General features: G+C 46.2%; 20 protein-coding genes, 3 long non-coding RNA genes and 2 other non-coding genes across 47 annotated transcripts; 11 read left to right on the top strand and 14 right to left on the bottom strand.

Annotated features, from left to right (window-relative positions):
* Nucleotides 1-9,406: 9,406 nt before the first annotated feature.
* Nucleotides 9,407-160,965, bottom strand: LOC135397497 (uncharacterized). The gene is made up of 7 exons (XM_064629100.1): nucleotides 160,814-160,965; nucleotides 156,536-158,451; nucleotides 118,851-119,071; nucleotides 118,621-118,659; nucleotides 72,078-72,159; nucleotides 70,347-70,585; nucleotides 9,407-9,527 (listed from the first exon to the last, which is right to left on the bottom strand). The coding sequence occupies exons 3-7, from the start codon at nucleotides 118,883-118,885 to the stop codon at nucleotides 9,407-9,409; spliced, it is 516 nt and encodes a 171-aa protein (XP_064485170.1). The 5' UTR covers nucleotides 118,886-119,071; nucleotides 156,536-158,451; nucleotides 160,814-160,965.
* On the top strand, nucleotides 46,914-58,277 carry LOC135399091 (uncharacterized). Its single transcript, XM_064630782.1, has 4 exons — nucleotides 46,914-47,087; nucleotides 53,659-53,931; nucleotides 54,688-55,082; nucleotides 56,172-58,277. The coding sequence occupies exons 1-4, from the start codon at nucleotides 46,992-46,994 to the stop codon at nucleotides 56,854-56,856; spliced, it is 1,449 nt and encodes a 482-aa protein (XP_064486852.1). The 5' UTR covers nucleotides 46,914-46,991; the 3' UTR covers nucleotides 56,857-58,277.
* Nucleotides 62,994-63,064, bottom strand: Trnas-gga (transfer RNA serine (anticodon GGA)). The gene has a single exon. It is a non-coding gene; the product is annotated as a tRNA-Ser (tRNA).
* On the bottom strand, nucleotides 101,042-102,254 carry LOC135397640 (uncharacterized). Its single transcript, XR_010423684.1, has 3 exons — nucleotides 102,179-102,254; nucleotides 101,631-101,812; nucleotides 101,042-101,418 (listed from the first exon to the last, which is right to left on the bottom strand). It is a non-coding gene; the product is annotated as an uncharacterized LOC135397640 (long non-coding RNA).
* Nucleotides 148,116-150,469, bottom strand: LOC135399094 (DNA-binding protein inhibitor ID-2-like). Its single transcript, XM_064630787.1, has 2 exons — nucleotides 149,897-150,469; nucleotides 148,116-149,081 (listed from the first exon to the last, which is right to left on the bottom strand). The coding sequence occupies exons 1-2, from the start codon at nucleotides 150,230-150,232 to the stop codon at nucleotides 148,995-148,997; spliced, it is 423 nt and encodes a 140-aa protein (XP_064486857.1). The 5' UTR covers nucleotides 150,233-150,469; the 3' UTR covers nucleotides 148,116-148,994.
* A 22,930-nt stretch (nucleotides 160,966-183,895) lies between the features above and the next one.
* On the bottom strand, nucleotides 183,896-280,269 carry LOC135399095 (uncharacterized). Of its 2 annotated transcripts, none has more exons than XR_010424188.1 (4): nucleotides 280,077-280,269; nucleotides 279,426-279,483; nucleotides 228,295-228,372; nucleotides 183,896-183,919 (listed from the first exon to the last, which is right to left on the bottom strand). It is a non-coding gene; the product is annotated as an uncharacterized LOC135399095 (long non-coding RNA). The 2 variants fall into 2 exon arrangements; XR_010424189.1 differs by having other exon boundaries at nucleotides 183,907-183,919; nucleotides 228,319-228,372.
* On the top strand, nucleotides 224,554-233,377 carry LOC135399092 (serine/arginine repetitive matrix protein 2-like). Of its 9 annotated transcripts, none has more exons than XR_010424185.1 (14): nucleotides 224,554-224,752; nucleotides 225,841-225,915; nucleotides 226,361-226,393; nucleotides 226,810-226,827; nucleotides 226,920-226,943; nucleotides 227,002-227,025; nucleotides 227,390-227,413; nucleotides 229,089-229,112; nucleotides 230,203-230,326; nucleotides 230,390-230,497; nucleotides 231,410-231,445; nucleotides 231,589-231,630; nucleotides 232,175-232,222; nucleotides 233,118-233,160. XR_010424185.1 is itself a non-coding variant. In XM_064630784.1 (14 exons), the coding sequence occupies exons 1-14, from the start codon at nucleotides 224,703-224,705 to the stop codon at nucleotides 233,173-233,175; spliced, it is 687 nt and encodes a 228-aa protein (XP_064486854.1). In that variant the 5' UTR covers nucleotides 224,557-224,702; the 3' UTR covers nucleotides 233,176-233,377. The 9 variants fall into 9 exon arrangements, 4 of the variants coding, with proteins under 4 accessions (XP_064486856.1, XP_064486854.1, XP_064486853.1 ...); XR_010424184.1 differs by having other exon boundaries at nucleotides 229,086-229,112; XR_010424183.1 differs by having other exon boundaries at nucleotides 224,555-224,752; nucleotides 230,191-230,326.
* Nucleotides 280,270-281,043: 774 nt separating the features above from the next.
* Nucleotides 281,044-281,281, top strand: LOC135399096 (uncharacterized). Its single transcript, XR_010424190.1, has 2 exons — nucleotides 281,044-281,075; nucleotides 281,191-281,281. It is a non-coding gene; the product is annotated as an uncharacterized LOC135399096 (long non-coding RNA).
* A 2,222-nt stretch (nucleotides 281,282-283,503) lies between these two features.
* LOC135397638 (uncharacterized) lies at nucleotides 283,504-285,092 on the top strand. Of its 2 annotated transcripts, none has more exons than XM_064629251.1 (2): nucleotides 283,504-283,987; nucleotides 284,052-285,092. In XM_064629251.1, exons 1-2 carry the CDS (start codon nucleotides 283,667-283,669, stop codon nucleotides 284,961-284,963), a joined length of 1,233 nt encoding a protein of 410 aa, XP_064485321.1. In that variant the 5' UTR covers nucleotides 283,504-283,666; the 3' UTR covers nucleotides 284,964-285,092. The 2 variants fall into 2 exon arrangements, with proteins under 2 accessions (XP_064485321.1, XP_064485320.1); XM_064629250.1 differs by having other exon boundaries at nucleotides 283,505-283,987; nucleotides 284,049-285,092.
* A 621-nt stretch (nucleotides 285,093-285,713) lies between these two features.
* On the bottom strand, nucleotides 285,714-289,998 carry LOC135397637 (neprilysin-1-like). Its single transcript, XM_064629249.1, has 3 exons — nucleotides 288,020-289,998; nucleotides 287,134-287,572; nucleotides 285,714-286,153 (listed from the first exon to the last, which is right to left on the bottom strand). The coding sequence occupies exons 1-3, from the start codon at nucleotides 289,687-289,689 to the stop codon at nucleotides 285,794-285,796; spliced, it is 2,469 nt and encodes an 822-aa protein (XP_064485319.1). The 5' UTR covers nucleotides 289,690-289,998; the 3' UTR covers nucleotides 285,714-285,793.
* Nucleotides 289,999-294,618: 4,620 nt separating this feature from the next.
* Nucleotides 294,619-306,449, bottom strand: LOC135399090 (microtubule-associated protein RP/EB family member 1-like). The gene is made up of 8 exons (XM_064630781.1): nucleotides 306,320-306,449; nucleotides 303,988-304,140; nucleotides 303,846-303,884; nucleotides 303,638-303,744; nucleotides 302,791-303,001; nucleotides 302,596-302,714; nucleotides 300,842-301,000; nucleotides 294,619-296,339 (listed from the first exon to the last, which is right to left on the bottom strand). Exons 2-8 carry the CDS (start codon nucleotides 304,124-304,126, stop codon nucleotides 296,265-296,267), a joined length of 849 nt encoding a protein of 282 aa, XP_064486851.1. The 5' UTR covers nucleotides 304,127-304,140; nucleotides 306,320-306,449; the 3' UTR covers nucleotides 294,619-296,264.
* A 162-nt stretch (nucleotides 306,450-306,611) lies between these two features.
* Nucleotides 306,612-309,062, top strand: LOC135399087 (tRNA wybutosine-synthesizing protein 4-like). Its single transcript, XM_064630777.1, has one exon. The coding sequence runs from the start codon at nucleotides 306,681-306,683 to the stop codon at nucleotides 308,646-308,648; it is 1,968 nt and encodes a 655-aa protein (XP_064486847.1). The 5' UTR covers nucleotides 306,612-306,680; the 3' UTR covers nucleotides 308,649-309,062.
* Nucleotides 307,703-310,197, bottom strand: LOC135399088 (uncharacterized protein C8orf76 homolog). Of its 2 annotated transcripts, none has more exons than XM_064630778.1 (8): nucleotides 309,925-310,197; nucleotides 309,613-309,849; nucleotides 309,447-309,549; nucleotides 309,226-309,391; nucleotides 309,073-309,145; nucleotides 308,936-308,995; nucleotides 308,809-308,874; nucleotides 307,703-308,752 (listed from the first exon to the last, which is right to left on the bottom strand). In XM_064630778.1, exons 1-8 carry the CDS (start codon nucleotides 310,141-310,143, stop codon nucleotides 308,663-308,665), a joined length of 1,014 nt encoding a protein of 337 aa, XP_064486848.1. In that variant the 5' UTR covers nucleotides 310,144-310,197; the 3' UTR covers nucleotides 307,703-308,662. The 2 variants fall into 2 exon arrangements, with proteins under 2 accessions (XP_064486848.1, XP_064486849.1); XM_064630779.1 differs by having other exon boundaries at nucleotides 309,465-309,549; nucleotides 309,925-310,192.
* Nucleotides 310,162-311,737, top strand: LOC135399089 (replication termination factor 2-like). Its single transcript, XM_064630780.1, has 8 exons — nucleotides 310,162-310,332; nucleotides 310,452-310,546; nucleotides 310,610-310,694; nucleotides 310,754-310,890; nucleotides 310,979-311,054; nucleotides 311,119-311,232; nucleotides 311,352-311,448; nucleotides 311,516-311,737. The coding sequence occupies exons 1-8, from the start codon at nucleotides 310,264-310,266 to the stop codon at nucleotides 311,719-311,721; spliced, it is 879 nt and encodes a 292-aa protein (XP_064486850.1). The 5' UTR covers nucleotides 310,162-310,263; the 3' UTR covers nucleotides 311,722-311,737.
* Nucleotides 311,738-314,107: 2,370 nt separating this feature from the next.
* On the bottom strand, nucleotides 314,108-335,634 carry LOC135399082 (mucin-2-like). Of its 2 annotated transcripts, XM_064630771.1 has the most exons (10): nucleotides 335,532-335,634; nucleotides 332,566-332,694; nucleotides 331,189-331,352; nucleotides 329,162-330,731; nucleotides 327,625-328,755; nucleotides 325,215-325,621; nucleotides 323,149-324,049; nucleotides 321,704-322,000; nucleotides 318,405-318,536; nucleotides 314,108-316,638 (listed from the first exon to the last, which is right to left on the bottom strand). In XM_064630771.1, exons 1-10 carry the CDS (start codon nucleotides 335,554-335,556, stop codon nucleotides 316,577-316,579), a joined length of 4,818 nt encoding a protein of 1,605 aa, XP_064486841.1. In that variant the 5' UTR covers nucleotides 335,557-335,634; the 3' UTR covers nucleotides 314,108-316,576. The 2 variants fall into 2 exon arrangements, with proteins under 2 accessions (XP_064486841.1, XP_064486842.1); XM_064630772.1 differs by lacking the exon at nucleotides 318,405-318,536.
* A 595-nt stretch (nucleotides 335,635-336,229) lies between these two features.
* LOC135399083 (transcription initiation factor TFIID subunit 2-like) lies at nucleotides 336,230-354,816 on the bottom strand. 2 transcript variants are annotated; one of them, XM_064630773.1, is made up of 32 exons: nucleotides 354,652-354,816; nucleotides 354,450-354,504; nucleotides 354,316-354,387; nucleotides 354,120-354,211; nucleotides 353,914-354,032; nucleotides 353,755-353,852; nucleotides 353,627-353,670; nucleotides 353,348-353,542; nucleotides 352,230-352,332; nucleotides 350,873-350,991; nucleotides 350,698-350,811; nucleotides 350,493-350,592; nucleotides 348,205-348,405; nucleotides 348,029-348,121; nucleotides 347,845-347,906; nucleotides 347,595-347,712; nucleotides 347,366-347,475; nucleotides 347,214-347,279; nucleotides 346,664-346,796; nucleotides 346,458-346,577; nucleotides 345,256-345,396; nucleotides 345,071-345,181; nucleotides 344,901-344,986; nucleotides 344,705-344,821; nucleotides 344,392-344,531; nucleotides 344,198-344,267; nucleotides 344,031-344,135; nucleotides 339,898-339,997; nucleotides 339,712-339,795; nucleotides 337,937-338,173; nucleotides 337,666-337,840; nucleotides 336,230-336,768 (listed from the first exon to the last, which is right to left on the bottom strand). In XM_064630773.1, the coding sequence occupies exons 1-32, from the start codon at nucleotides 354,729-354,731 to the stop codon at nucleotides 336,440-336,442; spliced, it is 3,789 nt and encodes a 1,262-aa protein (XP_064486843.1). In that variant the 5' UTR covers nucleotides 354,732-354,816; the 3' UTR covers nucleotides 336,230-336,439. The 2 variants fall into 2 exon arrangements, with proteins under 2 accessions (XP_064486843.1, XP_064486844.1); XM_064630774.1 differs by having other exon boundaries at nucleotides 337,937-338,161.
* Nucleotides 354,817-354,985: 169 nt separating this feature from the next.
* LOC135399084 (ribonucleases P/MRP protein subunit POP1-like) lies at nucleotides 354,986-361,361 on the top strand. The gene is made up of 10 exons (XM_064630775.1): nucleotides 354,986-355,413; nucleotides 355,482-355,572; nucleotides 355,635-355,816; nucleotides 355,885-356,115; nucleotides 356,454-356,541; nucleotides 356,594-357,232; nucleotides 358,620-358,778; nucleotides 358,859-358,936; nucleotides 359,472-359,691; nucleotides 360,601-361,361. Exons 1-10 carry the CDS (start codon nucleotides 355,294-355,296, stop codon nucleotides 361,298-361,300), a joined length of 2,508 nt encoding a protein of 835 aa, XP_064486845.1. The 5' UTR covers nucleotides 354,986-355,293; the 3' UTR covers nucleotides 361,301-361,361.
* LOC135399085 (acyl-protein thioesterase 1-like) lies at nucleotides 361,339-364,818 on the bottom strand. Its single transcript, XM_064630776.1, has 8 exons — nucleotides 364,723-364,818; nucleotides 364,545-364,653; nucleotides 363,849-363,880; nucleotides 363,708-363,773; nucleotides 363,530-363,648; nucleotides 363,242-363,417; nucleotides 362,518-362,682; nucleotides 361,339-361,547 (listed from the first exon to the last, which is right to left on the bottom strand). Exons 2-8 carry the CDS (start codon nucleotides 364,635-364,637, stop codon nucleotides 361,497-361,499), a joined length of 702 nt encoding a protein of 233 aa, XP_064486846.1. The 5' UTR covers nucleotides 364,638-364,653; nucleotides 364,723-364,818; the 3' UTR covers nucleotides 361,339-361,496.
* An 8,103-nt stretch (nucleotides 364,819-372,921) lies between these two features.
* On the bottom strand, nucleotides 372,922-431,607 carry LOC135399081 (uncharacterized). Its single transcript, XM_064630770.1, has 10 exons — nucleotides 431,227-431,607; nucleotides 383,104-383,146; nucleotides 381,922-382,142; nucleotides 381,134-381,249; nucleotides 377,621-377,730; nucleotides 377,447-377,525; nucleotides 375,998-376,151; nucleotides 375,525-375,651; nucleotides 375,252-375,397; nucleotides 372,922-375,007 (listed from the first exon to the last, which is right to left on the bottom strand). Exons 1-10 carry the CDS (start codon nucleotides 431,299-431,301, stop codon nucleotides 374,720-374,722), a joined length of 1,359 nt encoding a protein of 452 aa, XP_064486840.1. The 5' UTR covers nucleotides 431,302-431,607; the 3' UTR covers nucleotides 372,922-374,719.
* Nucleotides 387,452-387,524, top strand: Trnar-acg (transfer RNA arginine (anticodon ACG)). Its single transcript has one exon. It is a non-coding gene; the product is annotated as a tRNA-Arg (tRNA).
* Nucleotides 431,608-462,992: 31,385 nt separating the features above from the next.
* On the top strand, nucleotides 462,993-497,259 carry LOC135399080 (carbohydrate sulfotransferase 3-like). 8 transcript variants are annotated; one of them, XM_064630763.1, is made up of 3 exons: nucleotides 462,993-463,226; nucleotides 492,424-492,605; nucleotides 495,616-497,259. In XM_064630763.1, exons 2-3 carry the CDS (start codon nucleotides 492,452-492,454, stop codon nucleotides 496,905-496,907), a joined length of 1,446 nt encoding a protein of 481 aa, XP_064486833.1. In that variant the 5' UTR covers nucleotides 462,993-463,226; nucleotides 492,424-492,451; the 3' UTR covers nucleotides 496,908-497,259. The 8 variants fall into 8 exon arrangements, with proteins under 8 accessions (XP_064486833.1, XP_064486834.1, XP_064486838.1 ...); XM_064630764.1 differs by lacking the exon at nucleotides 462,993-463,226 and adding an exon at nucleotides 467,550-467,638; XM_064630768.1 differs by lacking the exon at nucleotides 462,993-463,226 and adding an exon at nucleotides 469,160-469,174.
* Nucleotides 497,260-500,047: 2,788 nt separating this feature from the next.
* Nucleotides 500,048-518,638, bottom strand: LOC135399079 (uncharacterized). Its single transcript, XM_064630761.1, has 6 exons — nucleotides 518,319-518,638; nucleotides 507,398-507,536; nucleotides 507,141-507,283; nucleotides 503,746-503,863; nucleotides 501,642-501,767; nucleotides 500,048-500,907 (listed from the first exon to the last, which is right to left on the bottom strand). Exons 1-6 carry the CDS (start codon nucleotides 518,353-518,355, stop codon nucleotides 500,652-500,654), a joined length of 819 nt encoding a protein of 272 aa, XP_064486831.1. The 5' UTR covers nucleotides 518,356-518,638; the 3' UTR covers nucleotides 500,048-500,651.
* A 1,795-nt stretch (nucleotides 518,639-520,433) lies between these two features.
* On the top strand, nucleotides 520,434-521,444 carry LOC135399078 (pre-rRNA-processing protein TSR2 homolog). Its single transcript, XM_064630760.1, has 5 exons — nucleotides 520,434-520,522; nucleotides 520,714-520,804; nucleotides 520,864-520,955; nucleotides 521,012-521,164; nucleotides 521,258-521,444. The coding sequence occupies exons 1-5, from the start codon at nucleotides 520,457-520,459 to the stop codon at nucleotides 521,387-521,389; spliced, it is 534 nt and encodes a 177-aa protein (XP_064486830.1). The 5' UTR covers nucleotides 520,434-520,456; the 3' UTR covers nucleotides 521,390-521,444.
* A 754-nt stretch (nucleotides 521,445-522,198) lies between these two features.
* LOC135399077 (potential E3 ubiquitin-protein ligase ariadne-2-like) lies at nucleotides 522,199-530,839 on the bottom strand. Of its 2 annotated transcripts, none has more exons than XM_064630758.1 (14): nucleotides 530,570-530,839; nucleotides 530,047-530,256; nucleotides 529,815-529,958; nucleotides 528,738-528,894; nucleotides 528,556-528,677; nucleotides 528,366-528,475; nucleotides 527,754-527,871; nucleotides 527,638-527,688; nucleotides 527,276-527,321; nucleotides 524,562-524,689; nucleotides 524,344-524,487; nucleotides 524,067-524,135; nucleotides 523,715-523,798; nucleotides 522,199-523,603 (listed from the first exon to the last, which is right to left on the bottom strand). In XM_064630758.1, the coding sequence occupies exons 2-14, from the start codon at nucleotides 530,254-530,256 to the stop codon at nucleotides 523,532-523,534; spliced, it is 1,455 nt and encodes a 484-aa protein (XP_064486828.1). In that variant the 5' UTR covers nucleotides 530,570-530,839; the 3' UTR covers nucleotides 522,199-523,531. The 2 variants fall into 2 exon arrangements, with proteins under 2 accessions (XP_064486828.1, XP_064486829.1); XM_064630759.1 differs by having other exon boundaries at nucleotides 528,738-528,888.
* An 87-nt stretch (nucleotides 530,840-530,926) lies between these two features.
* On the top strand, nucleotides 530,927-537,203 carry LOC135399075 (uncharacterized). Of its 2 annotated transcripts, XM_064630757.1 has the most exons (5): nucleotides 530,927-531,237; nucleotides 531,355-531,502; nucleotides 532,012-532,298; nucleotides 532,988-533,307; nucleotides 537,169-537,203. In XM_064630757.1, exons 1-4 carry the CDS (start codon nucleotides 531,223-531,225, stop codon nucleotides 533,264-533,266), a joined length of 729 nt encoding a protein of 242 aa, XP_064486827.1. In that variant the 5' UTR covers nucleotides 530,927-531,222; the 3' UTR covers nucleotides 533,267-533,307; nucleotides 537,169-537,203. The 2 variants fall into 2 exon arrangements, with proteins under 2 accessions (XP_064486827.1, XP_064486826.1); XM_064630756.1 differs by lacking the exon at nucleotides 537,169-537,203 and having other exon boundaries at nucleotides 532,988-537,161.
* Nucleotides 537,204-545,807: the final 8,604 nt, after the last annotated feature.

Here is a 545,807-nt window from a genome sequence, read left to right as displayed (position 1 = left end):
CCTCTGCTTCGGCAGCACGTAGTGCAAGGTCTTTGCGTCTGTGCTATTCTGCCTCAGCTTCGGCGGCACGCGACGCGGGGTCAACACGACCCGACAGCGTTTACATGAGCGAGTTCAACCCGACAACCAACTCCACCTGCTTTTGTCGAGTTTATGTAAACGCCGCTATTGCCCACGTCGTCGTCGTCGTCGTCACTAATACTGTTTTCGTTTTCCTTCTGCGGACGACGCCGACACCGCGATGTCGGGAAACGAACAGCTATCTCCGTAAAATAACAATTATAATATACAGGACAGCAGTCATCATGAACGACACTAGACCGCTGCACCGTACGGGGCCAGAGGTAGACTATCCCGGACAAGTTGTGTCGGCAGAACCATCGAAGAAGCCACAACCCTCACCGAAGAAAGTGGCGGCAGTCTGGGAATAATTTTTGGCGTGAAGAAGTTTCACCAGTACCTGTGGGTCACAAAATTTGTTCTGTATGAATACCATAAACCACTGACCGCAATTTTTGGTACAAAACTGGGAGTTCCGGTGACTGCAGCTATAATAGAATGCAGCCTTGGGCTTTAATAACTCCTTGGTCATTCCTTCGAAGCCCACGGCTCTGTTCGGAAACGCCGACGGACTGTCTCGTCTTTCAACTGGTCCTGACCTAGAGTTCGACGTCTAGACCTGGACCATGGTCTACGTCTAGGACCCTTTTCGTTGGAGGTATCCACTCGTCCACTGTCTCCGCCGTGCTTTCTGTCGTCATAGACAAGGTTCCTGTGAAAGCTTCAGAAATCGCCAAAGCCACTGTTTCTGATCGGGAATTCTTTCAAAAGTATATCGCCACATCGTGGAAGGATGGCCGAATTCTGAACGTGACCCCGAACTGCAAGCGTATTTCACGCAGAAGACAGAGCTAACGACAGCGCTAACGACAGAGAATGGTTACGTCGTACGGGGAATGCGTGTCGTCGTACACTGTGCAACATCGCAAAACTGTCCTGGACCTGCTTCATGATGGCCACATTGGCCAAACAAAAATGAAAATGTTGGCAAGATCCTACGTATGATGGCCTGGAATGGACAAGGACATAGATCAAATGTGTGTCATGCGAAGCACGATCCGCTCCTTGGCACCGGCAGCCTCCAGTTCTCCTTCACCAGTGGGAGGTCCCAAGAGAACCCTGATACCGTTGCACGTAGACTTCGCTGAGGTCACCAGGAAAAACTATACCTAGTTGATGCACACAGTAAAAGACCCGAAGTGCGCATCATGACTTCCACCAATTCTATACCACGACTGTCGAAGGTTTCGATGACATGTTCGCTGCTCACTGTCTTCCAGTCCAACTCGTTACGGACAATGGTCCTCATTTCACCAGCACGGTATTCAAGGACCTTTTGGATCAACTTGGGCTCAGACATATTTTGACGCCGCCACACCACCCCAAGTTCAACGGACAGGCTAGGAATTTTGTTCGCACCCTGAAGACTTTCCTTTTGCCGCCGGAAAGAAGAGGGCAACTCGGGAACGGATTCTCGCCGCTTCTTACTGAAGTACAGAGTCACGCTTTCTGTACGAAGGAGTCGAACGGCAGCGGGGTCACGCTTTCTGAAGCGGAGTTTCATCTGACGATGAAACTACGATGATATTTACTGCTTTATTTTGTGATGATGAATGTGGGGTTCATCTGGCGATGAAACTCCACATTCATCATCACAAAATAAAGTAGTAAATGTTCGAGAGGATAGAGAGGTAGCAAGCGAGCTGGTGGTATAGATCCATAACTTAAAAACCCGAGACTAGGGGACAAAAAGAAAAAAAAAACGACAACACAGACAATGTCTCAAACACAGCTTGTCTGTGTTGTCGTTTTTTTTGTTTTTTTTTTGTTTTTGTCCCCTAGTCTCGGGTTTTCAAGTTATGGATAGTAAATATTCCTTCATTTCTCCTACATAAGCGGTCGCTTAAGTGTCATGGAATATACGGATGTACATTTGTGGAACACCATCTCCATATTTTTCTTCATATATCCAATCCAATCCCTGTATATACCAGAGACACACTTCAAAAGAAACGATACCACAAGCTGTGCTATACGACTTGTCGGCTCATTTGACGAAACTGGTGCCGCATTTATGATTTCCCAGATGGCGCGGCGGTCACCTCATATCAGGAGAGAGCATCGCTGCTGCCGCCGAATGGGATAGTCTCTCCCCACTTTCGTGTTTTTGATATGCAATCCCCCGTGGCGACCTCCTCCCTCCCAATCTTTGGGCATCTGGCCAGCGGCTGAATAATTAAGTCGCTATAAAGCTTTCCTCCCCACCATCATTGATAACAACTGTCGTTTTATACAAATACACACGCGTCTTTGAAGACCGTATGGGATGAGCGGATTCTGTCAATTTAATGTAGTATCTTTTTCTTATTTAGTATTAGCGCCGCGAAGCGACTCTGGCTATGAGTGGTGCACAGATGGAGATGGGCGAAGGAGTGAGAGATAGCAGGTGTTAATGTGTACGTCGTGGGCCGCCTTCAGTGTGAACTGTGGCGAACTTTTTCCGGAACGTGTGTGGTGTGAGAAAATCTAAGGAAAAACCTCGTGAGTTCTTCGCACGTTTCAGTGTATAATCTTGGAGTCACCACCAACAAGAAGATGGTGTGTCGACTCCGGCCACACCGATAGCATTATCCATCACACTGGTGCTTTAGAAACACACACGCACACACAGAAGACGTAAATTGGGAAGTAATTTCAGCTTCTAGACCCGTTTGAAGTGCGGTTATTCCCTATTGTTCCTTGACCCTGAAATTTATACTGCCACGTAAGCGTTGGGGAATATTCTGCTGCTCAGCCACAAGCAGACCACAGAAGCAGACGACAGGACCGATGGTGTCGTCTGCTACATGCGCGGTACGCTATTCCTGCACCGTGCGACAACGCAACACGATCGGGGGTGGAACTTATCTCCTGTGAGCGTTATTTGCTGTTACTTCGCACTAAATCTTTCCTGGGGGTATCCCCAATATGATGTACCTCAAAAGTACCCCACTGGCACTTGCTCAAGAAACTACAAACGATGCCATTGCCATCTCCATAAGCGGGATTCCGTGAGCCGTAAAAGGCAGCTTTGATTACGTAGCAACAAGACCTTTCCAGTACCCCTTCTTCGTGCTACATCCAATTAAACCCCCAATCTTCCCCTCCATGCCCTTTCCTTATACCCTCCTGCGTTTGTCCTGCAACTTCTGCTGGTACAGTCTTCGTTTAGGAGTTCATTAACGCAAGACTAGGATCCGGGCCCAGGAGACTACGACCACTGGCCGTAATTGGAGCATGGACGCGGACAATGCTGCTGCAGGAGGCTTGCATCAGGTAATGATCACTCAGAAGAAATGAGTCTGACGGTGATGCTCGCTGTCGGGGGGGGGGGGGGGGGAGGGATTCTCAGGAGAACTGCACCGCAAGCGATACTGCCCCGACGACCTTTTTCTCGGCCGCGGATTCCGAAAACGAAGATGTATTGTCATCAAGCAGACGAGCTAACAACTACCAAAAACGAAGAGAGAGTGGAAGGCCCGGCCACAGGGGCCGGCTTCCTGTAGCATCTCAGACAGACTCGAACAACATTCTGATTTCTGAATGCCAACTCTCGCCCAGCGACAAAGGCTGCAACGCGTATTGTCAAAGCGGGAGAGCTATACGAAGATAGGCCCTTTAACTGTATTAGCATCGGAGCGGAAGACCAGCCACACAGACGGCCCTGGCCGGCCCTTTAAGGCTGTCGTATTGTTACCCTTTAAAACCCCTGTCAGACGGGCGCACTTATACGGCCTTAACGGTTACGGCCGTAAGTACATACTGTCACTGTCTTCTTGCCAGGCGATCGGCAATACGGCCTTTGCGACAAAACTGAGATAGAAGGGCGACGGCGTTCCCGCAAGACAGTTTACGGCTTTCCATCGAAACTGCCCAAGCCTCGTCACCAAGTGCCATCAGGATTTCGTACATTTGGAATAAGATGTTTTTTACGCGACGTAATGTTCTGTCATCTTTTTTTTTTTGTGTGTGTGTGTGTGTGCGTGTGTTTTTTTCTGGTGTATTTTTGCACTTTGCTTCAGTTTTTATCTCGTCCGTTCAGGTGTTCAGTTCGTGGTGACACACTCGAACCACTGCAAGCGGCATCGCACCGTGTCGTCTGCATCAAAAAGTCGGCCGCCACTCAAAAAAATATCCGAAGCCCTTCGAAGCAAATGTAGTTTGCTGTTGTATTTTAAAAATTTCAAAAAATACCAACCAAACGTTGTTTTCGTATACTCTCAGTGAGAAAAAAACGTGACTTCACTACATTACATTCAACGTTCGCAGATGTGTTTATCGACGTGGACATCGTCGGCAAAATGCCTTCACGGATGCCGTCTGGCAGATTCCAAGAGCTTAAGGCCGTATGTAACTTACGGCCATTTCTTAATGCCGTAACCTTAAAGGTCGTATACGTGCCCGTCTGACAGAGGTATGTGTGTATTGTCATCAAGCAAGATAACTACCTATGGAGGTAGCCTCTTTTACACAAACTCTATCTTACATACCAGATAATAACGCTCCAAAGGGATTTTTGTACAGAGGTGGTGTATTGTCATCAAGCAGGAGAGCTACCTATGGAGGTACATTGCCAACTGTAGGATGGGACAAGCGAAAGCTAGGTAATAAAGGCTAGGTAGGAGAGGAGGTTTTAGGAAAAATCTTCCCGGAAACAACACCGCAAGCGATGCTGCCCCGACGACCGTTTTACGGGCCGCGCATTCCAAGACACGGCCCACCCGGGGGCGGACCGCGCTATCAAGCGGTCCCTCTCCGGTATATGAGTGACCGGCTCAAGGAGGTGTGTATTGTCATCAAGCAGGAGAGCTACCTATGGAGGTAGTCCCCTTTGGACAGACACTAACTTTACGTTACAGTCCTACAAGCTGGATAACAACACTTCTCTAGGAGAGTTTGCTTTTCGTACTGACCATACCAAGCGAAACAATCCAAAGACGGGAGAGCCGCTGCAGAGTGCAGTACGGTCCTAGCGAGCTGGCTAGAACATGATTTGCCACTCACCCTGAACGTGGCGGAAAAGACGTACTGCTGTAGGTGAGAGAGTGTATTGGCATCAAATGGAAGGCCGGCCGCTGCCGGCCGACGTACTACTGATGATAATAAAAGAAAGAATACTGCTCAGACTCCACACAAAGACTCTAACATGTGCACAAATGACGTAACCGCTTTTTCGTCGTTCAGTTTTGCCGGTGTGCAGAATAAATCGCTCAGTAAGTCAGTATCAGGAGTACACTGAGCGCCTTCTTTTTCAGTGACACGCACTTTCGATCAGGAGCCTGAGCGCAGAAAAAAAAATAATTATATATATATATATATATAACACTTGCTCGCTTCCTAGAGAAATATTGTACGTCCTCCAGTATTCAACAGAAGAAAATATTACGTAGGCAAATAGGGAAAATGTTTTCGCGTTGCTAGGAATTATTGCCACGAGAAATGAGTTGCAGGAACCTGAATTCGCGAAAGAGATTTGGAATTCAGAGGCCTACCTTGGAAGTGCTAATCACTTGGGGAGCTGTCATACGGGTTAGGCAGAAAAAGAGCCGGCTTGCTATTACAAAAAAGACGAAGAAGAAGAAGGCCATACGGCTTGGATATACTATAGCTCACTGCAATGTATATCGCAAGGCCACTATCGCAGGTACATCGCAAGGCGCCACTGCAAGACGGGGTAGAGTATCGCTCCCGGCGATGAAACTCCCCACCCACTCTCCTAAAATAAAGTTGTTGTTGTTGTTGCTGCAATGCAGGAACCAGAGTTGTACGTAACTCGTTACCTAGTGAGGAGCTTCTATCTCTTGCAACGAAGTAACGACTTTGTTACTTTGCAAATATATATATACATACAGTATATAATTAGTGATGGATTCCGTTACAAAGTGGTAACTCAACACTCTCCCCACACAAGTATTAACCCCCGATACATGTAGGATGGAATTTCTGTCTGTGTGAAGGCAGTCTGCCTGTATAGTTGTCCTACTTGATGACAACACACACAGTTCCGGCGGCACAGGGCGTCAGGGTTGCTAGAGGAGTCCAGCTCGTGCGACTCATGTTCTTGACATCGAGATACGGCTAAGTTAGCCTCCGAAGCGACTCTTCTTCTGTGCCGGACTGTTCGCGTGCTTATGGCAGGTACGCAACAGCACTGTCCCTCGCAGTTTTACTGTATATGTTTGCTAGGTTTAGTATAGGCGTCAACATCCCTACGTCCATAGGCAAATTACCTACTTGATGACAATATATGCCTTTCGTTCGAAAGTCGCCTGAACATCGAGGTGGTCATCGAAGACAAACGAGACTTGGGACTCCGCGAAGCAGAAGACACACACCAGGAATTTAGAGCCGTCGCGAGGCGAGCTTGCGCCCGGGGCAGGGCAAGTCTGAAGCGCCTCCCCACCCCCCCCTCGTCATTGCCGTCAGAAGCCTTGTAAACAAAGAAAAGAAAACGCCCATTTACACTGCCAAGTCCATAAATTCAAATTCTCTCCATTCCTACTTCATACTGTCCAACCAACCTTCCAGTGCATGCCGTCCGGTGCCCTCTCTGGCGATGGCGCCAGGGGCGGCTGCCCCTCTCGCGCCCCCGTCGCTATACGGCTCTGCAAGGAACAGTTCATTTTTGCGAGGTGCACGAGCTTAGATCTAATCGACGAGCACTCTTTCAAGCTGTCACAAAACTTCCTTGCGGATTGAACACTCCGGGGAAACTATAATGGAGACTGTCGTGGAAACGTGCTGTTGCTGTGGTGGCATGTAGCGCTGCATGCAGGACCCAGTATCTAGCGGTCTGCTGTCCACATTCACCATTCTGTTGGCAGAAATTCCGGGCTTGGAAATGGAGGAACTGTCGTAGCTATGTATCGCAACAAACCTGAAAAACCTCGAGGGAAGAAGCAGCATGATTCCGTTTTGAAACCTCAAAAGCCCTCGTCCTCAAAATACTCTGTTCCATATAAAGAAAGGCGTCATAAAAAGCCGTGGATCAACGTCCATACTACGTTTGTCGAAGAATGATCGTCATGCAAAAGTGATTGTTTGTTTCTTTTTTTCTTTCTAAACCCATTAAATTATATAGCAGATGCATAAACTACACCAGAGTTCCCACCGAACAACACGCTCGCCGACACGTCCTCTCCATTCATCTCAACTTCCGTTCTGTCCGAGCACAATCATCATTGCCATCACCAACAAGAACCCTATTCTTCCGAAACATCTCCTGTCATTCATGACGTCACGCTCGCCTCTTTTGTGCTGCGCTCCGTGTCCACCTCCGGCGAAATCGCACGATACGCGGACTTCATAAAGGCCACGTGACCTGCTCGCGGCCACGTGACTCGGCGCGTGCCTTTTTTTCCCATTCCCACGGGAGTTAGCGAGGGCTCCCTCCCGTGGGAAAACGGCACGCGCTAACCAAGCAACACGATCTTATATATCCTCCCCCTATATCCACATCCATATCCCTTCATTTTCTCCTAAATAAGGCCATATGTCCCCCCAACGGTAGCGTCCGCTTTTAAAAGCCTCGAAAAATGGTCTGCTGCTGCTGCGGCGTTGAAGGCCGTTAGTATAACGAAGGAAGATAAGCGGCCGAGATAAATGAGATGTTGGAGAAAGATATACCTTGTGAGTATGTTGGGGCTCAGTTTCGTCGTTAAAAGGGAGCATATTGGCGAACGGCTGCGTGGTAATCTTACGCCGTACACGTAGAAAGTCCGAGCGCACGAATGCGGCCTAAAACGGCACTGTTGTTCGTACAAGGTCGGGCTTAATACCAGATATGAATGCGCTTCAATGAATATCCGTGTCAAAGTGTATGTTGATAAGAGAATGAATGTTATAGTCTATCATAAAAATATGTTGTACGTTATATCGCATTATCCCTATTCTAATGTTTGTCGTTGCGTCTTCGACGCCTTGCACCTGCTGCCACTTGAAATGTGATGTGATACACAGTCACCTAGCATGGGAAACATCGCATTGCATGGGTGCATGCGGAGTGCACACTCGCTATTTCATTGCGTACGCAATCGCTTTGCGTAATAAACACTATTTATGCTATGGATGCAATCTCAATATAGAAGTACACTCTTTTTATTGTTACTTTTTTTTTTGTCCCATGTCGCGTTGTCAACAGAAAGTTCTAGTGTATCTTACGCTATCGCCTTTGCGTGCGTACGGGATAGCGTGGTGGTTCTGCGCAGTGCGCGAAGTAGTCTGTAATAACAAAAGACGTTGAGCTAGAGGGTCCCCATCCTTCGTCCTTGTCTTTTGTGCGCGTTCCATGATATCGTCAGTGCGCGAAGCTCCCTTCATGTTTTGTGCGTGCGCAAAACCACCAACGCTATCCCTTGCGTACGCAACGGCGATACCGTACGATGCACTAAAACTCTCTAATATCACAGTACACTTGCCAGTACCGCAACCGCGAACCTTGCGTTAATTCTCAAAGCAAATACAACGTTGTACGAGCAATAAAGAGATACACTACAAAAGTCGAGAGAAAAGGTAGTGTAGAGACGACCGAAATACACCACCGAGGATCAGCTGCCAACATGTCCTCTTATTACTGATCCCAAGGTTGTGGGTTCGAATGCAGGTGATGGTACCAGCAACTTGGTACAAGTTAGTTGGAGACGCCGCCCTCCGCGAGCAACGTTAAACACGGGAAGCTTTGTGATGAGATTTCACAGCACCTTAAGCACATACGAGCATAATTAATCAGTTAATACATCGACCAGCCATTGTGGCTCATGATCATGATTATATTGCGGCATGAAACCCAACATTATCCGAGACAACGTGAGAGCTAGAGTCACAGAGCCTCTGTGACTCTAGCTAGGGCTAGGACATGGGCTAGGGCTAGGACTGGGCTAGGACTACATTCGGAGGCGGAGGTATACCTCTGTGACAGAGGTATACCTCCGCCTCCGAATGTAGTCCCGCATATTGAGATGTGAGAGTGGAGCGTACAACAAGATGGCGAAGGTACGTCAGGTAGACGGGGGTAAGCCGATTCACACGTTCTTCTGGCGCGGAATATTTTAATCCAGCTAATGTTCTCAAAGAACGTCATCGTCTCCGAAGAACGTTTTCGCAACATGATCAGTGCACAGAAAAAGGCCTGAAGCATGCGAGCGAACTATGTTGTGACTCGGAGGTGTCATGCACCCAACTGAGCATATCAAAGGCGTCCTTAGATTTGTGTGAGTTCACTTGTCCCGATGCATAGGTATCAAGTATTGAAGTCAACAAGGGAACAATCGACAATCAGCGGCAGTGTATGCTTACTCACGCCGACATCTTACTTGCCTCTTGACTTTTTTTTTTTTTTCCTTTGCGGGCCTTTCTTCCCTTGAACTTGTTCTTCGTTCGCCTTCCTTGTTGTCGAGCGGTCTATTGAAACCATAGCTGCGTCTACAGGTCTGCACGCAACAAGAAGATCAATTAGAAAAGGTTTGACTGCATTGTCCTCTAATAACAGCAGCCCTCGTGATGAGGGCTACAATCCCCATTTTTTTCTTTCTTTCAATCAATCAATCAATCAATCAATCAACAGCTGTGGGTCTACGCATTTCATCGAACGTCGTCCCAGCCAAAACTGGCATTTCATGCTCAATGCACAGTTCCGGACCTCTTCTACGCAGGTCTTTCAAAGAACGAACTTTTCCAGTTTTCCAGCTCAAGTTCATGAGGTGTATCTTGCTTTTCGTAATTATAACTAGGGTTCTGCGTCTTCGGTTTTTATTTTTGGGCGGATTCGGCGTATACTTTTCGGTCTTTATTGATTTTCACGAAATCGGCGTTTTTCGGCGTTTCCGTGGCGTGTACATGGTTTATCCGACAGGTATCGGCGAATAGAAATCAGAGTGCAATTTCCGCGCGACGCTCATTCAACGTGGCGTTAACGTTGGTGTTCATGAAGAAAAATAATAGGGAGAGATTGAATACGCAACATGGCGTTGCTCGCTGCGGTGGCGTTTTACGGCTAACGAAAAAGTAAACGAATATTTTGCACATACGAAACCATATCGAGGGGGAAACATGCACTTGCATCCGTATACTCTATAGTTATCACCTAGCAATATACGGTTGGGTGAAGCAGTATAGAAAATCTACCTAAAATGCAGTGAGATAGATGCTGATTCTCACGTACAGCCCATACGAGGAACCTATTTTTATTTATTTTTGTGCAGGCAGGAGGAACAGGCAAAATATTATTATCGAGGCTGAGCACGGCAGCACTGCATTCAAAGCTAACCTAAAGCTATATTTAATTTATTTATTTAATTCAGTTCGACGAAACGGCGTTCGATGAAGTGGGCGAACGTCAACAACTGTCACTCAATAAGCCTCATCGCATGAAAGCACCCTGCACACAACCCCCCCCCCCCCCCCCCCCCACACACACACACCCTGCACATGAAACCCTGTGAGACTTTTCTTTCTTTTCACGAGCGCACATGTAGTCTCCTTTCCCTGCATACACCTGTGCATCGCTGGGAAGCCTGCCACAACATTGTCAGGCTTCTCCGAGGGTTTGCCTCGTAGGATAGCAGCTTGTGTGCAGCTTTCGAAGTAAATGTCCTCTTTCTCTTTTTAGATGATTCTACTTTTCATCGGGTGGTATGAGCCCTGTTTGCAGAGCGTGATCCCCCTTTTTAAAGCCCACCTTTTAAAGGCTTCGAATAGATCTCTCCTCTCCTAAACATATAAAGGGGGTTTTGTGATGGATTACGAGTTGAAATGTTGCGTGACCTCATGTAAGTTTACCGCTGTCGTCAGTTTGAAATTATTTCTTTATAATTACAAACCTCACGTAAACATACATGAAGCTTAAACATGCTGTAACGTTCCCGAAACACGAGGAAACTTATTTTGAACCGAGAATAGGAAATAGTGTGGCTGCAGTTTTAGCTTAATGTTATTTTTACTCTGCTGCAAAGTACGGTTGTTGTTAATTGTTGATAAATAGCTGTTAAATTGATTATATGTCCCTAAAAATGATAACGCTGATAAACATGTAACGCTAGCCGTGATGTTCAACTCTGACTTAGCATTGGGCTCTCTTAGTTTTTACGAAAGGCTTGATGCAAATGACTGATTTAGTATGTCGCGAACAAGTGTATATGGGCGATCGAAAACCCGGGCAAATCAATTAATAATAATAACTTGCTGTTAACATTACTAACGTGAAAAATGAGTTGCATTCACTTTACACCACCAATCGTCATCAACCGCCATTTTGTGTCATGCCACCTTTGTAGTCTTTTTCATTTGTGGCAGAAAAGAAAAGGGAAAGAGAAAACTCAATTGATTCAATCAGAAAATTACGTTACATTAGGCGGTAACTGCTCCCCATAAGAGCGGGTAGTATAGATGCCATGGTGTGCAGGGTATGTTCACAAATATCGTTCCTTTTAGAGGTGGAAGCACGGCAGTGACACTTAGGTTGCTGCGGCAACGCAAATTTCCTGGTTGTCGCAGAGACGGAAATGAAGTCCAAAGAAAGGCGGAGACCGATGAATCGTCGCCATAGCAACGCCGGGCACCGAGGAGGAGCCTAACGCGCAGGGAGAGGCCGGCCTTCTGACTGTCTCTTCACGCAGGAAGATAATATGGCTGACTTCCCCAAGAATGCGTTCATCGCATTCTACAAAACCTGGCCGGCTTGCAAAATGCTTCCAGTGTGAAGGTCTGTAAATACTGCATTTGAAAGGTGATCGGTCGGGTCGAAAGCGAAGCGGTCGATACCATTGACAATCTAAGTATTGCGACACTTTCGGTCTTTACGGGCGCTCGACAATTTCAACGTCCATAGTATTGGGGTGTGTGCATGGCCCCTAGTACACTGAACCAGTGAGAAGCATAGAGGACCATGATGCTCTATAATAAGCGCTTTTCTTGCTGATAGCTATCAAATAGTTTTACTGGCCATAGTGTGAGGTATATTATAGTAACTGGCCTGCTGCTTACTACATTACTATGAAGGACCATCATGTTCTATAATAAGCACTTCTCTTGCTACTGGCTATCAAATAGTTCTACTGGCTACAAGGTAAGGTGAGGTGTAGTAGGAACAGGCCTGCTGCTTATTACTTTGTTGTTTGAGGAAATTTGATTGATTGATTGATTGAAAGAAAGAAAAAAAAAAGGGGGATTGTAGCCCTCATCACGAGGGCCGGCTACCCCAGATCACCTAAGGAAAGGAATTCCAGACACCTCCACCATCACCCACTGGAGATGTCGCGAAGCGGCGACGAACGCCACAGACAGGTCATAGCCCATCTAACAGCTTGGTGTCCCTTAAAAACTGTGTAACGGCTCGCAAAGCTGGCAGTTGAGTGCTCATTGGCCATGGGCCCAGCACCTTCTGCACTCCGAAGGGTCGATTGTCAACCCGGCCTAACGCGGCTACAAGTCTGTCACGACACTCAGAGTATCTTGGGCACGTAACTATAATATGTTCGACGTCTTCGATTGAGCCACAGACTGGACAGTTAGGAGAGTCCGCCTTCCCAAGCCTGTACAGGAGTCTTGCACTGTATGGTACATTGAGCCGGAGCCTGTGAAACAATGACGTAATCTGCCGTGGCATGGATGTTGGGAGGACCAGAGCTAGTTCGGGGTCAACCCGGTGCAGAAGGGAAGATCCAGCCTCGCCACAAAACCATTGATCTTTTGACAGCTTATGGCTCAGAGACTTTAAGGCACTCTTGGCGTCCACCTTCGTGAAGTAAACACTGCGGAATGTACTATTTCCATGTGCTTTCCCGGCGTTGTGATCGGCCGCATCATGTCCGGTGATCCCACAGTGGCCAGGTATCCACCGGAAAATCACGTCATGGCCAGCGATCACTGCTTTTTGGTGCGCTGCTAGTATGTCATTCAGTACAGGAGCTGTGAGGTGGTGTGTACCCGGTGTCATAAGGGTCTGTAAAGCGGCTTTAGAATCACAGAAAATCACCCATTTTCCCTGGGAAGGCGCGCACGAGATATGCTCTATGGCTAGAAGAAGAGCGTATAGCTCTGCTGCTGTCGACGAAGTACGATGCGATAGTCGAGCACTGCGCGCAGTATTCGACGCTGGTACAACGAAGGCACAGGCGGATCCTGTAGATATTGTGGAGCCATCCGTATATACCGCCGTGCGATCATCCAGACGTTGGATCAATTCTAAGCTCAGCTGTCGCTGCATGCAAGGGGGTGAGGACTTCTTCGACGAAAGGCCTGGAACTTCTGCATTGACTCTGAGAGGCACAACACTCCACCATGGCAAAGGCGATGCTGGAATGCGTTTATATGATGGTGAGATGCCTCGGTATGGCAGAATGGCCTGGTGAAAAGTGGAATTATCTCTCTTATTAATTGCTTCAACAAGGTGGTGCCGACGATGACGCGTTGACAGTCGGATGAAGTGACGAAGTGATTCCTGAACTCTTAGAGCTGGGACCGGAGGTTCTTTCGCTTCTGCAACTGTGAGCTGGTTAGAAGCTGACCAATGAACCCCCAAGCACACTTTTAGGCTCCTTGCAACCACACTCTCGAGGATAGATTCTGAGGTGGGACACAGACCTTGTAGAAGTGGCGGGGAGTACGCCAACATCTGACGAATTAGTGAATGATGTAGACCGAGCATAGCCGTCGGAGACGCTCCCCATCGACTGCCTGCGATGTAGCGCATGACATTAACGACGGATGTAGCTTTCTCCTTTATGCGCTGAACTTCGGCTGACCAGGACAGAGCTCTGTCCACGATGACCCCAAGGAACCTGTGATGTGTTACTCTTCGGAGTTGTTGACCATTGACTTGAAGCTGAAAGTTCGGTAAACGTTTCCTCGTGAACGGCATCACTACTGTTTTCTCTAACGACACATCCATGCCCCGTTGAGACAAGAAGATGGTAACTTTGTCTAGTGCCTCCTGAAGACGTGTACGAAGCGCTGGCCACTGTTTCCCGGACGACCACAGACATAAGTCATCGGCATACATACTCAGACGTACACCTCGTGGTAACAGGGACGGGAGTGTCGCCAGTAGGGCATTAAAAAGCATGGGACTGAGTACTGCTCCCTGCGGCACTCCTGCGGTCACTGAGTGTTTCTGTGTATCCCCGGTGCTGGTACGCATGAACACCGCCCGGCCACTTAAATAGTTAGCAATCCACCTCAGCGCTCGCCCCCTTATGCCTAGGGAGTAGAGGCCATGCAGAACATGAGGGTGACTTGCAGTGTCATACGCCCTTTTGATGTCAAGGAACACAGCTGCAGTCAATCGTCCACCCAATCGCTCCTGTTCAACTGTTGATACTAGGTCCAGTACGCAATCCATTGTACACCTTCCTCTTCGGAACCCCGCCATCTCTTTCGGCAGACGATTGCGAGATTCCAAATACCACTCAATCCGAGATAAGATAATACGTTCCATAATCTTGCACAAGCAACTTGTCAAGCTTATTGGGCGAAACGAGTCTATTTGATTTGGCGCTTTCCCCGGCTTCAGAATAGGTATTGCTCGCGATACCTTCCAGCCCTCAGGGATAGTTCCCTTTTGCCATTGGTCATTCATCAACCGAAGCAATACATTCCGAGCCACAGAGGAAATTTATTAGACGACTCATACAATAGAGCCTATTACTTTACTACACCTACTGTACTTTCTGCTACCTACTTTACTACTACAGACTACTACTAGTGCTACTTTAAAGAACAACTACTGGCCACGAACTTTCTGGCTACTGCAAACGCCTCTGTCAGCAGCCTAATTTTCACCTCCTTCGTTGCCAGACTGCCAAAAATCCTCACCACCGTCACGGAGTCTCTCCCTGTTCACCCTTCCACGTAAGCTCCGTCACCTCCATTAACACTCTTCACCCCACCCGCCTCCACCCAAACCAAACGACAGCCTTGTTGTCCATCTGTCCCCGGCGCTTAATCCAAACACAACCTGCTGCTTTTCTCTAAATCCGTCTGTCACGCATGTCCGTTTGCTCTCTCTCTCCCTCTCTCTCTCCCATTCCCTTTGCACATACAAAAAGCACACATATCTTCACATGTGGCGTAACATTTGGCTTGATAACCTCATCATCCTGCCAGGATTGACCCAAGGGATGATGCCCTCCACCCGCTCGACATATCGCAGTCGGGAGAGTTACCGGCCGCTTTTAAAACGAGATAAATAAACGGGGGGGAAAAAAGTTCCGCAGCTATTATGTAGAAAGGGGAGATGAAAATTTGGGGGACAGTGACAAAACAGTGCCGAACCGCTGGGGACTCGTGTAATATGCAACGGGCCAGATGTAAAGCTCGGCTTATATGCGCGCAAAGAGGATGTCCATCTGCCGACTAGAAGAGCCCTGTTTGCTAGCAAAGCACACATCATTCGGATATTGGTTAGAAAGGCCCTTATGAAGATGGATGGAGGGGTACCAAGAGCTATTTCGTTCAAGCAACGTGTGTGTAGAGAAAGAGAGCGAGGAGGTACGTGTAACGCGAAGAAATTGGAATGTTGGTTGTGTCGAACATATACGTAACACTCGGATACATTAAGTCGAGCAATTTCATGCCACTCTATGTTGACAAATGAAGAGGAGAAGAAGGGCGGACAAAGCAAAGTAGTGTGTTAAGTTGCGTCCATGGACTCGTGTGTGGCGATATGTTTTCTCAAATGAAAGATGCACCGGTATAACGGTTGAACGGCAGTGACATCTACACGGTCTAATTTGCGGAGCATCTTCATATTTTCCTCATTTCACCATCCGTTCTCAGAGACACCTTTAAAAATTCGTACACATAAGAAAACGGCACAAGTGGATTATCACTAAAGTCTGGATAAATATCAATTAAAAACACTCGAAGTATGCCTGCAACTATGCGCTAAATGTATTCTATATAGGCCATATAAATACCTTGTGTTTATTCAATTTTTTTTTCTTGCCTGACATGAAATAACCGGATCTAATGCATGTCTGAGTGAATTTCAACTTTTTATGATAGATCATACAGGTGGGTAGAACAACTTTCACATTAGCACGATGAGAGTGACAAAACCAAACACCTGCTAGCTATGCTTCTCCCATTTTCGTGCTTGGTTCTTAATCACGTCTTGCTTTTCAGCACACTTATTAACGAACTGTTTAAAACAATGTAGGAAGGGAGTTGCCTCAGGACAGAAGCCGCCGATATTTCGAACAGAGACTGTTCTTCTTCTGGGCCCAGAAGAACAATCTCTGTTCGAAATATCGGCGGCTTCTGTCCTGGGGCAACTCCCTTCCTATATCTCTACCGGTTCGCTGGATTTCTACCCATCTATGTTTAAAACAATGGCTCGGTGTAGGGTAAAGCTATGTCACATGTCACTTAAAATCGCCTTGTATAGTTAGAAAATTATTCAGCATCGCATGACGCGCAAGTTAGTGGTAAGCTACTGGGTGAACCAATCGTCGAATAGGGCGGGCAACCTTTCACGAAACAAATGAAAATTAGGAAACGACTGCGTTAGCTACGGTGGTGCTTTCACACCTGATCATCTGAAACTGTGGCAAAGTATACATTATTAGTCTATCTTCACAAGAAATGTATATCATAACACGCCAACCACGCGTTTACATGCGCCACGATTCTAGTTAGCGCCAAACCAAAGTAAAAAAAAAAAAAAACTTTTTGTTTATCGTCCAGGAAACGATACCGAAAGGGAAGAAAACATACAGTCACGAGCATGCACGCGGAGACGTCCAAACAATGTAACATTTTTAACAACCACAAAAGAGTATCTCAGCTGCTCCCGCACTTCGCCATCTGAAAATTCGGCATACTATGCACAGTTCATGCATTTCAATGTGAAATATAGCATGACGTGCAAAACATGCATTTACATGCACTATCGAACCCTTCTACGTAAAAACAACGCAGAGACGGGACACGAAGAAGAAACAAGTGCACACACAGAGCGCTGACTAGCAACTGTGTGTGCACATGTTTCTTCTTCGTGTCTCGTCTCTGCGCTGTTTTTACGTAGTGATGTACCAACTTGCGAAAATCTCTGCCTTAACTCGAACCCTTCTAATCATTCTCCAACTAACGGCAAAAATTTTTTTTTCATGATTCAAATACGAAACCATATCGAGGGGGAAACATGCACTTGCATCCGTATACTCTATAGTTATCACCTAGCAATACGGTTGGGTGAAGCAGTATAGAAAATCTACCTAAAATGCAGTGAGACGGATGCTGATGCTCACGTACAGCGCATGTGAGAAACATATTTTTATTTATTTTTGTGCAGGCAGGAGGAGCAGGAAAAAGATTATTATCGAGGTTGAGCACGGCAGCACTGCATCCAAAACATTCGCAGGGCCATCGGTAGGATTTGAATTTTCCATGGTTCTAAGAAAAACGCTTTGGATATGTCTTCAACGCCTCCACGGCGAACAGACCAAATGTTTCTGAATTCTGCGAAACACAACAGATGTAGCGCTATACGAAAACAAAGACGGCGCAATCTAATCAGCCGAATGGTGAGCATCGAGCAATGACATGGGTGACGACAAGCGACCGAGGTGCCTCCTGCCAATCGTCCGGTTGTCGCCGAACGGCACGAATCCGCCAGGGCTTAATCAGGTTATGGGACAGGGGGAAATACGCGAAGCTCGGCTCGGCGGCCGTCTGTGCTTCCAATCTGTCCGTCCTCTGGAGACAGCCCATCTGCCCAGTTTCGATCAGCGCGATGGCCACACTACCCATATGGCACATCTTTTCTCCTACAAGACCAGGTATATACACGCGCCATCCCGCTGTGTTGAGATGTCTTTTGATCCACACGTGAGAGTTGTGAGATGGCACCACAAGAATGTCTTCGTATTTTCGTTATAACTATACCGATTACCATCGACGAGGAGCAGGGTACTTAATCGCATTACGCTTTCGATTTAACTTATTTTTTTTCTTGTGTGTTAGCGCCGCGAAGCAACTGCGGCTATCAGCGGCGTACAAATGTGGACAGACGGAAAGGGGACAGCAGGAAGGAGTTGGGGAGCTAGTATGCGTCCTGGGCCGACTTCAGGGCGAACTGTGCCGACATTCGTCTGGAAAGTCTTCGGAAAACCCAGGGAAAAACCTCAGGCAGCACAGCCGGTGGTAGGTTTCGAACCCACCACCTCCCAGTCTTCAGCACGACCTTGGCTACCAGTGCTGCCGCTGGTCTTTCGATTTAACGAGTCGTTAGCCTAACGAAACGAGCGATTTTAGCGACAATACGTTGGGGGCACAATCGCTGCCCCTGAATAAACGGCAAACCAAATTAATTGCAAAGTCGTGCGCCTAATTTTGACACGTTAGTCGGGACTCGTAAACAAATGACAGTACTGTATTGTACTGGAAAATAGAAAAGCGTACAAATGTAAGTTATAGCCTCCATACCACATTTATAGCTACGTGCTGCACGCTCACGAAAGGTGATTAAGCGTAGAATGACGTATGCGAATCTGGAGATAAACTGACTGCCAGAAGACTGGCAAAATGTCATTCAGGGAAAGGAGTACTCAAGAGTCAAAATACGATACCGCCCCCGATAGCTTGAGGAACAGATAACAGGGCATCCAGTGTTCCTTGACCATCCCTATCACCTTCACCATCAGTGCGATACTCATTTTCATCATATAGCTAATGTGTTTGCTGATACATTTCGTTCACTACTCTTGACTTGAAGGACTCATTATATGCTCGTTTACAAGCAGGCATTTGGTCGATGGTGAGCACCCACCTATAACAATACACACTCAACGCTTTACGGTTCTAACCACACGAAGGGAAATTAACGATAGTGTATACAGGCTTAGCTAATGTCCCTGCTTTTCGTCAGTGCAAAAGTCATTGCATGTATAGATCTTCATTCCGCTATTCCTTCATTTTGTATTAATATGTTTCCATTTCTATGCAAAGTCAGTGAGAGGCAACCCTCTTCCTCCTCCTCTATGTAAGATTTTCATATTTAAAGTACAACGCAGCAACATATTCACCAACGATTTCCTCTCAAATCTACACATTTTCTCCTTGTGGAAATATAAGCTCCTGGCGCGTTGACGCACGTGTGCCGCAAACAACATTGAGGTGAAATTCGTTTCGGAAACTTTGGTATCTGCGTGCGTGAACTTCCATATCCTGCTGCTCTTCCTCCTCTTATACTTTATCAGTTGTAACTATACCCTTCGTCCTATTAATTTTATCTTTACAAAACTGAATATCTGGTAGCGTCCAGTTCTTCACTGCTCAACCTGTACTCTACTTCTTCGTTCAATGCTATTTTCATTCCATTTTCATTCCTCCTGTCTCCGTCCACAAACCTTTTCTTCCGCACACTGAACCAAACCCCACCAGCAGCACGTACTACCACCGTCACTCACTCACCACACCTGCACCTCTCCCCCTCCCCACCCCCATTTCCCCCAAACTCTTCACGTGATTCTTTCTTTATTATTATTTTTTTCTGATTCCAGCCCCAACACTTCGCACGTTGGACCCTTTATTAAAATTCATGGCTGTTGAACTTTTACAAGCGACGCGTCCAGTCACTTCAGGCAACTGTCGCAGATGTCGCAGATGTTTGATTAGAGCCCTAACATTTATTACATTTGCCGCTTTTGTCGATGTCCAACGAGTTACCCGCGCCCCATGGTTTTCGATGCGCGTGGTTGCCAATCAACTAAAAAGGGAGGCGGACAAGATGCGCAGCAGAGCAACCCCCAATATCTGCTCCGCTGTTCGCAACACCAGGAGTATTTTCCGAAAGTGGCCTTTTGTCACTGACTGGGTGTCCCGTTATAAAACAAGGCAGGACAAAGAAAATGCGGTAGAATATTTATGGGGTTCGAACACATGTAAGCGCATGCCTTGCACGCATCACTTGGGTCGAGTACCCGTAGCAGATCAGGTATGTTGCAAGCGCTTGGTTTATTGGTTTCTGTACCGAAGAGAGGTCATGGGCTGAATTGAAGGACGAAGCGCTCTGTGAGATTCGTAGCCTCGTATATGTTAACATACACGCAGGGTCTGACTTTTTCGGGTTAAATGACTTTTTCGGGGGACGAATCGAGTGCTATTTTGAAATCTCAAATTCTGGGTGAAATCGAGTGCTTTTGATATAACCGGGTACTATCGCGTTACTTTTTTTCTTTCTGTCGAGAGAACGGCCGATAATTAGAGGTGCATATAGTGGTCAAACATGCGTACTCGGCGATTTACAATCACAAAACACCACATGATGTAACATTAAATGTGCCTCGCAAGGTTTATTGTTGCACACAGAAAATATTTTCATCAACGTGTGCACGGATTGCTACTAAATCGCGTATACGTGATACATGATACAACGTAATATGTGATTGGAATTCGGGGAGAAATCGGGTTTGACCCGTATTGGTTCGAAACCGATTCTGGAGGAAACAATTGGGCGGAATCGTGTTTAACCCGAAAAAGTCGTACCCTATATAATATGTATACAGTGAACCCTCGTTATTACGACCACGGTCGTTCCCGAAAATTTTGGTCATAATGCGGAATTGTCACATTAACGGGGGGATTTGCAGAGGTTTCACTGCATTGTTCCCCAGGAGTATGGTCGTAAAGCGCGTATGTCAGATTATCGGGGGTCATATTAACGAGGGTTCCCTGTATATGTCTTCTTGATATACGCGCTCACACGCATTACTTTCAACATTGCATTTAGCAGAGTTCAATCGCATATGCTACGGGCGTAGGTGGTCTCCTGTTATTGGAGTTGCACTGCTGCGTACCTTTCTGGAACGTACCTGTTTCTCTTTTCCTCTCCTTATTTTCAAGTCCCTTTATTCACAGACATCAACCTTTTTATCCTAAGATTGCTCGTGACGCCCTCCATTAGCATTCTGAACGATATCACGAAAGTAACGGAAAATAATTTTCGAAAATGCTAACGCTTCCAAATAGCACTCACCATGAACACAATAGTACACAGCCTACGAGAAATAGTACACAATAGCCTACAAGAAAATAATAGCATGAAGGGAAGTGTCTCAGGAGGAGAGGCGCCGATATTTCGAAGAGAGGCTGTTCTTCTTCTTGTGGGCTGTTGACCCACAACTCGCACGAACCTTTAACACGTCATACCTAACCCTTTAAATACAATGCCAATGATGAAGACGGTGCCCAGAAGAAGAACAGTCTCTGTTCGAAATATCAGCGGCTCTCGTCCTGAGGCAATTCCTTTCATACTTCCTTACCTATTCGTTGGATTTCTACCCGTTTAAGAAAATAACAGGTTTTGGTAAACGGGCTTCACGACGCTGCCGCGTTTAGAGGAACACCTCCGGTGAATGGCAATGTCTGTAGCGCAGAATATGAACGCGTATACGTTGAACTATATAAATGATTATTATGTTCCAAATTTTGCCTATTATATTCCACAGAAAAAGATAAATAAATATGCAGAAGTAAGCTCCGCGAACATCAATACCGGCTACTCCATAGCACTTATGAAACATCGCTTGCTGGCTATCTTATCCAACTTCTGAATGCGTTTTGATGTCGCTACATTAATGGCGCTGGCGCAGATCATAATCGCTTGAAGTTTAGTGGCAGCCGAAGAGGGACCTTGTTCTATCTCCAACTGCATCCGCGTTATTATATATATTTGGGATCTGGGGGCGAACGCCATTGAAAGACGATCGCGTGAACCGAATCCTTGTCCGATGACACAGCTGTATCATTGACGAACATAAACTTTTATGCCATGCATCGTCATTCACCCTCATTTCCTAAACGACGTTTCCGCAGCGGGCTTTTAGCTCGATTAAGAGAAGGAAGACCGCTTTAATATCGGAATGGATAGAGTGTCGGCTCAGAGGGCTTTGGGTTGTACTGGGTTTCTTCGAGATAAAAGGAACCAGTATGCAATTGGAGTGATTGGGCGCGTGCTCTATTGTTAGTATTGTAATAAGTACTTCCAGAGGAAAACTAGGGCGTTGACTGAGACTACAAATGAACTATGCGCGAAAGACAACGTTTGCACAAGCATCCAGATTAGGAAAGGACCAATAATGACTCACTGACCAGAAACACTTCCAAAGTACGCTGCGTTATCTATTTCCGCACATCTTTGAAAATGGTACTCTGGGTGTACACTAACAATTTATGGGGATTTAATGGATTCAACATAGAGTGCGTTCTCTCCCAATCAATTCATTTTTTTCATCACCTCCTGTCCGCAACCCGTAGTACCTAATACTGATATATTGTGTCTGCAAAGCCCTCTAATATCCTCTTCCCAATCTAAACAGAATGAAAGCTCTATATATACCTAATACCGTGCCTTGAATGGAGGAAGATTCTATATGGCCCACCGCTGTATTCGTGCTGGGGAATCGAGGATGCTTTTCTCTCCGATGCACAGACATAGGGATGACGAAGAGGAGAAAAGGAACTAGAGAGGAGGAAAGCGCGACGCAATTTGAGTCTCCTTTCAAAAGTGCCACGAGGGAGAGGAGGGTTTCTTCGCTGGGGCTTTCAATCGATTGGAGTTTCCAAGGGGGAAAAAAAGGAGAGAGAAAGGGTGGTAAGGTTTGAGGGAGGAGTAAAATTGTCTCCGGGCACGTCCGTACTCGAGGGTGTGCTTTCAGAAAGTGGTGAGAAGGGGGGAGAAGGGGGAGAGAGAGAGAGAGAGGGCGGAGGGAGAGAGAAATGCGTCTCCGGTCACGTACGTGTCGTTAGGCTGATTGGACGCTCCAGCTGAGAATTTGAGTTAGTCGTGGGCAACAATAACAACGAAGATGAAAAAGATATGAAGAGGAAACAAAGTACGAACGATCAGATTAACGTCGTTACGGGAATTCGGGAAAAGGGTGTCGTGTCTTTAGATTCCATAGAGTTGCAGGGCAGTTTTTGCATGCCCAGAGAGGACCCAATGCCGCCAGGCATTGGGTCCTCTCTACTATTTAGAGGGTTAGGTATGACGTGTTAAAGGTTCGTGCGAGTTGTGGGTCAACAGCCTACAAGAAGAAGAACAGCCTCTCTTCGAAATATCGGCGCCTGTCGTCCTGAGGCACTTCCCTTCATACTATTATTTTCTTGTAGGCTATTGTGTACTATTTCTCGTAGGCTGTGTACTATTGTTTTCATGGTGAGTGCTATTTGGAAGCGTTAGGATTTTCGAAAATTATTTTCTGTTGCTTTCGTGATATCGTGCGCCACCAGGACTAGAGGAACATATGAGTCCCGGTCTCCACCTCCAGGAGTCTCCTCAACACACTCATGTACAAAAGTAGATAGGTCCGCAAGAAAGCGAAAGGAAAAAATGCTGCATATTTGCGGTAGCTTACATAAGACCATCATCGGACAAACACAGACTAGAGAACACGTGGTGTCACGTGACCCTGTGGAGCCACGGACGGACATACAGTGTGGTCGTATAAAACTTTCGCTTTAAGATATTTCAGGATGGTCGGGAGCTCTTTGCCGTTTCCAAAGAAGACTTTCAAGCCCGTTTCGGACACTGGGAACAGCGCTGGGCTAAGTATGTGGTTGTCGAAGGAGACTGTATCCCCATTGTAGTTAAGTTTAAAATTTGTAAATATTGCTTGCTTGCACGCACATACATACATACGTAAGTACACACACACACACACACACACAATTTCAAACTCTCGTGAAATACCATCGATATGAAGCACACATCAAGTTGAAGCCATGGTCACAGACAAGGCGCAGTGGCCAAGACACGGCCAATGTCACGGTCAAACCAAGTACATATTACATTATTACGATCTCAGTTGTCTCGCGACGTAAACCCCCAATTATTATCATCACATTATTACATACACGCAACACACGCGCACACATTTTCACACAACACACGATTCGTGTTCTTTTGTTGTTTTGTCTCAGCACGAGTATAAGATACACTCCGCAAACCCCTACCATTATAACCGCAAGAATAATCAATATTGAGTAGAAGAAATTACAGAAGACTAGTGCACAAAGCTCGCGTCGAAATTACATTAGAAACTCGCCCTGCCCGACGTATTTCTAAACCCAGCTCGTATGAGAGATTACATTCGAAGTGAGCAACGCACAGGCGGCTCGTCACCAATCCTTTTCCTGAATACTCCAACACGTCTGTCTGCCAGGATTTATGCAAATATGCGCGAGGTAGCTTTTCTATAATGCACTTAGTATGGAAAGATGCTCGTCTGAGTGCCCTTCAAACTCAATCATTCTCATACCCAGTAATGGATGAGGTAGGAGATTGTATTAGAAGGATTAAGTGGATTACTCATACATTTCCGTCTGCATGCGTAATGCATTACTTCAAAGCCACAACGAGTTGTACTAAACTTTCGTATGTGCAGACGGCGACAGACAGAGGTTGAGAGCAGGTTATCTTACTAAAGCCTTCGTGCCTTCTAATAAAACCCTCGGATATAGCTTCGGGCTAGGAGAATGTGGAATCCAAACTGCGGAATAGCAGTGTGCTTATTTGCTTTCGGAGATACCGGCAAAATCGCCGTTGTCGTAAACACCATGTCTTGGAAAGATGCTCATAGCGCTGAATATTAATTAATTAATTATATATTTAAACTATTACTTACATAATTAATAAATAATAAATTACCGTATTTTCCGGTGTATAACGCGCGCGTTATACAGTAAAAAAAGTGTTCTGAAGAGGTCCTGCGCGTTATCTAACGGTGCGTGTTATACACGGAAATATTTTCCTGCAGAGTTCCTTTTCAGATCCGTGACGTACAAATTCTAGCCTCTTCCAGTGTGTGCAGTGGCTTTCTCCCATATCTTTTAGGGTCAGTTGAGAAAACCGTCGAAAGGGCACTGAACTTCATAAAAGGTTAATGATGCTGCTTAAGGATGCTGTTCAGCATTCAATTATCTTGAATTCATTTGAGAAGAATGGCGTGATTGAGAAATGACGGACGCGAAACGGAAAGCAGAGAGGAGACTGAAGTATACTATGACAGCGACGCTGTTGCATCGGAGTTTAACTGACTTGACTAAATGTGTTTCAAATATAGCACATGCATATATGATACACCGCTTTGGTTTATTGTGTATACTGGTGGCAGTACAGAAGCTTGTAGCACCATTGCGGTGCGCGTTATACATCGAACATTTCTCAAATTCGGCCCGTTTTTAGGGGTGAGCGCTATACACGAGTGCGTGTTATACACCAGAAAATACGGTAATTGAATAATAAATAAAATAAATTATTAAATAATAATAAATAATTACACTCAACAGCGGAGCTGGACTCATACTGTGACTTTTATGTCCTTGTGCGCGGCGATGCATGCGTTGCCATGGCGACAAGAACCAATGCCAAAGATGCAATATCGCTCGTACATACGAGCTCATCCCACCATCTCATCATTTGCTATACCTCATGCTAACCAGTGTCCCCAGTGTTTGTGACGTGAGCCACAAACTATGTGTGTAACAGGGAAGGGTAACGGTAATGGTAACGGAAACAGAAACGCACGGTCCCCCATTACCGAAAGCAGAAACGGAAACGAAAATTATCGTCCGCTATTGAATGACGGGGAAGACAGCTATTCCTGTTGTGCGATGACATTTAAGTGACTTTTCATTTTATCTTTGTACGTTAATGACTCCACTCCCTGCAATGCTCTAAATACTATACTACACGAGAGCGTGGAAACAAAACGCAACATTGGATCTCCAGGGTGCATCCCTCGCTTACCTACTCGTCCCAATCCTCGTAACTCCGTGATATCAACACATGAGACTTACATAACATAGACTCCACGCGCTCTACTCCACCATAGCACGAGGATGAAAGCCTACGATTTTTATTTATTTATTTACTTTTTTTTATTTCACCGTGCCTATGGCAGTATTGTTTACAAGTTACAACTGAGAGCGTCCGCCTATGAATGCGACACTGGATGAAGGTCACGCCCATCTTGAGTTGCTGGACTCAGAGTGACCGAAGGCAGAAGACTGACTGAAGAGACTTTTATTGAGAAGAGACTGACTGTTCCTACACTTTTTTTTAATTAAAAGAATCTTGTAAGATGTACGCATCTCAACGATGTAAATTTACTTGTGTAGCGTGTACGCGTGACACCGAAGCAGCACTTGGGAAAAACAGGGTGCTGACAGAGCCGGACGGGCTCTCATCCCGCAGCTCTGTAACAGCCGTTTCATTCCGGAGACAGTAACGGAAACGAAATTGAAAGGCTGGTATCAGAAACGGATAACGGAAACAAAAATATAGCAGTAACGAAAATGGAAACGGTAACTAAAATACGTCCGTTATCCTTCCCTGGGTGTAATCCTTCACGTATTTGTTGTTTTATTAGTAAAATGTTTTTTTTTTCTTCTTTTTCACGTTTCATGGTAGCACCGCGATACAACTGTGGTTATGAATTGTGGGCAGACGGATAGTTGAAAGGGGGGTCAGCAGGAAGGAGAAAGAGAACGCGACGCTAGTGTGAGTCCTGAACACAATTAATTTGGAAGGAAACTCTGCCAACAACCCGTCCGTAAAATCCAGGAAATTTGTTATTTTCAGTTTAGTCTACTCCATTGGCTTCACGTGATGTGCGCCTGGGATTGAAGGCGACTGATTTTTAGAGTAAAAATCGAAGTACGCTTGAACATGAAAATGTATTATTTTCGAATATCATCCAACATTACGCATATTACGAAGGCTGCCATAACGCGACCATGAGGACTGAGAGCAGGTCGACAAGCCGCGCAAGCACGTATTACGGGTGAATTGCTAGGTCACCGTTGCTCACAACATCTATAAGTGTCGCTCACGGAGATTCTCGAGGCCGCATGTGCAGGCGAAGACGTCGAAGAGGCGAAGTCGGTGATTACCCAGATTGTTCAGGAAAGTTCCCGGGGCGATCACGGCCGGTGCAAGGTTTATCAAAGGTCAAATCTTTGATCGCCGTGTGAAGGTCAGGCAGTGTATACCGCTCCAACAGTCAAAGCGTGAAGACGTCGTATAATAGAGACCAGATATAAAATGGCCAGTTTGCCGCTATTGCTCGTTTAGGATTTTTTAAAAATTCTGTGTTACCGCCGCGAAGCAACTGCGGCTATGAGCGTCGTACAGATGTACAGCAGGAAGGAGTGGGGGGTTAGTATGCGTCCTGGGCCGACTTCAGGGGGAACTGCGCCGACATTTGTCTGGAAAGTCTTCGGAACACCCAGGGAAAACCTCAGACAGCACAGACGGTGGTAGGACTCGAACCCACCACCTCCCAGTCTTCAGCACGGCCTTGGCTACCACCAACGAGAGGAACGCCCTAACCCGCTCGGTCATGTCGCTGATCGTTTAAGATATAAAACAACATATTCTAACAGGTACAAAATGTGGAAAGAACGTTAGCATATAAAGTGAGCTGCTACGGGTCAACTCGGCACATCAATCTAAATAACCTCTGTGATTGGCCTAGATGGGCGCAAGGCGCCTCCGAGTCACAAAGTAGTACGCCGGCATGCTTCGAACTGTTGCTTATGTACACTGATCATGTTGCGAAAGCGCTCCTCGGTGAAGAATACGTAGAGCAGATAAACACACTTTTGAAGCAAGATATTCACATTAATAAAACATGTGAATCGGCCTCCACGTCTGCATGCGTCCGCCATCTTCTCATGTGCCCTACTCTCAATGTGCGTACTACATCCTACGCTCGCGGAGTTATACCTCTGTGACTGTAGCTCTTAGAGTTACACTTTCAGGGCGGTTAAAATCACCTGGCCGGATGACGTCGCTGTCTTTGATGTCGTTAACTAACTGTTCATTCTGCCTCTGTAGTTTTACGACACAAAGCATTTATCCTAAGGGAGCTACAAGCAACTATTTCACCCAGTCTGGTTAAATCCCACACAACCGTATACTCCAAAACACCATCCCTCAACCCGGCCTGCCCGTTTCGCCACCCCTTTCTTATCACCAGCTTCCTTATCTGGAAGCCCTATCTAGTCGGGGTCCTTCATTAGAGGCGGCTTAGCCATTTCATTAAAACCGCACCAACACCCACCGCCACCATGCACGCAGGCTTTAATCTCTTGCCGGTCGGTGTAATCTCCAGAAAGCGAACAGTAGGGGGCGGTGGTTCGACCCCAAACGAGAAATACGTATTATATATGGAGAGAGCAGAGGGGGATACAATGGGGTCTACGTGAGCACAGAGTCACTTCATAATCCACATAGCTAGCTCCCCAGAAAAACCCCCCTTATGAGGGGCCACAACACGTGCACTGCTTTTGAAGTGCTCCGTTGAGTCGGAAAACATAACAGGGATAAGAATTCATCATTTCTCTGTATGGAGGCCGGGTTCTCGTTCGCAATATGCTGACTGAGGGATGACGCCGAAATAAATCATGTAAAAATCCAGTTTACTTTTCAAAAGTAAACTTTGTCAATATCGACTTTGGCAAAACCCACTCGCAGAGATACACTTCGCGAAATCCAACTGTTCAAAATAACTCTTTCAAAATAAATCCTCTGATTGGTGGACGGCTGAAGCTCCCTGCGTCCGGCCGCCTCGGAAAATAGTACGGTTGTCGTACTTGGTGGGGTGCCGTGTGCGCATTCGCCTGAGAACGAGACTACATTGCTGTACCGGATGTGGTCGCTCATCCATTGCTTTCCATCAGAAGTTACCGGAAGTACGTGTTCGGGTTTAGCCTCGTTCACAGCTAAATCAGGCTCAAGGGCGCGTGTACCGTGAGTGCTTGTTATTTCTTCGTATTCATACGCGCGTCGTCTTCTGAACTGGATATTTCAATTTTTGCCAGCTCTTATTAGAAGATACGTTATTAATAACGATCGAAATATTCATAAATCATAAAAAACGTTCGAATTGTGCGTTGCATTGAAAACGACGTAGTGTCGCCCTTAAATTAACATATGGTACATTCCCTACCTGGGCCTAACTATGATTTTTTGGCAGTGTTCATTTTGAGGGCCTGGATCTTTCAGCGATTTTTTCGGGAAGTGGATTTTCACCGGTGTACTTTTAAGAGTGGATTTTTTAGTGTTTTATTTTTAAGGACTTATTTCGACGTACACCCGTCACAGACGGATAGCCATTGTGACTCGTCATACATTCTCGCGGCGAGCCGATCCTGCCACTACCCTCCCCCCCCCCCCCCTCTTCATGAGAAAGGTATATCAAGCTCCGTATACGATACAGTAAGGCATGTACCAAAGTAATTTGAAGGGGGAGGCTTCCCATTTACTCTTTCTGTGCACGCAAACTATACAAGTATACAAAACGGAATTTGAAACGATATATGATGTGCGATTACGCCATGCAGTTTCCCGCTTACTTCATTGCGGACTTGCCTGGATCGGCACGTGGTAGTAAATAAATAGATCGAACCACGCTACGTAACACTTTGAGAAAGCGTCAAACACAATATTTCATTTTGACCTCCAACATTCTCGCTTCCTCTCTTACAGATTTCCAACGCTTCGTCAAACTCTTATTCGGTGCCTAAAGTCAATACAAACCAACTTGGTGCTCATTTTCCGTAAGCCCTCTTCAAAGCCGGCGGCCTCACCCATCCGACCTTCATCACTCTATGAAACGCCGTACAAAATCTCTATTCCCTCACGAGGCGCCGCAAGCGAGCAAACACGAAGTCCGAATCAGAAACCGACATCGTATAATCGGATTCGTCGCGACAGGAAAAGCGCATTTCGACTGACGCACCGTTATAGTATTCGGAAATCTTCCGTGACGGACGACCGCCCCAGTGCGTCCTACAACCCAACCCTCGTGACACGTGACCACCGCACGCGACCACTGTCCCCGAGTCCTGGGAACCAGACTGTCGGGGCCCTCACAGACCAGTTGTGGGTCGGTGGCCGTGTTTGCACGGGGACACTAATCACGAAGAAGTGTTTATTCGATCTGCAGGTGCAGCTTTCTTATGATGGCGAACCCCACGCGCTTCATTGTGATGATGACGAATGAAGGGTGACGCTCAATTTTTCTCACGCCACAGCTCATCTGCTTAGTAGCTGGTAGATCAAAGTGACGCTGGGGCGAAAGCAGCAGCAACAACAACAACAACAAATAAATCGTGACTCTCTCCCTGAGCTTTATACGCATTTCTTACTGACCTCATTTGATACTGACTTCCTAGGACGATTTTAAGTTTTTAACTGCTTGCATTGTAATGTCGGTCTTGTGATGTGAACCTTGTTAGGTTCCAACCCCAAGAAGTCCTACCAACCGAAGAAGAGACGAAATGCACTTCGTGTACTGACTAAGTTCATGCAGTAACACGAGTAACAATATGAATTTTTAGTGGACCGAAAATGCTCTACGAAAACTATACGATAAAGGAAGTTGCCAAATTAAAGATAAGCAACGTGATGTCAGCCTTGTAGTGGATGAGGCAATGAAACGTATACCACTCAAAGCCCAGTTGCATACTTCAATTGCATGATGGCAGCTGAAGAAAAGGCCTTTCTTGAACATCTTTCCATCTACTAAGACTTGCCAATAAATAATCGTAATCAGGCAAAAAACTAAAAATAAATTTCGTTAAATTTCTTCTCGGGATCACCCAATAACAAAGCCAGAGGAACGATTAGAGACTTGGAAGATAATTAGGGGCATCAAAAAAGCAGGAATTAGATCTTAAACAGCTGAGCCCATTATACAGCTCAAACTGAAAGAAAGAAAGGTCATGACTCGATCATAACACAAGACACGCGCGTGCGTCTTCGTGAACAAAGTAAAGAACTATATACTATAGGCAGTTCAACCGCTACAGCGCTGTATACGACACAAGTCGTGCTGCAGTCGTGACTCAGCCCACATACGTGAGGCCAACAACGGCAAGCCGGTTTTTCGTCACCACCACCACCACGACACAAGTCACGCAAAAAAAAAAAAAAAAACAAAGAAAAAGAAAGGAGAAAGAGACAAGAAGGGTTACAACACGTTGTTATGGTGTTACTTACAAGCAAAGTGTAACTTGAGAAGTAACTTGTGTACTTAGATAATTATGTTAAATAAAATATTCTGATCTCACAACACGTTTTAGTAAGATTCGGAAGCAACATTTACAGCTTCCTTGTATAAACGCACGCATACACTGGTTTCCCACATACGGTATCCGAAATAACATTCCTGGGTGGTCCTGTTTTGAAAGGAAACAGGAATCGGCCCCCGGGGAGAAAGTTTCCTTTATTAGGTGGCCAGTTTAGATTTACACACTGACACAGGGCAGTATCACTCGTTGACACTTCGCAGTTCTTGGTGGCTCGACCCACACCCTCGGGGTAAACAGTATACGTATTTTACTGCTGGTTTCTGGATGTCACAACGAATGTTGGTTGGTTGAGTGATGCTCGTGGTGACGAGCCACGATATGTACATCGGTCTGTGTGGTTTAACGCACTTAGGTGCAATATAATTGAACATAAAAATACAGGGTGGTGCTCTAAAAGGTCAGTCACATCTTCATGCATGACATGACACCGTTTTGACGCGATACCTCGCTGACACACAGACTTCCGCTGCCTCAGAGAAACCTACGAGAAAAAAAAAGTAGTTACCAAGCACGGTTTAACAAAATAAATATGACAATGAAAAAATGGCTAGGAAGCAAGCGAGCTGGTGAAGATGATGCATGATGTAAAACCCCGAGACTAGGGAACACGAAGGGACAGACACAAATACGAAGTCTTCGACTTCAAGACTTCGTGTTTGTGTCTGGCCCTTCGTGTTCCCTATAGTCTCGGGGTTTTACACCATGCAAAATAAATATGACCACGCAAACTTTCGTCTGCGTGTATCGGTAGAGCGCATACGAAATGCACGAAGACGAAAGTTTCCGTAGTCATATCTATTTTGTTACGCAGTGCATGGCAACCTTGATTTTTTCGTACGTTTCTCTGACACAAATGATTTACTGGGTGATGTAGCGGAAGCCTGTTTGTCAAGTAGATATAGCATCTATAGTGCATATAGCAGATATAGCATATATAGTGAATATGTGACTGACCTTTTAGAGCACCCACCCTGTACATGAGCGTGTGTTGGCCACAGAATAGTCCTGCTTTCTCTCATTCTCAATTATGTTCTTATTATATTAAAATACCACTCTATTGCTTTGGACGAACAGTTGCAAGGACATGCAGAAAGCTGAAATTAACTGGAGCTTGACAATAATTAGAATGTGTGGGACTGCTTAGTTCGTTTGTTTTTGAGCCGCTATATAATATCTATACCAAGGAGGTGCAGCTCCTATTCTGTTATCAATATATACACGCTGTGGCTTACGCACTGCCGGAGGCTCCAGGGTCGTATAGAAATTCCGAAACTTTACGTAGGCACATATACGGTCACCTGACACAAGAACTGAAAATTTAATAAGTTATACTCGTTCTTCTTGCTTATCATTGAACATAATTTCACTGAATAGACGCAAAACGTATAAGTACATTCTCCGCCAGTCTACGTCAATGTGAAAAGTAGATCACGACGCCCAGTTATTGTTGCAATGAAAAGAGTTGCTCGAGAATGCTTTTTTTACAGTTAGTGTAAAATGTACTTTCCATACACGTCGTACTCCATTTGAGCGTCAGTTTTGGCTGTGTAGTTATGCATGATGGTTCAGAACACATATAACTACTTGTCCAGACAGGACAGGATGTCTCTATGAGGGGCGAAGCAATGTTTTTAATGCGTTATTGTTTCAAATGGCAATTTTCTAGCTGCTTTTTTCATGCACTACGACAGACAAAGAAAATTCCTTCCCATGGTAATACCCATGTACCTGTATACCATTCCCTGCGCACTTGAAACACACGACCAGAGTTTGCCGTCAGCTGAAGTACACCCCATGCAAAGCATACCGGCCCTGCAATCTTCTCACACGCGGGCGCGAGACAGCGCACCTTTGTCAGCTCTTGCAGCATCCCAAAAAGAAGATTAACTGTGCACCTGCCAGTTCTTCGCCTCGTCTTTTTTCATCTGCTTGTCATAATTCTTTTACACTCTCTTTGGGTTCCTGTACCTACAGCGTATTGCGTAACAATGTAGACTGCAACGCCACCTGCATAAGATGCCGATATTGCTGCCGAGTGCTATGGAGTAATTTTTCTTGTTCTGTTTAATGTTGGGCACCTGGCCGCCACGGAAAAGCAGAGAGGAGAGGAGAGATTATCACGTTCGCGGGGCTTATATGTGCAGGATTTCGTCCCGCGTAATTATCAACCCATTTGATAGACAATGATAGATGCGGTGTGTGCTCGGTCACTCCCCTAACATTTGAAAAAATTGTGTTCGGCAGAAAGATCGGCATCTTGGCAGGTGTGACGAGAGAGGAGTGAAGAGGGTTCTTGCGCGCGCGTGCGGTAATGAAGGTAGAAGACTCTATAAAGTCGGAGAAATTGACGTGGGGCTTTCACTTTCACAGACGAGCACCTCACACTCGAATGCCGAAATGTATCAGGAACGAGATATAAGAAAACAACGTTCTAACGATGTTTGACGCTGCAGACGACAATTTGCGCCTCTGGAAACAAGTAAAAACAACGGCTTTCGTTTTTTTTCTCTCTCTCTCTTTTGTTCGTCTACTATTGTTTTTACTTTTTGTTACCTGGCAAAAAAACATCGTTACGTTGACGTGGCAAATTTCGGAGTTCAATTCAGGAAATTCAATTTCTCGCGACTCAAAAATTTGTCAAAATGCTCATAAGTCATGACGAAAGTTCGCTAAAGATTACCGCACAGTTGACCCCTATTTTCAGAAGGTAGATTTCTTTAGTTCAAACGACTTTGTGACACGTTATGTGAAGCACTCTGTGTATACGTCACGTAATGTTATGAATGGCGGTGAATCTGAAAACGAATGTTTGCAGTGCATAGACATAGCAGGGTTTGCAAGATAAAAAACACATAAATTGATATACGTAATGAAATTCAACATTCATTTTAGAGTGATCCGAAAAATGTGCCCGCATTCACATAATTCGACAATTATGCATATTTCTGCTCAACCAGTAAACAATAATTCGCATATTTTGACAGTATTAACTTAAGCCCAGTGCAAGAACTACCTCCGTCGTTCGGTTTCCATGAATTCTTCAGCGAGCGGAACGCCAGCCATTAAAATCTCGCGGTCGTATACACACATACATGGAAGACGGGAAGTGACGTTCGGGAAATGAAGCACGGCACAAAAACAGGGTGGTCACCATAGCAACAGCATCGATTGGCCAAGATGACTTCTGATCTTCCCGGCTTGCGTAGCGAGAAATCTGTATTCATTGCAGTCGAGGATGACTCTGAGGGAAAGAGGGGAAAAAGGGATAGTATCCCCAGGATGAAGGAAGCGAAGTGAAGGGAAACAAGATAGTGGAATGCGGGAGAAGTATGACGGAAAGACTGAAGGAAGAAGGGGAAAAGGAAAGATCGGACGGGATGCCCGTTTAGGGAGCTGTACATGTGGGGGGGGGGGGTATGCGGGAAGCAAAGGAAAAGAAACAGAAATGTTGGGTATCCTAAAGCGCGTCGACACAGCATAGACGATGGCGATCGAAGATCGATGGTTCATTGACTCCTCCTCTAGTGATGGTGTTCTTGTTGCCTTTTCTTCGTGCGGCCGAGTTCACGTTGGGGTTCTTTTGCTATATGCTATGCGTCGACGTCAGCGCAAAAGTCGATAGGGAGTCGAACAGTCAGTCGTACGGGAAAGTGGTGCGTGCTTTGTGGTGGTCCTCCGGTGGAAGGGCATTAAAGAAGCAAGAAGCGTCTGGAAACCTTGTTTCATTCATAAATCAGTCCATCAGGAGCGACCACTCGTAACAGTGTCGCTGTGCGGTTGTATGCGCAACCAAATTTACAAGAACACCCGCGTAAACAGCCATCGGCCCGGCGCTATCTCCTCGCGTGACGTCAGCAGAGCCGCGTGGGGAGCAGCAGCGACGGAGTGACGTCGTCTTCCCTCGCTCGCGTCCTCACACACTCTCTGAACGAGTGGAGGAATTCCAGAGGGTGTGTGGATCGGACCCTTCACTCTCGCGCGCGTTACGGGTTAGCTGCGCTCGTCGTTCCTACACAAGGGCTCAAGTTATTTGTTACACAACACGCCGCAGTCAAGAGCGACAAATCATGAAGGGCGTTTCACTGCTCCCTTGAAGGGGCATTAAAGTGTAGAAATTTCTCCTCGCTAAACAAAAGATGCCGTTCCTATGACACGAACACAGAAGGAACGAGATTCATACCTCGCGTCGTGCGTGATTTATGATCGAAAGATGCCTCAGTGTACGCTTTCCCTCTTCCTGTCCTTCTCAAGAAGACCGGCAGGGCGGAGCTGATTCTCATTGGTCTCCTCAAACTATTTGTCCAATCATAGCGGGAGGTCGTTTGGGGATACCAATCGGAGGCCGCTCCGCATTGCCGCACTTCTTGAGTACGACAGGAAGAGGGAAAGCGTAAATTACGTTTTCTTCTATCGATCATAAATCACGAACAACGCAACGGATAAATCCTGTTATTCCTACAATTCAATTTCTTTTATGCTAATAGTAAGTTCTAATAAATCGATATAGTCTAGTATATCGCACGCTGTCACCTTTACGTAGGTAAGCGACAGCATGGTGGTTCTGCGCAATGCGCAGAGCTCTGTTTAAGCATTGCGCGTGCGAAGAACCACCAACGCTATCCCTTTCGTACGCAAAGGCTATAGCGTACGCTATACTAGAACTTACTATTAGCGTAAAAGGAACGGGATTTACTATTGTCAAGGTAACGGCATCTTGCCGGTTAAGAAGAATCCATCTCTCACGCAGAGCTTTGTAGATTCATGATGACGTTGATGTCACCACGGTGTCTTGTGATGTCACCAAAGGTTGCATGAAAGCCTACATGTGCGATGAAACAGCAATGCGAACATTATGGGGGGTGGGGGTGTAAAGGTTAAACCTGTAACTACGAAAACATTTTTATTTTCGCCTCCATCGTCGCCAGACTGAACGACCAGTTGAATAACTCTTTGTGCTCGCGCGCGACAGCTGCTCTTCTTGGAACTCCGCCACTCGTGACCCATTTGGTCAGCTCGCTTTTGTGGCCCTATAGAGGCAATCCCTTGAGCCGAAAGCACTGTGGACACTACGACATGTCCAAGATGGCGGACGGGATTAACAGATTTAGTCCAAGTGGGGGCGGAGGATTTCACGTGTACAACCTAGTTAATGTAACCAATTAGACAGTTGGTTTCACTTTCTTTTGAATGCTTTGATTGGCGCTACCATGTTGGTGGGCAGCGGCCAATTGTGGTCTTTATAAGCGGACACCCGCTAATTTGCGACAGCTCGAGCGGGGACTTTCACCACTGGAAGGTCTGGGACCTTGTCGCCTCATGTCCCCCGAGTTCTCAACCAGTAAGCCTTTGCCTTGATATGTATATGCCTTGTATATATTTGTATTAAATATTGTTGCTGTTGAGTTATCCATCTCGTCGGACGTCTCCTGCAAGCGGCTACCGTACTCGCAACACATCACCGAACCCCTCTACGGAAAGGAGAAACTTTACTGGCGCAGCACGACAGGATGTGTCCATCTACGGAGAGCTGAAGCATCTCGACGGACGAGTGAATACCTCCAGGAGAACAGCAAGAATCAAGGTACGCATCGAAGTCAAGCAAGGCAGCAAAAGCAGCGGACTGTCCAGGAAACTGAGCGGACAAGTCCAGGTCATCAACGGAGAGCCACAACTAGTCAACGAGGACCGGATGTGCAGTGTGTGAACGTGACCGCGTCAGGGGAGCCAGCACAGCTTCGACGACGGCGACGAAAGTGAGAAACAACGGACACTGAAGTGTCGGCACAGGGTGAAAGAAAACGTCATCCACGGAAGAGCTTCGAAACAATTTCACGAGGTAGGTGAGAATTGGTTGCTCTTGAGGTTCACGAGTAGATAGCTACCGCGTAGGGTTTAGTTATTGTGTATCTCAGAGTTCCGGTGTGGCAGGACGATCTTTCTAGTGTCCGATAGTGTCAGTGGGTTCACATGATACCGACTGGTTTGGTCGAGCGAACAGAGCCGAGCGGAAAAACTAGGGTGTCGAACAATAGTTAATGCTTACTCGCTTGAGGGCGAAGCAAAAGAAGGCAAAATTCGACACAGAAATGGCAGACGAAAACAGGAGTAACACTGCTTCTGGCGCAGGCGCTACCGAAACCGTTAGCGTCGAAATCTTGCGGCTCCAGATCGAACTGGAAAAAGAACGATCACGGAGAATAGAACTTGAGCGATTTCGAGATGACCGCTCGCCATACAGTGAAGCGTCGACTACACGAACGCGCGAAGAAAATCTGGCCTACTTTTCAAAAAGGCTTAAGAGCGTTTTGCTTCCGCTACCAGCCGACCGCGAAGTGCCCATGTGGTTTGAGGGAGTAGAAGGTGTTTTCAAATCCTACAAAGTACCCGAGGAGGTTCAAAGTCACCTCATATTACCGCTTATCGCAAGCAGGGTAGGTCACTTGTACTCAAAGCTAACCACCGACGAGCTAGACGACTACCAAACGGTAAAGGAGGCCGTGCTAGCAGCACTCCGTTTGTCCCCGGGCGAATATAGGAAGCGCTTTTCAGAAGCAGTCAAAGGGAGGGACGAAACATGGTCGAACTACTGGGCCAGGCTACGCAGTTATATCGCCGCATACGCTAAAGCACGCGAGGTCAAAAGTTACGACGACTTGATAACGTTGATCATCGCTGACAGGTTCGTAGACTCGCTGACAGAGGAGGCTCGACAATTTGTAACGCTCCAGATCACCGAAGTCAAACCCTCCGAAAGCGACATTGTAAAAGCAGTGGAGAAATTCGAGGATGCTAAGGGCAGGGGAAGCGCAGTTCTAGGCCACAGAGACAAGGGAGCTTCCGACCGCCGTAAAGATAGCCACAAAGACAGAGGGAAAGATGATAAGAACTCCCAACAAAAAGGGAACGGGAAAGACCGTCAAGAGACAAAGAACGGGTTTTCCTGCTACGTATGTGGAGGGAAACATTTTGCAAGAAATTGTCCCAAAAAGAGGTCACCAGACGGTGACCACACAGCTCCTAAAGCAGCAGACAACAAGGATTCTGCACAAAGACGCGTGAACCGTGTTGTGATAGCTAGGGACGACGAAGTCCAAAATGCATCTGATGACGCACAGGTAGAGAATACTACGTTGGTGGCGCGCGTCAGCCCAGCGGCTACGGGAGATAAAGAGCAGCTGACTCTCCCCATTCGCGAGGTTCAATTGCAATGTGGGACACAAAAATTTCGCGCACTGATAGACAGTGGGGCGGACGTGACCGTTGTTCGCGCGGATCTTTTTCCCGAGCGCAGAGGTGATGCAATAAGCCCGCTGTGGCTCGAATCCGCCTTCGGACACAAGGTAGCCGCGGAATTGGGCGTACTACCCATCAGGCTGATAGGCACAAGCAGCGACCAGGTAGAAGTTAACAAAGTCGTCCCAGTAGAGTGCGCTTTTACCGAAAAGCTAGCCGGAGATGTAGATTGCCTCCTATCACTAGAAGCGTGGGATGCCATTCGGAGTGTCGAGGAACCGGACGCGCTAAACGCAGCGGCTACCATGGAAGCGGAATACACAGACGAGCTAGACGCGGGTTTAGCGGGGTTATTTCTGCAGGAGGACGCGGACTGTGGCGGTGCCCAACACATCGCGGTGGTGAACGCGGTAAAAAGCACGGCGGGAGGGACCGACGCTGAGGCCGGCGAGAGAAGCGTATTCAGATCAGCCCAGCGTGAGGACACGAGCCTCGTGGACGCGTGGGAACAGGGTAAAGCAGGCGCTCACGGTATGCTCATTGACGACGGTATCCTTTATCACAGGGATACAGTAGCGGGGCAAAAAGTAAAACAGCTCGTTTTACCCGATGGTAAACGGCGACAAGTCCTCCAGCTCGCACACGATACGCCGTGGGGAGGCCATCTTGGAATGCGAAAAACGCTAAATCGCATTAAGGCAACTTTCTATTGGCCGGGGATTGAAAAGGACGTTCGAGAGCACTGTGCAACATGCCACGGATGTCAGGTTAACGCGGACAGGAATGCAAAAGACAGGGTACCTATCGCGCCACTCACCCGACCAGACTACCCATTTCAAGCAGTGAACGTTGATGTGGTAGGCCCGTTCGAGATCGCGTCGGCACGCGGGCACAAATACGCACTTTGTGTCACCGACCTTCATACTCGTTGGCCCGAAGTGATTTGCCTTACGTCCCCGACCGCAAAGAAAACGTGTGACGCGCTGCTCGAAATCTTCTCGCGGACGGGTATCCCGGAAACTATCTGTTGCGATCAGGGCAGCAACTTCACGTCGCACTTAACCCAGGAGTTCCTCAGAAGAATCGGGTGTTCCCCACGCTTCTCGACGGCAGAACACCACGAAAGTAACGGGGCGGTCGAGCGGTGGAACCGTGTGTTCCGCCGCATGCTATTTCACGTGGTACGGGACGACCCCAGAAACTGGGATAGGTACATCCCTTTTCTCTTATGGGCGTACAGAGAAGTCCCGCACGACACCACGGGTGTGTCACCGTTTCAACTTCTCTACGGTAGACAACCAACAGGCCCGCTAGCAATTCTAAAGAATACCTGGGAAGGGCAGGTAGGACCCCCAGTTCAGCTCCGAGAGGCGCCCACCAAATATCTCGAACATTTGAGAGAAATGTTCAAGGCGGCGGCAGAAACTGCAGGGCTAGTTACCGAAAAGCGGCAAGCGCGGTACGTGGAGCAGCACAATCGCAAAACAAAGCAAAAACAATTCCAACCTGGCGACCAGGTTATTGTTTTCGATACCAGCCGATCAGCAAAGCATCAGGCAAAGTGGAAGGGCCCCTACCAAGTAATAGGGAAACGACGACAGCACTCGTATGATGTACTAACGGACGACGGAAAAACGCGCACGATTCATGCCAACAATTTAAGGGCCTACAAGGCCAGGGTGAATCATGTAGGAGTCATTTTCCAAGGAGAGGAGGAATTTGGGGATGTGGAACCCGCGCCGACAAAAAGGGACAAAGGGCAGTCTGTCTTGCCAGCCGAGGCAACTTCGCATTTGGGGGAAAGTGAAGCCAATCAGGTCAGGCGACTATTTCAGTCATTCGCGACAGTGTTCGTGGACGTCCCCAAAGTTGCAGATGTAGGTGCGCATGTTATAAAGTTGCGTGAGGGGCACGTCCCGAAACGGTCCCATCCTTACCGCACACCTCAATTGCTTCGGAAAGAAGTAGAACAGCAAGTCAATGAATTGCTCGAACAAGGGCTGGTGTATCCTATCGTCACTGAGTACTCCCACCCCGTCGTCTGTGTTACTAAGAAAGACGGTGGAGTCCGTCTCTGCGTGGACTATAGGGCGCTTAACGCTGACACAATAGATGACGCGTACCCAATGGAACTTCAACAGGAGCTAGTTTTTCGCGTAGGAAGGGCGCGGTTCATCACCTTGCTAGATCTACGCCGGGGTTACTGGCAAATTCCCCTTGAGGTAAACAGCCAAGAAAAGACCGCGTTTGTTACGCATTTCGGTCAATTTGCGTGGCGGGTGATGCCGTTTGGCCTCAAAAACGCAGCAGCGACGTTCCAGCGGACTGTAAACGCCATCCTTGCGAAGCACCAGGAGCATGCCTGTGCTTACCTTGATGACATAGCCGTGTACTCGGAAACATGGGAGGGTCACCTGCACCATTTGGAGGCGGTACTAACCACGTTAAAAGCCACGAAGTTAACGGCGAATTTATCTAAGTGTCAGATAGCGCGAAATTCTATCCGCTATCTAGGGCACATTGTGGGATCAGGAAGTCACGCACCCGATCCAGAAAAGATCAAAACCATATCTGAGCTGAAGCGTCCAACTTCAAAAAAGGAGCTCAGGAGCGTACTTGGGTTGTGCGGCTATTACCGCGACTATGTTAAGGATTATGCAAAGATAGCGACCCCTCTAACGCGGCTGACCGGGAAAAGGGTCCCGAACAAGATCCCGTGGGATAACGAAGCCGAAGCCTCCTTTCAGGCCCTCAAATCGAGTTTAAAAGACGCAGTAGCACTGACAACACCTGACCCCGAAAAACCGTATTGGGTATTTACGGACGCGTCAGCGTTGGCGGCTGGAGCATGCCTAGCCCAAAAGGACCGCAATGGCAAAGAAGTGCCCATATCGTTCGCAAGCCACCGATTTTCGGACACGCAGGCTCGGTGGGCGGCGATTGAACGAGAGGCGTTCGCGGTCATCTGGGCGCTCAAGAAATTCGATCATTGGGTGTTCGGGGCACAAGTAACTGTGGTGTCCGACCACAATCCTCTTTCATACCTGACCTGTACGACACCCCAGGGTTCGAAGCTCGCGCGCTGGGCTCTTGCACTCCAGCGTTATAATGTGAACATTGTTCACCGCAAGGGAAGCGCGCACGGGAATGCGGACGCTTTATCGCGGTTGCGGTTTGAGTAGGAATTAGGCTAGAGCAGGTGCGTTGCAATGTATGTGTGAACCTCGAGAGTCACTCGCTCTCACCACTTTGTTCTAAGGAACTTTTGTGTTTTTCCGCCATAATTTTAGTGTCTGTTCAATGTACTGACATAATGCGTTTCAACAGCAACACGTACCATTTTCAGAGCTTGTCGTTGCAAGCACTGTCACGTTGTATTGCATGTTCAGTAGTGTCACACGAACCGTTGGTGTGATGAATTTGTACACGGGTGATTATTTCTATGCTAGTGTGTTTAACCCGTCTGTAGTTTATTCCTTGTGGTTCAACTGTACCCCACAACGAATCTAAGGAGGGAGGTGTAAAGGTTAAACCTGTAACTACGAAAACATTTTTATTTTCGCCTCCATCGTCGCCAGACTGAACGACCAGTTGAATAACTCTTTGTGCTCGCGCGCGACAGCTGCTCTTCTTGGAACTCCGCCACTCGTGACCCATTTGGTCAGCTCGCTTTTGTGGCCCTATAGAGGCAATCCCTTGAGCCGAAAGCACTGTGGACACTACGACATGTCCAAGATGGCGGACGGGATTAACAGATTTAGTCCAAGTGGGGGCGGAGGATTTCACGTGTACAACCTAGTTAATGTAACCAATTAGACAGTTGGTTTCACTTTCTTTTGAATGCTTTGATTGGCGCTACCATGTTGGTGGGCAGCGGCCAATTGTGGTCTTTATAAGCGGACACCCGCTAATTTGCGACAGCTCGAGCGGGGACTTTCACCACTGGAAGGTCTGGGACCTTGTCGCCTCATGTCCCCCGAGTTCTCAACCAGTAAGCCTTTGCCTTGATATGTATATGCCTTGTATATATTTGTATTAAATATTGTTGCTGTTGAGTTATCCATCTCGTCGGACGTCTCCTGCAAGCGGCTACCGTACTCGCAACACATCACCGAACCCCTCTACGGAAAGGAGAAACTTTACTGGGGGTGGGGGGAGAGAGAGGCTCGAAATAATGCGACGTTGCAGGCAGCAGCTAGTGATGACTTGCAATGCGTAAAGTACTACGTGCGTTCTCGTGAGGGGAAAGTCTGCAAACTGATAAAGCGCTACCAAACGCATGGTAATCTTAATGCCGGCATTCTGCAACACCTGTTTTCCGAGTTAGCGCCGCGAAGCAACTGTGGCTATGGTCGGCGTGCGGACGTGGACAGATGGAGAGAGGACGTACAGCAGGAAGGAGTGGGGAACACGGGGCCGGGTTAGTCGAACTAACTATTGTGCCCAAATGCTAAGTTTCACTTTATCTTGCTTACTTAATGAACTTCCTGGTCGCCATATGGACCCCGATGTCACGAGAATTGGTATATTCAGAACGTTCATCTTTTCAGAAGTCTCCCCGAGACGACTTAATTATCTAATACCTGTACTTTCAATTAATACCTGTAATACCCTTCTAATACCTGTACTGCCAAGTGACTGTGATATTCGGTGTTGTACTTCTACCATGAACCTCCATGCAATGTATTTGCATGCAACTTTATTTGTATTCTTAAGAGAGGAATTTGTATTGTATTTTTTGTATTTTTGTACGTTTTTTGTACGAGTCTGGGCCTTGTCAAGCGCACTTCTGTTGCTTTCTGCCCAGTCCCTCCAGTATCATGCTTTGGTGCAAAAATAAACTGAACCAATTACGCGTCCTGGGCCGACTTCAAGGGGAACTGTGCCGATATTCGTCTGGAAAGTCTTCGGAAAACCCAGAGAAAACCTCAGACAGCGCAGTCGGTGCTGGGATTAGTATACCCGTGTCACCTTCCAGCCGGCGTGGAAAGCGATCATGCTAACCACTACGCCACGAGAGCCGACAACATATGTTCTAACGAACGTGATTACAATAGAGAACACGTTTCGGAAACACGGCAACTCCCGGGCGCAGACCTTACCGCAGTTCTTAGTGGCGGAGACAAAAGCTCCGCCGCACAACAAGAGTGCCAAGACGGGGTACCCGTCTTCGCCCGTCTCTGACCGCACGCTCCAACCAAATTCGCATCCTGTACAAGTGACACAGCGTCCATCACATACCCCACACCTCTCATCCAACCTACCACTCCCCAAACAGCCCTCCGTTTATTGCATTACGGCACACACATTCCACCGGCCCAAATATCGGAGGAGACAGCTTCCAAGGGACACGCCTCCCTATAGGAAAAGCTAGAGGAGAAAAAAAATTTAATTTCTTCCCGTCTTAGTCACCGTCTCCCCACCACGCATCCCGAAATTCTCAGGGAAGTAATTTCACCGGGAATACGTTTACTGGAATGTTTGCTCCCGGACTCTTCCCCAACTGATTGCACGGGGGTTCTTCCGCCGGATTATCTTTCTTCTTCATTGCTGGTACGCTGCATATATTTGCCCCCAGAGGGAGTAAATGTCACGACTGGCAGGTGGCTCGGCTTCGCTCGCCCAGGGGACATGTGACGTGAAAACTCGAGTCTCAACCCCGCGATCTCCGGAGGCGGTTTGGATTGTCTCCGACAGAATTACTCATCCTTGATTGAGCCGCAGGTGGCTGGTCATAAAAGTTGTTCGTTTATGTGGGATGCAATGCCCTTGAGTGCTGTGTGCAATTCTTTTTTGTCGGGATTGGATTGGATTGGATTGGATGCATGTCGTATATGCGAGCTAGTTTATAGTTGATTGCGATTCGGATTCGACAGTAAAGCGATATATCAAGATGGGTGTCAGGTGATACCGTTGCACGGAGTGCCTGTACTCCGCGCTGGCGATTTGTCTTGCACGACTTTACTGTCATGAGTAACGCGCGGATTTTCATGCAAATGCATGTTTGTTTGTTTTTCTAGATGTGGTTTCGTATTTGGGCAATGGAAGAACACTTTTGGTCTTGGTGTAGGACCGATCAGAAGGGGTCTATGGTGCATATAAATGCATGTTTTGCACGTTGTGGCATATTTCGCATGAACAGTGCATATTTTGCCGTATTTTCAGGTGCGAGACCTTACGTCTTTTTTCATTGATCGTTTTGTTGGTTTCGGGACGGCGTTGGTCAGACGCGAAAATTCTGGTCAGAATCGAATATTTTCCATGTTTCGGCGGGGTGAGGCGCGGTTTTCAGTACGTACCTGGGCTGCTCCATCCTCCATTGCGTGCATGGCCGATGGGCAGTATACTTCACCTTCGTCACGTACCCGTTACGAAAGATGGGCGGCGTTCGCATCTTAATCGGCATGATGCAGAGCCGAACGCAAAGATATGACGAAACAAGCCTGAGCATGGGAAACACGAAAAACACGAACATATATATGCGTGCATGTTTGTATTTTTCATGTTGTCCATGCTCACGCTTGTTTCGTAATGGGTTTCGTCTACCAGCTAGCCTGCGTTTACGCAATTTTATCAATCACGAACGCAAAGCCTTCAGCTCCATGATTTATATCTGTGGAGCAAGTCTTTGTCGTGTGCTGCAGAACGAGGGTGGCTTTATTTTACGTTGTTATCCCTTATAAAATATACTCACTTTATTTAAATAGGCATTTGAACAATTAAAAATACTGCATATACTATATATAGAGCATTTTACTGCAAATTTCGAACATTTTCAGTGCATAGTTGCATGCACATTTCGGGAGTTTTTATTGCATATTTATGTGCGCTCTAGTTATGAGACTGGCAGGCGTTCGTTTATTAATTAGATTATTAGTCTATTCGTCTATTAATCAGTCTGTAATTACTTTATAAAACTTTGTCGCTCGTTCATCCTCCTAACATCATACTGTAACGAAACAGTAAAAATATTGAAATGTGCTTGAACAAAACCTATCACCTACTTTTCTAGGTGCAAAATTATCTTCTATTCAGAATATTTTATTAGCATAATTATCTAATTACACAAGTAAGTTGCCAAATTACACTTTGCTTGTCACTAACACTATAACAACGTAGATGTAACTGTCGTTACAAGTATGTCCAATGTCTAATGACCATAGTAACTACAACGAAACTAATGACTTTCTGAGTCACTATCACCCTCTTCTCTGAATGGGACTTTGTTCTGTTTTTCTTCGTGATTTTTCAGTCCACAAAAAAAAAAAAAAAGAAAAACGCGAATTCAAGTCTTCAGTATCGCTGCTTCTGCTACCGATCGGTGTAGCACGCCAGTAGCTTTAGTACGCTGCAGTCAATACTTTCCACAGAATAGGAGTAACACGCAAATGCTCAATTAACACAGCTTTACTCAGTACGCAACGCCAACGTTATAGCATTTTAGCAGAAAGACGGAGGAAGGGATCAGGCATTTAGTTGCTTTGGTTTCAAAATGAATGTTCAGGATTAAATAATGCGAAAGAACGGCCCACAGAAGCTCGATCGGACTCTTGAAGTAGACCCGATTTTTGGCCCCTGCCAGCAGTCAAAACGACTTTGATGGCCGATTTCGGCACGGACTGGAGTTTTGGTGGCCAGAGTGGTCCTTTCCAGTGCTCTACCTGGGACACCACCAGCGGAGTGTATACGGTATCCTAGGGTGCTATCGCAGGTGGTTTTCTTCAACACGTCTTTTTTTCTTTTTCGCCTGTACGTTCAACGTGAGTGGGAGATCATATTCTAGTTGCCTTGCTAGGACTGTACTAGCCCCCGTAGATACTTTTCCTGAGTTTGGACTGTTCGCATGGCCTGGTGGGTACGCACAGCAGTCCCCCTTGGAGTGGAGTACGTTGTTGACCCCCCTTGTTTCTACATTGCTCATTCACCCTTCCTGTATTTACTTTGAGCACACATCACTGGACTGTGAAGTGCTCGGTGTCCGTCTTACTTCAGCTTCCGTTACTCTCTTACTATCATGAGTGTCTGCTGCCCTGGCGGCTTTCTCTCCGCTGGCCCAGTGGATGTGCCGTGGAAGAGGTTTCTGGGGACGTTTTCGCGGCCGGTGATTTCAATGCCCACCATCTCCAGTGGGGTCACAAGACTGACGCGCTTGTGGCTAATAGCCATTCTCCATTGGGGCAGAAGAAGGAGAGGAACAGAAGAGTATTCACACGTAATGTGAAACACTTTTGACGAAGAAGAAAACGAAGAAGACAGACTTCCACCCGACATATGCTTGACCGCACCTCAGTAGTCCTGGCCAATCTCCCTAGCGGATAAGCGCCATCCCGCTTGAGGAGCAACAACAACAACAACAATATGCTTGACCGTTCAGTGCGCGTGCTCCTGGCGAACGCTATATCTGTGTTTAGTGGTGGTAGATGAAGAAGAAGATCTCTGAATCTGCACGAAGCTGTTCCTTAGTGGATAACGGCCATTTCCCCGAGGATGAAGAAGAAGAAGAAGAAGCTGTTCCTGCTGCTCTGTTCCTGCTTGAGTGACAGCCTGCCCAGCCCTCGCGACAAATGCCCGAAAGTGCTGCAGTCAGTCAAACCCCGTCCAACGTCGGAGAGTCGGTGGCGCATGAACAGGACGCTTCCAAGAAGGAGCACGTCAGCCAGGTAACGATCAACTGTTCCTACTTCGCAGTTCACGGGTGCGGTGTGAGGTCCGCTCAGATTTCTACGAAGTCGTTTCGTTTATTCAGTGACCATTACAAGACATCAGGGGGGCTGTACTTTTGAAACGATCCCGCAGCGGTCGGATATATCCCACCAGGGGCCCCATCTTCAACTTGTCGTTATCCCATAATACGTGTTAAATGCATCTCCTCGGCCCGCTATTCGCCACGAGCTCTTGCTCGAGTCTACCACAGCAGCTTTGGAGCTCGCGAACTTCAAATATAATGATAACGATCCTATGTGAAACGCCCGATCTTCAACTTGTCGTTATCCCATAAAGGCCAACCTCCATGGAGCGAATTTGTTGCAACGAAGTTCGCGCGGCGGACTGTCACGCGAGCTCCGCCGCCAGTTGTTCGCCGGCACCAGTTCCATGCGACGAAAAACCTGCGGACGGCGTCGGAAAGTCATGCTCTGATGTCACTGTTGCCAGAGTACAAGGCGAAAGCTTAGTGGAATCAGTTGCTCGAAAAAATGCACTTCATCTAACAAATTTTGCAACTAAATTCAACAACTGTCTAAAAAAGTGTGTTCAGTAATGTACCGAAAGGCATATTCAATACTGCGAAAAGAAAACATGTTTCTTGGCAGAGAATGCCTGGCAGTCTAGCGGTACAGTAGGTGAGCAGACGACAGCACTCCATAGCAAGAAGCGGCTATGGGGCACGATCTTTAAAAGGGGCCGTAAACAGGCCGCCAAACATTTCACAAATAATGGTGCCCCATGAAAGAATGCAGGTCATCATACTCGTGGGCCGAGCTCCGAACATTACGTTTCAAATTACCAGCCAATAAACAGGCTTCATTATCAGCTGTCTTCATTATCAGTCTCAGGGTTCGTTATGAAGATCAATTATCACCAGCTCGCCTGCTTTCCTGCTGCTCTCCGAACCCCTAAAACAGTTGGGGGTAGCCATGCAGTATTCACCGTCCTGGATAAAACCTCGCTGCACTATGTCAATGGCTTTTGAAAAGACAAGGAAGTGTTGTTAAGTTTCGACCTCGTTCTCGTCACAGATTTGGCGCCTACACATCATAAACGTTGGTCAGGCGCGTCTCTCTCAGTTACAGCCCCAACACCTGCATAGAAAATGTTACAGGCTATAGTTAGGAATAACATAAGTTATTAAACGAATCGCCAATCCCAAGTGCGTCAAGTCTCACCTGCAAATCTCACTTTGCACCTCAAACAAGCGCCGAATGTTGTGTTGTCTTGCACAATTATGACGTCGGGAACAAGAGTGACGTCACGGAGAAACCGAAACCGGGTATGGGTTAACCGTAGGCTTTAATTCATTCTGTGTGGAGTGTGGAGCACAATCGAATGGAGTCGCAATCCGAATACCCTCCAGAGGTCCGGACAGTCGCTTTAAAGGGACGCGACCCAAGGTCCTGTTGTTCTTTCAATGGGAGGCAGCGAACAAGTGCCCGTTAGTGGAACCCAGCCCTCTCCTTCTGATTTCTTTCGGTTTCAGTATGTCTACTAATGTCATGATGACATTTCTTTGGTAGAGCTCTGTTCGAACGCTTTGCATCTTGCTCCCTGTGGGTGCACAATGCTCGGATTCATTTCAATGGCAGCGGTTCTTATTTCCTGAATAAAATACTGTCATTGGTCGAATATCACGTTTTATGGCAAAAAATGCCGGAGAGAAAACAATAAAATATGTGGACGTGTGTGAAAAGCGAGTTAAAAGTAACTTGGAACTTAACTGACGTTACTTTGGCAAAGTTACATAAAAAAGGAACGAGTTCCTCTGAAAGTTACCGCGGCTCAAAAGTAGCGAGTTAAGTTACAAGTTACCAAAAAAAGGAACTTAGTTACAGTAACGAGTTACCACGAACTCTGCTTAATCGTAATTGGTGAGGGAAACGCACATCAAAATAACGTCGAGTTAGAGCGCAGGGCGGAGCTAAAAAGCGAAAGAGCGCAGTGGACATTTCATCCGTATGCAAGCACCTCTTGGTTTTGAGCGCTAGTAATTCCAAGGAGCTTTCGCTGCATAAGTTGCAATAATATAACGCAGAGAAATATGCGCCTTGTATACTTGTTTACAGCCCCTTTAAATATAACGATAACGATCGCTGTGTGAAAGATTAGGGCCCGGACCTCTACAGGCACTAACGTCAGATTTGCAGGGGCGGGAGTAGCGAATGTTTGCACCTTGTGGGTGCTGTTCACGAGTGAACAGGCAGGCCAGTTCTGCTCCCAGTATGTTGGCATGCACGATGGCATAGGGTAAGGTGGGACAAGATGAGACACGGGGCAAGTTGAGACCTTTTTGGTCGACGCCGCCTGTCTCACAGACGCGTTGTTCCACGCGCTTGAAACTTTACTCGTAGGTGGCTCTGCATGTCCGCCTAATTGCAGGTGAGAATTGTCCGGATTGGTGTTTGCGTTGAAGAAGAAAAAAAAAATCTGTTACTTCTGCCTGGAATGTAAAGACCCGCAAAAAAAGGCCCGATTTTCTGTAGTCCTTTTTCTTGTCAGCTGTGCAGCAGCGTATCGCAGGTTTGTTCTGTCAATGTAATTCCACATCCCATTTCTTTATTCATTCATCTAGATATGTACAGTATATGAGTACTCTTGGTTATCCGGTGTGTAGCTGAAAAATCAATGCATACGATGATAAGCACGGGGCAAGACGCGACGACTTAATGTAATATAAATGTAATGCACTTTAATGTAATTTAGAAATTGATAAGTAAGTTACTTTGGGAAAGTGCGAAGGGGGATAGAGAGCATGGAAAAAAGGTTACACTGGTGCACGACAAACTTCGCATAGATGATAAGCTGTATGTATGGGACGAGGTGTCAAATCAGCGAATAACAGGAAGAGGGATATTGGCAAATACTCAAAGCTAGCGGTCAAAGTCGCACCAACTCCGGTTACTCTCGCTAAACGCGAGAAGCATTGTTAACAAATTAGATAAGCTTGAAGCACTTTTGTTGTTACACGACCCACATATTTGTGTTATCACAGAAACATGGTTGAATGTAAATATTAGCGACGATGAGATTGTCCCGCCAGGTTATCATTTGTACAGACGTGATAGGGGTTCACGTGGTGGTGGAGTAGCGGTTATTACAAAAAGTACAGTTGATGTTATTGTTATGGAGCAGATCAGTGACCATGAAAGTTTGTTACTGAAAGTGTCTATATGGGGTAGGATATTTTTCGTTTGTGCGGTTTATCGACCACCAGATGCGGATGATACATTCCTCTGTAAACTTTATGATTACTTGCTAAAACTACGTGATAAAAATGTCATTGTAACAGGAGACTTTAATTTACCCTCTGTTAACTGGAATAACTGCACTTACGGTAAAGCATCAGCTGTTGATATGATCTTGGATATAATGTTTTCGATGAATTTATCTCAGTTGGTAAGAGAACCCACACGAGGTAATTCAATTTTGGATCTTCTCTTTGTCAGTGAAGGATTTGTTCAGGGTACAGTTAAGGTGGAAGAGGGTATTTCAGATCATGACTTAATAAATTACAACTGTACATTTCACGAAGAGCATTCTTTGAGTGCTTCTGATGTTCCCACGACGAAGGATTTTAGTAAAGCAGATGATATTGGGATAATTAACTACCTTGAATTTAACCTTGACACTCTTTCAACTGACATTGAGACCCTGTGGAGACAGTTTCGTGTCACTGTCGGGTATTGTATTGACAATTTTGTTCCCATAAGAAGAGTCCCAAAGCGCAGAGTAAACCCTTGGATTAGCCGTGAAATTATTCACATGAAACGTAAAATTAAGCGGCTACGTAAAAAATTTAGAACTTACTTGCCAGAATATATATCCTTAAAACGTTCCTTGGTGACGAAAGTTAAACAAGCTAGAACAAGCTTTTTTAAGCATAGGGTTGAAGGATTTATTAAGAACGATCCGCAGAGATTTTGGCGCTATCTGAAACAGCCACAAAAAGAGGTGACAAAAATAAGTGTAGATGATGTACCTATAACTGAAGCGGGTTTAATTGCTGACGAATTTAACAACTATTTTCAAAGTGTTTACTTGGAACGGGATTACTACCAATTACGGAATCATCTTGCTAATTCTGGTTGTGACCTTTTTCTAAGTAGAGAGGGTGTCCTTGAGATGCTCCTCAATGTGAACCCCAAAAAATCAACAGGGCCTGATGGGGTCCCAAATGTATTCCTGAGGCGCTACGCGGAACAGATATCTGGTTTTTTAACACACATTTTTAACTTGTCGTTATCTACAGGTGTTTTACCTGGTGATTGGCTTAAGGCACGTGTAGTCCCTATTCATAAAAAAGGTGATCAGTTACTTGTCAGCAATTACCGGCCGGTGTCAATTACTAGTACTTGTTGCAAATTACTTGAACACGTTGTTGTTGTCTACATACAGAAGTTCTTAAGTGACCACAATGTTTTGTCCAAATATCAGCATGGCTTTAGAAAAAATATGTCAACTGTCACTCAGCTTGTGGATGTTGTACATGAATTTTCCAGTGTATTAGACAAATGTGGTCAATTAGATGTGTTGTTCTTGGATTTTTGCAAAGCCTTCGACAAAGTCCCACATGGAAAGTTGTTATATCGTTTGGAAAGTTTAGGGCTCCCTGCATTTGTTGTGAGATGGATCCAAGCATACCTCAATGACAGGCAACAGTTTGTAGAAATTAGTAATCGTCCTTCAGGCATGTGTGCTGTTAGTTCCGGTGTCCCTCAGGGAAGCGTATTGGGACCGTTATTGTTCTTAATTTATATCAATGATATTGTTACTGTGATTCCAGAAGGTGTTTCAATAAGGCTATTTGCAGATGATTGTGTGATCTTTAAGGAGGTCACGAGCCATGCTGATCATTTATTATTACAGAATACTATGGTAGCAGTTTTAGAATGGTGTAGACAATGGGGAATGAAGATTAATTTGGATAAGACAGTATTGATGCGACTTACAAGAAAAAAGTTACCGAGTGTGTTCCCATATTTTCTTGGGAGTCAAGAAATATCCCTAGTACAGAAGTATAAATACTTGGGGGTGACAATCAATAGTAGACTAACGTGGTCTGATCACATTTCTGACATCTGTGCATTAGCCCTGAAGAAATTAGGATTTATACAAAGGAAACTTAAATATGCACCGGCACAAACAAAGTTACTCGCGTATAACACATTTGTTAGATCAAAACTTGAATATGCAGCAGTAGTTTGGGACCCGTATCAGAAAAGGGATATTACACTACTGGAGAGGGTACAGAGAAGAGCCATAAGATTCATTTTTGGGAAATACAGAAGAACTGACTCACCTAGTAAGTTGATGCAGGTAAACAACATTCAGACACTTGAACTGCGCCGAAAAATTAGTCGGATATTATTTCTTCGTAAGGGTCTGATGGGAAATGTCGCATTAAATTTACCAAATTCTCTGAAACCTACGTTGTTGAGAAGAACACGACACAGTCAGCGGGAACAAATGCTAGCACCAATTTTTGCAAGAACTAATGCATTTAAATATAGTTTCTTTCCTCGAACAATAGAAGATTGGAATTCATTGCCCGGAAGTGTTTTCGAGTCAGGTAATTTTATAAGTAACGTGGAGCAATTTTATTTTTGTTCTCAATAGAATGCCTTGTGGTGTTGATTTAATAGATATAGTGTATGATCGTGTTTTGATGGGTCAATTTACTGAGATCTGTTTTGTTGTCCATTGTTGAATATGTGTCAAACATGTATGCCACTCCTGTTTGGGCCACATATTGGCTTACAGTATTAATAAATAAAAATAAATAAGTCAGCTATTAGGTGGCCTTATGCTTGTTCCTCAGGGATCTTTTTTTTTTTTGCATATTGCCTGGGATTTTCCAGCAAATTTCCCTGTGTCCTAGGATACTTCCAGCAAAGCAGAAGCGCACTCAAAAGAGAGTTGTTCGAAAGTTGTTCCAGTCCTTAGCTGTCTTAGGGACGAAGAAGTTAGCATAATAATTTGTACGGCTAAATGGAACGAATAGTTTCTCAGAGTGGGTCTAGGTAATTGGATACGTGATGAGGAGGTGAAAACGGAGAATATCTAGGAAGAGTGTTATGATAGTAACATTTATGAAGTAAAGAAACACGAGCGATGATACGGTGAGCAGAAAGAAGCGGCAGATCAGAAGCCCGCTCTTTGAGGAGAGTTACGCAATAGAAAGACGGGAATAGTCAGAGATGACGACGCGGGCCGCTCGATTTTGTAGCGCCTCTATTGCACGGCATCGTGTTGAGAAGCCCACTGACAAATGAGTCACGGTGCAGCTCTCTTAAGACCAAGTTGACGAAGGTGTCGCGCCAATAGCAGTCTTAAGAAGTTCAGGGTAGTTCAGGAGTTGGAGTCAAAACCAGAGTGTAGCAGCATTCGAGCCTGCTCCATAGAATTACATCTGTAAGTATAGCATATCAGCAAATATAGGGGAAAAAAATAGTGGTTAGTTGCGTATTGCACGGCACCGTACGCTGCAAAGCCCACTGAATTGAACTGCTTGCCGTCCAGGGTGGATCCGTGGTTCCTGAAGACAGCGTCCACATCACGCCGCCCCGCCACGTCCCTCTTTATTACACGTGGTGTGTGTGCTGCTCCTGCTTCGCCCTTTTCATCGTTCCCGTGAGTTTCACAGGCCTGGCCATCGTCAATAGAGGGAAAAACTTCAGCACCCTTCCACCAGGCGTCGGGGACGGCGACATCCCTGAAGGCGAGGAGGAATGCACTGATTACGGTGCTGTGGACGCTCTATACATGGGCAGAACCATTCAGCACAAAGGCACAGTAGGTGACGGTTTTTTACAAAAGGGTCCGACGATCACGTGACACTTCATGACCTCTATATGACCTCAGCAGGCTATAAGCATCCCATGTAAATGGACCAGTCGTCTTCATGCACATCGATCCCTAAATTACGGCGGCATTGTGTTCCTCGCTGATCATTGAGGCAGGAAAATACGCAAAGTTTCCGCGCGACTTACTGGCGTAGTGTTTATGCAATTTTCATGAAATACACATGCAAGAGTAGACTCCTGATGTTGAGAGTATGACAGTATAGTCCCCTGAAAATATGCGATGTCCTCTGATACGTCCTTCGAACGTAGAGGTCATCATTATTTTGCCCCTGGAGCTTTCTCAGTTGCAGCGACCACGCGAATTTACGAAACTGAATTATTTAATATCTAATCCTTCTTCTCCTCAAACTCTTCAAATGGACCCTTCAAACATTACGGTACATGTTTCATGCAGGCATTTCTGGGGGCGACCGTCCTTCTGAAAGAGTTTGACACACTCAAAGATGTAGTCAATTCTTTTGCCTTGACGGCACATTGGGCAACGCAGCTCCTATACCTATATCCAGCATGTAGGCAGGCTATATTCAGCACCTTGTAGCTGCAGGTATTGGCTCGCGATTCAGAACCTCGCATGGAAGGTCGTGTCTCTATCATGTCCGGTCACTGTCATCGTAGACGATATGATATTGTCTTGTCGAGAGTCACCCAACAATGTAAAACAATAGCGCTCAATAACTTCCAACAGGTCTTCTGCGTATACAACGCCGAGACTTACAGGGCCAAACCCCCAGGCGTCCATTACGTGCCGATGATGATTCCCGGCGCCTATTGCGACCACTTGCTCTATTATTCCGCGACGTTCGATGGGAACTCGGGAGAATTGAAGAGCCGCTTCCTGGAGACTGATTTCCACTGCGGGGGCTACGAGTCCCTGATCAAGGTCAAGGAACGCTTCATCAATCTTAAAACTCATCTCGTCGTGGGAGGTGCGCAGTCTCGGTTTGAAAACCTCACTCTGGCTGCGTTGCCCTTGTTCGCTAAGAGCGTCCAACGCTGGCTGGACCGCTACCATCTAGACGGTGTTTTCATTGACTGGGGGTTCCCGGACGCCGGCGCAGATACCACCCGACTCTTCAAAAGGCTAGTGATCTACTCTTCAGGTAAAGTCACGCTGTAACGCCGACTGACACGTTCTTGCTATTCCGAAACGATCCTCGCCAGCGCCACCCTGCGGTACCCGAGGAAAGGCATGGTGAATGGCTCCTGCAGTAAAAGGGCTTCGGGAGAGCTTCGAGACAGTCTCTCGATGAGCAGTTCGGGTGATGGGTCGGGCTGAGTCGAGGATCGTTTATGAATACGGCCGGTAGTGTTGAGACCAAAGCCTCAGTTCATCCACCACTTGAGCTGTGGTTTGTGCTCTAAACGGAGCACGTAAAATTTCATTTGACATGTACACGAACTGCTGCTTGCCGACGTGTGAAACCGTTTTCGGATATGTAGACATTGTATGAGGCTGCATGGTGCCATAGGGACTAGGAAGTAACTATACGGCAATGTTCCTTTCATTCGTCGCTCGCTTCACGGAACTGGCGGACGTGGACGGTAAAGAAAAATCCATTCTGTGTAATCCTGGTCGCGCCATGTAATACCTCGTGTTAGAGCCATGAGAATTATTTCGGACATCGTAGCTGAGAAGTGTTGTCAGAAAACAGCAACCCGAAATGCTAACAGTTTAAGATTGCGCAGTGGTACTCAGCGACGCGTCCACGGGCAAAAACGCAGTGTTGCATACCTTGTTGCTATATCTAGATTTTGGGAACAATATCAAGTCATGACGACAATGATACACATGCCCATTCAGGCACTACAAGACTTTCCTTACGTGCTCGGGCAACATTTGGAGAAGCTCATATTCTACATAACGAGAAAAGCCTGACGTTGGGTGACGACAAAACGAATGATACACACAGCTCACTGTCGCTTACCTTTCGTCAACCAAGCTCAGGTTTAACATATGATGGACTTATCCATCAGCTTGCCTGCGTTTGTCATTTACCCTTAACCTTCTACTATATATACGTACAGTACTACCAAACAATCACGCTACAGCCGCTTTGCCTTCAAGCGCACGAAGGCAGTGCTAACAGGAGAAAGACTGTATATAGCGTGACCGTACGTCACACTCCGACGCTTTCGCATAACGTTCACGCACTACCTGTTCCATCGCAGGCTCCGCGTCATATTGGGCACAGAAAAGCAGATTGGAGTCATTCTTCCCGAAGAGGATCAGTACCTAAATGAGTACAACGTTACAGAACTCGTGCCCATCGTCGACTGGATGTTTGCCACGACGCACGAGTATTTTCCCCGGCCAGGCTACAACCGGACGTCGTGCCCGAGCCCTCTGCGGGGCAACACCGGCACCATTGAAGGCAGAATGCAGCACTATTTCGGCCTTCTCGGAAACTACCTCAGCGAGAAGAACTTCTGCTTCTCAATATCGTTTCGCGCAGTGTTGAACGTTCTCGACCCGCCCAACCAGCGCGACCCGCAGAGTTTCATCGAGCGCAACGAGACGGTGGAAAACATGCCCGTGCCTTACACGACCACTTGCACGTACGAGCCAACGTCGAAGAAGAACACCATCGCCATGTGCGCCTACACATTTCCCGACAGTACCACATATCTGGGGTTCGAAACTGTGTGGTCTATTGAGGAGAAGATGAAGAGCATCATTGGTATGTTGGCGGGGCAGATGAACATCAGGGAGGAAGACGGCTCGTATTGCGTCGCGGTGTGGAGGATCGACATGGACGATATCACGGGGACCTGTAAGGGACTCAAGTATCCGTTGCTGGACATGGTTGTAAACACCTTGCCCAAGGCGAAGAGACAATATCTCTACGTGTTTTAGCTGTACGCAAGAAACAGTTGCACCGCTCCGTTAGACTAGTGACTACCTGCGGCGTCACATACGAAAAGAATGGTTACTAAAACTGACAGATAATTCCTAAGCATACCCAGTTCTTTTCTGTGTGTTGTCTGTCTCCTTGTAGCAGCGCCACCGCATATCCAGTGCAAATTTTCTGTCTGTTGTCTGTCTCCGTGTCTCGGGCACCGTCCTTTTCTAGTCGTGCACCAGCTTGTCGACGCCCTGCTACTCTTTTCAATCAAATTCTGTGCTTTTTATTTCGCGATATGTGTTACGAGCGGAGGAGGGATGGACTTAACGGGACTATCAGAATTATCTCATGAAGTTAAGAGCGCTGATGTTACTGTTCGTCCCTCTTTTCATAAAGTGAACTTGCGGTTTGTGGCTAGCAACATAGCACGACGTCCTGGGCTTCAGGCTATAACCATGTATAGGGGGCGTGAAATGTTCGGGGGCGGAGACTGGAGGAGTAGAAGAAAGGATGTAGCTTGACGCCATGAGCCGTGGTGCTGACTAGCTGACGATCGACGTGTTCCAGGGTGGGCTGCTACGGCACCTTCGGATCAAGTCCCACTCACTTGCCGCCTGCAAGAACTTTCGATCTTACATTCTCCCGCAAGCCGGAAGGTCACGTGGTTTTCATTATGCCGAGAGGAAGGACTGTCCCATCTGGACCGACTATGGGTGCCCCTGTAATTCGCGCACGTGCACCGCGGGCTGTAATTTCGCTGCGACCAACTGTCCCCGACCGTAATACCGCCGCATCTGATGTCATCTTCGCTGTCTCCCATAAAAAGGATCCCCCACCGAAAAGCCACGTGGGTGAGTTCAGCCAGGCGAGCCCTAATGATCCGGAGGGAGTCCTTGTAATCCCCTACGCTCCGCGGAGTCTTCCTACTTCCCCCCCTCACGCTGCTCAGCTCTTGATTGGGAGAGGCGTTTCCACCCCGATGTGTAGTATATTCGCGCTTGAACGAGGTTGGAGCACGCGGGCATTGGAATTTCGGCAGCCGTGCCTGGATTTGGAAAGTGTCGGATGTCTAATGGTTGACTAATGATGGGCTTGGAACTCGATGCTTTCGGATTGTACGATGCCCCCTGTGCTCGAAAGCGCTCGGAAACCTCTGATCCGGTGCAAACATTGTGAGGTTGTAACGTCGCTGACTACAGAAAAGGGTTGACAGAGGGACAAATTTTGGATTAGACTTAGTTCGAACATGCCACGAGAGAGATGCTTGCAGGAAAAACAAATGTTGCCATCAGACATCACTACGTCGGAGATGTTCCAGAGCTTTTTCGATCAGATGTTTAACACGTGGAATGGTCGGTGCCCCTGTCTACCTCGTACATCTGCTACATATAAGAAAATTGATGCATATGGGATATAAACTACTTTCAATACATTTTAACATTTTTATTTTTATGCAGGTATATATTTATGCAGGTTTACGTACAAATTACTCATTTTCTCGGGTTGCAGTCACCTCTGGAACTGTGATATGTGTTTCATATGTGTTGTGTGTATGCTAACTGGGCATTGTTTTCTTGTTACTTATTTCTTACTCAGCTAGTTTGAAATGTTAACTTTGGCATTGTTTCTTATTGTGCTAGTTCGAGGTGTAAACTTTGGGGATGGGAACTTGTCAAGCTGTCCTACAGTTTTTTTTTTTTCATCTCCACATCCTAAGGATGAAATAAGATTGAATTGAATTGAATTGAATTGAATTGTATAAATTGCCCAGCACATCGAATCCACCGAAAGCAAAAGGATCCGCCCGACTATACCAGAACTCTGGCAATATTATACATGCATGCATGCAGTTTCATACATGAATTACATGTAATTCACACCAGACGGTCTGCTGCGCAGCGCCATACAGTGCATGGCAAGGTTATATCTGTGACGTCCGAAAGTGGTCCCCATAAGATCATTTGTTGCCAGAATACCATCCCCGAATCATATTCCGACCACTCCGCGTGGTAGTAAGTGTCTTATGCACTAGTTGAGCAAAGCCTGGCACGGCACTTGGTAAAACAAACAGAAGTACGCTATAGACGCAATATGAGCTCCGTTTGTGAAAACGCACTTGGTAGGCAACTTTTTCTGACTCCCTTCCGCTCGTGGAGGATCCTAACGGGATCCAGTTGATCCTCCATGTGTTTACAACGCCCATACGAGATGATGTACAAGTGAATTGGCCGTGAAAGACGTGACACCAACGGGTTGGAAGCTGTGAATCTGGAATGTCATACCATATCAATCATCAACATGTCCATGAACATTCACTGTGGTGGGAACCGGCAGGCTGAAATCACATCTGCTCAGATTGATACGCACACTGGGGGGAAGGAAGCATCACTGGATATGTGATCAACCGAGCTTCCTCCAATGAAACGCTTCCCCTCCGTTTACCCGTAATAAAGCAACTTGAAGGGTACACCCTATTCACAAAGGTAGAACAGGTATACGGTATGCGCCACTGGAGCACATGAACCACTAAACATGCTGCGCGAAGTACCCCAGGGTGTACAACAGTTTGTATTTTTTTTATTCATTTATTTATGCGCCTTTGATTACACATTCATTATTGATTAAACTCGATCGTCTTTGAACACAGGGGGAATGGTATATGGATTCTTTACGTTAAGGGTCCCATTTTTCAACAATGAATCACTATTAATTTTTTCACCTGCTTCCTTCCACTTCTGCTTTTTTTTTTCGTTTTTTTCTTTTCTGTTTTTTCTTTTCTTTTTGGAACATTCGTATATATATTATACCTTACCCCCACCCCCTTTTTTTTTCTCTCTTACCAACGTCTCTTTGTACACAAACACCTCGAATGTCGAAGAAACATTCATTGAAAACAGCTGCCGACAAATTATCAATGAAGTTTAACTGCTGTTTCCGTCGGCGTCCGAGAGATGGAGCCACGGGACTACTCGAATCGCTCTCGCCTCAGATTGCCCCGGAAGCAACTTGGCTCGAACAAAACTGGATTAACCACGTTACGATTTATCGTGGTATGCAGCCAAAGTGGTTCTGCTGCTGATCGCATTGCTAAAAAGCGAAACTTTTTGGTTTCGGACGAAACCAAGAATGGTTTCGGACGGGATTCTTGGGGTGCGATAACAAACTAGAGAGAAAACGATATCAGCGATTCGCACAGGAATGCTGTATCCGCTTGGAAACCACCACGACCACTTATGCTAGAAATATGCACTTATGCTTATGCTTATAAATCGTCAAGTTGGCACTCAACTGGGTGCTACAAGGTTTCGAGGATATGTTGGAAACAGAACAATGCCTTATATAAAAACGGCATGATCAGGTAAGTTTTAATGCAATTCGTGCGGTGCCGCACGGACAGTTTTAATGACATTTGCCTTAATGCCATTTTCTGCTTAATGGATTCGCCACAACTCAGTTTTTTGTTTCTACCTCCCATCGTTTGCGTAGAGTTGTTGCGTTGTTTGCATAACCACTATGTACTGTACAACATAGGGTCGTTCCTTCCATTTTAGACTATACAAGTATCTTTTCACGAAAGCGTTAGAACTGCGCTCAACGACGCGAAAGGCAGACGTAATTGTTTAGTGAGATGGAAACCTGTGTTTCAAGCACGTGGCTACATCTGTTACGATACTACTAATTAATAAGAGAAAGGGAAGAGAAGCGAAGAATATCCGGCACGTCGTCCCAAAGGGGCACACCAGGGGTGCCCATACACTCCCTCCATAGCATAGCATATTAAAACAGGTCCACACGAAAATCAAAATTTACTTTCAAAATCATTTGTATCAATATGCATCAATATGTAAACTACATTTCTTTCTCTTAAAATTTTATCGCATGGATATATTTACGCCAGTATGTGGGTTTTAACTACCCCACACTCTCTCTCACATCGTCTTTCCAATAATCATCTCCGACACACTCGCCATAGTTTTGGCGCTCTATGGCCTTTGTTGCCTTTGTGCCATTAAACACATAATCAATCAATCAATCAATCAATATGTGGGTTGCATCCTTTTCGTGTAGCCTCGTAAATAACGGCATTCGATCTCCGAATAACAGTTCGTGACGTGGGGTATCGGTATCAGTGTCTAACAAGCTTTCGCTTACACATCTCCCTATCACAATATGTATTGTGAAAAGCTGGGACGATATTCTAACACCTTGGCCCCCTCTCACTCAACACCACCAGGCGAGAAATATGCACCGTAGAATGACAGGCAGCCTTACGTGGCCAACCGCGGCACGTCATGCATTCGAATTGCAAATGAAAGGAGCAAGTGGCATGAATTTTTCGCACCGTCGCAAAAGCGTGTAGTCAACCGCACTCCAAGTGTGCAACAAATGGTAAACTTTGTGGCGGCAGTAAATAATCTACACTATAGGCCCTACCACGTAAGCTCACAACAACGGAACCAACGAACGCCCATGCCGTCCATGTGTCGCAAGTTGCTTCCATAGCCCGCAACAGTTTAGGAGTGCTTCGCGCAGTGTCGCGTCAACACAATTTGCATATACGTGAACTCATAACTCGTGCATTCGCCATAACTTGCACATAAATTCAAAACATTCGATGCCCAGTTATCGCTCTGTTTGTGCTACCTACAAGCTAGCATATATAAAAGAGGGACAAATCTATATATAAACTTGGCATAGAAAGCAAATTATTTCGTATTTTATTTTGCTTGTTACGCTATTTCGTAGAGTCATAAACAGTCTCAAGAGGGAAAAATAGGAAATTAAAGCGAGAGAAATAAAACAGCATGAGGATATGGTTCCAGATAAGAAAAGCTTATGACGAAGCTAAGTGCACGCAAATGCTTCGTGCACACATTGATTGATGAGAACACTTCAATTTCAACACACCGGAAACGAAACGGGGTTGTTATTACTATTTTTATTATTATAATAATAATATTAATGAACGTATTTGTCCTTGTTGTATTTTGTAATATCAATTGCTGTCAACCTGTGGCGCAGGGCCCGGCGATCCAGGGAACAGAAATGTATCACATATATAACAGACTGCATAATTGCCTGTACTATGAAGTACAATACGACTATTTATAAGAGTTTTTAAATTAAGTTTTAGTTTGTAGTTGCTGTCAGGAAGGCTGTTCTTGGCTTCGTCATGTCACACTTTCCTTATCTGTAACCACACGTTTATGCTATTTTGTTTCTCTTGTTTTTCTTTTTAGTATTATCATTTCCACTTCTGGAGAATTATAGGAGTTCGAGGAAAAAGTGAAGACGACTTCACTTAACACTTTTGCACACATTTACACATTTTGTAGAAGGAAATGTTTTGAAATAGGTGTTGATGCTGATGCGAACTGCTAGATATCATGGGCGTTCCCAGGATTTTTTCCAAGGGGGGGGGGGCAAGAGTGCAAACCCCCACCCCCAACCACATCATCTTCTGGAGGCGGGCGTTGCGCACTGTGTGCGTGTTCAGAGGTTCCTATCATGACATCTGTGAATAATCATTACGACCTATGACTAAAGAGCGCACTATTTTCACAAGCGACCTTAGAGTTCCAGAGGGGGGGGGCACGGCCCCCCTTGCCCCCCTCTCGGTACGCCCATGCTACATATATCTACCCACCGCTGCGTTCAATACCATCAATAGTGATGCAGCGTAACGAGAGTGCAAATAGTTTGCGCGATATGCATGCAGACAGGATATGCAGATATAGTTCCCGGGCTACGACAATTCCACCGACTCCTTCTGAAATAACGGTGCCAAATGCGCAGTTTCCGTTATTTGTTTATCCAATGCTCCCTATCGCCGACGACAGCTGTTCCGTAGATTTCTAATTGCGCTTCATATACACGTCCGTCAGGAAATGAGTTGGATGCGGCGGACATCCCTTCAGACCTGAGACGCCCTCGGAGCCAACTAACATCCTGCGCAGATTGGAATCCGCTCAAACTAGGCTCAATAAAGGAGAGGCGTCACTCGGGAAGCTTTTATGATTAAGAGGCGGGAAATGTAGTTGTATAGACAACGAGATTTGGTCGAGGCAGACCACACTTAGGGACGACACAAACATGTAAGCCTCATACGCCCGGAATCATCGAAATGCAACAACTCAGGGAAAAGAGGCGCTGACGCCAGGAATCGAACCTGGGTCTTCTCATTTCCGGTCAGATATGCTACCACTACACCACACCAGCACGCCGTTTCCCATGAGCCATTGAGTGCCGCAAGTAGGGGGGGACGGACAACCAACCACGCTATTCCATTCTCTCTTACATCTTTCTCACTCACTCTCTCATTCATTCATACACGGCCAAGGCGAACTGTAAAAAGTAAAGTAAAAACTGTAAAACTGTAAAAAGGAAAAACTGTAGTTGTATAGATCACGTCGAAGAGGGACAACGTATATTGCGTGGTGCCAAAGACAAGACGAGACAGTTTTCTGGGACATCGAAGCGGACAATACCATATATGACGTATATAGTACACAAAACATTGGACCGTATAGCGGTGTTGCATGGTAATCTTGCACGGGCATGAACTATATCTTAATAATTCCATAATCATTTTTCACTTGTGCATAATCATTCGTTATGCTGTCATCGTGTCAACGTTAAAGGGGGCACTAGCAAGGGCGCAAGGCGGCGCGCTCTCATTGGACTCAGCAAACGATTTGTCCAGTCCTCGCGGGGGACTCTCTGAGGAGACCTGTCCGAGGTATCTCCGCTTTCTCACGCTTCATGAAGAGGAGATGATGAGAGAAACCGTGTATCCACACGAGCGACATTCCCCAGAAAACTTGAACGGAAGATGCGACGAATGTCATAGCTTTCTGCTGTCACGTGAGCGCGAGCGCTTAACGTCGTCAACGTCGTTAACGACACAGTCACACGATATTCCGTAGCAGACGACAGGAAAAGACGCAGACGGTGTCATCTGCTAAGTGTCGTCTGCTAAGTGCGCAGCACGCCACCGCCGGTATGCCGGCACCGTGTGAATGCTCAACAAAACACGGGGAGGAACTTCGCCTCCGCGTGAACAGTTTTTTTTTTTTTTTGATATACTATAGCAGTGGGACTGATTTCCGCCATCTTTAGTCAGGCTAAAAAAAAACTTACATGACCTAACCCTACACCTTTCGCAAGATCACACATCCGAAGCCGTCAGGCTTAGCGTGGCTGTGTTTCGCCTGCTGTAGAGGTGCTTCAGATGGTGTTATTGAAATGCATATAAAAAGGTTCTAAACCAAACAATTTTATAATTCTTATATCTGTAGACTCGGTATATGGCCTTCTCTCACTTCGACGCATTATTTCACTTTTAAACACACTCACCAATTTTTAAAAGCCATCAGTCCCACTGCTATAATACAGCCGTCCGTGCTATTAACATTTCAGTAGTGATACAAGTGAGCAGAAGTTAGCGGGTTCACACTGATGAACACAATCGCTATACTTGTAGCTCAAATCCAATCCAATCTCCAGTCCCAAATCCAACAAAGGCTAGCCGGTGGACAAGATCCATGAAGAGCAAGCCTGAGCTTGGACGGCACGCACAACACACAGGACGTTTTTTTTTTATTATTATTATTATTTCTAGGACACGAACGAAAATAAAGAAGCAGGAGCCTCCGCAGTGTTAACTCCTATGCTTTGACTTTCTTGTTTTCGGTACTCGTACTTGATCAGAGTTTCTGTCACATTTTTTTCGTTCTTCCATTGATTGATTGATTAATAATTGGGGGTTTACGTCGCGAGACAACTGAGTCTATCGATTGAAGAAGAAGAAAAATTCAGGTATTAGTCCCAAAACAATCGGGACTGGTTACTCCAGGACGCGTTGATTAGGGTTCACTATGTATGAAACAAATGAAGGAAAAGGAGGGTGGGAGAGAGAGCAGGGCACATAGGCCCACACGCGAGCAAACAAGAAAAAACAAAATCAGAGTCCACACGAGGAAACACAAATCCATACGAGGACACATTCCTGCTCGAAGTCCTAATTATTTGTGACCAACCATGGTTCACACTAGTGCGTTCTGCTGCGTGCGGATGCGTGCGGGCGCTAGTTACCATGGCAACAGGTACGTGCGCGACCTCCCGCAGCAGAACGCAAGGAGTCCGCCCGAGCTCAACTTTTTTCGACGCACGCAGCAGCCCGCAAGCGGAGAACGAATCGCGAGGCCGCCTTCCGAGCGCGCGCATTAGGTGTCTCTCTGCGAGACTCTCTTCAGCATGGCGGCCACCGGAGTGGAAGGCGTTGAAAATCCCGCTCGGCGCTCATTGGCTTACGGTTTGGTGACGCACGTATTCGGACGCAGGTATGTGAACAGCGGAACGGATTGCTTACAACGCACGCATACGCACGCAGGCGTCCGCACGCAGCAGAACGCACTAGTGTGAACCATGCTTAATGCATAATCTCCGCTTTGTTTTCACGAATCGGTTCAGATGTGCTGGCTCAAAGCTGAGGACGAAAGGTATTCCATAGTTTTTCGATCTCATTCCGCCAAAAATAATGGTACCGTGATGTTACACGTGAGGTATGTCTGCGCAGTGTGGCGTCATGTTGCACATGCCGGCGGTTTGGACCGCGGATAAGTTGAACCACCCGGGGTTCCTCTGACGTGCGCCGGAAATCACCGACACACGGTGCTGGAAGCAATGTTTACCTCTCCCCCATTGCTACCATTCTCCGGTCGGGATCGAACCCGCGATCTTGAGCTCAGCAGGCCAGCACGTTACCGACTGAGCTACCGACTGATGCTGTCTTGCATTCTGACAGTTCTGACAGTTTACTGATTCCACGGGCCCATGTTTCATCTTTCAGGTTTCATTGAAACGGTCCATAACGTCGTATGGCGCAACGCTGAAATAGCGCTAAACGAGACGAAAAAAAAAAAAAAAAGAGAAGAAAGAAAGAGGAGGGCTCCCACAAAGTTGGCCATCCTGATGACCTTGTGCTGAAGGGAAGTGTCACTTGGGTGAGGAGCCGCGATGAGTGAAAGCCACAACTGTCGCCCATGATAGACGAGTGCATTTCTGAAACACGAAAATACACAGTAACACAGACATGGGTGAACTGTGCCAACAGTGCTGTAAGCGAAATTACCTTGCCAAGTTAAACAACGGAAGTGCAGCCGCTGCAAAAGTGACATGACTCTTGCAACTGCTGATGCGTCTGCCTATCCTATACAATTGATACGTCATGGTGCCAGCCACTTTTGAATACAAAGGAACATGCCTGACGTTTTTCTCCACGCCGCCTGAAGTCTCTTGGCTATACTGGCCTGGGGGCAGGGTACATTTTCTAGCGTGCATCAATGGTCACTTCTGTACTTTGTATACAGGCTTCGGACTATATGGCATCCTTAACTGGACTGACCTATCAGGTGGCACTGTTTGTTTTTGTCATACCTTTTGAACATCTTAGGTAGCATTTGCCTTGCTTTTTCCGCTGGAGTTTCTGCTTTTTTGTTTATTTTGTGTGTGTGTCCCTTTAGCTACTTGCAGTGGAGCATCACGACTTTACTTTATTTTTCTTTATCATATCATATCATATCCTACTTTACTTTTTCCTATCGATCGGTCTAATGTTCTTTAGAACGGGGGGGGGGGGATATGTTTATTAAAGATAAAGGAAAGGGGGAAAGGTCAGACAGGCCAAGGTCGACTTGCTATTCCCAAAAGAGAAAAAAGAAGGGTCTCTAGAACGGCTATAATAGGCAAATAAGGCAATGTGGAGCGCAGAGCTAGTCGAGGCCAAATATAATAGGTCTCGCTAATATACCACTAATAGCCTTCCTAATCAACACTTATAAAGTCTGCCCTCTAACAACGTGTAATTTCTTTCACTCCGCCCCCCCCCCCCCCCCACCTTCCCCACGAACTTCCCACCTTGTATCTATCCGCACCAAGACCCAAAATAATGATACAACCTTTCATGTCACGACAGCACGATCTCAACGGCCATTAACGGCACCATATTTTATTCGCGCATCATCATATCATGCTATACGCAGGAACACGTGCATTCTCGCTGCTTCCCAGCGTTGCCAGCCTCATGACAGGCCCACGTCAAAATTGTATTTAAGCTCCCCTCTCCAGTCACGCGTTAAAGCACGGCCAGCTCCGGTGCAATTAGGTTTGCGTTTTATAGTCGTCTGCTAGGATATGTACTTCGAAGCAGACGACGGCATCTATGAAGGTATAGACGGCAACAGAGGATCCAATGCGAATTCGTAATCTGATGAAGTTGATGAGTTCGCGAGGAAAATCGTGAGTATATCCGCCTCTCAAGCGGGACGGGGGCTAGCGAACGTTCCCCAGCCGTCTTGCTTTTCAACGTTGCTGTTTTAGTTTCGCTCTGCCAGGGGGCGCTGCAGCGAATAGGAACCTGTGTCGTGCACGTGTTCGGTTGTTAGAAATTAATGTACGAGGTGTCAAGCACGCTTCGAAGGTACATAGACGTGGAGAAACGCAAACGGCGAAGTTGACCCCTCTTTGTATTTTGGGTGTCTGAGTGCTGTGCTGTGAAAGTGGAAAGTTTCCAACGTGTGTAAGTTCGTATTTTGTGCATCCTGTCCACTTCGTACGTCGTCTGTGTCTGTGTCAGAGTCATATCCTCTGCAACTAACATACACTTGATAGCTTGCGTTTTTCTACTGAACGTTTACTTTTCAACATCACACACTCACAGAAACTCATTCCCTGCGAAAACTCCACGGTGCAGTCGCGGAAGACGACAGGTGACACGGGCAAACCAGATGTTCATCATCATTATAGTTTCATCAGCGTCATCAAGACCATCCACGAGTTATGTCCCTCCCTCGACGCGAGCACGGGCGTTGCATAGCGCAACGCTCGCTGCAACACTTCCATCTTGGCAGCCGGTAGCTAATGGACATTATACAGCGCTGCTGACGTTTTGGGTGTCACCGCGTACAGGCATTATTTATAGGTAGAGTGGCTGGAGGCAGATGAATGTGGGGAGATAGGCATCCGGATTTCTCGCAGCAGAACAAAGGACGGATGGCATTTATTTGCCGGGGCGTTGTCGTCATTGTCGTCGCACTGCAGCGCATCGCCAACAGAAGATGCCACGTTTATATGCATGCACGCGCACGCGGGTATACGCCCCGTCGAGGTATATACAGGCGGACAGCCGGATATATGGCACGGGGCTCGAACAGGCTCGACAGGGTAAGGGTTGCAGGTTTGGTACGGGTAGGGTTGTCATGATAGCGTTGGTATAGTGGTGGTGGTGGTAAAAAGGCTCCCCGTTGTCGACCTCACAGAGGTGGGCAACGTCACGACTGACGCCCTTGGGAATGTGCGTCGTGGGCCGACTTCTAAGGGAACTGTGCCGACGTTACGTCTGAAAGCGTCTGAGGAAAACTTAGGAAAAACCACAGACAGCACAGCCGGCACCGGGATTCGAACCCGGGTACCTTCCAGTCTCGACGTGACATGGCCAGCAGGCTTAACTATGGTGAACTATACGCTAACCAATGAGCCACGCGAGCTGGTCGTGATTTGAGGCCTCCACGGCCCCTGGCCCGCGCCCGACCTGGGCCGGGCTTGCAATTAACTGTGTGCTCCGGGCCGGGCGGGCCCGAGCCGACAACCATGTTTTTGAGAGTGAGGCTCGGCCGGATCACGCAGCTAATTCCACACAATGGAGGACGTTTAGTTCATATCATCACGTGCTAAAATCATTCCTGTGACATTCTCGAATACACTTCACACTGCGCCTGACTCCCCACGTATTTCACAATCACGCTCGGAAAGCTAGGTGAGAGGGGTTGGGACAAGGATTTTGTCGACAGCATCCTCTACGTCCGCAAACTTGATAGTGTAACGGATAACGCGTTGCCCTCGTGCGTTTTGGATTTAATTTGGTCTCGTCTCGTCTTCTGTTTTTATAAATTTACTTACAAATTTATTTGGTAAGCGCTAGAAACGCGTGGCTAGAAATACTAGGCCAGGCTGTACTCGTTGAGTCACGGGGCAGAGCCCGGCTTTATCCGCTAAGTCACCGGGCTGGGCCGGGCTCGGAAAAGTCGGCCCGTGCAGGGCTCTAGTCGTGATAGCGTTCAGAAATACTCCATAACTCCTTCTTCGGCGAATAGAAATGCTATGATCTTGCAGTAAAAATAAGTTTTACGAAAGGGATATCAGTACTGGAAGAAGAAAAAAAAAAGGGGGGGGGGAGAAATAAAGAAATGTTGAAGTGGTTAGCAACTACCGATATCTTTAGCAACCAACAACAACAACAGCAACTTTATCTGAATGGTGATTAGTTTCACCGCCAGGGGGCGATACTCTATCCCATTGCTGGCGGTAATGTGGTGAAATGGAATAATGGGTCATTTCACAGTGAGGACCCAAGTTCTATACGGTGTCCGTCAGAAGCGATTTGAGGGCAGAGCGTTGCTGGGCTGGATTTGGTCATGAACCAAGCAATTTTGACATACTGAGAAGGCGAGAGTCCAGCCCTTAGCAACGAAAAGGAGATCCTGGCAAAACGTGACAGTATAGAGAGACGGCTGGGAACATATAGCGTCGACAGGGAAAAGGGTGATATAGAGTGTGAGGTAGTCCAAGTGGACTGGAGCGGGGTGAATTGACGTTGGTATTGAGCGGTCTGTCTACTGGTAACCAGTGGCCTTTGACGTCACATTCTGCGAATGACCACACACGTCTTAGACAGTCCAGTGATTTTACGACCATTGACAATCTGGAATGTGGGCGAGCCAGGGGGCTTAATCGCTTCATCGTCGTTACGGTCGTTACAAGCTAACGAGTGGCGGGAAATTCAAAAAGGCGGGCGGGAAATTTAAAAAGGTGGGCACGTGCCAAAACACGTGCACGTAGCTCTTCGCGCGATACGTGAAGGCCGTGGTACACGTCACGCGCAATGTGTCACGTGCCCACCTTTTTGAATTTCCCGCCACTCGTTAGCTTGCAACGACCGTAACGACGATGAAGCGATTAAGCCCCCAGGTTCGAATAAGTGTGCCTGCGTTTTCCCCGAGTTTTCTTTGAGTCAAACGTCAGCGAATTTCGCCCTTACGGTACGACGCTTGTAAATCACTTTATTCCAGCGCAAACCGAATGTCTTCCCGGTTCACCTGGCAAACGGAGGCGACATGACAGGAGGGGAGTTGTAACAGGTATGCATCCAACGGACTCCCGCGGCGTCCGGTGCGATATTGAGGGCACCGGATACCGCACCGATACGGCCGATTGACGGCATTTATCTTCAGGGCGTGTCGTCCGGCGCGCGCCGGTTGATCGGCTGCCCTAATGACGACGACGACGAACGGGCCGTGGGAAGCGAGAACTGAGCGCCATTGTTTTTACAAACGACGCTTTAGTGCGGTGACAATGCGGTGGCAACACCTGCCAGCCGTTGCGCAAGAGGCATACCGATATGTGTGTACGTAACACGCAGACGCGCGGACAGAAAGGTACATACCGCGCCGGCGGATCGAGTTGTACCTCGGCGCCAGTTTTCCGGTCCACGGGACACGTACGGAGCTCAGGTTGCTTGCGTGCGTATGCGCAGTGCCATACTGGGACGGCGAATTCTCGACGGGGTGTCATGTGTGACACAGGTGGTGGAAGTGTGGTAATGCTCGCTGCTTTTTGCTCGATGATCCAGCGGTGGTTGGTATCATGTTTTGGTGATGTGCCATCGTGCGCAGTGGTTTCTCTCTAGAACAATAAGGGCAGTGAACAAAGCGTTAAAACGTTAGCAAGCTGGTTCACCACCACCACCTCAATCTCAAGGAAATGTTACCATCATAGGGGCGGGTTTTGTCCGATAAAAGGTACGTGTTGTCCGGTGGAAGCGTCGAACGACGTCAAGAACTAAGCCTTACATGGAAAGGGGCTGAGGAAGGTTTGATTGCAAACATGCGGTTTGTAAAAAAGAAAAAAAACAAACAACGTAGGAAATGGAATATCTGCCATGAATGGATGGTGGTGGCCGTGAAAGGTCTCGCCGTTGTCGGCCTCACAGAGGTGGGCAACGTCACGAATAACGCCCTGGGGGAATGTGCGTCCTAGGCCGACTTCGATGGGAACTGTGCCGACATATGTCTGAAAGCGTCTGAGAAAAATCCAGGAAAAACGCCAGACAGCAGAGCCGGTACCGGGATTCGAACCCGGGTACCTCCCAGTCTCGACGTGACGTGGCCAGCACGCTAACCGCTGAGGAGCTGGATCATTTTCCGATACGCGGCATCCCGAGCAGTGGAATGTCGAATCATATGACGAAGATCATGCGGAATGTCGAAGTAATCATGACGACTGCGGATTGGCACGCCGTGTGGCAAAGTAGCAAGAGAATACACGCAGAAAGAGCGATAGTGCCTCTCAGGCTACTGCTTGTGTAACCTACAATAATTCATTCAAACATTAGGTGGCACAATGTTGCTATGATCCAAAAGGTGGCGTTGTTAGAACTACCGCTGCAGAGTCAAGCTTCGTCCGAAATAAAGCAAAGAGAAGAAGAAAAAACAAAGAAAAAGGCATAACCATGTCGGTCTATAGTGAGCACTATGCACTATGAACCAATCACGAGCGTGACTTCACGACGATCAAGTGAAGTTTTTCAACACTGTTGGCCAGGAGAGTCAAGGTTTTCTTGAGCTGTCGACTTCCACAATCATGATTACTCAAGGTTGTACATATGTCTATATTCTCTCATCGCGTGAAACTCCATGGGTTAAAAAAGAATGGTCCGCTCAACAGCGCCATGCAGAACGAGCGGCGTTACCCGAGTCGAGATATGGGAGCATATTTACGTCGACTATGCACAGAACGAGCGAAAAAGCTGAATGAAGACGAGTAGTAGCAGCTTCCTGTTCCCACGCGACGCCATCCAACGACAGGAAGGATGGCATCGACGATGACCACGGACGAGGATGGCACGGTCCGCTGATTGCGCTTCGCTCAATGGAAAAACATTGGAATGACGTCCTCCCACGCGTACATGGAAGCCACAAGGACATCACTGCACGCGATCCTCTCTATGTACTCGAAACATGAATGGAAGACGCATCCGTGGAATGTTCCGTCCAGGGCGCTTCTCACGGGACGACTCCAGTACACAAATTATATTTCACAGGCACAATTGAATGTGCTCGATGATTTTTTAAATTTTATTTTAAACGGATTCTGGCGTGAGTTTATGAAGGCATACCTTTCCATTTGTTTTTTCCTTTGCGAGCTGCAGGAGCCCAGTGCTAGTGGAGCAAGCACATAACGGCATGCAGGCATTGGACCTGAAGAGAACGAAAATAGTTTTGTCACATCCTACTAACTGTGCATTTGAAGCAATGGTGACAATGATGATGATAGGAACAGGGAAAAGATGAGGCCGTAAAAATGTTTTCACAGTTCATGTCTGCGAAAGCCTACAAGTTAGGTTCAGTACAGAAGGTGCGCTGTTGCATAGTTATGCGCACAATGACATTGTTGGAAATCACCTGAATTAGTAATGTGAGCATCGTTCTTCCTAAAAACCTGTCAGAGTTACTCTGACATGACTACGACTGGCAGCAATGGCTTCTGCAAAGCAAATTAAATTGCGATAACTATTCAATGAACCTCAGAAACAATTCCATTCGACGCCTCGCTGCTTCTGAGAAAAGTCTGACACGATGAACTCCCCCAAAAGAAACATCTGCTCGAAAACCAGTCACGCATCCACAGCAACAGGCACCCGACATGCACACATCATCATCACCATAATAATCCAATAGAGAGGCAGTACAACCTTCAGCATCCAAAATGACCCCCCTACTTTATTCGAGCACCGAATCAGCGATGTTCCACCCCCGACCACCTGTCTTCTGAGTCAGCTTCCGAAATTCGCTGCAACCTGTGCTCTGCAACCCTCCATATGCCCTCCTTACCACTGTACCGCGCCAGGAAACCAGACAACCAGATCCCACACCCCATACGTATAGTTCAAATTACTCCTGGGCCATCGCTTCCAGATGGCCTTCTTGCTTACTGGCTCGCTCGAAGCTCTGCTGAGTCGAAACATTTTAATCGCATCCCCCCCCCCCCCTCATCACTCCCCTACAGGTGCAAGACGCGTTCGGTCACAGAACGATTCTTCTCAAGGCAGAAGAACAAGAAGGCCCAGATGGACATTCGAAGCCACCTGTGAACGGCCATGGTAACAAACCGTGATTCCTATTCTCGTACCATACTGAAGACTTCTGGAATGGCTCAGCCATTTCCTTTGGCGCTTCCAAGCAGAACTGGACGCCCCCGCAACGCTCAGCTCGTGCCTCTTTCTTTGCAAAGGAGAGAAAACATTGTTTGTTTCTTTCATAATTAGCGGATACCGGAAGAGACGACACCTTGGTCCCGTGGCTCCGAAGGTGTGACCGTGAGGGGGCGCTTCCTCTTTCTGGCCGGTCGTCTGCTTTAATTCAATCCCGCTGGACCGTCCAGTGAAGATACGGCCGAGAAAGTTTTTGCACCTGCCGGCTGGCGTCGCCTTTCGTCATGCTACGAATGAATATGACGGTATGCATAGCGTGGTCAATGTCGTTAGCGTGTGTATGTGTGTTCTCGGTGCGGTCACGTGGAAGGTCATGGTTGTGGTGGTGGTCAGAGTAGCGGAACAAGGTTTCTGTTCTCGAAAGGCCTCAAGGACAAATGTTCGTTACAATGCCATGATGCTTAGACAATCATCACGATAGAAAGCGGCGCTATCTCTAGTGCAAACAGCGTCATCTGTGTCCCTGTCTCTGGCCCTGCAGGAAGAGTTCCGAAACAGGAGATGAGAAACGGCAACAGACGAAGTGAGGAAGACGAGGATGCCCACAGTGTCTGAATACTTCTTGCAAAGACTAGCCTCAAACATCAGATATTCGAATCCTGGTTGATGGGCATGCCGGACTGTCGTCTCTGTACTTAGACGCATACCACTATGGTATAATGGACAAGCGCTGAAAGTGCTGTGAGAAATAAGATGAATCACATCTTTGCTTTGCGCTCCAGATTTCTTGTCTATATAGTTCGCCGATCATTTCTATGCATCACGTGATTCAATCATGATCCGTCCATCAGAGGCAATTTTAACAGTATAATCAACCTGACGCACGGTTGCAGTCATGGTCTAGCACACGAACGCCGCTAAATGTTGAGTCTGCTTCCGCGAAACCCTTGCATCCAGTGCAACAACATTCGTTTCTGTAAATCATGATCCTTCCACATTATCCCCTCTGACTTCTCGTGTCAAGGATTAGGACGCGTCAGAGAAGTTTCATTCTCACGGACGACAGCCTTCCACTGAAAGAACCAGATTATGTTCTCGCGACTCCCAGAACACCTGCGCGCAACCGATCGCCTTTTTTTCAGCTCATTAGCCAAAGAGTACACACAAGCACGGCCAATGGTCTTCCGCGCGTCGCCGCTCTCAGGCGTTGCTCAATGAAAAATGCCGTCGTCTGCTGCATTCGCGTGGGCGGAGACAACCAAATACCTCTCCATCTGGGAAAAAGAGAGGGAGGAAAAAAAGGTTATGTGCGATGCCGTACTCCGTGTTTCCGCTTGGCTGAACACACCTGTCGCGTACACACCTGTGGCCCTCGCGCGCGTCGCGCATCGATGTGCACACAAACCACATGCCCAGTTCACGTTCAAAGGCGTCAAGACGCGATAGTGGCGGAACGGTCAATCGGGATAATACGACGCATCCGCAGGGAAAGGCTTTTCATGAGAAGGGTTAGTTGCCGGGCATGCTGAGGTTGCATTCTTGCACGCAATGGGTTTTTTTTTTCCTTGTTGCGCGAGTCTGGAGATAATCCTCGGTTGCACGAAACCCAGTTGGGATTAAAGGGTATTAAGAACGTGAGAGTATGAACTTGCTCGATGTCACGCAACTCATTCAGTTTAAATTTCTTTTCCTGCATGCTTGCACGCAATAGAGCTACTTCTCTTGGTCACTGCTTTCCACGCGAATTTCTGTGCGTGGCCTTCAGTAGCACTACACCTATCATCACTTTCGTTCAACATGTGCTGTTCACAGTGCTGGACAAAAGTCTACGGAACACGCTCTGGCGCATTCCTTCCTCAGAGTGACACCCTAGCTGCGAATGGTGCCGTAATGACTTGCAAACATGTGACTGGGTCACCTATAGGCACGTGGCTATGTAAGTCCATGTGGTTCCATTTGCTGCTAGCGTGGCACTCTGAGGAAGGAATGCGCCGGAGCGTGTTCCGTAAACTTTTGTCCAGCACTGCACAAGCTAGACTATCTGTGGACTGTTTCCTTTGCACTAGCGGCTACTGCACTGTCGTCGATGTACCGCTCCTCATGACACTCTCATACGGTCCCTGGCTGCTCTGGGACATGTGGTGTTATCTTTGGAGACTTACTCGACGCTTTTCGACACTCTTCACAGTGGTGTGTGACTAAGTATTCCACTTCCCGAAAAGCGTCATAGCTTTCTCCTGTCACTTGACCACGAGCACTCAACGTCGTGCATTCATGTACACTGCTAACCGTGGCGAATATCCTGCTACACAGCCACAAGATATTCCGTACCAGACGACAGGAAAACACGCTGACGGTGTCGTCTGCTAAGTGTCGTCTGCTAAATGCGCAGTGCGCCACTCCCGATATTCCGCACCGTGTGAATGTCCAACATAACACGGGACGGAACTTCGACTCTGCAAGCAGTGTTTTCGCTTTGTCTTCCACTAGAATACTTATTCCGTGAGGATGTCGCTCGTGTGAATACACGGTTCCTGACAGGCACGGAACTTATGGATAGTCTCTGAATTAGTGATGAGCCTTTAAGTGTCACGGCGTAGACGGATCCGCATCTGTGGAACGACCACCTCCATATAATTTTCTCCATATCCATCCATCTTAGTGACGAACCACTGGTTTTCTTCTTTGTCTTCTTTTTTTCTCTACTTTTCTTCTTGTTTTCAATGAAAATGAAGTCGACATTGCGTTCGACCGTCCTTTTCAGAAAAATTTCCTTCAAGTACACAACATATTCCCCCGTTCATAGAAAGAACGGCTTGGCCTTCGTAGTTATTAAACAGACAAAAGAAGAAGATACAGTGCTTATAGCGAGGTAAAAATGAACATAATTTTGGCGTTAGGCTTTTCGTTGCTGGTGGCATTTTGTGACCTAATTATTTCGTGGGGAAAAATAATCCAGTTGTCTTCTAGACAACCATCGGAACATGATGATGTTGATGTTGGCGAAAAAAAAATAATAGGGAGAGATTGAATTCGTCACACCATAAATTCGGCTACACACAAAAACAGACCCCCTCCCCCAATAAAAAAAACAAAAACCCGACGCTTTCGCGATAAATATCGGCCAAAGGCACATACCATTTGATCATCTTGGTTTGAATTGGATTTCGAAAAAATAGGGATCAAAAAACGTGTTCCGCTGAAAGATTATCTTTATTAGCCATGTGAATACCGAGGCGACAAGTGCGAGTAGCTGAAAAAATGCCAGAAATGATAGCATAGAATGTTCTTGGAGATGACATTCCTTGAGATCGAGGGAAGACAACGACGAACAAGAAGGAACAAGACAAGCTTCTTGTTCGTCGTTGTCTTCCCCCAATCTCCAGGAACGTCATCTCCAGATTATCACCAGCTCGCTTGCATCCTACTTTTATGTTCCACAGAATGTACCTGCCTTGCCACACCCGTATAGAGCCTGCATTAACCAAGGTGCTGTCCGCCTTCAAGCCACATACCGCATCAAACCAAAATTCTCTCTTCGGAATCCGAATAACTGATGTACACCCTTCATCATACGCACCGGTCACCCTTGCACAACATTTTTTTTCTCCCGTAGCCAAGCAGCCGGACCCCCCGAAAGAGCACCACATCACGATGCTGTGACTGGGACACAATACCTGACTGCACCCTCCATTGTGTCCATCTCATCATAATTGCATCATCCCCTGCTTTCTTCTACTAAGACACCTCAACCGGAACCGTCTTTTCTTCCACCTCAACCTGACATCCCATTCAGATGGGTAATAACCCGAAGGTAGCGAAGGGAAGTCTAAAATCGGAGCCGATCTGGTTACAGCACCGGAGTTACAATGGACGACGTTGCGGCGCCGAAGCGTCGGGAGATGCCAAGAATGGCAGACACCTGGCGGTTTCATCTTACGACGGTTAAAGTGTACCCCCGTACTGCGGCTCATTCATAGTTGCATGTCTCCGAACTTTTCCCAACCTCCAAAAGGGTGCCAGGTAGTATTTTATGTTTCGCTTTTGGATTTCATTTTTTTTTTTTTTTCGGTAGTTGGCATAGTTCGTGTCAGTATCCATGTTCGGCGGAGCGAAATATAATATCATTGAGATACCTGATTGTCCAATTGTTTTTTTTTTTTTTGATTCGGTGTTAGCGCCGCGAAGCAACTGTGGCTATGAGCGGCGTACAGATGTGGAGAGATGGAGAGAGGACAGCAGGAAGGAGTGGAGGACAGGGGGGTTAGTATGCGTTCTGGGCTGACTTGACGGGGAACTGCCGATATTCGTCTGAAAAGTCTTCGGAAAACCCAGGGAAAACCTCAGACAGCACAGCTGGTGGTAGGATTCGAACCCACCACCTCACAACCCTCAGCACAATTGGAAATGCAGTAAACGTTCTTTATAACGAAGTCAATAGGACCAGGCACGAATTCGATATAAGCGGCAATTCCACAAAAGCGGAGATGAAACAAAACACAGTGACAGTGTAGACCCACAAGTGCGCGCAGAAACTCAGCGAGAGCCTTTGGTATTCAAGCAAGCAAACAGACCTTGGTGGTGGTCACCTTGGCAACCTTTTATATGAAAAAAGAGAGAGAAAGAACAAAAATGGATGTAAGCTGGGTTTGCCGCACGAGCTCTCACCGGCTCACCCTTCGCACTAGAGGGAGTCGGCTAGCACGACATTTCGAATAATCGTATTCGAAACGTAAGCATTTCGGTCGGGACAGCGTGAAACTTCGAATAAACCGACAATTTGATTTCGTTACAACGTGGGTGTGCTGTACTACAAGGAAGAACAGCCAGCAAAGCGTAAACGTCAGGTGGGCCGAAGTCGCCATTTTCCCATGTATTTCTTCTCATTCGGCACGTCGAATGCCGACGGCAGCCCCTATGCTACCCCGCTGATGCCAGCATAAAAAATACCGCACACAAATCTGGGTCGAAGCAGAACTTGTCTGCATGCATTGTGCTTCGAAGTCGACACATGGCGGATTGTAGTGTGCAACGAATCCAATCCAAGTTCAATCTGAACCGCAGCCACAGTTGCCAGAACGGCCAGAACGTTTCACGGTCGGTTTAAACCGTGAATAAACTAGTATTTAAACGTTCTACAGGAACAGTAAAAGGTACGCCACACCAATCATGGTTTTATTCACTCATTTTGGAAACTTTTATTTGTTATACACGATGGAAAATTTCGCCGGGCAACCCTGAGACACAATAAGGCCGTTTCCGTCATTTGGTTTCCGTCATTTTCCGTCACGGTGGTTCGTGATAAGCTTGGCACCAACGTGATCCGTGTCGCTCGCTAGGTGGCGTGCAGCGCACGAAACGACTATGATGGCGATAATCTTTCGCAATGCACTCACTTTTGCAGAAGGACAAAGGAAGCAGAGCAGAAGGAAACTCGGCATGGTGACCTTAATTGTGCAACGCGTCCCATCGTATAGTTCTACGGACGACATGCAAAGGAGACACAAGGAAAGCTGCACGTTATTATTTCTATTATATTTATTTTTTTAAATGAAGAACGCTTAGGCGTTGTGAACTGAGAATAAAACCTGACAATCCCAGTTCTGCGTAGCAGGTTTTCAGCTGCGCTGAACGTGTCACGTGGCTTATGCGCCTCCGTTTCTACGTGTCACGTTTTAGGATACTCCAGCAGCACAGTGTACTGACAGCGCGGGTGCACACAACAGGGGCGAACACGTTGATCAAGGTGCAGACCTCTGCGCAATGAAACACTGCTCTGATACGACACCTGCTAACTGCCCCCATGTACTTGAGCTTTCAGTACACTGGGCTGCTTGTGTATGCCTCAGGCCAGAAGTACAGTGCTAAGTTCGCCACTCCAAAAACAAAGACAATCATAAGTCGGTTTCGATACTACGAATTGTTTGCAAAGAGAGAGAGAGAGAGAGAGAAGAAAAACGAAGAAAACGTTGACTCGAAACTCCATCGATCTTCCCAGAGCACGCACACGATGGTAGCAACCTGATTCAGCAGGCTTCAGTTTCAGTACCAGCGCACCTGCAAACAAACTTCTTCCAAGTCAACCTTGACCTTCGCTGATCTCTCGGCCGCGCTGCTAGACTGCATAATTCGATGGTGGTGAGAATGCAAAATTTTCCACACAGCCATATTTAGGCATTGTACTCAACGCGCACACCTGTACGTACCTCAAGGAGCGAACAGATGGTTATGGGCCCAAGATGGCATCGCTACAAGACGCTACCCTTTTTCTCTCTCAGTCTTATAATGGCAAAGCGTACAAGCCGCATCTGGCTTTTGAACCATTACGACATTCATTTCTTGCCATCACATGGATCCACCCACGCCAAGAGAGAAAAGAATCCACTTGAGACGACGTGCTTCTGGGGCCACCAGAGTTGGCACACGACAGCGCCATCCGGAAAACGCACACTCAATTAAAACATCCGTCCACCCACGCCCCGGGCATAATCGTGCGCAGGCTGTGAGCCAACTGGTATGCTATGATCGAGACGAAAAAAAAAAAAAAAAGTGTAGTCCTAAGACATTTAAGCGAAACAGATTTCAAGAAGCGTGCTCCACGCGTCCACAAAACATCGCTGTGACTTCCTTGCTTGCCCATGAGCGTAAATGCTCGCGTGCAGCTGAATTCCCGTTACACCCACGGGGAATGCGGCGCACCCATGGGCTTGCCCCAGCCGGGGTCTTGCCCCTGAATGGGCGACCAGCCTATGAGGGGCCAGGGGTCGGGGCAGGGGTCACCGGATGCGACCTTCGAGGAGCTTGCACTCGTATAGTATTTGTATGACGGAAATCGGTCGCCGCGTGTATGCTGCTCCCGACGTCAAGGTATAAGTTATGGCTGCGAAATGTTATGGTCGGTTAACATAGAGTGCGTGGTTTATCAGTGTGTCTTCATATTCCCCGAAGAACGCTGAATCTAAAAGGGCGGACCTCGATATATCCGGTTGCGCGAAATCCCCGCTCTCGAAATTCCCGTTCTCGAAACAAGGAAAATCAAGGAAAATGCTAGATTATTCATCATCATTATCCATTCATCTAAGTTGTTGTTCGTAAGATGATATGCCGTGTTTAAAGATACGACTGCACTGTTTAACCACCTTCAAATTCACGTGTTTTCGATCTCAGTCCAAGACGCGTTAGTGAACGAAAGCCACATTTTAGCAGCCGCTATGGGCTTAGCAGGGCGGACACGACGGAGCAGCATCTTGGTTAGTTTAGATTAGATCCAAGTTCGGTGTTTGTGTTTGTATTTGTATCTCCAGATTTAGTTTGTCGTTGGCAGTTTCCCGCGCGCGGCTTTGCGTTTTATAGTCAGATAACATTTATTTACAGTAGTTTATTTTGCAACGGAGATTTCGATCACTTTATTTCGAGCTACATCCGAATCTAAATTGGGAGCGCGTCTAGACAACAACGATGAGTGACTCGCTGACAGAGATCAGACGGGACAGAACTCAAAGCTAAGCTGCCTGCACGGTTACGTCTTGTAGTACGCTGGTCACCATTGGATGGAATCCAGCGAACCGGTGGAGATGTAGGAAGGGAGTTGCCTCAGGACAAAAGCCGCCGATATTTCAAACAGAGGCTGTTCTTCAACACACCATTGGTGTGTTGAATACCTTTGGTTGCATAGCTTTATTGTCAAACTTTTTAATTACCATTATGCCCTTCTCTTTTCGTGATATATACAGTGTAATCAAAACATACCTGGCGCTTGTGTCACAATCACGTGGTCACTGTTAACATGTCACAAACTTGCCGTGTGACAACAACAAAACGTGGTTCACGATAACTGCGGTTTATGGTCGGGGAACGGCGTTTTAGACTGCCCGTGTTACAAGCGTATTAAAAGTGACGAAAAAACTGTGTTTAGTACGACGAGGAGAGACGACGAAAACGACACAAGCACTGGACTGATAAAGCAAGATAACTGAGCGCTAAACTGACAAACTGATAATTCAGTGGCAGCCGTATAACCAGGAACATGATTCTACACGAACAGCGCCAGCACGAACAGCAGCCGCATTTTTTGATGCATGAGAGTTTCTTTCAATTGGGGGGGGGGGGGGGCGCCTTTGGAGTACCTGTTCTCCACGGTTCACGAAAAGTGATGTCTGTATCAGAACATGACGCGCACAGTATCAGTTATTAGGACGCGTCTTTTGCACAGAAGACAGAAAATGTGAGAAGCGTTGAGGGACAACGTCTCGTCGAGGCTACGGGCGTTTCGACCAAGCTGAACTTTGCCGTTCCGCTGGCTTCTTTTCTGCGCCAAAGAAAGTCTACGCGATGACTCTCTACTTTCGTCGCAATATTATTCAGATACAAAAATATAGGCCCATCATCATCATCGTCACCAGAATAGGACCACAACAGAAGACTTTGTCATGTGCTCTGTTCTTTGCTACTTTGAACTGATTAACTGATGAACTGATTAACTACTCTGATTAACAACGCAGAGTGGGCCAGTTGGTATGACATCTTAGACTACGGAGCTACGGCAGACAAGGACAACAGGAAAAGGACACCACACCGCTGACACTGTCTCTGCCGAGGGATACGTTCTATCCCTAGAGAGACGATCTGCAACACCCTAGCATAACTCATCAAAACACACCCAACATCCGTCAACCGAAGTTATCATTGAAAGGTGCGGTAGGGCGACATTGAACAAGCAACCTGTGGTTCGGAACGCCGAGCAGGATTTCTCTCACTCAAGGCAAGCAGAGGAGCACTGACGTATAACGGAGCCCCACTAAGCATCCAGGAAGAGATCGTGGTGTAAATTTTCGGAAGAAAATTTCCATCGCAACTGAGCATGACGCCCTGGTGAAAGCCACATGGCTTTCGATAAATGTCCCGGAGCTGGTGAAGCGGAAAGTATTCTTTTCTGATTATGTCCGACCACTATGGCTGCCTGTTCCAGAATACCGAGGAGGCAGATTCGCGTAGAAAAAACATCCACGGAGAAATAAGCTGCGTGCAGCAAAAACATCCGCTGGGAAGCAGGATCCAACGAGAACAAAGGTATACAGATGTGGCAAAAACATCCATTGGGAAAGGTTCTTTCTCAGCAGATCTAGACTCGCTTTGGGTCTTGGACTGAAGTCCTTCCAGCACTAAGACGACTGTGTCGAAGTATTAGAATAAAGAAAACCAGGCTCAAAGACCGAAAAACCGCAATGCACTGCTCCCCTACCTTAGTTTAATAATTTATTCTCACTCAGCAGGACGTCACCGGCACATCAATATACACCGCGCAATACACTGGCTGCATTACACCGTCATGCCACGAGAAGCGACACCACCAAGACCTATAGCTCCCTAAAACAGCGTCTCCCGCAACCTGACAGGTCAACAGTCAACAAGATACACAATGTAGGAGCGCGCCAAACCGCCCACAACCCAACCACCGCAACCTAATCCACTTCTCCCGCGCGTCCACTTCCGAAAACCGCACATCTTTCCCACACCCGCCCAGCTACCCACCCAACCGAGTGCCACCGAGAAAGCCGCAAATATTTACGCAATACGTCCCGGTCCTCTTTCCCCTCACAGAAAGCGCCGCATAACACGAGTGGAACCTCTGGAGTTTGTCGCCTCCGTCAACAACCGAGTCACCCAGCAGGCGCCGACCTGGGTTTCAAGAAGAAGTAAGCGTACACCAGCGACCGGCGAGCTTTCTCAGAAGAGAGGGACCCCGTGGACGGCTGTATACTGGCAGCGGCCGCTGTGGCCACATGCTCTACGTCACGGCACAGAGGGAAACGGGGACACCATGCGCTCGCCTGGAAGAATCCTGCACTGTGTCAGTCATACTGTATTCATGCGTATGCTATCTATAAAATGATTAAGTGGGAACACGACAGAAGTTTGCGCGCCTGCCTTCTTAGAAGGAGGAGAAGCAGTGCATGTCTTGCGAGATGTAGCGGTATGTTGAGGGTGTCCTGGAACATTGCAAATGGAACGTCTGTTTCTGCATGCAGACGGCGGAACAGAAGAGGTTTGTGTTCACGCACCGCCATGTGGTAGCACGTGTGCTCGAAGTTGGGAAGAGGTAATTAAATGAACATAAAAGAAATACGGGGTGGGCGAACGAGTTGATGTACAAGTGCCATTGGCAGCATATGTATCCGAGATTAGAATGGCTGAGTGGGCCTGTCGGTACACAGCTGTACAAATAGCTACAAATAGCTTGACAAATAAAAATCTTGTTGTAGTGGAGCGGCCATTTTCTCATGTCTTGTCCATTGTCCTTATAGCTCCAGTTTCTTCATATATATCCCTGAACTTGGAAACGAAACACAGAACAAACAGCACAAGACAGTTCTTTTGAGTCGTGCCTTGTCCTGTTTGCTCTGCCGTGCTGTACATTTGTACTTTCCCAAAGTTCAGGGACATGTTGCTACCGTTAATACTATACGAACGGGACAGGAGAAAAAAAAAATAAATGAAAATAATAAGGCGAATATGGAGAGAGTATAGCTTCAGGTCAAAATCGCAACGTCGGCGAATCTTGGCTTGAGCCACGATTTGTAGACACGCCTCAGTAATGCTAAACCATGGAGTGAATGAATGCCACGGAAAATGACTCTGCACCTGCAGCATATTCTGTCAGCTTCGGTTCACCTTCCAAGGATGCCAGAATATACGTCATAGAGAAATCTTGGACGATTGCCCAACTGCGTTTCTGTGCGACGGTGGTACGCCGCTATGAAATTATCTTCTGGTGTGTTTTTGGAGCTAACATACTCGTTGTTCACGTGTATTTTTCTTCATCCCATTTTCTTTCCTGTTGTACTGGAGTAATGGTACCTGCCCCCCCCCCCCCCCCTAAGTCGCGGTTGGCCAATAACGCAAGATGTTGAAGGCTGCATGTACATGCTGCAGAGTACATATATTTCAAGCTGAAGTCCGTGAAACTTGCGTCAAAGTTCTGTTTTCTGTATCCTGGTGCTGATAATGAAGGATCAGTGAGCTAGGCCCTATGGACGCTCTGCAGGCATGGCAGCTCACATAGATTCGCAGCTTCACGTATGGCGTGCAACGGATCTTTTCAATTGAGCTGTATATCTTCAGTCAACCAGAAAGAAAAAAACATAGTATTTTTTTTAAATCCGGGGTAGCGCCGCGAAGCGACTGTGGCTATGAGCTGCCTACACACGTTGACAGATACAGAGAGTACAGCAGGATGGAGTGGGGGACAGGAGCTTAGTATGCGTCCTGGGCCGACTTTAGGGGGAGCTGTGCCCAGCATTCTTCTGGAATGTCTGCCGGAAAACCCAGGGAAAAACCTCAGACAGCACAGCCGGTGCCGGGATTCGAACCCGCGAGCTAGACACGAGTGCGCGACCCCATAGGCTCTGACGTACGCCCCCTCTGATACACCCTCTCGCCTCTTCCACCACCTCCTATACACCACACACACGCACATATGAAACACAGCAAACAAACGTAAGACAACATATCCCCAGACATATAATTCACAACAAATCGCTGTCGTACAACACGGAGCGTAAATTATGGTACACCGAGAGGAAACTGGGTCGTGCCCAGCGCCAGCGACGGCATCGTCCGTACACGTGCCGTATACCCTCGGAAACAATGCTCCATTGAAATCCGTCGAGCGAGGCGACCCGTCGCCTTCCTATATACGGGACCGGCCGCAGAGTATACGCCTCCAGTCTCGGTGTCTGTCACCTCGCCCAAAATTGCGTCGTTGTGAACCAAACTCATCCGATGTTGTCACAATGGTGGCACATCCTGTGCGAAGGAATTCTGCATGAGAGACCTTCCATTGAACGCCGGAAAACAACGAGCCTCTCTTGGCTACATGCACACGCTCAGCAGAGAGTTGTTTGCTCGCTGGTGGTATACGCGTTGTCCGGCAAAAAATATATGCGGGAGTCAGTGTCATTCATGGTTGATGGAAGCTGGTGTACAGGTCATGGACATTTAGCAGATAGTCCTGGCTTTAAGCAACGATCGTGCGCGAAGTTGCCGCCGATTGAATCAATTAAATCAATCCGCTGAATCGATGAGAAGATGATAAATGACTGAAAACATATCACATGATGACTGTACACGGTGAGAAAAAAAAAAGGGGGAAGTAATTTTAATTCAATTGCCTATTGGCGACTAGATGCAACTGCGCAAGTTTACAGGGGCATGTCCAATGCTGTGTCGTCCGTCCTTTCTTTCTGTGTTCCTTTAGTGCTGTGTCGCCTGTACTTCTTTTTTTTGTGTGTGTGTGTGTGTGTTCCCGTCGCACTAGGGTTTTAGCTTTTTTATCTTTTTATGGACCACATGTAGTGCTAGGGAGTAAATTTCGGGGTCAGGGGGACAAAGAATGGGTAATTCAGAAGCTGATATTGCTCCGTAATTTACCTTTTTTTTTTAGAGAGAGAGAGAGAGGGAGAGGAGCCACAGTAACATCTGTTTTCACTCCAAGATAGAGATGACCTGTTGTGTCGTTTAATAAGAACTTCTCATATGGTGAGAAGTGTCAGAGATATCCATCAGAAGAGGTGAGAACTCGAAGAAACGAACTGAATTATTCTGTGCGCTGTGTATGCGAGATAAAAAAACAACCGTTTTAGATCCTCGCCCGTACAAGGCCGATATATAGATGTGTCATTCCATCCATGCATGTCGGCGCTAATAAGCTGCCGTGCGAACATTGCACAAGAGATGTCAACGGTGCGTTTCTGTGAATCGATCGAAACGGGTGTCGACAAGCGAGGCAACGTTATCATCCTAGACGGCAAAATAATCACGAGCTCCGAAAAAAAAAAAGAGGGGGGGGGGGGGAGAACGCAGGAAAAGAAATGCTTGTGTATCACACGGTTCTCATTTGACACTTCCTAACGGCAACCCTGATAAAAGATAACAACGTTGAACTTTCTGTTTATTAGCGTACAGACTTTCATGGACTGCATTTCGTCAGATCATCAGGTTCATTATCACCTGATGAAGTACAGTCCATCACTGCATGAAAGCTTGTATACGCCGACAAACAGAACTTTCAGTGTTATCTTTTTTTATCGCATGTGTTGACCTTACTTGACTGAAGGTTGGCATATTCCCCGATTGATAAGAAGCTGCTACAAAGGCAGCGACATGTGTGGACTACGAAGAACGTTGTGGAAGCCAAACGGAATGAAAGTGATGAATACTCACAGTATCCTTGGGACTCAACTAAAATTCTGCGTATCGGCAAACGGTTCCACACAGCTGGCAGCAAGAGGACGAGAACAGCGTTGCAAAGATGGATCTATTCAGTATGGGTATGGCGAGGCTTGCTAAACATCGGCGGTAACGCTGAAAGAACTGGACAGATGGCTTCGATAAACTGGCGAGAGCCTATCCAGGCCAAGAAAATTTTCTCAGAATATGTCTGGCAATATAACAAAAGAAGGCTGGCACCTCTAGCTGTGTGAGAGTCATGTTGCTTCAGCTCTTGATGCCCCTGTAATACCTCATGGATGGTGTATACCTGCGTACACATGTAAGTTCACTTCTTGGTTATAACTAGGGCTTCTGGTTTTCGGTGCTTATTTTTTTAGAGAAACGGTGAAAAAAAAACAAAAAAACGGTGGTTATTCCGCTCACCACGAAGAGGTGGCTTTCGATGGAAATATTTTAAACATCAAGACACTCGGTGAAAATCGGCTTGAAACGACACTGGCGCTAGCTCTACGTACAGTAACAAAACACTTTATTTTCAGATTTTACAAGAGTTATAACGGCTACCGCCTGAATTTATTGTAATAGATGGCCAGGTGCATGTTAAGAGACTCAGCAGACATCGCACACCGCTGTTTTCGCTGCAAAAATGTTACGTGTGAGAACGCGCGTTCTGCATTAGCACTTGATACCGGAAGTGCATGCACAGTCACCAAAAGATAATTCAGCCAGCTCGTCCTGGAGTTGTGGTAGGTCTCTGGATGACACGACACACTTAAAAGCGTGAAGAATGTGCTCAGCGCTACCGCCTACTTCGGACTTGTTGGTGGGATCAATAACCCTGACTTTGTACCAGAAAGTCTCATCTGAAATGTCCATAGTGAGAGGCAGGTTCCTTTCCCTTGTAGAGACCCACTTTGTGCGCACAGTCTCGTAAAATCTGAGTGCTGTAACGCACTGCCTCCGATGGAACTCAGTCATCGTCTCTAGAAGGGTTGTTATTCTTGTTCCAAACGAACACGGTGTTGCTTCACACCACGTGTGCAGTTTCGCTTCCAATCGCAGTCCAAGCACGTCGAAAACATCAATTACTATTGTACGCTCTGACTCGATCAGTTTCATGATTTCAACAAGGATGCTTGAGGTTTCTGACAGAAAGGTCAACTTAGCATACAGTACTGCAGAGTCTCCCAACATCAGGTTCCGCATTTTCTCCGCTTTCTTGCCTTTGAGGGAAGTGTATAGAGTTCATCGTTTTTTTCTTTATTCACATCACACCACATCACATCACATCAGTTGCGAGTGATTCCCTTCTTTGGTGCAAAACCGAGCAGCCTGAGAAGGTCACTTAGGGTGGCTATCGGTGCAAAATCCGTTTCCAGCGAACATGAGAAAATATTACCGGCGTACGTTTATCGGTGCTTTTCGGTAACTACCGAAAACCCTATTTAAACTTACTCACTCCACAATGTAACTGCCACATCCCCAGTTTTTCCTTTATCGCATCACCATCACCAATGTGACTGCCGTTATTTCCACTGAAAGATGAACTGTTCACTAATACGTAACTATAGGCCACGATGCTGAACAGCGTTCGTTATCGTTACCTTTAAAGTGGGCACGCTCCAATATTCACGCGACGACGCGAAAACCGTTTTGGTAGGCTCGGAGAAACGTTGTGGTTGGCCTTCGCGAGGCAGCTCGCGACCAATCACGAGGAAGTCACGCGTTCATCACGGGTTACGAAATAACGAAAAGTTCAGTATCGAGACACTGGTCTGTGACGCGAATTCAGAAGGGAGATGTTTCCATCTTGCTACTTTGTGTATTTCTTCTCGGTGTGCCTTTGACTATGTAGGATTTACCAGTCACCACAGTCCCTTATCCCTTATCAGATTATCTAAGTTTCTCCTCAAAGAAGTCTCAATTATCACAGGAGGATTGATTGATTGGTTGAAAAACAAAAGAAAAATACGGAGAATCACAGGAGGATATGATTCTCACAAGCAAAGATAACTATAGTATCGTTTTTCACGTAGCACATGCATAATACGCTATGTAAGTAGATAAGCTATCTGCGCAGCTCCCCAGTTCCCTCTCTCCCCTACTGCCCGTGGGGGCCACCTCATTGGTCCTTCTCCCAAATAAGGGGTTAGGAGCACGTGGTTTCTCCTACGAAGCCAGCCGGAGCACCATGAGGGTTTATGAGCATACCGCCTTATATTGCTGCCCTGTGAGTTTAACACACACTTCGTGACGTAGTTTCTCTCTCTCAAATTTTACCCTCTCTCCTGAGCAGAGACGAACTGTGGTAGCGGTAGCGTATACGGAACGCTTGCATATTGTCACACACTGCGAGACCTAAAAGGTATATTCCACCATTTCTGCGGGCATGCCACGCATCAAACTTGGGAGATTTGTTTAATAGAGTGAGAAAAAAAAAAACGGAAACCAGATTTCGTAATGATGCTTCGGTTACCCTCAAAACGAAACGAATAATTGAAGCTGAAAAAAATAATAAAAGTAAAAAAAAAAAAAACCCAAGCCACAGCCGTGCAAGTTATCCAGGAGCTTCGGTACAATACTTCGGTGGTTAATTGCCTTCGCCAGACCATTTGTCATTCCTTTCACAAACAATGACAGATGAGGTCAACATGAGAAGAACCGGGTTTCGAAGCGGCTACGTCGGGGCAATGTCCTGCTGGACCATGCATTCAAACACGCCGTGGCAATTATTCGCATTTAAGACACCCGATATCATCGCCGAAACCGAGCAGCCATCGGGGCTTTTCGCACCACCTGCCGTGTACCCCTCAATTTTATCCTTTAGAGGAGTCGAAATTCATGGCTCGTTTTGACGCCGAAAATTGCTGATATCTTAGCCTGCCCTTAAGTGTCGATTGCATAAATCAAAGCGTAGAAGTGGCACGTTTGTGGGTGTATCTTTCGAAAATTGTAGGTGGGGGGAGGGGTACATGACCGAAAGTTTGTTCGTCCCGCAGCCAGTAACGCGGTCGGTTATATGTCCGGAAATGCTCACAGCAATGTTATACACCAGACTGGAGAAAATGTATCGCGCTGTTCGCAAATGTGATGTTCAGAATCAACGGCACAAACGTCATAGACACTCTTTTCTCTTTGATCACTTTTGATGACTAACGGATTTGATAACCTGAGTGCTAGGTGTTTGTCAAAAAGGCTTGCATGTCGATATGAGCAACAGCTTTTGCATCTTCTATAAGGCATCCCGACGTTGAAGCGAAATGCTCTGCGTCAAGGAGTTGGAAACTGAAATTTATTTCATGCTAACAAGTACATATACACACAGAACAAGCTCAACAATACAAGACAAAGTAAGAGTTCTATGGCACGTGATCAATAGCGCGAACTAGTGAAGACCCCGTAACACAAAACATGTACATACATACTATATGCTCAATTGAAATCTACAGAGGTGCTCAACTTTGCAATTAACAGAGTGTCACGTCTGAATTCTGCAGGTAATGAATTCCAGAGTTTGGAACAACGTGTAATTCCACAAGTAATCAACGTGCACGGTGTACCATACATAATGTTTGCGGTCGATATGAAATATATAGTCACTAAATGTAACGCTCCCGTTCATTCTGTTCTGTTACGCTGCTGAAATACAGACTTCTTAAAAGGCACATTAGTTGTAAAGATCGAGTTGATCAGTAGGACACAACGTTCACGAACGAGATCGGGAAAGGGCAGATGATATTCAGTCGATCAAACGGTTAAGCAGAATGCGCACCCGATTGTCAGAGGAGGTTATGAGTCGCATACACCTTTTCTGTAACCCACATACATTTCTCCAGTCTGTCGTAATATTGCTGTGAGCATTTCCGGACATATATCCGATTCGGCGGTTAGTTAACAGCACCTGCATCTCGTGGTTCAAATTGGCATTTGAGGTACGTGGTACAGGTATTACCTCGGTCGGTAACACAAGTGAGATCGAACCAGCACCCAGACCCAACACACACCTACAACTCCCCCCCCCCCCTCCCCTAAAAAATGAAAGGAAAAATACGTGCCGAAAACGCTAAAAAAGCCCCGAGAGCCGGTAAATAAGCACGGAATTCTCCAACACCCTTCTGGGACGAAATGGTGCTTAAATCCCTGCTCCGCCCGCTTATTCTGCGCAATGAAAATGTTTAGGGAGAGTCACACGCACCACTCCTAGCGGACATACGGAGTTTTAGTTTATCTCTTCAGTTCAGTCAGTGGTTCAGTCAAATTTCATTGTCTCGTTCAGTTTCCGTCCCTATGTTCAGACGAAGACGAACGCGACAAGACCTTACCTCCGATACGTCAAGATGGTCTGGGCATTTATCCCCTGTGAAGGCCGATTTCAACTAAACATTTTCCTCGCAGCAAAACAGCTTGGTAATGCACAGCTGCGCAGTCATTTTGCGGTCACATTTGCTGATAAACAGAAGCAAAGAAAAAAAAAGCAACTGAGAAGCAGAGCAGAAAATACAGAGGTGACGAGGAACAAACTATACTCGCAAAGGGTGCAAAAAGGAGTAAGTTGAAGAGTAGTTAGTGTCATATGTAGCACTTACTCTCTTTTTATTCCCCTGACCCTGAAATTTGCTCTCCATCGCTTAGTGTCTAACATTCGCAAATGGTCCCCTGAATTTAGCACCGTACAGAAATGTGTGCTCTGCGGGAATTTGATTATAGTTAAGCAATCATCTGCTTAATGATAAAAAAAAAACAAAACAAAAAATAGTAGTTCCTCGATGACAAATTGTGAACTATGCCTGTCACGAGATTCTATAGCTTGACGTGTCAATTTAATCCCAAGTATTTTCACTCATGACATAGATCACGTACGTATAGAACTGTGAAAATAAGGCGTGAAATGGAGTCCAGACTCTGTGACATTCATTTAGTCCCTTCCAGGACCAATGGATGTGACAATGCATGTGCATCTAGTACCCGAACGGGACCAAACTTACCCCTTTTTTACCCCAGAAAATACACGAACGTACACAACGAAGCTCAATTGCGGTCTCTCTCTCTCTCTCCGTCGCTTTCCGCGACACTATACACATCTCTTCACCGTATGCGGCTGAATGTTGCATTTACCCCAGTTTTTAGGCAGCGCCTTAGCCGTGCGCCATCGGACCTTTGTGCATCATGCAATGTGCGCGCTGACCTGCACCACCTACTGCCCTGACTACCAGCGGGAGCGCGAGATCTTGCAGCACGGAATGCATGCAATCGACCACCGCCCCTTTACAACAGACAAGGTGCTGGACCCATGGACCAGTAGCGTTCATATGCACCAAGGTCTCCGTCACCTTTGGGATTTCCTGTCATCAACAGGCCTCTCCACCCTGTTTTGACCACCTGAATCCCCATCTCCATCATCATCTCTCACTATCTACAAATGGCACTGGGGCAGCGCCCGGCCTGCTGGTCGGCATCAGCCCCATCTCATCATCGTCTCTTTATGTGTGTGTGTGTGTGTGTGTGTGTGTGTGTGTATGTGTGCGGTTGCGAGACCTCTTTCAATATTTTTGACTCTGACAACAGAAACACGCGTGGCAGAGGAAAAAAAAATGTCAACGGAACAATATACGGCCGCGGCCGCGGTAAGAAACCTAAGCGAGGCCACGTAATAAAGCAATCATAAAAAAGGCATCCGAATGACAAAGAATCATTGTATTCGTCCTTGTATTGTGTCCTGGAACAAAAAGGGACGCGTCGTCGTCTGACGTTACGTCTGACTATTCACCTGTACACTCGATTCAGCTGCTAGAGACCCAAGCCAAGTCGTTTCGTTTGCCAAATTGCTCCCTCTTGAAAGGCCTGAGGTCATGCCTGCATATGCGCATTAGGCTGGACTTGGGCACCACGCACACAGCCTCAATGAAGGCTCGCATTCAATTAAGCGGCGCTCCTGCCTATTCTTAACTGCTCGTCAAGGAAATGAGTTAATTGTTATGGTTGGGAGGCAGCAGGAATGGTGTTCTCGGCATGTAATGCGCATTAAATCGGTAAGATGTTTTTTCCCGCTGGATCAGGCCGCCACAATAGAGATACAAAGCGGATAGGGTGTGCATTAGGGTTGGGTACCTGCAATTATTATTCAGCCACTAATAATTAAGAGAGTGCATTAGCAACGCGAGACCGTCAAATGATTCATAACGACCTCCGGTTTCTGAGATTCGGGCTGTAAGAAAGAATGGCGGTGCATTTCCTTGTTGGCGTTGCGCCACGTCTCCGGTGCACTGCCATATATTTTATTGCAAGTATATGACTAAAAGCTATGACCGAACAAACGGTGCACAATAGCGGTTGTTGTTCGCGTGCAACCGTTACGGCAGAGACCGCGCCGCCGGTGGATCGTTTGGTTACGCCCGTACTGATACTAAGGTTGCTGGTTCGAACATGACGTCGTCTGGACGCGGCGCGTTACAAGGCTACACCCTACACCTACGCCACACGTTATATAGATAAGCTGTTATAACGGCCTCAGCATATCCGGAGAGCGTGAGCTTCTCAATATTCAGGCCCGAAGCCTCCGTGTCTGTTTGGGAGTTCCCAGAACGACAGAGACCTATTCTGTCCTGGCAGAGGCACGCGAAACTCCAGCAGGCGTCCTACGAGACGTGGAAACTCTCCGGATATATGCACGGTACCTCACACAGCATCCTTACCATCATCTTCGGCTCATTGATATTGACTGTCCGGACTCCAGCATTGGTATTGCTGTTGACCGCCTGAGAGTGCACCTCCCCACCACGCCATCAGTGCTTTCCTATGCCCCGCCGATGTGGACTCTTCGCAGGCCTCCTGTATGTGATCACATTCCTGGTCTTCTGAAGAAAAACGCTGTACCTCCCGTTGTTGCTCACCAACTTACACTGGAGCACCTTAACTTAGCGTACTCGCAACGACTCCCTGTGTACACTGACGGATCAGTGTCTCAAGACGGATCTACTGCAGCCTTTTATATGCCAAATGAAAACCTTGAAGTGGCGCACAAGCTCCCCTACGAAACGTCATCTACAGAGTCCGAGCTCTTCGCCATACTGACAGCGTTGAACCACATAGCGGTATCACCGCCTGGCGCTTGGGTTGTGTTCACGGACAGTAAGGTGGCGCTAGAAGTTCTAGCAAATTATTGTTCCAGAACAATCGGCGGCCTAGATACCATGATAGTCGCAATATACAACCGACTTCTATCCTTTGGTCATAGCCTGTGTTTCCAATGGGTACCCAGTCACACCGGCCTGCACGGAAACACCCGCGCAGACGCCTTAGCACGTCGGGCACATGGGGACGGCACCTCCAGTAACTGTCTCCTACCACTTTCAGCCTCATCGTGTCGGTTACAGACACAGCGACTCCGTTATAACGGCACTCGGCAGTTTCAAGAGGACGCTGTCCGACTGAACGACCATCTCCGGTCCTGTCGATGGATTTCGTTGCCACACACCACTGCTCGCGTCAAGAAGCGTCCATTCTACACCGACTACGCCTTAATGTCGCCAGGACACCTCTACTCCTCTGTAAAATGGGTCTTCTCCAGTCGCCCAAATGCCCCACTTGCGCTCTTGAAGCTGATGTGCCACACCTTCTCCTCGACTGTCACAGATTCGACACCTCTCGAGCCACGCTGAGACGACGCCTACTCGAGCTGCGGTGCACGGACTTTTCTCTGGCCACTCTGCTCGGCCCAGTACAAGATCACACACAGCAGTCTGTGACCAAAGCAGTGCTGACTTTCTTGAGAGACTCAGGTCTGATGAACAGCCTGTGAACTCAGTCGTGAAATCTCATTCTTCTTCTGTGCCCCACTCTCACCTTCAACGCATTAACCTCATGCTTTCTTTTTAAAGTCATCTTCTGTGATTCATCTCATCATTCCTTCACCGTTTGTTAGTCATCTTTTTTGTCATCTTTGTCTTTAATCTACCTCATCCTTCTTTCATCATCTGGTAGTTTTTCGTTTTTTCCTACTTCTTTTTCTTTTTCTTTATTTCTTATTTCGTAATTTTCTTTATTTATTTATTTATTTATTTCTTTTTCTTACTTTTTTTCCTTTTCTTTATTTCTTTTTTCTTAATTTTCTTTCTTTATTTATTTCTTTTTCTTACTTCTTTATTTCTTATTTCTTTATTTTCTTTATTTATTTCTTATTCCTTCTTATTTCTTTCTTTCTTTCTTTCTTTCTTTGATTATTCTCTTTTCTTTTTATTTATTTATTATTATTTCTTATTTCTGGAATAGCAAGCCGACGTATCGTTTGGCTGACCTTTCCCCGTTTTTTTTTCCCTTTTTGTCTAATAAACATATCCCCCCCCCCCCCCTGTTATAACGCATGATGGAACTGCAAAATCATACCTGATTTATTATTTAGGATACCTTTAGAAACTTACATGGGATTCATTTTCCGAGCTTTCTTTTTCTTTTTTTTTTTTACAAAAATAAAAATAAATAAAATCCTCGATTCTGCAAACCTTCAATGACGCTGATGAACACGCCTCGGTGAAAAAAAAAAGAATTGAGATGGAGACATAGAAACAGACCAACAAAATATTGCATACATTAAAACACACACACACGGCACAAACAGTACAGAGTCAATGCTATTTCGTTGTACTAAGTTGTGCTGGCCGCTGCGTATTATATTTCAAGCTGAAAAAAGTTGATTCCGCATCTTTCTTAAGAAAAGGAATAGAGTGAGTCAGAGAGAGTATGAGAAAAGAGAAACACGGAGATGTAAATTCCCGAAGTGATTTGGACCTTATACGGGATGACCAAAATCAAGTTTTCTCGATCTTCACCGCCAACACTCCCCATTTCCATAAGCACGTTCTTTTATTCAGGCTTCGCTGCCCCCATCATGTGTGAAGACATCACCTTTTCTCACCTCATCAAGGCGCGCTTCACCAAAACGTAACGCGTAACAAAGCCATATTCCTCAAGTACCGCGTTTCGCATCCTTCGACCTGCACACTCATAACTCAGCATGTTCCGTTCCCTTTTTATCATTTTAATCAGCCTGCGTTCCGGGCGATAGCGCCAACCACACCCGCTATAAAAGGCGCTCAGGAAAACCTCTTTACAACTTGCCAAAGAAGGCAAAATCAATGCACCGGGCACACTCTCGTGTGAGCCTGAATATGTCCTAATGAAAAACCGTAACAGATTACGTCTCAAGGCCAAACCTTTTGAAGAAAAAAACTTTCTCGGCATTTTACGGGACATCTTAAAAGGGGGAGAATGTAGTATATGCACCCGTTGCCGTAAAATTCCGCTATCAAAGCGGAGAAACCCTTTCACGTGTCGGTGTGGTTTTATAACGAGCGACAGGAAGGGGTCGAAAGCCACGTCGGGGGTCTCTAACCTTTGACACTGAACGTATCGGCGGATATCGGAAGGGGAACCTTCAAAAAGAATGTCTCCGTTGCCTTCTGGGCCCGTTCCACAACGGGGTTCACCGAGTCGCAAGAAAGGGAGCTTCGCTTCTTTTTTCTTCTTTTTCAATCAATTTGGTTCCGCTTTTTTTTTTTTTATTCGGGTCATATGCGACGGGACGGAAGGGTTAAAGAGGAGAAGGGTGAGTTAATGTTACAAATGGCTGCGTAATATGAAGAAGCAAAAGTAAAAATAAAAGAACAATAAACAGCAGCTGTGCAAAGCTGCCTGGTTGTGGAAAAATGATTAATCGTAACTGCATAGTAACCCTGCAACCTGTTGCTGTTTCTCGGTTGGCAGTAGGGTCACAGTTTCGCTCAAGAACGCAGATATCTAAGAAATCTACGGGCGAAAGAAAGGATACAGCGAAAGGCAGAGCGAGAGGAGTGGAGGAAAGACATGGACTTTCCCTTGCCTTCGGTGGGCCCTGCCATTTTGGCTGCCGGCCTGTACCTTACTACAGGTCTTCACCTGCCGATCCATCCATCGATTCAACAATGTTATTTTTTCTTACTATTATTCAGTATTAGCGCCGCGAAGCAACTGTGGCTATGACCGGCATAGAGACGTGGACTGATGGAGAGAGAGAGAGAGGACAGCAAAGATGTGGGAGACAAGGGGGTTGGTATGCGTCCTGTGCCGACATTCGTCTGGAAAACCTGCAGGAAAACCTAGGGAAAACCTCAGACAGCACAGCCGGCGGCAGGATTCGAACCCACGGCTTAGCGTCTTCAGAACGACCTTGGCTACCACCAGCCATGCTGCTGGTAGATAATGAAATGATAATGAAGTAAGGTGATGAAATGTGCTAAGTGAGAGCAAGGTAATGACAATGAAATAACGATAATGATAATGAAATAAGATAAATAATGAAATAGTGAAATATATGACAGTTGGTCCTATCGTCTTTCCATTTGTAGCTGCGTGCTGAAAATGTGATGTCCATGTGGCAATAGAATTAAGTAGGAATTGAAAGCGCTCATTCCAGGCTTGCAAACGTCATCACTCTATAGTTTCACATCATATCGTGCAGAACCTACGTAGTACTCTGCGACGTACTGTAGCATTCGCTCGGCGGACGTTGGCCATTTTCTGATTGCTGGTTCTCAAGACGGTTTCTGCGACCAGTCATTTTACCCCGCTGACAACGCCGGCCGACTTTCAATTGCCACTCCTCTTCGCGCTCTTTTCCCTCTACGAGCGTTCAAGTTTCAGCAATCTGGATTATGCGTGCTCTCGTGCAAACTGCGTTTTCCACATGCCTCTTCCTCTCCGGATTGGACTGGACTGGATTGGATTGGATTGAGAAGAAAATACGGTAAAATGGGGATAGTGGTTCCACGAATTCGCAGTCGGCTATATTACACTCCTGTTCCTTCCAGTACACCAGTCTCTCCAGCACTTTCCTGTCAGTGTACACATGACATTTCGCCGTCTCCGACAAAAATCACCAGCAACAAGGGGGAAAAAACAGACAAACAAAGAAACGTGGTAGCAAACTTCACGACCAAGAAAATTAGTTGCAGGTCCCGGACTCAACACTCAAGCCAGCCTCACAAAGTCTACAAGTTCGATGTGAAGCTCCGTGACCGTTGCGGTCTTCCAGGACCCGGAAAGTAGGCACTTCCCCGGAGCGCACCGTGACCGATCCAGCCCACCACCGGCAGAAGCCGTCGTGACCCGGTCTCCTCCCAGTGGGCAGGATGGCATACACAACTTGAACCGTGGCCGGGCATCAAGCGAGTCCCCGCCTCCATACCTGCACTGCCTCGACCTGGCTTTCGAAGGGAACCTTGCTGGGCGCGCGCGTTGTCTTCGCTTTCTGGCCGTGATGGATGACGTAGCCCTCTGTGCCGTTCGCGGTGCTCGTTAAGTGAAATCGGTACAGAAGCTATGATTGCTGCGCGGTCAAGCGTTCAGGGGCTGGAAGACAACAAAGTTCGAGGACCACGGGGTGTATCGTTTACGAATGCTGTTTCGCAAGATGATGGACAACGCGATTTTTTTTATTGTGATATCCTGCTTTTGAGGTTCCAGGTATCTTCTTCTTTTTTCAGGTTTACATATTGGGGCACTTAACAGGATAGCGGCAATTCAGAGGGCCGTCGGTATGTGCACTCAGTTGCGGGAGTACTCGCATGGAATCGCCTCTCCAGCAGGCTGCTCGCCACCTAGCGGACCCCAACAGAAGCACTCAATGAATGATAGTAACAGCAGACGACAGATATATTTCGCGCTGACCCGAAACTGCCGCAACTTCCCTTTATGTGCGATGGAGTGTCCCGGCTTACAGAACTCAAACAGCAACAGAACTGCTCAATTTCGCGGTGCAAAACTACTGCGGAGAAGAATATTCAATGTCGGCAAGAGGAAGAGGAAAAAGATACTATCAAAGGAGCGGCGTGAACGAAAACAACGAAGACAGCAGGAAACCACGCGCGAGTTATGTTATTTGGACAATTTTTGAAGCGTGTCTCGTGGAAGAAGGCATGAAGCAGGGCGATTTGTTAATCGGCAATCATTCTTTTCTGCACCATCTTGAGGACGACGCGAGCGCCTCTATAGGTAGTTGGAGAGGCGTAGGAAATGACATGATCTGTGCATAGTTTTGAAGTGAAAAGGGAGACAGTATTCTTCTACATTATCTTAGCTATACCTTCCCCTCTTATTGGCTCCACCTCCACCCCTGTAAGCTGCTCTTTCGCAGCAATATGTAAAAGTTTTTGTAATATATATATAACGACACGATCACATTGTCAATTGACACCTCTTCTTCTTCTTTGCCTTATTTCCATATGATCAAGTAACAACAGTCTCAACAGCATAGAATACCGGAACGAGTGCTGCAAAGATGCGCCAAAGGAAGTTCCTCACGGTTCAGTACCTCGCACAGATTCTGCGCAAACGGACCATGGATGGGATACACTGTACCTGTGCGGGTGCCTCCTAACTCTACCTGCAGCAAGGTGTGACATCGAAGTGTCGTTAAGAAGATTGCAGTATACATCGCAAGGGTGTTTTTGGATACCAATCGCTAACAGCAACTATATAGTTTCACTCAACATAACAGCTAATAAAAACAGCACGTACACGATGATGAATGAGGGCATGAGGTGTTTCGGCACTTGAGTTCCCGATTACATGCTGGATACTAGCACATCAGCAGTTCAGCTCGGGCCTCATTACGTCATAGTGCGAAAATTGTGAACGTATTTTACATAATGATGTGGTGACGACCACTTTCCCGTGTCGCCCCACAACGCAGGTATATCCCCGACGTTATAGCTATGGACATTACGTACTGAACTTTTTTGCAACGACAGCAAAAGAAGATTTCCTCTTCGATGCTGTCACCTCATGTTCATTGATATAGCGCACAAAACAGTATACGTAGTTCTAATAATAATAATAATTGGGTGTTTACGTCGCGAGACAACTGAGATCATGAGCGACGCCACAGCGGTCGGTCTGTGGATTGCTTTTGCCCACCTGAGGGTTCTTTAACGTGCGATGAAAGCTCATCACACGGCACCCCGTATTTAACGTCCCTCGCGGAAGACGGCGTGTCTAAGCAACTTGTACCCTGCCACCAAGTTGCTGGCGTCCTCGGCCGGGTTCGAACCCGCGATCTCGGGATCAGAAGGCGAACACGCTACCGACTGAGCCACCGAGGCCAGTATACGTAGTTCATTGGCGGGGATGGTACAGTCACTTTACGACGGATTCTTCAGTCAATAACCCGCGTTCAACCTAATGCAGCACGAAATGTAGGCCCCGAGACACAACACAAACTTTCGTACTGCACAAAACCACTATAGTTATGAAATATACTGCGAATACACCTACATTCTTAAAACAAAACTTCACGCAAAACAGCACTCTCCTAGCCAACTATCGTCCCGTCTGACATATCGTTCCCTCCCCTGATTTGTTGAAAAGGGGAGGTGTATACTCCTTTTTGTGATACTTATGCAGTTACGTTAATTGTAAAAAAAAAAAGGCGTATACTCCGCGCTTTCCACAAATCAAGAGTAATAAATGTATTATCCTGTGCAATGGCTGGCCTTCAGCGTTTGCGGTGAAGTTCTGTTGTTTTGTTTTTAATTCCGTGTCAGCGCCGCGAAGCAGCTGTGGCTCTGAGCGGCGTACAGATGTGGACAGGTGGAGAGAGCACAGCAGGGAGGAGTGGGGGACAGCGGGGGTTAGTATCCATCCTGGGCCGATCCTCAAGGGGAACTGTGTCGACATTCGTCTGGTAAGTCTTCGGAAAACCGAGGGAAAACCTCAGACAGCGCAGCCGGTGATAGAGTTCGAACCCATCACCTCCCAGTGAGTACTTATGCAAGAACTATACTACTTGACAACGGGCTTATGCCTTATCATTTTTCGACACTCACAACACTCGCGTGCATACCTCAAAGTCCTTACAGACGAAAGTGAAATTTTGATGCAGACCACGATTCACCACCCTATCATCCTCCGGAATCTAGAATTATGCGAAACAAAAAAAAAAAAAAAGAAAAACATTGTCACGAAGTCGCAGTCTTGTTACTGCACGGATGGAACAGTGGTGCTCCGTCAGGTGAAAACATCTGTAATCATCTCTTTCGGTAGCACCGACGGCAACAAGGACAAAAGAAGGAAACCTGTGTTTCCATAGCAGACGGCGACGACGTCGTCGTTCCGCTTGCCTGGTCCTCTTGACGGAGTATATAGCATTGTCCTTGTGTAATACGGTTCCTTTCTCTTCTCGGTAATAGTAGTGCTTTCTGCATGTGTGCTCTCTGTTCCATTCAAACGTCCTGTCCATTCAGTGGATCCTTTGCCGTGCAATCGTTTCCTGTCGAGGGACACTATATACGCGTTGTTTTCATTTCCTGCTCGACAGGGTTGCCAGCTGAGGATGACCCAACTATAAATGTCGCAGACACGAGTGCCCATCACTCTTAGAAATGGATCTTCTATCGTGTCTTCTACAGACACCAAAAAAAAAAACGGTAATTTTGGGGTTTCTACGTAGAGACCACGCGAAAGCGCGGGGAATGACGTCGCATCACGTGGTTACCCTCGTAGAAGCCACAAAAGTGGCGTCTGTTTTATGCTTCACAGTTTCCTCCTTTCCCGGTCGTTTCCCCCTCTCCGCGTGCTACTGCTTCCCCTCTCCCCCGTCGCAGGCTTGGCAGGCAGGCTTGCAGTCAACAGAATTTGTTTCAAAGGGGATTGAAGACTTTATTTCGGCAAAGTTGTGAAATTGTGACAGTGATACAGTGAATACTGACTAAACTTGCAAACTATGCACAATACCCTGTTCACAGAGAAATAACTCAGAGAAAATAAAAATGAATAAGAACCACACACACTCAAAATATCACAGATTGCACAAAACGGCGCGGCTCGACACCGCTCTTCGAAACTATTTGCAAGCTTGAAACTCGCTACGTAACAAGTTTCGCTGGGTTGCAGACCTGTTTGTTGCTCAGGACATATGATCACCATATTTCAGCGGCTCTACATCTCTTTGTGGGGGCTGTTGATATGGCAGTTGTCACCCGTTGTGCAGCGTTTCCTGCATGCTTCCCATCCTGGCCTCGAATCGGAATTCTGCTTCAAGGCGTAACTGTGACAAAGTAAACGACGACAAAGAAGCATTACAATGTGGATAGGAACAACATTAAGTGTAATAAAAGTCACTATCGACAACAGTGAAAGGGTACGAACTATAGCTTATACTAAAACGATGATAGGTGAGGCAGCGAGGAGAGAAAAATGGTACATTGGTACCACAGCAGTACCAAGTATGTAGGAGGAGAGATCAAAGAGATATCTTACTGAATGCGGTCATGGTCGACAGGTGAGTGTTAGCATTGGAAGCATGTTCCGGGTAACACTTGTGCCGTGTACCGGCTAATATCTGTCAGTCTTCGGTATGAATCGCACGCACATTTCCTCCAGGCGGCACGTTGAACACCAGTGAATTCTTCGTTGGTGACGTCCATACCCACTGCGGCCAGCTGAGACAGAGAATGGTTACTCAAACTACGGTTGAAACGAGCCCCCGAAAGACAAAAACATCCTGCGCCATATACAAACGTTAGCGCTCGTGAAGTCCACGTTTAGAGGCAATTCTAACAGAGCTACAAACCGGATACAGCTGATAACACATTAACGTCTCTCGAATACCTTCACTATACTCAACTTCTCAAGCATCACCACATAATTTTCGTTGACGTTCTCTCACAACCGCCATGATACTTCCATTCGCACCTGCACCTTCCAAATGATCGTTAGAAGCGTGGGGAAGTAACAGGTAGCCGCTACAATAGTGGTGCTGCTAGCACAGTTACCGCAATAAAATTTATTAAACGGAGGTGTCTTACCTGTAAAAGAATTCCAGAATCAGCAAAGCGAGGAAACGCTGGCGGCAAGGCATTGAAGAAGAGATGTGAGCAGTGCCGCGCCACCAGCATGTCTGGCCCCGTCGCATAGTTCACGTGACTCCTCGACGCCGGTCAGGTGATCACTCCGAGCGCATAGAAACCACGGCAAAAATTTAGACAACACGAAATAGACTTCACGGCGTCCGATTCCTGGACACGTGATAAACGTGTCGTCTACACGCCGTACGCGCCAAAAAAAGCAAGAAAAGTTTTTATGGTATTTTCTTTTCTCCGGGGTCACGTGGGCATCTGTCGTCTAAAACTTCGGCCTTGAGCGTGAATCTAGAAGACACGGCAGCTCTTGACGCAACGATAGAAGGCCTATTTCTAAGAGTGCAGAACTGTTCACTGAACGAGAACAACAATAATTAAATTTCGATGACGATGTCTCGGGATGCATCCTCCCATATAGGCTATACCTGACCCTGACGGCCTAACCAAGTGCATGTGAGCAGTGACATGATTTGATGAGTTAGCATGACACGCGCACACGAAGGTGGTGGTTATGGTGAAAGGAATCGCTGTTGTCGGCCTCACGGAGTGGGCAACGTCACGACTGACACCTTGGGGAATGTGCGTCCTGGGCCGACTTCTAAGGGAACTGTGGCCGACATATGTCCGAAACCGTCTGAAGAAAACCAAGGAAAAACCTCAGCCGGCAGCGGGATTCGAACCCGGGTACCTCCCAGTCTCGACGTGACATGGCTCTCAAAACAGCCTCTAAGCAGCTCTCCAGTCGAAAAACTACTGAAATGTCGTCGGCACAGCCGCATACAAACGAAGGACAAGTGTTCTGCAAGCTAAGGGAAACAGAAGGCGACGAAGGCACGACACAAACACGCAATTGCGAAAAGCGCAGTGGAGCGAGGATACCCCTGTCTAACACCCCACGAGATGTCAAATCGGTTCGATGACGACGAAATTACGGCTCCTTGCACCCCTATACAACACCTCGATGCTGCGCACCCAAGCTTCAGCAAAACCGTAAACCCTAAGCATTGCAAACAGGTACTCGTGCCGCACACGATCGAAGGCCTTCGAATGGTCGAAAGACGCTATGACAGCAGGAGTACGTCCCAAATTGGCTCAATATATCGTGTCACGCTCGGCTCGTGTCACTTTGTGGTCACATGGCAACAAGGTGATGGGGCGATGTGGTCCGTGTCCTTCTTACGCAACGGATACGTATACCTGTATAGCAGAACGGCTACACCCGTCTGCATTGACATGAAAGGTTCCCGGCCCACAGGAGAGGCAAAAATTAAAGGATTTGGTCATAGAGCTCTCAAGAACTCTCCATTGTATTGTCATCTAATAGGAGGATGCACATGTATTAGTCATCAGTGGGAGTATCCACACATGTATTGGCATCGGAACGGAAGACCACACTATGTATTGTCATCAAGCAGGGGAGGTTTTAAAGCTAGTGTAGTGTAAAAACTTGAGAAGCTTGACTCCCGACCTTTCAGCTTCTTCAAGGTCTCGTATTTGGTTACTGGCACTGCAAAGAGCAGCAAGTGAAGGTAATGAAAGCCCTCTGCGCATTTTTAAACCATAGCGGTATCGTCAACCGCTATTAAAGGGGCACTACAATGCAAAAACAAGTTCACTTCAATTCACGTTCCACGCTCTGTTAATTTCGTACTTGTTATCATAATTCAAAACTCTGATTCCGTTACGAAGCTAGAATCAAAAATATACGGGACTCTTTCTTGCTTCGGCGCTAAGCAGTGAACGTCTTTTCAACTCGTGCATCGGTGTTTTTAGTCAACACTCTTAAAAATAAACTTCACCGCACAGCACGCTCGTAGCCAACCATGATCTTGAATGATATCGTTATCTTCCCTGATTTGTTGAAAACGGGAGGCGTACGCCTTTTCTGTGACACTTATGCTGTTCATAATTGTCATAAAAAAGGCGTATACCTCCTGTTTTCAACAAATCAGGGAAGATAACGATATCATTCGAGATCGAGATCGAGGTTAGGACCGTGCTATGCGGTGAAGTTCATTTTTAAGAGTGAATGCTGCGCGTGCACGCGCGTGCCACGCCATGGAGCAGTCCCGGCGAAAAACATAGTGCGGCGTTGCGAAGTCGACTGGCGTCGCTGTCCGAAGGACGTGAAAATAAATGTTGTCAGTGGAACATCTGCGAGAACTGCTGTAGGCTACAATTCAGTGAGTCGGTATTGAAAAATGGAGCCGTGCGCATCATATCGCGCATGTAAGGAACACTATGATCGGACCCGTTCCAAATCCCCACGGCCACGACAGCACTCCGCAGACCCAAATAATGACTGCTCACGGATGATACGAGGGTGGTTCCATAGGTTTCCGGCCCGAGGTAGAAAATGCGCGCGAATTTGAAAATGCGATTAAGGACGCGTGGTGCTATCTGTTGGAGGGCCGGAGCACCACCCTCAACCCTCTCCATGCTTTTGTCGGTTGGAGAGCGGAATTTCAAACAGCCAGGGTGCACTCTTCAGTTAAAATGGAAAAAATCGAGTACCGCGCTGTGACAAAATTCTTGACGAAACAGGGACTTTCGCCTAAAGAAATTAAAGCGCGACTGGAGAACGTGTACAGGGAAGCCGCTCCGTCATACACAACGGTAAAAGACTGGGCTAAGCAGTTTCGACTGGGGCGAGAGTCCATTGATGATGATCCACGCGATGGTCGTCCAGTGGAAGTGGTGACAAGAAAATTTGTCTCTTGTCGAGGAGGAAGTGCTGAGCGACAGGCGTCTGAAGGTGAAGGAAATATCAGAAAAGCTGGGGCTTTCCAAAACAACCGTTTTTCGCATCATCGGCGAGGGCCTTCACATGAAAAAGGTCAGTGCGAGATGGGTGCCACGACTTCTCCCGTCAGTTCGAAAGCAACAGCGCTTCGTCTGTGCCAAAGAGTTTTTGGAGCTCTGGAGAACGAAGAAGGAATATTGAAGTCAGTTGTCACAGGGGATGAGACTATGGTGCTCTAGTATGATCTCCTTTCGAAAACGGAGTCGATGGAATGGCGCAAACCAGGAGAAGCACCCCCAAGAAAAGCCAAGGTCACACAATCCACAAAGAAGATGATGGCAACATTTTTTTTTTTTTTTATTGTCACGGGATCCTCCTCATCGACTTCAAAGAGAGGAACACCACATTGAATGCGACTTATTATGCTTCACTCCTGCACCGACTGCGAGACGCCATCAAGGAAAAGAGGCGCGGCAGGTTGAGTGGAGGTGTCCGGTTGCTCCAGGACAATGCCTCTGTCCACGCGGCTTCTGTTGCCAAGGCTGCACTGAAGGAGTGCGGCTTCGAAGAAATCCACCACCCACCCTACAGTCCAGACTTGGCACCGAGTGACTACTTCCTGTTCTCAAACTTGAAGAGGGATCTCAGAGGACGGAGATTTCAAAACGATAGTGAGGTGTAAGAAGCAGTTCTCCAGCATTTTGCGGACAAAACTTCGGACTATTTTTTCAAGGGTATAAGAATGCTGGTTGAATGGTGTCAAAACTGCACCGAAGTTAAAGGTGACTATGTCGAAACGTGATACACTTGTTTCGTCTCTATGACTATTAAAAGTTGGTCGGGCCGGAAACTTATGGAACCACTTTCGTATGTGCACGCAGCCCGGCTCTCACTGCCTGGAAAACAGCCATGCTCTCAAGATCTGGACCACCGAGGGCCAGCCGGCACCGGCGATTCCAAATTTGGAAGTTGATTTCCGAGATCAGCAACGCTAAGTGCTTCCGCTCTGCGCGTACTCCAGGTACTTTACGATGATCCAATCAACTGCTGGGAGCCTAAATATTTGCGCCACCCTACTCCACAGTAAAAGTGGAAGATGGCATCGCAAAAAACAATGTTCTGCAGTCTCAGATATGCCAGAGTGACAAGACAGACAACCGTCCGTGCGACATATCTGAAAACGGTGCGAACGTTCACGCAGTCGTTCTATATATCGTTCTAAGAAAAGATCTTACCGGAACAGCACCGCAAGCGATACTGCCCCGACGACCGTTTTATGGCCGCGCATTTAAAGACACGGCCCACCTGGGGGCGGACGGCGTTATCAGAAGGCCCCTCTCCGGTATATGAGGGACCGGCTCCCATTTGCCCCCCTCCATCGCTTACGCGGATTTGAAGCGAGACCAGAGCATATATCGTTCTTGCATTGTTGACTCTATGAGATGAGCCACAGATGATTGTGTACTCATCTTCCTAAACGTTCCCTAACCATTTAGCCCGCTTGTTATCCATATCTTGCCTATTTCTATCCTTGAGTCAACAACTGAGACAAGTTCTAAAACAACGTTCTTCGTTATAGTTCGTTATCGTGTGTATTGCCATCAAGCAGGCGAACTACCTATGGAGGTAGTCCCCTTTGCACTGACACTAACTGCACGTTACAATCCCACAAGCTAGATAACATCACTCTCTAGGAGAATTTGCTTTTCGTACTACCCATAAAATGCGAACAATCCAAACACGGGAGAGTCGCTACGGAGGACAGTACAGTACAGTCCTAGCAAGATGGCTAGAACATGACTCGCCACTCACCCTGAACGTGACCGAAAAGTCGAGTAGACGTCAGCCAGTGGCGAGAGCACTCCAGAAGACCGTACATGCAGTACTTCCTCACGGGCGATGTGCCTACGAAGAGCTGCCCTGACAGCCCGAAATATAGCTGCGTCTCCGAAGTCTAGGCCACCGAAAGCCTGCCGGCAACGTCGGATCCAAATTTGAAAGTTTATCTCCGTAATTAACAAAGCTAATTGTTTCCGCTAAGTGCGCGGAACCGGCAACGGTTCTAGGAACCGCACGGTGACCCCGAAGATAGTCGAGAGCTCAAATACTTGCGTTAACCTGTGCCACAACAAAAGAGGAACGTGGCAACGCCTAAAACAGTGCTCGGCCGTTTCACACATCCCGCAAGACGGGCAAACCCTAGAACGAGATATATAAAAGAGGCGCAATCGCTCGCGAAGAGGAAGAACATCGTGGGCTAGCTTCCACTAAGACTGGCGCGGCGGGCATCTAGCCAGCCCGCAGTGATTTGACGCCAAGACAGCTTCGTCGGCACCGAAAGGACTGGGGGACCGGACTGCAACTCCCTGATGGCTGTATAAAAATCGCTGACAGTCCATAACTGGATGTCAGCGTCAGGAAGCTGAAGTCGTAAACGTCTTACAACATCAACACAGGCACTGTATTGATGAGGCAGGACTTCGGACCTAGGCCGAAACATAGGGCTCTCAACGAATCACCTGGTGGCACACCCTAGAGAGTACTGCACTAATGCGCACGCTGGGTGTTCGGGAGTGTGCAATGTCTCGAAATAAACGCGCGACTGAAGTGCAAGGCACTTGTCGAGCACGCGGGACCTCGCGCCCCACTCCACTGAACCGCCCCAGAGAAAACGGAACGCGTGTCTGGCAGTACGAATTAGTGGTGGCGACGTGGCAACGACTCCTATAGGAACCACAAGCTACTGTAGTATCAGGCCACTAGCAGGTGAGCGCAAAAAGTGATGGGCAAATCAACGAACTTAAGCTGCCGCAGGACAGCTCTGCAACGATTAAACACATTAGGCCAATTTACACTAGATATGCCAGTGCAATCAAAAGTCACACCAAGAATGTTAACGTCTGGCCTCACTGGAACACGGAAAGGAGCCCGCAGGAAGGCTGGAGGTTCAAAAACAGTGCTGCACTTTTTGATCTATTCAGTCTTGCCCCTGAAACAGCTCCGTAATCTTCAAACGCCTTCAAAACAGGTAGGGAACACTCGCGAGAAAGGATCACAGAGATGTCGTCCGCGAACGCAAAAACAGGTGAAGGGAATCCATTGGGCAGTACCAATGTGACAGAAAGCGAGCGCAGTCTCTCGAGTAGAGGGTTGATGACAATGGCGAACAAGGCGGGAGACAGAGGACATCCTTCACGGACCCCACAAGTTACATCAAAGGGGGACGACAGGCCACCAGCGAAAGAGACAACGCTTCTACCGCCCCTATACAACGTTTCCATATACCTGACCCAAGCAATGGCGAACCCGCATGCCCTCGATATGCGTGTCGCACACGATCAAATGCCTTGTTATCGTTCATTATCGTGAGAGAGAGTGTATCGGCATCAATTGGAAGGCGGGCCGTTATTTTTTTTCTGAAAATGTTTTATTCACAGTGATTACTTAAGTGTCACACATGAAAATCAATCGCCGACTATATACACGAGGGTGGCATGCCTATGCCTTGAAAACGACCTTTCCCCTTGTATTCCTTTCCCTTTCACGGTGCACGTTTGCAAGCACTGAAGCTATGCGATTCTTGAAAGTTCAAGAAGAGATCTTCCCGAAACAGCACCGCAAGCGGTGCTGCCCCGACGACCTTGTATCGCCAACTGTAGGATGGGACAAGCGTTAGCTTGCCCACGTCACGCTTCAAAAATAAAGCGCCACCTGTGGCAAACCCATGACCTTGTAACGCCAACTGTAGGATGGGACAAGCGTTAGCTTGCAAACATCACGCTTCAAAAATAGCCCACAAAACCTTGTATCGCCAACTGTAGGCACGCAAGGGCTGTACCTCCAAATAATTTTCAGTTATCGTCTATCCACGCTTTCGCTCACTCCTAATAATGGTACGACAACCTGATGCCGCAATATTCTAGACCTTTAGTTTCGACGGTGCGCGCGGTAGCATCGGACATTTTCCGTCTGCATTCCTCAGCTATCAGACAAACGTCGGCAGAGTTTTACACGAAACCATTCCATGAAGACGCGTGAATGCCCCATAGTTCAAGATACGAGGGGTGTTCAAGTCAAACCGGGACTTTTAATTTTTCGCAAAAGTAAAATGAACTTACAGGCGAGAAATTAGTTTTATTTTTCAACGTAATCTCCAGCCGCACTAATGGACTTGTCCCAGCTTTTCACGAGGGCTTGAATGCCAGCAGCGTAGAAATCCTTACCGGCGCGTAGCAGTCATGATCGGACCGCATTCTTGACCTCGTCGTCGCAGCTGAAGTGGCGGCCCCCAAGGAACGCCTTCAGTGGCCCGAAGAGATGGAAATCGCTGGGGGCGAGGTCTGGACTGTAAGGGGGATGTGGCAGCAACTCCCAGCCAAGTTCCTGTAAGGTGCGTGTCGTGCGATACGCGGTATGCGGGCGTGCATTGTCCTGTATGAGGAGGACTCCTTTGGTGATGAGGCCCGGCCGCTTTTGCTTCAACGCCTTATACACATCCCTGAGAACCTGGTAGTAATATGCACTATTGATGGTGGTACCACTGGGAAGAAAATCAACACGAATAACGCCAGCCTTGTCCCAGAAAACCGTGGCCATGACCTTACCCGCAGACGGGGTGCTTCGGAACTTCTTGGGAGCCTGCGAGCCCGGATGCTTCCACTTTTTTGATGCGCGTTTAGACTCAGGAGTAAAATGGTGCACCCATGTTTCATCATATCTGAACGGAAATCAGAAGACCCAGGTTCGATTCCTGGCGTCAGCGCCTCTTTTCCATGAGTTGTTGCATTCGGAGCACCCACGTTTCATCGCACGTGATGATCCGATCAAGGAACGGCTGTCCTTCAGTGTCGAAACGGTACCTTAGCTCTTGGAAGATTTCCAGTCTTCTCTGCCGGTCAAACACGGAGAGCTGCCTCGGGACCCAACGGGCACTAACTTTCCGAAACTGGAGGTGTTCATGAATGATAGTGTTCAACGTTCCCACAGAAAGGTCTTTCGTCTTTCGAGCCAGTTCGAGACATGTTATCCGTCGGTCCTTGAGGATCGGGCGCTCCACAAGTTGGATGTTCTCAGGAACTCTGACACTGGGCTCTGAGCCGCCCCGACCGGGATCGTCCTGCACTGATGTACGGCCGTCTCTGAACCGTTTGAACCACTCAAACGCTTCGCCGCGGCTAAGTGTATCGTGGCCATACTGATCCTGAAGTCTTCTGTGAATTTCAGATGACTTTACGCCTTCATTCACGAGAAACTTCATGACAATTCGCTGTTCGATGTGCGCGCTCACCTCGTTGTCGGCAATCTTGTCCAGCACGTGTCTTCTGTTTTGCACAAACTTTGGACCACCACGTGGTGAACGCGGAGGCCTGTCGCGTGTGAAAATGACGAAAAAGAAGTAGCGCGAGCCATTTGTACACTCAGGAGACAGAAAGTCCCGGTCTGACTTGAACACCCCTCGTATACACCGCCTCACCGCCACAGAAAACACCTCGGTACCGATGAAACGGAAACGAATAGACGTCACTTGTCCTTCGCTAACTTCCAGAGGCTGTGCTCCAGATGAACAGATGGCACGCGTATGGCTGTTGTCCTCATGTTTGTGTCACAGAGTATATCCTCATGTTTTCCTTTGCACTCACGCACACATGATGAACAAAAGAAGTAGGCAAATTCACTCATGATGGTCATTATGAACATCATTCACCAAGACATAATGGAGACGAATGATGTGATATTGACGGGCTAAGATACCATATGATATTGAATTTGAAGCGGAATGATGTGCTTTGAAATTGCAGTTGATGATGGGTAATGAAGCTGGTGGGCTATGAAGTTGATGGGTTGTAGCGCTGAATGAGCGAGGAATGAGTATACAGAGAAGTGTCGCCCTATGGACCAAGAAGAGCTGTTCACCGTTGAGACGGCTGTCCTCCCTGTATTCGGGGGGAGGGCTGGTGAGGGATGGTGGAGGGGGAGGGCAGTGACGATCACGGCTCCGTCATTCGTTCTCCAATGGCTGAAGGAAGTACTTAAAATCAATCTAGTACTCTGGAAAGAACTACTCTGCCAAGCACGAACATGACGCACCTACTCTGGAACGCCTTCAGTTTTTTTTTTATAGATATAATTCAGTGCTAGCGCCGCGAAGCAACTGTGGCTATGAGCGGCATTCAGAAGTGGAGAGATGGAGAGAGGACAGCAGGAAGGAGTGGGGGACAGGGGGTAAGTACGCGTCCTGGGCCTGACTTCAAGGGGGAACTGTGCCGACATTCGCCAGGAAAGTCTGCCGGAAAACCCAGGGAAAACCCCAGACACGCCTTCAGTTGTTGTGAAATTATGATACGAGCGTCGAAGTGGCACGTTATGGCAGAAAACCAGTTCGAAATATCGGCAGATAAAGAAGGAACAAAAAAAAAAAAAGAAGCAAAAGAGAGAGAGAGAGAGAGAAAGGAGGAAAGAAAAGAAGGAAAAAAAAAAGAAGAAGCAAAAGAGAAATGAGGAACCAAAACAAGCAATCGAAGAAACAAGCAAGAAATGAATGTTGAACAACTGAATGAACAGCGCAATGTCCCCATGTCTCTCGAATGCGTTATCTGCCAACGGCGTGTAACACCCCCCCCCCCTTCCACAAAACGAGGTCTATATCACAACAAACAATACTCGTACACGACGTAATTCTTAGGAGTCGTTTCCATTACAGACACGGGCTCAGGAGAATGAACCAAAGGCTTATGCGAACGTACTTCCAAAGGATCCACCAATATGGATTTTATTCAGGAAACAACTTCCTCAATCATCAATGTGATCCCTCCAAAAGTGTGAGAACTGTTTAGACAGTCTATTTAACGCCAAGATAAAAATATAAAAAACACACACATGTTCGATCACGAGATAAAACGGTAAAGCCTTTCCCAGTTACGAGAGGTGGAGTAGCCGGCCTTCCGTTTTAATGTATCTTTATTTCATTTTTTTTTTACCAAATTAAACCAAGGAAGTAAAAGAAAACGACCTTCACGACCAACTTGCACTACAAATGTTCTTTCTCACAACAAGAACGATTATGACAGTTACTCAATTATTTGTCGAGTCACGCGAGTCAGAAACAGAAAAAAGAAAGAAAAGAAGACACAAGAACAAGGATGATAGATTATGATAAATATTGCTGTGCCTCAGCAGTAACAAAACCGGTTAGATGTAGATTCCGAAAGCAAATTATAGAATGTGATACTCTGCCCAATCAATCCGTCTATTTTTTGCTGCAGTCTCGTCGCTGCGCAATCTATGTTTTACTTGACTGATTCGCTGATGTAATCTAAAATAATAACTTTCTATGGTGTTTCTCACCGCGGGCGGGCGCAGGGCATATTTCGGGGCGTTGAGAAGATGTTGCAGAGTCAATAAACGGGGATCGCTAGTCCACTTTTGTAGAAACACTGCTTTTATTGATGAGGTGCATAGCCCTACTCTTTTTCCCCCTTTTTCTACCCGTAGCTCGATTAATCGGAGCTTTATTAATTCGATCAATTAATTCTATTCCTTCAAGGAATGAAGTTTTTCGTTTTATCCTGTACAACAGTGTACTTTGACACATTCAATATCCTGAGCAGAATACAGTAATTAAGTGAGGGACACTTTGAATGACAGTGACGATTTCAATTTCATCAATTCGTACAATAACTGTATCAATTATGCAATGATGTATCTACGTAGTAAATATCCAGTAAATAAAAGTGTGGGTGGTTTACGCCAATAGGTATCCCTGTAGGTATATTGCTAGTGTGCTGTGTCCCGCTTCTTTACGTATATCTATGCGTATCTTATTCGTGAGTTACTTAGGTTATATTGGAATATATTGCGTCCCCTGCGGCTGTATACCTGATTCTCTGCACAAACAATGTGCTGCACAAGTGAGTTGTGAGTTATATTTACGAATCTTCTTCAATGCGTACTTGAATACAACTCTATACGGCAAAAAAAAAAAAAAAAAATCCGTCCTTATTTCACCCGTTATCCAACCCGAACACTTTCTGTAATGCATGTTCGCATTTCCATATTTCTCTACAGCAGGGTTGCGGCCTTGCCACTCCGGAGTTGGAATGATTCCGGAATGATTCCAGATTTACCACAGCTCGGAATGGAATTGGAATGGAATGACGGAAACTATCTAGGAATGGAATGGGAATGGAAGTAGGCAGTTCTTACTTTCGCAGGAATGGAATTGGAATGGAATGGAATGAAATTGAAATGGAATTGGAATGGAATGGTCTGGGCGCCCTGGTGGCTGCTGGGCTAGCCAGTACGGTTACCGGTCCCTTTTCATTTATTGATGGAATTAACGGAATGGAATGGGGTTGCCAAGCCCATTCCAGGAGTGGGAATTGGCCATATCTTTTCATTACGAGGAATTGAAAGGAATGGAAGTATCACAAATCTCCCTTTCTAGGAATGGAATTGGAATGAAATTGGTGGCCCCGTTCGGCAACCCTGCTCTACAGAAACTGTTTCGCGGTCCAGTAGCGGGTGAAATTAGGCTTCAAGGTTTAGCCCTATACGACTGAATCGAAGTACCAGTTTAAGAACAAGTAACTCACGAAAAAGCCAATGAGTGCCAGAGCCACAGGGGTTGAACCTGCGGGACCCTCCTGATTACCGGTCAGGGGTGCTACCCCCCTGGCACTCATCGGCTTTTTCGTGAATTACTTGTTGACTTTTACGCTTATAGGCCCTTGCGTGCTCAATAAGTTGTGTTTGCCTATCTACCATTTAGAAGACTCAAAGACAACATGCATTCGCATAGCTACATTTCCCTGGAACGTTCCAAGCTTTAGTTGTAGATGAATAAAAATAAAACAACAATATCTATCTATTTATATTTCTCTAGAGCTTGAAGGCAAAACCTGCTTCAATTGAAATTCGCAGTTTAAAGGAAATATTAAAAATTTTCTACTTAATACTGCGCAGACAGAGTAATGGTAACTTCATTCACTTTAAGGAACACTTACCAATACGTGATCGACACGCCTTGTCAATAAAATAAATATATCGTAAAAAGGAAATATCTTGTAAAACAGATACATTCAAATACTCCAAAAGCAATCTCAACTTCGAACGACTTACCTCAAACAATGTGCCATTCAGGGTCATAACTTTTTGTAAAGAAACTAGATTCTTACTTCACCGCTAAACACGGAAACCCAGATGCCCTTGAGGTGGCACGTACCCTAATAGTCTTCGAGCAGTGCCTATGTTACACTGTGACGTACATTATGTATTAGTTCGTGTAAGGTTTGTGAGTGTTGTTGTACTCAGATTAATTGACTATGATACGTGAATGTTATTCCCGCTCCTGCAAAGGCTCCAAGAGGAGCCAGCAGTATTTGTTAAATAATTAAATAAATAAATAAATTTACGTCCCACCATCTCCATATTTTTCTTCTCTAATTCTAATCTAATCTATGTGAACCAAAGGGTGATACCAAACGGTAGGAGCATCTTATTTATTTACACGTGGTAAACAATACTTTCGTGCACGAGACTGCACTTCTTCAGGTACGAAAGTATTGTACGTGTGTAAATAAATAAGTTGCTCCTACCGTTTAATATCAATCTTTGATTTACTCACCACCGGCAACTTGACATCGGCTATTTCTTCTGCCTTCTAATCTATGTGCAAAGAAGAGGTGTAATGCACCTGCGTGCTTGTAAGATGCGCTACGCAAGAACGTTGACGGAAATCGTTCCGCCGAAAAGTAAACAGCGTATAACCGCGGAATCAGCACTGAGCGGCAACCACCAGCTTGATGCGCAGACTCGCATATTTCCGGGGCGGGTTTGTTTTAACCCGTGCCAACCGTATTCTGCCACATGGGCATCAACCGCCCGCCGGAACACCTGCAGGGCGACTGTCGTCTTACTTTCGGCGTCGCTTCGGCACTCAAGATTTGCATATGCACGTCGAGTATACACAGACGTGCGAGTGAATCTACGTGAGGTCCCTACACGCCCACGAAGGAAGTTCCACCATAAAAGGATATCGACGACGAAAGGCGATGCCACGTAGTACTTCTATAAAACAAACTTTTAGAGGAGCTGGTTATGGAGGCGTCGACTGGTATTGAGATTAGAGTTGCATTCGACGGTAAGTCGCACGTATATGTCGAATGTAAAATTTCATCGTCGTAGTTTTTGAAATCAGCAAGAAAATCTAACATCCGGTTTCGGTTTCACTGATGATGTCAGCACGCGCCGCCGCTCTTCGGCGGACGTCACAAGGTTGTTGGGACAGCTTTTTTTTAAATTCCGTGTTAGCACCGCGACGCAACTGTGGCTATGGTCTAACTACAAGCGTGGACAGATGGAGAGAGGACAGCAGGTGTTAGTAGGCGTCCTGGGCCGACTTCAGGGGGAACTGTGCCGACATTCGTCTGGAAAGTCTTCGGAAAACCCAGGGAAAATCTCAGACAGCAGAGCCCGTCCCAAGATTCGAACCCATGTCCCCTCCCTGTCTCGGCGTGGAAAGCGCTCATCCTAACCACTATGCCACGGGAGCTGGTGTGTTGCGACCGAGATAAAGGCGATTGAAGAATGTTTTGCCATATGAGAAACCGTTCAACACGTTGCGAGTCGACGGCTTGATTGGTTGGCAGAACAGGAACCGGAAGGGCATTAACAGTAACGTCACCAGCGGCATGGCGTAGTGGGTAAAATCATCTATTCGTTGGTGGCTTCAAGGTCGTGCTGAGGAGAGGAAGGTGGTGGGTTCGAATCCTACCACCTGCTATGTTGTCTGAGGTTTTCTCTGGGTTTTCCCGTAGACTTTTGAGACGGATGTCGGCGTGGTTCCTCCTGAAGTCGGCCCAGGACGTATTGTAACCCCCTGTCCCCGACTCCCTCCTGCTGTCCCCTCTCTATTTGTCCACGTCTGTGCGCCACTTAAAGCCACAGTTGCTTCGCAGCGCTAACACGGTGTCAAGAAAACAGAAATTAACAGTGACGTCAGGGTAGCGGAACGCCGGCCAAGCGCCGGCTAACGAATTTGATTACAAATAATTGGCTTCGAATTTAATCGATTTTTATCGCTTTTTCCACGGTGACCGTGAGCATCATAAGAAAGTATGTGCCAGCTGGTATGGTTTGAGATGAAAGATGGTTTGTGAGGGGGGAAAAGAGTGTTTATCGGTTTATCTAAGAGGTGAAATCTGAATCGAAGACGAACGAAGTGATAAAGAAACATATATCAAGAGATCTTGCAGTCAAGTAAGGTTCTTGAAAAACAGCATTATCTGATTTACTCTACGCATAGTTCCAGTAACATCTACCCCACCGTCAGGCCTCGCATGGGTTCGAAACTAGTCAGCCGTATTCCATTCTGTTCTGAAATCTTATGAAATTCGTTATGAAACTTAAAATCGAAACCCTCTTTCTTACCTTAAGCAAAGGAGTGTCCCCTGGGCGTAATTTTAAAAGGGGTTGTGAAAGCGAAAGGTGCATGTATATCGAAAGGAATGACGAGGATTGACAAGGACTGTCTGAATGTCTCTCGAATGCGTTATCTGCCAACGGCGTGTAACACCCCCGCTCCCCTCTCTACCCCCCCCCCCCCCAAAAAAAAAGAAAACGAGGCCTATATCACCACAAACAATATTCGAACACGACGTAATTCTTAGGAGTCGCTTCCATTACAGCCACGGGCTCAGCGGCAGTAGTTATGGATACGAGCCGACTTCAGCCGGGTGGACAGCCACTCGAAGCCGCAGAGTTTTTAGGTTAGAAATCGTCTGCAACGATTTCCTGAAGCAGACGACGCGGTCACTCCACATGTCCATCTTCTACCACCTAGTTTTACTACGACGAACTTTACGATGAGTCGAAGCGTAGTAAATCCAGCGAGATTCCGGTGAATGTAAATGAGTGCTGATAAAACGAATTCACGACTAAACGTTCATCTTGCTTTATTCGAGTTAGAGCGCGAGATGCCACAGAAGACAGGCCCATGACGTTCCTCGCAAGTATTCCGATCACACATTCCCAGGCGGAACTTTCTAACCTCACCTAACCTAACCTAACCTTCCCAACCAGTGTACGCCCTCACGCTCACGCAGCACCACAAACACAGTACTAATATGTTTTTCACACTCAAAACAACCGTATACCTGTATGTACGTGACAGGCATCTTTAAAGCGCACATAATACTCGCTTATAACTAGTCATGCATAAGGACGCATATAGATGCATGCGTGATTACATCGCCTCCCCTCCAATTAGACATGTTTGTCTCGCTTTCACTTGGCGGGCAAGTGCACAAATTAGTTCCTGCTTCACGAACGCCTAATACGGGTAGCGAAGCCTAACGCTCTTTTGCCAAACAGACAGATCCGGCAAGCCGTATTGACAGTTTGACACTCTGAAGTTGAAAGCGGTAACTGTATAATCAAGTATATACCACGAGCAAACGTGCTAGGTTATAGTCGCTCGTGTTGTTGTGTGAGATTTGCTATCTTTCAGAACAACAACTCGTATAGTGGCTCAGTGATTACGAGACAATAAGGCTTAATTGCTATCCTGTGCAGATCTACTACATGGTGCTACTACACACTGCTAATATCATGAGAAGGGCGAGATTTAACAGCGACATGCCTGCACACCTCAAGCTGGACCGATGTTTGAGTGCCCGGACTTTAACGGATATTACTAATGACTAATAGAATAGGCGTGGGAACATGATCAAGTCCCACAGCTCCACCATTGTATCTCTGAGGATTTCATTGTTCCCATCTTACGTATACCATTGTATTCCTCTGTCTTTGTTTTGTGTAACCCCCCTCCCCCCTCGTCTGTAAGGTTATTACGTTGAAGGTATCACACACACACACACACACAAAGAAAATTTAAGGTATAAATACTGAACTGGGCTTAAATACTTACACAGTGGAGAGAAGGAGCAATCTAAATGCTACTTTCTGAAAACTGTCATACACTGCCATTATACAACAGCAAACATACTTAAAATGATGATAAGCATAAGATTTGCGAGTACACATTCGAAACTATGCGTCTCCTATAATCACTTACACGCCACTGCATGACATCGTGTTTATGCCAGAAAAAAAAATATCCTTGTAATTCTATGAACTCATTACGTGCACCAAGACCAGGATAGGTCGAGCGTGGCCCACCACCTGCTGCTAGATGCCTAATTCAACTACAAAACTCTTGTCCGCGTACAGTTCAGAAAGCATTCCGTCATGACCACCTTACACAAAACAATCTGTTCGGACTCGCACACGCGGAACTTGGCCCAGATGCTACACTGCGATTAAGAAACAATGGACGATGCGGTAGCGGACGGGAAAAAAATTATTACACGGTCACGTGTTGCACGTCAACAGCGTCTGCGTGCACAAATAATTACGTGGTGGAGGAAATGTGGGGTTGTTTCGTGTACTCTTCGAATGGTGTGCCTACACAATTGTGCCCTTTAAGAACTGCCCCTAAGCGAGTGATTTGTAAGATGATTCCATTTCCGCAGCAGCAGGATGCAGGTGCACATCTTTTCTAGCCTTCTCGTGACTATCAGGCAGCGCGTACGGAGGATATTTAAATTAAAAGACAGCCCCGAAAGTAAATGGTGAGAAAGAAGGATACCTGTATTTTTGCCATTTGTTGGGATCCCGTTGTGGTATCCTGGAACAACAAAACATGAACTCGTTTCAATGGCAGTAAAATCATAACCGAAACAAAGTTATGTCCATTGCTTAATGTATTAGGCAACAACCAAATGGAGCAGAATGCCACCTGCCGCCAGCAGGTTCACACATGTGCACGTTCATACATGTGCAAATTCTAATGGAAGATAAAGCGAAAACACTGCTCACGAAGCCGAAGTTCTGTCCCGTGTTATGTTGAGCATTCGCGCGGCGCAGGAATATCGGGAGTGACGTACTGCGCGCTTAGCAGACGACACTTGGCAGACGACACCCTGAGCATCTTTTCCTGTCGTCTGCTACGGAGTATCTTGTGGCTGTGCCGCACGGTATTCCACATGGTTAGTAGTGTACGCGAAGTCAAGTCTTCCGGCTTTTTACTCTCTCCCATCCTAAAGGAAAAAATAAAAATTGAATTGAATTGAATTGAAGACACGACGTTCAGCGCTCACGATCACGTGGCAGCAGAAAGCTATGACGTTTTTCGCATCTCCCGCTGCAGCATTTTGGGGAGTGTCACTCGTTTGAATACACGTTTACACTATACGGTACACAGAGAGACAGGTTTAATGACTATCTTGTGTCAATCATTTTTTTAGTTTATCATTAAAGAGTCATCAACAGCAGAAGTGTTAGGCATGATATTCCCATGACCACGTCCACGTGCACATATCGTACACACAGTTTCTTCCGCCCGTCTTGCACGAGCAGGAAGTAAGTTGGGACGGGAGATATCCTTTGAGCGGAATAAAGTCCAAACTTCCTCTGATTACACTTGCACGCTGCAGGATGTTTTTCATTACGTGCATGCTTCACTTTAGGCACAGAGGTTCTTTTTCTTTTTCCTGTTTGATACGCAAGTGAATCTCAAACCGGACAGCACATAAAGGCCTCTCGTTTGTGGACAACTGGGGACATCGGTGTCTTCGTCAAGTCAAGAAAAACAACGCTATGCATGCACGAGGGATGTATGTCGGATCATGTATGGTCTTTGCCTCATCACGTCCAGTTTTATACCTGTGCAGCACGGGCGTGGATTGTTCTGCTCTTCGTTAGCCCTAAGGTAACCTAGCTATCTTAAACCCGAAATAACCCCTCACCTTCAGGCCGATGGCCAAGAATGGTGATGGTGGTCGTTCCGGTCCCCCCGGAACGCACGACGCGGTTCCCCGAGGCCGTAGTCGCTCCCCGGTACGGAGAAACCGGTCGAACTCCGCCCCTTGCGAACGGACACTTCTGTCGCTTCAACAGCCTTCTCTGGCCGAGGACCGAACGTCAGGCACAGAAGTGTATGACGTAAGTCAGACCAGTGATCCAATGAATTGTGATGAATCACTGGACCAAGATATGGGGGACCCTTTCACGCTGGTGACTTACAAGAAGAATAGGCCTCAAGGCATCCCTGTATTGTTCAAGCCAGTTGACCCTGGAAAGTCGTTTTGGAAAGTCAATCCCAACGTGGTAGCGAAGACTATTCGCTCTGCGGCCCAGGAATCAATTCTCCGTCATCGGGTCAACGCTGATGGCTCCATGTGCATCTTCGTCCAGACGGAAGGGGCAGTGTCTAATCTGATGACCATTAGTGAAGTGGCTGGGGTGGCAGTTACTGTCACCATCCCCTCCTCATACGTTAATAACATGGGGAAAATCTATGACGTCCCACTGGAGTATACCGACGAGGAACTCACCTCGTATTTGGGAGAGGATGGCGTCATAGCCGCTCGGCGTCAAGTGCGGCATGTCTCTCATGAAGATGGGTCGGACCAGTACATTCCCCTTCGCCGTCTGTCACTGTCTCCATCCCCGGTCTCAAGAACAACAAAAAGAACTATCCTGATTTTATTCTTAGGCAACTTACCCTTGACTTCGTCGAGGCTCAATACCGCAACAGTACCGCTGTATACACGGATGGATCGTCGACCAGGGACACTTCATCTTCAGCCTTTGCCATTCCATCACAGTCTGTTACACGTGGGTGTCGTCTATCTCACCATACCTCATCGACATCCGCTGAACTTTATGCTATCTTGTTATTTTTGACATATGCGGAAGACTGTGAACCCCAGCACTGGGTAATTTACACAGACTCCAAAGCAGCTCTCCTGTGCATTAAAAACATGGGCATCCGCGGTTCCCTTGCCTCAGTGGTGATAGACATCCTGTGCGCCCTGAAGTCCCTACAAGATCGCTCCCACTACGTTGCCTTTCAATGGGTTCCAGGGCATTGCGGAATAACTGGGCACCACGAGGCCGACGCTGCCGCTGCACACCAACAACGACCTTCTATGCCCATTATACTCTCGAGAGGAGACAGAAGATCCCTCCTCAGGCATTTGTCCGATTCCTGGTCTACCCTACAGTGGCAACACGACATTCCAACTATGTCCTCTTTGGGGAATGTAGACCCAACGCTGTCATACCGACTGCCTGCAAAGCTTCCTCGTCCTCTGAAGTCACTCATCCACAGGCTACGTCTGAACGTGGCCTTCACTCCGTCCTATCGATACCAGCTAGGCTGTGAGGCTAGCCCTATGTGCAACGAGTGTGGCGTACTTGCCAACGTTGAGCACATACTCCTCCGCTGCCGGACCTATGTCAACGAGAGGCGTACACTGCAGTCGCAGCTTGCCACCCTTGGCTGCCGCCCCTTCAACTTGTCGACCATCCTCGGCCCTTGGGACACCGCGGCCGACTCCAGGGCGGCCTTACGTCACGTGGTTGACTTCTTTGAGGCGGCAGGCCTAAAGGACTCACTATGACCCCAGCAGCGCCCTCGGACACTCCCACCACCACGATCACGTCCAGCATCGTCATCGCCACTTCGATCATTCCCGTCATCTCTCATCGTCATCTGTCACCACTCATATTAGACCCCTAGCTATGGGGTAGCGTTCCACTCCTAGAGTGGAAAACCTCCCCACTTCATCACCATAATATATATGTTGTTGTTGTTATACTCGCAATCTCTACAAGTGCAGGTAACTATTTGAGAAACTCGAGGTTTCTCTGGAGCCTTCGTGGCGAAGGCTCATTTTATGACGGAGCGTTACTATCATGTAAATACAAATGTAATAGTAATAAGAAAGAAAACAGATACGCGAAACATGCAAGGGCAACCTGAAATTCTACGAACGTGTGGCGAATGTGTCATCAAGAAGGGGAACTACCTGTCGAGGAACTCCAGCCAATGTTTCAGTAAACTCTATTTGCGATATACACCGGCGATTTACAAACGGCTCACACTCAATTACTTGTTCTCAACGGACGAAACAGTGTCGCCCCAAGGATCAGTATAGGGCTCTGCATGGCCACAACATCGATTACCCACATGCCTGAAGGAGGACTCGCATGTGGCCATCCGTTGAACACAGAGGAGCTAGATCTCGGAGAAAGAGTCCGTCGGAAGTTGCCGACAAAAAGTCCACCGGACACAGGATGCAGGGTGACCTTCGCTGTGGGTTTACCAAAAAGCATTGGCCGCACGGCAATCGCAGATGACATGGTCGTTCGACTCAGAGTGGGCACGGTGCATTGAGTATAACGATACCCCAACGGCCCAATCTATCCGCGTGTGGGAAGAATTTTCCAGGTGAATTTCCACAGTATATCTCTGAGTTCCCCGGAAAGCCACGATAGGACGAAACAGCCCAGCTGAATTTGCACACAAGCAGTACGGTACGGGCAAGTACGGTGGTAGGGTTCAGTCCTGCGAGCTACAATGACGGCAAGCTGGAGCGGCGGAGGTGCCACTCCATGGTCGACGGCCTGTGCTCAACCACATACCTGTTGGAAGAACCGAACCAACGCAGCTTGGAACCTCCCAGGTGCGTCCTCTTGGAGCATCTCAGTCTCGAGGTGGCGGCGAAGAGGACATAGCCAATATCGCAGCGGTGTCTTTGCAGGGACATGATATTCCGATGATGAGATGCGCATTGCCGAACATAAAGCTTCACGCCGTCAGGCAACGGAAACATCAGAGTCCGCTTGCGCGAGTGTCCAAGTGGTTCCTGAGTACACCCTCAGTAGCTTCTGCAGTGCTTCGGGTACGCGGCACAGCCCTCGACGCTGCTCGTGCGTAAAGCACTGGCAAAGCTACTGAGGGCACCACGAAGCAATTTCCTCAACGTTCGTGCAAGTGGGTCCAGGTACTGCCCCCCCCCCCTTTTTTTTTTTCGTGGCAGCATTAGAAACAGTTATTTTGGAGGTGCGCTAGTTTTTTACCTCCAAAAGGAACGAGAAGAGCTACGTGTACGGCCGGCGGCAACAGAACGTGGACGAGAAACCATAGGTGGGCCAGGAAGACCTACACCACGCGACGTATAGGATTCGCTGAGTTGACAGTACCCAGATGCGAAAAAGTGGAGCCACTCTAATCGATATGCACGTCCAGAATGCAATGTGTATTGTCATCAAGTAGGAGAACTAGGTATCTATGGAGGCTGTCCCCGTATTACACCGATGGAAACTCCCCGGACAACGCTGCAGTTAGGTTGTGCTTTTTTTTTTTTTAATTGAAGACTGGAGGATGAGACAACGCTCAATGCTCTGTTACATCACGTTTCAAAAACATCAGTGCTCTCACCCTAAAAGGGAAAGCAGGCTCACTGTGTTGTCCCCCTCCCCGTCGAACATTGAAACGCAGATTTGTGGAGTAACACAAAAGAGAAAATCTATTTACATGCTCTACGCTCAATGAATTATGCAACGCTATGCAACATTCTTACAATGTACAGCACTACAACCGACAGCGTTACTTCTGAAGGCTGGGGGATGGGACCTACAACGTCACAAACAGAATCAAGCGCATGCATTTTCATCAAGCAGGATATATATATGGAGGTAGACCCTTTTAAATCGAAAGAAACTCTAATTTAAAGCTTGTGTGTATCCTCACTTGTGTGTCAGTCCTCTGCACCGGCGAACATTATTAAGCGGATTTAAAGGGAGAGCGTTACTGTCGGTAAGTAGGCGAGATACCTACGAAAGAGTGCAAACAAAGCATGTAAATATACACTTTTCGATGTATATTTCACTTTGATATACATATACACATATAAAATTTCACTTTTCAATGGATATCTCGCCATCTTGACGACAGCACACACTTTGATTTCACAACACACTCTGTGTAAGGTGAACTACCTCGATTCACTTGACGACAATATTGTCGTCAAGCAGGAGAACTACCCATGGATGATATAGTCCCCTTTACACCGAGTGTGTGTTGTGAAATCAAAGTGTATACTGTTTATTTAATCCGTGTTAGCGCCGCGAAGCAACTGTGGCCATGAGCAGCGTAGAGATGTCGACAGGGAGAGAGGACAGCAGGAACAAGTAGGGGACAAGGGGGTTAGTATGTGTCCTGGGCCGACTTCAGGAGGAACTGGGCCGACATCCGTCTGGAAGGGCTTCGGAAAACCCAGCGAAAACCACCACAGACGGCGCGGCGGTGGTAGGATTCGAACCCACCACCTCCCAGTCTTCTGCACGATCTTGTCTATACCACCAACGCCCATGCCGCTGGTAAAAACCTGTGTGTTGTCATCAAGTAGGCGAAATACCTATAGAAAAGATTGTTATCAAGTAGAAGAATTCAGCTCTATCTTACACACCAGATCACAACGACCGCAAGGGGAGACTGCGAAACCAAAATGATGTTTGAGAGAGAGAAAAAAAAACACAGTGGATTGTAAAGCTGAAACCACTGGGAACACATCTTCTCAGTGCACATGCATGCATATCAAGGCTGAACAGCAACTCTGCCGGCGTATTTTCCAACTCTTCCTTTGCCTTTTTGGTTACTTCACCTCTGCTATAATGGCTTCACATAGTTTCAACAACAACATTGGGATGTTTCATCGCCATAACATATAGCTTCCTCGTCCGTCTGACATTGCAGCTTTCCGCTTCCAGTTGTTGTTGCAAGATCGTCGCAAGATAACTATCGTCAAGTGCGGTGGGCGGAAGACATAACGGATATGAGAACTATCTTCCTTCCTCAAAACTGCGTAAGAAATTGCCTTATGAGCCCTGACGGCCAAGTCAAAGGCTGGAGCCGTCTTTGGGCTCTTTAAAGGGGTTGCGACAGGTCATCCTTAGATAAACGTTAAAAAAAAAGAACAGAAAAAAAAAAAGTTATTTGCACCGATGTGAACCTGCATTGAATGACTCACAGGGAAGAGGTAACAGAAGGTGAGAGAATGGGCACCGCGAATACCGAAACGCATGCGGCTCTGGCATCACAACCCTCGCCGCTGCCTGTGAGGCAGCGCCACGACCTACTACTATAGTCAGTGAAAACTTAAGTGCTACAATTGGAACCGCCCACTCATCCGTGGAAGTCTCCTGCGATTGGCTACCAGCCTTTGCACGACGCTGCCGCTTCGCGATGTAGTGCTGGCTCTCTCGCCCCCCCCCCCCCAAGTCCCCACTTGGCCGCGCCGCACTACATTAGCACGCGCGGAGGGATTATTGTGTGTGTGGGGGGGGGGGGGGAGGGGGGTCAAGTGTATGACTTATGTTGTCACTGACTATAAATTACAACGACTACGTCATAGGCACCCATTCCCAGCGCCTCATTTGGAAGCGAGCGCTGGCGCTGCACATCGACCCTATTGTTGCTTCCTCAATTTCTTTCTGCAATACTTTGTACTTCAGCTTTCATTAGTATTTTTGACGGGAGATGCTTCTTACTACAGTTGACTATCATCATCATTCTACGCGTTTCCATAGGAGCTGTTGCTGTCGTCTGCTACGGTAGTGATACGTTCGCTCCTGCGCTTTCAAAATTCAAATTTCCATTGTCCAATCACGATGTAGATCTCGCTACCGATCAGTAGCGCCCCTAGCGGATCGTGTGGATCATCTCCTCATAGGGGTTGCCTATTATGACATGGTCGTTATAATCTAGTAGGTAGTGGGGCAGCGCTCGAGAAGTCACGTGCCTACGGCTGCCAATGGGAATGGCTCTGAGCACTGTGACGTCTGCGCATTACTCGGGAGTGTGGTCGATGGCTTGTATCTGGCTAAGTACGACACGTAGAACAATCATTCTTTTTTCCTTAGTATTCCTGCGTGCAGTACAATGCGTCCATGATGTAATTGAGCCACATCTATGAAAGTGTCCCAACAAATTTAACCATTTGGCCTGCCGTCCTCGCGCTGATCGGATCATGAGGAGACAAGAGATATACGTCCTCTGCAGCGGATGATTTCCTTCGACGTAGTCGAACCTAACGATGGACAAAGCTAGCGGCTTAAAGAGGCCTAGCTTAGAAGTAGCAGTCATCTCCGTCAGAACGTTACTATGAACAGCTTTACGTCTGCCAACTCCAAGAAAAGGTTGACAAAATCAAAAACCAAGTGGTAGACAAACAAGCAAGAAAAAAAAAGGGGGGGGGGAAAGATGATAGACAGGAGGTGCATGGGTCCCGGAAGAAAAACGAAATACCGTCAGGAAAATAGGTTCATTGACAGGCGGGATAGTTTACGATTTGAGTACGTGGAGCGGCTGCGGAACAGCTTAATTTGTGTCCGGGAGCAAGAATTGTGTTTAACGCAGCATCATGAGGGTGAAAGTAGAACACCTCAAACTCTATCGGAGATGCTGTCGTCGTAACGAAAGTTTTAAATAAATCCGAAAACCACGTAATCTCGAAATAATCTGTCTGCGTGGTCAACGCGATATCATGTTGCTGTGTTGAGCCTGTGCTATGTCGTAGCCTGATACGTGAAATGCTGGGTGGTATTCAAACGTAACAAAACGGCTAGTCGAGAACAAACGAAGGAAGCTCACTCCTTCTGATTCAGTTACAGAGGACTTCTATGCGAGCTCCCTCATTTCCGCAAACACGTTTATGCGTCCCACAACGTACGGCTGCTTTTATTACGATACAACGCAAACATAAAAACAATTAACGCACCGTCGTATCGACTTTTCCGCTGTTCTCCTACTTACCGCAACTTCCCGTGCACCAGCTGGAAACTCGCCAGCCAATCCCCCTTTTGCGACGCATCTGCCCTTTAACCGCCTCCGCTATCTAACGCTAACAACGCCTTTAACATTCAAAGACAGAAGGAGAGCGCCATCCTGAGAATCACAGGTGGCTCTAACCACGTGCCGGCCGCCGCTTGCGTAGACCACCTGGACCTCAGAAACCCTTATAACAGCCAAAGAGTGGGTCAAGACGACGTTTATCACATGACCACTGCGCGGGGCATCTTGTGCTCGAGTTTGCAAAAAAAAAAAAAAAAAAGAAAAAAAAAAAAAAGAGGCACCACCGGTTGGAACCCGCAGCTGATCGCAAAAAAGAACAGCTGAAAAAGTTCACTGGAGAACGAATGTGGGCCTGAAAAGGCAGATGCGTATTTATTCCAGAGAACTCGCGGTGATGTTAATCATAATCTCTCGCGCAGAAAAAAAACACAAAAAACACGTGTGTGTATAAGTGTAAGAGGGTCACATGTCGCAAGTGAGGAAGCAGATGAGCGTATCGCAGCTGGATCCGTGCAGACAGGGAGGAAGTATGTGACATATAGCATATTTCAATAAGGATGTGACGGTGTTTCCTGTAGACTGTAAGACCCTTATTATTCGCGAGTTCCTACTTTTAGCGAATTTGCCGAATTGCGAAATTGGCGTATATTAAAAGGAGTCCAGAAACCCATCCCAAACATTTTCTGTTTCTGGCGCATTATGAAAGGATGTGACCGTACTTGACGACTAACACACAAAAATTTCTCCGTGTGCAATATTTTTCTTAGAAAAAACAAAAAACGCAACCATATACACCGACGCGCGCGTTCTCGCTCAGCTCGCTCGGCGGCGTGAAACGAGGAGGAGAAGGAAAAACGTCACCTGTGATGTCATTGCGGTCACAAGAATGACCGTGCTCCAATCGGGAACGGCGCCCTCCACCTTTTCATTTTTTCGTTTCTCTCCCAGTTCTTCCCGTGTAGCAGACGACCTTTCTCTAAACCGATCAGCGGGCTGTACCATGATGACGTCAAAGGGACCCCTGCCGCTAGTTGCGGGTATTGCCACCGGTCGTGATATTTTAAATCGAATTCTGCGATATTTGTGCATCTATCGAATGAATAGCTTCCAATGGTGGGCAGGTTTAACGGCTGTCTTTCAAAAACGGGTTGTGGCTGAAGTGCTCTCTGCGTTCCTTTAACGGCATCCGAAAATTCCGAGCAACATTACTGTACACGTATCGGAACTGTAAGAAAGGGGAAGCTCCACTGTTGCACTGTATTACATGAACTCTCACCTGCATTTTTACGACATTGCGCTGCTGGTACAGCGCATGATGATTTTTTTTGGGAAGTCAGCACCCGAATAGCAAAATATACTGGCTCAATATTGGCTATGTGTCGGCAATACTGGTCCAATATTGGGCCGGTATTGCCAATGTTCAGCCGATATTGGGCCAAGACGTTGTGCTGCTTGGGTGTAGAACACAGCGACGAGACCGAAAGACAAGACAACGAGAGGTCACGACTTCTGCGTGTTCCTAAGTCCGTGAACCAAAACCCTGCTCCACATAAGGCACTTTTGACGATAACGTCTTTCATGATTACTCAACAAATTTAAAGGGCGCGGACTAAGGACAATTCAGCGGATTCGAAAATAGATTTTAAAATATAAGATGTAAGAGGAAGATACAATTAAGACCTGATGCTCCTCTGCGTCCATCTACGCTCAGTTATATTTCTTGACTGTTTCTGTTGTATGCCTCTCTCTCTTTCTTCTTCTTTTTTTTTCTTTTTGCCTGCGAGATGCAACTCACGGAAGAACCTATTAGAAGCTCACGTAGAAGCCTGACCAATGAAACTTTAATCAAATGCCACTGTCAAAACGTTAGAAGGCATTGTGTAGTTTCCCTTTCTTTTATTAATAACGCGTCCTGGAGTAGCCAGTCCCGGGTGGCTCGAGACTACCATCTCCATTTTTTTCTTTTAAAATCAATCAATCAGCCTGACCAATGAAACTTTAATCAAATGCCACTGTCTAAACGTTAGAAGGCATTGTTTGCGACAGACATATTTCTGTGATAACCCAGCGGTAGCAGCGAGGGAAAAGACCACGCTACACAACACCGTCACTGGGACAACTTATCAGACTCGATCGAGATAAAATTTCAGCAAGCTGTCGTCATATATCTTCCTTCAAGCAAAGCAAACATCTCATCATGTCACGTGATCACATTTTTCGCATTAGACTATATATCGTAAAAAGGGCTTAGTCCACACAACCCTGAATCCTCCAAAAGCAGTTATTCCAGCGTATAGCGAAACCCAATACCGGGACACCATTGCGGTGAATCACGGGGCTACAGCAGGCCTAAATCGGGAACCCAATCCCCAGTAGGCTTTTTTTTTCCTCGGAGCATCCACTGAATACAACTCTGTGTTCTTCTCGAGCCTGCCAGAATACGATTGATGTCTGTAGAAACAACAACACAACCACCGTGCCACGAGGGTGGCGCTAGTCTTCAGTATGCAAACAGCAATATAGCTTGAGGAACGGCTGTCTGGGCACAGGAGAAGGGTTTCTGGCAAAGGACAGAAATAGGTTTAACCGGCGGTCTCGCGAAGATACAACTGCCTCTATTGTGCTTTGCTAAACATTTCCGGGTTTTTTCTCAAAACTTTGCCGTTATGGATGTCATTGAAGTGTTTGGTTATGTTCCGGTGAAGTTTACCGAATGGTCAAGACGGCACAGATGTCTTCCATGATAACTCATAGTGCGTATGCAGAGAGACAAACTCGAGGCAAACGTAGATATCGTGTTGTCACATACGCTTACGAAACCGCAATCACCGAAGATCCCGTCAACTGGGTTTAGAGTTGCACATGGCGATATCGGTGTTCTTACTGGCGTGCAGGAACCATGTCAGTTACGTGAAAAGCTTAGAACGATGACAACGACATGACTCAGTGCATGTCATATAGCCGTACTTTTTAGCCTCTGTAATGCCGCTCAAATTTCTGGTTAGCTTGTATCCGATCGAGACTCAATGACAAAGTGTACTCTGCCCAAAGCCCTACACTAGCAGATTGTAGAAAAAAAGAAGAAACTGATTGATTGACTGATCAATCAATCAATCAGTTTCCTTTTTTTTTCTTTTTTTGTGCCGCAAATGAACCAAATATAGGAAAGAAAAACAAGGGTGAAGTGTCGGAGACATAAGGACATTCTCGCCTCATGCTACGCCAGTCTGCATCATCCCGTTGCGTTTGATTAGAACCCCCCATTCGGGACATGAATACATACAGAGCATCGTGCCGTCTGACCACACCTCTCCTCCGCACAAAACGGCACAAAAACGCAGATGCTCCAAATAATTCGTTAGCGGCAGATGATGTCTCCCCGTGTAACGAACTTTCCTGCAGCCGGCATCGAGTAGCCATCTGCAATACCGAAACCATCTTGCACCCCACTCGAATGCAGACGACAAACTCGCGCGCACGGGAACGCCGCCACGCGGCGATCGACGGAACTACCTTCTGGCCGATTCCATCTGTCACTAAATTGGTTAACCAATGCGATTTCACGCACTGGCGAGTGTCGAATACACGACTGCACGTACAATGCAACCCAACAACAGCGTGCCCACCTTTTTTGGGGAATCGGGAAGGTGGGGGGAGGGTCTTTTGTTGTGTTACGTAGGGCTTGTGTCAGTAGGTTCTCGTATTACAGCGATATTGAGGCCTGGCTCTTAAATCTTCTCGACTCGACGATGAACAGTTGGGGTGGGGTGCTTAGCTAATAGCGGCGCTGAACAAACATCGGCGGAAAAGCAGACGACACGTAAAAAAAAAACGTTCGTCTGCGATGTTTAGGACTGTGGGAACTTCTGAGATTGCCGCATAATGTCACATGACTGCGGATGTGAGAGATATTTAAAGGGAGGAAGGTGCAAAAGAAGAAGACGCAACCATGTTTGCTCTGGCCATTCGTGACGGGAGCCTTCTGTGGAGTTTTTGTGGTATCCGCCAGGTGGCGTAACAGATGATGCTGGTGTTTTCACTCTCTGGTGATCGTGCACTGGGATGTAATTGTGCGCTATGCAGCTGGCATTAGATTAGCGACCTGTTCTGTGCCAAAGAGACGTTAACTATATAGGGTAAACCTCTCGGTCAATATTACAACAGCGCATATTTTATCAATTAGCCTACTGAACATCCACAGTAAGTAGATGTCCACAGATTTATCCAACCCACCTCCCCTACGCCCCCAAATATTTCGCAACACCCTCTAATTTCCTTGCCTGTGCACCCCCTTGCTATTGCAGCTTTAGACGCATGTCGGTAATGATACGTTAAGCAGTTATGACGTAATTGTAATAATGCCCCCCCCCCCCCCCCCCAGCACGCTTCCTCGGTAGTCTGGAGAGACCACTGTAGATGTCCATGAGACATTTCTGTTTGGCAACAGCATGCTTCAGTCGTGACGTGACCCGACGCCAGCGGGAGTTGTACTTTCCGAAACGCGTATGTGGCCTTCGTGAATAATTTACTCTAAAGAGCTTCCTAATGCTTTATTTAAGAGCTTGCCACTTCAGCCTTCACATGCCACTTCACTGAAGTCATTGCAGAGAAACACTCGCAGTCACGTTAAGCCTGAGGGCGTTCGATCAGTTCCAATGCCCGTTTCGTTTAGAAAGGAGGCTATGCAAGATCAGTATATAGTGTAATGCGACGACATCCGTTTTCCGGTTCTCTACACAGCCCACTACTGAAGCACCTTATCCGGCTTTGCAGGCAATTGCCGGCTTCGACATCTGCATTTTCTTGTCGTTTTCAAACAATCAACTTCCTAACGCGAAGACCATCAGAAGGAAACGGAAGGCTTAATCACCACTAACACGACCACTAGATTCGCACCCACTGAGCAGTGACAACAAATGATGGATGACTAAACTTCCGCATTAAACGCGCAGACGACACTGCAGAAAGTCACTTCCTCCCCCTCAAACCAACGCCAACAACGTCACCTTTACCACATCCGAAGAGGAAAACCACATCCCTTCGTGACACACTAACTTATTCCGTTTAGTGTGACGCACACAGCGTCTTATAAAACGGGGACCTATAAACGAGAACTACCCCCCGGCATGAATATAGCTAAGGAAAAAGCAAGCAACATTGTGCTCCGTCCGGAAACCACGTGAGGAATGTATCCGGTGGCAGCCATTGCGTAAAAAAAGAGACCCGGATTATCCGCCGATTAATCCGCACATTACACCCCGATTAGGATGAGAGGAAGTCTTCTCCGACGATTGGGAGGGCGTGGAGCCTCAGCTCTCCTCGAATCAACTCAGGAAGCCGGCTGAAAAGACGGCGGACAAGACAGAATAGGAAACGGGAAGTCGTCGATAACCGTATTCGAGAGGGGGCGCTGTTGTCTCCGATTGTGACGTAATATCCGTTGTCCAGCTATTCACTGGCGCATGGGTGCTGAAGACAAATCGTCGCGGGAGTACGCGCTGCCGGACGGTGTGTTGCATTCATTCCGGTATTTGACGAGACAGTGTAACTAAAAATAGGAGCTTAACTGAGGCATACCTTTTTTTTATTATTATTCCGTGGTAACGCCACGAAGCAACACATGAGGCTATGAGAGCCGTAGGGACGTGGACGGCAGGAAGCAGTCGGGGACAGGGGGAGGGGTTAGTATGCGTCCTGGGCCGACTTCAAAGGGAACTGTGCCGACATTCGTCTACAACGTTTGCCGGAAAACCCAGGGAAAACCTCAGATAGCACAGTCGGTGGTAGGATTCGAACCCACTACATCCCAGTCTTCAGCACGATCTTGGCTACCACCTACGGAACTTTTTTTTTTCAGCTCAGCTGAACTTTTATTTTGACGTGACGTTCAAGACATTCCCATGTCCTCTCTCCATCTCTCCACATCTGTACGCCGCTCATAGCCACACTTGCTTCGCAACGCTAACACGGGATTTTTATTTTTTTAAAAATAGGGCGGTAAGTTACAGAAAGTGTATCGACGATTAGGATAAGGGGTATCTGACGAAAAGCCAGTAAATGACAGCGGCCGGAATCGGACCCACAGCGCTGTGATTCTTCTCGACTGCCACCGTTTCAAAGCCTTCCGCGACACGCTCAAGACTCGCCTGACCGGCCTTGAATACTCAAACATCTATCTTGCAGCGCCACTTCTTCATCATGTTGCACCACACGCAGCGGTGGTATAACCGCAGCTCTTCTCAACTACCCGTGCGGGATATCGGCCTCCTCAGCAGCCTGTGGCACCGTGGGTGGGACGGCAGAAGACCCCCGACCTCTGACCCCACTTCGCAGACTCCGACTACACCAGGAACTTGACTACCCACTAAGAAATTATTTGCCAACCAAGAATAGCAAGCCGTCCTTTCTGGCTGACGTTTCCTGCCAAAATAAATAGATCCCACTCTCTCACTCTCTCTCTCTGATTGCCGGTCAGGTGGTAGCCCACCCTTGTAGCTTTCTTAGTTGTGTTTGCTTGTTTAAGTAGAACCTTTTCGAACCTTCAGGCGCGAAAGGCTAATTAGCGTAGTATCTAACGCTGCGCCATCTAAGGCACATGCTCGACCAACGCCACCTAGATACACTAGGGTTCCATAATCCCTCCTCTCACTCTATCGCCATGTGGACATGCAAAGTCAGGGCGTCGTTTGCTTCAGCCAATCATCGCAGACGATTTCATATACATGCTTTCTGTGGCCACCAGAGGGCTGCTAGCGGCTCCCACAGTCGCCATTGGCGGGTACCTGAAGTCACGGCGTTTAAGCGACCATGTTTTCTTCATATAGGTGACGTTGGAAGTGCTTTGCGCACGAGCAGCTTTGAGGCCCGAAGCACTGTACCGAAGCTACTGAAGACACCACCGAGGAATTTCCTCGACGTTCGTGCAAGCAGTCCCTGTAGCAGTCAATTTCCATGTTACTATTTCGGACCACGAATCAAGAATGCGGTATACACACGCGAGAGAACAATGCAACAACGTTTAGCGTGGAAGCATCCTGATCAGCACAGACATCTGTATGGCATATAAATAAGGGGCACGATCAGGGTGGTCAGGGTCAATAATGACCGTATGCTGTTTCAACGCAGCGGCCTTGGTCCTGTCGCCGTACTGGAGGAGTCGACGTGCCTCCACACCAAGATTACTTTCTGATGAGACGGATATACGATGGCATAAACCGTGTATTCACATTCCCCCAGAAGCGGAAGATGCGAAAAGCGTCATAGCGTTCTGCTGTCACGTGAGCGCGAGCGCCCAACGTCGTGTCTTCAAGTACACTGCTAACCGTTGGGAATATCCTGCTACACAGCCACAAGATATTCCGTAGCAGACGACAGGAAAATACGGTGACTGTGTCGTCTGCTAAATGCGCAGTTCGCCAGTCCCGATATTCCGCACCGTGTGAATGCTCAACATATAACACGGGTCGGAACTTCGGCTCTGTGAGCAGTGTTTTCGCTTTTTCTTCTACTAGAATATTCCGTGAGGATGTCGCTCGTGTGAATATACGGATACAGGCAGGCCAACTAGTGGACGATATCTACACCAAGAAAGGCTCAGGTATATGGACGGAACGGGCGAAAACCTGGGTATTTAATAGATTTATATCCGAGAAACGTCATCATGACGTTGGTGGACAGACTGAAACCGAAACAAATCGGAAGGGGAGGGCTGGGTTCCGCGAATGGGCACTTGTTCGCTACCTCCTGTTGAAAGAAAAGTAGGACCGAAGGTCGCATCCCTTTCATGGACCGTCGTCATCCCCTCAAGACCTTTCGGGCGCGACCTTGTGCTCCTAGCTTTGAGCGTAGTTCAAATCTACCAAATTGGTGGCGCTATCGAACACTATGACGTCATTTGTTTACAAACAGGGAGAGGTCTATTGAACTGGAGTAACCGGCTCTCTCCACGAGTACTACATTATTTTTTGAATATTTTTGCTGGTTTGAGGTTTCGTGTCGTGTCGTTTTTCTGCTATGCGCATAGCTTAGGTTTTCTATGGGTTCCCGTTCCTGGCGAACGTTCTCGGTCGGCGAAAAGGTTGTTCCCACAGGTAGCATAACATGTGGCCCCTTAAATGTTTCCAACTAAGCGAGTGAATATGAATTTTAAATATGTTCTGAAATAGGAATTACATATATCAATGAGTCTTAGGAAAACAGATGTTGCTCGTAGCATTGATCCCGCTGGCACCATGAAGTAATAGCGACAGACAGCTCACTATGGTCGTGGACACCGATCGGCGAACTGAAGATACCGTGTCAAAACTATAACGAACGTTACCCTGGATCGTCACATTAGAGAGTTTTGGTACATCGTACGCTGTCGCCTTTGCGTACGGAAGGGATAGCGTTGGTGGTTCTGCGCACGCCCATAACAGAAAGAGAGCCTCACGCAGTGCGCAGAACCACCTACGCTATCCCTTAGGTACACAACAGCGATAGCGTACGATATACTACAACACTCTATTGTAACGCGTATCCGATAACGTTTAATAAACTATTTCTATAGACACAACAGTTTCTTCTGGACCATCCTTTGTTTCGTGACTTCGAACGCACAGTTTTCCACACACCCACTTTCGCACAGTTTCAATCCAGTATAGCTGTATTTGCGACGCTGAAAAAGCGCAATGAGTTTCGTCATGTCTTATTAGCACGTGTTAGCGCGTATATCAAGCCAGCTCAGCGAACAGCTAGTATACGCTTTATCTTCAAAAACAGGGAAGCTCCGCTGGCCCCGATACCAGCTCGTTCCCAGATAGAGCGACAATCTACGCACAGACGCGATGAATTCTGCAGGGCCATCAGCGGAGGAGAAATCTGTTTCCAGATGTAGACGGCCATCTGCGAAATATGCCTGGTCTTGACACGATAGCCGATAACCCTGCCTAAACAAAACCAAAGCATCTGGTGGGCTGACAGTTGACACAGCCCCGACACTTCTCTTTCTCAAGGGTATGTGCCACACATTCCACGACACTATGACTTTTTATCGTAACTGTGGGACGTGAACAACAACACGGCCTGTTGTGCAAGGGGACAGTTCCTGGTTCACGCGTACCATACTTTTCGCAGGTTTCGAAATCTGAATATTTACAACAAAAAGTATATTCCAATAACGTGGAGATTTTAAGATAGCGTATACCCAAGTGTTTTCGGGGCCCTAAATAAATAAGCGGTGGTCACCGTGTAAGTCCAGATCCCATATTGTGTGCTGCGCAATGCGGAGCGACGGCGCCTTACCTCTTTGTTGATGCCCCAAAAGCGCATGCGTACGCTATTCAAATGACATTCGTTTCAAGAGTTGCATATACAAGGCCCGCATATCCTTGTCTGAACAAAACAGAGCCTCAAACAACGCGTCCTGGAGTAGGAGTAGTAGTAGTAGTAGTAGTAGTACTAATTAACTGATAAAAAAAAAAAAAGAAGGGGGAAGGACTTGGAGCAGGAGCAGGGTGGCTGCCCTAAGGGTGCCTGCAGCTCCATCTCATTTAGGTGATTTTGAGGTTTATGATATGTGCGCTTCTAGTATAGCGAGTCCCGAGTGGCTTGGGACTAACATCTCCATGATTTTCCTTTACCAATCAATCAGCCAATCAATCAATCAATCAATCAACAAATTTTTTGTGAAAGAAGAAAAGTTATAAATTCACGTGTTGTTGTTAAGTTCGATGCTTCCTTCGCCACTGGGATATAATTACTCTCATCGTTCACCGTATATTGTATGATGATGATGATGATGATGATGATGATGATGATGATAGGAGAAAAAATTGAGATGTGAGCCCGCTCACTGCGGGACAAGCTACTCCAGGTCTAGTAAAGAAAAAAGAGAAAAACAGCGTCGAAAAAGACGAGAACTCTGCTATGCTCTTAACGAAGGTGATGAATGAGCGCTGTGCACCCTGACGATGAATCGCAGGCCATTCGCCCAGCACTTTCACGACGTCAAAGGGTCGACTATGAAGACGGTCCAGGGATCTCTCAAGTTGCAAACGTGCAGTTCGAAACCACGCGCATTCGAGAAGAATATGTTTCGAATCTTCACGCACACCACACGTTGAACACAACGACGAAGGTTGGGCGCGCATATCTTGAACAGAAATGCAATGGCCAATGGGACATTGAGTCGGAGTCTGTGAAGCAAAGCTTCGAGCGTTAGTGCCTATTAGTAACCTATTTCATTTTATTAGACAATAATCGGCCACTCTGGCACTCCGGAAGTGGCACCTCGGGCACTTTCTTTCTTAGCCCAAATTCTCCAAACTCCATCTCTAAACCGAGTTCATACACAGTGACCACCACACGAAAAAAAATTATTTTTCTCTCTCTCCATTTACTGTTCACCTGAGACCTTTCTTGTATATATATATATTTGTGCAACTTGTATATACGTTTCGCATCTGCAGAAATGAGTCTACTATACATGAAAGCTTGTGAATATTAAAGAAGGCTTCACTGTTGAATTTCCTGCATAGGCAATAATATTAAAGAACAACTTAGCTGCGGACGTAGCGCCTGCTACCTTGCACACGCTTGGTGGAGTAAATCAGGAGAACAGAATACTATTCCCATCACTAAAAGCGCTAAGGCAACAAAGAAGATGACACACATGAATGCAGTACCAAAAGGCCCAGTTCGACATTTCATGAATATTCTTCGTTGAGAGGGTTCGACGCATTCAAAGGATGCTATGGGTTCCCTTATGCCAGCTGGCCCATCTGATACTCTGTGGACGTGGTTCATCTATTTCATTCCCACCTCATGTAATATCAAAATATGTAATGGGGTAGGGTACCACAACTCCAGCGCTCACACACCTCATACCATCATCAAGTTTCCCTTGTTCTTGATCCTGAAGACAAAGTACTATAGAGTGTGCAGAAGAGAGAGAGAGATACATGATGACGATGATATGGAGTGTGCAGGAATAATGTATTGTGGTGTACGATGCTCGAAGTGCTTTCAAGTTGTAGTCAGTATCTTTCATGTATGAACCGCGCTGCTGTACCTTTGCTGGCACTGCGGTCAAAAGCTGATCAATACTGAAATAAGTATTGTCCCGGTCATATTTTTCACTAGTGACTGTGCACGTGTTAAACATGCTCGCTCACACATTAAGTTCAGAATTAGGACACGCGAGTACATACTTCGTCTACATAATTTACTCGTGATATCCTCATACAGCAATAAAAGAAGGAGGAGAAGAATATAACATTCGTTACATAGGAGCAGGTGGTCAGTTGCAGAACTTCAGGCCAGTATCAATCAAACAATCGGTGCGATAACCGCTTGTAGAAGAACACTGCAGCCGTTACAACTCCCAGCATGCCAGAGACCTTCTGCCACTACTTCCACCACCTCTGTGTCTATCGGATGCAGATGCAGGGTGACATACGGGAGATACGTTGGCGAACAATCACCCGCCCAGCAGCACCCCTTTGCCAGCTGGATCGGACCCTAAAGAGCACATGGTCCGCGCCCCGTACGCACGCATGCGCACAACAATGGCCCCCGCTCGGACCCTGCTTCTGTGTGAAGCATCGGGAAGCCACGTGGTCCAATTATGCAGCTGCGGCCGATTCCATGTTCGTATAGGGCGTCGATATTGACTGTGTATAGTCGATGGAGAGATTGCGAGTGCCGGTGTGCGGTAACAATCATGGGCAGAACATCGCTGTGTTTCGAGGTGTGGGATGGAGGATAAACATGCATATTATATATTATCCGTACGGTCTTTCGTGTTCAGTGCGCACTGCCATTTGATGTTGATTTACAAAGATATACATATTGGTGCCCCTTAAGTCGGTAAAAATACATCCTACATACTAGAGCCAACGAACGTACAACGAATTGATAGGAACGGAGCCCATCGACAAACCGCGCAACGTCGACTTCTTTTTTTTTATTCATGCTTGTTACGCTACATCGCCTTGCGTCATACAGTAGGGGGGGGGGGGGTACAAAACGAAGAATGAACATGTACATAACATTACAACAATCACTGCACTACACAATCATGGGAGCAATCATTGTCTATAATATGCTATAAATAGGTACAGGAGGGAAGGTATATCACACGCGTCAAAGCTAGAAAATCTAACCAACATCGATAAATTTCACTGCGGTACAGTTTCCATGAACCCAATCAGTACTCATTACATTATTGAAAGTAAAATCTGTTTCTTGTATGAGTATGAAGGAGGAGAGAGGTTTAGTCCATGAACTTTACATGAAATTAGTCCATGAAATAGTCCACAATGAATAGTCCATGAAATTACATAAAATTGTGTAATTTCTCAGCATCCTAGACATGGAGACCTCATTTTTGAGACTTTAGCGAAGTGCTGTAAATTGACCCGGAGTAGTCAGTCCAGGGATTTTCCTAGCATCCCCAAGATCCCCTAATGCCCCCAAGAATCTTGCAAGAATGCCCCAACATACCTGTAGGAAAGGCCAAAAAGCAAGAAAAGCGGCAGAAATCGGCGTTCCATCCCCCTTACGGAACTCCACCCCCGAAAAGAAAATCCCGACAAAATCCCTCAGCCAGTCCAACTTAAGTGACGCCTACATCTCATTTGTTTCTTCAATCATCATCATCATCATCATCAGAGCAGAGCCTATGGATATCAATCATTGCGTGGACGTAAGACTTCTTGGCTTCCATGCCTCCACCATTGTAGCATTGCACCCAGCGCGTCACAGTAAACCACTACAGACTGCTGAAATGAAAGTGCAGAAGGCACACGAAACATCCTACCATATACTGTGAGCACCCGCGTCTAACGCTCTGCTCAAATTTCACGTTCGTCCTCGCCTTCAATAAGCCTCCTTTCCCCACCAAAAATGCCCCCATCATTACCAGCTATAAACACAATATCCCACAAGAGAACGCCTCCGCCCACCGGTAGATGTCGTTCGCCACCCGTCCTCCTACAAAAGCGAAGACGCACTTCGGAACCACCCGAAACGGCGCGCACAACATCTTACTACCGCAACCAAATAAATGCGGAAGACGTAAACAAGATTCGCCCATCTGCCGCAGAGGAGTGCCGTCAATGAAAGTCGAATCCCTTTCACGCAATAGACTTTCGCCACTCTTGGTCCAAGAACGCATTCCAGCCTGGCAACCACCGCCACCCCGAGTTTTTTTTTCCCACCCTGGCTCCATGCATTCACCTGGAAGGAGTGGTCTGCTCACACGGGGGCAAAACGATGGTTCTTTTCTTCCCTTTCTGGCGCGGAATGGGGTCAGCAGGCCCATGTTGTGGGCCCTTGCAGATGGGACACGGGCAAACAGTGACGTCAGAAGATGGACAGGGAGCCACAGAACAGTGATGGAAAGCGATGAGGTGTCAAACAAAACGAAAGTGTTTCCTGTACATAGGCATGTAAATGTTGTCATTCTGGTGAAAGCGAAACGAATTGCGACCAAAATGGACGTGCTTAGTAGAGCGAGGAGAAGGTCTGGGTGACCACCTGTCTTTCTCAATGACGATTATGCGCCAATGCATCAATGTTCAATGATCCGTGGAGTGGACGCTTGCCTTTGTACGATATTCATGCGACCTGCTTTCATTCAGGGCGATGAGACTCCGAGAACGACGGGCGGAAATAAAAACAAAATATATGCGCAAGTAATTTACCTAAAAGCTGCCGAATTTTGCGGGACACGAAAACAGCATCGATCGGTGGATGAACGCCGATGAGAAAGGCGAAAAAAAAAAAAACGCTACGAAGGTGTTGCTACGACGCATGCGCAGAGAAGGTCACTGACGCAATTCAGTCTACATGGCAAGGACCGTGCAAAGACATAGAAGATCAGTGGCCCCCCTGTCGCATGTGGACGGCATCCAAGTTGATCTTCGTGTTTTCCATTTCATTTCATTTCTACAAGGCATTCAACATGTGCATTGTAGCAGCATCAACCAACACTGTGTCACCGCCATCACATATTTGTCGTTGCTCTTGATGCCAAGAAAATCTCTCCTCGATATCTATGGTATTTCAATTCCTGTCTTCCTCAATGTGGTAGTCTTATTAGTATTTTCCAGTTCCTCATCGATTCTTCCCTCTTGTGCCGGAGCTCCATTTCCCGGAGAAAGGAAATAAATAAATAAATAAATAAATAAATGCATACGCACATACATACATTTTGTACGTATTTATTTTGCACACATTCGTAAAGGGGGCTTAGGCAAAAAGTCCAGTGGACAGGTTGATTAGTTTTTTTTTTAAAGAGCAAAATATGGACGGTGAAGGTTTTGATGTGTGGCACCTAGCCTTTATTTCTTCTTCCTTTTGGCTTTAGTTTATGCGTTCTACAGCAGGCAACCTGATAAATCTGTGAAGTATGAATATCAGATATCAAGGGGATACGCACTTTATAGCATCCTGGACAATTGCACAAAGGCTGTCGTGTGGAAGGTATATCTACACGCAGTGATGACCTTTCGCATATCATACCGGTGGTTGGTGGGGGTGATGGGGAAAGGGTTCGCCGTCGTCGGCCTCACATACCGATGACCGACTCCTTATTCAACGTCACTATGCATTTATGTGGTGATTTCCGCAGAAACTGGATGTGTTACGTCACACATAATATTATTCTCACGGAAGAGTGAGCTTTATTTTATATAGTATTGTAAACCAATGTCACCCGATTGGATTCAATGCACCAAATATAAACGTCGTTGCTTATTTCTGCTAATTTAAGAGGGAGAGAGAGAGAGAGATCAAAAGTACCTGGTTCTCGAAGAGGTGTCTGACGTCACCCCGCGCACGCTCAATGTTGCCATGCGGGAGCAGGATCGCACGCATCTTTTCGCCATATTCCGTAACTTTTGCGTAACTTCGAGAAATAATAATTTGCAAAGACACGATGTCACACATGTAGGTTTCAATTGTATAATTCCAGGTAGGGTTTGAAGGGCAGAAGATTTTGACCGGAGTTGCCCTGTTCCTTCTCTCTCTATCTCTCTTTCCTTCGTTTGTTCTTTTAATACTACAAGTATAAAGCTTCATTGCCCAGCTGATAGTACCCTACAAGTACACTGGAAAGAAGGAAGGTGACATACTAAGCTTCTGTGATATTACCAAGCAAGGAGAGAGAGAGAAATACATGATGACGATGATATGATGAATCCCGTTCAGGAATACGAAAAATTAAACTTTTTTGTTGTCAGTACCACACTAGCGCGCAATACTTCGTGGTCGCTGGTTCCTTGTTAGTGGCTCAGGGCGCTTAAGGTGCAGAACTAGCGAATACAATCGATAAGACGTCAGCGTTTTCATTAAATTGGGTTTACAACAAACAAACCACAACGGGGCGGATCGACATGTACAAACAAATAAACACCAAAATATTTCCCCTCAAACTTACAAATCGCAAATACCGCCTCCACATTATGCTATACTTCCCACCACTCAATCATCGTATAATTTGTCACTCCAACCATCATCACGACAACCACATACATCACTCTTACTTCCGTATCACATCTATCTATATCCGTTTACAAATTTACACGCTTCCTTTAAACGATGACCCACAACATTTCCAACCCCCCCCCCCCACCCCAATCTCCGGACACACACACACAATCCATATCTCCACAACAAACACCCAGAGAATATCCCAAGAGGCAGACCGGAAGCGCACGTGCACACCTTGGGCCAAACCCTGGGTGGACCAGGTGGGGTACGACGCGCCCAAGACCGTTGAATGAAATAAACCCTCCCGGACGGGAGATTGTGTTCGCACGTGAGACACACACGGGCCCGATACTATTCTTGCGGTCAACCGTTTTGCGAGGCCGCTGGCCGGCGACGATGATGGCGACGGTCCATCTGCTGGATAGAAGACCTCTATTGTGAAGAAGAGACCCCGTCAGCCGCCCAGCCTTCTTCTGGGTCACGTTTTGCGAAACGAACGACTGTCAACTTGGGTGGGGAATGCATGGGGCCAGCTGGTTGGGTTGACGATTCGACAAGGTTTCGGATAGAAGTCCGGAAGCGAAAGGACGGGTTCTTAAGCAGTTAGCATCTTTTGTGGGAAAACGTTTTCCTGGTATCAGACCGATAGAAAGTTTGGATGGGTGACTCAAGCAGCGCGACCTCTAACTCACTGGTGGTCAAATGTTGCCGGTCAAGACTACTTTTTATTTTTATTTTTATTTTTCGTTGTTGTTGTTGTATGTAGTGGAATGTGTTTTGATCTATACTTAGGATCTTGTGTTTTAGAGTTCAACCCGGTAAAACTCGTTTTTATCCCCAATTCGCGTCATCGTCACTTCGAATAAAAAATATAAAAAAGAAACGAAAGCGAACGTCACGCCCCAAAACGGTACTCGAGAAAGCTGAGAACGTCTCCGACGAGTGTTTTCGGAACATGATCAGTGTACATACAACAATTTGAAGCATCCGTGAGCACTACTTTGCGACTCGATGGCGTCATGAGCCCGCCTAATCAAGTCACAGACGTCTGCAGATTTGTGGGCGGAGTCGACATGTAGGAGTCGACTTGTCCCGAAGGACGACGTCGACGACGATGGTGATGATGATGACGATGATGAAAACGATCGATGATGGAGTTCAATAAGCGCCTTCTGCTGGCAAAAGCCCATTCCCCGGTGTGGACATAGCTATAGGTTTCCACGTCTAACAAGCAAGCCGCTTGCGTTTCATTTTCCGGATATCAAAAGATGAAAAAGATAACGATAGCACCCGCTTCTCGTACTTCAGTGCTGACGACTGCACTCGACACGCCGGAGAAGGAGCTCCAGAGATTGGCAGTATGAATTCATGCCCAAAATTATGGCTGTTTTGAAAACGTCTAATCTGAGCACATTCTCAAATTTTATCTGAGCCTCAATGAGCCACGGTCGCAATATACCCCGAGCCATCCTCACCGATTGGTGAGGTATTCATTACCTGCAGCTGTGATGAGCCCGCTACGTCCCGTTGCAATCTCAAATGTATGCCTAAATTGCACGCAAGAATGTTCCGTTATGAAATGTCCCATTGAAGGTGCGTGGAGTCTAGACTTCCGTCGCGGCGAACACGAGCGAATAAACTGCAACACGAAAGAAAAAAAGGGGGAGGGTGCCTAATTGCGTCACAAATAGACACGCAAATAAAAAGTAAAACGGAAGTATCGTCTGCAGCGTAGTAAACTTTTGATGGAGTAATTTGGGCCCCGACGAATAGCCCCCCCACGTGTACCACACCACCAGCTGCACCACAACTGGCAACATTGACGCCTTCCCTAGTGGTGGCAAACAGAGATAGGAAACCATCCGGAGCATTAGAAGAATTTCGTCGACGTAAATTTATTAGAATTGGTATTATTTTTTAGGCATGTCCGCATTCGAATGTTGGACCCTCGTTACAAAGAGGCCCGCCAGGGGTGCCACTACAATCCATCCATCCATCCATCGGTTTGATTGACAACTGAAGTTCGGCCAAATACGTACAAAACGTTAAAACACCAAAAACCCGCAACAACAAACCTATCAATACCAAAACACATCCTAAAACAAGAAGTTCTAAGAAGCAAACGTCGCACGCTGAAACCCTCTACCGTAACATAAATCAGCATTACCAAAAGCCAGTGATGGCCCGTAGTTAACTACATGTAGTTAAACTACTAGTTAAACTACCTAATTGTAGTTAAAAAGTAGTTATCAACTAATTGCAGAAATGTAGTGTGCAACTACTAGTTAAACTACTATTTCGAGTAGTTAATTACAGTAGTTAGGTTACTGCAGGCGCCAACTACTTCCGATTTTGCTGCAAGCTTTATGGCACGATTGTGCTTCCGACTTTTACCTTGATTGATGATTGATTACCTTGATACCTTGATTGTTTGATGAGAACGGAGGTGCAGAGCAATTGTGCCGTGCATGTGTACTAAATCTTCCTTTTATCACTGCTTGTGGTCCATATTTAGGTGTCCAAGAACACTATAGAATGGGATTGGTGTCGATGGACAACGTTAAGTAGTTAGATATGTAGTTCAAATACATTGCAGTAGTTAAAGCAGTAGTTTTAACTACCTCCCCAGAAAAGTAGTTGAACTGCTAGTTAAACTACTCCATCACGAAGTAGTTAGTAGTTATAGTTAAACTACTGTAGAAGTAGTTAGTGGCCATCACTGCCAAAAGCATGTGCTGGAGCTTTTCCCGAGCTCGAAAGGCCTGCGCGATCACTGACCAAGACGGAATTCAAAGTGCTTACAACCTGAGTTCGTTACGGTCGCAAGAGCAGGAGAACCGATTTCTAGCTTACCAAACGAGACATACAGCATTTCTAGCTTATCGTAAGGTGCGGCAATGCGGTTCCCACTATAGACAAGCCTTACGTGTGACATCACGGCAATGCGGTTCCCGACGCACAACTCTGCTTCCGTTTATCACTAGTTTCTTGTTAAGAAAGAGGAGATAAAAAAAAAGCGCCCTACGTTGGACCCTGCAACCTTTTCGTATGCAACCGGTTTCCCATCGTTATCACCTCTCATGGCAAGTCAATGAGAACTGCTGCTTCCCTTACAACCCTGTCCCCGAAGAATGCTATAAAACTCGCTTCGACAGAACTGATAAGAATTAAACGAAACGCACACTCTTGGGAATGTTGGGAATCTTGTTGAAAATAAAATAAGAAACACATAACCTCTGAACCAGATAAAGGCCATCTTTAAGATTTACACCGCCATAGCCGCGATAAACAAGCGGCCGATAAGTTCATATCCTGCAGCATAGCAGGAACTTTCGCTTTAATGAATGACACCCGTACGACATCCACTCTCAGGTTATGTGAGAGATAAACCCACAGTTTTCTTTTTTCTTCTCTTTTTTTTAAGAAAAAGAAAACACGTTCGTCAACGCGACGTGCATACCGAAACATCCAACTGGCTTTTCCGGAATCAGCTCAAAGCAACTTGACGTGTTGCAAAGAGGAGTGCACAGATGGCGCTAGTTACCGCGTAAACACGTATGGTACAAATTTCGCAATTCATTTGCACATACGTAACAAGTGTTCATTTATTTATTTCTTCTTTCCTTTGCATTTTATTTTACTTTTGTAATCACACACATTCATCATCTCAAAATAAAGTTGTTGCGCCAGATTATTCAGCACAAAAATAATTTTTCTACTTGTCGTCTTAACATCGGGTGTTTCACAAAGGTCCTCCTGCTGAACAGGTGGAGCTATTAAAGAAGTTTCTTTTTCGTAACGATCCTTTAGGCATCGAACAAGAACTGAGCAGTGCGTGACTCATTTGCATACGCTCATTAATTAAATAAAAACTCAAATTTTTAGTTTTTACTTTGGACGCCGTCGGTTCCCGGTTTCACGTATCGGGACCTTCAGCTAAAAATACTACAGGGAAAAGAAAAGAAAAAAAACGCGACGACACGGTTTCAGTTTACATATTTCTTGCGCGGAGCAGTGTACCAATGCGCTCTTTGGTTCAGCTATCCGGCTGTCAGTTCCGTGTTCATCCGCCTGGTTCACCCACCGGAGTGACGGAAGATAAGGAACAGCCGCGAGAAACGCTTTGTTTTGTTACATCGTGAGCTACCTGTAACGTTCACCGCAATGTATTCCACAGATATAACTTCAGCATGCTCGTCGATATATATATCTAATCCTGTCATATTCACAGTTCTGCACGAGCTGGCAACTTCTCATCAACTGCATGCGATGACTTTTAGTTTGCATGCATGTTTTCGCGAACAGTAATGCCCTTAGGGGTACAAGGCTACTGGCAGGTACGACCCGAGAACGGATTATGTTGGTACATGTAAAAACAGAAGAGAAAGCGCATAGGACGATGCATGCATTGCTTCACCATACTGTGGTGAGTTCACCTTCACAACCACGATAGGACATGTGACCAAACCATTCACGGACAAGCGTTTTCTCTTTCTCTCTCTCTCTCTATCTCCTCGGGCGTGGCTGCGAAAGAAAGGCTGAAGACTATATAACGCAAGAGCCATACAACTCTTCAACGACCATATCAATATGCGTATTTATCTTCCTTCTTCGAAGATAAGAATAGTGGGTTTTAGTGCAGCGTACGCTATCGCCTTTGCGTACGTAAGGGATAGCGTTGGGCGTTCTGCGCACGCGCAAAACATAAAGAGAGCTTCGCGCATTGCGCAGAACCACCACGCTATCCCTTACGTACGCAGAGGCGATAGCGTACGACGCACTAAACCTCTCTATGACACCCGTGAAATGCGTGCGCAAGCAAGCCGTCGTCGCGCTTATGCGCTTCGACTTCTGCTACTGATTCCCCGCACACCGCACGAAAAATCGTTTCTCGACCAACCATAGAGATGGCGCTACCTTCCAGGCTCCAAGGAGGAAGACCTCGAGGGAAAAAAAGAGACGGGAGTCAGCGACATAAAAAAGCGACAGGGCAAAAAGAAGATAAATAAGCTCCAGGAATAAAAAGAAGGGGGAGAGAGTTACTCAAGCCGGTCGTTACTCGTGAGCACTTTATTTACGCTAAGGAAATGTCTCCGAGGAGTCACCCATGTTTGAACAGCTGCTGGAAGGCTGACGCAACAAGCCCCAACCGTAAACACACAGAAAGAGAACCAGCAAAAGCTAATGTCGCAGCAGCTCACTCACTGCCCCAAAGGCTGGAATTTCCCCGTTTTGGAACGTCAGAAGGAAAGTAATATCTGCATGAGAGACTTCCTCGGCGACCGCTTACGTCGCCGACATGCGTCAGATTAATTCTGCAGCCTCGTGGTACGTGTTCGGCGTTTCAAGCAGACGACAAGTGACTAGCAGACGACAGAGGAAAACGCGTGCAAGATTAGCGGCCTTTTCTGATACTCAATCTTAAGTCTTTTAGAATTGGAGAAATCTTACGAAGGCATACTGTTACGGAGGCCAAGAAAATGAGCTGCTAGAACTGTATCAGGACCTCTACACATCCCCAACATTCCTTCTGGAAAACATAGTAACAGCACGCAACCTAGTTGACGTACTTATTCATATGACTGTTACCGTTCTTGCTATGAAGAGTCAGTACCACATCATATTATAAAAGGCCCCACAGATCCGCTTCTGTCCCTGGAGCATGTAAACATAAACCATTCCAGCTCCTGATACTACGCAATGGTACTGCGCGATCAGCACAGGCAAGGTGCACGACAAGTAAGGACGCATTACAGTCTGCAAGATTGCCTCGTAAGAGCATTCTCAAGCACACACACACTTATGCTGTGGGCCATTATTTAGCGTCAGGATCGGGCAGACAATGCTATCAGCTATGGCTGGACCTGTGCCATATCTGCCGCCTCGACGCTCAGAGAAGTCGTATTATCAGAGGGCACCATGCATTGAGTACTGCAGGAATGGAAGAAACTGCTGCCACACAGAAGTTTAGAAATTGAACATCAATATTTTATTTTGTGTTCTTTTTCTCTTCTCGGTTGAAAATTATATCACATAATCATAGAACTATACATTCAGCCATTAAGTATCTCTGTACAAATAATAGTTACAGGGCCCTACTGCCAGGGAGGGCATTATGCATAAAAAAGTAAGTAGTTTACCAGACATAGTATACAAAAAAGGGGGCAAGGCTCAAGTCATTTTGTGACAAAGTCATAGTTGTTTGTAATATGGATTCATTAAACATCATCACAGACGAAATCAAGTCATGGAATTTTTTCTTGGACCCACCCCACCCAAGTAATGTGACAGGAACCTGGTAAACATGAAGGTGAAGCGTGGATAAAAAAAAAAAAAAAAAAACAGAAAGACATAGAACTGCCCTGCTATTTTGCGTACAATGTATGTGATCTCATCTAGACTAGCGTTGAAATGCAGGCGTTCCGTAATGGGAGCTTGTCGCGTGATTAAAAAAAAAAGGAGTGTTTGTACTTGTACAACTTTACATAAATAAAGAGATCCCTCTATTCAAGGATCCTACACGACGTCGTCGGGGTCACTCGAACCCTCGACTCACAAGATTGCACGTAGACGTTGACCCACTATCGATGACAAAACTTGGAAGGGGGCAAGCCTTGGGATGCGGCAAGCTCGAGCACAGGGAGATGTCTTAATACTGTCCTTCGTGCTCAGCCACGATCACCCTATATACTCTGGGAGCAGAAGCAGCAGATGTTACGCAGGCTTCACTTTCGTAGGGCGAACGACTAGCCAGTTGGCAAGAGTTCGTGGCATTCTTGCGCGCACCGTACGCCACAGAGGGAGGCAAATAAACGGTGAAATGTCCCTTGTGCTTCACAAAGTCTCTAGCACGACACGGGCCGTGAGGGCTGCTGCACAACAGCGGCGATCAGGTCCGTTAAGTGGCTTGGAATCTTGTCCACGCCGTTCATCTGAGGAAGAACAAGAAGAAAGCACCGTGAGCAACCGGATCTTTCTCGCAAGGCATCAACGGAACAATCTCTGCACAGTCGTCAAGGGAACGCGCACGCACAAATACACGGCCATCTAACAGTGCTGACCCAAATAGTGTCGGCAGTACCACGAAACCTGTTTCAAGAGGAAGTCAAGTACCTTTTCCTTGGCCTGACGGCAGCAGCGATCGGCCTTCGCGGGCAACAAAGGTAGTCAACGCGAAAAGGAAGACAACGCGGGCTTTTACGCAATCATCCTACTACAAGAACGCTGGTGGCCACTTCTAAAAAAGGCCCTCGAAAACAGGTGCATCGACAATTTCGACAGCCCTCTCAAAGCACACCTTAGATGGCACCGACGTAGGTAGGGCAGCGAGCGGGGACGGAGGACATGCTACGTTTGGAAGGACGGCAACAGCTGTTTTGTTTCTGCAGCTTACGGAAAACTTTGTACTGCATTAATTTCCAAGCTGCGTGCACTGGAAGTTGCACTACTGGCAACATTGCTACTACCGCGTGGAACTGGAAGCGTTGCACGCTTACAGAATTGAAAAACAGGGGGTATGCGTCACCAGCTGCACGACTAAGCCTGCATGCCATCACGACTTCCTATCCTTATCGCTGAACATCCGAACTCAGCAAGTATGACTATGAGCAATAACCGGCGGAAACGTACAACGCGATATCTTCGGCTGATTGGGACACATGCTGGCTACAGTAGGGGCAGTCTTCACGCTCTAACGACGCAGTACGCGAAAAAAAGCAGGATGAAATGCATGTGTAAGGATACATACCTCTAAAACACCACAGGTGTTGGCGACTGTGTTGGAAGACGGGGACAGAACTCCGAGCGGCTGCCGGACTGGACTCGTACCGTTGGACGGACGAGACGCTGGGTGCGCTTCGAGGGCCAGTTGCAAGTCGAGGATGTAATCGATGACATTCTGAATAATCTCCAGCTTGGATAACCTCTTGTTGCGGGGCATGTTGGGCACAAGTTCCTTGAGCTTGGCCAGAAGCGACTGCATCTCTTCCTGGTTGAGATCGCGGTCCTTGCGGGGTCGCGACACTCGACCGTCGGAGACCTTAGCCATACACCGGCTCAGTGGCACCTGCTGATCGGCCTTCATGTTTGTAATCCGAAAGGAAGCGAGAGGAGTAATCCAAAAGCGAGGTAACAGCAGCTCACAAGTGAGTGTGTGGCAACGTTCGACCGCTCGGTTCCTTTTATACGGCGCTCGGCAGCGTTCGCCAATGAGGCTTCGGGGGGAGGACCCCGCGGGTTGGACCAGCCAATGGGGGATCGTGAGAGTGCTGCAACCAGCAGTAGGGGGCAGCAGTGGTGCCGCAGCTGTCGCAGAGAGAGGCGGCAAAAGGTTTCCCATGCAAGAGCAGCAGCTGTGGAATGGTTATTCTGTTGAGAGTGAGGCTTTTTCTCCCCCTCCACCCTGCACCTGTCTGCCTGTACGGCCGGCTGATGTGACCTCGACCGAAGGCAGTTCGCACGGCACGTTTTCTCCTTCCCCTTTAGCGTTTTCATGGCGCAACTCTTTTTGGTGGCTCCCCTCCTCGTGCTTCAGGTGTCCAGCGGCACGCTGGACGGACGGTGACGTGTTGTAGCCAGGTGTTAATCGTCTTCTGTTCCTCGATTACGGAGCCTGCTGGGAGACGTCGTGCCTCTGGCAGGAATTTGTAGTAAGAGTGCCAAATGTGGCCTTTAAATCCAAAGCGTGTTTATCGTGCTTACTTTCCTCGACGGGTGAACGGATATGAAAAAAGAAACCTGTGGAGATGACAGTTCCACTAATGTGCACACCGCGCTAATTCACAGCCTTTCAAGGTGACTGCCCAGTGCTAGGGATTGAAAGGAAGAAGGGGGGTTGAGAGGCTAACGAGTAGTAGTTGGGTAGGCGAGCGGTCTGCCTGCCTGCCTAGGCTGGCGGCATGTTGCTCGGGGGAGAGGGAAAAGTGAGGGGAAGGGGAATAAGAATTTCGAATGCATAAAAAATACGATGCCCTACGAGTGGTATCTCATTCACAGTAACCGATGGCCCCCTCACAAATCACACACAAAAAAAGAAAACAAAACGTTTCGGAAACTTTTTTTTTTTTTTTGTCACTCTGACGTTTCAAGTGACATCTCTCTCTCTCTCCTGCTTGCGTATGTACCGTATTTTCCAGTATACTGTATAACGCGTTGCAGTGCAACTCCCATCATCCACCGGTGCACGTTACACAAAAGTTTTCGTGGTAGAGCCTCTACTAGGATGCCGTGCCATCTCTAGTTTCGCTCCTTGGTCTAGACGCCTAAATTGTCCGTTGATAACTGCCATGTCCGGAAAAAATTTGGCAAAGAATAACCGACAGCACTGGCATTTTCAGTACACTGAGCCGTTCCAGACAAACACATTAAGTCCTTACAAGCACGCGTATACCGCCTATTATAACCGACACATCACGTAGGCTTTCACTTTACCTCAACTACGCAATGTCACCAATATTGCGGACTCTGCCCAAAGCTGTACTCTCGTAATATCTAGCAGCGCCTCTCGTCACGCCAGTGTCACCTCCTATATAAAAAGGGCGGCGGACCTCACACGTTCCAGGTCCCTGCAGTGGCCGGCGACACTAAATTATATACAGTTGGACCCCTTTCAGTGCACGTGCGCACACTTTAAAGTCTATTCCGGCGTCAGGCCGGTGCTGTTACCGGTTCAAAAACCCGTCGTGACGTTAATCAGGCGCCAGTTAAAAGGAGCCGAGTCACTGAACCGGAGACCCGCTTCGACATCGAAGGTCTCACGTGACCCTTTCTTTCGGCATGCCGCGCGGTGCCAAATTGATATTCAATGTAAGTTTCTCACGCGCTGCATGGGCGCCGCTGTCCAGACGTGGAGGAACCCACGTCACGTGACTTCTCACGATTCGTCCACTAACGAGCTAATATGCGGAGGGAAAAAAAAAGAGTTGACGCCGCACCGCTGATATCCGCGAGATATTGCTAATGTAATGACTTATTGCTAATGTCGAGTGCAGCACGGAAAATATGGCTCCATGACTGCAGTGTTTTTTTGCAAGGTCTTTTGATACAGTTGGAAACACATTCCACGTGGTATTTCTACTCTAAAAAAAAATAAAGGAGGAGGAGGAGGAGGAAATTGGGAGGCAACTACAGCTTCTTGTCTTCTAGATTGCAACCAGTCCCCCATTTTAGTTTTCTGACCATGAAATTTACTCCCAAGCCAGACCTAAACTTCGCATACACTTCCGTGCATTCACCCCTCCTGAGTGGATGTGACAATGCAGTTACTCCCCAAGGGAATAAGACTACTCCCTTTTCTCGGAGTGTGTGGTGGACATAGTGTGTCACGGTGGCATGAAATGCTTACCTTTTCCCTTTGCGCATTACGCTTGGTCCGTTCTGAACCCGGGCACATGAATACCTGAAGTGATGTTAGTGTGGCAGTATGTAAATGTAACACAAAAATTGTAGCGAAAACGTAGACAGGGACATAAAGCTACGCCCACCTGGAAAATGTTACATAAAACCTATATATGCATCTGCCAATCGTTGGAATATCATGTCGTTATCGGATCGTTTTTTTTTTTTTTTTGCTTTCTATCAGCTCATTGATTAGTTTCATAACTTATGGTGCCTTGGAGATGTTAGCCGAGTCCCGCTGGCTTGCCACTCCGCCTAACCTATTGCACCCAACTGAGCAATCACACTTCCGCCACTTTAACAGTGAATTTCGTCGAGGTTATCCGCACATGTCCCAACATGCTGAGAAGGAAGTATAGACCGCTTTGTCTATATTCACTACAGCTGAGGTCGAACAGGAGGAACAATACGAGGCACCATCTGGCATTCCCAGAGGTTGACTCTCTCAAACTTCTTGGAACGACTGGGTGTCTTTGTCTTGGCCCTTGGAGGGTGCAAGGGCTGCCACTCATCCGGCCATGGATCTCGCAGCTGCCGGTCACTTCGATAATCCCTTCCAGAGATGACAGACATGCCACGTGTGTGTGAACCAGCTTGCTTGTTTTGCTAACCAATCATTGCCAGCTAAACTTCCTTTCAAACAAGGAGAGTTTTCTGTTATCTTTGCGCGGTTTTCCCTCTTCTCTGCGCAGGACTGCGCTAGGATAATGCGAATTGTCATAAACGGCGTCACAAAGCGAATTCTACAGGTTTGCACATAGCCACATACAACGATATGTACACTTTTGTACGTGCTTTAGGGACTTTTCCGGGCTTTGAGCTCGGACATATTTTCACTGGACCGCATGGTTGTGCAGTTCCGTTATGCTATATATATGCTATGCTGTTGTGGTAATGTACTAATGGTACTAATTGGTAATGGTGGTAATGTAGCAAAGTAGCAGGTGTTGATTCATGCTCATACAATATTCAGCCGAAAAGAACAAGGACTGACTTTTTTATTTCGTTTTGGCGCCGCGAAGCAACTGTGGCTATGAACGGCGAACATATATGGACAGATGGGGAGAGGACAGCAGGAAGGAGGCGGGGACAGGAGGGTTAGTATACGTCCTGGGCCGGCTTCAGGGGGAACCGTGCCGACATTGGTCTGGAAAGTCTTCGGAAAACCCAGGGAAAACCTCAGAACGCACAGTCGGTGGTAGGACTCGAACCCACCACCTCTCAGTCTTCAGCACGACCTTGGCTATCACTAACGAGCGGCACGCATGAACCCGACGATGCTACACAATGCTAGCAAACGTTTCAGCTAAATACTGTTAAGGTACGTGTCAATACATTGGCAAAATGGTACGTCATCTACAGCGCTCCGTGTCGCATGTTGTGCTGTATGTATTTGTTTCTCCATTCTGTTAGACCACACAAATGATCTTGTTTAGCCCGAATTTAAGGTGACAACAAATTAGAATATAATAAGAAACTTCATAAAGGGAGGAAGCTCTGGTGGAGTGGACAATTTTTGCGACTCATTAGCGGAGTCGAGGTTCATGTCAATATTTATAGCGGAATACAGATAACGGGATACGCCTAAACACATCCCCCTTTACCGACGAGTGAATTTACATCGAAAACACGCCGGCAGTCCACTATTTTACGCCTATTATGATTCATGATTCCTGCACGCTGGCTTCTTCAGTCCCTCCTAGCCTGACTCATCCACCTGCATCACTTAGACCGCGGTTGCCACATTGACTCCCCTGGACGCAAGCAGCATTCGCCGGTGGCTTCTTCACCCTTGTGCAAGTAGCCCCTGCCCTCAGTCTCAGAAAGCGATTACATCTTGGCTATTAACATCGATAATTACCCCTGAAGCTGCCCGTCTCCCAGTAGACGGGACACGCGGTAGCAACGCGTGCAAAACGCGGATCCGACACCTGCCGCCGATGCAGGTACGACTTCGATGGGGCTAATGAGTTACATTTCCAGCCGAGTCACGGCGATTGAGCATAGGGAGCGCGCGTGACCGATGCCACCGTGAGCTTTTATGCGTGACGGCCCGACCTCAAAACAACCAAGGAGAACAAAAAGGGGTGACGTCACGCTATACAATGAACGTCAACAAGAGGAGGATCGGTGTCGTCGACCCGGGATGGGCAGCTCACTTGGCGAAAAGATAATACACGAGCAAGCTATGTTGCAAACACCGACATGCAATCGGTTCCTTACGGAAAAGCTTATGATTGTAGCAAAAGCAAATAAATGAAAATGGTATAATTTATTTTGTTTGGCTCCGACGTTATTGTGCACACATACTGACTTCACTTCACATATCTGACTTCACATCTGACTAGAAAGTACAATAAGAGAAGTACATGATATATAGAAGCATTTACCGGAGAACACCCTCTGAATCCTCGACGTATGCGTTGTATACCTGTTGCAACTTCTACGTTGCGTGTAGTTTCTTCGCGTATTTTTAATCGTCATCAGTTTTCTTATGCATGTGTCTTGGTATGCTGAAGTTCCTGCCATGCTATATGCGTCTATGCAGACGGAAACGCAAAACAAATCATTTGGACATGCGCACTGCAACTTAGTTATCAAGTACAGCTTCGTAGAAAAGCTGAATATTCCAGCGTATCCTTCAATATTAAAGAGAGGTAAAAGCGCTAAAAATACGCAGAACAAGGACACGAAGGAGCACGTTCGCACTAACCGATTCCTGTATTCGCCCCATCAATTTATGATCACCCATAATGATTGTGGAATAATTTACCAGGTGTCATTAATTAACCTGTTATCAGTATTAATGAACCAGTAACCAGAACTTATTGACCAGTGTGTATGCCTTTTCTGTTGCCACTAACCAAACTGAATAGATATTCAGACGCTTGTACTATTATTACCTTTGTAACTCCCCACCCTATGTAACGCCCCACCCAGGGCCCTTTAGGGTTACAATTCATGAAATGAAATGAAATGAAATGAAGCGACACACACACACCAACCGCGCTTGGGGTGTGTGTCGGTGTCGCTTCTTCATGTTCTTGTCGTGCGTATTTTTAGCGCTTTTGCCCATTTTTAGTATGTCTGACCAACAGGCCCAACGAGATACATTATGTATCCTTCAAGTTAGTTGCCATCCGGCTCTAAAGCAACGAATGTGAACAAAAAGAGCACACAAGAGCACACCTAACAGAATTCCTGCGTCGAACTCCGAATGCAGTTCAGAGCAAGTTGAATAAAGCAGTCTAGCAACTAGTGCGCTGCGACTAGGTATTTGTTGCTGCCTAATGCCTTCCCGTCTTTCTTTTTTGCAGGGGTGATAGCGGTCATGCACGATTCGTGAAATACCCTAGTAAAATGGACGATGGAAGTGCATGCAGTGCCGCTATGCTATGAATGACTTGCTTTGTTTCCAGAACAGGATGATGCCTGAGACGGAAGACACACGTCTTTTGTGCTCTCAGCATTGGTGTAGCACAATAATGATTAGGGAGGTCGTAGACAGATAAATCCAGCTTACACCATCCGAAAGGCACGACGTCGTGGTATACAGAAATACTATGCACAAAAGTAATTACGTACTCCGTTTGTACATTGAATTTCAAACTGCTGTAATGGTGCATAATTTTTTTATATTTTTTCATTGGCTGGTCACGATTAAAGTGGAAGCGAATTGTACCCGAAGATGGCAAGTCAGAACGAGGCAACAAAACAGTTGAGCTGCTGAAGGGGTACAGAACTGGAATTATGTTTCTATGAAGTACGATGCAGCGAACAATACCTCGTGAAAAGCAAAGAAGAGAAGAAAGTGCCTCAGTATTCAACAAAAAGATATACAATAATGACGCCATTCCATGTTGTGCATTATACCAATCTTAGTATACTCCCTTGGAAGTATAGTATAATCTTACAATCGAATCCTTTCGAAACTACCCTCAGCAAACAATCGCGGCCGCAAATTCCCGAGATAAATTCCTCCTCAACTCACCCACATCATATGCCTCGGATTGCCCACCACTGCTTTACACGCTACCAATAAACATAAACGGACAAAGTACTGAACGTTTACAAATACTGTGCACCCATACATTACTACTTTCCGTGCTCGAAGGCACGTGACCAGCATGACGCGATCCCTGATTTGTCATTTGTCGTCTACTTGTCTTTACAAGTGCAAGGAGCCGTGGGAAAGTTCAACAGAAACCGAGAAGGCAGCGATAACCGCTCCGCGTTATCATCAGCCTCCGTCTGATAAAGAACGGCCAGAAGATGATGATGAGCTTAAGTCCGCTTTCAAACCCCTTGAGGGATGAGAAGGGGGCGAGGAGCATGATTTCGAATGTTGCTAGACTGCGCACTTTGTGATAGAAACCAGGCAGCAAATCCGAAGTTAAACCGCCCAGCCAAATTTGTTTTCTCCGTCTTTCTTGACCAAAGCGGTGTCGGTTACACGTTGTCAACGCCGTGATATTCCAAGCTGCGTGAAAGTTTATGATACGATCCAGCGTTGTTTGCATCTTGCAAGTGTCAGTATGAGATTTCATCTGGCTTTCACTTCTAGTTAGAGATATACAAGAAGACCTTGGAGCTGAATACGTGCGCTGGTAATGCTGCGTTGCAGATTAGGAGAAATATGGCTCCAGAAATACACGACTTTTTGCGACATCATACTGGAGGTGATATCTTGCAGGGGAGGGGGGGGTGCAAAAAGTAGTACTGCTACGTTTGGCTTCAGCAAAGTTTCCCCGTATGTGCTCGCCACCCTCCCACAATTTAAATTTGATTCAAAGGGAGTCCCGTTCGAAAATAAGAACTGCACTGCAGCGATCTGCAAAAGCATCCAAGAAAATCCGGGGATCCGTTGAAACAAATGGTGGAATATGTCGAAGACAAATTGGATTGGATTGGATTGGAGTTAAAAATATTAGGATTTATTGCGCCACACCTGGTGGAGTTCTCTACTCATTCCGCTTGCACCATTCAAGGGCTGCCAATGGTACAGACCTTGAAAAGCTAGTGGAGGTTAATGGTGATGTGCTGACAGCATAACGGATGAACAAGTGAAAAAATGATACACTATATAAAGGCAGCATCCAGAAAGTTTCTACTGCAGCCGTGACTGATACATCAGGTGACGAAGACTGTATGATATCCGTGTCGAAGATCGTAGAAAATGAAGATAGCTACCCACATCATCCAAAGATCCAGCTACGCAGCGTGATACTTATACCCCCGGCGCCAATGATGACCTTACTCCAGTGAGAATCACTTTCGCACAACACCTTGAAAGGATCGAATACCAACTTTAAGACTAATCTTCCGCATTCACATTACACGTCCACCCCCTCTATTATCTCATTTATTCCTTCCACACAAAAAACCCCGTCACCAATGCAGCAGACTGGCGCCGAGTTTCTCGGCAACGGTAACACTACCACCCCGTAGGTTTGTCCCAAACCCAAACAAATGAGAGAACAGAGTTTTTTTTTTTCTTCTTCTTCTTCTTGCTATCATTTTTCTCGGGTCTCCACAACAAAGAAGATGCCGCACCAAATAGCTCGTACGGGCGCGAAACAGTCTTTTATTGGCAGTGGCGCCAGTCTGATTCCCCCACTTCAAAGGAAAGCAGCAACCTGTTGAGGAGGCATGCGCGGCATGCATTCCGCCATTGAACTCGTGGCGCCAGAGCGGCGGTTGTCGTGGAAACGAAGACGCCGTCCCTGTCAATCAGGTGGGGGTGGGGGTCGCGCATGTTTAGCCGTGCTTTCGGTCACGCCTTTGCCGACAAACTGTTGTGCACAGTTCCGCGCGTGCGGACAATGGGGTTTTGTGCGTCCCTCACACGCAGATGTGCGCCGAGTGATGGGAAAGGTGAGAAATTGAGTCGTCGGGTCTTATTTGTCCCTGTGGTTGGTATGATGGGAAGGGGGAGGAGGAGGAAAAAAAAAGATATCAAGCACAGAAGATAGGGGTGCAAGCAGACGCGTTTGTGGCAACCGATGGCGTTATACCCCTGTCACACGGCAAATTGAATGTCATTCCCAGCGAATGACATTCACACTGAATGACATTCGTTTCGTGTCACACGGTGAAACCAAATGGCAATTCGCCCCTTTTCCCTCTCACACCGACTGTGTATCCTCGCAGTAGAGAGGTACGCAAAAACAACAACGTAATAATAAACCGTTTGAAGAAAGACGGGTGAAAAGTTGTACTCATATATTTTATCACGAATTTGCTAACTTTTGACACGAAGGAAGGAAGGCTAAATACTGTTCTTCGGAGAACTACCCTCGTTCCAAGTCTCCACGTTGCCAAGTGTGGTGCAGACAGGCTTCTTAGTTATCTTTGCTTGTGATGCTTAGCCAATTAAGTGTCTTTGAAAAAGCAACGATTTTGTGAAATAATCTCATGTTTCGCTAGTTTCGAGCAAAAGGAATAAAAATATAACTAATCAATGTACCGGTATAATGGTTAATATGTTCGGCCGTGGTGTCTTAATTATCGACACTAACATCATTTGCGAATGACATTCTGTTTCTTCGTGTAGCTCGATGTAAGACAAACGAATGACATTCGGTGCAACTGTCATTCCCTGGGAATGCCATTCGGTTTGCCGTGTGACAGGGGTATTAGTTGACGTATATAGGTGACGATGCCGTGGTGCTTTAGGCGACACTATTCGGAACGAACAAACAAAAAGTGTGGTAGAACAAGTCGTCTGGACAACTGCAACGACTATCTGCCCAAGATTAAGTGAACAGGGGACCACATCTTGATATAAGATATATGAACAATATCGCTGATTCATACAGCCTTGCCACATAATCTGTAGCAGTTACTCCAACGACAATGCTCATGCTGATAATACTATGGCACCCCTCAAAGCATTTGCAGCAAATTCCATGAGCACTGGTTCTCTGTCTGGTTCCTTCAGTAGAAACTCAGATAGCTTTTGCACTAAAAGTACTTCTAAACTTTTTGGACGCTGTAGGACTTGGGTCCTCACTCTGAGCTGACGCATTATTCCCCTTCACCACATTACTGCCAGCACTGGGTTAGACTATCGTGGCGATGAAGCTCCCCAAGCATCATCATTAAAATAAAGTTGTACACAAGTAGGCAAACGAGCCCATACACAACACACAGATTTTTTTTTTTTCCTTTTTGCTCTAAGTAGGTGTACTGGGGTAGCCAGTCCGATTTAGTCGTGACTCACCTCCCAATTTTTATCATTTTTTTTCTATCCATCACCATCACAACACATAGAGCCCTCCTACAGAACCAAAAATCATTTTCTTTTCTCCTTCTTTTTCTTTTTTTGAATAGCATTTCGACCTCCGTCTGGCTGACCTTTACTTTCTTTTTTCTTAATAAACGTATCCCCCTCCCGTGAATTGCTCGTTGAAAATAAAGTTGTTGTTGTTGTTACGTCACGTTATCGTTTACGTGATGTGCTGTGCGGACAAGGGAATTGAAACTGAGTCATATCCTCAAAAAGGTTAACAAACACGGAAAGTTACAAAGTCCCTCCTTTAGCCCAAATGGCGTATGTAATACCAGATAAACTACAACGATAAGTCTGGAAGACGGGCAAGATAAATGGAGTTCACAGTTGAATAAAGGGAGCACACGAAAGAAAAATACCGCACGAAAATATACACCACTCACGATGTTTTCTTTTCTTCTTTCTTTGTGTGCTCTTTTTATTCCACCTTGGACTACTTACACGAGCCTCTTTAAGAAATAATTCCTCTTGTTGCAAAATTTGTAGTTTCGATTCCTAACTACATACTACAAAGCATGAAACGCTGTCAACCTCAAATATTTAAATACACACCGCTTTACGGCTTTCGCAGCTTGGGAAATTAGTGCACCCAGAACCCACAAGAGAGAGATATTTAGTGCACTATACGCTATCGCCTTTGCGTGCGTATGGGATAGCGTTGTTGGTTCTGCGCACGCGCAAAACATAAAGAGAGCTTCGCGCAGTGCGCAGAGCCACCACGCTATACCTTACGTACGCTTTCGCCTTTGCGTACGTAGGGGATAGCGTAGTTGTTCTGCGCAGTGCGCGAAGCTCTCTTTATGTTTTGCGCGTGCGTATAACCACCAACGCTATTCCTTACGTACGCAAAGGCGATAGCGTAACGATGCACGAAAGCTCGCTATTAACGCGCCGGTACGTTCAATGGTAGCGGACGTTAAAAAACCAACGAGAACGGTTACGGTGTCCAGCAAAGAAACTCTCGGCGTCAACACGTACCTTAAAAGCATGACTTGACGTTAGGCCACCTCAACACGCTCTCCGCGACCCTGTTGGTGTATAAAGAAGAAAAAAAAGCCCGGTGACCCACCGCGACGACGTCCATAAAAGTTGTCGTTTTATGAGCCAGTTAACGCCGCATGCTTTTTCTGCCCATGCTCGCATTCAGGTGTTGGGTTATCAGTACATCCTGTGTCGACATTCTCTCTGAAAAAAAAAAAAAGAGAGAGAGAGAGAGAGAGAGAGAGAAAAAAAACATAACAATTGACGGCCTCCTAGCAATTGCTGGCTTCTTTTTCTCTGTCGCGATAGGTTATCGTCGCTTTTGTCTGAAGGAATAGCCTCACAATAGGACTCGTTTGTGCTGCATTCTGAGTTGGATTACACTTCGGCTTGTGACTTTATAGCCGCCTTTCTGGGGCGAGAGTCTTGCTAACCCACTGGAAGACGGTTTAACGTTCCGGGGCCATTAATCCTAGCGAATTTCGCCAAGTGCAAAATTCGTGAGTTTTGTGGGCGCACGAAACTTTCGAGCAAGAGTTGACACTTCGAAAACCTTGCTGCAATAGCGTACTTTATCTTTATAATTAGCTGTACAGGCTACTGCTAACGGGAGGGAGAGGGGAGGGGATATACAGGAAAGGGCTGTGCAGGGCGGTTGGTCACGCATTTGCCATGCAGCTTTTATCAAATGCGGGGCATGCAATCTCGGGCTTATCACGAAGTAAGTCAATCAGGTCACGAATTTTGAGCATTCATCTCCGGGGATATGTGCTCTGTGCCGGACTCCTGAAAAATCAGGGGCCGCGAAATGAAAGAAAAAAAGAAAAAGAAAACATAACTGCCGTTTGCTGTAGTCTGCCATCTGCTGCCACAAGGTGCAAGGCTGTGTGCAACCACTAACTCGTCTGCCTCAATGTAGCAAGTTTGAACTGCAGCCGGTTAGCGATGTGTGGCGCGGAATTGTGCAGAACTGCGAAAACGTTTAGTCATTAAGCTCTTATGCATGCACAGTTGTTGTGTCTAAGAGATGATTTCAAACATACAGAGTGCATTCGAATGCACTCACGCGGTTTCAAAGGGATACACTAAGAGTAATCGTACTAGAAGCTTCTTTCAGAGCAAGTTAGCGATGTACACCGGAACTGTTTACGTCGCTTCTTCCACTTTCTCTATGTTGAATAAAGTGCTCTTTTGCTGGTTTTGAGTCGTCGTTATCGGTTCTTGTCCCGTGTCCGTCCTGACTAGTTCCCCCCTTCGTTGCTGCTCAGACTCAGGGAGATGTTTCCGTTCATAGAAAGTAAGTACAGTGCATGTGTTTTCTCCTGGTGGCCATCATCGGTTCAGCTCCCTCTCCCACTGGTCTCTATTTCCTCCTCTTTCTTTTACTCATTATTATTATTATTATTTTCGTCTGGTATAACTAATATAGTGCAGGGGTTCTGGTGTATCGAGCCTGACCCTGTCGCGACCTGCATCTCCATTTCTTTCTAGTTCTCATCATCACCTTCACCATCATCATCATCATCACTACAGTAGTGTCCAACAAAAGGTGTCCAACAGTCAGCGGCCTTGAACGGTCTGTGAAAGGCCCATCTGGCGGAACACCGCTGACCAGTGTCATGAATGAAAGCCCGATTCTCCCACCGCCACGTCCTCCTCGAAATAGCTGGACCATGGCTTCCTTCCTCGCTGCGCGTATATAGCGAGCATTTTTCTCTCAATGACGCAATTAAATAGTGACTGAAAACAATGCCTTTCCCACGGCACGACTCCTCACAGTCGTGCAGGGTTAACTCGCTGCCCCGTACGAAAAAGTCGGATTCAAATTAAAGCGACGGAGTAAAGTGTCGGCAAGTGGAATTTTCTCCGGCGGAATTACTACACCTGCCCGTGCTCGCTGGCGCAGTCCTGTGCGAAACCTTGTGCACTGACAAATTATTAAGGGGTCTTTCCGTCGGAGAACTATACGGCTACCTGCATGTGCACCTGCTCGGGTTCCGTAGATGTCGTGGGAAACAGTGCTATGTGACAGAGAAAATATTCCGGTGAGAAAGTTGTCCACTCAGGAAAGGACCTTCATTGTTCAGTCTTTTGTTCTGTCTCTCCTTTTTATTCTAGCTTTGCCCGACACTCCGGACTTGTTCGTTGAAGTGGCACCTATAGAACGACCTTCATTTTGTTGTTGTTGATTATCTTCGTATATTCCACGTCAGATGTTGAAACATATAAAACAAGAACACTGAACCAAACGAAACAATGAAAAAAAAAGAAAGAGTAGGAATCAATTGCTTCCTACATGATGATATAGAAGCTGAATTGGATTACGATCTAAAAGAAACGAAACTTAGTGGAGATCTACGGTTGCGGTTTGCAATTTTCTTGTGCAAAACGAGGAGAGTAATTTTAGATTTTTTTTTTTTTTTTGCGGGGGGACTGAATGCATTAACACAATCATTAGTCCCTCTTGGCACTAAGTGCACGGAAATTTATGCAATCTTTTAGAACCATTTGCAGTGCTGGGGATGCAATTTCAGAGTCCCGGGCCTAAAACGGGGTGTCTGGAAGCTGCGACTTTGCACCCCAATCAACGTAGTTCTGCTGCGTGTTCTCTGCAGGTTCAGACAGAATGTGACTGCATCTCGCCCAAACCCGCCGAATTATTATGATAAACCGCGCGGTATTTCATAGCATCGCCAACCATGCACCGACCTCTCGCCCAAAGAATGTCTCACTCGTCCCTCACGATATCCTCCACTCTTTTTTTTTTTTTTGCGTTATTTCTATGCCTGGTTATCACAAAAATTCTTCCCCCTCCTTTCCTTGCCTAAAAAAAGGAAGTGTCGCAAGGAACCGGCTCTTCAGAACCTGCTCAAACACATCCGTCCACTCCTCGGCATCTTTTTCGTAACGGCTCAATCCATATACATACGCTCCACACAACCGAACATTTAGTTCTCTGACTCTATACACAAATAAAACAAAACAAGACGCCTCGTGGACGCATTCCTTACGCGAGCGCTGCTCCGCCTGTCCACGCGAACGCGGTTGACGCTCGCAGGCAAGTATGCGTAGTTGGGAATTCCGTTAGCGGCGTCGCGTCGTGGTCTTTAGACGCCGTGGACCAATGGCAGAGCGTGGGAACGTCGTCGGCTGCGATAAGTCGACCGTCAGAAGAACGCCGACGGGCGCAGGTGCGCGCGCTATCCATCCGCGATTGCGGCACCTTTCTCGATAATAAATGAGACCGCAACTTATCAACTTTTCCTAGTGACGGCCACAAGTAGGCGGCGTGTTGACAATGTGAAATACGAGAGCAACGCAAGATGCGGACTACATCTTCCTGCATGGAGGTCCAACTTTGCAAATCAGTACAATCAATCAATCACTCATCTCCAAATAAAGATGTTGTTTGTTGTCAATCAATCAACCAAACCCCGCCTGCTATGACATGCACGGTGTTGTATACACACGACGACAACGGCTCCGCGAATCCGCGAATTCTAGGCAGTGATTCGAGATTCGGATCTGAGATCCGAATGAGATCCGAATCCACTGAGATCCGAATCCCAGTGTCCGAAACCGCGAATCGAATCTTTCGGTTCCACCAACCACGCTTGTTTGTACCTTTTTAAAATTGGCGCCTCCGGAGTCCATCGAAAGCCTGATTGGCCGGCGGGTGTTTTCTTGTTTGTTTGATTACGCCGGCCGTGAAGTCGGCCCAGGACGCGCTGTCCCCCCCGAGCAACATGTCGCCACCCCGGCAGACAGAGCGCTCGGTAATAGAGGAGCAGGCATCCGCAGAATGCGTTGCTCTGGACTGAAAGAGTTCAGGCAGGAACTCTTACATTACATGTTTAAAAGTAACATGGTTTTGCTTTTAAAATTTCTTAGTTTTGTAGAAAGACTTCAGGCTCGAGAGTGCATGTATTTCCTGTAGTCGATGAACAACGTGTTAAATGAATTACATTTGAAAAGTATATGGGTATGCTTTCTCCTGAAAGTGAACTATTCTTTAATTTGTTTTTCATTAAGCAAAGATATCAAATCATCGTCTGCTTCGAAACACGTTTCAGCAGAAGCGTTTCTTTCCCTTTTCTTCTTTTTTTTTTTTCCTGGCTTTTAAAACCCATCTTTATTTCTTCTTTTTTAAAGAAAGGATTCGAAGCATTCGAGATTCGTAAAGTTCGTGAATTCGTAGAACCTTCCTTAGATTCGGATTCGGATTCGACAGACATTCGTCTGAAAAGTCTTCGGAAAACCCAGGGAAAACCTCAGAGAGCCGGTGGCAGGATTCGCACCCACCGCCTCCCAGTCTTCAACACCGCTTTGGACCTTGGACAGGAGTACCACGAATGAGGAACGGGTGCTCTTATATCGACTCGGCCCTGCCGCTGGAGCACGAGGGAGGTTATGTCGTTCCCTCGTGTAGCTTAGGCAGATCACTGAGCATCACAGCAAAGGAGCCGAGACGTATATGTACGAGTAACGAGGTTCGCATCTTGACACTCATTGCCTGAACATCACGTGGATCCCCCGCCTGTTTTCACGGTACACGTACTTCTCCCGATGGGCGCCGCCTAATCCAACATCGCGCACCTGTTACGCCCTCAGATTGGATAAGGTGCTTCACCCCGAGCCACACAATGCACAATCCAAACAGGCGCGCATCCCACTATACACGCGGCCATCCTCTCGTCGCCCATCTTCAACCCACAGAGTCCGAGAAAGAGCGGTCAGTGTATTGATCAGCCCCCACTGAAACAAAAGGTTGCCAACCCGATTAGTACGCCTACAGCTAAATCTGGCTACATATGCCTACCGCCGGGCGGGTCACGCTGCGCATATATACCTGCACTGTCACGTCAAAAGGTTGAGAAGCCCCCGCGCATCGCGCGGCGTGGGATTGACGGACACGTAAAGGGGGGGCCTCGTGGGCTTGGGACTTGGAGTGTGCGCGGGACAATGTGTAGCTGTATACGCATACCCCAGGTCTGTCCACCCTAAAGCCCACGTCCACGCCTCTAAGTGTTGGGCGTAGCGTTCTTAATTGACGGGGTCAGTTGCGTGTGGTAGGGGCTAGTATGAGTTCCAGGAACACATAATCGACGGTCGTGACAAGCGTGATTTGTAAGGGCAAGTGGGAATTATTAGGCGTTACGATGAATATAGTTCGCTAAACAGAGCAGAGCAAATGACGTACTTGACCGCATAATCTGTACAGGGCAAGTGAACATGGAGTTTGTAATGCGCTGCTTGATGGTCTACAAGAATCAAAGAGGAAGTCTTCTGTGCGCAAGCAACAGAAAATAACCCGAAATGATAATTTTTTTAATTAACTAATGGGGTGGTAGAGGGAGAGGAGGAAGAGACTAACAAATAAAGGATAGGTTGGAACGGTACCTATACGGTTCTGTTGGGGACACATTCCCCAGTGCATTAGTCGTGACGTTGCCCACCTCTGTGAGGCCGACAACGGCGACCCCTTTGACCGCCATCACAACCTTGGGGACACTACATCTAATAATTATTGAATGAATTAGTTTCTGGAGTACTTTTTATTCCCGTATACCGGGCCCCAGTGGGTCATAACCGAAGATATGAAAACAACCATGTAGATATGACATAAAAGTATATGCTTGAGCAACATATAATGGAGTAAAGAAAAGTTACTGAATGTACTAAAAAATTACAGGACTAACGGTTAAGTACATAATTCCTCCCGCTGTAAAAACAGTGCTGGTATTGTGTATATGTAGCAGACGCCGAAGCGTTTGTTGATATATATGGAGTGCTAAAAAATAGCGTCAGCAATTTTCCCTGATTCCCGATTTGTTTCAATTATTCAAAAAATTCAATATTCACAAATTTAAAAAAAAATCAAAAATTAACTTCCCGCTCGTTCCTATTGTATGTCCATAGCCTATTCCGCCATTTCCTTTAGCTCTCGGTGATTCGTTGAGGGGCTTTGAGTGCATCCGTATTAGTTTTCTTGTTTTTTTACGTTCACAATTCATCGACAAAGAACTGGACTAACTGACAATTTTGACACAAACTTTTAGCGCATAAAACGTGCTCTAACATATAGCTCCTTGTATTTATTTCGCCTTCATTACAAACCTAAACCACTGTTTCACGACTACCTGCAAAGCAGTGGTCAAGAAGCACAGTCCACAATTCAATGATTAATTGATTCGAAGTGTACGCGACAGAAATTAGTATAAGGGCGACCACACACAAGAGCAGGGCGGAATCAATCTTTGTTGACACGGATGTCGCAATCGAGGAAACACGACATCGTCCGGGCACTCAATCAAGCAGCTGCATGCGGTGGAAAAAACAACACCGCGAAGGATTGGGTTCCCACGACTCAAGTACGGAAAAAACGCAATTAGCAGCGCCACTGTCTTCAACGCGGTAAGGAATGTGCGGTAAGAACGGGTCACCGTCGACGAGCGATAAGACGGGCAGGTGCGACGGCGAAAGAACAGGTGCTTCTGTTGCGTGGGAACGTGAGAAAAAGGAGCGATATGTACATTTACGATGTCCTTCTTTATCTGTGGGAACTTTAGGATACACAGCCGGGCGTTTCGTCGAGCACTGACTTTTTGGGTGGGTAAAAACACGAAGGACACGATGGAGGACACTACACTGTCTACACGGCACTCTCAGAACGATCGGTGTTTCAATCATTCTGGAAAAATGACGTATGCCTGGTTAGTTACAGGCAAACGATGTTCATTTTTTTTCTTCTTTCAATCATCATCATCATCATCAACGATGTTCAGACATACTTGGTGCTGATAACGAACAGCAACAACAATTAAATTATGAATGATGATGTTATGCGGTGTGGCCCTGCTTAGGCCTGCTTGATTTTATGAGTTAGCTTGACACGCACGTGAATGTAGTAGGGCGTAACACGATAACAGTTCCGAAAGCATGATAAGCCAATCGCCCTGTTTCTTTGAAACGGGTGACATCACATTGCGAAGCTTGGATTTGGTAACTTAATTCTTTTATCGTATCGTTTTCGTAGAATTCTTCTGATGCACTAAAAGTCTAAAACTCTCTACTATCTGGTCCCCCATACGTCATCTTCTTCACGATTTATTTGTTGCTGTTCCCGACATCTTGTATTGTTGACTCTATGAGACATCTTGAACACGAAATAGACCTCGTATTGTCAATTGTAGGATGGGACAAGCGTAAGCTTGCCCACATCACGCTTCAAAGGTAAAGCGCCACCTGTGGCACGCAAGGGCTTATGGGAACTTACAGCGCCTTAAAGCATTACGAGACGGCCAAAGACGGAGGTAGAGGAAGAACAACAACATTCTCGGTGCGCGCTAGCGGCACCGTCAGCCGGGGTAAACCATAACCGAAGCAGACGACGGCAGCAGTGTCCCTCAAAGTTCCCATGCTGCTTTGCGCCGCGCGCCACCAAGCGCGCGGCGCAAAGCATCTTTTTAAGGATCTTTTTAAGATCGTCTATTCGCCACGAGGGTTTTGGGTGTAACAAAGGGTATATAAAGAAACATGCATTGAAACGATGACAATGATATATCATTGTTATCGTTATATATATATATATATATCATTGTTGTTATCATTATCATATATATCATCATTATCATATCATATCATTATCGAATATGTAAACCTTCGCAAACACATGCCAGCGTGATGTAATCCGCAGCATCCCTGACGGGAAATCAGGAGGTGCAAGGTTCGAGTCTAGGCGCCGGCACGCACTGGCTTTTTCTTTAATTCCGTGTTAGCGCCGCGAGGCAACTGTGGCTATGAGCGGCGTATAGATGTGGACAAATGGAGAGAGGACAGCAGGAAGGTGTAGGAGACAGTGTGGTTAGTATGCGTCCTGGGCCGACTTCAGGGGGAACTGTGCTGGCATTCGTCTGGAAAGCCTGCTGGAGGCACGTCCTTGGCTATCACAAACGAAAAGATGCTTACAGTCGGCCATATGTGGTGGGCTTTTTCCTGAGTTACTTGAATTTCAATCAATCAATCAATCAACCAAAATATTTTATTTTATTTAATATAATGAACGCACAAAGTCAAGTGTGGGACTGCGAATTTCATTGTGGCTTGCGCGTTGGAGGCTAATGCTTTCGTGTGACACAAATGCCTCTGTATTTTAGCTTTACTATACTGCAGCACCTACCGCGCGCCCTGGGAAAATTATCTATCTATCTTCTTCCTCAGCAAACAGGTTCCAGAAGGCTACACGACCACTACTATACCAACTGCACAGATCGGATCCATAAGTCCCGATTTCTCTCGAACAGACCTTCGCGCAGTTCAGAGAAAAACTCGTTCAAAATTCCCAGCGCTCAAACGAAGCCACGTGGTCGGATCGTGTCCCCCCGAGAAAGCCGGAAAAGCTCACCGGTCCGAGCTGCACAAACAGCCGCGGCGCCCAGGGCACTCCAATGGACGTATGTCGGGCGCACGCCGGAAGTGCAGAAGTGACCAACCGCCAATTTTCTCGGAACGGTGCTACAACGATAGTGCTTACTTTGGAGAACGGAAAAACACATAGCGTGGAGTCGAAATAAAGTGATCGAAATCCCCGTTGCAAAATATACGGTAAATAAGTGTTATCTCACTTCTCGCGCAGGAAACTGCCAACGGCGAACTTAGACTAACCTGGACAAGCAAATGCAAACACCGAACTTGGACTAACACTAACCTAGTAACCAACATGCTGCTCCGTCGTGTCCGACCTGCTACACCTAACGGCTGCTAAAATATGGCTTTCGTTCGTTAAAACAACTTGGACAGACCAAAAACCCGTGATTTTGAGTGGTTAAATAGTGATGTCGTGTTTTTAAACACGGCATATCACCTTACGAAGCCATCGAGCATTCTCCTTGATTTTCCTTGTTTCGAGAACGTGGATTTCGAGAGCAGGGATTTCGGAACCGGGAATATCGACGTCCCCCCCCCCCCTTCCCCATCCGCTATCGCGTTAATGATCGTGCAAAGCTGCAGTCCTGTCACACGTTGTCAAATGTTACATCGATTTCCCTTTGCATCATTCGAGCGCGAAGCTATTTGATGCCTATTTTGCTATTACGCTACTTTATGGATGGTTAGCATAGCTCCGACTTTTTGTCCTTTATTTATCTTTATTTATATATTTTATAGATATTTATATATATTATGTTATTTATTTACTATATATATACTTTATATATATATTATTATTTATATATCTTTATTTCCTAGTTTTCTGAAGGAAGTTGTATATGTCTGTATGAGTGTAATTTTATGTTGTATAAGATTATTTTCATTTGCGGCACTACTATATGGCCCTGGTGGCTGCCACGGAGAAAACAGTATTGTTATTATTACATACATACTTATGCGTCAACTAGAATCCATCGGCTCCACGCTCTTCAATATATATATAGGATTCTTGGGCCTTGGCGCAATCCCGCATATCAGCGCTGGCTTTTCTATAGAACTCACAGGACTATACTGGATGACCTCTGAGCCTTTACGCTTGCTGCATCCGTATGCGTGTATGCCAACTCATCAAATCACATCAACATACCTGCAATGAGGTAGGGTCCAGAAACCTAAGCCCATGCCATATCATTATTCGTTAGCTTATTATTCTTGTTGTTGTTGTTGTACACCATTGTGTTCCAGCACAATTTTGGTATAGAGCGCGTTTATTCTTCGTGGTTGCACTCAAACTGCTGGAGAACTTTTTAGAAATTGCCTATTGGCGTTGTTTTACAGGCACACACAAAAAAAAAAAAAATCACCAAAGCGCATTTCAAACGTGTGTTTGTATTGTGCAGCACGAGTTACGGTATAAAGTCATGTAATGCAATAACGTGGTTGGTTGATACGGTAATAGCTCTCCTCGACTGCTGATTGAAACAACCCATTCCGAAATAACTTCGCTTCGATATACAGAATGCGTAATAACGCATGTCGCGGAAGCCCGGAATGCTCGTTATAACTGCTACTGCTGTACCGCTATCTATAAAAAAAAAGAATAAAGTTGCGTTGGTTATGTAGCTCTCTCAGTTAACTCGTACTATCGCGTCGTTATCTTATTATTGTTATTGCCATTCGTCTTTTAGCCCATTTCTTTTATTGTAGCCATTACCGCAGTCCGTTTGCCGTGTGTCATCATCACTTTTCCTTTATTCATTTATTGTTGTTGTTGTTGTCGTGTACACACGCAATGTCACCCTTGAGGTCGAGGTCCGGATGTCCTGACACCCTCTCACAATTTCTGTCCTGCACAGATGATTCAATTCTTCATAAGCTGTGATCTCAGGCAATGCAAGTAGCATGCAGTCCAAGGCCGGACCACCCTTGCTCTCAGAACAATTCTGGATTCTCCCCAACGCATGTTACAAAATTACTACAGACCAAAAAATACAAGCCAGAGAACGTGAAAGATGTTGGACTTGAACATGTTCAGACCATGCACCAGTCGGTCGACAAAGAAGACATTTCGAATGACACTATGTTCGCAACCCATGTTCTCATTCGTCCGACCAGCCACCACACACTTCTTCTAATTTGTGTCCAAGGTCGTACTGTAGCCTTGAACGATACACTTTGAAGTCCTCATCCCACCATCCCACACAATCCAGTTCCGCTGTCCCAATCTCAGAGATTCCACTTATCTGCGCAATCAGCCGTTCGGTTCCATGCTCCCCACCCACCCCACCCCGTATCCAGTACCCTAAACTTAACCGCAAACAGTCCAATCCATGTCTCGCGCCGCCTCTAGACACTTGACCATCTGCACAGAGAAGGGCCTATACACCATATCCTAGAAAAGCGAAGCTGCACTGCCGCGACGCCGCAAGTGCCATAAACAGATCCCCGTCTGTCACACATCGGCTTAAAGAAAGACACACTGTCGTATCGCTCCATTTCCACAAACAACACGCGGTCCTGCCGTAGAGCAATACTCCGCACTAATTATCAAAGCCGCGCGTCTGTTCCGCTGCGGAGAACCCACTCATGCCCTGCCCTGCCCTCCTTATGGTCCAGACTCGTTGAAAACTGCGGCTAATTTGCTAAAACGGCTTCGAGAATAACATCTGCCTGTTTGGTGTCCTCTCTGTGTGCCCGTGGGAACTGCGTGGGGCGGAAGACATGTGCTCACCATGCCCGCTGCTTGCTTGTGCACCGAGAGCGCCAGATTCGCACGTCTTGTGTATGGATGTGGATACGCAGAAAACCGGTGCTAATGTGAGAAAGAAAGAGAGAGAGAGAAAAAAAACAGACTACTGAAAGGCAGCTGATGCTACTGTTGGTATTTCCTTCTATGCCCAGCACGTGTTGCTGCACGTCGTATATTTTCGCCGAAAGAGTTGCAAGTTCCCCTTTCTTCGGAAGATCCTGCGGAACCGCCGTCAAAAGAGATGCTGTCTTACGGGCGCCGTATGTGTACTGCACGTGTTTTTTTTATGTCCCGTCTTCGGTGATAGCTTCGGTTGCTCCCCCCCTACAGCGTTGGTTGTCGACGCCATCACTGGCTCTGTATTGTCTTGTACGTGTACAGGGCGTAATGACGTTTCGTTTCGCTTACCAATTTTGGAATTTTGGATTGCATCCCCTGTCGCACTAATACATAAAAACACAATAGAGTATACATACATCATTTGGAGAGTCAGCATACATAGAGTCTGGCAACATGCTGCTCGTGTCGCAGAGTAGCGCACTGCGGATAATTTCGACCACATCAGGTTACTAACGTGCGCCAGCCAGAAATCTCCGAATCAGTGTGCTGGAAGCAAGCAATAGGCATCGTTTGCATCGAATTGCAATTTCTTTGCAACGGATCAAAAGCGTACAATAAAAACGGCAAACGCAGGAAAATAGCATGCACACACTTCGCAATTTCATTCCTGGCACTGATGTTCCTTATCTACTTATGTCATGAATTCGTAAAAAAAAAAAAAAGGTGCATCCCCTTATGGCGAGTTCCACTGAGAGAGCAAATTTTGCCGCGGAGGCCGTACGGTTTTGCGTCCCCAATGAATTGCCATCTGTCTTTCCGCGGGAGCAAAGCTCGACTCGCACAGTGCACAGCGTTGCTGCAAGTTGAGTCTCTTTTCTGGGACTGGATTGACGGGGGTATCCCGAAATGCCGCAGTTAAGAATCTACCGTTTAAAATCCCATACGTTCAAAATCCTAAACGGCGCTGTAGCGTATAGCGTTGCGCGCGTGCCCAGCTGTGGGAAGCCCCCCAACCTCCTGGTGAACTGTCAAAAGCAACCCAACCCAACCTAACCTAACCAAATTCTGACAATTTCTGCTGCGATGTGATGTGACCGCCATGCTAAGCCTAACGGTCGCCAAAAAAAAAAAAAACACAAAAAAAAACGGCTTTTATTCTCGACAATGACTTCTACCGACGTCTGCAGAATCGCGCAATACTGCGAGGTTTGTCTGTAATATGTATTATTCAACCCTAACATTGCGCCATTCTTCATATTAAAGCTCTAATTTAGAAATCTGGGATTTTTAACGGTGGGATATCGAGGCATCCCCGGATTGACCACGTACAGAGCGACATATAGGCACGCGAGGATTCCTCGGAGCCGCGAACTCCTACGAACAGTAGCGCTCGTCCGTTAATGCAGCGCCAATTCTGACGCTACCGAAAACAAAAATCCGAAAGAAACTCTCCAACGTTACCGCCCTCACTTATCGCGCGCCCATACCTATTCTTTCGCGTTTTCACTCGTGTCGTCCCTTGAGAACCCACGTAAATTTGTGCATCGAAAAGTTTTACCTCTCGGAGGAAATGGTTTGCCTCTTCTCCCCCAACGGAACACTCCACGCCTGAACCGTCAATGAAACAACCTTGATTGGCCAATGACCGACAATGAAACAACCTTTGCAAGAGCTTTGACGTCTATCCCAAGCAGAACAACGCGTACTGACCCAACATTGGCTGGATATCGCCAGTACTGGACTAATGTTGGACCAGTATTACCAATATCTACTTTTTAATATTCCGTACTAGAGCTGCGGAGCAACGAACTGTAGGGATTCCCTTCCCTCGTCATCCTCTCATATGAACCGCTTTGGAATGGGGTAGGGTCCTGCACCCAACGCAGGGAAACATCCGACATCATCATCATCCATTCATCTATGTTGTTGTTGTTGCGGAGCAACTGCACTTGGCTATGAGCACTTTAAGCAGCATACAGATGTGGACAGATGGAAAGAGGACAGCAGGAAGAAGTGGGGGAGATGGGAGGGTTAGTGTGTGTCCTGGGCCGACTTCAGGGAAACTGTGCGACATTCGTCGTGGAAAGTCTGCCGAAAAACTCAGAGAAAACCTCAGACAGCACAGGCGGTGGCAAGATTCGAGCCCACCAACCCCCATGCAGTACTCAGCACGCGACCTTGCTGGCTATCAATAACCAGCCGATATTGGCCCAAGGTGTTGCTCTACTTGGAAGGAAGCATATTCCTGAGTTTGGGGTGAGGACAAATTCAGGAAAAGGCTGCCTACGTCAAGTTCACACCTTACAAGTTTGTAGTACCTTCTATAGTCAACAGAAACCTTGACCCAGCTCTGACAATTTTGAATTCGTCGTTAGGATGAGGTGAAGAGACAATGCGCCGAAGACGCTAATAAAGTCATCCAGCTCCAACTTTAATAAATAAACAGATATTTCCTGTAAGGTAACATTTCCTCGAGTCGCAAAACACAACACGAAGAACACAGGATATAGGACTACTAACTATCAATGAAAATTACAATCAAAATTAATTTCCGCAAGGTTCCCAGCTGACGCAATTTCTCCATCCTAACCAAGGAAATAGTAAACTGGGAAGCATCGTCTAGTCTCCTATAAATCTTACCTAACTCCTATTAATCCCCTGCCCCTGAAGTTCCCCCACCAAGCAGATTATAGCCAATAGTCCCTAAACCTCCCATGAACTTCTGTGCGTTTAGTCGAGAAACGGACTAACAGTTAATGGCAATGCAACTAGACCCCCAAGCTGAGTAAAATTGTTCTTTTGTCTCAGAGTGTAGCCACATGATATACATCGCTATTGAGCAGATTTTTCATCCCGGAGGCAGAACGTGTTTGCCCTTATGGCGGTATACACACACACACACCAGAGGGCGGGCACCCTTGACAAGAAGTGGCACCAGATGCGTCCGTTCCCCTTTGGGTTGAAGCCCTATTTAAGCATGCGCGAACACCTGTGCAGCTGTCCATCGCGTATTACGCAAAGTGGGGCCATGACCAGATGTCCAATTTGCTATTGTTTCCCTAGCCACACCATATTGGCCTCCTCGATCTAACGAGTACACGCTCCAGCTGTTCTGCGCCGAGCCTGACTTCATGCATGTCCCAAGAGCGTTTGCCACGAATGAATGGGAGTTCAATGTCATTCTCTCTGCGTAAACCGTCGTGGCGACTCATCTACTCATTACGGAGTAATCATGGAGTTTTCTGGAACGGTGGAGACAACGAGAAAAGAAAACAGAAAGCTGGATAAGATGAAGCATGGAAGGCAGAGGAATTTCTGGTACAGGTCCCAAGATCCGATCTGCCGTGACAATGAACACACGGCACGCAATATAATCTTAAGAATGCACATTATTTGCACATGTACACAGGGCACCGATATTTCATTCGTTCTATTTTGACGCCATATCCTTTTTATACGCGCTCCCCTATGAACTTTTTCTCTTTCTACTGAACGCGAATTAAGATAGTGTAATCTCAAATTTTTCTAACCTCCCCCCCCCCCCCATCCAGTCAAAATTACTGACAAAGTGTAAAAGTTCAAGATGAGAAAGTCGTCCGCAGAAAATGAGAAGAAAAAAAAAAGCACCTGAACAACCGGTGAAAAAAAAAGAAAGAAAAGAAACAAAAACGTAATAACTTTGCCCGAGCTTCGTTACAGCTTCTCGAGGATTATGACACCCTCTGTGGTGAGAACGGGCGATACTTTTAAAAACACTCTAGCTTGAGAACAGCGTCAAAATGGCGGGGGACACGGCTGATCCTAATCATGACGGATCGGTCAGACGTGATTAAACGCTGTCACGCATCCCGGAGGTGCGATGATTCGCTATAACGTTCCGTTCGACCGAATGCTGCATCTACTTGCCTTTCATTTTTTGCCTGCCGTTTAAAACTCCCTAAAATTTCACACGTTTACAGAGGTACATACACATAATGTAGTCGCTGTATTGTGCAACCCACTACAACACAAGGTCCCGCAAAAAGCACCCTGGGTCAAAATCCCGTTGTGCAATGAACAGATAAGAGCAGATGTTTAAAGAGATTCTATGGCCCTAAAAAAAAGAAAGAAAAACGTGCGAGTATTCATATTCAAAGTGTCTCGTATGTGCCTTAGCGCCGCGGTGCATGTGGGGTAATATGGTTAGGCAAGAAGTCACGTGACGCGGTTTCGTGTGTATGGCTCGCATCTTGATATGGGGGTGCCACGTGTTATGGAAGGATGATTTCCCACGTCACTGCCCTTCTTTTTTCTTATTTTTTTCTTCTTACCAGCAGCACAAGCATATGTTGCGCAGTGTGTCAAGGCGACACAAAGTTTTGAGAAAACGAAATGGGATGGGAAATATTGTCAACAAATATAGACCCCTACTTCTTCCCTTCTTTTCTTTTCTTTTGTTTCTGAGGCACTTTTGAATGTATCATGTCATAAAACAAACTACTTGTGTGTTTTTCGCAAGCAGGATGAGCTACTCTGAAGGTAAGCTAGCGGAGCTGTGGAACATAAGAGTCAGACCAGACGTCCGTGCACATGCCTATTGAAACCCAGTAACCAGAGCACCCTGATGCAAAGAGCCACATGTATACCGAACACGTGCACTCGCGTGCGGTGTTGGTTATATTTAGGGGACATATATACGGGTTACGTTTCTGAATATGGCAGGCGACGCTTCCTCCATCTGGCGAGAACGTGAAACGGCAGGACGCAGCCTGGCGTAACTTCCAAGCAGAATGGATGAAACTCCAGCAGCATTGTCTCGTGTCTCATACCATGAAATAATATAGCGGTGCCTTCTACTCAGATCTTGCTCGGAGGGAGATGGCTATCATTCCTCGTGAGTTACCTTCGTTGTGCCAGAGTCATTCGGGTTCGCAAGGTCGCCATACGGTAGCCGAATACCGTAACATAACGCAAACGCAGGGGCGTGGGAAGTCCCTCACGGCAGGAGGGGGCGGGGGGGGGGAGCCCTAACCTAACCTAACCCAACCCTACCCAACCTAGCCCCGAGGAGCCATTGATGTGCTTATTAGAAACGACTCGTCCGGATGACTCGTCGATAACTTTGGAGGGCGTAACGCATACGGAAAGGCTACCTCGCGTTCTAGATTACCTTGAGGCGAAAAGGATATTGTCGTTTGAGCAGCACAAACTGAAATATTGGTTTATTGTTTCATTAAGTGCGATAGGAAAAATACAAGTAAGCGAGCGGTGGCGTGTTCCTATATATCTTCGATTTCTGTTATCGTCGGAAGCGCAATGCTGTCAATGGGTGTCATTGATTGTTGCACTAAAAAGGCTCTGTCGAGCGTTCTATCCCAAGCAGCACAATGTACTGAAAGTCGAGTGCAATAGGGGTGGACGGGTAGGTGGAAGACCTTGAACGAACTGGTGAAACTAAAGAACATTGATAAGACACATACCGTCCACCCCTATTGCACTCGACTTTCGGTACATTGTGCTGCTTGGGATGGCCATGGCTCCAGCAAAGACAGCAGATATGCTACACGTGTCATCAAACACACCAGCGAACTGCTCCTCGCCGATTGGTAAGAGTTTCCCTTTCTATCATCGAATATTTCCCTACGTTGATAAAAAACAAGTCGACGTCCTTTGCTGGAGCGAAATCTGCGTCTTCTTGTATCGTCTACAAGCAAGGCTACTAAATGGCGTGTCGTTTCTCATTGCGCAGCTGGTCCGCAGATACAGTATCACATAGCGTAATCGGGTGGAGAGCACCTATTCGGGTGAATTTCGTCTTCCAATTTCTCCTTTTTTTTTTTTTTTAGCTGACTTATCAACTTATCGTCTTCTACTTTTTAAATGGGTGTTCGTTTTCACTCTGAGCAGTAATAGAGCTGAAAGCGAGTCTGTCTTGGACGACACGTACAGGTGAAAAATGGGGTGACGGGACCATCAGAGCAAAAGTTCAGGGGGGGGGGGGGCAGTGCTCTCGGATCAAAAACTCGGGGGGGGGGCGCCCCCCTCTGCCCCCACCTTCCGACGCCCCTACGCGCGCGCAAACATGCGGGGCGGTAAAAAAAAAGGGTGCCAACAGATCCAATGTACGCGCGAACACGGAGGATTTTATACGGTTCGCATTTCCAAGCAGAGTGCGACAGAATAACAGGAAACAGCCCCGACATATTTTGAATGACGCCTCGAATTCAGGAAGTGCTACTAGCCAGGATGTGCACACACACAGCGACACACTGAGTGGTTACACACAAGTTGCTCTTTGACTCAGAAATGTCGAAGAAAGACGCAAACCACATACATGACCTTCGTTCTCGGGATTTCATCCTTGGCCACAATTTTCTTTCATCCCGACAGATAACATTTTTTCTTTCTTTCAGGTTCCCGTCCCTCTCCGAATACATACATCACACAAAACGTGCAACATATGTATATACATGTCAGCAGACGGGCACTTCCGCGTCCCCTATATACCCACTGAACCACATTTTCACTTCCTCGAACTCGAATATATTTACGCAAATGACCTTCGAAGGTCTTTACAACGCTCGACTTTTCGTGCGGACGTTCACAAAAATAATAATAATGTACCGAAGGTTGTCTGTACTTGTGCGCTGAGCATCTATACATAACCACATCGGCATCATCAATAAAGCAGAGAGAGAGAGAGAGAGAGAGCTGGAGGTCCTTCAAACCTCTCCCTTCTCCTCCTCCTGGAAGAAACATTAGAGACACGAACCACGGGAACAAAACAAAAAATATAAAAAAATCCCGTCGCAGTACACTACGTCTCACCACTCGCACGAAAGTGCAACTTCATTTCCGCAAAAATCGTGAGAAATTTTCTTCCTATATACGAGACGACGATACAGAAACTATCACTTCCGTTTTCCGCAATGCAACCTCGACCTTCGTCTCTTCCTCCAAGACACCCAAAGCCCCGGAAGTATATCTCTGTCGACCAAAATCTCAAACACTCCAGTCATATACGCACTAAAATCACCCTCTCCCCCCGACAGATATTCACGCAAAGGAAAAAGGTTTATAAGCGCAGTCACCTTCAGCGGTCGAATTCAACTCACTTATACAAAACTGCAGGGTATAGTCACACTGAGGTTGAATGCGGATCTGTAGCAAACCTGCCACTGAAGCATTGGATCTATACCTTTGTTACGCGCCGCCCCGCACAATGTTACATATAAAGATCACGATCAAGGTCGAACCTTAAAAAAAATCAAATCGCCCTACATATAGCATCTTTTCCTCATTCTCATCCCAGCAACCTTGTCCTTCCCGAACACTTCCGAACTTCCGTTTCCGCCACGAAAAACGTTTCTCACACTTCCTCGTTTTGTACTGTACCACGTAACTTCCCCGTGAAAATCACGTAACCTTGTAGTAACGAAGAGAGAGAGAGAGAGAGAGAGGATCATGTCAAAGGCGTTCACCTCAGTTTAAAGATGTGTTCGAAAACGAACCAAGGTTGTGACCTTGTGCTCACCGCGATACGCGAAAATAACGTCACGATATCGTCACTTCCGGGTACGTTTTCGTCGGTGAGCCGCCGAAGGCAGGTGCCTCTTCGTGTTGGGTAACACGATTGGGGAAGGTTCGATGATGACACAAACCACCTTTAAAAAAAACAAAAAAAACTTGTCGTTATAGTTACAACGCCCAGGTAACACGGGGTTAGGGAACGACAATGGCTATGAAGTGTGCAGGTGAACCACCCGATGCATAAGTGGTGTATACATATAAATACGCGGAGGGAACCGCGCTTTTTAGGAAGCAGTGTGGGAAAGATTGCGAAACTGCGAGGTTCCGGGAGATTTTTCTTTCTTCCGTGGAGAGGACGGGGAAGAAGACATTGTGGCGGTGCTTTTCATTCATGTTGTCGGAGGGGTTTTTCGGGGAATATTCACTTTTTTTTACGTCGTTGGAATGTATTCGTACATATAGCAAGAACCGCGAGGTTCTCGGTTTCTGTTGCTATCCCTTTTCGATTATAGAATTGAGCGAGAGAGAGAGAGAGAGAAAAGAAGTTCTGGATATTGTTGAGCAAGTTCAGAAAGTTTCTTTTCACGGTCACGGTACTTTTGCTTGGATCTGGAACTTTTTTACGTTTTATTTTCTTCTTTTTTTTATCGGAATCTTATGCGGCGGTGGGAAAGCTGGCCTCGACACGGCAGTTCAACGCACACAAAAGTGCGGAAGGGAGGATCAGTCAAAAATGACGTGTGGGTTACATCAGAGCATGCGGAAGTTATACCTACACACGTCTATCACGGTTCGCGGCCTGACGCATGCTGCCCACTTTGACAACATTCCTTGTTTTGTGGTTCGTTTATTAAGCGTAACTAACAGAATGAGCATTGTCTTTTCCTTATGTTGATGCTGGGATCTTTTATGTTCGAGTCTTGGATTCATTCGAATACATTCTGCGTGTGTGACATTGTCATCCGCCAGACCAGCCATTGATGCCGCCAACAGCGGAGGCGGATGTGACGTTAAGAGTCAGAATTCGTCTACTATACTGCGATTCACCGTTCTGCGAATTCGAGAACCCGCAAATGATTGCAGCTCACCTGGAACCTGCAGACCTAAATATTTAGACAAAAAGTGCAAGACGCTTTCCAGAAAATCGGTTTTGAGAAAGACTGAGACCGTTTTGCGCTTTATTTCCAAGCTTTCCCATTTATTACGCAGGGGCGTTCAATCACAACTCGCAGACGACGGTGGTTCATCTCCATGGCCACGACCGCTGAAAGCACGTTTATGATTGGCTACGGCCGTTGAAAACAAGATCCTGACTGGCTGATTCTTAATTGTTACGTCACGTCCACGAGCGCGCAGGCTTTCTGTATCTTGGTGGTGTTTGTAAAGTGCACTGACCATTACGCGACACTGGCACGTTTGTAGAGTACAACGCTCTCTTCTTCATTCGAATGATTTCAGGAGACACGATTGATAATGAGATCACTATTTCTTCTACTTCATCACCATCAATAGAGGACGCCATGAGGAAGGGTCCCTTGCCAGTTCCGTGGACCTACGGTACGGCATGGTATCTTTATATACACGAAACATATCACAAACGTCGACACACTGTATGCAAGTGAACGTCCTGCGCGCACACCTGTGCTCACAAAGCAGGCTGTACGTGTGTCCAGTACTGGCAAACGTAGTATATCTGTCTTTCCCAGATATTTATGAGGGTACAATGGTAGGTTCCTTGAGACCGCGTCCAGTCTGGCACATTCTAATCAGTCCATTAGTGCAAAGCTAAGACGCGAGGGTCCGGCGTAGTCTTGAGCAAACACGGCTCTTGGTGCCTCCATTTAGATTTCTGCTATCTTTCCGCACACAAATGTCCGGCCACTAAATTGATCACGCGAGCCTCTTTAGGAGAAAAATGTCTCCCAGATATTACTCTAGTGGCGCCTTACTGTCCGTAGTATACAAAGCTCTGAAGTCTTAAGAATGCTGTTTCTGTAGCGGATAGCATTCCTCTACAGATGTAGCGTGCTTAAGGATTAGGAGGCGATTCGGATTGATTGATTAGGAGGTTAAGTGTGATTCGGATCTTAATCGCGCGGTGATGTACATGTGGCGTGTTCAAACACAGACCGATACTTTTTTCGTTGCTGCTTTGCAGAATTATTGACGTTTGTTACATACCATAGATTACGCATATAGAAAGAAATGAAAATATGCGTATATCTGAAAAACTGCAGCTTCTGCTCCTTTGGGCACTGTGCCATATGCGTTAAAACGTGGTAGCCTTATATAGGGCAGATATTTGGCAGAACTCTTTTGGAATCGATGAACGAATTGAAATGGTGCAAGCGAGCTGGTGTATATACTGTCTGAAGACTGAAGAGGTAACATTTCATTGTGTTTAAGTAGCACTGATAAAAAAAAGTATAACGATGACACAAGTAGTACTCATCATTTAGTATATGTGTTTTTTATGTATCTAATTTTTTAAATGCTATTACACTTTTATTGAAAGCCTTTTAATGTTTTGTGAAACCACTAATTTTTTTTTTTTTTTTTTTTTTTGCGTTACTGCGAAGACTACACAATTTCCGCGCGCCGCGAACACATCCTGGCCATCACAAGGCGTGCGCTGTTTGTCACGCACCGCCCTCAGAAACCCTTCCCCTCTTTCAGAGAGAACCGATTAAGTGACGCTGACGCCACTCCATATGACGTGGAGAGTCCGCTGCAAGTAGCGCCGCGGCGTTTCGAAATGCCTTTAAATGTGGTATAGCCTCATAGGGCCACCGCTGGCAAATAAATTTGTCACGTGGTTCAGTAAAGCTACGGACGGACACACACCGTGGTTGGCCCCAAAATGCTGTCGCTGGCCCATTATGCCTTGGGGTAGTGGGCCGCACCTTACGTGGCGAATTTCCCCATTCGTTATCATTAATTTATTTGTTGTTGTTGTTAGGTAGGTAAAAAAAGAATGATGTTGGCCCAACTCTACATTGGGCCGGCTACTCTAGTACGCTTATGGTAGCGTAGCAAGATCTTGCTACCAAGGAGGTTAAAAAGTGGCTTGTTATACAAAAGTCCTAAGAAAGTACCTCACAGAGTGCGAAACATGTCGATGTTCTGCTGGCAAGTCACCGAGTACCTTCTTGAGGTCAAGAGGGCCGTTGTCGTGCCTGACCACAAGGCATCCCGGAGAACTTCACGACTTGCTGCGAATTGCTCGCAGCTGAGCAGTATGTGTTCAGTGTCCTCTGGCACTCGCCGCATTGGACGCAGTCTGGTGACGGAGCTGTCCCGATACGGTGTAGGAACGCGCGGCCGCGGAGAACGTTCAGCCGAAATCGGTGGAGTAAGGATTCCACTGGTGTGGGCGTCCTTGATGGTATTCGATATGTGAGGTGAGGATCAATCCTGTGGAGCGACAACGTAAGGGTACCGATGTTGCCGCTCTTGAAAAGCTCTCACGTTCCAGCACCGGCTTGCTGCACGAAGATAAATCGAACACCAGCGCCACCAAAGCACACATTACGAAAAAAGAGCAAAACTCGTTAACCGCCACCGCTTCTCGTTAACCGACCGTCCCCGTGCATTCCTCACAAAAACGCATGTTTGCATTACAGTGCTCGGTTGGTTACACTCATCCGTTACCCGTCTCGACACGCGTGTAACTCGACACCCTTACCCGTCCTCTTACACGTTCTCTGCGGCTTGGCCTGTATTTCGCAGACGATGCAAGACGAAGGGGACTCGATCGGGCGCTCGCGAACTTCGGAGAGAACAGGCGAACTCATTGTCGGACGAGACATTCGAAAGTTTGGACACGTGTTTCTGCATACCCGTCTGCACACTGCTGAGTGGCAGCCTCACTTGACAGTCAGGTGGATGCCACATGCATTTAGTGGGGTGCCCCCATAAGGCCTTTTTTTTTTTTGTCATCTGAGTTTTATGGTTTCTGGAAACACACGTATGTGTATGGATGGCATCTGGACTGTGTGTGAATTAGGGCAGAGCCTGTAAAAGCAGCTTTTCGCACGGCGGTAATGCTCGTGCGCAGGCTATTCGTCTATAGGCCCAAATGTTTCGGTACAACGAGGACATTTGAGCATACAAGTATAGGTCTAAAAATATAGCGTAGATTACTGATACACAGGGTGTTCTGGTAGTTTACTATGTCGCTTTACATGTTCTTCATTCTTCCTGTTTTGAAGCGTGTCTCGCTCTATCGCAGATGAACTAGTATGTAAAATGTCAACCGCTGAGAGCTCCCCACTTTAGAGAACCATTTTATGTCCTAAGAGCTCGTCTCGTTGCACTTACCTAAAACGTGGTATCCGGTGAGGAAGTTTATCCATTTCCTGGAAGAGGCAAAGGCGATAACTCACTTAAAAGAAGTAAACTACAACTTCACTGATTTATATACCTATAATCTCTTCACGATAGTAACGACATATGTTGCAATATGTTGCTCTTGTCTCGACAGCTTTTGCACGGTGTGTTCGCCAAGTAGTCATGCTCGCGATTCATGACATACCTTCCATCATGGGACCAGTGATGGGAAGTATACTTGACGTACCAAGTGCTCAAGTACTACTTTAAGTACATTTCTCGGTACTTGTACTTTATACTTGTACTGTACTTTAAGTACTTGTCTTCGGTGGTGGTGGTGGTGGTGACGAAAACCGGCTACTTGTCTTCGGTACTGCCCTTTTAAGTACCCAAGCACCCAATGGGCAAATACCCAAAGCTTTGTCGCAAAATAATTTCCTTCTGTTCATATTAATGAATGAGCTGTAAACTATCCATGTTTCTAGCTAGTACTTGGGAAAAATGATTGCTAAAAGCTTTCTAAAAAACAGCAACAACAAATAAATTAATGATAATGAATGGGGAAATTTGCCACATAGGGTGCGGCCCACTACCCCATGGCACAATGGGCAGCTTTCTAAAGATAACAGTTGAAACATATAATTACCTCACGTTTAATCACCACCAAGTGTTGGAACGTCCAATGATACGTACGATATAAATTTGTAATGTACTTGATGAGTACTTTAAAGTACTTTGCAAATGACTTTGTACTTTTCTTCAAGTACATTTGTAGTATGCAGTACTTTGTACTGTACTTAAAGTACAACAGGTATTACTAGGTACTTCGTGCTTTATTTCAAGTACAATTTTGAGGTACTTTGCCGATCACTGCATGGGACACGACAATCAATCTCTCGGTACGACACGCTGAGGAACCGCACTCCTGTACATAATGACAACATTCCAGTGATGCAAATGGTAATGTTACAATGAAAACGTTGCCACAGGAAACCGAATACAGGAACGGGATAAGAACGCTCCGGAGTTTTTCCTTTTTTTCTCTCTCTCTCTCGTTTGGAACGAGGGAAAGCGTGCAGGCAAGCTGGTAACCATGCATACTAGACGAAACCGAGAGGCTCGGAACACGGAAGGACAGACAAAACAAAACAAATCCTTGGACTAAAAATTTTTTTATTTTTTTTGTCTGTCCTCCACGTGTTACAGCACGATTAATCAGATAGATCAGAGGACAATTATAATAGTCTTTTCCTTTCTTTCTCTTCCGTTTTGTTTTGTCTGTCCTTCCGTGCCTCTCGGTTTCATCTAGTTCTTTTGGAAGTCAGTCTTGAAGCTGTTCACGGCTCATGTGCTCTGTATAATGTCCACGAGTGAAGTACGCGATGACAAAGTACCATATGAATGACCATGGCCATTAACAGCTCACGAAAAATTTTACTTTCCGCCTCGATCGAGAAGCCGATATAAAGACTCTCCGTTCGAAAGATTAGCCACGCAAATTTTCCTGTACGTGTGCCCCGTAGAGTACCCACAGCCTCAACCACGGGACCCGGGCATTGTCATATCCGTCTCTTTCAACAAAACGCATGCACCGACGCATCACAAAGCCCACGAAATACACTTCAAGCCTTGACACTGATTCGCCTCGCCACGACATGACCCAACATTTGACGGATCATCTGACATCCTATGCGTAACCAAACCAGCATGTAGCACCCGTAGACCTCACCATCAAAAATCGCCGCATACCCATACAGCAAACATATGGCTATATGTGCGTCTCCGACCTGGCATTAATTTAAGAGTTTCCCCATGATGGATTGCGAAGCCGTGGTTACCGGCCTACGTCCCTTTCACGGCTTCCAGGTGAGACGGTGAACAAGAAAAGGAGCGGCGCTGGATTTGAACCACGTGACGCGGTACGTCATGTGCGTGCGTGCGATCGCATGATGGAATGATGCCTGGAGACGTCATCTAGTCTTTGATGATGGAAAAGAGAGCTTTGTGATGTTGCACGTGAAGATTTCTCGTGAAAGCGCGGTGTCCCTTTTAGTATTCATTGTGGGGCTGAAGGATCTCACGTCCACTCGGCTAGCATGCAGTTTTTGTGCTCCCTTGACCTTATTTTTTTGTGTGGTGCGATGTTCCAAGTATTGCTTGTGTCTCTCCTCCAAAGTGGTATCCCTCTCACTCTCGAGTCTCACGGAATGAGATTGATACTTTGATCGGCAGAAAAAAAAAAAGAAGAAGGAACCGTGTGGAAGTGTGGGAACTCTGTCAGTCCGGCAGCGTCTTCGCACTGACATGGCCATGGGACGCATGTCCGTTCCCGGCATCGCGAAGTGTATTTCGTCGATGACTTTTGCTGCCTAGGCTCTAGGCGGTCTGCTTCTGGGCTAAGATCAAAGTGCGGTGTGTATAAGCTGTCTAGCCTGCGGAGCTCTCCTGAATGTGCAAACGCACAGTCCTGGTATAGCTACGGACATTGAGTTATTCCCGCAGAAGAAAGTGCGCGGATTTGATATGGGCAATTGAGGGCTTCTGCAGAACTCTTGGAATGCCTGAGGACACAGCCATAAGCACATCTCTGCTGGTACACAAAGTACATCGGACTCTCCGTGAAGCCCGACGTACGATATCTCGGCCTATTACTTCGCTCGCAAGTGCAAGGTCGGTCAAGGTTGACCGAAGACTGATTTATTTAAATACAATCGAAAATTCGGGAAGCACCGCAAGCAAGTATTTACCGTGCGCATCTACACACCGCTGCCATCGCTGTGGCAACTCTTTGATGCCTTTTGGCGTATAAAGAATATTGGACTGCTGTCGTAGCCACCGCGAGACATCTTTCTGGATGGCTTTATCTGTGCGGAACGTCTTTCCGCCAAAGTGCTCTCTAAGGTGCCCTCAAAAATGGTAATCGCTCGGGGCTATATCTGGAATGTCATGGGGCAATACCACCCAGCGCATTTCGGCCACTGTTGCTACCGTCAAATTCACCGTGTGAAGGCGAGCATTGTCATGAAGAAGAATGATCCTTTCGGACAATCTTGCGAATTGCGTTTCGGACGGCACCCTTTATCAAGGTGGAATAGTACTGGGCATTAATCGTAACCCGTTGCTCTAAGAATTTCATATGGATGACACCCCGCATATCCCTGAAGGCAGCTCCCATGGAGACGGCTGCATCTTGATTTTCTTTGGCGGCGGGGAAGCCTTATAAATGTCGCCATTCGAAGCTGTTTTTTTTTTTTTTTTCTTGGGTAACATGATGCACCCAGGCTTCATCACATTGTTGCAAAAATTCGTGCCCCTCAGGTTGAAACTGGTTCAGCAGCTGCTCAGAGACTGCCATGCGCGCTCCCTTCTGGCCACAAGTGAAGTGTCGGGAAACCCGTCTTTCACAGACGTTGCGGAACAGTAAAATGCTCGTGAATGATTGTCTTCACACTGCCGACACTAATATTACGCTGGGCTGGGCAATGTCCCGAACTGTTACTCGCCGACTCTCGAGGATGGATTGCTCAACGCCTCCGATGTTCACTGGCGTGACTGCAGTTGAACGAACGTGTCCATGTGGTTCGTTCGTCACCATATCCAGTCCTTCGTCAAATTGTCTGCACAATTCGTACACTTATGCCTTTGACATCGTTTGTTCCCCATACTGTGTTTGTAATCTTTGTAAAATATCAGCTGGCTTGACGTGCTCCTTCACAAGGAACTTGATTATACATCGCTGTTCCATAGCTGCGCAGACACACTGCTCGTCGCCATGACTGCTGCCGCTGCTGCACGTGCCGCCGACTCGGGAAAAAATTGCACTTCGTCCTTCGAAAGTTTTATTCAATTACATTAACTCACTGATCTTCCTCGAGTCTCAATGATCCTCGGACGACGACAATTGTACATTGCCACTGTCCTTTTCATCATAGTCGTTTACACTGCCTGAGCGATGCCTCCTTCGATATTTGTGGAGGTTTTTCGGTTGACACGCTGTCTCGATCACGCAGTTCCTCGCCTTCGTCCTAATTTTAATACTCTGTGATGGGAATGTAGACCTTACTTAAAGTTTGCGGCGCGACCTCTCCACCTAAGACCCATTTCACACTAACGTTTTTTGTCGTCCGTTTGCTTCAAAAACAGAGCCTCGGGGCAATCGACCCCGCAGGTTCCAATGGTTCCGTTTTGGCTTCGTGAAAAATACGGACGAGACACGGACGAGAAAGCGTTAGTGTGAAACCGGCCTAAGACGGAAGGTGGCCGCACTTTACAGGAATGTCCCAGCTACCGCTGCGCTAACGGAGTTCTTTCTCGAGGTGAAACACCTCATCCCATCGTCATGCTGTTGTTGTTGTTGTTTATGTAGAGACAACTTGATGCGTCGAGAAAAATAATCGAAGCGCGTCTATTGGACAGCGGGGAGCACCGTCCGCAACGCTGTCCAATAGGCGTGTTCCGATTACTTACCTCGACGCATCAGGTATCTCGACAATCGGCCAGCATAGCCTCCTAGTTTGGAAGCGCACGTCAGCAAGCCGCGGAGGAAAGAAAGAAGCCCATAGTATTGCGTTCAGCAGTGAAGCGCGCTTTACATTTCTTCGAGGCCCGTCCGCGCCTTTTCAATCTGTGTTCCTTCGTCTTCTATATATACCACCGACGCTCTATGGGAATCCCCATACATTTTTCAACTCCCGTAGCGCCGCGAAAATTCGGTTGATCTCCGTGCAACTGCTTTTAAATGGAAGAGGATGCTTAGATCTAGTGCCTGATCGAAGCAGATTTTGCGTTTTAGACTCAGAAATTTTTATATCGTCGTCGAAAGGTTTGGGAAAAGCTATATTTCGAGATTCCGCTCGCTTACAAAATAGAGCCGCCCAAAATCGAAAATCTGGCTCGATCACGCACTAGAAAAACATATCAAGAACCAATACCAACAAAAAGATTTCATCTATGTTAAGCCGTTGACTCGGCACACGAGTTTTTGTCAGGTATGGTCATCCGTGGAGTACGCCGCTTCAGAATGGGCAGCGCAGTGCTGCCATCTCTCATGGAGGGTATCGTCACAAGGCACAACAATTTGAGCGCTGGAAATGCTATACCGCTGCACGTGCAGGTGGACGACGAAGCCGACGTTGACTGTGACGCAGGAGCACGAGCACACGCAGCTTAGCCCTGCCGCAAATACGTGAACGGACTATACTATACATGAGCTGTTCATTCATCGATGTTTATTTTCTCGGGGGGAGGGGCAGGGGAGGGCATGAACGTGGCATGTCATTCCCCCATATAACGCCGGGACGATCGCGTTCAGCCTCACTTCATTGGAAATTGTGTATTAAAAACAGGAATGCAAGAAAAAATTCAGAGCACCAGTCAGCTATCGTATAAAGGAAACACTTGAAGCAAAACCATTGCGGACAGGCACGAAAGCTTCTGGCTGTTTGAGATATGGAAATAGCGAGTTTTAGTATACCGCTACCGGGAGCCCCGTAGGTTACCGCGTCTACCGCACTCTATCAACAGCTAAGATTCTGTATCACGCACGCTGTCATTGGTTCCGGTGGGCACGGTAACATACCGGCGACGTTACCAACGGTATACTAAAACTCGCTAATAATTCATGAGTGCAGAACAGGGTTGCGCACTGAGATCACACTGGAGATCACTGAGATCACACTGAGTCACTAAGTCACTTAGTCACTGAGTCACTAAGTCACTGAGATCACACTAAGTCGTGTTGCAGGCAATGCTCGCAGCTTGTTGATGAATGTTGACAATAACGCCGCCGAGCACTTCAATTCCGTTATCGCGAAGTTTGTTGGGGGAAAGCGGATCAACTTCTGTCAGAGGCGGTCTTACCAAACACGCGCATTTGCCGCAGCCGTAACAGTGAACTCACGTGAAGGTTTGCATCATCGTGTGCACAAGGAGATGTGTCAAACAAAGCCAGGGAAGTACACTTTGAGCCTTCAAAAACGTTGTAGTGCACGTGAGCACGTGAAGAGGCAAGGGCCAAGCGCCGTCTCAACACCAAAGCGAAGAAGGCCAGCCTTCCAGCCCTGCGTAAGAAGCCCGAGCGCCGAATTGCTGACTATGGGGAACAAGCGCAAAGACCAGACATGGAGCCAACGTCCTTCGCGACGGCATGCATCGACTACAAAAAATTGCTTGAGCTCTCAGAGGAGGAGCATGCCGCATTACAGGAAGACACCATAGAGCAGTCGCTGAGCCTCCGGTGGAAACAAGAAAGGAGAAAGCGGCTTACGGCGTCTTTTTTTTGGTAGAGTATGCAGGATGCGCCCCTCTACAAGTGCTTTAGTTACATGTCAGTATTTCGGGCTTTAGTTACATGTCAATATTGTGGGCTTTAGTTACGTCTGTCTGTCACTAATGCACCTGTTCAGTAGCTTCAAGGCGCTCGGAAACCATCACCCATTGTTGTGCACTTGCGGACATGAAAGTCGTTTCTGAACGCAGAAAAGGATTGCGCAGTGAACTAACACTGCAGTGCAAAATGTACAGACTAAAGGGTGTGGCTGACACTGAGCGTCCACCAAGCATCGGACAAGATCATATGGACGTGAACACCGCTGTAGTTTTGGGAGTCCTCTCTAGTGGAGCGCGATATTGAGCCCATGCTCAGTTCTGTGCTGCGCTGAACATGCCGTGTATAGTGACCGGAACATTCGTGAAATATCAGGACCAACTGGCGGACCGTAGCAAGGGTATAGGACAGAGTCACGTACCGGAACTGAGGAAGTAAGTGCGGTCTGTGGAAGTGCACGCATGTCTACCGGTACCAGATCCACGGCCAACTCCACGTATAACCAACCGTCAGTACTGCCTCTTCGTTGTAGGTACTGGACGACGCCTTGCGGAACGAGAAAAGGGTGGTGTACCTTGCGCGAATTTATAGCGACTGCCTCCTGCTAGAGCTTGTTGACCCTCGCTATCCTCGAAGCATGCGAATTAGAGTTCCCGATTACAGAAGGAAGTACGCCAGGCCAAAACAATTGTAATCAGTGTGCCGTGTGCTTTTTGCTAATCGAGACAAGGTCGTGATGTCGGCAGCCACGACGAGGACGAAAAAGAAAGCTAGAGAGGATTTCTGGAAGTTCCTGCGCGGATAGGCAAGATGACACTCACAATGACAATTTGTTACGAAATGCTCTCACTCCGAGATCCAGACTGACAGAACCACGAGCTGAAGGTCACTTCCAGACGAATGGGACATCAGAGACCCAGTTCGCGGCATGCTGATCTGTGCTTGGGTGAAGTCTGGGGCCGTGGTTAGTGACGACCAGGATGAGCACAACGGACCCGAATTATACAGACGACCAAACTGGAAACCTCCATTCGCACTTTACGTTCCAAGCAGCTGTATGGTCCAGGCAGACACATTTTTCTCCTCTACCCTGCTTTTCTTCCCTTTTCTTCTTCTCTTTTGCCTTTTTCCTCCTTCTCCACTGATGTCCAAGGATATGGGAAACGTCATGCAGCCTCTTTGCAGTTTTATTTGATTTCCGCTGACTGTGCAAGTAAATGAAGTGTTTTGTACCACCACAACGTGGTCTGAGATTTGTAAGCCCAGAGTGACAGAAAATAACAAAAACAGGTTGCGGCTTCGTTTCGCAATTTCCGCGTAATGTCGGTAAGCTATAACATGCCGACACCAACGTGTTTCAACCGCGTCGTGTCCAACCTAGGTTTTTTGTGTTACGAGGAATTTCATTTATTATATGCGAAAGCATTGCCGAAATCACACGAAACGACTGGTGACTAACCCTTCGCCCGACAAGAACACAGCACGGAACAGCAACAGATCGACGAAGAAGTTCAGGAGACAGCTGGACAGCCTGGGCGCATTCAAAAGCCGCGCCACTAATTGTTCCGTCTGGCTGAGCGCGATATGCGTGTTTACAGTATTGGACTTGGCATGGGTGAGCACGAGCGGTCATATGTTTGCACAAGATTTCGCTTGACCCGTCGCGCGCAAAGAGAAAACAAAAATAACAGAATAAGAAGACGTTACATCAGCGGTACCGCATTTCCAAGCAAGCGCCAAAATGTTGTGAAGCGGTGTCTGCGCGAACCATTTCGCTCGCTGCGCCATCCCTCGATTGTAGACGACGAAGTGCCGGCTCTGATGCACCGCCTTAAGGCAACAATGAGGGCCTGTCTCAAAATTTTAGATCAATCAAATGGGTCAAGGGACAATTAAAATCGTCTTAATTTTCTCTTCTCTCTCTCTCTCGCTTTTGAGAAGGGATAACACTGGTGAAGGTACATGTTTTCAGATTTGTTTCGTTCCTTTCTCTTTTGGTTGATTGGACAAAGAAAAACGCGAAGGCGTACGTGAGTCCCGACTAAGTCGGGACAGGTTATACCGGGACGTTCCTCTTTTTATCTTCCCTAAATTAAACCACTTTGAAAATATAAATCTTTGAAAATAGTCACGCAGCTACAGATGCACTTGCTCAACTGAACGCCTGGATTGTTTCTGCGTTTGTCTACAGAACGGGTGTTTAATAAAAACGGTCATCGTCGCAGTCGCTGTTACTATCTGTCAACTCGGTGCTCCATTGGAAATTGTTAGGAAAAAAAAAATCATTTTCCGCTTCGTACTCCTCTTCAAGGAGACAATGTAACGTCTATAGAAGAATGATATGTCATGCACAGATATTCAGTTGCAAGTTGCGCAGCCACGCTGAAAGATGCATACAGTGTGCGCAACAACAAAATGGTGGAAAAGACTGGGACGTGGCACCGGTTCGAATCCTGGGGCCGACTGTGCTGTCTGAGGTATTCCCCCGTGTTTTCCGAAGAGTTTCCAGACGAATGTCGGCACTAGTTCCCCCTGAAGTCGGCCCAGGATGCATACTAACACCCGTCCACCGCTCCTTCCTGCTGTCCTCTCTCCATCTGTTCTCATCTGCACGCCGCTCATAGCCACAGTTGCTTCGCGGCGTTAACGCAGAATTAAAAAAAAATGATGGAAATAAAGCGCAACAAAGTTTCCCGAGGCAATGGTGAAATCGGTAGGAATGCCAGAGACCGTTGGAACACAGCTGCCCCATCCCCGTTTTACAAAGCAATATAACATGACCGAAAGTTTGATTGGGGAAGGGGGGAAGAGCAGCCCAGAGTGAAAGGTATATCCCGACAAAAACGACCTCACACATAAAGGAGCTGGGGTGCACACCCAGCGTCCGAACCAGCGGTCGGATATCGGACCCATGACTCTCCTCACCTGTCCGCGAACCATCTGCATCCCCGCGAAGTTAACGAAAGGGACCATCGGTTTTTGAGGGGTTCGGACAAAGCGTTTGTCTGTGAACGAGGACGCCAGAATGTTCCCACAGGGACCCATCGTACGGTGACGTCGGGCGGGATCCGCTGTTGGTGCTATATACGAAAGCCACACATGTTCGGGATTCCCTGAGCGATTTCGATAAACGACTCCCCACCCCACCCCCTTCGGATTGCGGGAGTTCGTTGAGTGGTGGCGCTCGTAAGCCGACGTACGGAGTGACAAGACACGCGTGTGGCGCTGATACGCGTTGATTCCATCTTGATTTTGAATATCTGCGAAAAGTGTGCCTATATAGGGAGTTTTCACCTACGTCACATTGTGACGTGGGCATGCCCGTAAGCTCCTCCCACTGTTGGTCACTTTTCGTGCTGGCAACATTGAAAGGTGACAAACTGCGCTATTTTTCAATGCGACAACCATAGTTTTCATAAAAGAAAATGTGAGAACGACAATGACGAAGTGTCTTCGGGACAAAAGAAGGGTACGGACGCGACCGAATTTCAAAACACCATTCAAGGCTTCGTTTTCGAACAAATGCTAGATAACCTCGGCAGCTGCGCCGAAAAAATGACCACCCCCATGGCGGCCAAACGCGTCCGTTTGACATCATGTGAAAACACCCTATATACGGTGCAGGAGTGGCCAGCAACAGTTATGGTTTCTACTATAACACCGTTTCTGGAACACTTTTGAGTATGATTATGAAGGAAAGTACCGTATTTTCCGGTGTATAACGCGCATTCGTGTATAACGCCCACCACGCCACATCATCATCCCATTTATGTATGCATGTGTGTGTACATATATATATATAACGCGGGCCGAATGGGCCTAAAAATGGGCCGAATTTGAAAAATGATCGATGTATAACGCGCATCGGTGCATAACGCGCACCGCAATGGCGCTACAAGCTTCACTAATGCCACCAGTACACACAATAAACCAAAGCGGTGAATGATATGTGCATATGCTATATTTGAAAGACGTTTAGTCAAATCTGTTAAACTCCGATGCAACAGCGTCGCTGTCATAGCATACTTCAGTCTCCTCTCTGCTTTCCGTTTCGCGTCCTTTCTCAATCACGCCATTCTTCTGAAATGAATTTCATTAACCTTTTATGAAGTCCAGTGCCCTTTAGCCGGTTTTGTCAACTGACCCTAAGAGACATGGGAGAAAGCCACACCACACTCTGGAAGAGGCTAGAATTTGTACGTCACCGACCTAAAAAGGAAGTCTGCAAGAAAATATTTCCGTGTATAACGGGTTTTTTGTTTTTTCGAAACACGCCACTTTCACGAAAGGCATACTTCTCTTTTCTTTTTTACAAAAACGCAAGTCGCTCGTTTTATTATAGCTCTTCATTAACCTCGCGAAGCAACTACAGCCTGAGCTGCCCACAAACGTGAATAGACGGAGAGGTGCAGGAATGAGCAGGAGAGACAGGGTGTAATATCCTACCCCTGCCAACTTCAGGGGTAGACCCTCTGGGTACAAGAGTCCTGGTTCCTATTGAAGACTGCATGATGTGCAAGAGTGTGGCCTTTCTTCAAGTAGGAGTCCTTTAATTAATCTTCTATCCGAATACTGGTGGATGGAACAGAGCGCAAACATTCTGCACACTGTTGTTAAAAAAATATTGCTGCTCCCGACCTAAAGCGAAGAGGAAGAGACTTCTATTGAAGTTTTGAAGATGGGACACGACGAAATGCAAGAGAAACAATATTATGGACATTCAGAGCAGGTGCTCGAAGAGGTCGCCTTGCGTCATCACACAAAATCGGCATCTCCTGACTGTGTTCTCGATCGCCCTCCGCAACATGTCCTCGGGAATTTCACAGCAAACTTGAGTGATCATCGCCTTGAGGTCATCGAGCGTTGTCGTGTCCTCGACGTACACGCGGTCCTTCACATATCCCCACAAAAAGAAATCCAAAGGCGTAAGGTCCGAGGACCTGGCGGGCCATGGCACTGGTCCGAACATTCCCACCCAGCACTGGTTAGGAAATGCGTGGTCAAGATAGGCGCGAGCTGGGCTGGAGCTGTGTGCGGGAGCGCCATCGTGCTGAAACCACAGCAGACCATATCGCGCTAGTGGGCGGAGGTTGGCGCAGAACTCTTCCACGGGGCCCTGAAGAACCTCGTTTAGGTATCTGTCTGCGGTCAGTGTCCCATCAAGCAAGATGGGCCCAATGAAGGTCCCGTCGGAAATGCTGCACCAGACGTTGAGGGACCATTTGTATTGATGATGCGACTTGCGAAGCCAATGGGTATTGGTGGTTCCAATAATCAGAGTTGCGCAGGTTCTCCTTGCGCGTCCCGGGAGAATCTTGCCTCGTCCGTCCAGATGACGTTTCTAAAAAATTGCGGGTTCTGATCGACAATGCGCAAAAGCCAGTTGGCATAGTGCAACCGGGTTTCGAAGTCTCTTTGCTGCAACCGTTGATGCAGTTGAACGTGGTAAGGATGGGGGCAGGCCTCTTTTACTACCCTCCACACTGTCGACAACGGAACGCCGCGCTGACTGCTGGCCTTGCGGAGGCTGGCTAGAGAGTGTGCCTCAAAGAACACCAGGATGTTTGGTCGAACGTCGCCTGAAGGTGTCGATGACCTACGACGCTTTTGGGAAAACTTGCGAAATTCTTTTAGCGTCTCGTGTGGACGAATAATCATCGCAGGTCTTGGTCTCCTGCCGGGATGCCACATCTGAAAAAGCTTCGCTGCCTTTTTCTTATTGCGCTCTGCGACACCTAGGGCAAGCACCATGTCAGCTCTTTCTTCGTTGGAATAGGGCATTATTTGACCCACAGAGCATTCAACAAAGAGTGTGCGTACGGAGACAAAAGTCTGTCGAATCTAAAGTCCCTGTCGCGTACTTTCAGTTGCTTCACGGCGAAAGAAGAAAAAAAGAGGAGGAATTCAAACAAACAATAAAAAGACAAAGCGCCGCGTTGTCATCGTCACTGTGCCTTCTGATCGTCTAGCACATACGGCACCATGCAAGGGTGATAGATAAGAGTGTAGGTGGAATGGATCGCATATCTCCGTGTTCGTCAAGTGGACGTGGGAGGGCGCTGCGATCGAGAGCTTTTTTTGCGCGACGGAAACATGCTCCGTCCAAGTTTCGGAAATCCGGGCGCATTTCTGGAGACCCGGGAAAAAAACAAGTCGTTAGAGCTAGAGAGATGAAAACCAACTGGATTCGTTTTCTCATGGCAGCGCCTACAACTTCACAATTGACATCTTCGTTGTAATCTTCGTAATTAGAAAGTTAGAAAATTAATTTCCACTAATTAATTAACTGCAGTATAAAAAATACTCTGAAACACTTTGGGCTACTAGTAATACTATGCAGTTGGTTTCGTTGTGATGCAACGAGCCGTTATTCCAATAAGCACGTCCTGCGAACGAAAACGATCACTACGGAGTGTGCTGTCTTCACAAAATCTTTCGCGGGTGACGTAAAAAAAAAAAAAAAAAGGAACATCTATAAAAGGGATTATAAGAGAGCGCCATGGAATGGATGCCTTTTTTGCAGGTGACTTGTGCGTCCAGGGGAACATTCTCCCGAGGAGAATAACTGCCAGATGACTACACCAAAATCCATTAAGTAACCCTTTAATTAGAGGCTTTCGCGCATAAGCGAGACAGCAGAATGGAAGGCAACGCTCATTGAAAGCCATTCTACATTTTGAATAATCCTGAATCGAGCAAGTACGTTGAAAATTATCCATCGCTGAATATTGCTATGCAAATACCGAAATCGAAACTGCGCGCATGAGGAGCCCAGGGAGGCGGTTTTGGTTCCGGCTCATTTGCATAGCCGTGATCGGCGATGTTTCAATGTGCGTGGTCTCTTCCGGATTTAGGAAACAGAATGGCTTTCAACGAGAATTATCTTCCGTCTTGCTGTCTCCCTTTTGTCCGAAAGCCCCCAATTAAATAGTTAATTAACTACTAGTTACCTAATAGTAGTATACGTATACCTTCTTCGAGGGAATGTCTGTCGAAAAACGGCATCAAACGCTGCTCTCATAGCTTGTTACAAAAAGTACGTAACGAATATATAAAAAAGGAAGCCCGGTATAACCGTCAGATATAGACGAACACTAAACTCACACGGCCGGCTGGTATAACAACATTAACCGCACGGACTCTCACCCCTCTTCCCCGCCATTCCACCTCTCATTGTCATCTTCGTCACCAGGTGTCGCGTTCGTTGATCTTGGCCCCGATATACACACCATAAAGTCGGCCGCCACTTCACACGCCGAACCCTCCGCCGAAAGCAGCCAATATTCACCGCGGGGGTCCGACTACAATGGGCCACTACCGCAGGGTTTCGGAGAATCTTCCGCCTGTACAGCAGAGAGAGAAGGTACTGCGCTCGATCTTGGCCCAAAAATCAGTTCGTTGACTGAGCGGACATTTTTTGTTATATATTCACCCCGTAAAAATGCACGGGCTTTCTAACGGGGGATCAGAGGTGAGAGCTTTGTAAAGAGTAAAAGGAGATGGAGAAAAAAACGGCGAAAGCGGCAAAGGGGAAAAGTGTCGAAATGACTTCCTGCATGTGTGTGCGTGTGTGTGTGGTGCCGTGAGAAAATGTGACGGTTGCTTTTCACCGCTTGCGTGCCATTTCCGACAAATTAGACGAAGGTATGGGGCAGGTGGTCTGGAGGGGCAGTTATATACCGGTGCCCGTATGTATATAGGCTTATGGTGTAGGAAGAAGTCGCGGAGCCCGTGGAAGAGTCTGTTTCCTAGAATGACATTGACCTATTGACCAATTTTTTTAAACTTTTTTTTTTTCGTTGCGACGCGGCTGTCGATGGCGCTGAGTACTATGGGCTAGCCCACATGCTTCGTTATTTTTTTTTTCTTACTCTCTTTTTCTCCTTCAAATACCACCACGCATGTAGCCCTGTAGAAGAACCACAATTTTCGCGAGACACTGATCTGAAACACGTCTATGGATATATGGTGGGAACATCCCACACTGGAAATGTTAGTCTGGGTACGACGACGGGATACAAATGACTGCATTTATGCCACATTATCAGGCATGATGTGTATACGAACTTTAGATTAGATTGATTGGGTACGAAGATCAATAGGTCTGACATGCACCTTACGTAAAATATACGCGTATTTCCAGGCAGCTAAAATGCGGTTTTACGGGTCGGCAGATCGCTTACGAAACATGTGCGACGTGCTTCTGGTCCGGGTAAGTACGTTAAAAGTATCACTAAGTGCACACAAAATGTTAACATACATTATGTAACAGCCGTGATATGCAACTTTATTGGCGCGGTATGCTATGGTTCAAATTTTAACAACATCATAACGACGTTAACAACACGAGGACCGTCGAAGACATTTCGGTCAGCAATAAGACATTCCTGAGACATTCGTGTGGAAATACATATATTTTAAAACTAAATAAAAATGAAAACAATATCGTTATCTGCAATGCTATTTTGTCCATGACGTACAGGATGGCACAACCAACGCCTGAGGCCTATACCTCCCCTAAAACTGTGTCAACGTACTGCGATACGATTAATTATTGCAAACAGAGAGGGAGGCAGTGTAGGTAGGTTGCCATGAGATTCCCCGGAAACTCTATTGCCGACTTAGACCGATGGAGCTTCTAAATCGGTTGGATGTCCCCACACGGTGGATGCCTTAACTATGTGAACTTCTTGACTCGTTGAATGCGTTGACCACGAAGGCATCACATCCACTTCCACTACTTCCACCTTTGGGGGAGGGTCTGTTTATGGGAGTAGCCCAATTCGTCGTGTGACGATTTCAATCTCTCCCTATTATTTTTTTTCGCCAACATCAACATCAACGTCCACTTCCAGATCCGTTCCATATTCCGTTGAACGGTCTACACACTGCTAGATCAGAATATTCCTCTTCCAAATCGAAGATATCACACAATCACGCTTCAACGCATTGCAAGCAGTCCAACCCACACAGTTATGTCTCACGCGAGAACGCATTCCATTCCATGCGGCCGTCAGAGCTCCACCAGCTGGTTGAAAACCGCACGAGAACAGAATGTCGCCTTGTGACGTCACGCGTAATGTCATCAAAGCCCCAAGTAGCAGACGACAGAGAGCGACGCATGGGAAATAAGGCGGAAGGAAGTGGTAGCCATCTTCTCTTTTCCCAGTGAAGAGAGACTGTGGCCTTGATCCACAGGCCCAGAAACCCAGATGCGGAACAGCTTACACCAACAGGAAACAGACGGCACACACACACACACACACGCACGACGACATCGTCACGTGATCGATGGGATCATGTGATGCGGTGACATTACAGCCTAGTTACCGGACAGATCCTATAACCAGTCTGATAAGATGCGGGCATACGTGACATAGTTTGGGAATAGGGGTTTACGGTGCGAGAGAGTTCAACGAACTCGCATGTGTGGGTGTCGATCGAACAGTGTTTGCCGGTGTGCGCGGCAGTTGATTTTAAACGATTTTTTTTCTAATTTTTATTGCCTTCTTTGTTTGCTTCAATGTCTTATTTTATCTCATTTGGAAATAAATGAAAAATAAACATTGCACTTGAATTTTTAATTAGTTTGAGTTTGTCGTTAAGACAAACTTCTAATTAACACAACGACGAACACAGCATAAGACACCAAGAGAGACACCAGGGAACGAAGTGTTTCGTGCCTTGGTGTCTATGTGTTTTGTGCCGTGTTTGTATTTGCACGGAGGCCTAGTCAGGCGTGTATAGTCGTGGACAGTCATGAGGTACCTTTGAGCAGTGTTGTGTACATATTTCAGTGTAACTGTGCTTAGGGAATGTTCTACTTGACCTACTATTTGGAATCAATTTGCACTGACCCGAGGTCGACTGCTGTCAAGCTTTACCTCGGATGTTCCACACAATGTGACATTTTTGGCATCGTCGAAAACCCATCAAGTCCAGACAGTTACGTCACCAGTCATAAGCCGCGTAACAAACACATTATTTCCCCCCCAAAACAACTGGAAACCACAAGTTTCTAAAAGATTCAACTTCACGTTCCCACGGGACAGCCCAGAAGCGCGCAGGGGAAACAAGCTTACGAAGCCATTTCCAAACATTACGGTACACACTCGCAGACGACACTTTCAAATATGCTCACTCTATCACCAAAGCTAACGAGCTAAGTCCACGATGATTACCACCGGCAGAACACGTAAATCTCCGACAAAGAGCTCATTCTCATTTTCCCACACTCATCACATCTGCATTACATCTGCCCCTCCACCTTTTCAAATCTATCGCCTGCTTCACACACGAAAGATGGGGGAGGTGAGGTCGCGTGCCGCGTGTCAGTCCTCTTTTCACATGGACAGAGCACATCTGTTTCAAAATCGCGTTATTGTGTTCAGGGGGGGGGGGGGGGAGGAGGAGGTCGTCACACATTGTGTGCTTAGTGGGCAGGATGGAGGGGGGGGGTATTATTTAATGTGGGGCAGTAGCGCCCCCACGCGTCAACCGCTGGAACGAGGACTGTACTCTGCAGCAGCTGATATGGTCCAAAAGCGTTTATAATAGTCTGGCAATTGTTGGCGGGCACGCGCCTGCTCTCTAAGTTCCCACACTGTTGGAGTTACCCATTCGTGGGTTTCGGACATGTGACCATAGTGAGTTCCTCCCGAGCATGCAGGCGTACCGCACTTGCTTTAAACGAGTATTCACACACGAACGACATTCTCCGGAGTACTCCCGCGGAAGGTGCGGAAAACGTAATTGTCTCTTCATGCACTGCTAACCGTGGGGAATATGCAGCGGCGCAGTCACGAGATATTTCTTAGCAGACGACACGAAAAGACGCGGACGGTGTCGTCTGCTAACAAATATCTCGTGACTGCGCCGCTGCATATTCCCCATGGTTAGCAGTGCATGAAGAGACAATTACGTTTTCCGCATTACGACAATTACGTTTTACGTGTCGTCTGCTAAATGTGCAGTACGCCACTGTCGAAATTCCGGGACATCCACTAGAATATTTCGTGGGAATGTCGCGCCGTTCGCAATACACGGTGATCGTAACTTTTCAGAGAAGAGGAGGTCGGGTCAAACCACGATTTGCGGCTCTAAAGATCAACGCGACCGAGATCACCTCGTAGATAAGAGAGAGAGGGGGGAGAGCCCGAGGTTTATTAATTGGTCTCCGCAGGTGCCTTGGGTAGAGAACGATAATAAGATTTTCTTCGGATGACGCGGAACGAATCGTAGCAGGGATGCCACCGCGAAAAGCTTCCGTGATCACGAGCATGATATGCACAGGGTCGCTGAATCCATTTATTAACTCCACTTTAAGGAAAAAGAAGCTCTCCTCGGCTCACGTTGCCCTGATTTCGCAAAATAATTTTCAGGCCACGAAATTTCAATTTGTGAAACAGACTTCTGGCCATATATAGTCACGACATCTATCCTTAAATATTTTCCATGTTCATTTATCACTTTGAAAGACCCCTATATAAAAATAATAATCTCCCGTTAGTGAGTAAGAAGCTTTTAATTCGTCCAATTATTTGCTATCATAAGATCTTGATGTCACGAAATGATAACATAAGATGATCTCCAGCCAGAGCGACAAAGCGGGTCGTGCCGCTATATGAGAGACCTATCTCTCTCTCTCTCTCATTATGCCAGCAGAACGCATCATTAATGGGGATCAATTACGCAATTAAGAGTAATTTTAAAGCACGTTTGTTGCGGTTCGTGCGGGAAATATGTAGTTATGTGTACATAAGTTACAGGCGTGGCTCGACAAGGTTAGGCACAAAAATATCAGTGAAAAATAAAAATAAAATATTAGAGGAGCACTGCGCTGTATACTTGGTCACTTAATCGTGCAGTGAACCGCAAGGCCCCTTAAAATGGCAGTTAATTGCTGGATGCGTTTTAATAAGTCATTTTCTTAAGACAAGCCCTTGGAAGAGTTAGATGACCCTGCTTATCTGGAGGATCATTACAGAGGGGAGGTGGTCAGTGCCACCTCCTTCGAGTCCACAACCAGAATCCATATATCGGCTTATGCACCGAGCAGCTAACACATCAGGTAAATGTATGCTACCTTGTGAGCGCTTGTGACATTTATTCAGAGGTGTGCGTTGCAGTCAGTCTATTAGGAGGGTTTTTCTTTTCTATTTTTCCCCCTTTGAGGGGGGGGGGGAGGTCTGTTTATGAGAGTAGCCGAATTTGTCGTATGACGAATTCAATCTCTCCTTTTTTTTTCATCAACATCATCAGGTAAAAGTATCCGAGTACATTACGCACAGTATGTTCTTTGTCCTTAGAGTGTACTCTGATATGCAACTCCTGCTCCACCCCATTGAATTGTCACTTGTTTTACTCAAGGGTACCGTGTACGTGTAAATTCAAGAGATATATTTTTGAAAGCAAATGTCTCTTGTTTGTGTATGGGGGTATCATTTACCGAAAGAAAGAAAACATAAGAAAGAGAGGGCGGTCCGCGTGCCGGGACTTCGAATAAAGCGAGAATTCGGATAAATCGAATTCGTTAACGCGATGCCTGTCTGTATTTTAACCGGGATACGTCGTTAAAGTGTATCTCGAATTTTCTTATCCTCCCCCGCAAGAGACCACCCACCAAGACGTGGTCTGTGTTGGACAGGTACCAATCTATCGTCCCAGGGCACGTACCCACAATCAGCAGCGACATCAACATAGTTTTGGTTTTTCTACTTTTCATGCAGGCAGCAGTCCAGCAGCCATCCTATACAGTTTGCAAAGCAAACCAGAAATACTTGGAAACCATTGCGCTGAAAATCACAGTATAATCTCCGCAATACGATCGTGAGTCGGACGGACTAGCATTCGCTTCCGCATGCGAATACCATATGGCCAGCCAGCCATGCCATCCAGCCTGCCCGCCCGCCCGCCGTCTCCAAGGCCGGACTTAATTGATGCCTCAGGCAGATACTTGCTTGCTACACATTCCCCCCTTTTAGAGAGCATTTTTCTAGAATATATTACCGTCGTCATACACAAGGATTCCGGAATTATGACCTTTTCCCTTCCGCGTGTCCCCCTGATAAGAACTTGACACGTTCTCTTTTGTATACTATAGTTTGCTGTGTTAAGGCGGTAAAGTGATTACAATTTTCGGTTATAAGGGTACGTGATGACAACTGGCTACGTAACTCTCCAGACTTTTGCGCAGCGTGAGTGATATACGCTTCGTCATCATTTTGACGTTGCACGCAAGGGTTAACGGAAAAACGTTTTCCCACGGGTACTCGTTCAAGTTACATCGTCCGCAAGAGGGCATAATAGTCGGTCGGGATATCCGTCACCATTATGGAAGCACAAGTCGGCAAATTCACTCATCGTATATAGCGATCATGTACATAGAGTTCACCATCATATCATGGCGAATGATGTGATGTTGAAGATGATATCGAATGATGGTATCGAATTATGGCAGTTGATGTCCATGATGGGCTTGGATGCTCGGAAGTTGAAGCTTGAATGATTTTCTTCGAAGTTGAGGTCTAGTGATGGGTTATGAGGCTGATAGGTTGTGAGGTTGATGTCGGATGACGGGTTATGATGATTGATGCGATGTGATGGGTTGTGAGTATAAGTCGAACCGTGATGTGATGTTAACATTGCCTTGAGTTTGAGGAAAAACGCAGGAGGAACACAGGACGAGACGAACACATAGACTCACTATGTGTCCGTCTCGTCCTCGCTATGACCCCAGCAGCGCCCTCGGACACTCCCACCACCACGATCACGTCCAGCATCGTCATCGCCACTTCGATCATTCCCGTCATCTCTCATCGTCATCACTGATCATTGTCACCACTCATATTAGACCCCTAGCTATGGGGTAGCGTTCCACTCCTAGAGTGGAAAACCTCCCCACTTCATCATCACAATATATATGTTGTTGTTCGTCCTGTGTTCCTCCTGCGTTTTCCCTCAAACTCAAGGCACAGCGTTAACATCAAGTCAGCATAAGCTAGTTTGCCTGCTCCTTCTATGTTCTTCCGTGATGTGATGTTGAGTCAATTCCTAGAAAGAAAAATCACGACCAAGCCATGCGGCATCTTCATTGTGACGGCCTTTCGGAACTGTGTTGAAATGGGTATAATAAAAAGAAAAAGAAAAACAATCCAACTTAGTTTCGATACATTTTAACGTCCTACACAATGCCTTTTATGTCCGCTTTTCTTCTTTCGCCTGTTTTCTGTCGTTAAAAGTCCACCTTAAAGGAGCAATGAAATGACACTACGGTAAGCGATGGTAGACCCCTTCTTGCCCGCCATAGTGACACTTGTCATTGCTCGCGGACTTGGCTTCATTCATCAAGCGGTCTGTCGACTATCATGAGCTCGTGATCGCGAGCCACAGCTAAAACATTTTAGCTAAACAGTGCCCTTTCACAGCGCAATTTAATTCACGAAAACGTCTTCAAAATCCAACGACGAGCGCTGCGGCATGACCTTGAAAGCGCGTCCCGCTCTCCTGGCTATGGCTATAGCGGAAAGATTATCCCTAAAATGAAATCAGTGTAACGCAGCACCAGTTGTTGCAAGCAGGAGCGAGGCATCTCATTTTCCACAGGAAATTCGCCTACCAAGGCGCGGCGCTACATGCTGCGTACGTACTGTATACGTCACCCAGTGACGTCAGCAGCCCTCCTTCACTGACGGGCTCTCCGATAGAGATGAAAGGGTTATAGAGGGCGTGCAAATCAGAGACCTCTGTCGCGCGTCAGCTGTCAGCTGAAGTCGTCGTTCTTGCGCAAGAGCGCATGCTATTCGTTGCACAATCCGCCGCAGTGAAAACCAAAAACTTCACGGAGGGAGCTTTCGCTGCTCCTTTAAAGGAAGGAGAAACTAGCACCCACAAACAATTTTGTAAGGCTTACCGTTGCATTGACCAATTATTGATTTCGAAATAAGAACGTACATAATCTTACGTAATCTGTATTATGTTTCGACTGCGCCGTTCATCCCAATCAACAAAAACTCACACGACTCCGGAACTATCCTATTACCGTCGACCTAAAGTTAAATTTCATGGGCGACACCCCTCTCGCCTCGTTCTAAAAATAGACGGCCACCACGGTCCACCCGCCCCCATTACCCTTTTTCATCCTCCATCACACCAAAAACCCCAAACACTACAGCCCCCCCCTCTTCTTTTTCCCCATCACTCCCTTCCACTCTCGATCTATTAATAGAATCGCCAAATCGCCTTCTCTGGTAACTTAACCAATCACACACACACAAGCCATTTTCTCCTCGAGAAAACATATGCAGGCCCAAGTATGTACCGACCAGGTGTTTAAGCGTCATAAATATACGACTGACGGCTGGCCACCTTGAACCACTGAGCTTCTTTTCAAAGGTTCCCCCCCCCCCTTCAATATCAAACACGGGAAACAGAGGGTTCGGACCAAGGGTCACGAGGTCGAGGTCAAAGTGAGCACCGCGAAGGGGTGACTGATCGGATCTGACCGATGAGAATGACAATACCTTCTCTCTCTTTTCTTCGGTTCCCGCCTTCCTGCTTAGTGGCGCTGCGGTATTTGAGTTTTTGTAGTGTTGTAGTATGTACATGTATACGGAGGAGGGCTTTCTCGCGCTTCCCTACGGTGGCGTGGGGAAGAAAGTCATTCAAGCAGGAAGCGGTTTTCATTGACGGGAAGAAGTCGCCGAGAGGGAAAGAGAAAGGGAAGGTCACGGGAAAGCAACGGGAAAGAAAGCGGGAAGAGATCGTCACTGTACGGGTCGACGAACGGTGAACTACGCGGGAGGTGAAAGGGAAGAGGAAAAAAAAAGGGGAGGGAAAGCAGCTGATGTCGGTGACTATTAGAAAAATATGCCAAGGGAAAGATCTTTATTGGGGAGAATTGGTTATATATATATATCCCGAAAGACATATCCAATCTAGTCATAAGAAAAAAGAAAAGTGGGGAATAACACTCCTTATTAATTTCCCCATTATGCAAAACAATAAAAAATAAAAACAATAATGGAAGACAAAATAGGTGAGGTCACCGACGTCTATGGGGATGGCAAAATCACTGAAATATATATATGCAACGCTCAAGTGGCAGTGCACGGTAAAGCTAGTATCTGATAGGGGAAGGGCTAGACTATACTTGTGTTCAATTTAAGAAGGCAAAGAAATGTAGTCCGTCATCTACATACGCCCTTGGGGATAAGGCGACACAATAGCGCGCCAGGAGCGATACTGCAGCGCCACCATGGGGGAGGGCTCACGTATATAGTGTCATGCGGCCAGTCTTAACAGCCAATACGGAAGCAGAGTGAGTGTGATGGATTACATTATCAGGAGGAGGGAGAGTGACGACTCTGTCCCCAGCTATCCTATCGATTTGACCAGCTGACGGACTAGATTTCTTTTCATTCTTAAACTGAACACGAGTATAGCCGTAGCTGGGCCTGGCAAGCTATACGGCTGGGACTTGCTGGGTCTAGGTTCGTGTCCATGCGCCTGCACACATTCACTACATTTTTGGAAACCGGCATCTGGGTAGGTTAGCAGCATAGCTATTTCGCCTCCCTTAGCTATACCAGATGCCTCCTTGTATACTTTGCAGCATATTCGAAGTACGTGAAAGCCACAGCTTGATAGGAAGAGACAACAGGGTTTGAAGGCGGAAAAGTTCAACACTCGTGGTGCAAAGGAAAATACAGCTTTGGAAGCGACCATGAAATCCTAAGCCCGTCAACTTCCATCCTGCACACCTATGGAGGGACATTGTAGCCACGCTACGCTTCACATTAAGCGCACTGCACACATTTTGCAACCTACGAAGACACGCCGCACCTTTGTGCAGCCCACACTTTATCAAACGCCGCGATACACAATACTCACAAAGTTCCACGGAACATATCACGCAGCAGCATAACAATGCTGCCACAGAAGGGCCAGACCCCGTCACGCCCAGAGGATTCACGAAAGCGTCGCCTAACTTCCGTGTTTCTGCCGTCACGGTTAAAGGGATCTCGTCCGCTGTCAAGCAACGCAGTCTTCGCGACCGGTTGAGACCTTTAGTTATCTTCTTCCTAATAGTTACCTAGAAATGCGCCACCACCTGCCACCCGACGCCAGATGCGGAAATAACACCTGGGATACGCAGCGGGACAGCGCGGCCTCAACTTTCCGGGTTATACAGCCTACCCTGCTGGTTTGCGTTTCCAGGAATAATTAACGTGTATACTTTGCATAGCTTAACCTGTTGGCGCAGGGCAGCTATGCGGGTCTCGACAGGGAAGGCATTCGACCACACCTCGGTTGGCTGCAGTCCTTATAGTTAAGGTTATTATGCGCGTTGTTATAAACTTGCAATTAGCACTATCAGTGAGCCGATAGCAACATCAGGGGCTTGTAATGACTAGAACTGACTTGCGAGGCAACTAAAGTACATAATGGATGAGTACGGATCGCAGTTGAGTTAAGTTATGTTGAATACGGCGACGTGCACTCTAAGGGAAAAAAAGGAGAGACTTTGGTTCTTTTGGGGAGTAGATGTATTAGCCACAACCATTATTAGCCCGTTACGGGACTAAATGTACGAAAGTCTATGCGAAGTATGGGAACTATTCGCAGTGGCGAGGAGTAAATTTCAGGAACACTGGATTAAAATGGGGAGCAATAATTGTAATTTAGGGAACAGGAGGGGGCTAAGTACGCGTCCTGGGCCGACTTCAGGGGGAACTGTGCCGACATTCGTCCTGAAAGTCTGCCGCAAATCCCTGGGAAAACCCCAGACAGCACAGTCGGTGCAAGGGCATTGGCGAAGAGGCATGGAAACCATTTTCCCCCCACCTTTTTGGATGTAAATATCTTGTCCTGTGGCACACACTTTCTACACTCCATAGAGTCTGGTAAAACACCCTTAGTGTATTATACGAAAATCACCACTTCAGCATATTCTACAGGAAAAACCATTTAACGGGGCTGTTTTCCGCTTATACTATATCTTCGTATGAGATGAATATTTTGCAAACATCTTTTGGGGGGCTCTGTGTCTGCGGGTAAAAAAGGGGCGCTTGCTTACAAAAACGAGGAACAATGAACATGAGGAAACTGGGGAGCAATTATAGCTCCTAGTCCCCTTAGATGGGAATTACTCCCCTGGCCCCAAAATTCGAACCCGCGTCAACTCCCAGTCCCGGCGTGGAAGGCCGAGCTGGTTTTAGGGATTCAGATGCTGTAATTGAGTATATGCTCCCTAATTTGCCATTCTCTGATTTATTTTGTAGTTTTTTTTCTGAGGGTACGCGACGGCTCCCAGCAGGAACATACATTCAACTCACCATTACCAAATAATACCTCGCAATAACTCGACCGGGAAACATTATATATACGCACCCAACGGAACGTCACCATGATATGCATCCATAACTTAGCAATCGTCTTTTTCGAACATCGAAACCACCATAAAGCATCCGTAAGCGTCGCGTTGTTCACTAAATATGCTAACAACAAGTTCCCATAAGCACTTTAATCCTCTCACGTTTTTCTTCGCGATCGTTCATCAAGTATATATCTCATCCTCATTCGCGCAACGCCACCAAAACCTGTATTACAACCTTACAAACGATCCCCTTTTACCCCCAACCAAAGTTAATACCACCCTTCTCAGAACACCGAGCATGATAATAAAAAAATATACTACCACCAGTACGCACAAACAAACGCACAGTTGCCCGTTCCGCATATTTTCACGGAAGAAATCCCATCATCTCACAGTCACGCACAATTAAACTCGAAACCCGTGCAGCCACTATACGACCACTCGTTCAAGCTTGCCATCAATGACCACATTAAACGCAGGTGAACGCACACTTAACGAGTGAAGAAGATAAGGACACGCACTAATACACATACCTAAACGTTAGTACGGTTTTTTTACTGCATGTCATGATAAACAATGAAGAAAAAATAAAAAAAAAACAGAGCCCGCGTGCCTTTCAACTCACGAATTCTTGGAAGACGAACTCGCGCCAGATGGCTGGTATATATGCCCGAGTACGAACACAGGCGGTAGCAACCGGGTGTGTCGCGGAATTATACGTGAGGTAGCATGCAACATGTGGGTGAGCATGGGTCGAGAAAAACAGGAAGCGCATGAGCGGACCACCCGGCGAATAAAGGGCATAAGATTCATGCTGCTTCTTCCATGTTCCCTTATATTCGGCGCACATTTTGTTGTAATTGATTCGCGGAAGCGCGCTGATTATTAAATGACTCCACGCGCGGTAGGTATATAATGGGATGGCTCACGCGGAAGCAAAGTGAGCAATTAGTAAATCAGGGTTTGGATTGTGGGAGGATACATACTGTACAAAAAGGTCATGCGGAGAGGTTGGTTCATTCATGGGTAGTGAGCTGTTAGCCAATGAGTCATGCGCGTAAATCGAATCAATACGATGGGAGTCCCGACGCTTTGATATACTTCAACGACAACATCTTGCCCAAGCAGCACAATGTACTGAAAGTCGGGTGCAATAGGGGTGGACGGGTAGGTGGAAGGCCTCGAACAGGCTCGTGAAACTAAAGAACATTGATAAGACACATACCGTCCACCCCTATTGCACTCGACTTTCAGTACATTGTGCTGCTAGGGTGCTTTTCGTATTCATCTTCTTTTCCAATCGATCTTGCTCTTATGTTATGCACATGTGGTCATGTGGTATACATGACAAAGCGTGATCTATTTAATTAATTTCAAGTTCACTCCAAGCGGTGTGCACCAAAATTTGAAACTCGTCGACTCCCGCTTCTCGCAATCGTGCCCACGACCACACTACACTGACCGATGGACATCAGAGTTTTATGAAATTCTGCGTTTCGTGGTGACCAGAAACCTTCAATTTACTTTGCGCATGCTTCAGGGTACTCTGACTTGCCGTACACTTTATACCCGTATGTCATGCACGTTGTATTTTGACTAAAGTGCACACTCACTCATTCTCACTGCTCCATGCTACAGTGCTCTGACTATAACAACAACTCATGCTCCCGAATAATGCGCAGGTCATCGGATAAACCTGGAGGAAGTTCCGGACTCATCCATCCTCGCAGCGCCAAGCTGTGCGCCCTAATTCATCTATTAGGGCTGGAAATTAATTCCGAGTAAAGATAATCGAACGCCCTTTACCTATTCCCGCTGTGAGATATTAAGAAATCCGAGCCGCTCGTCGTTAGGTAACGCGCGCGAAATTTAAACGGTACGCTTCGCATTATAATCGGGTGGATGATGTAATTATTCCCTGCGGGCAAGCGGGCAGGTGTTTTTGTATCCACTATGAAATTGTAGGCAAACATGTACATTTGGAGTATTTCCGCGCGAAGTTGTTATCACCTCATGGAACACGGCTATAAGGCGGATATTACCAGCGGCACTAATTGGACGAGAGCCCAATAAAAGATGCAGGATCGTAGATAGTGGCATGCCCGAACTCAAATATGCCTATTAACTTTCTAATGGCATTTATGTCCTTGTATTTTTCGCGCTGCTACGCTATGTATTTGAAAACACGTGTACGCGTAGTTTTATATCTCGCGGTGGATGGATGTCAAGAAAAACATAGAGCTATAGGCTCTCACAGACAGGGCCCTGTCCTATTCTACTATACGTGATTTTTTTTTGCGTGCGGCCGCCAAGCAACTGTAGGTATGAGAGGCGTACAGATGTTGACAGATGGAGAGAGGACAGCAGGAAGGAGTGGGGGACAGGGGGGGGGGGTTAGTATGCGTCCTGGGCCGACTTCAAGGGGAACTGTGCCGACATTCGTCTGGAAAGCCTTCGGAAAACCCAGGAAAAACCTCCAGCACCCCCCCCCCCCCATGCTGCTGGTGATATACGTGAAATAATTCGCAATCGACTCAGGTCGTTAAAACAACTAGCAATCGTCATACTCCTAAAGTCACTGGACGTAGCCTTTGAATTAGAGATTTAGATAAAGCATTTTGGATACAGATTTTACCTATAACAACACCGAGTAATGCCGTGTTGGAGTTACCAGGTATATACCTCGTACTTTTACTTGCATAAGGATGTCCTTCTCTATCGAGAAGACCGCTGTATAGCTCTTTTGTTACTGTTACCCGGGTTAAATGGCTTATGAAGACTAGCCGAAACTGTAAGAGGTACACTAAAGCTGAATAGAATTGAGAAACGGAGAGTCCAGTACAGCGCACGCGACTGTACAATGTAAGGTCGGAAAGTCTGCTGCATCCATAGTGAAGTGAATATACTGAGTAGGATATGCTCCTCGGCTGCTCCAAGTATACGCTGGCAGTCTGAGCGTGCTAGAAGTGGCTTTGAATCGTCTAGACGCCCGATAACGGACGATTTCTTGATATCGTTAAAATTCTGGAGTGTTTGCCAGTGCGACATCAAGTGGCTTGCTCGAAGGAACACGGCAGTTAGACATTTTGTGACATTCTCGCGTTGTCTTTTTGTGCACGCTATGGAGAATACGTGCAGGGTAGCCAGCTCCGAATCTGTCCTGACCATAACTTCCCCGTATTTCCCCCTCCTTATCATCATCACTATCAATCGATTACACTCACGGTTCATTTTTCAACGCACATCGTAGGCCTGAAGGTAATTACCATTCTGCTTATTCTTCTGATTCTTTGCTGTTGTTGTTTTCAGACTCTTTTTGCATCCTTGTACCAATTCAAATGTGAGACAATTATTCCTACACGCGGCTACAAGTCATCCCACAATGAGTCGTGGCCCCGCACAAACATTTCGCACCTACCCATGAACAGCACAAAGAGTGACACAAATTAGCCTACCAGCATACGCTCACACAGCCTACCCACAACGCAATCAGGCCATGCACTGCGGAACGGTATAGCAACCATCGTGTATATACTCCTAAATATCTTGTAGGAAACTTTGGTCGGATAGATTATCATACCTGGTCCGGCTATTTTCAGGACGTGCTGTAGTCAGCAGCAGCAGCAGCAGCAACAACAACAATTACATGTAGTGACGGTGAGTGAGGAAATACAGTAAGTATATAGGAATATAGAGCGCTGATGGTTTATTTTGATGGAGGCTAAACACTGTGAAGACGAGAACACGTTCCTTGTCAGGTACTCAAGCGCATGAGTCGACTTGTGGAACCTGGAAAGTCAGTGAGTCAGACAGTTGCACTACACCTTACACACAGTTGGTTAAAAAGGGGGGGGGGGAATGCGAGCGCACGCACGCGCACAAGAGATAGAAAAGGAAAAAAAAAATAAACAGGGAAAGGCAGTAGCAGGGTAAGTTACAGCTTAGCCGATGGGAGCCACGATTTAGCCACTTGGCGTGTGTCAAGTCACAAAAGTTACAAAATATCCAGTAGCTGGGTTTCTTCAAGGAAACGTTGAAATCGTGTCAAACAACAACTTTATATGATGATGAGTGGAAGTTTCATCGCCAGGGTCGATGAATCCTTTACTGGGAATCTTCTACAGGGACGACTGCATATTCTAGAAGTTTGACAGGCGATGCAGCAGCTGAACAGGTAGTGCTGAACAGTGCTTCGTCTGTGTTGTCTCTTTGTGTCCCCTGCACCGGGGTTTTATCGCTTTTAGATGTACCACCAAACAGCCCGGTTTTTATCGCTTTTGAACAGGTAGCCCTGGTAGCCGTCTTGAGAGAAACATGAACATACGTGTCCAACACTCCCCCTATGGACTTGTTGTACCGCGGCTAATTTCCGCATTACATCCTCAGCTGCCGCTGGTCTGCCAGAAGCACGAGTCGATGTTACCGTACGTTATGAGGTACCTCGTTGGCTAAGGTTCACAGACCTGTGTTGTAACAGATAGTCCCTGTTTCACTGACGCCAGTATAGGCAGCTGAGAGGTCATGGTGATATTGTGTGGCTTCCTATGTATTTCCTATATGGTGTCAGCGGCCCATGTTATTGTCATCATAGTGTTGTTCTCAGCAGCAAATGCAGCGGTCACCATCTCAGACTTGGAGACGATAACAGTTATGGCTCCTGATGGAGTCGCTATGGCTTCCTGAATCTCGTCATGTCTATATGGGCAAATTTATCGTACATTCGATTGGTGCGTCGATCGATAATGACGATGATGAAGAATAGACTAGTTTACTGGTACGTTCGCGACCTGACGTCGCCAAAACGTTCCAGAAGAGGACGAGGCAGCTGATCTGAGCGGTGATGGACCAATGACTCCAGGATGTCTCCAGAAGGTGAACGGCCGCGGTCACATTCCTTACATTTCAGGACCTCACGCTCATGCAGATATCCAGCAAAGCGAGGTGCCGAGTTGACCAAGAGCGGTTTCACTTTTCACATCAGCATATATGCGTATACGGCAGCAACATTGACGTCAGAGTAGTCTTTAATCCCGCAGTTCTGGAGCAATCATGTACCCCTGGCGCCTTGCGGATCACACATTCCAAACAGCAATCATAAACACAAAGCGGACATAGTTTCGTTGCCTTTGTGTCTTTGCACATACTACCTTTTTCTTCTTCTTTTTTTTTTTTTTTTCTTATTGTGACCAAGCCAGCTGAGATTGTGTCGATGTCGCTACTTTCCCACGGTCGCAGAAGCCAACCGGCTGCTCACCGACTGGGATGGCAGGTGTTACTCTCCGCTGGGTACACAGCTAAAAGGGATCTCCGTACGTGCTTCGATTGCAAAACAGCCACGGCGTACAAACTGCGCTGCTAAGCAAGATACACCCATAGTATAGTTGATCGCTTATCGATGCTTCGCAATACTTATGCGACGTTTATGCTGGGGCTCCATAATCCGGTAAAGCATTGCGGGGTTAGCACCTTGATACCCTTTCGAAGAATTCGGGAAGCAAATTGTGGAGCTGTATGCGTATACTATACAGGATGCTGTAAAAAAGTTTGGAGGTCAGTGCGCCATTTGGTTGTGGGTTTTATATGTTGCTTCCAAGCGGTGCAAAAAGAAATTTATGCCGCTTATTTTTGCCAAATGGAGCACATTTACGTACATGAGGTTGAACTAATGAGTGTAGACGTGAGACGTTGCTTTGATGCACGTGCCTTGCATTGTATCACGGATTCTGTGCGGCGCATATAGGACCGCGAAAGGTCCCACAATGGATGAGGGTCTAGTCGGTCCAGTGCAGCATGAAAATCACGCCGGTTCGAACTGTATCAAAAGCAGCAAAGTAAAGATAGGTGTTCAGTGTTTTCTGCGTCGCTGCGTGTATAGCAATTGGGCGATTAAATTATCTTTGAAAGGCTAATGCCGAAAATATGTGAAAGGGGCGAAGGTAGTGTATTGCCGAGATGCACTGCCACAGGCATTAGACCCTTTCTGGGCTCAATGTGTGAAAGTTCATGAAAGTTTCGGCATTTGTTGTGCTGGGGCCAGGGGAGTAATTCCCATCTAAGGGGACTAGGAGCTATAATTGCTCCCAAGTTTCCTCATGTTCATTGTTCCTCGTTTTTGTAAACAAACGCCCCTTTTTTTTACCCGCAGACACAGAGCCTCCAAAAAGATGTTTGCAAAATATTCATCTCAAACGAAGATATATAAGCGGAAAACAGCCCCGTTAAATGGTTTTACATGTAGAATATGCTGAAATGGTGATTTTCGTATAATACACTAAGGGTGTTTTACAAGACATTCTTCTCTATGGAGTGTAGAAAGTGTGTGCCACAGGACAAGACATTTACATCCAAAAAGGTGGGGGGGGGGGGAATGGTTTCCATGCTTCTTCCCCAATGCCCTTGCAAGGCACTTTGAACTGCAACGAAATAAAACCTTACGAATCTCCACTCCAGTGGGTCCGAGGAAAATAAAACAGCAACAACACCGCCTCCCACTACAAAATTAGAATCGCAGCAAAGCAGCGCCGACAGTCGTATCAATCAAATTACAACACACACAGACACACAGGAACACACAGACACACCTCAGACACCGACTGCGGAAGCCAAGATCTCAAGCCTATATTTCTTTGGCAGCTCTTAAAGTGATGTCAGCCAAGGAATACCAACTTGCTATTCCTTCGTCTTCTGATTGAGGAGGGCGATTCAAGGTCTTTGAGGCGCAAGACAATTACCCTTTCACCTTTGCTTCCGCGGGGTGTTTTTGCACTGCCAAGGAATTGCACTGAACGTATAGTTCAGCTCCGTTTAGAATTCCGCTCAGCACTTGTGTCTCTTCTGTACCTAGATTACTGCGTGCTGCCAAATACCGCTCACTATGCTAATGGCGACTAGGACGCCATGCCACGAAGAACTGTACAGTCGCCTGTGGTTGGTTGGTCGGTCGGCTGGTCGGTGGAGGGTTACTGCAGACTGTGGAGAGAGATTTGCCTGTCATAGTGGCGGTACGTTGCCGGAAGGTACCATGTTTCCAAGGTCGCCTACCAGGCTCAGCGTGGAAGGCGACTTACTATATCCCGCCACCGTGGTTCTTGAATTCCGTTCCCTGCTACCTGCGCAATGGCATAGCTAGGTACACAGTGGCACTAGGTACACTACTACTAGGTACACTTCGCACAGGCTAATACACTCACTCGGTGATTTATCCACCAACACCCCCTCCCCTTACACCCACAAGTGTTCGGTGACATGCTCCTCCCTTTCTTTCTCGTGCACCCCCCTACCTTTGTTATTTTTAGCTTTTACAGACGTGTCGACAATGATACATAAACCTGCCACAACGTAATCGCAATAGTAACCCACCACCCCTCCCCCTGGTGATGGCGATTCTGGACAAACCATGCACTCACTGGCTCCCCTTTGAAGGCCAAGCCGAGAAAGAAAGCAAATAAAGGAAGTTGATATCTCTTAGGCGTCTCCATCTTCTGTTTTTTTTATTTTATTTAATTCATATATTTTTTCAATCAATCAATCAATCAATATTTCTTAGGTCTGGCAGTGCGTTTCCGATATTTTGCTGCAATACTCAGCACGCAACTTTTCAGCACCGCACGCTTCGCAGGTGACGGAGACCGCCGCCGACTTCCACCACATACCATACCGCGTCAAATTCTACCTCGAACAAACATGGACATGCGGAGCCCTCTTTTTTCTTACTTTTCTTTTTTTTCTTCTTCTTTTTTTTCCTCCTCAGCGCAACTGCGGAATGCCTATACTACACGACACTTGACCTTGTCTCTCCCGCAAGCAACGGCGTGCACTCGGAATGCACGTGGCCTGCCACGCCGTCCAGCAGCTGCCAGATGGCGTAAGAAACAGGCCGTGGGTCCAGGCTGCCAGCACCCACACGTTTCCAGCGTCTCTCTCTCTGCACCTGCTTTCTTTTCCCACAGCGGCGTTCACCTGGCGGTGGGTCACATGTGGTCGCAATTGGCGGAGCACGATCCTTTAGCGCACCTGAGTTCGTGTCCCGCGACTCATGCCACACACACACCTGCAGCACCGCGCATCTACACTAACTAACCTCTCGCTTTCCAAATGGCTCACATATTGATCTACAGTCCTCTATACTATGCAGTCTGCATAACAAAGGGAAAGCCGAATGGCCCGTAGCGCAGACACCGGCGTTTGCTATTTATACGGGTGTATGGATGCGCGATAAATGGCATTTTGTATGATGTTGTACTGAATGCGTGTAATTTGCGCGATGCGCGTGTAATTATTTTTTTTTTTAATATTTACGCCCCAAAGAACGCATTACGAACAGAATTATGAAGTAAACAAGTTACCACACGTGAAGGCGGATAGAGGAACGAAATTTCTCTGACCTTTTAGGTTACTGATCGTCCCGACAAATACTCATGCGACTCCTCCTTCCGATATTTAAGTCGCCTGAGTTTTTGTCCTCCTCGAGCTGCGTTTCGCAATCGCTCGTCATTTTATGTAGATAAATTCAGCCCATACGATCCCATTCTACGTTGCCAAGTGTCGCGATTTCTAAGTCCCGTTATATTTTTTCTCCCTCCTATGCGTCCTTCAAAACAGATGTAACCATATGTTTCGCGTAGTAACTTTATGTTGTTTTATAACTCTCGAAACGCAAATATCTCTGCTTTGTCTTACCCCTTGTCTATTTTGTTTTTATATTTTAACATTATCCGTGTGCGTTTTTTTTTTTTGTGTTTGTTGTCTGCCAGTTACATTTGTATTGCCAATGTGTCTGTGTCAGCCAAAGCTATAAGGTTTTTGTTGCCGTTCTTAAGCGCTAATAAAACATTAGTATTAATATTATTACTAGGCGGGTGCGGATATTCGAATTTTTCGAATACCGAAGCGAGTACTTCTGTATTCGACACCGAATCGAATATGTAATTCAATATTCCAATCTCGAATCTATGTTCTTTTTTTCTTCTTCTTTTTGTTTATTTAAACCTATTATTATAGTCTTTTTAATTCCGCGTTAGCCCCGCAAAGCAACTATGTCCTTGAACGATGTACAGATATGGACAGATGGAGAGAGAGGGGACAGCAGGAAGGAACGAGGCACGGGGAGGGGGGTTACTATGCGTCCTGGGTCAACTTCACGAAAAAACTGTGCCAACAGTCGTCTTGAAAGTCTGCCAGAAAACCCAGGGAAAGCCTCAGGCAGCACAACCTGGTAGGATTCGAACCCACCACCTCCCAGTCTTCAGCACGACCTATACGGCTACCACCAACCAGCGGACACTTCTATCCACTCGGTCATCCGCTGGTACAGCTCGTGTCAACCGTAATAACAACACTGGAAACAATACGGTCTCATTCCCGAGCGTACCCCTTGAGTACCTTGAGCGTACCCGAGAGTAACCCTTGGGGCCATGAGGAAATTACTAATTGAACAAAATTATTCTGTTAGTTTAACGCGAGGATTTTGTTTAAATTAACATTTCCCAGTGCCCCCAGGGTGGCTGTTATCGCACTCAGAAATGAGACCGAATTTTTTCCAGTGTTATTACTAACGTTGACGGGAGCTGTACAAATCTATTCAAATACTAGTTCCCAAGCTGCGGACGTATAGGACCGAAAGAGGCACGATAGGGGGCGTATTTCATTTCATTTTCAGGTCATGTTTGACTTTTTGTTATCGGTAGTTTATCTTCTTCATCTTCAATCCCCCTCTGTCCCCCCCTCCCCACACACTCATTCCTGCTGTCCTCTCTCCATCTGTCCACATCTGTACGCCGCTCATAGCCACAGTTGCCTGGAGCGCTAACACGGAATTAAATTAAATAAATTAAATAAATAAATCAGGGTTTCCCCTCACGGTCCCTTATATCAAGTGTGTTCTTGATTTTGTGTAGCACTAATAAACAAATAAATAAATAAATAATCAACCTTGCCTGTTCCTTGGTTTTTGTCGCCCAGTGTCCGAGTTCGAGGCCCGAAAGTGAAGGCACATGTTACGTAAGCTTCCATTAATAGACAGTTTGCGTCCACAAGGAAATATTAGTGAGATTTAGTATATCGTGCGCTGGGTCGCCTTTGCGTACGTAAGGGATAGCGTTGGTGGTTCTGCGCACTGCGCGAAGCCTCTCTTTCTCTTATGGGCGTGCGCAGAGCCATCAACGCTGTCCCTTACGTACGCAAAGGCGATAGCGCACGATATACTGAAACTCTCTATTGTGGGAAATAGCAAAGCGATCGCGTACTAACAACAACAACAACTTTATTTTGAGATGATGAATGGGGAGTTTCATCGCAAGGGGGCGATACTCTATCCCAGTGTTGGTGGTGATGTGGGGAATGAAATAATGAGCCCCTTCACAATAAGGATCGAAGTCCTATATAGTGTTCAAAAAGGTCAAAAGAGCTTTGAGGGCAGGGCGTTGGTGGGTTGGATTTGGCCAGGGCCAGGCAATTTTGAGAGAGAGAGAGAAAGAGAGAGAGAGAGAGTCCAGCTGATTAAGAGACCCGGAAAGTGCGGTGTTCGGGAAGGTTGGCAGCGCGTGCAATGAAGAAGAATGTGCTCTAGGTCCTCTAGAGCACCGCAGTGACAGCAGACGAGAGAGTCAACTTGTCTCAAGCGGTAACATCGTGTCGCATCCGATGATATCGCGTGCTTAATATGCCTCGCTGACCCGCGGAAATCCCAGCTGGTAGAACAAAAATTCATTCTCTGATTAAATCTAGTGACTTAGCGATTTTGTTTTCTTTTTTGGCAAAAAAAAAAAGTGCAAACAAAATACAGTGCAAAGTTGCTGATCTGTTGGTGCAGCGGATTTAGAGCACCGCAATCCAGGAAGCAAGCGACCTCAATTGTTGATAGCGTTATTAACTAACAGGCTGGCACTATGTTGGTTGTATCGTTCGTCAGTTCTGTGAACTATATTAAGCGTTTGAGGCTCACTGCCGATACGCTGGTATGTGCACCTGTTTCACGGCAATAGGTTCGCCGTTTCTCTCAGCTATTCTTTCGTTAGCTCAAAGTAACACAAGGGAAGTATTCTTGCAACTAAACTCATGCTTGTTCCTTTATCGCCAATACACGCACACCGCTCAAATAGATCTGCCCAGGTAAGCACGGGTCAAGTAGATCTGCAGGCAAAAGGGCACTCTGTAACTGGCAATTATTTTACTGTCTTTCTTCTTACTGGTCTTTGGTCCATTTGAGCTATGTTGTGCCGTCAGTGGAAGGAGAAAGAGCGGTAATCCTACTATCTTTTTGTTTGTTGTTATTTTTTGCTTTGGAGGGAGGAAGCTGCGGTCGCTTGATCGGCAAAAAAAAAAAAAAAGTTTCAAACAAAACGTCACACATTTAATTTATATTCGACAACACACCACATCGAGCACAATTTTCTTGCGGTTTTCGCGCGGTGAAAAACAAGTCGACTCTGTAAATCACGCTTTCTTGCATGCTTTGCATGGATGTACAACCGTAAACCACCTTTCTGTTCTTCACACGTATAGGTGAAAAAGATGAAATGAGAAAAAGAAAACAGCAACAATATATCGAACGCAAACCTCACATTTACAACGATCACACACACACACCCCCCAGATCTCCCTACCCTACTTCAAACTTCATAAAAAAAACGTTAAAAGAACACACACACAAAAACAGGGACACACAACAAGCGGGTCTCTCCGATACACACAACGGAGCATGCACCAGCATGCCAGCAATCTGGCAAGGAACCTATAGCGGGCAGGTGCTACCGGCAACTGACGACAGCTGGTCACCCTGTGGGAACGGACCGAAAGAATGTCTTCTTGACCGCTGCACTTACCGCACTCTTTTTTACACACACACACGTTCAACCCAGGCCCAGCAGTACCGCCCCGAGGAAAATAATTGAGAAAATGACGACGACGACGACGACGGTGCTCCAGGTGAAAGAAAGAAAGAAAAGCAGGTGAGCGAAAAAACAGCAACGCGGAACTGAGCCAGTGCGGTGGTCTGCCTGCCTGGTGGCATGTGTGTGTGGCCGTGGACGATGTTCATCTAATCACTCGTCTTATTACGGTATCTCCGAGGGAGCGGGCAGTAATTGGAGACGCGCACGCGACGCGCTAGCGTTTCGCCTCTTTGTGACGGATAGACAGCGATTGTGTCAGTTTCTTTTTATCTTTTTTTTTCTTTTTTACGTTTTTGCGTGGTGTCGATCGAACTGCCTATTATTAGGCAGTTTAAAAGTATATAGAACACCTGGTGACGTCACCATGAAGTTTTCGTACCTAACGGGAAGCAATCGCGCAGCGTTGCGCGACTCGCATCCGTTGATTGGCTTCCAAAAGAGACGCGATACTTTCGTGACCATGTTTAAACGGGACTGGGAGGTACGCGGGTTCGAATCCCGGTGTCGGCTGTGCTGTGCGGGTATTTGTTGGGCTTTCATCAGACGCTTTCAGACATATGTCGGCACAGTTCCGTTAGAAGTCGGCCCAAGACTCACATTCCCCCAGGGGCGTTAGTTGTGACGTTGCCCACCTCTGTGAGGCCGACAGCGGCAAGCCCTTTCACCACGACCACCACCATGTTTCAATGGTTTACTAACACTCTCGAACAAAGAGTCAATGCGTTCGTCAAAGTTGAATTGCACACATCCTTGTAGATAGAGCTGAGACCCTGATACCCGCGGTTATCCGCAGCTATCCGCGCAGTTTTGAGATTTGCGGATAGAAATTCAGCGGCCGTGGGTGTCGTGGGGGAGGGGGGGGGGCACATCTGCGGGTACGAAAATACGAATTTACTTATTCTCGCCCACCTCTACTTATAGATGAACCGGAAGACCATGGCTCTCTTAAACATTTTCAGGAGGATTCGTGCGGAGTGATTTGTCCCAAACACCGATCCGCTTTATTTACTTATGACTTTCCGCATTGTCCTTCTCATTCTCTCGCAGCCTTTATATACACGCGTAACTTCAACCGTATACTACCTCGAGTTTTAGAACATGTTGCAAAAGTATTCGTGAATTAATTAGCACATTTCATCATTTCTTGAGCTCTAAAAATGAGTTCCATTTTCGCGGAGGCAGCAAACACAAACAATTGTACAGTATCACCAGCCCCGTACGACCGTTAATGACCATGCAATCGTGGTGCTCTCCCCCAATGCATGGGGAATCTTGGCAATGTCGCTTTCCTTTCTTTGACGGACAGATGAAGGTCACCGACCGGCCGACCGTCTCGGTGCGGAGATGACTTATATTGCTGTAGAGCAGCTGCCATGCGATACATTGTTGCTCGTTTTGTATGCTCTAGTAATTATAGCGCGATCAACGATCCTTCCGTGATGGCGGAGTTTCGCGGAACGTGAGTTCTGGCTCCGTGCAGCGCCATCTATGCCATTGTGTGGTCCCTTGATTTGCGTCTTGCGTGTTGGTGCGACTGAGTACGGACAAACTATGAGGGGGCTAAATGTTTTTTTTTTGTTTTGTTTTTTCGTTTACCTTTGTTTTCGTCTGTTTTGTGACGTACATTAAGATGTAATGACGTCGAAAGAATGTGCAAGGAAACCGCTATGTTCCTTTTTTCTTTTTTTTTCTTTCTTTTTTACATTTTCATGTCGCATTTACGTCTTCCCGACTGTTTATGAGGCTTGACATTTAACGAAAAACTCATATAACGTTTTGACGTTACAGTTCGGTACAGAGTTAAATTAATACAATATTTTTTGGTATTAATGTAATTAATTAACAGCGTTTTTAAATTGTTACTTAACTGAAATGTCACAAAAGTAAATGCTACACCCAACACTTCGCGGACCTCTCCAATGAGAGAGGCCCCTCAATTTTTTTATTTTTTAGTTATCATTTCGGTATTTGCCGCAACCTATATTCTTAGAATGACATCATCACGCAAAGTGCTTTATCGAAGTCTAAGACCGTCCATTCACGGTATAGTAAGAACCAAAATACAGCTACCACTGTGGGACAGCGTACAGAAGACGGAACAAAATAGAGTCAGTCACTGCACACAACATTACCGTTGACAACGGCGAAAGAGCTACTTTCCTGGACCAAGCTGGCAAAGAACCACGACGAAGCAGGAACACGACACCGCCCAAATGCCAAACGAAGCCCTCAGACGCAAAAAGGCACAACTTTTCGACAATGTCCGCCTGTATTGACGTCACAACCCTGGGGTCAATCAACCAACAAAATCCTTACAACAGGTGGCGTGTTTTCGAGTGTGGGAAATCACTGTGCACTTTTCCGTACACAACACACAGTGATTTCTTTTTTTAGTATCTCTTCAAATTTGCATAAATACAGGCGCCTACCCATGCGGGTACATGTACGCGGGGAAGGAACATATGAAGGAGACTTCGGCGCAGCTCCAAGAATGGCTGCCGACCGATACGTCAACGCTGGCTTGACATGACATATTTCCCCCCCTTGTGCGGTTTCCCGTATAGTATTTGGCTATTCAAACAGGTCGACGCCGTACACCTGTTGTACGAGAGACTGCATGCGAACGTTCCGGTTGTGAAAGCGGCAGAAGGGAGAGACGGTACCAAAATGTGTCACAGATGTGCATTGTGTCTGTACCACCACTTGCTCTTTTCGAACTGACGTCATATGTAAGAGTGCGTATAGTTATGTTCGAGACGAGTACCCCACCAGAGCGGCAGCCCTCCCCGGCATTTTGTCCGGCATTGTATCAGCATTAGTGGATTATTTTTTACTATTATTTCATAGTACGTCACGGGCCCCAAAGGGGCATTACATGACGGAGTGAAAGCACGATACATGTACACACAAGGGAAAAAATGCAGAACATCGGTAAAGATTAAACAAGATGACCGACAAAATGAAAGGACACTTCGCGACAATGGTTTCTGTGCACTGTCTGCCTGTTTGTGTCTGTCTTTGTTTGTTTGTTTGTTTGTTTGCGTACTGTTGTACTCCCCAATCATCATCATAAAATAAAGTTCTTGTTGCTTCATATTCGGGTGTACCTCGAAATAAACTGACCGAAATCCCCGATGCAAAATAAACTGATGGAAATAAATGTTATCTGACTATAAAATGCGCAGCCGCGCGCGGGAACATGCCAACAGCTATAGCCTGGACATATAAAAGCAAATACCGAACTATAACCAACATGCTGTTTCGTCGTGGCCGCCCTGCTAAGCCACACGGTCGCTAATACGTGGCTTTCGTTCGACATCGACAACGCCGTGAATTTGACTGGTTAAATAGTGACGTCGGATTTTTAAACGCGGAGTATCATCTTACGAAGCGATCGAGTATTCTCCTTGATTTTCCTTGTTTCGAAGCCGTGAGTTTCGAGGCCGGGAATATCGAGGCCCTCCCATATTACCACTGCGGTTTTTTGTAGGTGCAACAGGGTGTCTACCAAATTGCAGCCTCAAAATTCCCTGACTTTTCCAGGTTTTCCCCGATTATTTCAAGCAAATTCCCTGACAAAAACAAAAGTGAACTTGGTGCCTGCTTCTACGTTTTGATACAGATGCCTCATAAAACAGACCATTATATTAAGTATTAGTGAGGCTATCCTACTTTCCTGCCTCAGAGCTTGTCGTACAGGCGAACTGCAAGTCACGGTAACGTTGCACTCTCGATTCGCCACGCATCATCACGGCACTTGTCTGCGATTTTTCCTGACTTCAGCTGCTTTTTGGCCAAATTCCCTGACAATCCCCTGACTTTTCCAGTGACATCAAAATTCCCTGACAATTCCCTGTTTTCCAGGTTTTCCAGGTTGGTAGACACCCTGTGCAATCTTGAGAATTTCAAGCCTCATCCAAATGGAGAGACTTAAACGTGTGCCAATCTCTCTCTTTCGCATTGTAGGGGAATGGTTTTTACTGAGCTGCTTGATGACGACAATTCTGTATTGTTCCTAATTAGTCGACTTTCCGGGTGATCCCAAAATATCCGTGCTTCGTCTTCTCCTATGCAAGAAGGAGGATGAAGTTTTGTGCGGTGGGAGCTCGAGAGCACGAGGCCCTCGTTGCGGGCTATTCGACAGTGGGGAACGCCGGCCGTCGGTCTCATCGGTAAAATTATCAACGAGTGACGTCAAAATTCGTAGCCCTTAGTCCACTATGTTCCGCAAAAGCAAGGAAAAGACCGACGTGCAAAAGGCGAAGGACGCGTGAGTATTACCATTTTCTTCGGTCTATACCTTTTACTCCGGTATACCTTCCAGAGTATCGTGCCGTACAGCACGGACCGTAACATGTTCCGGTGTTCCTGATTGTGTGATATCTTAAGAAATGGCATGTACATATGCGATAACTACGAGATGTGTGCGATAGAAATTCGGCGTTATAGTGTTTCGCAGTTGGGATCGTTTTCTCATTTTCTCCCTAAATGTCGTCGGTGTGTTTGGTCCGACATTGTCCAACTGCAGTTCCAGCTCATCAGCTGAGGGTACATACTTTCTTTAATGAGAAGAAATAATGATTCTCACTGTATCGTCAAGGGAGACAGGCACTAGTTTAATGTTTCGCTAGGGACAACAAAGCAAAGGTAAGCTGTTACAACTGTAACACGGAAGATCCATATACCTGTCGTGCACCCCAGTTAACGTGTGTTTATATCGTGACAGGGATTTAAACTAATTTTTATCAGAGTTAACTCGTTAGTGTAACTAAGTTCCGTTTTTTTTTGTTTTGTTTTTTTATAAGTTGTAACTTAACTCGGTACTTTTGCCGCCATCTAAGTTTTGAGAGGAACTAGTTTCTTTTTCAGGTAACTTCGCCAAAGTAACTTACGCTAAATTCCAGGTTACTTCTAATTCGCTTTTCACTCATGTCCACTTATTTTCTTGCTTTCTCTCCTGCTCTTTCATGGCATTTTATGGCATAAAACAGTTTTCTATTCAGGAAGCAAAAACGCTGCCATTGAAATGAAGCTGAGCCATTGTGCGCCAACAGGGAGTAAGATGCAAAGCGTTCGAATTGTTGGACATAGGAACGATAGGAACGGAAACGATCTAAGCGTGTTGCACCCCTCCGCAGGCAACTCTAACCCAACTGCTCACGCGCGCTGCACCTATTTTGTGTCCGAAGTAACTTGGAAGTAACTCGTTCTTTTTTTTAAGTAACTCCGTATCTGCGAGTTACATTTCACGCTGAACAATTTCGTTATTAACTAAGTTACATTTTTCACACGGTAACTTAACTCGTAACGAGTTCTTTTTGACGGGTAACTTCTCCAACTATGATTTTTATCTCACAGGAGGGAACAAAAGCGCCTCGCGTTATTCCTTCATCCAAAACCGCCCACACCTCCCTTGGCAAAACGGCCCCCAAGGTAAGATTTACTCGTTACATTTTATTTCGCGCATTCACAGGCCGCTTAGGGTTTTTAGCTTGGACAAAATCTCGTAAATATCCTCAGATTTTCGAGTTGAGATATCTTTACACTGTGTTGCGCTTGACATCAATTAAATTTGTTCCATTCGAGGAGCACTGGTATCTACAAAATGGATTCTAGAACTGTGTTGGTGACAAGACACGCATCACACAAGTATCCGTGTACCTAAAAAACTCCTTCTGTAGCACGTCCTGAACTTGTACCAGATTTATTTGATATTGAAAGCTCGTGATTTGATTCGCGGAGGGATTTCGCTTTTAATAGCCGAAAGCTTAATGCCCGGTACACGTCAATGTCATCCTTGTCAAGAGCGAGAATTGCCAAAACAGGAATCTGTCTTGTTTGTGTCTAATATTTCCTTCACTTTATATTTCTGGAACAGAACATCGGCGTCGGGCAACCAGGCCCTGAACAAGTAAGCGCAGCACACGTACACGACTCCTAGTGTACCTTACCTAACCTAACCTAACCTAACCTGACACGCTGGAAAAGGTTCCCTGCGGTGGACTTATTGAACTCTGAACTAGGCACATATTCGCATGTCCGGCGCCCCATAGCAATATTCCTTTCTTACTTGCTCGACAAAGCATGCACACAAGACGTGCGTCGTTTGCGTGACGAATGCTGTCTCAGCACAGAACCTGCTCCATGAGAGTTTTCGATACACAAAGCCATAAATTGACCCGTGCCTGTGATTTGTAAGAAACGTCAGATTTTGCGGCTCTTGCAGGCATTGAGAAACTGCTTGCTCCAAAGCATGGCCATTCTCGGATTTTTGAATGGGACTCATTTGTCCCAGGCTGGTAATGTTTCCGCTTTTCCTTTGCGCAGGGAGGGTGAAGCTCTCAGGTAAGACTCTCAACAACGTCTCCAAGTCATTGAGGTGTAGTACGCGTGATACACTAGTATGTTAATGTCCGCATTCCGTTTTCTTTGCGCAGAAGCAAAAATTACGAGAGCTCCAGGTAAGGTTTGACGTGTCCAGGTTGTTAATGTGGCGCTTAAAATTTTCTTCTCTTCTAGCGAATCGGATTCGACGACAGACAGGTAATATTTGTATCAGACTGTTCGGTTCACGCTGCGTAAGCGTTACCTTAAGTTCCGCTCAATCTTACAAATTCACCCAGTTTGAGCATCATTTCAGCTCACCCATTCTCCTCATTCGCCACACTGAGCATGAATGAGCATGCTCATGAGCGAGTTTCTCTCCTGCTCATCTCCTAGTTTGCTCATTGCTCATGAGTGAGCTTCGCTCGTGGTCATTCTTGCTTGCCCACTGCTCAGTTCCCCATTCGCTCACTCATTCTCAATTCATTTGTCGCACTGAGTATGACTGAGCATAGCTCATAAGTGAGTTTTGCCGAGGTAAGGTCACGTGACATGGCGGCTATAACTGTTATTTTTCTTACAGTTCCAGCTCGGGGAGCGATACAAGGTATGAAAACTTCGATATACCTACTTTTATCTAGAAAGTGAATAAGAACTTCGCCCCGACACATAATGTACAGAAAAAAAAGGAAAAAAACATCAAATCCTTTGTTTTCTTCTATCAATTTGCGTTATCATACCTCTTTTGTTCGTTCACGTTTGAGACCTAATAAATACTTCCGCTGCATCCAAATGTAGCCTTTCGCGCGCATTCAGCAAAATTTAAAGGAGCAGTGCAACATCCCCTCAATGGGTTTTCCGTTTTCTGTTACACACACAATGCTATAAAAGTAGAATGTCCCAGATCAGAATTACCAGCTCCGGTGGCGCAGCGGTAACGCGTGCGCTTGGAGACTGGGAGGTCCGCGGTTCGAATCCGCGGGCCGGCTGTGCCGTCTGGGGTTTTTCCTGGGTTTCCCTCAGATGTGTAATAGGCGTATGCCGGCACAGTTCCCCTGAAGTCGGCCCGTGGACGCAGCTATCCTCCCCCCGAGCGGATTCCGCTCGGACTTCCACTTCACCCTTTCCTCTCCACCACCTTTCCCTTCCCGAGGCAGACCTCTTGGGTTCCTCCCAACGACACTCCTCCTCCTCCCCCCCCCCCCCCCCCAGATCAGAACGGCGCGGTAGAATCCCTCTCCCTTGAGAAGGGAACAAAGTCGATCTATGACGTCATTGCTTGTAGTGGCAATCAAGTGGTGTGCTAATGGGCTCGGAGCCTCGGTCGAAGCAGTTAGAAGACTAGGAGACTCAGTTTAACCCAGCACTGACGTAAAGTGACTTCGGGAACACAGCACTAACCACTGCTGCCAAGGGTAGACCTCCGGTAGTAACCAACCAGAAATCCAGAGTGTGTGCGTGTATGTGTCTATTGGAATAGGTATATACCATCTATACTATACTAGGCTATACCATCCACTCCTTTCTGTGAAGTCCTGGAGCCTTGGTTGCAATGTCGGCCTTCACCTGGAAAAGAGTAACGGAGCCCGTGTAGACCCCCATGGCACAAAAGCACACACGTCCACCCGTACTAATAAGGAAACGAATCAAACTAGCAATCTATGCATGCGTGCTTAGGAGTTGATACTATCTTTCTGTAAGTCTACTCATCTGCCTATTTGCGAAAGCAACGGCATTGGCGAGACAATGGTTGCACGCCCGTCTGACGGTACCTTGATTCACGGTCTGATACAGATGTGTGTCACCTAAAAGCAGCACCAACATAAAGATATGCATACAATAAAGGCGGTAGAAAGAAACGAAGATGGCGTACGGTTGTACGAGTAGGTGTTATCCTAAGTCCAGGACCGTCTCTTTCGTACATGATTTCGGTATCGTCACTGCATATAATAGACTATGCGCTCCGCATTGTGCCAGTTTTCTTTCATGTTTAAATTCATTTTAAAAAAAAATGTTAATGGGGCGAATCGTTGCGGCTAGATCACTTGCTACGATTGAGAGTTGAAAGACGGGAGTGTTGGTATGCGTTCATATTCCGAAAAGGGGAGAGCACAAAAAATAGCAGACGACAGCTTGAGCTTGTCCGTGTCGTCTGCTGTGTTTTTTTGTGCTCTCACCTTTTTTTTGATATCGACTTGATGACTGCAATTCGCGGTCTGACTTTTTTTACGCATGTCGCTAACATACGTTATTTTCTGTCTACCCTCTCGAACGGGCAGCAGTTCTTCCAGCTCGGACGAAAATGGGTAAGGCAACCATGTCAACCCTCCGTGCTATTCGCGTCTTGGAACTAAACCAGCGCTCCCTTGCGGCCAGCGCGAGAACGAGTCAATGATTGATCCGGGATATTTCATTAAACCATGCACGCATTGGAACTGTACGCCAGAGTTTTTTTTTTACATTTAAGTGTAACTTTCAGTTTTTAAGATTAAATCAAATTTTAATTGAAAAGATCAATTTTCATACGTGTCGTCTTTAACAAAGAGACAAACCCTCGAACAAAGTCCGGCGTCGAACACTGACGTCAGAAGAGCGGGAGGCGCGATCGTTCCCATTTGTTCCCGAGCAGCACGTGACCTGTCCCGAGGTCGCCTCACTGGCGGAGACGCTTGCCGTGACGTCACAGCCGGGTCAGTTTCAGCGTCCGCGGTCCTACGCGTCTATTACACAAATCACATGACAGCGGAGTTTGCGAATAACAGTATGTATTGGTAGGTTGTTTCAGTATGTATTGGTAGCTAGGCTAATATTCATCGCGATATTCGGCAACAGACACCACGTGACGAACACACAGCTGGCGGTTGCTATTTTTAGGATTGCTATTTTTGAAGGGGCATTAAAGCGCAAAAATTTCTCCTCGCGGAAAAGAAATGAAAAATACCGTTACCTTGACAGCAATGCGAAAGGAACGGGATTTATCCGTTGCGTCTTCTGTGCTTTATCATCGACAGAAAAAAGAAAACGCAATTTACGCCTTCACTCTGCCCTCCTTCTCAAGAGGTGCGGATTGGATGTCTGACCACCGCGTGATTAGTAAATCGCGGCGCAGACCAATGGAAGGTAGCCCCGCATTCTTGCGCCTTCTGCGGAGGAGAGAGGAAGGAAAGCGCAAATTGCGGTTTCCTTCGCGCTTAAAATTACGAACGACGAAACGAAGTAATCACGCGCTCCTTTTGTAGTGTTGTCAAGGTAACAGCATATTTTATTCAGTGAATATTAACTTTTGACTGAAGTTTCGCATAGCTTCTGTGCATACCCATAGTATAGGTGTTTTTTGAGAAAAGTGCAATGACACACAAATGCGAAACGTCTGATCAAGCGAAGCTCCGACGCCAGAGACGCCAAGGACATTAACGCTCCCGTCAGCGCTGGCTACCCCCCAGCAGCAGCAGCGACTGTCCCAGGATGTCCAACAGACAATGTCTGCCCCGCAGCTGCCTGGTCCCAGGCCACCGGCCAGGTAACCCTTGTTCAGAGTTCGCGAGCCTCGATTAACGTTTCTGCATATACATGTGTCACGCAGCCGGGAAATTGTGTATCTGCTGGGACAACCCGGCCCCTCAAAGGAATCCGAAAAGAAGAAAAAGGGAAAGAGCAAAAAAGGAAGCCGTCGGTAAGCTTTGTCGAACATGTACGGGACACCTTCTTTCGTTACCTTTTGAAAAGGGGCGTCTGCTCTGGTTTGTCGAACCGCAGTTAGCCTTACTATATAGTCGTGTATAACTTCAGAAGGAAAAGAAATCTAGCCCGTCAACTAGATACGCTGTTGGAGATAAGACGTCTCAATAGCGCGAGGAGAAATTGCAGAGCCTCCATGCGCCATATCAGCAGGGGAGTGCACTTTCAGCTTCAGCGTAGTGTCATGCGGCCAGTCTTAACAGCCAATGAGAAAGTAGAGTGAGGATGGATTATCTTACCTTTTCCTTATTTTTTTTTTCTGCCAATAAATTCCCTCCCCCCTTATCTGGCGCAGGGAGAGAGAGCGACCTCTCTGCGTCCAGCCAATCCTATCTGCGTCGGAGTAATATTTTGAAAGCTATCTGACGGACTAGATTTATTTTCCTGATGTTGACTACAGATTCATCATGTTGACTACAACATGACTACAGATTCATCATGTTGACTATAGCATGACTACAGATTCATCATGTTGACTACAACATGACTACAGATTCATCATGTTGACTACAACATGACTACAGATTCATCCCGCGTCTCGTCTTCCCTGAGACTCTTCCGAAAATTGGTTTCACACGCATTGTGACATCGTTCCGTGCAATGTCAGGTTATCTATTCCTCTGTGTCTGTCAGCTATCCTCTATCCGCTGATTTCGAAGAAACAAGTAAATGACCTGTCTTCTCTAGAAAAACATGAAGATGATGACGAAATCTGTGCTTTATTTTTTCGACTGTCCAGTGCAAGGACTTTTCAACATTTATATATAGTACAAAAATTCAGTGGCAGGTTGAGCTTGTACAGTTGCACTTTCAAATGGGTATACAGCAGTGCACACCGTTAATGTGTAATATTCTTCCGTTTCAGAAGCAAAAAAAAGCCCTGTCTGGTGCACGGCGATCCGTACGTGTGCACTTTAACCCATACTTTTCTATCACTAGCATGTTTGTACAAGTGCGCGGCCCAATAGTTGTGACTTGTGACGCGGTAATGTACGACAGACAATCATACGCCCCGCGTTACTTATTAATAAATCGTTTCTCCAGAAATCAAGCGTCTAAACCGCCATGCAAAGTGCATAGCAGGCCGTAAGTATGTTATCAATGTTCTTTTCTCCTTTGATTTTGCTCCTTCGAATGCACGCATAACAGCGAATTTTAGTATATCGTACGCTGTCGCCTTTGCGTGCGTTAGGGATAGCGTGGTGGTTCTGCGCAATGCGCAAATGTCTGTTTATGCCTTGCGCGTGCACAGAACCACCAACGCTATCCCGCAGAACCAACAACGCAAAGGCGATAGCGTACGACGTACTAAAACGCTGGACAAGTGAACTCCACCCACGAATCTGAAGACTGTGATTGGCTTAGGCGGGCGCACAACGCCTCCGAGTCAGAAAGTAGTGCGCCCGCGTGCTTCAAAGTGCTGCTTGCGCACGACGTACTTAGGGACACATTTGCATGCTTATATAGCAAACAGGTCGAATCCAAGTCTGCATGGCGTCCGCCATCTTGCATGTCCCACTCTCAATGTCCGGACTACATTCTCCAGTGGCGGAGATATAGCTCTGAGGCTGTAGCTCTTATTCTGTTTTGGAGTATGGGAGAAAGACAAAAACACTTCTGTTTCTTCCAGAGAGGCTACAACAACCACTCAACCTGAAAGTCAGTGCGACGTAGCAGCGTAAGTGTACCCCTACACAACAACATGGTAGCGTCCCCAACGGTACACAAGGAGCAGGAACGACGAGAAGAGGACAAGCGCACACTCACAACGAAGTTTATCCTTGGCTATCCTATTCGGAAATAAACTTAGTTGTAAGTGTGCGCTTTTCCCCTTCTCGTCGTTACTGTTCCTTGTGTACTGTTTGCAGAGGTGTGGCATTACCGTTACTCATTACTTTTATAGTAATAAAATAATGCATTACATTACCCATTACTTTTTCCAGGTTAGTAACGCATTAGTAATGCCATTACTTTAACGAAGTAATGTCATTACTCTTGCATTACATTTATGTTTTAAGGCATAAGCCTCAAACATGCATCGCATAAGTTTTCTTCCTTGCTTATTCTTTTTTTTTCCTTTCTTTTTGTGTGTGTGTACCCGAGTATCCCCCAAATCGGTGCCACTAAATCCCTGCAGAAACGATGCTGATAGGCGGGATGAAAAGACCTGGATGTACCCATACCTTCACGTGACGCAATGAGCGTTCGACGAAATTAATGAGTAATGTCACCCTGCATTACTAAGTCGAAATGTAATTCACTACCATTAGTCGTTACTAGCTTGCAAAATGTAATTCATTACCATTACTCGTTACTCAAAGGTAACGCATTACCGGTAATGCATTACTCTGCACCTTTGACTGTTTGGCGTGCAATACCATGTTTAGTTCACCGTCAAGTGTACCGTCTGTTCTTCCGTATAGCATCAATAGTAACGCAAGGTGCTTACGATCTGCTACATATGTTACGCCTATGTAATATAATGTATAAATCTGTAATGGAGACAAGTGCTAACATGAGTGTACGGGAGGACTAGGCAAGAACATGGTTATTCTTGGAATTTTCCTTTCCAGGCCATTCCTGTGGTTCTGTTCGCTGATTAAGGACATCAAGGACAAGTACTTCCAATAAAACTGCCCGCCGAGCGTGTATTCTGACCTCATCCGCGTGGAAGCAGCATGTCTCCTGTCCCGGATGCTGAACGACTTGTAACATACTTGCGGAACGAAACGCAAAAGTCTGTCTCGTCAAAAGAATATATATCGTGATGTCACATGTGGACAGATGTACTTTCAACGAACCCAATAAAATCTCATGAGCACTGCAACGATGAGACGGGCAGTATAAGAGCTACCATTGATTGGGTGGATGGAAGTTCCCATCAAACGGTAATATCGGTATCCTTTGACAGTGCATTTAGTGGTGGAAGATTATCAGTGGCCCTTGAGGTCAAATGAAGTTCGTTTTCTGGGGGCGGGTTCCGTATTGGATCCTCTACTGAGACTCAACGTGCGCACTCCTTACAGGGGGGATTCTGTTACGCTCCCTGTTATCTGTTATGTATACCCTTTATGTGACGCTGACAAATAGTCGTATAGTAGGTACAGATGGCTCAACGTAGACGAAATATGGTTGGATGTATCTATGTAGGTTATATATATTACTATAGAGTCAAATTTCGTTGCATGCATCTTCACCCTCTGAGTAATCACGGGAGTGAACGAGGCTTTTTTCAAACTTTGTCCACACCGAAAACCAACTAACTCGACCGAAAAGCAACAGGTATCACAGAAATCTACTAGCCGAGACTGAACTGAATATATCCATATCAGCGAACTGAACCATTCTTGGCGACGCAAAACGATTTGAAAAAAAAAAAAAAAAAGTGCGGGGAATGCCACAGAGGCTGAGGGATGTCGCGCCCCCTTATAACGCACCCACAGGACCGCGACTATATACACGTGCGTCGATGTCCCGCTAAAGGACGTCGACGCGGGCGGGCGTCGGCAGCGACTCGAGAGAGAGTCGTGTTCGGGCATCTCATCATGATCCCTGACCAGGTGTGCGCGGATCCATCCCACCTGCGGAACGGCGAGGACGTGAGGGACGACCCGCGTGGGCTAGACGCCCAACGTCACCTATGCAGACCCCCCACTCTATAATAGACTCCAGGTATCCATACACGGGCTGCTCCCGTTCGCGCTGCCTTGTGGAACAACACAGACGTCAATCATCCGTGCTTCACGCGTCTTCACATACACGAGCTTCGTCATACGCAGGTGCAACTCTTGATACCGGGTGACTAATGTCTGTAGAATGAGGCTTCTTCCTCTTTTTCTCACATACTGCTGCTTTTTTCTTCTTTTTTTTTTATCCTCGTCGTTGCGTTGTGCTGCTGGTTTGCGGGTTTCTTTCTTTTTTTTTTTCGCGTTTATCAAAAAGGAAGTTTTTTCATTAAGACTGATCTAACTAAATGTTTTGCGGAGATATCCGTGTGTCTGTTTTGCGTGTCCTGTTCGAAAACGAGCAGGTGGTCTTTACTGATGCAGTTAGCACCTGCATATACAGTCAAACTCCTGTACAACGAGGCTCAGGGGACAGCAAAAAAAATTCGCAGTAAAGGAATTTTCGTTAAAAAGGATCTCCATTATTGGACCTATAGGCTCCAGCGGGACCGCAAAAAAAAAATTTGCTGTAGTGGTATTTTCGTTAAAAACGTGTTCGCTATAAAGGAGTTTGACTGTAGCACCCACTTGTCGCCGAAAATGTACTTCGCAAACGTCGCGGAGGCGAATGACGGATTTGTGCACCCGACTTTACTGCCTGCGCTGCGGCCTTTATTCGAGTACGCGTCCGTCTTGCGAATCTCTGCAGCGCGCGTTTGCCGAACGCCATCAGTGAGATGCATCGTGGACTGCGCAAATCTTGGAAGAGCTTGCCAGATAGAAAAACAAAAAAGCAAGCGGGGAATCCAGAATACTGTGCAGTAACAAGGAGACAAACACATATAAATAATTAATTAATTGTACTTGAGCACTGCACACCAACCTGGTTCGTGTCTTCCCATTTCGCATAAGCCTTTCTAACTTATTATCTACCCACCCCGTAGCATGTTCACCCACCTCGAACTGCACAAAGTACCATTTCGCCTAATGTACGCGGCAGGCAGTTCCGTTTCGCCTACTGACCCGCGTCACATGAAGAAGGGAGGTGGTTCCTTGGCACACAGCCGACAATACATTTCTCTGCTTTTCTTGCAGAGGTCAATCACTAAAACTGGCGAAGGGGTAAGTAAAGCCCACTTGATGGCAGCCCTGTTTCGCCTAAGCTATATTCACCCGTCCACGTGTTTTATCCGGCATTAGGCGAAACTGGGCGTAATCCATGGTTACCAACCACTTCGTTTCGCCCGATACTATGACTTTTAGCCCTGTCACACAAGAAATTAAATGATATTTCTAACACACGAACGTAATTTGTTCGCCGCTGCTACACATGTAACCCATACATGATGTAAACATTGCTTATTGCTTATTATGCTTTTGTTTATTTATGTACTTTATTTATGTTATTATTTATGGTATGTAAGGATTGCTTATGTATGTATGTATATTGCTTATTGTAAACACTGCTATAAACATACATGTTGAACATATAATTAAGTTGCACGAAACGATGCTCAACGAATACGTTTGGAAAACTCAGTTTTTGCGCCGTTACCAGCCGCGTACTCTCGATTGCAGAGGTGCAGCAAAAACCAGCAACGTCAATAGTAAGAAGAAGTGGGGGGGAAATTCAAATTAAAAGTTAGCGACCGATGTGTGTTTTACGAGTTTACTTCTTTTTTATATTAAAAATGATATGACTTCGCTTGTAACTTCAAAGCCCGAGCTTCCTGCCGTCTCTATACATATATTTGTTCAGCGTGCTTTGAAACTGCATATCATCACGAGCAGTCATAGCTGAAAATTTCGCTTCCACGCTGTTCTTAAAACAGATTTTTCTGCGATAAAAGGTAATAAGAAATTGACGCGTGCGGTCACAACGACTGCACACCAGCACCTGGCACAGGCTGTGCTGTCTGAGGTTTTCTCTGGGTTTTCCGAAGACTTTCCAGACAAGTGTCGACACAGTTCCCCCTGAAGCCGGCCTAGGATGTATACTAACCCCCTGTCCCCCACTCCTTCCCGCTGTCCTCTCTCCATCTACCCACGTCTCAACGCCGCTCATAGTCACAGTTGCTTCGCGGCGCTAATAAACACACACACACACACACAAGCACCTCGGTATAATGAAAAGGAAACAAAGCCTGACTAAAAAAAATACCTGGTACGAGGGATACCAATCATATGAAATCATTACGTTATAACAGGCGTTAATAGGCTTCTATTTTTCAACTGCGATCGCTTATTACATCGGCTATACACGAGAATTTCCTTCCACCTATAATTCCCTTTGGCACACCACCAGGACCCCATAACCCAACATTCTTCCTCGCACACACTAACGGCTGTTTTCCCAGGAGCAATCGGCGCAAACTTTGGGCAACGCCAGCTGCCGCTGCGAAACGTCGCTGGCTCGCACCTGCGCGACGGTGAACCCACGCAGACCGCGACAGTCGTCCGCAGGGCACAGTCGCAATCAGCGTGGGAAACGACAGAAATCCTCGCATCGAAGACGACTATCTCCGGTTGCGACTCTCGCCGCGGGGAAGTTTAATCAGCTGCTGCCGCTGGCCGGCCGGCTTCGATATACGTCCGATGCATGTCATGAAAACTGCAGTCGGATTGAGGTTACTTGACCGTGGGATCGCTGCAGAGCTGGCGATGAAATTTTCAGCTGGATTTCGCGGAAAGGAGTGAAAAGATGTTCGAGCTTGTTTCGTGTTGCAAGCGGGGATGACAGTGGCCGATAGCGCTGGCTGGCATCCGTTGATACGGATCGCGTCTTCTGTGACTGGCCGCGTAGCTACGCGATTTTTTTTTTTATTGCTTCGTTGCTGTCTTGCCGGACTATGTCAGGGAGAAGTACACATCAAGAAAGATGTAGCACCATTTTTCTTTTGCTTGCTTCGTGCAATTTTAAGTCAAACTTCAGTAGTCATGATACACACTATCATTCAGTAGCTATTGTAGTGCCTGGGACGTTCAAAACGAATGCATGTGACCCTCTGGTGTCCATCGTTCCGTGCACTGTTTTCTGCCTCTACACCTCCGTTCCTTTGCAACGCCATCTGCGTGCAGCTGGCATTGCGTATATTGATTTAAAATAGTGACCATACCGTACCCTAGCGGTTTCTCGACATACACGAATTTGCAGACCAGATATGACATTCAGATATATAGCAACGTCTAAGATATGAACTACGTCATGGTTTAGGTTAGGCTTCATTGTGGCATTTATAATCCAATGTGCCTCAAATGTGTGCAGCATTACATACGTTCAGCAGGTTCCAGTTTATATATTCACGAACATCTGCATACTTTATTTTTTGAGATTTTGAAGAATTTTCCGAATCCAAATCCGAATCCAAGGAAGGTTCTGCGAATCCACGAATCTTACGAATCTCCAATCTCTCAAATCCTTCCTTAAAGAAGTGTTCAAAAAGCCAGGGAAAAAAAAAAAACTCTTCTACTGAAAATTGTTTTGAAGCAGAATTTGATATCTTTATTTAACGAAACACAAATTAGATAACGGTTCACTTTCAGAAGAAAACATACAAATCGATGTCTTCTTAAATGTAAATTATTGAGCGTGTTGTTCATCGACTACAGGGAATATATAAACTCAGAATCTGAATTATTTCTATAAAACTAAGAAACAATCAAAAGCGAAACCATGTTATTTTTAAACTTAGCAATGTAAACAAACAAACAAAACAAAAAACAAGAAAACACCCGCCGTCCACCAGGCTTTCGACGGACTCCAGACGCGCCAATTTTACAAAAGAAACAAACAAACCTGGTTGGTGGATTCGAAAGATTCGATTCGCCGTTTTCGGCCCTGGGATTGAGATTCCCGAATCTGAAATCCCTGCCTAGGATTCGAGGATTCGCGAATTCAGTTGCCCCATCCTTAATTTTTTTCTAAACCGTCAACTCGTACAGTGCACTTAACCCTTCTGGACACACTACCGTCCTGCTGTCCTATACCATATACACAAGGTAAATAAAACAAATCCAAATTTTAAAAAAAAAATAGCGTGATACGCAAATTATCAAACGCAGAACCCCATGTTACTTTCTTCTACATAACTTACCTCCCCTAGTTACAGCAGCGTGACATGACATCTTAATACCCGATCGAGCAACACCCCACACATCGCCATAACCCCTCTTTTTTTTTTCCACCTCCCCTCCGCGCTCTCTCGCGGCCCGTGCATTGAAAGCGTAACAGTGTCAGACACCTTGGATATACACCTTAAGTAATGCAACACTCATGCAACAACAAGAAGGGAGCTCGGCGTGGGAAAATGTGACAGGTGAAAACGCTGCCGTCGCGGGGAGGGAGAGAGGGTAGGCCTCCTCCTCCCCCTTCCAAAAAACGGTGTACGCAAGCTGTAACTGTGTAGTAATACGTGTAATCAACGACGCCCCGCAGTGCCAGCCAGTTGGCACCAGGAGGCGCTACGTACGCTAATCGCCTTCAACGGCAGACACAAGCAACACACCACGCGTTTTATAAAAGCGTATCATCGGGCCGCGTTTTTAACAAAGCACCTGGACACAAGGACGATAAGCGGCGTTGTAGTGTCTACAGGCATCTCCCTCGTAATTATTGTCGTCGATAGGGCAATTGTTCCGTGCGTGTGCTCGGTAATTGGTGCTCGAAAGAACAGGACCCGCACAGGTGGAGCAGCGAACACGCAACACGGCGATAATGGCACACGGTTGATAATGAATTTAGTTGGCCATCGCGTAACCCTCACGCTGGCTGTGGTCTACGTGCGCTTTTGACACTTCCGATTCCGAGTCGCACGCTACTCAATCGCTTTTTCTCCGGCCTTCACATACAGTGAACCCTCGTTATTATGACCATGGTCGTTGCCGAACATTTTGGTCATAACGCGGAGTTGTCATATTAACGGGGGGGATTTGCAGAGGTTTGCACATCATCATCTAGGTTGTTGTTGTTGTTTGCAGAGGCTTCACTGCATTGTTCCCCAGGAGTCGTAAAGCGCGTATGTCATATTATCGGGGGTCATATTAACGAGGGTTCACTGTATATAGTACTGGCGCGGCAGAGGGGATGCAGTAGATGCCACCACTGGCTGTGCCGTCAGCTCTCTCAGTTTTGCTGCAGCCATTCCCGATGCATGTGGCGCAGTTCCTCTTGGAGTCCAGGGCGGAGCGTTTTCGCTGTTTCGAGACCATGAATTTCGAGATAGGGAATATCGAGGCCCTCCTAAGGACAGCCGTTCTATTTTTCGAGCCGGACGTAGGGAGCATCGCCCGTCCACCAATCAGAGAGGATTTATGTTGACAGATTTATTTTGAAGAGTTGATTTCATGAAGTATTTGTACGAGTTGATTTTGCCGCTGTGGATATTGATAGAGTTTATACTTGAGAATCTGTTTTGAAAAGTGGATTTTACATGCTTTATTTTTCAATGTTTTATTCCTCAATTATTTATTTCGGCGTCATCGCTGCGCGACAGTTCTTCCGAAAAGAAGAAAACCATAGCGCAGACTTACACGCATTTATAAAGTACGTATTGAAGTGCTCTACTAAGTCTCCGTTTTTAAGTACCTTGTTGTCAACATTTATTTGTTCATGTGCAAGGGCCTATGGTACGCAAACGGCCTCTTCGCCACACCTATACTAGACGGACATTCCTTTGTTGCGTGTTTGGATTCCCCTTTGCAAGCTTCACTGCTCTTACTTATACGCCCGGACACCTGCCTTCAGACTAGACAAGAACTCTGTCTGATGGATGTCCGTATCCCAGATGAGATTCACCGTACAACAAAAAACACGGTGAGTCTGCTACCAGAGATAGAGACTAATGCATTACATCTTTGTAATGAGTAATGCTAGTGCATTAGATTCTCTGGACGAGTAATGTAATGCCATTACTACATTACGGCCGGGTAATGCATAATGCCACATCCCCTTACTTGGGATGAAAATTCAGGCAATGTCTAATGCCAGAGGATAAGAGTTGGGCCTGGTATAGGCAAGAAAAATCATCCAGCTGACTTTGTTTTAAAGCCAATTATATTTGTCAACGACCAGGTCACCAAGGAGGAGCGCCGAGCCCAAGTGGAGTCTTTGAACCCAAACTCCGTTTTGGGCTGCAATTAATCTGATTGCTCATTTGGATTATGCATGCTGTTCTCAGTTCTCTACGAAGTCGCTTATACGCATCGATTTTGCAGAAACTATAATTACAATAAGCGGTAAACGAAGTAGAACACTAATCAGGCCTCCGTACAGCACGCACTTCGAACACCGCACAGGGCCGTGTTAGACACTTCTAGGAAAATGGGGGGTAATGCCAGAGTAATGTCATTACTTGATGAAAGCAATGGCATCAGTAATGCATTAGTAAGCATAAAAAATCATTGAGTAATGTAATGCATTACTTAACAAAACTCTGTGCGATGATAATGCATAACTTCCCTCAACTTTGGTTAAACCACCGTTTATGTGTCAGTCTTTTATAACATCTTGCTTTCAGAATATTTTGACAGACTTATGAGAGGCACACGGAACTTCTCCACGGAGAAACGAGGTCACGGTTCTCCCAATTCTCCCCGCCGATCGCAACAAGGTCACCTCGCACCTGTGGCTGTGCCTTCGAGTAAAAAGAGAGAAAGATATTCCAGCTAACCCCTCGCTGACGAGAGGCACCTGCAGCATGGTGCGCCATTGTTTCGCCCTCCTTAATCCCCGCTAATCCAGTTAACTACTCCTACCAGTCACTTTTCTCCCCCAGACAATCACCACGTCAAGTTTCTGGAATCTCCACAAGGTCACGCATGATGCTTATGCGCACGCGGCACGCTTTTGGGGGTTTGAGGCTGGGGAGGGGGGCGGCGACTTCTGACGAAAGTTCGAGCGGGGGTTTTCCTCCGTGTGCCAAGCTGGTGGGATCACTTAGTGTGATGGGTGGCGAATTTTAACTGTCGGCGAATTAGAATGTGTCAGAGTTTCAAACCATTTCGAGGGAAGGTATAAGTGACGTGTTTAGGCACGCTTTGGAGTCAAGGTGTAAGCGATCAATAAATCGTCAGGTGTGCCTACAGGGTGTCATTACAGAGCGTTTTCGGAATGCAAAGCCTTCTGGGTTTTCGTTGCCGACAACATTAGAGGCTCCAGTCAATGGTAAAGCGGTTTACTGCTGTGCCATGTGACGTGCTAGCTAGTGGGGTGAGGCGTATACATAAGTGCGGGAAACTGAAAGGAATGATTTGTGAAAAGCGTGTCTGCGAAAGGCCAAAGTATAGGGTGCAGAATCTGAGCGCTCGCGTTCACCTCAGCTGAAGTGCATACAGAAAAGTATATGTATATATTCTTTGATTGGGGGCTTGAGGGAGTGTCGGAGACAATCGTTAAAGTCGGCGTAAGGTGTCCCTGCAGCTGTTACAGCTGTGTCCTGACTAGTGACCACGGCCTACTCGATTATGCCGACCATGTCATAATCGGCAACTCGAATATGCATGAGCCCGTCCGCACGAACGGCTAGGGGCGCTACACATCGGCCCGCGACACCTCCCTCATGATTGGATAATGAAAATTTGAATTTTTAACGTGCAGACGCAGCCATACCACCGTAGCAGGATCCAGGTAGAAATGGAAAATTTTTTCCGGGACATTTCTTCCGGGGACATATTTTCCGGGAACATTTTTTCCGGTTCCCACCGTAGCAGACGACACAGCAACAGTTTACATGAAACCGCGCAGAATGATGATGATAATGAATTTAGTACTTTAGCAAGAACGCGTCTCCCACGGGACATTCCGATGAGCAGCGCCACCGCTCGCTTCCAAATGCGGCGCTGGGAAAGGGTGCAAATTACATGGTCGCTGTAATTTATAGTAGTATACAGGTCGTGGTCCTGACGGGAGGACCTCGATATTCCCGGTTGCGATATCCCAGACTTCAAAATTCACGTTCTCATTGCCACTATTTAACCACTCAAATTCACGGGAGTTCGATGTCTGTCCAAGTCATTTTTAGCGAACAAAAGCCACACTTTAGCAGCCGTTAGGCTTAGCAGGGCGGACACGACGGATCAGCATGTAGGTTAGTTTATTATTAGGTTTCTCCAAGCTCGGTGTTTGCATTTGCATGTCCAGGTTAGTCTAAGTTCGCCGTTAGCAGTTTCCCGCGCGCGACTGCGCATTTTATAGCCAGATAAGGTTTATTTACAGCCGCTTATTTAGAAACGGGGATTTCGATCACTTTATTTCCAGGTACACCCGTCCTGACGCCTGTATGAACGGTGCTAATGTTGATCGATGAAAACAACGCAAAATGTGCAGACACAAAGACAACATATTTTACAGTGAGCTTCGTTAGGAGTAATCTCTGATAACAAAAGGGAGAACGATATTGAATCCATTAAAGAGCAAACTTCATTAATTTTTCTTGCCCGCCTCCTCATTATCCGCGCCACACACAACCGTTCCGTCTCTTCGCTCCCGCAGTCGGAACTAAACACAGTCACCGTTTCCAGGGAAACAAATTTCACACGGAAGTGCAACTTGTGAAATCCATGGACACGAGACATACGTATAGACACCCTGCCTCCGTGCACCTGGCGCTGTCTGTGTGTTCTGCGAACTCTCCGTTTTAAAAAATGAGGGCTCACCAGTAAGAGTTAAAAAAAAATGAAGGCGCCACTCCAAATGAGCGAACGAAAGTTCTCATGGCCAAAGAACGCGGAACCGGACAGAGACAGCGGCAGCAGGAGGCAGAGCCGTTTGCAGTCGGAAGCAGGTGACAGCCGTGGTGCCGTTGACCAGGTGTCTTCATTCTGCTGCTGCGAAGACCGCTTGCTTCACTTACACAACCCGACTTTTTTTTTTTTTGTTTCCTGTGATTACGTTGCACAGGTGCTGCTCAACACCATCACCTCTAGAAAACGATGCATCTGCCACCCCCTCCCCTCACACGACCGTCATTTCCGGGTTCTAAGAAACCCCTTGGAAGGTTTCACTTGCCCCCCCCCCCCCCCCCACCCCATCCCTCCCTCTACCTTCGTCATCCACTTTCGTAGACATGCCAGCTGTTATGGACCATATTCATTTTTCAAAGCGGAGTTAATATGCTTGCACTCATATACGCAGAAACGCTTCCTGTTGCCTCCTAATGGACGTATTTTTTACCACCTACAGAGTAAAAAAAAAAGAGAAAAAACCCTTTGCATCCATGTATCTTTAAATGCCAAGTACTTAACCGGAAGCAGAAATCGTTCATGTCGCCTTATACGTCAATGAAAAGAAGCAAGCGAGCTGGTCTAGTTCCCTAGTCTCGGGGTTTTACATTGTCTTATACGTGCCTGCATGAATTGTCTTTATACCGGTGGGAGTCTATGATGATGATGATGATTAGGGTTTTTCTGGCGCATCGACAACTACTCTGGGAGTCTATGGTCCGAGATAAGGAACTAAGACATCTGTAACCATGATTTCTGAATGTGGATCTAAATCAAAAACTCGGTCGCTCTTCAATCGTGGAGGCAATCATGCGTGTGACGTCATTGGTTATGGTTTGAGGTTACCAAATGAAAGCCTGCAGCTATTGTCAGAAAGGAACGTGATGTCATCTAGTCCCGGAGAGAAATACACAAATTCAAATTTGACGAACCTAAAAATAGCTGTTATCCTAACAATAACACTTTTCAAACCAAACGTGATACTTTAGAGCTGTATTTAAAAAAAAAATGTTGTATGTTCTCGCGTCACATTTAAATGCTTGATACGAAGTGCCGATAGGATTGGCGACGTGATAGGATAAATGATTGATAGGACCGTCACGTGGCCATATCACGTGACCATCAAAGTGTTACGGTAACAAAATAGTCAATGCTTGACCTTGCTGGGTGCACCAATTTAGTGGTCAATGCAACCAGAGGGCGTCAACTCATCTGCTCATTGAGCCTGTTTTCCAATGCTCGCCGTTTCCAGTTGTCGTACGTGCGCGAACAAAACCTTCCAGGCCGAGTGCATAAACTACTCCAGTTTCACCGCAGTTAGACTGTGTTACGAACGACGAGAAAATTCATTTTTACCCAACAGAAACACCAGAAGCGTTCACCATGTGGAGGAGATGCCTTATAATGGATGTACTGCGCTCCTTCTCATGACAGCTTTCGCATCACAAGCCAGCCGTTGACCAACTCCAAGTTTGAGAACAACACCTCAGAATTTCGCCCTTGTATTGCCCCATCCCGCAACGACACCAGGCCAGCATGACCGTACGGAAAACCCCGGAGATGGTTTACGTCACCTCTCGAGCATCCGTTCACTTTTATTGGTCAAGGTCTCCGAGGGTCCTCGACGCGCAAAAAAGATGCCCGCAAAAAAAAAAAAAAAGGTTCCTCGGAGCTGACGGAGCCGCACTTCTATCAGGGTCGACCGCTCCTCCAGAATCCAGGAAGAAGAGACCAACTCTTTTATGGAGAGGTGCGATCAAGGGTTGGTTGGCGTAGCCAGCTGCAAGATTCCGGGAAACGACGACGACTAGCTCCTATGGCGCCACCTATCGTCCTACGTCGTAGCGACGCCGGAGCTGTGGAATGTACGTGCGTGCGTCACGCACGCGAGAAGGTGTTGCAGATGAAAATCACGGGGCAATACAACTAGGGGAATTCGCATACTTAAAGGGACAGTCCGTTGCTGAACAATTCGTAGTCAGTAGTTGATGCTGCGACGTCACTGCGAGTAGCTTCCGGCTTCCGGATACGTCCTGGTGAGTCCTGGGAGGGAGTTTCAGTAGGTTGGAAGCACTCGACGAAAACGGTGCGATAAAGGAAGCTGTCAAATCAAGGAACATCAACGTGATGCCAGCCACGAAGCAATACGGCGACTTGCTTATGTCTTCGAAAGCGTTATCACTGAATACCTTCCCATATGCTGAAACCTGCTGCTGATTACCTTTTATGGCGAATTCGGGTGGTCATTTCGTGGCAACTTTTTTCGCCCGATCTCCAGCAGTCATGTTCGCGTGGCGCTTTCCGAGCGCCTGGAATTTGCCAGCTAGCACTTTTTTCGCCCGGTCTCCGAACGACCACAAGGTATATCTAAACAGGTAGCGCATATCCCATAGGCCCTTGTGTCTTCAGAATGACGCCATGATAGAGACGGTCAGCGCCATCCATCCGTTTCGCGGACTACTACGATTGTAAATAAATGACGTCAGATATGACGTCAGCACTATGAATAATAAGCAGTGCATAATTAGCCATGGCACGTTTACATTCGCGCGCTTTGTTTGCGTTGTATTCCCTTTTCCTCACCCGGTCAACAACACCAGACGAGAATACAGAAAAATAAATCATATCAGGTTTAATGAAACATATCAATTCGAAATACATACAGTTATCACAGATTTAGACAACTCCAAACTGAAGGGCATCGTGATGACCACTGGCACATACAAATTAGGAAGGTTCACTTAAGACCCATTTCTCACCTAGAGCTATTCGAACACGTAGTGATTAGACGTTTGCATTTATTCAATGAGTGGCCATTATTAGGTACATTGCAACAAAACATGGCATCGTTTTTCGCGGTGCCAGCAACAGGGGATGCATTCTATTTATCTGTTCACACGTGTAATTCTTGGTCTACAGCTCCGAGATGTGAACGTCGCTTCCTGTTTAACCCAAAAAGTGTACGAACTCCGTATTAGAATGCACGGACACACGGCACGGATACAGAGATGCACGGATAAACACGCCCACTGTGACGCATGCGCAGAGGGAGCAGGACACGGAAATGTACTCGGGTGGTAGATGATTTCGTATATGTGCACCAGTGGGGCAACAGAAAGTTTTTCATACATTGAAATTATCAATAACCTATTAGTACGCACACAAGTCATGCCTATGTTATAAAGTTTTTCTGTTTACGATCGTACCTCTACTACCAACACCCAGGATCGCTCGCGCCTCTTGATGGTAGCCTTGCCGACGGGTCTGATTTGGTATTTTCGCTTGTTTTCGCTACCAGTTTAGATATACCTTGCGACCGAGCAGCGGGTTGCCCTACTATATCGGTGGCGAGTGCCCTCATTGGCCCCGCACATCGAAGTTCACGTGGTTTAGAAGGCGACGGAACCCGAAGACGTGCGACCGCGATGTCCCTAGCATGATCCAAGCGACTAAAAAGTAAAACCGCTAGATTCCTGGGTGACAATGGTCACGTAACCCAGGTCGGGCAGCGACCTAGCAATTTCCGAGCGCTAGGACGCGTGTTGCCATGAAATGACCACCCGAATTCGCTTTTAGCAAGACTCGAAGCAATTGCCGTATATTTTGGTCGTAATTTCCGGCGACGTCCACAAGGGTGCGCTAGCTGTAGCAAAACAGAAACTGCGTTCATAGAAATTCTTTGTTTCGAAAAAGTAGGGGGGCTCCGTTGAGTAAAATTTTGCATGCAGCATCCACTTTCAGGCATGCCTGGTCTCCAATACAGTGATACTCTAATAAATTACGTTTTCGCGCGTACGTTCCTGGCGTTCCTAAAATTAACAACACGCACAAAAGACAAACAGTTTTGAAAGCCACTCCCAGAGAGTTCGCATGGTTATGCTCAGTCTTGGGTAGTAACTAAGTTACTTTTAACCTGTAACTGTAACTAGTTACTTTTGGGGTTAACTAGTTACAGTAACTAGTTACATTTCCAGAAAAGTAACTTTTAACTGGAACTAGCTACTATTTCTGTGAATGTAACTGCAAAATGTAACTAGTTTCTCGAACAAATGTCGATCCTTTTTTTTACGTTCGTACGCATGTCGTGTTTTTCCCTGTGGGAGAGCCACATATTGACTTATACAGCTTCTGGTTAAGTACAATAATACTAAGTAAATGTAAATACTAAATGAATGTTTTTAACAATTGTATCACCCTCTCATGGTCATTTTTATAAAAAGTAACTAATGTAACTAAGTTACTTTCTCTCAGTCACTGTAACTGTAACTAGTTAATTGATCAAGAAAGTAACTATAACTGCAACTCAGTTACTTTTTAGAAGTAACTTACCCAAGACTGGTTATGCTTGCTTGCAGTGCGACGCGGGGTTTCCCCTTAACTGGACCTCCTTGTTCGGGCTGAGTCAGCTCAGAAACCACAAACGCCAGAAATCTATCGGTTACCAAAGTGGAAGATCACACGCTACTCTCATAGAGCTGGAAAACTACCTATATGGATGTGGAACACCGAAGGACTCTGAGTACACCTATACTGGTGCACTGTATAGACGCTTCACATCCAGCCGCAAGTCTCTGAAAAGTGCCCAGACTGGACCGTTGACAACACGGACGTGGAGAAGGTACTGATGGAGGACTGGGCAGATCTGCAAAGACAACCTCCACTTAGCGCCCTGGTGTGCTTTACTGAAGAACACAGGTGCTGAGGCTCGAGGCTTGTCTCAACAGAGTTATTAGCGTTAAAATCCACCGAGTGTTCTGGATGTTCTCCATTTTTTTCTTGGTGATGGTGATGTGATAAAGGGGAAAAAAATGGGGATGTTGAGTTACGACGAAGTCTAACTGGCTACTCCAGTACTCTTACACATACAAACAGATGAGAGAGTTAAAATAATGGAGTTCAACAACAGTTCAAACGTTCATGTTCATGTTTTTTCTTGTCTCACCCTTCTTACCTATGGAAGTACACTCTAAGAAACAAATGAGTAAATTATTGGGGAGTAATTGCAGCCTCGAGTCTCCAGGATTACACTCTCCAGTTTAGCCTCTGACCTTGAATTTTATTCCTCGGCACCACAAAAAGTCACGAAACTCGCATGCATCTAGTCCCCCAAAAGGACGAAACTTACTCCTTGTTTCTTAGAGTGCAGAACTTTTCGCCCGGACTCCAGTTTTAACCCGTACACAAGAATGCGACGTCAATCTCCAGGTACGTCACGCTTAGTATAACCCCCAAAGCGCGCGGTCGGTATAAAAGTCCCGACCCATTCTTTGTTTTCACTAAATATACGCGCATTTGAACGGGGTTCACGCATCAGACAACAGCCGAGATACTCCCCGAAGACCTTTTCGTGATTTTAGTCCCCGCAAATAACATTGCTCATCGCACGAAGAGACGCGAGAGCTCAGGTGTGTCCCCGAAATAACGACATCGGGGGCGCGACCCGGGAGAGGAGTCTCACGCGCGCATTCCCTCGGTATGGCTCCTGAGTAACGAGCACAGATGCTGCTCGGAGAGAGACTTCTCAAAATAAAGCCCCCCGCGCTCGCCTGCTACGATACTTCCTCTTATCTTTTTCTTCTTCTTACATCATCTAAATTACACGGCTGGCATCTCTTTCGTCACCTGCGCCGGCCGCCAGAAAACATCCATCTCGCGCTGCTTTTCTACTGATTTCACCTCCTCCCATATACTCACACCTGTGCGCGAAGTTTTAAACGCGACGTCGAATCAAATGTGCTTGTCTCGATGCGCTTGCGGGTGGGCCTGGCGTTGAAGATGTAAACCGCCATGTTTGGGGCCTCAAAGGGGTTGTGACACTTCTCGTCAAGCTATTCCGGATAAATGTTAAATGTAATTATTTGCATCGGTTGGAACCTCCCTTCCACGCTTTACAGCAAGGGGTGTAGCAGAGGCGTGGAAAACCCGCACCGCGGACACGGAAGCTCATAGTGGTGGTGGTGAGGATGGAATCTGCTTGGCGTAGTCGGTCACGCTTAGGTGAGGAACGCCACAAATATCGCAAGGGGGAATCGTGCGCACCGGGCCGACTTCACAGAGAACTGTGCCGACATTTGTCTTAAAGCGAATGAGGAAGCCCCAGGGAAAACACCCAGAGACAGCGCAGTCGGCGCCCGGGTTCGAACCCGGGTCACCTCCCAGTCTCGGCGTGGCATGCCATCATTGGGAGGTGACCCGGGTCCGAATTCGGGCTCTGACGTCATGGCAGGCGTCTCCGCCAGTCAGGAAGCGCGAAAGAGGTCGCGTGCTTACGCACCAATGGGAAGTGGTGCTGCAAGAATGTACCCGTGAGACGTCGAAGGCATACGAATGAAAAGATGATAACAGCTCATAATAAAGGACAGTATGTGTCGAGTTAAATGGATGTAGGCAGTGTTAAATGGATGTAGGCAGTGTAAAAATTGTTACCTAGATCAATGTGAAATGTGAGTGAGGAGTATTTGAGCAGAAGAGGTCACAGGTCACTTGAAAGACATGGCTTCAGAGCATATAGGCGACACCAACATTTTTGCCACTTAAGCTATTCCTGCTTCCACGATGATGGTATGGTCGCGGAATGGCGTGTTTCTGAGAGCCAATCTGAATGGCAAATATATGTCAGCTTTCAATACCATCACTCGGGTCTGCAGCGCGACCAAGCGGGTATAACCGGTAAACTGCAGCATGCAGAAGGGTAAGCACTCGTCGTATAAATTCGTTCCCTGGGACTCTCTTCCGCCTGCCGAGTATCGACAGCTCAAGCCACTGCATACAACTTCCTTTAGTTCCTCCAAACTAAAATTTTGTCTCAGTTACCTCATACGATGTCAGGATGAAACTATGGTGGCCGCAACGACCAGCAGACCAGCGACAAGGTGCGTGTCCTGATATCTCAGATCCGTTATCCCACCGGGGAAGTCAAAGATACTTCAATAAATCACAAGCAACAAAACGCCTCACGTGTATTACTCCAATTACCCACATACCACCTTACCCGCAGGAACACCGCCAAAAAACTGACAATCAACGCGGATCACGATAATCATACACCCCCTAAAGCCTACCACTATCACCAACACTCCTCTCTTTAGCCCTCCCACATCACCACAACGGTAGTGGCTGTAAGAAAGAGTCCCGTCAGCGTAATTAAAAGCAACCCCACTTGTTATTTTCCTTCTACTCATTTAGTGGGAAAAAAATTACCGCATTTTTTTTTCTAACCGCCTTCCCATCTTCCTTCGAAACATAGCTAAACGGACGCGCGGGAAATCGGAACATGCGGGGCTCCGACGTCCCGATTGATGATCCCTATGACCGGAGCCGATTGGCCGACGCCGCGAACTCGAGAAGTCGAAGACGATGAGGCACGATGAGCGTCGGGATGAGGACCCCCCGATGGGTTGTGTAGGAGTGGGGGGGAGAGGGTGGGGCTGTCGCCATCCTGTCTGGCTCGCACCTGGGACCCTCAAGGCACGTGCATCGGCTTCGTTCCTTCTTCTCTGGAGTCCATCACTCGTTGGAGCAGCCGCGGCCGGGCAGTTCCTGGAACGATGCCTGCTAGATGCGTCCTGCGTAGTATTGCTTACTGCCTCGTGTCTGAACATGACCTCGAAGCCTCGCTGTGTACGGCATGAACGTTGACACGAAGGCTGTTTTAAAAGCGATGTCAGGCTGCACGGAGAGCTGATACGACAAGCAGGAAGCGAAATACGAATCTGGAGAACGCGTGTAGCAGCGTGCTATAGGGTTTCCATGTCCAACAAAGGAATAAGTGATACGACACTTCCCAAGAAGACAGAGAGACGAAGTGCAACGGTGTACGGATGAATCACTTGGACATTGGATGGACACAGCACTCGAATGGACACTGGAGTATAGGATCATGCCCAAATGTTCAGAGCTCAGGCTGCAGAGCCTCTGGAACCACTATCCACTGCACAGGCACTGGTTATCGGCTCGGAGAAAAGGAAATATTGAAGGTCCGCAGAAGAGTAAAAAAAAAATAAATGTAACCGGGAACTGGAAGGGAACGTGGTATCGGAGAGCATCTCACGCAAACAAACATTTCTGTGGGGCCCCAGTGCTTCTTGTCTGGCCCCTGGACCCAACTTGTTTAACATTTGGGATTGAACGACGTGGAACGTTTGCAAGAAAGTCATGCGGGCCGGAAATCTTCAGACACATTTTGGGTTCAACTGTCCCGAAGACAACAATGCCACGACGCGCTGCCAGAAGATGGCGAACGTTTTTACAACAGAAGAAAAACAAATCGGTAAATTATTTTCCGTTCGGCCAAGGGGGTGACGATCGTTGCGATATTTTAAAGCAGGAACGCCCTGCTCACGGAACTAGGATTTAAAAACTTGGAAACTTGGAAGAAAAAGTGTTGGAAACAGAATGTCGGCAGCTTTCCTGCTGTGAAATTATCCCGAAAACATCATTAGCACGCGGATATACCATCAGGACGCGGACACTATGAACCTCACAACAACAACAAAAACAAAAAAAACACTCTCACCCTCTCCTTCAATCGCCTTCACATATCTCCCCGACGACAATGCGCACCCGCATAACGAGAAAAAAAAGAAGGAGGAGGTCCAGCAGGAAATCTATACCAGTAAATAGCCCTCTTAGCTTAACTGCTTTCACAAAAAGCCTTAACGGATGACAGCGCCACCATCGAAACACAATCTGGGATCGCATCTCCACCTCCCACGTTTCTATATACCCCCAAATCATCACAGACACACCACCACCGGACAATATACTAGCATCTTCCCCACAACGACAGCGAGTGAGAAAGCTTTATATAGCAACGACTTTTATATGTACTGTATACAGGACTTCGCAATCTCCGCGAGGGAGAGAATCTCATGGAAGAGGGGGGGAGGCAAGCACAGGTGCGCTCGACGGAGGGATTTTGGCATTCCCACACACAGGTGTGCAAGAAGCGAAGTCAGCTGGCCACAATGGAGTATATGTGTGTGTGTGTGTGGAGGGGGGGCCCCACCCCGTGAATTGCCGCCTATATGTGCAGACCTATATCTATCGGACGCGCCACCCGCTGAGGCGGCTGACAGCGACAGAGAAAAACGTCAGATGAAACCTACATTGCGTTGGCATTATGTGTGGCGGGTCTCTGGTGGGTGATCCCAATCAAGCCCACTTCTTTCGCAGACAGCTGCGTGGATTTTTTCGGGTCGCAGTAACAGTATGCGTGGAGTGATATGGCGATACACACGTAGGGGTCATTCGGAACGGCATTACGGTATTTATTCTCTCTTGCAGAGCGGAAGCTGGTAGGTTAATTTGTCTGTGGACCGCGGAAAATGTGCGTCGTCAGCGACCGATGCGGCCACGCGGCTTAAATTATCGAGGATAAATATCGAGATATGCAAAAATGAAGCGCGTAAAATCCTAATTCCAGCGCTCGAAGTCCCAGAAACGTGATTAGCTATCTCTACTTTAGTGCTCCGAACAACAACATAACGCTCCACGCACGATAACAATGGACTGCGCTACATACATTAGTTCCTCTTGTTATTTATTCAAAAACAGCAGTGGCAGCCACTTGCACCTCTCGTATTCTTAGTTACCTAATTGATACATAGCCTTCATAGAATTTGCGTCAATCAAAGAAGACAAAAGCTCTGTGATTTCGTCGCGTGACTCGTATTGTGTAGAGCCGACCAAGTGGTTTATCCAGACCCCCCCCCCCAAATGTTTGACAACACCCCCCCCCCCCCTAACTTTTTTCCTGTGTGCTACTGCTGTTCCGATGTCACTGCACCCCCATTTTTTGCCCCCCCCTCCCCAAGCTTGCTGTTCTGGATAAACTACTGAACTGGCCTCAGCCAGACGACGTGGTCGTTCCCTTTGTGTTGTTTTGTCCAAGTACTGCAGGTTACATTCCCCCCAGCATTCCTTTTGCGGGTTACATGAAGCGACTAATAATCATAACAAATCATAATAAAACCAGTATACGTGTTACCTTGAGGTAGTCCATTACAAATACACCGAAAATATTTACGGCAAGGTCATTTTACCGTGATCTTGGGAAATACTGGGACGGTGAACATCAAGATTTTGAAAGTTTTGAGATTTTTACCTTGGAATTTTATACTGTGGTTTTTGACATGTGGGCTATCGTAGCGCTCCTGCCCAACGATCATCCCGAATGACAGCATTCGTTGAAAGCACACGCCCTCTTGTGCACACTGAGGGACGCTTTCCGAGTGATCCTGGATTCTGTGGCGAAGCTCTGTGCACGACAATGAAAGCTAATTCTAATCAGCCTGCACGAGACTGCTTTCTGATAATAAGCACCGCCTTTCATACGAACACCCATTAATCGATCGAGTTGTCACTTTTCTTTCATAAACACTACGGCGCGCGAGAAAAAAAAAATCGCTTTCCGACAATAAATAACACGCACCCATTTTTACCAGTCACGAAACCGTTGCCGTCTTCCACCAAGCTCAACAAACGAACGTTATAAGAACCTCCCCCCCCCCCCCCCCCGGGCGGTCGCCATCATTCCTGGTCGAGCGTAACCCCACAACACCACCCCAAGGCTCGGACGAGGAATATGCAATTCTGTATGTACCTTCTTCACCAACAGCAGCAGGTGCATCAAATGTTGCAACCATTCCCATTGGTCACGCGTTCCTAATGGCAGCTGATGGGCTCCCGATCAAAGTGCCCGGTAGCCGGCTACAGTCTATCAAAGCGTGACCGGCGAAACGCCGGGCATTAAAACGGCCCACCGATCATTTTCACGTGCGAAACAGCGGTTTACCATCTTCGGAGGTCATCGGCAGAATTCGCGCGCTCCGAGCAACCTTACAGACTATACGCATCGCTACGGGCTATCCGCGTTTATTATTCACAAGATGTTTATCTCTGCTTTTGTATATAGTCGAGACAAGATATAGGAGCTTATCATTATCATTAGGGCGAGTCACGACTGTTTCCTTGGGGGGGCCTGAACGTTGGCGCTAGGTTATACGTTCATTAGCGAAGTACAGCGTCGTTTGTAACGTCGAGAAAGGTTGTTGCAGAGTGACGACAACGAGAGAGAGAGAGAGATAGAGAGAGAGAGATTGTGGAGATATGCGAGCAGAAGTGATTTAACGGCGTGTGAGGCCGGAACGCACAGCGAGGTATGCGGAATGGAGAAAACGAACTGGTGCACGAAATGATAATTTGTCACGCGCGGCGATCGAGTCGATGACGTCGTATATCAAACAGCATTTCTCGAGGCATGGTTACGCGGTCGTTATTTATGATGCGTGAAATTGAATTGTAACTTTGAAAGTAGGAATGATCAAGCAGGTCTGGCTCGCCTGGACGCCCGGGCATTTGACCTTGTAAAGCTCCTGGGGCCTCAGCTTTGAAATCATCAAACGGCTGCATTGAAAGCGCTCCTACGGTTCCTTGAAGAAACGCATCTGACTGACATTTTGTGACACTTTCTGGTCCCTCGTTTGTGACAAGTGTTCCCACAAGTTCGGGATGCTTGTCTCCCGATCCCAACTACTGCGTTTTTTCCTGTTTTTTTTTTTTTCTCTCTGTTCTCAGCTAACTGCGGCTAAGTGGTCTGGGGTAGCCAGTCTGACGTCCCCCCCTTTTTTTTTTCTTGCTCTATCACATCACATCAGGAATGATCAGCGTGGTGACTTTTCTCGGTACAGCGAGCAAGGAACAGTAAAGGCAAATGGGGTCACGGCGAGACAGCAATACGAGCCTTTATAGGTTTTCCTTCCATAGGCCCACCTCCTGTGAGGTGGGCCTCCGCAGGGAAACGACATGCGAGCCTCGCACAGATATCAATCCATACCCCAGGACCACTTCTAGCAACGACTATTTCCACAAAGATACCCAACACTGGTCCTTATTTGGACTTTACCTCGCTGTAGCACCGACCGGCGTAAGACCAACACCCCCAGCTGTGCTCGCGCATAAAGTGACATTTACGCACGCCAGTGCTGCCAAAAAGGACCCGGCAACCGGTGGCCCAAAAACGGCAAACGCATCGCGCCGGTCCGGCGACAGTCTGACGCGAGCGCACCTGTGGATTCCTCCGGCGATCCTCTCTCCTCCGAGGCATCGTTTTCGCCCCCAAGACGTGGTTGGTGGGGCAAAAGAAGAAAAAGGAAGCATCTCTCTCTTCGGAGGGGCCGCTGTTGCCCAGCGAGAGACCGCCGCCAGAGTGTCTGGCGTGCACCTGGGTGTGCATTCTGCGCCAGAAGCCCGGCTGCAGCCGCCGGAGCTGCCACGGGAGCGGCGATGAAGCCGGTGATCCCAATGACCGTGGGATCGCCGAAGAGGATCAATAAGTTGATGGGATTGCGATATCCGAATTTGTGGGGGTCAGGGAAAAAAGGGGGGGCGACCTTGGCTTGGGGTGGTGGTCTTGCTAGATTTTACTTGTCGGATAAGATGCGAAGTGAGGTGTCGATGTGAGGAAATCACTGAAATCTTGTGAACAAAGTGGGATGAGGCTAGGTATACGGCTAGTGTGCGCGTGAAAAAAAAAAGGGAGGAAAGGTCGTGAAAAAGGCAGCACTTACTTGAGTTCGAGGAAGCACAAAACGACGGACAGGCACAACGAAGTCGACAGTACAGGATATTTCGTTGCGTACGAGTATACCAGTCATACTGGGCTTACCCAAACTTAAGAAAATTATGCCTCTTTCGGATATATCTGATCAGGCGTCATCAGGTTGTCCTAGTCAGAACGATGCGACATTCGAGACTGTTCACTGTATAGGCGTACTGATGGGGCAGGACTAATGGGCAGGGCCCATAGAACACGGCCCATAAAGGGTAATGTTGTACGAAATGCCGTCACCGCAATCGATTTATTTATTTATTTATTTTTCGATATCCAAGTGTAGATCGCGTATCCTTTTAAAATCGTGCGCGGACCAGTGACAAGGACAGCTTACCGAAGGTTCAACGTGTCTTCCAGAAGGTGAGCACGGCAGCTCCCTCTATGCTCAGTCAGTGGAACGTCTGTGTCAGGTGCAGACACTACAGGAAAGCGCACTTACAGACGAAAACTTTGAGCCGTCACTATTGCTAAAGGTCTACCAAAGAGTTTAAGTGTGTAATATTCTGCTGTTTTGTTGCAAAGTGTTGTTGTGTCTTCTCCCAATTCGCTATTTAACGGGTGGACTGTTCGGGCATGCGAGATTTTGATGCTGCAGATTTCAAGCAACTTCTTCGGGTTTTCAGCAAAGGTATCGGGTAAAGTTGTATTACCCTTTACTGTTCTTTTTTTTTTTTTAACCGTGCTATTCCGTTACTTTAAAAAGGATGTATTGATATAGGTATTCCGCTGCCGTATTTACTGCAGTAACGAGTGTCGGTATCACGATACCATAACGGGTACAACACTGCTTCAGGGTGAAGTCTTCGACACTCGACGCTTACGTTTCGCTCAGTTCTTTTTTGTTTGTTTGTTTTTTGCAGCTCGCACGGCACGTTTGATACGGAAGTGGCTTTCGTGCCGATAAAATCGCGTAAGTGCAGGTTAGCTGGTAGAGAAACTCCCGAAATCTTTCGTGCGATCTCTCTATAGAGCTTGTCGGTGTATCGTAATAAGCCATAATTGTAGCACTTCCCTCGTGATTCGCCACGCGGGCTCCCGGGTGAAGTCCAATCGCAACGGATGTTGAAATCCCCGCCAATGAAAACGGTTTCCGAGTGTCGCGTCACGTGACGCTTGGATTGCGTCAACCTTAAAAATAAATAAAAAACAAATAAAAGAAGATAATGCTCGCTGTGCTGCAGGCGTCTGCGTTCTGTGGCCTGTTCCGTGCAAAAAGCCGCCCCAGTATGGCAATCGTTCTCAACACTTCATGCAACCAATCGTACTAACCCGGATGAATGGAATTTTGCATTTCATTGAATCACGAGGTGGCATTCCACCGTCATACGTCGAAAGAAGATTCCTATAGAAACAAGCTGTCGGAAAGATGTAACTTTTTCGCAGACGAGACGCATGCAGTGGCAACGCAGCCTATACTGGGTACTCACTCATCCTAGAGTTGCGGTTGAAGAAACCCGCTCTAGTCCGCTCACTCAAACGAAGGTTGCGGGTTCAAGCCCGTCTGACGAAGTCAACGGTTCGGCAACAATACATATGAACATCTTTAACATGTAGCGAGAGGAGAGGAAGTGAATGCACGTGCTGAGGTCCGTCAGAGATGACAGTCATCTCGCGGAATAAGACCGTAAGAACTCACTCGAGCGAATTACGTAAAGCGACTACTCCACTCGCGTGTGTCGTGCGCATAAATGCAACCGAAGCTAAAACCGGCGCTATACGCTACAACAAAAACATGGAGCACGCAATCACGCAAGCGGCTTTATATATGATAAATGAAAGAGGAAAGACGCTTTCATATATCTGAAGCCCTCAAGCAAGTTCCGCTTACAACAAATGAAAAGCTCGTCTTTCAATAGCTATATATGACCTGTATTCAAGACGTCTTCATTCGAGTTCGAGATGGCTATCAGCTCTCTTAAATCACAACGGCACTGATGCCATATCAACTGCACAGAACAGACCAGCGCGCAGACAGATCCGTATGCTAATGCACCCGCAAAGAACAAGAGGAAGACGCCTGGTATAATGTGAACAATCGAGTCCGTTATGCGTACGATGCGATATGGGTTCGACCTCGGTAAATGTACCGTCTGCTCGTGACTGTATCTAGCCTATCAGCGTTCGGGATCGGCATGCGGTCGAAACGCTCGCAACGGCGGCGGCCAAAGCAATTTGAAGAGATAGAGAGAAAGAGCCACCTGCAATGGTACGTCCACCCGTGATGGTGGTGGTACGGGTGGGCGGGCATGGAAGTCGCACCTGTGTGTTGGATAGATGCCCTACTCGGAGGAGAATGTATAATGCTCGTGATAATGGTTCGGGATGAAAGATGTTTTGCTGCTTGAAGAATGGCTTCTTTATGGGTGATTTGAGGCGAGCCCATTATCGTGGTGGCGATTAATTGAAGGAGCACGAAGCAGATTTGTCTATAGTCTCTTTACACGCATGGGCGAGTCCAGACGTATACAAGATACTATACTATAAAAAAAAAAGCTCAAAGTATGATTTTAAATGCTGAAGAGAGAATGTACTTAAGATAGAGTAAATACTTGGAAAGGAAGTAGTTCGAGCAGGGCAATAATTATCCCAAGGAGCAATTATGATGATTTTTGCTTTCACAAAATTAGGCGTTCGCGTTATTGACTCGTACTATAGGAGTCACATTTCACTATGTCCGCCAGTCAGCCTTTCTCTCTTTGTTTGACAAGCAGACAAACAAAAAGTTTTTGGTGTATGAAGTAGAAAATACTGAAAATATTAAAGGTAGAGTAAAATACGACATCGAAATACTAGTCGAAGTATACCTACAATATTTTGTGTACAGTACTCAAGATGCGTTCAGGTCGGGGTGAGCCGAAGCATGTTATCATGTAAGTGTTTCAGTTAGAAAAAGTGACATGTTAAAGAGGAAGTCGTGAGAGAGTTAATAGTGAGTTTTACTGCATCGTACGCTATCGCCTTGGCGGGATAGCGCGGTGGTTCTGCGCACTGCGCGAAGCTATGGTTTGCGCGTGCGCAGAACCACCAACGCTATCCCTTACGTACGCAAAGGCCATAGCGTACGGTACACTAAAACTCCTTGTGTGAGATGTAACTTAACGTAACGCAAGAGTTATTTAAGAGAGCTAGTTAGCTGGTATTTTGAGTACTGATATAACAGCGACATCTATCACCGAGTACGACACCCTTACGTTTCTAGAAGCGTCATGTCATTTAGCTGGTCTATGTTTTTTCTACTAGGTGGGAAAAAAAATGTGTTGAGTTGCTTCCGTCATGCGATGAACTCAGACAGTGAACGGAACTTCAGACGCACAAATAAATTAGTACCTACCGTTCATTCGTATAAGAAAACCCTCCACCACACTCGGATCAAGGGGATCAACCTCAGCGGGAGCAAGTCAACAAAAATATCCGATCATTTCATTGACATTCCAGGTCCCTCACTAAGACTTCAGAAAGACGCCGTCTTGACACCATTTTAGGATGAAGAGAATACGTACAACAGAAAGTAAAGTTGACGCATTGCGCTCCTGCTGGACCGTGCCATGTGTGACGTCATGTATGACGTAATGTATGACGCCATGTACAGCGTAAGCAACTCAAGACATGGCTGTGGTGGCAATGGAACTGCTTGCCATAGCCAGCCACGCTCACGACACGACTGTCGCAGGGGGGAGATCGTGCGTCCTGGGCCGACTTCGCAGGGAACTGTGCCGACATTTGTCTTAAAGCACAGCCTGCGCCCGCAGTCGAACCCGGGTCACCTCTCAGTCTCGGCGTGGAACGCCATCATCGCAGCCACTAGGCCACGGGAGGTCTGGCCGAGGCCGTGCCGTGTGCAACAGCTACCAAAGGGCCAACACAATTGGCGCACATGATCTCACTGAGCCGCTACAACACATTATGAAACGACGGTAATGCTGCACGTTATAGGGTCCGCCATGGCACGTAGAGCACATACCGCTGAAGCGGAAAAGTGGTACCAGAAGAGCTTATCATATCTTTTTTTAACCTTACTTGCGAAGACGCAAACGAACAAGAGTTTTAGTTAGAGACGATAAAATACCCCAATGCAGGGGACACAAAGAGGAGACGATTACGAAGAGCACTGGCACTGCCTACTGCGCACGCGTCAAACAGATAGAGAGCTTCGCGCAAAGCGCATCACCACCACGCCATCTCTTACGTAACCCGGCCTTTGCGTACGTAAGGGATAGCGTGATACGGTTCTGCGTACTGCGCGAAGCTCTTTTTATGTTGCGCGCGGGCGCAGAACCACTAACGCTATCCCTTACGTGCGCAAAGGCGATATTAGCATATACGATGCACCAAACCTAACCAATATTTCGTGAGGCTCTGGACCGAACTGCACCATGCCACGTGAAAAAGAACACACAATCCTGCCGATCCTTTACAACCTGCTTCCTCTCTTTTTTAATTCCGTCTTAGCGCCGCGAAGCAACTGTGGCTATGAGCGGCGTACAGACGTGGACAGATGGAGAGAGGACAGCAGGAACAAGTGGGGTGTCCCCCACTCCTGCGGGCCGTCTTCAGGGGGAACCTTGCCGACATTCGTCTGCAAAGTCTACCGGAAAACCCAGGGTAAACCCCAGACAGCACAGCCGATGCGGGGACCCGAACCCGCGTCGCCTCCCAGTCTTGGCGTGGAAAGCGGTCAGCCTATATAACCACTATACCACGGGAGCTGCAGGTCTCTCTTCCTCTCACAATTCGGACTAAAAAAAAGTGTGAGGTACGTGAGTCAGCCTATATCTTTGCGGCGACGTCTTACACATGGCGCAGGGAATATCGGACTGCAGCTAATTTCAGCTATGAAAGATGAAAGTCACTGAAAAGGTTAGCCAGCTGTAGGACTCAAACCCACATCTTCTGGATTGCCGGTCCAGGGCTGTACCAACTGAGCTAAGCTAACACGCCTTCTCAGCGACTTCCAGGGTGCGTCATCCGAAGGGACAAACCAGCCTCAGAACATCAGTTCTTTCATGTTAATTTCAGCTATACCTGGGTTTCTTTAACGTGCGCCAGAAGGTCCCGGAGTTACAGAGGCCCATTACTTTCTTCATCCTCATTTGACGTCGCCTGCTCCCACTCTACATGAGACCATTACGCTATACCCTAACGTTCCAACGTCAACGACACAGACACACTCTCTCCCTTAACTTCATCTTGAGAAGGAGAGGCGAAAAGACGGCGGGCTCTCCCACAGGTGCAGTGCCAGACAGTGTGGCGTCTGAGACGTTTGCTTGCGGAACAAGTGTGTGTGCTCTTTGTAAAAGGAGCTGCCTCTTTTCCCCAACCCGAGGGAGCAAATAGCCCCGTAAAGTGTAAACGGCGCCGTTGGGTATCGCGTTGTCCTCCCACCTGTCGTTGGCACCTTTGTGCCGTGCGCTGCCAGCTAACGAAGCGGCTAAGCTCTTTTCACTCCTTTCTGTGGACGCTTGCCGGCTGGTCGACGTACTACGATTTCGTGGCTTGGGGACATGAGGAAGGGCTGGGGACATGAAGGCTTGCCGGACTTGGTTGTGCGGGCATGTCGCGACTTGTACAAGGCTTGTGCAAGCAACAGTTTAGGTTACTTCAACGAGTCCGTTTTAGACAAATGGGTGATGGTTTACACGGTTGCATATCGGCTAATTTTTCGTTGCGTCTGTTTACGTGTCGGAACTGACGTTTCAATGCCGCAACTGCGACCGACAGCGCTCAATGAAAGAAGGAAAAAAAAAGAGAGAGAAGGAATCTACAAACGAAGTGGTGCATAATTTCTCATCAACCACACGGAGGTTCATGTCACAACTGTTGCCAGCTGACCAAGTATTATACTCGTAGAGATATGACTGTACAGAGTTTATTCACTGATGTCATCCCTCCAGAGGACACTAGCTTTGAAAAAGCGAAATCGCCGCCATGATGTAGGTCCACCGAAGTTTGGTTCCGGTTTCCTTTCGCTGCCATATGCTATTTAGAGGTTTGTCAACGTTGAAAACATGGAAATTACTTGAACATGGTACAAATAATATTCACACAGTACAATATCTTCAAAACACCAAATGTACGGTGAATGCGATGTGCGTCAAGCTGGACAGTCAAAACCGGAAGGACCTACATTATGGCGGCAAATCTGCTAGCGACAGTGGCGCTCTCCTGCGGATGACGTCATGTGAATAAACACGATTAGAAGTTGGCAACGTACTCATCCCTACTGGAACCTGTAGGAGTGTGGCTTCAATACATATTTGTATTGCACGAGCTTATGAATTGCTACCAGCGTGCGTTGATCGCCAACAAGCAGGAGAATGGCTTAATTGTTATGAAGTGAATATGTTATGAGTGACCCTTTTCATAGTTCATATATGACATAGTCCACATTACTGTTTGCATCCGGTGGCAAGCACTTGGATGCTGGGCAGTATTGTCATCTCAGAGAGCAAGCCCCCTTCCCCCCAGTTTCCGAACTGTACTGCACAGCACCAGATGACACCACCTTACACACATGCGGTAAGGTGCCAAATGGAGGTACCCAAAGGGGCAGTGTGCATGTGATGCTGCTCCGAACTAGCTTGTGTTGTCCTCATCGTGTTCTTCAAAGTCAAGGAGATGTTGCCTCTTTTTCCAGCCAACGACATACGAAGTTTTTTTTTTTTTTATTATTATTGAAGATTGGAGGATGGGACGTCCATACGCAATGCTTAACCACTTCGCCTTTAAACAATATTTCTGCTCTCGCCCTGAGCAAGGCTCACAGTGTTGTCTCCTCAACCCAATGTAGACCCCTAAACACTGAGTGTGTATTTTCATCAAATAGGAGAGCTACCCATGGAGGACGGCTCCTTTTCAACGACAGAAAAACAAAGCTCAGTGGTGAAAGTGGAGATGTGTATTGTCTGTTATTGAAGACTGGAGAGCGGGACAATGCGCAATGCGTGATACGTATTGTCATGCTGCGTGTACTGTCATCAAGTAGGAAAACTACTTAGTATGTGGCGGTAGTCCCCTTTATACCCGAAGGAAACTGTGTATCTTACGTACCGGATGACAACGGTCCCAAGGGGAGACTGCGTTCTGTACATGCCATACCATGCGAACAATCCTAAAATTGCGGAAGGGTCGCAACAGAGGGCAGCACAGTACCAGTGTGCCCAGTGCCTACTGGAACTTGATGCGTAACACACCTTGAAAAACGAGACTGGTCGAAATTAGCCAGAAGCGCGAGCACTCCACAAGCCCATACAAATATTTTTTTTATTCCGTGTTAGCTCAGCGAAGCAACTGTGGTTATGAGCGGCGCACAGATGTGGACAGATGGAGAGAGGACAGCAGGAAGAAGTAGGTGACAAGGGGGTTAGTATGTGTCCTGAGCAGACTTCAGGAGGAACTGTGCCGACACTCGTCTGGAAAGTCTTCGGAAAACCAGGGAAAACCTCAGACAACACAGCCGGTGGTGGGATTCAAGCCCACCGCCTCCCAGCAAGTCTTCAACACGACCTTCGCTTCCACGTACAAAGACTACTCACGGATAATGTGTGTTCGGAGGTCTGCCCTCACTGCCTGGCAGCAGCCCATCACGCTCCCACACTATAGGGACCACCAAAAGCTAGCTGGCACTGGCGAATACACACTTCTCCAAGTAAGGTCCCTACGTATGGAGGAAGGTCTCTTTACATGCGTTCCAATTCTTGCACCGCGCTGCCTGGAGGATGAGATATGTGGCAATGCTTCACCACACCGCATTAAAAAAAAAAAAAAAAAAAAACATTACAGCCGTCTGCAAAGTATGCCGTGAAACTCCAGGGAAAACCTCAGTCAGCACAGCCGGAGGTGGGATTCGACCCCACAACATCCCATTCTTCAGCGTGACCTTGAAGCTATACCACCAACGGGCGAACTGCCGTGCCCTTGCAGCCATGCCGCTGGTGCATCAAGGACTGCCCACTATTTCGCATGCATATAAAAATGAGACGTTTAAATATGTAAACATCAACCCGTAGGCAAGTTATACTTCGGTGAGAGTTCGGTTGTGAAAAGAACTTCATTCATTCACTTAGAACTGGTTTCGAGCACTCTAGATACAACCCTCTCATGAGCTGTGTTGATATTTCTGGAATAGCAAGCCGACGTCCATTTTGCCTGACCTTTCCCCGTTTTTTTTTCCTTTTCGTCTAATAAATATACCCCCCCCCGGTGTTGATTTTAATGCGGCAAAAGCGTATCGACTTATCGCAATTAACATATCCTCTCTGACAGATTTTTTTTAAATTCCGTGTTAGCGCAGCGAAGCAACTGTGGCTATAAGCGGTGTACAGATGTGGACAGATGGAGAGAGCACGTACAGCAGGAAGGAGTGGGGGTCAGGGGGGTTCGTATGCGTCCTGGGCCGACTTCAGGGGGAACTGTGCCGACATTCGTCTGGAAGGTCTTCGGAAAACTGAGGGAAAACCTGAGACGGCGCAGCTGGTGGTAGGATTCGAAACCCACCACCTCCCTGTCTCCAGCATGACCTTGGCTACAACAATTAACGAGCGCTCGGCCATGCCACTGGTCCTCTCTGACAGAGCCGTGTCAACTACAGTGAATCCCGTTTATAACGAACTCGACGGTCGCGTGGAAACTGTTCGTTATATCCTGAAATTCGTTACAAGTGGAGTCTCGTTACATTGTGTTTAATATTGACGGGCGTTTGCGATGTGTTCGTTATAACCGGAAATTCGTTATAAGTTCACTGATAAGATTCACTGTAATCCACTGGTCGGGATAAGAGCGAGGCGGTGCGATATAGCTTGATACGATGCGTTCTGTCGTATTCATGTAATCGCGCGGCTATGGATGATTGGGGCCTTTTCCCACTCACAACTCTCTCTCCACACCCTGCGGGTCCATAGAAGCCTCCGGCACAGCCCAAATTCGGTCTGCCACACCGCATCTACCGTAGGCATAGAGTCTGACAGCCAAAAGAAAGAAAGAAAGAAAGCAAAAATCCGTGCCAAAATACTAGTACGATCGCGCCGATGGAAGGTCCGATTAGGACGATACGCGTTCAAATAAGCCGGGCGTGGCCAATGCGCACAAGAGGGGCTTGGCCGTGCACACCACGCGAACCTGAGAAGCACAGACGTCCCACACGAACGCCACTGAGGGCCCTCGATGATGAAGTTTCTCGAGAGTGTGCCTTATGGACAAAAAGGGGCGAGGCAGAGCCGCACTCGAGGTGTGGTGCCCTCTCACGGTAGGCCAGAGAGATGCACCTGCGCTGCGATCAGATCCGCGTTCCGTAGGTAGGTAGGTACATACCGCCTACACGTCGTCAATGTTAGCCGAACAGAGTATATAGAATGATGATGCCGTGCTCTTATATGGCCTTGGAAAAGGTGCTGCAGGTGCTCCAGGGTTTGGCCGGTGGTGGTCAACCGAGGAGAATTGCGTCTTGTATACGTGCTCGGTCAGACGAGTTTCTTTTACATACTTGTTACTACAGCTTAATGGCTTCGTACCTACATCACACACAAAAAAAAAAAAAAGTGAATGAAACTCGGTCCTGGACAGCTTGTATGTCCAGCCCTCACGTGTGGTTGCTTGCCAATGAACTCTCTGATGCGTGTCTTCGGTGGAATTGTGTAATTAGACAACAGACTTGCCAGAACAACCACCCACGTCAAAGGAGCCGCTAGGGCTATGATCTGGTCCCTTCGTGTTCTCGACTCGACGTTCATAAAACAGGATTCGACGGAAATATACATTTCAAGCTCGGTAACAGTGCGAGATTATCGAGACAGTCTGAAATTAGCAGGTGACGACAGCAATCCAATCCAGGCACCGGGTGTGCTGTTTGACGTTTTCTTCTGAGGCTACGAGACAAAAGTCGGCAGAGTCAGCCCTGTAGAAGTCAGCCCTGGAGGCACGTTCACCGTCGAGTAGAATGTCGTGATATCAGAGAGGCAAAAAATTCGGCAACGGCGGAGCCATCTAGCAAGAAAAGAGGGAAGAAGGCACAAAACAATTCAAGCTCAAGCACCAACTGGAGATGTAAAAATGGCGTTTCCAGGTTGGAAAGCTACGTAGTGATTTTTTTTTAATTCCGTGCTTGCGCCGCGAAGCAACTATGGCTATGAGCGGCGTACATATGTGAACAGATGGAGAGAGGACAGCAGGAAGGAGTGGGGGTCAGGGGGGTTCGTATGCGTCCTGTGCCGACTTGAGGGGGGCCTGTGCCGACATTCGTCTGGAAAGTCTTCGGAAAACCCAGACAGCACAACCAGTGGTGGGATTCGAACCCACCACTTCCTCATCAACACGACCTTGGCTACCACCAACGAGCATGACGCCTTCACCCGTTCGGCCATGCTACGTAATGATTAGTTGAGAGCGCGTGACTCGGGTTTGTCGTCATTCTAAACTGGACGTAAGACTTTGTGGTCGAGGTGAGCTTATACGTTTCGTGCATACCACCTTTGCGAAGGCGCGCGACAACACCGCGAACAAAAAGCCATCACAAACCGTTAAGTCGTTCAAGACGCCCGTTGCATCCAGATCTGTTTAACCACCGGCCCATCGCTACGTTCCTATTACGCTTTCCTGTTCAGATCAACACGCATACACAAAAGAAAGAAAACGGCGACGATGTATCTATATAGGTGTAACGAAGTACCACGCACCTGCACATGCAGCGTTTACCGCACATTAAGAACCAACGTGCAGCAGGTGCGGCCCGTACAGAGACGACATAGCTCGCTCCATCTTCGACTCATTGAAAACCGCGCATGCCGAAGGAGAAATGAAGATAAAAAAAAGCCGTTAGTACAACAACCTTCCTCTCATCTGACAGCCGGATCTTGGCAGAAGGCGAGGGACTCGCGTTTATGGACGTTCTTCTCTTTACAACACTTGACGTTATGCTCACTTTCGCTTTCGCGGTCCTGCTCCACCGGCTTATCATAAATGGTCATGTGCCATTAAAAATGGGGCACACCAAGAAGACGTAGGACTATGTGATGAGGAGGGGGCTACTACAACGGTGACGAGGAAGCGAGGTATATACGTAAGTGTACATGCGGAGGTGGACTTAAAGGGAGCGTGCTCAATTTTGCTGCTGTTTTGCGCAGAACGCGTCTCCTAAAAGTCAACCGGGACGCGCCTTGTCCATGCCGGGTGTCGGCCGCTGTGATGGCGGTCGGAGAAGTCGGAAGTGTCGAGGTTTACGATCAACGAAGACGCTTCGGAGGGACTTATGGTTCTTCCTGACGCTTTTCTCGCTCTCTTCTTCACACTTCACTACCCTATCTTGTCTATGATATGTAGTGTAGTATATCAATCGACCATATCGCAACTTTTTTTTTATTCCGTGTCAGAGCCGTGAAGCAACTGTGGCTATGAGCGTCGTAGAGATGTGGACAGATGGAGAGAGGACAGCAGGAAGGAGTGGGAGACGAGGGTGATCACAACTTTCATCGCTCCGTGACGCGTCGTCAAAATGGTCTCGGTGCTTTAATCTATGCATCGATGTGTCCCCGGACACCTGAAAAGGAGAGAGAACACTGCCTTCGCTATCCTTCGCGGAAGGACCAAAAGGAGGGTCGAACCCTAGCACTGATCAGCGAGTTCCTCCAAATCTGGCCTCAGTCGAAGAGAGGCTAGTCACCATATTCCTCAGTCATCCTTCCCAGTACCGTTTATTCTTTACTTCACGAATGCTTCGAGTTATCGCTCAGTTCTGTAACACATCGTCCAGTCAACCGACAATGAACGCCCAGGAAGTGCAAGCGCAGTTATGGGCACAAGGACCACAATGGTAGGGAAGGTCATACTGAGTTGCGGCGGTCTTCTGCATGCAAATACGGATCCGCGCACGGTATCTGCCAGTGATCGAGGATTGAGCACGCACCGTATACGTGCCCCGTACAATCCAGACAGTGACCGTAACACCCTTTTGTGTCCCACCAAACCGCCGCCAGCCACGCACCCTGCCAGACGGGTGACGCCCGCCAGCCAGCCGACGTCTGCGTCCTGTGCAGGAAATTTGCCTTGATCAGCACATCCGCCCTTCTTCATTGGAACGAGCTCATCTATCTCAATAGAGGCCAATACAGCCCATATAAGAGCGTTCAGAAGCTGCTGCTCCTGCTGCCGTTTTGCCAATTGCTATGTCCGGAGGGGTATGAGGTCATTGGCATCGTTATTGGAATTTTGACGGTTCGTATTACGAGTCACTCACGTGACAATATGTTCCGCTTACTTGTCTATCTAGACTTCAAGAAACAAAGAACAATAGTGTTAGCCTTTTTGGGGACAAGGTGCCTTGCTACTACAATTAGTCTATTTAGGGACTAAATGCGTGGAACTTTCTGCGAAGCTTATGGGGAGTAAATTACGGGGATAAAGGAACAAAAGGGGAGCATATACTGCAATCTAGTAGAAAGCTGCAACTGCTTTGCAGTTTACTCCTTTTCTTCAAACGAGCACAACGGGCGATTGAAAAAATACGCTCTAAGATAAGGTAGAATTTTCTACACCTGCCGGTAGTTGCGTCACGTCCACAATTATACCTTTTTGGGTATGGTGGCGTAGGGACAGAGATATCTTTAGTCGCGAAGGTTCGCACGTGCAGAAACATATGTGCTGACGACGAGGTCGTGAACCGGGCATACCGGCGGTAATCACCAGTTTCTGAAAGAGCACAAGCACGACCTACTCTATACTATAGAGACCTGGACATACGGCGATCGCCTATGGGAGAGCCGGATTATGGTTAGTTACCCTAGTGGCCGCTGCAAGCGTCACATAGCATTATTGGGGACAGGAAATAACATGTACACTATTATCATCATTGCTGTTGCTAAGCCGCGCTACCCTCTTCCGTATACGTCTTTGTCAACACAGCCCACCATACATTGCCGTGGTTTCGACAAATCACATGGTAACGAACAGCGGTAGCCAGCGCCAAATCCCATAGCGAAGCGGCGATTGCCAGAACTACTACGCCGGTGCTGGGAGCTTTGCGGATGTCCAGGTCTTGCACCACAAGAGACAGACCCAGAGCCAAAGCCTACCACATATGTGTGGGAACGGACAGAACGGGACCAATGCTTGTCTGAGGTCTGCCATAAACTAAGAAACGCGATATTTGACTTCAGGGTACCGGCACACACTAAGTCCTAAGTAACGTGCAATCGTCCCTGTCTGTGGACTCCTTCAGGCAGGTCAGTCTATACTCTATACCCTGTGTGAACGACCACCTTCCCGGGCACAGAAGCGCAACCAGAGGAAAGTCAACGACCAAAAAGTCAGTGACGGATGGCGGATGCTGCTCCGTGTGTACGGAGATGAATGGAAGGTGCAGTTTTATAATTGGCGGACGTACAAACGCCCGCGTTACGCTCACTACGCCGGCCGGCCGTCGCGCCCTGCTGACTTTCCATTGTCTTCTCCTGGAAGAGTACCTCAGAGGTGCATTGCGAGAGCGTGGGAAGATAAAAGAGCGTTGTCCACTATACGCTGCACCGCTCTTCAATGAAAGGAAAAACACGTCGTGGCTACGCTTTCAGTAGTTAGCAAGACGAACAATGATACACATGGGTTTTTTTTTAGAGTCTGGAAAGCTGTGCAGCTGCTAAGTCACAAGAACAGCGTGGGTATTTTCATAACCCAAAACGGAAAAGAACAAACAAACACTTGTCCGTGTCTTTTGCTCCTTTTTGAATTATACGATACAGAGGGTGAAATACTATAAGCATTGTACGTCAAGACCTCGTACTTGACTTTATATGGATAAAAAAGAAATTTTAGTAACATAAAACCTGTGCGCTATCTGCGCTATCGCCTTTTTTCTCTTGTTGACCTGGAGTTATTTTTATGTGTAACGCCATACTCATAGTGAGTCTTTCCCTCTCTTACACGATTCTACATAAATTTACACGAACCATTTAGTACACCATGTCATGGAAGGTTCCAATGACCAATGGAGTCAGCATCAAACACAGACAAAAATTTCAACCATCCTATCCGATCAGTGATTAAACCACACTACCCCCCCCCCCACACACACACACACAAAAAAAAAAAGCCAGAGGAAACCCCCTAAAACTTTGTGAGATCGCGCAATATTTTGTCAAAAGCGTGTAAATACACCCCTTTGCAGAGCCCCCCCACCCCCGCCCCCAAGGACGAAATTTTGGGTTAACCACTGCTATCCAAGGATGCTTACAAAGGACATATAGTCCTGGGTTTTCGGCATACATGGTGCCCCACCTTCTCAAGGACCGTCAAGGCGCTGTCCGAAGCGTCAACCTTCTATGCAAGCTCAACTGCAAGTAAGCGCGGATTTGCGAACACTTTCTGCATGATTACAAAGCAAGGCGCGATTCTGACGATACTTCACGGAGAAACTGTTAGGTCCTCCGTCGTCCGACAAGGCGCTGATGGCACTTGAAGATTTTCTACATACAACCTCGCTTATGGACGGGGATGCCACGATATTCCACGTTAAGAATCCGCCGTTTAAAATCCGAGATTTCTATATTAAAGGTTTAATATAATGAATGGCGTAATGATAGTGTTGAATAATACATATATTACTGACAAACCTCGCAGTATTGCGTGATTTTGCCGTCAGTAGAATTCATTGTTGTAAATAAAAACCAGGTTTTTGGCGACCGTTAGGCTTAACATGGCGGCCACATCAGAGCAGCAAAAACTGTTAGAATTTGGTTAGGTTCGGTTACCTTTCAGAGGTTAGGTTAGTTTGTGTGTTTTTCTGACAGTTCACCAAGCCGTTGGTGGGCGCCCCACAGTTGGGAACGCACTGCATGCAACGCTACGCTAGAGCCGTTTGGGATTTTGAACATATGGGATATTCTATGATCCGCTGAATGTGTGCCGTGTGTGCCCCCAGCGATTCCGTCATTTTACACTCTCTTGGTCGAAACTTTTGCACTACATGTTGAACTTCATCATCATCTCTGTTCATCATCTCTCCTCTGTTTGTACTTTCTGTGTGTAATCGTACTGGGGTAGCCAGTTCGACTTCGTCGCAACTCACATCCCCATTTTTTTCCTTATCACATCACCATCACGGAGAGAGTGAGGAACCGTCATCCTCAAGAGAAACATACCGGCCAGCGATACTGCTAAGGAATCTAAAAGTCGTTCCTTATAACAACAGAGCTGAATTAACAGAGAGCTATAGAGCTATATAACAGAGCTGAACTAAACGGGGAATATATACCGCTCCACCTATACAATCAAGAACTTCGGCGCGAATCAAAATGAATATCACTCGAAAGCCACCTGGGATATAGCCTCACGCTGACAGATTACTGTCACTTCAAAGAAGGAAAAAAAAGAAAAAAAAAGAACACACATCTTGCAACCCCGGGCTCACAATATACTTCAAAAAAGAAAATGCAACATATCAAACTTCTGCCGCTTTTCGGCATCCATTTTGATCGCATTACAAACACATGCACACAACATGCGACGTCACAGATCTCACATTGTCCACAAACAGAAAAAAAATACTCCCGTCGTGACAAAAAATGCATAGGAGGGTCCATTTGTGCGGGGGGGTCGCTCACATAAAAGCAGCACATACCGAGCCTCAACCCTAGTCTATCGCTCTCATTTTCTTCCCTCTTTTCACGCTCGATGATAGGAGGGGGGGGGGGGGGCAATTGGTAAAAAATAACTCCCTAAAAAAGTTAGAGGGGGGGGGGGGTCGAAGAAAAACGTCTCAACACCACACCTGGTCCGCGTGCTTTCGTTAATAATAAACACGACAGTTGTGCCGCCAGGCTATATATGTGTGGACGGTGATGCTTTCGAAATCGAGGAGGGAGGAAGGGAGGGAAAACGGTCACAGCTGATACCCGCCGATATATACAGGCACGCATACACGCGTTACACAATGACAGGGAAGTATGCAACCTCCCGGTATTTATACGGCCATAAGGGTTCTCGCTTCCCTCATGTACAAGAATGTTACGATGCACAATGACCCGCTTTCTCTCCGATTCTCGGAATTCTGCCTTTTCTTCTTTTCTTATTTTTTCCCCTTTTAGTAGGGTGTTGATTAATAAACTATACAAAAAGTATTTCAAAGCATGTATAACAAAAAAGAAACAGCCGCGACAGTCAAACTAAGGTGAGCAGAAGTTTGACGGAACTATAGTAAGCAATCATCGGTAGCGTTTACTGCGGGGGGGGGGGGGGGGGGGGGGGGGTGTTGCAATGAAGAAGAGAGAGTGGCACTATACGCAAGGCTTTCTAACGCGCTGTGGGCGTTCAGTAGCTATACTCTACTGAGCTAGCTGTCTTTGAATGATATATTCTCAGTGAATACGCATCACGCCGTGATCTGCTTATAGGGAATATAGATGTCCTGTTTGGCTCGTGTCTGTTCTTTGATGTGTGCGTCCCCGGAACCGGAAATCGACAACTGACTTCTGTCATCGATGTATCACCACGGGTAAGCGGCGGACGTCTCTCTCTCGACTGAAAATACCTCGTGAAAGGGGGGAGGGAGAGAGATTTGAGAGCAACTCGGAGTAACAGACAGGCAGCTGGTGTAGCGCGAAGTGCCGCGTACATGCATGGGGCGGCGAGACGCACATGGGCGTGTAATGCTGACTTTGTGTATTTTGCTTTTGGCACTGTAATAATAAATAAATAAACAAATAAAAATCCCTACTTGACATCTGAACTAAAACAGGATAAACTGTATACGTCCGGTGCATTTCTCCCAGTGTATACCTCCCCAACGCATAATGCGAACGAATAAATACGTCCCCAACAATAAATAAATAAAATAATGAATAAATCCCCAAAATCCCGTTTTTTCTTCTTCTTCCTAAACTGTGAGTTATCACTGCTAAGCAGCTGTGGCTGCACGCGAGGTAGAGACGAGGGCAGATGGAGAGATGAAAGTAGGAAGAGTGGAAGACGGAGAGTATAGGAGTTATATACCGGGTGTTTCAGTTAAATTCCCGGGCTAAATAATTCGCGAACCGGTGCACCAATCGAATAACTTTCTTTTTTACAAGTATCTGTCCAATACCGCCTACAAGATGTGCACCGCGTGAATGAGCGGGAGGTGCCCATTATTTAAATAAAAATTCAAATGAGTTTCGTGAAAAAAGCTAACTCCTAAAGCAGGGCGCCGTCGGCATTAAAATGGGTACTACCCCTTTTGGGACCTTCAGTGGACACCTTTTAGAGAAAAATCTGCCACCGAAGCGGGTCATTTGATGCAGTAATTAACTGGTTTCGGTTTACATATTTTTGTCGCGGCTGGTCGCTGTGAAGCGCAAAAGGACGCTCCTTCACTCCCTGGCGAAACGTTTTCTCCTGTGTGTTCCTCCCAATTGACAGACGGGCATCAATAACCTCAGGAACACGCATGCTGTCCTACGGGTACACTTTACTACGGGTTACTGTGGACATGTCGAGTCACCATTCTCTCGCGGCGGAATGTTCCCTCCGCCTAGAACGGATATACACACCAGATAAGAACTTCTGGCATTGCAAAAACAGAAAGAAAACGACGACGCAAGACGGGGTAAGCACCTGTGCTCTCGGAATCACAAACTGTAGCAAAACAAGTGCAGAAGTGCTGAGGCCTTGCCTCTGCACGATGCAGGCTCGGGAGGGGGAATGTATTAGTACGTGCTGCTTTAAAAGCGCGCTGTGTACGTGGGTTGTTGACATCCCGTATACGTGCGCTTATGTAAATTTCGATACGCGAACGCACTCAAAGCAGGCGGTGGCACGCTCGGCTAGAGCTGGGCATGGTTGGCGTTCCGGTAGTGGAGGTTCGTACTTAGCAGTTGTGGAAAGAAAAGAAGAAGATGATGAAGATGATGTTAAAGTGGTCGAAATCCCCGTTGCAAAATAAACTACTGGCAATAAACGTTATTTGACTATAAAATGCACAGTCGCGCGCGGGAAACTGCCAACAGCGAACTTAGGCTAACCTGGACATCACAATGCAAACATCGAACTTGAACTAACCTAATAATAAACTAACCAATGTGGTGTTCCGTCGTGTCTGCATTACTAAGCCAATAACGGCCGCTGATATTCGGCTCTCGTTCGCTGAAACGACTTCGGCAGACATAGAAAACCCGTGAATTTGGGTGGATAAATAGTGATACCGTGTTTTTTTTTAATACGGCATATCATGTTACGAAGCAATCGAGCACTCTCCTTGACTTTCCTTGTTTCGAGAACGGGCATTTCCAAATCGGGGATTTCGCAACCGGGAATATCGAGGCCCACCCCCAAAGACGTAGCCAATTTTCTTTCCCCTTAATAGAACCAAAACAGAAAGAAAACTTTTTTTTTTTTCCTAAAATAAACAGGAGGAGAGTGCTTATGTGAATTTCGTTTCATTTCGTTCCATGTGTTTAAGTCCCAGTCCTGAACTTTCTTAAAGCTGAGCGCTACTATTCTAAAAACAGCCCTTTGCCGTTTCTCTCTACCGGTGTGCGTATCTTTTATTGCTGCTCCAAACGTTTCGGCAATCCCCGTAGCTTTGGCGTGGAAAAATAGCAGGTCCTTCGGGCTGTATATTTTTCACCAATTGAGCCGCCTCCATGCCACGCCTGTACGCTAAGTATCAAACTAATTAAACCTAACAGCATAATCACCGCAAGCTAATTGCCGCCTCCTCAACCACCCTCTTGGCTATACACACTTCCATCCCAAACGCACACAAGTAAAAAAATGAACCCTCCCATATACACGGACGGCACACTAAAGACCCACTGTACGCAAACGGGGTGACGAACCTCCACACACACACACACCCCAGGCGCATTCCAGGGGCAGGAAAAACCGCCGTCGGAAATGCACCTGACCCTTCGGCCAACCTGTCTCAGCTGCTGGCCACAATGGGGGGACTCAAGACATCCACGGCGGGTCCACAGCTGGGCAGCCAGACAGTCTGGCGCCAGACCACGGGTGGTGGTGTCGGAGGCCCCTTTCACTCGGAGGTGTCTTTTACTATTACTACCCCCCGCCCCCGCGTGTACACTCGACACCCCCCCCCCCCTCATCCTCCCTTGTATAGTGTGTGCACACATACTCAACACATAGGGGTTGGGTATCGGCCCCCTTGTGTAGGTACGTGTGTCCCAATTACTATTTGCGCTCGTGAAGAACGCAGGAAGTTTACCCAAATGACTTTTTCTCTGTCACCCTCGGCGATGTTTTTGAAGGCCTTACTCGGCTATTTGCTTGCACCTGTAATACGTAGGTGTGTAGAACGGACGCGGGTTGACGCTGCATGAATGTGCTGCACAAGTGTGCGTGCAGCTGAAGCTGACGTGTGTGGGTGTGTGCTTATTCGGTTCGTGTTTATTGCGGTCAAAGTGTGATGAGACGACGACAACACTGCCAGGACTGGCAGGTCGTCGTACGCAGACATTGCTGTTTGTGCTTCTGCTTCTGTGCGTGCATAGTTATGAAGGTGTATTTTCTGCTATAGGGCCGACGTAGAGCCACAAATTATCAATTAGTCATTTGAAAAGCACTTGCAAAGCAGGCATCGGCGTTGAAAAACCGCAAAAATTCTTTATCAACAGGAAGAATAGCCTTCAGCAACATCTGCCAGCTGCTCACTTTTCGTTTTTGCTAACGATAAAAGCATATTTATGATGGTTTCTATAATAATGATAAAGTTGCGATCATCATTCGCACAGCTTTATGAGTGATGACAGAACATTTGTCACAAAAAGATAGGAGGCGGTAACGTTTCAAAGTGACCGGAGTAACTGCTGCACAGTATTGCCATGAGGTGATGGAGGAGCAATTAATTCGTGGCTGCACCAAATGCACGAGGGACACCTATGAAAATGAATTATTAGCGCTGCCTTGTAATTATAATTTGCGAGAAACTAACCACGAAATAGTCGTGAAATGCTAGCGGACAAAATGCTCAGAACACGTGCTGTCGCTACTTAGCATACAGTTTGGTTAATCAAATCTTCCATATGTTGCTTCAGCATGACCCCCCCCCCCCCCCCCAATGTCCTCTTCACCCTTTCCTCCTCCGTTCTCACACCCCAGCAAGCCCTTCTCAACAGAAACGCCTACAAATCAACCCGTTATCACAGAGAAAAGCGCTTGCTCATCATGTCCCATTGAAACCCATTCCGGCGTCTCCAGACAGTACCTCATCATTAAATCAACCGAAACTATAGATAAAAAGTAGAGCGTAGCATTCAAAACATCGCCAAGTTCTCCTATCTCAAAAGTCTCGATGAAAGAAAGCCCTTGTAGTAACCGCGACACATCACCCCCTACAAAATTTCCGGTTCCAATTTCACGCAAACACAACGCGCGTACACATTCTGTGTAACACCACCGCCGTCACCAGACGGAGCCACAAACATAACCGTAAATCACGGCGGTCACTAGCGCCATATTAAACCGAAAAGATATATATTTTAGCAGGCCGTACGTAGAGAAGCTTGTCGCTTGTTTCGTGCCTGCCCTTACCTTACTCAGCGTTATTGGGGAGAATAATGGGTGCCGTGATGGGGGAGCTCGAGTTACTTTCGTGAGGGCAGTGCACGATGCTTATCTTCGGAAAAGATAACGCATAAACACATGGTTCAAACTGCGCTAACGTGAGCTCTGAATTAGCTGTCCCGTTTACAGATACGGGCGGGGGATCATTTTGAGGAGAGAAAGGAAGTCGTTCACGAAACGAGGTGACGTTGGATTATGGGGTTGACGAAGAAATGGTGGAGAAGCACATGTGTTCCGAGGAAGTGAGAATAATTTGACGACCAGCAGTGGCACTGTACATTTGCTCCGGCACATGTGAATTCCGTTTTCCAGAAGCATAAGCAGTTTGGGTGAATAAAGACACACGCACGAAACAGGGTCGTATAAGTGACGTATCGGCTGGTTTCTCCAGATGGATACGTTGCTTCCGCTATATAGCACTTTTCGTGTCGTCGGTTTCAGGGCGCGAGAGCGCCGTTTAGATACGAATTCGCTGTTAGCATCGCCGTCTGGGGGAAACCAGCGTTTCTGTGGTAGTTGCCAGCCACTTTGGTGAAAGTATCTGTCAGTTACTCGTATTATGCCATAATTCCGAGAATTGCATTTACTCGTTTTCCATCTCTGCAAAAGTGACGATGATGATTGCAAAGTTTCATTTTGGCAAAAGTAACTAGCTCAGTTACTATCCTGACAGGCCAATAAACTGTAATTTAGTTACCGTTTTAAAGTAATCTACACATGGCTCACCCCACACGTACACTACGTAAAGGGAAAAAAATAAGGCACTGAAAATATAGACTGGCAGCAGAGCGGCAAGCACACAGGAAATTGCTGGCGACATTCCAAACCAGAAGTCTGATATTTTTTTAGTAGGTTACCTTGCCTTCGCGTTTCTGTGTCCGCGTTGGAACATTTTTTTTTTTTTTTTTTTTTTCTTAGTAGGGGTCGCGAGAGATACTATCTTAGTGTTTTCCAAAGCAAATTTGAGGAGAGGATGAATTAAACAACGCACGAGTTACATTTACGCAGGTATAAGGTACCGAATAATGAAACGTATAATGCAGTTCTTAGAATCGGAAACAGGAGTCAACAAAGTTTCTCATGGGTCGCATTCGAACTGTGCGCGGAACAACAAAGGGCAACGGTTGCAGTTCATACGCAAGTTGCGCCACCTTACGGCGTAGGTAAGAGAACACATGTTTTGCACGAAGTGATGCGTCGTGTCCACCGAGCGGAGAAAACTGGCAAACTGCATGGTTTCGGTTTTACGCATGAAATGTGTTGCCTTGTCTGCCCAACGCTGTTGATACGATGGGACTCACAAAAATTCAACGCTGTGCATGTTCGATCTCATGTCTTTATTTTTCTTTTGTGTTAAAGCAGCCTGAGTGTGTTCCTTAGCTCTAAAAACCAGGGATCGGAACCGGAACTGAACCAGAACCGAAAACCGGAAAAAAACGTTATTTTCTGACGAACCCGAACCGAACCCGAACAATTTTTTTGCTTGTCCTGAGCTGAACCGGAACTGAACCGAAAAAAATTGATACGGTTACTGGTTCGGGAATCGGTTCAGAGGTGAATTAATTGTACTACTGACCGACCTTTTTTTTTGCTCACCTGAAACGGTTATCTCACACCTTTCTCTTACAACCGTGTACGGTGAGCGTAAGCTTGCTTGCATGTAGCAAAATTACTGCCCGTGGACCGGTTAAACCGGGGCCGAAAAAAGTAACTGTTCCAATCCCTGTAAATGCCCCGACCGCTGACAGATTTTTTTTTGTCTGTGTGTGCGGGGGTGGGGGTTCTCCCTGAGCCGAACCCGAACCCAACCGATATACCTGAACCCGTTCAAGCTGATAATTTCGGTTCAGTGGAGCTAAACCCGAACCGAACCATTATGCCTGAACCCGAACCCGAACCGCACCGAAAAAAATACCGGTTCCGATCCCTGCTAAAAACACAGTCTACTCCGAAATGCGTGTGCTGAATTGGTTCATACCTAATGATATAAGTAGATGGTTGACCTGAGTTGGTTGAATTCGTTAATTTCTGGGCGTTTGAGGCTTAAGTGTTGGTGTCGTCCCTAATTGTGGTCAGCCTCGGCCAATAATCGTTGTATAGCAGTAAACGGGCCGGTTGGTACATATATATTGGTTGACGGCACGGAAACAAGACATGTGTGTCTTGTTTCCGTGCCGCCAACCAACATATATCCCATGACACCTCGGTCGACGAAGTTTTTCTGCCTCAGTGGGTACAGACTATTTGAAAATGCGACATTGAAGTGACATTTCTTTATACCAGAAAGTCTTCCCTAAGTGGATGAGTACATTTTTGATAATTCACAAATACAAACCAAGATTTTGTTACGTATTCACTGTCGTCGTCGTCGTCTATGCCTGGGCCAAGGAGACAACGATAAGAAAGGGCACGAAGGTGGCGTGCCACGTGATGTCGTCACTGAACCCACTGTTACCTTTCTCTTATAAGCGAATGACACTATTTTCCAAAATTAAACTGGCCTTGGTCGGCCTTGTCACACTGGGCCCTAGAACTCAGGCGCGACACGACGCAACAATTTCTAAAAGAGAGGCGGTATTTCTGTTTGGAGTGGGCGACAAAAAGCTTTCAATTCATATTTTCGACATGATTTGTTTCTTTCCTAAATTTTATTCATTCCCAAATACAACACACTTACGGACCCATAGCCAATGGCTATAGTTTCATCTTGTTTGTGCGGTAATCTCAAAGTTCAGTACAGCTCTCTCTTTTAAATTTCACATCTGCGAAGACAGTCACACGTACGCATTTACTTGTTTCTCGGCCGGTTCCGTTAGAAATGATCACAATCTTTTCATTTATATTGTCGCAGTCACGTATATATCTCTTTGTGATTTCACCGGGAAGGAAATGTTCATATTACAATATCAACACATCAAAATATACGCTCTAGGAAAGTAGCATGTGCAGGGGGTGCAACACGAACTGGAATTTGGGTTTCCCTTTCTACTGCCTCCAGACGATAACGTCATCGTAGGTAATAGGGTTTATTCACTGATGTCACCTCGCCGCCATACTGTAGGTCCCTCGAAGTTATATATTCCCGTATTCGTTCGCTGCCATATGCTTTTTGGATGACTATTAACGTCGCAAACATGGAAGTTACTCGGATATGCTACAAATCACACAGCACAATAGCTTTGAAACACCAAATATACGGCGAGTGTGATATGGGTGACGGCTTGGATGGGACCTACAATATGGCGGCCGATGGCAGCACATCTGCCTGCTAGCGACAGTGGCGGTCTCCTACGGATGACGTCATGTGAATAAACCCTATACAGATTAGACATGACAATATCGTTGCGTACCTTATTACCGCTGGACTGGCAGCTCTAACGTTCCGAGGGGTTGTCCTGTGTCTGCCGTCTGCAATAATGGAGGGAAAAGTCAAACAAAAATGCTGAGAATAAAAGCCCTTGGCTCGCAAAAATGTTCGGGTGATGAGATCTGAGGACCTTGAGAAAATTCCCCAGTGGCGTCCTCAACAGTGTTGGCAGTGCTTTATTTTTTTAAAGCCCGTGTTAGCGCCGCGAAGTAACTGTAGCTTTGAGCGGCGTACAGACATGGACAGATGGAGGGAGGACAGCACGAAGGAGTGGGGGACGGGGGGCAGTGCTTTATGCACGAGCAGCGTTGAGCACTGAAGCGCGTGGCTGAACCAATACCGGAGGACATCACTGAGGAATTTCATCAACGTACGCGCAAGCGGGCTCAGGCACCCCAAATTTCCATTTACGACAAGTAATGACACGCGTCGCCACGCAAAGCATGCTAAACCTGATGAGAGAAGTGTCATTACATGCCATGCACTGAAAAAACTGCTCACATAATCGCTGTCACATGCAAAGCACCGACACAAATGAGTACAAGCAACTACAAGTTCGTCATTTGACGCCCCCGCGACGTGAGGCCTTATTTTACAATTCGCGCCATTGCACACGTACAATTCGTTTTTGTACCTCCTCGTCTTTTCTTGTCAACCTTTGAATTGCATGGATGGGAAACTTGCACGTTTGAAGCTACAACGCTGTCAGCTGTCGCGCAAGATTCAAAACTGAAGCACGTGCACAACAAACCAAATGGCGCGAAGGGTACTAGCGCCATCTATCCAAGTAGTGTCAAACTACAACAAAAGCTTCAAAACTTCGGGCGAAAAAATGTTTTGTAAAACATGTATACCATGTATACCAAATAATAATCACGGGCTAAATTTTGGTGAAATGTTATTACAGTACATATTGCAATAACACAGCACAAACTAATAGTATAACATTTTGTTGCGGCGCTGTGACATCTTCTGAATCGCTGCGGAGCGGTTCATCGTTCATCATCGTGTTGGATTGAATTCGAGGGTTATAGTTATATCGTAGAATTCCTATTCTGCTTTCTTCGTTTGAATTAATGTAAGTGGCATTGCGTGCGTTCATAATATTGCGTTACTTTCTGCTTACATTTGTACGCCTAAGTTGCGGAAGTTATCAACACATCGAATTCACGGACCTTCTGGGAAGGTCATGTCCGTTCTTACAAAGTGTACCACTAAAAATTCGTCGCGAGCGTTTGACTATGCTGTAATTCTTTATGCAGAAGATGTCCACCGCCAAGCCTCAGCTCCACGGCCTGCTAAGGAGCTACTTGAGGAAGCACATCGCATTAGCTTGCGTCTGCGGAGTCGTAGGTGCAGTGGCTTGGAAGCTTTTGGTTGCAGAGCCAAGGAAGAGGAGCTACGCAGAATTTTACAAGTATGAAACGTCCTAACTGTAGTTAACGCTATACAGGATTGGAGAGCTGGCGATTTGGCGTCCCTGGTCCTCTCGTGCTTCAGGTTGTTGGCTGACTATCATTATTGTTTTCTTAGGACATATGATGCTGCTGCGGACAATGAAAGGATGACAAAACTGGGCTTGTTCCAGTCGAAGCAAGGATAGAGACCTACACGTCTTTTCCTGATCACTAGTGTGAGCTTGCGGATGCACCATGCATTTTTATATATCTGCATTATACGCAGAGTATAAATGCCTTTCTGATTTACAAAATAGCACGTAAATTCGGCATCGCATGTCTTATTTGCAGGTACACCATGATGCTTCTTCAGGAGCAGTTGTACTGAAACAGTGCGAAGATCACCTAATGTAGATACGAAATAAACATATTGTGTCATGTATGGCTACGAGAAACAACTTGAATATGAGCAGCAGTTATACGGCCAATGGACTGTGCTGAAGTATTCCAAAGAAAGAACACCATATCCGGAGATATGCATGATATCCACAACATAAAATTCAGTTCATGGTCTCGTAATCTTCTAGACACAGTCTCTGCAGAAATAGTCCACTTAACTTTTTACAATACTACCTGGCACGCAACACATTCCATGTTAGGTACTGGAGACAGTGGCGTATCTAGGGTGTGGCACGTGTGGACAGGTGCCAGGGGCGCCATTATGTGGTCGGGTGTGAATGTGCCAAGTCGGGCACTCAACCTGTCACATTCATAAATGATCTAAAGCACCCGCCATTAGGGAGGTTGTAGTGTGAGACCTAGTGCGGACTACACGAAAACGCATCCCCCAAGGACATCATGTTAACCATGTTGCCATGGGCGCAGGTAGCTCTAGATACGCCACTGACTGGAGATATGCACTCTTCTAGCTATAGTATGTCAGTAGCCTTAGTATGTTGCTGGAAATCATCTCAACGGAACGGAAGTAAGAACAGTGAAGAAGTAATACAGTGGAAATTGCTGTTCTGAGTCTGGAACACAGAAGAAAGAGAAGAACAAAAATCCAGAAGATGTGGGTTTGAGCCCCGTAGCTGGCCAACATTTTCAAGTGATACAGCTTTATGCAGAACTCTCTTTCCCACACACTCCCAGCTCTGGATGCATTGGGAGCATATGTTTCGTGACAAAAGTTCCCCAAGTGGGGGCACTGTCTATTTTGGTGAGTCGATTTCGAATATGATTGTCTCCGACACTTACGTAAATGTGCATGTGATGCTCAAAAGCAGTGTTACAAGCTGGTTATACTCTTCAATGTAACAAAGAACTGCATTTGCAAAGTGCCTGTCAGTCAAAAGTGAAGCCTGGTGCCCCATCAAAAGCACTAGTAGGTGATCTCCAGTGAAGCAAAGAGGACCAATGTTGAAGAAGGTACCGGCAAGCAGAAGGCAGTGGTCAGGAGAAACTCGATTGCTCACTGGTGTAAAAGAAGTGAACTAATCAGTCGAGGTGTCAAACATGCATTGGGTACATAGCCTCCTTCCATGGTACAAAGTGACCGCATACTCCAGAGAACTCCAGCTCTGAACATAAGCGTGTAAAGCTTTTGGAGCTGCATTGATGCTATCAGGGTCATGCCTCCCCATTTTTTATTTATTTTAAAGGGAGTGTTTCCTCAAATACTCCATTTGTGTGCACATTCGTCTTTATAGACCTCTCCCTGCTTGTAAACAAATGACGTCATAATGTTCGACAGCGCCACCATTTTGGTAGAGTTGAACTACGCTCGAAGCTAGGGGTGAACAAGGTCGCGCCCGAAAGACACGATCTTGAGGAGATTACGATGGTCCCTGGGACGCGACCTTCGGTTCTACCTTTCTTTCAATAAGAGGCAGCGAACAGGTGGCCATTCGTGGAACCCAGCCCTACCCTTCCGATTTGTTTCGGTTTCAGTCTGTCTACCAACGTCATGATGACGTTTCTGGGGTAGAGGTCTGGGGTTGTTAGATATGTTCAGCGTTTTGCTATGTTACTGTTCAACTCCTTCTCCTTTTTTTTTTTTTTTTTACGTTTGCTTGACATCTTGCATTCGCAAGCGCATTTTTCTGCTACTTGCTTGCTCCATAATGGAGAGTGCACATGCAATCGTAAGTCGCACGTGTAAGTCGGTAAGTGTATTTATTTTAGAATACCCCAAGGGTCTTACGGACATCTGATTCGAAACAGGCATTCGAGCACAAGTATATATACAAGTATAATAATAATAATGGTACCATGATGTTACGACACGTAAGGTTTGTCTGCGCAGTTTGGCGACATGTTGCACGTGCCGCAGGGTAGGATTGCGGATAATTTGAACCACCTGAGGTTCTTTTGAAGATCGCTGGAAATCTCCGACACACGGTGCTGCAAGCAATGTTCACCTATGGGTTCACCTCCCCAACATGATGATCATGATGATCCTGTTGGACGACACGTTACCGACTGCACTACCGAGGTCGGCCACCCCAGTAATAGAACCTACAAATAAAGTGGACATGGGCGAAGTTCACAGAAGAAGAAACAGAACATTCCCCACCCAAATTGTCACCGTCAAGTCATAGTACCGTTGGACATCCTCATAGCCCTGGCCGATCTCCCTTGGGGCTAATGGCCATTCTCCGCGGGACGAAGAAGAAGAAGGCGCGCTAGGTGAGCCTGTGTCTTCTTCTTCCCCTTCTTAACTGCATTTGGGTACGCCGTGTTGGCCGTTGCCGGTGCTCTAGAAGAAGAAGCATTTGGCTCGGAACCGCGCGTCTCGGAATACGTAACCATTGAAAAATCCTATCACATGAGCGACAACCCACAGTTCAAATGGGCTGCAGTTTCCTCCGCGCGTCAGATGGCGTCATTTGCCATCACTATATTCCTGGCCATATCCTTCTCTGCTTTTGTCCTGTTCCGCCCTACCGAGAGCTCAGCCACACGAGCCGCAGGAAGGCAAAGGATACAGCTCTCTCCACCGATTCACCGAGGGTACCCAGTACGGACGAGAAATATACATCCGGAGAAGAGGACGCCCGGGGAACCTGCTGACCCACACGGACACGACGACATCAGGGCTAGGCAACGCAATGCCACCGCACATTCCGCGAACCAGATCGCCTCGGAGGTAAGGCTTAGTTCACGTATAGGTATACGTAACTGAAGGTAATAACTTCCGCTTCTTGCAGCAGCGGCAGCAGAGCAATAAGGACCTATGGTGTACCTACGACAGCCGGTCTGCCGCCATGACCGTTCGCGACCTCCCGCTCGAATTCTGCAAGCGCGTCGTCCACTGCTGCCTTACGCTTCTCTCTCCCAACACGCAACCTGGACACCTGTACGATTTCCATTCCTTCCTCCGTCTCAGATACTCGCCCAAACACAAGCCTCACCTCTTCATTGGACTCGGCGGACCACACCAAGAACCGGGCGTGTTTGACGTCCTCGACACCAAGTCTACCCTTAAAGTCGCTCGCCACATCACTCTATTCGTAGCTTCAAACCGCCTCGATGGCTTGCTTTTTTACATCACCACCGGCGGAAACGTGGTCTTCGAGATATTCCGAACACTCCACGGCGCGTTGACGTCTAGAGGTCTCGTGGCGGCGGTCACCTTGCCTTGGAACGAGCCCATCTCAAGGTATATCGACGGGAACTTCTTGCCGATCATTCAACTTCCACCAGTTTTAAGTCGTCGGGGAAAAGTCGGATGCCCGGCAGAAATCAACCCCAAGTCGTTCGGGCATGCTAAAGGTTCCGTGATGAGATCCGTCAGGTTCACCGGAGTAAAGTACAGGCTTCAGTCCGCAGAAACTGCCTACGAAGACGCGCCTGGAACGCTGGCAGGGAGGGCGACATACGCTGATGTTTGTACGGCGATTCGCAGTGAAGGCTGGACGGGAGTTGCTGCTCGAGGTGGGGATTGTATCATGGCACATAACGGGACCGAATGGATAGCGTCGCTATCGCCCTGGTCTATGTCTCTCGTGAAGGCTGCGAACGCACGGAGCGGCGTTGTGATACTGGACATCGAGATGGATGACGTTCGAGGCGCATGCGGAACGGACTTTTCATTGACCAAGGTGATGCACAGCCTTCTCTAAGTGGTTCTTCGTGTTATCTGTACCAGTACGTGAAAAAATTGCGATGAGAAAATATCAAAGTACGCTAACCGATACGATAACGTATATAAGTGATGATGATAATAAATGACGCAAAAACGTCGCAACAAATGGTGGTTTATTTTCAAAGAAACCCGTGAGCTTGATGCGCCCAATGAGATGCGTAGGGCTCTGTGACCGTGGAACTCACTTCAAAATCGAAAATATCTGGAACCAGCACCAAGACGATACCATCTGACTGGCTGAACATACGGACAGGGGGGCTCCAACAGCTTAAGGGGTAAACATCTTCCGATATTACATTTGGCGATGAGATGATTATCCCGTCAATTCCATTCATGTGGCTTCGAAGCATGGCGTCAAAGAACAAATTGTCGTTTTACATTAAAAATATATACGAACTTCGCTAAAAAATACAAATTTCGAGTTCGGGGGGTCTACAAGGTAGAAGATATACCTCTCGTGCAGTGGTTTATCCAGAATCGCAAGGAAGGGGAGGGGGTTGCAATAAATGGGGGAGCAGTATTAGTTACGTCATGTGTATAGCGTTGAAATAGCAATTACCCCCCTGTAAGGGATGCTCAGGAAGAACAGTTAGGGGAGTCTGGATCACTGCCCTCGGGATTTCTTCATGATCAGTTCAAGCCATACGATATATCTACGAGACCATGGCGGCAAGTAGAATGCACGCCAGTATAAAGAGTGTCTGTTCTTTGTAGGTATAACGTGGAGTCACATTTCCTTCACATGTTTAATACAACGGTGATACAACACGACTAGGCGAATCCGGAGCAGAACTCAAATATCTATCTTTACCAGAGAGGACACCTCTCTGGTGGATTCATGTACGAGCCCTTGGAGCAGAAAAATACTTCGGAAAACTTGTCGAAGTTTCGCAAAGCAAGGTTTACTTTTAGCGAAGCCGGAAGGGCGATGCCATATTGAACAAGCCTGCGAGACAGGATCCCAGATGCCAGGGTGGTTTCGCACTGCGCAGCGGCCAAGTTGATGAAGAAGAGCATGTCCGGCGTCAGGTCCGGAAGGCCAGGTACCCTGAAGTTTCGCTGCATGGAATGCGGTGCTACGAGCGCCCGAACGTAGGCTTCGTACATGGGTGTTAGAGCTGCGTTTTCGGACATGAGAGAGCGGAGAAATGGGCTCAAAGGCGCCTCCTGAAAATAGATAGAAACGAGCGTCGTCGTCGTAACGTCCTCGGTACAGGGAAGACTAGGTCCGATGGCGAATTCGGGCGGCGATTTCATGGTAAAATGTCAGACACGTGACCGTTGCCACCCGAACGTGAGTGCCAGAAATCGAGCGGTTTTAGTCGCTTGGATCACGCTAGGGGTATCGCGGTCGCTCGTCTTCGGGTTCCGTCGTCTGCTAACTCATGTGAACTTCGACGTGCGCACCAATGAGGACCCTCGCCACACTCGCGGTGCGGATGTGACGACACCGGATATAGCTGTGCAATCCGCTGCCCGGTCGTTTCGAGGCCGGGCGGAAAAAGTGCTAGCTGGTCAATTCCTGGCACTCGGAAAGCGGCAGGAGAACACGCGAGATTGCTACGTTTTGACCAAGCGAACGCAGTTGCTCGGAATCTGGTAAAAAGATGTGCAAGGAAATGACCACGCGAATTCGCCACACGGAAGTTTTCTGGTCACTGATATCAAGAATGGTCAAGATATCATGGCTGACTCAGTGACGTGAAGCTGCCGATCTGTTGCTAAGACACAATCCGCGAATCTAGGACACACTCATTGCATATTTTTTGTACAATGCAACCAAAACAAAACAACAGGGGACCTTGTCCTGCCGCATGACCAACGCCACCTAGTTAAAGCCTGTCGCTCAAACGACGTGACGTGTTTTCGGTGGCCGTAGCTATGGAGACAAGTCGCCATGAGATACATGGACAGCCACTGCTAGTGACTGGAAGCTTTTGTTTGAAATCGTCTACAGCGGTTTGCTGAATCAGACGACACCGCGAGTCAAAAGGCCCACGTGGCGAAGAAGTTCGAGGAGGCACCAAGCAGGCTTTGGGTGTCTTGGTGGCGTTGGTTTGACGCGCTGTTGTGACATCACGATCCCCACAGAAGCACGAACACCATCACAGCTCACGACGGCACAAAAATAGGAATACGGGAAATACCTGCAGTGTTCCAAGACGCTTAAGGTGGTCCAGATGAGTATCTACGAAGCAACGCTGAAGCTTCCTATACCTCGTCACACTTTCTTGACTCCACCAAGATTCTGGCATGCCCCTGACGTTTATCGTAGAGCCACGAATGTCAACAGCTTCAAACATGCCTTGCAGCACGTACGTCACTATGTAGGGCAATATGATGGCTGGAATTGTTGACTGCGATATTCTGTTCTGAGACGCCAGGACTCCGAAGGGCAGATACAAATGATTCCTTCCTGCGTTGTATTCGTAGCCTGGTCTCAGACTTGAAATGTGGTGTCGAGCGTCGAAATCAGCATTGTCCTTGGACGCCCAGTACAGGTACATGCTCTGGTTGACCAACGTTACGTAGTCGCGGAGTATGGTGTCCACTGTTAAGGCTACGGTTATACCTCCGTCGTAATACCTGGGATGTGGCAAAAAATCACAGGTTACAGTTTGGAGTGCAAGGAATTATCTTGTACGATGTGCTTCGTGTAACAAAATGATTTAGCGAGACCAGTCTGAAACTGGTGATTGGGCCACAATCGGCGGTGCCCATTTAGTCAACGTATGGTGAGTGCGGGTAAGCAAACTTGGACCCGCACCCGCACAGTACCCGCACGTGTGTGACCCGCACCCGCAAGAATTTAATCTGGGCGACCCGCACCCGCAGTGCTGTCCGTATACCCGCATTTTGACCCGCAGGGGGAAGTGAGCGGTATATACACGCGCTCGGCCACCAACTCGAACCGCCTTTCCTTTTTCACCCTGTGGGTGATGAAGCTCTACATGCGTTCTCTCATTCTCGTTCTATGCAAGCAATATCGTTCTACAAAGACAAGTGCCCAGCAGCAAGAAGATAGAAGCTCACCTGGCCACAGTGTCGGTATGTTCCTTCGCCCCCATGAATTCCACCTCAAGGTTCTCAATCTTCTGAGTTGCCAAATCCGCCTCGCTTTGTGTTAACCATGGAGCACGAGCCACAGCCTGCTGCATCGAAGCCTTCACGTTGACAATCAACGCGTTCAAGTTGTGGTCATACAAGACCTGCTCCAGCGACGTCTTCCCCATAGAATTCCTAGCTATTCTACGCATACCATAGGGAAACATGTGCTCTGCCAAATGCATGCATGCTTGAAGACGGGAGTTATACTTCATAATATGGCGGTCGTAACTCAACGGCATCAGAAACTCTGCTTCTTTCGGGAGCAGAGGAGCAAGAAGGACAATGATTCTGAACCCGATGTAATTCAGCAAGGTCGACAGGGAAGTTGAAGTCAGGATACTGGACAACCGCGAAATATAGGCCGAGTTCACGAGGACAACTTTGTCTGATCCTGGATGAAGGTACGTCAAATAAGCGTCCCATTCAAACTTGCCGACTCGCTTGATGCTCATTATGGGCACAGTGGAGTTCAGGATAGACACAAACTTTCTTTGTGGCACAGACGCTTCCTCGAGCTTCCTTTCGAAGGCGACCATGTCATCCGCGAGATGGCTGGCGCTTGTTATGTTATCCCACAGTGTGAACGCTCTCTTGATGTAGTTCTTATACTCTTCAAATCCATCCTGCAAGTAGGTGACCTGATGCCGTACTATGATCAGCTTGGGGGCGTCCAGATGGAGCAAGTAGCCTTCATTCTCAAACCGCTTCCGTAAACTAACGTCCACGATTGGAAACAGGCCCAATGTCTTGTCTACTGCCCTGAGCACGTCTTGAAGAGTGTATGTCACAGGATCAGACTGCAAGGGCCAAGGTGACAGCGAAAACGTGGAGAACAAGTGTTTTATGCTTGTCCAGGCTGCCGGTTTTGTTGTCAGGTTCTTAGGCTGGATACAGGTCTTCAGAAACATGGACGAGTGCGTAATAAAGTTTTGAGGTGTGTCTTCCTTGTCTCTGTAATTCAGCAAGTATTTCGCGATGTCAAGGATGAGAAGACCAGGTGCACTAACGGAGTACGGTCTGTTCTGCACCTCGATGTCACCGTACCACCGGCTGGAACAAACGTAAGCGTAAAAATCATCACACGGTCCAACCGACTGATTGAACTTGTCGTAGACGAGACGACTTTGCCACAGACACGCGTCAGTCCTGCACTCGTACGTGAAGGTCGTCTTCCGCATTATTTCGGTCGTTGAGGTCGCGTTGGTGATACTGATCACCTCTGGGACAGCAACGACGAGAGGCTTCAAAGGAGTTGCGACTCCGACAGGCCTATTGTCGACGTCAACGACGACGCGTCGCGAGTACTTGGACGTGGCGTGTGCATGGCCAGAATGGCTAGGGCCAAAGGCGAACTTCATGAAGACCCCCAAGAAAGCACTTCCCACGACAGTAGCAGCGACGATGAAGTACAGTTGGCCAGGGCGGGTGTCGTCCGACGAGACGCTGTCTGAAGTCTCCAGTGTAGACTTCTCATCGTCGAACTCGTCAGTCTCGTCGTCGTAGGACAAGGCTAACCTGCCTCTGTTTACTTCTGGGGCCTCAATGTCGTTTAGCACACGACGCGACGATGTACGTGAATCTAGCGGTTTCTTCATTTTCCGTTATGACGGCTTGTCAAATGAAAGCCAGGACGTTGCCCCAAGTCTTCTCAATGTACGGGCATTTTGGGAGCATTGACAGTTCTGCTCAGCGAACTTATAGGCCTAACCTTTTGTCGCTGCCTCCGCAATCCTGACAGAGTTGCGAAAAGTCCTGCCTCACGACTTTAGCAAACGGTGTTACCGCGAGGCTGGTCCACTTTCCCAAACTTCTGCTTCACATCGACCTCGCAGAAAAAATAAGCTGGAAAAAGAACTGTATAAAAACGTTTGTAGCGGGTGGCTCACCGCTTTGCCCCTCTCTATTTCAACGAATGTCATGATGCAATAACGATTAGACTCAGCCTCTTGTTATTTTGCTATTATTTTTTTCAGTTACAGAAAGAGTAAACACGTTCAGGTTCGCGTATTCCATTTTGTATCAGGGCAGGCTCAGGTTCAGGTTCGCCTAATTCCTTTTGTATCAGTGCAGTGCATAGGGCAGGGCAGGGCAGTAAACTGTCTCATGGCCAGAAGGGGGCGAGTCAGAGGACGACGAAAAACATGACACGCAGTGACCGCATGTTTTGTTAATGCTAGCAACGGATGGTCCCCAGAAAGAACTTTTTGAAAACTCCCAGCACAGTGTCTGAGATTTTCGGCGCCTGGGTGGTCGAAATTATCAGCAGTCGTACCCTGCGGCACGTCCAGCATGTACCTACCGACTCACCTTGCACATAAATCTATCGTGAAAACTACTGGCTTTAATGAGAGCACTCCGGTTGTGCGATTTAACCTTGTCTACGACGAACAGCAGTCATCAGGTATGTATACAGGGTACCTAAACACGGGCAATCAACACAGAATAATGGTGTGTCTATGTTCTGAACTCAAAATATTGGCTCCGTCGATGATAATTTTTTTTATTATGTTCATCTTTAGTCACTGTTGATTTCCCTGACTTCCTGTTAAACACGGATGTACTATCAGTCTAGTACTCAGATCAGGCACCAGATCGAATACATTCCTTTACGCAGTGATGGCAAAACTGTACTTAAAGTAAAGTGCCTAGCACCAGTTGTATAGTACAAAGTACCATGCCAGAAATGTACTTCAAGTAAAGAACAAAGTCCTTAGCAAATTACTATAAAGTACCACTGCGAACACAGAAAACAGCGATTATTTAATTTAGTCCACGGAAAAAAGGTGCCTCAAGCATAGGCGCCGACTGCTCCTCGTTACGAGGGATATCCTAAGAATCGCGTGTTTCATACGAGTGATTACGGAAATCGTGCGAAAATTTGCCTCACGACGTCACAACACTGAATTCCCTAGCGTGGTTGTTCTGCACTCTCGCGTGTTGGGAATGGAATGCCAGGGCACCAGCTGCGGTAGATCGAAGCAAAGGTACAGCTCAACATATTGTGCCCTGGCCCCCTCTTGCAGACTGGAAACTCTCCGCCTATGGCCTCAAGGATTCTACACGCGAAATTTCAATCCTGTTTACGAACGCTGTGCATTTCTGTCAATTTTTGAAGATCTGCTGAGCCTCCACAAGTTTCAATGACGCGGGGAGCGGATGACGTAACCGTAAGCTCACAAATTGCAATGGTGTCATGTTCTTTAGAGTGCGCTCGTCTCCTAGCAACGACGCCGGCGTCCGGGGAGGGTCACGTGGTGCAGAAATCACGTGACAATGATCGAAAGAGAGGTAAATGGGAGAGATGACTTCTCCCTCCTTTGTGTTCTCTCGAAGGTCGGAGCGGTCGGATGATATGTCACGTGGGGCTCCGCTAACGGAGTGCAAAAAGTGAGCCCCTCGGAAGACGCGTAGGGCAACAACGTTACCAGGTTATAGAGCCGGGCGCTCCGTCGGAGCCTAACATGCCGCCACAGTTCTCAAATATACAAATTTTTGCTAGCTTTCGCGCCACGTAGAACCAAAATATTTTGCAGGAATGTAAAGTGAGACAAGAAGACTTCAGTAACATAACTTTTGTTTGATTCTGAAGACACGAGTTTTATTCCGTAGTGCCACTTTAAAGTACTCAACAAATACATTAGAAATTTAGATCGTATCACTGCACGTTTCAACACTTGGTAGTGATAAAACGTGAGGTAATTATGTTTCGATTGAGAAAGCTTTCAGATAGCATTTTTGTCAACTGCTAGTTCGGAAACATGGACAGTTTACAGCTGACTCATTAATATGAACTGGAAGAAATAATTCTGCGACCAAGTTTGGAGATTGTATCGCCAATAGACCTCTACCCGAGAAACGTCATCATGACGTCGGTAGACAGACTGAAACCGAAACAAATCGTAAGGGGAGGGCTGGATTCCACGAATGGGTACTTGTTCGCTGCCTCCTACTGAAAAAAAAAAGAAAAGAAAAAGTAGTAATCCCATCAAGACCACGACTTTTGTGCCCGACCTTGTTCGCCCCTAGCTTCGAGCGTAGTTCAACTCTACCAGATTGGTGGCGCTGTCGAACACTATGACCTCGTTTGTTTACAAACTGGGAGAGGTCTATTGGGTACTTGACAGAAAAGTACTAAAGAGAAGTAAGAGAGATTTAAGAAGTACTTAAAGCTTAAAGTGCTTCTTAACATACTCAAGTACTTCCCGTCACTGCCTTTACAATACCAGCATTCTACTGCACGTCAGATAGACTGCGCTCAGACTTCGCTGCCTTTATGATACCAGCGTTCTACTGCACGTCAAATCGACTACGCTCAGACTTCGTCCATTTGCATGCCAGAAGTGACACGCAACACGCTTAGCGCTCGGAAATTGCAACGCCGGAACCCGCGCTGGATCACGTGACCGTTGCCACCCGAACATGAATGCCAATAATTTTGTGGTTGTAGTCGCTTGGGGGATCACGCTGGGACATCGCGATCGCTCGTCTTCGGGTTTCGTCATCTATTAACCCACGTAAACTTCGACGTGCGGGCCCTCGCAATGCGGATGTGACGACACCCGTTATAGTCGGGCAACACGATGCCCGGTCGTATTGAGGCCGGGCGCAAAAAGTACTAGCTGTCAATATGCGAGATGTGGTAAAAACAAGACAAAAAAAGAAAAAGAAAAGAGAAAAGAACCGCCCGAATTCACCACAAGTTAGCACTGGTTCGTGCACTCCTGGGCGAAAAAAAAAAGAACCAGCCGAATTCACAAGTTAGCAGAGGTTCGTGCACTTCTGTGCATAAAAAGAAAAAAGACAAGCGACCTCTGATCAGCACACGCCCTTGAAGCCTTCCACTCTTTCAGAAACCACGTAAGTGAACGAGGGAAGTCGACGTCGCTTCGTGACGTTCGCAGTCCCGATGGGAGGACCTATCAGGTGATTCATCACTTAGTCCGCCAAATTCCAAGAGGCGTAGCAGCCAATGAGAGTTTGCAGCTGCTTTCCGAGAAAGACTGCTGACATCACCCGAAAAGATCGGGCAGGGTCACTGGTTACTTCCTCGGGGCTTTCTGTAAGTTTGATTGTGCAGTGACGATATACCGCACAAAGCAAATATTGTGCATGGTGGTTTCTTTTAAAGGGACTGTGGTGTCCGGGCACGTAGGTATGACACTGATGCGGTAATGCTCGTCACCGCTTCACGGTCAACTTGGCCTTGATCCGAACCACTTTCCATATTTAAAAAATGAAGGAAGATTAATGTAATTAATGCAGCGGAAATGCGTTAGCATTCAGCCGGCCCACACACTATCACTATCCCCCCAAACTACCACTAACTGTTACTAACTACACAGCCACAACAGCGGGGCAAGCCTTCTTCCACGTCAGCGGCGTGTTTTGAAACGCCGCGTCCGCTCTTCCTCAGTCTCGTTCGCCCGCTTTCGGCGCCGAGCAGCGACATCCGCTGCCTGACGTTGCTTGCGTTCCTCCGTTTCGGCAGCTCGCCGCCTTCGCCCCGAATCCGTCTTCTTTTGGCGCCTACTTGACCCGGCACTCGTACTCGGTTCGCACTCCATTATGTACTTGAATTCAGCCCATATGCGCCTTGCCCATCCGCAAGTTCAGATTTGCCCCCGTACCTGGCGCGCCGCCAAGACCGCTTCTGCAGACGTGCTCCTCTCCGTTACATCACCAGCAGTGGCCCGCATACATTGGCTTCCGCCTCCGTGACCTACTTTCCCTTACTCTCAACTCTCCGCTGCCATCCTATCTCATGCGGCCTACTTCCCTCTCCACGTTGTGACCGGATCGACAACTTTTCCCCTTGAAACGCCCCTTTTAAAGATTCGCACTCCCCATGATAACGTAAGCCAGGCACGCGAATGGGAGCGCTGCACAGGAGATAGTCTCGGAGGTAGTCTGCTTCAAAAGTCCTCGGTAAACACGCAGAATTTCGCTTATCAGGGCAAGTTCTGACATGATCATGTTGCGTGGAGTACTGTGTTGCGTTCATCACTGTACGAACACGACCGACGCTGACCAGAAACATTCCGCAAGCAGATCACAGAGTACATGTCATCCACTAGTATTCCGGCTCGTTCGGACGCCAAGGCTACCAAGGTCCCTCCAGACGCTCCCTAATTGGTCTCGTCCGCGCCAAAGGGCGTTCACTGACTGGCCTTGTGCGGGTGACTTCCAGAGACTGAATAATCTCAATATGACACCTGTTACATCAAACTGCTCAGGAACAACGCCACAGACTCCCGTCGGATTTTCGTCGTTATCAGTGATGGACGATGAGTAAAATGCCAGTTCCAGAATCGACCGGGACGGACGCCATAGTCCCTTTAAGTATTCCATTTGTTCAGTGTTTCACTGGCCCAAAGAACAAGCTTCGCCATTTCCTTACGAATAGTGTACACCAAAGGTAACCATACATTGAGCTTTGAGAGGAACACAAATTCTTAAATACAGTGAGAAAAAACAACCAAGGATTCCACGACTGCGAGCAAAAATGTACTTGGTACACCACTGTATGAATGTCACAACAAGCATCACTTTATTAGCCAACTTTGTGCAGATCATAGTAGTAATCACGTCACACAGTAACAGCATAAACCACTGTGGAGCGAGAAACAGACAGGTAAAAAAGAAATCAGGTTAAAATACCCAAAGGCAGCCAAGTCACTCTCGGTTGCGGGACGACCTCCAGATTGCGCACCCCATCACAACCAATTCGGAACAACATGAGGTCGAAGACTACCGTGTCCTTTTGAGAACCTTCAAGGATGCAGTCACGAGATTTGTTTGCGTGCGTCTCGGCAAGGGCTTACAGTTTATTTTCAAAACCTAGGCCTGGACTTTTATAATAGCCGCCTCCAGTCAGACGGCTCAGTAGATTACAACTGAGAGGTCCTCGTGGTTCTCCTGACCACTTCGTACTTACATTGTAACACACTGAGTGAGGTCATAACGCTAATCAAGAGCCTCGTGACTGCAGACTACTCACTCCAATCAAATGGCAGATGGGCGAGTGGACCTGCCAGACTTCAAGGGCCATGTCACGATAATATATAACAGTTTCCAATCACTGAGAACTGCAAGACAACTGATCGCCCTTTCCCTCTCAATTTGCAAACAGTGAAAAAATTTCACAATGCTCATGAAAAACTATTTGGCAGACTCTCAAGAGAGTCGGAGAACTACCTAAGAGAGGTGCCGTGAAAGCAATTCCGAGAAGTCTTGATGATGGCGTACTTTGGTCCTTTACTATGAGGAATGGAGCTAGGATACCTAAGAAATGCTTCGTGAGTACAATGCCCAAAACAAAAGCACGAATAAACAGCCCGGTAGAGAGAGAGTGTGCCTGTAGACATGGACAAATTCACATCAAGCAAAGCAAGGTTTGAGCATCTACCTATGTCATGAGGCAGGACAGACTATGTTCTTTTTTTTTTTTTCACTCCAATATATAGTAACACAGCTCACTTCTATGGGAAAGGAAAACAACTCATCAACCTACAAGAAATGCACTGCTATCTTTGTCCGTGATGCACTACTTTTATTTTACATATGTATAAGCTTTCCCAAACCATACCTGAAACTCATGTTCGGGTAAAAGTGTCTATTGCTTCACTAGGAGAGATCTGTACCGCTAATGTGTTTCTCAAGCTGTAAACCGCTGAATGTGTCTAAAATGAAAGCCCAAAACAACTCGAGACTCCCTCGGGAAGATCAGTTCTCAGTTATTTTGTGTTTACACTACGGAAATATCTCCAAACAAATCAGCAGTAAATGTTTAATCATAATTTCCAGGCCTGCTACAATCTATCCTATTCCAAAGATGTTTAAAAAAGAAGAGTAGAGAAAACACATACGTGCTTCTGCACTTCAATAAAAGAGCTATGCAGATCAAGTACCAACCACCCCAAGTTCATCTGGTTTACAGCAAAAAATTCACATTTCTTTTGTGCAAATTTTACAAAGTCATTTGGAGGGCAAAACAGACAGGTACAAATGCCCCTTGCTGACAGATAGTGGTGGCACATCACCAATGTATTTCAAGAGCTTCGTAACTTAAAAACCAGCACCAAAGTGTCTCAAGACACACTTTGCATGCACAAATTAAAAATAAGTAAAGGCAGGGATAAAGGAAAGGGTGATGCTCCTTCTCAAAAGAACCTCAGTATTCTTCATCCCCATTGGCTGGTTCCGGTGCTCCCTCTTCAAGCCCTTCTTCGGGAACGGAGAAGCCCTCCTGAAAATTTTTTCGGTGTTTCCAGCATGAGCTCTCAAGGCTATAACTTGGCACAGGATTTGCAACTGCGTCCCTATTGAAAGTCCCAACAAATGCTGATAAAAAAAAAAAAATTGTGACAAGAGCAGAGTGGGCCAATTCGCAGGGCTACGTTTCACTATTGTGCAGTCCGCCACCTGTTGGTAGCATATCACTTGTAGCACAGACAATAGGAGCTCTCCAAGCAGAGGCTTCTGGATAAGCTGACTACTAGAGCAAAGCAGAGCACCAAGCAAGCAGCACACACAAAGCTACAAGGTCCAACACCTGGTAGACAATTTTTTATCCACTAGTCTGTTTTCATGTTGCAAGCCATGTGCTTGGTAAGGTACAGTCACCGCCCAATTCTTCCAACTCCGAGAATTCAGACTTTCGGACAAACTTATTGGTGCAGCCAATGCAGCCAACACGTTACCCCAGGCTTGTACCAGATACTCACAAAAAGTATTTAAGTTCAGTTACTGAGTAAGTTACGAAGTAGAGTACTAAATACCCAATCTTGACAAGTATTTGTGATAGCCACTCTTAAAAGTAGCTCGTTACTTTCAATTTACTTTGACGTCACAGTTGGAATTCACTCAGAAAAGAAATAAGAAGAGCGTGAAGTTGAAAATGGCATTACCAAAAACCCGTATTAGCTCGCAGGAACAACTGCTTTTCAAAATTACTATCCGATAGCCTGCTCCGCTTTTTTTTAAACACAATACCCCCCAATACTGAACAGGCGCTCTACAGATGCGAACAGAAATGCTCCACAGAAGAAACAGAATTTACTATCGTTTTTCTCCTTATCGTTTTCTCTAACTTCATACGGAGCTATTAATATTTTACGTGTGCACCCTCGCTCTGGCATTTCGACACAGGTCTCCTATACTGCTTCATAGGGGTCTCATAGTTTACCCGCATACCCCCTTCAGCACTACCCATCACCTCATGCATGCTCCCAAACCAGGGGCGTTGCACGCTACCCCTTCCCAAGGAACGTGGATGATGCTAAAGCCTATGTACAGCTCGAAGCAGAGTTAACTTAAACGTGCCTCCGGCCTGCGGAGCCGGAAGAGAGCCACCCTAGAGGCGCTTACGAGAAAATAAACGGTAAGAGTGTTTCGACTGTCCCAGTTTGCTGCGGGGGTGTCCGCCTTGGCATGGGCTGTTGACTCAGCATCACATCACTGTCCGCTGTTATTATCATTGCGACGTTTGTTTGGTTTTGTGGCGATTACGTAGAGGAGTATGCTGGCCAATATCGCAAGGGTGCAATGGTAATGGAATGCACAGTCAACAGCTCATGGCAAGGCGGACATCCCCGCAGCACAAGTGGGACAGTCGAAACACTCTTTCCCTTCATTTCGCCTAAGTGCTGCTAGGGTGGCTCTCTTCCCGCTCCGCTGGTCGGAGGCGCGTTCAAGTTAAGTGTGCTTCGAGCTGTACAGCACCAAGCGCATTGCAGAGACATAGTAGAATCGTTCGCTCGACCCGAGTGTCATGCACAGAGAAGTATGCGGTACCTTCAAAGTAACTTGAAAAGTGAGTAGAAGTTACTGAAAGAGGTATTTAAGTTAGATTACTAACGTTTTTGATGGTTCCTTAACAGAATGGCTCACTTTTTTCGTACACATTTCGGCTCGAGATTGCTCAGCTCTTCAGACCACCACTATCCCCAAAAACTGGATGAACAGCAGAACAGATTGGAACAGAATGTTTTGTGGGTGGTCGCACAAACATGCGTGAGCCCGCGTGTGCTCGACTGCCGCACCCCAAATGTGTAGCCACAGTTCAAACGTTCGGAGGACAACATTCTGAAACACTGTCCTCTACGTCAAGTGGGGAAGGAGGAGGAGCCGCTGCGGTTGATATGCTAGGTGAGATGGCAGCATAAGCAATCAGGCCACGACGTTGACAACGCACACACACCCAGACAGTCAGCATTGTCCTTGGTGCACAGTGCGAGAAGCAGCATCAGCAAAATGTGGAATGGGTCAGCGTAGGAGCATAGTGAGGGGTGAAGTGCTCAGAGGGCTTCTGCACACCCTAGCAAGCCATAGTCAGGCAAGCCTCTAACATGCAGAAGCAGCCTCTAGCAAGTAGGAATTTATGCATAGTGGCTCGCAGACGCAGAAGCATGTGGGAACACTTATCATGCTGCAGTTCATTGCATTTTGATACCAGTTCTGCTTCTTCTGCTCTTTCCCTTCTTAAAGGGGGGATGTGGCTCTTAAAACCAAACCATGTATCTTATCTTGAATTTTAAAGAGACTTTGCAGTCGTATGTATTTTGACATGCTGGCTCGACGTTTTATGTATCTCAGTTAAAAAAAAAAAAAAAAAACTGCTGCTACACAATGTTAGAGATGAATGTTCACCGAAACATTCTGAAAAGAGGATTTTCACGTAGCTACGAGGCGACTGCAGGGGTGATGCTATTTTCTTTACATAAAATTTTTAGTGGCAATACGCAAAGCCAGGAATAGTCAAAATAGATGACCTAGCTATATCCTTCTGCTAAGCACTGTAAACCGCACACTAAAATCTCAACAACAGAAATAGCTTCACCACCTGGATGATTTATTCACGAATATATCTGTACCAATCTCATTAGAATCGGTCAAATACAGGCAGAGAGAGAGAGATTAAAAATAGATTGGTGATTGGCTCAAAAATGCAAACTGAGAAAACGGCACTCAAAGGTTATGGGCAACAGGTGCTCAAAATGTGCCATAGCTAAACCCGCGTGGGAGCCACGACTTCAAATGTACTGGCAAACGAAAACTGTCGAATCACCAAGGAAGTGGCAGTGCGTTACTCTGTTTGGGTGCTAGAAGAGTTCAAAGTTATGGGACATCTGGGGAGTGGTATAGTCATGTGGACACAAATACGTATATCGCTTTTATTAATATTTTGAGATTGAATTTCTGCAAAATGCTTCATGAATTGATAGTTCAGACAACAAACTTTGCAATAAAATTGTTTCCAAAAATTTTGAATTTTTTTTTGCCCATCTCACTATTTTTAAGAGCCACAGCCCCCGCCCCCTAACCGACACTTCATAGTATCATGTGGTTTGCAGTTATACTGTATACAATTTATAGTCACTGCTCACGTATTCGGGTTTATAATGATTGTGCCTTCTAATCGTATTTGTTGATGTCACAGGCATACAATGCAAAAAGGCGAAGTACAGAACATATTCTTGCGACTGACAACTCATGCTTTTTGCTTATTGTTTACAGACGTTTTTCAGACAGGTTTCTTCTGAGGGTATTACAAAAGAATATACGTGTTGCCAGTAGGGCACAGAGTTACACGTCTACATAGTATTTTGACGCAAGATTCAGAGCGGTTGAAGCGAATCACAACATATTGGCGTGTACATCACAAAAACGAGTACAGTAAAACCCGCGGAAAACGATCCCGACGCCCTCACGCTCGGGGACCAGCATTTGCAGCGCGATGTCGGGCGTTGCTTAATTCCGCGACTTGCGTGACACTATGGGTATGGAAATCCAGGAAGATGCACCCTTACTCATCGCGCCCCTTTCGGTACGGAAGACCCGCACAGGAATTCGAGTTCCCTTCGGAGACTGTCAGTCGTACTCTGGCGACCCACGGTTCAAGACATTTCTGCCTTGACACATTTATCGGTACCTCTCTCAACGAAGGTGTTCCAGCCGAAGGAACGGAAAGCAACGGACGCAGATGTCAAGTCAGCGATCATCGAGGTTCATCACTGTGTAACAAGGGTGGCGTCCATCGTGCGAAAGGACGGCATACTGCAGTCGACAGTGTCGACGATACTGAAGGCCAAGGAGAAAAGCAGCCGGTGACAGCGCAAGCAGGCTTCATGCTGCTGAAGAATTTTATCATGGAGTGCAGGCTGCCTGCTCATTATGTAGCCCATCTCGATGCAGTCGAACCTGACGTTGTGCACATCTACGATGGCAACCAAAAGCAATCGAAGCTATCGAGGTACCTTCAATAAGGTATTGGTATTTCCACCCCCTTTCCTAGCATCAAATGTTACTGCGCCTCGCGGGATAACGCGGAGTGTACGACTACCGTAGGATGAGGCTAACCCAGGTCAGCCCTCCTCTAGCGATATCCTTCGCGTAATGATTTAATTAATGATAACCCATTTACCTATATCGTTATACGCGGGTTTCACTGCACATGCCAAGACAGAAGTACGGATGAACCAAAAGTACCAACATAAATTCTTGACATACTATTTCGTTCGACCGGTCTCAAATTAGGTGTCACTGTTTATTCCACGAGGTCCCACATATGATGGAACTGTCAATAGGGAAGCCAATTTCCGTCAGTGTCGCAAGGACAAGCTTGATCCAGCGAACGACAATATTAATGGGCATGACAAAAACGCAAAGTGATAAGAGAATGCTGTTACTTCGCATTTATTCCAAGGTGAAGGCGATCTCTCAGTATTCCTCCAACTCATCCGGGCTTACCTCCGTTGCGTACAGGATCTCTAAAATTTGTTCCACCGCCTCGGACTTTCCCTCCTTCTGTTCATTTTCTTGACAAAGGACTTCGATGTCTCTCAGCTTGCCATAGTAGAAATCTCTCTCTTTCTCCAGTCCGTCCACAGTGACTTTCAGGTCTGCAATCTACAAACACAAGTCCTGAATGACTGACAAATCTTATAGCTGGCATTGGCACATTTTGGGAGTCTGTACACTGTCACTGTTTTCGGTGCGTTGTCACCACTGTCAAATGTGTACGACGAACATATCACGCGCGTGTAAATGCAACAGCGGATATCATCGCACGCAGGCAACCACAGGCGCAGCAGGGCACAATTACAGGCATCGTTAAAGCCTTGAGTTTTCCGCGAAATATCGTGGAATCCTTCGTCTGGCACAGAATCCCTTATTTTTAGGGGTGTGAGGACGTTTGAGTTATCTAATTCGAATCAAATATCAGTAGAGCCTGAAGTTTTCGGGAAATATTTTTTTCTAAATTCGGGGGGGTAAAAATCGGGTAAATAAACATGTGCACTAAATTCATGCAAATTCGGGTGAAAAAACTTCCAGTAGGCTAAATTTGGAGGGAAATCTGGCTCAGTTACTCAAAGTAAGTGTAGTGGTTTGGTACAAACGGTGATGTAACTGCATTTGCTGCCAAACAAGTAAGTTGGTGCATTCCTACAGACATCCAAGTGAGGGCAATTGGCCAGGCAAAAATCGGGTTTCACCCTAAAGTGGCAACCTTCAATTCGGGGTGCAAATTCAGGGAAGAATCGGGTAAAACTCTAAAACTTCAGGCTCTAAATATCAGTCACTTGAAGCATTTCATTCGCGAATCAATTACCCAATATTCGGACTTCCGAATATCCGATATTCGCCGAATATGAAAGACACTTCCCGAAAGTCTGCGTCACCCTAAGTTTTCCCTGCACGAGGTGAAGCCCGCTTTACGAAACTGCCCATGCTGCTGGAACAGCACAGAAAGATTGTAGTTTAGCATAGGATAACGTTAGACCAAGTTTCTTGAGCATACTTCGCATAAGGAAGGGACGGCGTCCCTCCCGTGTGCAGTTTAGCTGTGGCAGTGGAAAAGTTTGATTTGATGTCTGGGAGTTTGCCTTTAAAGACTTAAATAATGCCTGCAACCCAGAAACAAAAAGGGTGTCCTGTATCTTCCACAGGGCATGTATTCCTTCCCATAATTTTCCTATAAAGTTCCTATAAACTCTGTAGATGCTTGAAAGATCTTTCAGCAAGTATAAAATGATTCCAGGTGACAGACCTTTGTCAGAGGAGAACTCAAGATATCATGTATGTAATGCTGAGCCACAACAGTGCTTTCAATGTGTAATTTTATAACATATATTTTTTTCCCCACATTATCCAACAATATAAAGTGTTTCGCATTTCAAGCAGCCGTTGACTCGCAGAATTTTGAATTCGCAGCAGAACCAGGGGCCTTCGCCATCGTTAGTTTAATTTTATGATCACTGGATTTTTGAGACTGCTGTATCATTCCGAAGCTTTTCCTGTCACTGAGAAGTCCGGAAAATCGTCCGGCTACTGTACTCTCAAATCAGAACAGATCGTTGCTTCCTAGCCACTCTTTCATCTATCACAACCATTCTAAACGTACAGGTTCTATAACACACAGTAATTGGCGCCGTCCCACGTGTCTGACACAGACTGAACACCACATTTCGCGGTACCCACGGGCGAGGACATCAGACACGCACCTGTGCCGTGAGCTCGTCGAGCTTCTGGGTGTCACAGACCCCTCCGCCAGGTATTCTGGTCGCCGCCCCTATCGGTTTACTTGGAACCGTACTCCTCGACACTGGCTTTGTTGCATGGACTACGAGGAAACGGTACACGGTTAGGAAAATGCTTCGGTGCACCAAGCTCTGCATTGAAACTCTCGAAACTCCTACCTGGCCGCGTCTGTGACCTTAACGAGCTATTCCCAGTGGCACGTGGAGGTGCCATGCTTGAACTGCCCACGGATACGTTGGCCCTGGCTTCCACTGGGTCGTAGTCCTGCCCATCGTAGGCGTAGTTGGCGTCAAAGAACTTCTTAAACCACTGCACAAACTCAAAGTTGTCCTGGAATCTGCCTTTCACGAGACGGTCGACGGGGATGTTCTGGAAGAGTCGTGGTTGCAAACGTTTGCATTAATGAGCTGGAGACGGCGCGAGACATTTTCTCGAGTAAACTTTGCGTAACGGATTGTGCCCGAAACTGCTTGCCCCCATACAGGGGGGACCTCAACAATGTCCCCTTTTCAAGGAATTGAAAGGGTTCGGAACTGGGCGGTTCGCCCCTTCCGTGACCGCTCGTCAGCAGAGAGCGGATTTCTGGACACTAAAAGAATGCGCGTCAGGTGCCTCAAAAGTAGGGTTGTGCCAACAGAATCTGGGAATCCCAGGCAAGGATTCGAAATTTGGGAATCCCAATCCCCAAAACGGCACCCTATAGGAACACTATGTAAAGCCCTACACATGAAGAAATATTTGCAGATAGAGCTATTGCCTCTTTTCTCCAGGACTGAGAAATATAGTAAGGTAAAAAGAAAGAAAGAGGAAAAAGGGGAACAAAGCCAGGTGTTGCAAAACACAGTAGAAACACACCAAGGCAACGTCTGCAAGCGGAGTTCCATGAAATGAGCACAGTTACACCTTGCAACCAGATGGCCGCAATGCTCCTTCAAAGGTGCGAAACTTTGTACTGGTTCACAAACCTTTTGCCAAGAAAGTACTACTGCACTAAACATTCCTTACTTTGTCTACGCCAACTTTCTTGAATACTGCCTGCAGGACCTTGAAATTTTGGATGTATTCATGTTCCAAGTTCGTTCTGAACTTCACTTTCCTCAAGTTGACAGATCCTAACATCAGGAAATCATTGCAGAAGCATCAGTGAGTGCAACCGCGGTAGTAGAACCCTCATTTCACTGCACCTATCATTATCTCGAGTGCGACTACGTACCTGGAAAAAGCATGTCCATGAACTGGCAGTAGGCTGCCCCTGAAAATGAATGGGGGGGGGGGAACACACGTCGCTTAAGAAACAAGACTGCAGAAGGCCACGGGTTGGTCTGTTGTACTCTCGCGAAGCCCGCAAAACTCACCAGAACAGAGCTCCTCAATTTTGGTGTAACGTGTCTTGAGGCTGCCATTCACCCAGTTGAGCATGTCGTGCCTACTGAGATTTTCTGTTGTTGCGCTCGTAGAGTGCACATTGACACACAATGGCCCTGTATCACCCATTGCGTCTTCTGCACCTACACAGCAAGAAGAAAAACGCTCTGCATTGCACTTCATATTCGATTAAGTTAAGGAGATGGACCACAATTGCAGTTTATTACTGCCTACGATACGGCGGAAAGCCAAGTCCAAAGAAGCTTTGTGAACATTTGTATGTCAATTGCTCATAGCCCGCTCCTTATGCACAATATTGCCAGTTATTGTTCATTTATGTTTGCTTGCTTGAGTTAGAGTCATGTTTTAATTTTCCTTGTCTTTCATGTTGTGATGTTGTTTACCATAATGCCTATGGGCATTGTAGGTATACTAATAAATCAATTTAAAAAATAGGAGGAGCACACACACACAAGGGAGAGAAAAAAAAACTTTGTAAGGCAGACGATTTTGTGTCTTCGACATAAAAGCACAATGAGGAGAAAAGATTAAACATACACTTATGAATACAAACACTTTTTGGTACTCCTTGCCTCATTAAATAGAAAAAGAGAAAAATGCTCATTCCTGCCTATTGCCACTCAAGACCAGAGACAGATCCTGGATTTTTCTGAGAGGGGGGTCCTGCCTTGGAGAGCATGCTATTACACTACCAAGGTCAATTGAAACTATGTAACGACTCAAATTGAGGAGGGGAGTCAGGACCCCCCCCCCCCCAAAAAAAAAACTGCCCCTGCCCAAAACAACACGAGAAACTGACAAAACGCAGGAATGGTTTTATTTTAGACACAGCAGTGGGTATTGAAGGTGCTTGCATGCATAAGTGAATATTTCGACTCGTGTAATTCTTAAAAATCGAACGCAAGGTCACGTGTATGTAAACCACCTATTGACCACAAGCCTTACACTTGTGTTACTATGTGGTTACTCCTTCCACATAACCCAAATTGCAGCCACAGAAATGCCGGCTACATACAAAAGTATAAGAGACAAATCCCCCTGCTCAACATGCAGGTTATCCGACTAGCATGACTTATTTCCGACCACACGTGCCATGCTTCACACCCCGATGGGTGCAAAGCAACAAAACAATGTAGCACATGTTGCAGCTGCCAATGAAGCAGAACGCCAGCACTTCCCACATGCTAATGAATGACAAATGAAAGTTCCACCCAGCAGAAGCAGACAGTGGGTGCCACTGGGACACCCACACGTACGCAAGGTGCTACAGGAAAGGGTCAGAAAGTAGTCTAGCATCTCATTACAAATGGGACTGCTGCAGTCACACACGCAGTCTGACAATATGAACAAGACCTTGTATGCCACACTTGTCTGGGAGGTGTGGCTGACCAAACAGTGGGTGACACATATGGCTATGAGGCGTGCCGGTTTGTTAACGCATTTTAAGTGTGCAGGTTAAAATAGAGTGCTCCTGAAAGTTGCACAATTTACGTGGACCGTATAAAGTATAGTGGAATCAACCTTTCTTTTGAAAAGACAATTTTCGCAAAGGAACGATACACATTACCCCCGTGCTGCATGGCTTGAAAGCTATTTTTAATCACGCGAGTCAAAAGCGAGCACGAAAGCATATTTCCAGCTAAGTTTCGCATGAGTGGGGGGAAAAAACCGGATCTACAACGCTTTCTGAAGTTTTTCACAATGAGAGCAACTATCAAAATAACCGCCTCGGAACACGCTCGCCTAATTACCGGCAGTGTCGGACTAAACGAGCCTGTTCATGCGATGGAAGCTGATGACAGGCGAGTCGATGTCAACCATCGTGTCCTGACGCACTCTGTTTGCCTGATCCTATCGGGTACGGAACACCATGCGAGGACTTACAAAACGGATGTCGTAACAATGGATGGCAGCTGCTCTGTCTTTACACGTGACGACGATACCATATTCTAACACCAAGTTACAGTCAGTTTACACGGGTACTCTTGCCTTGACGATATAACATTTCGCCTTACACAGCATTCTACCATTTGCCAAATCCTGAGCAGCGGACTCGCTGCATGAGCGCACATGTTACTTAGAGATACGCCGTTTCGTCAAAAGGTCCATTCCTACGTTACTTTTACCACATGCACACTTATTTCGTACACATTTGTTCTGACTATACTGATTAAAAATGAAGCAAGTGACAGCTGCAGTAGGGAGAAGGATGAAACGATGCTAAGCCTATGTGCCGGTTAAGACGTTTAATCCACATTGTGCGCACTTCACAGAACAAGAAAGAGGAACATTTCCACTTACTTGAGAGTAAAATGAACAAACAAAAGCGAATGACTTCTTCACAAGAGGATTTTGTGTTAAATGAACGCTAACTTTCACTTGACACTTCACCGTCCCCTCCTAGAGTTGATATAACATCACAGCAGTGAAGGTTTTAAACAGTTGCGATAAAACCTGGAGTTCTCCGTAATTACATCTTTAGTATTTAGAATTACTTTTGAAAAAATTATTACTCTGGTTCAAAGACATGACTGTTAGCTTGTTTTTAAAATTCGAATACTACTAATTCACCGCGGAACCATAGCTCGAGATAATCAAGATGGCCGCACGCATGGATGTCTGCAAGTTTCGGTGTTAAACTGCTGTGATCGTTGTGACCAAAATGACGAAGAACAAAAACCATCGTTCTGTTCAGAGCACAAATGACAGTAGCATACACAGCAAACTCTCTGTGGTCAATAGTGGATATATAAAAGATGACTTTATAGAATTTTTCTGCATAAAAAAGTGTCGCCGCTCGCCACTAATCAACAGGGGTTACTACGTCAGAGCGAAAACAGTCTCTTCCGTATTGGAAGCTTACTGCAAGAGCATGAAAAACAACAAGTGTCAAGTGTTGTCATTGGGGGCAGGATTCGACACAACGTTCTTCAGGTTAAAAGCAGCACACACACTTCCTTCTTCATGCCGTTATTACGAAGTTGATCTTCCGCAAGTTGTGCAAAAGAAATGTGAAGTAATCGCGAACTCACCACAACTGTCAGATTTAGCGGGCACTCCAACGGGCACTGGCGCATGGACGCACTACTGCGTTCTTACTCGAGATTTGGCCCAGACGGACGGCTTGAAAACGACTCTAGAAGAACGGAGATTTGATTTCGACCTTCCCACTCTCATTTTAGCAGAATGTGTCCTTTCCTACCTGGACGTTGATGACTCGAATGCGTTGATAAAGTGGACAACTCATGAATTCTCAAACTGTGCTTTTGTAGTCTACGAACAAGTCTATCCAAGTGATGGTTTTGGGATGTTCATGCTGCAGCATTTTGCTACACTGGGATCGCCTCTAAAGTCTTTACACAATTTTCCCGATCCATCGTCTCTAATGTCCCGCTACCAGTCGTTGGGATACGACGAGTGTAAGTGCATAGGCATGAACGACTTTTTCACTTGGTTAGATGACGTGAAGAGGATTCGATCGCTGGAACCCTTCGACGAATTTGAAGAGTGGCACGAAAAGTGCAACCACTACGCGCTTACAGTTGCGACTAAAGGGCGAGAGTTAGTCTCCCTCCCCTTCTTCAAGGATGCGGACCGCACACCAATCCCGTTGTTTTCTGCACCCATCAAACCTGCCTGTGTTTGGACGCATCACGAGGCACCCCAGGAATTATGGAGAGCCGCTCACAGCTCGGTTATTTTATCAAAAGATACTGTCCTTACAGTGTGCGGATTTGCAAACAGTGACGGGGTGCACAAGCGGGTCTTCACCCCTGTACTTACAGATTTAGAGACAAACACAACGCGACAGATTGAAATCGACAGCGAAGAGGCATTCGACGGACGTCAGCATGCTTGTGTCGTACGGTTCGCGGACGGCTCCATCTTCATCAACGGTGGACGAACCTCTCCGCTTCACGCATGCCAAGACGACATCATGCTACATCCATGTGGGGGAAAGCCAGATCGCTTTACTGCAACGTGTATTAAGCGTAACTCTGCACCTAAGCCAAGGTGGAGGCACACTCTAAACGTCGTACAGTCGCGCGGCAGAGAGTTTGCTTTCCTTTTTGGTGGACGGACACCTCACGATCCTGCCCTTAACGACTGCTACGTTTATTCCGCGACCAGCAACACTTGGACGGAAATACCCCATAGTGCAGAGACTCCTAGCAGACGACACAGTCACGCAGCTGTCACCGTGAACGACACAAAGGTTCTCGTCACGTGCGGACTCGGAGAGGACGAAGTTCCGTCGAAATCGATTTATTCTTACGATGCAGAGTGTGGTGCGTGGGAAGCGCTTCGAGTCAGTGGCGTTACGGAAAGATACAGTCACTCCGCACATTTTCTGTGGCCAAACTTGCTTCTGTTGGTTGGCGGTGTCAGTAGGAATCATGCCAGACCGTGTGGCGTTGGGGTCGTGAACCTGACCAGCGGGCAGTGCGTCGAGGTGGCTTTTCCCTGTCAGAGCCCCGAACGGCCAATAATGCTGTTCAAACACACAAGTGTGTTGTGCGAAGATGCTATCATGGTGACTGGCGGAGGCGGGAACTGTTTTTCATTTGGCACTCACTTCAATAAGTGGATTGTGAAGATAGATGTCAGAAGTTGTTTGTCAAACCTTTGACAACATTTTTCTGATCATTTGAGGGGTTGTTTTTCGTATTTTTCTATCCAAGCAAACCACTTCTTTTCAAAGAGCGCCACAACTTCTGCTGGTGGTGTATTGGCCTGAAAATGCAGGAATATTTGAGCCACAACTCTCGAGTTTTCGTAATAAAAAGTACCTTTATGATATCCGCGCAGTCTTCGGATCGGACCTCTTCGCTTGTGTCGGCATCCGCTGTCATCTCCTATGAGAAATTTTTGCAGAGACAGTTAGCTTGCAACAAAAATTTTGGGACTCTTACTTACCTTCTTAGCCAATTCACGAAACTCTGCAGCTGCACTGATTTCTTGCAATAGCTTGCTGATCTGGTTGGACATGTTTGTACTGGTAGTGTAGTGTATATACATTTATATATAAATGAAACAGAAGCTGTGTGATTTACCTTTTCTTGCTTCCGCAAGTTTTCGACCCTTGCGAATGACCTCTGTCCCGACATGCTTCCTTGATACAGCAGGCTAAGTTTTATATGAAGGCAGTTGACACTCGAGTCATTTGAAGAGGACCAGATCATGGATTTAGGTGAAGGTATAATTACCTGGTCTTGGTCAAGCATGCAGCAGCAGTGAGGATTACAGACAAATTTGAGATGGTTCGACAGCCACTGGCCTTTGCTTGTGACAAATAACACAGCGAAAGCCGGTACCAGAACTCTGAGGTCTCCGGATGAAAACAAATGCACTTGCAAAGTGCAGCCTGTTCATCTGAAATAAAAGTTTTGCACTGACGAGTTTTACGAACAAGTATGTAAATTTTTACCTAATTTATATGATTTACCTTCTTTTTTATTTCTGAAGTTGTGAATTTCCGATAATAGCCGCCAAACTATTACCCTGTGGTCGTTGTTTAGACAAAGTTGGTCCTAGTTCAACGAAAACCTGTCACATGCCAGAAAACAAACTCATGTATTTCGCATCATACTCACCAGCTCCTTAGATAACTCTAGCGCGGCGTCGTACTGCCCAAGCTTCAAGTAGCATCGGCACTTCCCTTCAATGCAATCGCGCTGAGCTGCAGTATTTGATGCCGGTATGTGAGCAAGGCATTTTATGTAGTAATCTAGCGCCTCCTTGTATTCTTTGTTGTAATACTTGTTGTCTGCCATATGTTTTGCGATAAGCAATTCCTCTTCTGCATCCCTAGCCACGGCTGAAGCAAACCACTGCAAGAAGCATTTCGAAACGATCGTGTCAGCTGAGCTCACGCATGAGAAACACATATAAATGCGGCATACGACCTTGTCTTTGCAGATCTTGGCTTCATAGTGCGATGGGAGACTTTGTGTTCTTTCTCTGCTGGCCTCAAAGATGTCGTTGTCAAAGTTGAACTCCATCACTTGAACAGTAACTGCGGCTAACTCAACTCGAAACTTCGGCCTTCGCGCAAAAGCATACAAAACGTCATGCCATGCTACCGGATGTAGAAGACCGCCGCCATGTTGATTACGTGATTCCATCTCTGGTGTGGTGGCAGTAAGTACTTCCGGTGTGCATCCACGGCTGTGTGGTTGTTTTTAGCTGTAGCTAAGTTCTATGAAAGGTTGAGCTTATATTATTCATCTGAGGACAAATACAAAATGGGATGTGACGGCGGAACTATTCCAAGACGCGACGAACTCGTTCGGACCAAGCAGAAGCCAGAACAGGTACGCAGCATATTACAAGCTGACATCGATCCGTGCTGTTTTCATGTTCATTTTGAATTTCTTAAAATCCGTCAACCTACACATTAAATAGTGATTGGAACGATGCTATGCTATCCTAGAAAGATAAAGACGCCGAGGCTGTAGCGAAATGGAAGCACTGTGCAATAACCCAGGAAGAGCTGAGATTGCCAGTTGTTTCCTGCGACTTGGGAAGGTAAGGCAGATTTTTCTGACATTACGCATTGATGTCTAACGTAACATTTTTACTCTTTTCGAGGCTTTACAACAAAGAAGCCGTGATTGAATACCTGCTCAACAAGGAGGCAACAAGTGACATTGCGAAACACATCAGGTCTTTGAAGGTAATTACTTCCTGGAAGAAAAAAAAAACACTCCTGCAAAACAAACTATTTGTTAACAGGACCTCGTTGAGTTGAACCTCACCGAGAACCCAACCTACCGACGTAAGGGTGCGGACAAAGGGGATGAATATGTGGATCACAGAGCATCTCGCTTTATCTGTCCCGTCGTGGGCTTGGAGATGAATGGAAAATATAAGTATGTTGTTTCATTGCAGTATTTTTCCACGCACACACACATAGTTAGCAGACCTTCATTGAACAGTGCCATTGTATCTATTCGTCAGATTCTGTTACCTTCGCCATTGTGGATGCGTTCTTTCCGAGCGTGCCCTCAAGGTGAAATCGGATGTTTGCCACAAGGTATAGTATGATTAAGAATTTTTGTGCATATGTGCAAAGTAGTTTACTGTGATTACTGCTTCAGTGTGGAAAGCCTTTCGAAGACGATGACATCGTTGTTCTGAATGGCACAGAGGAAGAACTGTCCGTTCTCGAAGAAAAAATGGAAGCCCGTAGACTGAAAGCAAAACTAGAAAAGGTCATTTTCTTTTTGTGCCATATAATGTGTCGTTATTGATAGGGAAAATGATGATCCCGATATCTGAAAAATGCTGATGTGCTAGTAAGTTTTAGAACTCTTTGCACATAAATTTTCAGAAGTCTAAAAAGCGTGCGACTGACATAGCCGTGGAGGATGGCAAAAAGAAAGTCAAGTTCGAAGAGCCGTCGAAGGCAACTGGCAAGTTGGTGAATGGTGAGTACAATAATCACACTGTTTTTCAGCAACTGTTATAACACGTGCACTTAATATGCAATCTTAGGAGGTGCAAGCACGAGCGAGGCAAAGGCAAGGCCCACAACTGGAACTTCCACCAAAATGATCCTGCCAGAAAAGGCGTGTGCCGGCTACAGCATTGCAAAGGATCCCAACACAAGCGAGGCATTGAAGTCCCTGTTCACAACACACAAGACAGCACTTAACCAAGAGAAAGCCCACTGGATCACTCATAATCCTCTCTATTATTAAAGAGTTCCTACTATACGACATCAATATGCCATTTTCTTGCGTATTGCTGAGGCTAATAATTCACAAAATCAGAGAGCTCCAAGTTGGAATGGATATTGCATCAGATTGCCCTTTTTACAAGCTGTGGCACGCAAATTTTTAGGTAGAAGTGCAAGAAGATGTAGGACATGTTAGCTGATTTGAAACATGTAAAACAATGCAAAACACACTTCATGCTGTCTGTGTCCGTCCTCGTCTGTCTCTCATACTGCTTCGACATGTTTCAGGCGGAAGTGGGATATCTCTCACAAAACATGTAATAAAAAGCATTATAAGCAGAGACATAGCTTCTTGTGCAAAGTGGAATATTGTCAGAATGAGAGTTTATGCTAACTTATCTCTGCTATATTGTTTGAGCTTTCATGTTAGATAAAGGCTCCATAACGTACGCACAGCATCTGTATTGGCATTGAGCAAGAATTGGCTTACCTCTACACAACTTTTTATGTTTCAGTTGAAGCTGTTCGGGATTTTATTTAAAAAAATCGCTTTTCATTCTCTTGTAAAACTTTATCCAGAAAGTTCCATTTTACCTCTTGTTCAACCCAACAGTTTGAAGCGGGGCAGTTTGCTTGATAAGTGATTTGCGGAGCTCTGGCATTGCAATCGCAGCACTCTGTCCTACGGTTTTATCACTATAGTCATTTATAAAAAGGTGCAAGCTTCAAGTACTGAAACATGGCTTTGCAGTGAAGTGCATTGATTCCTTATAGCCTCCCAGCAATTCTGGGAGCTGTAACACTGTTGCAGCTCCCCCTTCAAAACTCCGGACACCAAAATATTACTGTAGCCATATTTTTCTTTTCTTTTCCTGCATGCATTACCCTTGTTCTATGTGGATTGTGTCTTTGAAGGGCTAGTCTTTTACAGACCGACCAACTCCAAAATTTTCTTCATTCCTACTCTAGACCCGAACCAAACCAGTTCTTGAGAAATTCGCAGATACGTGTACCCTAATGGCAGATGTCAGACGTCGGGTTGGGTCTGTCTGTAGGAAATCGCAAATTAAGGGTGCTAAAACCGAAGATGAACAACACACACAATTATTTGTGCGTGCGTGCTCACACCTGTGTGTTTTCGTCTTCGGTTTTAGCACTTTTAATTCGAGGTGTCAGATGTCGAGGACACAAAATTCCTTGCTAACCCAAATTATGGACAACTGGAGCAATTCTGAATAAACCAGTAGGAGGGACCAATTAAAAAGGCGTCAAGACGAAGGTGAGAAGAGGGAAAGAGGAATATGGGCAGCTGTTGTTGCGATGAATAAACCCTTGGTTTGTCACTCAGTGCTCTGCGTGTCATCCTTCAAGTGTTTCCCTGCACATGGGTTTTAGTCATCCTAAAATAAGGCACCAAACAGCACAGTTTTTAACCCTTTTTAGCTTAATGTCCTGTTCGAAGCACGGTTTCTTCGGTTCGGCAAAAGAGCATAGTCACATATCCTCTTGACATAGTCCATGAAGTGGTGGTGGGAAAGGAGTTAGACACAAATGTGGTAGTACTCATTGCTCCAAAAAAATACACATCTATATGTCAGAAAGTTTCCAAAGCTACCTGCAATCAACAGCTTGTTTAACAACCATGGCACATTTTCTAGTGTATTTCTACTGTTGCACTGCCAACAATGGAGAATTTGATGACGTACGCTCTGGATGAATTCTGTTGCATTAGGCAGTTGTCCACTAGGGTCAGGCAGGACTAGTGGACACACACTCTGCACATAGGTGAACTGTCTGTGCATCTCCCTCATTTCCCTATTGCCCACGGAGCAATCTCACCGATTCCTCTCCCAAATAAGGGAGTAACGTCTCAAAGTGCTTGGAAACTTGTACGTGGTACCCTCAGTGGACCCGTGCCGGTCGACAAATATCCCTTAATGCTGCCTCGTGAGTGGACAGCTACTTTGTCACATGGTTTCTCCAAACTTACCCTCTCCTCTTCCCAGAGACAAACTGTCGTAGTGTATTGGTTATTAATCAAGATGTCCGCTACAAAGAAGTCTATTTTAAGACGCAACATCAGTGTCCGATAAAATTCAGGCCCATTAAAGCAAAGTTAATGACATTAGCAGAATAAAATTGAAATTTCTTTATATTCCAGGCATCAGTACTCTATTACTGAGAGCTATTCGCACTTCAATATCTTTCTCAACGTTTTTCTTTCATCTCGATGGGACATGTTGTCCTCAAACCATGCGTTCCCCACATTACTTGGTAGCGCCGTTCACCTGAGATTGGGCCACAGGATGACCTACGCAAGCCTTGGTTCCGAAGTCTCGCGTAATATCGGACCAGACTGATTCCGTGCACCAAGGCCCCCCGCCAGAACAGCACTCGACCTTCTTAAGTGCAATGTGTTCAAGTGACAGTTTAATACCGGTATGAAAACTTACAACAAACCATAAAAAGTCTTCCTCACAATTTCTGCAGCATAGTGTTGTGTTTTCTCTTTTAAGTTTTTCTCTATACAGAAAGATGATGTGGCAAATGTACAAATATATTCACAAGGCAGTTACAATATCTCCGAACCGCAGTGAGGGAGGAGGGAAGGGATGGGGAACCTCGCACAAAGGAAGGGGAAAAAAAAAAAAGAAGTCTTTTCAAAAGTGGGACGAGCAGCAATGCTGGCAAAACATGACTATGCTAAGCAACGCTATCTGCTTATCTATCTCTTTCTCGCAGTGTAAGGCTCCTGTAGTGGGTTGTTTTTTTTTTTTTTCATCTTTGTACATTTGACATTCTTACAAAACAGAAAAAGAAAAATCCAGGCTCAACAATATTTACAGGAAGAGAGTGAGGGGGAGGGGAGGTGGGGTAAAGTTACCCAGCAGCAATTAAAAAAAAATCATTCTAAGGCCAACTGGTTGAGAACTGCCTTCCCCATTCATTCTGAGATCCCAGCAGCTGGTTTTTATAACACCACTGTGCATAGGAGAACTGCAGAGCAGCTGCACTTTCAACATGTCATGTGTGCGCACGAGCAGCACATCTATGCGGCCCCCAAATGTTGTGGCCATTAAGAACGTGCGCAACTGGCTGGCCTCAACCCAAACCATGCACAAGAGGAAAGAAAGCCTGCGCTACGTCCCATGATGCATTGTAACTGGACAAAAACGGTGAAACCATGAACTGAAAAAAAACTTGTACTGTATTTTCTCGTCGGAAAGGAATTTCTAAGCTTATACAAACATTTGCATATCAATTAAGAGTCTGTCCTCTTCTTAAGGCCATTTCATTTGTGGCTGTAAAATGTGGCTGCCGCACAGGAATACGATTCGAGGTTGGTGGTGCTGTACTTGTACCCAGTCCTAGCTGGCTTACGAAACAAGAATGGAGACGGGACAATGTGAACAGTTTGGGCAGTGATACTTTTTTTTTTTTCCCCCTCAGAATGCTTCTTTTCGGTTTCATCCTTGTTTTTCTGGCCTGACCCAGGCAGCACATCTAACACCGCAGATATCCGCGAGATACTGAACGACACCAAAGGGCACAAACAAGACATGGCACAACCAATCAGATTGCTCCCTGGGTCAGACGTTACGCTGGCTGCACATTCCTGTATCGTTTCGTTGCATGGCTGTTGAGAAAGGCACGTTACTTCAGAGTTGTGCACGATGTTCCAAATGTGAACTACGACACGCACTAGGATTGGGTAGGGTACAACACACAAACGTTCACGAACAAAATCTGCTTCCAGGGATTAAAAAAAAGATCCGATAAAAAAAAGAGAGAGAAACACGCTTCTAGGGAATGACCACAAAATAAATGCAATGTTATGGAGAGCCCTGCCCAGTAAAAAGCACTAAAGCAGCACTGCATATTCCTCACAGTGGCCACAGCAAAGGATAACGCGGAAAGTTATTTTTAATCCCTTTCCTTAAAAACACGCGACGCAACAAGGACTGCAGATAAAATGAAGAGGAGGAAAAAAAAAAAATGGATATGACAGAGAATGTGCGGAGAACACCTTCTGGCCTTCTGTACAACTAAAAAAAAAAAAAAGCAGAATGTGTGTTCTTCCTTTGACTTTGCTCAATAATACACCTTTGGCGCGAATGGGATCTCTCTTTGCCAGAGCACGTACACGCAACAGTACATACAAGATGGCAGACCGTTAAGAGAATGAGAGAGAAAGAGAGAGAGAGAAAAAAAGGTAAAAACAGTAAGACCGGAGGAAAGGGGTGGGGTGGGGTAGGGGGCGGGGGGAAGTCGCTGCTGCTGCTGGTCGCTTTCTCTACCGGCGCTATTTACAAAATACTTAAATCACTTTTTCTTTCTTTCTGCATGCGGCGGATGCACGGGGGATGAGATGATGTGTGAAGCGCCCGCAAATGGGGAGGAGGAATAGGAGAGAGAGAGAAAAAAAAGGAGAAAGAAAGAAAGAAAGAAAAATACAGTTAAAAATAGCAATGATTATAAACACTTCTCATGAAGATATGGAGCTTCTCTCTGTACAGAATGCAAACTATTTACAGTGCGATCAAAACGCGCACGCTATTCACAGGCATTTTTTCTCCTCCTCTTCTCGACCAACCCCTCCTCGTGTTAACTTAGTCGATTCTAAAAACAGGTGGAGTTCCTTGAAGGGGGAGATTGGGGGGGGGGGATTGCAGAAGTTGCCCTTCGCTTCCGCCCCCCCTGTTCCCGCAGCGATATAGAAGTAGAGTTCTTTGTGTTCAGCACCATGGTCGCTCTTTCTCTTCCACGCCTCGTCCGTGCAGCAGAGGGAAAAGGAAAGGGGTAAGAAGGAGGAGGAGGGGGAAGGAAAATATATATATCCAGGACTTCTGTGATTCCTAAGGCCCCGTGAGTAGTTGCTACCTATGGCTGTCCTTCGAGTATCGCCGCCGCTTGCTAGCTGACACCGCTTCTTGGGATTCTGCAACAGAGCCGACCATGCATTAGTTGTCGAGAAAATGGTTTGCACTTGTTAAAAACGGCCGCAGGATTCACACATTCTAGGTCACTCAAAATCCGTCACAAAGTGCTTTGTTTCCAAGTACAGTTCTAGGCTAGAGATGGAAGACCTCAGAAGAAGGAAGGGAAAAAAAAAAACAGAAAAATTGGGAAAAACTGCTAAAAAATCCTAATCCCAAGTATAAATTTCTGGCAAAATACAACGCATTAATGAGGCCAAATCATTAACAAAACATATATGCCTCTTAGAGACAGACCATAACCAATCGTCATTGTTGTCACTTATGTTCAGGGATTGTTACCGGAAACAGAAACGGAAACGGTTTCTACCCCATTTCCATTGGAAACAAAAATAGAACCAGAAACAAAATATTTTCGTTGCCACTGCCAGAAACCGAAACCGAGACAGAATTCAAAGGACAGTAACAGAAACCATAACGGAAATCTATCTCTTTTTACCCCAGTTATTCCGGCTTGAACGGGCAACGTCATAAATTTATTTTTTGCATTTGGTGTTCAAACCGTATTACAGTGAAATACAACTGAACACATGACAAGTGTGAATGCTGGTGACCGTGATGCAGTTTGTGCAAACTTCTCAGAAGCCAGCGAGCAGTTCGCACTATCATAGTATTCCCACTTCCCATCCAGCTGTGACGGACAGTCCAAACCAACCAATGTCAAGCCGTATAATTATGACTGTCGGCATCGGGCGCACTTGTCTGTCGTGTTGGATCCATTCAAATATGAGTGCTCGGGGAAGACCATCACCTTCCTTCATTTTTCTCGTACTTTAAGTATGACACAGAAAGTAATGCTGTGGTCACCAAGGTCACCATAGCTAGAACAGCCAACTCTTTTTTTTCTTCGAGAATGGGAACGGAACCCGAAACAGCAGAGAAACGAAAACAGAAACAGAAACAAAGTATCTACTTGAAGAGCGGAAACGAAAACTGATACCAAAATTCGATCGGAAACAGAAACAATAAGCGGTGATCTTCAGGTATCAGAGACAGAAACAGAAACGTTATTATTTTCGGTAACAATCCCTGCTTACGTTAGCATTCACTGTGCATAGAATGGTTGAGCTGCAGTCAACTGTCACTAAACCTTTGATCATTCGCTGCTGTCTTAACCTTTTTTATAGCACGTGAACACCGCTTCCTTGTGCCTCAACAAATAAAATCTATATTTATATTTTGTCCTCTAATGATTGCTAATTAATCTAAGCCATGCAAGAGTGAGAATTTGATTTCTTTATGAATTTCTCCAACTTTTTGCTATTTTTTTTCCCCAGCTGTCCAAAATTTCCAGAAATTTTTCATCTCCATTCTAGACTCCCAAGGTGTTCAGAGAAAGTTTAGCTGTCCAAATCCCAACATCACTGCGCACGCTGGAAGCTGGAATTGTCTGCACAAGATACGACGCTAGTCACAAAGTGTACACTGTGGTATTGGTGCCAGCTTTCTTGTATGATTTGGATACTTTGTTAAGATTTTGAACAAGTGAATGCAAACTCAACAAAAGGTTTTGTCAGTCCAGCCCTAACCTTCAGCTCAACAAGAACATTTTCATAGAAAACTGCCACACCTGCGTGAGGTTCGGTGCAGTTCTCCCACTCAACAACAACACAACAAAAATACTGCAGCTGTGTGACCTAGAACGTACACAAGCCAGAAACACTTTCGAGGAAGTCCCACTAGGGAGAATGTCTCCTCTCTCCCTTACCTGAGGCTGGTGCAGACGCCCTAGTTTTTCTTTTTATGGCTACTACAGCCTCTTCATCCTTTGAAAGTGTCTCTGAATCCCTGCGGCAGCTCCTCTGGTTGGTTATACGTGGCGGAGAGCGGTGGTCACGTGCTGTGTTTTCACAAAACGGCAATTAAACAACACAAACAACAAATATTTTGTGTAGTATAAAGGTTCAGAAACTGTCCTTCTGAAATAGGTTTTTTATCCTTGTATGGTGGAATCTTAAAAAGGAACCTGATGGGACCATGAAAATCTGTTCAATTTATCAGTTTCATTTACTGCGGAAATGTGATGTAGGAAATTAAAATGCCGCGCTGGTTTCTTTCTAGAGGTGCACAAGCTGTAAACAACTCTTGTGCACATTGCTGCAGTAAACCTACTGTATTTGCTCGCATAATTTGCGCACTTTTTCTCCCCCCAAAAAAAGTCGGAAAAGTTGGGGGTGCGCAAATTACGTGGGAACGTTCGTTACGATATTCAAACGAAGCAAAATTTCAAAATTATAGTTAGGGCCTGACTTTTTCGGTTTTTATTTTTGGCCAAATTCGGGGGGTAAATATGGGGCGATATTTTTCATTTGAAAATTCGGGTGTATTCGGGTTAAATCCCGTTACGGCATATTCTGTCGCCAGGAATTCGGGTGTATTCGGGAGATTTTTTTTTTGTTTAATAAAAATTTGTCTTAACATGGAACTAATGTCTAGCAATGTTATCGTACTTTATTTTAATCATGCCACGCGACCCGGATGTTTTCGGGTAGATTCGGGTTAAACCCGAATTTTACAGATTTCGTTCGGGGGGGGGGGGGGGGGCAAATATCGGGCGGATACGGGTTTAACCCGAAAAAGTCAGGCCCTACTTATAGTATGCCAGTCATATAGGCTCTCTGTAGAGCCGATGTTGACCTTACCATTGCACTGCACAAGAGAGAAAGTAGAACCCAAATACCGAGCAACCGCCGACGGTCAGGAGGCGAAATGCCGGCCCACTCCCACTCATATACCGGTGAAATACGTCAAGACGCCACTAGTCACACTTGACAACCGAAAGCACGCTATGTTCGCCAACTTTGTCATGTTGCGCTGTAAGGTTTGTCATAGCGTGTTTGTCCAGCGTTTCTTTCCGCGTTTTGTAGTTCGAGTGACCGTACCGTCCATCGCGTCAGTGAACCGTCACCCGAAAGCGTGCGCAAATCGCACAAAAGCACCGCAATAACTTCGGTAGCACTGACGGCGTTGCGAAAAGCAATCGCCATGGTCGCTGAGACGCGCGTGCCAGATACCCGCGTGCGAAAACGCGGGTGCGCACATAACACGATTTTTTGTTTTCTTGTCATTTTTAGTGCTAAACTAGGGGTGCGCAAATTATGCGATGGCGCAAAATATGCGAGTAAATGCAGTACTTTACCAAAATGGAAAATATTGACAAAAACATAAAACTGCTGCTTGTTTGTAAACTGTATTATAAAACATGACTCCTGAGCTACAGAAAATGTGCGAATCTTTCGGAACCCCTTTTTATGACATGGCTGAGAGGTTATGCAGGAAGAGCTTCGTAACTTGTTGTTGATCAAAAGGAAGTTGTCAAAAGCTGTCAACCTTTGTTGGAGCAACCACTATACAAGCTGCATCCAGTGTGGGCACATGGTGTGCACACTTCTGTGCTGCCACTGGAAATAAGCCTAGCCTAGCAAATAGTGATGTCACTTGAAAAGTGTTGGAGAGCACCGTGAAACCCAAGGCCTGTTCAGTGAGTTCTGTTTTCTGTTCCATACACTCAGAGATTCAAAAATTTCGATTCCAATTAATAGGAATGTTTTTGTATCGCATAAATACAAAACCAAACGACTAGGTGGCTCTTCCTCCATTTAAGCAGCAATTCTGTTTAAGCAATCTCAATTTAGCAAGCAAGATTCCACTGTGCGGTATGGGCCGAGTACAGGGCGAGAAACAATAGTGGGTCACCGCGTCAACCCAATTGGTGACAACAACTGTGTTGCTCAACATCACTGATGCGAAAGTGATGCACTATCAAACAAGTTGGCAACAAGGGCACACATCGAGCACATACATTTTTTCCACACCATCGAAAGTCCTAGAACGCGTGCATGCGCACTCACTGTAATATGTATTTAAGAACTTGGCTCCTTAATCACTGTTTGGCCCCTCCTTAGTTATAACCACTTTATATATCGCTGACTCCTTGTTTCATTCCAGGGATGCATAAGAAAGCGGGGGAAGGGCTGTAGCTGGGAAGAGGTATGGGAGGGGTGGAGGATAAATTACTGGACTGTATACACACCACTGCTCTGTATTATATGTAGAGCCTGAAGTTTTAGGGTTTAACCCGATTCTTCCCCGAACTTGCACCCCGAATTGAAGGTCGACTCTTTAGGGTGAAACACGATTTTTACCCAGCAAATCACCCTCACTGAGATTCCTATAGGATAGCACACTAACTTGTTTGGCAGCAAATGCAGTTACATCACCATTTTTACCAAACTAGTTCAGTCAGTTTAAGTAACTGAGCCCGATATCACCCTGAATTTAGCGTACTGGAACTTATTCCACCTGAATTTGCATGAATTTAGAGCACATGTTTATTTACCCGATTTTTACTCCCCGAATTTAGAAAAAAATATTTCCCGAAAACTTCAGGCTCTAATTGTATGACTTTAGTGAAAACCATAGATTCTGGGAGCTTGTGTGCCTTGCACCAAAGTGAGTGCTGTTAATTAAAATTACCAAAAGACATTAAACAGTTCATTATGCAGGTAGACACACACACACACAAAATACATTAACTACACACGCGGTACAAAGGTCAACAGGGTGTCTACTAAGCTGTAGCCTTCAAATTTCCTGACTTTTCCAGGTTTTCACTGACTATTTCAAGCGAATTCCCTGACCAGAACAAAGAAGAACTTGGGGACTGCTGCTACGTTTTGTTACAGAACCTTCATAAAACAGATCATTTATAGAGAAATTAGTAAAACTTCCCTACTTTTCTGCCTCTGAGCTTGTCGTATTGGAGAACTGCTACTCACGGCAACGGGGTGGGCAACCACTCATCAGCCCTCGCGACTCACTGCGCATTGTGACGGCACTTGTCTGCGATTTCCCCCCCCGACTTCGGCTGCCTTTTTGGCAAATTCCCTGACAATCCCCTGATTTTTCCCACTCACATCAAAAATTCCCTGATAATTCCCTGTTTTCCAGGTTTTCCAGGTTGGTAGACACCCTGGCTCAAGTGATGGCTACGGATCAGAAACTTACTCATTGCAGGAGAACGCCGAGATCTTTCCATTCGAGACTTGAGGGCATCTTCGGAAGAAGGAGGTAGCCGCCGTACTTTGCCGTCGCTCCCCCTCCTTGGGCGGCTTTCATCCCTACGACCCCCCCTGGGGTTCTCCTCTTTTTCATTCTCTTTGCCCTGTCTAGGGGGAGGCGCTAAGGATCCCCGCACCACTCCTCGAGTCCCTGACTGTCTTGACTTGTGAGCCAGCTCACTCAGCGACATCTCCTCCTCGCTAGAGTGGTCAGACGATGTAGGCGCACAGCTTGCTGGGGACGCTACGGGGATGTAGAAAAAAAAGTTTATAGAACGTTTACAGGTCAGTTAAACACGTGTCCATTTGGTCTCAGGATCTTTTTTTGCTAACCATGCTATATCAAAGCACAATGAAATAGAGATTGTTGTACAGGTAGCTGATGGTCTGAGGTCTGCCTCAGACTGCTGAGGTAGTAGACTGCTCAGAAAGTACTGCTGAGGTTGTACTGGTAGCTGATGGTCTGCCACAGGTAGCAGGTGGTCTGATAAACAGACTCAACACACATTTTTTGTTCATTTATTACTGCTACTGAAATATGCATTGTTCTTACTATTATTGTACTTATTCCATCATTATGTTTTCATCTTTGGCATTAATATACTAATGTTGTGATACAAATGCAGAGCATCACAGTTACCTTCGCTAGCACAGTCAGTTTTTTGAAAACCCGAAAGTTAGTCTTTGGAGCCGGGAAAAAAAGGATCCGTTAGAGGTAAAAAGTTGCAATCAACAGGTTTGGTGTCGTCGCTCTAATCTTATAACTAAAAAACTGACTAATTAATTTCACTTAATTAACTACAAAACGAAACAAAAAATTGTTCCTCACACCACTGGTAACACTATGCAGTCCCGTCTTTTTGGTGTGCGATTCACAATTTTTTTTTTTAACCCTTTGCCTCACATTTCGTGAAACACATTGTATACGCTCACATGGCTAAGGAGTGAAAGGCAGCATTAAGCAGGCATGCGTATCAAGCTGGCATTGACAGTGGACACTGCAGTGCCCCTGCGTAATTTTCTTTTACTGCACATAATAATGCAAACTATATTGCCAGGCAGAAGCCCAACATACACAACTGATATTTCACGCGTTGATCTCAGCACAATAAGTTTCATGGGAGAAATATGGGAGAAGGAAGTGGCAGACAGCATTCCTAGGTTGAACAGAACTGGAATGAAACATGCTTCTACCCTGCCATTTGTCAGTTATACATAGTTTTCTTGTTTTTGAAAACACACGACATCTTAGTTTGGGGCTGTTGCTCATCTCAAACTGTAAGATACGTAAGCCAACAGGTGAACCTTTTTTTGCAATGCCTGCGAGTTTCACAAACGATCTACACTGAGTGGGCCACAGGCACTCAACAAAAGTGCTGCAACAAAGCTTACCCCGTTCACTCCTTCTCCACTGGTTCCTGTTCTCCTCCGTCATGTCGTCCTCCTCCTCCTCCTTGGAACAAGGCAGAACAGAATCCATCGCAGACACCACAACCACCGGGATCCCCGCTGTCCGTCCCACTTCACAGAACCCCTCGGGCACACAAACACCCCCACCGTCCAGGCACTCACGGTTCCCCACCTCGCTGTCCGCCCCGCCCTCTGTTCTATGATCATCTTCATCACATTTTAACCTCTTCGGAGAGCTGCACTCGTCCGTCGCGTCATTCTCCGCGGGTGGGTCCTTCGAGTCTGCGGGTTCTTGCTCCGCGACGTGGTTTGTGACTACCGCGGACACTCCAGTTTGTTCTGTCTCCTCTTCTTCGTCCTCTTTCTTCGGCTCTGCCACTTCCGGCGACGCAGCAGCAGCAGCCTGACTTAAGTCCGTCGCCGCCGTTTCGGCCAATCGTCCGGACACATCCAGTGATGTCGTCACGGCACAGTGAGCAGTTTGTGTGGACGCCACCCCCGGAGAGGACGCCGTCGTCCCGGTGACCACCATCGACTTGACCATGACGGCTGCCATGTTTACTGCCCGTGACACAGTGTTGGTTACCTTGACGGGGGACACTTTGGAGACGACGAGCCGGATGGGGGGCGACGTGGGACCGGAGTTCACGGCAGAGGGTCCAGCAGGCGAGCCGACAAGCTCCACTAGAGAGGACCCCGAAGGCAATGTGAGCACTTTTATGGGCACTGTTTTTGGTACTACAGCGTTCCCTGCCGGAGCAAGAAGAGAGCGCGGAGTGGAACTACTGGTGCCAGACAGGTTGCCTTTGAAGATGAGGGTCACCCTCTGAGAGTCGGCAGCGCTCATCCATTTGGTTGGGGAGAGGACTTTAGCTGTTGGTAGCTGTGGAGTAGGTACAACGTAAACCAACTGTGTTTCAGTCTTTGGACAGCTTGAACTGAAGAGATCAGTTTTTTTTTGAGTAGCCACCGTTTTGTTGTATGGTACCACACTTTCCAACCACCCCACACCTTTTTTTTTTTGTTTATCGCAGCATTACCTCCAATATCTTCGAGCTGTACTTCTTAACCTCCGCCTTTTTCGCGCAAACCATTTTAGTAGGGCTGTGAGAATGGTAATTTTTAATCGGGAGCAAATAATTACATATATACTCTTTGTATGGAGCAGCACTCCGTTTTAAACCTTCTCTCCTGGGTCTTCTTCGCCTACGAGTGCATTTCGAAACTATTCAAACATATTCAGCTTGAAAGAGACACTGCTTAAATCTGAAATATACAACTGTTCGCCTTGGTATTAAAAAATACTTCCGGTCCAACTCGACTTCCAGTCTAACCTGACTTCTGGTTCGGCACTTTCGACCACTATATGTAAGTCAATTTAATTAACCTTAAATTAGCCTCAATTACTTTCAATTACCCTTTAATTCCAGAAGGTAACAGCAGGTTAGGCGGGGTACTCTTGAATTTCATTTAATTCACTTTATTTTCGTTTACTTCCTCTAATTACTCTCAATTTTCGTTTAACTGACATTAATTACACTTAACTACCTGCAGTTACCTTGGATAATCTTTAATTTCATTTTACTCTTTCTCTTACTTACATATATCTTAGTCATTACCTTTAAACTCAACTTTCTTGCTTTAATTGCCTCTAATTAACTTTAATTACCCTTACCTCTTACTCTTAATTACCTTCAACTACTTCAATTTCATATCATTTACCTCCATTTACATTTACCCTCTCATATCCCCTTGACATGTCCACTTACGTATACCTTGGCCCCCGTGAGAACTCACCATCCCATACACGGACACACACACACAAACATACAGCTTTTTCCATTTTGACACTCCCCTAATGCTGACGCATTAAAAAATAATTAGAAACTGAAAATATATTAAGCAACACAAATAAATTAATGAATATTTAATATATTCATGTAATTTATATTCATATAATAATATTTAATAATTAATAAATATTTGCACAGCCTCAAACTTTAGTTAATCCTACCAAAGAAAAGAGCGGCGTAAAAGTAATCACTCACCGACGGAGCAGTGGCGGCTGCAGTGCCGTCCGGCTGCAGGATCAGCGGGGCGACCCTCGTCCACGTTCCGCACTCTCCGCGGGGCACGACCGCTCCCGTCCCATCCGCCGCGGAGTTTCCGCCCCAGAGGAGTAGCGACGAACTTGAAGGCACCGAAGAAGCCTCTGGCTCTTGCATCACTGATGAAGATGACACCGCTTCGTCATTCTCTCCTTCGGTTGAGTTGGCCGCCTGGGTGGTGTCTGCCTGCTGCTGCTGACTAGAGGAAGAAGGAGAGGAGGAAAGGGTACTCGTGGGTGTCACCTCGGGGGTGGGGCTAGAGTTGGACTGGGGCTCTGGTGCCGCGACCAGCTCCGGCAGGGGAATGTCAGATTGCGTCCGTGGTGCTGCCGGACTTTTGGAGGGCTCTGGAAGTTGACAGGGACGGGGGTTTTTTTTTAGACAACAGTGCAAGACTGGGGTGACGGTGAGGCTTGTTAGTTACGGTATTTCAATGAGTGACACACTGAAATGGCCCAAAATGGTGGACGTGTGCCCTCTGAGCAAAAGTGGCGACACTTCATATAGGCCTAAACAACGAGATTTGGCCGAGGCAGACCACACTTAGGGACGACACAAACATGTAAGCCTCATATGCCCAGAAATCAATGAATGCAACAACTCAAGTCGAAAATCAAAATCAGAAGACCCAGGTTCGATTTCTGGTGTCAGCGCTGCTTTTCCCCGAGTTGTTGCATTCATATAGGCTGCCATCATTTCTGCCAACAAATCGTCACTATTTTCGCCAACGTTCTGGGAAATCGGAGTACTTCGAGGCATTCTACACTAAGGGTCTGACTTTTTAATGTGTGAGCGTTGGAATGGTGGTGCAAACGAAAACTCTCGTCCGTCAGTGTACAGACGAGTGGGAGGGGCGGCAAGCGGAGGAGCTTGGGAGGTTGGCGTGTGGCCGAAATTCGCGGTGTGGTTGGCGTTTGCTCCTAGGCACGTCCGGACATGTGTAGCTACGGGAGTCTTCCCGAAGGGGTGACAGTGAGAATGATGAAGCATTTTCAGGTTATATTTTTCAGCAACACCCAGGGGTAAATACCGTGTTATATATGTATTTTGCTTCAATAATTTGGGTGTAATCGGGTTGAACTGAACCTGACTCAATGCAGTTCTGGTTGAATCGCATTGAGTCAGGTGTAAATCTTCGGTTTACTCAACATAATACCAGCAGACACAGGGTATCAATATTCCGTCCGTCCAAGAGGCAGCAGGGTATCTGATTTGACAGTTTTTACGAGCATATTTATGCATTTACAGCACAGTTTGCAAAGTTTTGTGCTAGTTGTGATGACTTTGGATTCCCCTGGTCCAGCAGTTTTTGGGGAAATGTCGGGTTAAACCTTGTTTTTTCTGATTTGAATCGGGAGGGGGTTAATATCGGGCGTAATCGAGTAGAACCCTAAAAATTCATGCCCTACCTGTACTCAGAAGCCTACTATGTGTTTAAGGAGCAAGGAAGTAACCTCTAGCATTGCTGGAAACCCCCGCTTCATTCATGAAGCAGTCCCTCAGGAGCCACCACACATAATACACTATGCAAGAAGGTCGGATGTCTGCGCAGCTCCCAGGTTTCCCATTCTCCCCTATTGCCCACGGAGTGACCTCATTGGTCCTTCTCCAAAATAAGGGGGGCAAGCTTTCAAGGTTGAGGCGCATGTAGTTTCTTCTGTGAATCCATGCCGGTCGACAAGTACCCCCTTCTTGCTGCCTTGTAATTGGACAGACACTTTGTCACGCGGTCTCTCCAAACTTTACCCTCTCCCATGCACGGAGACACACCGTCGCAGTGCACATATTCGCTCTACGGTGTCTCATCACTGCACAGTTAAATTTACACAAACACCCGGAAAAAGCAGCAATGAGTGGTGACCTTGGAGGCCCGGCCCGACCTCCTGATGTGATCAGGTCCACGTGATGTTGCCGTGAGGTCTCATTTCTTTGTGAAACTGGTCTTCTACGGACACAGCGTGGCGTTGCCTGCGGAGGACTACGTCGCCGAGGGACGTTGTCAGCCCCACTTGCGCTCTCTGAAGGAGCTGGGGTTTCTAGAGTGTGTGCACATAAAAGAAACTTCGCACGTCTGTTACAGGCAGGCTAAAATGATTGTTCTTTGTGCAAGAGCACGTTATTTCTTGCGCAGTACGCCACAACCAAAAATGAAATATTTGAAAATGGGGTCGAGCAACATAGCCGCAAAATATTTCGAGACGGGATCTACGAGAAAGGAGGACTACCAAAGGTACAATTACAGGGGCGCTGAGCATCACAAACCACCCCTTGGCTACACCCCTGGTTGAACCCCTCCCACACACACACACACACACACTGTGTGTCAAACTACTGTACCATGTTGACTCACCGGTAGTCTCCGGCTGATCCGTCTGGGCCTCCTCGGCTTCCTTCTTGCACGCAGGCGCCTCTTTCTCTTCCGCGTCCGACAGCGAGGAGCCCTCGGAACCAGTTGTCACCTCGTCGTGACTCGTCAGTGCCTCCCCGTCCCCGTTGTGATGCGCCTCTCCGTTCGAAGGGAAGTCTTGCACCGCATCCGCACTTCCAGTCGCCTCTTTCTGAGACGGCCTGCATGTTTCTTCCGCCTGCACGTTGTTCGACGAGGACGATACCACAGCCGCGCACACACTTTCCACACTAGAGCACATCACTGCACCACTCAGAGACACCGGCGTTTCGGCCCCACTTTCGTCGGCTGTGGGTCCGTTCCGACACTTGCGCCTCCACCCCGACGACTCCACCGTTTCCGAGCCGGTCACCGTACTGTCACACTCTTCCAGGGGAGCTAGCACACCGTTCGTTCTTCCGTCCGTACCCACCAGCCCCGCAAACCTCAACCGGTTCACCCGTACAATTCCCGGCTTCAGTATCGAAGGCCCCACTAGCGTGTGTCGGTGGGCGCTGTGCAAGATCGGACTGTGCAGGGCGCGCCCTCCTCCTCCTCCTCCTGCGGGTATGAGGGCAGGCACCACGTGGTTTGACCCCACAATCCCCAACTTTGTACCCACAGCCTGCATTTCCGAAACTATCGCTGCCTTTTTGGACACGGTCTGTTCTCTGGAGAGAATGCGAGCCACGGCGGAGGACTTTGCGGAGGACTTTACACTCCCTTCGAGTTCGACCACGGCACTGTCACAGGGTTCGCCGGCAACCATGTGGTTGGCGGCGACAGTTTCCAGCACGAGCTTCTTTGACGGGTTGATTGCTTCTATTGCACTGGCCGGTGGAGAGCAGCGGTGGGGGCTGCCGTGGTTGCTCGCCTGGCCGTTGTCGGCGTTGTCCTCGTCCAAATGCGGGGCACCGTTGGCTTCCACGGTCACGGGGCTCCCACAGGGAACCCGTCGGGGTGATGGCCGGGCATCCGCCGGACCAAAGGCACTCTGGGAAGGTTCTTTGTTCCCTGTGGGTGACCGCACTGCATTGCAGTCGGAGGGTGTTTGGGGTAGCGGCTCTTCCGTCGGCGTGTTTTGGTCTTCACCATCTGGGGTAGGAAAAGAGACGGCATAAACGACAGGCACAATGTAAAATCATTCCAAATTTCAGGGAGGCCTGAGACAACCTCGAATAGTTCAAGGAGATTTGAACACTTGCATCGCGCAAAACAGACTACTAGGAATCGAAATATATTTTCGATGTGCTTGTGCGATATAACCTAAGGTTGGCACTTTCAGGATATGTTTTGAACTGGCATCGGGAAGCCTAAAGATGCACTACAATGTTGCGTTGAAATTACTATGTTTGCAACAAGCTGCAGTTCATAGACATCTGGAAGGCCACGATGGTAGCGTTCAATGCTTCTAAGTGTTTATACTGTATGTGTGGAAAGGGCGGAGACCGGATGGTGAGAACGATCTCGATCGATTGCTCCGTCTCGAGATCCCACTTACCATTAACGGAAGAGTCTACTTCAGGATCGCCAGGGAGATGTTGGCAGGTAGATTGCACAGATTCCTTTGTACTTTGGGTGTGAGAGGGAGATACGGCTTGAGAATCAGACGCTGCCGGCCCTTCTGTTGCCAGCGGGCTGACGCGTCCACCAATTTCCCCCGCAGGAACAGTCCTCTGGGAAGGTAAGAGGTGCAGCGGCGTCAACACCACCGTGGGGGACATCGAAACCGGCACCCGCACAAGGTTCCCTCCAGACATGAGACTAAGCTCCCTCGTCCGCTCAGGTGCCTTGTCTCGCACTCTCACTGCACGGCAGCCCCTCCGTGCCTCCTCCGAGCCCCGCGGGTTTTTTGGGGCGCGCTTCCTCGGACCAGGTTCCCCGTCCGGCTTCTGGCGGACCGCTTCTTCCCTCCTCTGGCTCACAACCACCGCTGCATTTGGCCCCCGTAATGATATGTGAAGAGGCGGGACACGAGGCTCGGCCCCCGGCGAAGACGGGGGCGGCTCCCCCCTCGCTCGTTTCGAGTCCAGTTTTAACCTCAGCTTCAGCTTCTCCCCTCCCTCGACTGGGGGAGGCTTTGAGTCTTCCTCGCGCAAGGATTCCTGCTCGGTCGACGACTGCGACCCATCTGTGTGCGACTTGCCTATACCGGAGTCGGTGTCCGAGGACGGAGGACCGTCCTTCCCGTCGGAAGAGCGACCATTTTCGGACTCCACCTCCATGTCTGGAAAAGAGGGTGCGGCTGCTTCCTCCTCCTCATCGTCCGATGGCATTGGCTCGAGGTGACCAGTGAAGGGGTTTATGAGATGCTTCGTTGGCCGCACTTCCGTCGAGCGAGGCGGAGATACCGCGGAAGGCCCCGCCTCTTCGGGGTGGGGCGGGGACAGGGGAATGTTGGGCAACGAGAATGCCTGACTGTTCAGAACACCCAGGGTGTCTGGAGGACTGCTGCTCGGAGGCGGTGGACTGGGAGAGGAGCCCACGCAGGACTCCTTCACCTTTCCCCCGCTCCTCGGCGGCCGTCGCGGCCGCTTCTGGCCCGCCTCCGGCGATGGCATGCCCCGCCCCGATTCGCTCTGAAGCAAGTTGACGAGGAGTGGACTGGACAGGGCCACATTGCCCTGCCCCGTTTGGTTGTTCAGCAGGACGCGTTGTGCGGAGAACGGTGCAGCGGTGAAAGGGAAACGCGTCGTGGCGCCGTGCTTGGTGTTCATGGCATGCGTCATGCTGGCAAAGGGAAACGGGCCACGGATGCGGGGCGCGGGCCGGGTGAACCGAGACGTCCCGCCGGGAAGGAAGGGGAGGGGCTCTTTCGAAGGCGGGGCGACGACATTGGGCGAGCGGAAGCCGGAGGAGGAGCCTCCCGACGGTGAAGATGTCCCGGCACCGCATACTACAGCGGCCGGTGGAGGCCCGTTCTGCTGGGAGACGCTGGAAGTGCTGGGTGCCGAGCAGCTCGTGGTGGCGCCCGTGGCCGTACTACTCGGTCGACTCGGCTCGTCGGCCTTCTGCAGAATGATCTCCTGCGGCGGCTCGCCATACCTGCCAGCCAATGTCAGGCTGATTACCTGCGCAAAGGAGGGATAGACGGGCGTCAAGAGCGACAGTAGAAAGACGTTCGGCACGCAATACAGATTAATAACTAGAGCCTGAAGTTTTAGGGTTTTACCCGGTTCTTCCCCGAATTCGCATCCCGAATTGAAGGTTGCCTCTTTAGGGTGAAACCCGATTTTTACCCCGCAAATTGCCCTCACTGGGATGTCTGTAGGAATGCACCAACTTACTTGTTTAGCAGCAAATGCAGTTACATCACCGTTTGGAACAAACCACTACTGTTAGTTTGAGTAACTGAGCCCAATTTCTCCCCAAATTTAGCATACTGGAAGTTTTTCCGCCCGAATTTGCACGAATTTAGTGCACACGTTTGTGTACCCGATTTTTACCCCCCGATTTAGCAAAAAATATTTCCTGAAAACTTCAGGCTCTATTAATAACTAATGAATGAAAGACCCAAAAAGATGGTACCTGGTCTCCCTCAATCTGCACAGAGAGGATTCCCAGGTCCCGTAGAGCTCGGTCTCCGCGCTCAGCCAGTTGTCGCAGACGTGCAGCCGCTTCCCGTGGGATGGTGAAGGTGACACGCACGCTATTCCACGGCTCCACCTTCTTCACCCAGAATGGTTGCTCCTCTTCAAGTTGTACAGAAACGTTAATCGGTATATGTCACAAGGGATAGAAGTGTGCAACGTGCCCAAAAAGTTATATTGCTCGAAAATAAATACAACGCATAAACAAAGCTTGCATTCGCTTCTCTTTGGACTCGCGCAATTCCTCACAAATGCGCGTTGTGTACTTCTCGGAGTGTTTACCGACCTTTCAGAAAGATTAACTTTTCATTTTCCTAAATATTTTGGAGCACAAGGAAGTTAAGGACAAAGAACAAGGAAGAATAGGAATATCTTCAGCCGCAATAAAACAGATATTGGAGGCTTTTGCTTCAGGTAGTGAATTCTAACCATGCTACGAAGAACGACAGAAAGCGTAAAATGCTGGTACAACAGCGTTATAACAACATTATACTTGAACAAATTGCGCAAGGTGAAATGTTGTTGTGCTACATCGGGCTCTATGTTTCCCTTAGAAAAAAAAAAAAAAGAAAGAAAGAAAGAAGAATCAGTTTACAATTTTTACACCTTCAACACAGGAAGAAACTACATATCTTTAGTTCATGTACATTTTTTAAATAGGTCGGAATCACCCTGGGTATTGCACCATGGGCAAAAAAAGTATATATAGCATTACTCCAAGATCCAGACTCGACTTTTTCAGCTGGCTATTCCCGTTTGCACAATACGGTGGTTGGAAACATCACGCGCAAGTTTATCTATTACACATACATACTTGCAAGCTATTTTTTTAACTATCATTTTACCCAACCAAAAATAACACTGTACACAGAATGGACCGATTCCTTTCAAAGCAGAGCCCTCTGATAAGCTTGCTATGATCAAGTACTGGCAAGCACTGCGGTGTGATGACAACACTCATGGGACTGCAATGCCGGTGCGACAAAGCTTCCTCTTGCTTCCTACCTGGGGGGGGGGGATGCACATTTACAAAGGTCAATCTAAACTGCCAGTACGCACATTATGGTGGGCTACATCCCAAGGCCGAAACCATCTCAGAGTCGCATGTGGATCTCCTATATATTAACAAGTACGTCTGCTAGAAATGCATGCAGCACCGAGTGCGACCTCAGTGGCCAAAAACTGCGCGGAGTCGATCTTTACGATCATAATTCAGCCTGTTATCCGCACAGTGGCGAGCATCCAAGGTCGATGCTAGGTTTACCTACGTGCACGAGCCTCTTACCAAGAGAAACGACAATGAGAGGGAACTTACCATCAGAGATGAGTTCCCGGAGCCGGAGCACAAGGCTCTGCAGACGGTTTGGAAAGGTAGGATCTCGGAGGTCCCCTTCGCACGTTAGTACTGTGGTGGCTAGGTCCTCCCCCTGCCCTTCCTCCATGTCTGCACGCATCCAGAAAAAACATAAATTTAATGTGCACTACATTGGAAACATGAGACCCGACAGCAACCTATATGGAGTCCATTCTAGGCTACAGAGCAAATACACAGTACGCTGCCACCAGTGTGCATTAACGAGTTTGGCAGTTTTTAAACGCAATGGTGCTGTACATTTTTGTAATTCTTACGGCTTGTGTAAGAGAGTGAGAATACGACCGAAAGATGAAGACTACGCATCACAACTGCACTTACTGGGAGTATGGTTAAATTTCCTTCGAATGATGCGACCTGCCAAAGCAAGCAAATAAGCAAGATGCAACCTCGCGATCGATTTTGCTGCCGGCGTTGGGGGTACGATGGGTGACGCTGGTGTTTTGCGACCCTGTTGTATCGAGGCAAGCGCAGTAGTTTTGAGCATGCGTACTGATTGGTGGCTTCTATGCGATACGGCGTGTTTACTTTCTATTGACTGTTAAGGCAGCACATAAAAGCTATGATACATATGTAAAAAAAATAGAGAGAAAACCTAACTAATAACAGCAGAAACTACTTTTCACCGTGCTAACCAAGAAGTTTCCAATGCTCTTTGTCATCACAATGCTGCCTCAAATTACGCGTGTACCGGTAGTTTTGCACAAGTATGTTTCTGTGAAGTGAAACTCTGAAGCAAACATAATTCGCGCAAAATTTCTGAGGCTCGATAACGTATTTGGGAGCCGTTTTTCTTCGTATCTCTATTTTTGCCTTGATTCTGTGATGAAAGAACTAAAATGTAACAAAATCCAAGGCTCGACAGAGAGTAGGAAGAAAAGGTGTATTTCACGCAGACAGCTGGGCTAGCCAGTTCGAATGCGTCAAAAGACTGAGGAGCACCACCATGTTGTGTGTATGTCATTGCTCCCCAGTTTTTGGTCCCCAGGTGTGTGTGTCTCATTTGATACCTTATTCTGATAGCTGTGTTAGATCCTGAGAAACACACTGGGAAAACACTGTGCGCTGGCTGTGTTTCACTATCCAGACATCAATTACAGCATGTGCTTGACTTGAAACACAGGTTTTGAACAAATATCATGGACTCTGAATGCATCGTTGCAAAATTTTCCAGACTCCAATATTGGTTTCTCTTGTAGCAAATACTGACGCCGTACGAAAGCGAATCCGTTCAAGATGATAACAGGGTATCTGCATTTTCCCCTAGGATTAAGCTCATGAGAAATTATATAGCCCCGCACATTTGCTATTAACACCACTCACGTCTACTACACATGGTCCCGCAAAAATCACAACATTCCCGCAGAAACAAGTGCACTTGAAAGCGGCTGTAAAGTCATAAAAATATTAGGTGAGCCTTCTTTTGTATGTATTGTGCTACGTGGAGTTTACATAAGCCCGGCAGTCTGAGCGTACGCTTCATTTTACAACCCGCTATATCGTGGGAAGCACACACAAAATCGTGGACTTGTCCCTCGGAACAGAACGACTAATTAAAAACGACAGTTCGCCAGCACTTCCTCGACATGCTGAACTGGACCCGGTACACGCTCGGACAGCACCGGATTGTAAACAACACGAACACAACAAATGCGGGACATCAACAAAGTTAACATAAACGCTTAAAACGTGTGACAGGGGTGAAATCTACATGATATATCTTGAAAGAGCGAGTGATCGGCACAATTTCGACAAATCAACCCGTGCACCTGCAGTTTGCTGCTGTCCAGTCGACCCTCGAGAACAAGTGCAAACATACTCAAATTACTCGAAACAACGGCGAATTTTCGTTGATTTTATGGTGTAGAACACATTCATTGGATTGTTAATCAACGCAATTGACTTTAGCTAGTTTCCAAATGTCGCGATGATCACGTCTATTAGGACTACTACCAGAAGGGAACTAGGCCTAGCTTTCGCAATCCAAATCGATGGCACAAGCGCATTGGAGAAAACACGCTATTTGAATCTCCCAAACAGTAGCTTGCACATAGCTAATAATGCGCTTATTTATTAGACGTGTGCGCCCGTAATCACATGCATGTGTGCGAATGTGCGTTTACGGAGGTTAAGTACCCCTTCGCGAACTTCCTAGTTGAGCACGGGCCTAGGCTATCGCTTACATATATGAAACTGCACTCATTCAGCAATTACAGGACATCGATGGAATTGCAACACGTTACAAGCAATTCTACAGTTTTCAACTGTGCAACCAAAATGTCCCAAATTACTACACTACTTTTCGCGTAGTTTACTACGTGAAGGTTACGGGACACATCGCTGAAAATTTTCACCGATGGGTGAAGGCACCCTGACACATTACTGTGTTGTGTGCGGCTTTCATACGAGAATTGTTCGCAACGTTTCTGCTTTTCTATGTACATTCTGCATGTTCTGCACCATTTTACTCGCAGTTTCATGGTTCATGAGCCCGATTGAAGTGAGATAAAACTTGCAGCAGTCGTCCTAAGCCTAACGGAGCCTAGGCTTGAGCGTTGCTGCCGTGAGCCAACGCAACAAACGGGGGGAGTGGAGCTCATTGAAGTTGCTCTCGGGCATCATTTCTCCTTTACGCACAGAGTGTTGAAAAAGTGTATTTTACATCGTGCAACGCTTTAACTTGCTCGTCATGCTTTGATGTTGCCTGCGGGTCATGTGTAAAAGGTGTGCGATATCATAAGCGGACGAATTTTGAAGGATCAAATGGGTCGATGGTGAAAATCGTCCGAGACACGATTTTGTCTGTCGGAATTGCGGGTTACGTCCATGCCAAGCAGCAAACAAAACTTCCCACGCATATCTATGAACACAAGCGGTACATCTATGGACGTTATCATTCATAAACTCACCTGCTTGAGATATTTTTTCGGGCATAATTTTATCCCTCTGATGTGCGCCATGGAACAATAACAGAATCCGCCATTTGCAATATGCTCACTGCGCATGCGCTTGCTAATCAGCGGGGATCATGGGAACGACACGGTTCGGCCACGGCTTGGCGCTGTACGTGCGGGCGTGGTTTCGGTGTTGTGTTTACCTTCGGTGTACAATAAATAAAGGTGCACGTGCCTACCCGTAAGCATGGAGGGAGCGTCTTAATAAACAGCTTTTTTTGTTCCGAGTGACAGAAGTCATCAAACCTCCACCTCTTCGAGAGTTGCCGCTGTGGGTTCGCAAACATCATTGCCATGCTCGCTCTCTCATTTTGACATGATATGCATACCAACTATTTACGATGATGAACTATGTGGAACAAACAAGGCATAAGTGTAAAACAGTGCCTTATCATGGTACTCAACTTTCGGGTGTGAACTGGTTGTTCGCCTTTTCTTCATATCAGCCCCAGGTTTGAAGAAATGTCAACGAGCCGGCGAGAGGGTAGTAATACCTAGTAGCACTCGACTTCTTCGTTTCCTACCAGTTGAGAGTTCATAAAAATACCGCATCCCAAATAAGATAAGATCGTCCCCCAAACTCAAATTATGCATACTTTGTTTTTCAAATCCTTTTACTCATGATGCATGCATTTGAAGTCCTTTTCAATGTCTACAGTCCTTTTATACAGCGAATCGAAAGCATGATGTGTGGCACAAAGATACATACACATAGAACAAGGAAATAAGTGTTGCTACAGCATCCAATGTCTGGAACATCCTCGATGATGAAGGTCACAATCAGCTTGACAGCTAATCAACGGCTAACAGATGATGACGATGAACGTGACCAAAGTCCAATGAAATATCATCAAACTTCAAAATCAAATTATCTCATGCTGAGGACTTCCACCACTAAATGTGGCTGGGGACTGATTTGTGCTTCCCCCTGAACTGTAGAATCGCTCTTTATCCAACAACTTGTCATGCTTGTGCTTGTGTTTATGCTTGTGCTTCTTGTTCTTCTTTTTCTTCTTCTTGTCTTTGTGAAGCTTGGAGCTGAGGTCTTCTCCCTCCACCGAAGGCCGCACGAATGATGCTGACGGGTTCAATGCAAGCCCTGCAGGAATGCTCTGCGGGATGTCGGGCGACTGTGAATCTGACTTTCTGAACATGCTCGAGTCGAAGCCAGTAGGCTGATGCATCGACGTTCCTGGAAGAAAACAAAAACTGTGTTCATATTATGTTCCTAGGCAATAAAATCAATGTGCATGGGTTAAGGTGGGGAGAATCTGCTCATAATTACAGCTATCCTCCTTCTTTGCAGTGTTGTGTTCACTGTGCTATTTGTCTTTGGAACATCTAGTAAGAAAGGCAAGGGCATTGTGAAAGCAGGGAATGAAACACAATCTTTAAATGGGCACTGCTCGGACTGCGGACAGACTATCGACAATACCATGCTGGCAACCAGGGATTCCCCCCCTCACACACACACACACACACACACAAAAAAAGATAGGTTTGAGCAATGGTCCGTGTCGTTCTTATTTGTTCGCTGGCCAAGATCAGGCAGTCTTCTTCATGATAGGTACACGTTTTATATGCTGGCATGAGTGTCATTCTCCCCAATTCCCCCCCCCCCCCCCCCCAATGAAACTGCAACACCCCCATAAGATGAAAATCTTGTGTATATCCCTACCAACAACACAGCACAACGAGCGCGGGATAGCACGGATAATCTGGATGTGGTATACTACTTAAACTGCAGTTATCTTCAACTAGAAAGAGTTGGAGATATCCCGTGTCTATGTCGTTCCCAGTCGCAAGCGCAAACAATGTTGTACACCCTTGGATACCCACTCGTATAAGTTATGATTAGGATCCCGACTCTTCACCATTTTTATTTGGCAGGGGTCGGGAAGTGCTTGCTGAAGTTTTCGGTTTCCGCAAAATTTCGGGTCTTCCGGAAAAATACCTTTCGGAGAGCCTCCGAAAAACTCCAGATTTCCCAGATATTGATAACTCACGAAGGCACTCCACAATTTTCGCCAAATGAAAATGCAGAGAAGTAAAAAAAAAAAGCCCTAGTTATAATTGGGACATAATATACCGGCTATCCCGGGAAGAGACTTAGACTGGGAGTCGTCGGAGTAGTTGATGTCGGGAGGCTGCACAGGAGGAGGTGCTGTGACGACGACCGGTCCGGATTCCACGCTGCTCCTCGATGCCTCTCCATGATGCACGACGCCCGCCATGACAGGCTGAGGCAACGGTATTATTGTTTCCTTCAACAGAATAGGGAAAATAAATGCAACAGCCTTGTCTCTGCACTCCATTTCCCCACACAATTCTTTTTTAAGAAAGGTGTTACATAGTTTTACCTTTCCTGGCTCCGAAGTCATATAAGCTATGGGCTGGAACCCCGGCACGCTGCCCACCTCTAGGGGTTGTGTGGACATCTGGGTTGGAGAGTGCTCTTCCTCGACCATGATCTCTTCTTCTCCCATGACTACAACTTCCGTCTGCAACTGTTCGCTCGCGGTCAACGCAGCCTCGGCGAGGAGTTCCACACCCAGCGATGCAGATGAGTGGTGTTCCATCTTGGGCTGCAAGTTTGCCTGCTTTCATGTTATGCAAGTGTAGCTCAATATGCACAATGCTTAGGTAGTAGCATGTACAGTAGAAGGTGCGTGTATTAATTATGGACGGAATTTCATTGGGAGAAAAAGCAGCAGTTCTCGTTCTCCCCTGCATTTAAAGCGTTAGGGAAAACATAGGTTGCACTTTCTTTCTTGCCGTACCAATCACGAATGACGCAACAGATGCCTCCCGTTCCTTTTGTGTTAGTGTCAAAGTAACAGTATTTCTCATTCTGAGAGGAGAAATTTCTGCACCTTTAAGGGCGAGGGAGAAAGTGTGTTTCTGGCGGAGTGACAAAAAAGAAATCTGCCGGTCTTTTTTCCCCTTTTCTGAAAATGGGAATGTCATCAGTGCACCAAAAAGGTATGGATGTCCTCATTGTTCTGAACTTCTATCTTTAATAATTAAAAAGTTCATCCGCCAAAACTGACTAAGACAGCGTTCCTAGTGCGGCCCTGAAGCGGCCGATTCGACCTAGAGTGCTCATTGTAATCAGAGATGAGGGAGTTACTCAACGAAGGGAACACTTTACAAGTGAAGTTATTGTGTAAAAGATGTAAAATAAAAAAAATAAAAAATACGGTTGAGGGCATCTATTTTATTTCCAAAACACTCGTTATCACTCATACCATATTTACTGTGTTTTGCGTGATTCTGTTTGATTGGTATCAAGTCGTGTCATGTATGTCGTCGTTTACACGATGGCCTCTATTGTCCTTTCTAGGGCCTTTGGGGTGTCAATAAATAAAATAAAAATAAACGAGACTTTCGTGCAGTAGGCTGCACTATAGAAGAAGTGCAGTAGCCTACTGCACGAAATTCTTGTTTTGGAAAAAATAGATGCTCTCAACCATATTTTTTTTTAAATTTCTAATCTTTCTTCAGTAACTTGGCATTGACCTTCATACCTTCTACATTAAAAAATGTAACAAACTCACTAACAAAGTTACGTGTTATGAAATGAACTTCCCACGAAGTCCCCAAGTTACTTTGTCAAATGAACCAGTTATGTTCAGGTTACTTGCTATGGAATAGGTTCTCTTTAGTTCTTGAACTCTGCCGCGGACAAAAGTGAATCCACAGCATTCACCCCGCAATAATATGGGAGGGGAGTGAGGTGAGGAGGCATGTGCAATTGGCTTGCACATGGTCGTCACTCACCAGAGAGGGAGGAATCGGCTCACGTTATTTGTACACCGGGGTTGAACAAAAGGAACTTGGAACTTACTCCAAGTTATGAAGATATGTAAAAAAGGAACAAGCTCCTCAACAAGTTACTGGAACTCAAATGTAACGAGTCAAGCTAAAAGTTACGGAAAGAAGGAGTCCGGTCACAGTAACGAGTTACTCCTTACAGGCTACCCTCAACAGCGATTGTAATCGCCATTTATTGCAATATAGAAAAAAAAAAGGGCAGGCATATGCATATTTTATAAATTTCTCTCCATAGTTAACACAAACACCCCGTGTAAAATGGTATACAGAGATGAGGAGAAACCGGCAATGATATACCAACCATGAAAATGTCTGGCATCCCTTGGCTGGGGGGAGGCACATTTAACTTTGCTTTCTTTTCCTTGAGATTGACAACTACAGCCAGCTAAAAAAAAAAGACAATGTTACGAAACGTAAACAAATCCGGACGATGGCTTATATGGCTGCACTGCACAGTGAAGGCTCATTGCATCTACGGAACACTCACATCAGGCACAGGCAGACAAGACGGTCTACCTCTTCCGTACAGCACGTAGTAGAGGTCAACCACAGCGCATCGTATGCACGAGTCATGGGAGAGACCGGAGCTGAAGGAAGGAGGGAAGCTATGAGGGATTTACAGCCATATATCGTAAATACAACGGGACAAACACTTACAGTATTGAGCACTGAAAACCAGAAAGAACCAAGTGCTCCTGTTTCATCCATGTCTACTACCACCGGTGTCTACTACTTGTCCAGGGACTATTTTAGCAAGGTTTAGACTTTTGTGGTAGGATACACGGCAGAATGGGGTCTGTCAAGTTGAGCCTTTTACTCTCAGGGTACATACGAATGTATGATTCGTATCAGGGACAATTGTGGGCATAAGTGCGTGGAGAGCAGTGGCAGATTCAGAGGAGGAGGGAGGGAGATCTCCCCCCCTCCTCGTCCCAAGTCATCAGGTTACACCACCACCTACTAGATTATAACAACCACGTCATAATCGACAACCCCTATAAGGAGCACGAACCGCTAGGGGCGCCACTCATCGGCCCGCAAGATCTACATCATGATTGGACAATGGAAATTTGAATTTTGAACGCACAGTAGCAGACGCACGACTACCGTAGCAGACGACAGCAACAGCTCCTATGAAGATGCATAGAGTGATGACGGTAATCAACTTAAGGATGAAACATCTTCCGCGGGACATCCACCGCTTGTACAAAAATACTAAGGTAAGTTGAAGTACAAAGTATTGTAGAAGTTGAGGAAGCAATAACAGGGCCGATGAGTGGCGCCACTGCTAGCTTCCAAACGCGGCGCTGGGAAGGGGGTGCCTATGACACGGCCATTATAATCTAGTAGTAGGTCGTGGGTTAAACATTACATTAGGTTTCCTCTCCCCCTCAAACCTGCTTCGACAAGGAAACCGCTCTCTCCAAAGTGAGGGGCTGATTCTGCCTCTGGTGGAGAGCATCAGGTTCCAACTTTCCGAGAATTTATTCAGCTGGGTATCCCGCCACGAGGGTCCAGGCTATTCGCTGCGAGATCGACCTATAGGGGGCGACACCGTCACCATTCTAGTGTGGATAACACGTGGGCCGATGTTCGGATTTGATGGTTCTTTTTCGTAATTCTTGTGTATATTCACCGGAAGATGACTTGTGCCGCGATGGTACGATACTATTCGGTTCCCCCTATGGCACTGAACGTGGAATAAACGTGTAAAAGCAGACGATGCGTCCACACTGCAATAGTTCTCTGTTCTCCGCAGCGCAGCGACACCGTTCGATCTCGGAGCGAACCGCTAGGGTAGTTGCTTCCTCCTCTCTTGAAGTTATTTTTCGCTCCCCATACAAGATTTCAGAAATGGTTCCCGCAGTAAACCGCCCTCCAAAGACACTGAAATGCAAAGTGTTTCTTGCACAAAGTAGTTTACTCCATCGCTTCTGCATGCAGGAAGTAGGTAGTATACAGGTAAAACACTCTGCAGTGTCTCAACGTTCGCCTTCATCAGCGTAAAGACAGTGTCGGGTCTCTCTCAGATGATAGGCCCGAGTCCCTAAAAGCACACCAGTTTGCTATGCCCAGGTGGAAGCATTCGGACATAGAGCACATACCATTTGCATGTGGTTTCAGGAACATAACTGGGCATTTTGTGTGCTCAAATGGCTTCAATAAACCATAAATTATAACCATATCAAGCACTACTGGGACAAGAGCATCCTGTTTGCTCCTTGAATGCCAGGAGAATCAAACCCATGGGATCTTCGGAATGCTGTTGCATCAATGTGGTACAACACTGCACTTCAGACATTTTGCCGAAGTTATGCCCTGTTGTATCCAGGTGGCTTTCACCGAGGCTGGTAGCCCCACAAAGCGTCATACCCCTGTTGTTAGGGCAGCTTTCAATGATCATTGAAAACAACGGCCATTGGACATGCGCGTAGCGCCACCTAGCGTATGACGTGACAACTGCATTTTTGTCATATGGTTGCGCTATAACTGAATCCTGAGATTAACTGCCCGACTGCCTTTACTACACAATGTATGAACTTAGCGGACTTGTCACTAGCATCAGCTAAGGGACCACACAGTCTTTGGCAATTGTCAATTGTAATATTATGAAATTATAAGGTAAGAAAGAAAGAAATAGCTTCTCAAACAGCATTCGATTCAATGCTCTCTGGCAGGTTGACACATTACGCTCTAGATGGCGCTACACACATGTTCAGTGTCCGTTGGTTTCGACGATCATTTAAGACTGCCTGCGTGAATGGGGCAACAGACGCACGAGTTCAATATACTTAGGCATTAGAGGCTTTGTGTCTGTTTGTCTGTGCAGCTGGCACGCAGACAAACAGCTCCAGCTCAGTTTGGTTTTTTTTTTTTTAATTCCACGTTAGCACCATGAAGCAACTGTGGCTATGAGTGACATACAGACATGGACAGATGGAGAGAGGACAGCGGGAAGGAGTGTGGGACAGGGGGGTTAGTATGCGTCCTGGGCCAACTTCAGGGAGAACTATGACGACACTCATCTGGAAAGTCTGCCGGACCCAGGGAAAACCTCAAACAGAACAGCCGGTGCGGGGAACTGCGTCACCTCCCAGTCTCGGAAAGTGATTATTCTAATAACTATACCACGGGAGATGGTGCACTTGGTTAATGTCCACCGAGTTAGGTAGGGGTGCAGGACATTTAATCAGTGACAAAGAATCATCATGACCCCTATTTTGATGAGGAATGTATCTGTTGCTTCAGGCAGGACTAAAAAATAACTCCCGAAGAGCAGATGTCATCCCAACTCTGCATTTAGCATTCTTAAAGTAGCACAGAAGTCATTTTTAACACCCTGTTTTCTGTTTATAAAACTGTTAAGTAGGCCAGTGAAATGCACCATGAGAAGTAATTCACCCCACAAAGCCATAATTAACGCAGAAAATGAATTTAAAATACGCCGCAAAACGCAGTACCAGCCTGTGACCTTGCGCTGATGCTACACCATCTGCGCTCGCTGATTGGTTCAGAGTATTGTCTGCTAATCAGCTGTTCAGGGCTCTGAAGAAGCATTGCCCATAGGGAAACTCCCGTGGGAAAATGAAATCCTCCATGCCCACGGTCACCCTTTCAATTCCTAATTCCCCCCAAGGGAACAGGTTTACCGACTACAAAAGAAGAAAGTCCCCACACACAAAAACAAAAAGACAGGCGCTGACCTCAACTGACCTCGCAGACGCTATGCCGTCATAGGTCGTCCTTCTCCTCCTTGTTACACCCAGGGGGGGCGAGTCGAGAGTGAAAGATCGCGGCTGTGTTTGTGCACGTTTTTTTTTTTTCTGGGAAAAAACTGCATGCATCGAAAGCTTTTGTGCTGTTCGGCAAATTGACTTTCATCAGATGTCTTAAACAGAAAATATTTTGGATGGCCCTCTGTACTCCTTTAAATGTAGAGGTGCAATGACACCTGGGAACTTAAATGCTTGGTTTGTCTGAAAGGTAGTTGCAAAGTAACATTGGAGAAGAGGAAGTGGAGGAAGGATAGGGGAGTAGATGAAGAGATTAAAAGGTTCTAACGAAGAACGTGTGGAACGTGCCTGACCTCCATATATTTAGAACACTACACTTGTAACTGTGACAAGTTACTGCAGTTATACTCTGGAAAATGAGTTGAACCGGAATACTGCTCGGTCCCACCTTATAGATTGTAAAAAATGAAAAAGAAAGTTTTTATACCCCAAAAAGCCAAACTAATGGCCATAATAAATCTTATCGAGACTGCGACAAAAAGCACAGAAAAGCCGCATAGCAAAAGTGACAAGCACTGTGGTCAACAGTGGACAAACACGTGCGAAAAAGAAACCAGCGTCTACCACCCATTGTTGCGAGACTTGTAGCTTCTCCTGCCAATGATTGGTTCCACTAGGGCCGTTCACCGGGGCCGACTTAACCGCACCTACTTTATTTACTTTTTTTGTACTGCTATATCTACTATATGTTCTCAATGTAACCTTCCCACGATCATAAAAATCTGAAATATAAATGGCACAAACACAGAGCTCCATTCATCAGGCAAGAAGACAGATATTAAGCAGAAAGCCTAATCACCATGCTACATCAAGCCATGACACCTACTTCATCAGTTTCCACAGTCGCTCCACTAGTTCCTCAGTATTGAATATGCTATCATCTTTCCTCTTGAACGGGGGATTGTCAGTCAGCATTCGCAACAGGGAGACCCTGAAAACGCGCAAATTATTTTAGCTTAGGCTCGTGGCTTTTGTGTAGCACGGCAAGCTCACCTTACTCGCGGGATAGGATCATTCTCAATGATGTCCAGCAGGAAGTTCAGGTCATCGGCGTTGCCATCAACTGGACAGAATTACGAGCTACGTCAATTCATGCCGAGAGTTATTTAATATGCATAAACTTTTTACTATCAATCTGTATATTTTCAACCGAGGGAAGAACAAGGAATTTTACAGCAGCACCATACCTGTCGTGTAATCCACTAGTGCTTCCAGAGCTGCTAACCTCACATCAATGAACTGACCATATTGTGCATAGTCCCTGAACAGGGCTGAGATGTTAGGAAGGTGCCCCATTTTCTGGAGCTTACGGATTGCTCTCAGGCATCTAAAAAACAGAGAAGCATTACACTCACAGGACACGTCTGTACATGATACATAGATGCAGATGCCGATGAGGCTGTTTATTTTGCAGGCTTTTAGTCAATTAATCTACAGCAGAGCCGTTGCAATGCAAGTATAGTTATTGAACACTTCGGGCTATGTAATTGCCTGACTTACCCAACCGTAACCGTGAACTTGTAGCAAGGCAACAGCTTTTCCAAGTTGAGGCACCGTGTGATTTCTTCCAAGATAAGCTTGGTGTCAGCTGACAGCGAGTCTGATGTTATGGGTTGTCTATTTTAGAGCAATAATGAATATCCTTCATCTCTTTTATGAGGACAGCAAATGCGGCATAAATGCTACTCCGGCTTACCCTGTCTGTGCAACGACAGAAACCACAGGAGTGACAGTTTCACCGAGTGCTTCAACGAGAGCCGTCCTGTAGTAGTTGTCAGAGAACTGAAACAGCGTGAAAACTTTGTAGCTTTTCTGTGCGGAACACATTTTTAAAAGATATCTGAGGAATGAATATAGTAGACTTACTTTGTTTTTGCTGTTCTCATTATATTTGAACAAGTCCAGCAGGAACTTCATAACTTCGGGTGGACATATGCCGTGGATGGTCCGCAATCCAGCCATGGCAACGGGAATCGTCTTCAGAAATCCATGCAATGGGATGAGCCACATGACTCACTTATTTTCATGATAGGAACGAGGAGTCCACTCACTTTCTGCAGAAAATAATGCTGGAAATTCGAGAAGTTATTTTGTCGAATGATGTGTGGGCAGGAGTGAGAACCAAACATTTTCTTGAAAATTGTCATCATCGCTGGTGGTCCAGCCCATGTCGACACCATGTTGTTGGCAACCTAGAATGCCAACAAAGGGAAAAAAAAATACAAGGCAGTGTTGGGGACACATCCACTATGTAGAGTACATCAGTGTCAATTTGTGTGTGCAGACATTGACGCCCCGCATTTCATAGCTTTGCAATGCTCTCTTCAGCGCGGAGCTTGCTTGGCACTGCCCAATGGTTCATCTGTCAGTTTGTGTTCTGTCTTCCAACATCCCACCAATGGATGGATATAGTGGTTAAGCCAGTGCAACCAGCTGCTCTATGACGCTTCGTGTGTGTTAGCACTCAGACCAACTCCCCAGTACCTTCTCGATGCTGAAGGGTCGATGGTGTATTTTATCGAGGACTTTTGAAGTTAGGTTGAAGCTATTGTCACTTTTCCAATTTTGCACTGCGTTACAGTCATTAGTTCACTGATTTTTTTTTTTTTTTCAGTCTAGAATTGTAGAACATTATTATGAACCACTTTTGCGGTGAAACATGCATGTAGCCTCTCTGCTTGCCAAGTTATTACTTCCGCAGTAATGATGAATGATGTCACGTTTGCTGTCACACTTACATGTGCCGTCACAGCTGCCTCAAGGTCAAGGTTGCAATAAGTCGCAGACATCTATTGTCTATCATTAGAGCCTGAAGTCTTAGGGCTTAACCAGATTCTTCCCCAAATATGCACTCCCGAATTGAAGGCCCCTCTTCAGGGCGAGACCCGATTTTTACCCATCAAACTGCCCTCACTGGAATGTCTGTAGGAATGCACTAACTTACTTGTGTGGAGGCAGATGCAGTCACACCACTGCTTGTACCAAACCACTATAGTTAATGTAAGTAACTGAGCCAGATTTCTCCCCGCATTTAGAATACCGGAAATTTTTTCACCCGAACTTGCACGAATTTAGTGCACATGTTTTAGTGCACCTGTAGCGATACCCTCTGAAATCCGTCCCAATTTAGTCACGCTCGATTTTCTGCAACAGCCCCCATACGAGCTGCAGACGAAGACATACTCTACATCAAAACTACGTGTCTCCCACGCCACTGCTTATAAATAGATTCCGCAGCACAAATAATAATCACCTTTCGCAAGCAGAACGTAGCTGCACACCGAACCCTGTAGAAGCAGTGCTCATTCTCTATCGTGTCTGTAAGTGCAAGCCTGGTTGCCGGAGTAGGGAACCTCTCCAAAGCCTCAATTGCCTGAAAATGGAACGTGCAAAGAAGAAAATAAACGCACAGCCTTACAGGTGCAGGAAGTGAGCAGCAAACGCCAAAAAGTCCCACACCTCCATTTGTGAAGTCACGTCACGTTCGTAGCGGAGTTGGTACTGCCACTGGTAGTCAGGTTGTTCAAAAACGACTTGTCGCAGCAGTCGCATGTCAGGGTCAACTCTGATCCACAGCACTGGGGAGTCAGCGCTAGAGAGCGGATCATAGAAAGAAAAAAAAAAAGTGCTATCAGCCAACTTATCGGACGTAACGTACAGCCAAAAAAAATGTTTGTGCTACTTGTCATTAAGTTATTCACTGCATCTGTTTCTTCACCAGCCACTGCTATTATAACAGTAGTCATACAGGAAAGCATGCAGTGTCTGCAGATGCAATGGGACAGCCTCGAACAGTGTCAGTGCAGGGCTGGCAGCTCAGATGGCAGATGACAGCAGGAACCACACTCCATGTTTCGCACAAATCACATTTCATATTTTTAAGAAAATATGTGTAAAGGCTACTTTTTACAGACTGGTTTATTATCCTTCACGCTTACTAACAAATTCCTCGGAAAAACCACAAACTTATTATAATCAATATCGTGTCACTAATGAATTTGACACATACTCCATAGCGCTTAAATCCATGTCCACTTCTTCCCCGGTACAGAGTGGAATCTTTTTTTTCTTGTTCCTGAAATTAAATGCGAGGTGAAAAAAATAAAGAGAGAACAAAGCTTTGGTAATGAGACACAATTATAATTTACCGCACATACTCACCTTCTACTTTTAGAGTGGCAAGTAATGTCATGTTTTGTAGCATTCTCCTCAATCTGCAGATGATGTTCGAATGTTCCATCGAGTTCTTGAATGGTGACCGTTAGTGGACCCTGAACAGCAACAACAACAATAAAATCAAATAAAATCTAAAAGCTGTAGGACGACTGCTAACAGAAGTTCAAGTGAAATGTCATGCAACACACCGTATACACTTCCAGAAACTACTTACAACGTAGCATTTTATTCCTGTTGCCTGTGTCTCCGTCTGTTTAATTTCCAGTTCAACCGTGTTCCTCTTTCGATTGAACACAAATGTTCCGTGAAACTTTGAGTGACCGCCCTGTCTCCTGTACATGCCTCGGTTAAGTACATAACAAGCCACTCAAAAGAGAGTACTGTAGTGAAGCATAGTCACGAATGGGTTAATAAAATATAGAAACCACACGCATGCTATGCACAGTGCTACACATAAAGGATACACCCACTGTTCGAGGAAAATTTTTATGTCCTTGCCAGTCACAATGAAAATGGCTTTCTGAAACTGAACAGCACAAAGGAAAATTGCGCAAAAAGTATTTTAAAGTACAGTTGAGACTGCTATTATAATGGGTAATTGATATAATGGGTATTTGGTAACAGAAACAAAGGAGAATATTGACTCACACTACTGGTTGAAAGCAGCATGTTGTGCCACATGTTCATTGTCACCTTCTGCTGAGCGGCAGAGCTTGCCAACGACAAGAGCTTGTTGAAGACCTGTCAGCATATTACAGTTTTCGTATCGACAGTTGCACATAAAAAATTACTTGGAAACTGAAGGTTAACAGGCACCTGTGTACCTGCAACAGTAGCTCTCTGCCAATACGATCTTCCAACATGCGAATCACGAGATGTGCCTTGGTGCTGATCATCTCCGTGTAACGTGGTGATGATGTGTGCAAATTATCCAGAGGAAAGTGGAAGGGACTGCTGTCTAGGCCACTTGGGTCAAGCAGAATGCCTCCAAATTCTTGCTCATAGGCGATCACCCTTTTCATGTCCTGCAACACAGCCATTGCTACTGGAGAATTATTGCGATAAGCAAGACGGGTGACACAGTTAATTACGACAAAGACACACTGAAAGTGACGTTTGGCTTTTCTAAGGCGTGACCACCGTGAGTGATAGCGCACTGTACGAAACTACGAGCTAGTTAACTCCCATAATTAATTAGCGTCATGATTGCTGTGAGACAAAGTTAAATAGTGCTTCAATTAATGAGAGCAAAAGAATCTGGAAGGAATGCTCGCTTATTACAGTCCCCCGGTATGATTATATCAACTGCAGGCGTCAAAATAAAACTGAGAAATCCACAAGCGTGATTCGTCTTGGAAATCCTGATCTCCTTGTCCTTGTGATTCGTACTGGGTACTTTTGACACTTTTCTGGAAGCATGCATTTCCTTTTGCCTTTAGACCCAGTAAACAGGCATTTAAGAATCTTTCTTCAATAGCGGGCACGAAGCAGGGCACAGGCTGGTTCTCCCGGTTCTCCAGTGGGTTCCAGCCATCCATTGTGGTGTCGTGGGGAACGAACGGGCTGACGGCGCCACAGAAGCAGCGCTCTCATCCCTGAGATGGACGAGTATTGCACTGCTGAGAGGAGACCGTCGTTTCATTCTTCGACGTCTAGTTGCACCCCTGGCTTCCCACCAACAGACAAGTGACATTCTTCCCCCCCACTCGCTATGCTTACGTGAGGTGATTCAACGCTCGCATTCTGGATGCCACGAAACACGTCTCATTAAGACGCTGATGTGGCCTTTACAGCTCAGCGGCGTTACCGCCCGAGACATGTTGACTCTCCCATATGCTGTCACTGCGGTGATCTGGAAGATCTAGAGCTCATCCGTATCCATTGCTCGCACTTTATCAAAACTGCTTGGTCCATGACTAAATCCAGCTCACCAATGCACTCAAAGCCTTCAAAGCACTTCTGACCTTTTTCGTGAGGTCACGGTAAGGACTTCGGTCCTCACTCTGAGGCGACTTTGCAGCATTTCACCACATTACCACCAGCAATGGGGTAGAATATCTCCCATGGCAATGTAACTCCCCAATCATAATCGCAAAATAAAGTTGCTGTTGTTGCTCAATGGCTTCTTCCTGAGCTGTCTAAAAAAACATATCCTCATCACCATATCACAAACCGTTAATCTCTACAGTTCACACTGGGATTTTACTGCATAGATGTTCCTCCCTTTTGCACTTCAATGGCAAAGGTTTTGTGCCCTCTGTGGCAGGAAGAGGGAAGTCAAATTCTTTGGTTTATACAGTGTCACCCTCGAGTATGAGCTACTACTGCAGCTGGCTCTGCTATTTTAAGCCGGGAGCATTCACGATCTACTTTGGAGCACATGAACCAGGTACAGTGCAGCGGTGAGCTGCATAGGCACCGACTGCGGGGGGGGCTTGGGGGCCTGAGCCCCCCGGAACTTTCCCAGGGGGGGGCCAGGCCCCCTCCTGGGGTCTGCCCAGCTGACACTCGAGATGAAAGTTTCAAGGGATATCATAAGAATCGCGTGTTTCATGCGAGGGACCATGAAGATCCTGTAACAATTTGCCTCACAACGCTGCAACATGGAATTCCAGACACCCTGCCCGACCTCTGTGCATGAAGGGGGGGGGGGGGGGGGGGGGGACGTTGTGCCCGTGCCCCCTCCGACAGATCGAAAACTCTCCGCCTATGGTGAGTTGTGCTGCATGTTTCGTAACTACGCGATCTCTTCCCATCATGCTTGTTTGTAGTGCTGTGCAAGGCTGTGACTTGCTGAATCACAGGTAGTTGTCCCACAGCACAGCTTCATCTCTGTCACATCGAAGCCGCACATCTCAGACCGAGACGAGGGGAACAGGAGTGGTAGGTGAGGGGAGTGTAGGTCAGGAATGTTAGAATGCAAAAATGGGGCAAGAAAGTTTGAAGATTACATTCATGTGACAGAAGTCTGACAGATATCACGTTTTCGATAATTACGAAACAAAGCGAAATAATTATGCGCAGGTTTCTGCAGCTCTGGCTCCTTATCTTTGCTCACAAGGTTACTAACTGTGATTGCTGAAACCATTTAATGTTTTTTTTTAAACCTCACCTGTTGAACCCAGTACCTGTACTCGTTGTTGCCAAATGCCTTTTTGTTGTACTGGCCAGCTAAGTAAGCAGAAATTCCTTTTGGCAGCCACGTATCAGCCCTTGAACACGTAAAAAAAACCTTGATGACGTCCTCGTACAAAGTTGAATCATCACAAAATCACGACTTTTCCCAAAAATAACTTGTAACTAGCGTAAACGCTCACCAGGTGTGCATTGAAATGAAACAGCCGAAAAATTGCTCGGCTACTGCCCTTGCCATGAGCTTTCGAGACGTGTAAGCTTCGTCAATGATGTGCTTGGAATGCAACAAATTTATGCTGCAATATATCAAAGGTGGTTACAACACAGTTTGACAGGAAGGATCCTCGCCTGTCTCACCTGAGAATCGTCATAGTCGCATAGGGATCCACTGGGACGTAGGCTTCAGCTACAAAGACCTGCTTGTAGCAAGAGTATGGATAACGACTGGATAACAGCTCTTCGTAGAATTCAAATGCCTTCGAGAGCAAAAAGACGAAAGGGATTAACTTTATCCACGATATTACGCGGCATATAGAAAATGGAAATGAGCATATTGCAACAAAGATAATTAGGACTGTAAAAAAAAAAAAAAAAGACATCCTAAAATGTTCTAAAGAAAAGTGTTACGAATTATGAAATGGAAGACACTGCTCAATATCTTGAATTAGTCTAAGGAACCTTTTCATTCTTTGAATTCAACCTCTGTAGTGTGCTAGACAACAATCATATTTACACCCAAATTCTAACTAATATACAGGGTGTCCCACCGAAAAAGGACCAGGGGCTAAAAAAAAAAACGGAGTGCTGGACACAAATGGAACCAACTGTACGTGTTTGGCAGTTGTGTGGTCTATCCAAAAATATTTTTTTCATCGCCCCTTGTTAATTAATTAGCGGTAATTAATTTTCTAACTTTTTCATTATAAAAGCTATGAAGTTGTTCCAATGAGAGCATCTGATCTCTTCGGTCGCCTGATACCAAAGCCGTTTTCAGAACAAAAATCTGTTCGATAGATCGTCCGCAAAAAAATCGTGAAGGGACACCATTTTTTTCTTTATTTTGTTCGTTGCGCATCTTTGAAGACGCGTTTTTCCTTCACCCCCAGTGTGAGAGAGTGAGAGAGCACAGTGCCGTCTCATGCGTCGTAGATGAGCTCCAGACTTGTGGAAACAAAACAAAAACAAATGTATCAGGTGACTCTATCGCAACTGCCCTTATCTTGGGTTGCATTTTCTGTTTTCTTTTAATCCCGGACGCGAGAGGCGATAGTGCGCTCTTTCATTGTCTCGTTTTGGGGGTGAAGGAAAGACGCGGCTCTAGAGATGCGCAATGAACAAAATAAAGAAAAAAATGGTGTTTCTTCACAAATTCTTGCAGACGATCTATCGAACGGATTTTTGTTCTGAAAACGGCTTTGGCATCAGGCGACCGAAGAGATCAGATGTTCTCATTGGAACAACTTCGTAGCTTTTATAATTAAAAAGTTAGAAAATTAATTACCGCTAATTAATTAACAAGGGGCGATGAAAAAAATATTTTTGGATAGACCACGCAACTGCCAAATATGTACAGTTGGTTCCATTTGTGTCCAGCACTCCGTTTTTTACTTTAGCCCCTGGTCCTTTTTCGGTGGGGCATCCTGTATACCAAACAGCATTTTCAAGCATATCTTTAAGAATTCCTAGCGCTTTACCAGCTAGGAGAGACACTTACTTCGTGAAGAAAATTGGTGCATTGCTTGAGCAGTGGTAGAAGGTGTGGAAGGCAGAAGTGGGTAACTTCATGCATTTGAGGGTCCACAAATACCTCAAATGGTCTGTAATAAAGATGATTTTTTCTTTTTTTGGCCTTAAAAGGGTGTTATAAATGCAGAACAGGCTAATGATCAGAGCACAAGCAGAAGACCATACATGACACGCACTTTCAACAGATACTGCTTCACAGACAGAAGTCTTAAAGACTTCTGTCTGTGAAGCAGCCTGCAAAAATTCCTTTCCCTTGTCAGAAAGGGTCAATACAGGGATTGCTGACAGGCAGCCCCTCTCCCATCCATTATGTATCAAGGACACTTGTCATATCTTGCTTTTCCTATCACTGCTAAACCTTCCTTTAATTTTTGTGTCCTGAGAAACTAACTATACCTTCTTTTTAGGGTACAAAGATTGGGGGAAAGTTTAGGAATTTATTTATCTATTTACTCTGCAAACCAACAGCCACTGGCCTACGTTGTGGTGAAACAACATCAATTTAAAGTACACCATAAAAAACAAAACACTGAAAGAAAGGAAAAAAAACGTTATAAGCTCCGACTGAAGTTGACAGTCAATAAGTCAACTGTGTTGCTTAAGCGCAGTACACTTTAACACCCTCAAGGAGAAAAGATGTTACCGTCGCTCACAGAATACCTATTGTAGGTGATTGGCTACGTAATTATGTGTAATTACAACGTAATTAACGTGTAATTATGTGATAACGGATTTGACTTATTTTCGATTTTTGGATAGAATGTTAGGGAAAAGGATATTTGGGAAGCTGGCCTCAGCAACCTGTCGATCGGCGCTTTCTGATGGAGGAAGGGATTTTTTTACATAATTTTCAGACTTCCGTTTGTGAAGAAATATGTGACCAAATTCGGATGAGGCGAGCAAGCTGGTGTATATTTGACAAAGGCATTATTTCGTTGAGTTACATGTGTTGATAGTGCACTTCGTGAATGTATAGTCTTCTGCATGAGTTTTTTGGAACTTTTAGCACAATGACTGAACACCAAAAGGCCCAGTTTGATACTGCTCAATTGGTTCTTAATGTAAAGCATCTTGTTGCCTACTGACCCTACAGCTAACGCTATGTTCGGTGCTGAAGTCGGCGTAGCAAGGTGGTAGTGAAACGTTTTTTTCCGCATGTCGGACGTGTACACTGTTTCCACAAGATCTCCACATGAGACTGCGATCATTGTAGAGTCCACCGTGAACTCCATTTTCCAGGTGCAGGGATCCGCATATGAGTCGATGCAAGGGAACCATAACCTAGAAGCACAAAATCTTATTGTGGCTTTCTCATTTCATGTTGGAACTCTGGCAAAAGTTATTTGTGTGCACACGTTTCTGTACCTCGATGAGTTTTCGTATCCGTACGTAAATATGTGAGCCCCTCGCTGAAATTAGACGTTTGAACAAAGAGGTTGTCAATAACACATTTATTACCATTTTGTTTGCGTTTCAAAATAAAGAGACTTTACCTCGGCAAGGGATCCTTCACAATCTGGAACCACAAAATGAATTCCTCCCTGCGGCCGCTCCAAAGAGAATTCGACACTGACGCGGAGGAGCTTGCCCTCTGTGCATTTAGATATTCGCAACAATAACGCTTCAACTCCATTGTGTTTCCAAACAGATACCTTGTACTAAGTGTGAAGCTTCGACAGGTATCTTAATTGACAGCTCGCCACAGCCAAGACCTGGATTTACAGATGCGACAGCAGCTGAATGAGAGGCTGAGAAGTGATCGAGGTTTCGCCTGCAAAGTGAGATAAAACCCTGCAGACTTCGCAGCGCACAAATATCTATCGAAGCTCGAGGGGGAGAAAAATATGATGGAACATACTGTTTGACTTCACCCTGGCATATTTCCAGGGTTGGATCATTGTACTGGTACGGTGCTTCTATTTGATCATTAATCCTCACCCGGTAGACACGTAAAATGTTGTTAAGGACATCTACTCACCAGACAACATCTGCGAGCTAAACAGACGTTCATCGTATAAAATCGAAATTAAACATCTTCCTGTGAAAAGGATATGACACTGCTTGCAGTTGATACGAATCCAGCGAACGTCGGTTCTCGTAGGGATCAATGTCAGCTCTACGAACCCCTACAAGAAAACCAGAACTATCAGTAAGAGTTGTGTACATGTTATATGTAAAGGAAACTTACTATAAGCGACTGCCGTTGAAAGTTGATGCTTGTGATACACAGCACCTGATGGGACGTGTAACAAAGAAGCAGTTATACTGAGCTTGCGGGCATACTTTCCATGTGTATGCGGTTGACAAACAGATCACAACTGCTGCAGCAGAGTCAGTGAGACCGGCTAATGAAACATTCATTTAATAATTTATACAGAAAGGTTACTTATAATTTGTACGGCCGCTGGATCTCGTGTGGTTTTCCTGGCTTTTTCATTTTCACCATCTGGGTTGTGGTGGAGGGCTTCATGTGTAACAAGAACTTAAAATGCTGTAAGAGTACAGCAACAGCTCCCCAACCAGCACCATGTTGGTTTTGTCATGGGTTTTGTGAAGGGAGCGCAGTCAGCGCCATTAGCGGATTCCAGTTTTTACGAAGTTTGTACTATTTTTTGCAAAACATGTATTGAAGTTGATAGAATAAACGGCTTATAAGATTCTAGAAACGTCACAGAAGCGATAGAAGTATGGTAGAGACCATGACAGAAACCTCAGAAGCATGCAAAACTGTCGTTGGTATCGTCATCACCAAAACACGTGCTGGTTTGATTTGATCTTTGATGTGATGTGAGCTCGAAGATCACACATGTGTTTTTGTTTGTGAAACATGCAAGCCCTCATTATGCATTCTTCACCACTTTACTGAACCACATCGGAGAAACAGGAGCTGTAGATGCTTGGTTTTTGACAGCGAAATCTCTGTCACTGAGGTGCATCACTCGTTCACCTAAAAACTCGTAGACATTATGTTGTAAATACTAATCAACGTCCAGTCCCGGCTTACCGCTTGCAACTAGTATAATTCCTGAAACATGGGAGACCCGACAGAGTATTATGCAAAGTGCGCGGAAGTGGTAGCAGGAGAAAGCTCAAATAAAAGTGATCCCGTCGAAAATGGTCATGACCTCGCCGGTGTTCAACTGTCTCGAAAGGTATAACATTAATGCCCCCGATAGATATCACTCATGCTTCACATCTATTCATTCATCTCATATTCCAGCGCCCTCCATCGGATGACGATACCCATGGCCCAGTGAAGTCTAATAAGATTGAAGACTCACCGCTTTTCGCCGGCATGAGGTTCCCTCATGGTACGCGTGATTTGTATTCTAAAGTTGCTGCCATGTACATTACCTTGACGTATTTATTCTAGACGTGCCGTTGTTGAAGCTGCTGAACTCTCGAGCTGACGAAATAGCAGACATAGTAAAGAACGTGGAACAGAAGCATCCGAAGCTCATATCGCAGCAACTGCCGCGGCATATGAGAAGACGTGCAGTGAGCCACGACAAGCGTAGACTGCCGAAACGTCTCAAAGACAAGTTGGGCTTCGAGGTGATATAATACGTGCCACATATCATGGCCAGTTCGCGTATCCAACGCCGCCTAACTTAACTGTGCAGCCTGCACCGCCAAAGGGCAAACGACCCAGCAGGAAGCACAGGAGACGACCTCGGAACCTGTTGGCTGAATACGCCCGCAGGAGTCGTAAGCACGTCTGGCTGGAAACCCACATCTGGCATGCCAAGCGGTTCAAGATGGCAGAAATGTGGGGATACAAGATACCGGTGCACCCCTATGACAAGGGAATCAGGGCAGCTTATCGTGGTGCTGCTCATCATGTTTTACTTCACGTAAGGTGCCATTATTTGTTGTTCACCAACGAATTTGTCGTTTAAAGGAGCCCAGAAAGCCATCCAAAAGATTTTCTGTTTCTGGCGATTTACGAGAAGACGTAACTCGACGTGACAACTAACACACAAAAAAATTTCCCTGTACGCAATATTTTTCTTGGAATAAAACGCCCCTGAACATCGACATCTTAGCAGTCAGGATAATGCCTTGGTTTGAAAAAAATGGTCACGACTGAAGCGCTTTCTGTGCCCCTTTAACGCCCTTCACCTTTAGCGTGTTGCGAAGCAAGCAGAGAGGATACAAAATGAAATTACGAGGACATGCCATTTCGTTACAGGACTTGTCGTTCTACAACTGCGTAGAATTAATTGGAAAACAGGAAGATCTCTTAGAAAAGCTCTCTCTCGTAACTTCATCGAACACAGGTAATAGAGTAAGGTACTGTGTGGGCTCGTAACGACCTGTACACGTTTCCAGGTCTGACTTTTAAGGCAAAGGTCTACGTTTCGGGAAAGGAAGAAGGTTCGACCGTGCTCTACAGTAAGTCCAGCTACCCGTTTGGAGCAATTGGAAAAGTTAAGTTCATGTGGAGACCTCTTGCGAGCAACCAGAGAACAGAGTCCCATAATCGACAGCTTTGGATTTGGGTCCATCCATCGATACATGCTCAAGTCACGGAAGAATTTATCGGGTTGTTCGAACTTAAGAAAGTCGAATCTGCGGATGCGGACCACTGTGGTTCTACAGATGGGGCAAAAGCTGACACCACAACGGACCACTTCGAACGAACCGTCCTCTACGCTGGCGAAAGGGTCTCGATGATTCTTCTCAAAGACAATCTGGTCCGATTTTCACTTACCGGACCGCTAGCCAGAGCAGTGTTGACAGCGGCGTTCACACCTTCGACAGTGGGTGGGGTGGAATGCGTAAATGAAAAGTGTTGGTGGAAGACTTATTATCGGGAGGAAGGAAAGGGTGCTCAAGACAAGCTTTGGGATCAAATCAGGACCAAGGAGCTGCGGGAAAGCAGTCTTCCGCAAAGGTGCATCTTGGGTCAGGTCGTGCGGGATCCTCGGCTGCTGTTGCCGAAGACACGGACTAAAGTGGATGACGAGTGTAAGTTGCCGTGAATTGAGCTTATCCGAGAGCTCGGACCTTTCCCTATCGTGTTGATGGTGTATTTTGGTCTTGCTGTATTACGCTAACCGTATGATAGGTTGCCACGTTTGTCAAACGAGGGCACTCAAGCCAAAAGACTTAGTTAGTGTCTCAGCAGGAAAGTTTATCCATAAAATAAGGGAATGGTAGTTCATTAGGGGTGGAATGATATCGATATTGTTATCGATATTATAGGTATTTTATGTCTGCAATGTTGTAGATACATACATACTTTTAAAATATGAATATTTATCGATAAAATATCAATATTAACATTTTTATAAATATCGACATAACATTGATAGAGATATCGAGATGCGTGCTGATGGATCTATATATCAGTACCTCGGCAGCTTCTGCACGTGGACAGGATATGGAAAAAGAGCGGGTCAACAAGTTTATTAACCAAGCTTGACGGCTTTTTTTCCCTCTCTTCCTCTTGATGCCGATATTTCCTGTAAAGATGTGACGCACGTTAGTAGAAAACTGTGTTAGTTTCGATAAGTTCGTGGATAACAGATGATTTTCTGTTGCTGCCATGGCTCTGTATTCGCAAACATCCACTCCTCGCGGAACAAAGGAGGAGGAGGAGGCAGGCAAGCTGGTGGGGATACGAAGAGGGCGACATCCTCTGCACTCACCTAAATTCTTGCACTGATTATTCCCCAATCTTTCCAACACGATAATTGAGGACGTGTCCTCATTGGTCCTCCTAATGCACGTTCTTCGTCAGTCCTCATTACGTGTTTCAGTAGTAATACGCGTAGAAGATAATAAAATAAGGGCAACTCTTTTCAAATTGTTCAAGTAATGGCGTGACGGCTTTTCGAACATCGATATATTGATATTTCTTTCTAAAGTACCGCTATATTGATACAAAAACGATATATATTTGAAAAATTTATATAAATATCGATATTTTAATCAATTTCGTTTTTACGATGTTGATATTTATCGATATCAAAAATTTCGATATTTTTGCATCACTACAGTTTACCGCTCTTGAAGTCAGTAGACGGGACTCATGCTGTTGTTTGGTAATCTTAGCTGTGAGTGGCCTGGATTGGGTGCCTGTGAAATATATTTCTTAGCTGTTTTTAAGTGTGTGTTTCTTGCTGCCTTTAGTCTCAAGTTTTTTTTTTACTGAGAGCAAAATGTTAATTGAAAAGTTGTATATTCAGTGATCTTGGTGTTTCAGTGGCGTTGTTTTCCATGGTTAGGGCAGCCGAGCTTATCTGTTACAATTCAGTAACTTTTACAGACAGAAAATCAGTTCTCCTTTTCTGGTATGTTTGCCACACGTTTCTGCTTCATTCTCCAAAGACTTGCATATACCTCCCCACAGCCACCGAGGAACAGTCCACAAGACGACACACTCCCTACGAGCTGGACCCTTCCTTGAGTGATTCTCCCATTTGGAACCCAGCGGTTCGAGACGAAGTCACTCTTTCGAAGGTGTCAGAGTGTCAGCTCAACTTCCTGCGTTCGCAGAACACCCTTCCCGGTAATTAACTCAGTTGCCTGATACCGTTACAGATTTTTGTCTACTGTTTAGACCTGCTATAACATTTGCCATTTTTGCAGGTACACCGATAGAGCTGGGAGACAAGGAGTCACGTGTTCCCATTCTCGCGATACGCAAAGCAGGGTCAAAAGATAGAGGTACTGGCATCTAATTTCTGCATTCTGGAGGTGGAGGGCACATAAACCTTTGTGCTTTCAAGTTTCTTTTTAGTTGGGGGCAAAAATCTTTTTTTTTTATATCAGGAGCTGCGAAACCGGGCCATGTCGGGATTAAAAAAAAAGGACTCATTTGAAATGAACACGAGATGCTGAGCGGCTGTGCTGAATGTTTTCCAGTGCCCGTATTCGAGTACTCGACACTTCGAGACGAGCTAACTCCGCCCACAAAAGTATAGACGTTTCCGATTTCTTCAGGCACGAACATGGCACCCCGAGTCAAATCTAGTGTGCCTGCATGCTTCAAACTGCTGCTTGTAGACTAATCATGTCACAGGAAAACACTAGTTGGAGGTGGCATACTTAGAGGACATTGGCACGCTTTTAAAGGAAACTTGAAAATACTTGTGTCAACAAAACACATAAATAAGCTTCCCTGTCCGCCTGCCCTACTCCTTATGTTGTATAAAACATAATGCTCGAAATGCACTAAATTAAAGGCATTTGTCTCACATAGGCTTCGGGCAAGGTTGGGACGTCATCCTTCCATCAGGGTGGGCAAGACCCTTCTGGATCGCATTAATCTACAGGGGAGCACGTGCAGCTGGTCTGCGTGAATTGCGCAGCATGACGCTGCAAATGGGAGAACTCTGCTTTCCATTCGAGCACCCCGACACTAAAGCAACGCGGAGCTTCGAGGAGGAGAACAGGAAGGAGCTGATGGCGAAACACTATCGGTAATGCATTTTGCACTATGTGGTACTTATGGTGGATGCTTAGTTATTGAACAAAAACTTTTTCCCCCGCAAGTATACATGTTATGAGGGACACAAATCTAATACAGTTAAAATAGTGGCAAAGTGAAAAAAAAAAAAAAAAAGCAATGTGCCTTCACTCTGTGTCCAATACCATAAAAAAAGAGAAAAGCAACACCCTCCCCGCATATTTTACACATCCCCTTGTCTTCCGTGTATTTGGGCATTATGCTTGTATAAGCTTTATCATGTGCCCCCTCTGTGCCATTAGCTTGATGCATCAACGAGCTCAAGTGGTCCGAATCACATTACTGGGCATGATCCCACAATATAATGGGCACCTATAGACAGTACACCTGGGCATATCATAGAGAGTGCAGTGCTGCATGCCACATTCCTTGCAGCACTGTTCTTTATGCCAGGTTTGCAATCAAGAAGTAGAATAAAATGATATTGGTTTCTAAATTTGAGGTTTTGCTGCAACAATTTTTTTTTTTCTTTGACTAAAGTTGCACACTCTAAACCTGCCTTTTATGCACGGCTATGTATTGATATGGCAAGTGAAAACAAATAATATGTGAAGCCAATCATTGTGCTCACTTACACACTCCACATTCCTTCTTGCATGAATGGGTGCATTAAGTGTGTGTGGGAGTGTGAGATTCCGAGCTGCTTTTCGCGCTTCAGTTTCATTTTGGTGCATGGAAGCAGACGACAAGCACCTGTGTGCTTGACATTTTCCGTGACGTACTTCCTGTTGGATGGAGGCAGAACGACCTTCGAAGTGTGGGCTCGGTAGCAAGATACAGGCTTTCTATGTTACCCCATACTCAGATTTCAGTAAACTGTAATATTTTCATAACTATTATCACGAAACGTCCCACTTTCCAGGTACCCACCGGACAAGCGCCCCTCTTTCCAGAAGCTCGGAGTACTCTGCCCCTACTTCTTCCCTTGGACCCAACTTCTTCGTGAGTGGTCTACCACACTTCCACCTCAGCTTACGAGTGGTGGTACTGGAGATAGCTTCTTTGTGATCAACGATCGTCGGATACTACGAGCAATCGGCTGCACTTTTGACAAACTGTCAGCAAAGAACCCACCTTGCATCCGCACAGCTTTAGAGAACGTGTGCACGATGGCAAAAACATCAAATCTGAACCTCGCACAGTCCCTCGTGGCAGTGCACCTTCGGAGCACGGGTAAAGGTGTCCCGAAACGGTTCGATTTCATCTGCATTCCCACCGAAAACGACAACGATAAGCAAATCCCATTCGAGAAACTGCACAGGGTTGCGAAGCAGCCCAAAAAGGACAAGAAAGCGCCAAAGCCGACGCAGGAGGAACTGTTGCGCAGACCCGAAGTGAACGGCGTAGTCGACCATTGCTCGCGTAAGCTGCTCGGATTCGTCGTGAACGGAGACCACTGTTTCTCGACCGCGCGTGGACACGCGGTGGGATACTGCGCGCTCGCGGCACTCTTCTCGCTAGCGGAAGAGGCTGTCAAATCCAAGACTGGACCCGTGGTTTTGTACAGGCATCAGCATTCTCAACAGTACAGATTCGCTAGACTTGGGATCCTGGGCGTGTGAGTGCTGCTGTGCCATGGCAGAGAGTAACTGCGGTGCAGTAAAGTTATTTCACTGTTTTGCATGTGCAGTGTATTTATTTCTGTGTGAGGATGGCTGGATGATGACTCTGCCACTCTAGGTGCGGAGGCGGTAGAAAGAAAATGTTGCCCCCTGCGGTTCATGTGATTGCCTGACCTTACTCTTTACATCTACACTTTCACACTGGTGGCAGCCTGGACTGTAGGAATGTGCTGATGTCTTTCATTTCCTGCAAAGAAAGAAATTTACGTGTAGTACAGGTCACTGCTGGTATTAATGAGTCCCAGCAAAGTGGTTTCAACATGGGAAATCTAATGTTTTTGTTTACATAATTTGTAAGATCTCAATCAACTTCAGGTGCATTGGAGTTTAGTACCTCTCAGGCTTTCCATTGTAGCCCCTGCTGAATACAGGCACTACCAGACTATCAAAAAGAGCCAACCTTTCCCTATTACTAATTAAGTGCACTACCATTTTGCAGCACTGCTTTGTGCTCACTTACACGCTCCACATTCCTTCTTGCATGAATGGGTGCATTAAGTGTGTGTGGGAGTGCGTCAAACTCCATTCACTTAACACGCCACTCCCGCATCCGGGAGTGTGAGACTCCGAGATGCATTTCGCGCTTCCGTTTCATTTTGGTGCATGGAAGCAGACGACAAGCGCCTGTGTGCTTGACATTTTCCGTGACGTACTTCCTGTTAAATGGAGGCAGTACGACCTTCGAAGTGTGGGCTCGGTAGCAAGATACAGACTTTCTATGTTACCCCATACTCAGATTACTAGTGTTATCCACACGAGAATGGTGACAGTGTCGCACCCTATAGGTCGATCTCACAGCGAATAGGTACTGGGACTATGTCTATATTCATAAGTTTTGAGGCCGTTTAAGTGTGTCAACCTGGAGGTCCAAAATATGTACGGAAAAAATAAATACAAAGGGAGTGTATTCACATACGAATCTGATCACTACTGATGTCACCATTTTAAGTTTCCTTACAGAGAGAGAGAGAGAGAAAGTGGCACCGTTACTGAGCAAAAGCAAACCCTCTGACGCATCATTTTCAAGGAATCTAGTTAAAACGTAACTTATGATTGTACCAAGACTGTTGCAGATGACATGCCCAGTCTTATTAAAAAAAAAATGGGACATGAAAATGCTTTGGTGGTGCCCTACACTTTCTGTTAAGAGAACTTACCTCTTCACAAGAGGAATGACCCATGCCTCGGTACTGCTTCATGTCGACGGACTTGACAAAGCTTTTGAGAAGCTCACAGGTGAGGGCACCCCACTTGAGCGGTACTAGGTCATCACTGTCACCATGACAAAGTAGCACCGACGTGTCCTGGTTTCCTGCAGCTCCCTACGACACATAGACAGTAAAACGTGCTATCAAAATCCTTCCGGGTAAGAAGTACAACACACAGGCACAGCACAGTGCCAAGCACAAAAGCTTCGGCAAGATATGCGCAATGAAATATCATAAATGCTGCCACACTTTAAACCAGCACACAAGTATCTTCAAAACTACTTGCTCTTATAACTCAGAGACAACATGACAGCTACAGTCACAGAGGTATACCTTCACCAACAGATAATCTAGTCAGCTTATTGAAAGCAGGTCATACCAGAAGATGGCAGATGCCAAACAGACGAAGAAGCCGATTCATGTGTTTGTATAATACAAATGTCACATGTGTTTGCTTTTAGAAGCGTGCAAATGTGCTCGAAGTACGTTGTCTCCAATTAGTGTGTACAAGCAACAGTTTGAATCTAAATGGGTTGTATGTAGACACCCTGTTGAGTATAGTACCCATTTTTTTTTTTTTTTTTGCAGGGCATGTATTAGAACGTGTCTACCATAACAATGATAAGTGCCTCTTCATGAGATACGTTGCAAGTGCTATCAACATAATACTCACTGCTGGAAATTCCTTGTAAAGAGGTAGCCAGCAGCTGAGGCCTAACATTCCAGCGAGGGGTTTTGATAGCTTGAAGCCCGAATACAAAGCCAAGGCACCACCCATACTAAATCCACCTAGGACAATTCGGTGCGACGGAATGCCAAGTTTTTCCTCTTCGTGTATCAACCTGTGAACTAATGACAACAACACAATAACTAAATGATGTACAGTACGGCTAGAAAAATATGCACGAGAAATGGTGCCTGACGCAATCAAGGCTGATCGAACCACACCATTTTTACTCACTACATTCTGTAGCACTCTTGATGCCGGCTTCATCTTCTGCTCCATTAGGGTTCAAGGAGAAAAGGTCGAACCAGGCAGGCATTGGCATGCCACCATTTAGTGTGACTGGTATTGTTGGGCTAGTGAAGAATGCACGAAAGTGAATGCCTGAATCCGGTAACAAATGGGGACAACTTACGCAGTGGGGCAGATGTACTTTATGTGTGGTTGTCGTATAGCTTCCAAGATTGGCGACCACCCCAGACTGCAACGTATGGAGATATATTGCAATATCAGCGAGCACTACTTCAGAATAATCTCAGTCAGCTGATGTACATACCCTGTGTCTCCTAAGCCGTGCATAAAAATAACCTGAAACCGAACAGCCATTAGTCACCTAATGTGTGTTTCCAGTTGCCAGTCCGAGACAACAACACAGCACAAGTAAAAAACAGTTTCAAATACATTAAACGCCGTTGTGATTATGTTCAGGTCTGTCTCTACATAAACGAAACCACGCAGACAGGGAACGTGTGCTGCACAGCTGCGTAAAATGAGCGACCAACAGATGAAGATCAAGGTTAAGGCCTGTGCCATGCAACGAGTATGATGCTCCACGAATGTTACAAAAGCACAGTTCCCCTAATACTGTTTCAGTACAGGTACAAATACCGCTACGCTATGGCATTACAACACTCCAGCGTCACAGCAGTTGCATAAACCTGTTAACATAGGTGTGTACATGCGAACCCTCCCATACTAACGTCCTCCTAGCATTGAACTTTGCTTCCGTTTGTAAGAGTGCTCAACCAGGCACCAACATTGGCGATCGATACACCTTAGACGAGCTTTATTAAAGTCACCACTTATCGCTGAATATTACATCAGACAGATCGCTGAGTGGGAACGGAGACAAACAAGTCAACTCGCGTTTTATGAGCATCGAGCACAGATATGTTTCCGCGAGCTAATGCTTACAGTGTCCGACGAAAATCGCCGGAATTACACAGCTGTGACTGCAGTAAGCCTAACTCACCGTAGCTGTATGCTTGGCTGTAGCGGACACTATCACTGGCGACGGCATGCTTGAAGCCGTGTTTCCCATACACCGAGAGAACTGCAGGTGCATTTACCGTGCTGAGAATCTAATAAATGAAGCAATACCTTCCTGTTGCATACGAGCAGTATACGAGCGTCAACCTGCTGCTACTTACCGCACACCGAAAAACGCCGGGAAACTGCAGCACCACTAGCGGCTTACCCGCGTACCTTGCTTCCTTTACTTTACGACGTCGCTTGAGTGGGTGGGAAAGGTGCGAAAATGGACAGAAATACGCTCGTTGCTATGATAACAGCGAGAAAAAAAGCATCACGCAGGGAAAACTGAGGATTTTATTTGCGTTGGCGCAGGTGCATGGGAGTTCCCAGGATTGTTTCAAAGAGGGGGTAAAGGGCTTCGGGAAATGGGGGGGGGGGGGGGCTAAGCCCAAAGCGTTCTTCCCCCTCATCCCTCTTCCTCAGAGGACGGACGCTACGGACTGTACGGGTCAGTGGCGTTGCCAGAAAAACATTTCGGGAGGGGTTCTACAAGACATTACATATGGGGGAGGAGGATTCCATCCTCGTTCTCCCTCTTCGAAATGCACTACCACCAAAAGTAAGATTTGTAGCACGGGGAGGGGGTTGAACCCCAGATATCCCCCCCCTTCTGGCTACACCACTGGTGCAGAGGTTATGACATCTGAGAAACGCATATGAATAGAAAGTGTGTAACTTTCACAGTGACCTTGAAACTCCAGGAAGGAGGAGTACGCCCCTCTTACACCCCTCTCGGTACGCCCATGCGCCGCAATGTGCACCAGTGGCTTTACGTTGTGCGCCACTGATGCAGAAAACTGAAGCAGAAGCTTCTCTTCATTCAGCTTCGCTTGTTTACGGTAGCTTACTTCACTTTGCTTGTTTGATGGTTATATACATTCTTCGTTTCCCTTGGTTCCCTGAGACTGGCTCAATTGAACATGGAAAGTAATTGTTCTGAAGCTGGAACATACAATGGGACAAACACAACACAAGCCTCAAGTTGCCTGGGAACATATGAACAGTTGCGTGGTTCAAACACATCATACGTGGTTCAAATCCCATCGCGGTCTGGCCAGCGCGCGGCGCAAAGCAGAATGGAAACTTTGAGGGACACTGCTCTGTCGTCTGCTTCGGTTATGGTACACAGTAGTTATGGGTTACCCCGGCTGACGCTGCTGCTGCGCACACCGGGGATGTTGTTGTTCTTCCTCTACCTCCGCTTCAGACCGTCTCGTAATGCTTTCAAGTGCTATAAGTGGCGCCGCTTGCTTTGCGGCAGGTGGCCTTTATTTTTGAAGCGTGATGTGGGCAAGCATACGCTTGTCCCATACTACACTTGGCAATACGAGGTCCCATGAGCCCATGAGTCCCAAGTTCCCATGAGCCCTTGTGTGCCACAGGTGGCACTTGCATTTGTGGCGCTTTATTTTTGAAGCGTGATGTGGGCAAGCTTACGCTTGTGCCATCATAGAGTTGGCAATACGAGGTCTATTGGCTCAATTGTTCCGCAGATTCAACGCTGCTGGACGCGACACGGGTACATTCATAATTAAAATAGGTAAAAACCTTTCAGTGCAGTCCTGAAGAACGGCAACGGACGAACACCAACACAACACTGAACTTTCAACAAATGCTTTTATTCCGTTATTCCTGGTTTTTCCCAGCATTGTCGACAAACAGGCTACAAAGATTTTTATCCGAGGACGTGTAAGCCATTATAATTAACGCGCCTGACGTTGTATTCTCCCAAAATATTGTTTCTCTGTGTGAAGCGGAAGCAGTATCACAATAATTATTTTCTACTTTCGAGAAGTTGACGTCATAATGTGGGCAATCTGCCACCCGTCTGGCAACGTTGCCTCCTCCAAGCGATTAATGATGAAGAAAGGAAGTCACTGAAAAGGTTAGCCAGCTGTAGGATCCATGCTGTAGGAACATCAATTCCCATCTCCTCCAAGCCAAGATTTGTTTGTTTATTTACCTCCACACACAACAGCTACCGCTGAAATTAGCGTTACACAATCGTAACCGTCCTGGGGGTGCAGGAGGGGCAGCCGCCTCGGGCGCCCTCGCCAGGGAAGGCGCCGAACGGCAGGCCCTGGCAGGTTGGGTGGACAGTATAAAGCGGGAATAAAGAAAATTTGAATTTACGATCTCTGCAGTGCAAATGGGCGTTTTCTATCGGTCACGTACCCTTGTAACCATAATGACGTCGCCGCTGACGTCTTTCCTCCTCCTCTTTCTCCTTTCGCCCTGCAGAGTGAGTTGAGCGGGAACGCGGGTGTCAATGAAGGCTGTTTTTTTTTTTTTTTTTTTCAAATAGAAATATATTATACCGATAATTTTTTCGTTTCAGTTGTCAAGTCAAGTCACATCCTTTCATAACGCGTCAGAAACGGAAAATCTTTAGGACGGCTTTCTGACCTCCTCACACTTTGCCGGTTTTTGCTACGGAAATAGACGTGGATGTTGGCACTTTTATTGCTGATATATGCACAGCTACTTTAGGGTGACGAGTACTGCCTTGTTATCTGTGAAGTGAGTGGTGATGTGTAGAGCTGGGATTAGCGGGACAAAGACATTACTAGAATCGGGACAAAAGCGGAACAGGAAACGTTGAAAAATCGGGACACTTTCTGGGACAACGTACTCATCTCTGAGTATGTCAAAACTGCTTTTATTAGCTTTAGAGTATTTTAACTCGTTTTGCATCACCGAAACCGAAACGCAGGGTTTCATGATACGGCCAGAGCGACTAAAGCACTGGAATCTCGGAAAATTTATCTATTCTGATGAAAGGCTAACAGAAGAAAATGAAAAAAAAAAAAAAAGAAGCAGTCAGCGCTTTAATGTTATAGGCGAGAGAAGCGGGAGATTCGTAAAGAATTGGCTTCGTACGGCAACTGCATGCTCGGGTAACTCGCTACATATCCGAAGCACACAGCGGAGTGATACGCGCCGTGCTTTACGTCGAAGTAAGAAGTATACGAATGAAACAGAGCTCGGGTGCCCGCTTTGTGACCTATACACGTGTTCCGAAATCCACAGAGTACGTCGTGCTGCAGCTGTGTCGTGATCTTGAAGGATGTTCCAACGTTACCTCGGAGGCGGCGGGCAGACCATCGGAGCTGGTTCTCCGGTGGTCGGTTCTGCTTTACAATCACCTACGTCGTCATGATAACGGAAGAGCATGCATTTCCTTTCTCCACGATAAAACCATAAAACGTGATTCCAAAAAATGTGAGGGCGATTAATGTAGTTAGTCCGATGACAATGCGTTAGCATTAGACGTTCGTCTTGCTTCTAATTGCTTCTTTTCTGCTTCTTATGTTTTATATACTTTGACTAGTATTTTGACTAGTAGAAGGTCCGGGATCCATTGGATAAAGTTGTAGTTTAAGCTGCCACACGACATGAGACAGAAACTCAGCCGCTCGTGAGACTCTCGGAGAACGCACGAGACATGTATGAAGACGTCCAGAGACGAGGCGCAAGTGACGAACTCCGCGACAGCTAGCTGCGCCGCGCTTTCGCGCTTCCACGTGACAGAGAAGAGCGAATCATCTTGGGGAGCGCAGCCTGATTCGCTCTTCTCTGTCACGTGCCGCGCTGCACACGGAGACCACAGTCACCCCGCTACGACACTGGCTTTTCTTGAAAATCGGAGTGCAATAGCTCCATAACGCGGGATCGCAGAACACAGCGTTTTCATGTGCGTGTTTAGTAATATTTACAACGCTACTTCTTCAAAAGTTTGGAAATGGTTTCACAATCCCTTTAAGTATAAATATTTCTTTGACCGTACTGGCAGTTCCCCTTCAAACCTCTGATTTTGTGTACCTAGAGTCACTAAATAAGCTTCGCTTCAGAGTATCGACACTGAAGTCCAAGGGAGAGCAGGAGCGCCATCTTGTTTCCGCACCACACCGGTATCATCCCCATGTGAGGATCAAAGACGACTAACATAATGCACGCTGTTGCATAGAGAAACGTGTATGATTGTTGCGCGATAATCCATGTATTGTCCATCAGAGCGTCCCGAATATGTCAAGGCCGTCAACTGCTGCTTGTAAACGAAAGGAACATTTCACCCGCGCACGATAGATGGCATTGTGCGTTAAAGTGCGCAGTGCGCGTGCGCGTGGGAAGCGTGGCGCGGAAACAAGATGGCGCATGCTCGCTCTTGGAACTCAGTGTCGATACTCTGAAGCGTAGCTTATTTAGTGACTCTATGTGTACCAATGTGGTAAGTCGCGTTCACCTTCTCGTCCGTGCAATTCTGTGCTAACCAAACATCCTTGCATCCCTTCGGTAAGGCGAAGTGTAAAATGAACGTCTGTATGAAATGGCTGCTCTGTTTTGTTGCTTCCATAATGCATTTCAGTTGCCTTGCCGCTTTGCTTACGAATTTAGCGACCGTTTCTAGATATCACACTTGTCCTATTGACTTACCTGTAAAGTCAATACAAAATGATGCAGGTATGAAGAGGGTTGCAGCGACACCAGGTCGAGGCTTCATGTGAGACCTCCCCATAAAACACAGTGGCACAGAGCATGTTTCATGGAAACAGTGGTACATGTCAAGCTACTGGGAGCGCTCTTTTAATGAAACAAGGGACTACGCCGCAAGCCATTTCTTACGACATTTCACTTTAATAATAAAACACACGCACACATCAACAAGCACACACAAAAAGGAGAAGCACTGAGGCACACACGAGCTTGAGCACTTATTCCACAACAGATGAAATAAAAACGAAAACTACATTACAACGCTCACTGGCGGATACTATCCATGTGAGCATGTGGAAAGTGGAAACCTCGCACATTATTTTAGTACATCACGCAATCCACCGTTGGATTGGAAAAACAGCTACTTGTACACATATTCTAGCTAAACTTTAACGCTCTAATGTACGCACTTTAATCTGTCATGGCACTTTGATCGATTTGTCCGCAACTTCAAGGCACTGATCGCACACTTCAAATCCATGCCTTATTATGACAAATAATATGAGAACGTTGTTAAGCACGTCTGCAGCAACGTCACGTAATCGCTTGCACGCGTAACGAGCTAACGAGGGGCGGGGCAGTCGTCGAGAAGGGCATGTGATAAAACCCGTGCACGGCACTCTTCGCCCGATACGGGAAGGGCGTGGCATACGCATGTGTCACGTGCCCGTCTTTTTTGAATTTCCCACCAATCGTAAGCCCGTTAGACGTGCAAGCGATTGAGCCCTTGACGTAGTCGTTCAATGTACACCAATCACGACTATGCTTTCGGTGGCCGTAGCTATGGAAACGGGTCGCACGGGTCGCCGCAGAAAGCCCCTGTTTGAAATCGTCTGCGGTGATTTGCTGAAGCAGACGACCTGTTGCTGTATGACCAAGATGCTGTGTGATTACTCGCTGCCAGTAAAGCGAGCCGCCAATTCGATATTTCGAACATGTAACGAAATAAAATTGAATTGAGCGGGAGGGGCAGCCGCCCAGCGCGCCTTCCGCGAAAGCGGTGTCGTCGGACCGCCACGGTCCCAAAGCTCATTAGGTTGGACAACAAAGCGAGAGCCGAAAGAATTATTTTTACTGCAGAATTTTGAGTACAACTTCTTCTTAAGATTCAATTCTCGCAGTTTCACTTTTCTTTTCGGTTGAAATTTTGCTGTGGCAATTTACCGTGCAGAACATTTGTGCAAGAGAACAAATTCGAAGTAGCTAAAGATGGAGACCACATAGGTAAATTCTACGCCTACTTTTTTTTTCTTTTTCTGTTTCTGGCTATTGTGCAATATTTGGACAGTGCTTCTAGGGGGAGGGTGGAAATGCTTCAGGGTAATCCTGCAACTGTGATGAAGTTGGCCTCGGAATGTCTCTGACGTCGACAATCCGTAAACGAAACACGCAAGGGGGCGCTTTGCCTTCGCTCTGTGTGCATCGGTCAAGAAGGTGTATTTTTTAGTGTCGTCGCACCGCAGAGAAAGAGCGTCGAAACGACAGTACTTGTGCGGCGCGTCACCCGACGGCACCCCTGGCACACCCCTATGGTGACGCAATGGTTACAATTCTCTGGATAGAGGCCTCGCGTTCGACGCGACACCATATCGGAAGGATTCTTTCAGTGGCTGCACAGTGATACCTAATAGTATGCTCCTTCGTGAACACAGCCATGAAACGGTAAGGGACGTCCTACGCAGATACCCGGATATATCGAACTCGGATATAACGAATCTCGATAAGTCAAAGAAGTGGCGGCACCCTTCTGAAATATATCATGCGATGTTCGCTTCTGTGCAAAAACACTGAGGCAGAGCTCTAGAACTGGCCTCAGTTGTTGATTCTGATAGAAAATGAGAGAGAATTCGGTCAGCGAGTGGGGCTAGACGCTAAGGAGATCACGTTTCGGATGGTATACCCATCAAATAAGTGAACAATATATATCGTACGGTTTTTTTATCGAGTTCACGTGCGTTAGTGACAAGTTTCTCTTTTCGTTTTGTCGTCTTCATGATCACCATAATCATGGAACATTTTGAAAACCCGAGACGAGGTAGGGACGATAACAGACAAACACAAACGTAACAGACAAAGACAAACACAACCGTGTTTGTGTTTGTATGTTATCGTCCCTACCTCGTCTCGGGTTTTCAAGTCATGGATCGTCACCACTAGCTCGCTTGCTACCTAACTTTCCTTTCGCTATGGAACATTAATTTAAGCTTGAAGGTCTCTTGGTACTGAGGGGCGCATTCCCGGTGCACCAATGGGAGAGGGAAAGAGAGGGAGATATGTGCAGTACGTTCTGCGATCGCATTCTGGTAGTCAACCCTATCAACAACAACAACAAAACAAGCGAGCATTGTGTTTCATGTATGTGTTTGTTTTTCTGTATGCGCACCTTCTATTTCCGTTCTTTCTGCAGTTGTATTTTGCACCGCCCCTCTCGAGTCTCGATTGGTCGCTCTCGCTGGCGGACGATTATTGGCAGCCAATAAAAAAGTATTCTGGTGACCTGACGTCACCACAAGTCAGAGATAGCTGGCCGAGTTCGCCGCCGCTGCGCGCATTCTTGCAGACTTATTTTTTCAGGAAATTCGCACTTTCTAAAGGAAATATTTTGTGTGACTGTTCTTAAAAATAGTACATATATGTTGATGTCACGCGCTAAAAAAATAATAAAAAAAGAGAAGATTTGTTCCACGGGTCTTCTATGCTCCTTTAATAGCTCTGTCGTATCACTCGTATGTTCCATCTTCTATCATGCTTTGTTTCCTCGTGTGGGGTCCACGTCGCTGTCTGATTTCATACTGTTTCCGCCGGCGTCACAGGAAGTTCAAAGAGATTTAAAAGGTCTGCTTCTACAGTGTCGAAAAGTGATACGCGGCGAAGAACGGCGATGGCACCTCGTGGTGTTGATGTGATATGTCAAAGCATCCATATGCGTAGTCTGTTGTCCGCTAAAGAACTTGTCGGGAGCACGTTGTTGCATGAACAAATCAACATGATTTCTTGACCCAGTTGTGTAGCCAGACTGCACACCCGCGAAACAAGACGATGACAAGATGCATACGTGAAACTTGAGTCTCTGGCAGTGACTTGAATCAGTTTAACAATGCGTCGAGTATTTTCTAGATTTTCTGGTCTTGTGGAGTGCTCTCGCCGCTGGCTGACGTCTACTCGTCTTTTCCGCCACGTTCAGGGTGAGTGGCAAATCATGTTCTAGCCAGCTCGCTATGGTCCGTACTACACTCTGCAGCGGCTCTCCCGTGTTTGGATTGTTCGCTTGGTATGGTCAGTACGAAAAGCAAACTCTCCTAGAGAGTGTTGTTATCTAGCTTCTAGGACTGTAACGTAAAGTTAGTGTCTGTCCAAAGGGGACTACCTCCATAGGTAGTCCCCTTTGGACAGACACTAACTTTACGTTACAGTCCTAGAAGCTAGATAACACCTCCATAGGTAGCTCTCCTGCTTGATGACAATACACACTCTGGGCGAGAGTTGGTATTCAGAATGTTGTTAGAGTCTATTTGAGATGCTGCAGGAAGCCTGCCCCTGTGGCCGGCCTTCCATTTGATGCCAATACACTCTTCTGTCCCATCTTGCAGTTTGCAAGCTAAAGGCTTGTCCCATCCTACAGTTGACGATACAAGGCAATACGAATACAAGTGTGTTCTGGTCTGTCTCTCATCGAATCCGCGCACGCGGTGGATGGAGGCAGACGGGAGCCGTTCCTTCATATTTTGGAGAAGGGCCCCTTGATAACACGCGTGTCTCTGAATGCGCGGCCCGGTAAGATTTTTCCTTCAAATACAAGTGTAGGTAGTTCTCCTGCTTGATGACAATACACACACAAGTGTACTCGCACACTCTAATACAATACAATACCTCCACATGTAGTTTCCCTATTTGATGACACTACTCTTTTTGCAACGACTTTGGTGCCGATACAATGTACGTTTTCCTGACAATAAACTCCTGACAAAAGCAAACTGACAAACTTTTATGACAATACACACCTGACAAATGCAATTTCCCATTGGGCGCGTTGTTATCTGGTGTGTAATAGAGTTTCCGTCTGTGTGAAAGGGACTACCTCCATGGGCAGTTCTCCTACTTCATGACAATACACACACCTGATAAGACATGCGTCTCGTCCAATAAGGCCGAAAGAGCAGGGAGTACTATTTTCGAGATGAGATGCGATGTGAGCAGGCATTGCGCTTGTCCCACCCTAAAGATAGCAATACAACCAACTTTTGCTGTTTCGCAGGGGAGGGCGACGATGATGCGAATGCCTGCTCTTCACTTTTAGGGCGAAGACAGTACCATTTCTGAAATGTGGTGTGTGCAAGCATGGCGCTTGTCCCATCCTACAGATGGCAATACGAACAGCTAACTTTTTTTCGTGACTCATCTCCATCATGACAATACACGATGTGGTCAAGCACTGCGACTTGTCCCATCAGGTAGCAGTACAAGACAACACACACACGGAACGAACAGAAGCAGTTCGTTTTGCTGGTCTTGGAAATTAGCTGCAACATAGGTTCCCGCTCCATCCTATACAGTTGGGTGCCGCTTTGAGCTCTGCAGGCGGGCCATGGTCCATGCTCCATCAGGTCATCAGGCTCCATCAGGCCACTCGTGCTGGTCTTCGTGCGCACGTGGGACGTGAGCTGAGCATATATGGAACCTTGGAGTGCTATCGCCAGTGGTTGTCCTCAAAATGTTCTGTTCCTCCACGTTCAAAGTGAGTGGGAGATCTTAATCTAATCGCCGAGCCCCCCCCCCCCCCCATCAGGTGTTGTTCCCCAGCACGTACGTTGAAGTTGGAATAAGTGTAAAGCGGACTACCCCCACAGGTATATTCCCTACATGTGACGATAAGCACTTCAAAGTAAAAAAACCGGACATGTTCGTATTGATCTTGCATGAACTAGCACTGGAAACGGGACAGAGAAAATCATCATGCAAGATAAGCACTTCCACTTTGGCTAGTGCTGACCACTGGACACAAATACGAAATAGTGAAATTTCATTTTGATGCCATTACACGTGCTTTGAACAGTGACCATGGTGACTGGAGATTCACTTTCATGAGTGGGTATGCTTTGATATAAGTAAATTCGATCAACTGCAAAAGTGTGAGCCATCTCTACCACAGTGAACAATCTCGTCGGAGAAAGGGGACAAACATAAATATCATATTCAGCATCGCATGCGGTACGCAGGTTCTGACTGCTGTGGTTAGAAAGGTGCCCAGCTCGCAGTATTAGCTATACTGACACTGAAATTGCGGACATTCAGCAACTAGTGCTGGCTACAAGGCACTGATCTGAAGTGGCGGCGGCAATAAAGGACCGTACATTCGCCCAGCTGCAAAACAACAATGACCAGGCAAGACCTGCCGACATACCATAGGCACTATGCTGAGGAAGTGCGACATGTAGTTCTGCTGTCCTCAATGGTGTCCGTTATAGAAGATCACGTATTCTGCGCGCACACCACCTGGAACATTCTGCGGACCTGTTGTCGCTGCTCGACGTTCAACGTGAATCACAACCCATGAACCCGGCCCCGGTGCCGCATCTTTGGTACGCAACCCAACTACGTTAGTCCCACAAGGTGTGTCCACTAGATCCTGGAGTTGTAGTGGCTATGTCCGTTGGACAACTGCGATCCAGGACCTCTGTGCAACGGCTCCTTGCTTGAATGGTGCGAGTAGCGGCTTGTGGGCCTCGAGTGCACCGTTGTATAGTGGTCACTGCCATTGCTCACAGAGCGGGCAGAGTTGAGCGTCGAGCCACCGGATGTGTAGCCGGGCTTGTTCAGGGATATCCTGGACCCGTACTGGGAGCTAGGGGCCCATCCGACCTTGTATGGGTCGTAGTCTTCAATCTCCGAGGGCTCCTTCTCTTCCACCTGATGCGTACAGAGAGGGTGGGGATGAATTATTTCGGGTATCTAATGTACCTAAGGGTAGAAACGTTACCGGAGTTCTAAAAAAACGGGATAAATAAAAGTCACCCGCCATAGTGCAACCCATGAACTCTACATTCCCTCTATACTAGGACGGCGAAATGAACGAGATCGTATACGATTGAACATTATGTCAACGAGACACCGAACACCGACACAGTACTGGCTGTGCCGACAGTACACTAACCTCTGTTTTAGTGCAGGTACAGGTGAGCGACGAGCAGAGGAATATGTTGACGATGAGCATGACGAGCAGCAGAATGGCCAAGCAGATGCACAGCCCTATCAGCCACGGGAATCGCCACTCCGTGCACTCACGGATTGGGGAAGCAACTGCGAGAGAACAAAAAGTTACTTGACGTGATAGAAAGAGAACCATGAAGAACTGATCGTTGTTATAGACGTTGTTGTGGGCAACGCACTCCCGTCACACTGAGAATAAATACAGAGAAGAGCTCACTGGAACTTTCACCGGGTTCAACAACGAATACTTCCGTTGACGCCAATAGTTGAACAGCATCGTCCGAAACTTTACTCGATTGAATAGGTCCTTTCGTTAATCTCTCCGAGGTACCAGGACAGTTCGTCTGCAAAGGGAAGATGCAAAGCAAGTGAATTCCAAAATTGAAGAAGTTGGATCAGTATGTGCCGAATATGCAAGTAATGAAAAACTGGCCCACACCATGGTCACGACACATTTGCACAATATTGGCTGGATATATATCGACAATACTGGTCCAGTACTAGACCAATATCGGACCAAGATGCTGTACTGCTTGGTTTATAGGGTTTGTAACATTTTCCCGTATGTAATTCATTACATCATGCGCGCTGTACGCCAGGCGTCAAGCTCTGACGTCGGAGAAGCGAATGCTACGGCCATCTCCATTGGTCCTCGTGAGCACGTGATTTATCTCGAAAATAGATACGCACCGGAGCACAGGTAGAAGTCTGGCATATGACAATGTTGCATTGGACGTTGATCTTATTGCTTCCGGGGAATCGGAATGTTGAAGTGACGACGGCGTCCGCAGAGTCCGCGCTCTTGTTGTACTTGAATTCCGAGAGAAACGTCGTCTTCGGACACCTGCGAAATAAGACATATGCGTGCATATCAACTGAACGAAGAGTCTGTCACCAATGTAACCACAAGGCAATAACAACACGACTATTTCAGCTCCGCTATTGTTAATTGCCTTTTTTAATATCTGTATCGAACCTGCGTTTCGGCATAAGAACGGCACGAAATGTAGCCCATCTGCCTTAAAAGAGTTACTCCGCCGGATAAATTGTACTGCAGCGCCACTAGATGCACCCTAGGGGGATCCAATATTCTCGGTGTCGACGCACTACTTGTCGCGACATAGAGTAATGCGGTAACAATTGGAACCAACAGGAACAAACGTATAGGGCGGGGCTTAAACTGCTGTTCTTAGGGTGAACACGGCTGTAGGTACTGCTAGTCAACTGTGGTGGTGCAGACAACCATTTTAGCGGACATTACACCTATAGCACGGATTTTCTTCGCGGATGAACAAAGGCCGAAAGCCCTGAAAGTGTCCGCAATGCAACGAGTCCTGTCTATGCACACATGGAAATAACCAAACAACCCCCCCCCCCCCAAAAAAAAAAAGAAAGAAAGAAAACAGCTATCCACCAAGCCGTCTTCCTTCCGTCAGAAAGCAAAACGAAATAGTTAGCAGACGACACAAAGCGCGCTGTTCAGCGCGCGAATCCGGAAACCGAAAGCAGATGCTCAAAAAGGGACTGTCTGTTTTGCGAGCACGAAGCCCCTTTTCAAACAAACGGGCAACGACCCGTCGTCCCGCAAGTAACACCATCAGTGGGACAAAAGCCGCTTCCGTACCGCCAACGCCCGAGCGGCGCGGCCCGCTGGACGACCGTGGTAGCCCCACGGCCATTAGCGAAGACAAAGCTCCACTACCGTACGGAAGTTTGAGGAACGTTCTGTTTGAACAACGGAACTCAATCTCTATTTTTGCGATTTGTGATACACGTTAAATGGAAGACGTCTCACGCTATATCTGGCAGAGTTCCGAAAATACGTGCATCAAAGACGACTCTGTGTATACGAAGCCTTTCAAAAGGAAGTTCATTGTCTCTGGCATCCTACCATACCAGATGACCCTGTTGTACTTCCACTCGCCATTTACGCATTACGCCGATATTGAACTGTAGTGCTTGGTTTGTATTTTTCTGAGACCCGCCTTAACAGCACGGAAATTTCCCAAGTTGCTCAATTTTTTTTCGTTCCTTTGAGTCACGGCCTCCGTCCCCCATTATTGGCAATGCCATAATATTACCTCTTATTGTTATCCGAAATCGTAAAACTGGAAACTAAAGCCTCCGATGCAGACTTACCCATTGATGTCGATCAGCTCAACCTCAGAAGTATTTTGTGCGAAGCTGAAGCAGGACTTGACGCGCATTCCTTCGATTTCTGTTGTAATGGCAGAAGACAGAAAGGCGGTTATCAACAGTGCTATCAGCTGCATCGCATAAATCGACGTTGACACATGATATACGAGAACATACCTCCGGTACCGGTAACTCCCGCCCGCAGGATGTACTGGTGGCCAACGACGAGCTCGTGCACACGTTTCTGTGACTCAATGAATTTCAGGTTGACCCGGTAATGCTCATTCCTGAAAAAAAGGGGCTGGGATCAGTATGTATCATTGAAAGGTTGTATATAGCAGCGTTGAATAGCAGCATATAAAGGAAAATAAACAATTGAATTGAATTGAAATTGAAAAGGTACAGGTGCTCTAGGTGCCGCGTGGCCCAAAATAAATTATGCAAAGACGTTAAATTGGAAACAGCACTTGTTTCCGGAATTTGAATGTTACATATTTTTTTCTACCATCATCGTCATCATCATAAGTGGTGGGGCGAGAAGAGTCGTAGGGCGAACTCGTGTGACGCAGCTAGTCTCCTGACCAATAAGAACAACGTCCGGTTGCATATTACTATGAAAAAAAAAAAAAAAAAAGAAGAAGAGTGTTTTTATGTGGTTACAGCACCCTTTGGGGCGACATTTAGGGTTGCACAACGCAATGTTTCTCTTTCCACGTACAACGCCGCAGTTCTTACTTAATGTAGTTAACGTACTGTTCACAATACCCGTGCAAAAAAAAGACAAGAAAGAAAAAAATAAAATAAAAAGCAAAGCAGAAAAAAATTTATCAACAAACCATTAAAACAGACACAGCACACAATTACTTGAGACTACTGATGCGATCTGCTCCTGGACATGTACCGGTCACGGTACACGCGAGCATGAAACGAAAATTGAACAACGAAAAAAACAAAAACCACACGAAACAAATGCTACTTGAGAGAATTAATGCGATAGCTTTTTTTTTTTCGTACAACTCCGTACCCTAGTACAGACACTCTAGGTGCATGCTGTACCCTACTCAAGCACCCATTGAACAGGACTTGCCACAGACACATCCGCTACTTTTTCGATACCTATCACAGTGACCGAAGGGGGGTCATTGACTCTCCCCAACCCAGCAGGTGTCCAAGGGGGCACAGCAGAATACGGCATCAAAGGAGCTTGCTTACAACGTACAGGGTGGGGCCGGATAGTGACGGGCCATTAATTCTTGATCTTTTGAAAGTGCGTGATACATACTGCTACTGCGCAAACACCAGCGTGTAAGCATTCCGTTTGCCTTGCCTGTAATAGCAGCGTTACCCGCGAAGGTTCCATTAATGTTTTTTTTTCGCCGACCCTTATACAGGTGCAGCAGCAAGTTTATCGAAGGCACGGTAATCAAAGTGGCGTCCTTGACCGTGGGAGGCAACAAACACGGTTGTTCAGAGATATGACTTTGCGATAAACTTCGGTTCGGGTTTATTAGTTATGTTTATGTTCCTTTTATATATAACATGGGCGGGTGCTCGCGCATTTGTTCTTCATCATAAAGGTGTGCCGAGAACTAGGTACCCTTAGTGATACCCCCGGTATCCCACAAGGACACCCTGGGAGACCTTATTGCAGATATGTTAAGAAATCACTCGAAACCAATTCGTTGACCGAAATTTATACCCTCAGAGAAGCATTACTCTCAATTGACGAAGGGTGCTACAACGTGTACGAGAACAAGATGCAACGTAACTATAGTAATGGAAGGTCTTGGGCTGTGTTGTGTAAAACAGTAAAGCAGTCGGTAACCACTGTGAGCAAACATCAAGAAAGATGTAATTACGAGGCGAAACGGTAGTAAAACGGTCAAGGTAAAATGTAAGAGGTAAAAGTACACTTCTATGTAGCATTACCACTACCACACATTTGCAGGGGCGGCGCAACGTCCTGAATTCAGGGGGACCCCAGATTCGAACCGGCCCCCCTTCCGTCCCCCACCGCCACCACCAATTCATGCCAGGGTCCCAAAAAATCGAGGCGGTCTATGGGATTCTACAGCTCATGGCATGCATGAGACTGAGAGTTGTGTAAAACATCCTGAAACGCGTGAACACTTTCAGGTCATGTTGTCGTGAGTTCTACCGCATCAATCGACAAAGCCTTCGCTATGCTGGCAATTTGGTCGATTCAGGAAAAGGGTTCGCATGCGGCACTTGAGAACACCTTGGCGTCTCACCTCCATGGGAATTTTGCGCCCCCTTCACAAATTCATGGGTTCTATAGTAAACCGTGTAACCCCCCTGTCCGCCGCCCTTTGTGTAGTACTACTGCAATCTGGCACTGAAACTTTTTATCCGCGTCTGACAAATTTCTTGACGTACGCAATATGTTGCTGAACGTCACGGATAAGAATGAGACACATACAGAAAGCATTCAATAAAGCTGTGTCACTCTTTACACGGGAAGTAAAAAATTCCACTTCCCCGGACACGGAAACTATTCGTCGACTTTTACACCCGTAATTGAAAGGGACCCAAAACTAAAACACAGAATGTGACGTGGCATGAGACGGAGTCGCCGTGCGGCCACAAATGAGACCGCAAAACAGCATCATCAAAAGACAGGTATTGCACAGGTACAGGTATTGCTCGCGGCCGGTTCAAAGTGGTCATGGGCACGAAAGATGGATGTAATGAGGAGCATAATATCTGCCAAGTTTGACGTAATAAACGGCGGTAAGAAAAGTAACCTTCGAGGAGATGGTTTTGCGCGTGCAGGATATGTATTCGCAAACGAGGACGCCAACATCTCTGGGGATCCAAAGCTGCTTCGGTATGATACGTCAGGGTGATATGTGTAGTAGACGATCACGATCTGTCGGTCTTCCGGGCTATACCCTCATGTTTTGATTCGCATTGAATAGCAGCAAGTTGTGCGTGCTACGAGTTTATTCTTAGATGGCCGTGATCAGTGAAGGTTAATGAGAAACATAATCATCAAGATGAAATGACGGGTAAAACGTGAAGAAGCTCAACTTGTGCTCAGTTGCTAACGGTCTCAAAGAAAATATTTTCGGTGCCTTTGGGTGTGCGGCATGGTGCCGTCTTCAGAAAAAGGAATGGGCTAGTGTAGCCTTGAATATTAAAAAAAAAGAAAAAAAGTGGAATAAAACGCGTCTTCTCCCTTGCCCTTAAGTTCAACTTGCAAGGGACAAAATTGAGCAGGGCTTGCTCTCCCTCATGTTGAAGGGCCCTGGAGAAAGCGCGTTTCTGGCAGAGTGCCAAAAATGACCTTCAAATCTACAGTTTTTTTTTAGGCGGTGATTTCCTCTAATCATATTGATTTTTTTTTAACGGTAACGGCATCAGCGAACCACAACGAACAGATGTTGTCATTGCGCCGAACTTTTATCTCCGATTATAGTCAAAATTAGCTCAACGCTTAATTAATTACGTAGCCGTTAATAAGCGTAATTAGATACAACAACTAGTTATTAATAAATTAACTAACGGTCATTAAAATTAACGAGGACAATTGAAAGTTGCTAGAGCGCCCGTTAGGTGGCTCGCACTCAGCCTAAAACGTATCGCCATTTATTGTAATAATAAAAAAGGGAGAGCATTTCGCTATTTTATTGTCAGCATAGTTAGCTCGGACACTCTCGTATGCTGTACCTTCCGTTCCTGAAATTGTTCTTGCCGCATGTGATGACGTACGACTTGTCATCGGACAGCTCCAACGCCTTGTGTACCCGGATGGAGATGGCCACTGACCTTTCTTCGCTCCCGTCCTGTGAAACCATGACATGCGAAAAGTTAAAAAGCCTGCGTGACATATTGAAACTCACTACGGCATTACATCATGCAAGCAGTGTACTGCATGTGCGAAGCGCCTAATGTCTGAGTCTGAGAGATCGGGTCGACGACGTTACATGAACGAATTCGTACCGTGTGACAACTGGAATAGTACTCTATGACTTGGAGAGAAAAGGGAGTAATTTTCATCTTTCCGCGCACTGGATCCATAGCAACGACTACTACAGTCCCTTTTGTGACTAAATGTGCAGAAGCTTACGCGATGTTTAGGGACGATCTGCTGTGCTGAGGAGTAAATTTTAGAGTCAGGAGACTAAAATTGGGGGAGTAATTGCAATTCAGGAGACTATCAGTTGCCCCTCAAGCTACTCCCTTTTTCTTTTTTCCCATTAAGAGTACGAGCTCGTGTGTCACAATGCTAGAAATTTCTGTAAAGGTGGCTCCCCCACGTGAGTATAGTGCTATGCGGGAGAAGCTACAGCCAGGTGATTATAATTCAAGCAAAGTGGCTGCAGTACTTCACAACATCTTGCAGTTCTGCGTCTAACACCTGCAAAACTGCATGATCGAACATTGAGAGACAGAGAGAGAAAGAAAGAAAGAAGGAAAGGGAGAGGTAGAGAGAGAGAGAGAGAGAGAGCACGCACCTTTCTCCTGACGCCGCAGTAGAGCGCGTCTTCTGGGCCGGGAAAAAGACTAAGCCTAAGCGACGTATTTCGTTCTCCGGAGCCGTACACGATGCATGGATCCCTCCTCAACTCCTTGGGCCCACGAGGGTCACTCGTATCCCTCGTGTGAACGATACCGTGGAACGGCTCGTCCGTCAGCACAGAGATCACCATGAAACCCTTGTCGCAGTTGGCAGTAACTGCGAAAAACACAATGAGATCTCGTTTGTTTTCGAGTTATAGCATAGCATACTTGCCATTAACATTTAAGTGTTCTCAGAGAAAAATTCAGTCACAGAAATATGCATTGTATTTATGTGTGCTTTCAGTACTTAAAAAAAAGAAAAACGAGATCAAGAGTTCGCTTGCCTTGGCAAGGATTCACGAGAAATCGCGTGGCGAAGAAAATCTTGAACTTTTGAATTGTACTTTTCTTACTTGTAAAGATATTCATTATGACCATCACATTTTTAATCACGCGCAGCGCCAGTTCACATAATTGCTTGTAGACACCTAATACAGCGTGACAAGCAAAAGTGGGACTTCGAGGTGGACGGTACTTAGTGTATTGTCGCCTTTAGGTAGTTCTTACAATCGGAGCTGTACCCGTTACTAACGAATGCATTTTTACATTGTGACGATACGACAGGAACAAATAGAACAGGAATTCTTGATATAGAGAGCGGACATTCATTATCTTTAGGCTTTTAGACGAGTCCACTTTGACGTTACATGAGGGGTGGGGGTGGAGCAGACACGTAGGTGCTTTGCGGATTATTGGGTTATATGTAAATACCCCTTGGGTCCCTGTCGGAGTTATGTGTTACTATCCTAGTAAACGTTTCCCTACTTTCTTATCAATTCGCAAGACGTTTTGAACGTGTAGGGTCTACCCACTTACGCATCAAATATAATTACTGCAATAAGTCCTTGCAAAGGATTAAGAACGCACGAATTTCGTGGTATTCTGCTTATGGACTAAATACCTTAAAGAAGGCTGCTTATATACAGCCTAGTATCCTATAACTATATATAACTATATAACTAGTATCCTGCCAAGGTCAGCATGAATTATACGTCATGAAATCGCGTGTTACGTCACAGCAAATCGTCACATTAAATTGATTACAGTTAATAATTGTAGCGAGTGAGCGTAATTACCTGTTGGCGTGAACTCCGAACCCTCCACATCTTTCAGCTGGCCCTGCAAAAGACAAAATCGCACTGAGTAATTCAATGATGGAAATTGTCTAATAAATGCACAGAAAGGCGGCGAAACAAGATAGCAGATAAAACAGCTGAAAAAGAGCTGCAGCGGACACAAAGGGAGTGGACTCGGTGCTGGCAACTGCTTGGTTTTGGAGTTCTGGTGGAGGCGGACTGCTATGCGGGACCAGCAGCCAGATAAGCTACGACATAGCTACAGCTGATAAGCCGGCATGGTTACTAAATGGATTCCGCTGTGAGATATATATGTGGTGTCTTTTTCTTGACGTAGGCTGCATAATCTGAGTTGGAAAACAAAGAAACGTACAGCACATACACCACTTGAGTCGTGTCCTGTGCTGCACGCTTGTTTGTTCTTCCCTAAACTCAAAAAGAAAGAAAAATAAATGAAAGAAGAATAAAATAAATAAAAAGAAAAGAAAAAATAAGGAAATAAAGGATAAACTACTAACTAATTCAAGTATATACTGCCTACGTCGTGTTCGCACCAGTTGGCTTGCATAGTCCGTTTGCGCTCATCGTTTTTCTTGCCAATCTTCCTGTGTAATTCCAGCTTCTCTATATCAGGTAACCACCGACGTAGTGAAAGCAAAAGACAGCGACCCGCTGCATTGTTTTGGGGGCATTATAATGCACTGGGTTCATTCAAAGTATCCATGAAGACGAAGTGCTTTGCACCTATGTGCTTTTGTGTGTCAGGATGCACTATCAAGCTACTATAGAAGAATAAATGGGCTGAAACTCCACATTGTACAGAGAGAGTAAGAAAGGACAAGAAAACACAGCCGCTGTCGCACACATCATTTAAACATAATGGTGTGCAAATGACGATGATGCAAGGCCGCAATTGGAAGTTGGATTGGCTCCAGGCTTATAGGTGAAGCGATAAAGGACCTTGGGAAATATCCAGGGCACGCTGGCCAGGAATGGACCGCCTTTTCTATAGCCCCCCCCCCCCTCCCCAACACACACACATACTGGGAATGCTACAGAGTGAGACCGGTGCAGTTATGAAAATTCCTTTTTATTTGTCAGCGTAGCGCACGCTTGCGAAACAGAACTCACAAGACAAAGGACTCTCAAGGTATTGTCCCCAAAAAATAGCGAAGTCGCTTTGCGTTTGTTTACTTATCGGTATGTCACCCAACGGGCAAATGTGCAACCTCATTGCAGGAGGACAATCAGATGCAGACGTGACTTAGTGACGAAGCAATGTTCCGCTAAAAAGGACGTGAGAAGGAACCATGGCTCTTTTTATTTGAGTTTTTTTTTTTTTGTATGTGAAAGAACAATAAGACGATGAGAGGGTCAACTCGAATATTTATCAGTCACGTAAAAACATATAATATCGATCGTGACGCTTTTACTGCGTGCATGTGTGAGGCGGAACAACCGACTAGGTAAGGATGGTGGCGCCGCGTAGTAGCAGCTTTTTCGACGTGATAGGGAAGGGAGAAAGTGGGACCGTAGCATTAAATAATAACAGAACAGAACCAAAGGATGTTAGCACGTTAATGAGAAGATCAAAATAATACGCAATTCAAAGTATCAATTCGCGGTGTAACGTCCTAAAGCAGTTGGGAAATCTTCACCTGCCCGTAATGTTCGGGTACGTGCCAAACAGTCAAGTTCAAAGAGAAGTCAAGAGAAGTGTCAGGTGCTTCACTCGTCTCCTGCTTGTATCTTATACTGCATACTCTCAAGTGTCTCCGCTCTCAAAAAAGATAATGGTATCCAAACATTAGAAATCCGGAGGAAATATCCCGGCTGTGTCACTTACATAATCTTTGTTATTCTCCATGTTTCGAAATTGACTTGAGTTTGCTTCCTCCGCCTCATCGACTTGCGCGTATTCATCATGCATGTTACATTACCCGCCCAAGGGCTCGAACCACTACATTTATTAAATCACCCATCCTTTTGGCCATCTCAGAATGGGACACATTACCATCTTCCATAGTCACAATTAAAGATGCAGCACTGTTTAAGGCTGCTTTGTCTGATTTCTTTATCTAATTAACTCTTATAATATCTTAGTTATCTATGTAAGATTGTTCTATTGTTGCTGTTCATTTTGGATGCATCAGTTGTACCCCCCTTATGTAATGCCCCTTCGGGCTCTTAAGGTAAATAAATAAATAAATAAATACCGCGCAATATGTCGAAGTAAGTACAACCGGATGAAGACCTTGAAATAAACCCCGTAAAAAGAATTTCTCTCAACGCCGCGCACGATATCAAAGTGCCCTACACAGTATTTGTTTACACCTTTCGGGTGTAAATGTGTTTGTGGTGGTAACTTTCACACCACATAGAGGGCTGTTTCGTAGAACACTCATCTAAGCGGTATATTCTACAAGAAGCACCATTTCAAATGGAATATATTTTACAGAAAACAACATTTCGGACGCGAAACACGCCAGACGAAAGACACCCCCACAGGGCTCCTATGTGTCCTTCGTCTCGTGTTCATCTTTTCCGTGTAGTTTGCACCAATCATACGTCAATATGCAACCGTATCAACAGGCCCAGATTTTCGGCTTTAGCATTTCAGGGGAGGTGTATTCTGAACGGCGAAAGATTTATTCCATTAGAAACGCCGTATCGGATGGGTGTTTTGCAAACACGTTTTTCGAGACTATTGCGTATTACACCTTTTAGTTGAGCCTTCGGAGCAAAAAAAGAAAAGGTATGTTTATTAAAAAAAACACAGAAAAAACACTCATTTCACACGCGAAAAGGTGCAAAACATTGTGCAGGTATAGTGGGCTGAAGACCCCAGAAGAGACTTTTTTTCTTTCGTGCGTTTGCAGCTTGCGACATTCGATACGGAAGAATCAGTATTGTCTCACACTTCACAAAAAAGACGTGTGCTCTGTCCTTTCAAGACACAATCACTCAACATAAAAAAAGGGGGAATAAAAGAACGGCTCGTGATCCTGCATTCAAAGGTGAAGTAGCTGGACAGAAAAGAAGTAAAAGGAAGTAAAAAAAAAGAAAAAAAGAGAAAGAAGAGGCGTGAACAGAGTTCGACAGCAGCCTCCGTGGACCACTTTTCTTTTCGAAATGTAGAGGCACCCGTTTAGAGTGACATCAATGGAGTTCGGTCAGCACACATCTCGCACACGAAATGATAGGTGCTCGGAGTGGTGTACTCTCCGAGAGGGAAACGACAAGGTGCGTTGCAGAGGGAGGGTCCCGTTTCCCATAGGAGGGCACATTTAGGAGCCATTGTTCCACCGTTCGGGAGCACGGCATACCGTATAGCTTTCTCTTTTTCCTTATTGTTATTTCGTATAACGCTATAGGGCGCATACTGCACGCTGTGTTCTGTATACTTGAATGGGGTTAATAACATAGTGTTGCGTATACTACTACGTTTCTCCGTTATTCGTCAGTTGGCGATTGAAACAGGGTGACTGGATCAGGGATGCGTTGAATGCTGGTAGCCGGACTTTGTTTTATATATATATATATTGTATAGTGTGATTGCAGGCGCCTGCAGAAGGAGTCGATGGCAGAAATTTTATGACGTAGAATTCATACGAAAATCCTTGTTGATGCTGGGAAGTTATTCATTTAATTCTGTTTTTGACACATCTACAAATCTGGCAGAATAATACTGAATAATGAATAATACTGAAAAGGAAAACTAATTTGAACACGTTCGTTACTATTCCTTGCACAACGCCGGCAACTTGCTCAGACGGTAATTTCATTCATTTTCATTCTTCCAGAAATTTCTCTTCTCCATTAGCGGAAAATTAAGCCAACCTGCAGAAATGAAGCAGAGAAGCATGCTTCGTAATCGGACGAAGTCCGCGCAATTAGAATATAAGTATTAATTAGAAGTAATTATAGCAGTAAGTAGTAAATTAGTAAGTAAGATATCTAGAATATATATGAGATATCAATGTATTTCTCGTATATGTAGCTGTACAAGGCTTCCTTATCTTGCTGTCGTCCCGGTCTTTACCGTTTGTGCATCTTTTAAGCTCCTGCATTTCGGACACCTCATATCAGATAATCCAAATTTTGACGCTGCTACGGTCCTATATGTAACACTGGCTAAGTGTTAACTGATTACTTATTAATAGTGATATGGTAACAATAATTATTAATATTATTATTACTGATTATTTACGCAATTTCGCGACGCAAGAGAAAGTGCAGGGAAAGACGCGCAAGTGGTAAAACCAGAAAACGGGTATGTAGGTCTCGGATCTTTATGAGAATGGCACAACCCGTCCCACAGCGAACGTGAGGAGAGGGAGGCCGTGCGGGGCTTGTGGCGCAACGGATAACGCGTCTGACTACGGATCAGAAGATTCCAGGTTCGAATCCTGGCAAGCTCGGCTCTTCTTTTTCGACTCTTTCTGTATCATTAAACATGACGGAACAGCACTGTGTCTCCAACTCAGTGTGCTATTTATGGTTTTCCGGAGCAAAACGACCAGCAAGGTTTTCTTTTTTTGCCAGTACCGTAAGCATATACAGTCAACCCTCGATTTATGAACACCCTCGGTTCCCCGAAAAATTGTTCATAAATCGAGGGATTCATCAATCGAAAAATCCGTGAAGTGAGTACTATCGAGCAAATGGAATAGTATTTCCGAATTGGGATTGTGTTTATAATGTAATATATTGTGTAGTTTTGCTTTCGACCACGCCTTCTGCTGTATCAATCTCACAAAGAACAGACTTTAGCACATTCACACTCTGTTTATTATGCAATACTAAACTCTTTAATATATATACTCTTTAATTTTGCTTTGGACCTTCCGCTGTGTCAATCTTGGAAAGAAGAGATGTCAGCACATTCGCACTCGACTGGTCTCGGATTTCCTCTGGGATTTTTAACATCCGTTTACGTATTAATCTCCGGGTGTTGGTCGCCCCTTGTGCGACCCCGGAAATCCCGTTTGTTGAACTCGGATTTCGAGGGGTTAAGAACCGAGGGTGCAATACCTGGAAAACATTTTGTCCATTCAGGCATCATTCATAAGACCACGGAATAATCCCTTTGAATGTTTCTGTTGACCTCGGAACGATCCGTTCATAAATTGAGGGCAAAAACGGTGGGCAACTCCTAGTTGGTTCCAAGAAATTCCATTCATTATTCGGATATCGAGGTTCATAGAACGAGGGAAGAATGCATGTAAAAAGTTTGGTTCCTCGTGCTCGTGTTCATAAAACGAGGGAATTCATAAATCGAAGGTTCATAAATCGAGGGTTGACTGTAGGTGCATGATGCACCTGTTGTAGTGCATATTTTACTTATATTTCCTTTGTTTTTTTTCTTTCTTTCTTTGCTTCTATTTTGCTCTATCCTCAAGAAACGGAAGGAGCTCACGCATTTTTAATGTAGCTCAACATAGTAGCGGAGGTACGTGTCTTCTTCCACGGGGTAGCAATCGGAATCTCCTTTGCCATAAAAACGTACAACGCACAGGCTAATTAGTAGCACACAAAGAGAGTGCAAGAGAAACAAAAGAGAAAGTGAAAAGGGAACAGAAGGGGAGAACGTGCTTTCAATCCCGAGATCGAGGCAGTCGTTACCACATTCTACACGGGGGGCGCAGAAAACGCTTTTACCAGGAATTAAAAAAAAAACAAGAACGAATAGAGATAGATATATTGTATCCGTAAATGGTAAGTATGACTTCCTCTTGAATCACCTCTCAACCGAGCCCTATCCAGCTCGCGTCTCCTCGTATGCGCCAAGCCAGTGAAACCCGTTCAGCACCTTAACACTCCCACTCATTCGGCAGGTCCAAGATCTGTATCTCAATCCTCAGTTGGAACCAGTTTCATCCTCGTTAGTGCTCAGTCTTTGTGTGAGATTTATCGTCCGAAACATTACCGAAATAACATCCTACCGCCGTGTGCCTTTGAACCAGTTCCACTCGTCCAATTGCAACCATCCTCAGTTCAGGTTACGCATAAATAAAGCCCGGAACACTCACGAGTAGCCCCCCGCGGAATAGGTTAATCGTAAATTTGGCTGTCTCGAAATTTACGGAGCGAACTGGCAGGAATTAAAGGGTTGGCACGCAGGGACACAGGGGGGTTACTCGATACCCCTTGGCAGGCCAACGTGTGATTACCGAACAAGGTTGCGGAAGGAGACTGGTGACCCACGAAATAACACACTAGCAGCAGCGGGTAGCTCGTTAAAATGCGAGTGATTCATGCCCGATTGGAAAGCGGTGATAAATTTGTACGTTCGTGTTGTGTAAGGAGCATCGTCCAAGAGGTAACAGGATGTGCTGGAACGCAAACAGCTTTGCATTAAACGAATCGAGTGTTCCACTTGGATTATTGAACAAAACATGTGTTAGACGTGAAACTATCAAAGATTCACCGAGAGGCATGTTAACTACACAGTTACGTGCATACAAAATCAATTCAGTGAAATTGCATTCAATGTATTTATGAAAGTATTTAGGGTATTTAAATAGTGTATTTATATTTCGTATTTAAATACTGCACATACAAAGCATCCATGCCAAGCATTTAATTACATATTTAAGCAAAGTGTTTGGTATTTATATTTAAATACGCCAAAAATGTATTTATTGAATAAACAAACGTATATCCCCCCCCCCCCCCCAATTCAGGGAAAAGAAAGTTATCGATGAAGTGGAGCAGCGTTGTAGCGTAAATAATTAAATTATAAGTAATTATTGTTTTGTTTTTTTGCGAAATAGATAATAAACTAGATGATTATTGATTAGTGAGGGTCAGTGGAGTTCTGGAGTTGAGGATTGAGTCCAATGGATTTCTTTCTGAGGTTTGAAGAGTTACAGAACTATGTGTATACCTGTTTGCGTAAGACTACAAAACACGACACAGTCGAAGAGTGCGTGTATACTCTGTAACAAAAAAGCGATTACAATATTACTTCCTATTTTCGTCCCCCGACCTTGGAGTTTACTTCACAGCACTGCAAACAGTCCCTAAACTATAAAAGCCCTTGCATTTAGTCCTGAAATTGACTAATGGCTCTCTAGTCTCAAAAGGCCTACAATTATTCTCAGGTGTAGGTATGTATTCTTAGGGTGTAGAATTCTGTAGTTTGATCGCATCGCATCTGTAGTTATACAGCAGTATAGTTTTCATATCAACACCATCTGAATCATACAAAGGGACGATGAAAATTGTGTTACAAGAGCTCGGTTGCTTTGCACCGAGGGTACTTTCACCATCAATGGTTTCAGTTTTTCAACGTCCCCCCCCCCCCCCCCCCGGGGGTTTCGCCCCGTAAAGGGGACATTCCCGCGTCACTCCCAAGCACGCAGGGAAGCCACCTTCCAGGCCGTAACTCGGTGCTGGGAGTCCAAAACTTTCGATGCAGCTTCTCTTCTCCATACCACCAAAACAAAACTGTCACGACAAAGAATCGAAAACAAGCTTCTCTGCGGATGCTAACACGACGTTTAAAACGCGTAGTTCCACAAAACCACTCCCCGCGACCATTCAAAACAACAGCTGCTCCGCGTGTCACATGGAACCCACATGTGATCTCTCTCTTCCGCTTTATCTCTCCTTCATCCATCGCGCACCCAGCGGGAGCTCAGCCTTGATTGCCCACCTAGCCGCATCTCAGACGGACAATGCACATAACGGAGCTCTGCTACCATTTTATGGGCCGGTTTGACGATGCCATCCCTGACCCCGTTAAGCGGCTAACCGCAACTAAATACGCGGCCTAAAACAAACTGAAATATTCCCCTCCTCGTTGAACGCATGGTCACGACCTTCAAGAACTCCTGCTGCGAGGAAAAAAAAAAAGATTTTTTTCTCTTCGTTGTGATAGCTGCGTGATTTTTAATAGATTCAAAACGGTAGTGCGCGCATGTTTGGGACGAAGATATTCTGCTCGATTTCTTTGACAGCGACATCTCGTACGTTGTGATGCGACTGCTGATGCGATATGATCACGATGTTATCACTGATTAGTGCGGAATGTGGTCGCACGTTTTGATTCCTGACATCGTGATGTTCTGAGGACCTGATTGTGTATCAAGATGTTGTGTCTGCATAACCCTTATCAGTCCCTTTACAACGAGGTTGTTGCTACTCCAATCGTAATCATCGACTATCTTTTCATTTCATCAGACACATATCTGTTTTTTTTTTTCTTTTCCGTACTAATTTCCATGACGATAACTCAGCTATCGACGAAACGAATTATATGGTAGGATTGTCACTGTACATGGTTTTATGATTATGCACTAAACTGTTGTGAAAGTAACCTACCTTGATAGCAACGCCAAAATGATATTTCAGCAGTTGTACATAATACACTACTACCAATCTACACAGATACTACGCTATAGAGCATTAAAGCATATCATATCAATGATAAGAGAACAATCCTATTTACATTCCGAAGACCCTTCTGCTTTGTTAATATAATTACATATTGTCGTAAATTCCTAACAATATTGCAAATTACTTTATCCCCAGCCACGGTGAACGGTGTCGAGCGTCAGCGAAGGCAACGTTCATCTCGGGGACACCCAGAGAGATGCACATTATGCATATGTATTCCTGTTTAACCGTCTTCGGTGCATAACTCAAGGCAAGGCAGGATGAAGTGTTGATGCAACAGGTATACCAAGCGGAATAGATATCTATTGAGGTTAGCTTAGCAGGCCGAGCGTTAAGAAAAAGAAAATAAAGAAAGCACGCAGAAAATAGAAGGACTGCATTCAACCTTGCGTCGTCGTATCTGCAGCCTTGCGAAGATTCTTACTAATACTTGGCCGTAAAACACTACAACAAGTATACAACAAGTTCGGCATACGTGCCACAGCACTAGAGATACAGGTGAAGGCATTCATGTTGGTTCACGGCTATCTAAAAACAAACTAACGTGAGATTACTTAATTCCACCTCTTTCATTGTGTCGGCACACGTGATATCTCTTAATATCGTATTGAAATTAAAAGAGACCTAGATCGTGCATGGAATAACTTCTCCCATTCCGAATGCCCTGTACACACCGTGAGTCAACAACGGGAACAATACTGACATGCACTGCTGACACAGTTAATTTTCGATGTGTCTGTCCTTGTATTCCGTTTGGTTGTGTGACTGACCGACGTCAACAAAACTGGGTGGCAGGACCGGTCGTGGTCTTCGCGACATTGACTTGTCACTCGATTGTATTCCCGTATTCGATTGTAATATGTAATGAGTAATAACGTATCTCTGAGAGAAACGAGTGTTTTCTTAAACATTAATTAGTATTGTTGCAGTTTATGTTCTTTGATGCTGATGTGGCGGCCTTGCTATACCGTCTCCCCCCCCCCCCCCGTCCCCTCATTATCTTTTTACATACTTTTACACATACATCATCTTTTTACATACTTTTACACATACATCATCTTTTTACATACTTTTACACATACATCATCTTTTTACATACTTTTACACATACATCATCTTTTTACATACTTTTACACATACATCATCTTTTTACATACTTTTTTCACAACCCAGGTGGCGAATTTCCCCATTTATCATCATCTTCAGTGTATTTGTTGTTGTTGTTGTTATTGTTGCGGTTTGCTTTATTAAGAACACGCGTATTCTCGACAATCTGTGAAGAACTAAGAGCGTACTTCTTACGTACAGTTCATTCCTTTGCTAATAAGAAATGTATTTTTTATACCACGCTTTTCACAAAGAAGGTTTGTAGGTAACGGCTTATGCACTTCAATCGGGTCCGCCAATCAATGGGTCTGACACTATATGCATATGTATTGCACGCATTTTGCAAAATTCGGCTATTGTACGTAAATATAGTTGCATTTACAGTAGACATACACGTTTGTATGGCTAAACAACAGAGAGTTCCAAACAGACAGATGGTGGCGATGACATGGCGTGCTTCAAGTATATGGCGCTAATGATGTAAAAAAAAACAGCAGGCTCCGGCTAACATGATGTTACGTGATGAACCCCCTCTGGTGTTAAACTTAGTTTTCCAATATCGCTCAGTGCTCTTTTTGGTGCTGTTTTTCCTCATTTCGTCTTCCTGTACCGCACATCCAATCAGAGGCTTCAAAGCAGAGCCGCTCAATTGCTCTGATCGACTTAACTTCCACTTCATTCTCATATCACTCACCCAATGTCTCACATGTAAATGTAACGGGGTATGGTAATGCACCACAGTGGTGAAACAGTCCGTATCGTTGGCATCCTGTATTTGTTGTTGTTTAAAGAAAGTTATTTCACGCCGAACAAGGTGACATTAAACACAAAAGAGTGACACCATCTGGCTACAGAGCCGGTCGGAGGTACGTTACTTCTCGATAATAATAACTTGGCAGTCTGCTTTGCCATTCCAACACGAACAGTGGCATTTGCAATTCGTAAGGGTGATTATTACGTAACAAATGCCCTCGCATGCGAAGATACCCTCACAACGATGCTAACGCCCAAGTGGCGTTGTATAGGACATGGCAGTAAACCACATTCGACCGCACTCTATGAAACGAGCAATCTGGAACTATTAGATCGAATGCGACTCGAGAGGGTGTGTACTGAGTATGCGCGGGGCATTTTTAATGAGTGACTCTCGGATATGAAACAATGGCATTCCAAGAGTGAAATGCGTGTGCGCCGTTATGTGCTGGCGGGGTTTCCGACATTAATTGCCGGGCGGTTGCACGACTGCCGTTGCGGAACGCCACCTTTAAAATCAATCAAGTATAGTTCGCGAACATGGTCGACGGAGGAATTGCCCAGGGCGTGTGTGGGGGCGGTGGGTTTCGCGAGACGTGGGCGAAGGCGGCGGAAAGAAGATCGAAACCGTGGGAGAATGGTATGCATCTAGGAACAGAAAAGTGAGGCGTGGGAGCAGTCCTATAGAAAAGTTTTCAAAATTTACGTACAGGAATAAAACGGTAATAATATGCAATGGAAAGAAGGGAGAGGGTGCAGGCAAGCTGGTATAGACTCGTGGTATAGGGGACCGAGAGATACGGAACAAGAAGGACGGACGACAGATTCTCATGTTGAATTCCAATGGCAGATTCGGAGCGCCTTCGGAGCAAGTTTTGTTGCTCCGCCGAGAGCAAGTCTGTTCGATTGGCAGATTGGGAACAGTTCTGGAGTCTTCTAATGGGAGCTTCGGAGCGGCATTCGAGCCAAGGTCGCTCCAGGGAGCAACCCAGACTGCTCCGCCAAAATAGGCAGATTCAACCGGAACTCTACGTGACGTGTCACTTGTCGCTTGTGCTTCCTATTTCCTGCCTCTGCTTCACCAACATGGACGCCTCGCAACGCGTCTTCGCCGTGACTAGTCTTTCGCGTCGTACGTTGGCGACTTTGTTTCATGGAGGAAGCGATAAGTCAGACATTACGATGGCCACGTTAGGAGATTAGAATGACCTTGATGTTGCTAAACATGGCGTTATAATGGAACATGAGTACCTTCTTCTTCTTCTTCCTCCGTCTCTGGCCGTCATCCACCAAGGGAGATTGGCCAGGGCTAAACTCCAAGTTGTGCGGAAGTGTTCCAGTCGCAGATTCGGATCACTTGCTCTAGGCCTGATCAAGCCGCTCCATTGCCGAGTCTGCTACTTGCTCCGATTCTGTCATTGGAATTCAACATCAGACTAAGTTGTTCCGTGTCTCTCGGTCCCCTACCACGGTTTTGGTTTTGGTTTTAAGGAAAAAATAAAAAGGAGATTTTGGCTTCACTAATGTGAGGCCCGCAACTCCACATCACTTGCACCAGTTACTTTGGTGGAAAACTCCTGGAATGATATGATGCCAATGAAGGTGGACAGGATGATGGCGATGATGATGCTGATGATGATGATTAGTGGTGGTGGTGATTCCGACAGAAAGCAACCATGACCCCTACCATGAATAACATACAAGGCGTTCATTTTTACCCGTTACAATTTTATATATGTAAACGCTATGAGAGTAGCATTAGATGTCGTTTTTGCAGCTCGGTTTCCACAGTAGGCGCACATCTTCTCGAAGACAATATGTAACGACAAGATGTCTAATTACCTAAAAGTAACGAACTCGTTAGTTATCGAATTTCTGGCAAAAGCGAGATAGTAGAATGGTAGAGAACCTCCGTTGAAAAACCATTATATCTTTTAAAAATCTTGAAACGGGCGCATGCAGTGAAATATCCGTCGCTAAATTTCGCTATGCAGATGAGCCGAAATCAAAACTGCGCGCCACAGGAGCACGTGACCTTCGCGGACGCAGGCCTATATGTGCGCCGCACAGCGGTTGAGTGGCCATCAGATGAGCACCTACTCCAATCACCTCCATCACTTCAAAGCACGTGGCCCTTTGACGTACATTGAGCGCTGTTCTCCTTGCGCTCCCAATCGGCGCGGTTTCGAATTCGGCTCATTTCCATAGCAAAATTCAGCGAGGCATATTTCAACGCTCGTGCGAGCTTCAGGATTAAAAAAAAAAAAGATGGAATGGCCTTCAACGAGGATTGTCTCCCGTTCTACTATTTCACTTTCACTAGAAATCTCCTAATTAACGAATTAATTAGTGAATTTTTGATAATTAGCCATCTTGTAGTTACGTATATATTTTCATCGAGAGGATGTTCGCCTGGCCGTATATATATATAACTCAACTGCAAAAGCTACGTCGATGCTGCTCTCATAGCCTTTTAATACAAATTTGTAACGAATAAAAATGAACAACCTGTAGAGTTATTTAAACGGAAAAGAGTCGGATATCGAGGTAAGGTGGACAACACGGTGCCACATGGAAAAACCGCAGGTAATTTCGATTTCTTCGATGTGCGCTAAAAATCTCCGACAGGCACCGCTGGACACAATACTTACTTTCTCCACGAAAACTACAGAACTGCAATAATATAAGTTTGATTATTGGATAATTATACGAGCATACTCTCTCTATATATAAATATATTCTCTATGTGCCTGTAGATCAGCAGAAATCAAACAAAAGAAAAAGTCGGATGGTTTGAATTGTAAGGACCCACCACAAAGTTCGTAGAGCAGTTTTTAATCATACCAGTCCCAAACACTATAAAAAGAGCTAATTCCAGAAACATGTAAACCTTCCGTTATTGCGTGTAGGTACCATCGCTTCTAGTAAGCATTCCAAGAAGAATGCGCAGAGAACCCTCATCTGCGGTAACCTTCCACGCCAACTTGGGCATCACCGGGTACACAAGCCATCGCGAAAATATCTTGCCTGTCAATCACGTCTGCGACCCACATATGCATCGTCTTCCGCGCTCAACAGTACAACACTCCATCCAAGAGCCACACCACAGACAGTTCCTCGAAGTCATCGGCTCCAAGGACAACAACAACCAAGCACTTCCTTCGAACAAAGCCCCAAAACTCATACAAGGCGCGCGTCTTGACGAAATCCTTCTTCGCACAATAAGCCCAAGGCATCCGCTCGAACATTGCGGCATCGAAAGATATGAAAGCCTGCATTACTACCAAGCTATTCATTATCAGACAGTCCATAACGGTGTGCCAAGGATGGTGAGTTAGTCAACGTACACCCCAGCGGTCGGTAGCAGAGAGAAACATCATTTGAAGGAGAGCCTTTTATGTCACCTTGGTTCCCGCTGAACTAGCCGCCCCTTCGTGTTCTTTCTCTTTTTCTTTCTTTTTTCTTCTTATACATATTTTGTTGCAGGAGGATAATGTCTATTAGAGGCGGAGTATCTGGCACGGAACGTGAGTTGCTCGGAGGAAAGTATGGAGTTTGTAGGGTTTAATCGCTCGCTAACGCTGCTCCGTGAAAGTGCAATAAAATGCCGAAGAAAAGCTTCGTATCCTATAACGTCTAGTATGTTTGCACAGAATGGAAGTTAAAATAATGAGTTGATAGAAGTCAAGGGATTATCAGGATCTGACGCAGACGATAATGACTTGGGCTAGCTATACACTATATACGCCCTGACTCGGGGCATTATGCCTTTCGCAAAAGCCAATCACAGACGTTTTTAGATTTGTGTTGCAGAGTTAATCTGTATAGTTACGCACGTCTCTCAATAATATACATACAAATATTCGGAGGTTCCGTGACATTTCATCGAACGCCATTTCGTCGAAAATGGACGTTTCATCGAATCGGTGGCCGCCGCTTTTTCTTGCGGCAACGTGAGAAATAGGTAAAAGGCTCTCCTGACCTAACCTTGTTCAGGCGTCGATGAAACGACGTTTGGTGAAATGGCGTTCAATAAAACGGCGCCGATGAAATGGCCTTCGATGAAACGGCGTTTGATAAAATGGGCGGACACCAAATTCGGAATCAAAACCTCAATGATGAAGTTAAATTCGTTAAAACTTTTCTCACTGTCGTAACATGAAATTCTCCAGGGAAATGCAACAAGCGCCGAGACAGTCGGAGCGTGAAAGCTGATTTAGAAGGAAAGGAAACGGGCATGAAAGAGTGAAAATTCTGTGTGAGGTGAAATGTTCCGTTAGACTGAGTTTTCTTCCAAGTCGGACGAGGTCGGCGTTAATTGCCACACTCTTTTTACGAAGGCTCCCCCCTTTTCCTTCGCAAGAAATGAAAACGACCACCAGGACGTTCCGCTACCGAGCAAACACAATGGACCATCTCGCTCGTGGCCCTCTTGTATGCTTTACTAGCAGGAGTAGACCGAGGCGCGGTATAGCAGACGACAAACTCGGTCACGCAGGTGAGACGTCTGCTTCCAAACAGACGATGACGATGGCGATTGTACGGACAAGAAATGTTGAGACGTGACAAGGGCGGATTTTGTTGGACGTTCCAATTATTTAGCCAATTTTTGTATTTAAATTGGGTAACACTTTCTCGAGAACCATGCACCCATCAAAAGCCTGTTACCACCTGCATCACGAGGTGTGAGTCGAGAGCTATTTTAATGTATACCATTGATGTCAACAGCCCGAAATGGCGAAAGTGCTGCCTTTGAAGTCAAAATAACACGCAGTGAGACACGTGAATCAAAGTAGAGAAACTCACCGAAGCGTAGCAAGATGAAAGCGGTGAGATTCTGGGTACGACGGCCGTGCCGATAAAATCGCCTTCTGTGAAAGTCGAAGGACGGAACCGGCACTAATTTTCAATTGCTCTTCACTGGAAGGAGATGTATCTATATGCATTAGGCCGGCGAGATAAATCTCCACGTACATGTATTATTGTGTAGCTATATACACGCATGTGTGTGTGTACTGTATGACCCAGAAGTTGAGTTTGTTCAGTTCACGTTCGCTTACGAAAACGTCTGCAACGTATGCACGAAAACGCGTGTGCACTATACTCGGATCCCAGTGCACTCTTAACTGTAATAAAGAACTGGAGAGTTAATAATGGGGGGTTAATGTAGGACACAAGTGCGGTTTTAAGGCGTGGCAGACACGGCGTACCGCAATTATTTCCGGCAGGCCTAAGTAGTTTTACTGCGCAGGTAATGTGTATTCGGCTACTGCGTACCAGAAAGCTTGCAGCTCCAAGACGAAAAAAGAATGAGAGTGTCTGGCTATAGAAGGATGAAAAGTTGGTGGTGCAGGTGGTCATATCTTGGTGAGATAGTTCTGTCTGATAGTCTGGATGGCTCTTGGTTATGCTAGCACATACTCAGCCCCTCCGGAAGTGAAGTTGCTGACATCCAACCTACTTGTCCGCTCGAAAATACAATATGCATCAGTAATATGGAGTCCAAATGAGAAGTACGTGCCTTATCGATCAATGGGAGTTGTACTCCACTAATAAAGCTGTTCGCGTTCCACCCATATAAAAAGACGTAATAATAAATAAGACTGCTCCAGCATGACAGAAACTTAAAAAAACGAAAAAAAAAGCAGATCTATACCGCTCCTAGAAAGCAGTGGGTGAGATGAATGAAAAAGAAAGCAGGAATTGTACAGTATTTTTCAAAATTCAGGTTCCCCGTGTTTACAAGTGGCATATCACTTTTCTAATCGTGTGGTCCAGCAGTATGACACTTCAACCAAATTTTGGCGCAACTGATTATTTTTATAACTCCCCAATGCGGACTGCTAGCCACCTGTTGTGTTATCCCGCACAACATGCATATATGCTGTCTTGTGTCCAAGACTTACGTATAAGGAATTTATGAAGAGCCGTAATGTTTACCTCTTGTATATTCTATAAGGAAAAATACAGTATGTATCGTTCTTTCTGGAGACTACGCGCATCGCCGCAATCGTTATGGTCCCGTTCCAGACTGTTTGCAAGGTTGGCGACTAAATTTCATGGTTAAAGGACTAACATGAAGAGTAGTTGCAGTACAGAAGACTATAGACGATATAATTCTTCGTCAATTTATTGTTTTTCTCTCTCTCTCTCTCTCGTTTTTTTCTCTCTTAGAGTATAATTTCCCCTCTTCCTGAACGCCCTCAAGGCATATGAAGCATCTGAATAAATAAATAAATATATATATATATATATACAGAACGAGAAAAGAAGGAAGACAATCCAATTCAGATGAAGTAATTAATTTCGTAATATAACACCCATGTCGGACATTTGTAAGTTTAGACATTTGTATCATTCGATGTTATCGTCCTTTGACAGGACGTTGACTCCATGCACACATTTTCGCACACTTTCCATACAGAAGCAGCAACCGTTGAACGCTGATGACATTTTTTCCCGTAGAACCAATGACTGCACCGCATAACCATCAGACAGAAATCGGTGAGAACTGGCTAATCGATTGGGGCCGGGTAATACGAAGGCGCGGTAATCGTCTTCCGGATTGCGGCGTATACAATGGCTCCCGTGTGAGAAGGTTCGAACGCGTATTATACTACAGTCAACGTGCTTGTAAGCAGAAAGTGTGAATGAACGGCGACGTGAGAATGAGTCAGAGTAGTATGCGGATACGTTCTGTTTATGCAGTGACGGACAAAAGACTCTTCATGTGAAGTAGAAGAAACAAAGTCCACAAACGCGTTTTGGAGTAGCCTGTTCTGACTGGGTCTGAACTAACCTCTCCATATTTTTTTCTTTTTTCATTCCAATCCAATCCAAGAAACAAGGTGTTTTTCTTGTTTTTTTTGAAGTGCTGAGCGAAACGATTGATCTAAAGCCCTAGGCAAGTTTGCAGAAAAACCTTGCTAGGATCCTGTTCAGAATATATTGGCATGAACATACAAGCATCTACATGTTGGATCCTAACCTGCAGAACTTAAGTGCATTTTGCACGAGCTTTGTTGCCCCAGGCAAAAGACCAATATACAAATCGTCCTTACAGGCCTCCCAAAGTGAAAACCGATAACACCAGAATGTATAACAGAGTAAAAGCAAACAGCCCCGCTTTGCTAGTTTTTTTTTTAATTTCGTGTTAGCGCCGCGAATCAACTGTGGCTATGAGCGGCGTACAGATATGGACAAATGGAGAGAGGACAGCAGGAAGGACTGGGGGACAGGGGGGTTTAGTATGCGTCCTGGGCCGACTTCAGGTTGGAACTGTGCCGACATTCGTCTGGGAAGTCTTCGGAAAACCCAGGGAAAACCTCAGACAGCACAGCCGGTGGTAGGATTCGAACCCATCACCTTCCAGTCTTCAGCACGACCGAGACGCCTTAACCCGCTCGGCCATGCCGCTGATCCACTTTGAAACTGGCGCCATAACTGTGCGTATAATAAATATTCCTCGATTCCATAGTACAAAGCAAGTGTGCGTGGTTCTGAAGCGGTGCCTTATGGAGATGGTGGACGACATAATGACAATTTGTTAGAATCTGTAGAGGAAATTGTCTCCTCCAACAGGAGACTTGATCGATATGTGATGGAGGTCCAGACGTGCCTTTATCTTCAAAGACGCGGGGCCTGCGTGGAATTACGCCCCCTTTTTATTCGATGAAATGCACCCTAAAAATGTATTGTCAAAGAATCCTTTCTGCGCTGGCTTCCAGAAGGAGCCTTAGCGGTATAGCTCGAATCAGTTGCTCTGTACTTCTAAAGTTAGAGGAATGCATTATGTCCTCGTGTTCGACCTGTAATGACTGGCGCACACTGAGCAGTAATGGGCGTGTCTGACTTCCCCTGCTGGGCAAATGTCGCATCAAGATCAACGAAGGCGATATACGAAACAGACTCCCGCTGGTCTTTGAGAGGCCCATACCGCGAGCCTCACACTAATATTAACAGGCCGCCGACTGACCACCACGGTGGCTCCAACCGAGAAAAGAATAAAGTAAAATAAAACTACGACCGCCTCTACATAGCCCACTTTTAATAAGAGCTGCCCAGTAAAGGACGTTGCCTCGTTGACTAATACAGGTGCAGAAGCACCAAAAACGAGTGGAGGCCGGATCGCGTCCGAGTCCCTGCGAGAGCTGGTACAGCATTAGCCACTACAAGTGAATGTCATGGACAGATAATGGTGGTGACTGTTAAGACCGATGCCACGGTCATGGTGATGCTCCGTGGCCTCTGCCGTTCCCAGCATATAGTTTAGCTGAACCCATGCTCAGGCGCAGTCGTGCGCAAGACCAGGTGGAGGAAACAGAAGCTAGCCCTTCCTCACGATGGTTTCGTATAGGCTACACGGCGGCAAGGTGGATCCCAACAAAGATCCAAATGACATTTGCCGGATACGCGTACAACGATTAGTGAAGGACCTGTCTTTTCCTGTATTTCTTCATAATTTTCTGTGTCTCTACTGCTTCATCTTCCTTTTTGTTTGTTAGTGTTTGTTTTTTGGGAATAGCAAGCCTACATCATGGCTAACCTTTCCCTTCTTTTTTTTTCTATCAGCGTTAAACATATACCCCCTCCCCATTATAGTGCATAATATATATTAGTGTGGAATCGTTCTGGCATTCAACAACAGGCTGTGCTCTGAGCGACGAAGACTGTGACTGTTCAACAGTTTGTACCGAGGCGTCATGTTGTAGGGCGGGCCAGTCCAAGTGTCTTGGGCTTCTGCTTTGACGTCGATACACACATGCTTATAAGGCTGTGCGTGCCTCAATCGTAGGTGCATATTACAGCATGAATGGGCGACATGCACCATCTGTGAGTTGGCGGTGGCAATCAGTTACACCTACACTGCGCTGACAGTCGCCCATGCAGTGCGCGTGGGAAGAAATTCTCACGCGCTCCCAGAATCACTTGGTGGTAGCAATAACCTGACCTTACGTCGGGTGTATGTCATGCATTTCCTAAGCGGCTAACCATATGACTTGCACGTTAGACAGGATATAATTGGATGTGAATTATTAACACCTACACGTTGCCAATCTACATACGTCTCGTTTCGTTGAGGACTAAGAAGCGGTTATATAGGAGCGTTGTCGTAATTGGAGCTTGGCGCGCAAGAGCAAGATTCAGGACTGATTGGATTGGACTAGAACATGAGATAATTCCGCACCCTATTTATTTCCTACAGACTCATCAATGAAATACTTTACGCGAAGGCAGCACACGCAAGATATTGTTTGGGTGTAGTGTTCGCAGTGATACAGGTACCCCTTGATAACCTCAGGGCGTCATTGGAACCGTCATCTCGGGGTCTTGACATTGACGGGGTTGATGACTCCTGTGATTGCGAAGGCATTGACAGGACATTGAACAGGCGAAGAAGACCTAAGACGTATTGAGAGCATTGACATATGGCATATAGCATTGGCGTATGACATAGTATAGCACTGACATAAGAGCATTGGCATATGGCACTGGGAATCGACACTAATCGAAGCAGCAGCTAATATGAGCACCAGAAAAATTTCGTCTCATCTCCCTGCATATTGATCCCGCCGTCTGTTAAGAACCGTGCAGTCTTGAGCTCATTTTAAAATTTACCATGGGCCGGAAGACCGGATTACGGATCCTACTGCGAACAGACATGGACACATCTTGTCATTTTCTATGAGCCTTTTGGAACAAAGGTACTCCTGGGACGTGGTCCTTTTGAGGTTCTCCTGTGGCGCTACTGGCGTAGGACGTTAGTCCATGTGCGCCGTCCTGCAATGCTAGGAGGTCGCTTACGCTATGCCCTGATCGTGGTTTCCTAGGGGCTGTGCCAACACCACATATGGAGCCACTACAACGCCTGGTCGCGACCGGCGGCCGTAGCAATGTAGGCGAGCCATCATCAGCCGCATGGGAAGCCACTTGTGTAGCCACAGAAAGCCTGTCATCTGCAGTGATTGACCGAAGCAGACGACATTCCTACTTCACATGTCCACGGGCAAGCAGTTCCGTTACCACACGTCCACGTGGCGTTGAGGATGAGGAGGCATTAAGGAATCTTTCTTTATGTAGTGGCGTTGGCTGTGCCGAGTGAGAACGTCTGTATAAGACATTCAGGAAGAACTGTACGGAACACCAGACCACTTTGGACAAACCCAAGGACTCTAGGCTACTCCGTGGTCTTTGGACGGGGAGCTGCCACTCGGACACGCTTCTCGTTTTTTTTTTGTTTTTTTTTTTGCGTGCTTCCTTCCTTCCTCCATTGTTATTGTGATACGGAAATAAGGTTCGCCTGTTTCTTCTCACGATTACCTCTCAGAGGAGAAAGAAGAGAGTTTTATATCACGCTCACATCGCGCACGTAACACACAAAAGGGAGCAACATCGCAGCTATTTTACTTCCAAGGTTGCCGCGTTCTTCCTGCCACTCCACGTCAACTCTAGAGGTCGCGTCCAAAAGAAAGCCTCCCGGACCGAGGTCGCGCGAATCCTTTCCTTGGCAGAAACAGTTACGTTGACGGGGTTCGTGAGATACAACCGTGTAATTTTCGCTGCACCGCACAGAATGCGTGTAGCCTGTTTGAGGGGGCAGGTTGCGATGCGCACGTTTTTTGGGAAGAAATAAAACGGTTCTGTAACGGGTGTTGGAGGATAAAGAGCGGACGCTCTGCGTTCCATACGCGCGTGTGTTTTGACGAGGATGGTGTCCTTGGCGGAATAGTCGGGTGTTTTTGCGGCCCGGAAGTGCTTGCCTGCTGCTAACCGTTTTGCTTTGATATTTTTCCTTATACGTTTCCTTTTCGTGGGTTATAGGGTGCGGGTCTGCAGAAAATGTAAAACAGATGAAAGGTTTTGTTGTGGTGGGGTGGACGGGGTCGTCGTCCTCGAGGACGGGTAGAAGGCGCGTACGAGGTTCTCGACTCACTAGAAGATTCGTGCGTTCAGCAAACGCTAGATGTTATTGCCGTGGCTATATAAATTAAGCGAAAGTAACAATAAAAGAAGTCAATTGCGATGGGGTTACACGTCGTCAACAACAACAAATACACTGATGATCATGTATGGGGAAATTCGAATGGGGTGCATTGCCCATTGCAAGGCTCCTATAGCCGTTTGCAAGCACCAGACAAAAATAAAATCGACCAATCAATATCAAGTTGTTTTTGTCTCTCTCTCTCTCTTGACATGCATGAGTGTGAATTAACTCAGTATTCCAGCTGGGTCACTGAAGTGCATTACATTCCCGCAAATATAGTCAGCGAATAATACAAAAACATCGGTCGTATACTAATACTCAGTTATACTCTATATTATATTATATCATATTATACTATATATACTATACTCCATTGTACAGCTCCAATCAACCTTAATAATGAGGAGATCTTAATTGAATAAAATTATTCAATTAGTTTAACGCAAGGATTGTGTTCACTTAATATTCCCCAGTGCCCCAAGGGTGGCGCTGCTATCGCGCTGGAAAATGAGACCGAATTTTTTCCAGTGCTATTATTAAGGTTGACCGGAGCTGTACCATATTAGAAGGCCATCGCGCTGTCTATGGACAAGCTAATAAAACTAAAAACTATACTATATTATATATATTATACTATATATAATATATTATACTATATGTTATACGCAGCTATGCTCTACGCGTTTCTCATCACCGCCACTTTCTCACCACTAATACTTCCTCCCATACAGTCACGTACACACTCTTATATCCTGAACAGGATCAGCAAAAGGAATCTAACGGACCATTTCACTGTGTGCTCTACTTTTATAAGACGAAGCTCACGACATCGAAACGTACATGTGTTTGTTACGAATCGCGTCCTCTCTTTCCTTCCGCATCCACTCCATGGAAGTCGGCATGACACAGCTGCTGACCGATATACATCCGCACATATTTTTCCGCCCTGCCGTGGGAAATCCATCTGGCTGACCGATGGAAATGCCCGTAAAAAAATTGTCGAGACGACGGCGACGATAAGCATCGAATGGAACGCAATTCTGAATGCGCCCACGCTGCCTGTTCGAATAAAATTCTTTCGTCGAAGCGACGATTCGGCAACGAAAGGGGGTCGCAAAAGTCCGAACGGTCGAATATTTAATCGGCAGGCCAGGAGGAAAGGATTGATACACGTTTTTCTATACGCTGTGCATTAGGGACGTTGGAAGTGCCAAATATAGCACGTGCATACCATCGGGTGTTACGGTGACTTCCTCCGAGATATATGTATCTTTTCCTGTTCACTTTTCACCCCATCACGAATCTAATTCTTCCGCATGTGACCTCCGTCTTGGCCACACTGCCGTTGTAACGTATAACGTCGAAGCTTTTTCCCGTTGGTTGCGTACTAGTGTTTGTATTGCAAACTTTAGGATGGGACAAGCGCAATGCTTGCTCATATCACGCTTCAAAAATAGTACAGACCTCGCCCTAAAAACGAACAAAAAGTGTTTGTAGCAGTTTGCAACATAGCGCTTCCAGTCGAAGCAACGCCCGCGCTTCAAGCCCATTTGGCGGCAAGTCGTAGATAATGATGATTGAGATGATTTTGTGTTTAATGGAGCGAAAGCTGCACTGCAATGGTGGCCCCAAAACACAGGTGGTGGGTTTGATTATGTAATACGCGGATGGTCGAGGAGAACGTGGGATATGTCCAGTAATATTAATGTTGTCCAGGCTATACGCGATCTAATATGATCACAAAATTGGCTACCATCTTCCGATCCTGAACCGCCTCGAGCTTCCCTCGCACTCGATCGGATGTCTGTTGTAACTTCTCTCTCTTCATCGACTCTCTCCACAGCTGTTACGGACAGACCTACACCGCCGTGCCCTATAAAGCTCTGATATATAAATATTCCTGTTACATTACCTGTATCGCTATCACGATAACAAAGATAACCAATATCGCGGTAACCAAGAAGTTACATGGCTGCTTGACGAATTGGCTTGACTTATGAAGTGCCCTGACTACTAGCGGGAGCGCGAAATGTTGCAGCACGGACTGCATACAATCGATCACCGCCCATTTACTATAGGCAAGGTGCTTCCAGTACCGTTCATATGCACCAAGGTCTCCGTCACCTTTGGGATTTCCTGTCATCAACAGGCCTATCCACCCTGCTTCGATTACCGGAATCCTCATCTCCATCATCATCTCTCATTACGTACAAGTGGCACTGGGGCAGCGCCCCGCCTGCTGGCCGGCATCAGCCCCATCTCATCATCGTATCTTTATGTGTGTGTGTGACGCATTGGCAAATGACTACTACCGGAAAATACTAGGCAAAACAAGGGAAATCACCACCGGCCCCATAGACGTACTTCACTCCCCGATGCGATCACAGCACCAGCTATTAATTGCGTGCAACTGTGACGTTTTATGATGTGACTCCCACATATATGCGATATCTGACTCGCCAGCGTACGAATACCACTGTGAGCACAGTTCTCCAAGGTGCAGTTGCCGGTGCGTTACAAACCCAACTGCTAGCTACACCCGCCGTGCTACGGCCAGCACGACACGACACAGACACTAAGCATGCCGTCACCTAAAGGATCTCTGAAAGAAATCCGCTTCACGCCGTGAGCGACGTCGTAAGTATAAGACAAAGTCTCTCTACTCAAGCGTGACACGTGTTTCAATTTGACCCAATTCACTCTAACAGAGGCATCGCAGCCGTTTTTTTTCATAGCAAACGAGGAAACTAACACTTTTGCCCCACTTCCACGCAATGGATAGTTAATCAACCGTGACACGCCTCCGAATTTGTCCCGCTTTTCCGAGACAAGTTCGCAACCCCCTACTCATCCTCCCTTTACGCCGATTAGAAGTAAAAGACTTTAAATCCTTCCTGTCAGCCTGTCCATCGGACATCTTTCAGCGAAAGCCACATTACAACGTCAGAACGCTTTCCTAATGGAATTGGTTTCACAAAGAGGCCGCAAATGACTTCTAACCGGAAGCCTTCGACCGTTCCTCGCGCTTGATGTCGTCGGCTATTGACTGCTGGCCGGAATACACAATCCCCCCTCCTCTTCCGTAAGACCTGTCTCTTTTGACCAACGCTGGCGCTGTGGACGTTATGGTTCGCATTTTAGATACGGAAAAAGGGAAACGGTTTCTGGCGACGCGTGTTTAATATTCATGATGGTGCCGGACGAAACATCGCTGCTGTGGTGCAGCCACGCTTGGGTGCCGATAACACATGCGTACGTGGCGACAGTATATGCTTACTCCGAGAATGCGAAAGCGCGATCGTAAAATAGGATTAAGACGGGGAAAAGTGGTATACCGCGAGAAGCAACGCCACGAGGAGGGAGGAAGATATCGCGGTGTGATTATGCAGCGAGTAGATTTAGTGGAAGCAGGATGTTTCTGAATGACCAGCGCTTGCGGATTGAAAAGGAAGCGAAAAATCGGCAACTTCTGTGGAGATCGCTGAAATGTAGTCAGAATATCTGTTCTTTCTATAAGTTGTATTTTTTTTCTTTTTTGGTAATCTAAAATGAAAGCTCTGCTCGTCAGTGCTCGCGTGGAATGTCATCGGTATCACTCGGCACAGACTGTAGAAGAAAGCGAAGGCATTTGCAGCGATCCACTGTTCTGTAGCAGATGCCGCTGTGAACGCTCGCTGTTGCACGATGTGCGTGACATGCTGACATAGTGCATTGTAGTGCAGTGCAACGTAGTGAAATGTGTATATGATAGCGATTGCAAACCCTGACCTTTCCGACGTGCAACCGAAAATCGATAATGCAGATTAGGCGACAAGTCTTGTAACATTCGTCGGGTTCCAGTGATGCTGGTATATCACCCCATATCGGTCCCGTATCGGCAGCGATGGAATTAAGTTATTATACGGGCAGATAAGTATCACTTACAAACAGCGATATCTACTAACAAATCTTCAGTTAACCTTCGATTTCTTTTTCGTAAACCCGCGATGTTTTACCATGACGTGGTTCGCGAGAACCGCATACTAATCACGAGGATATCTGAAAGGCTATCGCAAATTCTTTGGAAAACAAACGGATCGCATCGAGATAACGACACCAAGATAAAAAGTATCTGACCCAAGAGTTGCGTGGGAGACGCTTCAGCAAAGCATGCGGCAGAGGAAAAGAGGCCCAAAGGAGGAAAACGCGAGAATTGCAACTACGACAACTTTTACTGTTCACCCATTGTTCGTTGATCAGATTACAAGAGACGGAAGAATTGTGCCATATAGGGACGCGTGCCTTGCTCTAATCTCATTGTGTTACTTCCCACGAGTAATAAAGAAAGCAGACGATGTAATCACGAGGGATTCCGAACGTTCCCGAACGATTTCCGAGACAGCATGATTGAGCGGTACGACCACAGGCGTTTGGGTTTCCACATGAAAAATAGAACGGTTCGTGACATGGGTATGTCTCTAATGAAGACGGAATAAAAAGACAAAAAAAAAAAAAGGAGAAAGAGACAAGAGGGAAAGGGCAGAAAGTGAGGGACGTAGCTCCACCGGTCTTTCGAGACATGCAGGGTATGTCCGCTTGTTTCATTAGTACACAATTTGTATGCAAGACACTGACGTGAGTTTTTTCTCGGATGGCTCTCGAATTATCGTCAGTATAAAAAAAGTAAAAAAAAAGAAACGTTGTCGTTCATTCAACCTCGGCCCAAGTGAGAGCGCGGTGCCGCGCCTATGAACCGCCAGTCTTTGTTTGACTAAAGGGAGAATATGTAATGTCCGGCAACAGGTGTTGTTCCTGAGGGGACAACTTATCATCCGTTATCGGGAAGGTCGTTGAATTCTTGCGGGACTCGCGGAAGTGAAACGGTGCTTAAGAAATAAGGGGATTAAAAAAAAAAAAGAAAAATGGCCGTGATCATATTTGCGGAAATGCAAACCTGCAGAGAATGAGATAATGGCGATGCCAAGACGGGCATCACATTATTCATATCATTACGCGGATAAGAAATTTTGAAACAACGAAAAAAAAAAGTCGCAGTTGATGGTTTTATGATTTGGATGTTGCCTTATCCGTATCATGTTCCAACAATAACAACAACAACAACAAATAGACGTAAAAGTCAGGATATTTGCCATGTAACATGATAGTAGTTTTTTTTTTTTATCTTTCGCTCTTAGAAGAAATTGACGTATAAGAAACATCGGTACAGTTCCCATGAAGACGACCCGGGACCCATATTAGAATGGAATAGAAGCAGATAAAAAAAAAAAAACGCATATTAATCCCCATGTCCCCCATTCCTTCCTGCTGTCCTCTCTCCAACTGTCCACGTCTGTACGCCACTCGTAGCCACAGCTGCTTCGCGGCGACAACACGGAATAAAAAAAAAACTTGCGGTTTTCACTAATTGGATGTATATATATTTCCATTCAATTTCGGCGCAGTTATTATCATTATTTTTTAAAGGTAGGATGATGGGATAGTGCTTTATGTCTGAAATGAAACATCATAGTGCAGTAAAGAAAAAAGAACATTTTACTCATTATGCCCCATGTCACGCCATTACAGCTTCCAGATCGTGAAGTGTTACACACTTACACAAGTGATACACATATTACTTATATGCAATCATCCGCGTTACATAACATCCCGCGTCGAGTAATAAACACCGGGAAGGAAAAGAAAAATCAGAAAAGACCCCAGCGAAAGAGAAACCCGCGATGATCCCAAGCATGCTCGAAAGGTCATGTCACCAGACCGCGAAAGGCATAGGCTAAGTTCGTGCACGAAACGCAGGTTAAACAAGGCGTGATTGTGAAACCCGCCTGTGTGGCTCATACCTCCCCACGTGACCCCTACCCCCGCAAATAAGTATGACACCGACCGACAGAAAAGATAACGGTGAATATCGGCGGATTCATAAATCAGCCCCTCCGTGAAAAGAAGACCCGCTCTTTCCATGCAAACATCCCGCCAGGGAAGACAATAGCTGCTGCAGGTCAATGACATTCAAACCCTCTTCGGTGTATTGTGGTATGAGGTCAGTGGTGTATGGAGGAGAAAGGCGGGTTATATACTACAACGTTGTCTTTTGCGAGTCGATTCAGCTGCCGGTGGAAGCAGGTGAGGAGATGTCGCGTGGTCACCAAGCTGCGAGTGCTTGCGGCGAGAAGTGCTTTGTGACACGAAAAGGTGGCGGAACAGCGTGCTCTGGATCTGGTGAAGAACCGGGGTTCATGGACTCTCTTTGACACTTCATAGTAGGATAACGGGGAACTACCGTATTTTCCGGTGTATAACGCGCGCGTTATACTGTAAAAAAGTACTCTGAAGAGGTCCTGCGCGTTACCTAACGGTGCGCGTTATATACACGGAAATATTTTCCTACAGAGTTTCTTTTCTGGTTGGCGTCGTACAAATTCTAGCCTCTTCCAGGGCGTGCTGTGAGTTTCTCACAAATCTCTTAGGGTCAGTTGATAAAGACTGCGAAATGGCGCTGGACTTCATAAGAAATAATGATGATGCTTAAGGATGCTATTGAGCAGTCAATAACCCTGATTTCGTTTCAGAAGGCTGGCGTGATTGAGAAGGGACGCGAAACTAAATATGTTTCAAATAAAGCATATGCATACATTATACATATTATGCATGTTGCATATATTATACACCGCCTTGGTTTATTGTGTATAGTGGTGGCAGTACAGAAGCTTGCAGCAACATTGCGGTGCGTGTTACACATGGAACTTTTTCAAATTCGGCCAGTTTTTAGGGGTGCGCGTTATACACCGAAAAATACGGGTATGACGTTGGAACTAAACGTGGAAAGTCACCATATCAACACTTGTTAACAATAGCAGTTTAAAATCAATCAATCAATCAACAATAGCAGTTGTGGATATTTGTGTAGTCGATGTCGCGCGAAGTGTCTTCGTACGACTTCTTTTTGATTAACGCGAAACTTAGCACTGTTTAGCATGTTCCCCTCCTTGACATTCGCTTGGGTTCTTTTCGTAAGTAGACAGAAAGAATACTAATAAAAATAACGTTATTAGTAATAGCCACTGGCCAATAAACAAATCAATTTTTGCTTGTCTTTTGTCACCTTTTTTATGTGTGTGTGGGGATATGTTTATTTAAAAAAAGGAAAGGTTAGCCAGGCAAAGAGCCGGCTTGCTATTCCTTTTTGGCGGGGATTTGCACCTTCTGCTTGCTCAAAGGTGTAATATGATTGTAGTGGCTTGAGCAGAGCCTTGTACGCATGTAAAAACGCGGTGAATAACATCGTGTACTCTCCAATTTTGGAGACCTTTCCAACTCTCCAGACAAATATGAACTGAGAGTCGTTCGTATTTCAAATTATAGTATATGCCTCGTTTAATACCGGTTAACATCACGTTTATCGATGTATTGGTATTTTGGCAGCCCACCAGCATATTGTCATTTTTACTGGGTAGGATTGAACAGTAAATATATTGACAGCATTCGCCGCCTACTGGCAACCAATAGCACTGATGGAAGTCTACAACGGAAACTGACCTCTTCTTGTTCATCACACCGCTATTCACTCTGACACGTCATGTCAGAAGATCAATCAACCAATCAGCTCGTGCGTTGCGCTTCCTTTTCGTTTCCCCTCGCGGGTGCGTCTCACTAGAGGACGTCGCAAAACTTGCAAGTTCCGATGGAGCCACATCCTGACAGGTTCTGTCCAACGCGTGGGAGATTCGGAGCTTGTTAGAATGACAACGGGCGAAACAGGGTCGACAGTCGCTCGTACTTTGCGACATTGAGACTTTCCCTTACGTTAGCCTCTATGCGACAAAGACTACACACTAGGTAGTGACCTACTTCAGAGAAACTGATCACTTATCTAATGTTTAGAAAGTACACGTAGCAGTCATCAAGAAATGGCAAAATGAGCCCCGATGGCACGAAGTGGAGAAACAGCGATCCATCAGAGAGACACTGACACTCGATTTTGCCAACTGAATGGAAGCCATAACCGATTATGACAGTATAAGAAGAGAGAGAGAGAGAAACAAATACACCGAAAATGACCGATTAAGTGCATGGTTATTAAACTGCAGCACAGAATCGATTAAGAACTTGAAGTATAGGTGTTGAAGTTAAAGAGGCGGCGCACGCAAGCATGACGTAAGCCATGTGCAGACAAAGTAGTCATCAAAATACCGACTTGATTTGATTTGATTTGATTTGACTTTACTGGCGCGAGGATAACAGACATCATGCTTTGCCGCCATTTGCTTTGTGAGCTACAGTACACGTGTGCATATTCAAGCATGAATTTGACAGCAAACGTTAGGGTGTCTTAGTTGTAGCGTTTGCAACCGCCTTGCGTAGGCAAGAAAATAGCGTGTTTTGAAACTCTGTTCACACTTTGGCGCACGCGGAATGTGCACCCGCAATTTCCTTGCGTTCGCAGAAGTTATCAAAAGATTAAAAAAAAGAAGAGTTTTAGTGCCGCGTACGCCATCGCCTTTGCGTACGTAAAGGATAGCGTTGGTGGTCCTGCGCGCGCGCAAAACATATAGAGAGCTTCGTGCAGTGCGCAACATACCACCACGCTATCCCTTACGTACGCAAAGGCGATAGCGTACGATGCACTAAAACTGACTAAAAGTTTCGACACCCCCCGTAAGCAGTAGCTCTAAAACTCTCCATTGTGCACATTTGTCAACTGAGCATGCTTCCTCTGATGTTGATGTTGATGAAAAAAATAATAATAATAGGGAGAGATTGAATTCGTCACACGTTTTCTGATTGAAAAAAAAAAAAAATGGAGATGTTAGTCTCGAGCCACTGGGGACTAGCTACTCCAGGACGCGTTATTAAGAAAAGAAAGGGAAACTACACAAAACTCGACGCTTTGAAACGGAATGGAAACAGAATAAATGAGAACATCACCACCTAGCACGTTTTCTGACAATAGGTTTTCTTACATAAGATTCTGTTAAAATGACGCAGGCATATAATCAGAGTAGAGGGCGGGGGGGGGGGGGGGGATATGTTTATTCAAAAAAGAAAGGGAGTATAGGTTAGAGGGGGATTAGAAGAAGGGGAATATGTAAAGGGATAGGCATGTTAGAAGGAAACCTGCAGGAACGTGATCGAATGTGGCTGAAATGTTCTATAACAAAGTCAAAGAGGACAGTATGTTGGCCACTTATCATATCCGAAGAAATACAGTTACTGCCCGCGGTCTTCTTACAACGTTGCTTCTGTCTTTCATTTCTGTGCAGTACGACTTAGCCCATAGAACCAGCATCGGCATGCAGCTCTATACCCTGATTGCGACATCGCTCGCCCAGGCATGTTTACGCACACCTCACTGAGTGACGTTAAGCCGAAATCCCTGAAGCATGTTCTTGACGTACATCGGGCGTGGGACCGCGCGAGTGTCGTCGCAGGACTAAGATTTATGCGCGTTATGCAACGCCGATATAAGCGGCATACATGCCCGATGAAGCATGGAGTACTCAATCCTACAAAGACAAATTACGAAAGCGGTCCCGTTTTTCTTCTTCGTGGTCTCTCTACAAACGCCTTACCCCCACAACACGATGACACACCTTCGTTACGTGCAAGTGACAAGGAAGAGCGGGGGAATAGTGAAAGCGACGAGAAGAAAGAAAAACGTTTCTTTTCCTTTTTTTTTTCTTTTTGCGAGAGTGTTTATCAACATGCCGGAAGACATCCGGTGGCGAGAACGTCGCCAAGAGTGTCTTTTGTTTTCGACGAGTATATCAACACCTTTCGGTATGGTCAGGTATTTCGTGGTGTTACGGTATTATGTTTGACGGTGTTGCGTTTTAGAGAAAAACATGAAAGTGTGAGGATTATTTGAAGTTCGGGAAAACGCGTGATGTGTGCAGGCAGACGCGAAGGAAATTCGAGGGGCGGGGGGGGGGGGGGTAGGTTTATTAAGAAAAAAGGAAAGGTCAGCCAGACGGAGGTCGGCTTGCTATTCAAAAAAAAAAAAGAAAGAAAGAAGGAAAATGGGGTGCAGAAAAGAAAAGGAAAAGAAGGAGATAAAAGGAGAAGAAAAAAAAGAAGCAGAAGAAATTGGAGGGTCGTTCGAGAACTGAGAAGGGATGTCTGTTTATGTGAAGGCATAGCGACATACAGCAACTGTTTTGTACGCCTCACAGACAGTTTCAAAAGACGTGTTCTTGTAAATGAATACACCCTTTTACCCCGCAGGATCATATTGAAGGGTGTAATAGCATATGTGTAATAGAAAAATGCGTTTGCAAAATATCCATCTGAAGCAGTGTTTAAGGAAGAATACGAGAGGAAGAGTGTTTCGAGAAGCGTTTTACAAGATACCCTTCTGTATGGTGTGAAACTTGCACCACAAAGGTGTGCGCCATAGGGCAAGATATTTACACCGGAAAGGTATAAAGAACTTACAGTGCAGCTACATTTGCGGGATTGTCTGTCTGCCCTCTCCAAAAAACACGAGTGCCTCCTATTCTGCGATGAAGTGTTTCATAGAGTACTGTGTGGCTATAGCGACTCAGATTTTCAAAGCAGTCCAAAGAGCACCGCAGGCACCCAACATGATGCTAGCACCGAGACTCGATACGTGTATACGATACGATACGATGTCTCGATACGATAATACCGACTGCGACCTCAACGACCTTATAAGTTTTGTTCCCTACGCCCGTCTTCCATTGACAAAAAAAAAGAAAAAAAAGAAGAAAAAGCTAAATATGGTGGTAAGGAAAACGTAGGCGTGTCTCCTGCACCTCCAAATACTAGTGTTTGACTGACCCTTTAATGCAGTGCGTAAGCGGTAAACGTCATACTCGTTTTACAGCACTCGGTGTATAATGACATAGGAAGGAGAAACAACAAAAAAAGTTGTGGTGGATGATGCTGTGACCGTGGCCGGAGTACAGAGGTGGACAGGCGGAGAGAGGACAGAAAGAAGGAGTGAGAGACAGGGGAGATAGATACGTCGTGGGCTGACTTCAGGAGGAGCTGATCCGAAATTCACCTAGAAAGTGTCCCAGGGAATAATACTTCAGACAACACAGCATGGATTCGAACCCATTACGTCCCAGTCTTCAGCACTACCATCCCGTAACGAGCGTCCACGCGGCCATTGCGCAGGTGGCACAGAATTAAGTGCCCGGTTATCTACCCGGCGCATCGACCGAACGGTACTCGGTAGTTAGGCTACACCAGGCGAAAGGAGTGAAAACAAAGTGAGGACGAAACAATCGCCGAAAATCCACCGTGCGAGCGTGGGATCGGCATGGATACCTCTTCATGCTCTCTGCGCTTGCGGGTCACCTCGTCGTCCATTCACTGAGCAGTCATGACTCGCAAGGGTGCATCGTTTAATTATGAACGCAACCACCCACGGGGAACATGGGATGCATGAGAGGGACCTTTTGGCTCGCTACTGTGCTACTGAAAGGCACAGAAGGACTGAGAGTTCTTTCTGGAAAGAAACGAGTCGTAAAAGGCACACTCTAAGGGGGGGGGGGGGGAGAAAGAAAGAGGTAGAATTTCCTATCCGTGCTGGTAGAACGACAGTACTGTGCTGTCGTTCTACCAGCACCGGTAGGAAATTCTACCTTTTTCGTATTATTTTTAGTCCGTCCAACTCCAACTCTACCTTTTTCTTTTTTTACCAGCGGAGGAGAAGGCGCGCGTGGATTGGCCCGAAGTGGTAGAATAGACCTCTCCCTGTTTTTAAACAAATAACGTCATAGTGTTCGACAGCGCCACCAATTTGGTAGAGTTGAACTACGCTCGAAACTAGAGGCGAACAAGGTCACGCCCGAAAGCCACGGTCTTGAGGGGATTACGCGATGGTCCCTGAAGGGGACGCGACCTTCGGTCCTACTTTTCCTTCAATAGGAAGCAACGAACAAGTGCCCATTCGTGGAAGCCAGCCCTCTCCTTCCGATTTGTTTCGGTTTCAGTCTGTCTACCAACGTCATGATGAGGTTTCTCGGGTAGATATCTATTCTACCATTTCGGGCCAATTACGCGCGCCTTCTCCTCCACAGGTATACCCAAGAGGTGAAATTGGTTTGAGTAGAAATGTGGTTGCAATACAGCTCTACCGAGATGGAGAGAAAATTCTACTTTTTTTTTTTCTTAGAGTGTAGACATATAGGCAAATGACGTATATGCAGTATCTAATGCCTCCATATTTTTCATTCTCAACTAATCGAATCTAATCAAACATGTTGAATGAACGTTATTTTATAGGAACGCTACAGCAACAAGATGACTTCCATGGTAACTATATACTCCTGAGACCTGTCTGCGTGCTTTACTTACGGAAGCACGAGAGACACGCAAAACGAGGACAACACGACAAATTTCTGAGACATTTGTCGTGTTGTCCTCGTGTTCTGTGTCTCTCGTTTTTATCGTTACGTACCACCTGGTACGCGCCCTTTTCCTTTCTAACCTACACTTGACAGAATTTCTCTCCTCTTTTGCTGTGTATGCGATTTACGCACAGAGCTCCAAAATGAAGAAATTCTCACCAGATCATTTCTAAACGAGAAATAAGTACCCTTTCGCGCTCCGTCGGCACACACACACACACACACATCCCAATTTTCGTTCCACCACAGAGCTAACAGACAGAACAATCACTCGACCAATTCAAACACTTCTGTGGCGACCTTCGCTGACACCCACATTTTCGTATCGAGACCTCTAACCGTGCGTTCCACCCAGTAGTGCCTCCTCTCCCTGAGACATTACTGCCACCACGTCTGATTGCGTTGCTCGAAACAAGCGCGTATACCTTGAAATGCCAACACGAGATGCATAAAGCCCACGATTTGTTCCTACACCATGCCGTCGAACAACAATGAAACAAAACTTCCGTATAGACCACCTGTAACGGACCACCCAACGTCACCCGTCTTCCAGTGCTGCCGGCAATTTGGAGCAGTTCCCGTCAAAAAATGGTAGAAGTAATAACCAAACAACATTCGATTGTGTGGCGCAGTCATTTGGGGATGGGAAGGCGATCTCCACAATGCAACCTCGCTCGGAATAAAGGCGGCCAAATCTCTTTCCGTCGATGTCAGTGGAACGAATTGAGATGTTAGCTCAATGAACTTTCGATGTGTGTGCACGTATAGACAGACGAGATGGCTTACTCTGATGCGGGAAGGAATGCAGTTTCGGGGTTTGTCTTGGCATTCTGTTTCCCACATCGAGAAGGTTTATGTCTGCAGTAGTGGCTGTTCGATCTTTGCACGTACAGTTGCACAGTATCATGGTCAAGGTTGTCTCTTCATCCAGGCATTACTATTTATCTTGCCTTTCAAAAGTCAGTAATGAACAACAGTAGATACATGATGATGATGATGATGATGATATGAGGATTGAGGTGTGAAACATCAGTATCTTTTCGATTTCTGCAACTTTAAACAACTTTCCAGGCTAAAGCCGAATCCTCTTCGTGAGAAGGGGACTTCTCACGAATTTGACCTCAAAGAGGCTCGAAGACCGACTTTGGTTTGGGATTACGTAACACCTAGGTCGTATAGCTCTGAAAATGTTGTAAAGCCGATCATGCCTAGCGAAATACTCTCGATTCAAAGGAAATTACGGGTGCTTGAAACGCTCTGCACCTAAGCCTACACGTATTCTGAACTATCGGTGCACAATGCAAAGCCTTGCTTACCGTGTTGGCATCTGCAGAAATTTAGGGTAAGTCTAGAAGCTATAACCGTGCTTGTATGGTTGTAACGGCATTTCTAAGAACGCTGTTGAGCAATCCCTGCATCAAGCAAACCGGAATTCAAATCTCCCTCACTTTCTTCAGCCAATTAGATCCCCGGTCGATTTTCTTCGTCGTATCCCTTTCTTCAGTTTCGCAGACAAAGCTTTCTCAAGACAAAGATCCGATAAAGACCGATGACCCCGCAATGTACCGCAGGGAGATCATGCACGATCTTTCACTGAACCGGAATTAATCGATAACAACAGCAACAAAAGAAAGAAGAAAATATGAGAAGAAGGCAAATGCATGATAAAGACGAATCTGCGAATGCAAGCCGGCTTGAACGAGCGCGAAATATTCCCCATTGTCTGTTGTGGGAAAGTGTTGTTCTGCCATATAGAAACGCCATTGAACTCGCACGTATAATGTGTTACGGTTATCGTACTTGGTATCTCATAACAATCCTGAGTTACGCAGAATTAACAACAACACTGCTGGCCCGCAGGAAGCGAGACGGACGTTGAAATAGTCGGAATGCATTGAGCACTCGTTAATATGACCCCCGATAATCTGACATACGCGCTTTACGACCATACTCCTGTGGGGAGCAATTTAGTGAAACCTTTGCAAATCCCCCCCGTTAATATGACAATTCCGCATTATATGACCAAAATTTTCGGGAACGACCATGGTCATAATAACGATGGTACACTGTATACTACAGTACGTTGAAGAAATGTAAGCTCACATATGTTCTTTCAGAGGGAAAGAAAGCGTTTGGAAAACATTTGATAGATATAATAGATAATATTAATAATAAAATAATATAGATGATATTCCAGTGCATTTCTCCTTAATTATGGACGGAGTCAAAGGAACATGCACGACATCCAATGTCTCACACTGTGCTTCGTGGACTTCTCCATTATGTCATCATGCACGCCATGCAGCTTTTTTTCTTTGATTCGCCCCTCTCCACGATTCCTTCGGGAGTCTAAACTCTTGGGCACTCTCTGACTCCTCCTGACACCTCCTATATGACTGTCTGCACAACGATTAGTGAAGGAGCCGTCTTTTCCTGTATTTCTTCATAATTTTCTGTTTCTCTGCTGCTATCTGCCTTTTGTTTGTTTGCTTGCTTTTGGGAATAGCAAGCCTACATCATGGCTAACCTTTCCCTTCATTTTTTTATAAGCAAACATATCCCCTCTCCACCCCTTCCCGTGCAGAGGATACTTTCCTATTCTTTCCTTTTCCCCCTTACTCATTTATTGATGTACAACAAAAGGTACCGGAAGCAGCTGGCCATATTACGTATTACTAAATTAAGCGCATTACACGAGGCTTATAAAAAAAAAGAAAAAAGAATAAAGGAGAGTTGACCGAAGCATACTCGGAAATGCTCGTCGATGTCATGTTACGCTCTTTCGTCATGCAAGATTTTAGTCATGACAATCGCATTAGCCTCTTTATAAGGGGTTTTTCCGGGGAACAGGAAGCGTGTTTTGGACTGAGTGTCCATCCAGCATCATCTGGCACTGTCACGGTGTGATAGGGTGTGCACGCGCACTCTGGTGCCAATATAGCGGCACACGGCGTCTTGCGCAGATTCCGATGAAGAGCTAGGTCGCCGATGCGCTCGCTACTCGCAATTAGAAGCGCGGCCACACATTTGCATAACGAGGTTTCGTGGAAAAGATTATATCATGCAGGCAATATTGCCGTACAAGAAGATTATATCGCAGATATAACATCGCTTCAACTATATGCTACTATGAATATGCAAAAACGAACATAATTGGAATGCATAGTTGAAGCAAATGTTAATAACCAAGTTAATAACCTCTCTCGAACACGTCGTAGCGTATAAAGATAGATGAAATTGAAAATGGCATAACACGAAGCTTGTATGCCGCTTGAGGGCGTTGTCTGGGTGTTTCTGGTGGTCATAAGGGAACGTAGCAGTGTTCGCATATAAGGTTGAAAGTTGGACTAATTGGTAACCTGACATGACTGAGGTACAGCGAGAGACTGATACATAACACAACTACAAGGGATGAGCTCGGACTAATATCGAATAAGCCGTGCCATCGCTATAGTGTGGATGTATTCCGATGATTACAAAAACCAAAGAGCAGAGCGCGTCTCAAATCTAACACAGAAAGGGACATTTCGGAAGGCTATATCGGAAGACAAATGTGCTAGAATGCCGCGTCATTCGTCACGTTTGGTGACCACGAACTCTTCTGCATCTGTTGTCCCGAATTCCATTCGAGCTTCGTATAGCATCAGATACTGAATGTTGTCAGCGGGCACTCAAGCAGCCCATGGCCATGATATATGTACTCCAAATAATATAAATATATGTAAATATATAACGTAATATAAATATATACTCCAAATAAACAAATTTTCTGTGAAATATCCCTTGCTCTTCGAAATGAATAGGAGCAGTCCACATTACATTTCGCGGTTCTCCCGCTAGGTTGGCGCTGCTGCGGTAGAAAATTCCCGCGATGCGTGCGTTATAGCGAGAGTGCGGAACGCGTCGCGCTTCACCGTCAAGCACTGCCGTTGTTCACACATAAGCTTTTTTTTTTGTTCCGTGTTAGCGCCGCGAAACAACTGTGGCTATGAACGGCGTACAGATGTGGACGGATGAAGAGAGGACAGCAGGGAGGAGTGGGGGGCAGGGGGGGTTCGTATACGTCCTGGGCAGACTTCAGGGGGAACTGTGCCGACGTTCGTCCTGAAAGTCTTCGGAAAAGCCAGGGAAAACCTCGAACAGCACAGCCGGTGGTAGGATTCGAACCCACCACCTCCCAGTCTTCAGCACGACCTTAGCCATACCACCAACACGACACACATAAGCACAACAAACACCCTTCGACGACACTTCCTTCGATACCTTCCTACACCACCATCTTTCCTACGTAATGATCAATATCAATGAGTTTATCAATCATTTTTATCAACGCGAATACGAGCGATGAATTAATTTTATAGGCGCGTATCGCGCATTGCTCCACTTTCGCTTCCACCGCATCAAGGATCTAGAGTATACCCAACCACAACGCACGTGACGGCTGCCTCCTATATAGACCAACCGCTTTAAAGAAACAATAGCTTTTCACCCACAGCAGCCAATTAGCATACGTGACTGGACGAGAATTTTGCAACCTTGTTATCTCGCGCCGATATGTTGCGAGGACACCCTGCGTTCCAGAAGTGGCCTATATATTCTTCTCGTACACTTTCGCTTTGACGTCCAGCTACCAGAGGATTCCGAAGAATTCCTTCGCGTGCATTGTTAGGACTGGAAAAGTGACAAACTCACATTTGCAGAAGTTGCAGCGCGTGACGCCAGCCCGTGTGGTGGCGGTGGAGCGGGAATGTTGCGGGAAACAATGCGGCCATTACGAACACTTCAAGGCCTCGGTCGGTCGTGCAAGTTTTCCAGGTGTTGTGAACGAGTTATTAGTGCGGCAGGTATGCGAAGGCGACCAATCGTCGACGACGTTCATGGTTTGCGCGTATGCGAATGTAAGAACGTCCTGAGGTTCGCTATAAAGTGAAATTTTATTTTGTTTTTTTATGAGAAAATGATGCGTATATTCTGCAAAAATTTCATTCCCTCTATGTAAAAAACAAAAAATATACTTTTGACACGAATGACCGATTAATGGTCACAAAACGACGCTGACGAAGTGTGGAAATCAGTCAGGACGGACTCTATTGTATTGTGTTATTTAGCAATAGTACAGGCAAGTCTCGAGCCCAAACAGGAACATTGGTAACGCTAAAAAGAAAAAGAAAAAAAAAAACAAAAAAGGAAGAAAGCACAACGAAAACTGTAAATATCAGGACTCATACAATTAGTCTGAGAAAGCTCTGTTCTGTGAGAAAGGTATGTGAACAAAAAAAAACAAATAAAAATCTGTAGCCACCAATAAACAACCACATAGCAAGCAACCAACTAACATCCAATAAGCCATATAGAAAACTTACGCCAACAGGGCTTGCATCTCGTTGACAAAGCCGGTAGCAGATCTGAGTTACACAATAGCTAGTGCAAGGGCATACTATTCATCAATAGTTTTGCGAGAAGAAGAAGAAGAAAGAAAAAAATAATGTTTAAATGTATCAGTATGGTAGTATCAGTTACTGTGTTACAGGGGCAACTGAATTCGCCTGGGAACACCTTATCTGCAAGCTTCGTGGACGAAAAATAAGCTGTCTACCTCAAATTCATTTGAATACGTATAGCAGTCCAATCATTTTTTTCTTTTTTTTATGCACATAGTGTCCAACGAGGCATTCGTTAGAGCCGGTTACGCGCACACTCAACATTTCGTAAAAAGTAAAGACCCACGTAGAAGGTCCCCAGACATCCCAATATCATCGTCATCATGTATTTCTCTCTCTCTCTCTCCTAGACATCCGCTGTAATGATGTAACACCCATGCCCCAATCAATTTCCCAATTCCAAGGCAAAGAAAAATCCACATTAGCCGAACCCTAATAATCTCCGACACCTAGATGACAACCAACACATTTTTTTCCACACCCACGGCGGTTTGCTTTCATTGCCGAACCCAGCCCAAGCCAATCATGACATCCCTGTCTCAAAGTCCCCGAATGGCACATGCGCAGATAGTCCATGCAATACTCTTTCGCAAGGCCACCACGCCGGTCCGTCAGCCATGCAAGGCGTATATACGAGCACCAAGGACGCCCGGTGCCCTCCCCCCTCTTCATCGGCATCCCCCTCTCATCTACAAACCACGTAAAGTGGAAGTTATGATGTGGGTGTTGTTGTGTACGGTACGAACTCATTGAGGGGGCTCAAAAGGGCATGTACATGGATGGACCTAGATGGACCATTACTGGCCGTCGGACATCCGGCATGCTGGCTTCGATACCCTTTCACCTGCAATGCAAGCACGTCCGCATGTACGTACGTGGGCGTCTGAAAGCAGTAGAAAGCGAAAGGAAAATGATCTTCCCTCTGTATATGGTCTCTTCCTGAACGGAAGGGTTATTGAAGCTGTTGTTCGTCCCCTAGCGTCCGTAGGCGGGTGGAGTTTCACTCGAAAATACGCGTCATCGAACTGCATTCCCCTTGGGTGGAGGCATAGAATCGTGAGACACGAGGCAGAAATGTCCCCTGCAGGTTGGTTGCGTAGTAGTGGGTAAATCGTTTTAGCGCAAAGTGCAAATGCATTAGCTGGCGGCGACTAGGTTTGCGTAGGGGTGAAGAAGGTCGTTGTTGACCTCCGGCGAAAGATGAACTCGTAAACGCCCATAGCGTCTGATTTTGGGTGTCAAAGGCATGAGGACCTCCCATCATGTCGTTTGAATTCTTCGGACATATACGCATAAAAGTCTTAATGACCGACACTAACCATGCTTCGAGCTTCCTATACCATATTTTAGAGTTTTAGTACATCGTACGCTATCACCTTTGCGTACGTAAGAGATAGCGTGGCGCACTGCGCGAAACTCTCTTTACGTTTTGTGCGTGCGCAATCCGTTGATTGCACGTGCGACTATCTTCGAGACAGTAGTCAAACCTCAGGGCTCTGCCTTCGTCAAAAAACAAAAACAAACCTGGCATATTGCTCTACAGATCCTGGAAGCAGTAGCTGGGACCCATATTTTTTTCTATCCATGCCATCATCATCCCGGATCCCGACCAGAAATGGATTCAATGCGTCAGCGCATGAACTGGATGCACGACTGCAAATGCTATGGTGGTACACTGATGAGCAAGACAAACGGTTCTGTGTTAGAAGCCCACAAACGCATGCACTTAGCGCACAGAGTCTCATTTTCGTTCAGAACGCCTTTGAATGCCGACTACCTCCGAATTACTTCATGAATTTCTTCGACGGTGTGTCGACTCGTGTCAAATGAATTGCTTTGCCCCAATAACATACTCTATACTATTTCCCTGATATCAACTGTCGAGGAGCGGCCGTCTGTATATACTGAAGGCCACCGAGTATATTTATATTCCGACATTCCAGACCTTCACCTTAATAAATGAGTTCATGGAATCTGTTAAACACAGAAGGAATAACGAGGCAAGTTACTTTATAGAGAGAGAGAGAGAGAGAGAGAAAAGGGGCTCTGAATGCAGCGTTCTTCTGCTAAAGAATGTCGGCATAATAATAACGGTTTATGGGCGTGACCACGCTTCAAAGTAAGATTCCACCAGATTATACCAGGTCCTCATAGCACGAGGACCTTAATCATTACCACATACCTAGATAGTTAACAAAACTCTGTTCCGCAACGTTCATACACCCTATATTATACGGCGTCACGGACCCTCGGTCACGAACATTAGAGGTTTAGTAGGTCCAGCCTTACCCTAAGTCAGCCATCAATTACAGGGCGAAAGGACGGTCCACTTCTTGGGCCGTAAATGCAGGAAGAAGTGCAGTGAACTGAAATCGCGCAGAAAAAAGGCGTGGCGCCAGCGAAAACGCGCGCGCGCGCGCGCAATTTGCCGCGAGCGCCGACAAAAGAAAATGAGCACTTTTCACGGGAAACAGAGAGGATGGATACCGTTACAGATTGAGGGGTACTGATAAATGGACTAGTACGTGAGTGTCTGCTGCATGGGCGTTGTTGAGAGGGAAATATTCTAACGGGAACTACACAGGTGTAAAGCCGGAAGAACTCTCGGATGTGGAAGAAGGTTGGAAATGGCTGCTGTGTGTGGTAGTGGGTTTAGGTTGGGGATGAGAATGGGACTTTAGGAAACAAGTGCAATTACGCTGTTCGTAAGATTTGAGGAGCTGACTATTGCGGATATCAAATCAGAGAGAGAGAAAGAGGGAGAGAGCGTGAAAAATCAAGATTCTTAACTCTATAACGGCCATAAATCGTAACAGCACTGGACATGCAACCAAGCTCTGTTTTTGCAATGTATCACAACAGATGACATACATATAAATGTACATAAGCTGCATCTCCCGCTCTCCCCATCAGTAATCACGTGTCTATCTATTAATGGCACGTGTTTTAAAGCGATAGCTTCAAAGGGTCAGCCGCCGTGTAGGTCCGTCTGTCGCTTTACAGGGCCACGTGACCTGTCATGAAGGCTCTGTCACGTGCTGCCTCCGCGTGGTCGCCAGATCGTGTTCGCGGAACTCTGAGATTGTGCAACCAGTAACAATGCAAAAAGGTAAAGGAAAATTCTAAGGGGGCTTTCTTTGTTGGAAAAATCCGCGAGATTTCGTGCATAGAATTTACTGTGATAAATTTTAATGCTGTCAATTAATAATTAGAAATTGAATTAATTACAATAATTTAATTAATTTGACCATACACCAAACCGCAACGACTAAAGCGTTACATGAAATCAGCAACGACCGAAAAGACGTTAATTACAACAAAAATTTGATAACCATCCCAAGAAAGGATTTCCCTCAAAATGTTGACCCCAACGATGACCATATCAATGATCTTAATGACATTTAAACGTGTTTGGCAATACCAAAATTATTCGATCATACTCCCAAAAATACAGCCAATTTTTTAGGGGATCCTCTTTTTGTTGAAATTCTGTTTCTATATTCTATACTGGCATTCTATATGTACCCATTGCTTCCCCGCCCTCTCTACAAAAATAGATAAGAAAGGGTTGGCGAGCAACCCCACTGTTTCGTAAATTTATCCTGAATTAACTGGAGAACAAGCAGGACCAGAAAATTCTACATGTGCAACGCGCATGCGCACAACTGTACCTCATGACCACCTTAACGAGTTACCTTATCGAACTAGCACGTCATACTCGCAGAGAGCACGCTAATGTAACATTTACTCCAACCGATCGTTAACGTCAAACAAACAAGAAGTGGCACAACGACTACCAAGGATAACAATCAAACTTATCTCACCCGTTGAGTCCCACTCAATCACCCGGGAAACACCAGACAGCAGTGTGGCGTATATGTGCCCTGCTCAAAAGCTGGATATCAACATCTCATTACAGACGTATCGCTAGACGCCTACGAAGGTACGGTATCATTCTCGATCGCTGCAAACGCTGTCCTTGACGTGAAAAAGCTCCATTTCTCAATTTCGATTCGGCTTCACGACCATGCAAGTTGAGTACCGCTCACGAGAAGTCCATTCATAATACGACCTACTTTGGCAGTAACAAGTCTCTGGACTTCATAAACGGGGCCGCTTATTTTGTTTTCGCTCTCCAGACTATAAATAGTTGTTCCGGAACGACATGGACTATGGGCAGACGTGACGTGACTTTCGGCATGACTCAAAGGCGAATTCTAACCAAAGGGTATAACTAAACTCACCATTTCAACAACATTGTTCATATATGTAGGTCCTTGATGTGGTTCAAAACTTTCAGGAACATGGTTTTAAATTGTGCAAGGGTCTTTTATTTTAAAAATTTTACGCTGCTCCTGAGTTTTTCATTGAAGTAATATTGAATGATGGCTACTTTGCGTCACTGCAACCCCAATCAGAATCAAAAACATTGTGTCTGCTTGACTTTCACAACGGAAGTCGTCACAATGAATAGTATCATGACAAGCCGATTATAACAGCATTTTAACAGGCCAATGTGAAAGGCCTAAGCCATAATCAGTGCGTTATCTTTGGATGCATTATATCATCAACACCGTAACTAACTTACCCTACATGCTGTGAGCAGAAACCAATATATCCATATCTCTCTCTAGTTATACCTCGGTGGTACAAAAACTTTTATTTCCGGTTTAAAGCAACATGTCGGAAAGTGGTGAGACTTTATATGTTCATGTAAAAGCAAAAAACATACGATGAAATTTAAAGAAAACGTTTTCGTTTAAAGGAACTGAATGCTCCATGAACACCCCCATCACCATGTAACCTCGCAGAATGTCTAGTTCAACAACTTGATCTTGTCCGATTAACCAGTCTACGCATTCGAAATGGTTCAAGTACAGCACCTATAAGTGTTAGACAGAGTGTATAATTGACTGCGAAGGTTGATATGCCCGGTACAATGTCGCTGGAGGTAATTATGCTATGCGCGACACTGCAGGCGTATAGGTAACGAGAAATATATAGGCTATATATCAGATACTGATCTCTAATAAAAACAGCCGCTGCATATACCTAACAGCGACGTTGCATTCTTTCGTAGCGGCTAAAAAAAGTCCACTCGTGTGGTTTCCGAATAAAAAAAACGAGGGAAAAAAGATGGAGAGTGAATGAGGGCAGGAAAATTGAGCAGTTGTTTACGCGACTCTCTCGATACGCATGTCTGTGCGTGCATGGAGGAAGCGAGTCGTAAGTTACACCTAATGGTGCAATGAGCCATACGCGGTCACTTATTTCGTCGCATGTACTAAGAAAGTATTTCTCTCTTTTCTTCGTTTTTTTCTTCAAAACGCCAGGGGCAAGGAATACGATTATAATCGCATGCCGTAATTGAGGTAATACAGCGTCAGTATGTAGTTCAGATTGATGAGATTGATGTGTCTACATTTAATATGAAAGGGAACAAAAATAAAGGTGATCATAAAAAGTGGGTGAATGAGAACACAAGAGGAATAGAAGAAAATAAAAAGAGCCTGAGACGTTTAGGAAGAAGAAGTGCCACATCGAAAACGACGTTTCCAGTGAAATCGACGTTACTGGAAGTGTCATCGTCACTTCTTCATTTATTGTTGTTGTTGTTGGAAGTGTGCATTGTGTGTGTAATCTGCAGACGACTATGCACGAAATGTACATTTCCGAGCTAATCTTCGCGATTAACAAAAAAACTAAAACAAAAAATGCGATTTTGTGTAGGTCCGAAGACCACCTATACGAAAACAATACGATAAAAATATGTGATTACGATATGTCATGGGGCTTTTGCTGACGTCAAATCAAAACATAGTAACGTGATGTCAGACACTGGAAGGAAATAGCAGGATTGGCTTATCTTGTTTCCGGAGCAGTTATCGTGAACGTCTTCCTGCATACTGATTGGTTGATTGATTGAGATATAAAAAACATGGAGATGTGAGACCCGACAATGTCGGGTCAGGCTACTCCAGAACTCGTGAGATGGAAAAGAAAGTAGGAAAAATCAACCTCAAGATGAACATTAGAGGCATTAAAAAAAGAATAGAAAAAAGAATTGGTACCTGCCGGTACCAATGGTATAGCGTGCATGACTCATGAATCTTATACGTTGATTGGATACCGTGGGTAGGGTACTTTCGGAAGCCAGTTATCAACACTCTCCAATAAAGATACGGTACGATCCGATGGGTCTCGCAACCAGGTCGCTTCGCCCTCGATCACAGCCCAAGTACAAACAGTCACGCCTCGTGTCACTTCATCTGCAGAATTAGGATTATGACAAGAATTCGTTTACACTCGCTGTCACCCTCTTGAGGTACGCCCTATGAATGTACAAACAACGTCGCGTACTTGCCAAGTACGTCGACGCGCTAAAAAAGGCATGTCACCGTTGCGAAATCATCGGCTCCTCGCCCTCGGCGTACCTAGAAGCCGTCCTTCCTGTAACGCCCCGTGCATGTCTAATTTCAAACCGCGTCACTGTTGACATGGCTGCGTCAAAGTACTTGTCATTATACAAACACGTTCTTAGAAATAGAAGCATATTCGTAGCAGACAGCATAGGTGCTGCTGGATCTATCCGGGGTAGTGGGGACATAGTATACGTGCAGAGAGGTTAGCCACAAAAAAATTAGGAGATGCTACTTTGCATTCATGGGTGTAGTTAGCTGCCTGCAAACGGAACCAGGTGGTACCAACAACAACAACATATATATTGTGATGATGAAGTGGGGAGGTTTTCCACTCTAGGAGTGGAACGCTACCCCATAGCTAGGGGTCTAATATGAGTGGTGACAATGATCAGTGATGACGATGAGAGATGACGGGAATGATCGAAGTGGCGATGACGATGCTGGACGTGATCGTGGTGGTGGGAGTGCCCGAGGGCGCTGCTGGGGTCATAGTGAGTCCTTTAGGCCTGTCGCCTCAAAGAAGTCAACCACGTGACGTAAGGCCGTACCAAATTGATAATAGGGATATGCAGTCTGTGTAATACACTCAAATGCACCGCGCATCAGCATTGATACTATAGTTATCATATATGCCACGGCTAAGAGTCCAAGCACTGTGTATGGAAGGAAATGTGCAATAACTTCGATGGCCCAGGGACTAAGTAGTAGTCTCGAAATCGAAGGACCTACCGTAGCCTTGCTTATGGACAGACGCAAGCAGGACATCTGTGCGTCGGCAAGCGTATACCACAGGTGGGACAATTGGAAGCGTCATGTTCCCTAATCTCCTATCAATGGTGTAACCGGTACCGTAAAGATACTCGTGACCTGTTCACACCACGAGCGATGGAAAACATCATAAAGGGGTAGGCATTCCGTTGTATGATCTGCATAGTGCGCTGGTGCAATGCTGCGAAGCCCAGACACAAATGCCATCTCCATATTTTCCTTTCATTTCCAATCCACAAATGCCGTCGCATCCATCATTGAGTTGCTTTCACAGTATAAGGAAGCATATTCAGTATAACGGCAATGACAACGTTGAAAAGTTTGCGACTCAAAACACCACATCAGTGTTGCACCTCACGGATCTACCGGCTTGGGGATTTGTTCTGTGCTGGAGACCTTGGCACATCCCCCGCAACATTGGAATGCATGTGACACGTTTATCTGTGAACTAGTCCCAGTTGAAAGAAGGATACGTGAACTGAACCTTATGGACCAGTGTTTTCCTTTTTCTTTCCTTCGAACAGTGAAATACTATGAGCTCGTCTCATACAGAAGGGAAAGAAAAACTTGCTTGGCTGTTAAAAAAATTTTCTTAGAATGCTTTGTGTCTCGCATTTTTACTATTAATCATGCTTCGTTAGTCAGACTCTCAAATTTCATTCTAAAAATACCCGCATGATAATCAGCCCGGTCACTAAGATACCAAAAATAGCTGTACGATAAACTCTAAAACGGTTCTCAATCAAGTGTACCATGCTTTCTAAATATCAGCATCTGGTATCTGACGAACCCGATTGGGTGACGAGCACGTCGCGGCATTTTCCTTCCTCGAACAATGACTTATCAAAATTGCTAGCGTGATACGTCTCCCGATGTACGAAAGGAGCTGAAAGCTTTCCGTCCGCAATCGCTTCGCCAACAGCCCGAGAAACCTTCCTGTCATCATTAAACGTCATCCGCAAGCAATTTGTGTCAAGTTTAGTGACAGTCTGGTTGGTTTCTGTGATGTCTCTTTCTCGCGTGGTCACACGTGAAAAGAAAGTCCTGATGGCCATCTGAATACTACGCATTCATTCCCTCTCTTTTCTTTCTCGTTACAGGGCTGTCGTTATCAGGGCCAAAACAGCAACAACAAACCGGGGAGAAAACAAAAGTAGGTTTAGTTTGCTGAAGTTTTTTCCCCCCGTTACGTATAGTGAAAAATAAGTGCTGCGATCTCTTCTACGTCAATTACAGCAACATCTAGTGACAGATTCATGAACCCGAATCGCAAGGTTTTGTCAGGGTAAGAGACCCTGAAAGTGATGCTTTTAGCGATGATCAAATGTTTTACAAACAAATAGGAGTTCGTCTTAAACCCCGTCAAAATATGCGTTTGTGTTAGACAAAAATTCGTGACCGCTGCAAAACGTCAATTGAGCCTATCACATGCGTTTCCGTCACTAAAAACCGTCCCTACAACAAAAAAGATAAGTACCACTGCTTAATGGATATCACAGTTCTCGCACTTCGTGACTTCGTCTCGGTAATCTTGAGCTCCCCAGTCTTCGAATCAGCTGTTAGACAACGCCTAGATATTGTCCTTTTGACGTTCCTTAATTGAAATTAAGGATACTTCATTTCTCTAAGTCGTACTACTTAGTATTTATTTTGTAACTTGTGAGACCATCGTGAAATTCGCTCGATATAATCCCGAATACTTCCAGAATACAACTTTGCTTAGGATTACAGGTGATAATGTCGATGGAACAAGGAGTATAACTTACTCCATAGCATTCCCTGTTCGCAACAAAGCTCTTGTAATTACGGTATATCACCACTCCACAATAAAAAGAGCAATGACATATGCAGGAATCCCAGACAGGACTTACCCGCACGGAAATCCCGCCGTTGAGCAATCCTACCACCAAGAGCGGCAGCAAGGGAGCAATCCTTTGACCACTCATCTTCCTCGTCGCGCTGAATAACAAGCAGACACTCCAGCACACAAAAACAAGCACACCTGTCGCGGACGACACCGCAGCCCGAAATCACCGCCCAAATCCTCCGCTGGTGACGTTAAGCGTGGCCAAAGTTAACGTGACGTCTGTCGACGGGGGTGCACACATAACGCGCGTTTTCACACGAACTGTCGCTTGGCGACGGCGATCATCTCAAAGCACGTTGGCAGGAACGACCAGCAGGCATTGCTACACTTGCGCGTCTGGTAGCACGAGCGGCCTCGATTCGTCTGCTTCGGAAGGCAGCGGTAAACCAAAACCGGAACGAGAGTTGCACGCCGATTGGGCGGCGCCACCTGGTGACGTAAAGAGTCACGTGCAGCGCGCGAATATTCGAATTTGTCTTTGTTGTTTGAAGTGGAGAACTGCAGAAAGGTAGTGATTGAAGGTTGGAGGCTTCCGTGACGTAATATAGATGACGTCGCTTTTGCAGGATGCATGCCGTGTGAACTATGACTGCGAGAGTAAAGAGAGAAGAATTGAGAAGCGCCAGATCTGTAGATAGGTAATCAGCAAGATGGAGTACGGTGGAAGCGGGCAAAATAAGCACGAGAAGAAGAACAAGAAGAAGAAAGAAGTATTTCACAGGAAATGAGAGACAAATGTGTCTTGTTGCGTCTATGTCATTCACTCCTTGTCATCAAATCCATGTTATAATCATCATCGTCAGGCATCTGTTGTTGTTGTGTTTGTCAGGTTTGTCAGTTGCTGCGTTCAAAAGTCAAAACTCCCAGTGTCGTTTTGTTTGCTCACTGGAGTGCCAAAGGAACGAACACAAAATGAATCAAGGCGGTGAAGCTACAGTCAGCCTTGTTGACCACACGCCTGACACTGTACAGGAAAATCCGAGGGAGTCTCGAAGAACTTGTCAGCTAGCCGATCCTAAGACGACAATATGTGGTGCTTATTCAAGTGTGCGCTGCAGAAATCCTCTAGACTCGCAAGCGCAAACACACACGGACACAGAGACGAAACACACGAACACGCTGTTCTCTCTGCATCCGTGTGTGTCTCCGCTTTCCGGTCTAGATGGAATACCAATTCATGCCCAACGCTCAACTCTCGCAGAAATCCTAGCGTTTACAGTCAAAAGTTTGTGGGATATCCCTCTCTAGAAGAAATGTTGTACTCCGTTTTTTTTTTCTTGTGGGGTTTTAATGTTATCAAATATGCTTTCTACTACGCACAGGCAAAATGAGTTTCCACCACCACGTTAATGTACCAATATCTATAAATAATATACACAGGATGTTAGATTTTGTATAAAAAAAAGCTATGACAGCAGCATAGATGTCGTTTCTGCAGGTGGGTTCTACAGACAGGCGGACATCCGCTCGATGAAAGTGTGTAACTACAAGATGCCTAATTACCCAAGATTTATTAAGGAACTCTTTAATTAGAGAATTTCGGGCGAAATCGAGATATCAGAATGGGAAACAATCTCCGTTGAACGCCATTCTATGTTTTAAAAATCCTTAAACAAGCGCGTGCTGTGAAACATCCATCGCCGAATTTTGTTATGCAAATGAGCCGAAACGAAAACAGAGGTGGTGGTGGTGATGGCGATAGGGCTTGCCGTTGTCGGCCTCACGTATGTGGGCAACGTCACGACTGACGCCCTGGGGGAATGTGCGTCCTGGGCCGACTTCTAAGGGAACTGTGCCGACATATGTCTGAAAACAGAGCGGCTCAGGAGCGCATCACAACCTATAGTCCAATCATCTCCATCGCTCCAAAGCACGTGACTCTCTGACGTGGAATGAGCGCTGTGCTCCCCGCGCTCCCGGTCGGCGCGGTTTCGGTTTCGGTCTCATTTGCATATAAAAATTCGTCTATGGATATTTCAACGCACGAGCGCTTTCAGGATTATTTAAAAATGGAACGGCATTGAACGAGGATTGTCCCCGTCCTGCTATCTCGCTTTTGTCCAAAATCCCGTAATTAAAGAGTTAATTAATGAATTTTAGCGAATTATATAGCCATTTTGTAATTACTTACTCTCTTCGAGAACGTGTCCGCCTGGTCACAAAAACTGAGCCGCAAAAACTACATCTATACTGACGATTTTTTAATAAAAAATGCATAAAGGATTTAAAAAAAAAAGCCCTCTATATGGGAATGAAATGCCAGATAGCCAACAGTGTTCTTGCTCTTGCGCAACAGTGTTGCTTCGCGTCGCCGTTCGCCAAGAGAAGCAAAAGGTCCGTCAGTCTGGAAGCGGAGGCAAAATACGCAACGACGGTTGTAAAAGAAAGCGTATTGAGGGAGTTTGGACATTCATTGTCCAAGGCGTTTTTCTATAAGGCCAGGGAGGCATTTACACCCTTGATTATCGCATTGGCCTTTGAACAATGGCCGGGTAAGCATGCAGTCGTGATCTCTCGCCTTCACAAGGTCATCGCAGTTAGGAAATATCCCCGCAAAACGTCCGCTGATGGAAAGACAGCAATGAACTGTGCTCTATACAACCGACACAAAAGGAACCATTCTTCTTTTTACAGTTTCAGAGAGTGTTAAAGCCGTCAGATCTCATGATGCAGGTCTTGCGTCGATGTGAGAATCGTGTGATACAGGTTATGGGTTGCTACCTCAGAACATCATGATTATCTGCAAGTTACAAAGCAAAGGGGGGACGGTTGTGGAATACGCCCTGTTGAACAGAACCCATCCGGTACCCGTGTTCAACCGAGACGTGTGCGCCTATGGAATTTTGATCGGCGGCGGCGTCATGCCCGTTTTACCACCGGCAGCGGCGTCAGCGGCGCGAACTACAAGTCAAAAACAGTGCAACACCGCAACCTACCTTCATCGGCATCAACAAAAACAAATTCGACTTCGCGAGAGGGTTGCAATGCGCGTTTTCGCGTCCAAAAACAGGTGCGAAGAGGCCCTCGACGCGCCGGTTTGGAAACGGCGGCTGCGTCGTCATACCGAAAATTACCGGCGGCGCACACGTCTAATTCAACCTAAGAACGGCATGAAATGTAGTCCGTCAACCTTCACAGAGTTACTCCGCCGGAGAAATAATACTGACGTCACATCTGTTTTCATGGGCGATGTTCTTCTCAATTCTTTCTTTCTTTTTTGTCATTCTTAACCTTTCCACCTGCACAATAAAACAAAGTACAGATTGCGTCACCGCTTCTACTTTGCACCTATTGATAGAAGTGCAGGTCGCACTATGAACACCACCTATAGACAGAAGCTTGAGCGACGTGACGTACCAATTAAGAGCCCGCCAATCACGACGTTGCTTTCAGCGGCCGTAGCTATGGAAAAGAGATGCCATCAGCCGCATGGGAATCCAGTGGTAGCCACAGGAAGCCTGTCTTTCAAAATCAGCTGCGACGATTGGCTGACATCTTGGCTGGCTGCTGCGATTGGCGGACTTCATATGTGCGAGGGAGTGAGAGGATGCTTTAAGCAGGCCTTCTGCATCTAGTTGGTGTTGACACTGTCATCCTCTGGCGACGTAGTTGACACACGTTACATACTTTTTGTCTGCCACTTTCTGAATTCTTCTTTCCGTACGCAGTCGTTGCATATCGCATTTACTGCAAACACAATTTGAGTGGCATTCACATGCTGAGGAGCGGGCGTTAAGAAATGTGTGTCCTCGTGTTCCACAAACGGGTTGTACCCAGCATTCAACAGCATTAACTCGTTCTTTTCGTAGTGATGTTGTAAGGTGTATAGACGGAAGAAGCTTCAGACGCAAGCCATTCAATCGTATGATGCACAAGCACACACAAGAGGAAGAAGGTGCATTCCTCCGAGTTAAATCCATTAGCTCCAACTGAATGCTTTTCCTCTTGTGAAAGAAAAATGTATCGTTAGAACAAGAAGCCCGCGAGCGAAGGCGGTATCTTCTTTTTGACATACTTTCTACTTGCGGTTGACTTTCGCTCGAGCATTATTAACCCCAAAAGCAAGACTCGCACATCCGTTCTTTTCTGAGAAAGGAAACTTTTGGAATGGATCAAGACTAGCGTTGGCCGAAGAAGTGACACACATACTGAACTGATCTCGAAACTTTTCGTGCGTGTGGGACTTCGAGATCCTGCCTGCTTGAACGTTTGGGCGTTTACAACTTTTATTACGTTTACGCTAAAGTAGGTTATCGTACGCAGAAATCCACAGTGCATGGGCAAAGATATACAGCAGTCCGTTTCGTATGGGAGTACGAGTAGACAACCACGCAGGACGTCTATGTGGGATCTTTTGCATTGTCAACGAAGGGGTTGGTTCGACTTCGTTATATTCACCGAAAAAATGACAGTAACGGTAACATCTAGGTTGTGGATATCCTTCATAAGGGCACCCCTATTATCGTCTCCTCACTTAAATGGACATGTATTTGAAACAGTATCGTCCGAAGGTTATATCCATGTCCGGTGACGCTTTGGTAGCTATGGTTGTTCACGGCTGACGCATCGGATCTGCAATGCGAGCTTAATTGTCGTTCTCTTGGCCATCTGAATGAGAGAACATTTCACTTCGTCTCGAAGCACCTTCGGATTCATTTGGATTGGATTTGAGTTAAAAATAATTTGGAGATTGTTGCGGAATCGCTCTTCCAGCTCACTTCTATCACTAAAGGGCGAATAACAGCACAGACCAACAGTGGTTGGCGAGGTTAATCATCATGTGAAGACACGAAGAAAGAACGAACCAACGAAAAACGATTTAGAGGCGATTAAAGCAGTTCATGGGCGTGCAAAATTTTCGTGGGTCACCCGTATAAGGCCGACAGTTTTCTGCTGACACAAAACCTGTCCGCTTCGATGTACCCGGAATATTTTACCACGACGCCGAGCGTCCGACGAAATATCTTTGATATACCGCGCCGCTTTCCCTTTTCCAACGCATGTCGAGGCTTCTATTTCAACACATAATAACGGTACATAGAACGGTATGAGTAGAAGGTTAAAGCACTTTCATGCTAGGAAACAAAGCCGCGAAGGATGCCAGTAGGTGAGAAAATGATGTAACGAAGAGCACGCTAACAAAAATAGACGAGCGCCTGGAACAATGGAAGTGTAAGTACGTAACTGCCTCTCCAAGAGAAGCTAAAGGACGACCAGGTGACCGTTGCGAGTTGTGTTCGCATTGTCGGCAAACGTCCAACCCCGTTTTATGATTGTCAAAGTCCGGTGTAGGTGACTGAATTGTCGTAAATAGGATAAAGTAATTCAGAATTGAAAATGCGAAAATTGAAAGTTTTCAGCATAGACAGTGGAGTCAACGCTCTATATGACATGGACAAATAAAATTCAATAATCGAAGTGAGAACTACTAAGCGAAAAGGTTATGAAGGAAACAAACTGACTTGGATGGACACAGCAATTCTAAACTGTGGTCTTATAAGAGACACACACAAAAAATCCAATCCTTGAATTCACCTATTTATTTCCTTTTAATGTGTTTCACGCCCGTGCATTTTTGCCCACATCATAAAAAGAAATATATGAAATTCGACACTGCTAACAACTATAAACGCGAATTATATTTCCCTTTTACGGTGTGTTGGTACTACTATACTACTAATAATGTTGATATGGAGGCAACTTGTTCATATTACTCTTATTTTCACTCACTGACTAAAAAGTGTTCGTACTGTCTCGGTGCTGGAAACTGAAAGTCTTCGAAGCTACCTGACGTGGCCCGGCTCATACCCCGTCAGGAAAACCAAGAACAAGAAGGTGTGGAAAACAACGTCATCCCATGACCGTTTAACATTGTTTTTCCTCCTTCACGCAGCGATTCGTGCGATCGATGGTTCGCATATCGATTTCCAGACCTTCCAGACAGATAACCAGGCGACACACTTTATTTCATTTCTGAACGTAAGAGACACGACACCACAAGCGGACCATATTCGACCATCACATGACCCTTTCTACGGCCTGGCAACAGGTGGAGAGGTCCTCGCAGCAAGGGAAGAAAAAGTCGTCCTACGACGCCTTCACCCACGTCATTCCTGGACGTCCCACGGAAGGGAAACCTCCACGTCGGGCCTCCAACGCCGACGGCGTTCGAGGCAAGGACAACGTCCCGAGGTCGACACAACAGCTGAGGACCCACGCGCCACCGACGGTTTTCAATCTGCTGCCAGATCCGCTTCTCTCCGTGTGTGTACCCAAGAGGATGTTTCCCTCGGTAATACCCTCTTCACTGAACGCGCGGTTCGTCTTGCTTCATTGCTTCACTATTGACATTAAATGACAGGTTCGCAGATAGGTGAAGTGCTGTTGTGGAAGGTGGTGCAATCTGCCACTTCAAGGTGAAGAGATTCCTTCGAAACCTCGTTGGTATGGACCTTTTGAAATAGTGGAACTTTTGTTGACAAACTGAATATCTCCCTGGATCTCTCTCTCTCCCTCATCAATGGTGAGAAAACAGCTTTGGAATATCCGGGAGCGGATATTGATTACACGAGACGAGTATACAACAGCAGTCAGCACTTTACAACATAGTTTTTGTACACTTTGCTCATAAAACTGTATCGACACGTACTTTCCAAGTGGAGCTAGACAAATTACATACTTACACGTGCACTTTTGTTATCATTTTCGCCAATAAGTCGATTTCTACTCGCGTCCATTTTCCAACCCCGATTTATAGGTTTGACACACTAAAATCATGAATTGTCCAATCTATCATGATGACAGAAAGAAAAAATAAAAAAAGTCTGAAGTCTGAACCCCTTACATTGTTTTTGTGTATCCACTTTCACCGAAAAAGTTTATTCCCGCCTCCTGACTGTACCACACACCTACAGTTAGTGCTCTAGACGCTGACTCACGAAGTATTTTGGGTCACCACACCCACTGGAGCAAATTCCCATTGCATAGAGAAGATATCCAAGTCTATGGATGGCCCCTCCAAATACATCCTGACTGTTTTAGCTACTCACACACGATCACATGCTGTACCGAGTACTATCGCCTAGCGAGCACTGTGTCACAGACCTCACTTGCCACACCGGTGCGTGAGAAGCGGGCGCTGCTGGTGCGAGAAGCGCTTCCAAAGCTATTGAGAATAAGTCTGACACTCTTACCCAACTTTTATGCAAGCACTGGTTCTAGTGTTGTAACCAGCTGGAAGGCATAGACGATATCGTGACGACTACCTGTGGCGCAGATGGGCCGCAGCAAACTCTGACAGAAGACACGATAGAAGACTTTTGGATGTTGTGAAAGCTCTGAGAAATTGGCCTGCGCTGTGTCCACAGACAGCACAACGACTTATAACTGTTTGTTAAGGTTCTTAGCGGTGTCACCATTATTTTAGTATTTTACTGGCCATGTGTTACCAAGGGGACCCTCCAGAGCTGACGAGGGCAGAACAAGTTCCGAGAAGCAAGACGTCCATTCTGCATCAAACGATGTTGCACCAGCGGAATGCGTCTGCTTCTCAGAGAACACCTGGGCCCGTTCACACGAACGTTCAGGAGATTCCCCAATGCCGTCCTCAGTAACTTTGACAGTGCTCTACGCACGACCAGTGCTGATGACTGTATAGCGCGTGCCCGATGCTACTACCGAAGCTGCTGTGGACACCATGGTAGAATCTCCTCAACATGTGTCCTGGTCTTGTGCTTTGCCAGAATGCTCACTCGCGCGTTGCTTAGTCCCAGGAGCCTCCTCGTGCTCATGACTGGATGGCTCGATACGTTGGTAATCCCAATGGTGACTGAGATTCGCATGTGACCGTCGGGCGAACGCAGACGAGGCAAGCTTTTACGAAGGTCGACGGGACACCGAATGCCGTACGGAACTTCGAAGATTCTGCCAAGAAGGTTTGGCTACACGACAGTTATAGGCGATATGTTTGTTCGACTCCGGGTGTCTGCAAAAGGGGCACGTAGAGTGAGGTACGGTTCCCCAGCGTCCCAGTCGGTAGGCTGAACTTCCCAGGCGAACCTCCAGAGCATGTCCTGAAGGTCACCAGGGAGCCAGGACGGGACAAAAGCAGGCCCCCGAATGTGCGCACCTTGTATGGCGCAACGGGAGGGTCCAGCTGTGGAGGCTACAAGAGTGGTCACACGGAGCGGTGGTGCTATCTCGGGGTGGCCAGTGGGAATTGAAACGCAACAACAATAACAAATCGTCGTGACTTTCACATGGGGTGATTCACCGCTGGAGAGCAGTACACTACCTCATTACACGCAAAAGATTAGATGTGAGATATGAGAATGAAGTCAAAGTTATGAACAAGCACAGGAATTAAGCTGTTCTCTACTGGCTGCGCTACGCCGCTCAAAAGGAAGATGAAGAAGAAGAAAAAAACACATGAAAGAAGCAGCAATGGTCATTGAGGTACAGAGTATGACGCTACGCAGACTTGTTACAAGAATCGCATTGCGGCTTGGAACCTTCCAAGTACCTCAGCACTTGAACTGTTGTTCAGAGGGGCATCAGGCTCGAGGTGGCGACGGAGGGGACCAAGCGAATATTGTAGAAGGGCCTGTGCAGGGTTATGCTCCGATGACAAAATGCACATTAAAGTACGCAATGCACAACACCGGCAGGCAATGGCAACATCCTGCACTGCCCTGCCTCCTCTGTGTGGAGGCATTCGGAGCATCTGTTGATTAAGAAGTGCTGTTTTCCGGCTCCAGAAGAACGAGAGGATCTCTGTGTTGATGCGCAATGTTGCAGAGGTTGGCGGCAGAAGAATGTGGGTTAGAAACCAAAGGTGGCCGAGGAAGACACACCGAAGGGGATAGGCTCGCTCTCTGTACGAGAAGTCGTACTCCTGTGCTGAGCGACACCAGTCCTGTATCCGCTGTGTGGCTAGTGTCCAGTTGAGAGGCGTGAGGCCATCTTGATAAAAAAACACACCAAGGATGCGCATGCTCGTGCATCGGAAAGTCAGGGTCGACATAAAACGATCCAAGAGGGAGAATCTTGGACTCTACTGGTCTCTACCTGCCTGGTACTGTTGCGTATTGCTCGTACAGCTGCAGGACTGCCGTTAGCGAGCATCGGTCGTTGACGAAGAGTGTGACGTCATCAGCATACGCAGAGATCTTCCAAGTGCCCGAGGTAGGGGGAGCGCATTGACTGTCATATTGTGCACAAAGGATCCAAAGCCAGGATGTGTGTATTTTCATCAAGTATGGAAACTACCTATGGATCTCGCACAGACGTGGAGATAAGGAAAATTTATTTACAGTGCACGGGTGCAGAGTGTCTGTTGTCATCAAGCAAGAGGACTACCTATGGAGGTAGCCCCTTTTACACAGACTCTATCTTACATAAGAGATAACAACGCTCCAAAGGGAGATTGCTTGTTGTACGTGCCATACCACGCGAACACTCCTGAAACTCCGGAGGACAGTCCTGGTGGGCTTACTAGAACTTGATATGTCACTCGCCAGCCGGGTGTGTATTGTCATCAAGCAGGAGAACTACCTATGGAAGTAGTCCCCTTTGCACTACCTGCACGTTACAATCCCACAATGTAGATATCAACACTCTCTAAGAGAGTTTGCTTTCCGTACTGGCCATACCATGCGAACAATCCAAACACGGGAGAGTCGCTGTAGAGGACCGTACAGTTATAGCAAGCTGGGTAGAACATGACTTGTCAGTCACCCTGAACATGACGAAAGAGTCGAGTAGACGTCAGCCAACGGCGAGAGCACTCCAGAAGGCCGTACAGTGCTTCTTCACGGGCGATGTGGCTACGAAGACCTGCTCTGACAGCTGAAATATACCTGCCTCACCGAAGTCTGGGACACCGAAAGCCAGCCGGCAACGACGGATCCAAATTTGAAAGTTTATCTCCGTAATTAATAAAGCCAATTGTTTACGCAGAGTGCACGGAACCGGCAACGGTTCTATGAACCGCACGATGGCACAGGAGACAGTCGAGGAGCTGAAATACCAGCAAAAGAGGAACGTGACAATGCCTAAAGCAGTGCTCGACCGTTTTACGCATCCCGCAAGAAGGGCAACCGTCAGAACGAGAAATACGACAACGGCGTAATCGCTCGCGAAGATGAAGAACGCCGTGGGCTAGCTTCTACTGAGGACTGGCGTCAGGCATCTACCCATCCCGCAGTGATTCGACGCCAAGACAACTTTGTCGGTACCGAAGGGACTGCGGAACCGGATAGCAACTCCATGATAGCCGTATAAGAATCGCCGACAGCCCATAACTGGATGTCAGCGCCAGGAAGCTGGAGTCGTGAACGTCTTACAACGTCAACACAGGATGTGTTGATGCGGCGTATTGATGTGGCAGGACTTCGGACCTAGGCCGAAACCTAGGACTCTCAATGAGCCACCTGGTGGCGCATCCCAGAGAGTACTGCACATGGGCGTTCCCAGGCTTTTTTCCAGTCGGGGGCGGGGGGCAAAGCACTTCCAGGGGGGGGGGGGCAAGAGTGCAAACCCCCACCCCCTACCATATCTTTTTCTGGAGGCAGACGTTGCGCACTGTGTGGGTGCTCAGAGGTTCCTATCATGACATCTGAGAGTAATTATTACAACCTATGAGTCTATGACTAAAGAGCGCACTATTTTCACAGGCGACCTTGGAGTTCCAGGAGGGGCCACGGCCCCCTTGCCCCCCTCTCGCTACGTCCATGGTACTGCACTAATGCGCACGCTGTGTGTTCGGGTGTGTATTGTCATCTAGCAGGAGAGCTACATATGGAGGTAGTGCCCTTTGGACAGACATTAACTTCACGTTACAATCCTACAAGCTAGATAACAACACTCTCTAGGAAAGTTTGCTTTTCGTACTGGCCATACCAAGCGAACAATATCGTGCAAGTTTTTGGGAAAAATCTTCCCGGGAAAAGCACAGCAAGCGATACTACCCCGACAACCGTTTTATGGGCCGCGCATTCAAAGACACGGCCCACCCGGGGGCCGATCGCGTTATCAAGGGCCCTTCTCCAAAATATGAAGGACCGGCTCCTGTTTGCCTCCCTCCACCACGTACGCAGATTTGAAGGGAGACCAGAGACATACCATACCAGCGTGCATTGTCATGAAGCAGGAGAGGGCAAACCAAGCCGCACCAAGATGTATTGTCATCAAGCGGGAGAGCGACCCATGGAGATAGGGCCCTTTACAAAAACAGGAACACTAGAAGCGCAGGATAATATTTGTATTACCTTTGTGAGTCACAAATTTAGTGAGCCTAACTTCCTTGTATTGTTGTCTGATTAGATGAGTCACTGAATTAGTGAGCCCATCTTCCTTATCGATAATAACGCTCCGAAACTGTGTATTGGCATCAATGGGACGCTACTAAAGAGAGAAAGCGTGTGTATTGGACACTTGTATTAAAAAGATCTAACAAAAGACCTTCCCGGAACAGCATCGCAAGCAGTACTGCGCCGACGACCTTGTTATCGGCCGCGCGTTCAAAGACACGGCCCACCCAGGGCGGATCGCATTATCAAGGGGCCCTTCTCCAAATATGAAGGACCGGCTCCTTTTCGCCTCCTTCCACCACGAAAGATCAATACGCGGATTTGAAGGGAGATCAGAGAGAGGGAGACCTTGTATCGCCAACTGTAGGATGGGACAAGCGTTAGCTTGCCCACATGACGCTTCAAAAATATACCACAAAATAGCAACCGCCTGAGATCCCTCAGAGGCCTTGTATCGCCAACTCTGGGATGGGACAAGCGTTAGCTTGCCCACATCACGCTTCAAAAATAGACCACAAAATAGCAACCGCCTGTATTACGTATTACGTTTTTTTTTTGTATTGTTGACTGATTAGATGAGTCACAAAATTAGTGAGCCCATCTTCCTTATCTTTTAGCCTACCACTCCCTATATCCTTAATTTACTGATTTGCTTTATTTTCCCCAACCAAGTCAACAACTGAGGCCAGTTCTAAAACTCTGCCCCATTGCTTTTGCACTTGAGTGTAACGCTGTATCGTGTGCTTCAGAAGAGCGTCAACACTCCTGTGCTTTACAGTTAACTCACCCCAAAATTCCGATAGATCTCCTCCTTGTCTTGCGGCGGTAGTATATTCTAAATTCATTTAACTAATCTGCCAATTTAAATTTAATAATACCCTCCACTACCCTGAACCCTTTACACTGCCACTGTTTCGAGAAGTTTTTTGCTCCTAACCTTAACCGCTCCCTCCCAAGCCAAGTTCGTACGTAATAGCTGATTATATTTCTCATTCGTTCTTTACCCCAGCAGTCACCACCATGCACCACTCTACACCTGTTTACCCAAGCTTGATATGCGATTTCGACTGCTACTAACATGTAAAATTTCTGTTGTCTTTTGGTTACTTTCCCAACATGTATTCCCATAGCTTCTTCAAATGTCAAGTTACTTAATCCAAAATATTTCTTAAAACAGGACCACAGGTACATCGGTACCTTGCACTCGAAGACGGCGTGCCTCACCGTTTCTATTTGACCGCAAAGCTCGCAGTCTCTTCTGCGGCTTTTACCCCACAGATAAAACTTGTCCCTCACTGGTATGACCTCATGCGCAATTTTCCACAGGAATGATTTTCTTTTGCCTTCTAACCAGTAACTAAGAATTCTTTTCCAAGCTTCCGCTGTTATTGTAGATGGATATTTCTCTATTTCTTTCCCCCTCAGATCTCTGTATAATTCAGCGACTGAGCTTCCGCTGTAGTCTTTGCTCTTGTCTGATCTTTTCAATTGCAGCAAAGTGTGCTTCCCTGCTTCATAAATTGCTGGCTGCCATTCCGACATTGGACTCCTATGATCTATCCCGTGTTGGCGAAAATGTCTTATGTTTATTCCCAGCCAAAATTTTGTCACCTGCTGTGCGATGTCCTTGCCATCCAACATCCTATATATTCCATGTAAAGCATGTGCTTCTGACAGTTGTTTCAGATCAGCAATCTGTAGGCCCCCAACATCAATAGGCAGTTTCATTTTCTCTTGCGCTACCCATTGCGTTTTCCCATCCCATATAAACTGAAAGCAGAGTTTCTCAATTCTACGGCATATTTCAGGAGAAGGGTAAGCGACAGAAAACAGGTACGCACATCTCGGTATCATAATTCTTTTGACAATCTGCGCTCGAGCTGTAAGTGGCGTTCCCGGTTCAACATACTCTTCCTTCAATTTTCCCACGTATTTTTCCAACTGCATCCAATTGTTGTGTGAAACCCCGTCCTTATTAAACCTGACTCCGAGGATTTTGGTCTCCTCCACAATACTCAAGCCCAGATCTTTCCTCGGCTTCTCCCCACCTAAATATATCAATTTTGATTTGTCTCTATTTATTTTCGCCCCGCTCATTGTCCCATATTCTTCCATTACTTCTAGAGCTTTCTCAACTTCCTTTTCGCCTTGAACTATCATAGTGAGATCATCTGCGTAGGCCACAATGGTTTTACACTGTACTGCCCCAGGTAACCCAACCCCTTTCACTGCCTCAGACTTGTTCAGCCCTCGTAATAACCGTTTTTTTTTGTATTGCCATTGTTGTATTGCCAACTGTTGTATTACGTATTATGCCTCAAAGGCCTTCACGGGGACCACAGCACAGAAAGCCCACGGCATACCTCAGATTAGACCACAACAAGCTGCCCACAGTCTACTGGTTGAGATCACCAATTTGTCTACGTTCTGTTCCGGCGGTGTGCAAGAAAGCTTATATGGACGTGTATGGATGCACACGCCCTTTATCAGTACGAGGTATGCGCTGCACACGGAACAGAATTTTGCCCTGAACCTGATTGACTGTGTGATCACATCACGGGTATCACGGGTACAACCATACCCCAATTACCAATTACGTTGTCAACACACTATTCTATGCAATGCCATGCAGTGCTGTCAGGGTGTTCATTTTTTTTTTTTTGGGGGGGGGGGGGGGCTTTCGGATAGAATTCTGATCAGGGGCGGATCCAGAGAAGACCCTCGGGGGGGGGGCACTAAAAAAAGAGAGAAAGCAGGGGGGTCGCCATGTAGCAGGAAAATTCGCCGTGCGGCAGGAAAATCTGCCGGAATCGGGGGTAGAGGTATGTCTCGGGGGGGGGGGGGGGGGCCCAGGGCCCCCCCTGGATCCGCCCCTAATTCTGATAGATTTACACACCCAGATACAACACGGATACTACCGCATTCAGCCTACTTCCCACTGCGTATGTCCTGCGCACCAGGCACGGCCTCAGCTACTTGGAACAACAAAACACTGTTGCGAATTCAAGTGTTTTGCGTTTCCTCACGTTGCCAATCAAGTAACTGCTGATGTTTCGAGACTTTGGCTTCATCTCGTGAGGCGAGGCGTTAGAGGGATTGTTCGCGCTTGCCCGATAACATCGCATATTTTTATTGGAACGGGTAGTGCAGTAAGTAGTAAGTAAAGTTCTGCTGTTGTGCAGTATAATTTAATATCGGCACCGCAAAGCACTGGAATCCACACGATTTGAAACTCTCAAGCAGAGATATGTATGAGCGACGTCAAGTGACGACAGTGTGACGTTATGGGGGCGTTTCCACCCATCGCACAGCGGCCAGGCAGCGGCAGCGGCATCGCCGGCTCCTATTGGTTGTCATCTTCGTTCCCACGTGACAACCCCAGAGTGAACGTCTAACCTCACACAGCAGGTGTGAGGTTCTCTAGTTTTGCTCCTCCCTGTGTTTTTTTATATTTTTTATTCTGTGTTAGCGCCGCGAAGCAACTGTGGCTATGAGCGGTGCACGGATGTGGATAGATGAAGAGAGGACAGTAGGAAGGAGTGGGAAACAGGGGGGCTAGTATGCTTCCTGCAGGCCGATTTCAGGGGGAACTGTGCCGACATTCGTCGGGAAAGTCTTCGGAAAACCCAGGGAAAAATCTCAGACAGCACAGCTGGTGGTAGGATTCGAACCCACAACATCCCAATCTTCTGCACGTCCATGCCGCTGGTCCCTGTGGATGTGTACGTGCTACAAGCTCTCACGTCAAAACACAGATAAGCTTGGAAGTGCTACAACGATTTCCAGCGAATTCGATTTCGAGTCAAATGCTCCTGCCACATGCATTTCTTCTATATTGTATACTATATTACTATACTATACTATCTATACTATATCTATATACTATCTATACTATATATACTATATTCTTAAATTTCATGCTACAACGTAGGAACTCTCGCGGTGCCCTTTCCGTTTCTGTTCCTTGCACGCGCTCATATCATGTCAGCAACAGCGCGGAGCGTAATAAGGAGTGTCATTGTGAGTATGACGTCAAAGCGACGAAGACGCCAAAGGCACCATTTATCAGCGTTGATGATGTGATGCAGCGGAATTTTCATTTGAGCCCCTGTGCATGCAAAAGCCTTTCGAGAAAACATCACCACGGACAGGGTTGTGCTTCGAAGTGTTTGTCTTCCTTTCTTTTTTTCCCACGCTGTATAGACCTCAGAAGATTAGGCTCGCCAACAATCGTATTCTCCGAAGGGAAATTCCGAAAACGCTTCGCCGAAAGACAATCCAACTGCGCTCATCATCACTGCGTCGCTTCTGATACATCACTCTTGATGACAGCTCTTTCTTCTCCTCTCCCGCCAGCAACGAAACAGTGAAAAGTGAAAGTCATCAAGGTCGACTCGTAATGGGTTCTTCTTCTCCATACTTGGCCCTCGCAACCCGTGTGGGTGTCTTCTACACCTGTATGGACATGGCACTCGGCAGATTGCTCAAGCTGATTGCGTCACATGGGAACACATGGGCGTCACGCCTCAAGCTTCGACGACGCAAACGGTGCCTATCGACGTCGCGCCCACCGGATAGCTCTTCGCTGTGTTTACAACGGCAACGTTACAAAGGGAAGCTAATGTGCTGCGTGTCGAGGGCATGTTGACCCAAGTGGGCTGAATAAGTACTGTATACATAAGAATGTCGGTATGCATCAGGCAACGTAATCAGCGCCTTTTTTACTGATATTTATGTTTCCATTCTTTTTCTTGTTGCTGGCAAACTTTTAGGTCACTGTGTTGACAAGTTAATTCGAGGGAGACTGATAGGGAATTTGCAAGAGAGCATAATTAAGGCTGTAAAAGCAAGTCCGTGTTCCATGCACGCTGCAACATTGTCGTAGAATTGCCTCTGCAGAGCAGAGCATCAGGTTAGCCATGCGGCAAGTCATGGGGCGCATTTGTTAAAGTCCGTTGATTCCAAGAGGCTGAAAGGTGTATAGGTCGGTAGTTTTGTAGAAATCCACTCCACATGACATCATGGTGGGTCTTTGAGTCACGGAGCATCAGACCACACCAACATCATATCCCATGATTCGACTTCAACACAACGGTACTTTAGCTTCAAAAATTACGAATAAAATTTAACTACAAAGCTAATCATTCTACACCATTGGGCATCTACCACATAAACCATCAACATCGTAACCCATCATTCGACATCAACATAACAACCCTTCAACTTCAAAGTCCAAAATTGGACATCATCTTCAAGGTCCGCGACGTTTTGCGCGGAGAATTTACACTGGTGACTTTCGTTGTACGACTTTGACTAAAAAGTTGCAGTCCCTAGTTGACAGTTCTAAAACAGCTGAAGATACCATCGCAGACGACATTGGCGGCCGTTGCTTAGTGTCCGAACGTGTCTCAGAGCGTTCGGACGAAATTGGTGGAGAAGCCGTAAAGACGTCGAATATTTTCTGGCTCTTATGTTCTGCGACACGCTATATGCTCTGTAACGACAAAACGTTACGTGAAATTTCTTAAGTGTCATCCTCGAAAACGATGGGGAAAGACTTCCATTCCAAAGGTTTCAATTTTTTTCTTTTAAAATCAATCAATCAATCAGTTGAAAGGTTTCTGTAACCGACGCTGTGGCTGGAGCAGGCGAGGCCGCCACCCAAGGTCCTCCCACAGGTCTCCACTGAAGTCAGGAGATGACGGACTTCCTGCCTCACGAGAAAAATGTTTTCCAGTCCGCCAACATTGCTTTCCTCAGCTTTGAAAAACGCACGCGAGGACCACGCAGACGGTTGCACAAACGCGGACATTCACTTCGGCGGCCAGTTATACATTACCCAAATGACATACGGCTGATAAATTGAAGCCTGGAACCCAGCAGGGAGCCCGCTTAGGCAAGCCATTTCGGTCTGCAGTTGTACCCCATTAGCTAACATGCCCACACACATGGCAGCCGGCGGGGGTAACCGTCGGGGCATCGATGACTGGTACGCGGTGCCCGGCCCCTATTATCAGGTGACAAACCCAACCCACGGTCAGCTGCCCACTTCCGCCTCTGGGAATTCCCCTTTTTCTTGATGGCAAGTGCCAGACACTTTCGAAGAAACCTGAAGATGGTATTATTCATTCACGTTCGTGCCCCGCAGCTACGACTAACGACAAGTAAATGATGATGATTTAATGATTTTTTTTTTAGTTCCGTCTTAGCGCCGCGAAGCAACTGTGGCTACGAGCGGCGTACAGAGGTGGACTGGTGGAGAGAGGACAGCAGGAAGGAGTGGAGGTCAGGGGTTAGTTTGCGACCTTGGCCGACTGATTGAATGATGATGTCATGGGTTGGGAGGGGCTCGGAGTGCAGGATTGCACCAAAGGCCAAAGAATCTTGGACACACTGAACGGTCTGGTACCGATGCCTTCTAGTTGACGCACAGAGGTGTGTTGTTCCCTCGTGTAGATTTTTGACAGGTCATGGGGATATAACGGTGCAGGTTGTGTGCGCAGCATTGTGTTGCTGAGGCTCAACTTATATAGCGCAACAAGGGACACGAGGACACGGGGGACGTAAAGTGACGGAAAAGTGTGCTCGGCATGTTTGACGGATACTGCGGGGTTCCCGCAAATAGATGCGACTTTGATGTAGCTACTTATAAGACTGTAAAACGAGGTGCGGTGTACGAGCTTTACAAGCCATGTTGATTATAGGGACTGAACGTGGTCGTCATGTCGGACCTCTTGATAATCAGGACGTGTTCCTATACGACGCAGTGCGAAAGGTTTGTTCATTTTAAATGTCATACACGAAACATGTCGTGATGTTTATCGACTATACTGACGTGGAACTGACCCATAGGGAGCTATATTATTGACACAAAGGCAAACCACATATTCTTAACACTCGCTGTTCACTGTGAGAACGTATAATGAAGTCTCCGTATTGCGACTGCATATTCAAGAAATTAGAGCTCCAATTATCATCGTCATCATGTATCTCTCTCTCTCTCTCTCTCTCTAGTGCGCCAATGCACGTGTGCGTTTGCGTTGTTTCCTTTTATAGACCGTAAAACTGCTATATCTCCCAAATCCTGGAACCGCACAATTATTACATGAGCGACGGACGCAAGGAATTGTAAGCTATACCGGCACAATGCTTTCCTCTCTGTACCCCGACAAGCTCCCGGGATGGACTTTTTCAGTATACAGTCAACCCTCGATTTATGAACACCCTCGGTTACCTGAAAAATCGTTCATAAATCGAGGGATTCATAAATCGAAAATTCAGTTAACTGAGTACTATCGAGCAAATGCAACAGTATTTCCGAGTTGGGATTGTGTTTATAATGCCATATATTGTGTAATTTTGCTTTTGACCATGCCTTCTGCTGTATCAATCTCACAAAGAACAGACGTTAGCGCATTCACACTCTGTTTATTATGCAATACTAAATTGTTTAATTTTGCTTTGGACCATGCCTTCCGCTGCGTCAATCTTGGAAATAAGAGATGTCACCACATTCGCACTGCACTGGTCTCGGATTTCCTCTGGGATTTTTAACCTCTGTTTATTAATCTCCGGGTGACAGCGACCACCTTATTCATCAACTGAGGTCAGGAACACTTGGTCGCACCTTGTGCGACCCCGGAAAACCCGTTTGTTGTTCGGATTTCGAGGGGTTAAGAACCGAGGGTGCAATACCTGGAAAACGTTTTGTCCGTTCAGGCGTCATTCATAAGACCACGGAATTATCCTTTTGAAGGTTTTTGTTGACCTCGGAACGATCCGTTCATAAATTGAGGGCAAAAACGCTGGGCAACTCCTAGTTGGTTCCCAGAAATTCCGTTCATTCGTCGAATATCGAGGTTCATAAAACGAGGGAATGCATAAATCGAAGGTTAATAAATCGAGGGTTGACTGTATACCATTTTTCAGGTTAGTCCTCAACATTCTAGCGAGGAAGGAACACGAGATCCGAAGGAGACGGAGCTCCGGGTCTTGTGTGGACATTGAGTTTATTGAACTCACCCAGCTGTCTTTCTACCCGGCCACGGTGCATCATTTTGAGCCCAGGCACGACGCAATGAACAAGAGGAAGCGGAAGACCGTCTGGCTTTCCAACTGAAATATACAGTCCAGCATTAAATTTAGCTATACCAAGCGGTAGTTATGCAACTATTGTTCTTCTTGTACAGCTGTGGTTCGAAAATAACATGTTTCATAATTGATGCGAGGCGGTGCATCAAAGCCTGACTAAGTATCGATAGACTGAATATCTGCAATATCTATTTACCACCGCCGATACATCATTCATGCATGAGCAAAGTGGCTACCGCAGAGATGCTTCATAAGCATATTTTCTACGCTAGAAACGGGGGAGAATGAACCCATTAATGTCGGCTTTGCTCGTTCTATTGCGCGCAACATTTTTATTGCTCGCCTGGAAGTCATTTTATTGCTTTTTCCGGACCTCCAATAAGCGGCATATCATCGATGCTGATCGCCGTGCGAGCATTGTGATGAGGTTTAAAGATAAGAGGTTGCTGTGGCTGGACTTTCACTCAGCAGAACGGTAGAGTGTGTGAAAAAAAAAAAAGGGGGGGGGGATACCAGAAAGGCTTAGTTACTGAATACTTTCTGGGGATTTAACTTTCGCGTACAGAGACTAGGTGCGTTCGTTTATTGGACTCGAGCAACTCGAGAGCAGAGAGAGCCGACTCCTGGTGGGCAAAAATGCCGCGGCGCGGATTCTCATAACGTCGTGTTCGTGGCAGTGACTCTCGTTCTAAAATTCGAGGATTCAACATTAGATGTGCGAGAGAGTCGACTCCCAGCGCCTCATCCTCTGGATATGGGTCGCTGGAGTCGATGACGTACGATGACACTCATACGTCACGACCACGCAACTCGCGCGAGTTCAATAATGGAACACAACCACAATGAAAGTAGGGTGTCTGCACCCCAGGGGACAGTAAGTGAAATAAGGTGTGTGTGACCCCGTGCGAAGGTCTTTGGAAGCTGAACGAAAGACAACTCGCGAAAATCGATACAGGCGACATGGCTACATCCCCTTGCAATTCGTGGTCCACACGAACACTCTAAGCAGAAGATGAGTGATCTTGGACCTCCTGGGGAGATGCATTGCCACAGCCATTATACCCTTTCGGGACCAAATACATATGGAAGTGTATGCGACATTTAGGGACTATTTCTGGTACTGGGCTGCAAAAATCAGGGCGATGGGACTAGAACGGGGAGTAATTGAAGTCTAGGGTACTATAGAAGCTGTAGGTGGTGATTCCGGAACATACAACACGGACGGGAACGCAGAGAAGACAAACACACATTGAGACTAGATTGGGCAGACATGCTGGTGCATAAATGATAGAACACAAGTCTACCATATCAGGCACAGTATCAGGAAATCTATAGGAGTGCATGCCATCCCGATTTCCATGAAAGCCGAGATAAAGAGAAGTTCTCGGTCCAGGTCAGGAACCGAGCGTTTTTAATCGGCGGGTCCGGAAAACAAAAATGTATAAGTGAACCCTCCACGTTGTGCTAATCCCTCAGGAGATTGATTATCTGGAAACCCATGCTTAGCCTTGCCTTGTTCGTGTCGTTTTCCTTTCCCCTTAATATTCATGAAGGTATGTGAAAAGTTAAGTTCATCAGTTGTTGTCGAGCCTGTGCTTGCGTTCCCGTCCGTGTTTTTTCTTTTTTGTCCCTCCCCCCCTCCCCCTCAGGCAGTGCACAGGAAAGAAGGAAAGAAACACGGAGAGCAGTGATACATAAAGCTGTTAAAACTTGAATAAAACTCCCCACGCTCACACATGTCAATCTTCTGCAACACCCCATGTGCTTGAGATTCATAATTAATAAACCACGTCTGTTGTGTAGAAAGGTTAGCGAGAGAGCCGGACCAGTTCCTAACTTACCAAACAATAGTTACCAACAATAGTTACCAACAATAGTTATATATAAATACCTTAATTACTTTAATTGATCGAAAACGTCGAACTTCCACGCTTGCAGGCATGCACGAAAGCAAACACTAATGAACCACAGACAGAGAACCTGGAAAACGAATTTCTCTTCCGAGCGAAATGAACGTTATCTTTTTGGGCTTCGACGAAATAGGTCTAGCGGAACTTGTTGGCTTGCTTTAGTTCATTTGGAAACCTATAAGCTAAATTCGAATAACTTGAGGTTTGCTATGGTGCAGAGGTCAGTTATTGGACTGCGCGTCGCACGATCGTGTCAGAGTGGTCCCAGATTACTGGTCAAGTGCTCTAACCATTACGCCACACTGGCATGTGGTTCAGGTTATATGCGCTATTCTTGTGTTCCCGGTCAAGACAAAACCAACAGACGTCATATCTCGAACCAACTGAATGCGGGTGCAAGGACATGCAGTGCCAACAAACGAGTACAAAGTGTACTACTAGGTGTGCTATATATCCATGCGCTCCACTGGATGGCGCCACAGCTACGTTCCCGCAGATGCCAGAACAGCATGCGGCATGTGATATAAACGACGTGACATGTGACAAAAACGAAACAGAAACGATTACCGAACCAATACAAGAAACCGTTATCACATTGGCTGCGTCCAATCGTGCAGTCCACAATCTTGAACGTATCTTCGCAGGACATTCACAGTTCGGACTAAGGTTGCATAGAAACCCGGTAAACCACTAATATCCAGGAGACGTACCAAATTGGTCTCAAACGTCGTGGATGTCACACAAATCCTGCAGGCGTTTACTGGATGTCCAAAAATTTACATCCCATTCGTCCCTCATACAACGTTCCCTGGATATACTTTGGACATATCCCAGTCGAAAAAAAAAAAAACGACAGAAAAATATGACTGACAACAGGTTGTCATATATTGGGACCTTGTTGTCTGTTTGTCTGTGTCGTTCAGACGTCTGTTGTACATGTCTGTCGCGTGTCGTTCTGTCGTCTGGTGTGCTTTGTTGTGTCGTGCACAACTGGTTTTTGCTGGTTGCAAAAGGCTGTTCTCACAGTAACCGGTGTGAACTATGTATAATTGCATTCAAATACTAGATGAGGGAGAACTTGTGTATGAAGTATATGTCTTCCTATTTTTAGCCCCAAGGGCCTGACTCTCTCTAGTCATGAACTCTTTCTCAGAGGTCAGCATTCGTCTTGAATGCCAGTGGCAACAGGTGATGAAAGATGGTATGATCAGGCTCCAATTTTTAAAAGTGTATTTTCACACAATACCGCACAAGCTGCTGTAAGCAGTGTTTGGCAGTGGGTTACTTCTTATCGCTTATCAAGAAATTATTTAAATAAATGCTTTCAGTTTCAATAGTTTGCATGTGGTACCTGCCTCTGAAATTATAAGGGGCAACATGAAGTTCTAAGGTAAAAAGGTAGTTACACTTTACGTTTAGTTACTTCAATTCTCATATTTCTCTTAAAGTAACTGCATGTATACTGCAACAACTTATTTCCTTTACAATTTCCTGTTTCTCCTCTACATATAATCAGCGTGAACGCTCATCGCCTTTGACTACCCCACGCCAACTTGTATTCGAATTGCTGGTCAATCTTAACTGCTTACAAGTAACTTCATTTCCTATATTAGGACTGCTCACAACATCATGTAGACCGTGTAAAAACGTAAATCACACTAGCATAACTTTTAAAAAGCAACGTTGAACCTGTTTGCATGATGTCCCACATACGTCCATATATCCTAAAAAGACGTTCCCGGTATATTTAGTGGATCTACAAATGACTAAGAAGTGGTAGTCAACTGAAGATCTCCTGGATGTCAATGGGCTCTGTGGCAAAATCCGTGGAATATCCTGCAGACATTTCTGGATATATATGGTTTGCTGGGAAGTGATCGATTTAAGTCGTGTCACTGGACTAGGTCTAGCGAAATCGGTGAATGCAACTATAAAAGGCCAACCAACTTAGGCTGTTGGTCTGAAAACATACATTTTTTCCTCAAACATAATAAAGCTCCGTAACTTAAGAACTCGAGACTGGGGCACAAAGAAAACGACAACGCAGACAAGGTCTCAAATTGAGGCCTTTTCTGTGTTGTCGTTTTTTTTTTTTTTGTCCCCCAGTCTCGGGTTTTAAGTTATTGATCTATACTACCAGCTCGCTTGCTACCTCTCTATCATCTCGTTATAATAAAGCTGCACTTCTGCGTCACATCGAGTTGGAACACTGAAGCCCATGCGACTGTGACATCCGCAAAACTCTAAACTTACAACTTCAAGCCGAAGTCCAAAGATCGACCTGAACAGCGCAGTTTCCTTATTGAGGTCGCTCAAAGGCTTTATTCCCACATAGCGCGAAGCATTTGATCACTACCGCAAGGCTGGGGAAGATTTAACTGGAATGAGGGAATTTACTGGAAGTAAAGAAGCGCAATCGACGATCCAGTGTGCGGCTGATGCACCACTAATCTACCCCATTGCTACATCTATTGCCCCGAAAACACAGTTTAGTTGCCCTTCAGAGGTGCTCCACATAAAGAATTTTCTCCCGACAGTAGACCGGTTTCTATAGCTGCTTTTGCTGAACGGTTGTCTGCGCATGAAGAACTGTCGTCCAAGATTGGTCTCTTCCAAGAAATCGGCATGCTCGGCGCAGAAGACACGAGGAAGTTGCAAGATGCCTAGCAGTAGTCTACAGAGGAGATTTGGATGAACGTCTTCCTGACGAGGTAGTACACAGTACACTTCAGTTTCTTTGCCAATGCATTGCAGTGACTGTACTGGTGTGGCGCGCCTCCCGGTGCGGACAAAGCAAGACATTTTCGTCTTGACCTTTTCACGAAGGTCTTCGTCTTGACCTTTTCGTCGAAGACCTCTTCACAAAAGGTCTTCGCAAAAGGACCGGTGTTGTGCACCGGCACTTCGCAAAAGGACCGGTGTTGTGCTGATGCTTCGCATCTAGATGCTAAGGAAACTGGCCTGCGCTTCCCATACATTTGGCTAGCAAATCATCACCTTCACCTCTTGGAGCGCTTTCTCCTGTTCGTTGCCCCAATGGCACTCCGAATTTTTCTTGAGAAGCTCTCGAAGTGATCTTGTCTTTTCTGCAACGTCGGGGATTCTGCAACGTCGCACCGTATAAGCTCCCCCGTGCCAACACCACTGTACACCCGGCACTGTAACCACGTCCTGTGAGCAATACACAGCGTAGTACAAACAGACACGCTATACGTCATACTATGTCATATGCGTCATATATGACGTATTGCGTCAAAGACCTCAAATAATACGTCATAGGACCTCAGCTTGAACCACAAATGTCATATTGGGGAATCATCGTCGCTTTCATCAGTGCGAACGCAGGAAGTGGCCAACATAAAATTATGTGCGCAAAACATTGGATTCGAGCACAGATTACATTAATTAACCAAGCAATTGTGTGCAGAAGCCAAATGTATAGCATTTATGAACTACGCTCGTCCTTGCAACATGGGCACGAAAAATGACATCTGCTTAATGCGGTAAGTTTAAGTGTCATTTGTCCTGAGGCCGTTTTGTGCACTGCTGTGACACACTTTTTTTTTTTTTTTTTCGCTCTCGCGGGTTCTGCAACGAATAAAATGAGCTCCTGAGAAAGAACGACGAGTGCAGGTGACCTTCAGAGCACGCGCTAGGCCTCTGTTCCGCACAAAATCCTCCTCTGGTGAAAAGAGTATATCGGAGAATGAGGGAGCGTACGTGACTCGTGACGAACAGCGGTACAGCTCAAGCACGTAGAAGCAGCACGTGAGCTGAGAAGAAAGAAACAAGGCAGAAAAAAGGTACGGGGCCTTTTCCACGTCACGCGAGGATCGTGTCAGCCTTCCGCGGCTGCTTTCTCCGACTGTTTTTCTAAAGTAGATTGCGTAGCTCTAATACAGCGCAAAGCGAAAATATTCTGCACGGTGATTCCTAAAGGACAGCTTGACAGAGGGACAGTCGCACCGAGAAACACCAGCTCCCGTGACATAGTGGTTAGGGTGGCCGCTTTCCACGCCGAGACTGGGAGGTGACGCGGGTTCGAATCCTGTCACCGGCTGTGCTGTCTGGTTTTTCCTTGGTTTTCCGGCAGACTTTCCAGACGAAGCTGGAGTTCCCCTTGAAGTCGGCTCAGGACGTATACTAACTCCTTTGTCCCCCACTCCTTCCTGCTGTCCTCTCTCCATCTGTCCACGTCTTTACGCCGCTCATAGCCACAGTTGCTTCGCGGCGCTAGGACGGAATAAAAAAAAGAATCCAAGATCGGCCGAGAATCTACTTCGTTAATTTTTTTCGTCCGAAAAGTGCTTAGACATAAAATAGCCGAAATTTAAAGATTAGCGACCCGGCGACAACGAGACCAGTGTGACGTCACTCTCTAACAGGAGGAGTAGGGGGGGGGGGGGGGGGTCTTCGCACCGCCGCGGCGTTCCTTTTCTCAAAGCCGTGCTCCGATTGGTGGTGTATAGGGAATGGCGTTTTCGTTTTTTTTTAAGAGAGAGAATTCCGGCATACTCTCAACATCCGGCGTATGCTCTTGTCATGTATCTCGTCGAACAGCAGTCAAACTGCGCCACTATTTCGCCTGGGATTTTCGATACCATTTTCACGTGAATTTGATATCGTGCAGTCGGGACTATTTTGAACTGAAAAGCGCTCCAATAAATAAAATTGTGCCGTTTATTTCGGCGTGTCTTATACCTGTGGTGTCCTGTTTCTGTTCTTCTATCGTCCTGTTTATGTCGCTACACTTAAAAATAAATCCGTAGAAAAACGGGAATTTTACTCGATATGATACTGCCATGCATTTGTCCGTTTCCTGATCAACGGAGCACAGTTTCTTTACAAACAAATGCTCCGTTGGAAGACGTTACGAAAGCGCCGTAGAAAAACGGACATTTTTACCGATGCCGTATTTGCAGAGATTTGTCCGTTCTACGATGTACGGCGCACTGTTTCTTTACCGCACATGTTCCGTTATAAAATGTTAAGGTGTGCCGTTTTTTTACTAGCGATTGTTGCTTTATAATGAAGTGTACCAGCTTTTTTCTACAGCTCCACGCGTTTGTACTAGCTCCTGTAGACGCACATATACAAGAGTGGTATCACTCTTAACTCGGTACCCTTTATGGTAACTTTTAGCAATGTGTAACCGTTATATAGACGTAGATTTCCAAATATCGTGGAGGTTACACGACCGATACCTCTATTTAGAGGTTAAACATGACTTGTAACGAGACACTGGAGGAGCAATTGAGGTTGCTTCGGTGTTCCACGGAAATCCAATCGTCGTAACTTATAAATGTACCCTTTATAGGAACGTTGTAACTTCTAAACGAATTCCACGTTTGAATTTCCTTCGTTTGTTTTCCTTGTTTGTTTGCAGGGTAACCTGTATAAAATGTACTGCTCAAAAGTCACTGTGTTCTCGTTCAAGCCGCACATTCAATCATTCAGTACGATAGTGTCGGATCAGTGCGCGTTACATTATTGTGTCTCTGCGTCTGTATACGAACTGCGGATCGTGTTCAGAACTGTGAAGAAAGCACAAGTGTCAAGGGACGGCACTTTATCAGGGTATTTCTACGGTATGGTCACTACAAAGTTTACGTGGTTACGTTTTTGCTGGACAGTCTAGGAACACTAATCACAGCACAGTCTGTCTCTCTAACACGGTTGAACGGTTCAACACCGTGTGTACGTGTGTGTCTTACGTCCGTTATTTGCTTAGTCATTTGTCATTCTTGTGTTTTACTTCTTCATGTGCTTCTGATTCACCATAGCCGCGTCGCTGATGTGTCATTCTGACATATCAGGAAGGAATAGAAATGCTTTCGGCTTGCTGGAGAGGAAGTTGCGACAACGTGAGGACTGCAAAGATTATACCTCCTTGAAACTGAATGTCGTTCACCACAGCTGAAGTGTTGCTATTGCGACGTCCTCGTGCTCTTGCCTCAACTGTAATTCCAGGTTTGCCAATTGAATAATACATATGCTCCAGTTGCCATTATTTCTTTCTTTCCTTTGTTGTGCACGTGAATCTGTACATGTAGTGATCACTCACTTTTCGCCACTGGATGCCCTTAGATGAATTACGTATATTATAGCCATATGTTCCGAATAACAGTATGCGTTCTGCACTGATGAGAGCTCATTTTGAGCACCATTTCTTCTGTAGCGTCTGTGAAGAGGCGAGCGTCTTAGAGACACCCATGCTTGGCGAAACTGTAACTTTTACGTCGGTGTGGCGGTTAGGAGACAGTAACCTCTATTTATAGGTGATCTGTGTAACGTTTATAGAGGGTATTGCCCATAGGTTACAAGGTAACTTCTGAAATAGAGGGTGAAATTTTTGAAATTTTTATCCGTTTTTATTAATTTTTTTTAATTTTAATTAATTTTTTATTACCGTTAGTGCAATTGGTTATGGGTTCAATAGCAGTACCTCGTCATAAGTACACTCTAAACCTGGTACCTTCTAGTAAAGACTAGAAGGTACCAGGTTTAGAGTGTACTTATGACGAGGTACTGCTATTGAACCCATAACCAATTGCACTAACGGAGACCGCATATAAATGCTTCACAGGAACAAAGATGTGTAGACAAATACAACAAGGGCATCGCAGCCTCTGTCCGATATACGGTACGATGTATTTGTGCTCTGGAGTGGTGATACGTCTCTTCTAATCTGGAAAACCTACCTGAGTACATCCACGATGTAACATTCACTGCTCAGATTACTTGTCACAACACAACGGGTGCAGGAGCTGTGCTTTATAAAAATATTTATTTAACAAGTTGGTATTGTTGGAAGGCTGACTTCGTTTGACGCAACAGCTCAATCACCTTAAGTGCCTTCCTTGAATGTGTCTTCCTGGCTTGTTTTGTGCCCAGCTCCTCTGGCTGGTTCATGATATGTCTAAAGGAAGAAACACGAAGCATTTTAGTAAGATACAAATGTCGTATGTAAGACTGATAAACGTTCGTCCGTTAGTGAATTGCAGTTTCAGTGGCCGACTAGCCAATGATATGTACATTGGCTTCACAGTATATGTATACCAGCCTACATGAGGGATGTGAATTTGACCAAACAAATTGGAGGTTATTTGAAAGGATGCAGCAAATCAAATCAATATAAAGTATGGGAAAAATTCCAATGAATTTAGATATAAACATTCATTTTGCAAGCAAATCTAGCTTCAGAATGAATAGTGCATCTAATAAAGGATTCAAAATGTGATTGCATTCTACTTCTGTGGAAGTATCAGGATTTAGATTGGCTAGCTGGGCTTGTTCTTCCAGGAATTTTTTTATATGTTGCCAGCCTTCTGGATTTGGCAATGAATATGATAAATGTGGTTTGAAGTGGGATTCGATTTCATTCAGATTTAAATCGTGGCAGGATTTAAACTTTCACTACACTCGCAGTGCAGAATCCTGTTGACAGGTATCAGCTAGTCATGGCCTGCACATGTTGCTTTTCGTTACCGTTAATGAAACAGTGTATCATGCGTATAAGTAGTGGAATACACACGGTGGCTTTGTAGGACACTATCAGAAACCATGCCGCTTCGTTGGTGAACAATAAGTGGACAAGTATTACATTCATTTGTCCTTGAACGTACCTTTCAATAATTAATTCCAGTGAAGCTCGCATGCATCATGGGTGTTTCATGTTCAGGACAAAGTATGCAGAGAACATAAGCATCGCAGCATGAAGGAATATTCGAACAGCTTCAAAGGATATCGCTCGTTTCACGTCAAGAAAAAAAGTGCTCTGACTGAAAATGTCACCACCTGAAACGACAATGTATGAACCTGAGCTAATGGTTGCGCCAGCACATTCCCCGGGACCAGACTTGTACGTATTTGGATTATTGTATTTAAAATGCTGTATTTTAAATACAATTTGCGGTATTTTGGTACTCTACTCAATACTTTTTGTTTTGTGTATTTGTACTCTATTTAAAATACATTACATGGTATTTTCTACTCAATACTCTAATTACATATTTTGGATCTCGTCTGTGTCTCGTCTTTCCATTATCTTGCTTGTTCAGTGGAAATTTCCTGAGTCCCTCGGACTTGACCCGGACATTGGCCCTTCTTGGAAGTCTCCATTTAGAGGTGTTGCCTCGTGTGTACTAATCCTTGGCCAGTGAGGGTTCTATTATGTGTGCCCTGACGCGGTGACGCCGAATTCTGACCTCGCCGAGCAGGGACCTGCTACAAGTTTGCTTTGTTCTGGGTCACATATACTTAGTGGAGTTATGTGGTATCTCTTTGTCATCTTTTTGGGACTTGTGTTTAGATGACTCCTATCACACAGCGGCGGCTAGCGTAGTGCGCGGGGTTTAGGTGATTCATGTGACATAGCGGGGACTTGCCGCATTGACCAGTGACCGGTAACTTTTCGCGTTGAAGGATAAATAGTATCCTAATTGTATTTCAAATACTTTTTGAAGTATTTTGTACTCTATCTTAATTACTTTAATTTTCACGTATTTATACTTTATCTTAATTACATACTAACGTTAGTATTTATTATCTTATCTTAAATACATTTTTGAGTATCTTGTACATGTCTGCCCAGGACTCAAGTAATGTGAAATAGAAAAGGAGTTCTACTTAAAATCTGGAACCTCTATCCAAGTCTGGAAAAAGAAGGAAAAGTCATGTCAATCAGACGGTAACAATCATTTAGGCAAAGACGAAGCTTTGCTGCACTACAAGGATGACATGACAAGGCCCTCCCGCTTAACTTTTACCTCCATCGCAGTGGGGTGCAACCTTCCCCAGGGTGTCCTGCATGCGGTCACGACGAAACCCTCCAACATTTTGTTCTCGACTGTAGTACCTACCGCCGCCTTCGCCTACAGTCCCTCACCCTTCCACTGCTAAGGTTCAGCGTGCCCCTCTCATTATGCGCATTACTCTCGTTCGGTGCGTCCCATACCGGAAAATGGAATCCTGTCATCGCAGATAATCTCATTTCATTCGTTGCCGGCTCCAACCGGTTCTAGCCCTTAGTGTCACTGTCACACTCATATCATACTGAATTAGCCCTGGCCAATCTCCCTTGCGGATCGCGGCCATCTTCTTGGGGAGAAGAAGAAGAAGAAGAAGGATGACATGCAAATGAGACGCTCACTAATGCTGCCGAGTTGTGTATGGCGTAATTGTTATTACATTCGGTCTTTCGTTTTTTGTCAATTAGGAAAATACACAAACTTCTGAATATGCCTACACTGCAGCGGGTTGTGAGTGCAGGATATGAGAACGCGCCTGAGACGAACCACAGCCTGGGGAATAAGAAGTCTGTGCTTATTTTGATTTTAGCCGGCATGTTTTTGCGATACACATTCATGAGCACTTTGCTATTTAAGTAACAATGAGTACAGGGTCAGTTACTTACCTTCGGTGGCGCAAGCAATGAAGAAGTTCAAGGGCCCAAGTACCAAGATCTGGCAGAAAAAAAAAAAAAAAAAGACCGATACGCGTCTGTCGCTGTCGCCGCCATTGGAAATTTGAAAAGGAAAACAGGTCAACGGTCAACGGCACAGCCGTGGTGTCCTCTAGTGGGAGGATTTCGAAGACAATACCCCTCTCTGTAACGCAAAGAGCGCTGGGCGAATACGGACGTTCTACCCGTTTCTGAAGCATACGAACGAACGTGCTATAAAGATACAGATGATTACACCGTCAAAAAACTGCTTTTCACACTGTTCCAGTGGAAACGGACGTTATGCACCGCTCGTACGAAGCGGTCGAGCGTCCGTCAGTTTTAACGGACAACCACTCGTAATAATACATTTTTTCTAACAGTGTAGGTGACGTCGTATCCTATACAGTCGTAACCAATGTTCAAGGACGTGTAATATGAAATTGAAATAAGTTAACTCTGTGTGTTTTGCGTGTTCTTTACTGCAGGGATTTTCTTTTTTTCTTGCTTCGTGTAGATGCGACCTTTAAAAAATTGAAATAAACGAAAAAGTGTTTCTCAAACGTCACGTGGAATGGGTCTACACAACACAACGCAGAGGATTTTTTTTTCTTGTGCGGAATTTATCCTCCCCCCAACGAGCCTGCAATTTATGCCATATTATCACCTCACAAAACAAAACCGCAATTCATAAATATCAAAACAAAACAGATTCAGCCTTCCGGCGCTCAAAAGTCCAAGCCTAGCCTTTTACTGAAATTTGACGCACTTCTGCAAGTTCGATAAACGGTCAGTCGCTTCCACTCTGTCTTCTGCGAAGATGCTGACCAGCCGCCGGGGACGAACAAACCGGACAAGCGAAAGCAACTTCTTAGCTATCTTCCCATCCTTCTCCTGGGATGAGGGCACGACCTAGTCTTCCTTCCCTCCCCCTGGCTTCCCCTTCCTGAAAGGAGAGAGAGAGAGAGAGAGAGAATTTCTCCCTCACGCGTGCGACCGCTTCGAAGTTCTTTGGCGAACGAGAATCTGCAGACGACCCTTGACAGTGGTGTGTGGCGCTGTCTAACGTCCGTTCTGTTTGGCGAATGCGAAAACTCCGATATCTGCGAGTGTCAAATAAGGTTCAAAACTGGCCTGTTAGTCTGCGAGTGTGTATCGCTGGGATTAGATGCGGAACAACGGAGCGGTGTGGGACAAGAAAGAGCAACAGGGGAGACGACGGACGGGATGACTTGACGGGACTTTGAGCGAGGTAAGTAATAAGTAGGCAATAAGTATAGTAAGTAATAAGATTATGGTCTCAATCGTCAGGTCATTCAATTCGATCTCTATTTTCCCTTCCGATTTGAAGAGTAGCTAAAAGACCGATGGGCTTGAACAGGCCACGAGTATATTCACAGGTATATCCAGTGGTATATCCAGAATAGAAGTAGGAGGAGGGAGGTTGTAAAAAAAACTCGAGGGGTGTGTCATTATTACACTTCCGTAAACACTTGTGACAGCTGTAATATTGCCGAGATGCGTCCAAAGCTGAAATAACAAAGGTGTACAGGAACAAAAGGGAGGGCAAGGCTGTCGCCGAACATTTGGGTAGGGGTGGGGGTGACGGGGGACTGGGTCATTCTTGACCAGACTTTGATGGGAGAATGTGCTCTGTCACCCGATGTTGTTGGATGCGTTTTCTTGTTTATTCCGGGTACTCCTGGGTCCCGAAGCACATGCACGTACTCCTTTTTCCCATCACCCCAGCTCAGCTTCATCACCCATCCCACATCCTCCTCTGACCTCCTAATCATCATGCCACACCCAGCTTCTCTGTTGATGAGGTTGACTGATTGACTGACTTGTAAAAGAAAAAAAAAATGGAGATGCAATGACGTATTGGCGGCCACTGATCACGAGCAACTGAAACTGCATCAATGTATCGTCACCTAATGGACTGCATTTAAAACGTATCCAACGAACCAAATAAGGAAAAATAATCGACCCGAAAGCCTCGAACAGAGTTCACCGCATTCAGTAACTGTAGATGCTTGTATGGTTGAAAGCCTCATTGTCCTCGTGGTATCGTGACATATTTCGTTGTACTTTAAAGGACGAAATCCAGATGTGCGAGGGAGTTTTGCACTCTCCCTTCAACATAGGTGAAGATGATGGATTACCACAGTCCGCCTTACGATAAATCATCAAGGTGGCATGTCAACAAAGCGCTGTACGAAGAGGTACTGCACTTGAGCACACATGCGCTCAATCGCAGTGTCTTGAGTTTTGTCCAGTGATCCTAATGCTCGCTTTGCACGCTTTGACAGAATAAACCAGCAGGAACGCGGTTTTAACCCATACGATAACGCTTTGTAGCCAAGGGAACAATGATCATAAAGTTTTATGTGTGTTCCGTGAGCCTCCCCTTGGGATAGTGTTGTAAGAGCGATATCCAAACACGGGTTCTACGTTCCCGAGTAAACGCGCATTTTTCTTCTTGTCCCACGGCGTTCTCATAGTGGGTGGCACCGCGGAACCATCAACCATAACGCGTTATAGCAATCAGTTTCTAGCGCCTGATCTTTGTGCGAGCTCACGTTATTCCAAGTTCTAATAGCTGCGCGGATAACATCCTGGCTAATATTTGTCCAACTTCATCTAAGCAAACCGTCCTTCCATTCCAGCGGAACCTGAAGGCGAGTGTTGCCAAACCTTGAGAGTTGCAGAGGTCGACAAATTTATCTCCGTAATTACTTTCATATATACGCTTCGAAGAGCCTTCCCTAGGAGGTACAGTGCACAACGTTTGGGACACAAGCTCGGAAAGCACTGCTCCTCCGCTGTATAGACTGTACTGCACGCGGGAAGGTGAAGATGTGTTCGGGCAGCATGGCACAAACTGGACAAGTAAACAACAACAACAACAAATCAGTGATGATGATGTAGTGGGATGTTTCGCCGCTGAGGCGGCACCCTATCTCATTGCTTGTAAAACACACACACACATAAATGGGATGATGATGTGGTGGGTCATTCTCCTCCGTCTTGGCGGTACACTGGCTCGTAAAATGAGATAGGAAGACAATAGAAATCCTACGCTCTTCAAATACTGAACTTAATATGCTCTTGGTCCATCAACTCGAGTAACGTCGTTCTCTCCTGTGGTTTGATGGTAACAGAAGGCGTACGCCTTTTTGCGACACTTATATGCAGTTACTATATATTTAGAGGTGCGTGCGGTATATACCAGCGGTTAATCTGCGGTTGCGGGTTGGAATTTACTTACCCGCGCTCACGTCCACTTATGTTGATTATCACAAGGTGGAGGAGGTGGTGTTAATTGTCACAAAAAGGCGTACGACCTACGCTTTCGACAAATCAGGAGCGACGACGGTGTCATTCTGTGCGGTTGTTGGCCTTCATCGTGTTATGCGGGGAAGTTTTGTTGTAATAAGAGTACAGGGTACACTTGAACTGTGTTTATTGCCTATATATATATAGGTCATAGTGGAAGACAAGTAGGTTGTGAAAAAAGGCAGAGCGAAAGTACTACTTTAATTGCCGCAGTTCCGGTGAGCAAAGTCCGTTGGTGCGTATGTCGATATGTATGAAAAAACGAAAATAAAAAACAAACAACTACAAAACACACACACACGCACATGGAAAAGGAAACCCAGAAAGACAACACATCCTTCTTCGGGTCCCCCCGTGGTTTAATGAGGCCCGTTTTAGAGAAGACGTCACACTTTAATGAGCTGCGATTTAGCGAATACAGGATCGCTTTGGTGAAGTTCCGGTTTTTGGTATCAAGGAGGACGGGTGTGCCAACAGTCAGTGAAAATCCGCGATGGAAGCGGTTTCAGACTAAACCACCGTCTGCTATTCGGCAAACATGTTTGATCTGTAGATATTTTGCATTTTTAACTGCGCTCCTCATAAGTCTATACGATATGGCTTCCAGAACGCATGGGAAGGGAACAAAGAGGGAGAACATTTTTCAACCAAACATCAAGTAGATGAAGTACCTCTTGCTCCGTTAAAAAAAAAAAGAGCATCTGGGCTTGACATTTATAGATGGCCTGCATTGGAATCACCATACTAATATTATGCAGGTTGTACGGTTTCACCCAAGATGATTATTCAACAACAAAATGTTTTATTCATAAAGCCTCTACCCTTTCCATTACTGGTTATAGTTCGTCCGTGATGTTTCACGAAGCAATCGCCACCACGGTGGATGAAATCCAAGTGGTACAGCAAACGGCAATCCGTTTTGTTAATGGGGTTGGGACACTTTCATAGATGAGGATTACTACATCACGGGCGCATTGTACTGCACGCCAGAATACTGAGGAAAAAAGAATTATTCTTCTATGTGTCGTACTTAGCGAGATACGGGCCCTCGAACACACTCCCGAGCAAAGCGCAGACGTCACAGACCTCAGGGTTGCGTCCATTCCCATTGGCAGTCGTAAGCACGTAAGGGACCATTTTCGCCTACACCCAGAGTAAACTGGAATCAGCCCCATATCATCATCGTCTCTCCAGACGTCTCATTGCGTGGATAAATTCGATGAACGAATCTTTAAGGTTTAAATGCAGACATGTGCCCGTTACTCAAAAAAAGTAATTGGTTACCGTTACTCTTCTGGAAAAAGTAACTCATTACCACTACAGATTACTCGACTCAAAATGTAATTGAGTAACGAGTATAAGAGTAACGCGTTACTCGGGCCGTTACTTTCAATTCATGCAAAAAGTTGCGCCTCTGTGTACTCCGAAACAATAAAAAAAAAAAAAAATGAAAGCTCGAACTTTTAAGTGATTGCAAAAGCTGAAATAGCGTGAAAGACTCGCGCGTGAGAAGTAAGCAATCATATTTTGCATGTCTCAACAATTGAGCAACATAATGTTGCTATTTGCACACTAACAGGGTCACTGCTCAAAATTTTTCTCTTTCATTTTGCCGTACTTTCCTATTAAGATATCGGTGGCTACGCTGAAGACCCACTCTATACAGCAGCACTCGATAGAAGTGCTGTATCGTTAAATGTCACACTTCTTAGACGTGAACACTCCGACGATCTTCCGCTGAGGAAAACGAACCGCGAACTAGGGTCACTGAATAAGCTTGTGCGTCACTAAATGTGTCACAAAGCCAGTAAATAAACTAAGTAAAAAAAAAAGTGACTACCGCGCAAACGATGCCGGGTCGTTTCAAGGCCTTTCTCGCGCAACCCATTGTGTCGAAACAATGTACGAAGTCGCTTCATGAATGACCCTCGCAATATATACTCCAAGGTTTCATTACACCAGCGCTGCCTTTGAATGGCGTTCCCTTTCTTCTGAGGCTCCTCGAACCATCTGCGCCAGATTATGACCGATGGTCATTAAGATCACTCAATGGACACTCCATTTTAATTGCGAGAGAGGGTAAACATCCGGGGGAAAGGCTGGAAGGAGGTATACCCGCTTCCCCTCGTTAATCACTATTTCAATTGCAACCTCCTCCCTCTCGACAATCCCCTTCTCTGCTGGGAAATTAATATTTATAGAGTGCGTCCCTCCGTCAATCATTTACAGCTCATCTTAGGCAAACATGCTTGTCCTAAACCCGAAACGTTGAGGCGTCATCACCGGAGGCTGAGACGACACTTCGCGAGATGGACTGCATGGACACCGGTAACATATTACCTCGGAGTGAACTAAATGTTGTCTACTGATAAGCGCGCCTTATTGCTTGTAGAATCGGCAGTTCTTTTATTATTATTTTTGATTAATTTACGTGCCGAAATAATCGCAATGTTAGTTAGCGTAGCCTCCGTAAGCACTTAACCCCCCCCCCCCCTTTTTTTTTTTTTTTGCTTTCTTCTGCTGTAATCAGAGTAATCACTATTGAGGCGTCCTGGACAAAAGCATCTGCAAACGTAATTCTTTTAGCCTGCCTATAGAAAAAAGTTTGCCCTTTTGTAGTCACCATGCCGGTTTCTCGTGACAGTGCCAGACACTGAGAAATGTTCTAATCATTTTCGAATTAACCGCTATAGGAAACGTCGCGTTTGGTTCCCGTAATACTCAGTGTTGTACCCGTTACCGAAATATGGTATCGCGATACCGATACTCCTTACTTGAGTAAAAAGTATCGAAATACCGATAACGATACTTCTTTTTTAAAGTAACGAAGTACCGCTACCGTTACTAAAAAAAGTAACGCGATACTTTCGGCGATACTTTTGTTTGAAATACGGCTATGGCGCAACATGGAAATATGCTTACGTGAACAGTTTTTCAGTGAAAAGACAGCATATTTCATATGTAGCTCGGAAACGTTATGCTTGACTTTTATCAATAGCTGGTTCTTGAAATCGTCTCCTGCCATATATCCTTGCAAGCCGTGGTGTCTCCGGCAGCTGACAAAGTGACAATTACATTAGTGTCAGGCCCACACATACCATGGAGTCCAATGACCCAGGAATCCTATCCGAAGTTAACAATGCCACAGTATATGTGAGCGTGACTCAGTGCGACACGGCAGCTTAGCAGTGGAATCCAGAGCGCACTGTCAAAATCTTGACCTCTGTTCGTTGACCTCAACTCTTTTGTTGAACAGAGCGTGGTTATTTCCCTCAGTTTCAAAGAAAAACGGCGAACACGTTTTTGGTATAATTGCATAATTCCGGTTACGGAGAACGTAGGCGTGTCCACAAGCTTCTTGTCGAGGGCTAGGCGGACCATTCACAATGAATAAGAGTAAGAAATATGGTCGGTGAAGAAGGGGGGGGGGGCAGTAAAAGTATCGGTATCGGTAACGATGCGTTACCATAAATTTGTAACGGAAATACTTTTCCGATACCGACTTAAGAAAGTATCGCGATACGCACTCCGATACCGAAAAAGTATCGTTCACTGTAACGGCGTTACTTGTAACGGCGATACGTACAACACTGGTAATACTTGTACAAGACTTTAGCCGCGCCTTGTATAAGCTTTCAAAAATTCAAACACCTCTGAAAGAAAGCTCTTGTCACAAAGAAAAAGAACAGAGTCGACACGGCTCGTTACTGACACGGATAAGTAGTCGTGTGGCATGATTTACCTTCTCTATATCTCAAGCGCACGGCAGCGTCACCTGCGTTTTGGTTTGTAATTAGTATTCACTCGCACGGTTCCTGCACTCAGCAGCGATCCTTTCTTTCCAGAGGCTTCCTTTCCAATCATGTAAGATCGCATTTGAAATTGCTGTTATATTGTTTATGAGCGCATTTACATGCTATAATTTAAGTTGAGTTGAGTTTGAATGTAAAACATGCTATACATAGCTTGCACGTGACGTCACACCATAGCTTTACCCGTGCTTTTTCCCTCTCTCTGGTGAACCGGTGCAACCCATCTATAATTTGCGTTTTCACGTTTTTCGGTATTCGCATTGCCGATGCTGTGGTCGTATTTCACATAGCATGGCCGCATGCAGGGTTTTCATGGAAATCGAAAGAGGTGTAGCCTCAAGCGGCAATCGTATATTTAATGAGTAGTATATTTAAATTTTTCTTCGTTTCCGAGGTGTCACGACTGCTCCAGGTATATATGCTAAGAGGATTTATTTCAACGTGACTTGACTGGTCTGGTACTGGTCATTATGCGCATTTGTCTGCATGGCCTTCTGAGTGACATCAAAAAGAGAAGATTGAGGAAGATAAAAGTCCGAACTTCCGGACACATATATGTCTGGTAGGCACTCGGGTCGGTCTTCGTGGGTCATATTGAGTGGGAGGGATATATTTATTAGAACAAAGAAGAAAAAAATAAGGAAAGGTCAGCCAAAGGTCGTTATTGGGCATGGTAGGATGTTAACCGCTGAATCAGTACAATGTGATATTGCTGAATTCTAATATTTTGCTCGGTGTACTCATAATCGACTTACGAGAGTCTTTCTGCAATTGATTTGTTTATTTATTTATTTTTATTTACGTGTTTATTTTCACCATACATTCGGGTTGACGCCCCTGTCACCAGAACCACTTACAGTGTTCGAACTATTATTATACTGTACTCGAACTGTATTATAATAATCTGGTCGGGTCACTGGGTAACTTTACGTTGCCTTCGCGACCGATCGATGGGACTGAAGCTACCGTTTTATAAATGAATTTCCTCGATGAGTGTGTTGCGTTCCTAAACCAAGCTATTTCTGGGAGGAAGTATGTAGCAATAGCGTGCGTATGCGCTAAAACCTTTTGTTATGTGTGCTAAAAAATGTGTAACACTTGGCTTATGCCATTGAACACCAACAAGTGCAAACACATGTCACTATGTCGCACTAATCATACGCTCAACACTTATTCTCTAGATAATATCATACTTGACACTGTAAGTTCATATAAATATTTGGGTGCTCATATAACTAACAACCTCACATGGGATCTTCACATTAATCGTGTATACTCGAAATCTGACACGGTGAATGTGTGATGTGTCCTGTGTGTGCCCCCGGTGATTCCGCCACTTTACTCTAACTTGGGCGCAGCTCTTGAACTTTTGACCTACATGTTGAACTCAATTATCATCTCTGTTCGTCTCTGGACATCATCCTTTTGCGTTTTCATCATCTCATCATCAGATTGAACTTTCTGTATTAAGTGTACTGGGGTAGCCAGTTTGACTTCGTCGAAACTTACATCCCCATTTTTTTCTTTATTCACATCACATCACATCACATCACTCGAAATCTAACCAGATGCTAGGCTTCATCAAACGCAACTACTCCAAAACACCTATCGAACTAAAGCTCGAACTGTACACTACAGTAGTTCGCTCTAAAATTTAATACGTGGCGTCTCTTTGGGATCCTTACCAGGATCACCTCATTGGGAAATTAGAATCTGTACGGAACAGGGCTGTTCGCTTCATTTTTTTTTCCAGATTACTCACGTCATTCAAGCGTCGTCGAGCTCAAATGTCGCGCCTCTCTACACCACCTCTTTCTCTATACGCCGTAAAATCTCTCGTCTGTTGCTATTTCATAAAATCTATTATAATGACACTCTTCCCAGGTATTCTCTTTTTTCTCCTCCTCACCGTATATCCAGGTACTTGGATCATCCTGAAAAAGTCCTCATTCCCTTTAGTCGAACTAATCACTTCCAGAACTCATTCGTTCCCAAGACAGCTAGTGACCGGAATGACTTATACCTGCGACCATCGCAGTGGTCCGGGACTCAACAAGGTTCCGTTCTTTACTCCACGACGTATTTGATGTGTAACTTTGTACTTTTTCATTTGCTTCTTCGTTATTTCCACTCCCCTCTGTAATTCCATGTGACTTGAGGGTAAATAAATAAATAAATAAAGAAAGAAAGCCCTGTGCGTTACGTGTTAAAGAGCTTTGGCATTGCGTTCTTCGCAAGGGCGCTTTGCCCTGCTATACAAGGACGATTTTGGTAAACCGACGAATATTTTATTTTTCGCATTAGCGCCGCGAAGCAACTGTGGCTGTGAGCAACAGACGTGCGGACAGATGGAGAGAGGACAGCAGGAAGGAGTGGGGGACAGGGGGGGATAGTATGCGTACTGGGCCGACTTCAGGGGGAACTGTGCCAACATTCGTCTGAAAAGACTTCGGAAAACCCAGGGAAAACCTCAGACCGAGGAATAGGGGACAGCAGGAAGAATCCTCCAGTCTTCCTGCTGTCCTGAAGTCTGGCCAGGACGCATACTAACCCCTCCGGTTAGTATGCGTCCTGGCCAGACTTCAGAGGGCAAAAACACCTTTATTTTGATGACGATGATTGGGGTATTTCTTCATGGGGAACTGCCACGCTGCCGGGATTAAAATCACTATTTTATGACAGTTTCGGGTATAAAGAAGACGACAACGACGTTCACTGACTGATTCATTAAAGAACATAGCAGAAGAAGAAGAACATAGGAGACATAAGTCTCGTCAAAATCGGGGCAGGCTATTGCGATCCACGTACGTAGAAGAGAAAATAGACGAGTCAAAATATATGCAACTCAAGATGTCCGAGGGACATAAGGAAGATGTTCCGAGCCTTTGGTTGACTAATTATTTTTCTGGTGATGCTCACTATCTTCCTGCCATGAGCTACAGGCAATATCGAGCACGCATCGCCATGCACCCGCGGACTTTGATTCTCTTACGTCTAATTCAGTGAAAGAACGACCAGCCTAACGGCAGCAAAGCCTAACGGTAGCCCAGCCTTCCAAAGTCAATGAGATCATCCGTACAATTACCTAGTACCATTGCTGGAATTCCTAATGTACCCCAATGAGCGTGAGTGAAAAGCGAGTTAAAAGTAACTTAGAACTTAACTTGAGTTACTTTGGCAAAGTTACCTGAAAAAGGAACGAGTTCCTCTGAAAGTTACCACGGCGCAAAAGCACCGAGTTAAGTTACAAGTTACCAAAAAAAAAGGAACTTAGTTACAGTAACGAGTTACCTCGAACTCTGAGAGAAAGAGAGCATCGCGCAGTGCGCAGAGCCAGACAGCGTACGATGTACTAAAACTCTCTAATACTTCACTGCCCTGTGCGGGACCGTTCCGTGTATTTTTTTTTCTCGTTTAGTCTCACCTTTCTATGTTTTAGGGCACCTTTCTGGCAGGCAGACCGCTTTTTCTTTTTCTTTTTTTCAACGCACGCCACGTCACGTATAACTAACACTGACGTTACAACCCTACACGTAAGATGCCCACGAAGCCTTCTCTGAATGATCGCGTAGTTAAATACAGCATTGAAAACCCTCTCCCTAATCTGAAATGAATGCGCTTAATTAAATCTCTGAATGTAATAACAATCCCAGCGAAAGCGACGGAGTGGAAGCTTCCCCCCGTAAGCTGTGTACTTTGAACGCGCGTTAAGGCGCGAGCGAGGCAGAATTTTCGACGCGTTAATGAGTCACGCACGCAATTAGCTTGCCCACATAATTTACGGTGCATCGGGCGCCTTCATTTCGCTCCCAGCTAACACTTCCCGTACACGGCAATTTCAGGATAGTCAGCTCAACGGAAAGAAGGAGCGAGAAATCGTATAGTTTACATGGCGAGACAGTGGAATAGTTTGGAAGAAACGAAATGACGTCAGCTGGTGTCTTTGAGTCAAAAGGGCACGCAATGGAATGTTCCACACCCAGGTGCTGTCGCCTATACAAGCATAAGTCTGAGGTTTTCTCGGGGTTTTTCGAAGATCTTCCAGATGAATGTCGGCACAGTTTCCCCTGAAGTCGGCCCAGGACAGATACTTAGGATTCTTCGTTTTCGGGTGAAACCGGATTTTTCACGATATTTGCACCCCAAAACCAATTTTCCAAAATTCGTGCAGAACCCGATTTCTCCCCGGATTTCGTGAGGTCTGTCAAGCTCATATACCTTCTTCACAGTAAGCCACGAAAGAGATGAATCACCCCATCGACCTTAATTCTTAAGCATCCAAGAAAACACCCGAATATCCTCCTGTCAGTCACCTCCTAGTTAGTACTGAAGGCCGGCTTTATTATTTTTTTTTTTGACATGTGTAGGAATTCCATGGTTCATCCCAGCAATCATCTCGGTAGCTTGATTCACACGAGTTCAGTTTCACCCGGAAACTCCCGACAACATATAAAACACGCGACAGAAAACGCCCGATTCTTCCCCAAATTTCCTTTCGAAAAAAATCACCCGATTTTTACCCCCCGAATTCCAAAAATAATAAAACCCGAAAACGAAGAACCCTACACTGACCCCGCTGTCCCCCACTCCTTCCTTCTGTCCTCTCTCCATCTATCCACATCTGTACGTCGCTCATAGCCACAGTTGCTTCGCAGCGCTAACACGGAACAAAAAAAGTAGCTAGCATACACGAACTCGAGTTTCCTCAATGTTATTGAGCATTTGCCAGTAATATGTAAGTGACACGATTAATATCGCAGTAACCAAAAGTGCGACTGCGCATGTTACTATACGAGTTGTGCAATTATATTGACACGTGAAGTGTTTCAACTCGAACTTGTCGGATAGCCATAAAAAAAATTATAAAGAAATGTTATTCTTCGCAAATACTTCCTATTACCAGAGCACACTGTAGGACTTCAGTGTTCACTATGAACCTCATCTCCGTCAAATTACCCCTAGAAATGGAATAAAGAGCATCGCCTGTATAGAGAAACACCCTACTGATTATCATCAAAATAAAGTTGTCGGTCCAAGTGAATAACAGAGACTTGTGTCTCAAATACGTACTTTCGACACAGTTACCTGACTCCAACAGAACAGCACACACAGTGAAGTGACAACGAGTGAGGAAATTTAATTGATCTATGCTAATTAATTAATTATCACACGTTCCGTTTGTACTCTTCAACAACCTCATACCTCTGAGCCACGCTGCCACAACGGTAACCGTGGCATGACAACAACAACAACAATAATCCCATTCTGTTATTTCTACGATATTTCTATCACATTCAGATCTAGCGAGGTTTACGCTACACCTGCACGAAAGCATCGAAAGTATTTCCCGCTTAGCAAAAGCCATAGGAAGTGGGCAAGCGTGTGATCACGTAACTGACGTGGTCGGCGTGCAATCAACAAACACAGGATGCGTCCTTGATTACACGCTTGCCCAGAGGAGAGCGTCGGAACTGGTCGTCTGCAACCAACGCAACCGGTTTGTGCTCAACGAAAACTTGCGGAAATCAGGTGACGTGTTCGAGCAACAAAAACAAACCGAGGAATATGAGTTCAATCACCAAGGGAGAACCTTGGTGTAGGATTAGTATTTTCGGAGATCTACCGGCATGGGTAAGGCGGAACAGAAAAAGAACGGAAGGGAGCGAGAAAGGATACAGATTTGCGTGTAGCTCGAGAGCAACTTTATGACCTGTCTCTTCAATCTTCTTTTCCGGGTTGTGTTTGCTTTTATGTTCCTGCTTCGTTGTTTCACGTCGTGTAAAGATGGGGCAAGGCCGACCGACATAGTGAGCCACAGGCAAAGCGCACCGAGACAGCCGATAGGGGTGATGTAGTTTATGTACGCGACGAATACCCACTGACACTGACACGAGTAATGACATTACCGCCTAATGTCATCCTGATCTTGAATGTAATTATTTACGAAGCTCGCGACAAGCCCTCGTCGTCTGCAACTGACTCGCGCGACTTATAGGCGAAGAAATATGTTAACAACTGACAAGACGCTATATGAAACGAAATGTACGACTTTATTTATTTATTTATTTATTTATTCATATACCTTAAGTGCCTACAGGAGGCATTTCTTAAGGGGGGAAACAGATGTACACAATACACTGCATAACGATTACAGGGTTAACACAAATAAAACCTCTCACAGTTTTGCACAAAATCATTGTATGATTGTGATGCAACGACATGCTCGGGAAGAGAATTCCAATCGCGAATGGCAGCCTGCAATGGTGAGTGATAAAAGTACTCGGTAGCCCCATATTCAGCTTGGAGTTTGAGAGAGTGGTCAACACGGCTGGAGGAGTGGTGGGCGCTTTGTAAATAGTGAGACCCCGAAAGGATAATTTTCGTCTGCTCTTCAAAAGCGGGATACCCATGTCATGCTGTGAGAGTCGTATTTTTTGTAAATAAAGCGCACGTATTTGTGCAAGTATTCCATGTTATTTTGTACTTTCGGTTTCCTCTACTTTTCGATCTTAACGAAAGAAAACACTAGGAGCAGCCAATGCTAGCCGGAAACCAGCGACATGCTCCCGCAAAAGCATCTAGGGCACGCAGCATCTACAGCAGAACACATGTGCGTAAACAGCACCACGCTCTGATGTATCCGATTACGGGCACGCATACCTAATGCAAGCACATACGCCTAACGCACCTTAAAAGGGGCACTAAAATGCAAAAACAACTTGCTCTCAAATGAAAGTCCATGTTCCAATCAGTATAATGCATGTAAAATTAGTTCACGCAGCGCTACCGTTTCTAAGAAATACGCAATGAAAACCGAGCCGTCTTTGGCGGTAACCAATGGGGTCCCCAGGAGGCAAAGATTGGCGGCATCCAATGAGACAGCAGGAGAAGCCCGCTTATACCTATCGTGGCCGTGTGGATTTGGAACGGGTCCGATCGTAGTGCTCCGTATATGCGCGGCATGATGCGCACTGCCGCATCTTTCAATACCGATCCACTACATCGTAGCATACAACAGCTCTCGCGAATGTTCCACTAACAACATTTATGTTCGCGTCCTTCGGACAGCGATGCCTGTTCGTTTCGCAACGCGCACTATGGTTTTCACCGGGACTGCTCCATGACATGGCACTATACCAGAGCACGGGATAGCAGACCTCCGCGAGGAAGGCTGACCTTCCCTACCCCATATCAAGCAACCAAGCAAGCATGCACGCAGGCAAGCCGCCCTTGTGTACGGTACGACTGCCCACGCGCAATGGCGGCAAGGCTATTTTATACGCGTGTACGCAAAACGGTAGTTTACGATTACCTAAAATTATCTAATAAATCACTCGCGTATAAGCACTTATGGGTAGAATAACGTACCATATGCTCAGAACATAACAGGCTAACGGTATAAAAGGCGAAAGATTAGTGCGCGGATAAAGGCCCATGTGACACAACCGTTGTTCTCGTCCTTATGCTTCAAAGAAAAAAAGAAAAAGAAAAATAATAATAATAATTAAAAAAGAATAAGAAGAAAAAAAACTGGCAGATTTAATACAAGTTACATGAAATCAATGGCAGCGACAGAGATGTTTTGTTTGAGCTTGTAGCGGCCGGCGCGATGGCGCTGCGGCTCACCGTCAGGGTGAGCTGACTCACCACGGAAAGCCCACTGCAAAGTCAGTGAAGTATTCTAGGGAAAAATAGCCAGAGATCTTTGGCTGCACGTATAACATATGTGTAAGTCCGTCGAACTCAAACGTCGGGGGGCGCCAGAACTTCGCAGAGACCAGAAAACACACGACCACTTCGTAGCTTTGAAAAGACACGACTACTTTATTTACAAAAAGAAGGGAGAGACAGAGGCACAAGAAACAGTGACCAGATGCGCCTCTCGGAAGACGTTGCTTTGGGTATCAGGTTACACTGACCCATTCGGGGACGTTCCAGCGAGGGGTGCAGGTGCAGCCCCCCATAAATAACATGAACTGGTTGACAAGCCCCCGTGGCTCACATGAACAGTAAAAAAAACACAGTTCGACTGGCATCGTCAACAACATTCTCCGTTACTTTGTTACACGTTGTGATATTCGCCACATATGTTTGAAAGTCAAACGTCGCCATGCCAGTACTGGACAGCTGTTTCGGCCTTCTTGGGCCTCATCAGCAGAACGCAGGCTATTTTTTCCCTAGAATACTGCAGTGGGCTTTCAGTGGCTCACCCTGACGGGAGGAATAACGTGTTACGTGACCTTCTGACGCCATCCGCTCAAACGTTGCCTGCCTGCGTACTGCTGATGAGGCCCAAGAAGGCCGAAACAGCTGTCCAGTACATGGCGACGTTTGACTTTCAAACATATGCTATACATGCAGCCAAAGAGCTCTGGCTATTTTTTCCCCTGAGAGGCAATCGAGTTCCGTAGATTCCAATGGGTCCGATTTGCCTCCGTGAAAAACACGGACAAGAAAAACGCTAGCGCGAAATATGGGCCCTATAGAGAGTTTTAGTACATCGTACGCAGAACCATCAAGGCTATCCCTTACGTACGCAAAGGCGATAACGTACGACGCCATTGTAGTCGAACCGGCCGAACACGAAGTGGTCAAGCGAGCAAGAGAGCAAGAGTTGTCTCGCATTCTGTGAGGCCGGCAACTCCTTCACTATAGCACCACCACCAAAGTTGTCTCGCCACACATACATGCACTGGGTGATGATGAGGTGGGCGATTCACCGCCGCTGAGGCAAAGCTGAAAGTTGTCAAGGACGACGTAGGAATACAATTTGCGAGTTTCACATAACGGAAACATCAAGGAAGAGAAGTTGCCATTAATGAACTTAACGCTTCTAATTGCTGCGAATGAGACTCGGTATGTCGGCGCCCACAAAGGAATGTATGAGACCTAGCACAACGCTTTAACTCCTGGATGTCAGATACCATGACTGGCGTTCGTGACAGCACTTTAATTTTGCCTCTTCCAATTCAGTTTCCCTCTTTCTTTCCCCTCAAATTATATTAAATAGATCAACTTGATTGAAGTAGATTGGAATAACATTTGTTGGACTGACGACTACGACAGCTGGAGTTAAAACCTGCACCCGCACGCACACTATTCTTATTAGTAACGTATATACTGTTCACTTTGATGTGTAGTCGCTTCCGGTTATCGCTGCCGCTCAACAGGTTATGGGCCCACGAGACTGCTGGGTGTTCGACGCATAGGGCGGACGGTCTTGGGTCTAGGACGGCGGGCTGCCTTGGTTCAAGGATGGCGGAGTTTGCAGCAGCCAAGTCTGCAGAAGCGAAACTGACCGGCACGAACTAGCTGGCGTGGAAATTCAAAGTCAAGATGATACCTGGTTGGCCGTACGCGGAGGAAGTGGGTCCGGAAACCCCGACGTCGTCCTGGATTGCAGGTGACAAGAAGGCGCAGAGTACAATCTGTCTGAGTGTCGAAGGCATCCAAATTGTACGCGTCTGCAAGTATAAGACTGCAGGAGAGATGTGGGAAGAGCTCCCGAAGGTACGCGAGCGGGCAAATCTCAGCAACCAGCTGTACCTGCTGAGGAAGTTGTATCAGTCACATCTCGGGGCAGAGGAGGACATGCACAGTTACGTCCGGCGCACCTTAGAACTGGTATATTGAACGGCTCAGAGGGATTGGACAGGAGACTACAGGTTTCCAGGTAGGTGCTTTGCTCCCTAGTGGTCTTCCTGAGACCTACCAGGCACTCGTGACAGCTCTTGATGCTCGTCCGGATGAAGGGCTAACGCTCGAGCTCGCAGATGAGTGCAAAAGAAAGGAGGATACTTTGGTAGGACCACCTAATTCTGAGATGGCGCTGCGAATCGAGGTGCGTGGGGCGCAGGTGCTTTCTCCACATGCTGGCAGGGAGTGCTATTATTGCGAGAAGTTGGGTCACGTCAAGAGAGGCTGTCCGGCACGAAGAAACGGGAAACGGTTGTCTCCCAAACAGTCCACTAGTCAAAGGGCGAGAGTTGCTACATCAGATGACTCCATAACAGGTCAAAGTCAATAACCACCTGTTTTATATCATATCCTAAAAATAGTGGGCGGGGTTGCTCTATTACGCTATACGTGACTCTTCTGCACGTTCGCAGGTCGTCGACCTTCCGTGTTCTGTGGTGAAATCCACCGCGATAAACTCCGCAATAAAATCACTCACATGTTAGTCCAAAGCAAGGCGATTTCACGCCGAATCAGGTGGAGTCGATCTCGCTCGATTTTTTTTTCTTCTTTCAAACATATATCAAAGCCTAACCTCTAGAAAGCATATTGGTAGTAATTTTTTAATTAATTATCGTTCATACGCTGACGTTTCGAACAGCGCTTCTGTGAAGTTTGACGTCACGAACCATTCAAGATATTCAGCTGATTAATTTTTTTTTCTCGTACTCTTAGTGGTGGGTCGCATTGCCTCCTGGGTTCTTAAGATTCTTAAGTCTGCCTTTCTCCAATTAAAAAATCGCGAGGTGGCGTCATTTGTAAAATTTGGCACTTCTCGACACCACACAGATCTCCTATCAATAGTGATACCTAAAAGAAATTTACGTCATTGTGATCGCCTCGGAATGCCATTTCTTCTCGCAGCCAGCATCTCGTTTTATGATTAGGAGCAATGGGCCCAATGGTCGTTTTGTTAGGGGTGGTCCAGCGTAAAAGGGTGAATTCAACAGCGCGCTTTTGGGTAATTTGCACCCCTGAAACGTAACTTCGCCCATCTCTAAAGCAACTTTTTCTTTGATGTGCTCTTTTCAGCCATCACGAACAAAGTTTCAGAGAAATATGAACGACGTCATGAATGGGCATTTACCCATATTCGGTGGACCACAGCTCACAAAACGACCCGGTTGGGCGCATTGCTCCTAATCACAAAACGACGTGCTTCCTGCGAGAAGAAAATGTATTCAGATGCGATCACAATTTTGTAAATTCTTTTTAGATATCTATGTCGATAGGAGGTCAGTGATGTGTCGGAAAAGTTCAAAATTTTACAAATGACGTCACTTTGAGTTTTTTTAATTGGACAAGGGCCGACCTTAGAATCTTCAGAACCTAGGAGAGAATGCAACCCACCACTGAGAGTGTGTGAAAAACAAGTTCAGCTGAATATGTTGAATGGTTACGAAGATACGTGACGTCAAACTTCACAGGGAGCGCTGTGGTCGAAACGTCTGCATATGAACGATAATTAATTAAAAAAATGACTACCAATATGCTTCCTAGGGACTAGGCTTCTATATATGTTTGAATAGAAAACATGCCAGGCGAGTGAGATCCACACAGTCTGGTTCGGCGTGAAATCATCCTGCTTTGGACTAACATGTGAGTGATTTTTTCGCGATAGCGGGGTCGGTGGATTTCACCGACGATGACGCATGAAATTTCCGATTACGAAATTTTCCACGCGAGTTGCGTACATTTTCCTCGTTTACACCGAGCACGCCGTGGTCCAAGCGACGTGGACGCTGGTGTGGTGGACGGGGTGACTGGACGCAGGGCCCCCCTGGCTTAGGGTGCGGTCTTCGCGCGCGCGCGATGGCAAAGCTACGCGTTGTGGTTGTTGTGACAGCTGTTGTTTTTCGCGAGAGTGGGGTTCATCGTGGTGGATTTCACCACGGAGCACCGAAGGTCGACGGCCTGCGAACCTGCGGACGAGTTATGTATAGTGGAAGGGAGCAACACCGCCCACTGTTTTTAAAATATGATGTAAAACAGATGGTTCGCCACGCGCATGCGCTCTGGTGGAGAGACCGGGGTACACTAGAGCGTTGTCCTGTTTACGCACGTGTGTTCTGACTGCCTAGTTTTCTGTACGATTGGAACTCACCCCGGTAAGTTACTCCATGCGCTATCGTTTGTTGACGCGGGGTGCGATGTAGATTTGTAGGCCTGGAAGGTAGGTGTTGTTCTCCGTAGATAGCGTGCATGGTGTTTTGGTGTGCGAAGTTTCTCATTTTGGTGTGTCCACATCACTGCACGTTGAGTCTGTGCTATGCGATCGCCCTCAGATTGTGCATTCGAAATTATATTGTGCATATAGATATGATACCATACCATATGATAACAGCGTACGTGTGGATTAACGCCTCTGCATGAGATGACAAGTTCCAATATGCGCGTGCATGGGCAAGCTAAAATCGCGTGAGCACGAAGAGTTGTCCACGGGCAGCATGAGTGAACGCTGGAAATTCGTGTTGCGATATTGTGGAAAGTGTGTGCGTTGAAAAGCTGCTCTCTCTATGGGTGGTTCTCGCGTCCCCAATGTGACACGTTTGCGCACGATGAATCTATGTGGTGCGAACGCCATAAACCTGTAATATTTGTAATTGTGATTCTCTTAAGGTGAACATATTTTTTCCTGAGAGGAACTTGTTCATAATGTGACAAGCTTTGCGCATTTTGAATCTGCGTGATCATCCTAAATCTACCATTCATATTTCTAATGGTGCTTCTTGCTCTTCGGTGGTGCTCTTGTTAGTGCGTATACTTCCTCATGTAAATTTCTTTTAGGTATTGTTATTGAAAGAAGATCAGTGAGGTGCCGAAAAATTGGCTAATTCTACAAATGAGGCCACTTTGCAATTTTTTTTAACTGGACGAAGGCAGAGTTTAGACTCTTCAGAACCTATAAGTAGGGTTCCGAGTTTTCGGAGTTTTCGTCTTAAAAAATTCGGAGTCTGTTTATCGGAGTTTCCAACTTTTCGGAAATTCGGAATTTCTCGAAGAAATAAAAAGCCTGAAAAATTTGTGCTGTCGTTGCTGGAGACAAGGGACGCAAAGCTGCCAACGTGACAGGTCCTGGCGGAAAAGATGTGCAAGGAAGGCTCTATGCTCCAGATCGGCGGGTTATAGAGGACGCAGGAAGTTCTCTGCAGTGGAAAGTTACAGGAAGAAAGCACCCTCGACACAGCAATGCCTGTTCGCGAGAAGCCACATGTACCACACCAGGCATGGGTGGGAGGAAACCAACAGAGGAGAGGAATACGGGGACCTCGGGAACTACTTTATTGCTTCCACCAAGGAAAGATGCGGACCTCCGATAGGTGGTTATCGAGGCGGCGTGTTGCACTGGGGACAACGACAGCTCAAGTTAAAAACTGCACCCGCACTATTCTTATTAGTAAAGTGTCCATTCACTCCGACTTGTAGTCGCTTCCGTTGGTGAGTCGGTGGTCCGTTTATCACTGCCGCTCAACAACATTCATCAGGTGAACCCTGCTTGTTTCATTTTTTGTTTGGTTTTTCTTCTTCTTCTTTTTTTTTAAGTGCGTCTTGGTAAAGTTGAAGTAGACTTTCCTACTTCCCTTTCTATTCAAGAGTACCGGAGTATAGTCTGACCCAACCTAGTCGGGTCTCCATGTTTTTTATATTTCAATGAACCAATCAATCGAGGTTGGAATTACGACTTCCAATCGTTGCAGACATTAGCATATTTAGGCGCAGGAACGACCTCCCCTACGCTTATTATAAAGTAATAAAAGAATTTCATGTCGGCTCCATCTTTGTTGTGAAGTCTTCGTGGTGATGCTTTTCCCGCATCGCAACGCTTCATGCGGCGAAGGTACCTTGTAGGGTGCGTATTTTGCTGAAGCTCTACAAATACGAGTGCCCCGGAAACCTTGCAAGTGTGATTCGCAGCGCCACAGAACGCATCATTGGATTCCTTATTTCCAATATCCGAAGCACTGCAGAAACTATAAAGAAATAGCTGCGAGGTTTATCTCAAGACACACTACGTACAAAGAAATATACGATGGACCACCGCCATGTTTCAAAGTAGGGCAGCTGCCTTATAAAAGCTTACCCAACGGGGATGCCACGATATTCCTCCGTTAAGAATCCACCGTTTAAAATCCCAGATGTTCAAAATACCAGATTTCTAAATTAAAGCTTTAATGTGGAAAATGGCGGCATGATAGTGTTGCATAATATACATATTACTGACAAACCTCGCAGTATTGCGTGATTTTGACGTCAGTAGAAATCATTGTCATGAATAAAAACCAGGTTTTTGGCTACCAGTCAGGCTTAGCATGGCGGTCACATCAGAGCAGCAAAAATTATTAGATTTTGGTTAGGTTAGTTTTCAGAGCTTAGGTTAGTTTAGGTGCTTTTTGACAGTTCACCACGCCGTTGGGGGGCTATCCACACAGTTGGGCACGCACGCAACGCTACGCTAGCCCCGTTTGGGATTTTGAGCATATGGGATTCTAAACGGTGGATTCTTAACGGTGGCATTTCGGGATACCCCCTACCCAACATGGCTTCCATTTTGATTGCTTTCCCATAGGGATTCGGAGGTTTTTGGCTGTAACTTTGGATTGCGACGTCGAATCGGTTTGAAATTTACCGCGATGAAACGTACCAATTAGAGTTCCACGCGGACACAGGAATTTTCCACCTGCATTGAATAACTGGAGAGTACGGCGCGCCGCATGGGTAAACGTTTAAACCCCTGTATACCAAACTCTTTCAGGTCACGCACAAAGGCCGTGGCCCAGCGTCAGTCACGTCACATTATTTCGCACACACACGTACACATAAATGGGATGATGATGTGGTGCGTTCTTTTGCAGATGCTCAGTGTGCAATAGAAAATGCAAATTTAGCAATGAAATTGCAGAAAATTTACCCGGATGTTCAACTTCAAGCCGCGAAATGTCAAAGTTCTTCAAAGCGGCAGCACTGTTCAAGTTGCATCACGCTGAAGTTACGAAAATAACTTCAAACGAACGCTTCCTTCCAAACATACAGGGTGTTCAAAATCAAGCTTTCCACTAGCACTTTATAAATAGGCGCACAAAAGAAGACTGGTGCTATTTTTCTGTTCCTTGAGTAAGAAACAGGTGCTACATAATTAGCAGCACCTGTTTCTTACATAAGTAGCGTATAGTTATCATTCGGTTTCCTGTCATCGCTGTGTTTGCGTAGCGCTCGTGAAAGCTTAATTTTGAACACCCTGTATAGTGTCAAGAGTTGCGCAAGCCGCGAATATTGTTGATCGTAATAAATGTACCCCGCGAGCTGTATCTGTTCGGGAGTCACAGTTCAGGCACAGAAAAACATATAGACAGAAGACACAAACACGCAGAGCCTCTAAGCAGCTAAGGAAAGACAAAATTCGAAAAATTCACACACAGCACGCACACAAAAGAAAAGAACAATGGATGCCGGGGCCAGGAGGTGATTGGCTTTTTCATCATTTACTAGGATTTCACAGCGCAGGTCTTTCGCGTCTCGGAGGTCAGATTTTCCTCTCTCGAACGCGGCAAATTCCTGTCACGTAGTGGGCAACAAGCCCTCATCAATACGATGGTATCACGTGACACTTGTTTACTTGCTAGACAGTCAACGAAATTCCTGTAGCGACAGTTAATGACCCCATTTATCTAAAGGACCATCCCCTTCGACTTCGAGACCCTTCTTCGCGAGAAAGATAAGAAGGTAGAACAACGTGGCTGCCGACCGCAGGCAGTCACGCAGACATAAACACGCAAGAAAAAAAAGGTTGCTTTCCGAGCGCACCCTTCGGAGCCGGGTTATTTACCCGAAAATTTGTCGTCCGCATGTGAACTGCAGGACGTACAGGAATCCTTTTGGACCGGTAAGCGCCGAAGGGTGTTCTTCTTTTTTTTTTTCTTTTTTAACGCATAAATAGTACGAAGATATTTGCAACCTTGTTGGCCTACCTTGTGGGTGATGCGCAACATGATAAACGGGTCAAATGGAAGGTGAGTGCAAGGAAGCACGAAGTCAAGCCATAACGTCGCAGTAAGTTCGGTAGCAACAGCTTACGACACTGTTTTTGTTGAATTGAGCAGTAACTGTGACTTACATGTACTCTAGGGGACACGGTTGTCTAAAATCAGCACTTCGTGGTTTATCTAATCTCAAATCTCCACGTGTTGCAAGACTATTTCTTTCGAGTAGTAAACAGGAGCAGCACATGGTAAGCCTTCAAATACAATATTGGCACAACACTTTCAAGTGCAGCAGGTGTAATATATGGGACGGCGAAGTACTGACAGGCGATTTTAGCTAACCGTGTACCCAACAGTACTTCGCGCAGCGGATGGAGATACCTGATACCTGGAGGATGCACCCGATTAAGCGTGACCCACAACGCGAAAGCTTCTACATATTAAATCTTTAGAAAGCTTCAGTGCATTTCTTTTAAGTGTTCCATAATGAACTGGTGTCAAATCTGATTGAGTTTAAGTTCAATAGTAACCGCTGTCTTATAAAGAATTTTCGATGTCATTCGGACGACACACGAGTATACATTTGTTTATCCGGAATCGCGAGCACAGGGAGGTGTTAAACAAATTGGGGGAGGGGGGGGGGTCATTATTACAGTTATGTTGCAGTAGCTTTACATATCACTGTCGCCATGCATCTAAAAAAGACGACGGGGGGAGGGCTGCGTAAGAGGGATGATGATGTTATGTTCACCTCTACGAGATAACGCAAACGCCGAAGTTAAAAGTGCATTAAAATTTAGTATGTTGTCACAGTTCGTTAATCCGTCGTAACATTTACACGTGAATAAGATTATTTTCTCAGAGTGGTTTTACACATTGTATAACATTACCTAACATAACATTACACATAGAAGCACTAGAAAAGCTCGGAGAATCGGTATTGTCATCACAGGTATATACAAGAACACTTTTCGAGAACACTAACGTCCCCGCTTTCATTACAACACAATACATTACTATACATTACATTACATAAATATATTATTTCATTACGCCAACGTTGAGCGCATACTCCTCCGCTGCCGGACCTATATAAACGAGAGGCGTACACTGCAGTCACAGCTTGCCACCCTTTGTTGCCGCCACAACTTGTCGACCATCCTCGGCCCTTGGGACACCGCGGCCGACTCCAGGGCGGCCTTACGTCATGTGGTTGACTTCTTTGAGGCGACAGGCCTAAAGGACTCATTATGACCCCAGCAGCGCCCTCGGACATTCCCACCATCACGATCACGTTCAGCATCGCCATCGCCACTTCGATCATTCCCGTCATCTCTCATCGTCATTACTCATCATTGTCACCACTCATATATTAGACCCCTAGCTATGCGGTAGCGTTCCACTCCTAGAGTGGAAAACCTCCCCACTTCATCATTACAATATATATGTTGTTGTTCATTACAATAGTTAACAAACCCCGAAATCTGCGTTACGCGTTACGCATCTTCGAATAGTGACTGTCACGGACACTACTCCCTTACACCACTGTACCCCTCAATCATATCACTCAACCTACAGTGTAGTTAACGCTCCCCTCGACGCATCGATAACGGTCTTCGATAAAGCAAACGTGGCGTTACGCGCTTCCTCCATTCCATCATTTATTAAACGAATCCATATCGGTAAACAGTGGAGAACAACTACACACACACACATATCTAGTGTCACGCCCTTATATGCATGGTGTTAGTGCAAACATAAGGCCCAGCAACGCCCCGCAAAAAGAGAGCTCACCTTAACGGCTGTCACGCACAGAGACCTATCCTCCTGCCCTTCATGCAGACAGGTAAATCTGTGCCAGGCGACATGGCGGGCAGTCACGGTAGCCTCCTGTGAAATGTGAGTATCTATCTATACAACACGCCGAGGAATAACAACATTTATATTTTGACGATGAAGGGGTTTTCATCGTAGGATGAACCCCTGTGACGCTCTTTGTTGTGCATCGAGATTTTCGCACTTGAACTCTCCTGCACTGTTGCCTCTGGTTCCAAGTTCTGTGGTTCTGTGACATCTTGGAGCACGGACATTTTGGTGAAATGTGAAACCTCTCGTGATACGATCATCCTATCATCATCATCACCGATAAGATCATCCTATGTTGTCTAAATAAGCTGAAAGCTAGAAATGTTGGGCTAAAAGTGCTCGGCATAGGTCATCCGGAAATTTTTTCCGGCTTTGGTATCCGAAAATTTAAACGTAAACTGTTTTTGTAGTTCATTGGGTAACTGTGCAACTTCGTCCTTGGGTTGAATGAGGTCTAACGCGATTTGGTTATTCATGTTAGAGTCGCATAAAGTTGCAATGTATTCATGCAGGGCATCAGACTGTGGATTGTACTGGGTAGCGATCCATAAACATGCTCGTGGTGGTATTTCGCAATGCAACGTAAACTCTGAATGACAAAATAATGCTGATAAACATAAGGTTCGGAGCTCCTATTCGCTAATTTGAAAACCTAACTGAGCCATGAACGGTTTCCTGGCATCAGATTAGAGTGCCTAGGTAACCGCTAAATAAAAGCGCAATTGATAAGCCCTGGGGAAGGGGTGGGGGGGTGGGGGTGATGTAGGGGGAAGGTGCGGTCAGCCTGCTCTAAAAGTGGCGGCTCGGTGCACCCAGGGGAGAGAGAAGTGGGGAGGGTGAAAGAGGGAGGGGAAAGATGATGGTGGCACAGGAGAGGGAGGGGTGTGCTAACCCTCTTGCTCTGGGATAAGGGTAGTCCAAGAGGACTACCCACCACAGAAAACATGTGAGCATCCCTCAGTAGTCTTCATTGGGATGCTCCCTGTACCACGGTAACCACCAGGATTATTGACGAAGTTACCCCATCGCCTCCGCCGATAAGCCCTGCAACCGGCTAAAGTGTCAATTTCTTTGTGCTTTCCTTTCTTCCTAAACTTTATTTTGTGAGTATCCGCGTCAATTTTCTCGTGTCTCCGTCCTTATCTTCGTCAGACTCAAGGAAATATTGTCTGCTCAACTAGTACTCGCTTGCCCCCTACTGATGCACTATATAGTACTTTCGCTCCTCTATCGAATTCCTCGACTCAGGATTCTTTATAATTTTCAAGAGAATTGAATCCAAATCAACACAGTTGTTTGCCAGAATGCATGATATATCGTACTATATGTGAAACACCAAGTGTGAACATCGACTCCATGCTGACTGTACGTGAAATTTAAGCATAAGAATTGTACGACGAGAATTCAAAGCGAATCCATCACCCACAGAACGGCAGTAAACGGGCACACGTTATGGCAACGTTACTATGTAGCTGTGTAGCGTGCCACATGCAAAGCGTCACGGTTCCACATGCAAAGTGTACATTGATTTATTACATCCAACAACAGCATTTATCGCATGTTGTTTCAATGTGGGTTACGTGGGTCAAACTAATTGCGAATAAGTTGCATCAGAGCAACAAGGTATTTTTGTGACCAGCCAGGGTTTGGAACCGAGCACAGAGAATGCCCCAGCTGCAGAGCGCGACCGATTCTTCCACGTCTCTTTCGCCGAAAAGAAGGAACGCTGAAATATCCGCACTAAAATGTCCTGCAACAAAATGTCGAAGACCCGGAAGCTGGTTCGTCTTAAAGTTACGTTAGAATTAGAAGTCTTACGTTTTCGCAATACACTGCCATTCCTGTTGCATGCTGCAATGCTATTATTCGCTCTAGTCTCGAAGAAGTTTAGTCTTGTAGTGCACGTGCACGTTTGTATTCGGTAGCATATTTGTGTATATGTATCCGGACAAGTTAGTTTGCGAAGTTTGTTGACTTTGAATTTCGAACTGAACACGATTTACTTTCATTTTCTGCGTCATCCTGTTTCAAACGCCGAATTCGAATGCATTTTGGATGCTGTTGCTGGAGAATACAAGCATTAGTGAACATGCAGTACATAAAAGAAACTGCACCGTTACCCACGCGACACAAGCAAGACAACAACAATCACAACAACAACAACTACAAAAAAAAAAAAAAAATCATAATGACGACGACATGGTGTGTTTCACTGCTGGGGTGCAGCACCCCGCTACATGTGAGACATCAGATGAGTAATATGATAGTCAACGAAACAACTCACGTTTTCGAAGCAGCATTTATTTTCCGTGAGCCGTACGTGCAACACCTCTTGGTTTATGTCTAGGATTCGTGGTTTTCGGCATTTTCCGAAAAATGCCGGAAAACACCCCCCGAATGATTTTTTTCAGATTCGGAATATTCCGAAAAAATCCGAATTTCTCGTATCTTGACAGCTGCCATTCCTGGAACCGCAAAGGGAAATCCCCTTGGAATCTCCCGTTGTCGACTATTTCTCGAGCGTGGTATTATCTTCGGGCTGTGCCCTGACCTCAGCTCTGTTGTGCGGTCCGTGACCGCCTTTTGGCAGCACACGTACTTAGTGACACACCTATTTTTAGTGAATTTACTATTCAGAACCTTTGTGGTCTGTTGTTGTCCGGTTAAAAAGAGATCACGAGTGTACGGAGCTCCCAAACGGCTTCAAAAGCCGATCGCTCATTCCCTGCCCTAGCCTTCTAGTTCATTTTTGTGTTCTTTGTATTCCTCTATCTACTCCCTTCCAGTTACGACTTGGAGTGACCCTTGTTTCCGTTCGTGAGGCACTTGAAGGCACTTCGAGGCACTTCACTGTATGAGGACGTATTCTTATTTGTTCTACGAGATGAATCTCGTATGGATGATATAAAGCGCGAGTTTTTCGAATATGCTGTATGCCCTGCCCCTCAGGTGGATAGATCTCCTATTCAGTTTTGGACGGCCCGTTCCAGCACATGGCCTTTGTTATCGCAGTGCGCCTTAAGCATACTGGCTATTCCTGTTTCTAGCGCTAATGTTGAGCGCGCGTTCTCTAAACTGCGTGTTATTAATCGCAAGGAGCGGGCCGTTATGACAGATGCGAGCATGATGATGTACGCTTGCATCTATTACAACAAGATAGTCTCCTTGTTTGCTGGTTTGGCACAGGCAATAAAAGACATTGTTAATGAAACCATGAATCGATTCACTTCTTTTCGGTTCGTTGTTACTTCGCGCGCAAAATAGGCTTTCTTTCATGCGAAATAAATAGATGCCCGTATTCGGGCATTTATTTATTGGGCGGAATATAGATGCCGAAAAAATCCGATTTATAGTCCCCCATATAAATGCCGATAAACACCCCCCGAATTGGGTTGAAAATAAATGCCGAAAACCACAAACCCTATTTATGTCATACTTGCCCTGGGTTTAACCATTAAACATATAGCCTGTAACCTGCGTTGTAGTTAAAAAATATATATAAAGAACTGCTTCGTATTCACGACGAAGTTGCACACACAACCCTTTAACCGCCACGGCAACGATTGTTTTTTTTCTTGCCCCTTTTTAATCGCTGGGTCAGTCACAAAGCGATGCGCTTTGGTGGCGCTGACGAGTAAAGCGTTCACAGGCTACAACGGTCGCGTAATATGGATGACGCTGGACGTCACGCTATAGAGACCATTTGTGGTCCGCTTAACGCCAGAAGCGACGTGCCTCTCAAAGTGCACTGACGGTATGGCAGCGTTACGGCGGAGCATCAACAGCGAAATGCAGGAAAACACCTGGGATGTGTGTGTGCCGTATATAAAGTTAAAGGTCGACGCAGGTAAGGTGCATGAGAAGCAGTAAATTCGCCCAGCATCATATACTCCCTGTCTGCCGGATTACTAGCTATGTACTATGAACAGCACAGATGTCGGGACTGGAGAAATTTCTTCGATATTTTCGAGTCCATTTTCCTCTATACTATTCGAATCACTCCTACGTAGGGCGAGAGGTATCCAATGTGCGTTTCAAAGCCGTCATAACGACATGTTTTTATTCCGGCGGAGCATTGCAATGCAAGGCGAAAGTCTGAACTGAGGTACTGTGTCAGCGATCAGAAAGGTCCCACGTTCACTGAAGCGCTCAAAACATGTGATCACCACTTTGCGTCGTAAATGGTGGAGCGAAGATCTTTCTTCTTGTGCACCCCTCTCCCCCAAAAAAATTATCTATCCCCGGTAGAGTTCGATTGTGGATCGGAGCTCTCAGAAACCCAGCGGTGTCAGCTATTCGTGCGACCAAATTCCTACTGCATGTAGGGCCCAGCAACGCCCCGCTAAAGAGAGCCTATACTTTGACGCTGTCACGCACAAAGACCTATCAGGCTGCCCTTCATGCAGACAGGTAATATGTGCCAGGCGACATTGCCCCAGTGTGACATGGCTCGAGCCGGGTAGCCTCTCGTGCAATGCGGGTATCTACAACACGCTGAGAAATAAAAGGTGTTTTCATCGTAGGATTATGTAGTATGTGTTTCCTTTCGTATTCTGAAGACTTCTCACGATTGCTTGATGATCTCGAAAGGGTTCATTGTTGTGCAGGCTGCGTTGTATCGAGTCCTGTACAGATGACATTCTTTCTTTTTACAGCGATAGCTGTAAAGTGGAGGTATAAAAGGGGGAGGGGATTCTGGAGTCGGCGGAAGAGTGTCTGAAGCTCGGTTGCCTGAAGCATCCAGAAAAGCGCTTGCGCCCGCGCCTCACAGAGGGCGCCACAGTCTCACGTTGTGACGTCTCAGCTGGACCCGACAGCTATCGCTGTTGGTGAAATAGCGTGAAGGATTCGCGTTCATTCGAATTATTATTGGACTATGAGATTAGATTCAAACGCTGCGAAATAAAAAAATAATAATTAAAAAAAAGCGCGTACACCAGCGGCATGGGCGAGCGGGTTAAACTTAAAGGGTCCGCTTGATGGTGGTAGCCAAGGTCGTGCTGAAGACTTGGAGGTGGTGGGTTCGAATCCTACCACGGGCTGTGCTGTCTGACGTTTTTCGTGAGTTTTCTTAACGAATGTCGGCACAGGACGCATATTAACACCCCTCCCTGTCCCCCACTGCTCTCCTCTTTCCATCTGTCCACGTCTATGCGCCGCTCATAGCCACGGTTGCATCGCGGCACTCACTCATAATTTAGAAACTAGCCGCCTGTGCGCTCTGAACGACGTCTCCTCCCTCGTTGCACTCCCACGGAGCCGCCCAGTGGGGAAAGGGGGGTGACGTCATTGAGAGCGGACAAGTATTACTCGAAGCTCCAAGCGATGACCTTCGAGTGTACTTCAGAAAACTTGTCTTCTAACCAGATAGCCAATATGTTTTAGTTGAACTCTCACTGAAAAATTCCACAACGTGCAACGTTCTGTGCATGTACCCCTAGAGATAACGCCTCCAAACCAACGACACACGCTCCCTATAACCGCCAGTTACGAGGAAGGGCCGTTATCATGAAACGCGTTTACCGATATGACGACACTTCTATTAAGGTGCCTTATCGCATGACGAGCAGCACGGTATAATGACCAGTAAAATGGAAGCGACACACGTAGACCAGTGGAAGCCGTACATCACTCCTTGGCACGAGGGTTTTTCTGTGCTGTTACTCCCTGCGAACTTTGGTTGCCGAGTTGACATGCCCCTGTATGGGACCTTGTATTTCAGACCGATGAAACGGGTGAGATAGCACGCCATGGTGACACGGAAGAAGACCGTCGTCTGCGGAGTGCTAGGCGCACTGTGCTTCTTCCTTACTATGCAGCTCATGTCCGATAATACTCACCAAAAGGAACCACCACCCGCGCCATCTAAGCTTCATCTGCCAGCGTCACCTTCTCCGCGCTTAGGTAAGTCCTCTTACTACGTGTGACGCGAGTTTTCAATCAATCCGTCTAAGATGTTTGTGCAATATTCGACTCCGAGAAGTAATAATGAAGAGCTCGTGGGCGCGTTAAGTGGCGGCTCTACCCAACGCGCTTGGTGTATGCTCTGTTGCTCGTACCCTGGTGCATCTACTAAACGGTCTTTCAGAGCCACGGGCGCGATACGCGCCCCGGCGAAGTTTCCATGGCGTCTCATTGGTTTCCCGGCGTCCCTTTCCTCGATACGTCACGGAGCCAGAGCAGCTCGCTCCGACCTCTAGTTGGAGCGTGAGAGTGCATCAAGAGCGCCACGTTCCGGAAAATGAGTGATACCGTTTAGTAAAACGGAACACGCTCCCTGCGATGGGGCCGCTACTTAACGCGCCCCATGGCTCCTACAGCTGGAAGCTCCGGGTAGACGCATCATACTTGAAAAGTTCAATCGTTAAGATTACTTTAACTAGCAGTCCGAAGACCTGGATTGGCGTTGTCAGTTAGTTAGGACGACTAATTACACTTACGGAGCGGGGCAGGAAGATCGTGTATTCAGCAGACAAACCGGGCACAGATTGCCCAAACAAGGGAACAGTCACCTCTATCGCCATCGTCTGTTTGCGCGCCACGTAAAAAACGGAACCATACTTAACCGGGTACCTCCGTTGCGTCAGTTTGCTTTGAAACCACGACTGGCTGAAATAAAAGAGCATCGTTTCTGAGCAAAAGCATGCAATTGAGGGATTCGTATATTTACTTTCACCCCATGATGACAGTAATCCTTTCGAACAAATATAGTAAGTGCACAAGAACGCTGATGTGCACCGTAGGTAGAGGAAGCACGCAGAGACAGTGGGCAGTTTTAGCGAACGGTTGGTAAGGTTGTCGTTGCCTATTGGAACCAATTGCAATCGTGCGTGACTCGGAATCTTATCCACTGATTGGTTCCGGTTGATACGGTTCGACGCGAATCACGAGTGAAACAGGCAGCGTGTAAGACGATCGACACACCAGTGATGTGAGCTAGGTCCACCGTATAGTGGCAATGTGAAACGATGTTTTCTCAGGAATCCTGTTTAAGCGCTGTCACTTCCCGTGCCGTACACATGACTCTTCGTATAGGTGGTAGTCGCCCATTATCGATATGTCGTTCTAGGGCATCATCTGCTACGATAATGACACGGAACATTCCTCACTAATGGGCCCTCACTTCCGAAGAGCCACACAAACATAACCGTTGATGGTGGACAGCACACGGGATGATAAAGGCACTCCGCGCTATGCGTTCCACCTTTGACACTCCGCACTTTTAAGCTCTAGGTGGCGCAGTGAGCGAAAATCTTTCGCCAGTGCACGACGTAAATCGTGGCTTTGTTTATGTACGAAAGGGGGACAAAATCAAACAAACAAAAACACAGTATAGCATGAAAGTGATGTGAAGTAGCCTTACGATCTGCCATATAAGTTGATCTGGTTTGGTTTTCTGTAATGAAAATAAGATGAGAAAAAATGGAAAGAGGATAAGCAGATCCGTGTCACACAAGTCACATGTTTGTCACAGTGAGATCACAGTCACAGCACATCCACCAGCTTACTGTCTGTAAAAAGAAAAGTGCACGAAGGCCTGCATAGCTTGGAATTGTTTGGCCGGGGGTCAAGGACCCAGGGCTTTCGCTCCATCGAAAGGGCAGCTGTCCAGTCGACCTAAGGTGGCCTGGAGTTGCTGCCGCTGCTGCTGGACGTCGTCGACAGAACTCTATAACATGCACAGTGTCCTCTAGAGACACATGCGGCAATTAGAGAGTCAACATTCCTAAGCTTCATCACAGTGCCTTACATGCCCGGCAAGGAATAGCAAGTCTGCCTATGCCTGACTAACCTTTCCCCGCTTTCTTTTTTTTTTTTCACTAAAACCTATCCCCCCCCCCCCCCGCCCTTACATGCCCGCGGTACAATAACAGAGCAGAGAGCAGACCAGACTCATTAAATGAGCCTACCTTACAGAAAGAAAGAAAACGAAATGAAATGGTATATAGGTGGAATGGCAAATGCATCGGCGCCGGGGAGTGGGAGCGATATGGTGCATTTGCAAAAAAAAAAAAAAGAAGAAAAAAAGAGAGATAGGAAGAACGAACAACTCGCCGATAATGGCCCCTCTCGAAGATGCATGAGCTTCCTAGCTTCCACAAGCCCCAAGCTATTGAATGCTACGGAAGCATGTGAGACACCGTAATTACCTTGTGTCGCCACAGAGGGCGACACCTTGTCTGCTCACCATTTTCCATCTGCACGTGAGCGAAGTCAGTAGACTTAATAATTTCGAGTAGATTTACACGTTAGACATCTTGATATATATATGCTAACATATATCATAGGCATGTAAAGTACTATAGAGGAACTCGTTCATGTCGGCATGCTGATTATTATTAGGGAACGGAACAAAATAGAAGCCGTGTATTCACACGGATGACATCCTCTCGGAAGATTCTAGTGGAAGAAAAGAGCGAAAACACTGCTCACGGAGCCGAAGTTCCGTCCCGTGTTATGTTGAGCATTCACACGGTGCCGTAATATCGGGAGTGGCGTATATTGCGTACCAGTGGGGCAGTGTACCGCCATAACGGCGGAGAATCACCCACCACATCATCCCATTTTTATGTGTGCGTGTGTGTGTAACCCCGCACTTAGCAGACGACACCGTAAGCGTGTTTTCCTGCCGTGTGCTACGGAATTTCTTTTGGCCGTGTTGCAGCATATTCCCCACGGTTAGCAGTGTACGTGAAGAAACGATGTTGAGCGTTCACGTGAGAGCGGAAGCCATGACGTTTTTCGCAACTTCCGCTGTAGTATTCTGGAGAAAGCGTAGTCCCCCGATAGTTTTCGCCAGGAACTGCAGAAATAAAAAACAAAGCTGCTTTTGTTATTTTGCAACGAGCGTTAAAATAGGCTCCTTTGTCTCGCTTCTGCTCGTATCTAATCTGCATTCCTGTCTTCCTTCCAGCTACTACTGCACAGCAGCAGAGACAGCCCGTTGCCACTTCCCTAAAGTCAGTTCATCCACCCAAGAAAACATTAGCACTACTTCACCCCAAGAACATCGTCACCTCAAAGTCCATATCCGTTGAACGCCATGTCCTCCCCATCGTCACATCCGCACCCAAACAACATGTGCAACACGAAATCCAACCGATCGCCCGGATCGTTTTGCAGAAAAGTCGACGCATCGAGCTCATCCGCGACCAGCTGCACAAGGAGAAGACCAGCCTCAATTACCCCAAGATGGTGCGGGTGTTTCAGAACGCCATGAACCACTATCCAGTCGTGCCAAAGGAGTCTGTCCAGCGAGTCATCATCGTCACCTACTTTCGATCTGGATCAACCTTCCTGGGCGACATCCTCCAAACTCACCCTAGGAGTTTCTATCACTTTGAACCTTTACACATGTACAGCAACGACGCTAGGACCGACGGCCAAAAGGCGCGAGACGGCGTTGCGCTGATCAAGCGCATTCTGCAATGTCAGTTCAGGCAGAGCAGCGCGTACATGAACTGGGTGCAGAAAGAGAAGAACCAGTTCTTGTTCAGACGGAATCGTTTCCTGTGGAGTCACTGTGGGATAAGGTCTCCCTTATGCTTCAAGACAGAATACGTGACGCGGATTTGTGAACGTGCACCGCTGCACGTGATGAAGATCACGAGGCTGTCCGTCGCACAAGTAAAGGACTTAGTGGAGGACAAGCAGTTTGGTTCAGCCAAGATTGTTCATCTGGTACGCGATCCTAGAGGAATCCTGGCGTCGAGAAAGCTTCTGGACTGGTGCAGGTCTTCAAACTGTTCGGACTACCGGCACCTCTGCGGTGAGATGCGGTTGGACTTGGACGCCTTCGACGAACTCCAGCGGGCACACCCGTCGCAAGTATTTCGCGTTCGCTACGAAGACGTTTCGCTGAATCCCGAAAACTCAACTAGGTCTCTCTTTAAAGGTTTGGGACTTCCGTATTCCGCGAATGTGCTCATGTTTCTCAAGACACACACTAGTGCCCATAAGGTGGACAGTTTAAATCCGTATTCCACGAGACGCAACTCATCATCTGTGCCCTTTCAGTGGATGAAAAAACTGGATTTTGAGTACATCCTGGAGGTGCAAAAGTCGTGTAAAGATGTCCTTTTCAGGCTGGGTTACAAGGACATTGATAATGCTGAACAGCTCGATGGTCCTCTTCCTATAGGCTCGATGCCAGAGAGAACGCCCAGTGAAATATCTAATCGTGTTCATAGAGAATTGGGGAGGTGACCCGAACTGTGGACTATGGTTGAAGAAATGAAAGTCATGCAGCGGTCCTGCGTGACAGTGACCACAAGCACAATGAGCGAGACTGTGATATCTCACTGTGTAGTTTCACTGTGTCATATAGAACTCAAGTGTTTCGCAATGTTGAGACCCACTTCAGGAAAGACAATCAATTTGGTAACTGTTTATATGACAGGCTATTTTATGTGGTTGAGGAAGTGGCCATTAAGGAGGACAACATTCCCGTGTTGTGAAAGTTCTGTTTTTAGGCATTTTAGGCACGTTTTAGACGTTTTCAAATTCTGCTCGCGACGGATGGTTCAGACAGATGACAGCAATAAAGTCACGCCTGTTGTATATATGTAGTGTATGGATGTGAGAGGCATTGAACTTCGTAAGAAAAATTCTCACGTCAACAAAGGTTTGGTGAGTAAACTTACAAAGTTTGCCACCAACCACACGCACATGCTCTACGTATATGACTTATTTCAGCGAGCATCGCATCATCATTCAGAGTGCCACCAATTGGTGTTGCATGTAAGGACTTTTTGGGTCGATCCATAAGCAGAACCCAACGGTGACTTGCTTCCACCAAGGAGTCTCGTAGGTAATGTATATAAACCAGCAACCCTACCATATAGATAGTCCTCATTGTGGCGTCACTCATGATCGCAGTTGTCTCGCGGCGTAAAGCCGCGAAAGCAATATATCCGCCGAGGAGTGTCTTTAGAAACCCACCGCATTCTTCACACCATTAGTGCCCTTGGCAGAGAACAGCTCTGTTGAACACGATGAAAAGTAACTGTTCTGAGGCTGGAACATACAGACAGGCAGAAAAACATAACACAAGCCCCAAGGACCCCTCTCAGTTTCTGTTTTTTCATATTTCAATTTACCTTGGTAGTGTAATAGCATGCTGTCCAAGGCAGGAACCCCTCCTCAGAAAAATCCTGGATCTGCCTCTGGACCCGCGTTCGCATACTCGTACTATGTATACGACCAGAATCTTACGAATATGACGCAGAAATATAACGTTGTAAACGAGATGCGATCCCACTGACTTCGTAAACGACTTTTCCTCCTTACCCCATCTTTGCACCCAGAGCTGTTTGATCACGCGAAAAAGTAGCGAAAACGAAACTGAAAGGCTGCTAGCAGAAAGGGAAATGACAAAGGTGACAGGATCTGCTCGATCTTCGTTGTTGTACAGGGTCGACCCCGAGCTACGCTTCCAAGGTACCTCCGTCGTTTCCTCGACAAGCGCTGTGACTCCTGCATAGGCTCCGGCTGAATGTCCCGTACAGCGGCCGATTGCTCTACAAACTGGCCAAGTCACCATCTACAAACTGCAGTGAGTGCTATGTTGTAGAGGACACAGAGCACATCCTACTTATGTGCCCCAAGTATGCCGACAGTCGCAGGACACTAGAAGCAAGTCTGGCTCGCCTGGACGCCCTGCCATTTGACCTCGTAAAGCTCCTGGGTCCTCAGCCATTCAATCCAGTGGCGTATCTAGAGCTACCTGCGCCCATGGCAACATGGTTAACATGATGTCCTTGGGGATGCGTTTTCGTGTGGTCCGCACTAGGTTTCGCACTACAACGTCCGTAATGGCGGGTGAGATCATTTATGAATGTGCCAGGTTGAGTGCCCGACCTGGCACATTCACACCCGACCACATAATGGCGCCCCTGTTCACCTGGCGCCCATGGCATCTGTCCACACCTGCCACACCCTAGATACGCCACTGATTCAATCATCAAGCGGCTGCATCGAAAGCGTTCCTACGTTTCCTTGAAGGAATGCACCTGACTGAAATTTTGTGGCACTTTCTGGTCCCTCGTTTGGTACAAGTGTTCCCACTAGTTCAGGATGTTTGTCTCCCGCTCCCAAACTACTGGGATTTCTCCGTTTTTTTTTTTTCTTCAACTAACTGCGGCTAAGTGGTCTGGGGTAGCCAGCTTGACTTTGTCGTGACTTAAATCCCCATTTTTCCCCTCCTTATATCACATCACATCACAACACATCACGGAACGATAAACGAAAATATGAGAAATATGCGAGGGCATAGGCGAGGTCGTTACATGGTGAGAGAGGTATATAGGCCGAGACAGGGAAGAAGCAAGACGAAAACAACACGATCTCTCTTTTTCCTCACACTCAAGAAATATGTCGCCTACGTATCGTGCCACGGTGTTTGTCTCGCTTCTTTCATGTCTCCCTGGGAATGTTATATCTTCCAGAAAATATGGGAGCAGCGAAAATGCAATTGCCGCCCTTTCCTGGTCCTGGATTGTTCCTGGATTGGTTCTCAACCCATTGCCTCAGTCCAATGCGTTGCCGATATAACTGAAGTGTAGGTCTGTGTGGCACGTAGAGCTAATGTTGCGACCAGTGGTGGTACGTGAATTCCTCATCCTCCACTGGACACTATATAGGATGTTACCACATCATGGCTTCTCGCAAGTTATCGTTGCACAATAACTATCAATGCTAGCGTCTACCAACACTTCCTCTGCTTACCTGCGTCACCGTATCCGTTTGTAAGGAGGCGATACACACACACAATACAATACGTTACTTCTCCCACGCATACATACATACATACATACACACACAACGCAGCGTCCGCAGCACGCAGAGCGGACCACATGGTCGCGTAATCTGTGACTTAGCACGCGAGATATCAGCGTCGTAAAGATCCAGTCAAGACAGCGTCGTCGCTGGCAGGAAAATGAAAAACGGCTATCTGTCGTTCCTTCTGGCTACTGCGCATCCGCGACAGCCTGGGTGCTGCAGAAATTCAGGGAGGCCAAGTTCTTTCCGTGTAGAGATAACTTGACGCGATCCGATTATTTTTCACGACGCATCGAGTTATCTCAACACTGAACGAAACTTAGCCTCCCAGGACTTTCCTGTTTTTTTTAATTTTTTTATTCTGTGTTAGCGCCGCGAAGCAACTGTGGCTATGAGATGCTGGATGATGGACGGGAGGAAGAACGCCCCGTGTAGGCATTAGGGTCTTGTAAGTAGAACAGCCCATGGACCTCCTCTTTCAACAAGAGAGGCAAACACTTACGGATGAAACCAACATTCTTAATGCTCTTACAGTTACAATACACATGCATAAGAGTAGGGTTTCCTTCAGCCAAGTGGCCCATACCGACATGAGCATGCATGACGATATGCAGTGTCCACAATCTCCACAGGCTAGATTTCTTTTTGTGAAAAATAATTTACTGCGATGCGACGAAACGAAAGTGAGTAAATATTTAGCAGAGTCCTTAATGAGGATTTCATACCAACAGACGTAGTGCCTATCAGAACGGACTTCTGTCCACGGCAGTATTCCCCAAGATGGACCGAGTCAAGCGCGCACTGACGTCTAATGTCAAAACGTCTGCTCTTTCAACAACAAGAGAAAAAAACTATGGTGAGCACTATTGCAGCCCACATGACGTGCCGTTCCCTGCATTGGTTTCCGCTCCTTTTGCAGCTTTGCACGGAAGCCGTCCACCTCTCGCGCCTTGCAGTCAGGCATAGTTTCGATGGTTCTTGGTTCCGTGTTCTGTTCTAGACCTGTGGCGATGGCAGACATTTTCCTCCTATCCCCTTTTAAAGTAGGATAACCTCGGCGATGGTCGCGCTCTGGAAGTCGTGTCCAACACGCAGGTACTCTATGTACAAACTTTAAAAATACATCTTATGCGCAGGAACAGCAGCCGCTCGCCAGCAACAGAATCTTCATCAGGCTACTCCTACAGCGAGCATCAGGAAGACGGCTGTGGTCAAGACCGAAGAATAGTGAGTGGAAGCTGAGCTGTAACGGGACGTTCGGCTACTCGCCGTCGGAGAGAGCGTGTAGATAATCGTGCGGGGTTGACCTGTGGTCACTATCTTCTTGGGGCGACGAGTGGTCTGTGTACTAGTGATGGCAGCCACGGTGGAAGTGTCGTAGCTGGAAATGGACAAGGCTCGGGCACGAGGGCATTTGTAGGAGAGCCTGCGGGAAAGTGGCAGAGAGCAAGTCAACCGCGAACTGCGTCAGGAGTATAGTATAAGGTTATCTATTTTTGTGGCAGTCGTATTAGTGTTCTCTTCAAGCCGCTTACGTAGTTCTACGTACTGCTTGCGACACACTTGTTTGAAATCGACAGTTCGAGGTTTATCTTGTCTGAAATCCCCAGGTGTTGCAAGATTGTTTCTTCCTACTAATAGAGTCTACGGCATATACTGCCCACCCTCAAACACAATAATGTTACAGTTGCTTCAGGGGCGGCCAAGCCAATACGGGCTGGTGCACCTTTGAATGAACAAGACAAGTGTGTCGCAAGCAGCACTTTCCAAGCAAAACTAGGAAAGTTGTGGTGTCATCAGATGGCTTAGCCACCTATCACATGCTAATGGTGCCTGGTGTAGGAAAGTATCTGCCGTGTCTCTTGGTGGAGAGACGAGATAACGCCTGGCATGGTACGCTTACACCGACATTTCGGAACCGAAACACTTCCATTTCGAGTTCCTTTAACCTCCTAGTGCGTACTCCACCGGTGTAACCGGACTTCACGCAGCAAACAAAATTTGCTTATACAGGGAGTTGTGTAACGCATGGATTTCTGAGACAATCTAACTACGGAATAAATGGGATACTCACGGAATCCTTTCGCAGCGTGCGTACATTTAGAAAAGGTAAGAGATATGGTGGGGAAACAATGGAGAGCAAAGCAAGGAGGCACTTACGAGTAATATGCTTTGCCACAACGATCTATGAGGAAGGCCATGGAATGATCCATTATAGTGCGTGCGCGATTCCCACACAGTCGCAGCAAAGGTTCACTCACGCAGCTCTTGAACTGGCTGTACGAGCTACGAGAAAGGCATCAATAAGAAAGCCATAAGGAAAAAAAAAAGTATAGTCCTGACGTAGACGTGGCAGCCTGGTAGGTAACCGGTACACATGACTTTTAATCATGGTAAAACATGTTTCTATACGCCAGGACGCATTGCGCCGCGCACTCCAGGGATGGAACTAGTCCAGTCAACCGACGATCGGTTCGGTTTCGTCCATGATAGACGTCCCTATACGCGTAGGAAGTTTCGTCCCTGCCTTTGCCATCCGGCCAAAGAACACTCCAAGAGGTCAAGAAAATATCGGTGTTGGACATTTTGTGGCGGACGTTTCAGTGAACGGGGCATTTCGATGAGAAGCCGTTTCGGAGCACGGACGTCTTGGAGCACGGGTTTCTCGCTGCACGGACATTTAGGTGAAATGTATTTCTCGCTCAGACAGCATACACGGAATGCTTCGTCAAAAATAAATTAAGAATAGTTATAGCAGTTTTAAAATTAAGTCGATGCTTTTTCACACAAAAAGCAATTCTGTACACGGTGAGAGAAGAAAGGAAGAAAACAGTTTATTTTTATATGCTGTACCGCCAACTTCGAAGGAGATTAATAAGATCTGGCACTGATGACAAAATGAAAAGTACAGACGCAGAGCACGGTGGCGAAATCATGCTCGGTATTCGCACAGCTGTACATATGGTGCATCATAAGTTCACGGAAGTATTGAACAGCATTGCACGTGAGTACGAAATACTACTCTTATCGAAGCATGGGTAAGTCACCGACTCAAACCAAATTCATTTTGCATTGACGTTTTTTGCTATAATTATTCTTCCACATTTCTTCCGCCGAAAAGACAGAACACAGAAATGCCCGTGCACCTAGGATGCGCGCTCAATGATGTCTGTGCACTGAAATGTATGGGCACCGCAATGCCCGTACCGAAATATTCGGTTCTCGTCTTTATGTAGGGGATATCCCTACTGCTCGAGAGTTTAGATCGCTAGAAGTGGACAATGAGAATGAACGTTTAATATTGGCACGACTGTATCGTCAGGCGGCGATATACAGGGTGTTTTTTTTTTATTCGTTACATAATTTTTATTAAAAACTAGCAGAGCAAAATAGGTGCCGTTCTTGCAGTTGAGTTATATGGCCAGGTGAATATTCTCCCGAAGAAAGTATGTAACAACAAGATCGCTAATTACGTAAAACGCATTGATTAACTCTTTAATTAGGGGATTTCGCGCATAAGCGAGCTAGCAGAATGAGAGATATTCGTCGTCGAAAGCCATTCTATGTTTAAAAAACGCTTAAACGAGCACGCGTGGCATAATTTCTGCAGAAAACATTAGTTTCTTGCTCAACTTCCCTGTTCTTGTACCACATTTTGCTATTTCACAGCTTTTCAACTCCTCCCTGTTGGTTTCGACACAGAAAGAATAGCAACAGTGCAAGTTATACATATACACAGATTCAGGTAAAGAATCTGATTGTCTAACAGCTGCAGAGTCGTTATTTGCATTCTAATAAACGAAATCGAACCTAAAAATGCTTCAAATGCGTGTATTTCGCATTTGCGAAGGAGGTGCTCCTCGAGAACCGCGAAGCCGCGACCAAGATAAAATCTCCACACCGCCTTCTTGACGCGCAGTCAGCTTCGTAAATCACCACCACGATGAAAAGCGAAAAGTGTAAACGAAACCCATTCTGTAGCGTTTACAGTATCCACCAAATGTCACCACTTGTCCATATCTGCTTTGGAGGCCGAGTAGCGCCTCTCGAAAACCGTCGATCACCAGTGATCGACCCTCTAAGGGCGCGGTAAGGAACGGGTTAAAGAGCATTACGAAATTGTGATCAACCTATTGGTGATTCATCACCGAAATGCATCATACTGCTGCACTAGTATATGGTCCTCGCAGAAATGCATGCCTAATTTGTACACGGGCTTTTACTATATAGTTCCTAGAGACATAATAAAGACCGTTCATCTTACCAACATATGTGATCTTCGCTTGCGACTGGATTGGTTACTTGCTCTACCATAGAATTGTAGAACGTACCGCAGCTGTCCACCGACACCTTACGGAAGCAGGACGCATTCTGCAGGTACTCTAACGGACATGCAAAAACAAGATACAGGGTATGAGCTTGAAGAAGAGGTTGCCCTCACCAGCTTCTTATAGATACTGAAACATATGTTGACCTGAACCTTTATGCAGCAACAGCACATTGCCCTCATTGCGAAGTCAACTACGGCAAGTCCATTACCACCCCCACCACGAGAAGCAGGAACAATACAGCAACGAAAGTATGCGCGTTGCCACACATGCTGCGATACCCCTTGTGTTACAGAATTTATCGTTTTCCAAAATGTGTTAATGGTAGCCGGTTATATCGATCCCTCTTATAGCGATATGTCATAAAGCACAAAAATTTTGTCCTTCCAGTCATGGAGTTTTGCGTGACCCAGACGGCAGCGTACGCATAGGACAAATGCCGATGATGTCGGCGGGGTGCGGCATGGGCAACACTGGGCCGAACGTTTCATAGATGTCAAATAACACATAACTGCTATTCTTATACATATTTGGTGACTTGGCATAAAAAGCACAAAATCACTCAACGGAGGCAAAATTATGTCGAGGTACGGACGTGCCTGGGATGGGAAATAAGAGGACGTCCGTAGGTGTTTCAGTTACGTGGGACCACACGCAAACACCCATATTTTATGCCAATAAAATCGCGTTATCACCTGCCATTACGGAACACCGGACGAGCACCGCAAACAGACAATCGACCAAAAATGGAAATGAAAAGGTTCAGTGATCTGTACAAGCGCAGGAGTAGCTCGAACTCTCGACAACGCAACATCAAAGGGCGCAGATATAAGTGGGCATCCCCGAAATATGTATCGGTTATGACCGTCCGACAGAATGCAATGCGAGTGAATGTCCCGTACGGAAGTCCCACGCCGTTTCTGTCTTTCATTGTGCAATGAAGAGCAGCAGGATGCAGGGGACGCATCAGCGGTTCGGAAACATGTAGCATATACCTCATAACTCTTGCGCATTTTGCACACGTTGCCCTTTGTTACGGTGCGGGTGACCGGCGCGGTCCTTCGGTAAGCGATCCGCTCTATCGCCGCTGTGCCAGGAATTGTGTGTCATTTCGTGATGTTCCCTGAAGGTGGATCATAGAACAACACAGTCAACAAAGAGATGAGAAACGCGGTTTCTAGTGCAAGTGTTCTGGAATTTGAAGGCCATGGAAAGCTGAAATACCGCATGATGACCCATAGGGCAGAGAGTGGTAGTCACACAAGTGGGGGCGTCTATTCTCCCACGGCGCTCTCTTGTAGCTGCTTTTTTGCATTAAAGGGTACATAGGGCGGTGCTGTGCAACTACTCTGCAAATACGTGAATTCAGCCTTCCCTCGATGTCTTGCACGCTGTTACCTCGGGTTATCCGTTTGTAAAAGCCATGCCAACAGTAAGGGAAGTCTTTTGGAAGGACGCCGGCGTCTTCCCTTTCGGAGGAGGACGAGGACTACACTGGCACGGTCCTTCTGGATCATAATTACCAAACGATTTTTCGGCCTCTAGTTTCGTCCGGCGAGATTTAGACGCGCGGCAGATTTTCAAGCCTTACAAACCGAAGGCCAGTGAGGTCTGACAGCAGGTTGACTAACAGTCATTAACAGTCTCTAAGACTAACAGTCATTGGCATTAGGTAAGGTTGTGTCAATGTGGACTTCAGTGTAAGCGATGCTACAAGAATGCGAACGCTTGACACGACGAGAAGTAATGTAAGGTGTCGCAAATGAAAGCAGGGTATAGGAGTTCCATCTCAAATCGAACAAGCCATGAAATTTTGCTCTCAAATAAACGCGAAAAAAATATATGTTGAAGGCACTGTTGAGCAAAGAAAAATAAATACTTTCGGAATTATATGCGTTACATGATTCGCGAGCTAGGGGAGAAGGAAGAAGTTTGCTCCCAGAAGACAAGGCCTCCGCGTGCGAGTTTGGAAAAGTATTACTTTGCGCAGGACAGTGATTTCTCTTTCTGACCCCAGTGCACTACACATAGAACATAATAGGCCCCTGCATATTCAGTGCCGTATCGGTTTTCGTTGATCTCGTAAAAGTTACCAAAGTTGAACCGTAGCCTCAAAAAGCGCCATATTCAGTGCGACTTTCCGGACATTCCACCGAACGAGTAAAGCTGAGCTTTATGTCATTTTATGGCTTACACACGGCGCTTTCGAATGACGCAAAGCTTATTGCTGTACTCTGTCTGGAACGTAAAAGGTACGTGTCATGAGCATGCGCATCTGCCCAGAGCCTCGCGATGTTGCTTCAGTGGTGATTCTGTGGCATGTCCTAGTAGGGAAGCTCTGACAGCCGAAAGTGAACAACTTTCAGAGAAAGTTGTATATTCTATTCAGAGGAAGTAATGTTCTAACCACGCAAAAAGCTGTTGTTCGTCGTGGGCTCACAGCACTTGCAGTGAAAAAAGTGACCACAATTTGGTTGTTCCACAATCTATACCCTCAGCGATTATAAGATTGTTTTGATCGCAAAAGCCCAAAATGACTTCAACACAAGTAATTAACTTCCATGGAACGAGAGAAGTTGGAACTCTGCTCGAAAAAATTGATTTTGGTGCATGCAGGACACGGTGCGTGCGCTTGTTACCGTTCCGCATATATAGGTCGGGCAAAAAAATCCCAGTGACCCCACCGATAAAATCTGCATTTCCATTTTTCTTCTGTATGTAGTCGATGCGCCCATCTACGATATATCCAATTTTGTAAGCATGTTTTTGGTGGGGTTTGTACCCCGCAGTACTTAAGCTGTCTGCTATCAATTTACTTCAGGTTTCGTTGCCTACTTTTAATGTGTTAGCACTATAGTCGTCGCTACGCAAGAATCCCGGCGTGATCTGTCTGTAGCTACGGCGCCGCGCGCGTGCGGAGGGAGTGGAGAGGGAATGAGAGGCCGCGGGGAGAGTGCGACGCAGCCACGACTTCGGCACTCGCAGTGCAGCTGTGGTGGTCGAGAGGTTCAGACATGTCTGCGTGGGCGCGGCATGAGGTATGAAAGCTGCGCGAAGGAGCGGAGGCGAAAGAAGGCTGGGGCTGCGAGACGGCGCCGCCAATATGAATCAGAGTAAGCCCGAAACGCTCGTTTGGCTGCGAATGCTGTCTTGCGTTAGCGTTGTGTAGGGTCCTGTGAAGGGTTGTGTAGTGTTGTGAAGGGGAATTCCCAAAGGGTTTTCATGTTTTAATGCCAACATTTTTTTTTTGTCATAGATAGGAGCAAACAAGGGGAAACGACAGCGCGAAATGAACAGGATATCATATGCCACGCAGATACGTAGCAATTACCTCGCTGGTATCGTTCAGAACTGCATATGGCGTGCACGGTGTCGATGGAGTCTCCAACGGCGTTGTTGAACTTGGCCCTCTGGTCTTCCGTCGCACACTCTGTCACGAATCGCCGCACGCAGTCCACAAACCGGCTCCACATTCTACAACATGCAAGATCACGACACATCAGCACAGGAAACAAGGGCACCGGTCTTAGTTCGCATCCGCTACACTGAAAATTGTAGCGAAAAAGGAGCAATACAAGGATACCGTACTTGCACATCTCATCCACGTCCTGTATAGTAGTGGGGAACATGTACCGGAGGTCGTTCAGGAAAGGTGTGACCATTTCAGTGCAGTTGTGTAGCTTATAATCGCAATGTCCAGGCGGCCTCGTTTGCGCCGATACAGCCACTGCAAGAAAAGGATAAAGTCAATTGTTAAACGAGGCTATATTGCAATCTTGGCCTTGATGATGAACGTGCAATAGGCCAGACTCCGAGCCTCGTCTGTCTACTTGGCTGTTGCAAGTCCATCCTCAAGCCCATGTTCATATGTTGTCCACTTTGTCGCTACGCTAGCCTGCGCCTCTGCTGAACTTAAACAGCAAGTTGGTAATTCTACAACAGTGGCACACAGTAGAAGTATAGTGATGACAGTAATGGAACACCTTGGAGGAGATGCGTTGGACATGACCTATGACGCACCGCAGAAGTAACCGTTCGGATCCTCGGTTACAATTCATGTACAAAAAAGGCTGTTTTGGGCCGTTTTCTATGAAGGAAGTACCACTCAGAATAAACAAACCACTCCATTAGTCCCAAACGTTTTTTTTTTCTTTTTGTTGTTGTTGTTGTTACTGCTTACGGTGTCACTGCAGAACAGCCCGATCCAGCGTGTTGTGGATTTCAACTCGCAATAAAGACGAGCTAAGGATTGATCCTTCTATAGTCGTGTTCAACTTGAGAAGGAAAATAAATCTAGTCCATCAGCTCTCAAAATATTACTGCGCCGCAGATAGGATGGCTGGACACAGAGAGGTCCCGCTCGCTCATCCGCCAGATAAGGTAATCCATCATGCTCACTCTGCTTCCGTATCGGCTGTTAAGACTGGCCACGTGACACTACGCTGCATGGTGGCGTTGCAGTATTTCTCCTGGCGCGCTATTGCGTCTCCTCAACGTATGTAGTTGACGGACTAGATTTCTTTTCCTTCTTAAGTTGAACACGAGCAGAAAATTACATATCCCCTACGTGCTAGTTCCGAAGAATCAGAACTGGAACGAATGAAATGACGGAGTGCAATGGTGCCACACATTGACCTGTACGACAGGTCGACGTCTACGTACGCGCGAAAAAAAAAAAAAAGACTGAATTTGCTATTTCTACTTCCAGGAGTATGTCAGGGACATCTGCCCCAGCCAGTGGTATATTTCATCACCGACCCAAAGTGCCACCCTAAAGGTTTCACGCAATTGGTCGGCACCATCCTTCAAATCGACAGACATATCACGCTCCACATACGTATTGCCATACGTTTCTTTTTCGTTCACCCTTTGCCTGTGACCTTCGCAGTGAATGCCAACTACCCCACACTATATTCAAGCAAAAGTGACACATATATGGATTCCAAGATAAATTATATAAGCTGCTACTGCATTAGCAAAATTGTAGTGCACACGCCCACTTCTCTACGCTCCCACGTCGGAATGATAATGCCCGACCATTATCGGTGACTGCTTGATTCGACCGCCGAAAAACAATATGGCGGGCGTGGACGTGACACCCGTGCGTTTTCCCTAGAGACAGGGCAGAGCAGGGACGACGTACAGCGTCGTACGGCTGTTGTCTGTTCAGCTAATACGTGGTGCATGCTGGGACCTGGGGAACACACCAAGGTCTTCGTGGTAGAAGCACATCGTATAGCGCTGCTGCAGAAATTGACTATTTGACATTGACTATTTGACCTTACGGGAAGTAAAAAGGGTTAGTTTTTTTTTGTAGATTGACTATACGCATCGTGCCCAAGTCACTAAGAACTCAAGAAGCTATGTGACCCTAACAGATACAGGACATAATTTTTCAACATCAGACATGTAGGTGATGATGTCATTGCCGATCTGTTTGCCTGTCTGATAAGGCGCTCGTGGTGGGGAAGGCGGATCCTGCGCCCTAGGCCGACTTCATTTGCCTAAGGAAAATTCAGGAAAAAAACACTCGGACAGCACTGTCGGTGTCGACGTTCGAACCCGGGTCACATTGTCCCGCTGGTACCGTACTGGCCGCCACAAACGAATGCCATTGTGGTTGTAGTTGCTGAAGGTGGTTGTCATGGTAGCAAGGCTAATTTCTCGGAAAGCTGGTAAGATTTCATGGGCGAAAAATAGTGCATACAAAGACATATTGTCCTGTGCTTGTATGTTTTTTTTTTTTTGCCCTTTGTAGTGGTGATGACCGCTACAAGTGATAGCCATGGTACTGCTCGTGATTGTAGTGCCAATCGCTTCAGCTCCCGGACTCCAAGAATTCAGCACGGCGGCTTCGTAGCTTTCAGTTGCCTGAAGCAGAAACCAATCAAAGGGCACGACAGATGGTGGTGGTGGTGGTGGTGATAGGGCTTGCCGTTGTCGGCCTCACGTATGTGGGCAACGTCACGACTCACGCCCTGGCGGAATGTGCGTCCTGGGCCGACTTCTAATGGAACTGCGCCGACATATGTCTGAAGGCGTCTGAGGAAAACCCAGGAAAAACCCCAGACAGCACAGCCGGCACCGGCTGTGCTGTCTGGGGCACGACAGAGAAGCTGGAGACGCGTCACGCGGCTGGTTCTAGCACGGGCCAATGATTCGATCGGATGATGTCATCAGGGCTGGGCATATCGGTGTCAGACGTCCCGCAAGCTGGTCTCATTCGTCACATTAAAGCAGTGCACGTTTCTTCATACCAACAGCGTACTGGTTTCTTATTCCGTGGCCTCCGTCGTCCCCGGCAGGATATCGGTGAACACCAGCTCGATGGTATGGGGCACAGTGTCCTCCTGCACGATGAACTCGTGGGCTACGGCGCCCAGGTAGACTGCTACCAGGATCCAAGTGATCCTGACAGGCAGGGTCCTCAAACAGGGTTCAGTATCCCATTTCGAACCGCGCTGAAACATAGGGTACTTCAGGAATAGTTTCTTCTTCTACCAATCAAGAGATGGCCGTGAGCCACTAGGGAGATTGGCCAGGACAGAAGGGCGTAATTACGTAGGTTCTGTTCGTTTACTCAACTCGCGCGACCTGCGAGTCGGAGTCGTGTCATCAGAGTGTCATCGTACCTCACCGACTCCGGCGACTCGCATCGCGAGAAGAGAATCGCTGGGAGTCAATTCTCGAGCATCTCTTGTGTTGATTCCTCGAATTTTAGAACAGGAGTCACTGCCAGGGCGATGACGTCACGAGAGCCGCACGAGGGCATTTTCGCCCAGCAAGAGTCCACTCTATAAGTGCTCTAGAGTTGCTCGAGTCCAATAAACGAACACAACCGTAATTTCTTTATGCTGATGCTTAACCTCTGCCTCATCGTCTTCGGTGTTGCAATCATTCTCCCATTGCCGTGCTGACGACGAAGACGATCCTTTTTCTGCGGACATGTGGCAGAAAGTTTCGTCGCACGTGATTAGTGGTGGTGGTGGGGCTTGCCGTTGTCGGCCTCACGTATGTGGGCAACGTCACGACTCACGCCCTGGGGGAATGTGCGTCCTGGGCCGACTTCTAAGGGAACTGTGTCGACATATGTCTGAAAGCGTCTGAGGAAAACCCAGAAAAAACCCCAGACAGCACAGCCGGCACCTCCCAGTCTCGACGTGACATGGCCAGCACGCTAACCACTGAGCCACGGGAGCTGGTGCACGTGATTAGTCATCTAGCAGTTACATATATTCTCTTTGAGAGAGTGTCCGCCTGGCCACTGTCAATGTGCACAAAGGCCATTTGGCCACGGGTCCAGTAAAAAAAAAAACAAAAAAAAACAGAAGAACATAAAAGAGAATAACAAAGTGCCACGTCCTTTGAAATCGGCGATGCCTTATTTTCCTATAGCAACAGTAACACTTGCCTCTCCATTAATTCTTCGCTGGTCTGTCTCACGCCCAACAGCGTTTCCCTGCACCTACATTGGCCTGTTTTGACAGCAGCCGGATACGTGCACATCCAGTGTATACACAAGGCAGAAAAATAACCCGAAGCATAACCGAATGTGATGAATCCGTAATGTGGTCCCCCCCAAGCACATACAGCTTAATCAAATGCATCAGGGACTGCATGTCAAACCGAGATCTTCTCGTGGGTATCGATATATAGGGCCAAAACATGCATGTCACAGAAAGCGGTTGATGTACACGACACTGGGCGGAGTTGATGACTGAGATAGACCGTCCACCGTGCGGCAGTGTATCATTTGTACGAGGGGCATATACGTACACCATTAGAACATGCATGACTTCGAGATCAAGGGGTGGCATTACTGCATACCGTAGTTTCCCGCTCATAAGCCGCAACTTATCTGAGAGGAGCTTTCCGAAGGGTTGTACTGCAGCATACAGGTTTATTGTCACTTAATGTTCGACCTAGACTCAAAGGTCTCTGCGTGAGAATGGTGCTCAAAGGCATCATTGCTTCAGCGATATTCAGGTTTCTAATATTCATACTGCTAATTACCCTTATTAATTTGCTGTAATCACTTTAATATTAAACTAATATTAAATATTAATATCTAAATCTATCTAATATATTATCTTATCTTAAAAGAAAAGGAGAGTTTCTCGCGAGAACGGCTTTTGGTCGCTCTTCTACTACTATTGCAGATACGTCAGATTAAAAACGAGAGACCAAGGTGCTAGAAACAATGAAGGTGGTAATGATTAGAGAGTCAAGCATACTTCATTATAATTACTGTTGCCCTGAGATTTTGAATATACGTGCGAAAGCAATTTGCTTTTATCATCAACTCACTTCAAAAATAATTTAACATACACAAATATACACGACTTCACAAAATCCTAGAGAGCTTAGCGCCGCTTTGAACTTTGGGAACTTGCTGGAAACAAAGGAAGAGAAGGTCTGTAAGCTGTTTCGGTTGCTTCTCCCTCGGCCCTTCTCCCTTCCTCATTCCAGTAATCTCCCAGGATGCAACGCGTGCGCAAGGAGCAGTGTGATTTTCTGAACTCGTCTCTTATTACACATATATACAATTTTATCCAAGACACAGATGTTTAAAGGGCAAACACGGTAATCGAGAAATTCCACCAGCCCTACCACCACCACGATGGCTTTTCAACACCAGATCGCTGACCACTGGTTCAGGCTGACCACTGGTTATGCCGCATACTTCAGCAAAAGTCACGTGATCGAAATTTATCACCATAGAGCCCGACATGATTGGTTGGCACAGGTCTTCTTGGATTGCGCTTGTCCAGTGCAATCCAATCCGCTTTTGACTGTTGGTAAGTATGTATCACAGCTCCCTATATATTATAAGGTTCATCACCTCCCTGCCACCGAAGGCACAAGCTGCGAAGAGGCGACACTACTGACATGACGGTCGTTTATAGACGACCCGCGCACCCCTACGTCATTAATTGCGTACGCCGCCGCGCCAAGCATGCTGCTGGGCACTATCAGCTTTATCAGCATGTCAGCCGATGCGTTTTTCCCGCTTCTTGCCCACCATAGCAAAATATAACCTCGAGCCGGTTTTCTCATGACGTCACATGTTTGTAAACAGAGGGGCGTCTATACGAAGTACGCAAGCATGCGTGAACAAAGCGGAATACTCAGTCGTCGTTTTCCCTTGTCGTAAAGTTTCGCTCACTTGCTCCCTGGAGAAAGGAAACTCGCTCTCTTAAAAACAGATCAATCAAACTTAATAATTTCCTGATTGGCTGTCATCAAAACCCTAGTTACATATGAAAACAACTCTTGTTGACCCAGCGCAGCATGGAGCGAATTCACCAGGCGTGCTACCAACCACGTGTGGACACCGCCCACTACGAAAACGGTCCCAAAATACGGGCCCGAGTCCATTGAAAAGCCATTACACCGTATCCTTCAACGCAGCCTTCAAGTTCAATGACGTTTCGAAAACAAAAATCGTTACACACGCGTCGGCCACCGATCGAAGTGTTGCCAGACTGCTGCTGGTTGTTTGTCCTATCGATCCTCGCTAAGCTGCCGACAGCCTTTCCAGCTTAGGGCAGCGGCGGCGCCGACAAAGTTCATGCACCTTTTCACCTGTGTCCAGCGGAAGGGAGCCCACGGAAGCTATCGCCCCGAATAGGAAATCTATAGCGTACATGCTGTATAGACTCGCGCGTCGGTTCACTAGAGCCTCAGAGTGTGCCAGGTTGCGATTAGGAAGCAGACGACACGGTGTCCAAAGGGGGTCACGAGATCTGTAGGTTTGTGTCCGATAGCGACGGGGCTCTTGCAGCAAAGTTTGCACAGCGCCATTTTGGGCCCAAGCGGCCACGGATCCAAGAGTAGGTAGTTTCATTAGCGGGTTTTGCCAACGCCACTTAGATACAGAAAGCCTGCTTACTCGTCGACGTGACGTAACAACTAAGAGTCGGCCAATCAGGACCGTGTTTTCAACGGCGGTAGCCAATCACGAACGAGCTTTCAGCGGTCATAGCCATGAAGACGAACCTCCCCTCCTAGAACGTCCCCGCGTTCTATCTCTCGTAAGACTGATTTTCTGGAAAGCGTGTTCCACTTTTGTCTACAGATTCAGGTCTACAGGTTCCAAGTTAGCTGCAATCATTCGCGAGTTCTTGAATTCACAGAACAGCGATTGGCAGTAGCAGACGAATTCTGACTTTATGTGTTCACGTAGCGAAGAAGGGAGAGGAGGCAATAGGCAGGCCTTTTGTATCTAAGTGGCGTTGGTTTTGCATGGTGTTACAAGCGGCATGGCGCCAAGGAGAGCTACAAAACCTGTAGGAAATCCACATAAAAAGCGGTGCATCTGGCCAAGTGCGAACAACTCGAGACCACGTATTTGAAAGTGCCGTCGTCGTCTGCTAACTACCGCGGGTTGCATATTTTGGGGCGCCGACGTTGCTGCTCACGCGCCCCACCTGACCCGTAGAAACAGGTCTATACTGGCGCACACTTTCAGTCGCGGAATTCGGATTAGTCTATGAACAACCTGTTGCACATACAATGCAAGTTTTGGCACTATACGCGCAAGTTTTCGGAAGACTAAAGTATCCAATTAGATAAAAACGGTAAAAATATGTAACGGCAAATTAAGTTATGTGCTATAGCATGTAGCACTCGACTAGTGAGGAACGCGATCAGAAGAGCGATCAGCATCAGCAACATTCGTAGATTGCCAGGCTCGCAGTGGTGGATTGAGAAGGAATTATTAAAGCTACAGCGTCATATGGCCAACCACAGTGTATGTCCGTCCGTGGCTTTACCACGCGACGGTACCACCACCAAGTAGTAATCGCGAGACTGCGTTTACGGTATACGCTGACTTGTGTAAACAGTTACAGTGCAACAAAAAGCGAATACGATCCCATGAACCATTAAAAGGATTCCAATAAAATGCTAGTACCATTTCAAAAAGCGTTTCGCAAAAAAAATTACCACCAACTAAGCTACCACATTTAAGAACGCGTTTGGTACAATGAACAAATACGCATTTTTGTCGCCTTAAATTTTCCGCAGCATTTAGATGCTGTGTTCCTCTCAATTAGTCCAACTTTCCACGTCTTTTTTTTTTTCTTAAATTTTAACACTTCGGATTATGCACCATAGCAAATATTCAATAACCATCTTCGTGGCATCGCAATGTGACACAGTAACCACGTAAAAATTTATAGCAGGCTTCTTAGACTGCAGTCTGAGATGTCCCCAGCATCTTTCAATTAGACGACGGAAACTTTTGCCCGTGCTTCTTATTGACGGGTGTTCCCGATAATGCGACCTCCTATCCGCAGAGCCCATGCTGGTGTGGCACATAATCGTTTCTCAGAGCTCTCCATCCCCAAGAATCGGTACCTGGAACTACACAGCACACGTGATATTACTCACGAAAGTCAAATAAAAACTACGTCACAACCACAACATGCGTCCGCACCATATAAGCTACGTGACCCAACGGAGCTCTCCCATTGGCTCCTCTGACTGATCGACGCGTCACCCTTTTAGCGCTCGGACTTCCTGCCCGAAGGCATCCAAATATCGCCCCCGCTTTATTTGCTCGTTCTTTTACAAAGTAAAAACCTGGTACCCGCCCAGTAGCAAGAAGGGAGGTGACCTTCATCGTCATTAATTAAACTAAAGCACGTCCATGATGCGGCATTGAAATGACGGTAACACCCATCGAGTTTATGGAATGGTAACAAAAAAGGCGAAGCCCCTATACTAAAAAGGAGGCCGAGGTGGACGTCATGTCGTCCACAAAAGGGCTGGCCCTTGGTCTGATTTTGTATTCAGCCCGTGAACGGGTCAGTCGGGGACAGAGACAAAACACCGGATGACACTGGTCACGTGGGCTGCGTCAGCAACGCCGAATGACACGGACTTCAGTGTCGGTCAGTTATTTATTATCGAAATAAAGAAAACAGATAAAGCACTAGAGCGAAAGAGAGACGCAAATTGAAACGAACTTCCTCGTCTTTTTTGGCTGTCAAACTGCCGACCTTTGAACAGGTTATTGAGTTGGTAGACAGGGATGGGCTATTCTTTGACAAGTATACCGTGGATATCAGTCCATAAGGAAAAGATACATAAAAGACGTGTGCGGACGAAATTGTAAAAGACACAGCTATTTCAGGGTTCGAATCAAATAACGGCGGAGCGAATGTCGTCGGACTACTTACAAAGCAGACTACTCAGGCAGTTAGTTTGTTTCATTGTTTGTATCGGGTCAGACCTCGTGTTCTTGAAACTCTCACAAACGTTACTTCTAACGTACGCACTCTCTTGTGAGAAGTGAGATACAACACGTCCTACTTCCTCGGTAGGCCACAGATATGCCATGCAGAAGTTGAAGGGTGCGCCCCTGTTGTTAACGAAAGAACTTTGGGTAAACAAGCCTAACCACTGTCATCATTGTCGTCGTCATTGACTGGTGAAGTAAAATCTCCTCTCAATACTGCATATAAACGGGCAGTTACGGCATTCCCCACCGAGACTGGGAGGTGACCCGGGTTCGAATCCGGGCGCTGTCTGGGTGTTTTCCCTGGGTTTTCCTCAGAGACAAATGTCGGCACAGTTCCCTGTGAAGTCGGCCCAGGACTCACTATTTCCCCTGCGATAGTCGTGACGTTGCACGCCTAAGCGTGTCCGACTACGGCAAGCACTTCTATGACCCACCCCCCACACACCGCTCACACACACCACCAGTACCACTCTTGTTCACCATACGACCCCACCACCAACAACGCGCAGTTGCTTTCGCTCCTTTTTTCTTTGTTTTCTCTCACTATTCAGCAACAACTGCACTGGCTCCGATGAGGAATTAAACAAGGAAAAACAAAGAAAGAAAGAACCACGACAGCTTTTACGAACGACACTTTTTGAGTGCGCACTATATACGAGTACACGCGTGCTGGACAGCAACAACAACGTGTTTCGCAACAGGAAACTTCATTGTTAGTTATGAAACTAGTTAACCGGCACGCGCGGAACTTGTAAAAAGAGATAGAGAGAAGGGAAAAGGCAGACGTATACATATATGTGGACATTCAAGCATTCATTGAGGGAAGCAGGAATAAAATAATGCCAGCATTTTCCCCGCTGATGTTATCGCAGGACTTGTGAACAGCGGCGAGTGGAATAAACTCGTAATCCATTGGAGCAATGCAGGAAAGGATGTCGAAACCGCGCGTATCCTACACTCGGTGGTTACGCTTCGCGTTTCGGGAACGAACGAGTGACATGCTCGACTTGGACAAGGGCTTCCGTGTTTCTGCGGTGTAAGCATTTCAGGCTGCACCACAGGATCAGTATTTAGGTTATTTCATTGCCTCACGCTAGCAAATCGTAGACTGACTTTTTAGTTCTGTAAAATAAGGTACTTTGCTTAGGTAAAACCTGCAAGGTACATTTACAAAATAGAGAGTAAATTTGCCTATTTATTTTGTAAATTTTATTTGGTTGAGGCCCAAGTATGAGTTGGACGGGAACAGAGGAGATTTCATTATGCCGTGTCGTGCAATTAAATTTGATAACAATGTCGAATGCGAGATAGCGTATTCCAGTTATGAATATCGCTATCTTACGGTTTTCGCGAAAATTTATTTTTGGTGACTTCGCAAAACGTACACCAAATATGAGAGTAGCTCAGTGTTTTATTCTTGGCAGGAGCCATGTGAACAAATCACGGCAACCTACCATGGTGCAGAGCATACATTTTTATCGAGTTTTATCTACCCGTATCAGCGAACGACGATAAACAATAATTTTGATAGAATTTTCATGAACTCGGGTGTCGTGAGAGACCCCGTGATGATTAAATTAAACGAAGGCACCGAGTTACTCTTACTGCCACACTCATAAGAATGATGTGAGGAAAAACGGTAGAAAGAGCCTTCACTCCCACGAAGGGTGGATGTGTTGTAACGTGGTGACGTCATAGTGAATTGAGGTGAGATCGATGTCTCTCACGTGATTTTCGGATCTCCGGGAAGCGCACCGAGAATTAACATGCAGGAAAGCAGGGTTGACACAGCCATATTTTCCTTTCCTAACTCTAAGCTAATAGGGTTGACACAACCGCTGCATTGCAAACCAACCTCTAAACCCAACGCACTTTCGGCGAGTTGGCATTGCCAATATGAAAGACGCAACGGGTGCTGAAATGCGCACATATTTTATGCTAATTTAACCTAAAATGACACAACCTGTCACATATTAAAGACGGAAGCTGGAAGGTTTTATGCGAAGCGAAGGAATATTTCCTCGGATATCGCGCGCAAGAAGTGAAACCGAAACTTGCCTGCGCCCCGTTCGACCACAGAACTCTACATTATAAAAGGCCTTTTTTTTTTTTAAGGAGCTTTTCTTAGAAAAAAAGAAAAAGAAATGCAATTGCTGATAAGGTTCGAGCTTGGCAATTCATGTAGTAACTGTACGTAGATTATCTGGAAATATCTTCATGACAGTTGTGAAATTTAAAAATGATGCGCCGAAATATGCTCACCGATGAAACTGAAGAAGAGTAACGATGTCAACTCCATGCCCGTCAATGCAGACGAAACGTCCAGAAAGCTTCGCAGAAACCGCGTAAATATAATCCGACGACCTTTTTTCGAAACGATAACTCAACACAGAACTTGACGTAAACCTCACGCAACCCTATCAAAAACTACATAAACAAAGCGTGGGAAAAACTTGCACTGGAGATACTGTTTTTCACATTCAGTCAATGATAAGTCAGTCTGGTCGCCATGACTCGACGGGGACAACTGACACAGAACAAAGAGCCACAGTGCCTGGCGGGGAAAAACGCAGTCCCAAGCGGCCCGGGCTGACCGCAGGAAGTTTGAATAATGCGTCCGCGAGCGCGAAAAACGTCGGGGGCGAGAGAAAAATCACGTGACCCGCGCCCCTCGTCCATTGGCGTGCCTCTGTTCCGGTGTTCGTTTTACGGGACAGGGGATAAAAATATAAAAGCGACTTCCCATTGACCCTGTTGTGCCTATAAATGCAGCAGACGGTGTAGATCACCCGTTTTATTCCCAGATGAGGTGGGTAAAAAGAAAAAAATCGATTGGAATTCTGGAGGAAGGTGAAATGCTGATGAGTCAAGTGGTAAATTCGTCGGTCTGTTTTCTCTTTCAGTTCTTTTCTTTCTGTTTTGCTGTAAGAGAAACACTGATCTGACTGATGTGTGGTGACTGTGGATCTGAAATTAAGAAAGACGACTTTTTCGATACATATAATTTCAGGAGGAGGAGGATTCCCCCCCCCCCCCCTTCTTTTATGCACGCAGTACAATAGGGGTCATGGTATAGGATTGTAACGGTCAATTGCCATCCAATGTGTCGACTTCCCGCAACCGGCATCGAAACACATGGACAGTGATCTGATCACACTGTTGGGGGTTACAAAGAACTCGTTGCTGTAACCAACCCTTACTTTTTAGTAAGTCCCAGTGACATCTTGAGGAACTCGTTCCTTTTTATCTCTGATGAGACGGCTGAAATTTGCGACCGGTTGCTCGTGCACCGTGCCTCCCCAAGCAGCACAATGTACTGAAAGTCGTGTGCAATAGGGGTGGACGGGTAGGTGGAAGGCCTTGAACAGGCTCGTGAAACTAAAGAACATTGATAAGACACAGACCGTCCACCCCTGTCCATTTTCCCTTTCCCCGTCTCCCCCCGTCCATTTTTCCTTTCCCAAATACACTACCACATTCGGGGAGGGGGTTGATCCCCCGTAATCAACCCTCCCGGCTGAGCCACTGCACCTAGCGAGTAGTGTACATGCATTTCTAATGGCGGGAGACACTGTTTATCTACTAGAAAAAATGTTTTACAAAATATGGAAGAAGGCAACTCATCAAACCTAAAATTCCAATACCTTGCCATAATAATAATAATAATAATTCCGGGCTTTATGTCGCGAGACAACTGCGCCTTCCCATTATACCGATACGAAGATTGGTATAATTTTGAGGCGTCAAAACTATCATAAAACATCATGCACCACCCATTGTGACATCAAGGTATGAACTAGTTATACAAAGGTCACAAGCTGAACAGTACACATTAGGTAGCAAGCAACTTCAAAGTACCTAACTTGGAAACTTCACAAGTTCCTTTTCATAACGTAACTCCGTTACTAACTTAGTTATTTGCATAGTAACGTAGATTGTAACGAGTTCCTTTTGTCGAGTAACTTCCTCATCTCTTAGTGATCATAACATAGCAAACTAAAAGAAAGGGATCCGGGATCCTTACAGCTTTTCCCCCAGCTACTCCACCATTTATGCAAGTGAAACCAGTACAGTGTCATTTTCCAAATCCAGGACTTGTGTGCCTCCAACACATAGGATACTCCGGTTACTTGGGCGGCTGCTTTTTCTGCAGGCTTCCTCCCTCCACATATGATCCAGTGTTGGATTGTTGTCACGGACAATAAAACCACAGTCGCTATGTCTCTTGCTGAACGTGTACAGCGTCATCTTTTTTTTTTCCTTATAACTGCTCAATTACATTATCTACCACACGAAACTGAAACCAAAACTACAATCAGCACCGCAGTGGCAGTCATGTTGGGTAGTGGAGAAGGGCAAGCCAAGCCATCCAAGTGGCCAAGACAAGTCGCAATCTCAAGATGGCAGACGAAAGCGTGTTCCATACTTCCATTCGCACACTTATCGGCGATTGGCAGGGCCTTCAGGTAAGATAGGGCGTTTAAACTTACCTCACGGGAGAATCGATTCCTCCAGACACCATGCCGCGTCAAAATTGGTTTCCTAAGCGCCTGGAAACAGATCGACGAGACCTTATGCACTCTCACTCTAATGTTCGTCATGTTCAGATGTTGCTCGTATTACGAATATCGATGTAAAATATTATTCTGCTATGCAGATGGCAATCGAGCATGGCATGGGAGGACCGCAAGCAAGAGAGAAAGAACAGTGGCTCGTTGACACCCTGGAGCAACACTTCGCGGAAAACTGTAAGCTTGAACGATAGCCCGATTTTTCGTGAGTGCAAGTAGATACGCTACTTCTTCAGCCGGACTACACCAAGATGACGTCGAAGATTTTATAGCAGCCATCTTAGACAACGAATTTGACACCATAGTTGAGGATGGGAGCCTAGCACAGGTAAGAACCTGACAAGTACGTACACAATCATTATCTTACGTTATTTTTCGTACCAGTTATCTGCACTTCTCTGCAAGCACTATGAGATGTGCCGGGATGGTAGGGAACGAGAAGTATTGGAATCATTGTCACAAAGGCTACCACAAACACGCACCTTAGCTATTCCAATGCCTGGTTATCACGATAGTGACGACGAGGCGGAAATGATGGTACGTGCTTAAGATATACCTTTCACATTACTCTTAAAAAAACCCTGACATAGTGGCAGCGGAGTGATTAATAAGTAATCTCAACTCTTTCAGGAACACATTAATTCGACAGTGAGCACACAAATGAACGGTCTTCACCTGAATGGCGACAGCTCAAGTACACCTCACAGAAGGGATGAACCAGATGAAGATGGATGGACTGTTGTGAAACATGGCAAGAAATGATACTTAGTAATTATAATGTACAGTGACTTAATAAATGTATGAGTATAATACTATATCACAGTGTAGCTTTACTACTTCCCCGAAAAGACCTACTCCAAGAGGCGTTCCTGCTTCAACCACCTGCTTTTGTGCAGCACTTTGGAGATAGTTTTTCTCATGTACGTTGTGTATTTACAGTACCTAGAGCTATGCACAAGGGCATGATCAGTTCTGAGCTGCTAGTCCTCCTCCTTTTACATATTGCAGGCCTCATTTTAAAACTGTCCACCTGGTTGTAAACAGCCACTTTAGATATTTCGAGGTTTAGAGACTGACAGTTGCAGTTTTTGTTGCAAGCTACAGTAAGTAGTCCCTCCTTTTTGGCAAAATACCTACCATACCTTAGCCATTTTATGGCATAGAGTACAACGTATCACGAGACAAAATCAAGTCGTTGAGCCATGGAAAAGCCTTAGAAATATTGTAGCAGAGAATGGGCAGGTTGGTACATACTTCTGAGAGACGCGACACAAAACATACTAAAACAACACAGTGTTGTTTTAGTGTGTTTTGCTTCGCGTCTTTTAGAAGTCTTAGAAATAGCTGTGCTTATCAAATAATATTGCACTTTTGTTATTTCCTTAGGTAATTTTGTTGAAGGGCAAGCATGAGTGACACATGTTCCTACTGAACGGTCTGTTCGTATGCTGCCACTGGGCTCAACGGTTGCGTCTGCAGTGAACGCGAGTATGCGTACATAGGAATTCCATTTACTTTATCAGAAACGACCGCAAGTGTCTAACAGGAGTCGAGAAACGCTAGAAAAACTGTTACATTTGAAAAAATTGCCTAGAATTTATTATACAACATACAAGACAGCTGGAAGCCATACATGTTCTCCTCGGTGTGCCAACATGTATACATGATGGCCAACTTTGCTAAAGTGCAAACATGCACTGCTCACATTTTGCATTGCAAGGTCAGGGGCATGCAGAGGGCATGTTGGATCACAGTTGTTACTTATTGTTCCACAATAAAATAATGCTTGCAATGACATGCTAATTTTTTTTTCTAGCCTGAATTGAACTTTTACACCACCACTTATACATTCCATTCGTAATGATGAACTTTCCAGGTAACGACATTTTGTTCCATTTGCCCCCTAACGCATCAGCATAACATGGTAAAAAAGCATATTCATGTACAAAACTGTACAAGAGTTTCATATGCTACTGTAGGTCACACTTCAACTAGAGAAATGATTGTGCAGAATCGTCAATGGCAACGGCTTTGTCGCTTAAATCACAATGTGGCTACATGCCTCAAGAACAGCCTGCACTCTACGGTACACGATCCTAGTTAAGTTAAACAAACAACCCGGTTCTGCCTTACTTTGCGTCATTGTTGTGAGGCACCAAAATTGTACGATTTTTCTGTAGAAAAATATCTTGGGACAAAATCAAACTCTTGTGTGGTCTTGCTCAAAAAGAAACATTTAGCAAACTGCCATTTTCACCCGTTGTTGGCAAGTGCATATAACACTTCTCCCTGCATTTAAAAATTCAATAAATAAGGCATAAAAAATAAATAGAGGCTTCAATTTGGTAACGTATAGCAATGTGCCGCAGACATATCTATAGTTGAGGTTATCTAATATCACTTCGAGCAGCGCTGTTTCTAGGGTCATTTGTGACGTATCATGAAAATTTTGTTTCCTTGCATTGGCTTTGCACATCATATGTTATTCATCCCTCCCTTTTATTGCAAGTTTTTATCTGCTCCTGTTTCTAATAAAGAATTTACGGACTGAGTGAGATCTACAAAAGTGAAGACCCAGGAACCACATTAAGACCCTCAACAGCTTACCTGCATCACAATACTGTTTTGGCAAATCATCAATGCAGAGCAACCCACTTCTGCTCAGTTTTAAAAATACAGGACAGAGGTAAAGCTCAGTTTTTCAAAAACTGAGACCGAAACAAGAAAAAGAAAACACGAAGGATGCAGTTGTTGCAGTCTTCTTGTTGGCAGCACACACGCACGCACACACACACATTTTCTTCAGTTCCAGAAAATATTTGAAGCAAAGTGTGACCCTATTGGTTCAGCTCCTGTGAACCGAGAAAGCAGAAAGTTGAAAAACGACTAGTGACCTTATTGCTGCTAGACAACAAGGAAGTCCTTCAGGAGGATGGAACGCCTTTTCTCAGCTATGTCCATTTGGTTCTCCAGGTCCTACGGGTAAAATAATGAGAGTTAAGTGACACTGTTTAAGTGTTCATCGTATATGCCCATAAAAGAGAGACCTGGTACAGAAAACCAAGATGGTTGCTGAATGTGACCCACCCCTCGATCCGTGGTCTCTGCTCTCTCAACCTTCCAGGACAAGTTTTCGATCTCGGCTTCCAAGGTTGCTTGCTGATATTCAAACTGACGTAGGGAAAACATGTTTTAGAAAGGGCTAGGAAGAAGCATTATAGTTGCGTTCGGCCTAAGAACAACCGCCTGGTTCCACATGGGTGCCCTTCGGTATACCCTGTTCTTTTGGCCTAACGAATTCACTAATGAGGTATAATGGGATCTAGCGTTAATTGTGAGACCTGTTTGGGTGTACCAACGTTGATTACGGAGGCAGTGGTGTTCTAAAGCTGAACTCTACTATGTTGCACGTTACACCTGTATTGGCAAAAGAACGTACCAGCTCTTTCCTTGGCCCAGGTTCCATGTAGTAAGCATAAGGGTATGTGTACTGTAGCGTGTAACGGCACTGGAAACAAGTGCAATGCAAAGCTTACACAACACCACACAAAACACTTTTCACAGACTGTGCTACTGTATGCTCATATCATTAAAAAATCTGTAGCACTCAGTAAATTAAGGCACTGTCTAATGGATTACTGAATGAGCAGTGACTTGGAAACCCCAGCATTAAAGCATCATGAGTTGTTCCCCCGGGTCACAGGAGCAAAGCTTACCTTTGCTAACAAGGCAACAGAATCTAACAAGTACTGCCAGTCAATCCAAGTGCCTTCATTTCCCATGACTTTCTCGTTAATGCGGTTCTTGATCTTCTGCAGGGTCATCTCTTCTAGCTTTAGGCTCTTTGAATGATTTTCCCACTGGAGGAATTGTTGTGAGGATCACACGAAGAAGGAAGAAGTGCATGTAGTGTGAGAAGAAACTGAAGTCTCACCCTCTCAAAGTAAAATAGGTACTTCTTGAGCGCCTCCCTCGCCTGAGCGTGAGCAGATTCGTTGACGATATTTGGATTCTCCTTGTACCTACTGCATTCGTAGTATTCGCTACCGTGCGTCTTCCAGTCTGTTAAACAGCAGAGAGTACAATGATGAAAGACAGGTGGAACGGCTCACAAATGTATATAGCCTCTGTTGATTTTTCTCTATTTTGTCTGAAAGCTTGGCTCATGTTATACCCAGAGAGACTCGCGCAAGAACACTGCGTACTTGACAGATGGATAAGTTCAGAAACAATAATAGTTTGCACTAGCAGAAATGATTACCTTGTGCGCATGCAAATGAAAATTCCACTATCTGTTTCAGTTCGTACTCATAAGTAGTGCCTGACCTTTTCGGGTCACATTTTTCAGCAACATCGGGGAGGGGGGGGGGGGTAAATATTGGGTTATATTTTGCTTCAACAATTCGAATGTTATCAGGATGAACTGAACCTGATTAAGCTTAGTTCTGGTTGAATCGAATTGAATCAGGTGCAAATCTTCGGTTTACTGGGCATAATACACACGGTACAACAGGAGACACAGGTTATCAATGCTTAGTTCATGCATCTAAGAGTCAGCAGGGACCTCTGTCTTGACAGTTTGTATCCGTGGTGCCCATTTCCTCCACTTCTATTACCCTCATCACCGTGAAACTTTCAATGCAGGTACACAGCGATGCAGAGCACCGTTTTTTAAGTTTATCCGGGATAACCTGAGATGACCTGTTGCAACCCCTTTGAAGAACATCTGCAGTATGGTACCTTGTACTATACTCACAGTACATATGATGCGAGCTACTTGGCAATTTACATTAAGTACACTTTTGAGGCAATTCAAAATGCTTATCAAGTAATTTGAACTGGCGGGGAATTCCTCCCATGGTGGTAGTGGTGGGATTTGCGGGTGTCACGGACAAACGACACCATGTAACATTCGCCTCTGATTGGACCCCTGTGTGCACTCCATGCAGCACATCAATCGTAGGAGATCTGCCCAGCGAAGAATGCCTCAATGCCATGTTACGACAGTGCCCACGTTCGCACGGTGCTGGAAGGGCCATCTTGCGGCACGGCTCGTGACAATACACAGACAGACAATATATATATATATTGTCTGTAACATATATATATATATATCACAATACTTTCGAGAAACTCAAAAGAAGCAATAAAATACTGATAATTGTTAAGTGTGCATCACGTTTGAGTTAATATAGATGGGGAACAGCGCTTTGATGAGCCCAAAAGGGGTGCAGGGAGCAAAAGGGATGTGAATCCCTGCTATAGACACTGAATGGAATACTACTCCACACCATGTCAGCTTCATTGCACTTCAGAAGTATAGTTAGGGCCCTGTGTTTTAGGGTAAAACATGGTAAGACCAGTTTGACAGAATGGCGTAAATGCAGGCTAAATGCAGGTAAATGCAGCCTTATCATAAGACCAGTTTCTACCGTCAGATTTGCATCGTCATCACTTAGGGTACAACCCTGAAAATGAACTTGGCAAAGTGCCGATTCAGGCGTTAATATGCACACTGGAGCATCTAAGCTCTGGACACTCAGCACAACTGTTGCGCATCTTCTGTCCATCTAAAATGCGAGAAGAGGTCTCTTTTTATTTTCCACCAGGAAATCTACATTTCCACCCGATGTCACCCAATTTTACCGTTTTACGGCTCCTGAAATAAGACCAGATTTTCAAAAAGCATAAAACCCGAAAACATGGGGGCACTAGGTGTAGTGCATCCTCTTGAGATTTTTCGTGTATTGCTGCATGCACATTTTATGGATATTAAGCGCACGTTTATTTGTGCACTAAATATCACAATGCATGCAAACTGATAGGCACCCTCACGGTCACATGTCACCCTGATTGATTGAGCAACAATAACATTTTCCAACATATATGTCAGCAAGCCAAGGATGCTGCTTGGCCCAAGGAACATTCAATGTTACTATACAAACATTAAAGATCTATGTTGCTGAAATTGCAGACACGAATGCAGCAGGAACAGTTACAGCAGATCACCATCTACAGGTTTTCCCGATGATTTTAATCCAAGCGCCATCGAAATTAATCCATGTGCCATGCAAACTTTATGGGGCATGGATTAATTTAGCTGGCACTTAGATTAAAATCGCCGGGAAAACCTGTAGAACTCTCTCATTGTTGCCTTTCTCACGTGACGATGACGATGGCATTTAATGCCATTTTATGATTTCCTTGCACTAACAGCAAGTGCACCACACAAAGCAACAACTCAAAGCATTCTGCTAAGATCCACCTTCGAGCTTATATCCACAACATTATGTTGGTACCAGCAGGCTGTGCAGAATGATCCTCAGAGGATTAATAATCGAGCAATAAATTGCACCAAAAGGTTAATCAGATATATTGGACATATGCTACGAGTATCCAGCTGTGCTAGTCATGTTGTGCAAGGAGTCAACAAGGTGTGAATGTGTGTGAGCATGGCTTCAGACTAACAACCCCATCACCAAATGAATGAGAAGCAGATGGAATTTACTTAATTGCACTGACTTTCACCGAGTGTGGCAGGAGCTTCATTATAAACTTCAACTGTACTCAATGCAATAACGATTCCTCAAAAAGCCCCAACACCTCTCACAAGAATGCTTTGACTTATAAACTGAACATAATCCTTACCTCCAAGACACATCCAGCAGAAGTCATATTTACAGCTGTAGCATTGCTAGAAGGAAATGTCCAGACACGTATCTTAGATTTCTCATTGCTTTCCATTACTGTTGCTATGACAACGTAAGTTCAACCTAGGAACAGCATTGCTTGCAGATCTTTTTGCCACTGTAGTTGACCACCAGAATACACTTGATGAGATATGATAAATGCCACTTGCTGATGCAGTACTTCCACCAGGCCAATGACACAGTGATATTTGTGTTTGATGAACAACACATCATGATGTGGTCCTACAGCACCTGAGGTACTGTTCTTAGGTTGAAGGCCACTGTAACCAGTGAGTGTAACAGCATTTGTTTCGTGCTTACCATGTGGTTGCAGCCTCCATTCTTTTCTATGCATATATGACATTTTGGGCACTGAAATCGTAATGCACAATTAAATGCAACGTAGATCTAGATGGATAAGAAAAGAGACTGCATACGTCTTTCGTGTGTGCCGAGATATAGTTTGCTGTTTCAGAGTCATCTGCACATTTTGTAATCCACTTTTTAATTGTTTCACAGTCTGCAGGTGCATGGTAATCTGTGCCACATCTGAAACTGCAAAAAACGAAAAGAAAGGCGTGGATGTGTTTATGGATGTACTGCAAACAGTAGGAGCTACTGGCAAAGGACCATAATTTGCACTTAATTAATTGCACTAAAAATGTCAAATAAGAACACAAATATTCATTAAGGACAGTGAAATGTGCGCAATGGTTTTCAAATTTTTTGTAAACTCTTTTACTATTTAAAAAAAAAACACATTTGTGGATACCCTTTGATGTCAAAATTATTTCCACACCTTGTAGGATGTGAAATGTGTATGCGTGTTACGTTATTATTACGTTATTATTATTATTGCTCTTATTACGTCTAGCCAGCTAACTTTTTTCAGAGCCTTTAACAATGAAAATTGAATTTTGCAACATTTCTGTGCATACATACATACATACAAAAGGTACACAAGTGTAGCCCACATGTGCAAGTGCGTTGTGGACAGAAACACGCATAGTCAAATAAATCCACGCTAGTGAAACGGAAGCACATCTCACCAGAAAGTTGTCTTGCAATGTTTGCAGGTAACCCTTTTGCTTTTCTGTTCTTTGGCTCGTATGATGATGCTGCAGTTGGGCCCTGGGCAGTAGCGAAGCGCAGGGTGTGTCTAATAGAGAACGAGTAAAAGCCTCTGTGAAGCGCGATATTACGCTCGAGGAGCTTTTTTCTGGAAAGGTTGCCATTTACCCTAACGTAGTCTGAAAACATGAACTGCTGATATTTTTCACGCAGCATCGTCTTCGTCAATATACTCAAGACAAAGTCTTCAGGGACCAATATATTGCAGGACTGCCCCATACATTCAATAGCTGAAAACGTACAAAGCTCCGTAAGTAATTCGCGTACGATAACAAATGAATGAGAATTACTTGTTGAGATGCCCTGAAGGATTTGAATTTCAAAATGCATAGACCAACAATCTGTGCAGAAATAGTGTCCGCACGCCAAGCCTCGAAAGCTCTCCCCTGGCGAGCTCTGCAGACAGATGGGGCACTGGACTGACGGATTGTTCCTGATGGCCTGTAACTGGACGCAAATCAGGGGTGGAAACACCGAACAGCATGCAGTCCTTACTGTACTATCAAAACAATACTTAGAGCCTGAAGTTTTCGGGAAATATTTTTATCGAAATTCCGGGAGTAAAAATCGGGTAAGTAAACATGTGCTCTAGATTCATGCAAATCCGGGTGGAAAACGTTCCAGTACGCTAAGTTTGGGGAGAAGTCGGGGCTCAGTTACTCAAACTAACTGGGCTGATTCGGTACAAACGGTGATGTAACTGCGTTTGCTACCAAATAAGTTAGCGTGCATTACTACAGACGTCCGGATTTGCCGGGTAAAAATCGGGTTTCACCCTAGAGAGGCAACCTTCAATTCGGGGAGCAAATTCGGGGAAGAGTCGGGTTAAACCCCGAAAACTTCAGGCTCTAACAATACTGTAGAACCCCATTATTTTGCACCCCCAAAATTTAGCGAATTGGGCACTGTCAATATATTCACGACTAGTAATATTCGCAAATGCCTCGGAACATTCCAGATCGCCGATTATACTCCATCCGTTGAAAACACGGATCGTTAACCTCCATTTGTTGGAAGCATGTAGAAGAAACAAGGGACGAGGACGACAACTCCCTTTTTCACCTTGCCCTAGAGGAATATCCAATGTCATGGGGAAGTATACAAATGCCATCCCGGGGCACGGAGCTCCACATTTATACTTTGTCGTTTCATCTTACGCTTATCTCATGTTTGATCTTCACATTTTAACCACGTTTGTCTTACCAAAGTTTCGAAAATTACCGAAATATACGAGAATTTCGCGTGCACCTTAAATTCGCGAAAATGTCAATCCGCGAATTTCGCGAAAATTAAAGGGGGCGCGAAATAATAGGGTTCTACAGTATACTCAACATGGGCTCATTTTTAATGTGCCAATCACTACACACCTGCAACTCCACAGCAGGAGGATGCAACGGCTTGATGCGACAGTCTGCTAACGTCTGCGCAGCGTTTTGCCTGTACTTCTGAATTACATCTTGACTATTCCAGTTGTTGGTGTGCAGCAACACTTTCGCCAGAGAAGGTAGTAACTACAAAGATACCAAATACTATATTTTCGTACTTCATGCGCTGCACCGTGTAGCACTTTGTCGAAGATATTGGAAGTCAAGTATTTACCGTCAGCCGTGCACAGACGACTTCAATTGATTCGTTGAGGAGTCTCTCAACATCTTCGATCGTCAAGCACTCAAATTCAAAGTACTCCGGGTCCTGCTTGCGCAGGTCATCTTGGTCAATTTCGCCGTCCTCGGGGCAATTATAGTAGTCTTCGTATCCGCAGTCATCGTCGGTATCGTCCAAATCCAGGTCTGAGTCTGGTTCACTCATCTGTAGCAGTGAGATACGTGTGGGGTGATGCACATCGACGAGCAAGGACTGTGACCATGAAAATACGGCGCACAAAAATAGATAGCACCACCCGTTTACGTCATTCTTTTAAATACGAAAGATGCGGATTTTTTTGCAGAGAATCTGAACTAAACATTTACTTCTGCAAACTGACGATGATCATGGCAGATTGAAGCAGATTGGGACGAACTACGAAGGGGTTCTGCAACATTTCGATGGTCGCACTAGGGAATGCGTATGTGCAATGCAAACAGACGTTCCGGGAATTGAGATAAAGAACATGATTACTCACAGCGCATCATTTAGCACGATTTTGGTGAGACAAACGTCTGTTCTTAAGATAAACAAAAGTTCTTGTCACAATTTCAGATCCATGCTTTTCGGTATCCGTTGCGGCCAACTGCGAAGTCAGTCACTGAACAAGGTGATGCCACATTTGGTTCAAACAAAGGAATACAGAACGACTTTTTTCACAATTAAATGCGTACAAAGCAGATCCGATAATCCGTGCCAAGTTAGGCTTACATTTCAACATAACGCATAACAAATCGAAGGCAGCGCCGGTTGCGGCAGTCATCGTCCGCAGAGAAAAAGAAACCGAAATCAAGATATTACAGCGCTACTTCATCATATAACAGTACGGTGCTCTGAGTCAGTTAAGAGTAGTGGACCTACTTATGTCTACGGTAGATCAATTGTGTTTGAGAAATCTGCAATAGTGTAGATGATGCAGGGCCACAAACATTACAAATACCGCCACGCCGATTTTAGCAGCACTATTACTATCGCTAGCACGATTTACTCAATGGATTTACGTTCAGTAAATAATTATTCTGTAATGCAAGGTCGCTATATAGACGAAGCAGAATGACCGCAGTGCACAGTTTGCGCAAATGGTAAAGTAAGAGAAGGATTAACCAGAATTGTGCTTTACACGCTGGTTTCATGGATCATAAACCGGTAGGTATCGAGTGTCTACCATTTGGTTTTGGATTCCCTTTCTGCGATGCGAATGTTCGCATCCTATGTGTCTGTCTCTCCACGCCTTGATGGGATATTACTCTGGCAATATTTCAGTTTATTTGGACTAATGATCGACAGAAGACGCTCATCGACTTTTTCAAAGACAACGAATTCCTCTACAACCCAATACACCCGGACTATAAAAAGCGACGATTGCGGGACAAGAAGATTCTGGAGCTTTGCAGCACTCTTGGATGTTCCAGTAAGTTTGTGTATTTTTTTACACATGAACTCTTATTGAAAGCAGCACCGATCGATCTGTCAGTATGCGCTACTTCGACGATGCACCATGTCTCGTGAGCTTCCCCAGTACGATGCCATTCTAAGCCGGTACTCTAACCAGGGATTGCCCAGAAGACGAATCGGGCTCCACTAAACCATGTGATAAAAAAACAAAAAACAAAGTGGACTCTTGGCTTCTACCTCTGTTGTTGTAAGGGAACAAAAAAAAAAAGAAAGACATATTGGTTCTTACAACTCCTAGACTCATAAAGGACTTTTTATCTAAGTGCTGACCTCAGGAGCCAGCAAGGGGATAAGATGGGAGAGCCGATAATTTTTAACGTATTCTCCAGTACAAGTTTAGATGTCCAAAAAGCTATTTAAAGTAATTATGTGGCATGTTATCAGTCAATATCCTGTCAGTGTAATAAAAGAATATGCATGCTAAGTAAAATACACGATGATAATTCTCTCCCCTTTTCTTCCCAGTGTTGGAGTGCAAGAACAAGTTCCACAACTTGCGAACCTACTTCTTCAGAGAATACAACAAAGTCCTAAAACACAATTCGTGTGATGGCAACGGTGAAGAGAGCTACACATCAAAGTGGGACTTTTATGAGGATATGAAGTTCCTAAATGTTTGCTACCTCCCAAGGACACTAGAAGCAAATAACAGTAGTGAGAACCAGTTAGATACTGCATCAGATACAGCTGCGAATGACTTTAAAGTTGAGGGAGGCAACAACACAAGCATCCTGGAACCCGACTGCCTGATTGTAAGCCCACTTTTTAGCCGCTCAGTGGAATATTTTCTTGATTCTTTTCTGAAATGATGACATGACATTCATGTGACAAAAACAGCTTTTAGTTTTCCTATGTTTAGTTAATTATGTCAGTGTTACGGCTCTGCTATCGACAGAACGGTGTTAAATTAAGTTGACAAGTAACTTAATATACAACGTATACAAGAGTGACAAAGGACAGTACACCCTGTTACCAGGAGCAGTCATATTTATTTAGTACTTATATAAGTATTTAACACGTTTGAATACTTAGTACACAAATATCCCACAGCGTATACCAGGGTATTAACGCCTGGAAGTTGCTTCGTCATATTCCCTCATACTTATCTTTCAACACTGCATAAAATTTACAGGGAACATACCTTCAGTTGGATAACACCAGAGACTCTTTGCTGCAAGAATTTGTGGAAAAAAATTTGTGTGCCACAACATATATACTTTCATATTTAATTTTAATTTAATTTTTTATTTTATATTTAAATGAACTAAACTTATATCTACTAAAACTGAATTTTAACTGATGTTTAATATAGTTTTAGCTCATTGGGTGGTCTTGCTTTGTTTAGTCACTTATCCTCAAACAAAAAAGAAAAATGGAAGCACACACACACATGGTGTTGCAGCTTTGGACCGTAAATTTCCCATGTTTTGCTGTTTTGAAGGACGAGCTAGAAGTGTTTGAGACGGAAGTGGACGCGTCGAGCACATCGGAAACGAATGCGCAGACTCCTCCGCACAAGAGGAGAAGATTGGACAAGGCGGCACATCCACAGAGGAACCTCCTAGACGAAGAACACTATTTTGGAATGTATGTGGCTGCAGCACTACGAACGTTTGATTCTGTGTCGCGTGACACTGCCAAGGTCAAGATTTTGGACCTCATCATGCACTTGCGACACAATGTGGATCCTGGTCGCAGAAAGACGAAGGATTCGTTGTAGGCAAAGCTCTCGCTGACAACAGTGGGCGTTACCCATCTTCAGTAAGTAAGCTGTACGTCACCATGAGCAATGATTGGGTATCTGTTGTACTAACCAGGTCGTGTAGCTAGAGGTTGTATGTGATAGCGTGAGGGCACACAGAGCATGTCCGCATTTTATACGGATCCCTGCTTGGTCCTGCGTAGAGCTGGATGAATAGCGTGGGTTTCAAATAGAAACCTTGAAAGAAATTACCTTTGAATACTGATATATTGAATAATAAGCAATTTCTGCACAGGAGCGTTGTTGTTATGACTGTGCTTATTTGATATCATCTGGCATAGTCTCTGTGTAAACAAAATTCTCACACACAAAACAATTTCAGTATACTGTAGGGCCACCAATGCGTGGTAATATGATAAAAAAAAAATGCTCCAAAAAGGCTGATGACAGTTGCAGAAATGCACATGGAGAAATAAGAACATGAATAGACTGGTAACAAATAAATAGGTGAGCTGGTGGGCTTCAGTCTGTGGGATAGAGCAAATTGTTTGTTGATGTGGTTACCTGCAATAGGAAAAGTATGCATAGAGCATCCTGGACACAATGTGAATCCATAACCTGTAGTTTTTTATGTAAATGATAACTGTTGCTCATGATGTAGAAACTATTTACTGGAAACAACAACGCTGTCACGCTGTTCATGAACAGGCGTTTGTGGCCAGGAATGTTGTGCTTGCCCTGGTCAGGAGCAGTGCCGTGCATGCCAAAGGGAGTCTGGCCATTAGGAGGAGCCTAAAAAAGAGGCTCGATCTGTCAATCAAATTGAGCGTTTTTCATTGGCTGCTGTTTTTTATGCGGGCCGCCATGACACCAGAATTTTCCCGAAAATGGCGGCGTAGCTTGGAACGGCGAAGCGAGGATTTCACGACAATTTTTTTTCACAAATCATGTAAATTTTATTCCGTAAGTGTACATTGTGTTGCAATTATCTTGCAAATCACCTTTAAATTACGTTCCAGTGTCGATGTTTACCTGAAAAAAATTTTTCGTTGTCCATGTTAGGCCTAGTAACGACAGCGATCACAGGCAAATAGTAAGAAAAATGCTACGGATGGCCAAAAATTTGCATTTGATGACATACTTTTATCCATATACACACCTTTGCCCGTTCTTGGTTCAATCTTGTTATATTTCATAGTTAAAATACGTATAATACCGGCAGTCTGTTCCAAGTAGCGGTTCTGCCGGCCAATCAGTTCTGCTAGCAAGCACTTCTGCTTCTGCTACTTCTGCCCTTCTGCTATTCTGCGTCTTCCCGACATGCCCCTCTCCATCCGGATGGTGCCGTTAAACGTGGACGCAAAATCCATTATGTTGCTAGGTCGTCAGGGGATATCCTATTCAATCTAATCTAATCCAGTTTCCCGAAAATGTCGGCACCCAGTGAATACAGGTAATATATAGCTTGGATAGCCTGAGATTAATAGCGAACTGTATTTTGGCTCGTGATTGGCCTGAGAGCTCAAAAAGTGGGTGGAGCTCCAGGTATAGGCAGGTCCCATTAATGGCCAGACTCCCTTTGGCATACACGGCACTGGTCAGGAGCTTCTGCATCATGCAGTGGTAAAGATTTAAGCAACTGCGTGCCATACATGAAATAGTTCTAATAGGATGCAGGTATTGTATTATTGCGGTGAGCCTGCAACTGCTATGTCATCGTTAAATATTTATTTGAAGGTTCCACTCCCTGCGCTTTTTTTAATTTTTTGTTTTGTTTTAGTGCCAGTGGTAGTGCTTTGTATAGAGCTTCAGGGCATACCTTTTATATGATCAATATGTGATATTTACATCTGTGGGACTTTGTTTCATCTCCTTTCTTTTGGGGGCAATGTTTAAATGTATAATGGTGGCAATATTTAAACAGGTATGTCAGGTGTGCTACGTTATTTTATGTGTATATATATGTGACGTTCTGCCCGTGCTTATACCATCTACTCATCTGTGCTCTTTTTGAGCTAGGGTCACTCATACCTCCAGGATGTACAAAAATTAATAATTTGAATAATGTGTTATCAATGTGCTTACGAGGCATTATCCTGCATGGTCTCAGTGTAAGTTGTATTCTTTGTCTTAACTGTTTCAGAAAGCTGTGGGGACAAATTTCTGGATAATATGATGGAAAATGTTCAAAATGCTGGTGACAGTTGCAGAAATGCAGTTACTTACACATGATTGAATCGTTGGAAATACAATGTGCACAGAGTCGAGTCAAATGCACATAACTGGTATATAGTATATACATTCAATCCATTCCCATTCACAGTTTGCACACTCACACAAATATTAGCATACTCCTACTTTTAGTGATTTTGCTATTCAGATTCTGCATAAAACACGAAGTATATCGTGAAGAGTAAACACAAAAGTAGTGTCAAGATTGCTATAAGCCACAGAGGCTATGCTCACGAATGGCACACACAATTCAGGACTCAACATGCTATGGAATATTCCTATCTCTACACCCATGAGGGCACCATGTTTATCAGCACATTTGCCTGTTAGCTTATCAGTTTCAGTTTCCTGTTACCGCAGTATAAGCCAGTAGGCTGTAGTTTGATACGTATTTGGAAAGAATCGTGACCTACTACAAGTGCCACTTCTGATTTGTGTAACATCCACGAGCAAAGCAAATTCTTTACCTGCTCATGCGCAATTCGCGGCGAGACCCTCACTAGGGCCGCCTCGTGGTGGGGACCCTCGTTTCTGTTTCGTTTCTGTTACTTACAGTAAAAACTGTCATATTGGAATGAAAATGCGGCTTACTTGGAACACATACGACGTTTTCGTCATGCATTGTCAGGAAATATCATCGCTGGACAGCCTCTTGCACGTGCAATGCCTTGATACGCAATGCAATGTGCAGATATTGCCCGGCAACATCCCCATGACACGGTTTCGTTCAGTGAACACCAGGGGGCAACTCCCAAACTTCTCGGCGCCATAGGGCCATAGTATGGCGCCTCGGAAAGTATGCATAGAATGCTCCAAGCACGATGTATTGATTGCACTATCTGTAGATTATATGCGAATGACAACATTAATTGAGATAACAGCACTTGTTCTGTTGCTCATGACATAGGCTGTACTGTAATTGTAACGTAGTGGAAATAACATAGCTGTGTAGCGGTCATGTAACAAGTGATCGCGGCCTCATACAGCTTCCATGTAGTGTTGTAAGGCCATTGCAGAGAACTTTTTCAGTTGCAGCGTAACTCGTAATGGACTTGTCCCAAGCCTTGTCCTTGCCAATACATGATGTGGTTCAAGTATACCTGAAAATACTTTCATTGCGGAACTTGGACATCCTAATATATTTCCTTTCATTTTTAAGATCAGTGGTATTACATTATTCAATGCTTTGTAGGGTTGCTCCTTTTACTTGCATAGTGCTTCAGTGCACGCTTTGTGTATGATCAGTATGTGATATTTACAATTGTTAATTTTTTTTCCCCGCTCTTTTTGTTGTCAATTTTGAGGTCAATATTTCTGTAATGAAAACAGGCACCTCAGGTTTGAGGTGCTATTTATATGTGATTCATCCTCTGCCATATAACGCTTTACTCGTCTGTGCTCCAGGATCATGCATTCCTTAGGGGCTGCTGTGCATTTTGGTGATCACTAGTCTTGTACAAAGTTGGCATTTTTCACCAGTTAGTTTGGTGCACATTGCATATGCAGCGCACTTCATTGACTCCACTACAAATACTCTAGCCATGTTATATACAAGGAAAACGGATGACTCTAGTGTGGTTTGGAAGTACTGATGTGGACGTTCTAATATGCTACGTCACATAAGTGTTAGGAAAGCTGTGATGTTACGTTGCATTGTACTCAAATAAATCTGTGTACCCACTTTACAGAAATTACGTAAGTACATCTCCTAGGGAGACCCTAGATCCTAATGGAGAATTCTCAGACCCAGTCAAAATAATAATTTCTATGTAACCTCCTTTCGTCGCACTTTGGCACTCAAACTAGAGGCGGCAAAAAAGAGGCGGAGCCAATTACTCATTTCCGCAGATTTTCGGCCAATTTATTTCATCGATTGTCGTTGCGTTATACAGGTCGCGTTACACCACGTGTCGCACTATGGTGATGGGCGGAGTCAACGCAAACTTCCGAAGCTGCGATGTGGCTGTGAACACGCACGCCCCTGACCATTCAACGGCCTCCCACGCAGCGCAGGCTGTGCAAACGCGAATTTGCGAAGCTACGAAATGGCGAGGAACGGGCCGCAGGTCATTGCGCTTTTGCGTCGAAGCTTTCGTACCAGTGTTCTGTATTCGCCTTCTATAGCCATGGGGACCTCGAAGGTCTCTTGCGTGGCTTTCTGTGGAATTCTTTTGATCTCGTCTCATCTTGTCACGCGGTCCGGCGGGAGCGCTCCGTTTGGTTAGCCTGGGCCCCGATCTTCAACTTTCACTTAGCGAGCACCAGCTCGCGTGGCTGAGTGGTTAGCGTGCTGGCCATGTCACGCCGAGACTGGGAGGTTCTCGGGTTTGAATCCCGTACCTGTCTTTTCCCCCTGGGTTTTCCTCAGACGCTTTCAGAGTTCCCGTAGAAGTCGGCACATGGCGCACATTCTCCAGGGTGTCAGTCGTGACGTTGCCCACCTCTGTGAGGCCGACAATGGCGAGTCCTTTCACCATCACTACCAAATCGCCACTCTTTAACCAAATAAATTACTTTAGAAGACAGATAAAGAAACTGTTGCAATGAAAAATCCCTTCGGCCATTTTGAATAGAAAGTTTGCCTACAGGCCAGTAGTGAGAAGAAAGGAAACAGAAAGACCGCTCGTGACGTCCTGGTCTTGCAGCTCGGGGGGTTCCGGTTCATATTGTAGTCGGTGTCACTGTGCCGGATGAGGCACATTCGCGATGTCTCTGATGACACTTGCGCAGTAGTGTGACGACCTCATCAAGGACGGCTACTATACCTCCCCTGTCTTAGGAAAAAGAAAACAAAATCGAAGTCCCAGCTCATATGTGGAACTGTTCTTTGATCTGCAGGTGGGAGGGGCAGGACACCCCCTCCCAGTGCAAACACTGTGGGGCACTCGCCCCCCACCCCCTTCATGCAAATCTCTCGAAACGTTCATGTTGAGTATCAGCTAGATAGACTTATTGGAGGGGGGCATGACCCCACCTGGGAAAGTTCCGGGGGGGGGGGGGGGGCAGGCCCAAAAAGTCTCCTCGTGGTGGACGCCCATGTACCGGCTTGCGCCACTCACTGCAGACCACGTCGAATAAGCTACATGCCTCGACCAAATCTCTTGCACGACTCCAATTCTTTGCGTTGTTTCTTGGTCCCCAGCGATTCACTCCCCCTAACAAGGTTTGTGTTTCTACCTCGATCTAGACCGAATACGAACACACCAACCACAGATACTGAAATTCAAACAATCCTTGGGCGTCGCAGGCTTATGTGTTTGTGTCGTCCATGTTTGTAGCCTGCCTCGGTTAATTCTCGTTGTTTACAGACGCGGTTCGGTTAGCGAGTTAGCGACGACAAGATCCCCCAAATTTCCTTCCCGCTGTTTGTCTCAGATGTATGAGAAGGAAGAGCCCGACTCGACGCCCTCGCCCAGGTCGCCCTCGACCACCCGCGGCATGAATAGGAGTGACGTTTCCCTGTGACTCCTCACCGTTCACCATAACACGATACTACGTCTTTTGATCCAGAATCTGGAAATTGTTTGCAGACCTCCGACATTCTTAGAGAAACAAGGCTAAATTATTGCCGTTGCATAAGTGGGCAGCCGTGTTTTGTGACACCTCTATGACAACGGTCTTTACGACCTAATTATACTATAGAGCGAAGGGTATAAGCAGAAACACATTTCACGAATCAATATCCGCGTTCAAAACAGTCGTTACATTAAGTAATGACTATCTTGATAGGTAAGAGAGTGTAGCACGATAAAACTTCGTTACCAATAACATCCGTATGGCACATACTGGAGAACAGGTGCTGCATATATCCTGCCCCTGCTAATTTGTTGCATTCACACCAACCCTTCCTAGCACGCCGACTAGGAGCACGCGACGCTTGTAAATGATATAGGAAGGCCTAAACATTCATGTCGTATTATAGGCTGTGCGATTATTGAACGCACTGTCGCACGCCACGACACTCTCCAGACTTGAGGGACGCCAGAGAGGTTGCACGTTCCCAACCGGTCCCTTCTCCTTTTGTGTCGTAACATGCAGGTTTCAAGTTCTGCCCTGGTACGTTTCATTAGCGCATTTACATTTATATATCTTCTTCAGGGAATATTCAGCTTGATTATTTGTACCGTCGAGGTCTCCAACTTCCTCATGGTCATCGACACAGTTACGAACCTCGTGAGGATCTTCGCGTCGTTTCTGACGTCGTACTTGTATCGTTCATCAGGAAGGGGAACGAATGGACTCACTGAGATGTGCGGGAGACGAGGAGTCTTCAACCAAAACTTCATAATAGCCACCGTCGTCTGCTATTTCCTGGTCAACACGTTCTACATTCCAGACTGGATAAAGACAAACGAGCTCCAAGAGTACTTCGACACTTACTTCTACAAGCTCGACGTAAATGTCATGGGCAATACAACGGCAACACTCGTGTTAATTGCTGACTGGAGCTTTTATAACGTAGTTATTATCGTGACCGGCTTCTATGTGGCGCAGTACTGTCAACTCTGCGTGCTTTTGAGAAAGTGCCTGTCTGATGTCTGCAGCCTCGTGAAATCCAGAAGGTACGGCGCCTCCGTTATCTACAGAAGACTCGCTCTTGTAAGAAGGGCCGTTGACGACGTGGAGAAGTCGTTTTCGATGATTATATTTGTCTGCTGCGGGGAGTTCATGTATACCCTTATAGTGAATGTCCGTACCTTCATGACCGGACTGGCACTGAGACCGGTTCAGATCTACTATTTCAATCTTGCGGATTCGGTCTACTGCGCTGTTATGATGCAGACTGTATTTTGGAACGCGGCGAAGATTGAAGAGGGTGTCTGCAAGCTGAACGGATTGCTGAATGAAGTGGTAATGCGTGAGACTCGACAGGATTGCTGGACCATCACTCAGTGGCTGCTGGTCAGGGAAGTATGTACTGCGGAGAAGTTTGTGCTCACGGGGGGCGCTGCGTTCGACTTGGATCACGGGATTTTCGCGAACGCGTTCGGAGTGTTTATGACGTACGTAATCATTCTGACGCAGATCACAAATATAAATCCGCACGTGCACTTGGTCTGAGGTGTGGTGCAGTACGCCGTTTGCCTGTGGGACTTCCCAATGACCCCGGTCCTTTCGATTTGGCAGCTCCTGCCACGGATGCTGTCCTGGACGATGCAGCATGTATACGCCCGGTTCCGATGTCCGAGCTGCGTCTGCGATACCCCTTCTTGGCGGGTACGGGGCTGTTGACCCTGACTCTCTTCCCTGGGCGGGTATCATAAATTGCCACCAGCATTCTTCAAAGCGGAAGCCCCCCACGTCGCCGGCTGGGGCTTCATGCAGTCAAGACACTCAGGACTCACTCTCAGAAAAAAAAAAGGTGGAGCAGTTATACCTTTCAGGAGGTAATATTTGTCGCATATGTTGTGCCTATAAGGTTGCAAAGTTCTACCTGCTACCTCACTCTCTGCCACGAATGATAGGGTTACCACTTCTGATTCGGTGAGCGAGGGGGGCGTACACCTTTTCGTAGCAATTGGGATATATGATAATTGCTTTTACCACCCTTTTACACCCTTTATCAGACGCTATATTGATCTAGGTGGTAGAAGTTACCACCTTTTCGCACCCTTTTTTTCTTAGAGTGCTGGTTCCTCCGACACTATCTCTGAACGCTCGAGCACTGCTCTTCTCAATGTAGACCTGGCATGGAAGAAGCCTCGTCGAAGGATGGAATTTCCTGTTACCCAGTGGACTGTGGTCGGCCCTCGGCGAAGCCGCAGGCACAGTCATAGCTCTTGGTCGTGACCTAATTGTCTGCCACTTGTCTGTCAACCCCTGCCGACGTTGCCTCCTTACCGACTCATCTCGCTTCTTCTTCACGCTATTGGACACTGCTGTGAACTATGCTGTGGGTGTTCTGGGTGAACTGTGACCAAGTGTTTCTTCCTTTCTTTCCTTTTTCTGTCTTACTGGAATTGGAAGCCGCCGCAGAGCAGGCTAACCTTTCCCTACTTTCTTCATAATAAACATGTACCCCCCCCCAAACCCCCACCCCATGGCTGTAAACCAGACGACCAAAGTAAATGCAGTCACGAGCAAGGATAGGCAATAGAATCGTTCACATTTGTTAGCCAGTTGAATCTCACAGGCGTATACCGGACCAATTTCACAATCTCAGCAGCTTCCGACCTGTGCGGTTCACGCGAAGCACATCCTATCTCGTATAAGCAAGAACACAGAAGAGGTCAGGTTGCCCATGCGTACCTCGCGGCATGTGTGAACACGAGACAGTGCAATGAGGAGAGTCACAAGGACAATATACAAGGACAAATATTTACTTAAGAAGGAACACGACTCTGAAAGAAATGAATTACTATATACTATTTGAGTTACTATGAATCGCTATTCAGTGACTCTAGTGCTGATCTTGAAACTCGGAGGGTTCGGGTTCCTGTTGTATTCGGCGTCCAGCTGGCGGGTCATGCACACGCACACACTCACAATGTCTATGATGGCGCTTGCGCAGTAGTGTCACGACTTCGTCGCCGTGGACACCCGTCGTTTTCACCCCTGGATACAATCAACCGCCGTTAACGGTCGCTGCTGACTTCCCTTCTTACCGAAAATCTTCAAAGTCCCAGCTTGCGCCAGTCACTGCGGAACAATGTCTCGACCAAATCTCTTGCACGACTCCCAGTTCTTTGCGCTGTTACATGCAGACCGAACAATATACTACACTGTTAAAACAGAACTTCACCACATAGCACGCTCCTAGCCAACCATCATTCCGAACAATATCATTCTGTGTCCTGATTTGTTCAAAACATGGGGGAGGCGCCTATCTGGGACAAGATAATCTGTCCCAGATAGGCGCCTCCTCCCATTTTCGATAAATCAATACACAGAATGATATAATTCGGAATGATGGTTGGCTATGAGCGTGCTATGTGGTGAAGTTCTGTTTTAACAGTGTACACTCTTAAAAATGAACTTCACCGCATAGCACGTCTCCTAGCCAACCATCATCTCGAGTGATATCGTTATCTTCCCTGATTTGTTGAAAACGGGAGGCGTACGCCTTTTTTGTGACAATTATGAACCGCATAAGTGTCACAAAAAAGGCGTACGCCTCCCGTTTTCAACAAATCAGGGCAGATAACCACATCATTCGGGACTATAGTTGGCGGGGAGCGTGCTATGCGGTGAAGTTCATTTTTAAGAGTGTACCCTCAACGAGGTTTTTATTGCCTCCACGATTTAGACAAGAACAAGAATAACAACAACTTCATTTGAATGATGATGAGTGGGGAGTTTCATCGCCAGGGGGCGATGCTCCACCCCATTGCTTGCGGTAATGTCGTGAAATGGGATAAATAGAGTCAACTCACAGTGAGGACCGCAGTCCTGCACTCTTAAAACAGAACTTCACCGCATAGCACGCTCCTATAGCCAACCATCATCCCGAATGACACCGTTCTGTCCCCTGATAGGTTGAAAACGGGAGGCGTACGCCTTTTTTGGTGACAATTATGTACTGCATAAGTGTTACAAAAAAGGCGTATACGCCCCTCGTTTTCAACAAATCAGGGGAAAGAACGATGTCATCCGAGATGATGGTTGGCTAGGATCGTGCTATGCGGTGAAGGTCATTTTGAAGAGTAGCTTCCCCAGAAATCGAATCCTGTGAGTATATGTTTACGGATGATGATGATGGTAGGAAAAAAGTGGAGTCTCGTAGCGATGACATGAAACATATGCACTATGCGTTCTCGTCACCGCTAATGGCAACGTTAGCACGGGTACCTGCTCGTCATGCCTAGCGGTGACTCAGGAGCTCAAGCGACTCGCTAGATAGAATAGGACGGTCGACTAAGGCAGTGTTTCCCAAACTTTTGGCGGGACGGACCCCCAGAAGCGATGAGAACCTATCCACGGACCCCCCCCTACACACCGTCACAGCCAGTGCATAACCAGCAACCTCGTCAGCTGCTGTGTGCTTTCGATACAGCTTCAGAAACGATTCCGGACTGGTTTCTTCTTCTTGTTTGTATGTGTATGACGCGGACAAACGTGCATTGCACGACTTTTCTATAGGAAATTAGAAGCTAGCCGTTGAAGCATGCTTGTAGCAATTTTGGAAGTTCTGGGAGTTTGGAAATCGGGCAGCATGTACGAGCGCGTGTTTGTGGGGACGAAAATGCTCACTGAAATGTGAGAGACAGTCGCTGACCCCCACGGACACTCTCGCGGACCCCCAGGGGTCCGCGGACCACACTTTGGGAAACACTGGACTAAGGGTGTTCCTGGAAAACGGATGGAGGTAGGAACTGGAGGCCAGACAGATCGTGTCAGCTTTTTCAACAACAAGTTTGCCACTTAACAGTAAACGTAAGAATTATTGCATAACACTGTTCACTATTGACATGAATTACATGTCGCGTCAAGTTACAAGCCGAACGAAGTAGAGGTTACAAATGAAATCAACGTTGTAGCGAAAATGACGGCCGTTTCACCAGAAAAGCTCAGCCAACGTACACGGGCAATTGAATCTTCTTATTGAATATTGAATCTTCTTATTGAAAGCTCGACTGCTTCCTACTAAAGGAACAAGAGTTGGTTGTTTTATTCCAGAGTCATGCGATCATGAAGGTGTGGCAATACAACTTCAACGCACTTCTGCACAACCTCAAGTTCGGAACTACAATAAAGGTGTGGCACCGAGACAACCCACCTTATTCCCAACTGCCTGAAGTAATGATCGGCACAGCACACCACAACTTGATACACTTCTCCTGCATTTATTGTTGTTGTTGATGCACTTTAAACACGTACATTTCAAGTTGTCACATGGCAGAATCAACTGGAGGTCTGTAACTCAACTGTATATGAATGTCAATCAACTGTATATATAAGTTTAATGTTCGTGACTATCAGGCAGCCAACACATTTCAGAGCTTATACAGGAGCAGAGCACAGGGCAAGGAGCACATATAGCAAGTCTACCACCCGTGCTTCTGGGTCTCAGAGTCGTGACAGTGGACCCTATTCCCTTCTCCCGTTGGCGAGCCGTTCCAGCTTACACAAGTAGCGTTGTCCGTGTTGCCAAATAGAACACAGGCAGGAGCTTGTCTATGCAAGAGATATTCATGTTACAACATGATCCTCAGTCTCTGCTCTTTGCTCAGCACGTTTCTGCTTCCTCTGGCCTCCGTCGAAGTGCCCTCAAGCACCTCGTATGACCTCTACCATAAATCCAAAAAGACATATACATAATCTCATTCCGTCCGTCTCCTTTAGTAGCAACCGCCTTAGAGTAATGTCAAATGGACCAATATAACACGAGGTTGACGGTACACACTCTAAGAAAAAAAAAAAAAAAGAGTAATTTCACTCCTTCCGGGAGTAAATGCATGGGAGTATATGAATGTCACACAGTGGAGACTGCGTTACACGCTCTGTTCTATGAGTCCCAGTCACATAATTCGTGTCCATGCGTGAAAATACTTTGAATCAAACCGTCAACCGTGATATGTCGAGTGATATAAAATCTTGCGACATACATAGGGCACAATATGCGATGAAAGAAGCGCTGTTTCTTACTCTGTGTGGTTGGAAAATTGCTAAGTTGTCTGAGTTATGCAGCCTTATACCATCAAATTGACCAAAAGCACATATTTACGTAGATTGCTGCATTCGGAAGACCATTTGCCAACTTCAGTGACAATTTGCAGTCCTGGGGAGTAAATGTCGGGGTTAAGGGAGTAAAACAGGGAGTAATTGCAGTCTAGTGGATTATAGAAGATGCTATTACTCCCCATTTTTACTCTTTTTTTTTTCCTTGGAGCGTAACCGGAGTAGCCAGCTCTCTTCACGAGTGCCGTATTTTCTTACAACAACAACTAAATCATGACTATGGCCTGGGGTGATTCACCGCTTGAGGGCAGTACTCTACCCCATTACACGAGAAGCATGAGATGTGAAATATGAAAATGAAATTATGTGCAAGTACAACTCTGGTTGCGCAACGCTATACGTCGCACAAAAGGAAGAAGCACATGAAAGAAGCGTCAATGGTCCTTGAGATGCAGGGGAGGACCCTACAGCGTCTGGAGCAAGCCGGTAGCCAAGAGGAACTCCAAGAACATCAGCAACCAACGCAAAACCAACTGGTATATGAATTGCCCTCAATTCAAAATGCATCGAAAGCTTTGTACTTGTCTGTTCCCTTCCTATCACACCTCAGACCAAGTGCACGTGCGGATTTATATTTGTGATCTGCATCAGAATAATGGCGTACGTCATAAACACTCCGAACGCGTTCGCGAAAATCCTGTGATCCAAG

The sequence above is a fragment of the Ornithodoros turicata genome, chromosome 6 (genome assembly GCF_037126465.1).
Source record: "Ornithodoros turicata isolate Travis chromosome 6, ASM3712646v1, whole genome shotgun sequence".
In the NCBI taxonomy this organism is placed as follows: domain Eukaryota; kingdom Metazoa; phylum Arthropoda; class Arachnida; order Ixodida; family Argasidae; genus Ornithodoros; species Ornithodoros turicata.
Note: the sequence above shows the minus strand (reverse complement) of the source record. Positions and strands in the feature narration are given on the sequence as shown.

Excerpts from the sequence above, each read along its gene's own strand:
- LOC135399091 (XM_064630782.1), top strand. The coding sequence starts at position 46,992 with ATGCCCGAAAGTGCTGCAGTCAGTCAAACCCCGTCCAACGTCGGAGAG. Across the intron at positions 47,088-53,658 it reads AGAAGGAGCACGTCAGCCAG|GGTGGATCCGTGGTTCCTGA; the intron begins GTAACGATCAAC and ends CTTGCCGTCCAG. Across the intron at positions 53,932-54,687 it reads CCATTCAGCACAAAGGCACA|GTCTTCTGCGTATACAACGC; the intron begins GTAGGTGACGGT and ends AACTTCCAACAG.
- LOC135397497 (XM_064629100.1), bottom strand. The coding sequence starts at position 118,885 with ATGCTCAACATAACACGGGACAGAACTTCGGCTTC. Across the intron at positions 118,660-118,850 it reads CGGGACAGAACTTCGGCTTC|GATACCACAACGGGATCCCA; the intron begins GTGAGCAGTGTT and ends TTGTTGTTCCAG. Across the intron at positions 70,586-72,077 it reads AGGAAAAAACAAATGGAAAG|AGAGAAACCACTGCGCACGA; the intron begins GTATGCCTTCAT and ends TTATTGTTCTAG.
- LOC135399094 (XM_064630787.1), bottom strand. The coding sequence starts at position 150,232 with ATGAAGGCCGATCAGCAGGTGCCACTGAGCCGGTGTATGGCTAAGGTC. Across the intron at positions 149,082-149,896 it reads ACACCTGTGGTGTTTTAGAG|ATGAACGGCGTGGACAAGAT; the intron begins GTATGTATCCTT and ends GTTCTTCCTCAG.
- LOC135399092 (XM_064630783.1), top strand. The coding sequence starts at position 224,703 with ATGTTCCGCAAAAGCAAGGAAAAGACCGACGTGCAAAAGGCGAAGGAC. Across the intron at positions 227,414-229,085 it reads AGCTCGGGGAGCGATACAAG|CAGTTCTTCCAGCTCGGACG; the intron begins GTATGAAAACTT and ends TCGAACGGGCAG. Across the intron at positions 229,113-230,185 it reads TCCAGCTCGGACGAAAATGG|CGAAGCTCCGACGCCAGAGA; the intron begins GTAAGGCAACCA and ends CGTCTGATCAAG.
- LOC135397638 (XM_064629250.1), top strand. The coding sequence starts at position 283,667 with ATGAGCGACAACCCACAGTTCAAATGGGCTGCAGTTTCCTCCGCGCGT. Across the intron at positions 283,988-284,048 it reads CGAACCAGATCGCCTCGGAG|CAGCGGCAGCAGAGCAATAA; the intron begins GTAAGGCTTAGT and ends CGCTTCTTGCAG.
- LOC135397637 (XM_064629249.1), bottom strand. The coding sequence starts at position 289,689 with ATGAAGAAACCGCTAGATTCACGTACATCGTCGCGTCGTGTGCTAAAC. Across the intron at positions 287,573-288,019 it reads CATACCGACACTGTGGCCAG|GTATTACGACGGAGGTATAA; the intron begins GTGAGCTTCTAT and ends GCCACATCCCAG. Across the intron at positions 286,154-287,133 it reads AGCGTCTTGGAACACTGCAG|GAGGCGCCTTTGAGCCCATT; the intron begins GTATTTCCCGTA and ends ATCTATTTTCAG.
- LOC135399090 (XM_064630781.1), bottom strand. The coding sequence starts at position 304,126 with ATGGGTGATACAGGGCCATTGTGTGTCAATGTGCACTCTACGAGCGCA. Across the intron at positions 303,745-303,845 it reads CATGGACATGCTTTTTCCAG|GATCTGTCAACTTGAGGAAA; the intron begins GTACGTAGTCGC and ends TCCTGATGTTAG. Across the intron at positions 301,001-302,595 it reads TCGACGAGCTCACGGCACAG|ATTGCAGACCTGAAAGTCAC; the intron begins GTGCGTGTCTGA and ends TTGTGTTTGTAG.
- LOC135399087 (XM_064630777.1), top strand. The coding sequence starts at position 306,681 with ATGACGAAGAACAAAAACCATCGTTCTGTTCAGAGCACAAATGACAGT.
- LOC135399088 (XM_064630778.1), bottom strand. The coding sequence starts at position 310,143 with ATGGAATCACGTAATCAACATGGCGGCGGTCTTCTACATCCGGTAGCA. Across the intron at positions 308,996-309,072 it reads ACTTGCGGAAGCAAGAAAAG|ATCAGCAAGCTATTGCAAGA; the intron begins GTAAATCACACA and ends ATGTCCAACCAG. Across the intron at positions 308,875-308,935 it reads TTCGTGAATTGGCTAAGAAG|GAGATGACAGCGGATGCCGA; the intron begins GTAAGTAAGAGT and ends AATTTCTCATAG.
- LOC135399089 (XM_064630780.1), top strand. The coding sequence starts at position 310,264 with ATGGGATGTGACGGCGGAACTATTCCAAGACGCGACGAACTCGTTCGG. Across the intron at positions 310,547-310,609 it reads GTTTCCTGCGACTTGGGAAG|GCTTTACAACAAAGAAGCCG; the intron begins GTAAGGCAGATT and ends ACTCTTTTCGAG. Across the intron at positions 310,891-310,978 it reads GAGATGAATGGAAAATATAA|ATTCTGTTACCTTCGCCATT; the intron begins GTATGTTGTTTC and ends TCTATTCGTCAG.
- LOC135399082 (XM_064630771.1), bottom strand. The coding sequence starts at position 335,556 with ATGCCCGAAAAAATATCTCAAGCAG. Across the intron at positions 328,756-329,161 it reads AGTAGACTCTTCCGTTAATG|ATGGTGAAGACCAAAACACG; the intron begins GTAAGTGGGATC and ends TTCCTACCCCAG. Across the intron at positions 318,537-321,703 it reads TCGGCGTTCTCCTGCAATGA|CACGTGACCACCGCTCTCCG; the intron begins GTAAGTTTCTGA and ends GTGAAAACACAG.
- LOC135399083 (XM_064630773.1), bottom strand. The coding sequence starts at position 354,731 with ATGAAGCCCTCCACCACAACCCAGATGGTGAAAATGAAAAAGCCAGGA. Across the intron at positions 348,122-348,204 it reads GCAGAGAGCTACTGTTGCAG|GTCTTCAACAAGCTCTTGTC; the intron begins GTACACAGGTGC and ends ATATGCTGACAG. Across the intron at positions 347,713-347,844 it reads ATTTTCCTCGAACAGTGGGT|GAGACAGGGCGGTCACTCAA; the intron begins GTATCCTTTATG and ends AGGCATGTACAG.
- LOC135399084 (XM_064630775.1), top strand. The coding sequence starts at position 355,294 with ATGGGAGACCCGACAGAGTATTATGCAAAGTGCGCGGAAGTGGTAGCA. Across the intron at positions 355,817-355,884 it reads AAGACAAGTTGGGCTTCGAG|CCTGCACCGCCAAAGGGCAA; the intron begins GTGATATAATAC and ends TTAACTGTGCAG. Across the intron at positions 359,692-360,600 it reads CTGATGGCGAAACACTATCG|GTACCCACCGGACAAGCGCC; the intron begins GTAATGCATTTT and ends CCCACTTTCCAG.
- LOC135399085 (XM_064630776.1), bottom strand. The coding sequence starts at position 364,637 with ATGCACCTGCAGTTCTCTCGGTGTATGGGAAACACGGCTTCAAGCATG. Across the intron at positions 363,418-363,529 it reads CAAGAGTGCTACAGAATGTA|TTCACAGGTTGATACACGAA; the intron begins GTGAGTAAAAAT and ends TGTTGTCATTAG. Across the intron at positions 361,548-362,517 it reads GTCATTCCTCTTGTGAAGAG|GAAATGAAAGACATCAGCAC; the intron begins GTAAGTTCTCTT and ends CTTTCTTTGCAG.
- LOC135399081 (XM_064630770.1), bottom strand. The coding sequence starts at position 431,301 with ATGAGTGGTCAAAGGATTGCTCCCTTGCTGCCGCTCTTGGTGGTAGGA. Across the intron at positions 377,731-381,133 it reads AACAATTTCAGGAACGGAAG|GAATGAGCATTACCGGGTCA; the intron begins GTACAGCATACG and ends CCTTTTTTTCAG. Across the intron at positions 377,526-377,620 it reads GGGAGTTACCGGTACCGGAG|AAATCGAAGGAATGCGCGTC; the intron begins GTATGTTCTCGT and ends CCATTACAACAG.
- LOC135399080 (XM_064630763.1), top strand. The coding sequence starts at position 492,452 with ATGGTGACACGGAAGAAGACCGTCGTCTGCGGAGTGCTAGGCGCACTG. Across the intron at positions 492,606-495,615 it reads GTCACCTTCTCCGCGCTTAG|CTACTACTGCACAGCAGCAG; the intron begins GTAAGTCCTCTT and ends TCTTCCTTCCAG.
- LOC135399079 (XM_064630761.1), bottom strand. The coding sequence starts at position 518,355 with ATGGAGTTGACATCGTTACTCTTCTTCAGTTTCATCG. Across the intron at positions 507,284-507,397 it reads GACGTGGATGAGATGTGCAA|AATGTGGAGCCGGTTTGTGG; the intron begins GTACGGTATCCT and ends TGCATGTTGTAG. Across the intron at positions 500,908-501,641 it reads TGTGGCAAAGCATATTACTC|GCTCTCCTACAAATGCCCTC; the intron begins GTAAGTGCCTCC and ends ACTTTCCCGCAG.
- LOC135399078 (XM_064630760.1), top strand. The coding sequence starts at position 520,457 with ATGGCAGACGAAAGCGTGTTCCATACTTCCATTCGCACACTTATCGGC. Across the intron at positions 520,523-520,713 it reads GCGATTGGCAGGGCCTTCAG|ATGGCAATCGAGCATGGCAT; the intron begins GTAAGATAGGGC and ends TCTGCTATGCAG. Across the intron at positions 520,956-521,011 it reads AGGATGGGAGCCTAGCACAG|TTATCTGCACTTCTCTGCAA; the intron begins GTAAGAACCTGA and ends TTTTCGTACCAG.
- LOC135399077 (XM_064630758.1), bottom strand. The coding sequence starts at position 530,256 with ATGAGTGAACCAGACTCAGACCTGGATTTGGACGATACCGACGATGAC. Across the intron at positions 528,678-528,737 it reads CCTTCAGGGCATCTCAACAA|CTATTGAATGTATGGGGCAG; the intron begins GTAATTCTCATT and ends GTACGTTTTCAG. Across the intron at positions 524,690-527,275 it reads CTGCTGGATGTGTCTTGGAG|ACTGGAAGACGCACGGTAGC; the intron begins GTAAGGATTATG and ends GCTGTTTAACAG.
- LOC135399075 (XM_064630757.1), top strand. Across the intron at positions 531,503-532,011 it reads CAGCACTCTTGGATGTTCCA|TGTTGGAGTGCAAGAACAAG; the intron begins GTAAGTTTGTGT and ends TTTTCTTCCCAG. Across the intron at positions 532,299-532,987 it reads TGGAACCCGACTGCCTGATT|GACGAGCTAGAAGTGTTTGA; the intron begins GTAAGCCCACTT and ends GCTGTTTTGAAG.